This window comes from Amblyraja radiata, chromosome 33, assembly GCF_010909765.2.
Source record: "Amblyraja radiata isolate CabotCenter1 chromosome 33, sAmbRad1.1.pri, whole genome shotgun sequence".
NCBI lineage: Eukaryota > Metazoa > Chordata > Chondrichthyes > Rajiformes > Rajidae > Amblyraja > Amblyraja radiata.
Window position 1 is genome coordinate 1,420,423 of NC_045988.1, and position 478,618 is coordinate 1,899,040.

Sequence of the window (478,618 nt, forward strand, 5' to 3'; positions counted from 1 at the left end):
GTATGCTGTGGCGCAACTTGGAAAAGCATCAACGCAGAGAGGGGAAAAAGGGCTGGGCTAAGATGCAAATTGAGAGGCAGACGCTTTCAAAGTTAAACACAGGAACAGATGGAAGCCCCCCGCCCCACACACGCACACCATCAGCTATTGATAAGAGGAGTCTGGACGCAGTGTCCCCTTCGCGGCCTGGGAGAACGCGTTTTAATTTTCCATTGACAGCAAAGTGACTGCCTTCTGTTCACCCGGAAATCTAAAAAAAAGCTGCATTATTGTCAATTCAAACGGCACCATGCAATTCTTGTTGGGTGGGAAGCACATCGTTATAGCCACCTGCCGAGATGACGTTAAGAAAATACTATTTTTGCATAACGTGTCTAGAGATTTCAGTAAGGACTTAAACCCTTCAATGCAATTCAGTTCTGCTATCCCAATCCCCCGTTCTGAACTGGGCATGGAGCTCATAAGTGGGAGGCACAACCTCTTAGTTTTAAACACGGGTGGGACAAGAATCGTTATGTAGCACCCACCTGGCTCAGATCAACCTAGACCTGTTGGTTTTAATTCTTTCCAAGCAGCTCGTTTTCCTACAGATAGTTCATGCCCTAAAGGCTAGAAATGGCTGTATAAGCAGGGGGAAGTATCAGTTATTTTGTCAATTGGATACATTGCTACAGTTTGTTTACTCCAATAATATCCTTTGGTATTATCAGGTCTCGACTACAGTATATACACATTCCAGGTATATTATCTGCTTTCAGAAGCAAGTTGAAGGATACAAATAAAGAAAGCGAAGTTCTGGCAATATTTCTATTGGAAATATGTAAACAGAAACACTGTATTCCCTCCTCACCATTCAAAGTTCCAGAAAATAAAATGGCTAATAAACAGTGCCCTCCATAATGTTTGGGACAAAGACCCATCATTTATTTATTTGCCTCTGTACTCCACAATTTGAGATTTGTAGTAGAAAAATCACGTGGTTAAAGTGCACGGTGTCGGATTGTAATAAAGGCCATTTTTATACATTTCGGTTTCTCCATGTAGAAATTACAGCTGTGTTTATACTTAGTATATGGACTCACTGAGATGTTCTGTATTCATGCCTGCTATATTCTGTTGTGCTGAAGCAAAGCAAGAATGTCATTGTCCTATCTGGGATATATGACAATAAACTCTCTTGACTTGACTAGACCCCCCCCCCCCCCACCCCCATTTCAGGGCACCATGTTTAGGACACAGCAATGTCATGTAAATGAAAGTAGTCATGTTTAGTTTATTGTTGCATATCCTTTGCATGCAATGACTGCTTGAAGTCTGCGATTCATGGACATCACCAGTTGCTGGGTATCTTCTCTGGTGATGCTCTGCCAGGCCTGTATTGCAGCCATCTTTAGCTTATGCTTGTTTTGGGGGCTAGTCCCCTTCAGTTTTCTCTTCAGCATATAAAAGGCATGCTCAATTGGGTTCAGATCACTTGGCCGCTCATTTTTTAGCTTTGGAAAAACTCCTTTGTTGCTTTAGCAGTATGTTTGGGATCAACTGTATATTGCAGTTGTCCATGAGCATCAGTAATCTTCAGACCTCAGCTATTTCTTCAAGAGCTAGAATATTTTGAAAATATATAGCCTACACAACGTGGCAGATGGGGAAAATACCAAAGTATCAAGTACACACACCTTCCTTCACTATTAGAGGAATTTATCATATGATCCCTTCTCTCACAAAAGACAACGGGAAGAAAGCCAAGACCAATTAGAACAGTATTGACTCCCGAGGGAGTACAACTGATGGCACAGGCCAGGACCTAAATTGCTACCTTGCTAATTACCAAAACAAAATAATTTAAAGAGTTTGTGGGTACTACAAATGTAGGGGAGACGCATTACATATACGTTTGCAGATGATATAAAACTTGGCCATATGGTTGGCAGGGAAGAGGAAAGCAGTCAGCTTCAGCAGAAGTTACATCATCTGGTTAGATGAACACAGAAGTGTCAAACAGAATACAATCCAAAGAAAAGTAAGTAATACACTTAGAGAGTAGCAACAAAACAAGGTAATGAATGACGATAATGAGATGCAGAGTGTATGGTTACAGATGCTGAAAAGATATCAGGATCTATTGATAACTACAATTCAAGAAGCATATAGAACATTTTCCTTTATTCGGTGAAACTAAAACCTAGATGCAGAATTGTGTTCAATGCGTTACACCATAACTTAAGTATATGTATAGTTCTAAACCCCACATTCCGTGAAAGGTTTGATTCCATCAGAGAGAGGTTGCAGGGATCTGAGGACTGCAAACCCATAAACATGAAAAAATATAGGATATGCTATGGGTGTTTTCTTGGGAGTTTCTTCAAAAAAATAAACAGGGGCACATTTCCTTTAACTGAGATATCAAAGATTCAAATTAATTGGTAGAGGGAAGAGTTTATTGAAAACCAAGAAGCTAGCAGGGGTCAGAAGCTCACTGATGTTAAGGCGGGTAGAGGCAGAAACTTGCACATCATTTTAAAATGTCTGGATGCTTTAGAAGAACCAAGGGAATTGGATCAAGAACTGGGATTAGGTTAGATATGCAAGAAAGAACTGCAGATGCTGGTTTAAATCGAAGGTAGACACAAAATGCTGGAGTAACTCCGCGGGACAGGCAGCATCTCTGGAGGGAAGGAATGGGTGATGTTTCGGGCCAAGACCCTTCTTCAGACTGATTAGGTTAGATAGTTCTTTATAAACCAGAAGACAAGATGCCCTTGGTACACAAAATTGCTTGGGAAACTCAGCGGGTGCAGCAGCATCTATGGAGCGAAGGAAATAGGCGACGTTTCGGGCCGAAACCCTTCTTCAGACAAGATGCCCTTGTTCTGTCTTGTAAATTTTCCTTGAAAATTATTTGTTAGTACTTACATGAATTTGAATGGTTTAATTCTCATAATAATATCATTGCCTGAAGGCCAGTTACAACATGCTCCAATTTCAGATATCCAGTAAAATGTTCTTAAGTGGCCATGTATAAAAGCTGGAATACAACACCAGCAGGTTAAATTGATCATTCCATAAAACAAGTGGGCCTGAACTTAAAATAAACACACGCTGTAAATAATTCAAGATAGTAAATGTAAGTATACATGATCAACACACGGTTAGCAGCCACAACAACCTCTAGCTCAACAGGACCAAGGGACTAGTCATTGATTTCAGAAAGGGGAAGTCGGGAGACCACATGCCAGTTTCCATTGTTGGATCGGCAGCTTTAAATTCCTGAGCATGAACATCTTGGATGACCTGTTCTGGGCCCAGCACATAGACAAAATGACAAAAACAGCATGCCAGTCTTTCTACTTTTTTTTAGAAGTTTGAAAAGATTCGGCATATCACCGAATACTCTGACAAATTTCGACAGGTGCATTGTAGAAAGTATCCTGACTGTTTGTATCATGGCCTGGTACGCCAATTGAAACGCACAGGGACACAAGATGCTACAGGGACTTGGCCTGATCCACCATGGGCACAGCTCTCCCCCCCCCCCCCCCCCCAATCAAAAGCATCTCCATGCGGTACTGCCTTAAAGTAATGGCAGAAAATGCTGGAGTAACTCAACGGGACATGCAGCATTTCTGGAGAGAAGGAATGGGAATCAGACTTCTTCAGTCTGAAGAAGGGTCTCGATCCGAAACGTCGCCCATTTCTTCTCTTCAGAGATGCTGTCTGTCCCGCTGAGTTACTCCAGCATTTTGTGTCTACCTTCGATTTAAACCAGCATCTGCAGTTCTTTCCTACACATTAAGGTAATGGCATCTATCATCAAGTATCTCCATCATCCTCTTCTCATTGCTAACATCAACTATCACAATGTGCAGAATGCTTACGTTACACACAACCTGCTATGAGATCATTCTTTTTCCTACCACTATCAGATTTTTGAATCAGCCCACACATCTGACCTTGACAACAGATGACCTCTTCAATCCCATGGACTTTTTTTATTTTAATTGTTTTGCACTGATGTTTTGGTTTTTTGCAGTCCTATTGTTATTATCTTGCAGAATTTCTTGTAATTTTATGTCATTATAAATTTATGGAAATTAATTGTTTGTGTTTGTCTAGGATGCTTCTGCATGCAAGATACCATACGCGGATATGACAAACTCGATTTGACTTTATTTGATGTTTGGACTGCAAGAGAGCATCAAATCACATATTAGCTTCAGCAATGTAACATTGATCCCCACCAATGTTCAATGGGTTAATCAGCAATTATATTAAGCCAATGTCCAGTTTTGAGTTTCATTTATGTAGTTAGTTGGTCTCACAGAGTGGCCAAGGGAACATGACAAGTGTTATACTTTTTACTATACAGATAACGAGGAAGGCCGGTGTCCTGAACCAAATCCTGCAGGAAAGTACAGTCTAATACTGACTAGGCTGCAAAAATGAAAAAAAGAAAATCAGCCTTAGTAATTGTCCTTTCCCTTCTATTTAAAAATTGTACAAAAGCAAAAATCATTTAGGTGATACTGAAAAGGCTGGCAGCCTCATGAGCCATTCAATAGCAAGCACTCACTATCTACAAACAAATTGGGATGATAAAAACAATGCAAGTCCAATGCTAACAAACGTAATGAGCTATGGAAGAAGTCAGGGTGAGGAGGAAATATTTGAGTAAATTGTGAATTGTTTCCTTTTTCATCGAACAAAAATGTTCAAGCTATATTTAAAGTAATCGGAGTGCCACAGCATTTTCACCATCTCTACTTGGGTGACAATTTTTATGAACCTGGTTTCAACTGTGCCTATAATATTGCAAAGAGAGAAAGATGATACTCACCCAGAAACATCTTTACAATTTGCTATGATTTGTTTGAGAATTCTATTTCAACTTACATGACCTCCCAACTTGCACAGGACCTAAAAATGCAGAACTTCTGTTTTCCCCTGCAGATTTTTGACATCCCAGGATGTCACCTAATCACTACTCAAATCGACACATGGCAATTAATCCTGGCTTGTTAAGGGTTCAGATGGTGGGGAGTTAGGCAATTCAGGTAGGTTTTCATACCTGGTAGAAATTCACATGCTCAGTCATGTTTTGTACATAGCTCAGCAGAAGGAAAAATTCTTCACCTCCCACACATATTATTTCACATTGCCCCCGTCCACCAACCACAACCAATCCAAAAACCTGCTAATAATTCTGGTACAGGATGTTAAAATGCAAATTGAAAAGCATAGTGAATATATTCAAGTTTTGGCAAAGATAATAATATTACATTTTCATATTAGTTAATTAGTAGTCAATTGTTTCAATCTATTTCCCATCATGAACATCTTCCTGAAAACGGACAGTTTTCCATAATGATGTACAGCTGAGAAAGTAAGGCTCGCCTTCAAAAAAAATCAGCATTCACCAATTAACACGAGGAAGACACCTGTTTTTTTTTGCGCACTCATTTACTCCCTCCATCCCCCAACTTTAAACCGGGCCAAAAATAGAATTATCAGCTTTTTTTGTTTACTAAACCCAAATATTTTACTTACCTCAACTCACAGCAATTCCAGCTAATGACAGCCCAGCAAGGAGGGCATACCAATAAATCAAGAGCACAAACACCCTTCCTTTCCTAAAACTTCCAAAGATTAACAATTCGGAATCTATTTCCATTGATGGACCAAATAATACAATCAAGGGAAATGACTGACGTATCAACAATTAGAATTTACCAACATATTATACTTTGACCACTGGACATTAGTTATTTAAATAAATGTTTAAATGTTTCAGACATCTACTTTTGAGACTCCAGGGTTTCGGCCCGAAACGTTACCTATTTCCTTCGCTCCATAGATGCTGCTGCACCCGCTGAGTTTCTCCAGCACTTTTGTCTACCTTCAAAATTACAACAGACAAAAATCAACAATGCTTCTTAAAAATCTGCAGACAATGCCAATGCAGCCCAGTGAAACTAGAACAGATGTGACCCTAATTCAAAGCAAAGTTTTCAGCAATCAACATACTGTTGCATTAGCTACAGTTCTACTTGAATTTTGACATGGCTGGAATGAAGAGCTTGTGCCTTCCGTGAAATATATTGGCAGTGTAAGTCTGCCCGTGAGTGCCATGGTACAAAATTATCCCAGCACACTCATCCTGACAAGCATAAAATGATTCATCAAAAGTGTAGTGCATGAAACAGAAGGCAGTACCAATGTTTCAAGTGGTAATAATAGATTTATTTTGAATATTGTTACGGTGATCCATATACAATGGAATACAAGGGAGTTCAAACATTGTATCCGATCAAGCTTCCTCGGCCAATGACCTCACCAATGTAAAACCACATCAGGACTTCGGTGGCAACTAATGCATTCCTCATGGAATCCTGCAAAATAAATAGAAAAACAGGATGCAATCGTTATAAATTCAAATGCCTTAAGATTGTGGAAAGGAGAAATAATTTCTTATATCCTTAGAAAGAACTAGTTTAGAGTGTAACATAATACTGTAAGCCTTGAATTTAACATGGAAGGCAAATGTTTGGTGCTCAAGGACATCAAGTTTCCTGAATGTTGATTTGTTAATCTAATAGATTTATATGCAGTAAAAACTTCACCCCATTAAAATAAGGATTTTCATCACTGATAATTTCCAACATGAAACTACCCTGGAGATTCAAAATGCGATTCTCAAACTGTTATCTATTGTTGACATCTCCATTCATATGTAAATTAACCCCTTCAGCTGGTCTTTCTTTGCACCGCTTAAATCCTAGAAATCACGCGAAACAGCTGTGTGTAAAAATCTTCCGATAAACAATTGTAAAGATCCAATCATTAGCGGGGAGGGGGGGGGGTGGAGGGAGGGGGGGGTGGAGGGAGGGGGGGGTGGAGGAGGGGGGGGCAGGCCCATTTTGCATCATTCACCCAGCACTCACACAAAATTGTGCAGCCATGACATTTCAAAATCCTAAAGTTGGATCGTCCGATACTTGAATTTTATCAATGTTCCACACAAGATGAGATACAAACATCACATTTACAGTTTATTTAGATCATTATTTAACCAGTCCCTATTTGACAACCTGCAATGTCAGCTGGCAAGAGCAGATGGCATCGACCATTTACATATGAATGAAAAGGACAACAATGACAGACTACAAAGTCTGAAAAATAATATCTTCCCACAGAAACGGAATGTCTTGACAATGTTCTCATTAATCTCAAATTAAGGAAAACTATTATAACTGATTAGCTATGGGAGTCAGGAAATTGTGAATAATATACTTGCATCATACCATTGTAGCTATGGGATTGCACCTTGTGAAGAATAAATACCAATTCTGCCAAGAAATTACTTACATTGAAAATAAAAACGGATGTTCATACTTTACACATGGGTATGTTATTTAACAAAAATTCAAAATGAGAACTCATGAAATACAACTTGAACGAGTAAGTTTGGAAATAATTTGTAATACACCCCCTGTGCAACAACTGAGAAGCCAGGGTGCTAGTGTTAAAGTTCACAAAGATTTCATTATCTTTTCTCCACTTTATAGGAAAACAATTCTAGGGGGATCAGTGGGCTAATTCAGCCTTTTCCAGAATAGAGAACCTAACAACTTGAGGAATAAGAAGAGACAGGGCCATGAAAGAGATCATACTACCTTTCCATCCATACATATCTCAGTAGGAATTATTTGATAGCAATGAACAAAAACACTGGCAGATCTCTTCACACAAGGACACCACCTATTCTTATTATCTGCTCTGCAGTGGAGCTTGACTAGTTCACCAGCAAACGCATATCAAGATTAGAACCTCAGGGCTCCATCCAACACAGGTGGTACAATTTTTCATCAGGTTACTTGCAACATTGGTTTAAAGTAAAATAAATCATTTTACATAAGAAAGCGTTAAGATTATGTGATAGGTGCAGAGCTAGACCATTCAGCCCATCAATTCTACTCTGCCATGGCTGATCTATCCCTTCGCCCACACCCAATTCTCCTGCCTTCTCCCCATATTGCCCATCAGACTTGTCTGATAGCTTTGAGATTCCACCGTGTTAAAATAGCTCTGTATTACACAATAACAACTTCTTGGCACTGTCAGCCGAGAAACATTATGAAATTATACAATTTTAATGGTGTCCAAGGTTTGTCCCATATACCATTAAGTCCGAGTAGAGAAAATGTCTAAAAATGCACAGAGGATCCTTGGGTTTGCTAATAGACCCAGGTAAAAGAACAAGCTATATAAAATCTTTACAAAATGCTGGCTGGGCACTAAATAAAATAATGTGGCTACATCCAGCATCACTCTTTATTAATGATGACAACCCCTTAAAATAGGAGAGAATGTCCAATGATACTAACAATAAAGCAATTGCACATGGAGTGATTAGGGACAACAAAGCCCTTTTCTTTGTGAGAGTATTGATAGTATTTAAAATATTTCGATGGTTTAAAATAATTCCACAGCCAGAGAGATAAGTAAATAGATTTAGAGCAACTGGGCAATGGAATAAATATAACTTAATTGTAAGAACGAGCTGTGATGCAAGGGCTGCAAATTATTATTTTTTAATTAACAACATAAATATTTGAATGAAAGCATTGGAAACCATTCAGTCAAGTGGCTGCACAATACTGAACGGTTGAAGATTAGATTCACTGTGGAAGCCAATTTGATGAGTAAGGAATTACTGCAAGCACTTTTATGCACACATTGAACCTGCTACGATTAAAAAGTACTTCTCAACCCTTAGTTACCTTGACAGTAATTTGTTTGTAACTCCCAGCCTTGAATGATGCAACAAGGCCCTTGAAGCTTGCAACAGCCACTGGGATTTCACCAGGAGTTGGAGGAGACAGCTCTACTCGAGCATATTTCCAAAAGGTTGCTAGACGAGGCCTTGAGTACTGCACGGTAGCTGCAAAGCAAACATGCAACCAGTTTGGTAAGAATATGACACCACCAATGAAACACGGTAACAAATAGATACACTCAAACATGGAAAAATACAGCACAGCAATTACCTAAAAGGAAAAGGTTTAGGATAACCAAAATAAAACATTAAGAAGAATTTTCCAATGAAAAACTACAAACCAACCAAAGTGGGGAATTCAATCATTCCTCTTTTAGACATTTCCCAAGGATCCTGATGGCAGACTACCCTTCCAGTGCACAAAAAAAGACACAAAATGCTGGAGTAACTCAGCAGGATGGGCAGCATCTCTGGAGAGAAGAAATGGGTGATGTTTCGGGTCGAGACCCTTCTTCACACCCATTCCTTCTCTCCAGAGATGCTGCCTGTCCCGCTGAATTACTCCAGCATTTTGTGTCTACCTTGTGTCTATGCTTATCCCCATTCATCCCTATGGAGTAGCAAACTCGTCTGCGCCGAGGCCTAATGGCGGAGCTGGCGGCATCGGAGCTGTAGCAGCAACAGCAGCAGCAGCGGAGACCCGGCTCGGCCCCGAAGCTGTAGCGGCGGCAGCAGCAGCAGCGGAGACCCGGCTCGGCCCTGGAGCTGTGGCGGCGGCAGCAGCAGCAGCGGAGACCCGGCTCGGCCCCGAAGCTGTAGCGGCAGCAGCAGCAGCAGCAGTGACCCGGCTCGGCACCGAAGCTGTAGCAGCGGCAGCAGCAGCAGCGGAGACCCGGCTCGGCCCTGGAGCTGTGGCGGCAGCAGCAGCAGCAGCGGAGACCCGGCTCGGCCCCGAAGCTGTAGCGGCGGCAGCAGCAGCAGCGGAGACCCGGCTCGGCACCGAAGCTGTAGCGGCGGCAGCAGCAGCAGCGGAGACCCGGCTCGGCCCTGGAGCTGTGGCGGCGGCAGCAGCAGCAGCAGAGACCCGGCTCGGCACCGAAGCTGTAGCGGCGGCAGCAGCAGCAGCGGAGACCCGGCTCGGCACCGAAGCTGTGGCGGCGGCAGCAGCAGCAGCGGCGGAGACCCGACTCGGCCCTGGAGTTGTGGCGGAGGCAGCAGCAGCAGCGGCGGAGACCCGACTCGGCCCTGGAGTTGTGGCGGAGGCAGCAACCACCCGCGGAGTTTGAACCATCGCCTCGGCGCAAAGGGAGAACAAAGAGGGAAGAGACAGAGACTTTAAGATTTTGCCTTCCACCACAGTGAGGAGGTGTTTGGTGAACTCACTGTGGTGGATGTTAAATTTGTGTTGATTGTGTGTTTTTGCCATTTTTTAAATTATATGTATGACTGCAGGGAAACAAAATTTCGTTCAGACCAAAAGGTCTGAATGACAATAAACCGAATCTAATCTAAAAAAATCTAATCTAATCATGGCTTTCAAGGGCATAGAAACATAGTAAATAGATGGAGTAGGCCATTTGGCCCTTCGAGCCAGCGCTGCCATTCAATATGTTCATGGCTGATCCTCCAATATTAGGCTTTTCCCCCCATATCCCTTGATTCCCTTAGCCCCAAGAGCTTAATCTAACTCTCTGTCACAAGCCCCTGGCTAGGAGTTAGAGGTTTAATTTTACAACCCTCCCAACATGCAGTATGTACAAACCCCACAGATAATAAAGACTTTACTCCAGCAGCTGCACTGTAATGCAAAACATAGACCCTTGTTCTATTTCAACTAACGAACTTCAACATTCACATTACTACCTTGCCAGTATACTAATTTTTCACACGATTAAAAAAGCTCAATGACTCTGATCCATTTTGCAGGCTAGTCTTTGGGAAGGAACATAAATTCTGACATCACTTGAAAATCTAAGTCCCGGAAATCAGCAAGGATCCACGCCAATCGTTATTTGGACAATGGAAAGGAAAGGTTCAGAGGGACGGGCCGAACCGAACGAGGGCAAATCCAACGAGCTTAGATGGGGCATCTTGGTCGGCATGGACAGGTTGGCTGAACGGCCTGTTTCGGTGCTGTGTGACAATGACAAACAGGGGCCAAAGTGACAGAGATAATCGAAGTCAGCCACGTTTACCCTGTCCCGAAGAGGTGGCAGAGGGCAGGGGAGGGTGGGCGCGCTCCCGGGGAGAGGGTGCCCGCTGCCCCCCTGTGCGCGCTCCCGGCCTGGTTGCCATGGGCTCCGGCCTAGGGCTGTCGAGGGCCCGGTGGAGCCGCGGCGTTTCCTGCCCCATCCCCGCTCCCGGGCCGAGCCCGGGCCTACAACCCCCCGCCCCAGCCCCCACATTACCGCTGGCCAGTACGGGCGCCCCCACATTACCGCCCCCCCCCACATTACCGCTGGCCAGTACCGGCCCCCCCCCACATTACCCCCAGCCCCCCCCCCCACATTACCGCTGGCCACTACCCGGCCCCCCCCCCCACATTACCGCTGGCCAGTACCGGCCCCCCCCCCCCACATTACCGCTGGCCACTACCAGCCCCCCCCACATTACCGCTGGCCAGTACCGGCCCCCCCCCCACATTACCCCCCGCCCCCCCCCCCCACATTACCGCTGGCCAGTACCGGGCCCCCCCCCACATTACCCCCAGCCCCCCCCCCCCACATTACCGCTGGCCAGTACCGGGCCCCCCCCCACATTACCGCTGGCCAGTACCAGCCCCAGCCCCCCCCCCCCCCCACATTACCGCTGGCCAGTACGGGCCCCCCCCCACATTACCGCTGGCCACTACCAGCCCCCCCCCCCACATTACCGCTGGCCAGTACCGGCCCCAGCCCCCCCCACATTACCGCTGGCCAGTACCGGCCCCCAGCCCCCCCCCCCCCCACATTACCCCCAGCCCCCCCCACATTACCGCTGGCCAGTACCGGGCCCCCCCCACATTACCGCTGGCCAGTACGGGCCCCAGCCCCCCCCACATTACCGCTGGCCAGTACGGGCCCCAGCCCCCCCCACATTACCGGGCCCCAGCCCCCCCCCCCCACATTACCGCTGGCCAGTACGGGCCCCCCCCACAGTACCGGCCCCCCCCCCCCACATTACCGCTGGCCAGTACAGCCCCCCCCACATTACCGCTGGCCAGTACAGCCCCCCCCCCCCCCACATTACCGCTGGCCAGTACGGGCGCCCCCGCCACCAAACTCCGCACCAGCCGCCGCGCCGCTTCCGCCATCTCTACAAGGTCACCCCGCCCCGCCGCAAGGACCCCGCGTAGCCGCCCGTCGCCGTGCCTGCGCGCTCACCCGCCACCTATCCGGCACGCGGGGTCCTGCAGGCGCGGCGCTGGCCACACCTCGCCCCAGGTTCACTGACAGGTGAGGGGAGCTGAACCAGGCCGTTCGGCCCGTCTAGTCCATTCCATTGTGGCTAAAAGGGAGAGAAGGCAGGTACAGGATACTGAGTTGGATCCTTACCTTGGAGGACTTACACAGTTCCCGCTGCATCAAATAATCCCAGAGTATTATAAAGGACATTCCCCACCCCGGACACTCCCTGTTTGAACTGTTGTCGTCAGGCAGAGGGTACAGATCTACAAGGACAAGGACAAACAGACTTAAACACAGTTTTTACCCCACTGCTATAAATGTAGCCGCCAAGGAACGCAGGGGCGATACATACTTCACACCAAAGATCATAGAGGAGCTATGATCTTTGCTTCACACTGTGTTTTTGATTTTCTGTTTTTGGGTTGAATTCTGTTTTTAATTTGTGTCTCTGTGATGTCTTTATTACTTGTTATATTCCGATTATATGTTATTCCGATTACTATGTAAAGTGTCCTTGAGATGTCTGAAAGGCGCCCATTAAATAAATTTTATTATTATACTAAGGGACTGTGGTACACTGTGAAACTGACAGAAGGATGTAGGGCTGGGTGTTTATGCGTGCTATTTTCATGATATTTATTTTAGTTGTTTATCTTTTTTAAATATTTTACCTTGTATGTATCGTTAGCTTTTAGAAATGTTTGAATGGTGCACTGACTGGCTGACATTTTTAAATTTCGTTGTACATGGTTCATGTTACAATGACAATAAAGAAACTATTCTATTCTATGATCAGCCATGATCATATTGAATGGCGGTGCAGGCTCGAAGGGCCGAATGGCCTCTACTCCTGTACCTATTTTCTATGTATGTTTCCGCCATTCAATCTTGGCTCATCTCTGCCTCCGTTCACCTCTGTTCTGTAGTCATGTCTACTATGTTCTGTGTGCTGAAGCAAAGCAAGAATTTCATTGTCCTATCAGGGACACATGACAATAAACTCTCTTGAATCTAAATCCACTTTTCCTGCCTTCTCTCCCCATATCCCCTTGACACTCTAAGATATCTCTGCCTTAAAAATACCCCCTGTCTCGGCCTCCACAGCCCTCTGTAGCAATGAATTCCACAGATTAACTAGCCTCTGACTAAAGGTAATGGTTAGAGATGCAACCACAGGTGCTGCTTTATAGCCAAGATGCCCTAATTGTCCCCAGGTAGTGGTTATAACATTAACTATTGATGATTTTATCCAGGCAATTGTTCCTGGAAGGTAGACAAAAGTGCTGGAGAAACTCAGCGGACGAGGCAGCATCTAATATGGAGCGAAGAAATGGGCAACGTTTCGGGCCGAGACCCTTCTTCAGACTGGACACTACCTCAATGTCTGACTGTACCTCATTCCAGGTAATGCCTCACCCGCTGAGTTTCTCCAGCATTTTTGTCTACCTTCTTAATTGTATGCGAGTAATTGTTCCTAGACACAACTTTCACACAGTATTAAATCATTGCACACTCGGGGCAAGTAAATGGTAACTAAACCATGTAGCAATAACCAATTTTAATTATATTAATTATATTTTAAACGGCACATCAAAGTAGAAACAGTTTTACTTTCAAAAGTAAAAATGAATTATGAATGAAAAATGAATGCAGTCCTGCACCGGGTAGGGAAAGTTTCCACACATTTGATGAAGGTGCCCACGTTCACTAAATTCCACTTAAATCCCCAACACTGCTATTCTTTTACAGGACGACAACGGCCAATATAAAGTGTAAATTAGGGGGCTTTCTATTGGGTCTCGTGCGCGGCTGTTCCGACTTCTGATCATATTTGTGCAGCCGATTTTTAAAAATAAATATGCTTCAAGTCCTTACCAAATTCAGTTCAACAAAACCTTTTTTCAGATATGCTATGGTGCTCTCCGCCCCTGGGTGTCCCTGCATCTCAGTAAACACTCGTCATCCTCCAGCGCCACTCCGACAGAGGCTCCCATCGCCCTCCCCCGCTGCTCACTGCCATACATCCCGGTGCCCAATGTGCCCGTAAGCAAAGATCATAGAGCTCTGCTCTAGTATCTTTGCCCGTAAGAGCTTGGCTCATAGTTTACCCCGCTTCCGATCCACTTCTCAGCGAGTGGTGGGAGAGTTGATGGGTCAATGGCGCGGGGGAGAGAAATGAGCCAAATGTACGATCGCTGTAGATGGGTGCTTGGTGGTCAACGTGGACTCGCTGAGCCTGGTTCTGAACCTCAATTATCCCACGACCCCGATTCCGGGAAGATTTTGCTTTGGGGACATGAGCCTGCAGATACAGGAACCTAGAGCAAAATAAAACATTGCTGGTGGCAGCAAGTGTGGGGACAAGGAAGGCATGGGTCATGTTTCCGTGGGAGTCGACATCAGCGGTCACTTTAACGTGTGGGGGTACTCGAGACTAGGGGTCAAGGAAAGAGCGTTCACGTCGCGGCCCTGTTTCAACCAAGCTTTCCACCACCACGCACAAGACGCACAAGACAGACACCATTGTGCAGATGCCGAGAAGTGTGTTCAGCTCTTGCTAAACAACTTCTAATCTTGTGTGTGGACTCGATAAGAAGACTCGAGACTAGCGGCGTGTGGCTGACATCTCCGTACGATCTACCATGTACAGTACCGCCTGAAACACTCCTTACAGGTACAATGGCTGGGAAACAAGGAACTGTCGTCACAAAGTGCTGGAATAACAGTATCTCTGGAACATGGTTAGGTGACCCGCGGAGTTACTCCTGCACTGTATCCGTGGCTCCACGCGGGTGGCGATGCTGTGGCGCGGTCGCTGTAGTTCACGGAGATCCACCTCAAACGCGATGACAATGTTGCCTCACTGTGGGCACTCATCTACCTGACAGGGTTCGCAGGGCGATGCACCAACCAACAGGCTGCCAGGAGTTGAGAAAATCACCGAAGAAATATCCTTTCATCGCAAGAGGACGCGCAAGAGAGCATCTATCAGTGGATGGGAGTGTTGTCGTCTCCACAAAATAACAACAATGGACATTTTACACAGCGAGTGGCAGGTAAACGTTGGCCCGAACAGCGGGCAGAATTAGTTCATATAGGGCCCATGGATCATTTCCATCCGCCCAGAGTTGTGAATCTGCCACAGAAGGCAGTGGATGTTTTCTAGAGTTATTTTCCTCAGGACTAACGGAATCAAGGGATATGGGGGAAAAAGCAGGTACTGATTTTAGATGATCAGACATAATCATATTGAATGGCGGTGCTGGTTCAAAGGGCCGAATGGCCTACTCCTGCACCTATTTTCTATGAGATTAATCCCAGCGCGAAGAGCCCGAATAGCAGTGCGTTTCTTCAACGTTAATACATCAGCGTGGACAGTTCTGGTTCTGAATTAGTGTTTGATTCCACAACTAAAACAAGATACTACATTTAAGCTAATACTGTGGCGAATTGCCACTCTTGTTCACAGTGATACATGTACTGAACTGTATACAAAAATGAATCCACTGTGCATTGGTACATGACAAATAAAGTGATAAACTTCATCAATTCTAGGAGCAGAATTAGATCTTTCGGCCCATCAAGTCTACTCCGCCATTCAATCATGGCTGATCTATCTTTCCCTCACAACCTCATTCATCTGCCTTCTCCCCATAACACCCGTACTAATCAAGAATCTATAATTCTCTGCCTTAAAAATATCGATTGACTTGGCCACCACAGCCATCTGCAGCAATGAATTCCAGATTCACCACCCTGACTAAAGTACCTATTGGATATTGTACATCAAGTCGAAGAGAACCACCCATCTTCCAGGGAGAAAAAAAACTACAGCGAATGTTGCTTTTGGTCATCCTTACCGCACTTGCCTTGGCTGTGAGTATATGCAAGAGACCGGCATGACAAAAGTGCAGTGCGTTGGGTTCCATCACTAGAGGTAAAGCAGGATTTTTTAAATGTCCCTGAATAATGCAAGTGAGCTCCACTTGGCTTGTTCATGGCCTTTAGGACAATAGATGCTTGGATTTGACAAAAGAAAACTATCTATAATTGTACACTTTTACCATTCCTTCATATACACAATTACTGAAAGATGGCAGTAACTGCAGCCCCCTTTCTGTCCAGTGGGCCCGCCCAGGCCTGCCTTTTCGATGTTGAGACGTGAGGAGCTCAGCTTGCAGTCGGGTCACTCTCCTACCTGGTACATTTGAAATGGAACATTCTTTCTTTGCTCATCTAATGGTCAGGTGCAGGCACTATAGGGTGCAGCAGCATACTGGTGTGATGGGTTCCCTATTCAACAGGGATGGGGAGCAGCACCCCTGCAGAAAGCACAGTGCTGCTCCACACTTGGTCTTGTTGGGGGAACCATTCCTTCCTCCCAGAGAATCCAAGAACACAACACCAACCATACTGTCCTTCCACAAGATGAGTCATGCTTGAGGAGGTAGTGATGGGAAGCATAAATAATGGACAAAGAAGTTTGAAAACAATATTGATCTACTTTGGCATTCTGATATTGAATCAAGTTTTTTAATGTACAATGGCTTCAATTTATGAATTCTTTCATGGCTTACATGTAAATTTAAAGCATTTCTGTGCATATGCCCTAATTTTTCCAAAAAAAAATGGTGGGTTTTATTGAAATGACCAACAATAACCTCTTTCTCTTATGAATAATTAATATAATGGTCTTCACTCAGCGTGAAGATGATTAACAATGATGATTCTTCAGCCCACAGTCCGCCTGTATCCCAATCTCAGTATCTGCTGGCTACAAGAAATTAGGGTATCAAAATTGCAAAACATAGCAAGCAACTACATCTCTAAACTAATGCAGTCACACAGAGAGTCTTAAACCCAGTCTTTCATTCAGCATCCTGTCAACTGCAGAACAGTGAATGAGCTATTGATAACAAGGATGCAGATGTGAAAAAGCTGTTGAAAAATAGCTCATCCATGTACAATTCACATCTTAGAGGAAAGGAACTTGTATACTATGAATAAACTTCCTGTGAAAACATTTCTATGATTGTTTAAATCTCACAAATTCAAACGAACAGATGTCACACTCTTCCCTATTCAATGTTCACAGGCAATTAGAAATATCCCAAAAGCAAAAATACTGCGGACACTGGAAACCAGGAACAAAATGGGAAATGCTGAAAGAACTCAGCAAGTCAGAAAGTACCTGTGGAGAGAGAGACAAAGTTAACATTTCAGGTCAACGACCTTTTATCAGACACCATGGACCCAGCAGGATGCTTCCAGTTGTGTACAGCACAAAGTCAGACATAACGGAAGCAAAGGAGATTTATGCTCGGTTAACTGAAGTAATGCAAATTTATAGCATTCGCTTTTAACCAAATGAGGGTAAACCAAGATCAACTTCTCTTCGACAATAAAGGCTACTTTTAATCTTGCAGCAATCAGGAATTCCTCTACAGATGAAAATAATGAATCAAGTATTTGCATTTTGTGGTTTTGCCAATCTCCATCTCCACAAATCGCCATAGAAAAATGGAAAACAGTCAAACAATATCAGACAAAGAGAAAGGATAAAAAGCCCAATGGAAAATCTTCTCAAATTTTCCTTCAAAGACCCCCCAAAAAAATAGGGAGGTCAGTGTGCCCTACCTTATCAGAACATGTGGACTGTGGCAGCCCGTAAGTGGCGTTTTAAGGCAATAATTGGGGCAGTGGGTTTAAAATTTGTGTGCATAAATTAAAAAATCAAGTAATCAAGGTAAGGCCAGAGTGTTTTGCAGCCTGTAGAATCAACATTCCTCAGCTCTGGCTCATAACTGCACACCACCACCCAAGTACCACTAAATACACAAAAACATTTGAAAAAAAAAACATTATTTTGTGTTACTCTCATGACGAATCTACAGCACTTTACAATATAAAGAACACTAAATACATTAAATAACCTTAGCCATTCCGTTAGATCCACGGCTCAAGATTTAGAATCATGTTGCTGTTTATTTGGGGAAAAATGTCAACAACCAATAAACCTGACATTGACCGGTAACGTTTCCACAAAGTTGGGCATCCATACCTCTGATGACATTCTTTGCATTAACCCAGTATAATCTAGGTGATGTTCACTTATTGCAGTATAAACTTGCAGAACTAACTCCCTTCCTCATTGATGAAATGGGGCAGAGTCAACTGACGACTTGGAAATAAGCAGTCAATGATAGCACAATCTTTCAGGACAATGAGCTGGAAGAGCAAAGAGATAGCACAGAAATCTGCAAAGAAAAAAAAATCTTGCACATGAACTGTATTTTTGGTTAGAAAACTGTTTAAATTCCCTAACAGGCACAAGAAGCCTTGCACCTTTATGTTGTGGTCTTAGGGTGAGAAAGCTTCACTGAATGGAAACAGCGTTATTAAGCGGCCAAAGCCAATTCAGGAGCTGGAGGGTTTTTGTACCATACCTCACTTTCCAACAGGAAGTCCAATGGGAAGGGACAGGCTGAATTCCAGAAATTTAGTTTTCATTCGGCTCATGTGTCAGGGAGCAGTTAGTTTAAACAAAATTATTGAGCCTCTGCAAATTATATTAAGTATCTGTTGACTTGCAATTATAATTGATTTGTTTCTGTACACTAAACACATTGTTTTACAGGCGTTATGGGGTTGGGTTCCAACGTGCAGTACTAACAGCTGCATTGGAACACGCCAACGTTTGGAGGGATTCAACCACACAAATGGACATCATAAAAAGGATTTTTAGATGTTCCTTAATGGAAATCCTGGCATGCAAGATGCAGTACCAGTCGAGTTTTTTCAAACAATTTAAGCGTCATGTCGGAAGTTATCCACCTTCAACTGTAGGTTAATTTTACAGAAAATGTACAATGGTATTAGTCTTGAGGCATGCATATTATAAAGACCAAGTTCACCAATGCTGGTGCATTATATTAGTCGCTTCCCATTTTACACCCCTATAAAGCTTTTCTAGCTGGATAAGTAAGCATCCAGTCAATGTCTTAAAAGATGTGATTCTGATAAATTAAGAGAAATAAAAACACAGGCCTGGGAATGATGTTATGCTGCAGTAACCATCAAACTCCTTTTTCTGCTATTTCAGTGGACTCCAACCCATAGAATAAGTCAACAGGCCCATTGAAACAGCTGGAAAAAGAATTTCATAGAAGCATAATTAATGCTTGAAGATAAATACTGCACAGCATAATTTCAAGGTCACCAAATACACCAACTCAAACAGCCATTTCGTTAGCCATGAACTCCTCACTCATTTGACTTATGTTTCAGGCCTTCTCCAAGTATTGATTTCCAGTTAGCCAACTCAACAGGAAAACATCGAACACTATTTGCTAATGCTGGCAGTCGGTTGCTTAAGAGCAAAAGTGAAACTGTGCTGGGCCAAACTCTTGCACAGCTACAAGAACATTCCGTTAAATTGATTCGTACTGAACAAGAGTTGTGAAGATGGATTAAGATATGCCATTAAGTCCCTGGATAGTCCTTGTACACTGGATAGTCCTTGTACACAGGCAGTCATAGACAGCAGTAAATGTCCCACAACTGCACACGTCATTTGTTTTTTTTTGCTTTATCATTCTATGTCTGCCCATTTTGATCCTTCTGTTGTTTTCTTTCCGTCAGCCATTGCTGAATTTTCTCTCTTATTTCCAAGTTTGCTTTGATCTGATCCATTGTGAGCGGGCTACGGTTGAAAGGGTCAGTTTGGTCACTAAAGCAAAAAATAAAAAACGGAATATCAAGTTATTGGAAATCAAATCCATTCTTTAAAATTCAGTCATCAACTGTGGGCCGTGCAGATGAAAATTGCTTACCTGAGGAGGTGCCTGGCTATGGTTGACCTGTCCACTGTGACCCGGGAGGAGGGCAGTATAACTGGATCTATCATCAGCGTGCTCATTATAGGGTCGAGGAATTCATCTGGTGCATCGACAAATGCCTCATCTTCTTGTTGCTGCAGGTCTGCAAGAGACTGATGGGCAGAACAAACGTCATTGTTGGTCAAGTTAGTACCACAGCAAACAGCCCTCCATTTCCTTTTCAATATTGGAGTGGCTGATTGAAGACAATGGAGCCAAGAGTGAAATAACAGAAAATGCTGTAAACACTTAGCAAGTCAGGCAGCACCTGTGGAAAGTTTTAGTTTAGTTTAGAGTTACAGCGCGGAAACAGAGCTGAGTCTGCGCCAACCAGCGATCCCCACATACCAACACATCCATTAATGAGTACACTGAAACCATGTAGAAGATAGTGTTACTTGGAGCTATCCTACAGAATACCATGATATGTTTCCTGTATCAGTAGTTAACTACGAATGCATGAGAGCCAATGTCTAAGACCTGACGTTATTGCAGCATGGCATGTTCTATCGATATTATAATGTTATTCGAATCACTACGAGGATCCCCAAGGCTCTGCATCTACTCGACATATTATCGCCTTCAAGATTTAAAAAAAATCTTTATGATTCACTGTTAATGAAGCTATGTAAATACATGCCAAGTTGATAACACAATATACCTACCTTAATTTTGTCAGCCAGTTCACTGAATGCAATGATCATGTTGCCAGGCTTATTGATCTTTTTCAATACCCTCACTGTCTGTGCAAGTAACATAGGAGAATAGGAGCGCCCATCCTTTGGCACGGTGGCACAGAAAACCTCTTTCACTCTGATGGAGGAAGAGAAGTGGAGAGTCACCAATTAAACATCAAGGCAACCAAATACATTTACACCTCAAATATCAAGGGAAAGTTAAAAACATATTGTAACTGCATGCTTGAGAAATAATGTAAACTAAATTCAGATGTGGATTAAGAAATGCAAACTAATGAATTTAAAAGCAGGACATCCCATCATACTCAAAATAAAGGTGGTAATCGAAAATCCCATCAATGCCATGCATACCAGCTGTTGTTGAAGGTTCTAATGAAGATCATTTGTTTGAATACAGCATTCTGCTTTGCTTCTACCCATACCCCCCACTGGCTAGTTACAAACCACTCTACAGTTCACACACCTGCACAGTTGTAGGTGTTTTTAGTGCTCTTTATAACACAGGAATCTCTACACACCTGAAATCCCTGCCTGTCTAATTTTAAATGACTGGAGTAAAGATTGTGTGTGTTAAAATGATGCAAAGGTCCATTAAAATAGTGCACAGAAAATCAAAACCAGCAATTGTCAAATAGACAATAGGGGCAGGAGTAGACCATTCAGCCCTTTGAGCCAGCACTGCCATTCACTGTGATCATGGCTGATCATCCACAATCAGTACCCCATTCCTGCCTTCTCCCCATATCCCCTGACTCCGCAATCTTTAAGATTATAAGCAGAAATCTAAATGTGAGAAAAAGGAAAAGTAATATTATTTTCTATTTTTCTTGATCTTGAATCCTAATGACTAGCAATCCGAGGAGACTCAAGAAAATACTGCAACAGGGTGTGCAATGTCTATATTATGGGATTCCTTGCTATCATAAATCTGTCAGCCTTTTAGTAATCAAGCATCAAATTGGAATATATGATTCTTGGTACCAGGTTCCAGGTATTTTCTGAGAATTATTCTTCGTTGAACTGTCGCCACTTACCCCAAGTTCAAGTAGATGGTGCAAATGTCAGACACCAGTTGTTGAGGCTTAAAGTCAAATTCACTGAAATCCTTGACCTTGAGGGCACCCATTTTAGGTCCCACTAAGTGTTGAAGGAAGTAATTCAGCATCGAGATGATCCGCTCAGCAAGGATGGGATGCACACACAACGCCTTGATTTCTGCCAGAGAAAAGCACGATAGGTCACTAAACCAATTTAAATCGAAGGAAGACAGGCACAATATGCTGGAGTAACTCAGTGGGACAGGCAGCATCTCGGGAGAGAAGGAATGGGCGACATTTCGGGTCGAGACCCTTCTTCAGACTGATAAACGCAGACCCTTCTTCAGACAAAATTCCTGCAATTGAATGAGGTTTAAAATATAAAAAAATCTTTCAATTTTTTCGTCTCTTCCACTCTTGTTGGGAGTGGATTTTGAGAGGCGCTGATCGCCAAGCTCAGCATATTGACCAGTTTTGTCCAACTGTCACTGACTGCTTGGGAACACTTCCACAGCCAAGTTCAGTTCCAATCCCATCCAACAAGAGTGTCCAAACAGTGGCCAGGAACAGAACCACTTGTTTTCACCCGTCTACAGCCCAAAGATACAACAGCCATTTGCAACATCCTGCTGCCTTGCCTGAATTCAGTTAATTCAATGCAGGCTGATAATCAAATTTGGGGATAATAGTATTGGTAGACACACAATGCTGGAGTACCTCAGTGGGACAGGCAGCATTTCTGGAAAGAATTAATAGGAATCAGACTTCTCCAGACTATGAAGAAGGGTCTCGAACCAAAACGTCACCCATTCCTTCTCTCCAGAGATGCTGCCTGTCCCGTTGAGTTACTCCAGCATTTTGTGTCTACCTTCGATTTAAACCAGCATCTGCAGTTCTTTCCTACACATAGTATTGGTAGATCTGTGTATATAGAATATGGGCATTAAATGAGTTAAAGCAGGTAAAAGGAGTTCAGATACCTATTTTCCATGATCTAATTAAAGGGCAGAATAGGCTGAATGCTTTTAAACTATTCTTATGTTCCTGCTGCAATGCTACTTCGAGGAAGACATACTGTTATGCAGTAATATAGAAATAGTACAAGAAGTGAATTAACCCCATTTGGTGTTCCCTAAACTCCACAAGCAGCAGTTTTTAAAGCTATCAGACACCAATGCTTCCTTGATTCTTCTTTTCATAAGTTCGTAAGTGATGGGAGCAGAATTACGCCATTCGTCTCATCAATTCCACTCCGCCATTCAATCATCGCTGATCTATCTATCTTTCCTTCTCAACCCCATTCTCCGACCTTCTCCCCATAACCCCTGACACCCTTTTACTGTACATGGCATTTCACTGACCTGAAGTGAGAAAGGACAACGTTCCAATTGTTTCGTTGGACATGATGTTGTGGAAGCGTGCCAACTGCCCAAACATCTGAAGGTTGCCCTCTTTTTCCCTGCGAGTTTCAGAAGCCAAATTATTCCAGTCCCCTCGGTCTTTCTCAATTTGTTGAATCTTAATCTTGCTCAAATACTATAAAATTGAATAAAAGATCTCACATTACAATTTACAGATTTGTGGCCAAACCTAAAATGCTTAATGAGATAGAAACATAATTATTCCAGGTTTATCCTATCATCTGGTAGCTTTTGCTATTGCATGCCCCCCCCCCCCCCCCCCCCCCCACCCACACCACATCAACCACTGCCCACAATGTCCCTGAGATAGGGAGAGGGGAAAATAAAATTAGTAAGAGTTCCCGCTCCTGATCACTGCTGAGGAGATCCTGATTTGAAACTGCTGAGTGGATATCCTGCTGAAATAGAGTTAGTCTCAGCAGTAATGCTCTAGTAAGACATTCAAACAAAGAATTGAGAGATGGACACAAAAAAGACTAGAAATGCTTGATTAACTCAATGGGTCAGGCAGCATCTCTGGAGAATATATATATATATATATAGGTGACATTTCAGATTCAACCCAAAATGTCACCCCCCCCCATGTTCTCCAGAGATGCAGCCTGACCTGCTGAGTTACCGCAGAACTTTATATTTTTTAGTAAACCAGCATCTGTGGTTCCTTGTTTCTTCAGGACACCTAGCCTGGAAACATCCCAAAAGTAAATCAGATCTTCTGGTACATGACAATGAGTCAGTATTTTCAGGAGTTGTGGGAAGACAAAACTAAAGTTAAATTAATTATTATATAACTGACTTTTGTTAAAGGAGACAACAGAAGAGTATGTTTAAAAACTAAAATAACTCTGCCACAAGATACCTGGATAGCTTCATCCAACAAAAAGATTGCATCATTGATGAGCAGATTGAGAAATCGGAGAAAAAGTGGAGGGTTCATTGCCTCCAAGTTGTCAAATGCATAGTCAGCTAAATTCTGTAAGCCAAGTGAAAACAGCTTCAGTTACATAGTACCTTACAGCATGAAATCACAAGCTTTTGGCAATTGCAAAATAATATATTTTTCTGGTTTGCCAGATATTAAATTGTAAATTTACTTCAATACAACATTACCATCTAAAGAATCTCTGCTTCATCTGAAGTTGCACCTTCTATAGATGGATGCATTTTGGGCACATTTTAGCATTCAAAGTTGGGAACAGAAGATCAGAGCTCAGCCACTCTCCAGGAACATCTTCCCTAGTTCCAGAATGCACCTAAACTGTGTCGCTGAGTTTTTAATCTCCCACACCATGCACACAGTCTTTCCCAAGGACTCCAAGCCAACAAACTCAACTTTAAAGTAAAACTTGACAGGCTGTGTTTGTTACATCACTAGCATAAAATCACCAAAGTAAAAGGTCTTCATATATTTCCACTATTGTCCTGTAAAGTTTCCACACTCACTTCAACAGGAAGCCTCTGATCTGACATTTGCAAACAAAAGTTAGTAATGAGACCCAATGAGTCAAAGTGATCATCATCACTTTGCTCCCCTCTCCCCCCATGCTCATTACTTCACTCTCATTCAATCACCCCCTCCCCTTTCTTTTAAACTTGCTGTATCCTGTGGACTATGGATCTGATTAAGACTGTGGAACTGGTTGGCCAGCAATGAATAACTACAAAATCATTTACTCACATGTTTGGATTATTACATTACCATCATTATATTAAAAGAAAATATTGTTGTCGAGTATAAAAGATACCTCTTTTAAAATACTTTCCATGGACTGATTACAAAGAGTATATTTATTTATATAGTGAGGACGTGTAGGAAATAATACCTTTAATATACGTTAAAAGTAAGACAAACCTTTATGCTTTCCCTGTAGTTTTCATATCCCCACATGTATTTTAGTATAGGATACATAGGTCGCCTGTAGTTAAATTTTTGTTCAAACTGATGTGGATCACCTGGAGGCAGAAAATGTCAGCAACAGTGGTCTCAATAAAACTACGTTCATATCAAGAATTGGTTGTTATTTAGAAATTCTCTGGACCCGCTGCCAAGTGCAGGGGCAGCCAATAGATAGGACTGTTCGGTGAGCACACGTGTACTGCCCTGGTGATATATGGTTTTGTGATTTTATCGGGTTGTCTGCAAAACAAAGCATTTTACTGTACCTCGGTACATGTGACAATAAAGTATCACTGAATCATAAAATGGTAGAGTCAGTCTAGGGCAAAAACAAATTCCATGCTCTCTGGTGAAAAACAATAAATAGGGACAATATTTTACCCCTCGAACAACTTTCTGGAAAGTAGAGAGAGGTGTGATGTTCATACATCAAGATGTAAGTGAACAAATATTTAGTAGCCAATGAAGTACTTTAAAGTATGTGGTGACTATAGTTGTATAGGACTATCACTATAGTTATATACTAGTCCTTCAGCATTTATGTTACAACATTTCACACATACCTGTGAATTCAATGTCCACAAACACTTTGATAAGTGCTTCTGCGAGATAGTATGCCTGTCGGAATGAGGCGAAGGCCCGCTCTCGGTGGAACATGCTGCTCATCATTGGATTCTGCACCTGCTCCATGTGAGGCATCACAGCCTCAAGCACCTCAGCCAGCTTTGCTCGTAAATGAGGGTTCTTCATCCTGAGGTATTGAAGGGAGCAGAGGAAAGAAGCTAGCCAGTCAGTCAGCACAAATCCCTCAACACAATTCAATGTTACAATTTTGTAAATGAAAAGAAATAATGATGTAAATGAGATGCGGGGAAGAAATTGGGCAAAATATGCCAGTCATCAATAGGTTTAAAGTCTGGTGCTTTCAACTGCAATACTTTTTTTAATGATACTCTTTCAATACTTAAAGCTGCTGTTATAATGTTCTGCTTCAAAAGTGTATAACCCTGATAAGCATTGATGGTTTATTCTCCTAGTGCAAGAAGACAAAAAGATTTCAAATGCCTAAAATAATACTTGATGAAAGTATTAATATGATGAAAATGACCAATACTCCAGATGAAAGAATCTTTGTGAAACTCTGCTCCAATCTTTGCTGCAGAAAATAATTTTTGCTTGCATGCTATTTTATCCAAATGCTCCTGGGAGACAAATCTATATTAACTCAATAGTGGAATTCTTTCCCACAGAAAGTTGTGGAGGCTAAGTTAGTGGATATATTTAAGGCAGAGATAGATAGATTCTTGATTCATACAGGTGTCAGAGGTTATGGGGAGAAGGCAGGAGAATGGGGGTAGGAGGGAGAGATAGATCAGCCATGATTGAATGGCAGAGTAGACTTGATGGGCTGAATTCTGCTCCTTTCACTCATGAATAGTGTCACAATCTACATCTATCTAAGACCTGTACATTGCTGAATAAATTCAAGAAGTTCCCAGCTTTTACCTCTCTACGTTACCCATGAATACACTGACAAAGTTTAGGGCTTGTTCCAGGGCATCGCCTGCAGTTTCCAGAATGTCATCTGCAAATCTTCGTAAGAAGATGAAAAAATCTCCCAGATTTTCAGCAAAGAATTCTGTGACAAAGAAATGGAAACAGAATAGTGACTATATCAAAAAGAAACAGTGCACATTATTAACTAGAAAGTATTTTACACTCTTGCTTATCAAATTAGGTTGAAATGGAAAAAGGTTTGCAGGCCTTGAGAACATTCCAAAATACTACATAATCATTTCATAGACACTTTGAATACCGTTACCCAGGAGATGACAGACCTGCTAATTGTAAGAAAAATAAATTTTGCTCACAGTTAAAAGTATAGTCTCGGACCACTGTAACTTACTAAGAAATATAACGTCCATTTCCACCCACAAAGTTCCACTATTTTGTGAAGTGGCCTTGGTTATGGTTTGGAAAGAAGGCCTTTGGTGTTTTGGTGCCCATTCACTTTACTTTCTCTTAGGAAAGAGAGCGAGATGCTAAGTAAGTCAATATTGAGGCTGACTGCATAATTAGTAATAGGAATACTTTATTGTCACATGTGACTAGGCACAGTGAGATTCTTTGCTTGCATACACAATGTATACAAACAGCAACCACCCACGACACTGACAAAGTTACAAAGCACACCTGCTTCCCCCTTTTGTTTGTCCCCCCCCCCCCACCCGCCCACCAACAGTCCCCATTGTCCATAGAATGTAGAAACAAGGAACCGCATCTGCAGGTTAATATACAAAAGGACACAGTGCTGGAGAAACTTAGCACGACAGGCAGCATCTCAGGAGATCATGGACAGGTGGTGTTTCAAGTCGAGCACATTCTTCAAACTGATGGCTGATGCTTCGGTTGATAAGTAAATAGTTATTAGTCTGAAGTAGGTGCCTCAACGTGAAAAGTCACCTGTCCATGTTCTCCAGCGATGCTGCCTGACCTGCTGAGCTACTCCAGCACTGTGTCCTTTTGAATCCTGGAAATAGAAAGGAGCAAGGAATTTGACATGTTTGGCAGGTCTGTAAACACTGATTTTACTCTCTAAAAGTGAGCTCAGATTAACTCACCGCAAAGAAACAAGACAATGGGAACAAGAGCTACCTATAATCACGTTGAACAATATAACTTACATTAAAAGTTAGACCAGTGTTTCACTATAAATAAAAATTAGTTAACCTTTAGTCATGCTCACAAGTATTTGCAGTTAGAAGCAGAAGAGACAGAGGATGAACGCTAATTTTGAGAGGTAAAAAAAAAAAACAGAACAAAATGTCAAATGTGGTGAGCAAAGGATATTAAATGCTCACATATTCAAGAGGGCCATGCAGGTCCAAGGTATCATTGGCCAACATTGAGCTTCAGTTATTGCTCTCTCTACGAGTAATGCACACATTGAAAAGATTTTTAAAATAATAAAATGAACAATTAAACAAAACTACACTGGTGTTCTTTGTTTTGTAGTTCTCAAAGGTGAAGATGCCCTGTATGCCCAGATAACAGCACAGACCATTCAACCTGGATGATCACCCATGATCACAGTGAATGGCGGTGCTGGCTCGAAGGGCCGAATGGCCTACTCCTGCACCAATTGTCTATTGTCTATAACTCCCAAGTCCTAACGCAACAAGATCATGGCCGATTTCTCATTTCAATTCTATTAACCTAACAATATTTCATATCCTTTGATACTCCATCAAAATAAAATCCATGAATATCAACTTGAAAATGTAATTGATTGAGCATCCACAGGGATCATATGCAATGTGCTTAAATCTCTGTTAGGACATGCTATATACCTGGAATATGAGAAAGCATGCAGTATTCCACATCCAGAAGAGGGAATTTCACCTCCATGTATTCTGTTCCTCGGTTGCCTAGAGAAAACTGGACCAATATCGTAGTGGTAGAGATTTGCAAGTTCATACAGTTCTGGAGCATCTGTGGCTCTGTGGCTGCTGCTTTGGTTGATAAATAAATGGTCATCAGGCGTTCGAATTGCTCACGCAGGTTGTCTGCCGCTGGGTTGGAAGACTGCTGTGCTTCCCTCCAGGCAACCTGTAGCCGGTGCAAGCTCTGGTTCATCTTTATCATTTGATCGTGTAATCTGTAAAAACAAAGAACCCAATTGCATCTTTGAGAGGTCCATGCACTATAGGGGACATCACACTGAGGCAATGCAAAAGGATGACATTGGGAGAAATCCTGCATGTAGATCACGATGGTAGGAAAGGCGATTTACAATGCTCAAAATTGAAACAGTAATTATTTTTAATACTCACATTGGTTGGTTTTTCAAGAAATATATGAAATTTCATTAAAACATCAATTATTGTTTTAATGGGAATTGCCCCTAACTTTGAACAATTGGTTAAGTGAACAGATGATAGAAGTAGGGAAATGTTGAGGAAGATTTCTTCACCTCGTTTTTGACTGTCAACTACATGGTCAAAGAGGGATCGTATCACTACAGATCACCCTTTAAAAAAGTCGATTCCTCTTATCTCTTATATCCAAAGACACTACTCTTTGGAGATAATCAATGGATTTTCAGGGCATGGTCTTTCTCATTTGGGTCTCAGCATGGAACAGTTGACCACGATACCCAGTTTGCCTTCACCTTAAGTAATTATGCATGATGCTGGAAATACCTAACATGTCAGGCAGCTTTTGTGGAAGGAGAGTTAATGTTTTAGGTTCAAATTTCTTCATCAGAGCTAGGAAAGAGAGAAAGTAAGCTAACTTTTAAGTTATAGAAATGATGTGGCGGAAGGTACAACAAAGGCTTGTTGACCTTGTTTCTCTTTCCACATATGCTGCCTGATTTTTATTTACATTTGTCATTTAATATCCAGATTCATCGCAATATCTGATATTATAACTCTTAGCATGTGTTGGTGAGCAGCTTGCCACCATACTCATAAAACCTTCAATATCTTTACTGCCCTTATTGGCTGTATGAATGTGCATATCCACATTTAAAATGACAAAACTCTCAGGCTTGGCGGCTAGTTTATCGTTTACTCAATCAGTCAATGATTCATCCAAGTTTTCTGCTTGGTTACCCCAGAATAGGATTTAATCCCATCTCAGAGTGGTCAAAGTTCTCTTTCTATGAAGAGAACAGGAAAATTAAATGGCTCATGATACGCCAGTTTTGATATGCTTTCATCTTTACAATTTCTTACATCTGGTTATTTATGCATTTTCTCAGTACCTGTGAAAACCCAAGCGTAAAGCAAACTGAGTCAGGACTAAATTCTCCGTGACTAGGTTATATGTTTCAGCGAATGGTGGCTCCAATTCCGATGGCATAGAAATTAAGCATGTCTCCTTGTCCAAGCCTAAGGTAAAGAAATAAAAAGCTGTCAGAAGAGAGATTTTCGTGCTTAAGTTTTCATATTTAATGTGATTCATAGAGAACAGATTTCCCGAATCAAGTCATAATAATTTACATATAGGTTATTATAGGCTCCAAATTCAAAGAAGTGGTACCCTTTTGCAGGTGTTAAAACAGTTTCGAAATTCACAATGATGAAAAAGCCATGTTTGTTAACTGAAGCAAAAATGTAGCGCCCACTGCATGGCTAATGTATCAGAAGTGATGCCCAGCACCATGTATACAGCATTTGCTGCCCCACTTCACATGCAAACAACAATCCCAGCTCCTTTAATTTAACTGGGTTACCAAGAACAGGGAAGGATACTTATCTGAAGATGTAGCTAGTATTTCCAACACCATCTCCCCTTAACTGCGGTCACAAGAGACTGCAGATGCTGAAATCTGGAGTAAACAAAACTGCTGGAAGAACTCAGCAGGTCAGAAAGGAATTGATGACATCTTGGTATGAAGCAATAACAATTCCTTTCTATCGCCGACCCCACCCCATGTGGCTCACCTGCTGTTCCTCCAGCAATGTATTTATTGCTCCTTAACTGCTGCTTTGACCGGACTTCTGGTGACCCTCCACTTTTCTTGCAACCAGCCACTCCTTCACCCTGATAGCCTCCTCAACCCACCACCTCCTCTCCCCTCTGTCGGTTACTTTCACCTCTAGCAAACGCTGCCATCAGGCCATTTCAAATTCACATATTTCTAAGAGTGGATTGGGCAGAACTATACATCAGGCAACATAGCAGTTTTCAGCAGACTGATAACATAGCAGTTATTTGGCATGCAATACGTGTACACCTATATTAATGAAATCTTTGATCATCCCATAGGATTTTGACATAGGAACTCCCAGTCTTTTGGTTCCGTTCCAAGATGACATTTAGCTCTTGCTCACAATGACTAGGTATAGTATAGCCTGACTTGTCTTGATTACCTCTCGAACAGAATAGAAATCATGGCCAAGGTCAGTGAGAACCTGGGACTGTCAATGGCAAGCACAATCAAATGCTACATCAAAAAGGCAATTGGTACTTAATTTTAATGCGTTATGGAAATCAAAACCAGCTGTGCATCTTTGCTAGTCTTAATATGATGCTAAAACTAACTTACAAGTGAAGCAGAATAAAATGGTTTCCCTCAGTGAATTTTATTTAGCTTGACTACCGTGTCAATCAGAGCCAAGATGACAGATACGTGCTTCATTTAACATAGGAACTGTGGAAACTTTAACAAAATAACAGTGTTGCACAAAATGAAAGATTAACAACCCAACCAAAATAACGTCTAGCCACTGGTAAAATACACCATCTCCATTTCAATCCTACCTTTCATATGTACATTTCTACTTTTCTGCTCTTCTTCATTCAATTCCTTCAGGGAACAATAAGTAGGGTTAAAAGTTAAAAGCTTCAGTGACTTTGGTTTGCAGAAGGGTTGACAAAGTTTCAGCAAAGCCGCACCAAGGTTCAAGAAGAAGGCATCCGATGCATACATTTGGAAGAAGAGATCTGGCATCTGGTTAGCCCAGATTTTTGTCCGACCAGAGTTGGCATGGAGACAGTTTCCCAACCAGGAAAGGATTCCTTGCTTTGTATCAGGGGAAAGCTGGATGAGGTTCCGTAGAATCGGATGGAGTTTGTCATGAAATTGAACCATGAACTGCAAAATGAAAGTAAGAACATCTGAGTATTCTTCTCCAAACTAAGATGTTAAACAAACTTAATGTCTGATGTAAGCAGCAGGAAAACCAACAGGCAAATGAGGCAAAGCTGGCTACCAATCCAATCAGTATTAACAGCAGATATGTGTGCGCCCTCAATGACAAAGAGATTCAAAAGAAAATGTAAAGACCAAGGTTTAGAACTATTAGATCCACGTGATCTCAATGAATAAATGCAGAGTCACCAACAACCCCATGTTTAATTGGAGTAATTCTAAAAATAATCTGAAATAGAGAAATATCACATATCAACAGCTTCCAGAATTTGTCAAATGGATTACTTTTTACATCAGTGAAGAAGGCAGACCATTGGCAATAAATAGTTCGATGAAGGGTTTCAGAACTGAAAAATTGGCCATTCCCCTTTCCACAGAAAGATTTTTCCAGCATTTTATTTCAGAATTTCATCACTGCATTTTTTAAACTTTCTGACTATTTATAATACCCTGTAATATAGGCATAATTGTGTCAATGATGTTGGTCAGGACAACTCTTCAAATTGTGCCACAAGGTACATGACCTCTAACTGTGTAGCTGGCTATGGTTATGTTTAACCCTTAATGATGCAACAAACCATTTACACTGGTTGCAGCCGACTTGGGTGCTTTTGTATGCAGCAGAACCGCAACCCACAGAAATCTTATACAAGTAAACCTACATCCAAAAAACACCCAGTTGGTACTTGAATAATTTGTGGGAAAATTTGTTAAAACAATATCCTCTGAAACATTTCAGAGGACCTAGAGGACTGGTCCGAGGATATTATCAGTCACATATCTTTAGGAATATCCCGGAGATAAATGAGGCAAGAATCACCGGGCTCAGGAACAGCAACTTTCCGACAACTATCAGGTTCTTGAACCAACCTGCACAACTCCAAACCAATGTCAACAATAAGATCATTGACAAAACCAGGGACTTGTTTTTTAAAAAAAAAAATAAATCTTTTTGCCCCAATGTCTTGTTTTTGCACTTCTTTCTTTTAGAAATGCGTGCAATTTAAGTATAATTTGCTTTTGTGTGTTTCTGCGCATATATGTGCCTGTGCATATGACAATAAACTCGACGAATAACATTCAAGTTGTCTTGATGTGAATATTATTTTGAACAACCTATGGAACAGGCTGCTGGATGGAATAGTGGAGACCAAGGCAGCATCTTGTCCAAAGGACAGTAAGAGATCGGCAACAAATATTTTCCTTAATAATACACAACATGAATCAAATTAACGAAACAGTCATGAGATGCCAATGACAGAACTGATGACCATAAACCATTCTGGAACACAATTACAAAGGGGAATACTCAATACTCAATCCAATTCTTTCGAGCTACCCAATCTCTAATTTAATCACCATCCATTCATTACAAATGCAAGCGTCTCAAGTTGAATTAAATGTAGAAATAACCAATTCCTAGTGGATTCTGACACCAATTTGATATACAGAAACTTCCACTGGATTGAGGTTAAGGAGGTTGTGTGGTTGGAAGAAGAAATGAGGAACAAGGGAGGCAAGATAAACTATAGGTTCTCTACTAATAATCTGAATATTTACTGAAAATTCTGGGGCTACTTGTAAGATTGATCTACACCAGGGATGGGAAACCTTTTCACGTTGGAATGCCGCATTAAGTTAGCTGTAATCTAATAAGGCCGCATCCAAGAAACTTCAATTAGATATACTTCAAAATGTACATTATTTTGTTAAAATAGCCCTTAAGACTTACTAATGTTTTAATTGTGGCCGTCAGTCGGGGAGGATTATTTTGTTGAATCTTCTTTTACTCTTTAGTATTTTAAATACGTTCATTTTAAGAATAAAATTAAAATAAAAGACGAACACAAACATATTAATAAAAAAAGGATTTGTTCAACAAAATTTGGATTCATTCAAAAGGCCGCACTTAATGGCCTAGAAGGCCGCAGGATCCCCACCCCTGACCTACACAAAGTTAAATATACAATCTACTCGTTGAACTAGAGGCAGAGTGTGGCAATCTGAAATAAAAGTGGTGGAAAATAACAAATAATTGCATGCACTATACCACAGGCCTTCAAAGAACCCAACTTGCCAAAGACGCACCTGGTGAATATTCGACTCCTGGACTTTTATTTCCTGAGGATTAGACCGTGAAGGATTCAGAAAATACAAGTGACTTTCCACCAGTCCTGGAGTCTTCAGCAAACAAGAAATGTTCAGGACAGTTCCTAGCAGGGTCTGCTGGTACATGTTCCCATTTTTTGGATCCTTTGGTTTAATGTAATCCAAGAAAGCCTAATGACAAATTTAACAAACTAATTACATTGCAATTTATGGATTAAAAAAAATCAAATATTAAATTTAAATATTAAAACAAATGACATTAACTTAAACGTAAATGTATTATAGGTAATCAGCAGCTACAACATAACACATTTAAAAAACTTTAAACATGTAGATATCAACTGCCAGATCCCCACGATCCATTACAGAATTATAAGGATTTTCGCAAGATCTCCAAAAAGAATAGCAAAATATCAAGAAAAACAGAATTTTTGCTCCAATCAAAGCTTCCCCAGGTGGAAAATGCACATTTAAAATCTTGTGAATGGGAGAGAGGGTGTGCTTACAAAGGTGCGCAAGATTGAATGAGGATAGGAGCAGGGAGGTTCTACTGCAGTTGTACAGGGTCTTGGTGAGACCACACCTGGAGTATTGCGTACAGTTTTGGTCTCCAAATCTGAGGAAGGACATTATTGCCATAGAGGGAGTGCAGAGAAGGTTCACCAGACTGATTCCTGGGATGTCAGGACTGTCTTATGAAGAAAGACTGGATAGACTTGGTTTATACTCTCTAGAATTTAGGAGATTGAGAGGGGATCTTATAGAAACTTACAAAATTCTTAAGGGGTTGGACAGGCTAGATGCAGGAAGATTGTTCCCGATGTTGGGGAAATCCAGGACAAGGGGTCACAGCTTAAGGATAAGGGGGAAACCCTTTAAAACCGAGATGAGAAAAACGTTTTTCACACAGAGAGTGGTGAATCTCTGGAACTCTCTGCCACAGAGGGTAGTTGAGGCCAGTTCATTGGCTATATTTAAGAGGGAGTTAGATGTGGCCCTTGTGGCTAAGGGGATCAGAGGGTATGGAGAGAAGGTAGGTACGGGATACTGAGTTGGATGATCAGCCATGATCATATTGAATGGCGGTGCAGGCTCGAAGGGCCGAATGGCCTACTCCTGCACCTAATTTCTATGTTTCTATGACATCAGTTGTGCTGTAGTGCAGCAGATAGTTTCATATATTAAAAATACAACCATTTGAGGTAAGTGGCAGAGGGCAGCTGGCAGCCATGGAACCAGTCCCCCAATCCAAGTCAGCAACTTGAGGGCTGAGCAAGGTAAGACAATAAAGTCAAGCTGACTGGTACATTTTTAAGGCAACTTTCGTCATGCAAGCTATTCTTGGTTAAACTCTCAAGAAATGATTAACACTCCACGAGGTCATTTTCAAAGGTCATTTTGCAGATTTTGTAGCTGCAGCACAACAGAACAGAAAAGGTGTTTTATCTGGAGCTCATTTTAACCATTCAAACGAATCAGCATCAAAACAGTGTGGTGGCACAGTCATGCAACTGGTAAAGCTGCTACCTCACAGTGCCAGAGACCTGGGTTCAATCCTGACCTTGGGTGCTGTCCGCGTGGAGTTGGCACATTTTACCTGTGACCACATGGGTTTCTTCCCACAGATTCAGATTCAGATTCAGATTCAATTTTAATCACATCCCTCAACATGCGGGTTTGTAGGTTTATTGGTCTCTGTAAATTGCCCCAACTAGGTAATGAGTGAATAGGTAAACAGGATAACAGAATTAGCTTTAACGAGTAATCGGTATGGACTTGGTGGGCTAAAAGGCCCATTTCCATGCTGAACACACTTTGCAAACAATTACCCATCCCATACTCCACATTGTCCAGAAGCACCTTGATTGCTTAATTTAAAACTTAAATCTTTAGTTTTATTTAAAGATTCACTGAAAACAGGATTGAAACTCACCCTTCCTTCAAACACATTGTATCACATTTTAATCTGAATTACTGGGTGATATTGTCCCCACTATGTAAGATGGGATAGTAGCACAAAATAATGATTTTGTTTTAGTCATGTGTCTTCTCATATCACATGTCTGCTGATCTTCACTGATCATCCACTCATTTATCTCTTCCCGCCTTGGTTACTGAAACTCCGTTTACACTGGCATCAGCCAATCATCCCTGTCCCGCCTGCAATTGGTCCAAAACGCTGCAGCGAGACTCCTGACGGGCACCCGAAAAAGGGACCACATCACCCCGATTCTGGCCTCTCTCCACTGGCTCCCAGTGCGGTTCAGAATCAATTTCAAGCTCCTTCTTCATGTATACAAAGCCCTTAACGGGCTTGCCCCCACCTACATCAAAAATCTGCTTACCCACCATACCACCTCCAGGTCCCTCAGATCGGCCGACTTGGGGTTACTGACCATCCGGTCTAGGCATAAGCTCAGGGGCGACCGCGCTTTTGCGGTTGCAGCACCTAGACTATGGAACAGCATCTCTCTTCCCATAAGAACTGCCCCCTCCATCAACTCTTTTGTCTAGACTTAAAACTTATTTCTACACTCAAGCCTTTCTTGAGGTCCTCTGAGGGAGTGCTGTATGTATGTATTTATGTATGTATTGTTGATCTCTGTACCACTGTTTGTAGCACGTTAGTACCTGCACTAATGTAAAGCACTTTGGTCAACGAGAGTTGTTTTTAAATGTGCTATAGAAATAAAATTGACTTGACTTGACTTGACAACATTACAAATGTTTTAACAACTAAACTGAATGGTACGTGGGAAGGGCAGCTAACAGACTATAATATGCATTCATTACATTGTACATCTAGCTGATAGAAACTCCACTACAGGTAACTTCAGTGACCATGGCAAACCAAAAGAGGATACAGGATAGAATTTTAAGGATTTCTTACTTGTGCTAGGTCAAACTGCCGGGTGAAATAAATGAGGACATCCAGATAGCTGTACAGCATTGCGTGGCAGAGATCCAACTCTTTAATACGGTGTAGTATTATGTCCAAAACTGGAAATATGACTTCATTGAAGGTCCTGACCTCTTCTTCTTCCTTTAACATCATTATTACTTCTTCCATGAACTCAGCAACATCATCAAACTCTGTATAAGTAGAGATTACACCATTAATTTTATTGAAACAAGTAGAATGGTTAATGCTAATAAGCTTTCCATCAACGATATTTATTGCAAAATATCAATTATTATAGTTCTATAAATTCTTATAGTGGAAACTGTTTCCTGTTTTTGGATGGTGGTCACGACAGATTGAATAACCATCCACATCTCTATACAGTTGATCGACGGAGTCTTTGCAAATGTAAGGCTAGAAGCATTGACACCCAGAGCTACATTTCATCCCACTTCCCTGCACACTTAGCAGGCTCAAGGCAGTAGTAACAGTCTATCTTAGTACCTCACTGTGCTTGGGGCCTCCAATTTCTAATCACATTTATGTTAATTTGAAGGTTTCTTAAAGTCTTTATTTACAAGAAAGTTAAATAATCATCTGCATCATTTCAGTCCACAATTAATCTCATTAAAACAATGTTCTTAGACCTCCCATCCAATCCATATACTCAGATTTCAGAACATTGGCACGATTGGTCCCCTCAGCCCTCCAGCCCCATTATTTGTTACTGTCCATAAAGATACTGGAATAGATACGATAAATTTATCAAATGTCCTGTCCTCTCTATATATCACCCTCAGCTTTAAATATTTTGATAGTAGTATGCTTTTAGTGATGCAATCCATGAAATAAGCCAATGAATAACATTTTGTATTGATTTTTCAAAATTAGTAATAGGTACAGTGCATAAAAAATAAATAGACACACATAATATCAATGGGAAACACTGCTCCAAGATTGGGCTTGAAATGGTTTGACCAAACAACAAATGGCATGTTGGAAATGGGAGAGGACACCAGTGCATAACCTTGCATCACGGTAATTCTTTTTCCACAGTTGCTGCCTGACCTATTATGTGTTTCCAACATTTTCTGTTTTTATTACACATTTCCTGCATATGTAGTTGTTTTTTTTTTTTAAATCATGGCAGTGGAATTGTGTATCCTGAAGGTGTATCCAGCTGCATTCCAAAACCATGGAAATTAAGATTTGGGTTCCCTCCACAAAGGAGGAATTTACAATGATTCTATCGATGAATTCTGTGGGAAATTATTTGTAAGCAGCTCAGATAAAGGATCAATTTAACCTGCATCCCAGTAGCCCCTTTTCCTTCTGCCAAGATCTGGTTTTGTTCTCACCCATGCGACTTTCACATTACCTATTCTGGCTCCAATTTTTCAGAAACAATGTCAATCATACATAGCACCCCAGCTGACACTATTACTGTATCTAGAGCAAATAAATGCTGGAAGAACTCAGCAGGTCAGGCAGCATCTGTGGCAGAAAATTGATAGACAACATTTCAGGTCGGTACACTCTTTCAGACAATTTTATGTCCAGCCGACCCCATCACATACATGGAGATCACAATCAATTTCCCATTGCATGCTTATGTGGCTTGTTAGTGCGATTCAAACCCACTAAGCAATTTTGACTTTAAATCAATTGCGACCAAATTTCTTGGGCAATGACAAATGACAATTCTGAGTATATCATTCAACTAGTAACTGTGATTAGAATGCCAACCACTTCAAAAGATACTGAAGTGGCTATGGAGGACTTTGCAACATTTAGGCGGTACAGTGGTGCTGCAGTACAGCTGCTGCCGCACAGCACCAGAGACCCAGATTTGATGCCAATCTCGGATGCTGTCTGTGTGGCGTTTGCACATTCTCCTGTGACCGCATGGGTTTCATCCGGGAGCTCGTTTCCTCCCACATCCCAAAGCTGTGCAGATTTGTAGGTTCATTGGCCTCTGTAAATTGGTGTGTAGCGAGTGGATGAGAAAGTGCAATAACATAGAACTAGTGTGAACAGGTGATCGATGGTCAGTGGGCCAAAGGGCCTATTTCCAGTATCCCTAAGCTAAACTAAATATCTCAAATTTGTCAGGTGTTGTACAAGTGCAATTTCTTGTATAAAAATATATTCTTTCACGTTCACCAAAACATAGTGCAAACTGATTCAGCCCCTCACACAAATATTACAGCTGGAATATTTACTTACGTGGTCCACTTACTCCTTCAAGAAGCAATTCAAGTATTTGTTCATAGATATTCTGATCACCATAGATCTCAGGAGTGAGAAGAGCAGTGCGTGTATTGGACACAATCAGGGCCTTACAACGAATTGCATAAGTCAACAAGTTTTCTGGGACTTTTGTAATCTATTGAGAAAACATATTTTCGTCAAACTATCGAACAGAAAAAGTACAATTATGTAGTATTTCAAATAGTAAAAATGATTCCAGCACAGATTTTAACTTACAGGCTGAAATTGATACATTTATTTGCCTCTTTAAATAATTCCATCCATACCATACCTACATGGGCAAAGGTCTGCGTCAAGTACATAAGTTGATTTCACATGTGAACTGAAATATTCAGTGTGGCAGAGGCCAAAATGTGATGACTTTGAATGGACATGCTACTGTTATTCATTTTCTAGTCACATGCGAGAAATAGTCAATGTGGAAACAGGCCCTTTGGTCCAACTTGCTCACACCGGCCAACATGTCTCAGCTACACTAGTCCCACCTGCCTGCGTCAGGTCTATATTCTTCCAGGCCGGTCCTATCTATGTACCTGTCTCTTAAACGTTGGGATAGTATCAGCCTCAACTACCTCCTCTAGCAGCTTGTTCCATACACCCACCACCCTTTGTGTGAAAGTTACCCCTCAGATTCCTATTACATCTTTTCCCCTTCACCTTAAATCTCTTTCCTCTCATCCTCTATTCACCTACTCTGGGCAAGAAACTCTGTGCATCTACCCGATCTATTCCTCTCAAATAGTCAATTGAATAACATAAAGGAGAATTACTGCGTTCCAGAGACAGGAGCAACACTTGCATGTGCATACCTCCCCTTTTACTCTTTGGAAGCAAGCAAATAGGTATTTCATGACTTCCTTCTCTCCAGCATCTCGATCAGCGGTTACATTCATAATGTTTGCCGGTGTCATACAGATCAAATGAGTTCCTGGTTCTGGAATCAGCATTCGATTGAACAAAGCCTGTTAAAATAAACAATTATCTAAAATTAATGTTCGTCATCTTTGACTTTAGTCAAAAGGTACAAGGTCAAAATTCTAAATCGACATCACATCCATTATTCCGAATTCCTTACCCATCATAAAAGGCAAAAATACTGATCCTGGCTTACAACATTACTAATACTTGGCAAGTGTAATGTAGTCTTAAAGGTACCATTTCCAGATAATATCTGTCAGTTCAAATTACAACTGAATTGCACAAAATACTCATTACAGAATATTTGAGCTTTAATCATAATTCAGTTATTGAATTGTTTTAAAACATAATAGGCACTTATAGGACTGCACCAAAACAAAACCATTCACTGTATTTGCACCAGAACAAAACTAGTCCCTCTATTCTTAACAAAACAAAAACAAATTTGAGGCTGAAACTGATTTTTTTCTCAAAAGGACACAAAGTGCTGGAGTAACTCAGGAGAACCTGGACAAGACGTTTTTGGTCTCAATCGTGTTCTCCGAGATGGTGCCTGACCTGCTGAGTTACTCCAGCACTTTGTGTCCTTTTATGTATTAACCAGCATCTGCAGTTTTTTGTTTCTAGAATTGTTTCCACTTCTCTCGCTCCTAAACTTGCTCATAAAGCATGGTGCTTTCTAATTTCTCAAAATAATTGTTTTGATCATATCACAAGGTTCCTTAAGTAACTCAGGGATTAAACAAACATTGAAAATAAACCAAACCTTGTTTTTTTTTTTTTTTTTTAAATCAGTGACTTCATACCTGACTTCATCATTGGGGCATGCACGACTGAAGTGAATTATTCTATTTTTCAACAACAGTATATAAAATTGCTTGTTTGAAATTCTCATTTGACAGTCATTCAATTTAAGCAGAAAATGCACATCAAGTATTTCTTCCTCAAAGGAAATCAATTTTGAGAAGCTGCATAGCACCCGCAGACTGAGATTTGCTGCCAACCTTCTAATTACATATTCAGAAACATTAATTTACACATCAGAATCATGGGACACACAAGTTAATGGCCAAATCCACAGCGGCATTACAGCAAGGTCTAGACCCTGACTAAATAAATTATGAAGGAGTGCAGATACACTAAATAGGGGGAAGTAGTTGTTTCGATATTGGATAAAATGACTCCAAGTCGTCATTGTATGCTGCCTGTTCATCGGTATCAGCATGCCACAAGCTAAAACCTAGCCACTATACCTTAATTTCCTTCTCATCAATGAAATGATGAGTAAGATGGAATATAAAAAGTAAAATAGCCTGGATGGAAATAAACTTTGGCAAATTTACACAGTGGTTTGATTCTACTTTAGCCTGCAAATTGCAATAGTTCAAAACGGTAGAGAAGGCAACATTTCATAAAGCCTTAAAAGCTTTGTTTAGGAGTCAGGGCCATTTGAGGAAAAACTACTCAGAGGAATATAGTTGAGATGTATAAAATAATAAAACTGAATACATTTGGCTGATAAGGATAATAGGATGGGAAGGCATACATGTGGAAACAAAAAAAGGTCTTGACCCAAAACATCACCCATTCCTTCTCTCCAGATATGCTGCCTCTCCCGCTGAGTTACTCCAGTATGTTGTGTTTACCTTCATGTAGAAACAAAGTTAATCTTAGCGTTCTCAAATATTACCTTTCGGAATAAAAATATACCATAACGTGGTATGTATTGTTCCAATATGTAAAGGAAACTTGATAAGTGCCTGAGGGAAGAGGACTTTAATTGCACATAATGGGTTAATCACTTCAAGCTTTGCTGAGCAGCCTCTGAGGGTTAGAGTAGAATTTCTTCAGCTATTTCCATGACTGCTCTGGGAGGTTTTACTTCTCCCCTGGTAAGGGAGTCTGTAAACAGTCTACAAGGGTGCACCACTTCTGAATTTGTCCTGTCTTCCCTTTTATTTCAGCATTTGATTTTCAGGGCAAGGTTGGTGTACTGTGCTCATCTTTGCACTTTGCATTATTGAACAGATGTTGCATTGTTTAGAAGGGAGTCCAAGAGGTGACAGGATATTCCCGAATTCGATGTTCAAGTTACGAGGAGGGATTGTCTATCCTGTAAAAACCACTGAAAGAATTTCAAATTCTTCTGTCAGACACAATATTTGTAGCGGCAGACGTGGTGTAAAATAATGAATCATAATATAAAATGCAGAAGCTTTCTCTTTGAAGGTGATTACACTGTTGGTACGATTTCCAGATGTGATGGTTCTAGAATATAACAAGTTTCAAACATAACCATGAATACTTATTGCAAAAAGAGATTCTTGATGCTAATGGGAGGCGAGTGGTGTGACAAATAGAGGATGCTAGCTTGAGAGTTAAGGAATCAAATGGCAGTGGAGAAAAGGTACACCAGATGGCTCAATGAAACCTGTGCAAGATATTATAAAACTCTTGCTTTATTCAATAACCAGGTGACTGGGCAAGACCACCTCATGTAAAGGAGACAAGGAATCAAGGTCACATTACAATTCTTATACTCAGTACCCTTACCGATGAAGGCAAGCATCGAACAGATACAACTGATTGCAGGAATCTCTCAATCCTATCACTTATTTATAGCTTTTGTCAAAATATCTTGTTTTGACCAAAACTAATATCTAAGTAAGTAATCATCCTTATGTAATTGAGATTAGTTAAATACCGCAAGAAATCACCCAGTGAAAAAAACAAACTATTAGCAATTATTTATACCTGTTCAACATTTTTCATGTCAAGCCAGTCCTGCCCATCCAGGTCCACGGCCATATCGTCCAAAAAAACACAGCGTGGTGGAATTCCATTCCCTCCCTTCAAACTCGGGTCACCTATAAATATATTATAATTATATTAATCTCAATGTCACTTATCAGAAGTTGAGTTAATGAACAGGCCTCATGTGGTTGACTTCAACAACAACAAAATATTGCATTTAAAGAGGGGGGGGGGAAATTAAAAGAAATGAGGGAATAATTGCATACAGAGAATATAAAGAAATTATACATAAACCAACGACAAATAACTTGAGGATGGGATGTGGAATACAAGAACACGGCATAGAACATTATCAAAGGGCATGATGCAAACAATGAGGGTACAGCAAGGTGTAGAATATGAGAAACCGTTTAAAGAAAGAGAATGGGATTTGAAAATATTGAGGGGCTGTGGAAGGAGAAACACAAATATTTATTTTTAATCAATTGTCCCATAACAGACCAAGGCATGATATGCAAGAAAGATATAGGTGAGAGCTTGAATCCAAGCTCATGTGTTTCACCCAAGAATGCTACACTTGTCAAATCATCTTGCACAGATTTTTGAATTTGAAATTAGGCAATGTCTGGCAGAACTGTTTTCTTAGCAAGTGAATGACCAAAACAAAGCTTCTCTGTTTCTCTCCCCACAGATGTTGTTGCTCTGTAAAGTATTTCTTACAGTTTCAGATTTTAACTTGGACTATTTGTATAGGCTTCCATTCCTGTAGTATAAAGTGATTCTTTCTTAAAGTGAATAGGTTAAATATCATAGACAAATTTAGGGATTAGCACTGAACTACGCATTAATAGCAATTGCCATTATACTGCTGAAAATCTAGATGAAAAGTAACAATTACATTTGCTTGGATTCATAAAGAAACATTTAATTCACAAGCTTAAGTGCCAGGACAGTAGACTAACATTAGAGCATTTCTGCACATCAATACATTTATTTACACCCACTGACCGGCAGATTTCTCAGCTTTTAAAATATACTGATTTAATAATTGCAATGCCACAGCTTAAAAGTATTCCCAATTCAACAGCAAACTGGCAGCCTTGCACAGGTGCAAGCAACAGCAGGGAATACTTTTCTGAGTACTCGGGTTAAACACTTTGTATATATTGTCGTTCTGCCACTGGATCATCAACTTTAAATTATCTATACAAGATAAGCATGCTTGATACTCACTGTTGTCAAGGGTAATAAGAAAGATGCGCTGAAGCATGTGGTTGATGTTGAGTTGTTCACATATTTCCTTTTGAGAACGAAATGCACGGTTGGTGTCTGTAAACGAGTCATTGTCGACGCTCCCAATACTACTGACGTCAGAATCTTCACTGTCGTAAACTTCTTCTGTAGATCCTGAACGGTTTGACACTTGCACAATCACAAAAGAATGAAGTTTACTGCCAGATAAATACTCAGGTTTAAAATGTCATAACTTTGTTCTTCTGCGGGGTTAGCCAACTTCATTAGGTGCAAATTATGGATGAAGATTTCCATATTCAGTAAACTTAGGATCAATATCAGATGCATCCCCATCCCACGGAACTCACTTCCGCATATATCCTATAGTTACAAATCTTTAACTTTTACATTGGCAATCACTACCTTGAAACTTTTTTCTCACACCTGCTACGGCCGCACAGTGGCACAGAAGATTTTTTCCTTACAGCGCCAGAGACCCGGGGTTGATCCTGACTACTGGTTCCGTTTGTACGGAGTTTGTATGTTCTCCCTGTGACCACATGGGTTTTCTCCAGGTGCTCTGGTTTCCTCCCACATTCCAAACATGTGCAGGTTTGTAGGTTAATTGGCTTCTGTACATTGTCCCTAGAGAGCAAGATAAACTAGGGTATAGGTAGTCGTTGGTTGGCGCGGACCCGGTGGGCTGAAGGACCTGTTTCCATGCTGTTTCTCAAAACTAAACTAGACCTTCTGTTTAATCTCGGACCTTTGTCTGCATATCAATATCTCCCTCCCCTTTGCCTATGTTCACCGATTACCTACCACCATGCTTTGTCCTGCCTCTCTCCACTCATTGCTTCCACCCCCCACCCACCCACTACAATTAGTGTGAAGAAGGGTCCCGACATAAGTATCACCTATCCACGTTCTTTAGAGATGCTGCCTGACAAGCTGAGTTACTCCAGCACTATATTTCCTTTTTTGTAAACCAGCATCTGCAGTTCCTTGTTTCTACTCAGGTAAGCTTGATTAGCAAATTGGTTTTCATAGACAAGTTGGGCCAAAGCTCCAGTTTCTGTGATGTAAAATCCTGTCACTCTAATCTTCTGCTTGATTTTCACCATTCTAACTTCAATTCAGATAAAAAATCAGTAATATGCCCAAACTCCAAATAAAGACTAAAATATTACAGAAAATAATGTTTTTCAATATCAATATGTTTACTGCCTCTGAGAAGAGTTCTTTCTCATAATTAAAACCTCTGATGGAAAATACAGATTCTTAAAGGTTTAATTATAACTTTCCAAAGTGGTAACCATCAGTCTTCCTTTGCTTTCTAGAGGCAGATGCAACTTTCTTTTTAAAAACATTATACAATGTTCTCCAATTATCCTGCTGTTTAGCACTGAAGATTGCTTATGAATACTCTTACCAGAAGGACATTAGAGACCCTCCCCCTCGATCAGTTGTGTGAACATTAGTCATCTTGTCAGGAGTTTTCCAAATCCACACATACTTAAAATTCTACATCAACATGCAAACTTCCATGTTTATTAAATTATGTTCCCTCGCCTACTAATTGGCCAGAAAGGTTAAACATTCAGAAACATCAGTTGAGAAAACCTCAGGTTCCAGGTGAGAAGTGTACAGACACTGATTTATTGCAAATTTTGGGTTACAACACATCAATATAAATCAATGACAGCACATTTTTATACTGTGAAACACATGATACTTCATGAGGTTTAATATTGTACCACTTTGGAATCTCAAACAATTAGCAATGAGTACAAATGTTTAGTTTATTGTCACTTGTGCCGAGGTACAGGGAGAAGCTTTTATTGTGTGCTAACCATTCAGCGGAAAGACATTACAAGATTACAATCGAGCCATCAAATATGTGAACAAGCACCTGCCAAATTACAAGATAATTTAAGAAATTAAAAGTTACAATCACTAAAGGTGATGATAAAGCAGTGATATTGCCTATTTTAAATAAGGAAATGAAAGATGATGGTTATCCTCTTTGCAACCAAAGGTGGCTTCATGTATAAAGGCTGCATTTACAAAAAGTTGCAAGTTGAGAACTCTCCCATCTGGCCATGTCAGCTCTGACAAATTGTCATGAATCACACCACAACTATGAGTAATTTGACACTGAGATCAGTAAAACTATGCAAGCAGCCGGATTGTTATGTTTGACTCTTGCACTACGTGACTGATGCATCAAGAAATGACCAATACATCCTGCTACACTGCTTCCCTGATCCTGGCACTATAACACATCAAATAACTGAGAATCAATGCAAGATTTTAAAAAAACAGTTGAACAAATTTTGACAAAGACTGAGCTTCACCTGCAACTTGCATTCACATGAAAAAATATCACGATGTGTATATACTTGAAAAGCCGGCTGCTAATTTGACCTACTCCTTCTGCAGTGTTCGTTTCGCCGAACACCTCCGCTCGGTCCGCAAGATCCTACCTGACCTCCTGGTGGCTCAGTACTTCAACTCCCCCTCCCATTCCCCATCCGACCTCTCTGTCCTGGGTCTCCACCATGGCCAGAGTGAGCAACACCGGAAATTGGAGGAACAGCACCTCATATTCCGCTTGGGGAGTCTGCATCCTGCGGGCATGAACATTGAATTCTCCCAATTTTGTTAGCCCTTGCTGTCTCCTCCCCTTCCTCAGCCCTCGGGCTGTCTCCTCCCATCCCTCAGCCCTCGGGCTCCTCCTCCTCCTTTTTCCTTTCTTCTCGACGCCACCCCCCATCAGTCTGAAGATATACTTTCAAGAGAGCTAAATAGGGCTCTTAAAGATAGCAGAGTCAGGGGATATGGGGAGAAGGCAGGAACGGGGTACTGATTGGGGATGATCAGCCATGATCACATTGAATGGCGGTGCTGGCTCGAAGGGCCGAATGGCCTACTCCTGCACCTATTGTTTACTCGCTTCCTACATTTTCTAAAACAGATGTTAAATTCATATTTTAACATTTCCCAAGATGGGAAATTAAGGATCACAAAGAGGTTACCCTTCACAGGTTTTGCAAACCTTGCTTTCAACAATCTGCGTGTAACTGAGAAACAGACTGTCTCAAAGACCATAAAGTTTGCTTACCTGTTGGGACCTCTGGGGGTTGCTGCTTTTGGACAGAGGCAAATTGCTTGGCATCAGCCACCGAACTGAAGAGTGCTGCAAAGGGGTTGCTAGATATGTTATTGTTATTCTCCTGGTCAGTCATTTCTCTTCAAAGCCCACTCCATCCAGCTCCAAAGCAGGCTGTGAGGAAGACAATGCAAAGTACACACACCGTTTAGCAATGCTGACAGAAAATCATTTAGGCATGTCACAATATATAGAACAAAGTAAAAACCCTCAAAATTGCATAAATGATCACCTATACTGGAAATAGTCGGCTGCTCTGTGCAATAGCCCAAAGTTAATCATCCTTAACTTTAAGTGTAGTAAACAAGCTTTCATTAAAGTAATATATGTAGGAAAGAACTGCAATCGAAGATAGTCACAAAATGCTGAAGAAGGGTCTCAACCCGAAATATCACCCATCCCTTCTCTCCAGAAATGCTGTCTGTCCCGCTGAGTTACTCCAGCATTTTGTGTCTACCTTTCAATAAAGTAGCCTGCTATTGACGAATCTGAACCACTCATGGACTGTAGGGAATCACAGAAAAAAAACTATGTCAAAGACTTTCCACTGAGATGCAATAGTCAATTTGGTAGAAAGTTGTGCCAGTTTAGAGGTTCTTCTTCTTCCAACCACTGCCTTCTCCCCCACTCCTGAAAAATATGTACAAACAGTATGGTGAAAACATGAACTTTAGCTCCCTGGAAGAAATATTAGTGTGCCATACTGGATCACCTACATGACCCCTGATTAACACTCTCTTTTCAAGCCACAGCTACAAAATCAATTTTAATGCTCTAGAAGCTACCCTGACTGAGATCAGCTGACAAAGCACAAGCTAGTGACTGAACCTGACTGGTCAATATATATGACTCAGTGCATCAAAAGGTTGCAACAAAGAAAAATATAATCTATTTAATAAAAGAAACAGGGGGATTGCTTAAAAAGAAAATTGTTGCATGTAGTGCTAGATGTGCACAAAGTGCTGGAGTAACTCAGCAGGACAGGCAGCATCTCTGGATAGAGGGAATGGATGATGTTTCGGGTCGACACCCTTCTAGATGTTTCCCATTGTGTGTAAGTGACATTGAAACCTGAAGAATTTGATACAAACACAATTTCTAGAATTCCACATTAAAATCCAAACTTAAATGTCAATTACAAGGATCAATTCTCTTTGACCTTCGAATAATCAATAAATGAAGCAGATTCTTTGCAAATACTGCTTCTTTAACCGAATCTGCAACATAACCAGAATAAATGGTCACCTGAGTGGCTGTACAATTCCAACCGAGCTACAATACTGCACAGGAGAACAACGTTAACAGAAGCAAAAAGGCATTGTTCAGCCTCACTTAGGATACTGTGTTCCGTTCTGATTCCCACCTTATAGAAAGCATGCTGTAACATTAGAAAGAATGCAGAAGAGATTTACTAGAATAATCACAAAAAGCTGGAGTAACTCAGCGGGACTGGCAGCATCTCTGGAGAGAAGGACGTTCCAGCTCGAGGTTAAAAACTAGAGGACACAGGTTTAGGGTGAGAGGAGAAATATTTAAAGAAGATCTCAAATCTTTGTATTTTGATTTTGCAACTAGAGAACTGCAAGAATTCCTTTGGAAATTGACAAACAGAAAAAAGCTGTCTGCCTTGGGGTAGAAAAACTGTTTACATGTAACCTCCCTGCAGTGATGATACCAAGATCACGGGCTGCTCATGTCACCAAGGGAGGCCATTGCAAATTGACAAGCAATCGCTCTTATTGATACGATTAAACAATGTAACATATAGCCATTATTATTTTTAGCTTGCAGTAACAAAATCCATTTATAACAATTAAAAAACGCTTAGTTTTGAAAATCTTGCAGTAATAGTCAGTCATTGTGAGTCGAAAACTCTCTATCCCCTAGCCCCCTTTTTCCCCACTAATACAATTGTTTTTATAATGTAATGTTTCTTAGGAATGCAACTATCGTGTTATGGCATAAATACCCGACAATCTGTTCTTGAATACCACTATACTGGCTCTGGTGTTGGGCGGTAGTGCATTCTCTACATCTTTGACCCTTCAATTTAGAACCAAAACTTCTGGATTTAGATAAATAAGATACCCCTATGGGGAGAAAGACTGGAATTTATATTGGCCATACAGAAACAGGAGTAGCAAAAGACAATAACACTGAGCTATCGGTCGTCATACCAAAGGCTGACATCAAAAGAAAAGTCAGCACTCATTTGTGAATAATAACACGAATCAAGAGTAATCAACCATGGGATATCAAAGACAATCCAATCCTCACACTATGGGTGGCATGGTGGCGCAGCGGTAGAGTTGCTGCCTTGCAGTGCGAGAGACCTGGGTTCGATCCTGACTACAGGTGCTGTCTGTACAGAGTTTGTACGTTCTTCCCGTGATCTGCATGGGTTTTTCCCTGGGAGCTCTGGTTTACTCCCACAGTCCAAAGACGTACAGGTTTGTAGGTGTGTGTAGGATAGTGTTAATGTGCGGGGATTGCTGGCCGGCGCATACTCGGTGAGCCGAAGGGCCTGTTTCCATGCTGTATCTCTAAACTACACACAGTTTTTTAAATTGCAGGTCAATGGGTGGGAAGCAAGATTCCCTCATGAATTCTTCCCTCCTTAACTTGTTAATGTCATATTACCCTCACTGTTTTCAACATTGGATTGTCCAACTCAGAAGATGGGAAGGAACTATGTGTAGCTTTGTGGTGATTACTTCAACAGCAATATAGAACAGCAGGTCAATTTGCCTATCCCCATGTTCAAAGAAACAGGAGACAGCAGATGCTGGAATCTGAAGCAAAAACAGAGCTCATCAGATCAAGCAAAAATTGGGAAAGGAAATGAAAAAATGAACACATCAATGAAACCCTGCACCAGGACTGAGGGGACAGTGGGGAGATGAATGATGGTCAGTTTTTAGAAGTGCAGGAGAGCGGTGGGATAGGACCTGACAGGTGATAGGTGGAATCACATAAAGAGGAACTAGGAGCCAGGTGGGCAAAGGAGGAGTGATGGAAAAAGGTGAACAAAGGGAGAGAGAAGTCGGGATGACAAATGGGACATAATGGGAGGTATGAATGAGTAACCTCAAATTGGTAAATTCAATATTCATACCACTGGGTTGTAATATTGTAAAATTCTTCCAGTTTGCATTAGGCCTCATTGTGGCAGTAAAGGCCGAGGACAGATGATCAATGTGGAAATGGGAAGAGTAGTTCAAACGACATAGCTATCATTATTTACACATTCCCTCTTCCCCACCACTCCCAAAGTCCTGATGCAGGGTCATGACCCATAACATTGACACCTCCCTTTTGCCTCCACGGATGCTGCTTGATCCACAATTATTTCAGCAGTCGATTTTTTAAATCTCAAATTTCAATAGTTGAGCTGACATGCCTTGCTTTTCATGACCTTCAGAACATGGGGATACACTGTCATTGTGTGTACATCTTCAATCCCATTTTAGGTTATAAATAAAAGCAACTGCAGCAAACTACTTTTTCAGGTACACTAAGATCACATGTGCTGCAATTCAATTAATGGAGCAACATAAAATGACTGGAAGATTTTGGGGGTGTGAGGGTCAAGCAGCATCTGTAGAGGCAAAGGGATGATCAAGGTTTTGGGTTGAGACCCTGCATCAGGACCAAAAATAATAAGTGCTGGAAACATTGAGCAGATCTGGCAGCTTCTGTGGAAAGAGAAACAGAGCAGACATTTCAGGTTGGGAAAGGGAGAAAGCCCAAGTTAGTTTTAAGTTATTTTAATAATAATAATAATAATAATGGATGGGATTTATATAGCGCCTTTCTAATACTCAAGGCGCTTTACATCGCATTATTCATTCACTCCTCAGTCACACTCGGTGGTGGTAAGCTATTTCTGTAGCCACAGCTGCCCTGGGGCAGACTGACGGAAGCGTGGCTGCCAATCTGCGCCTACGGCCCCTCCGACCACCACCAAGCACTCACACACAGGCAAAGGTGGGTGAAGTGCCTTGCCCAAGGACACAACGACAGTATGCACTCCAAGCGGGATTCGAACCGGCTACCTTCCAGTTGCCAGCCGAACACTTAGCCCATTGTGCCAATTAACAGTAACTCCTTCTACAAGCCATTTAACCAACCTCACAAATATTATTCCTATATATGTTTTGAATTAACTCCCTTTTAAGCCTTGGCTTATTTACAGTATTAGACAGGATGAAAATATTCTTCAGGAACTTTTATTACCCAATTTATTTATTTGGAAACCAAAAATTATCTACCATTCCAACAGCAATATATAGAACAGCACCTCAATTTGACTATTCCCAAGTTCGGAGAAACGAGTGAGTGTAGATGTTAGAATCTGGAGCAAAAACTAATCAAACTGTGAACTCAGCCAAATAACACAAATGCAAGTTCAAGTTGAATAAAACTGCCGTCCTTTAGTGTAGATGTATTAGCACCCAATCTCACACGAGTTAAGGGAGTTATTTTCTGAAAATATCTAATTCATAACACACCATCCCAAACTATTAGAAACATTAATTAGCAAAAGATATGTTTGTGTACTGTAGATCAAGCTGAATTAATTAAAAAACCAGGCCTACCATAAGTATTAACTCACACCCAGTAGAATAAAACATGAACTTTCACAAATAGTTGTACCCTAAACACAAAATTCGCAGCAACCCTTACAAAGAGCACCACAGGACCAACTGTGCATCCAGAGAGATAGCAATGGGAGCAACACAATGACAAAAGAACAAAGATAACTGAGCCACACATACAGAACATTAATTGAAGCCAAACACCATGACATCAAAGCCAAGGCCCAGAGATGTGTGTAAATAAACCCGGTCACCTGTGTAGGTCGGGACTGGGGTTTTATACACGGGGGGGGGGGGGGTTACAAAGGCAGGATAATGTACACATGTAGTTGTGGAGTCAATGGTGAAGCTTGCAGCGGGAAACGGCCCGCGCTCGAGCCGCGCTTACCTGCTGTTGCTGACGGCGCGGCCTGCGCTCCCGCTCCCGCCCTGGGCCCAGGCTCGGCGCGACGGCGGGCGGGCGGGCGGGCAAGCGGGGGGGCGGCGAACCTTCCCTTGCGTACGGAGCGGCGAGCGGCGTACCCGCCCTTGCGCAAGGATCCGCGAACAGCGTCCACACGTACGGCCCGCCCGCCCCGCTACTCGCCACGCTTCACCGTGCGTCAGGACCAGCTGCCTGTCTGATGCCTGCCTGCCTGCCTGCCAACGGTGAGGCGGTCGGGTCGGGCCCGCCCTCGAGTAGGCAACGGCGTAGAGTTAGGAGGCGCGGCCTGGTGCTGATGGTGTCGTGCCGTGCCGTGCCTCTCTTCTCCTCTCTTCTCCCCTCTTCTCTCCTCCTCCCCTCTCCTCTCCTCTCCTCCTCTCCCCTCTTCTCCTCTCCCCTCCCCTCTTCTCCCCTCCCCTCCCCTCTCTCCTCTCCTCCTCTCCTCTCCTCTCCTCTCCTCTCCTCTCCTCTCCTCTCCTCTCCTCTCCTCTCCTCTCCCCTCCCCTCTTCTCCCCTCCTCGCTCCCCTCCCCTCCTCCTCTCGAGCATCAGGACCAAAGAGGTCTACAGCAAAGATTATAGAGGAGTATCTTTGGGCTACAGCCCACATTCATGGAGCTCCTCAAAGATCATCACATCATCCCTAGGTGATGTTATAGAAAATAGGTGCAGGAGTAGGCCATTCGGCCCTTTGAGCCAGCACCGCCATTCAATGTGATCATGGCTGATCATCCAACTCAGTATCCCGTACCTGCCTTCTCTCCATATCCCCGATCCCTTTAGCCACATCTAACTCCCTCTTAAATATAGCCAATGAACTGGCCTCAATTACTTTCTGTGGCAGAGAATTCCCATTTGACCCATTCGGCCCTTCGAGCCAGCAGCGCCATTCAATATGATTATGGCTCATCATCCACAATCAGTACCCCGTTCCTGCCTTCTCAAGAGTCAAGTCAAGTGTTTTATTGTCATATGTCCCAGATGAAATTCTTGTATCCCCCATATCCCTTGGTTCCATTAGCCCTAAGAGCTAAATCTAACTCTCTCTTGAAAACATTCCAGTGAATTGGCCTCCACTGCCTTCACAGATATACAACTCTCTGGGTGAAAAAGTTTTTCCTCATCTCAGTCCTAAATGTTATGGAGAACATTTTGTCGTTTTGACGGAGAAGCAATGGAAAGATCTGGAAACAAGTCAAAATTTATGGACTATATGACAATAAAATTTATTGTCATATCCAGAAGTATGGCGAGATATAGGTGCAATTAAAATAATATAGATGTATCATCAATGCTATCTCTTCAAAAATCACGAAATTGACAGGCAGGATAATTGAACCAACATCAGAGCTGTCACCCAAGACAATCCCCATCATCAAAGCTCTATAGATAGACACAAAAAAGTCAGTGGGTCAGACAGCATCTCTGGAGAAAAGGAATAGGTGACGTTTCGGGTCAAGTTTCAACCAGCATCTGCAGTTCCTTCCTATGCAAAGCTCTAATTATCTTCAGTTTACTTCAATAGCTAGGGGAAGCCATTTACCTTCCCAAGGTCATACTCCCAAAACAGCATAAATGTTGCATGTGTGATGATGTCAAAGTATCTAAATTCCTGAGCGATGATCTTCTTCTTTCGTGTGGCGTGCACGCCTAAAGTTGTTGGACAACTTGTTCTATTTGATCTTCCGTTTGTGCACGTCGAGTTGATTGCATTAGTCGAAACAGGGCGGACCACGTGAAGGTTGCAATCTTCCACCCCAGCGATGATGATAGAGCAACTTTCAGGTTTATTGCTGAAAGATGTCCATTAAGAGACAGGAGACTATAGAGGCTGGTTGTCCATAAGGTTCGTGACATTCCAAATTCCAAACTTAATATTGTGGAGTAAAATTGCTTTTGTGTGGTTTATTTTAATATGTGATAATGTGGTTTATACCAAAGATAGACACAAAATGTTGAAGTAACTCAGCGGGTCTGGCAGCATCCCTGGAGAACATGAATAGATTACATTTTGGTTCGGGACCCTTCCTCAGTCTGAAGGTACATTGTCAAGTATGGAGTTAAGCAAGTTGAAGTTGCACAAGACACTAGAGTTGTAGGCGTGCAAAATCATTGAAACAAGGAAAATCAAAGAAATGGAAGTGTTTGTCTCATATAATTTTAATATTAAGCACAGATACATTTCAACCAGAGCGCTGGTAACGAGTTCCATGCTTTCTCTGTACCCTGGTGGCCAGCATGCTCAAAGCATTGCATCGGTAGGCACTGGAAGAAGTGTGTTTTTAAGACATGATAATAATTATAATCTTATTCACTTTAATGATGCTTATTTAAAAAGGGGACAGCTTTGTTACATAATTTTGTTTAATGTCTTTAGGGCAGTCCCGTTTCTATATTCGGTTAAAGTATAATTGTATTGATTTATCCATGGCATTGTGCCGACATCTCTAGCCTCTGAATCCGAATGATGCGAGTTCAGGTTCCAATTAGCAAACTTCTGCACAAATTGCAGTTTTGTCAATAATGATGGCTATATTATCTGAGGTCACATCTTGTGAATGAGATATTAAACCGAGGGAAAAATAATTCACACCACAATAATATTTGTATGAAGGATAGATTTGGTTATTGCACTGTTGATCAATACATCCATTGTGCACCAACTTAAGGGCAGCACGGTGGCACAGTGATAGAGTTGCTGCCTTACAGGGTACCATCTGTATGGAGTTTGTACTTTCTCCCTGTGACCGTGTGGGTTTTCCCTGGGTGCTTCGGTTTCCTCCCACTCTCCAAAGACGTACAGGCTTGTAGGTTAGTTGGCTTTGGTAAAGACTAAATTGTCCCTAGTGTGTAGGATAGTACAAGTGTACAGGGATTGCTGGTCGGCTGGACTCAGTGGGTCGAAAGGCTTGTTTCCGCGCTGTATCTCTAAACTAATCAACATCAGTAAAACAAAATTGGTTCTAATGATCAAAGCTCTAAGGGAAGTGTAGTGGAAATTATATCTAGTTAGATGTCTTGGTCATTTAGGAGATCAGCTGTTCAATCAGATGTCTTAACCCAGATCAATACGAATGCAGACACAACAAACTGCAGATATTGAAATCTTGAGTAAAACACAAAGTGCTGGAGGGACTCAGTGGTTCAGGCAGTATCTGTGGAGAGAATTGACAGGTGGGTATCAGGTCAGGAACCTTCTAAGGATGCAGGTTTGGCTTAAAGGGCACCACGCAAACTAGCATCTGTTTGTAAAAACATTTTAAAATAAGTGGACCCTGTGTGAATGAGTAAAGGGCCTGTCCCACTTTCACGACCTAATTCATGACCTCTGCCAAGTTTACCCTTGACTCATACTCGCAGAATGGTCGTCACGAGGTCGTAGGTAGGTTGTGATGCTAATCGTAGGTACTTGTGGCATCAAGTAGGTCGGGCGTTTTTTTCAACATGATGAAAAATGTCCACGAGTAAAAAAGGTCGTGAATTAGGTCGTGAAAAGTATCACATTTCAACAGAAGAGTTCAGTCCAGACTGATTATTGAATCTATATACATTTTATTGAAATAATACTCTTTTTAAGGAAAAAGCAGTTGTAAAGGTGATGTCTTAGATCAATTCTGCTGTCAATAACTCTTTTGTGATTTTGGAGTGGTCATCTTTTGGGAGGCTTGGCTGTTATGCAGTGCCTCTGGCAATGGCAGCCCAGTATGTTAGGTGCACGTGGAATGTTCTGTTATTGTTATTTTATTGAAGGGTGTAATGGTGAGAGAAAAAAGTACAGGTCAGGAAGGCCAGTTATTGATTGTTCTTGTCATTTCAGGCCTTTTCAAATAAAAACTTTTAAGCCTCTTCAACAAACAAAAAGAGCAGGTATCCAACAACTTAACACTGCCCTCTGCTAAACTGGCTTGTTAAATACTGGACTGTACAGTGTAACATAATAATACATATTGCTGAAGTACAAAGTAAATGCACATGGAGTATCGAGCAATAAAATGTATTGACGCACCATTACATTTCTCCATTTACGTGTTCCAAAAGTGACCGTCCACAGAAATACTGACAAACTGTAGGAAATGTCAATTAAAATAGAAATGCCAGGCCACTGCACACCTTCTCACTCCTAAATAGGTCAAGAGCATCTAACTGCCCACAAATCTAAGATTGGCACTTTTACTTCTTAACATTCAAGTGCACCTTGACATGTTTTCCCAATCTGATTGGATAACCCCTCTTAAAAAAAATAGTTCAAAATTTGGACTATGATAATTAATTTTCCATTTAAAAAGGAGCAATAGAAATTTAGGTGAGAAGTGCCTATCGTCACTTGAAAAGCATGATCTACTACTCTCCCCATCTAAGTATTCCTAAGGATTAATAAAGTGCAGTGTTTTCCCTTGTTTGTCGCTGTTTCAGAAATGACAAGGAGATAGTTGTTTTGGAATACTTCATCGAATCCCATAACTTCACAAAAATAAATCACTCCACAAATCTGGTGCCCTGTTATCTGAAAAAAAATAGTGATTTTGTTAGCAATGTGACATGGGGTCAAATTTCAAGTACAGTGCAAAATTATGTTCCAATTATGCAACATTCAAAGAGCAGTTATCAACCTGGTCTATTCCAGTGTCAATATTTTATGTTGGCCTCCTCCCATCATAAATATGCTATTTTATGTCTTTCTTACTTCTATGCTGACCTTGCTTCTCCTTAAAAAACATGTTTGCCACTCATCCTCTGGCAGTGAGCTCCCCAATCCAGCAATGGTTTGGGTAAAGAAATTCCCCCTGAATTTCCTTTCAGATATATTAACAATTAACATTCAGCATGCCTTACTTTTGTTTCATTTGAAAGTGGAAATATTCTCTATGGCTAACCTATGGCAGTCTTTCTGAATTTTGAGGATCTCTGGTCGGTCCAATGATGAGCCAGGTGTCCCAAATCAGATCACATGTTTGTGCTGAATTTGCTGATGTAGTCAACACAATTGCCATCTGCTTTAGCACCTCCTTAGGGGAAAAAACCTCCTGGGACAAAGCATTCTATAGTAACTGTTGAAACCCAAACATAAAGTCATATAGTCATTGCTTACCGTTTTAAGTGTTCTTTTTCAATCTTCCTGACATCCTGAGCTGTGTGTTTTAGGAATACAAAAACAGGAGTAGGTCATTCCAGCATTAGTATGCGATTAGTACAATCAGCTACCTGATGGTTGTCATGGATATAGTGGCAGTGGGGCCTGGTTCAATGTGCAAGGTCTGCCACAAGGTAGATGGGAAGATCCAGAAATTCATCCCTGGCTTATGAGAGGTCCAATCAAGAGACTGATAACAAGAGGGGACAAGCTTTTGTATCTTCTGCCGGATGGAGAAGATAGAATGGCCAAGGTGTGAAATCACATTGGCTGCTTTCCTGAGGAGGAAGAGGGGGAGGCACCCTCAACTACAATTCCTCTCTGTATTGGACAGGGCATTTGCCTCACGAAGCTGTGGTGCATCCAGATAGGATACTTTCTATGGTGCATCTATAGAAATTGGTGAAAGTTACTGGAGACATGCCAAATTTCCTTAGGTTTCTGAGGAAGTACATGCTTTCCATGTACATGAGGAAGTGCTTTCCACTTACATTCTCTTTCTCTATTGTAGGAAGCAATTTCTCTCTAACTGCCCTAATGAATTCATTTATCAATTTAAATATCTCTGTCCATGGACATGAGCCAAGTTTATAATTTGCTAATTATTTAACCTTCTAAACCCCAGTATGATTTTGGTAAATGTGCACTGCACCAGTCTTGACCTTGACTCAATACAATTAGGCACTTGCCTAATCACCCAGCATTGAGATTAATCTTCCTTTCTGACTAATGAAACATTGCTGCATTCTTGGATTATTGGGCTTTAAACCTAATTGCCTCGTTTCCTTGTGCACATAAAATATATGATGGTACCTATTTGAGAACGAGCAGGACAGTTCCACCCTAGTGTTCTGATCAAACTATCCACTGAAACCGATTATCTGATGTAAAGGGCTTGCTAGAGTTACCTTGATAATAGGAAAAGTACTGCTTTTTTTTAGGCTTGTTTTCCTGATGTCAAAGCTGGAGAAATTCCCTTTCTCGGGATTCTTGGTTTTCTTAATTTCATTGTCTTCACTGCCCGACTCTCTGCTAATTGGGATGTTGTTATCCTTGCAGTCCCAATATTCTTTTTTATTCATGACAAGAAGAGTCACTTTGACCTCATTTTCTTTTATTCTCTGAAGAACGTCCTCATAGTCGACTTTCTCTATATTCTTTCCATTGACTTCAATCACCATATCACCAGTCCGGATTCCCGCCTTGTATCCGACTTCTTCAGGTATAACCTAAAAGTATGTTGTACAATGAAATATCAACTGCAGCAATCTGTCCTCACAAGTCCTCTTTAATATAGAAGATAGACACAAAATGCTGGTGTAACTCAGAGGGATAGGCAGCATCACTGGAGAGAAGGAATGGATGACGTTTTGTGCCAAGACCCTTCTTTACACTGAGAGTCAGGGCAGAGAGAGACATAGAGATATGGAAGGGTAAGTTGTGAAAACATAGATCAAAGGGAACGATGATCAAGTAAATGCAGAATGGTACATTGCTAGCTATGGGGAAGGTGATGAGTTACTCCAGCAATTTTTATCCATCTTCGGTGTAAACCAGCATCTGTAGTTCCTTCCTACACATTTCGTTTGCACTGAGGAAGACAGAAAGCAAGTTAGTCTAGACAGCAGACAGGGTGGGGAGGGCAGTGAGTGTGGACAGAGGTAATGCCTGTTAAACCAATCTTTAACATAATCCCACACAAGGACATTTTAAGACAAGTAGCCCTATAGTATCCGCACAGTGGTGCAACGGTAGAGTTGCTGCCTTACAGCGCCAGAGATCCGGGTTCAATCCTGACTACGTGTGCAGTCTGTATGGAGTTTGCATGTTATCCCTGTGACTGCCTGGGATTTCTCCGGGTACTCTGGTTCCTTTCAACACTCCAAAGACGTGCATGTTCGTAGGTTAAATGACTTCAGAAAAAAAATTAAATTGTCCCAAACGTGTAGGATAGTACTAGTGTACGGGGCGATCGCTGGTCAGCGCGAACTCGGTGGGCCGAAGGGCCTGCTTCCATGCTGTTTCTCTAAAGTCAAAACAATGTTTTGGTCAGACGTATGTTCAACAGAGCATCCTGGATCCTGACTGAGAAACTGAAGAAAATTCTAGAGAAAGCGGAAAATGTCAGGGTGGTGGATGAATAGCCTTTAGTGAGAATTAGGACAATACAATACAATTGAAAAGTCTACCATGATTTCCTCCATTTCGATCTCAAAATCTTTGAATTTTTAAGGAACAATGCTGTGAGCTCTTTCACCACAGAGACTGCAGCTATCCCAGTAAAGGCTAATCTCCACTTCCTTAGATAAGTCAGGGATAGTTCCACAATTACAAATCTTGGAGACAGCAGGGGACTGGGATCTGAAGCAGAGTCCCGACCCAAAACATTGCTTATCCATTCCTTCCGCAGATGCTGTCTAACCCACTGAGTTACTCCAGCACTTTGTTTTTCTTAAATGCAAGTCTTGCCTACATTTGTGGCAAAATGATTCAGAACAACTAACAATTATTCCTGCTATTGTACCTTCAATAACATGCGTTTCCAGGATGATTTTTACCAGTGAAGTCATTCTTTTCAGTCCTCGTACTCAAAAACAGAACCAACCTGCTGGATGTAAGCTCCTTGCTCATCAGTGATACTGTAAAGTTGGAAGCCATATCCTTTGGAGCCTTTCACCAAGTGGCAAAGTCTGGCTGTGGGAACAGTTTTTCTTTCTCCTGCCACCCGTAATGGACAAGGACTATGTCGCTGAAGTGGTGCTGGTTCCTCTGTTTGATCTTCTGTTGTCTGCCTTGGATTAATTTCTTCTTCATCTTCGCAAATCAAAGGAGGCAACCCCAGCTGTGACAGACAAAGGTGTATCTTAATTGAAGAGGCTCTTGCCTCATATTATTTTCACTACCTATCTAATTCTCAACAAAAATCAAACTGCTAGAAGAACTCAGCAGGTCAGGCAGCATCTGTAGAGGCATAGGATTGGTTGACATTTTGGGTTGAACCCCTGCATCAGGATCGAGTGTAGAAGGAAGATAGTATATAGAAGTGAGAGGGAGTGGTAGGTGATAGTTGGAACCAGATTAGGAGATGATGAGCACTTGGAGCCAGGTGGAGGTAGAGAAAGGTTGGAATGTGATAAGTGGACACACAGGAGGTTGCAGACGCTGGAATCTGCTAAGGAAGAAAGGTAATAAGTGGAACCAGATCAGGGAGGTATAATGGCAGATGGAACCAGTTGGGCAAGGGGATAGGAGACCCTGGAGGTTAAGTATGTGGGCATAAGGCAGATGGAACCAAATGGGGGAGTGAGCAAAACTGTAGCAGGGGATTGGAATTGGGGGGGGGGGGGGGGGGGGGGGAGGGAGGAAGGTTGGGGAGGTGAGGGAACCCGAGTGGATCAGAGGAGAGGGAAAGAAACATGCGTTACCTGAAATGGAAAATTAAATGCTTATACCATTGGGCTATAGACTACCTGGGTGGAATAAGTGGTATTGTTCTCGTTTGTGTCAGGCCTCTTCCTGGCACTGGAGAAGGCTGAGGCAGATGGGTTGGTGTGAGAAGGGGAATTGAAAGAGTACTTCACAAATGCTTTTAATACTTTCCATTGAATCTCAAACATTTTTTGAAAGAGGCAGGAAATGATTGTTTCCCAAATTGCCGTAATGCTCACAATGTAACTAAATACATGATAGATTTTATTTAAGATTCTGCTATGGCTCAGTAGATAATACTCTCACATCCGAGTCAGAAGGTGACTTAAGCATATTGTCTAGTTTTACATTCTCATTGGAGTACTGTGTCTGCAGTGTCAAAGGATTCAGCTTTCAAATGAGACATGTAAACGCTTACCAGCCCTCACAGGCGGATGTAAAAGATACCCTAGTACTATTTTTATTAAATGATTTGGATTTCGTAAGCCATCAATTGTGCTTCGACCACCATCACCTACTGTCACATTTGTGTTGCTATTCATAACACCATGTTTTGTATTTTTATTGCCACATTACCTACAGAACAAGTGACAACATGTCAAAGGTTGTAAAGAACGTCCAGGTAATCTGGGGGTAAATGAAAGGATCCACAAGGAAGCCATTTTCTTTCATTAGCTGCTTCAAAGAACTTGGAATTTTCTTCAAACGGCTGTGGGAACTTGGATGTTGAATATATTCAAGGTGAAGATGAATAGGAAAAAGCAGATAAATGTATACTTAATGGTGATAAAGTTCTGGAACCGGGTCCAACCTGACTGAGATTGGCAAGGGATGTTGCAGGGAGAGGAGGAATGGGGGCTGAGGAACTGGGAGGTGGAATGAGTGGGGCAGGATAAGAATAAGATCGGATGTGTGGAAGAGAGGGCGTCATACAGGGAAGAGAAGATGCTGGCAGATGTAGGCACAGTGGAAATTTGTACTGCGCACTTTAATGAACCAACTGCTGTTTGTCTATACACTCTTTCCTTTTAATGATGTGGAGAGCAGAATAGTGACAACGCTGAAGTTCAATAAAAGCAAATTCTGTCATTCAAGAATTTGAATTTCTTATCAATCCTTGGATTTGTAATTCATGCAACCTTTCTCCTTAGATTCCCCTTGAATTTGTTTATGGAACCTGCCTCATATGCAGCTCCTGTAAATTAGTTGTGTATTCTAACTCTGGATAAAGTTATTGCCCTATCCTCTTTTTCTGAAGTGGTGATATTCTAAAGGGAAATATTTTACTAAGTATTGGCTGTGCTAACTCAGTATTGCATCAGTGGCTGGGTTGAAAATTGTATGACAAAACAACTATAGCATGATTGCCCTATACTGTCTGCCAAGTGAAGATATCAGAAGTGACAATAAGAAGATACAAGAGGCTGAGGAAGGGTCCTGATTTGAAACTTCACCTATCCATGTTCTCCAGAGATGCTGCCTGACCACCTGAGTTCTCCAGCACATTGTGCCTGTTTTTAAGTGAAGATATAATTCTCTTGTCACGGTTCAGTGCATTCTTTATCAACACCGGATAAAACTAATTATCGCTCTGTCCTTTGTGGATGAAAAAGTTGATATAACAAAATGGGAAAGACTCACAGACGTAAAATAGTTGTCTCCTTCAGAGCTGATGACAACAAGAGTAGCCTGATTTCCACTCTGTCTGACCTTCTTCACTACAACATCATGTTCCAGCCCTTCAATATTCTCTCCATTTACACTTAGCAAGCGATCACCTTCCTGCATCCCACATGTCTCCGCTGAGCTTCCCACATCCACATCTGACAAATACTGACCTGAAAAAAAAATGCCAATTGCACATGGTTACTGAAATACAATGGCTGTCAGAAGCCTTGTCTATATTGTCTTTTCAAATAATATCAACCAACACACAAAAGTTACCCATGGTTTAGACATACAAGAATCAGTAGATAAGAAAGTGCCCAAAATTCATCCTCTTGAGTGGCTCATGCCTTCTCCCCGCTTACCCAACAGTCAGTCACTTACCAAGAGCCCCAGAAACTGTTTTCTCAGTTTTCAGCAGGAATCCATAGCCACAACTCCCTTTCACTAAGTAAAGTTTCCTTGTCTTGAATGGCAAGTGCTTGAAGCAGGCCATGGCTGGAATGATCTTGATGCCTTTCTCCCTATAGTAAGCTTCTGTCTTCTGATCAGCCACGAGGAACGTTACTGAATCTCCACTCTCTTTAATCTATTAACAAATACAGACATTGATTATCTGGTAGGACAACTTACTACATTTTTACAGAAGTTTCATATTGTGACTCAACCAGGGCTAGTTATAACCTAATCTGCTGCCTGCCTTTACAGCCAGCTCCAAGTTCACATTTTATGAATAGATGGGATGGGAAAAGGGCAATTGATCAGACTTTGTTAAGATTTTCAGAAACGTGGAACTTGGTGAAGTTAAGTCAAAACGTATCTTGTCTCCATTTGATTATAATGAAGAACATTAAGCATTATTGCACAGCTCACGGCATACAACTGTGCTCTTGGGCATCATGGTGAGCAACATAAGATGGCCCAACTAATGCTGCCCCAGGCAATGAAGAAAGAGATTGGGAAAGTCGCTTTCCCCATTAATTTACAACTGAAGACCAGAGCAGGAGAAGGCTTCAAAGACAAACATCACAAACCCTTTTGACATTGACTTGCATTCCTTGAAGACATTGGGGATGCTGAATCAAACTTGCGGCACCAACTAAATGGAATGATTACCAGATTAAAATAGAGCAGTTTCTGCAGCATTTCACATCAACATCAATTGAAACCCGTTACCTATTTCCTTCGCTCCATAGATGCTGCTGCACCCGCTGAGTTTCTCCAGCATTTTTGTGTACCTTCAATTGAAACCCCTCCTAGATTTAGATGTTACTGAAAAAATATGGATCAAGCTGAATGGACTGAGAAATATGTAACATCAAATAAAATAAATATTTTAGCCAGCCCCTTCTGTAAATGTAATATGCACTTAATTAAATGCTCTGGTCATTTGAAAGGATCAGATCAGAAGCCACAGAGTTTGTAATACTTGCCATAATTTTGCATAACATGGTTGAAACCAAGCTACTGCAAGTGGGACAAGACAACAATACCCAATTAAACAATCTGACACTTGTCTGGTTTCAAAAAGGCACTTTCAGTATTTCTAAAGGCTCTGGAAGGAGTAACATCACTGTGAGACATTGGTCATTACACATAGGTTTAATTCTGTACTTGATATTAGCTACTGAAATCTGTTTGCAAGTGATAATTAGCAACACATAATTTTCCAATTATCACTTGCAGGTGTAAAAAACACGTGTTTGAGATCCAGTCAGTTTGGATGCAGGGCTTAATTTAGTTACACAGATCTCTGAAAACTCAATCATTGCTAATCTTTGGCAGTGTCCTAAGCTCAAGAAACGCATTGCTTCCATGGAATGTATCCACTCCATTTATCTACTCTCTGACTTTATCTTCAATTCCTTTTTTCAGACTTGTTTAAATTCTGCATATATTATATTTTTTAGTGTCTTTCTTGCTGACATAACAAAAAAACGTTCAGAGGTTAAGGCACAATTAGTATCCGCTGTACCTTGCCAGGTGTAACTTCCATTCGTACCGATATAGTCAATGATAAGCAAGATTGCTTAATTTTCGCAGAAACTCCCAAGCCAACAAGCATGGGAAGATTAACTTCCTATAACCTTTTCCTTAACCAAGACCCATGATATCTGGAATCAACACTTTTCCATTCAAGGGAAAGTTTCTTCAGGCCACTTTCCACACCCAGCTTCAAACTGCCTTACAAGTTGTGACTGTCAATGAGTTATGGATCTTGAGGGGAAGGTTATACAATTTCTTGATTTGTGCACTGACATGAGAGAAGCACAGACTTTTTCATAGATGTGTTAGCAAACACATCTTATGAGGAGATGTTGGCATCCAATTTACAAGATAGGGCAGATTGAAGTAATGGAGAGATTTCAAAACAAGGATATAAATGTCAAAATCAAGGTGTTGCCTAATTGTGAGCTAATGCAGGTCGGAAAGCAAAGGCCAGTGTGTAACAGTCCAAGTTAGGATGTAGACAATAATTTTGAATGTTATCATATTTTATGGAAAGTGGAACAAGGGATGCTGACCAAGAGCTTGTTGAAAATAGTGAAGCTTAGAGATAATGAAAGCCTGGATTTACTATTCCATTTTGTAATCATACCAATTTACTGTACATTGTCTACCTGCTAATGCAGCACAATTTCTTTATTTGCCATTTTATTACAGTTGAGAATCGAACTGATAAAATAGTAGGACTCACACTCATTGTGTTTACACATAATAAGCACCACCTGCCACCAGAATGAGACAGCCATTGGAAGGGGCCAAACACTGATAAATTGTTATTTGAGCATTTATACTAACCGGTTTTGAAAGTTGTCCTATGATTAACACTGCCTCTCAATGTGGTGCCATATGAAAACTATGAAGCTTGTATCTGTTGTTGGCCAGAATCACAAGCTTAGCTTTCGAAAGTCAGTGACTTAAAATGAAAGTCGATCTTCTCTAAAGCAAGTATATCCTTTTATGGATATGAAGACCAGTTTGTACACAATACTGCCACCTGGGCAAGAAATAATGTCAGTACGACATCTTTACTCTTTCACTCAAATCCTCTTGAAATATAAGCCAGCATACTCTTTCCCACCGTAATTGCCTGTACGTTGGTAGTTACTGACTTGTGTACAAGGAAATCCAAGTCCTGTTGAACATCAATCTTTCTGAGTCTCTCGCCATTTAGACAATAGTCAGCATTTCTGTGTTTTTTATCTACCATTGGATAACCCCATGGTTTTCCTCATTCTATCTTCATCAAGTCCGAGTCAGAAATTAGCGTAATACCCACAAAGTCAAAGCTAGAGTTGATTTAGAAGAATGCTGATTTTATATGATAGTGGCTGGTTCTCCACCTTTCACAGTGGATGGGTAGTTAATCACATCATCAATGAAGGGGCAGGTGAAATGGAATGGATACCCCAATACCACCTTACCTTTTTGGCAACTTGGAAATGTGTGCAATCCTCAATATTAACTCCATTAACTTCAATGATCCTGTCATCCATCTGTAGTCCACCTTTTTCAGCACCTCCCCCATGTTGGATGCTCAACGTAAATGGACCTTTGACACCTGAATTCATACAACAAGGATAAACGTGTCGGTAGGAACTGCAGATGCTGGTTTACACCAAAGATAGATACAAAATGCTGGAGTAACTCAACGGGGACCTACATTTAATGTCTTTCTTTGAGGATAATGTGTAGTTTTTACAAACAGACCTTTCATGCTATTTTTAAATAGATAGGAACACAGAATATGTCTTTAAGATAATGTTATCACGGTGGCACAGCGGTAGAGCTGCTGCCTTTCAGCGTTTACAGTGCCAGAGACCCGGGTTCGATCCAAACTATGGGTGCTGTCTGTATGGAGTTTGTATGTTCTCCCCGTGACCTGCGTGGGTTTTCTCCGAGATCTTCGGTTTCCTCCCATAGGTTAATATGGGTTATAGGTTAATTGACTTAGTGTAAGGAACAATTTCAATAGTTACATGACATGAAGTAGATTCACTATCTGTGCTGAATTAACTGCAATGACCTTTTCGTACACTACACAGATATAAAAGGGAAGAGTGCCGTAGACAGTAAATCCATTTGGGTAGAACCCTCATAAAATTGCATGCGTGTGAACTCTGGACTGTCCTTGGCGGAGGCTTAGCAACCGTAATTAATGCCCTTGATCAAACGAGAGGTATTGAATTCACTCAAACAAATTGTCAGATGAGGTATAGGGGGCCCATTAGCACCTGCTGCCAGCGAACGTCAGCACCTGGGGGTGGTAGGGACATTCAACACAACAATATGTGCTTGCACGGTACTTTTTATGCACAAAATTATAATCACAGAGTCGTACACTTTGGAAACAAGCTCTTCTACCCAACTTGCCTATGCCGACCAACAAGCCCCATTTACACTAGTCCCACCTGCCTACGCTTGGCCCAGATCCCTCTAAACCTATCCTATGCATGCACCTGTCTAAATGTTTCTTAAACATTGCGACAGTTCATTTCCAATGCATTTAATTTAACAAAAGAGAGGAGAAATCAAACTGGGTCTCAGGCTATGCAAGTATAACGGCTGCCAGTTGTACTCACTTCAGCACATTTGGCTGTTGTTAATTCAAGTGAACAACATATGCGAGAGGCCGATAAAATTATAGCAACACTCTTCACTGGTTTAACACTAACAACCAAAGATGAATTTCTCCATTAAGAGCGCAGTGCTATGAAGCCAGGTTATTGCTGTACTATATGAGTTTACTTCATTTTAAAGAATACAGTATTTCTCATTTTGAGCACGCAAGTCCTTGCGTGTGACATTGTACTCAGCAGGCAGTCTGCATAATTAACCACAGATGCAACGGGTAAAAGAGCAACATATTAAAACGGCAGAACATTGTGTGTTTATCTCCATTGGAGAGACTCAGCAAGTTTAGCTGATATTTAACTGCAGTACTATAGGAGCAATGCATGAGGAAAGGGGCTGTTCTTCTCAGGTGAAGTGCTAAACTGAGAGATTGACTTTGTTTTCTCTCGGAGGGATAGGGCAGTTCTTCCAGTTCTTCAGTCATGGCCAACATTAAACCCAGTCTTTATGGCATTGCTGTCTGTGGGAGTTTGTTTTGAGTACATTGCCTGCTCTGCAATATACAGGTAACGTATCACAAGTATTTAATCGGGTACAAAGCACTGTGGTGCAGCCTAAAAAACTGCGTGAGGCAACTGAAGGAGATAATTGGACAAATGGCCAGAAGCTTAAAGATAGAGAAAAAACAAACCACTGGAGGAACTCAGTGGGTCAGACAGGCATCTATGGAAGAAATGAGACAGATGACCTTTCAGGTTGGGACCTTTCTTCAGATAGAGTATCAGCTTCAAGGAGGAGGATGGATAAGTATTAAGATAGAAATATGATATCTTAAGACTTGATGTGACAACTGCCAATGGTGGGGAGATAACAATCAGGACTGCAGATGCCATTGGACAGTTGCAAGAGTGTAGATGGCAAAACCTGGGAGAAATGAAGACACGATGGAATTAGAAAACAAGGACTTGGATTTTACTGGACTGGGAGCCAAGGTTGTTGGGATGATGGATAATTAGTGAGGCAGCACAACTGTTAAAGTGCTTATTTCTGGAAGGTGGCAGATAGGAGATCATTGTGCTAGAAATAAAAGAAAATCCATGGAAGACAGTTTCAGGAACAAATGATCTAAGCTGGAGCAGATATAGCTGATTAGCTTAGATACAGTATGGAGATAGGCCCTTCAGCCCACTGAGTCGATGCTGGTCATCGATCACCCGTTCACACGTGCTATGTTATCCCACTTTCTCACCCATTCCCTATACATTGGGGGCAACTTTGCAGAGGCCAATTAACCTACAAACCCGCATGTCTATGGGACGTGGGAGGAAACCCAGGCACCCAGAGGAAACCCATGCTGTCACAGGGAGAACGTGCAAACTCCACACAGACACCACCAACCGGAGTGTCAGGATGGAACCCAGAATTCTGGTGCTGTGAGGCAGCACTGTACCAGCTGCGGCACTGTGGCACTCCTGACAGAGGAGGTGGTGGGAGGTGATCTTGTGTTGAAGAAGATAAGAGCCAGAAAGATGACAAAAGTTATGAAACTGCATCGCTGATGTGAGATGTCTCGTAATGAAACTCATGGGGAAGAAGGGCGAGGAAAGATAAACGGGTGATCAATACCTTCAGGAGAGCACAACTGAATGTCAAATCCATCGGGGCCTTTTTCTACATAGCAGAGACGTGGTTTACCATGTGGGACCCCGTGTTCAGCCTGTACAAAATCTGCAAGATTCAGATTCCTCGTTCTGGCATCTTCATAGGAGACTTCATCAATAACCAGAAAGATGATTTTGTTGCCACTCCGCTTTATTTTCTCCACAACCTACCGGCGAGAAGATTAGAAACAAATTGGGAATAACATATGCCTTTCATAAATTATGGTAACAAGGATTTTTCTGTGAGGATTTAAGAGACAAAAATCTTACAACTATAGAAAGGGGGAATATAATTGAGTCAGGTGAGTTTAAAGGTGCAATGTAGCTGGGCAGTTTATCTCGAGAACAATATACAATAGCTTTTTGTGTACATCTTCAGTTTAAACCAGCATCTGCAGTTCCTTCTTACAAATTTCTAGGACTCTATTTCCCTGTGGAGAAGCAATGATGGGGAGGGGGCCGGAGCTATGGAGTCACAGGCATGGGTGTACCCTGTGACCAATGTTGGATGCATTGGAGTGAGGGGGGGAGGGGGGGGGGGGGGTGGTGAGAGGGTTATTTGATCACATCCAGTCAATAAGTTTTTAATTTCTTGGAGTGGGGCTTGAACCTCAACCTTCTCTCCATGTGCCATACTTTTCTAGAAAAGTATTTTAAGAGACGACAATCTTTGACGAAGATCAATCTACAGAGTTTCTGGACCAAAAGGCTTGGTTATCAGAAGGCTGGATAACAATATTAATTGTCTGGGTATGCTCTCGCAGAGTGATCATTCTTAGTTAGATTATCTAAGCGATTGTGCCCCAAGGGTAAAGTAGCCTTACCTTGGAATGTGCCAAGTTATCTACGTACTCCCCATTAATCTCCAGCACCCTGTCGCCATCGTAGAGCCCAGCCAGCTGAGCGTAGCTTGCAGGCTGCACCTGTCGGATGAGGTGTCCTTGCCTCCCCTTCTCAGCCCGCAGGTAGAAGCCAAACACCTCATGGTTCTTCTTAGACAGGACACAGACTCTGGGCTTGATCAAGATCGACAATTCTGAATAGATGACACAACATTTAAAAAGGATATTTAAATTCCAAACATTGAAGAAGTTACTTCAGACTTGTTTTTCAAACAGAACTGATAATGAAATCAAACCATGAGAATAGAGGCAGGAAATATGAAATAAGAACAAAAATTGTATTGGCAAAACTCAAGAGAAAACAGATAACATTGTTTTGGGTCAGAATCAAATCTGGGTAACAGAGCAACATGGGTTGTACTCCAGAGGTGTAGAATATTAATTAAGGTGAAGTGAGTTCAAATGTTGCCATTCTTAAGCAATCAAATTGAATGCAAATGTTGGATCCAACAAAAATTTAAATCTGGATCTAATAAAATATCAACAAGAGCAAAGTAAATATGAAGGCATTACCATAGAGACAAAACTTGATACTCCTTCATTTTAAGACCTTACCCATTCTCGGGCCACATGTAATTCCAGTTTCATACTGACATATTGATCCTTAAATATTTTCCAAACAGCTGTATCAATACTGATATTTAAGAAATAAATCTAATCATTTCCACAATGCAATGAGGGATAAAATCCTTAGAAATATCAACATCCACAAATTAATTAAAATTGGTTAATATTTTTTTAAAAGGTCAGTAGAATGGCTACACCAGAGGTTGGTGAAAGACAGAGGCTAACTTTGTCACTCTTGAGTAACAACCTGCTAATAAACTAAAATATGTTTCAGTGATACTTGTTAGAGGAATAAATATTTGCTAGGGAGAATCCCCTCTTTGATTTTTTTTTACAACTATTTGAGGAGGCTTAAAGTGTTATCTGAGAGGCAGCATTGTAAAGACGCAGAGCACCTCTGGCATTGTCAGCGGGAACAGTAGGACCTTTGGCCCATATTGTGTTAGTGTTGTGCAAGGCAAGCTGAACCTTAGTCAGGGAAGACTGTTACTTACTGAGCTACGATTGACACTTGGAAAGTCCAATCCAATTGATTTTTACTGATGTTTTGGAGATGGCGTACTGTGACTCTCTACACTTTTCCATTAAATACTAGACGTTCTTTTTCGTTAAGACACTGGCTGTCCTTACCCATTCTAGGGCCACATGTAATTCCAGTTTCACACTGACATTATTGATCCTTAAATATTTTCCAAACAGTTGTATCAATACTGATATTTAAGAAATAAATCTAATCATTTTCACAGTGCAATCAGGAATAAAGTTAAAATCCTTAAAAATGTCAACATCCACAAATTAATTAAAATTGTTTCACATGTTCTTAAAATGTCAGTAGAATGGCTACACCAGAGGTCAGTGAAAGACAAAGACAAACTTAGTCATTCTTGAGTAACACCCTGCTAATAAACTGTCGAATAACAACCTGCCACTATTCCAAGTTTATCTAGGAATTCTTTTATAGCCACATTTTATGACAGAGAATAGGACAAAAAATGCTGGAGAAACTCAGCAGGTCAGGCAGCATCTATGGAGAAAGGGAGTAGGCAACGTTTCGGGTCGAGACCCTTCCTCACACTCAAATTACTCAAATTATCCCTAATTTGAGTAACTCAGCAGGTCAGGCAGCATCTCTGGAGAACATGGATAGGCAACGTTTTGGGTTGAGACCATTCTTCAGTGATTGTTGGCAGGGGACGGGAGGGGGAATAATAAAGCTGAGGGGAAAGGTAGGTAATAGGTGGACACAGACGAGGGGGGGGGGGTTGATAGGCAGATAGGTGGAGAAAGGTCAGAGATAAAAGTACTAGGTGTGAGAGGAGATTGAAGAGTTCTGAATGGTGAAGCCAGAGGGAGAAGAGTAGGGGGGGGGGGGGAGCCAAGAAATAGGTGGGGGTACAGATGTGGCACAGGGGAGGAAAGGAGTTTGGGGTGGGAGAAAACGATGGGGTGTGGGGAGAAGGTTTGGGGGGGGGGGGGGGGGGTGGTTGGGGTTAGTTAGAGGTTTCCTAAAATTGGGGAATTCAATGTTCATACTGTTGGGCTGTAAGCTACCCAAGTGGAATATGAGGTGCTGTTCCTCCATTTTGTATGTGACCTCACTCTGGCAGTGGAGGAGGCCCAGGACAGAGAGGTCAGCATGGGAATGGGAAGGGGAGGGGAGGGGGGGGGGGGTGGTTAGCAGCAGAAGATCCAGTGGGCCTTGGCTGTTGGCCCATTTGATCCATGCTAGTATTCATATTCTGCACGAGTTTCCCCTATCTTTTCACATTTCTTCTTGACGTCAATCATCGTGGATGGTATACAATACATTTATGATTCATCGTGGAAACATCAACTTTGACCCGGACCTTCCAGAACAGAAATTCTACCTGGTTATTTTTATATCAAATAACGTGATTCTGCTTCAGTGACAGAATTTGTCTTGTCACCTAGGCCAAGCTTCATTGTTTTGACGAGAACTCATTGAAATCTTTTACTTGGGCTTTGGGGAAGGCCCTTATCTACTGTACACATCATATCATAAAACTGTTTTCAATCAAATGCCTTGTTTACTTTACCAACGTCATCATTTATGACCAAGGCGGGATTATCGATCCCTTCTTTAGGATTGAAGGTAAATTTTCTGTTAAAAAAAGCACACGATAAAATTATGATCAGTTTTATTCTTTTGTCATACTATCCTACACATCAGAAAGAGACCATTCTACCCAATGTGACCATGCTGGCTCTTTGACCGAGCTTTCTGATTTCTCCAATCCCCTGCCATTTCTCTTTAGACTTCAGACTTCAGAGGTGCAGCGTAAAAACAGGCCCTTTGGCCCACCAAGTCCACGCCAACCAGCTATCACTCCATACACTAGCACCATCCTACACACTAGGGACAATTTAAAATTTTACTGAAGCCAATTAACCTACAAACCTGCACGTCTTTGGAGTGTGGGAGGAAACCGTAACACCCAGGAAAGCCCTAAGCAGGTCACCTGGAGCATGTACAAACTCCGTACAGACAGCACCCATAGACAGGATCAAACCCGGGTCTCTGACGCTGTAAGGCAGCAACTCTATCGTTGTGCCTCTCCTTTTGGTTCTGCAATTCTTGCATTTGTCAATACTTAATCATTTCCCTTTTCCAAGTTCCAGTTGAATCCACTCTCACCATCCATTTGGGCAGTATGCTCCAGCTCAAATCAACTCGCAATGAAACAAAAAATCTCTTCCCCTCTGCCACACTCTTTACCCAATTACCTGAAAATGATATCCTCAGATTACTGGCTCTCCTGTTAGAAGTAACAAGTTTCATATTTACCTTTCCAACTATTCTTTGAATTTCAATTCCACATGACAAATAAGTAAATCACAAGGACATAAGCATCCCTATCCAAGTGGATTCCAGGGACCAACAACTATGCCTAGTTAGAGTGAATGTGGTGAGGATGTTTTGGAAGAACGGCACTAAAAACAGTTGTGGTCATTATGATCTGGTTGAAAGCTTGCTGAGATTGCTAACGTATGATCAGCGTTTGACGGCACTGGGCCTGTGCTTGCTGGAGTTTAGAAGAATGAGGGGGGACCTCATTGAAATGTACTGAATAGTGAAAGACTTGGATAGAATGGATGTGGAGAGGATGTTTCCACTAGTGGTAGAGTTTAGGACCAGAGGTCACAGCCTCAGAATTAAAGGAAGTTCCTTTACGAAGGAGATGAGGAGAAATGTATTTAGTCAGAGGCTGGTGAATCTGTGGAATTCATTGCCACAGAAGCTGTGGAGGCCAAGTCAGTGGATAGTTTTAAGGGGGAGATTGACAGATGCTTGATTATTAAGGATGACGGGCTATGGGACGAAGGCAAGAAAATGGGGTTGAGAGGGAAAGCTAGATCAGCCGTGAATCAATGCTGGAGTAGACTTGATGGGCTGAATGGCCTAATTCTGCTCTATGAACCTATGAACATGAACATCAGCCAGTCATTTGAGAGATTACTATAAACTCCGAGACATATTTCTGTATTATTATTTGCTTTGGTATTGTTGGCTAAGAACTGTTTCAAGGTCATGAACAGTAGAATAAAATGTTTAAACCAACTCATCTCCCCATGCTGGATAGCTGAAATGTTTACAGAAGTGCTTGGAATACTGAGTGGCAGAGGCAGCATCTGTAGGGAGAGAAGCTGAGTCAATGTTTCAGGTTATTGACCTTTCATCAGAACTGGAAAAGTTAGAAACAAGCATGTTTGAAGTTGCACAGATTGATGAGACCATGAGGCAGAGGGGCTGCATTGGGCCATTCAGTCCATTGAGTCTATTCTGCCATTCGATCACAGTTGATTTATGCTTCTCCCTCAACCCCATTCTCCTGCCTTCTCCCTGTAACCTTCGGCACCCTTACTAATCATGAAAGTATGTTGGAGGACATGGCCGTGTAGATAATGTATTTATGACTTCAGTCTTGGCAGTTTAGAGGGAAAAGAAAGAGAGGGAGACATTGTAAACGTGACAAGCAGGACAAAGCAACTGCTGTGAATCTGAAACAAAAGAGGATAGTGGGAATAGCCAGCAGATAAGACCGTGTCTGTGGAGAGAGAAAACGGAATTGAGAAACTGGAGTGGTGGAGGAACTTCTTTAGTCAGAGGGTAGTTAATCTGTGGAACTCATTGCCACAGGGAGCTGTGGAGGCCAAGGCAGTGGGTATTTTTAAGGCAATGGACAAATTCTTGATTAGAACGGGTGTCAAGGGTTACGGGGAGAAGGCAGGAAAATGGTATTAGGAGGGAGAGATCAGCCATGATTGAATGGCGGAGTGGACTCGATGGGCCGAATGGCCTAATTCTACTCCTATAACTTGTGAACTTGTGAGTCAGGTTGAAGGGGAATGATGGACAAGATGGAGGGGGCTGGATGGAGAAGTGGGACTAATCAGAACTGGTTGATCAGGGAATGTGCTAACCTTTACTCTGCTAAGATGGAAGGAGAGTATTTGCACTTTGATCTCAACAACTACATAGACTCCAAGTCCCCAACAACTTTGTTGATATTTAACATATCTCATTTCCTATGGAAGCATCAATATCGGGTTTAATTACAGACTTTCCATTTTTGTGTGTAATTACACAATCAATTTATGTAATCAATTCAATGAGTAAATTGCTCATGTATTTAATTAACTCAGGTTCAGTGTGACTTTAATTGTATGCAATCTGGGTTAGTCAGCACAGCTGAGATGTGTTCAAGGTCCACGTGTTGGCACAGAGGGATGTGGCGGTTTCTTACAGGGCGAGGACAGCAAGCACAACATTTATAACCCCGTCTCCAAACCTCTCAATTCTCTTGTTTATCAAAAATGCCTTTCATTAAAGTATAAAACAAGTATAAATCTAATTTCTCCTCAGCATGATAATTTCTGATATCTTCAACCCTCTACAAAGATATTTCTCCTTCAGTTCCAGAAGAACTCCTATTCCAAAGAAGACAGAGTCATCCAGCATGAAACAGACACACAACTCATCCATGTGAAACAGGTGCCGTCCTGAGTTAGTCAGGCTTGTCTACCTTTGTTATAGGTGCACATTTGTCAGAGGTCTACGGTAGACAAAAATGCTGGAGAATCTCAGCGCGTGAGGCAGCATCTATGGAGCGAAGGAAATAGGTGACGTTTCGGGTCGAGACCCTTCCTCACCCTTGTCAGAGGTCTATATCCCTCATAATCCTCCCCATCTATAAATCTATCGAAATGACTTTTAATGCTCCATAAGGTCATCCCTCTGTATCCTTCAGTATTTATAGACTCTCCAGAGGAATGAGCTGCAAAAGTATTGACCTTGAAAGGCATAAATCCTTCATAAAGCAGTGCCACTGCGACAGCACTGTCTTAGATTCTGAACTGCAGATATTCTGGAGATTTGATCAGACTGATCAAATTTGAGCTGACATTTGGTTCTCATTCTTCAAGGAGGTTACTGACTCAAAACTGTCTAACAATATAATGCTACGTTAAATTTAATTCCTCTTAAAATCCAGTGTAATGTCTGGCGATCAAGGAGAGCAGTACTTACGGGGATAACGCAGCTGTGTCCTCAATACCTGCAAAGACAAGCAAAAACAGTCTAAGGACTGGAAGACATTAAACATTGGAACATGAGTCATTCAGCTCTGAAACCAACATCCCACTTCATAACTTTGCCGGCCCTTCCTCAAATTCAATGATTCCTCCCCCATGTCAAATCACAAGGAAATCCATGATGGCAAAAGTCCTATGTAGAGGACAATTTTTATTGGAGCAAGTTTGAGGGCCTCGAAATCCTGCTCCTTCTCATACATTCTCCTGGTGCACCAATATAAATGAGCACAGCCCAGGGGCAGGCAATTTGTCAGTAGATCCCAACTAGATCATTAATGTAGGTTTAGACATGCCAATCTGCCGTACTTATTCAGGGTTCCCTGCGTCTCCAATCCCAGAACAACGTGGTTAACTACCCTCTGGTAGTAGCTGAGTCAATCAGTCACTTGCAGTGGTTTAAAGTCTGGCTGTGGCAGTCAAAGCTGCCACAACCAGACATAAAAACACTTTTTATCCACGAGTAGTTGCTCTACTCAACAGCCAAATATCTGTAGCCTCCCTTTGATCTGGTATTTTGTTGGTTCACATGCTTGATCAATGGTGTTTTATCATTAATGTTTTATTATTATTAATGTTTAGTGTTTTCTGAGTCATTCGTAACTGTCACTGTATGTCATGTTGTTACTTGTGGGCGGAGCACCAAGGCAAATTCCTTGTATGTGAATACTTGGCTAATAAACTTACTTACTTAAGAAGCTGACCATTTGCCAACTTCATGCCATGAAGAGGGTGATAAATGTGAATCACATCACTGAAGTGAGAAGCCCAGAATAGTCACCATATTAGGTGGTCTTCAATGCAGAAACAAAAGGAAAACCAAACAAAAAATGGGTAACACTTACTGCAGCTATAAAGATTGCAGGCTGTTAAGTAGGAAACCAAGTCATGCTGTATCAATTTACACCTAGAAGTCTCATAATAAATCAGATTAACACATCAGTATTTTTTCCGGAATTTCAGAGAGGGTCACAGGAACAGAAAATTCAACACTTCATGACCACTTAAAAGATCCAAGTTTGAAAATGAATTGGTCAACATTCATTAAGGAGAAAATCCCAGTGATTGCTAGTTCTGTAAAATAACAAAGACAGGAGCATGAACAGCAGAAGCTGGAGGCAGCGGTACGCTCCCATCCGTACCCCGCCTTGCCCCTGTCCCAACTTCCCTCTCCCTAGCCTTCCCAACTCCTCTACTTCCTAGTAGACACAAAAAGCTGGAGTAACGCAGCGGGTCAGGCAGCATATCTGGAGAAAAGGAATAGGTGACGTTTCGGGTCAAGACCCTTCTTCAGATTTGGAGTCGGGGAGAGGGAAACTAGAGATATGAAAAGGTACAAGGACCAAATTAATGAAAGGTACGAAAAGAACAAATCAAAGCCAGGACTGATTGTCATGTTATTTGTATCTTTTCATATCTCTAGTTTCCCTCGCTCCAGACTCAGTCTAAAAAACATCACCTATTCCTTTTCTCCAGAGATGCTGCCTGACCCGCTGAGTTACTCCAGCACTCTGTGTTTGTCTTTGGTTTAAACCAGCGTCTGCAGTTCCTCTTTACACGTGTATCTACTTTTGTTCTATTTTGGTTTCTGTCAACACAGTTAAAACAAAATCACTGAGTTACTCCAACATTTTGTGCCTGGCTTCGGTGTAAACCAGCACCTGCAGTTCCTTCCTACACATTTCCTCGACTTCCTAGTTTCCCTCTACCCAGCTCCCACTTCCCCAGCTTTCCTCTGCTTTAGCTCCCTCATGCCAAGCAGTTTAATAGCTGATTCTGCACCTCATTCAGTCTCCTCTCATAACCCAACATCACTTAAATTAAAGAAAGAAACAAAATGCTGGAGTACCTCAGCGGGTCAGCCAACATCTCTGGAGTTACTGTACTCCAGCTTTTTGTGCCTATCTGAGTGCAGAATCAGCTATTAAACCAGTATCTGCAGTTCCTTCTTACACATCAATTAAATTAATCTAGCCTCCTGTTCCAAATCACTTCCCGGTCAAAATAGTACTTAAAAAAAGCATTGTTTTAATGATGTTTGACAAAGTTGATTTTGGACATTTGTTCCGTGTGGTGAAAAGTTCACTTTCCAAGAAACATATTGTGTGGGGTTAGGATTCCCGAGGAATGCGAGAGTGTGGCAGGTCTATTGTGAGGATGAGTGTATGGTATTAGTGTTATGTTTGGAATGAGATTGTGTGTGGTTGGCGTTCATGGTGAGAGAGTGAATGTGCGAGTTTACAGTTATGTTAAGTAGTAAAACATGTGGGGTCAGGGTTGGAGTGTCAGCATGTGTTTGTGCAGTTAATGTATCAAAGAAGAGAGAGCTGCTGAGCATGCACGCACCGCCCCTTTTAGAGAATTCCTGACATTCCCACAGCCTTGGCAATTGCTGTTATGTTGACAATTTGGCTGAAATTCACCTGCAAGTTCGGCGTTTACATGAATTGTGCTTCTGACCTGGAACAAGGTACAAAAGGTCCTCTGTGCTCATAAAACCTTAAGCCAGATATTCATGCTGTTTTTTTGAACTGGCCCCTACCGTACCTGTATTAATAAGGCTGATGTGTTGCAAGTCTGTGTGTAGCACATTAACATGTGCCCATGCACAAGCGTGTGTGTGTGCGTGCATATGAATGACTAAAACAGCCTGGAGCCACAGGAAAGGCTTTGATATCACATGTAGGAAGGAACTGCAGATGCTGGTTGACACCGAAGGTAGACACAAAATGCTGGAGTAACACAGCAGGTATCTGATATCATACCTGATGGGCAGTGTTCTCTTCAGCCCAATTAAACAAACTACTCACCTCCGATCACGAGGTTATGAGGGAGATGAACCTTATAATCACACAGGGTTTTTTAGATCCATGTCATTTCCATCAATCCCAATCTCCCCGTCATAATCTCTCTGTGCTTTGTAAATCATTCCCTCTCATGAATACCTTTCGGCATCCTTCCAATTATTTTTGTCACTAGGCAACTCTGAAAGAGTAATTTACAGTAGCAAATTCATCTATCTGCATGCCTTTGGGATGTGGTCACAGAGAGAACATGCAAACTCCACACAGACAGCAGCTGTGAACAGCAATGAACCTGAAACCCAAAGGAGTGAGACAGCAGTACTAACTGCTGCACCACCATGATGCCCTCTGGTACAGTAAAACACCCCAAATCATTTAGCAGGAGTACTTGCCAAACTAAAGGTGACATCTTATAATGCAAAAAGATATTAGGACTGGTGATCAAAGGTTGTAACCAGTGTATTTAAAGAAGAAAGAAAGATAGTGAGATAGACAGACTTAATGTATTAGCAGCTAAATGAAGGAATTAAATCAGGGGTGCATGCATGGCTGGGATTGGAGAATAGGAGTTTACAGTGAGAGGGTTAGCTGAAGCCACATAGTTCAGGAAAAGATTAGCTGCACCAGAGGAATTGTTGCTGCACCAGAGGAATTGTTGCTGCACCAGAGGAATTGTTGCTGCACCAGAGGAATTGTTGCTGCACCAGAGGGATTGTTGCTGCACCAGAGGGATTGTTGCTGCACCAGAGGGATTGTTGCTGCACCAGAGGGATTGTTGCTGCACCAGAGGGATTGTTGCTGCACCAGAGGGATTGTTGCTGCACCAGAGGGATTGTTGCTGCACCAGAGGGATTGTTGCTGCACCAGAGGGATTGTTGCTGCACCAGAGGGATTGTTGCTGCACCAGAGGGATTGTTGCTGCACCAGAGGGATTGTTGCTGCACCAGAGGGATTGTTGCTGCACCAGAGGGATTGTTGCTGCACCAGAGGGATTGTTGCTGCACCAGAGGGATTGTTGCTGCACCAGAGGGATTGTTGCTGCACCAGAGGGATTGTTGCTGCACCAGAGGAATTGTTGCTGCACCAGAGGGATTGTTGCTGCACCAGAGGGATTGTTGCTGCACCAGAGGGATTGTTGCTGCACCAGAGGGATTGTTGCTGCACCAGAGGGATTGTTGCTGCACCAGAGGGATTGTTGCTGCACCAGAGGGATTGTTGCTGCACCAGAGGGATTGTTGCTGCACCAGAGGGATTGTTGCTGCACCAGAGGGATTGTTGCTGCACCAGAGGGATTGTTGCTGCACCAGAGGGATTGTTGCTGCACCAGAGGGATTGTTGCTGCACCAGAGGGATTGTTGCTGCACCAGAGGGGATTGTTGCTGCACCAGAGGGATTGTTGCTGCACCAGAGGGATTGTTGCTGCACCAGAGGGATTGTTGCTGCACCAGAGGGATTGTTGCTGCACCAGAGGAATTGTTGCTGCACCAGAGAAATTATTGCTGCACCAGAGAAATTATTGCTGCACCAGAGAAATTATTGCTGCACCAGAGAAATTATTGCTGCACCAGAGAAATTATTGCTGCACCAGAGGAATTATTGCTGCACTAGAGAAGGCAGGCACACCTGCAATTTTCAAAGTGGCAGAGATTTGGACAGATATTTTTTTTAAGGTTTTGAAATCTTTCCAAAAGCTAAAGTGCGATAGGTTATACACAAAACCAAAAACACTGGTCTGAACTGAAATAAAATGCTGGAAATGCTCAACGTGTCAGAGAGCATCTGTGGAGCCGGGAACAGGGTTAATGTTTCAGGTCAATTACCTTTCATTGGAGCACTTGCTGCTACATGACAATTTGTGAGGTTCATCGGTGCAAGAGAGACACTCTGGGATACTCTGCCACTGGAGTGGATGTGGGATAGATGAGCAGATATTTACAGAAGAGAGGGCCATGGGGACAGAATGTACCAGTAAAGTCCAGTGCTGGATCGCTCTGACAGGATGAGAGATCTCTTTCTCGGTTTGTACAGTGAGCGTTGCCTCCTAGGTATGTACTTGGATGATGTAACGACTGATGTAATGATCACTGCACAGCAATATCATCTTGCCTCACAAGTCTATTTTCGTGCTCTATCCTATTCACCTCAGCTCCCCTGATCGAAAACAGTCCCACCATTAATCACTATTTAATCATAAAATCTAACAAGGAATTCAGAAGGCACTTCTTTCAGAAATGCCTTTCAGAAATGCCTGCTGAATGTACTGTATTCTCATAGCACATGCTTTTAGTATTCAGCTTCTCAAAGGTCCATCCTTTTGAATCCCTTCCTAATTTTAAAGACCAGTTAGATGAAGGATCCTCACTCATTCATTATTATTTTAAAGTGGACAGTTTAAATCTGCAGACAGAGGATCCAAGATAGTGAATGGTTGGCCATCTAGAAGATTCAGTGAATGGAGTCTCTGGGGTGTCAGGTCCTCTCAAATCAATATTCAGTGCTGGAGACTCTGGTAGTGATGGCAATTTGAAGGACTGATTTCCAGAAAAGAACACAAAATGCTGCAGTTAGTGGGTCAGGCAGCATCTCTGGAGAACATGGATAGGTGGCGTTTCAGGTCTGATACTAATGGTCAAAAAGACTGCATGAGGAAGAAACAAACCATTGAAATTCTGCTGTACAAATTCCAAAGGGAGCACCATCCATCATTGTGAGTTTGTGAGATTTTGTTGTGAGATTTCGTTCGCTACAAAAATTTCGAGCCCCGCGCGATGTCGCGCACAACTACATACCCCACCCCGCTTCTCAGTGGGACCGGCCCCGCGCGGCTATACGATGCCTGTGCGCCTTAACGCGACCACGGGGTCGCGTAATTTGCGTGCCAAGGTCACGTAAGTGGGACAGGCCCTTAATGGTTACTCAACATGTAAATGAGGCCACTCAGAAACATGGAAATACATTGGACCTGGTGGTATCCCGAGGGTAAAAAATTGATTTAAAAAATCCTGGTGTCTGATTTTACCGTGTCTGGCCAATATTGTGTGTTTTTTGATGTGATTCTAAAGCTGTTTTGGAGTCTACATGTAAAAGGCACTTTTTAGATCCAGCAGCAGAACTCAAATTTTCTGAGCTCGTAAGTACATTCGTTCCTCTCATACAGAGTGATTCTGTTGATGAAATTACAAAAGTTTTTAACATTAACCTGATAAAGTTGCATCTCTCACGATGAAAAGGCAAGGAAGGGTTAAAACATCTCCATGGTTAAATAACTCTGTTCATATGGTTAAAAAATAATGCATAGTTGCTGAAAGAAAGTGGAGAAAAACAGGACTAGAAGTACATCTTGGCATCTATAAACAAACCATCGCTACTCATAATAATGATGTAAGATCTGCAAGGAGGACCCATTTTTCTCAAATTATTGCAGAAAGTGGTGGAAATAGTAAGATTTTGTAAGCCAAGCGTCTGCTGAAAAATGTGAGCTGTCTGACGATTATTTTAAAAATAAGGTTCAGACTATCAGAGCTGGTATCCCTTTAGATTCTACTGTCCATTGCTGCTGACCTAGTGAGGCGCAGGCAAAAATCAGCAGTTTCTTAAGTCTGAACTTTGTAAAATTGAGGCTGTGAGCAAATCCACTACCTGTCATTCCAACACGGTTCCTACAATGTTTTTAAAGAATGTTTTTATGAGTTTATCCAGTTTAGTTCTTACTATTATAACTGTCTCCCTCGAGACTGGGACTTTCCCAGATACTTATAAAACCGCTGTGGTAAAGCTTCTGTTAAAGAAACCAAATTCAGGCAGTGGGCTACTGAGTAATTACCGACCCATATCAAATCTACCCTTCATCAGCAAGGTACCGGCAAAAGCAGTATTCAACTAAATACAACACTTTCTGAATCAAAATGACATTTTAGAGACATTTCAACCTGGTTTCAGAGCAAATTACAGAACTGAGACTGCCGTGACAAAAATAGTCCGTGACCTTAGATTTAGCACTGATGAGGACAAAGTCTCAGTGCTGATCCTCTTAGACACAGCAGCTTTTGACACCACAGATCACAGTATTCTTACAGATCGCCAAGAAAACTGGGTCGGCCTGTTAGATCAGGTACGAAGTTGCTTCCAATCATATATAAGTGGAAGGAAGTACTTTGTTAGCCTTGGGGACTATGTGTCACAGTTGCATGATATACCCTTTGATGAGCCTTGGCCCATTCCTCTTTTCCTTGTATATGCTGCCACGAGGAGTTATCAGACGGCATCATGTAAACTTTCTAAGTTATGCCGATGACACTCAGTTATATTTCTCTGTCGAACCCACTGATGCAAACGCCTTAAGTTCTTTGACCTCCTGCCTATTTTCCATTTAAAAAAATGGATGAATGCTAACTCTCTTTTTCACACAGAGAGTTGTGAGTCTGTGGAATTCTCTGCCTCAGAGGGCGGTGGAGGCCGGTTGTCTGGATACTTTCAAGAGAGAGCTAGATAGGGCTCTTAAAGATAGCGGAGTCAGGGGATATGGGGAGAAGGCAGGAACGGGGTACTGATTGGAAATGATCACATTGAATGGTGGTGCTGGCTCGAAGGGCCGAATAGCCTACTCCTGCACCTATTGTCTATTGTCTATAACTTCCTTAAACTCAACGATGACAAGACAGACATTTTATTACTTGGATCAAAACCCAAGAGCAATGTTACTCGGTAAACTGGGAAATTTGACTGCCTATGTCAAACAAGAAGTCACAAGCCTGGGGGTAAAAATTGACAATGATCTTAATTTTAATTCTCATATAAATAAGGTAACAAAGTGTGCTCTCTATCACCTCAGAAATATTGCTGTGTGTGGAGTTTGCATGTTCTTGTGACTGCGTGGGTTTCTTCTGGGTGCTCTGGTTTCCTCCCACATTCCAAAAATGTGCAGGTTAATTGGCATCTGTAGTGTGTTGAGTAGATGTGAAGAATGGGATTACAGAAAACTAACGTAAATGGTGATTGATGGTTGGTGTGGACTCAGTGGGCCGAAGGGATAGTTTCAATGCTGAGTCTCTAGATTAAAGGCACATTCAGAATTGATGTAAAACGCACACAGAAAAATGAATAAGGTTGGTGAGTTAAAGCACATATGGCCCTGTGGCTGCGTGTTTGTGTGTGTATCTGTGCTCCTGTGCTGAAGCAATTGGATAAGGAAGTGCAACATTAACTGCGAAAATTCCCACTTGTTCACTTTGGTGAGAAGAACAGAAACAAGTTTTTTTTATAAATAAGATTTGAAAATATCAGTTTTATTTTAGGGTCAGTTGCACTGTTTCTAAATAATGTTCAGGAAAATTAATGAAGTTTATTTATGAAAATACACGATGCATCGACTTTTTAAAAATGTTCTCGTAAGTACTGTCTATATCTCTCGTTCCTCTTTCCCATCTCCCAGCCTGAAGAAGGGTCTCGACCAGAAACGTCACCTATTCCTTTTATCCAGAGAAGCAGCCTGACCCGCTGAGTGAATCCGGCTTTTTTGTGTCTGTCTTTGGTTTAAACCAACATCTATAGTTCCTCTCTACACATGAATCGACTTTTGTTTCTCTTTTGGCTTCTGCGAGCACAAGTAAATCAAAAACTATACACAATATCAGCCGAAGACAGACACAAAATGCTGGAGTTACTCAGCGGACAAGCAGCATCTCTGGAGAAAATAAATAGGTGATGTTTCGGATCGAGACCCTTCTTCAGACTCCACCCGAAACGTTGCCTATACCTTTCCTCCAGGGATGCTGCCTGACCCGCTGAGTTACTCCAGCTTTTTGAGTCTATCTTCAGCATCTGCATTTTCTCCCTCAGCCTACGGCTTGTTTGTGTGTCTATTGATTCTGTAAGCTTAAGCTGCTCTGTGAGTTTGAATGACCTTCTCAAGAGAGGCACATGTGAGATGTTGATGGACACTCGACTTAATTCTGCTCCTTTTAAGGAGATAATGGATTACATTATATAAGATGGTGCATTATGCAAACATGCAACAGAGTTACAGTGAAGCTAATTTGCAACTTCCCAGAAAATGGATTGAACAAATGAAGGTGGTTCTGTCACACTTGGCATTCTCCCATCTACAAAAGGAGTTAAGTGTTTGCTGGAAACTCAAGACCATTTACAAAAGGTGGCAGTCACAAGGAACTGCAGTTGCTGGAATCTTGAGCAAAATGTAAAGTGCTGAAGGAACTCAGTGGGTCAGGCAGTACCTGTGGATGGAAATGGACAGATGATGTTTTGGGGCAGACCTTTCTTCAGACCAACGGAGTGGGGTGCAGAAAGTGGGGGGTAGAGTCTGGCAAGTGATGGGTGGATACAGAAGAGTGGGAGTGATTGGCAGATTGATGGAGATGGTGACAAAGGCTGGAGGTGAAAAAGGTGGCAGCCAATTAGGGCTGAAATAAGGGAAAATTAATTTACTCAGATGGTTGCAGATCTTTTGCATGTTTGATTGTGGAGGACATGAATCTTAAGCTAATAGCCCCCCTCCCCGGCCCCCTCTCTCCCCCTCCCTCTCCATCCCCGGTTCCCCTCTCCATCCCCGGTTCCCCTCTCCACCCCCCTACCCCCGCGGCGTACATGTTCCGTGTGAACAGTTTGCGAATGGAGAGGAAAGAACATTAGTGCTCGCTCCGTGACTGGACATTAGTTAATCATTAATAGTGAATACTTGTCTTCAGAGCGCTGCCACTCGAGCCTATAATACAACACCCACCATGTCCCTGTCCCACTGTCCCCGCTGCAGGGTCCCCGCCTCGGCCCCCCCTATAAGGCGAGCTGAATGAAGCGGATAACACACAAGATACTACCGTTCTTCTCCTTCATGTCGGAGACGCCGCCGGCTCGGGAAGGATGAAGGTGCGGCCGCAGTTGTCAGAAGACGACCTGTGTGTGATCAGATGAACAGAGCGAAGTTTAAACGCCCGGCGACTGCAGAGTGTTTTTAATGTTTAAACGGCAGCAGATGAAACCGCGCCCCGTCTCCGCTGCTGCTGCTGCTGCTGCTGCTAAACCGTGCTAAAGTCCCGTGTGCCCGACTCCCTCCCTCCCAGCTACACGCATCTATCTACACGCTCCCGCCCGACTACTCGGGGCCGGCGTTTAATTCAGCCTCAATGATGCCTCAGTCATCCTTGTCCTTACCTTCCCTCTCGCAGCTCTGCCTTCGGGCTCAGTCCGGTAATGCCAGGCTCCTCCTGATCACTCGCCGACCAACTAACTAACTAACTAACTAACAAACAGGTGCCTGCGGCGGGTCCAACCTGCCCCACCTGTGCCTCTGGAGGTGTGGAGCCGGAGCCAAGGCTGATCCTCCCACTGCACCACTGCTCCCCCACCAGTGCCATCCTGTCACCAGTCTCACTCTGAAGATGTGTTTAAGAAGGAACTGCAGATGCAGCCAGTGAGATATTCCTTCGGGTGCATGTGATGAATAAAATTGACTTTCACTTTGACATTCTCATTGTTACAGTTTTGATGCTAGAGAAACAATATTCACCTAGGAAGCATCGACACCGAGCTTCATGAACAGATAACTCATTTGCTGATCTTGCTTGAAGGTTACATTTATGTCAGTACCCCAAGCAAACCTTTTGAACTTTGTTAAAATATAGGCAACCCCTGCGTTACAGCTGTTCAGGTTAAGGAAATTCACTAATCACTACTCAAATATTTGAGATACGGATTAAAATTTGCTTCCATGAAATTTATGTGCAAAGTAAACAACTATAACAACATTGCTGGAGAAACTCAGCGGGTGCAGCAGCATCTATGGAGCGAAGGAAATTATCAACGTTTCGGGCCGAAACCCTGAAGGAAATAGGCAACGTTTCGGGCCGAAACCCGGAAGGGTTTCGGGCCGAAACGTTGCCTATTTCCTTCGCTCCATAGATGCTGCTGCACCCGCTGAGTTCCTTCACTCTGAAGAAGGGTCTCGACCCGAAACGTCACCCATTCCTTCTCGCCAGCGACGCTGCCTGCCTGCCTGTCCCGCGGAGTTACCCCAGCATTTTGTGTCAACCCTCATCACTGTCGGCTGCAGATTAAAGTTTCCAGAGCAGTCCTTGTTGTCAGTCGAGTTCTCCTCCACAGCCTAGACCAGGTTTGTTGACAGTCCTGCCCTTCAGCACCTTGAACTGAAGTCATGGAGAAAGAGATAGCATGGAAACAGGCCCTTCAGCCCACTGAGTCCCTGCTGACCACCACGCACCCATCCAATGGTACTCCTTTATCTAAAATCTCTCAGCATTCCCATCAACCCCCCTCCCCATTGCCCTCCAGGAGACATTTACAGCGGCCGATTCACCTCAATGTATTTGGGATGCAGGAGGAACGTACAGCCATAAAGGAAACACGCAGTCGTAGGGCGAGCGTGCAAACGCCACATAGACAGAAATCCGCCAAGGTGGGAATTGAACCCGGATCTCTACCTGCTGCAACACTGCACCACCTGGCCTTCCCTACATGTACTAGGACTGGCCGACACATTCAGGGAAATCTGCCAAATCATTTCAGCACAGGTCTTAAACTCTATAACACCAACTGAACTATCAACGAAGGCCCTGCCCCATGTACGAGTTCATTCCAAGAGCTCTCCCGAGTTTAAAACAAAATCAAACTCGTGGTAAGCACGGAGAATGAACGTAGCGGGTACGTCGGAGCTCGGGGACGGCTCGTAGCGCTAACGGCAGGTACTCAGGAAGACTCGCTAACGGCAGGTGAGCACGGGAAGACTCGTGAAGATTTTTCAACATGTTGAAAAATGTCCACGAGAGCCCCGAGTACCAATGAGTGGCCATTACCGTAAATCTCCGAGTTCGAATCAGGGCAAACTCAGGAGAGCTCTTGGAATGAACTTGTACCGTGGGACAGGGTTAACTGTCTCGGTTGCACTCAGGGCTTTGGACTTTTTTGCACTATTATTGTTTTTAAAATAAACGTTGATTTGTTGATTACATTATCTATTACTGTGTTTACAATCCTGTTACGATGCTGCAATTAGACTTTGTTCAGTTTCTGGTACAGATGACAATTAAACACACTTGGCTCTCAGCTCCATTGCCGTGTGCATGTTGGACATCCGGAGGTTGTGTAAGGCACTATACAAATGCAAGAGCACAAGATTGTTGCTGCCTTCTGTATCTTTGGTTCTGGGATTTATATTACAAGCAATTCACAGAGCAACAAAAAAAGCGAAGTTATTGAGTGCTCACAAGCACACAAAATACAAAGAGCTATAGATCACCTCCATGTATTTATTTATGATCAGTATAACAATTGTAAAATGATGGTTTCCGAACTAGGGAAGGGGTGAGGTGTGAAGGGCGGAGGGATGAACGTCCTTGGGCTGTGTCATGTCACCTTTGATCACTGTTCATTCAGCAATGATGTTGTAATCTTGTAAGATAATTACCTATTGCATTGTATTTACGGCACAGAAACTGGCAGGTTTCCCCCCACAGGTCCATGCTAGAGCCCTGCCTCCATGAGCCTTAATGCTATGTTGTATCTAATGCCTTCAATTGCTTCCCTTCTCATCTACGTACACATCCAGCTTCCCCTAAGATATAACCTCCCAATTTCAGCCACTCGCTGACCACTCTTTGGATAAAGCAATTGGCCGACTGAGATTCTGGATTTATTGATGATTATATTTTTTATACATTATTTTACAATTCTTATTTTTACCAAATGAGGGAGGTGTCATTCTTGCACTGGGTTGTTGATGTGAGTTGTTTTTTTAAATTCTTGGGTCATTTAAGTAGACCCAGACCCAACTCTCACTTTCACAACCGGTCAGTGACAGCATTAGGCAGGGCGGGCAGGGGTAGGTGGTCAGATGGATCCAGCTGGGCTGAATCCTATGGCCAATTGCCCCCTTGTTGCCGGGTTAGTAGGGGTAAGGGTATGGCATTGCAGTTGATGAGGATTTGACTGGAGACTCTCTGTCTCCTTGTGGGATGTAGGGGGAGAGGTTAATTCCCGGGATGGCGGGACTGTCATACACTGAGAGAATGGAGCAGCTGGGCTTGTACACTCTGGAATTTAGAAGGATGAGAGGGGATCTTATTGAAGCATATAAGATTATTAAGGGTTTGGACACGCTGGAGGCAGGAAACATGTTCCCGATGTTGGGGGAGTCCAGAACCAGGGGCCACAGTTTACGAATAAGGGGTAAGCCATATAGAACTGAGATGAGGAAACACTTTTTCACACAGAGGGTTGTGAATCTGTGGAATTCTCTGCCTCAGAATTCTCTGGATACTTTCAAGAGAGAGTTAGATAGGGCTCTTAAAGATAGCGGAGTCAGGGGATATGGGGAGAAGGTAGGAACAGGGTACTGATTGTGGATGATCAGCCATGATCACATTGAATGGTGGTCTGGCTCGAAGGGCCGAATGGCCTACTCCTGCACCTATTGTCTATTGTCTATTGAGATCACGGTGGGAGGAAGCATCTGCTGGAGTTACAGTAAGTGATGAAATCCCAACCTCTACATTTATTAATTTTCTTTCTTCCCCCTCCCCTTCCCTGTGTCCCACCTGGACTTCCACTCATATTTCCCCTTCCACCTATACTTCTTTCTCTAGGTTCATAATTTGCACATCGTTTATCCTTGTCTCCCACTACTTGTCTTTTTAATCTCTGGCTCTTGTTCAACAATCCACACATAACCTCCACCCATTCCCCTCCGTGTATCCACCTATCACTCACCAGACTTGGTCCTGGCCCACCTCCCTTCCAGCTTTCTCCCACCACCATAAGTCTGAAGAAGGGTCCCGATCTCCCATCCACGTTTTGTAGATATGCTGCCTGACCCGCTGAGTCACTCCAGTACTCTGTTTCTTTTGGTGAGATTCCTGTTTTACTGCTCAGCAGTAGAACTGTTAATTTTTAACTTTTTGTTTTGGACATAAAAATATTTCCCAAAGAGTTTGTGGGTGTAACCCATCAACATCCATCATAAGCATATTTCACACAGTATCACAGTTGAATAACTGTGCGGCATTTGGATGAAGGGCAGTAAAAATGACTGCATAATGATAAACTATTTGTAACTACAATGCACTCTCACCCCAGAATGTTGCATGTTCAAAACCAACTCCAGCAACTAAGCTTTAGAACAGTGTTGATGGATTCTCACAGCCTGAGAATGAGGAATTGACACCACACATCACCCTTGTGTTCACAATGGTCAATGGTTTCATTATTATCATTATATATCTATATATATATTGCATGCAGCTCAGCAAGACTATCACCATACATAAGCATAATCCACTGGTTAGCACAGATTGTACAGAACAGGCCACCAAGTCTACATACAAGAGGTGCCATTTTTCACCATTTCACTGTCCTAACTGCAGCTGGCCACAAAGGCCCGTTACAGCCATCTCCTCCAGTCCAGTCATTCCGTGAACCGTCGTCCCTCTCCAGCTTTTCACCGACCAGCGATCCCCGCACACTAACACTACCCTTCACACCCGAGGGACAATTTACATTTACACCAAGCCAATCAACTAACAAACCTGCACGTCTTTGGAATGTGGGAGGAAACCCGAGAACCCGGTGAAAACCCAAGCAGGTCACGGGGAGAACATTCAAACTCCGTACAGGCTGCACCCGTAGTCAGGATCGAACCCGGGTCTCTGGTGCTGTGAGGCAGCAACTCTACCGCTGCGCCACCGTGCCGCCCACAACAGGTTTTAGAAAATTATTTAATTAAGCGATTAGAATCAAGGAGAAGAACATTGCCTATTAAAGCAAGTCCAACTCTGATCGTCCTACTGCTAGTGGGGACAGCATCTTCAATTGGCATTAACACCATTCATGCTCAATTGATCCAACACAAAACTATTCTCATGCCCCCTTGGCTGCGTCAGTCCTGATACAGCAACTGTAGGCATTTCTTCTCACATTTTGGTTTTGTACTTGGCACCAATTCTGGCTGCAGTCCAGAGAACTTAGAAACAGAGAAAAATAGGTGCAGGAGCGGCCATTCGGCCCTTCGAGCCAGCACCGCCATTCAATATGATCATGGCTGATCATCTAAAATTAGAACCCCGTTCCTGCTTTTCCCCCATATCTCTTGATTCCTTTAGCCCTAAGAGTTAAATCTAAAAAGGCTAGATGCAGGAAGATTGCTCCCGATGTTGGGGAAGTCCAGGACAAGGGGTCACAGCTTAAGGATAAGGGGGAAATCCTTTAAAACCGAGATGAGAAGAACTTTTTTCACACAGAGAGTGGTGAATCTCTGGAACTCTCTGCCACAGAGGGTAGTCGAGGCCAGTTCATTGGCTATATTTAAGAGGGAGTTAGATGTGGCCCTTGTGGCTAAGGGGATCAGAGGGTATGGAGAGAAGGCAGGTACGGGATACTGAGTTGGATGATCAGCCATGATCATATTGAATGGCGGTGCAGGCTCGAAGGGCCGAATGGCCTACTCCTGCACCTAATTTCTATGTTTCTATGTTTCTAACTCTCTCTTGAAATCTAACTTCTTACCATCATTAGAAAATCTGCCTCTTATATGCATCTAATCCTTCAACATAATGTTCTTCCTGCTACATGATATAATACTATGCTGCTCAAGTTTCAATGAAGTTTGTAAACACATTAACCATTACCATGCCAGTGGTTGTTAAACAACTCCTGTATGACTCATCGTCCCCTATCCCACAGCCTATTGTGTGCCTTCATTATCATTGCTTTTTGCATATCTTCCACTTATTTCTCCTAAGTACCATCTATATCTCTCGTTTCCCTTTTCCCTGACTCCCAGTCTGAAGAAGGGTCTCGACCAGAAACGTTACCTATTCCTTTTCTCCAGAGATGCTGCCTGACCTGCCTTTTGTATCTGTCTTCGGTTCTTAAAGAATGTTAGTTGCATATATTTAAAAAAGTGCAAATAAACCCAATAGATGGTGTAATCTCACATTAGCACATGCTTGCTAAATTCAGCATCATCTACAATAGGTCCCAATTATATATTTGAAATCAGATTTATTAGATTAGATTAGATTATTTAATGACCACACAGTCAAGCTGGTGGAATTCAGGTTCAATACAGGATGTTACAAGGTAGGCTGATTCCCGTCAAACATAACATAAAACACAACATCATACAATATACAGTACATGCATGGGGAGGATATGTGCTGTTGTCATAGTGTGTTCAGAATTCGGATTGCGTGTGGGTAAGAACTGTTTTTAAATCGAGATGTCTTGGTGGGCAGTGAGCTGTAGCGCCATCCTGATGGCAGCAGGTGGAAGATGTGTCTTTGCTGCCCACAGTTTGACGTTAGTAAGACCAGGATCAGGGGAGGGGAAGGCAAGAACTTGCATGTTTTAGTTCCGTTCTCAAGTTCAGAATATTTGTTAAGCAATTAAATAAATTTGATGTGCAGTTACCGTTGCAATGCAGTAACGGAGGCAGACAAATGACATGCAGTACGAACCAGGGAATGGAATAACGTCCACAGCCAGACCATCTGCTTTTGTGATCTGGTTTGAGCGATTGTGCCTGCAGCAGACACGACAGCAAGTACGGATCCTAATCTTTTTACTCCCAGGTTTTCCCTTTCCTCTCTCTCTCTCTCTCTCTCTCTCTTCCATCATCGTGCCTCCATTTCATCGCTCCCCATAGCTTATCCTCTCACCTTGCCATCCCAACAATCCCACACTCACTAACCTTCCTATACTTTGGCCACAATCTCAAGCATGACCTCCTCATTGATAATAGCTACTATTGCAGATACTATAATTTAAGAAACATTTAGACAGGTGCATAGATGCGATAGATGTAGAGGTATATGGGCCAAACACAGGCAGATGAGACTGGTACAGATGGGACATGTTGGTTGGTGTGAGCAAGTTGGGCCGAAGGATCTGTCTCCACATGGTATCACAATGACACTATGACCACAGAGGCAAGCAGATTTATAGGGGTTCGCTGAGTTATTTATAATTACATTACTATTGGGAGCAAATACCCCCAAGCTCCCCCCATACACTCCTCCACTCTGCTGCCACTGTGGACTCTGACATTGGCTCATTTATTGTTATTTTTTTGCACATTTTTCCAAAATGCTCATTGACAGATGATTGAGGCTCTTGCCATCGAAGAGTTCATTCTGAGTTAACCCGGCCTTGATCAGCTCATGGGTTATGACATATTTTGTCAAGTTTTGCTTTCTGCGTCAGAGCGTGGTGAATCTGTGGAATTCATTGCCACAGGAGGCTGTGGAGGCCATCAATGGATATTTTTAAGGCAAAGATAGATAGATTCTTGATTAGTACAGGTGTCAAGGGTTATGGAGAGAAGGCAGGAGAATGGGGTTGAGAGGGGAATATAGATCAGCCATGATTGAATAGACTTGATGGACTGAATGGCCTAATTCTGCTCCTATCACTTACAAACTTGCATATGTGTACATTTCCCTTCCACCACTTGATCCATCCAAACCATCACGCAGTTGATGTGGCTCTCATCACTAAATCACACCTTGCTCTATCCCCCGGCCCCCATCTCCAACACATTGTCTTCATAAGGAATAGTAGAATTATGCCATTCGGCCCATCAAGTCTATGCCATTCAATCATGGCTGATCTATCTCTCCCTCTCAACCCCATTCTCCTGCCTTCTCCCCATAACCTCTGACACCTGCACTAATCAAGACTCGAGTCTTCCTTGAGAAGGATATTCACTATGAGCTCCTTCATCTTCACTGGTCTCAGACCCCCTGCTGTCCATGGAGTCACCAGAGGCAAGCACACACTACTGTAGAGTTACGAGGTCGCAACTCCCTCCACTAAATGCTAGTTTGCATGAAAGTTATGCACCTCCTTATTCTGAAAAGCAGGAAATGTTTTGCAAGATCATTCAAAATCTTTGGGTAATGTGTCTCTCAAAGCTGGCAATGTTTGTAAATTGATACAAGTGGAACTAGGGTGGTAATGTGCAATGGTATACAAGGCTTATTTTCATTGTTGATTGAGAGGTTGATAGCCGGGATATTGGAAATGTTATGCTTTGAACTTTCATTAACTCTTACCTTACTCTTGCTAATTCCAATGGTATTGATACCATAAGACCACAAGAATTAGGCCATCCGGCCCATCTAGTCTGCTCCACCATTCAATCACGGCTGATCTATTTTTCCCATTCTCCTGCCTTCTTCCCATAATCTTTGACACCCTTCCTAATTAAGAACCTATCAATGTCCACATTAAAAGTACCCAGTGACTTGGCCACCACCACTGTCTGTGGCAGTGAATTCCACAGACTCACCACCATCTGGCTAAAGAAATTGCTCCTCATCTCCATTCCAAAGGTGTGTCATTATTCTGAGGCTGTGCCCTCTACTCTTAGACTAACCCTCTACTGGATAGTTGGTGGGATATGTCACCTGAAGAAACAGTCACAGACCTGCATCAACACACGCGTGGTCACTTGCTTCTTGCAGCGAGTGCTCCATCCAATCCTTGATGATTCACCTCAGTAGCTCAACCTGCTCCTGATGCATCAGTGAATGCCAGGAACCAATGCCATCCTGGCTCCTTATAGATATGAAGCCACGTTCTTTCTCTGCACCCTGTGATGCAATGCTGACAGTGAACCACTGGAATATTATGACGTATGTTGCAGAGACACCACAACAAGGTCACCACCATTTGCAGCCACAGTGACCATTGCAGTACAAGATGCAGGATGCCGCTGATTAGTGGACGTTTAAGCCATTCGTTACACAGGGCTCATGCTGATGGGCAAAGCCAATTAACAGCAGTGTTAAGATTGGCTGGTTTGTAAAATCATGCCAAGTACCTAGAAACAAACCATTGTTGTACTCCAGCCCTGAACTCACACAAGAGCTGGGGCTGCAATTTGAATGTGAATATTTTCGGAGGGTCAGTTTGTACAGATACCTACTGTGTACATTAAATGCTGGAGTAACTCGACCGGACAGGCAGCATCTCTGGGGAGCAGGAATGGGTGACATCTCAGGTTGAGGGGGTAAACCAGCATCTGCAGTTACTTCCAACCTATTATGTACATTCTTTGATCTGATTATTGGGGGAAACATAGAAAACAGGTGCAGGAGTAGGCCATTCGGCCCTTCGAACCATGATTCAATATGATCATGTCTGATCATCCACAATCAGTACCCCGTTCCTGCATTTTCCCCATATCCCTTGATTCCGTTAAGATTCCGTAAGAGCTAAATCTAACTCTCTCTTGAAAACATCCAGTAAATCGGCCTCCACTGCCCTCTGTGGCAGAGAATTCCACAGATTCACAACTCTCTGGGTGAAGAAGTCTTTCCTCATCTCAGTCCTAAATGGCCTACCCCTTATTCCTAATCTGTGACCCCCCCTGGTTCTGGACTCCCCCAACATCGGGAACAATGTTCGTGCAGGATCAGGCTCCCACCCTGCAGTTGCTGCTGAGGTCAACGGGGGGCTTGCACATGTAATCCATGTGGGCACTTTCCATTTCTACCCAAACAAGACTCTCATGATTCACAGTGTTCAAAAGGGAACTGCAGATGCTGGAATATCGAAGGTACACAAAATTGCTGGGGAAACTCAGCGGGTGCAGCAGCATCTATGGAGCGAAGGAAATAGGCGACGTTTCGGGCCGAAACCCTTCTTCAGACTGATGGGGGGTGGGGGGGGGGGGGGGGAGAAAGAAGGAAAAGGGGAGGAGGAGGAGGAGGAGCCCGAGGGCGGGCGGATGGGAGGGTGGGAGGAGACAGCTAGAGGGTTAAGGAAGGGGAGGAGACAGCAAGGGCTAGCAAAATTGGGAGAATTCAATGTTAATGCCATACGGACGCAAGGTCCCCAGACGGAATATGAGGTGCTGTTCCTCCAATTTCCGCTGTTGCTCACTCTGGCAATGGAGGAGACCCAGGACAGAGAGGTCGGATTGGGAATGGGAGGGGGAGTTGAAGTGCTGAGCCACCGGGAGTTCAGGTAGGTTATTGCGGACAGAGCGGAGGTGTTCGGCGAAACGATCGCCCAACCTACGCTTGGTCTCCCCGATGTAAATCAGCTGACATCTAGAGCAGCGGATGCAGTAGATGAGGTTGGAGGAGATACAGGTGAACCTTTGTCGCACCTGGTACGACTGCTTGGGTCCTTGAATGGAGTCGAGGGGGGAGGTGAAGGGACAGGTGTTGCATTTCTTGCGTTTATTTCCTCATTTCTTCCTCCTCCTCCTCCCCTTTTCCTTCTTTCTCCCCCCCCCCCCCACCCCCCATCAGTCTGAAGAAGGGTTTTGGCCCGAAACGTCGCCTATTTCCTTCGCTCCATAGATGCTGCTGCACCCGCTGAGTTTCCCCAGCAATTTTGTGTACGTTCTCATGATTCACACACGCTCACACGGGGTATCATTTCCACTCAACCACAGGATTGTATTTCCTTAGGCAATCCAGGGGTGAAGGGATGGATTACACAGTTCACAGTATACTCCTCTTTGAAAGACCATTAGAATTATTCTCACTTGCAATTGTTGTTTCCCATCAATTCAGTTTAGTTTATTGTCACGTGCATCGAGGTACAGCAAAAAGCTATGGCCCATGGTCCAGACTTCAATAAATATCCAATTCACTTATGAATAATTTTTTTGAACCAAGTCCTACCATTCCTTTAAGCCGACAGATTCCAGATCACAATTCAATTCAATGTTAAAGTAAGTTTTTTATTTCCTCATTGATTGTGTTACATCTGTGTCCACATGAATGGATTTATTAGATTAGATTAGATTAGATTAGTTTATTTGTCATTTAGACCTTTCGGTCTGAACGAAATTTTGTTTCCCTGCCGTCATACATATAATTTAAAAAATGATAAAAACACACAATCAACACAAATTTAACATCCACCACAGTGAGTTCACCAAACACCTCCTCACTGTGGTGGAAGGCAAAATCTTAAAGTCTCTGCCTCTTTGTTCTCCCTCTGCGCAGAGGCGACGGTTCAAACTCCGCGGGTGGTCGCTGCCACCGCCACAGCTCCGAGGCTGTGCAAAGTTTCTATATTAAACATCTTTATGGTTTATTCCCCGATGCTACACGGAGAACAATCTTTGTCCCTGACCATCTGAAGAAGGGGCTCGACCCGAAACCTCACCCATTCCTTCTCTCCAGAGATGCCGCCTGTCCCGCTGAGTTACTCCAGCATTTTGTGTCTATCTTCGGTTTAAACCAGCATCTGCAGTTCCTTCTTACACATCTATATCCACCTCGGTACTGAACTAATCTGCCCCTGCCTCTGCTCATCTGGTACTGAATCCCTCAACCTTTGTCACATGGTGACTGGACTATTCCAATGCTTCGCATTCTCCTGTTTACAAACTTCCATGTATCCAAACTCTGCTCCCTGTGGTCTACTCAGACCAACTCCCATTCACTATCACATAACACTCAATGGCTTTTGGTGAAGCAAGGCCTTGACTTCAACATCTGGGTAAATCCCCAGTAATTTCCTTTGTCAACCTCTCCGCATCTTTCCTTTCTTCTTTAAGACACTGTTTAAAATCAGCTCTTTGACAAACTTCTGACCACCCAGCTCGACAGCTCTCCATACCCGCCTCAGTATCAGGTGCGACTTACAAAAAAATGTCTCCTAGTGAAGCAATTTGAGGCATCTTATTGTGTTAAACTGACTACAGAAATCTACTTTGTTATAGATTATCATCCAATGTGGCTGGCACAGTGGCGCAGCGGTAGAGTTGCTGCCTTACAGCACCAGAGGCCCGGGTTTGATCCTAACCACGCGTACTATGTATACAGAGTACGTACGTTCTCTTGATGTCCACATGGGTTTCTCCGGGTGATCCAGTTTCCTTCTGCATTCCAAAGATGTTCAGGTTAGTTGGTTGACTTCTGTAAATTGTTTCTCGTGTGTGGGATAGAGCCAGTGTATGGGGATAGGACAGTGCGGATTCGGTGGACTGAAGGGCCTGTTTCTGCGCTGTATCTCTAAACTAAACTAAAAAACTAAATGAAAATAAGGAGAATTTTGTATCTGATCTCCAAAGCCCAAAGGAGACACAGTTTGAAATGATTTCATGAGCTCTCACCATTCCACTGCTAGCCTTGTTGAAATTGAGAATAGCAAGTGTGAACTAATGACGTACATTAAACTGGTAATTGCTCCCTATCTGCTCTTGTGGTGTTACTTCTCTTGTTTCTTTCCTGTACATTGGCCGAACCGTCAACCTGCTCTGATGCTCATCAACCTGCTGGTTTTGTGAAGCTGATTTGACCCATTGGTTGCTATGCTTTCCCTGACGACTCAAAAACAGAGCCCAGTGATACTGATCGATTAGAATCCCTTCATGTTTGTGTAAAGCAGTACAGAGCACACAGTTTTATAAATGTTCAGCCCTGCAGGCCGGTTTGGATCCACTGACTAATCCTGAAGTTGTCCAACAAAGGGTGCTGACTGTCAGACGTGCTCCAACCAGAGGGACATCTGACCACAACACTGTAATGTGCAGATGAGAAACAATCCTCCTTCGTGGAATTCTCTGCCTCAGAGGGCGGTGGAGGCAGGTTCTCTGGATGCTTTCAAGAGAGAGCTAGATAGGGCTCTTAAAAATAGCGGAGTCAGGGGATATGGAGAGAAGGCAGGAACGGGGTACTGATTGGGGATGATCAGCCATGATCACATTGAATGGCGGTGCTGGCTCGAAGGGCCGAATGGCCTTCTCCTGCACCTATTGTCTATTGTCTATTCGTGAGCGAAATCACTCGACTCTGACACAAACTCTGTCCGAAGAATCCAGATGAATAATTTGCAAATCATATTCAGCCCTGTATTCAACAAATTACAGCTCTAGTGTCAGCTTTTTGTGTTTCCATCCAAAGAATAGGACATTGTGTTTATGCAGCTTTGGCTATCTGAAGATAGGCCATCTGAAGAAGGGATCTGACCCAAAACGCCACCCATCCCTTCTCTCCAGAGATGCTGCCTGACTCGCTGAGTTACTCCAGGTTTTTGTGTCTATCGTCGATGTAAACTAGCATCTGCCGTTCCTCCCTAAAAAAACATTGATGGTGGATTTATGCCATGTTATATTTAAACCCTTTTAATAATATCCAAACTTTACCCCAAATTAATTTAACTCTTCTTGCAATTTTCTTTATCCTTCTCCTCCGGCCAGCAGATATAGTTTAACATCAACAGCTCCATCTCCACCGGTTGGATCATGAATATCCATCCAGTTTGGGCTGTTGAAGGATCACAGCAACTTCAGTAAAAACTTGTGGCAACGTGTATTGCCCAGTGACGGTCAATGCAGAGATGAGATCTTCCCCCATCCCATGCCCCCCCCCCCATACCATACCCCCCCCCCATCCCATGCCCCCCCCCATCCCATGCCCCCCCCCATCCCATGCCCCCCCCATACCATGCCCCCCCCATACCATGCCCCCCCATCCCATGCCCCCCCCATCCCATGCCCCCCCCCATCCCATGCCCCCCCCCCATCCCATGCCCCCCCCATCCCATGCCCCCCCCCATCCCATGCCCCCCCCATCCCATGCCCCCCCCCCATCCCATGCCCCCCCCCCATCCCATGCCCCCCCCCCCATCCCATGCCCCCCCCATCCCATGCCCCCCCCCATCCCATGCCCCCCCCCCATACCATGCCCCCCCCATCCCATGCCCCCCCCCATCCCATGCCCCCCCCCCCATCCCATGCCCCCCCCCCCATCCCATGCCCCCCCCCCATCCCATGCCCCCCCCATCCCATGCCCCCCCCCATCCCATGCCCCCCCCATCCCATGCCCCCCCCCCCCATCCCATGCCCCCCCCCCATCCCATGCCCCCCCCCCATCCATGCCCCCCCCATCCCATGCCCCCCCCCCCATCCCATGCCCCCCCCCCATCCCATGCCCCCCCCCCATCCCATGCCCCCCCCATCCCATGCCCCCCCCCATCCCATGCCCCCCCCCATCCCATGCCCCCCCCATCCCATGCGCCCCCCCATCCCATGCCCCCCCCCCCATACCATGCCCCCCCCATCCCATGCCCCCCCCCATCCCATGCCCCCCCCCCATCCCAAGCCCCCCCCCCATCCCGTGCGGCCCCCCATCCCATGCCCCCCCCATCCCATGCGCCCCCCCATCCCATGCCCCCCCCCCACCACCCCCACCACCCAACTCTCTCAATCAATTCAAACCACTTATCTCACCTGGGGAGATTACCGTTGCCTCCAGGCATTCATGCACACCCTGGAGACTAGCATGAGTCAGACCAGCTGTAATTATCTCTCTGCCTAAATTTGCAACACAAAATTGCATTTGCATATTTTCATATTTAGATTGTCAGGTTTAGCTTAGGATCTGCGCAGGTCACTGTCTTCAGCAATCCTACTTCAGCTTTCACACTGTACCATAATATAGGACATCAAGCACAAGATATATCTGAAAACTCATCTTAGAGAGGAATGTAAGAGAATTGAACAACTAATAAGTCATAGAGATTGATTATGGCAGAGGAGAATTTTAAACAAAGGAATGTTTAAGCTTCAGTCTTGGATTTTGTTGACTCTCCATTTTCTGACTTTTTCCTCTTGCTTTCGACTGCATCCTCCTCCTCTGCAGGACGCTTTGCTGCATGACCATCTGCTTCATCTCCTTCCTCCTCAGGAAGACGCGTTGAGTTTCAGAAAGTATTTAATGAATTACACTTTAATTTGGAAAGTGGAAGGAGATGTGTTAAAGGAACTGCAGATGCTGGTTTAACTCAGCAGGTCAGTCAGAACATGGTTAGGTGACATTTCAGACCAGGATCATTGTTCAGATGGGTCATCACGAAACATCACCTATCCATGTTCTCCACAGATGCTGCCTGACCCGCTGAGTTACTCCAGCACTCTGTGAAACGTCACCTATCCATGTTCTCCAGAGATGCTGCCTGACCCGCTGAGTTATGGTGCAGCAGCATCTATGGAGCTAAGGAAATAGGCAACGTTTCGGGCCGAAATCCTTCTGGAAATAGGCAACGTTTCGGGCCAAAACCCTTACGGGTTCCGAAACGTTGCCTATTTCCTTAGCTCCACAGATGCTGCCTGACCCGCTGAGTTACTCCAGCACTCTGTGAAACGTCACCTATCCATGTTCTCCACAGATGCTGCCTGACCCGCTGAGTTACTCCAGCACTCTGTGAAACGTCACTTATCCATGTTCTCCACTGAGTTACTCCACGTGTCTCTTTTTGGAGCTGAAGGTTTCTTGGAGCTGAGTGTTCAGTGGTGACCTCTAGTGGCATGCAGAAAGTTTGCGTGATTTACCAGGATTAACTCCAAGGATTTCATTTGCACAAAGAGAATGGGGGAATGGAAATTGTTCAACAGGAAGCAGAACACGTCAAAGAGAAACTAAACAGACTCTCAAACTGTTTTCTCCAGCAAGTAGGTCGGCAGCTGTAGAACTTTTCACTGTACCTCGCTACACGTGACAATAAACTAAACTGTAAATTAATATTAGTTTACATTACAACCAGAGGTTAACATTTTCAACACATGATATGAAAGAGAGATGCAATCGTATTTACAAGTAACTTTTGAAGACAGCTTGTTATGCACCTCGACAGGGCAAATCTGCAGGTTGAAGAGGGAAGAAAGCTGGAGTGAGCATCTAAAGTTGGAAGTTAAGTTGTCAGATGCACGATGGGCTGAATGGCTTATACCTGTGAATTTGCTCATCCGCACTATCCCAAGGTGAATTCCATCAGCCACTGTCAGCAAATCGAAATACAGAGAATTTGTTTCTACGGAACTGGAGGAACGTATCCACAATACCAAACTCGTCTTCATTAATTCATTGGTGAGATGTGGGCATTACTGACTGCAGCACCGTATTTATGGCCCGTTTCTAAATGCCTTTGAACAATGCCTTACTTGGCCATTTCATAGGACAGTTGGTAATCTGTAACATTGGTGGTTGAGAGTCACAGAAAGACCAGACCAGGGAATATACCAGATTCTTCTTCCCATGGGCAATGCATAACAAGGGAGTTTCCAACAGTCTGGCAGATTCGTGATATCAGCTCGTCAGCTCCAAAATTATTTAATTACCACAATGAGATATTCTTAACAGTCAAGAGGAGATTTAAAGTCCTGTATCCAGATTCTTTGGCAGGCCACATAGATCCAGGAATGTTCCACTCTGCAACCAGCAACATCACCTTGACTGAACACCCTAGAGGATAGGCAGTAACCCAGCTGTGACACTCAATTAGCCAGTGATGGGATATGGGCAGGATGCAGTGGGTTTTTCACCACTGGAGAGGGTGGGTAAATACAGGACAAAGACCCAGAGGGCAGTAAATGTTACATTCTTTAAGACAGCAGCAGCAACAGTGATTACATTCAATTAACTCCAGGACTATAAACCCTGCAGGAAGATTTATTCGATAGTTACACATTACAACACAAAATCGACTAAGGCTTTGGATTGTACAAGTGTACAGATGTTGAGGGAAGGAGTATTGGCCAGATAGATGTGAGGTGAAAGAGCACATTTACTTTCAAAATTAAATTGCATGCAAGTTTTAGGCTTCTAGCACCAGGGGGCATCATTGGCCACATTCAAGTGTTCTCTCCACTATTGCTGTCTCACCTGCCGTGGGCAGTAGGTTAAAGCAAAAATACTACGATCTTTGGTTTAAAGTGCTGTGCTTTGTTGTTACGTTAACAGCAAGGACTGCTAGAAAATCCTGGTGCAAATCCTAGTGTTTCACAGTGCTTGGTGCACAGTTCCCTAACTCCTGCCATGTACACCAAGTGAGGGGGACTTTGCGCTCATTGAGGACTCACCAGAATTCTGATCAACTACAACCCTCAGGTAAGCACTTTCCTCTCCCAATCCACCTTTGCCCAATTAGGGATGGCAGATGGCAGCTTGTTCACCACAATGTGATCCTCTCTCTGCAAAAACAAAGAGGTGTGAGTGCTGCTCGGACCACAGGCTATTTCTTTTGCTGTTGGACTTGTTTCACCAAGTGTTCAAACTGCTTTTGAGCCTGCCAGATTCTCAGCTTTTTCCAGGGATTGGCGGTCTGTTGCCAGCTGTAGTGGAGGTCGTTCTGCAGGAGCTTCAGGTAATGAGCGGCACTCTGCTTGTCCTGGTTCACGGCGTGCCACGCTGTGTTCTTCAGGATCAGTGTCCAGTGCATTGAGTCGTTCGACCCTTCCGTGATAGAAACCAGGACATTCACTCCTTCCCCAGCCTGTTTGGGGCCCTGCAACTTCTGCTTTCCACCGTCGCTGATCTCATTCAAGTAAAGGCTAAGGAAACAGAATGGACCGAAGTTATTCATAGAAACATAGACAATAGGTGCAGGAGTAGGCCATTTTGCCCTTCGAGCCAGCACCGCCATTCAATGTGATCGTGGCTGATCATCCAAAATCAGTACCCCATTCTGGCTTTCTCCCCATAACCCTTGATTCCATTAGCCCCAAGAACTAAATCCAACTCTCTCTTGAATACATCAAGAGTTATTTAAGTACCATTATTGATGGCACTTATTCAGGACAATAAGTGGTATTGACTTGTTGACTTGCCTTAACTATAACACAACAAAACAGCCCAAGACATTTCACAAGAAGAAAACAGACTCTGAGATATGCGAGTGGATCAAAAGCTATGGACAACGGAAGACGTAGCTACCGATGCTGGGACAAGTGTTATGATGCCAGAACTGGAAGGTTAAAAGATTGCAGAGGTTTTAGAAGGTTTTATAGCTGTTTGAATTATTCATGGCTAATTTTTCAGCATCAATGGTGATGGCCAGAAAACCAACCTCTTAGCCACATATACCACTGGACAATGTAACTGCAAAGACAGCACAGTCATATCTGAATATTTCAGTCGAGACCCTTCTTCAGACTTGCCCAGTCTGAAGAAGGGTGGACCTGAAACGTCACCCATCCCTTCTCTCCAGAGATGCTGCCTTTCCTGCTGCGGTACTCCAGCTTTTTGTGTCTATGATCTGAAGTAGGCGGTTTGAAAGGGCAGTGAGAACTAATTCAGCAGGGATCACATGGGGAAAGAAAATTACTGGGATTTGGAAAGCAATTTAAATTATTTTTTCATTTCAAAAGAGATGAGTGTAGCTCTTTGAAGGAGCAGGCAGAGGCATAACGGGCCAAATGGCCTTCATCTCAGCTGTATTATTCTTGGTTGGTGCAAAGTTGGAGTACTGATTGGGGATGATCAGCCATGATCACATTGAATGGTGGTGCTGGCTCGAAGGGCAAAATGGCCTACTCCTGCACCTATTGTCTATTGTCTATTGTCAAAGATTAATGGTGAATCGAATGTGAAAACATCGCCACTACTCACTGGAGCTTTTCCAGCGTTGGATGTTCTTTGACCATCTCCACAAGGTCTGTTGCAGCAGCATCAGTAATGTGATTGCTGGCGAGGTTAATCTCCTGTAGACTGGTGTTATCCCTGAGGTATGGAGCGAGGGTCCCCAGACCATCATCTCCAAGTGATGTATGAAGGAGGGACAAGTGAGAAATGGAACGGTTCTGAGTGATGGAGGGTCCAATGCAGCTAATCGCACCCTCAGACAACACATTGTGACAAAGCCTGAGGGTTAAACAAGGAACACAAATTATAGCTCGGAATAAATCTGAATGGACTAGTTTCTCAATGAAGACATGTAATTCTCTTTACACTTACAGACAATGGTCAGTCAACTATTTAACAGTCCAGTGACCAATCATACCCGGCACTGGATTCTATGTAACTTTGTTGGTGGCCTTTGTGTGGCCACTCTTTGCATACCTTGACTACAGCCACAGTGCATTTGTGTAGATGACGTACGTTGGTACGTACAAAGTGCAGAAAAACAACTCAGCCTCGAAACCAAAATCTTAGATCACGGAAGGCAAATGAGTAACATTTATCATTAACCAAGATCTGGCCTTACCATAGCTTTTCAATTGCACAATTTGGATCCAGTAGCAGATTGCCAATCTCCCTCCAGGCATCAAGTCCTAAATTGTTGAACTGTAAGCTGCAATAAAAAGAAGAAACATTTTAATTTAGAAAATAAATGACAATACTCAACAATCAAAAATGACTAAACCAATCTTTAGTCAGAGGGTGGTGAATCTGTGGAATTCACCGCCACAGAAGGCTGTGCAGACCAAGTCAAATTATATTTTTAGTGTGGAGATTGATAGGTTGTTGATTAGTAGCTGTGTCAGAGGTTATGGGGAGAAGGCAGGAGAATGGGGTTGAGGGGAAAATATAGATCAGCCATGATTGAATGGTGGAGACGTCTTGATGGGCTGAATGGTCTAATTCTTATGAAAAACCAAAAAGGTTGTCAACAGTTTGTAGAGGGAAAGAGGAGGAGAGTTTGTGGTCCATGAGAAGTATCCTGAAGATGTTGAGCATCAGGCTCCACAGGTTCTACCCACACTTGTACCAAACCCAATGCTAATGAGAATGGAGCTAAGCCAGTGTTGGGCAGATGGTTTGATCAAGAAGCCTACATTGAGACTTCTCAGCACGAATGTGAACTTGCAGCTCTGCAATAAAGAGCACTTCTTCTTCTTCTTGCGTATGGCGTGCACAGCCTAAAGTTGTCGGACAAGTTGTTCTATTTGATCTTATTTGATTGTGCACGCTAGGTTGATTGCATTGGTCGAAACAGGGCGGACCACATGAAGGTTGCAATCTCCCACCCCATTAAAGAGCACTGATAATGAAGAAAGTATTCTGGTCTTAATAGAATCTTTCAAGAAAAAGAGTTGACTTTTCATGTTGTCGATGTTTCATCAGCTCTGCACTGGGTGCAGCTTTCACAAGGCTGATAACAACAGCATTTCGATTGCAGAATCGGAAGACTTACTTTAAATCCTTGCATCTGAGCAGAATGGGCTGGAGGATTTTTATGTAGTCTCCAGTTAAGTTGCACAAACTGAAGTCCATCATCTCGATTGGATGGTTCGATGTACTCATGACTGATGTAATCACAAAGCTCTTCAATAAAGTCATCTTAACTTGAGACAAATTTAAGCTCTTTAGGGTTCTACTGATCTCTCCGGCAAAAGCATCATTCTGTAGCTCGTACAGGAAGAGCTGGAGGTCCATGAGCTCTGATGGAGCCAACTTCCTACTGACAGTGTTGCTGAGATGCATCTTCAAGTTGTTGGCTATTTCACGCACAGTTACATTCTTTATTGTACAGTCCAGCTGTTCTAGGAGGGAGCGGTTCTCCGGGGCCAGTAACCCGGCCATGAACGTTGGGAAGAGTTCAAAGCTCTGAGTGTCCAGTCTTTCCCCGATCACCTCCCCAACACCTTCTCTCTCTCGGCCGAGGATGCGAGCATTGATCTGCTCCAAAACATCCTTGTTGAACTCATCCTCTTCCCTGAACATTTCAGAGACCATGGTGCTGGCAATGGCCTTCTTGTTCTTCCCGCTGATTTTTCTGAAGATCCGCGGGAAGATATTTATGAGCCTCACGAACGCTAGAATTCTGAACGGTAGCAGTTTCGAGACAACGAACAAGACAGCAGTCACGTCCTCACTTGCTTTACCAATGGTATCGGATATGGTACTTCCAACTTGCTCCAGGATAGTCTTCTTCTCACCCAAGACAACGTACAGGGCGGCCAAGTACTCCTGCATTGCGGGGATGGTGAACCTGAGGAGAGGGTCGCTGCTTTGCTGAGCAATAGGAGACATGAAAAAGCCCAGCATATCAATCTGAAAATCAGTTACCTGGTTCAACTCTTCCTCTGTCATGTCATCCAATCCAAAGGACCTTTCTAGGTCCTTTTCACTGAAAAGCACCTTCTTTCCTTCTATCCCCTCGTAAGCGAGCTTGCCAACTGTCTTGGCAATGTATCGCACAATTGAGATGTTTTGTTGACTGCCGAAATCCAAATACCCAGCGTTAAAGTGTAACCGTAGGAAGTTAGTGTAAAGGCCAGTCAGTGTCTGGATGGGCATGTTTGCAGTGGGGAAGTGGAGGAAGTGCAGTGTGGCACAGATGAGCCAGCAGTACGATGGCAAGAAACAGCCTGCTGTGAGCTGCTTTTGTCTCAGCAGATTCTTATACAGCATCTTCATCAAGTCCTCGTTGGTTTGATTGTCCTCCGACACTTGCAGGCGGTTCCTGAAGTACAGGTACTGCTGCTCAACATCACTGAAGCCACAACTGCGGGTGTAGAGGTCCACATACTCGGCAGGGATGGAATCCAAGGCTGATGGCCGCATGGTGACCAGGATGCTGGCGTCTGGGAGCATGTACTTGCGGATCAGGTTGACCACCAAGTTGTCTGGCGGCAGCGGCTCATTTGGATCATTGCACAGCCTGTTCTTCAAGAGCCGGAAGTCAAGTTTCAACTGCTCCAGTCCATTGAAAATGAAGAGGATATTCCCGACTTTACCCGACCCAATTTGAGGCACTATCGTTTTCAGCTGGGTATACTTTTGACAGATTAACCTATTGAGAGAAATGGACTGACTCTGAGATGACAAATCTTCACAGGAGAAGGGGAGGATTAGATCAAACTGATTGAAGCGCCCATCGCACCAGTCCAGGACAAGTCTCTGAACCACCAGGTCTTTGCCCATTCCCACTATCCCAAACAAAACCACATTCTTCACAGGAGGCTCAACGGACCGAGTGGTGAACACTTCATCAAGCTGTATAATCTTCGATTCTTGAGGGTCAATGTGGCTGTAGATTCCGAATTTTGTGGTGAGATCCCGGTTCTCTTCACGAGAGCTCTCAGCGATCACTGGCTCCCCATGCCAGTTTCCCACAGAAAATAATCCAAACTGCTTCTCCTCAATGGACATGTCACCAAACCAAGCCTTCAGCCTCTTCCTGTGCTCTTCAATTGGATCTGCTGAAACTGAGAGAAATTGGCTTTGTTAAAATCTCAACATCGAACAGTGCCCACACCAAACACATCATGTTACTCCAGCATTTTGTGTCTATCTTTGGTGTAAAGCAGCATCTGTCAGGACTGTCTTACAATACAATACAATACAATACAATTCAATTTATTGTCATTTGGACCCCTTGAGGTCCAAACGAAATGCCGTTTCTGCAGCCATACATTACAAACAAATAGACCCAAGACACAACATATTTTACATAAACATCCATCACATTGCTGTGATGGAAGGCCAAAAAAACTTCTCTCTCCACTGCACTCCCCCCCCCGATGTCAGAGTCAAAGTCAAAGCCCCCGGCGGGCGATGGCGATTGTCCCGTGGCCATTTAAGCCACGCCGGGTGATGCAAGGCCGCACACCGGGTCTTGATGTTAGAGCCCCCGGCGTGCGCTCGCAAACTCCCGCGGCCATTCCAAGCCGCGCGGGGCGGTGCTGTAAGGCCCCGCTCCAGGAGCTCTTCAACCCCGCAACTCGGGCGGGAGAAGTCGCCGTTGCGGGAGCCCTGAAAAGCGGTCTCCCTCCAGGGACCCGCGGGCTCCTGGTGCCGCCCGCCAAACCCGCAGTTGCAGCCACCGAATCTCCGGGGGTCGGGTCGCAGCAGCGTCCACCACAGCTCCACCCGCTCTGGACTCGGCCAGCTCCGCGACGGTGAGGTGAGTAGTCGGCACCACAGCCCCCGGTCTTCCTGTTGGAGGCCGCTCCTCGTTGCAGCCCCAACGACAACGGAGACCCGACAAAGAAAAGGTCGGGTCTCCCGTGCAGGGAGAGATTTAAAAGTTACCCCCAAACCCCCCATACCCCCCCCCCACACACATACCCCAACAAAAATAACAAAAACTACATAAAAACATAGACATAAAATAATAAAAACGCAGACGGACTGCAGAGGCCGCTGCAGACGAGAGTCGCGCCGCCTACCTTTCTTATGAAGAAAGACTGGATACTTGGTTTATACTCTCTAGAATTTAGGAGATTGAGAGGGGATCTTATAGAAACTTACAAAATTCTTAAGGGGTTGGACAGGCTAGATGCAGGAAGATTGCTCCCGATGTTGGGGAAGTCCAGGACAAGGGGTCACAGCTTAAGGATAAGGGGGAAATCTTTTAAAACCGAGATGAGAAGAACTTTTTTCACACAGAGAGTGGTGAATCTCTAGAAACTCTCTGCCACAGAGGGTAGTCGAGGCCAGTTCATTGGCTATATTTAAGAGGGAGTTAGATGTGGCCCTTGTGGCTAAGGGGATCAGAGGGTATGGAGTGAAGGCAGGTACGGGATACTGAGTTGGATGATCAGCCTTGATCATATTGAATGGCGGTGCAGGCTCGAAGGGCCGAATTGCCTACTCCTGCACCTAATTTCTATGTTTCTATGTTCCTATCTGCAGTTCCCTCCGACACAAACATGTTCATGTGTCCTCTCCCCTCAAATTCCCTTTCACAATCCAACAGCATTTTGCAGCCAGTGAGATATTCCTTCGGGTGCATGTGATGAATAAAATTGACTTTGACTTTGACATTCTCATTGTTACAGTTTTGATGCTAGAGAAACAATATTCACCTAGGAAGCATCGACACCGAGCTTCATGAACAGATAACTCATTTGCTGATCTTGCATGAAGGTTACATTTATGTCAGTACCCCAAGCAAACCTTTTGAACTTTGTTAAAATATAGGCAACCCCTGCGTTACAGCTGTTCAGGTTAAGGAAATTCACTAATCACTACTCAAATATTTGAGATACGGATTAAAATTTGCTTCCATGAAATTTATGTGCAAAGTAAACAACTATACAACATTGCTGGAGAAACTCAGCGGGTGCAGCAGCATCTATGGAGCGAAGGAAATAGGTAACGTTTCGGGCCGAAACCCTGAAGGAAATAGGCAACGTTTCGGGCCGAAACCCGGAAGGGTTTCGGGCCGAAACGTTGCCTATTTCCTTCGCTCCATAGATGCTGCTGCACCCGCTGAGTTTCTCCAGCATTTTTGTGTACCTTCAATTTTCCAGCATCTGCAGTTCCTTCTTGAACAACTATACAACATTTATTTTTTCACCACGTTTCTTGATGCCTGTGTAGCCTGGAGTTACTGAAAATCGCGATACGGACTGTTTTCTAGAAATACAACAGCCCACATCAGCGTCACTCACAGTCTACAAGATCTTTTACAAACAAATGAGACCTTGGGGTTATGACTATTCAGGGAAACTATTTGTGCCCGACAGTGCCAGAGATCTGGGGTTCGATCCTAACTACGGGTGCTGTCTGTAAGGAGTCTGTATGTTCTCCCTGTGACCGCGTGGGTTTTCTCCGGGTGCTCTGGTTTCCTCCCACACTCCAAAGACGTGCGGGCTTGTAGGTTAATTGGCTTCTGTAAAATTGTAAATTGTCCCTAGTGTGTAGGATAGTGCTAATGTATGGGGATCGCTGGTTGGCACGGACCCGGTAAGCCGAAGGGCCTGTTTCCGTGCTGTATCTCTAAAGTCTTTCAGCATTGCAGCATTCAGCATGCACAGTTTCCTCAACTCCCTAGCCTGGGATTTGAATCCTCCACTTCCAGTCTCAGGCAGATCACAAGTCTCAACTGGGAAGAACAAAAGCAGTCCACTTTGCAGTGTCTGGTTCTGGGAGTCTGGGAGTGTGAAGCTGCCAGATAAAGGAGGGAAGCAACATGCTTGTCCTTGACAGCCATTCAAGAATGGAAACTATAAATAAAAGAACAGCGGGGAAATTTCCATTCCAGACTTCAAGGAGAGCCAAAGGAATATTTCAAACATTCGAGGTCACTGGCTCAGCTGAGAACGTATAATCGAGGAGTAAATAAATGCAGGAAGGACATAAAATTACCCGCAAATGGACCCAGGACATAATTGAATGAATATCAACACAACAATAATTTACTCTTCAAATTGGAATCTATCAAACCCTGCCTCATACTGTATATCCTTTTAACTTCTTAGCTGCCTATATAATTGTAACCGCACATCCATGGCAAAAATCCCAGAATAAGAATCACATGAAATGCTAGATATTTGCAGCACAGGAAGGAAGTCACTGGGTCCAACATGCCCACTTGAGCTAAAAAAGGCCAGTTAGCTTTCCCCTACATTGCAACTCTCTGTACCCTAGGCTTGCATATTATTGTGGAACCCCAACACTCTTTAGAAGGGTTTCGGCCCGAAACGTTGTCTATTTCCTTCGCTCCATAGATGCTGTTGCACCCGCTGAGTTTCTCCAGCATTTTTGTCTACCTTCGATTTTCCAGCATCTGCAGTTCCTTCTTAAACCTTTCAACTTCTCTCTTAATCCTTCTACCGTTTAACCTAAATCTCTGTCTCATGGTTAATGGTCTCCGTGAAAAGGTATGGGATTTTTCTGATCATTCTTTCTTGGCCTGGTGCACATGTTACCTGTACATTGTACACATCAATAAAGCTTACGTGCTCTGCCTGAAATGGATCCCCAAATTTGCACATGACCCTTTAACCTGCCGTTAACTGTGCTAACTCATCCTTTCCCCTGCATCCCCCTCCAACCCTCCTTAGTTTAGAGACACAGTGTGGAAACAGGCCCTTCGGCCCACTGTCCGCACTTGTCAATCACCCATTCACACTGGTTCTATGTTATCCCACGTCTGCATTCTACACGCTGGGGGCAATTTACAGAAGCCAATTAACCTGCGAGCCTGCACGTCTGTGGAGTGTGGAAGCAAATGTATGCACCAGGGAGAATGTACAAACACCTCACAGACATCATCTGTAGTCTGGATTAAAACCAGGTAACAGCTCTACTGCACCTCTGTGTTGCTCCACTGTGTGTTCCTCAAGCTCTGGCCTCTCATGCCCTCCCTTTCCCCTACACGAGCAGCGAGACACAGCCTGGCAGCCCAGGGGCAAGGGCCCAGAGCCCAGGAATAAGGGCCCAGAGCCCAGGGGTAGGGGCCCAGAGCCCAGGAGTAAGTCCCAGAGCCCAGGGGTAAGGGCCCAGAGCCCAGGAGTAAGGGCCCAGAGTCCAGGGGTAAGGGCCCAGAATCCAGGGGTAGGGGCCCAGAGCCCAGGAGCAAGGGCCCAGAAGCAGGGGCCCAGAGCCCAGGAGCAAGGGCCCAGAGCCCAGGAGCAAGGGCCCAGAGCCCAGGAGTGAGGGCCCAGAGTCCAGGAGCAGGAGCCCCGAGGCAGCATCACTCCTCGCAAGGAACAGCAACGCTCCCAGGTCCTACGAGCAGTCCTACCTCGACCAGGGCTGGTGCTGAGTGCCTTGCATTGATGGAGACAACACCGGAGATGCTGCAACGATCCTGGCCTCCAAGAACAGGAGTGACTTCTAATGGAGAAAGAAAACTTTTATTTGACAAATGACACCATGGATAAATAGCTCCTTCATATTAACAGTCTGGTTAAAAGTGATGTAGTCTGGAGATGTTCTGAAACACATAATGTTCAGTTTAGCTTATTGTCACACGTACAGTGAAAAGCTTTTGTTGCGTGCTAACCAGTCCGCGTGATTACAATCGAGCCATTTACTAACAGAGGTGTGGTGTTGATAGTGGCTGCCAGTCTGTAGATGATCTCCAGATTGTGGACAAGGCCAGTCCTTACTTGTGCTTCAGGCAGATGAGTGGACACTGATGTAAACATTAGTAACACACAATAGCTTGACCACTGGCATTGGGGGAGTGGAGGCAACCTTTGCTGAAAGCGTTTTATTGGTCTTAGAGTCAGAGAGTCACGAATGAATGATGCCAACTACACGATGTGAAACTCCGCCACACGAGATGCCAAACTAAACGCCAACTCACATGGGCCTAACGCTGGTGATGCCAATCTGCTTCAGGGTTGGCAGCCGGCCCGGTGGACACCTGCCCGCGGATGTCCTGCACGCACCTGGTGAGAAACATAACCAATTCACAGCAGAAACCAAAAGGTTAAAGAAAGCAAAAGCAGCAGGTGAATTTAAAGACTGCTCAGAAAACATGTAAAAATAATTCCTCAGGGACCAGGAAGTTGCTCCTCCTGAGCCTTGACCTTACAGCTGGTGCTAATTTCCTGCTGCCCTTTGACTAGTCTGAAGGGAAATGTTGTCTGGCCATTCCCTCCACAGATGCTGCCTGACCCACTCAGTTCCACCAGCACTGGATGCAACTCTCGGCCTTGGAGTTACGCACAAGGAAATAGTTCACAATGAAGAAACATTTCTGGATGGGGACGGTGGAGATTGTGTGGTGCAGCAAATTAAGGAGCAGATTAAATCAGATTGGGTAGTGGTGGCAGATTCAACTGTGGCATCAAAAAATATAGAGACCGATAACCGATAATTACTCAAGAGGAGATAATGCAGGGCTTTGTGGAGAGGGCGGGCAAGTGGCCCATACGTGGAGCTGGATCAGGTGCAAGTGGGCCAAATGGTGCCCGACTACACCGCTACTGTTCTTTTCTTGATTCTATGGGTCATACGCTGGAGAAGACTGCAAAGTAATAGAGAAGCTTTTCCACGGAGAACATGTTTTAATCCATGCATTGGCCGTGGAAGGCAGTGGAGGGCAATGAGGATGATGGCTGATATGAAACACAGTTGACAAAGGTACAAGACCGATGAGGCGGAGATTTGTACTACTGGGGATCAATGTGCGGTGCTCAGGAACTGTCTACTTGAGAGATTGACCACAAGATGCTGTTGGTAGCAGGGGTGAAGAGGTAGAGCAACTTAGAACCAAGCAGCACACAAACAGAATAGATTACCAACTTAGAACTAGACCTCGTTTGACAATAGACAGTAGACAATAGGTGCAGGAGTAGGCCATTCGGCCCTTCGAGCCAGCACAGCCATTCAATGTGATCATGGCTGATCATCCCCAATCAGTACCCCGTTCCTGCCTTTTCCCCATATCCCCTGACTCCGCTATTTTTAAGAGCCCCATCTAGCTCAGTAGCTTTGAGTGCTTCAGTTTACTGATAGAGACATCGACGCAGTGGTTTGTTGGCTTGAAGTTGCACAATAATGTAGTAACTCACACCTACCTGTAAAAGGACCCATAATAGAGGTGGCTGAACAGTGTTTTATTAAAGTCCACCTTGCTCCAGTGGGAAGATGCTGCAAATGCTGCATTCTGACACTGCAACTCACTCCGTCACTGAGAGAACTCTCCACTGAGAGAATCTACCAACAAGACAAGCAACTCTGCAAAAAGAACAACAGGTTTACAACTGGCGTCACGATAGGTATTCAATAATTTAAAACAGAGCAGCTAGGATTCCGTACGACAAAAGTGGAATTAGGCCATTTGGCCCATCGAGTCTGCTTCGCCATTCGACCATGGCTGATCGATCTTTCCCTCTCAACCCCATTCTCCTGCCTTCTCCCCATAATCTATCAATCGCCACTTTAAAAACATCCATTGACTTGGCCTCCACTTCCATCTGTGGCAATAGATTCCACAGATTCACCACCCTCTGACTAAAGACATTCCTTCTCACCTCCATTCTGAAGGTACGTCTTTTCATTCTCCCACTACTGAAACATCCACTCTATCTAAGCCTTTTATTATTCGGTAGGTTTCAATGAGTTTCCCCCTCATCCTTCTAAACTTCAGGCCCAGTGCCATCAAATGCTCCTCATACATTAACCCACCCATTCCTGGGATCATTCTTGTAAACCTCCTCTGGACCCTCTCTAACACAGTGCATCCTTCCGCAGATATGGGGCCCAAAATTGTTCCCAATACTTCAAATGCACCCTGACCAGCTTGCTTTTATATTCTAGTCCTCTTGAAATGCTTGCTAACATTGTATTAGCCTTCCTTTTTACCGTATACATATATTCACGTGAATTATTTGATGTTCTTTGCGGGTGATGCATTACCAGTGATTGAACATTGAAGTTGGAACATTAAGTTCCTTCAGCAGCAACAGTTAATATATTTAGCAGGAATAATCGTGCCTTTTTTTCTAAACCTACAAAATGCTTCACAGCTGAAAAGCTTTGCAATATTTTTTGCCATATATTTGCAATGAAGCAGAGCAGGTTCTCACACATGAATGGGAGAACTGTCTGGTTAAGCTGCTTTTGCCCAAGTTAGTTGTTGGTTACCAAAGACAGATATGGCGAACTTCCTGCAGTGAGAAAGAGACACAGGATGTACTGGATGTGAGTCCGTGTCGCAAAGATTTTCTAAAGAGTTTTCAGGCCAAGTCCAAAAGTGACATTGATTCTTGCATTAGCGACAGAGGGACTTGGGCAAACAGCATGCGTGAGATAATGAAATGTTAAAGACTACAGGATAGAGCTCACTTTTGAAAGCTAGTTGTGCAAGACTCATGTTTGGGACAGAGCGACAAGTGAGGAATTGCCTTGGACGTTGAGCCCAGGCGTCATGTGGTCATCATGCCGTTGGTATCGGAGTCTAAGGTCAACTGGGAACAGTGATCCCTGCCCTCGTGTACGTGCCCGAGATTGGACTCCCTGTCCCAAACACTTCAAATAAATCACCGATGTCCCTCTGCAAAATCTTTCAAATCCACCGGCTGATGAAGCAAGCTAGCACCAATGTCTCCTTTTACACGAGATATAGCGAGGAAACAGGCCCTTCGGCCCACTGAGTCTGTGCCGACCAACGATCACCCCATACACTAGTTCTATCCAACCAACTAGGGACAATTTACAGAAGCCAATTCGTCTACAATTCGTCTGGGTCCTGGACTTTCTCACCGGCCGACCACAGACTGTGCGCATGGGGAGGCAGGTCTCCTCCAGCATCACCCTGAACATCGGTGCACCACAGGGCTGTGTGTTGAGCCCCTTCCTCTTCTCCCTCTACACTCTTGACTGCAAACCCACCCACGAGGCCAACACCATATTAAAGTTTGCAGATGACACCATCGTGGTAGGCAGGATCACGAGTAACAACGAGGCCGCCTACAGGACAGAGGTAGAGAACCTGGTGAGCTGGAGCCGTGAGAACAACCTGATCCTCAACGCAGCAAAAACGAAGGAGATGATCCTGGACTTCAGGAGGAGACCGAAGACCTTCGTCCATCAGCCCATCACCATTAATGGCGAGACAGTGGAGGCTGTGCAGAATATCAGGTACCTCGGGGTCAACATCAGCCACGACCTGACCTGGACCGTCAACATCACGGCGACGGCCAAGAAAGGACTTCAAAGGCTTCACTTCCTGAGGTGCTTGAAGAGGGCACGTCTCCCACAACAGCTGCTGGTGAGCTTCTACAGGTCAGCCATCGAGTCAGTTCTCACATACTGCATCACAGTATGGTACTCTGGCTGTACCGCAGAGAACAGGAAAGCTCTCCAACGCGTCATTAAGACCGCTGAGAGGATCACTGGCACCCAGCTCCCCAGTCTGGAGGACATCTACCGGACCCACTGCATCCGGAGGGTCAAGGGCATCATTAGAGACAGCACACACCCTGGACACTGCCTCTTCACCCTCCTGCCCTCAGGAAGACGATACAGGATACTGAGCGCCCGCACGACAAGACTGAAAAACAGCTTCTACCACAGAGCTGTGACACTACTGAACTCTACCCCCCTCCCACACTGATTCCCCCCCTCTCTCTCACACACCCGCCAATACTCCTGTATGTTTATGTTTATAGTCTAAATTTTTAATAGTTCTTTTTTTAAACGTATTTTTATATTCATATTCTTGTGCAGCTGGAGGATTGCTCCAACAAAATTTCGTTGTCTCGTACAATGACAATAAAGATTATTATTATTATTATTATTATTATTATTATTACAAACCTGCATGTCCTTGGAGTGTGGGAGGAGACCAGAGCTGACGGAGAAAACCCACGTGGTCACTAGGGGAGCGTGCAAACCCCATACAGACAGCACTCGTAGTCAGGATTGAGCCGGGGTCTCTGGTGCTGTGAGGCAGCAACTCTACCGCTGCGCCACAGTGCCGCACTGCTCCCAGACAAAGTCCCTAACGTTGAAGATCTGATTACACTCAGTCACTCAGAGTCGCCCAGAGGTACTGGGTCCTTTTCAATCCTTCATCTACATCACCGGCAACGGCGGCACGGTGGCGCAGCGGTAGCGTTGCTGCCCTACAGTGCTTGCAGCGCGAGACCCGGGTTCAACCCCGACTATGGGTGCTGCTGTCTGTACGGAGTTTGTTCGCTCTCCCTGTGATCGCGTGGGTTTTCTTTGGGATCACCAGTTTCCCCCCACACTCCAAAGCCGTACAGGTTTGTAGGTTAATTGGCTTGGGTTTGTATACTTGGTATAAGTGTAAATTGTCCAAGTGTGTGTAGACTTGTGTTAATGTGCGGGGATCGTAGGTCGGGGCAACCCGGTGGATCTGTTTCCGCGCTGTATCTCTAAACTTAACTTAACCACCGTACTCAAGACACCAGATTTATGCAGCAATTTCAACGGCTCCGGGACTTTCAGTAGCGACTTCCACTTGCCTCGTTTCCTTATCGTTCCTTTTGCTTTAGATCATTGGACCTTTTGACATTAAACCTGAAATGGAACAGAAATCACTCGGAATACTCAGCCTGTCAGACAGCATCTATAGGGAGGGAATGCTTCAAGCTGACCATCTTTTACTGGAACGGATCGCGTTAGTAACGTTACGGGTTTTTAAGCAGATGCAAATGGGGGGAAGAGAGAAAGGAAGGAAGGGTCTTTACTGAACTGCAAGGCCAGATTAAACAATAACAGGGTTGGATGTTGGTGCAAGCAGAACTAGGGGGGGTGCAGAGCGAGAGACAAGAGTCTTAAGGTCCTGTCCCACTTACGCGATATTTTTCGGCGACTGCCGGCACCCGTCATAGTCATAACAGGTTGCCATAAATTTTGAAAATCCAGCGGCGACCAGAAAAAAGTCCGACTCTTTGGGCGACAACTCAAGACCATACAGGCTTCAGCCCGCGGTCGTGAGTAGTCTCCCAAGAGTCGTACCTTTTTCCGCGACCTGCTGTGACTATGATGGGCGTAGGCAAGTCACCGAAAATAATTGCGTAAGTGGGACAGGCCCTTTAAGGAACTGAAAATAACAAATGCAGAATCACCAACAGTAACAGCCTCCCGTCTAAGTTCTACGCCCCTGTGCAACTGTATCGGGATAGTTAAAACACAGCAGGGGGCAGGACTGGTGGGAGAAATGCTGTCAGGAAAGTGAGGGGCAGCTGAATCAAAAATATCTCTGTGAAACTTTGTGTGATGTTATGCTGTGATAAGAATGCAGACTGTTATTCAGGCCACGCTTCAAGGAGATCAGCTTCGTGACTGAGCAAAGCAGACAAAACACGAAATAAAATCTAATCCCTTTCACTTCCCATTTCCCCCACTGGGCCTCAGCAGTGAACAGCAGCAGACAAGGTGCCCCTATCCCCCGCACCTCGACACATTGAGAGACTGACCTTCAGTAGTACGGTGCCCAGCATTCAAGTGACCACACAGCCAAGACTGCCTCCTGCACTGCCCGCTGGTCGAAGCACTAGAGGGCAAACTGTCCACTCAGTTCCCCAGTAACCACTGTGAGGGAATGGAAATCCCGACCACAACTAATGAACAAGAACTGCGGTTCTATTTTGGCTGCAGCCAGAGACACAGTGACTGGATTGGTCGCAGTGTGAGCTCTGGAATCTTCAGCTCACAAGTACCGGAAAGTCTGGTGTATAAGCTGCAATTCATATATGTTTCTCAATTATAAAATGGTACATTCATGGATAATTTTTTCTTGGCTGATGTCACCTTTACTCGAATCAGTAAGATAGCACCTTATTCCACACTCAGGAATTTACTAAAATAGAGATGTACAGAAAAGCCCATCAAATTATTGGAGATGCCAGCTCCAGTCTACTGTAGGACGGGTGTCAGGGGTTATGGGGCGAAGGCAGGAGAATGGGGTTGAGAGGGAAAGATAGATCAGCGATGGGAGTAGACTTGATGGGCCGAATGGCCTTATTCTGCTCCTAGAACTTATGAATGGCAACTTGCCCCTTCCAACAATTTAGATGGAAGTTAATTGTCTTCAAGAACCAGGGGAGTTTTCTTAATGTCATGTTCAACCTTTGTGTCTTGGTAATTCTTCATTTACTTGTTGTTGTGGGATCTTGCTATGTAAGGGCTAGCGGTGTATTTGTAGTAGTGAAGTTGACAACCCTGGGTCAGATGTAGGAGGATTTGAGGTCAGAAACATGAGAGGAGTTTCCTGGCTGACACTCCCGTCTCATGCTGGGGGAGTCCAACAATGAAGGACATGCAGACATACGTACAGAAAGACAGCAGAAACACCAGTCCCATCTGTACACGATCCCACAGCAACACAAAGATGTCCAGCGATGTTCTTGTCTCTGCTATATCTACTTGTCACAAGAGTAGCTGAAAACAAATTCCAGTAGTTGACAAGAAGTGACCAGGTCAAGAGAGTCTTCATGCTCCACTGAGACTTGTCGGCAGGGAAGAGTATCGTGAGTATCGTGTTCAGTTCTGGGCACCATGTTAGATGTAGGAAAGATGTCGTCAAGCTGGAAAGGCTACAGAGAAGATTTATGAGGATGTTGCCAGGACTAGAGGGTGTGAGCTGTAGGGAGAGGTTGAGAAGGCTGGGTCTCTATTCCCTGGAGTGCAGGTGGATGAGGGGTGATCTTATAGAGGTGTACAAAATCATGAGAGGAATCAATCGGGTAGATGCACAGAGTCTCTTACCCAGAGTAGGTGAATCGAGAAGCAGAGGACATAGGTTCAAGGTGAAGGGGGAAATATTTAATAGGAATCTGAGGGGTAACTTTTTCAAACAAAGGGTGGTGGTTGCATAGAACAAGATGCCAGAGGAGGTAGTTGAGGCTGGGACTATCCCAACATTTAAGAAACAGTTAGACAGGTACATAGTTAGGACAGGTTTGGGGGATATGGGCCAAGCGCAGGCAGGTGGAACTAGTGTAGCTGGGGCATGTTGGCCGGTGTGGGCAAGTTGGGCTGAAGGGCCTGTTTCCACACTGTATGACTAGTGTAGCTGGGGCATGTTGGCCGGTGTGGGCATGTTGGGCTGAAAGGCCTGTTTCCAAACTGTATCACTCTATGACTATGAGATGGCGTGCTGTGGCTCTAGAGTTGAGAGAGAGTCAAGAATGTTTTATTATTATCATATGTCCCCACAAGGAACAATTACATTTCGCTTCTTGAAGTTTAACCCTCCACCTGCCATCTCAAAAACAAAATTACCTAGTAATAAAAATGAACTGCATATGCTATTTTATGCCAAAGATAGACACAAAATGCTGGAGTAAATCAGCGGATCAGCTAGCATCTCTGGAGAGAATGGATTGGTGACGTTTTGGGTCGAGACCCATCCATGGACACTGCAACAGTGCACATGCTTTGTTAATAGGCCATAGAGGGAGTACAGAGAAGGTTCAACAGACTGATTCCTGGGATGTCAGGACTTTCATATGAAGAAAGACTGGATAGACGCGGCTTGTACTCGCTAGAATTTAGAAGACTGAGGGGGGATCTAAAAGAAACTTACAAAATTCTTAAGGGATTGGACAGGCTAGATGCAGGAAGATTGTTCCCGATGTTGGGGAAGTCCAGAACAAGGGGGTCACAGTTTAAGGTTAAGGGGGAAATCTTTTAGGACCGAGATGAGAAAAACATTTTTCACACAGAGAGTGGTGAATCTCTGGAATTCTCTGCCACAGAAGTGAGTTGAGGCCAGTTCATTGGCTATATTTAAGAGGGAGTTAGATGTGGCCCTTGTGGCTAAAGGGATCAGGGGGTATGGAGAGAAGACAGGTACAGGATACTGAGTTGGATGATCAGCCATGATCATATTGAATGGCAGTGCAGGCTCGAAGGGCCGAATGGCCTACTCCTGCACGTAGTTTCTATGTTTCTATGAAGCAAAAGCAACCAATCTCGAGGTATACGGCAATATTAGTCCCATCATTTCCACAAGCTGTCGCATAATGTAAATCGCTCTTTTATAAGGTCATAAGTGATAGGAGTAGAATTAGGCCATTCGGCCCATCAAGTCCACCATTCGTTCATGGTTGATCTATCTCTCCCTCCTAACCCCATTCTCCTGCCTTCTCCCCATAACCCCTGACACCTGTACTAATCAAGAATCTATCTATCTCTGCCTTTAAAATATCCATTGACTTGTGGCCTCCACAGCCGTCTGTGGCAAAGAATTCCACTGATTCACCACCCTCTGACTAAAGACATTTCTCCTCATCTCCTTGCTAAAATAACGTCCTTTAATTCTGAGGCTGTGCCCTCTGGTCCTAGACTCTCCCACTAGTGGGGTGGGGTGGTGGGGAATATGAACATAAAGCTCACTTCCCAGCCACAACTTGCCTAGGAAACGGATCCCGTGATGGGGCGAGTCTCACATTTGCAACGTCCCGAATAAGCTCCAACGTCCAAAACTTAACGGAGTGAAGAGTTAGTTACTCTCACCAGCAGATCACTGGGCGCTTGCTGTGGGTCTGTGCCACTGTGGGTCGGTCAGCAAAGGGGTTCATTGTCATGGGGGCGGGGAGACCAGGCGGGGCCAGTTACCGGCCAGTCCACTCCGCTGGCCGGGCCGGCGGTGAAGCTCCACCCGCCCGCTGTAGAGCCGGCCCCGCTCCCCAGCCTCGGTGATGTCGCATCATTGGCCATACTTAACTTGCTCCACTCACTCTGAAAGTCATTGTGTGTCGGAAGCAACTGCAGAAAGATCTGAAGGGTCTCGACCCGAAACTTCACCCATTCCTTCTCCCCAGAGGCTGCCTGTCCCGCTGAGTTACTCCAGCATTTTGTGTCTATCTTCGGTTTAAACCAGCATCTGCAGTTCTCTCCCACACAGTTTAATTTGGGTTTGTTTCCTCACTCTTAACGTTTGAGAACCGTGCCAAAGGTGCACACCTTTTGGCAATGGATGATCTCTAGTCTTTCCCCAAGTGAGGGTACATTCTCTCTCCCCCCCTTCCCTCTACTCCCTCTTCATAACCAGGCTTGGTGCAGGAGAGGATCTGTTTGCTTTGTTGTTACCTTCAAGCTAACTATGATCTATTCTACATGTTCCTTGATCTGCATCCCCTTTGTCTCGTTTTCACACCTTACACTTCCTTCTCTGTATCTCCTTCTCCCCTGACTCAGTCTGAAGAAGGGTCTCGTCCCGAAACATCACCCATTCCTTCTCCCCAGAGGTGCTGCCTGTCCCGCTGAGTTACTCCAGCATTTTGTGTCTATCTTTGGTTTAAACCAGCATCTGCATTTCCTTCTTGAACAATAGACAATAGGTGCAGGAGGAGGCCATTCAGCCCTTCGAGCCAGCACCGCCATTCGTTGTGATCATCCACAATCAGTACCCCGTTCCTGCCTTCTCCCCATATCCCCTGATTCCACTATCTTTAAGAGCCCTATCTAGCTCACGGCTTTCACACTCTCATGATGCAGACATCAGATGGAGACAAGTTTTTAATTGATAGAAAACAAATAAAACTTTCCATTCCATTTTGGCAGAGTCAGCAGGATGCAGTGGTGGCCCCAGGCTTACAGCCAGCGCGGAGAAGAAGCGTTAACTCCACTGCTCCGGGCCAGTGTCCTGTCAGACCAGGGTCACCCTGGACATCTCCGGCCACATCCGGACGGAGATGGGACACTCGGGACGGTCCAGTAGCAATTCAACAGCTTCTTGCAGCGCCGGAGACCCGTGTTCGATCCTGACTACGGATGAAACGCAGGTCTGTATACATGCAGCAGCACAGTTGCCGAGAATGTTTATTGCGAGTGACCTATGACCTTGGCATGCGCAGTCAGAATACCGAACTCGCTTCTACCCACAGAAGCTCCCTGCTCTACAAATTCTTGTCTCCGTAGCTCCATCTGCTGGATCAGAGCCTTTTGGAAAACCTTGATTCTTAGAAAGTTTCTCAAGAGAAGATTGCTGGGTCATTTATGTTAATAATGCTGTGAAGATGTGAAATGTGTTTAACAGGGAAAAAAAGTCAAAATACCATTTGAGGTTCAGGGTGACATTTACACGGGTTGGAAACTGGCAAATGCAGTGTGTAGCTAGCGATTAATATCCTCGCGAATATGGGCTCCATCAAATGCTGCTCAACAAATATCTTTCTCTCGTGGGCTGTAGAGGACAGGGATGTGGGAAATAATATTGTCCGTATACCGTGCATTGAGCCCTTTTTTTTCCAGTTTCAACAGCCAACAGATGCCCGTAGCACTCGTAGTCTGGATCGAACCTGGGTCTCTGGTGCAGCAAGGCAGCAACTCTACCGCTGCCCAAATGGCCATGTCCATCATTAACTGTCCTTGAAGAGACGGTGGATGTAGTTCCTGTGCATGGTGCTCCCACTGACCCAACCATGAAGGGACATTGGACCTCCATCCTGGGCGATGTGTGACTTGGAGAGGAAACTGCATCCCATGCATTGCCACTGGCCCTCTCTGCGGATGAGGTGCGGTCATGGAAAGAAGCTTGGTCGAGGTATTGCAAGGGATCTTGTGGATGGTCTTGTTGGTATTTACACTGGCCCAGTCGTTCAGATGGTGCAGGAACCTGGCGACTCTGTGTGTGCTGATCCCAGCGGAGTATCCACTATGGGCGGCACAGTAGTGCAGCAGGTAGAGCTGCTGCCTCTCAGCGCCAGAGACCCGGCCTCCATCCTGACCTGTAGTGCTGTCAGTGTGGAGTTTGCATGCTCTCCCTGAGACCATGTGGGTTTCCTCTGGGTGCTCCGGCTTCCTGCCACATCCCAAAGACGTGCAGGCTTGCAGGTTAATTGGCCTCTGTAAAATTCCCCTAGTGTGTAGGCGTGGGGTAACATGGAACTAGTGGCGATGGGTGATTGAAGGTTGGTTGTGGACTTGCTGGGCCTAAGGGCCTGTTTCCCTGCTGTGTCTACACTAAATGATCTGATACAATTACTCTACTCTTTTAAAAAAACATTTTCTCTACCTATCATACTTGAGTTTGGTCTGACTGTACTTCTGTATAACATTATTGAATTAGATTGGATAGCATTCAAAACAAAACTATTCACTGTACCTCAGTTCACTGGCAATAAACCTAAACCTGGACTAGTTTAGTGTGTGGATCAAATGGAGAAATTGACAGAAAATTCAATATGCATCAAAATCCGATTTTACAGTAACCACTAACAGCTTTGATGAAAGAAAGTTATTGGATTTGATTTTATGATGTAAATATACCGTATGTCACATGAATGAATGGTAATGAATATTCACTATTTGCTTTGCATAATTCACATATATATATAAAAATATGACATTTTTGTCATTGAGTCTCACAAGGATCATTATTTAACCCGACAGTAACAGTTTGTAATCATACAACAATATGGCGCGATGATATATAAAGGGATCCATGTAAATGTGTTTTTAACCTGATCCTCAGCATTCACTCTTACTGACTAGTCAGAGTTAGGACCGGACATCAGCCTGAAGAAAGCAGACACAGTCCTTTGGGTAACTCCGTCTTGTAATTAAAAAAATAAATTCTGCTGAGAAGAAGGTTTGAAAGTTGTGTCATCTTTTAAAACTGTTCCTTTCAATTCAAAACCGAAAACATGGTCAAGAGAGGGGTTACATTTACCGACCAAACCACAAAGCGCTGGAGTACCTCAGTGTGTCAGGCAGCACCTGCGGAGGCAAGAGATCGGTGACCTTTCAGGTCTCCATCAGACTTCATCCATTTCCTCCACAGACGCTGCCTGACCTGCTGAGTTACTCCAGCACTTTGTGGTTTGCTCAAGATTCGAGCATCTGTAGTTCCCCGTGTCACCTGGTAACGTTGAACTTCCTTATTTACAGTGCGTCAGCTCCAGTCCTCGTCACTGTTTAACACTGGACCATGGTAGAGGTGGGACCGGACCTGACACCATGTAGCAGTACACTTCATTAATGGTCTGTTATCAGACAAGGTCAAGGTACACTCCTGGTGGATGTTGGCCTGTCACCAGAGTTCTTTAGTCAGCGGGTGGTGAATCTGTGGAATTCATTCACAATTCAGATGGTTGTGGGGGGCCAAGTCAATGGATATTTTTTAAGGTGGAGACTAACAGATTTTTGATTAGACACAATGTGCTGTAGTAACTCAGCGGGACAGGCAGCATCTCTGGAGAGAAGGAATGGGTGACATTTCAAGTCGAGACCCTTCTACAAGGGGTTTCGGCCCGAAACGTTGCCCATTTCCTTCGCTCCATAGATGCTGCTGCACCCGCTGAGTTTCTCCAGCACTTTTGTCTACATTTGATTTTCCAGCATCTGCAGTTCCTTCTTAAACAACTGGTCTGATGGACAGCCTTGGCCCTGGAAAATGAATGCTGGGGTTTTCCAGCCTGTGGTTAAACCACTGCTCACCAAATGGCAGATGACTATTCACTATTCAAGCACAGAGACACGTCTCGCACCTCACTTGACCTCCATCCAAATCCTGCCACTAGCAGATGGCCAAGAGGATTAGGACGGCGCTCAACTGAGGCAGACGGCTTTAGTACTAGCGTGTTGTTGCTGGTGCGGGGCAGGGAGGCACCACGTAACAGAGGCGGCAAGGAGGGTTAGGATAGGCTACTAAAGGGCCTGTTCTACTTGGCGATTTTCTCAGCGACTGCCGGCATCATTGACTGACGTATCAGGGTCACTGAAAAATACGTGGCGCGATGACGCACGGCGCGCAAAGTTTTTTCAAGTGTCGCAACATTTTGAGATGTTCAAAATCTTTTGGCGACTCTGATATGAGGCCGGCCAGTGGCCACAAGTGGGACAGGCCCTTAACCCTCTGCAACGGGCAAGTCCACATCTCTAATGACCAACGAGATGTGATACAACTTAAGCCATCACAATGTCCTGTAGCCAAGGCTGGGATGAAGCTCATGTAACGTGGCTGAGCTTTCGATCAACAAGTCCTAGAAACCACTCGATCTGTCAATCCTTTAACACACATTGTCCTCGAGAAACACAACACGATTCTCGAGATGGAATTCCCTTTTCTTCTTGTCCGTGGTATGAAACTGGCTTAAAGGCAGGGTGCAGGAAAGCACAAATGGGGAATGGTTACTGATGTGTGAAGCAGACTATGGCACAGGGCGTGTGGGAGGCAGAAGCAATACTGGGCTTCTAGTATTTATAAAAACGGTAAAAATCACTCGTATTGTTGAGGTAAGTTCTGCCGCGCGGCTACCTCAGCTGAAGTCATCTTTTAACAGAGATGTTCAACAACAAGACCAAAAGTTAATAAAATAAAACATATTTCAATCCCTGATTCAGTTCAAGAGAAACGTTCTTATACCAAAAGATGTCCTTAGACTGAGCACTTGGATTCCCTGGGCCAGAGGGTTAAAGGCACGTAGTCTCCACCATGTCCGCGGGCAACTCTGAGTTCACCCCGTCGCTCTTGCTGCCGATAACGCCGCAGTCGGTCCACACGCGTGTGCTGCCAGTATCTCCGCAGTCGGTCCACACACGCGTGTGCTGCCAGTATCTCCGCAGTCGGTCCACACACGCGTGCGCTCATGGTGAAACCGTCATGTTCCTTTGGTCTTCCAGTGCGTGTTTGGCCATCACTGAAGACCGAGCGTTTGTGTTGACCAGAGGCGGCAGGGCCTTCCCCCGGCACTGGCAATGCCGTCCAACCACCCGTCCCCATGGTGACGGCATCGTAGAGCATTGGTGAAGCCAGCCTGATGTTCTGGGCCAATTATTCATCTCCTTGTATCTTTTATCTTCACTGTTGTCTCCGTTTGTCCATCTGCTTGGAGAGACCGTGTCCATTCTGCGAGGCTGGGCGGCAGCATCTGCAGCCTCTTGTTTTGCTCGAGGGTGAAGAAGTTTCTCCTTATCGTTTGTCTGACGCCAACTTCTGGCAAAAGCGTTAGAGAAGGCCACGCCGCCCGCCAGTGCACCGCACGGTGAGGGGACTGGTTTACCGATTGCCCGCGGTCGGCAGAGGCCAGGAGTAATCGTGTGGGAGGGGGAGACAGGGAGACAGGGAGAGGGAGAGTCAGTCAGTCAATACAGACGCTGGGCTGAGCAGGTCTAGTGTGTGTGAGGCTCCTCCGCACATGGCCAACTCACTCCACCCCAAGGAGAGGGGCTTCCCTGGTCCTCAGCTCATGAACTGCGTGTAGCCCTCGGCCCCGGTTACTATCACGTCCATCCAGATCCGCATGGCCTCTGGAGTCGGAGCCACCATGAAGTACAGGCGATCGTGGGTCTTCACACAGAACGTCAGGCTGGGGTTGGGGCTCTGCCAGAACAAGAAGACACAGGAAATGAAAAATACTATTCAATCCCTCGAGGACAATTATAGAGTCAAGAATGTTCCATTGTCATTTGTCGCAAGCACAACAGTGAAATTCTTGCTTGCATCAGCACAATAAAATATGTCAACATAGTATTCTGTAAACAAGAGCCCAGACCGTCACACAAACTAACCTCCCTTTCATCTGCTCCATCTACACCTCACGCTGCCTCGGCAAGGCCAGCAGCATCATCAAGGACCAGTCTCACCCCGGTCACTCCCTCTTCTCCCCTCTCCCATCAGGCAAGAGGTACAGAAATGTGAAAACGCACACCTCCAGATTCAGGGGCAGTTTCTTCCCAGCTTTTATCAGGCAACTGAACCGTCCTCTCACCAGCTAGAGAGCGGTCCTGACCTCCCATCTACTTTCCTGGCGACCCTTGAACGGTCATTAATTGGACCACTTGACCTTGTTATTCCCTTTATCCTGTATCTGTCTTGATTGTAATCATATATAGTCTATTTGCTGACTGGACAGCAAGCAACAAGATAGTGTTTGACTATGTTGGCACACTTGACAATAATAAACAAGACTAATAAAAATGCAGTTGGGACAAGGGTATACACCTGTAGGTTGCTAGGGTCAGTGTCAGGCAGTGCCACACTTGTGGCAGTGTGATCAGAAGTATTTTTCCTGTAACTGCGTGGTGCCACTTCTTTCTATTTCACATACTAATCAAGAATCTATCTATCTCTGCCTTAAAAATATCCACTGACTTGGCCTCCACAGCCTTCTGTGGCAATTAATTTGGTGGGTGACATTTCCAGGCTTTCCTCAAGGGGTTACCATGGGTTGAGGTAGATTTCTCTGCCTGCGTCACAATGCCCGTGACAAGAGTGAACATGCCGACAGGTCAGAGAGTGGCAGAGTTAGACTGACAACGCACCGGGCCAGTTTGAAGAGTTCCAGCCACCCAGCAAATGGTTGATCACCCAACACCCAAGCTGCCCACGCCCCCGCCAACCCAACTAAACCCTGCTCCTCACCAGGCATGGGATGCGGAGGCTCTGTAAGACGCTGGTCTGGACGCATTTGGAGTATTGTGAGCAGTTTTGGGCACCATATCTGATGATGGATGTGCAGGCTCTGGAGAGGACATTTACCAGAATGATCCCAGGAATGAGTGGGTTAACATATGATGAGCGTTTGACGGCACAGGGCCTCTACTCGCTGGAGTTTAGAAGGATGAGGGGAGACCTCATTGAAACTTACCAAATAGTGAAAGGCCTGGATAGAGTGGATGTGGAGAGGATGTTTCTACTAGTGGGAGAGTCTAAGACCAGAGGTCACAGCCTCAGAATTAAAAGATGTTCCTTTAGGAAGAAGATGAGGAGGAATTTCTTTAGTCACAGGGTGGTGAATCTGAGAAAATTTATTGCCACAGAAGGCTGTGGAGGCCAAGTCAGTGGATATTTTTAAGGCAGAGATAGATAGATTCTTGATTAGTATGTGTATCAGGGGTTATGGGGAGAAGGCAGGAGAATGGGGTTAGGAAGGAGAGATAGATCAGCCACGATTGAATGGTGGAGTAGACCTGATGGGCTGAATGGCCTAATTCTGCCCCTATCACATATGAACTTCAGAAAGTTGGAAGCATCAGCCAAGGGCCCCTTATCATGCAGCCAGCAACTGTGTCCTGCAGTTGTTTCGACGTGGAACGGAGACGAGGCCTGGGAACAGTGCGGTGCAAGGTCGACACACAACACCAAAGCTGCCAGTCATACGTACGTACATTTATTGTGTGCAGGCTCAAATACCCCTTCGTGGAGCAAGGAACGAAATAGCCAGCAATAGCAAGAAGAGAAAGAAAAGCAGAGAAGTAAACAGGATCTACAGAGTTTGATTACTGCTCTAAGTAAGTTTATTATTAGTGGAACTCAAACCTGTAACAGACAACAGAGCATGGCAGCAGCACCAATACATGCGTGAAACTGTAGATGTGAGGTAGGTGTCGGGGTGTACCTGCCTCATTTATACTACACTTAATTTTAACCTGAAGTGGCCTCATCTCCAAATGTTCCCTGGGCTAGATTAAAATGACCCAGCAAACAATGAGACATTCATTCAGTGCCAGAACTAGACGCGGGGATTGTACTGAGTGTTCATTTCATTCCCTGCCCAGGTCATTATGAACAATGCTGCTGGCAAAAAGGAAGCTCATATTTATCGTGCTGCAGGATTATTAGTCGTGTTATTAAATTGGGCCCCAAGCCATGCTTTCGTGGGTGGCACCCGTACCACAGGGACAAAACGTGTGGGCACTGAAGTGCCTTGAGAAGTTGTTTAAGAAGGAACTGCAGGTACTGGAAAATCGAAGGTAGACAAAAATGCTGGAGAAACTCAGCGGGTGCAGCAGCATCTATGGAGCGAAGGAAATAGGCAACGTTTCGGGCCGAAACCCTGAAGGAAATAGGCAACGTTTCGGGCCGAAATCCTGAAGGAAATAGGCAACGTTTTGGGCCGAAACCCTGAAGGAAATAGGCAACGTTTCGGGCCGAAACCCTTTCGGGTTTCGGCCCGAAACGTTGCCTATTTCCTTCGCTCCATAGATGCTGCTGCACCCGCTGAGTTTCTCCAGCATTTTTGTCTACCTTGCCTTGAGAGTTTCAAGGACTTGATGATTTAATAATAGTTCACAGAGTGCAAGAGAGATACAACATGGTCAGAGGCACCGACTCCACACCGACCATCAACCACTCTCTGCGCTGATCCTTCATGAGTCTGAAGAAGGGTCTCGACCCGAATCGTCACCTATTCCTTCTCTCCAGAGATGCTGCCTGACCCGCTGAGTTACTCCAGCTTTTTGTGTCTACCTACACGAATCCCATTCTCCTTTCATTGTGCTAACCCTTCCCAGATTCACCCACACACTCACACACAGGGGACAATGAACCCACTGACCCACACATCTTTGCAGGGATTTTACAGGCCTTTTAAGCCATAATGTCTGACCCAAACATGATGCCAAAAAAAATAAATCCCATCTACCTGCACTTGAAAGTATCTTAGGGCTGAAGGATTCAATGGATATGGGGAAAAAACAGGAACGGGGTACTGAGTTTAGATGATCACCCATGATCATATTGGATGGTGGTGCTGGCTCGAAGGGCCGAATGGCCTACTCCTGCACCAGTTTTTCTATGTTTCTATGTGGGTGGAAACCGGAGCAGTTGGAGAAAACCCACACGGATACGGGCGAATGTGGAAAACTGTGCAGAGACCTTCCCCGAGCTGAGGATTGAACCTGGAATCGTGTGCTCTGAGGCAGCAGCTCCACTGGCACGCCCAACATAGAGAAGAACTTTCACCTCATCCCACAGCCCATTGCAATGATCCCCACCGGATCACAGCTCCCCTCTCCATGTTCACTTAGCCTGACCATGCAGCACCCCCCATACAAGGACCCCACAACTGGAGATGACCAAGTACAGTTGCTGCCTTACAGGGCCAGAGACCCGGGTTCAATCCTGACTCCAGGTGCTGTCCATACGGTGTTTGTACGTTCCCCCTGGATTCTATCGCCCGTATAGGATCTCCGGTTTCCTCCCACACTCCAAAGATGTACAGGTTTGTAAGTTAATTGGCTTGATAGTATATTGTAAATAATAATGTGTGTAGGATAGTGTAAGTGTGTGGGGATCGCTGGTCGGCACGGACTCGGTGGGCCGAAGGGCCTGTTTCCTTACTGTATCTCTAAACTAAAAGTCCTAGCATGGGACATGAACCCGCTAGTGTTCCGTGTCAGACAGAGGGTGTTACCCACATATGCAGGAGAGAGGTCGAGGCCTTGGGTGCTTCCACAACACCAGCTCCATGTCACCAACTCCACACAATGTCTTAACAGTTCTTACCTTTGAGGCACTTCTGAGGTGGTCGTAGTAAACCTCTTCAATGGCTTGGAAATAAATGACACCCTTTAGTTTACTTTCGTGTTTATCTGTCAAAGAATTAAATCATTTTTAATTAAAAATGGCCAGATCAGAAGTTCCTAAAGTACAACTTTACCACTTGTCTTTTCCTTTGTCCATGACATAACATTGACACGGGCCACACTTCTGAAAGGAGTGTTTCTTCTCCTGGGCACCAGATCTAAGGAAGGATGTGCTGGCTCTGGAGAGGGTCACGAGGAGGTTTACGAGAATTATCCCAGGAATGAGTGGGTTAACATGTGATGAGTGTTTGACGGCACTGGGCCTGTACTCGCTGGAGTTTAGAGGGATGAATGGGGACCTCATTGAAACTTACCGGATAGTGAAAGGTCTGGATAGAGTGGATGTGGAGAAGATGTTTCCCACTAGTGGTAAAGTCTAGGACCAGAGGCCACAGCCTCAAAATAATAGGACGTTCCTTTAGGAAGGAGATGAGTCGGAATTTCTTCAGTCAGAGGGAGGTGAATCTGTGGAATTCTCTGCCACAGATCACTGGAGGCCAAGTCAATGGATATTTTTAAGGCTAGAGATTGATAAATTCTTGATTAGTACGGGTGTCAGGGGTTATGGGGAGAAGGCAGGAGAATGGGGTTAAGAGGGGGAGATAGATCAGCCATGATTGAATGGCGGAGTAGACTTGATGGGCCGAATGGCCTAATTCTGCTCCTAGAACATATGAACTTATGGAAATGCCCAGGGTTTGATCTTCAATGAGAACAAATCTGCATGAATTATTCATGCTGCGAGCCAGGGTGAAGCCATCTACGTACCTACATAATACGACAGCGTTCGCTTCATGCGATCAAACACAAACCAGCGCTTTCTCCAGGATTTAATCTTCCCGCCCATTTTGGTCAGGTAACCTTTACACATCTTGTCGGTCATGTTGACCTGGTAACAGATCTCCAGGTTGTGCCCAGACGACTCAATATGTGACCTCAGATCAAAGTCTTCCTTCCTGATGGGTAGATACCTGGTTAGCGGCCGTGCCTGGAACACAGGTGGGAGCGAGTCAGTGGATTAGACCGACACAACCTTAGTAACACTAACAAGCATGACCTGACTCCTGGAACCAGTCCAGTAAATCCACTGCACTCTGCAAAAGTGTCCACAACTCTGCACGCTCTGCGCAAGATGCATCGTTCTTGGTGCCTGGAAGTGGATATCAGGCTCCAACTTGGACCACACTACTGCGGTCAGCCTGGAGGAGGAGAGGTTGTGATACGTCTGGTGTTGACCAATTGCATGGGTCTTGGCCATCAGTTTCAGACTTCAGGGATACTTTAGAGATACAGCAGGGAAACCAGCCCTTCCTGCCCACTAAGGCTGCGCCGACCAGCAATCACCCCGTACACCAACACACATTAATCTGCAAACCTGTGTCTTGCTAATGTCCTAAATATATTGAAAATCACTGCAGAGGCTGTTAATCAGAAACAAAGACAGGAAAGACTGAAAGTGCTGTAATACCCCTGTCCCACTTAGGAAATCTGAACGGAGACTTTGCGCTCCACCCAAGGTTTCCGTGCGGTTCCCGGAGGTTTTTGTCAGTCTCCCTACCTGCTTCCACTACCTGCAACCTCCGGCAACCACCTGCAACCTCCGGGAACCGCACGGAAACCTTGGGTGGGGTGCAAAGTCCCCAGAGGTTTCCGTTCAGGTTTCCTAAGTGGGACAGGGGTTAGGCAGCAACTCTACCGCTGCACCACTGTGTCACCCAATCTGCATCCCAAAAACCAGCCTCTGCTGTTCGTTCCTACACATACAAATTCCTCCAGCAGTTTGTTTATTCCTTGGTACACAAAAAAGCTGGAGGAACTCAGCGGGTGCAGCAGCATCTATGGAGCGAAGGAAAAAGGCGACGTTTCGGGCCGAAACCTTTCTTCAGACTGATCGGGGGTGGGGGGGCGGGGAGAAGAAAGGGAAAAGGAGGAGGAGCCCGAAGGCTGGGGGATGGGAGGAGACAGCCCGAGGGCTGAGGAAGGGAAGGAGACAGCAAGGACTAACAAAATTGGGAGAATTCAATGTTCATGCCCCCAGGATGCAGACTCCCCAGGCGGAATATGAGGTGCTGTTCCTCCAATTTCCGGTGTTGCTCGCTCTGGCCATGGAGGAGACCCAGGACAGAGAGGTCGGATACGGATTGGGAATGGGAGGGGGAGTTGAAGTGCTGAGCCACCGGGAGGTCAGGTAGGTTCTTGCGGACCGAGCGGAGGTGTTCGGCGAAATGATCGCCCAACCTCCGCCTGGTCTCACCGATATAGATCTGCTGACATCTATATCTGCTGACATCTATGACAGCGGATGCAATAGATGAGGTTGGAGGAGATGCAGGTGAACCTCTGTCGCACCTGGAACGACTGCTTAGGTATTCCTTGATTCAGCGTTGCCATTCCACCAGTGGGCACTAGATGGCAACCACTAGCAGCAAAGCAGTCAGGCACTGGAATCACTGGTGTTCAGACCTGCAAGCTTGCCAGGTCCACGTAGCGTTTGTGAATGAATCTTGGGGCTCACTTATAAATGTTGTTGATGATATCAGTCTTGGCTCAGTGAAAGCACTCTGAGATCCAAGTACTTTAATCTAAATTTAAAAATAATATTCTATTTACAAAATATATTGTCAGTACAATCAGTGCATGTCTTTTCTATGAAGATAGACACAGAGTGCTGGAGTAACTCAGTGGGTCAGGCAGCATCTGTGGAGAACATGGATAGGTGACGTTTCACAGAGTGCTGGAGTAACTCAGCGGGTCAGGCAGCATCTGTGGAGAACATGGATAGGTGACGTTTCACAGAGTGCTGGAGTAACTCAGCGGGTGAGGCAGCATCTCTGGACAATACCACTTTCTGAAAATTCGATAAACCAAATACACTGGATTTTCCATTTCAGCTCTATCAGATATATTCTCAAATACACTCCAGCAGGTGTATCAACTACAAACTACATTCGAAAAATCCTGTGTAGGAAGGAACTGCAGATGCTGGTTTAAACCGAATATAGACACAAAATGCAGGAATAACTCAGCAGGACAGACAGCATCTCTGGAGAGAAGGAATGGGTGGCGTTTCGGATCGAGACCCTTCTTCAGACAGAAGAAATGTCACCCATTCCTTCTCTCCAGAGATGCTGCCTGTCCTTCAAAAACGCCTTGTTGATTTTGACGGTATTTTCTGAGTTTCCTGTTATCTCATCATCAATAATCGTTACTGCGGTTTCCCCCGCCTCTGGTGTGAGGCTAACATCGTTTCCTGTTGGGCTGGGAGATTGCAACCTTCACGAGGTCCGCCCTGTTTCAACCAATGCAATCAACCTGGCGTGCACAATCAGATAAGGTCAATTAGAACAAGAAGAAGTTTCCTGTTATCTCTTTTTTAACATAATGGGTTCATTTCCACCTTCCGTCCTCCAGCAAGCATTTCATTATCTACAGACGTCTGGAGAATTACAACCAATCCCCTGCCTCTAATAGTCTGCCATGCTAATTATCCCAGGATCGGGCAACATTCAGTGCCATTAATTTCTCTGGCAGCGCTATTTCATCTCTCGTACCGATTTTCCATTAGTTCCTCATCTTTATCAGATTCTTGGTTCCTTAACACTTCTGGAAAGTTATGCCCCTGTCCCACTTAGGAAACCTGAACGGAAACCTCTGGAGACTTTGCGCCCCACCCAAGGTTTCCGTGCGGTTCCCGGAGGTTGCAGGTGGTTGCCGGAGGTTGCAGGTAGTGGAAGCAGGTAGGAAGACTGACAAAAACCTCCAGGAACTTCCGGGAACCGCACGGAAATCTTGGGTGGGGCGCAAAGTCTCCAGAGGTTTCCGTTCAGGTTTCCTAAGTGGGACAGGGGCATTTACTTGTACTCTTGTTTGAAGCTAGAACCAAAGTGTTTGTTTAACTGCTCGGCCATTTCTTTGGTCCCCACAATGAATTCTCCTAGTTCTGACAGAACACTTGGCCATTCATCTTTCCTGCTTTTTATTTGTGTAGAAACTTACACAGTTCAGCTGCTGGCAATTTACTGCAAATCCTGAACATTGTGTTGTGTTGCTGCAAGTAATGATTTCATTGTTCTATCTGGGACATATGCCAATGAAACACTCTCGACTCTCTTGTTAATCTGTGCTCTATAGAAAAGGTAAGTTTGTACCTGAGAGAAATGTTTCTCCCGCATCTTGACCTCCTTGTCGACCAGCTGTTGCCGATGGACAGTTTCTTCCTGGAGCCTCTTCTCCAACTCCTCACGTCTCTTGCGCTCTTCCTCAAATGCCTGGCGACGGATTTCCATCTCGCGTGCCTGCAGGGTAGAAAAATAGCACCAACATCAACACCGCCAAAAACTGTACACCATACTCCAGCTGTTGCCTCTCCTGGGCCTCATTTACCTGCCTGCACCCAAATTCTTTCACAATAGAGGTCAACATATATTTTGCTCTCCTAACTCTTGAGGGCAGCACAGCAGTACAGTTTTTGTCTTGCAGCACCAGAGACCCGGGTTGGATCCTGACTACAGGTGCTGTCTGTACAGAGTTTGTACATTCTCCCAGTGACCGCCTGGGTTTTCTCCAGGTGCTCTGGTTTCCTCCTGCATTTCAAAGACGTGCAGGTTTGTAGGTTAATTGACTTCTGTAAATTGTTCCTAGTGTGTGGGATAGAACTAGTGTACGGGGTGATCGATGGTCGTCGTGGACTCGGTGGGCTGGGGGGCCTGTCTCCACGCTGTGTCTCTAAACTAAACTGAACTGCTTGCAGGTACACAAAAAAGCTGGAGAAACTCAGCAGGTGCAGCAGCATCTATGGAGCGAAGGAAATAGGCAACGTTTCGGGCCGAAACCCTTCTTCAGAACTACTTGCATGCTAGCTTTCAGTGACGTCAGTGTCTTAGGCCCCTTTGAAGATCAACATTTCCCTGAAGAAGGGTTTCGACCCGAAATGCCACTATTCCTTCGCTCCATAGATGCTGCCTCACCCGCTGAGTTTCTCCAGCAGTTTTGTCTATCTACCTTCAACATTTCCCAAAGCATCACGGATAAAGAAACACCCTGGTTTGGGCACCAGAGTGGATACATCACTCTGTTACACATTATATTCCTGCAGCCATGTTCACGCCCACTCGAGTTAGTTTGCATCCATCCTATAGCAGCCCCGTTCCATCCTCCTTCCTATTTACAATCCTGTCTGTTGTGGCAACATCAGCAAATGTGCATGAGGACACTTGGTTCCTTCAGCCAGTAGCTGATGCCCAAACACCTTGCTGAGAGCTACACCACTAGCCAAGGTCCATCAAGTCCACATCAACCATCGATCACTCCATTCACACTAGTTCGATGTTATCCCACATTCACACCCACTGCGTGTCAACCTACAAACCCACACGCCTTTGGGATATGGGATGATGCTGGAGCATCTGGAGGTAACCCACAAGGTCACAGGGAGAACCCGCAAACTCCACACAAACAGCACCAGAGGTCAGGATCGAACCCATGTTTCTGGCGCTGTGAGGCAGCAGCTCATCATTAGCTTGCGCCACTGTGCCAACACCTTGCCAACTCTTCTTTTTGTTGAAACATCAGAGGTATTCATAAACTTCTAAATTATCTTTTCTAAAAAAAACAATTATTTAAATTAGTTAATTCTTTGAAATGATCACAAATAATTTTTTCAAGTTAAAATAAACAGAAGAGAAATTGTGTTGAATCAAACTATTGGAGTTCTTTGAGGAAAATCAATGAAACATCATATGTACGTCCTCAGCCCTCATAGATACATAGACAATAGGTGTAGGAGGAGGCCATTCGGCCCTTCGAGCCAGCACCACCATTCAATGTGATCATGGCTGATCATCCACAATCAGTACCCTGTTCCTGCTTTTTCCCCATATCCCTTGATTCCTTTAGCCCTAAGAGCTAAATCTAACTCTCTCTTGAGAACATCATTAGGAATGATGGGGATAGATGATTAGGAAGATCTTAATCATCGAGGTTTTTAGTTCCCAAAGACACAAACTCTAAACATTCTAATTTCTACTAAAAGATAAACAGGAAATGATTGTCTGGCATTATTGAAGTCTCCAGAGCCAATTGATTTCAGAACAGGAAGTATTGTTCATGATTCTGATCTGTTCCTGCAGACTGTGAGGCGTGTGGCACGTCCCGCACTGCGCGGTGATGCAGTGGGGGAAGCGAGCGGGCGGGCGAGGCCACAACATTGGAGCACAACTCAGGTGTATGAAGGAAATAGTCCACAACGGTGGCGCAGTGGTAGAGTTGCCTCCTTACAGAGCTTGCAACGCCAGAGACCCGGGTTCGATCCCGACTACGGGTGCTGTCTGTACGGAGTTTGTACCTTCTCCCCGTGACCTGCGTGGGTTTTCTCCGAGATCTTCGATTTCCTCCCACACTCCAAGGATGAACATGTTTGTATGTTAATTGGCTTGGTGTAAGTGTAAATTATCCCTAGTGTGTTTAGGATAGTGTTAATGTGCGGGGGATCGCTGGTCGGCCCGGACTGGGTGGGCTGCAGGACCTGTTACCACGCTGTATCTCTAAACTACAGCTGAACAATGTACTCTACACTTTGGAAGGAGCAATCGATGAGCTGGATCTCGGGATTTAGTTACATACCCTTGTTTCCAAAAGGCGAGCTTTCTCAGCCTGGGCCTCCTTCAACATCTTCTCCATCTCCTCGATCTTGCAGACGTCTACACCACTGGCACTTCAGGGGGAAGAAGAAGAAATCATCAGATGTTGAACGTGATCAACATGAAGATCTACAAAGAACCTTCCAATCTTCTGACATTTGCAGCAAAATGGATCACTTTGACCAATTTAAAAAGCAATAATCCTGGGACATGTCAGGTGAACATTGACGTCAGGAAACACATCACCACATGGTGAAACGGGGAAAATGTAGCTCTTCAATGAAATTAGAAAAGTGAAAACTCAAATGTATATCCAGTACATTGTGTGTTTGTAACAAAACAAGGAACTGCAGATGCTAGTGTACACAAAAGGACAGAGTGCTGGAGTAACTCAGAGGGTCAGGCGGTATCTCTGGAGAACATGGATAGATGACATTTCAGGTGAGGATCCTTCTTCAGACTGATTGTGGTAGTGGGGGGAGGGGGGGGGGGGATGAGCTGAAAGAGTGGTGGGAACACGACAAAAGTCTGAAGAAGGGTCTCGACCCGAAACATCACCCATTGCTTCTCTCCAGAGATTCTGCCTGTCCCGCTGAGTTACTCCAGCATTTTGTGTCTACCTTCCTCTTCCCCCCTGTTTTGAAGTAGGGTGTACGACCTGCAATGTTAACTTTGTCTCTCTTTCCGCTGAAGTTTCAATGCTTTATATACTGAACAAACATGAATAAGGTGCAGTAGTAGACTTGCTGGCCCATCTCTAAACTAAACTGCTGTCAAATAGGAAAGCCGAACTTGTAGTTTAGTGTGTGTGTGTCAGGTATTGTGGGAGCAACCCTTGTTACAGTACAATTAGTTAGTGAACAAGTGTAGGTTTACCAGGTGGACACGTGTACTTTTACCCATTCTACAACTGCTACTTAAGGTCATGCCTAGAGTATAAGAAACGTTAATTGCCCAAGGAAAGTGATAAGAGACACAGTAAACAATGCTCAGGTGGGAATAGTGTCATCTGCCATTGTTATGGAGATACCTGGAAGAGATAAGACTTGAAATGTTGTAGGTAACTAACGAGTATTCATGTATGGACTGTGCTCGGGTAGGAAACAACCCACTAATGTGGATGGATGACAGACAATACACCTGACCTGGTCACCACACAAGCTGCTGTGCTGATTGATACACACAGCAGGTGCTGACATATGGGACCAGCATCCATCAATGACAGAAAAACACTGGAGCTGAGAGCAAACTAGACTTGCTGACGCGAGTGTTCACAGTTCAGGTAACACCTGACAGACCAGGTGTAATTGATACCAAAGATAGACACAAAAAGCTGGAGTAACTCAGCCGGACAGGCAGCATCTCTGGAGAGAAGGAATAGGTAAGGTTTCAGGTTGAGACCCTTCTTCAGATGCCTTCATTGTCTCCACAAATGCTGCCTGACCTGCTGCGTGTGGCCAGTGTCTTCTGATTTTAGTTCAGATTTCCAACCTGTTTTATCTTGTTTTTAGTTAGTGTTGATTGTGCCAGGACTTGAGGGCCCGAGCTATAGAGGACACTGCCCTTCCTTCCAGTCTCCTGGCATCCGCTACCAACAGATATAGTTTTCCATTATCTCCGTACTTCATTACTTGTACATATTTCCACTAGATCTCACGGGACTGCAACCCGTATCCATGTTTCAAATTCAATCCGCCCCTGGCATTGTTCTGCAAGGTAGATATTAGGGCCAGGCGTGTGGCAAGGTGACACATGGTCTGTTTTGGCCAAGGCTTCAGTGAAGAAACAGGTATGAGAGAGAGAGACGGGAGAGAGGGGGTGCAGAGGGAGAGGGGGGGGAGAGAGAGAGGGGGTGGGGGAGAAGGAAGAGGGGGAGGGGAAAAGAGGGGAGAGACAGGGGGAGAGAGAGGGGGGATCAGGAGAGAGAGAGGGGAGAGGGGAGGGAAGAGGGGGGAGAAAGAGGGAGGGAGGGCAGAGAGAGGGGGAGGGAGTGGGAGATTCAGAGGGAGAGAGAGAGATGCCGTGACAGGACAAGGGCGAGTGAAATATTCGAGGGACAGGGACGGAGAGTGCGACTCAGTGGTTGCCAGGCCGGCAGCTGCCTATCAATATTGGTGTCAGATGCCAGTTATTTAAGCGATCCAGAGGTGCTGCCCGTCCCGCTGAGTAACTCCAGCTTTTTGTGTCAATCTTCAGTTTAAACCAGCATCTGCAGTTCCCTCCTGCACAAGTGATAGGTGGATACAGGTGAGAAGAGTTTAGATTGCAACTTGGTTGGGCAAAGGTCAGAGATGATAATACAAGAACACAAAGTGCTGGAGTAACTCAGAGGCTCAGGCAGCATCTCTGGAGACCAGACTTTGTCCCACCCTCACTACAATCAGTCTGCTGAAGGGTCTCCAGATTCTGTCCATGTTCTCCAGAGATGGTGTCAACCCCTGGATCGCTACTTCAAACACTGTGACTCAGAAGCGAGAATGTCACCCGCAAGTTAAATAGCATCATGATAAAGTAAGATAAAAACCACACCAGACTTTTGCAAACCCTTTCATTATCCCAACCAAGGTCCTCATTTAAGTCCATTTATAACATTCTATTTGTGGACTCAGCCCGAGCGAGCTGTTGCTGAAGTGTGCAGAGTGATAGAGTCACACAGTGGGATAGCACGGACACAGGCCCTTCAGCCCAACTTGCCCATGCTGACCAACATGCCCCAGCTATACTAGTCCCACCTGCCTGCATTTGGCCCATATCCCTCTAACCCTGTCCTACCATGTACCTGTCTAACTGTTTCTTAAACGTTGGGATAGTATCAGCCACAACTACATCCTCTGGCAGCTTGTTCCACACACCCACCACCCTTTGTGTTAAATTGTTGCCCCTTCAGATTCCTATTAAATCATTTCCATCCTCCCCTGGGTCGTTGATTCCCCTACTCTGGGCAAGAGACTGTGCATCTGCCCGATCTATTCCTCTCCTGATTTTATACACGTCTATAAGATACCCCCTCATCCTCCTGCGCTCTAAGGAGTCCCAGCTTGCTCAACCCCTCCCCATAGCTCTGGCCCTCGAGTCCTGGCAACATCCTCGTAATTCTTCTCTGCACCCTTTCCGGCATTCCAGAGTCCAGGATGGGTCCAAAGGTCATCTCCCAGGTGCCAAGAATCGAGGAGCCACTTTGCCCACTGCATGGGCCGAGCAGCAAGACCCAGATCCAGATCACATACATGGGCCGAGCTCCGAGACCGAGACCACATACTAAACACAGTCTCTGGCTAGCAGTCACCCTCCCTGGAGAGAAGGAATGGGTGACGTTTCTGGTCGAGACCCTTCTTCAGACTCACACAGTGCTGGAGTAACTCCACAGGACAGGCAGCATCTCTGGAGGGAAGGAATGGTGAAGGGTCTCGACCCGAAACATCACCCATTCCTTCTCTCCACAGATGCTGCCTGTCCCACTGAGTTACTCCAGCATTTTGTGTCTGACTTGGGTGTAGAGCAGCGCCTGCAGTTCCTTCCCACACTCTCGCCCTCTCTCTCCCCCCCCTCCCTGCTGGAGAAATGCTTCTTGTTTGCAGACTGGGGAGTGTTGCCATTTGACAGCAGGAGAGGAGAGAGGCTTTGGTCCACTCACCAGCTACACCCGCTGCTGTGATGAGAAGCCATGCGTCCACTCGTCCTCTGCACCCAGCACACAGGGAGTCCGCGTTTTCCGGAGAGGAGCCCGGTTTATGGAGGCACAGAGCGGAGCGCCAACACAATAAAGGGAAAGCGACTGCCAGCAATCTCAGCAACGTTGGCAAATTACTCTGGGATCAAGTGTGTGGAGTGAGAGGAGAGAGGAAGCTGGCAGCAAAACCTGGAGCGGATTCATCGCCCTGACACGGAGCAGGCATAGAACCATCCCCACTCTGCAACATTCCCTTTGGCTGCTCCAACCCTGCCCCACATTCCAAGGGAGCGGAGGGGGAGAGGAGGGAGGGGAGGGCAGAGGACTTGGGAAAGGAGGGGGAGGGGAGGGGACGGGTAGGGAGAGGAGAGGAGGGGAGGGTAGGAGGGGTAGGGAGAGGAGGGGAGGGGTAGGGAGAGGAGGGGTAGGGAGGGGTAGGGAGAGGAGGGGAGGGGTAGGGAGAGGAGGGAGGGAGAGGAGGGGAGGGGAGAGGAGGGGGGAGGGGCAGGGAGGGGAGGGGTGGGTGAAGCTTGGATAACTGGGTCACAGTAAACCACAACAGTCCAGGGGAGGACAGGAGAAATCGCCACATAAATAAAGCAATGTTCAGAGAGTCAGGAACAGGTCAGTGCTGAACACAAACACGGAATTACTGCAACGGATTAATTACCATTCTATAGACTTTTCTATTGTGTGCCGGGATATAATTATCCAGGTCTAACACAGTGGATGCAGACACAATTGGGCTCTTATATAAAGGCTGATGTGAGTGTCTATTGTCAGAGTGAGGCCCAGAGCAAATTGGAGCAAACAGCACCTCATATTTCGCTTGGGCAGCTTACACCCCAGCGGTATGAACATTGACTTCTCTAACTTCAAGTAAACCTTGCTTTCCCTCTCTCTCCATCCCTCCCCCTCCCATTTCTCCGACGTTTCACTGTCCTCCTGATTAAATTTGACATTGTACGCCTCGTTGTCACCTTCCCCTAACTAACAATGATCTATTCTACATTTCCCTTCAGCTTCGTCCCCTTTGATCTGTTGTTTTCACATCTTACCCTTCCATATCTCTAGTCTCCCTCTCTCCTGACTCTAAATCTGAGGAAGGGTCTTGAACCGAAACGTCAGCCATTCCTTCTCACCAGAGATGCTGGCTGTCCCGCTGAGTTACTCCAGCTTTTTCAGTTCCTTCTCTAGAGCAGGTTAGATACCCAGGAATGAAATGTTTCATGTTGATAACATCACATTTGTAGCTTTGATCTCATACGCTTGGATACACAAGGACACTGGAGCAAAACTCAGTGGCCACTCTCAACATGGGTGTGGAGTCATTATTAAACCGTGGGTAGACACAAAATGCTGGAACAACTCAGCGTGACAGGCAGCATCCCTGGAGAGAAGGAATGGGTGACGTTTCGGGTCAAGACCCTTCTTCATCGGTTTCCTCCCACACTCCAAAGATGTACAGATTTGTAGGTTAATTCAGCTTGTGCAGCAGCATCTATGGAGCGAAGGAAATAGGCAACGTTGCCTATTTCCTTCGCTCCATAGATGCTGTTGCACCCGCTGAGTTTCTCCAGCTTTTTTGTCTACCTTCGATTTTCCAGCATCTGCAGTTCCTTCTTAAACACTTTGTAGGTTAATTGGCTTGGTACAAAATAAAAAGTAAAATTGCCCCTAGTGTGTGTGTGTGTGTGTGTGTGTGTGTGTGTGTGTGTGTGTGTGTGTGCGCGTGTGCGTGTGTGTGCGCGTGTGTGTGTGTGCGTGTGTGTGTGTATGTGTGCGCATGTGTGTACGTGTGTATGTGTGCGTATGTGTATGTGTGTGTGTATGTGCGCGTGTGTGTGTGCGCATGTGTGTGTGTATGTGTGCGCATGTGTGTGTGTATGTGTGCGCATGTGTGTACGTGTGTGTGTGTGTGTGTGTATGTGCGCGCGTGTGTGTGTGTGTATGTGCGCGTGTGTGTGTGTATGTGCGCGTGTGTGTGTGCGCATGTGTGTGTGTATGTGTGTGTATGTGCGCGTGTGTGTGTATGTGCGCGTGTGTATGTGCGCGTGTGCGCGCGTGTGTGTGTATGTGCGCGTGTGTGTGTGCGCATGTGTGTACGTGTGTATGTGTGTGTGTACGTGTGCATGTGTGTGCGTGCGTGCATGTGCCCGTGTGTGTGCCCGTGCGTGCGTGTGTTTCAGCCAGCCACTTGTCATCCACGTGCCGATGAGATAGTGGAACGCTGCGTGTTTCTGCTGTGTTGACGTGTGCCTGCGGTCGTGTAACATTGAGTCACTCACAGCCACAAACTGTCAGAGACTTTAGGTCTCAACATGCCATTAGCTATGGGGCGTGCAGTGTAAAAGCCTTGCCCTGCGGCCACAGTCTCGGTCGGCAGAGGAGATCGTGCATGCATGCAGGGTGGGGCGGGCAGGCCCAGATCTGCCTGAGACAGCGACCCCTATCATCACAGCAATCACCAACCGGAAGTTGTTTGGGGAGTCAAGCACAACTCCCCACACACGAACATCAGCTTCCAGCGAACACTGGGCCTGCCACAAGTTACAGGCATCAGTTCAATAAGGAATCCAGCTTCTGTTCTCATTGAAAACTAGAGTGCAGAAAGTGGCAAAGGCTATCGGTGGACCAGAGGACAGGGGGGCCTTTACGATCTGGCAGAAGAGCAAAGTGCTTCAAAGAATGGAGAAGATAAGTTTTGAGAGAAAAATTGCATGCAGTATAAAAATAAACTAAACGTTTCTATTGTGTGGGAAGGAACTGCAGATGCTGGTTTACAATTAAGATAGACACAAATGCTGGAGTAACTCAGCGGGACAGGCAGCATCTCTGGATTGAAGAAATGGGTGATGTTTTGGTTGAGACCCTTTCTATATATGAATAGAAAGAGGGTGAACAAGGTGAATACGGGTCTCAAGAGAATGAGTGGTAAATTAGTGGCAGCAAACAAAGAATTGGTAAATATGTTGAATACATTTTTTGCATCAACTTTACTAATATCTCTAAAATATGATATTGGCTAAGGTCAAACAACATGGTGAAACTTACAAAATAACATAGGATAAAGTATTGGAGAAACTCAGAAAGCTGAACGCGTGGGTTTTCTCCGGGTGCTCCGGTTTCCTCCCACACTCCAAAGACGTACAGGTTTGTAGATCAGCTTTGTTAAAATTGTATATTGTCCCCAGTGTGTGTAGGATCGTGTTAGTGTGTGGGGGTCGCTGGTCGGCGCAGGCTCGGTGGGCTATAGGACCTGTTTCCGCGCTGTATCTCTAAACTAAACTACTCGTGTTTCCTAAGATAGACACAAAATGTTGGAGTTACTCAGCCGGGACAGGCAGCATCTCTGGAGAGAAAGAATGGGTGGAGACCCTTCTTCAGACTGTATATCTTTGGTTTAAACCAGCATCTGCAGTTCCTTCCTACACTACCCATGTTTCCTGGTGGCAGCCATAAGAACCTACTCTGGAGCTTCACCCCCCCACGAGAAGAAAGCGTTTGATTCCGCCTACCTCAGTGACTCCTTGAATTGACAAAGGGCCCTCAACTGTGGCCGAGCTGGTTATCTTACCTAGACATGTTGTCGGGCGAGCAGGCTGAGTTTCCGGTGGAGATGCTGGTCTCCATGCTGTCCGAACTCTCCAAGCTGAGCGTGTCGAAGGCGTGCTCCATGTCGCTGCCGCAGTGCTGGGCGGAGAGAGGCTGGGTGTGGTGGTGGAGGATGCTGTGGTGGATGAGGTGGGAGGGCTGGTGAGCCAGCAGGGTGTAGGGCTGACTCTGCTGGAGATACATGGGCGAGTGTTGGCTGTGTAGCGCCTCCCACTGGGACTGGGCCTCCACTGCCGCCTTCTGCTTCAGCTCCGCCAGCCGTCGCCGTTGTTCCTCAATCACCTGGTGGCCTGTGGAAATGTTTACAGTCGTGGCATTAACCACCGATACCACCGCGGGCAGCAGGTTCAGCCAAGTTCTAATTCCCTACTCGTCTCTCTCAGCTGCATTGTTAGACTAAGCTCTTCCAGAAAAGCAACAAGTGGCATCTAAAACCCGCTTCATTCCATAAAATATCCCAACACTCTTTCACAAGAGCAACATCAAATAACACTTGAGCCACACAAAGACAGCTGACAATAGTTAATTGATTTTAAACAAGGATAGAGAAGCATTTTAAGCAAGGTTAGAGAGGGATAGAGTTAGGGTCTACACCGACAATGTCTACAATGGGAAGTGGCCAAGGTTGGGTCAGGACTGGGGTCTCAATCAGTTGTGGAGTTTGGGGTTAGGGTGTTGGGGAGGAGGGGGCTGCGAGACCACGAAGGAGTTTGCAAAAAGACTTAAAAGTTGAGAACAGAGAAGCAAGGTTGAATTTATTGATTCTCACTCTTGATCCCAATTCTTGTCGAGAACGTTAACATTCAAGGACTACACTGCAGCTCAGTCTGCCTTTACAAGGGTCAACACAAGGGCGACAGATTCACAAAACACCCCAAATTCTCTCATGCAAACTCACTGTAAAGGTTGCAAAGCAAAACTCCAATTCCAATCAGAGTTCCTACCTCTTTTGTGATCCGTTCTGTTCATTGATTCTGCACAGCCCCAGAAAGGAGAGACCAAGGTGAGAAGTAGAGTGAGAATGAGGAGTCATGCACCGTTCAGAGAGAAAATAAGCAGGAATGAGTCAAAAGAAAAAATACAATAAGTGTTTCTTTAATCAAGGCACTTGGAAAATCTATAGATATAAAGCATTGTATCTCATGCTAAAATGTCCAATTTAAACCTCACACGTGAATGAGATGATTGCCAATGTGTTTGGTGCTGCTGTGGGATTGGAGGCCAAGGAGATGTTGGCAATTTTGAGCCCAGGTGTCCACAGTGGGGCTGCAACCTCTCATTCACAGACCAAGTGGACAACTCAACCATGGTTTGGTGACCATGAGGGTGACATTTTAAAATAACCAGAGAGGAGAATGTAATTTGACATCACAAGTTGTTCTGAGGTGGAATGTGCTGCTGGATAAACAACAGCAGAAGTGGATCCAACATTCATTTACAAAAGGAATATTTGCAGGACTCTGGGGAGCTAGATAGGTCTGGCAGGATGATTCTCCTTCTCTGCTGCATGATAGCCTGCAGTCGGCGTTACCTCCCGGGCAGTGATGACCAGAACGTTGCTCACCTTTCTGCTGCAGGGCCAGCTGCCGCTTCACCTCGATGTCCTGCAGGGTGGCGGCCAGGTTTCGTGGTAGACTGCCAGTGCCGTTCTGTGCCAGCGTGACGCTCTGGGAAGAATGGGGTTGAGAGGGAAAGATATATCAGCCATGATTGAATGGCGGAGTAGACCTCATCCTGAAGAAGGGTCTCGACCAATATTATTCAAAAAATAGTTCTTCCCTCCAATGTTACTTCTTCAACCAAACCATGTTCGGTGGGTTTGGTTGAAGAAGTAACACTGGAGGGAGGAACTATTTTTTGAATTGAGGTGAGTAGGTCTTTGTAACCTACTGTGACACAAGCAGACGTCTCTCTGAGCAAGGGCTGTGACCAGTCTGTGGATAGGCTGCCGATTCTCCCTACCTTTGCTGTAAAATGTCGCCCCTGTGTGGTGGTGGTGAAGGGTGAGGAGGGAGCAGAGCCCGTCTTTGCCCGGGGTAGGGTGCCGCTTCCATCACTCTCCAGCTTGGATCGGTAGACCTGAGGCACAAAGGGAAGAGGAAATCAAGCTGGCGGACCGTCAGACTTTGTTGTGTAGGAAGTGGTCAACAGTTCAACTGTAGTTGAGGCAGGAATGTTGGCGAGGAGAGCAGCGGGGCAAGGGAATCTATCTGGCCTCAAGGGTGAGATCCAAGACAAAGACCATCTGATCCCCAGAGGCGAGGACGACCAACTAGCCAGTTTACAGGAGACCTGACACTTGGTGACTCTACCCAATGTCCTTACCTTATCTCCATGAATAGTGGCTCTAGTCACAGTGCAGTTTTACAGACTCTAATGCTTCACCCATCAAGGTGACACTCTTCACTTGCCAGACCGTGCCAGTCTCATCTACCTGACACAAAGGCTGACAGCACGTCCCACCTGAAACTGAACTTTCCCCTGGAAATCATACCAGGACAGGAGGAGGCCATTTGTCCCATCAGGTTTAGGGTGGCACAGCGGTAGAGTTGCTGCCTTACAGCGCCAGAGATCCAGGTTCGATCCTGACTACGGGTCCTATGTATAAGGAGTTTGTACATTCTCCCTGTAATCATGTGGGATTTCTCCGGGTACTTTTCTTTAGAACGGAGACAAGGAAACACTTTTTCTTAGAACGGAGACGAGGAAACACTTTTTCTCACAGAGAGTTATGAGTCTGTGGAATTCTATGCCTCAGAGGGTGTTGGAGGCCGGTTCTCTGGATACTTTCTAGAGAGAGTTAGATTGGGCTCTTAAAGATAGCGGAGTCAGGGGATATGGGGAGACGGCAGGAACGGGGTACTGAATGGGGATGATCAGCCATGATCACAGTGAGTGATGGTGCTGGCTCGAAGGGCCGAATGGTCTACTCCTGCACCTAGTGTCTATTGCTCCAGCAGCCTCCCACACACTAAAGATGAGCAGCTTTGTAGGTTAAATGGCTTCTGTAAATTGTCCCTAGTGTGTAGGATAGAACTAGTGTACAGGGTGGTCATGGTTAGCACGGAGTCTGCGGGCTGAAGGACATGTGTCCTTGCTGTATCTCTAAACATGCTGGCCGTTACATTGGCATCCATTCACTCCAACTCCCCGCACTTTTACTGAAGGACTGTCAATTACATTCCCTCATGCCTATTCTGTTATTTATTACTTTCCCCCCATGCATATGGAGAGAGAAACTGTTTCTACCAACCTACGGGCCATTAAAAGAACAAGGTCACAGTTTAAGGATAAGGGGGAAATCTTTTAGGACCGAGATGAGAAAAACATTTTTCACACAGTGAGTGGTGAATCTGTGAAATTCTCTGCCACAGAAGGTACCTGTAGTTGAGGTTGGTTCATTGGCTATATTTAAGAGGGAGTTAGATGTGGCCCTTGTGGCTAAAGAGATCAGGGGGTGTGGAGAGAAGGCAGGTACAGGATACTGAGTTGGATGATCAGCCATGATCATATTGAAAGGCGGTGCAGGCTCGAAGGGCCGAATGGCCTACTCCTGCACCTATTGTCTATGTTTCTATGTTTCTATGTAAGTCCAGATCACACTATTCTCAGCATTACTTTTACCCTTCATTCCCACCTTCTCCTTGAACCTTCTCCTTGATGGGAACACATTTACCATTTTTTACATGGCGTTGTTGAACTTTATCAAATATCCTCTCAACTTTCTGAAGGAAAGCACCATTTGTTTCTCCGGTCTGAGCTTGTGGCTGAGATTGTAAACAGGAATGACATTTACCTGAAGAGATCTTCGCGTGGAGTGAGTTTTAGCTGGAAGAGGAGGTGGAGAAGAGGAAATTGGAGGTGGAGAAGATGAGGCATCAAAGTTAGCCATTACTTCTTGGTACCATCTCTCTAGCTCCAACGTAGAGGGCAGCAGCTTGCTGGTAGGCTGCTGTCAACGGTCAAGGGGAGGGAGAGAAGGAGAGAGAGGAAAGGCAAGAGGGAGAGAGAACGTAGAGAGACAGAGAGAGGGTAGGAAGGAAAGTGAGACAGGAGAGGAGAAATGGGTCGGCAAAACGGATGGGTAGAGGTACAACAGGTGGAGAGAGGACAGGAAATCAAATAGAAAATAAATTAATGAGAGAAATGTATGCTAAATTAAACGAAAATAACAAATTAAACACACATTGAAGTTTTCTAGAGATCTAGACAGTTTTGTGATTATTGTAATAAACAATAAAGTTTATACTGTGAAAGATAAAGATTTCAGCAAGTACTTGGAAAGTCAATAGTCAATAGACAATAGGTGCAGGACAATAGCCCATTTGGCCCTTCGAGCCAGCACGGCCATTCAATGTGATCATGGCTGATCATCCCCAATCAGTACCCTGTTCCTGCCTTCTCCCCATATCCCCTGACTCCGCTATTTTTAAGAGCCCTATCTAGCTCAGTCTAGATCTAGAATCTACAACAATCTAGAATTTATTTTCCACAAACAGATCAAAGCCTGAATGTTTATCACATGATCTCTTTCCTCCATGAACTCCAATCAACATGTTCTGTCTGAAGAAGGGTCCCAACCTGAAACGTCACCCATCCTTTCCCTCCAGAGATGCTGCCGAACCCGCTGAGTTACTCCAGCACATTGTGTCTATCCATGTTCCCGACAACTGCCCAATCCCCAGTTACACTGCCCTCTTACAGAGACAACCACGAACTCCAACCCAGGACTATTCATGCATAAGGTCATAAGTGATAAGAGCAGAATTAGGCCAATCGGCCCATCAAGAGTACCCCGCCATTTAATCATGGCTCATCTATCTTTCCCTCTGGACCCCATTCTCCTGCCTTCTCCCCATAACTCCTAACCCCCATTCTAATCAAGAATCTGTCTATCTCTGCCTTAAACATATACATTGACTTAGGAAAACAACTCCTAGCATCCATCCAGCCAACTGAGACAAAAGCACACTGGATAGCCACCAAGTGGTCACAGGAGTGGAAGGCAACCTCATCTCCATTACACAGCTACATCTCTTCATCAGATAGAAGCTGTCCAGGGTCTGAGCTCCCCAGAGGAGCGTGGGTGAAGCTCAACAGACTTGGTACTGGAGTTGGGCGTTTCAACACCAGCGTGTGGAGATGGGGGTTCCCTCCCCCAGAGCCCAGCCTGTGAATGTGGAGCAGAACAACAGACAGCCAACCATGTCATCTCTGGGTGCCCGCTCTACCACCCACCCAATGGAGCTGTGTCAGGGCCTGGCAGATATTGACGCCAACAGAGGCAACAACCTGGCTGCTCAACACCCGGCTTGAGATCTAACTATTCCTTTGGTTTATGTTTCACTCGCATAAGTTCTTTTGCGTCTTGGTTGTGTTGTGTCTTGGTTCTTTTTTCTTGTGTGTATGACTGCAGAAACCAAATTTCGTTTGAACCTGAATGAGGTTCACAGGGAGAACGTGCAAACTCCACACAGACAGCACCCATGGTCAGGATTGAACCCTGTTCTCAGGCACTGTGAGGCAGCAGCTCTACCCGCTGCGCCACCGTGCTGCCATGATAGAGATATGATTTCATAAACCACCTTCATCCGATGAAATTCCCCAGGTTCTTCATCGAGGCAAAATCAGAAATACAGTAAATGACCACAATTATTGATAAGAATATATTAGAAAGGAAACTGAAAACAAGGTGAATGAAGGAATTAATGGAGGAAAAACTAAATTGAGGCAGACATTTCTAGATGGCAAAACAGAGGGGAACGGTATCAAGAGGCACAAAAGCTGAAGGTAGCATGGCATCATGAGGCGGGAGAGCTTACAGGGTGGGGAAAGATTGAGATCGAAACTCAACCATGTGACAGATAGTCACCAATAAATCCAATCAGAAATTCTGAAGAAACTTACCAATTCAGAGTGTTGGAAACTTGTTCGCAATAGATTGGGTGTCAGATTATTAAGGTAAATAAGTATTTGGGAGAGTTTATAGTGAAAGATGAGGAAGAGGGGATGAAGGTTCGCGTGCACTTGCACAGACTCAAGGGCCTGTCCCACTTACGCAACTTTTTCGGCGACTGCCAGCGCCCGTCATATGTCATTGCAGGTCGGCGAGAAATGTCAACATGTTGAAAATCCAGCGGTGACCAGAAAGACGCTACGACTCTTTGGGCGACTGAGGAGACGACTCACGACCGTACAGGTGACATCATGGCGACTTGTCGCGGGGTGAAGCCTGTATGGTCGTGAGTAGTCGCCCAAAGAGTCGTACCTTGTTCTGGTCGCCGCTGGATTTTCAACATGTTGAAGAACATTTTCGCCGACCTGTAATGACCTATGATGGGTGCCGGCAGTTGCCGAAAAAGTTGCGTAAGTGGGACAGGCCCATCACTGTAACTCTCTAACGTGCGCTGGGGGAAGACCTGGGGGGCATGGCACTTTGCTCAAAACTCATGCACTGGGCAAATGTAGTGTAAGTCAGAGCTGTCCTCATACGAACCTCAGCTGCAAATAGTGCGGAGGAAGAAGCCAGCAAGGAGCTTTCAGCGGGCAGAAGCAGAGAGGCGGAGGCTGAGTTAGTGTGGAACGGGACTGGAGATGAGCTGGCCGTTGATCTACTGTACAACTCCTTGAGCTGGCCCAGAGTAACGTACTCCTGAGAAGAGCAGCAAAGCAAACAGAAACCATTGGGCAATAAGAAATACCTTGTTAGTTGGATAAAAATGCCAGTTTCATCAAACATTTAAAAGGATAAGAAATCTCCATGCTAAGTTAAAAGAAGCAGAAAATATAAATTAAGTTCTGTTTTGTAAAAGTTTAGTTTAGTTTAGAGATACAGCGTGGAAAGAGGCCCTTCAGCCCATCGTGTCCGCACCGACCAGCGATCACCCCACACACTAGTTCTCTCCTACACACTCGGGACAATTTCCAGAAGCCAATTAACCTACAAACCTACACCATGCGGTCACAGGGAGAACGTGCAAACTCTGTATAGACAGCACCCGCAGTTAGTATAGACCCCGGCTCTCTGATCTTTCAAGAAACCTCACTATCCTATATCTTCGTTCATCATTTAGATAGGGTTGCATCAGAAATTCACTGGAATTTAGAAGGATGAGAGGTAGTCTTACAGAAACATATAAAATTCTTAAGGGATTGGACAGGCTAGATGCAGGAACTATATTCCCGATGTTGGGGAAGTTCAGAACCAGGGGTCACAGTTTAAGAATAAGGGGTAAGCCATTTAGGACTGAGATGAGGAAAAACCTTTTCACCCAGAGAGTTGTGCATCTGTGGAATTCTCTGCCACAGAAGGCAGTGGAGGCCAATTCACTGGATGTTTTCAAGAGAGAGTTAGATATTGCTCTTAGGGCTAACGGAGTCAAGTGATATGGGGAGAAATCAGGAACGGGGTACTGATTTTGGATGATCAGCCATGATAATATTGAATGGTGGTGCTGGCTTGAAGGGCCGAATGGTCTACTCCTCCACCTATTTTCTATGTTTCTAAGTAAGGGGCTCTAACAGTGTTTCTGTGCTGGAGATTCTACACACAAGCAGGTTGTGGCCCATTGTTTGACAATTCTACTCGGTGATACTAATTGCCCATGACAACATGCTGAAATATCTTGAAATATAAATGAAACCTCATTATGGAAGTCTGTCTGCCGGTTGTTAATCAATAATATCTGCTGATTTTGAGACTGAGTCTCCTCTGTAAATATCCAACATTTAGTTAGCTAACGACATATATTAATTACCTCAAAGACTTTACAAAGATCGTACTGAATTCATGACTCAACAGGAATTATTGACAGTATATCACTTCACTGACCTTCCTAAACGGTGATAGTATAATCAACATTGCATGCTAAGCCACACAGACATGTGTTAGCTACTAAAAGATCTCAAACTAATATTACATCGATGTTAGTGCTATTTATCCTGCCTGCACACGGTAAACAGTGTAAAATGTCCAAAATAACTCAACAATTATTTACATGACCCCTTCCTTTTGGATCATGCCGTCTGATTCAACGGAACCTTGATCTGTCAACACAGAATAAAAATGTGCTTCTCTGTACGTGGTTAGTACACAGAGCCGGCTGTTGAGTTGTACTTGGTGTGTTGAGAGACAGTAGCACCTCATATAGTCAGTCTCCTCAGATATTCTTATTTTTTCTGTTCTTCAATCCGAAGATTGACAGTGCAAAACAATAGGAATGTTTGTCTCTCAATGTGACCATTCACTACTTCTTGGTCAAGCACTGCATGTATAACTTGATCCCCTTCTCCTCCACACCACCCTCAAGGCCAGCTCTAGGTGCAGCCAAACAATGAAACCTTTGTTGGAATTCATAGTCATAGAGTGTGGAAGCTCTTGACCACACACTGACCAACATGCCCCATCTACACTAGTCCCACTTACCTACATTTGGCCCATATCCCTCTAAACATGTACTCTCCACATACCTGACCAATTGCTTCTTAAACGTTGTGTTGTATTGCCTGCCTCACCTACCTCCTCTGGCAGCTTGTTCCAAATACCCACTACCCTATGTTTGAAGATGTTACCCCTTCAATTCCTATAAAATCTTTCAACCTTCACCTTAAACCGATGCCCCCTGGTTCCTGATTCCCCTACTCTGGCCAAGAGATTCTGTACATCTACCCGATCTACTCCTCTCATGATTTTATACATCCCTCATTCCCCTGCCCTCCAAGTAAAGCTGAACCTCATCCCTATCGCTCAGACCCTCGAGTCCCGGCAACATTCTTGGCAATCTTCTCTGCACCTTTTCCAACTTAACAACATCTCTCCTAGAACCTACAAGTGCTGAGCTTCTGCATTCTAACAACAGTGGTCAAACGGTGGCACTCCAGCCCACTAAGCCCATGCTGACCATCAGGACAAGTTTTCATCGATTCTACAGGAATCTTATTTAATTCTTTCCACGCGTGTCCAAGACTCTACCACTGCCATGTACGCTGCACCCAATTTGAAGTGGCCAATGAACTCACCAATACTCAAGCCTTTGGGATGTAGGAGCACAGCCGAGCACTTAAAGGAACTAAAACAGTCACGTGAGGCTCCACGAGTCTCCATGGAGACTCCACGCAAATTGCACCAGAAATCAAGACTGAACTTATGTTGCTGAAGCTGTAATGCAATGGCTCCACCATTGACAGCACCGTTCCACCTTGATCAGCAGCAAAGATTATTACAAAATGGTCAGTGCTCAATCTTTGGACATTTGCTAAGTCATGTCATAAGGGATAGGAGTAGAAATAGGCCACTCGGCCCATCAAGCCTACTCTGCCATTTAACCATGGCTGATCTATCCCTCCATCCTAACCCCATTCTCCTGCTTTCCCCCCATAACCTCTGACACCCGTACTAATCAAGAATCTTTATCCCTGCCTTAAAAATATCCATTGACTTGGCCTCCACAGCCATCTGTGGCAAAGAATTCCACAGATTCACCACCCTCTGACTAAAGAAATTCCTCCTCATCTTCTTCCTAAAAGAACGTCCTTTAATTCTGAGGCTGTGCCCTCTGGTCCTAGACTCTCCCACTAGTGGAAACATCCTCTGTGTCCAGGCCTGTCACTATTCGGTACGTCTCAGTGAGGTCCCTCCTCAAGTCATGCAGAGAGGCAGCTGATTAGTACAAGGACAACAAAAGCAAAGCGTGCTGGCAAGCAAGTACCTCGTGGGCTGATGGAGGTACAGTAAGCGGCAGAGAATGCAGTGGAGGAGCAGAGAATGTACCGGCACTGTCTGTCCCATATATGTCACTGTAGAACTTAAACACGTCAGCCAGCTTCATGTACTCCTAAAATAAGAGCAATGTTATAGCAAAGAGATAGAGACAAAAAAAAAGATTAGGGCCACGGCGTGTAGCAAGGATTGCTTCTTCAAGCGCATAACACAATATAAGGGGAAGAAACCTCAATCATTTTAGCCAAGATGATTTACAAGCAAGGTTAAAATGTCATTGATGGAGTTAAGGCAGAGTGTGAAGAAGGGTCTCGACCCGAAACGTCACCCATTCCTTCTCTCCAGAAATGGTGCCTGGCCCGCTGAGTTACTCCCGCATTTTGTGTCTTATCTTCTTGTTAAGGTAGAGCAGGTTAATATGGCCTGTTCTTAGAGGAAAATCATTTAAAAAAATCCCCATTCTGATCTTCGGAGTCCCCCACCTCCTCCTTTGCAACACTCTGATCTCATCTCAGGGGGGACCTCGTTGAAACGTACCGAAAGGTTTGGACAGAGTGGATGTGGAGAGGATGTTTCCACTAGTGGGAGAGTCTAGGACCAGAGGTCACAGCCTCAGGATTTGAACACGATAAAATACATTTTTTAATTGATTCATTTATTTTCTTAAAATCTTAAAATCAACTTAATCTTAAAATCTTCTCTTCACTCTTTCCAGCTTCATTCTGATAATGAAGGAACTGCATTTACCTTCAGAGATGATAATGTTTCTGTCTCCCTGATGCCCTTGGCCTTCTGGCTGGGATGGGAGCTACTAAAGCAACCATACCAGGTGTTGCAACCACTCCTATTGAGCACAGCAACTGATGACTGGGCTCTAGGGGTGAGTCAATACAGAGACAGTTTGACACTGCATGTAACCAGTGTGTGTATGCCATGGTGTCTGATGTGCAATCTTCATTTGATCCACGTGGTACTTTCCTGAGAGTGATTTAGTTTAGTTTAGTTTTGAGATACAGCGTGGAAACCAGCCCTTCCACCGACCAGCGATCCACACACACTAACACTACGCTACACACACTAAGGACAATTTTACAATTTTACCAAGCCAATTAACCTACAAACTTGTTGGGTTTTTGGAGTGTGGGAGGAAACCGAAGATCTCGGAGAAAATCCCCGCAGGTCACGGGGAGAATGTGCAAACTCCATACAGACAGCACCCGTGGTCAGTATCGAACCTGAGACTCTGGCGCTGTGAGGCAGCAACTCTACCGCTGCGCCACTGTGCCGTCCACATTGACGTGGCAGTGTAGAGTGACGATGGAGAACACACTGTGCTGTCAGGAGGCAGGTGGAGGACATGCCGCACTCGATACGTCATCAGTGGACAGAAATAGAGCAAGTCAGAGTGACAGGGTTGCCGACATTGGGTGAGAGTTGGCAGCCCTGGAGTGAGAAACCAAAGCTGCTATGATTGAGATTCCAAGCCCTTGAAATCAACGGCCAATGTACAAACACACAGTATAATGCACAAGCCTTTCACAGAATGAATACCACAGCAAACTTCTTAAAGCAAATCTGTAGCATGCAGTAAGTGTTAGTGCTGTTACCTCCTGTACCCGGGGGTACGATGGGGCAGGAGGAGAGGGGGACAGAGCAGCAGCTTTTCCTGGCAAGCAATGCTGGAATTTAGTCTCCTCTAACATGTCGCTAGACTCTGTGATACGTAGGACATCCTGTTCAAAGGGCAAAGATTGAAGCGTGAAGGCATAACAAGCATTGTGCAGAATATTCTTCTTCAGGACTTCAAACATCTCATTAGCTCTCGTCTGAGTTTCTAGAATGTTCTTACTTCTTCAATGCAGTACCCACGACTAAAGGCCCACTGTTGCATCTACCAGTATTAGTTTGTCTTGTTTAGCATCTGTAAGTGTTGGCTGCTATCTGTAGCTCCTTCCACAGCAGAAGGTCAGTGGCCTTCCCAAACCTGAAGGATCCCAGTGTCCAAATCTAACTACATGGTGATGTTCATTTGGGGGAAAGGGCAGTGAGGGGGTGGAGGAAGAGTAGTGGCAGCCAATGGTGGGAACAGGGGGCAGGGAGTGGAGGAGAAGGGAACGGAGAAGAGAGTCAGAGGGAAAGGAAGAAGGGAAAGGAGAGGGTACCTGAGGAGGAAGACTTTGGAGATGGAGTAGGAAGATGGAAAGGATATGGGGATGGAGGAGGAGGAGTAAAAAAGGGATATACAAAAAGGAAAGGGATGGAGGGGAGATGAAAGAGAGAAGGGATAGAGGGAGATGGTTGGAGAAATGTTTCTCTCCCATTCCTGGTGCTGAATTGAACAAGTAGAACGTGCACAGGACCAAGGATTTAAACGCAAGACCTGCTGGTCCACTTGGCTCAGTAGTTCAGCAGGAGGAGGGTGGATGGACTGAGCCACTTGGTCACTTCACACAGAATCTCAGCAGCATTCGTGTTTTTGCAACACCTCTGCTTTAACGATTTTGGTCACAACTAGTCTAAACTGTCTAACTGAAGAATAATATGGGGGTAACCTGACTGTAACCAGAATCTATTTATTCATCACTCGAAGATCAGTAAGAAGATGGAACTTGCTATCTCATGGAAAAGTTGAACCAAGTAGCAGGAATTAATTAAGAAGCGGGATTATCGTACACAGGAGTCGGGAATGGGGGGGTTAAGGTGAGCGGGTGAAATGAAGGGAAGAGTCTGGCAGAAACACTGGCATTGATTGATTCATTTCAATGGAGTGCAGTACGACATTTTGTCACGTTTAGTGCTGCTACCCAGAAACAAATGTATTTCATACAGAGTTGTAAACACAGCCATTCAGCCCATTATACCCGAGATGTTTGAAACTGCCCAATTAGTTACAATTGTGTGATTCATGATAATTTTATACAAAGATTTTTTTAAGATTTGTTCCTCAGCATCTCCGTGTATATAAATTGATGCACTAATCGCACACATAGACAATTGATGCACTAATCGCACATATATAGATGGAACTTCATAGAAACATGTTTAATTTTGTCATACAGCAAAGAACTTGGTGCCTGCTTATTCTGCTAAATCCAAGTTTTGCAGCCAAATTATAACATTTACCAGCGTCGTGAAAAGTTAAGAATAATTTTACAAAAGCCTTCATGTAGATGATTACAAAATCAGCATCAATGGGAAAGAGGTCTTTCATAGACAATCAAGAAAACTAAATATTCGAACATCTGGCACTCCAGCCAGGGGCAAATATAAAGATGGAAGTAGCTGAGAAACAAATCTGATGTGGCCAGTGTGTGTCTGAATGCTGAGGATCCAAGATTATGTTGTCCATATCACACAACCCCAACAATGATTTGGGCTCATGGCTACCAGGTAGTTGGGGCTTGAAGACCAAGTGTTTACGCATCATACAAGGTGTTGTGTTGGAGATTGATCAGGGGAAGTTACATTTTAGAAAGTCTATGAAGATCATAGCAGAATTAGGCTATTCGGCCTATCAAGTCTACTCTGCCATTCATTCAAGGCTGCTCGATCTCTCCCTCCTAACCCATTCTCCTGCCTCCTCCCTGCAACCCCTGACACCACTGACACTGACAAAGGTCACCACTGACAAAGGCCCAGTGTTTGGCCCATTATAAACAACGGCATCAACAACGTCACTTCAGGTCAGTACAGTTGCCCTAACGTCACAGAGTGTGAAAGCACTTGAAAGGCTTTTACTTGACATTGGTCTTTGTAAGTGCTACAAATATCTTGTATCCATGAAACGTAACCACGGTAACAAAGATCATTTCACCTCTTTCAATGCTGAGGAACTTTTGGAGAACGTTTTGCCACCGGTCACCATGAAGTATTGCTTCTCCAGATTGGCTAGTTTGTCTTTTTCCTGAAAAAGAGAGATATTAGTAAAATAATTGAAGTTAAATCTTAGGACGTTACACTCCAAGACACAGTACACAGGTGATTTAAGGATGAACTTTACAGTATGAGCAGTGAGTAAGACATTGCTGAACCGCACCAGTGTGGGGGCAGGTTGCTCATACATTGTGGCCACAGGCTGGAGGAACATCTCATACAGTGCGGCCCAACTTGCCCACACCGCCCAACATGTCCCATCTCCACTAGTCCCACCTGCCTGCATTTTGCCCATATCCCTCCAAACTTGTCCTATCCATGCACCTGTCTAAATGTTTCTTAAACATTGCAATAGTCCTCAACCCAGCGTCAACTACCTCCTCTGGCAGCTTGTTCCAGACACCCACCACCGTTTGTGTGAAAAAATACCCCTCAGGTTCCTATTATCTGGGCTACCCCTCCTCCCCAGCCAATGGCTGTCCAAATCTGAGGTCCATATGGAGCAATGAAGCACGGGCAAAGATCCCCTGGTCCATCCAGCCTCAGTCCTCAGCTCCTCTCCACATAGATGCTGTCTGACCCTTGTTGACCCTCGTTGACCTCTGACCCTTGTTGACCCTCATTGACCTCTGACCCATGTTGACCCTCGTTGACCTGTCTGACCCTTGTTGACCCTGGCCTCATCCCAAGAGACTGGTGTCATCTCAGCAAGATGGAAAACTGAAAGAGGCCATTTGGCCCTTTATGCCTCTGATAGCCATTGGTACAGTGATCTAATGGGTCCCACTCCACCTGCTCTTAAGCTATAGCCTTGCCACTTATCTCACTCAGTATAAAAACATGCCAAGATGAGGAGAGAAGGGATGGGTGATGGTTTGGGTTCAGACTGGCAGAGTTCGTTACCTTCTGCAGCATCTGGACCATTGCGTTTTTCTCCCGGTTTACTCTCTCGTATTCCTGAATGGCCTGGTAGCGGATCTGATTGGCTTGGTTCTCCAAAGCAGAAACCTTGTCCTGCAAAGTAAAGGTGACAAGTTTGAAGACAAAATCCAGACAGTGTCACCAAGGAAACGCTGAACAGAGGTCCTATGTCCCCTTATCAGTTGAATGGAAGCAAAACCCCAGCAGAGTTTTGTATCGGAGTTTTCCCTTTGTTACGAACAATACATTTCCATCAACACTGTCATCGCATTGTTTGTGCAATCCTGCTCTGCAGATGTCCACCATGTCATGCCTGAAGTCCAGCAGTAACTGTGTGTATAAAGTATAGACACACATGCAGGTGAAGTCCACCAAGTTACTGTATGTATAATGTTTAGAGATTTAATGGGATTTAAAGAACATTTATAATCAAGAAACGTGGTGAAAAAATAAATGTTGTATAGTTGTTCAAAAAGGAACTGCAGATGCTGGAAAATCGAAGGTACACAAAAATGCTGGAGAAACTCAGCGGGTGCAGCAGCATCTATGGAGCGAAGGAAATAGGCAACGTTTCGGCCCGAAACCCTTCCGGGTTTCGGCCCGAAACCCTTCCGGGTTTCGGCCCGAAACGTTGCCTATTTCCTTCAGGGTTTCGGCCCGAAACGTTGCCAATTTCCCTGACCCCCCCGATGTACGGGGCCATACATCGCCCGGCGCGGCCTTAACGGCCGTGGGACTCGCCATCGCCCGCCTGTGGCTTTAACATCGGGAGAAAAATGGAACACAGGGGAGAGCAAAGACTTTGCCTTCCGTCACAGTGAGGAGGAGATTCACTGTGATGGATGTTTGTGTGAATTGAATTGTTTGTGTGTCTTGTAGAAATTGTTTCTTTTTGTATGGCTGTAGAAACAGAGTTTCGTGTGAGCCTCATTTGAGGTTCAAATGACAATGAATAAATATTGCATTGTATATTGTATTGTATTGTAGAGACACATGCAGGTGATGCCAGGCTGCTGGTGTAGATGGTGCAGTGTAGGAGAGGGGGCGGGCGTGGTTGCAGTCGGGGCTGTACCTTTCTCCGCATGGCGCTGCGCTGGTACTCAGCCTTGTCGTGCAGGAGTTGCTGGCTCACTGTCTCCCGCTCCTCCTCCAGGCGACTCTCCTTCTCCAACTGCTGGAACTCCAGGTCCTCAAACAGCTTGGCTTCAGACTCGAGAGCCTCGGCTTCCTAAGGCAGGGCATGAGAGGTCCATCACTACTTTCAGAGAGCCCATCTCCTACGCCTCAAGCTGAAGGAAGACCCCCCCAATGTACACCGATGTGACTTGTCCAACACGGCATAGGGTGTAATCTAGACTGAAATCTCACACCCTCAACATCTATCAGGATATATAGCTCGAGGCATCTAATGCTTCAACAAAGATCTCCACACCACATACCAGTGCTTGCTAGACATGGTTAATGACAAAGTTAATCGTGTTTAAAAAGCAGAAGTTTAAAGCATCTAATTACATGAAGTTAAGTGCAACAGAATCAAACTTGACGTACAAAATGAAACCACTGTACAAGACATAGCTACTCATGCATCCCATGCTTCCAGAGTTTTATATTTTGTAGGGAATACCCCAAGTACCTTACGAAACAGTTCTGATTCCAGGACTTGCCTCTTTGCACAATGGCAATAGTCCCTGGAATCAGTCAGTATGCAGGGTGAGAGAGGTCACACGATCCACAGGGAGGGGAAGCCAACGAGGTAAGAAAAAACTGACCCTTTTCAGGTGTTCCTGTAACTGTTCCCTCATTGACTCAGGGCAGTTATCGAGCTGCCGCTTCAGCTCATGGCAATGCGACTGCAGTCTCTCTACTTCTTGTTTCTCTGCATCAAGCTTTACCCTTTCCTGAATTTGAAAACAAAAACAAAAAAAAAAAAGAGAGACAAAACACACTTCTCAAACCCACGCCATGCAAGAGCCTGAAGATTAGAAATGTGAGATTAGCTGTCGAAGGTGGGAATGGCCGATGTTGGGGTGGGGGCAAGTTTAGGGAAGAGAAGCCAGATTGCTGTTTGTTGAGCTCTTTGCGTTCGAAAGGCTTTTCTTCGGTTTTGGCAGCTAGCGTATTATGGGAGAGGATGAGGCCATTCAGCCCCTCGTGCTTACGCCTGTGCTTTGCAACATCTACCTATTTAGTTCTACTCCCAAGGTAGACAAAAGAGCTGGAGAAACTCAGCGGGTGCAGCAGCATCTATGGAGCGAAGGAAATAGGCAACGTTTCGGCCCGAAACGTTGCCTATTTCCTTCAGGGTTTCGGCCCGAAACGTTGCCTATTTCCTTCAGGGTTTCGGCCCGAAACGTTGCCTATTTCCTTCGCTCCATAGATGCTGCTGCACCTGCTGAGTTTCTCCAGCACTTTTGTCTACCTTCGATTTTCCAGCATCTGCAGTTCCTTCTTAAACACTAGTTCTCCTCCCAATCTGCTTTCCCATTGCACTTCAAATATTGCCTTTCAAATAGTTATCCAATCACCAAAAAAAAAAATGTACCCAACTTCAATTTTCACAAACTTGGTAACTTATCCTATTGTCCCTTGAACGAATGTACTGTGGTGATATCTGTGACAAGTGTTGGTGACATAACCAGTCGGTGTACTTTAAGGGCCTGTCCCACTTACGTGATTTTTTTTCGGCGACTTGCCGGCACCCGCCGTAGGAGCGGCGGGTCGCCAAAAATTTTCAACATGTTGAAAATCCAGCGGCGACCAGAAAAAGGTACGACTCTTTGGGCGGCTACTCACAACCATACAGGCGTCACCCCGCGACATGTCACCTGTATGGCCGTGAGTAGTCGCCCAAAGAGTCGTACCTTTTTATGGTCACTGCAGGATTTTCAACACGATGAAAATTTTCGAAAATATGACGGGTGCCGGCAGTCGCCGAAAATATCGCGTAAGTGGGGCAGGCCCTTAAACATTCCCCGACAGATGGCACAATGGGCTAAGTGTTCGGCTGGCAACCGGAAGGTAGCCGGTTCGAATCCCACTTGGAGTGCATACTGTCGTTGTGTCCTTGGGCAAGACACTTCACCCACCTTTGCCTGTGTGTGAATGTGTGTGAGTGATTGGTGGTGGTTGGAGGGGCCGTAGGCGCAGATTGGCAGCCACGCTTCCGTCAGTCTGTCCCAGGGCAGCTGTGGCTACAGAAGTAGCTTACCACCACCGAGTGTGACTGAGGAGTGAATGAATAATGCGATGTAAAGCGCCTTGAGTATTAGAAAGGCGCTATATAAATCCCATCCATTATTATTATTATTGCGTAAACTGGGAACTATCGTGATAATGAAGATCTAGACCAGCCATTCTCTATTCGGTATATTTGAATAAAATTTCTGAATGAGATAGAAAGGATTTCATTCAAATACATGAATTAGCAATATTAAACCACCTGTTATATTGTCAACACTGGAGTGTTTCAAACGTGTATCCCATTGGGATTTCATGCCTCTTGCATTTCTCCTTTCACTTGAAGGGTGTTTAGTTGGAAGGTTTGGTTCATTTTTATATTATATTTTCCAAAGGGAATATTCTAATATTTGCCATTCCTGCTTATCAAAGTTTCCCAGCTTTGCAAAAATGTAACGGAGAAACAATAATCTAGTCTGTCTAATTCTGCTGTCTGGTTAGACATACTTTTGGTCCCATTCCCAGATTATTCTCCGAGTCAATAAATTCATTCTTTGTTGCATGCTGAGGCTAAGCCAGAGCCACGCACTCTTCTGGAACGACTTGCTCTCCTCATTCCAAACATCATAAAGTACAATACTCACGGTGTTCTGGGCAACTCTAGGCTCTCCAAACCCTACAACCGACCCCATCCTTCACACCCACTCTAACTTGGATATTTTTCTGCTTCCTAACTTACTCGCCCTAGGAGATTCTACTGTTAGGAAGCCATCAAGTGAGCGGGTCAGAACTAATGACCCTCAGTCATCGTATAAATACATGGTACCGTGAGCCTTTGGATCACAAGGTAGGAACTGCCAGACTCACAATTCTGCAGAAGTGTAACTGGCCATTCATCGGGTGTTTGTGCTCCACCCTACCCTACTCCCAGTTACTTTATCTAACCCTGGCTGTGTCCTGCCCTCCATCTCTCACACAAGCCTTATGGGCCTGTCCCACTGCGGAGAACTAATTTTCGAGTTTAGAAGAGTTTAGGAGAGTTCTAGTCATGGTCTTGTTGTATTGCCAAAGTAGAACACCTCCTACGACCTCCTCTGTAGAGAACCTCCTACGAGTATGTAGAAGACCTCCTTCGATCTTCTTCGACCTCCTTGGACTGTGTTGAAGACTAGCTACCACTAGCTTCGGGAAAATTGGACACTGAATAGTGGAGAGTGAAGATGACCTCCTTCGACTATACTAACACTATCTATGACTATCTTCGACTGCCTTCGATTACCTACGAATAACATGCCGACCTACTGCGACCTACTTCGACTAAACTTACGAGTAAAAAAAGATTTTTTGCATGCCGACCAATTTTTACTCGTGGACAATTTTCAGCATGCTAAAAAATACTCTTCGACCCAACTGAGGCCTGGAGTTTGCGGGATCCTCTCTCGGGCGTGAAGGAGAGTTACATAGAGCTCCTAGGACCACGTGTCGACCTTGCTGCGAGTTTGAGTCGAGCGCAAACTCTTCTAAACTTGCAAGGTAGGTCCCCGCAGTGGGACAGGCCCTTAATGAATGAATGTATGTGAGGTACTTCCACCCCTCATGTGGGGTCAAGGAAAGAGCCCTGTTTCCACCAATCTTTCCACCACCACGCACAAGAATCACAAGACACCATTGTATGCAGATGCCGAGAAGTGTGTTCAGCTCTGGCTGAACTATTTCTAATCTTGTGATGTTGACTCGATAAGATGTCCCCCTCAGGTGAGAACCAACGTTTGCTGCCTACTAGACAATTCATTACTGGATGGATTAGCTGATTGTCATTCATTATTCCTACAGTGGAAGCATCTTCTTCATATCTATCATTTCATTATCTTATAAACTTTCTATGCATTTTCTTGGTGGCGTAAACAAGACACGCCTAGGCAGGATAGAAACCAGGAGTAACATATATTCAAGTTGAAGTGGACTGCCACGGGTGCCCCCATGAACATTCCAAGCCCCTCCCGACCCAACTCCAGCCCACAAGTAAGCAATATATTAGTGGGGGGGGGGGGTGCATTTGCAGATATCTTTTACTAAAGTGGCTGAAAGGGTTAACTGGAAATCAAGCTATAGGTCTGTGGAACTTTGTTCCAGCAAGAGGCAGCAGAGAAAGAGAAGCCTGAGAAAAAAAATGTTTTAGTGTTGTTGGGCTGTCTAGAAAATCACCGAGTCACAGCATAAAGAGGCCATTTATGGCTTTTATCGCTATCTGAAAGATGAATTCCATCCTATTTCCTCCCAGTCCAAGCACTGTAACCTAACTGACATGTCTCAACTATCCAGAACCTGTGTATTACATTACATAATATTCTGAATTCTGAAGAGTTCTCACTCAGCTGGAGAATGGGAATCAGCTTCAAGCCATTATGGTCAACATAACAGAGGAGCATATCTTCCAGTGTTGGGTTGCCTTCTGGCTAGAACTTCACACATGGAGGCAATGCTGACATCTCACAGTCAACAGGGGCCTTTGATCGTAGAGGATGGGCACATCACGGCCCAATTTCAAGCCTTGCATATTCAGCTCAATTCTAAATATCAAACCCTTCTCTTTCCATTCCCATCATCCCTATACTTGATGTAAAGGCATGAATGGTTACGGGCAGGAGAATGGAGTTGAGAGGGAAAAACGGGTCCACCATGATCGCATGGTGGAGCAGACTTGATGGGACGAATGGCTACAATCTGCTTCTATTTCCCATGGTCTTGTATCTATCTATAACTGAGAATGGTGGCACTTCAACTTCAGTTGTGGCCATCCTTTGCAAGCTATCCTCTAAAGGAACTTGGGATGGTGATCAGTCTGAAGAAGATAGACACAAAATGCCAGAGTAACTCAGCGGGACAGGCAACATCTCTGGATAGAAGGAATGGGTGACGTGAATGGGTCACCCATTCCTTCTCTGTCCCGCTGAGTTACTCCGGCATTTTGTGTCTATCTATGGTGATGATGTTGTTGTCAGAACCCCATCAGCATTGGCAAATTCTCATTCTCAGCTGCCATTGAAACATTTGAAAACTAGACTCTCATAAATATTGTATTGCACAACTGTTCCAACTCTGGTTAAGTCATAAAATATCCCAGCTTGGACATGTTTGGACGGTGTGGAGATACATGTACCCACATGCACACGGTCATATGGAACGTGTGTAGAGCATGCCCTCTACCACCACGTGTGATGGTGGCATTTCACAGGCGTTGAGTCAGTTGAGTTTGGCTGGGCGTTCATTCCTAACGGTGATCATGGGCTGGCGGTCAATGCAGGAAGAAGAGTGATCGCTAAGCCCAACATTCACATATTGTACCCACATTGATTGGATTGCCACCACTCTCTCCACCACCAATGTGTGTCTGTGTTGCTAGGAAGAGCGGGCACTTGCTTTTGTCCCATCCATGGACCCTTCAAATCTCAATCTGTACCAAAGGAGTGACAACAAACTTTAGATTGTCCTGAAAAAGTATGACCTGCCCTTCATCTACTCAATAGACTGCCTCTGATTTATGAGTGACCAAATAAATGGCACTGGTTTGGTCCCAATCGTGCTACCAGTTTGGAGAAGGAGTGTCACCAAATGTTTTTTTTTAATCATCCACTTTGGAAAGAATCTCAGGCCACTTCTGTTGTTAATTAATTTAAAGCAAGCAATTTGCCAAATTGATTTCGCTTGCAAGGCACAAGAGGGTGCATTTTTACCCCCTTGAGAGCCGTGTACCATGAAATCTCCTCCACCTTCCTCTGGCCATGCCACGAGATTAGGAATAATAGCAGAAAGGCATCATTAGAGTCGTTAACCTAATACATAAACGTTATTAAAAACTGTACGTTTACAAGCTGATAAATGAGGTGCCTCACAAGATGATCATCCAGGTGTGCCCAGGTGTTTATGTGTGGATGAACATGCAGTTGTATCCGATGATGCTGTTTCCATACAGGAGGATGGATATGGGAGCAGAGGATGCAAAGTTGCAGTTAGGTCATCGCTATATTCTCTAACCTAGGGCATCGAGCGGCAGCAAGGCATGCAGAGAGAAAGCGTGGTCAGTAGATCAAACTGCTACAAGTAGTTAGTCCACAGATAATTATAGACAGTATTTAAGCGAGAGTAATATCCGTCACAGATCTCTGGTGTAGTAAGCATTAGCATTAATCCTGGCTAGTTTGGTCTTGGACTCTCTCTGCATTGATCACTGAAGCTTGAGGCCAGGTGGGAGAGGATAAGGATTGCAATCCTTGTTTATTGGTTCTCTGAATCCACACCTTAGGCTGGAGCTCACAAAGACCAAAATAATTAATGATGTAGCTAGCAGGTGACATTGATGTAGCCTGGACTAGTGCCACCTACCAGCGCTTAGCCCATATCCCTCTAAACCTCTCCTATCCATGTACCTGTCCAAATGTTTTTTTAAACATTGTGATAGTACCTGCCTCAACTATCTCTTCTGGCAGCTTCTTCCAAATACCTACCATCCTTTGTGTAAAAGGTTGCCCCTCAGGTTCCTATTAAATCCTTCCCCCCTTAAATCCTTAATTTTGTTTTAAAGAACGTTAGAAACACATGACTTCATGACATCTACAATCCTGAATGTAAGAAGAGATACAAAGGCAGAGAGGGAGGATGAGAGGGAGAGAGGGAGATAGATGGAGAGAGGGATAGAACCCATGATAAATCACCACCCATCACTGCAGACTACATGAACCATCACGTCAAACACAAACATTGCTTTTCTTAAAGGAAGCAATGGGTTCTCAATTAATTCAAGCATGTCTTACCATATTGACATTAGAACAACTGGACACCTGTAGTTGTGCATTTGAGACTTGTCAAAGTTTCATTCTGGTTCTGTGACTGATGTGAGCAGATTGTCGAATGTTTGGATTGGTTTTATGCTCTGTTTCTGACTTTTTTTGGACCATTATTCCACTGTTGTACCAATTTTCACAGGGACGTGAGTTAGTGGGTACTAGTTGCTCTGGAACCCATTTAGTGGGGACTAGGCTATTCAACTGCAGAAGGCACTAGCAAGAAAAATGATGGTAAACACACAGACATGTGCACACTTCCAGCCTCACCCCCAGCACAGTGCCAAGTGGAAACTTTAAACTTGCATCATTTTTTATTGCAAGATCTTTAATCTACATAACAGCTCAGAACCGGATCTACATGAGCAGACTGTGCTTGGTGAGTAAACACATTGTTTGTTGACAAGCCTGCCATCATTCAGCTGCCATGTCCAACACACTGGCCATCTCAGTGGTATAAATACTCTCTGTGTCTTGAGACACACAAACATCTGATTGGGGATGATCAGCCATGATCACATTGAATGGCGGTGCTGGCTCGAAGGGCCGAATGGCCTCCTCCTGCACCTATTGTCTATCATCTGTCCACTCAATGCTATTGAGTTCTCTTTAATTGTCTCATTTATTGCACTTGTAAATCTTTATTGCAGTCGGTCAGGAATGTTTCTATAGCCTTCTTGTAATATGGAAACCAGAACTGTCCGTTGTACTCCTAAACAGGGGACACCATTTTGCTTCATGCATTCGTGGGCTACGGGTGCCATTTGCTTTTGAAAATTCTGGCCCAAACTCATAGTAATTAAGTAGCATTTTCACAAGTTCACAAGTTATAGGAGCAGAATTGGGCCATTCGAGTCTACTCTGCCATTCAATCATGGCTGATCTCTGCCTCCCAATCTCATTTTCATGCCTTCTCCCCATAACCCTTGACACCTGTTCTAATGAAGAATTTCTCTTCAATGGGTACAAGTCTTTGGAGCTCTTTATCTCCAATGTCCAATGTGGTGGATGCAAAGTTATGTGGATGTTTTACTGGGGGGAGGTGGGGTTGTTACTGGGTGGAATGCTGCTTCTCTAGAGATGCTGCCTGACCCACTAAGTTACTCCAGCACTATGTGTCTTTGTTTCAGTCCTTTATTTTGTCAGTGTGAATACTGTAGGGGCTCTCATGGGCAGCTACATCTGAGATTACGCATGCAGGCTAATAAATCCCAAAAGAAAGATAAATTAAAATTCTCGATTAAAGTCAGATAATTAGACAATGGCCCTTTGAATCTTCACAAAAGAATTGTTGCCAACAACTGATCTGTAATTCAAGTCTTGTTGCATTTGGTTGCAACATGTTTGGAGGTTGGTGTGGTTGGTTCTTGGTGAGAGTGTAGCTACCTGCCCCCAATGAGAAAGAATGGACAACACCTATGAACACACCTGGATTTAGAAGGAGAGCAAAAACAGGAAAGAGGGAGTCACTTCTTTGAGCAGAATAGCCAGGCTGTGGCTTGACAGAATACGTGCAGCCCAGTCCTGAGCAAGGTCCTCTGAACAGTTCAACATGAGCATGCAATCTAGAAAAAGAGACACAGCTAGCTCACAGCGACTCGTCTCTCAGAACCCATCCTGCAGTTTAAAGAAAGGAACATTCAAAGATTAGAAGAGTAGGGAGCTGGGACTGACAATACCTGGTCTTTTTCTCTCTGGATGTTGTTCTCAAGCTCGGAAAGTTTCTCCTCCAACTGATTGATGATCTCCTGTTCCTGGTGGATCTGAGCGACCTCAGACTCGCGCTCTCCCTGAAGCAGTGCTCGTTCCATCTCCGCCTGTGACAAACAGCGCAGCAATGATCAACTTCACCAGTTCCAGGAGCAGAATTAGACCATTCGGCCCATCACCTCTGCTCTGCCATTCAATCATAGCAGATCAATCTTACCCTCTCAACCCCATTCTCCTGCCTTCTCCCCATAAGTTCAAGTTCAAGTTCAAGTGAGTTTATTGTCATGTGTCCCAGTATAGGACAATGAAATTCTTGCTTTGCTTAAGCACACAGAAAATAGTAGGCATTTACTACAAAACAGATAAATGTGTCCATATACCATGATATAAATATATACACACATGAATAAATAAACTGGTAGTGCAAATAACAGATAGTGGTTGCTAATAATCAGAGTTTTGTCCGAGCCAGGTTTAATAGCCTGATGGCTGAGGGGAAGTAGCTATTCCTGAACCTGGTTGTTGCAGTCTTCAGGCTCCTGTACCTTCTACCTGAAGGTAGCAGGGAGATGAGTGTGTGGCCAGGATGGTGTGGGTCTTTGATGATACTGCCAGCCTTTTTGAGGCAGCGACTGCGATAAATCCCCTCGATGGAAGGAAGGTCAGAGCCGATGATGGACTGGGCAGTGTTTACTACTTTTTGTAGTCTTTTCCTCTCCAGGGCGCTCAAATTTCCGAACCAAGCCACGATGCAACCGGTCAGCATTCTCACGACTGTGCACCTGTAGAAGTTAGAGAGAGTCTTCCTTGACAATCCGACTCTCCGTAATCTTCTCAGGAAGTAGAGGCGCTGATGAGCTTTTTGATAATTGCGTTAGTGTTCTCGGACCATAATCCCTGACACCTGCACTAATCAAGTATCTGTGGAGCATGCACAAGTTTCAAGATGAAAAGCATCTTGCATTTGTAATCCTGCATTTGCAAATTGCCTTTCATACCCACACATCATTCCAGGCTCCAGTCAAATGCAGTCACTGCTGGAAGAACGCAAGGAGCTAGGAGCAGGAACGCACCCTTCAAACCTGCTCTACTGTCAAATAAGGTCAAGGCTGATCTTCTCTTTCATGTTATTTCCCAACACAATGTTCATGTGTGTTGCCTCCCTCGATGTTGACAAGTCTACCACTCCTCATTTTGACCAAACTCCGCAACTGAGCCTCCGAGACTCACTGGGACAGAGAAGTCTAAAGAGTCATCACAACCTTGTCAACTCATCTTAATCTGTGTTATATTCAATCCTCATATTTTCACGTGACAATGAGGAGGCCATTTGGCCCATCAAGTCCATGGTGTCTCTCAGAGAAATCCCACCAATCCCTTCCCCCATTTATATCCTGGAGACCTATTAATGTTCATCGACTCTACACTGAATCTTACCATATTATCCCAACTCTGGCAACTTGCTAAGAATATAGACACAAAATGCTGGAGTAACTCAGCGGGACTGGCAACATCTCTGGATAGAAGGAATGGGTGACGTTTTGGGTCGGCACCCTTGTGGTCACCCATTCCTTCTATCCAGAGATGCTGCCTGCCCCGTTGAGTTCCCCCAGCATTTTTTGTCTATCTTCGGTTAAAACCAGCACCTGCAGTTCCTTCCTACACAACCCGATGAGAACCTGTCTTTGAAAGACGTAGCAATTTTGTAGATGTAATGTATTGGAGACAAGCCGCGGAGTGAGAGCAAACCTCTACCTCATGAGTGGACTCCTCCAGTTGTTGATCCAGCTCTTTGATCCTTTGCTTCAGTTCATCCACGTTGGCAAGAACCCTGACCCGCTCCTCCTCCAGGTAGGCCACCTGTTGGGCGGGCTGGCCACCAGCCGAGTCCTCATGCTGCTTGACATTGGAAGACGTGAAAGAATGAGGAAGAAAAGGATCTAGAGGTTTGCAAGACATGGATTCACACAGCACACGAGGTTCCGTCAGCGCATCACGCCTATGCCAATATTGTCACAACTATCAATCAGTCACTCTGCGCTAAAGACAGACACAATCAGCTGGAGTTACTCAGTGGGTCAGGCAACATATCTGGAAAAAAGGAATAGGTAACGATTTGGGTCGAGGCCCTTATTCAGGTTGAGTCACTGATCTTCTCCCACATCCCTGTAAATATTTCCCTGTGGCGTATTTAGATTTAAGTTTATCATTGTCATTGTACAGTAAGAAGCTTTGTTCTGCTTGCTATCCATACAGATCAGATCTACAACACAAAGATACCATTCAGTCAAACTCAAGTCCAATAGGTAGAGCAATGAGGAAGATACAGAATATAGTTCTCAGCATTGTCGAGCACCAGGCCCAGAGACCAAGTCCAATGTCCACAATGGGGTAGAGGTGAATCGGACACTACCCTAGCTTGTGGAAGGACTATTCAGAAGCCTGATAACAGAGGGGAAGAAGCTGTTCCTGAGTCTGATGGTGCGCGCTTTCAAGCACGTAGTACAAATACTAGCAGAGGCATGATGTGCTGAATGGCCTGCTGTGCTGTATGTAACTTCAGGCCATCATCCGAGCTCAGAACAAGCCACTGGATTAATTTTTTTCCTCTCACAATTACCTTAAATACGTGTCCTCTGTGGACTGAACTTACTGCCACTGGAAACAGTTTCTGCTTAATTTCTCGTGCTAAACCACTCCTGACATGTACCCATTCTTTGAACCTCGTCTGCCAGAAGGTGTGAACAAGCCCAGTCTCTCCAGCTTACTCTCGGTTTAGTTATTCCCTTCTCTCAGCTCGCCAAGTCCTCGACGTACAAGAATTCCTCCTGTACACCATTAATGCTCCACTCCCGGTGCTCCTGACTATTCCTGTGAGGTGTTACCGTGGTGATAATAGACTTCAAAACGGCAGCTGACTGTGGACAAGTCAGGGATGGTTAAATCAGCGGGGTTATACAACTCTGTGGTGAATGCAAACTAATCCAGTGTTTGTCTGGTTCTCCAAACACACAGACACATTCCAACACTCACTCCTATCACCAACCCAGCCCATATTCACACACACATTCCTGCTAATAATCCGTAACTCTCACTGGCATTCCCCAATGCTCGATCCACAATATTTATCTAAGATATGAACTAAGTAGGAGAGGAAGTTTATGCTGCGTTTAATATGTACTATTCCTACTGGGCAACACAATCTGAATCATTTTTTAGATGCCGTATTAAATTCTAGATTTGGGAAGTGCTCTATCTGGCGTCAACTGTAATTCCCAATTTAGGGAAACAATTGTTGTGAAAACTGATTGCCTACAATTCCATCCCTAATCCGTAGTGTTAAATGTAACAGTGCACGCTCCCCTGACTGTGAAATTCAGTTCTGTGGATGTCAATGGAATCAAATGTTGAAGTCAAAGTGTAATGTGTTGAATAAAGTCAAGATAAACGTGTGTGAAACCCTGGCTCAGCTAGATTGTGAAGATGGAAAGGGCGGTCATGGTGGCGCAGCGGTAGAGTTGCTGCCTTACAGCGCTTGCAGCGCCGGAGACCCGGGTTCGATCCCGACCACAGGTGCTGCCTGTACGGAGTTTGTACGTTCTCCCCGTGACCTGCGTGGGTTTTCTCCGAGATCTTTGGTTTGCTCCAATACTCCAATGGCGTACAGGCATGTGGGTTCATTGCCTTGGTGTATGTGTAAATTGTACCTAGTGTGTGTGTGTATGATAGTGTTAGTGTGCGGGGATCGCTGGTCAGTGCGGTCTCAGTGGGTCGAAGGGCCTGAGCATGAGTGGAAAAGAGATTAGTTGCAATGATTCTGGGGAGAGTGGCCCTGGTTATGTTGCTGGACAGTACAAGCTGGGAAAGGAACATCAGAGGCTGAAGGGTCATCAAGTTCAGATTGAAACAATATCCTTTGGTGGCAAAGTCAAGAAACAGGAAGGTGATTGGCAAAAGAACCAAAGGTGTGTGGAAAGACAACCGTGTGAGGAGAGTGGATGGGTATGGAAAGCTGCGACTGAAAGGGCCTGTCCCACGTACGCCATTTTACCACGACTGCCAGCACCCGTCATAGTCACAACAGGTGGCCGAAAATGTTCAACATGTTGAAAATCCAGCGGCGACCAGAACAAGGTACGACTCTTTGGGCGACTACTCACGACCATACTGGCGCCCCCCCCCCCCCCCCCCCCGCGACATGTCGACACGTGTCACCTGTATGGTCGTGAATAGTCACCCAAAGAGTCGTACCTTGTTCTGGTTGGTGCTGGATTCTCAACATGTTGAACATTTTCGGTGACCTGCTGCGAATGCGGCGGGGTGCCGGCAAGTTGCCGAAAAAAGTTGCGTAAGTGGGACAGGCCCTTAATCGTAGCATTTAACAGGGGAGAGGATAAGGAAGTAAGTTGCAGGTTCTGGGGTGATTACAACATTTAGGATCAAAAGTACTGTTCTCATATGGGGCTAGTATGCACTTGACTAGTGAATGGCCACCTTAGTGTAGTTTAGTCTCTTGTCACGTGTACCGAGGTACAGTGAAAGGGTTTTATTGCATGCGAACCAGTCAGCAGAAGGACAATACGTATTACAATGGAGCCATATATCGTGTACAGATAAATGATCAATGGTTAGTGAAAGATCAAGTCCAGTAAAGTCCAATTAACGATAGTCTGAGGGTCTCCAATGAGGTAGATAGTAGCTCAGGTCCGTGCCATCCACATTCTGTAATTATAGAATGTTTACTGTAAGGAAAGGAGAGGAAGTTTGGGCAAAGGCCCATCACTAAGGAGTGGGAAGCTGGCCTGTACCGACCTACCTCGTGGTGCGTGCTCTCCGTGCTGCTACACTCTTCCTTGAGGTTCTCCTCGTCAGATCTCTCCAGGCCCTCCCGTGGTTTCTGAGCGCTGGGTTGGGCTGGGTGTGTTGGGCTGGGCTGGCTGAAGACCTTGCCTCCTGTGCACCTGTCCATGGATGTGCCTCTGCTGGTGGTGGTGGGAGCAGGCTCGGCCACGCCGGGGTACAGTCTCGGCTCCTCGATCTGCAGCTGCTCGGCGGCAGCCTGGTGCACCTTGCCCATGTCAGGGCTGGTGGGCGAGTCTGCCTTGGTGTACTCAGCACACAGGTTCAAGATGGTTTCCAGCCTCTGCCGCTCCTGAGGAAATAAAGAATTGGCCTTCTGAAACATGTAATTCACACAAAAATAATTAACTCGTACAAACACCCCGATCCAGGATTTCCAGATCCATGATTTCAGATTCATGATTTCAGATCCATGATTTCAGATTCATGATTTCACATTTATGATTTCAGATTCATGATTTCACATTTATGATTTCAGATTCATGATTTCATATTCATGATTTCAGATCTATGATTTCTGATCCAGGATTTCACATCCCAGCCTGGGCATGAGAACTGTTGGTCTGAAACACAAATTGCTCATCTTTCCATTGTCGCTGCCTAATCGTCCGAGTGATTTTTCCAGCATTTTCTCTTTTTATTGGTGTGCAAACACAAGTGTGTTTATTTTATACAGCTTCTCCATGCCCTTAGACATGTGCTCTGGGACACCCAGCGAGTTTCCTCAATAGTCTAACAACTTGCTAGCTTGAAACTAAATAAAACACAGCGATATCACGGGGCATAATGTGACGAGAATGTCCAAGAACGTTCTGTACTGGAGGGAATGTTTTGCATGGGAACATGTCAGTTACTTACAACTTCTACGCTCTGTGTCACAACTGAGCTTCTCTACACAGTCACACTTGGGATGAAAGGCCCAGATGTCATGGATTTATTTCCAGTTTCCTCGTGTTTCGGCAACTGCCTGGCGGATTGTGAATGGGACACTCACTCACTAATCAATACAAAAACCACGCTGGTGCAGGTTATTGCTGGAGAATCTCACAGGAGAATCATCAACTTCACTGGCCAGCGAACCACAAAGAAATGTCCACGCCATAAAGCACAGCGAGCAGCGGGTAGAGCTGCTGCCTCACAGCACCAGACACCCGGGTGTGACCACGACCTCGGGTGCTGACTGTGCGGAGTTTGCACGTTCTCCCTGTGACCACATGTGTTTCCTCCCACATCCCAAAGACTGGCAAGTTTGTAGGTTAAATGGGCTTGGTAAAATTGCCCCCTAGTGTGTAAGGAGTGGGTTGAAAGTGGGATAACATAAGAACTGGTGTGAATGGGAAATTGAACCCAGTGGGCCTGGCTGTATCTCTACACTAAACTAACGCAAGCATTCTGCATCTAAAAGAAGCTGTGCGATCGATAGACAGAGAGGTTTAGTTAGAAGCTGGGAATCAGGCAATTGTACATACTGGTAAAGTGAAGGAAATTGGAAGCACACAAGAATTCAAAAACACAGGCATGTGAGCAGGAGGTCGAACTGCAAGTTGGCGGAGGGCAGAGTGAGGCCATGACAGATACGGATTCACCATTGAACTCCTTCTGGAGCAGAATTAGGCCATTCAGCCCATCAACTCTACTCCACCATTCAATCATGGCTGATCTATCTCTCCCTCTTAACCCCATTCTCCTGCCTTCTCCCCATAATCCCTGACACCCATACTAACCAGGAATCTATCTATCTCTGCCTTAAATATATCCACTGACTTGGCCTCCGCAGCCGTCTGTGGCAGACAAATCTCTCTGAAGTTGAGACCAAATACTCATGCTTCTCACTGTTCTCTGCCAGAGCTCTGTTTCTTTCCCAGCCTCCTCATTCCTATCCCTCGCCGTGTTGCACTCAGCACTCACTGCTCCCCCTTCAATCAACCCAGGATTTCAAACCTGTGAGACCTCTCGTCTCTCTCAGTTTGCCCTTTGTCCTAGAAGCTGTTGGTTTTTCATGCCCTCAATTGGCATCAACAAGCAACTCCCCTCTCCACATCCTGCTCTCCCTCATGCTCAGCCCCTGCTCTTGGTGCAGCCCTGAATGAACCCACTTATTGCTTCATCTCAATTCCTCAACAGTAGATTTAGTTTTTAAAAGGTCTTTACATTCCTCCCAGGAATTCTATTTATCTGACTAACCTATCGTTATTTGCCATGTACAGAGCAATTAACTCGAGTATGAGATTTGACTAATACCGCACAGCAGTTGAAGAGTTAACGAGAAATGTTTCATGCTGTCCTCAGGACTAAGACACTCACGACCGATCGATCGATGATTCCAGCTCCCGCAACCTTGTGAATCTGCAGGTCCATTTAATGGCGAGAAGATTTAAAATCCACACAACTCCCAGGGCATTTCTCTCACGCATGGAGCCCAGGGTGCTGAACCTTGCTTCTTTATGGCTCTTAACCTGCCAGCGCGTTTAACGCTCCCTCACTGCTCCCTGCCCCTTGTTTCCCCGAGGTGACGTGACAAACGCCAACCAGAGCGAGCAGCCGAGGTCAGGTGCCTGACTTTCACATCAGTCACCGCATTCTCCAGCTAACCTCTATGTGTCTTTAAGGCGTGGTTGCTTTAGAGCAGTGATTCCCAACCTTTTTCGTCCCGTTTACCACTGGCAACTTTAATAGCACATAACAATGTTATTCCACTTATTTATGAACAACTAATGATGACCAGATACCGGTATACCAGAACCAAACAGTCAGTCAATGAGAGAAAATATGTACAAATCCAGAATCAACAAATTTACCCCCTAGAGGTACATTTACCCCAGGCTGGGATAGAGAGAGAGAGAGCTTGACCTACTGAGTTACTCCAGCACTTTGTGTCTTTTTTAACCTGAAGTATGTGCCCAGATCTCCAGTGGTTTGAACAAGCACAGCAATCTGTGAATGGCATTGCTATCAAAATGTTTTTTACATACTTTTCAGTACACATTGAACATCATTGCAAGGCAACTGAATGTTCACAGCCATGTTCATTAGTGTGAGGAGATAGCACTCCATAGATGCTGCTGCACCCGCTGAGTTTCTCCAGCATTTTTGTGTACCCATGTTCATTAGTATATCCCTTTCACTGCTAATCCGAGCTGTTATTATGTATGCAAACTCACACCTTTTGTTTATTGAACAGTACAAGCAGCACCACCATCAACCTACAGAGAGTACAGCTTCACATTCCAACGTACAAGGTTCCCTTGTTATTACTATGATCCTATTGCCGCCCACAGTAATTTGACATTATATTTATTGCTGCTGGCATCGCTTTATGATTGTACCAAGATACAGTGAAAAGCTTTGATATCCAGTCAAATTTTGTCTAGTTTATTTTACAGATATAGCCCTTTGGCCCACCGAGTCCGTGCCGACCAGCGATCCCTGCACACGTACACTATCCTACACACACTGGGGACAAATTACATTTATACCAAAGCAATAAATCTACAAACCTGCACGTCTTTGGCATGTGGGTGAAAACCGGAGATCCCGGAGAAAACCCACACAGGTTACGGGGAGGCACGTACAGACTCCGTACAGACAGCACCTGTGGTCAGGATCGAACCTGGGTCTCTGGCGCTGTAAGGCAGCAACTCTACCACTGCGCCACCCATAAATCATACCATATATATGTCCAAAATGAAGCAAGTACAATTGGTAGTCAAAGAGAAAAATAACCAGAGGGCATAATATAGTGAATCAGCATTGCAGCTGCAGGGAAAGTTAATGCAAAGAGTGTTTAGAACATGACTGTAACAAAGACACCTTGTACTGCCATCTTTTCCTGTGCGATCAATCAGGGTGCGTTCAGGCTGAGGGAATAAACCACGATGATCGTTGTTCCAACTGGGTTCATTTATCACTCAGGCAGGAGATGAGGAAGTTCCTTTATATTTTACTGGCTGCTGAGTCACGAAGCTGGCCGATCAGGTCGGTGGAACGGCAGTGAATGTTCCCACGGAGCTAAGGGCCACACATGGGAGAATCTACAGGGACATTCCAGATATGTTGCTGGTCACTCGTTAATCATTAGGCTGCCTCTGCCTCCTGCATAGTTTAGGCTCCAAATACCAGAACATGTTAGTTGTGTTCCTTACGTTGTAGAACTGAGTTCACATTAATAGGGGCAATGAGTCGATGGTCCAATGGTATTTCATTGTTACATGAACTGAGGTGCAGTGAATTTTATTTTTTTTGCATACAGTTCAGCAAAGTATTACTACACATTAAGCACTATCCTAGATTAAGTCAAAGTGTGTAGAAATAGTCCCCGGAGACAATATACAAGGGTCGCCAGGATTTGCCAACATTTTCAAATTCCAAGTTGCTTTATGGGCCTGTCCCACTTGGGAGTTATTTGCGTGTCTTTCACGCGACATCATTTACGCGTCACGACACATGACCCGTGCGTGGTGACGTAGGCAGTGACGCGCAGTCGCGCGCGGCCACCCAGGATTTTGGGATGCACAAAATCTTCGCGCGCCATCTGCGTGACACGCAAATGACACACAAGTGGGACAGGCCCTTTACGTTCAAACTCCCCCTAAAGGCCCGTTGTCATGGTGACGTTGCAGGGTTGGCCTGGCCAAGCAACGTGTCGCCGTGTTCCATCGCTGCCCCACCCACCACACCGCACCGCACCCTGGCCGCTGCAGGCCACGTCAGGTCCACACGCTGGGACTCCTGGAGCAGTGCCCCGATCCAGGCGAGCCCCAGGCTGCTGTAGGGCCTCCAGCCATCGCCTCTTGTCCGGATCCTGACATCATCCAGCGAACCATCGCCCTCCTCCGCGCACGCCCACTGTTCAATCATGGCCGATCTATTTTTGTCTCTCAACCCCATCCTCCTGCCCACTCCGTGCAGCCTTGGAGGTCCTTAACCTATCAATCTCTGCTTTAAAACTACCCAACAATACCACGTCAGAAGCAGTTGACATTTTCCAGCATCTCCCAGGAACGTACGTTGCTGGAGATCTTTAGCAATGTCGGGGCAAGACTGCATTGCCCGTGGAACTGTTGGAACTATCCACTGTGTGCAGCCTTGAAACTTGAAGGGAAGGAATGAGAGGAGGGGACCATTTAAAATGCAGCCACTGAGCATCACAAAGGCTTTTGAATAGAATGAATAAGTGTGAGATGCGGGGAGGCCCGATGGTGCAGCGGTAGAGTTGCTGCGTTACAGTGCCAGAGACCTGGGTTGGATCCGGGGTACAGGTGCTGTCTGTACGGAGTTTGCACGTTCTCCTTGTGACTGAGTGCTTTTTCTCCAGTTTCTTCCCACACTCCAAAGACATGGAGGTCTTCGGTAAAATAATCCCTAGTGTATAGGATAGTGTTAGTGTACGGGGTGATTGCTGGTCAGCGCGGACACGGTGGGCCGAAGGGCCTGTTTCCGTGCTGTATCTCTAAACTGAAACTGAAGTAAGAAGATACCGTTGCCGGGGACAGAAGAGATGTTAAACATTGGGCCCCGCTGTAGGCATCTGGTAACACAAGAGGAGAGATGAGCTAAACCAGCTCAGTCTGGCAGGGTGGAGCCAATAGACAATAGACAATAGACAACAGGTGCAGGAGTAGGCCATTCGGCCCTTCGAGCCAGCAACGCCATTCAATGTGATCATGGCTGATCATCCCCAATCAGTACCCCGTTCCTGCCTTCTCCCCTGACTCCGCTATCTTTAAGAGCCCTATCTAGCTCTCTCTTGAAAGCATCCAGAGAACCTGCCTCCACCGCCCTCTAAGGCAGAGAATTCCACAGACTTGCCACTCTCTGTGAGAAAATGTGTTTCCTCGTCTCCGTTCTAAATGGCTTACCCCTTATTCTTAAACTATGGCCCCTGGTTCTGGACTCCCCCAACATCGGGAACATGTTTCCTGCCTCTAGCGTGTCCAAACCCTTAACAATCTTATATGTTTCAGGAAGCGATATCTGTAATTGGATGAGAACTTGGAGACACAAGAGGTTCTAGATGCTGGAATCTGGAGCATTATCTAATTTGCTGGTGTAACCCAGTGGGTCTAGTAGGAATGAGTAGAAGCATCAATTCTAACCATGGAAGCCAGTAAATGGGGCAGAGCTTGAAGGGACACATGCTTGCCTCATCAAGAGTCAATGGAATGATGGTGACACAACCCACATGCAGCGGAGTGTCTGGGAATTCACCGTTTATTGCAGGGACGTTTAATCTCGTTAAATACGCGCTGCCTTTCCATTGAGAGTTTTACACAGCGAGTTTCCCAGACACCGTCCACATCCCCGTGAAACACGAGAGGAATGCGGGGAGGTTGAGGGGCCGCGGGGTCAAGTGAAGGGCAACATTTCACAGCTGAGCCGCGACATTATCCCACTGTATTTTACAAATTGTCACGGCCTGCCAGCCAATCTGTTGTCTGTCCGTGTCACTGCCAGGAATTCTTTCACTTCACCTTCCTTATCCATGTTTCCCTGAACGTGGACACAGTTAGAGAGCCCACTTCACTGAAGATCACTTCTTGGCTTGGAATATCCAGGGTGAGACAATCTCACTTGGTCCAAATATCCATGAGGAATTATCCACCAGTTGTTACAAAAAAAAAAACTAGGAATCACCAGGAAAGAATCTTCCCAACATGTATCAGGCTCTGGAACTCTACACAACAATTTGAAGTGTGAACTTCATGGACTATCTTTGAGTGAACTAAGAACACTTTGCATTAGTATTGCGGTTATTACTTTATAGCATTTTCCACAGTGCTGGTAATTTGTAGAAATAGATCTTTTCATTGTGTTTGGTGGCAAAGGATCCTTTCCCATTGGATCAGTCATGCCAATAGCATCAGGGGCAAAGGTCCAATTCTCCTCTGGTGAAGATTGTCGATGTAACTCTGGCACCTTGAGGTACCTCTGCTCACTGAAGTTGTCAGCATCGTCTAGGGTGAAGGAAAATATGGGAATGGGAACAGTAATCCTGGATGTATTATTCGTGGGATGAAACCAAGATCCTAAGGAAGACCTTGTGATCTTAAGGCCTTAAGGAAGATCTGATTATCTTATGATCTAGGCCACTAATGCCAGAAACTCCATTGCACTTGGACTGGACTTGGATAATGGCACCATGCATGGCACTTCTTGCAAGCAGGATGACTAGACTATTTCTTCACGCTTGCTAATTGGGGCTTGTTTGGTGATGTTCTACTGGACTGTTTGTATCAATATAATGTCACTGTGTGTTTGCACTTCACACATCTGACAAAAAAGTGCCATTGGACCATTGGGATCTGGAGAGAGTTCAACCCGAAACGTCGCCCATTCCTTCTCTCCAGAGATGCTGCCTGTCCCGCTGAGTTACTCCAGCATGTTGTGTCTAACCACAAAGACAGGCTGCCTTTGTCCTAATGACCTCTTGCTGTTTCCCAAAATGTATCTGAATCCACAGAATGGTAATCACAAAAAAATCATAAATGTATCCCACATAACTAATTAAACCAATAATGAAAGCTAATGTTGGTCCTTGGTAATCTACAGTTTCTGGAATTACCCCATGGTTAAAATAGAGCTACTGGAATTCACAAGATTTTCCATGGTTAATCGTATCTGAACAACAAATTAACCCGTTCTAAATAATTCCATTAACAGGGTAGCTTTATCTGAATGTGAATATTTGCCTGTGAATATTTGCCTAAGATCCTATCACTTCAACAGAGCAATATGAGGAAATGCTGGCCAGACACCACGGATTGCAAGAAGCCACTGCAAGGTCTCCAACTTGTTCCCTGAGCCAACTCAGTCTTTAGTCTCTTATACCAGATACAGTCACGGTTAAGCCCCTGTCCCACTTTCCTGAGTTACTCACGAATTCTCCTGAGTTTTCCCCTTGCTTCAAACTCGGAGCGAGTCGGTAGATATTTCGTAGTGGCTCGTAATGCCAGCCGTAGGTACTCGGGGCATCAGGTAAGTCGGGACGTTTTTTCAGCATGTTGAAAAATATCCACGAGTAAAACAAACAGCCCCGAGTGCCTACGGCTGGCATCTCCGAGTTTGAATCAAGGGGAAAACTCGGGAGAATTCGTGAGTAACTCGGGAAGTGGGACAGGGGCTTTACTAGTATTATTATTATTATTATTATAGGAAATTGTGACATTAGCTCAGTTAAGCATCCTCAGGCCTTCTAGACGGCCATTGCCTGACTCATCTGCTACCATGGCATGTTAGGGGGGAGACGGAGAGAGAGAGAGGGAGGGAGATGGAGAGGAGGAGACGGAGGGCGAGAGGGAAAGGGAGAGGGAGAGGGAGAGGGAGAGGGATATGGAGATGGAGGGAGAGGGAGAGGGAGAGGGAGAGGGAGAGGGAGAGGGAGAGGGAGAGGGAGAGGGAGAGGGAGAGGGAGAGGGAGAGGGAGAGGGAGAGGAGGCTCTTGAAAAGGAGGCGCAATCGTCTATCTTACAGTTGGGCTTTCTTCCCAACCAATTGTTCATGCGCTTTTGATTGCAACATGCGCCTTAATTTAGTTCAACAAAGAAACTGACAAGTTACTAAAGAACTTAGAGGGAGAGGGAGAGGGAGAGGGAGAGGGAGAGGGAGAGGGAGAGGGAGAGGGAGAGGGAGAGAGGGAGAGGGAGAGAGGGAGAGGGATATGGAGATGGAGGGAGAGGGAGAGAGAGATGGAGGGGAGGAGACAGAGAGGGAGAGAGGGAGATGAATATGGAAAGGGAGAGGGAGGGAGAGGGAAAGGGAGATTCTATTTTACTTGCAACTGACAGGAGATAAAGCAATTGCAGAATAAGTTTCCACCATGTAATTGAATTCATTGAAACATTGGTCTGATCTCTCTAAATGTTGCAGTTGCCTCTCTCCGCACTCTCAGATGTTGTGTTGAAAAGCACAAACCCTTCCCAAGGAGCACCCTAATGTGAAGGCCCAGATGGAACTGTCACGGACACTCGGACTATTTATTGCAGTTTGTGCAGCTGGCTGGAAGTATTTTTGTTCCATCGCTCACTGTGGAGCTGCAGAAGCAGCTGGTGTGTGAGGGAGAGGTGGAGCTGGGGACAGGGGTGGAGCAGCACACAATGGGACGGGGTGGGACTGGACGGGTGCACTGCCACCTCAACGTCCTGTGCCACATGTGGATTTTTCCAGCGACTGCCGGCACCATATCCGAGTCGCCAACATTTTTTGAACATTTCAAAACCCAGCGGCGACAAAAAAATGTCGCGACACTTGAAAAAACACCGCACGTCAATGTGTCATCGTCACGCCGCTAATGTTTCGGTGACCTGATACCTCAGTCAATCATGCTGGCAGTCGCCGAAAAAAATCAGCAAGTGGGACAGGCCCTTCAGTTACTCATGGCCCCAGGAGCGGCTGGGGAGAGGAAAGGTGCTCGGCAGAGAGTAGTGTAAACATGGACTGGGGCAAGGGTGGGGAACCTGCGGACTTCTAAACCATTAAGTGCGGCCTTTTGAATGAATCCAAATTTTGTAGAACAAATCTTTTTATTATTATTAATATGTTTTTGTTCATCTTTCATTATTTTTTATTTTAATCTTAAAATGAACGTATTTAAAATACTAAAGAGTAAAAGATGATTCAACGAAATAATCCTCCCCGACTGACAGCCACAATTAAAACATTAGTAAGTCATGAGGGCTATTTTAACAAAATAATGTACATTTTGAAGTATATCTAATTGAAGTTTCTTGGATGCGGCCTTGTTAGATTACAGCTAACTTAATGCGGCATTCAACGTGAAAAGGTTCCCCACCCCTGGACTGGGGGATGGAGGCCAGGGGCTACACAGGAGAAGGCCATTCTGCTCAATCTGTCTCTGTGATGCTGTTCAAAATCACTCACTCACTGCATTTACACACAACCACAATGTCATGTCAAATAGCATCAGGAGCCTTTAAGACGTACCTCTCCCTGCATTCTTAACCACCCAAACACGGAAACTTCAACACACATCGTTTGAAATCTTCATTTATTATAGGCAGATTTATAACCAAGATATAAATGGTGGATTGGTATTAATAATTCTTTATTTATATCCACTGCTACAGTACCACAGAAGGCTGTGGAAGTCAAGTACCCCCAATGGATATATTTACGGCAGAGATTGACAGATTCTTGATTAGTGCGGGTGTCAGGGGTTATGGGGAGAAGGCAGGGGAATGGGGTTAGGAGGGAGAGATAGATCAGCCATGATTGAATGGTGGAATAGACTTGATGGGCCGAATGGCCTAATTCTGCTCCTATGACTTGTGACCACTGAGCCAATGTCATCATCGGTATAGGAAGCACGACCATGTGAAAATGCACAATTCTCCAGAACCCGCCCATATTACTTCGTTTGATTCCAGTCTGTAATTCAATCTGTCATCCAATCTAGCATGTAAAGCAGTTAAACCTGTCAATTAAATCACAATCTGTAACGCTCTCCCATGTGTCCGATATTTGTTTAGTTTAGAGATTAGTTTATGGATACAGCATGTAAACAGGCCCTTCAGCCCATCGATCACCCTTGCACACTAGTTCTATGTTATCCCACTTTTTCATCCACTCCCGACACACAAGGGGCAATTTACAGAGGGCCTATTAACCTACAAACCCGCACGTTTGGGATGAGACTGGTGCAGCTGAGGGAAGCCCACACAGTCACAGGGAGAACATGCAAACTCCACACAGACAGCGTCCGAGGTCAGGATCGAACCCAGGTCACTGGCACTGTGAGGCAGCAGCTCTACCCGCTGCGCCACCGTGTCACCCTCACTACACTGTCAAAAATGTAAACCACTGAACCCCGTGATCGGAGTCGGCATCTCACTCCAAGTTACCTGATGTTGGACATGTAGGCTGTCTGGATCGCTTGATTAGTTTACAGGCCGTAAATCAGTGATGCTAGTCTTCGATAAACCATCCGTGGATTTGGAGAGTATGTTGTTATCTCCAACGTGGCAGATATTTGGTTTAGATTATCTGAACCACTTGCTCAGTTTGCTTCCAAGGATGTCCCCAAGATGACGCCCAAACCAGGCGACTATTTACGTGCTAACCACAGCCGCAGAGCCACAAACTCATATTACAATCACTCCACAATCTGCAATCTCAACTCTTATCGACCTATACACTATAAATGGGTTGATGTTTAGTTTAGTTTAGAGATACAGCATGGAAACAGGCCCTTCGGCCCACCGGGTCTGCGCCGACCAGCGATCCCCACATATTAACACTAACCTACACCCACTAGGGACATTTTTTACATTTGCCAAGCCAATTAACTTACAAAAACCTGTACGTCTTTGGAGTGTGGGAGGAAACTGAAGTTCTCGAAGAAAATCCACGCAGGTCATGGGGAGAACGAACAAACTCCGTACAGACAGCACCCGTAGTCAGGATCGAACCTGGGTCTCCGGTGCTGCAAGCGCTGTAAGGCAGCGACTCTACTGCTGCGCCATTGTGCCACCCAATTGTAATCATGTCTTGTCTTTCCGCTGACTGGTTAGCACGCAACAAAAGCTTTTGCCTGTACCTCGTGGTACAGGTGGCAATAAACTCCCTGTATCTCATTATACAATTCCTGCCTGTAAACCCCCAGAGAATATCTGTATCAAATCCTCACAATCATCCCCAATATGCCCCACATTGTTGTCAGAAGGAACTGCAGATGCTGGTTTATACCAAAGATAGACACAAAATGCTGGAGTAACTCAGCGGGACAGGCAGCATCTGTGGATAGAAGGAAAGGGTGACATTTCAGGTTGAGACCCTTCTTCAAACTGAGTCAGGGGAGAGGGAGATACCGAGATAAGGAAATGCAAGGTGTGAAAACAAGACAAAGGAGATGGAGATCAAGGAACGTGCAGAAAAGACCATTATTAGCTAGGAGAAGGTTACAACAAAGCCAACAGATAAAATGTAAATGAGGACAGTCAGACTTCGAAGAACTGGGAAGGGGGGAGGGATGGAGAGAGAGGGAAAGTAAAGGTTACTTGAAGTTAGAGAAGTAAGCTGTTTTGTTTTGGGGCACAGGACAATAAAACATAAAATAGAATGGCCTTTTCTGCACAAAGTGGTGAGAATGTGAAACTCTCAAACACACAAAGTGATTGAGTGGGTTAATCAAGGGGAAGCTCGAAAATACTGTGAAGAGAAATGAATGGAAGGATATCTAACATGCTGTGGAAAAAGTGCATTGGGAAGGATTTAGTTTGGAACACCAACACTGGCCTTGACCTGTCCTGGTTTTGTGCTGCATGTCCTTGATAATCACAGTCTGTGGATCACACTCAGATAACATCTATTCTAAAGAACCTTGTAGATCCTCAATTAGATTTGAGCTTGCAACGCAAGTATGGTTTCTATTTGTCTAAACACTACATGAACTTGTTGAACCGCTCAAAACAGATTTAAATAGATATTTAAAATGACAACACTGAAAAGCAATGCCTGTATTAATATAGCAACAAAGGAATTTCACATCATCTCCTTGGCCTGAGGCATTAAAGTTGCATATCTTATTGTCAGTACAATTTCATTTCTTACATGAGCGTTTCGCAAAGATGAGAAGTTAACTTGAAACATTCGAGTGTTGAGAAAGGGAATTATAATCTTAAAAACATACACCCTAAACGTCACCTTTCCTTTACCCCCAGAGATGCTGCCTGAGCTGCCGAGTTACTCCAGCGCTTTGTGTCTATCTTTGGTATAAACCGGCATCTGCAGTTCTTTGTTCCTAAACAAGCCCTGAATCAAGTCTACACTTCAACAGTTTAGTTTACTTTAGTGTTGAGATTGAGCTCAGAAACAGGCCATTCGGCCCACCGAGTCTGTGCAGACCAGCGATCCCCGCACATTAGCACCATCCATCATGGACAATTTTTACATGTATCAAGCCAATGAGCCTACAAACCTGTTTAAGAAGGAACTGCAGATGCTGGAAAATCGAAGGTAGACAAAAGTGGTGGAGAAACTCAGCTGGTTAGGCAACATCTATGGCTGCACTCGCTGGGTTTCTCCACCACTTTTGTCAACCTAGAAAACCTGTACGTCTTTGGAGTGTGGGAGGAAACCGATGATCTCGGAGAAAACCCACGCAGGTCACGGGGAGAACGTGCAAACTACGCACAGACAGCACCCGTAGTTGGGATCAAACCCGTGTCTCTGGCGCTGCAAGCGCTGTAAGGCAGCAACTCTACCGCTGCACCACCGTGACCCCCCTCAATATTTTGTTTGGTAGCCGCATGAATCCTGGACTTCTCCCTCCCTCCCTCCCTCCCTCCGAGAGGCGAACACAGTTCTAATCTCTGGGCCACAAAATAGATACAGAAGTACCAGCAACCACACAAATAGGATTTACAAGTTTGATACAGAACCAAGGAGTTACAATTGGCAGGGAAACTGAGCAAGTGGGGACTCGAGCTGAAACAGGCATGAGTGAAGTGAAGTGATCACTATTCTGTAGTAAAGCCAAGCTCATTGTAATAGGAGGGTCGGAGTGTTACAGCAGTCTCTGCGGGTGACATTACAGTTTAAACCAGCATCTGCAGTTCCTTCCTACATGTAATATTACACACACAGTTCACACACACCACAACTCATGGACTCTGGCTCTAACAGGCCATTGTGTAGGAATGTAGCCCGCTTCCCAAATTCCATCTTGATTACCTTCATTAATGTGTCAGCAAACTTTAACCAATCCTTGTTACAGCCGATGTTTTGCCTGGCATAAGTGAGCAGATGCAGCCAGCCATTGTCAGTGCGATTGTGGCCTCTCTCCCGTGTTGCCTTTGTCCTCTCGGCTGCCGGGCCGGCAGTGTGTTCCATTGTACAGATACAGTGCTCACGATCTCCGTGGCTGAGACCCCAACAACTTGCTCCTCTGGAAGGTTTTGTTGCTCCTTGGTCCGATTGTTACTCTGTGCACGCTCTCCCCACCCCCGATCCCTCGTTGCACCTCCCCCTCCCCCTCCTCAATCATCTCAGCTGTCCCAGCCCCCCCTGCACATAGCCGCATGTGTGGGCTACAATCAGCTGACTGTGGCAACATGACATGAATAGATGGGGTGGGGAGAGGCAGTGGACAGGAACTCCCAGTCTGTACGTCATGACCTTGTGCTGCTCAATCCCTGCTTGTTATTTTCAAACTAATGTTGCCACTTGTTCTGAAGTGCGTTGGAAATTAACTCCTGCCTAAAGCACTTTGACAATCGGAGATGGTTCATTCTCCAATGAACCATCAGAGAAATCCTTGCCAATAACCACTTGACATTTCTGTCCTGGCAGGTGAGGTAATGATAGGGCCCGGCATTATATTAGAAATTGCAGAAATCCAGCAAACGGTCGAAAATGAAGCGAAGGCAGACAACAAAAATGCTGGAGAAACTCAGCGGGTGAGGCAGCATCTATGGAGCGAAGGAATAGGTGACGTTTCGACATTGGGGAAGGTGACTAGAAGATAATGGTTAAGGAGCTGCTGGCTTACAACACCAAAGACCCGGGTTCACTCCTGTCCTCGGGTGCTGTCTGTGTGGAGTTTGAACGTTCTCCCTGCACTTGGCCCTCTGGTGTGTAGGGTGCGGATGAGAAAGTGGGATAACAGAACAAGCATGAATGTTGGTTTACAAGGTTAATTCCCGGGATGGCGGGACTGTCATATGGAGTGGACAGAATGGAGCAGCTGGGCTTGTACACTCTGGAGTTTAGAAGGATGAGAGGATATCTCACTGAAACATATAAGATTGTTAAGGGTTTAGACACGCTAGAGGCAGGAAACATGTTCCCGATGTTGGGGGAGTCCAGAACCAGGGGCCACAGTTTAAGAATAAGGAGTAAACCATTTAGAACGGAGACGAAGAAACACTTTTTCTCACAGAGAGTTGTGAGTCTGTGGAATTCTCTGCCTCAGAGGGCAGTGGAGGCCGGTTCTCTGGATACTTTCAAGAGATAGGGCTCTTAAAAATAGCGGAGTCAGGGGATATGGGGAGAAGGCAGGAACGGGGATGATCAGCCATGATCACATTGAATGGCGGTGCTGTCTCGAAGGGCCAAATGGCCTACTCCTGCACCTATTGTCTAATGTCTATTGAATGTGTGATCGGTGGTCTGCATGGACTAGGTGGGCTGAGGGACCGGTTTCCACGCTGTATCACTAAACTAATTCCAATCAGGCAACAGAGCAAGCTAGAGATGTGTAGCAGCTGTGAGAATACTGTGACTGTGCAATCTCAGGCATAGTTCATTGTATCGGGAAAGTGATTGATCCTGGCTCAAGCATCTAATTTGAGAATTTCTGGAAGACCCACTACACAATTAAACCGGGGAAGTGAAACTCCACCACCCACACGAATCACAACACGTTGTCTGGAACAGATGCATTTCCTTGCACAATCCCCACTAGGCCAAGTTATTCATCTTGAGCAGATTAAGCAGCAAATGGAGTCGACTTAAAATAAAACATAAAGAGAGTGAAAACTGTGCGGGGGACAGGAAAGAGCTGATTGTAATCTGGGAGGTCGGCGTTTTCCTCATCACACGATCCAGGGTGGTCACCAGGAGGACCAGAGAGTTCTAGCGGCCTTTTCCAATGTCAGATGGAAACGTAGATGGTTTTAGTTTAGTTTCTGCAGGTTGGTCGGCCACACTTCCCCACAGAGAGAGAGTCTGGAGAGGAGCTAATTGGCTACTAAGCAAAAAATATGTAGTCCATGCCAACCATCGATCGCCCGTTCACACTTGGTTCCATGTTCTCCAACTATCACATCCACCCCCCGACAAGCCAATTTATCCCACGCAGGTTTTGCGGATGTGGGAAGCAACACGGAGCACCCGGAGGAAACCCACACACAATCTCGGGGAGAACGTGTAAACTTCACACAGACAGCGCCAGAGATCAGGATGGAACACGGGTCCCCCTGGCGCTGTGAGGCAGCAACTCTACCAACAGCGCCACCATGCCCACCCCCGCTAACTGGGGCACTGAATTCCCTGGAAGGCCGAGTAAAAGGAAGATTGTGATTTGATGCTAGTGTGAAGTGGAGCTGGGTGGGAATAACTTCAAGCTGAGTGGTGTGTGGGCTGGTGTATGGGGGTGGGGGAAAGGAAGCAGACATTCAGGACAGTGTGTCTTGTTCTGAAGTCCAAGCCTTGACTTCACGCACATTCAGTCGCCATTGCCTGTAAGGTTAGGGTTTATCAGCATCTTTCACAACCGTACAAAATCACATTGTGCTTTATAGGCATTCAAAGCAATATGGGTTCAATCCACGCTACAGGTGCTTGCCTGTCCCATCTCCCCGTGACCTGCGCGGGTTTCCTAAGAAAACTTTTTGGTTTCTTCCCACACTCTAAAGACGTGACGTTCTGTAGGTTAATTGTCTTGGTATGGATGTAAACATTGTCCCCAGTGTAGTGTTGTGTTAATGTACGGGGATCGCTGGTCAGTGCGGACTCGATGGGCCGAAGGGTCTGTTTCCGTGCTGTATCTGTAAACTAAACAATATCTGTTTTAATGAGGTCCCTGTGGTCACATAGATTGCCCAAGTGGAAGAGAAGCACACACTGGTGGTGGGTCAGTCACTGAAAACTCCTTCCTGACCCTAGCCTCTTGGAATGTCCACTAGTCCAGACCATGTCTCACTAGCTCCATCTGGTGGATTGACGCGATTGTTATCTCCTCACACCTGACTATCCAATTTAGGATATAATAAAAGGGAACTGGTTTATACCAAAGATAGACACAAGGTGCTGGAGTAACTCAGTGGGTCAGACAGCATTTGTTTGGTGATGTTTCAGGTGCCCGTCTACCGTATCTACGCCTCATCATTGTATTTTAATTCGTTCACGTCTCCTTGCAACCTCGGGCGTTCCTGAGCAAACAATCCAAATGTGTGTAACCTCTCCCTAATCCAGGCATCATTCTGCTAAACCTCCTCTGCACCAATAGACAATAGACAATAGGTGCAGGAGTAGGCCATTCGGCCCTTGGAGCCAGCACCGCCTTTCAATATGGTCATGGCTGATCATCCACAATCAGTACCCCATTCTCACCATATCCCTCGACTCTGCTACCTTTAAGAGATCTAACTCTCTCTTGAAAGCATCCAGATAATTGGCCTCCACTGCCTTCTGAGGCAGAGAATTCCACAGATTCACAACCCTCTGTGTGAAAAGGTTTTTCCTCATCTCCGTTCTAAATGGCTTACCCCTTATTCTTAAGCCACATCCTTCCAAATGGGGTGACCAGACTGCACACAATACTCCAAATGCAGCCCGACCAAGGCTAATGCCCCGACCTATGAAACCAAGCATATCATACACTTCCTTTACCATTCATGCTGGTTGCATTGCCACATTCAGGGAGCTATGGACTTGGATACCAAGATCTCTCTGTAGATCTTGAAAGCATCTGAGGAAGGGTCTCGACCCGAAACATCACCTATCCCTTTTCTCCAGAGATGCTGCCTGACCCGCTGAGTTACTCCAGCTTTTTGTGTCTATCTTTGGTTTAAACCAGCCTCTGCAGTTCCTCCCTACACCAGATCTCCCTGTGCATCGCTCTGTAAACCTTGCGGCAGTACAGCAGTCAGGCGCACATGTGCAACAGCAACATCTGTTTCTAACTTTCTATTTAAAGATGACGGCTTTTCACATAATCACCACCTGTAACTCTGGCAATCTCACTGTGTCTTGGTCCCGACACAGGCCAAAGGGCACAGACAAAAGTGTTTCACTGTAGCTCGGTCGACGTGACAATAAACTGAACTGAGTCTGAACCCCCCACACCCGAGATCACACCCACTGTGCAGCCTCCCTTGTGACTAAACGTTGGTTATTTAACCTAGTATAATCTTCCTGTATGGAGACAAAGAGGAATTACAGTTCGTACGGCACGATCCTTGAAGGCTCAAACTTTGTTGCTTGATCTTCAATTACCCCTCAAAGTCATAGCATCTTGACCTGGAGGCCATTCGGCCCACTGCACCTCTCCTAGCTTTCTTGGCTGCGTTTTGCTCCATACCTCTGCTACGAGTTTCCTCAAGTACTTCAATGTGTCTCCTAACCCATCCTCCATCCTCCCCTACCCCCCTTGCGCAATACATTACAGACCTTGCGAAAAATAAAAGTGGTTGAACTGCCCCATATTTTACCAAGGTCCATAAGGTCATAGGTGATAGGAACAGAATTCGGCCCATCAAGTCTACTCCGCCATTCAATCATGGCTGATCTATCTCTTCCTCCAAACCCCATTCTCCTGCCTTCTCCCCATAACCTCTGACACCCGTACTAATCAAGAATCTATCTATCTCTGCCTTAAAAATATCCATTGACTTGGCCTCCACAGCCTTCTGTGGCAAAGAATTCCACAGATTCACCACCCTCTGACTAAAGAAAGGGCTTGGACTCAGTTGTAGATAATGTTTGAAATTTGATATAAACTGCTTCAGACATGACTTTCCTTCTCTCCAGAGACGCTGCCTGACCCGCTGAGTTACTCCAGCTTTTTGTGTCTATCTTCAGACATGACTTTCTGAGTCATGAGCTGAGCAGTCAGCAGCTGAGTTGACGTCACTATAGCGAGCCCTTTGAATGGGCAGATCTGGCCCCTGCGGATATCTCCGTGCATGAGCAGTGTAGGAAGGAATTGCAGATTGAGACAAAATGCTGGAGTAACTCAGTGGGACAGGCAGCATCTCTGGATGTTGGGTCGAGACCCTTCTTCAGACTGAAAGTGTACGAGCAGACAGGAGAACAATGCACACTTGCACAACTGTCCCTCGAAGCCACAAGCTGCAACCTCCTGACGGTAACAGCGGGATAAGACAAGCTGGTCTGGTCAAGGAAGGGTCCTGTCCCAAGCACACTGCTGTAATTAGCTGCCAGGGCCTGTAAGTAGTTGCAATCCTGCACTGTAGCCAATCCATGGCTGCACACCAGAGTGACAGACAATTATAGTGAGTGACATCAAAGCTGCCCGATGAATGGGAATGTCAATGGTATGAACCCTGGGAATGGTCTATGATTGCTCCACTGGGATGATTGAATATGCTTCAAAACTGGCTCTGTGGAAGATGCCAGGAAATTAAATGTTTAAATATCCTTGTTTGTCCTTTACAAAACCTCAGCCAGTCCCCCGAGTCAATTTAAGGGGCTGTCCCACTGTACGAGGTAATTCAAGAGCCCTCCTGAGTTTAAAAAAATCAAACTCGTGGTAAGCACGTAGAATATACGTAGCGGGTACGTCGGAGCTCAGGGACGTCTCTTAGCGGCTCGTAACGCTAACGGCAGGTACTCTGGAAACGCGGTAAGCTCGTGAAGATTTTTCAACATGTTGAAAAATGTCCACGAGAGCCCCGAGTACCTACGAGCGGCTATTACCGTAATTCTCCGAGTTCGAATCAGAGGAAACTCAGGATAACTCTTGAATTAGCTTGTACAGTGGGACAACCCCTTTACGGAATGCATGCGTTCCTGGAAAATGGTTTTTAAATTAAAATTTGAAAATGGAAAAGTCAGGGTGAAATGCATGATGTACGTTTTGGATTTCCTGTGCATAGAAAGCAATGTACACAGGGCATTGTGAAAAATCACTGTGTACGTCACTGGTTCGTGACACAGGCAGTCAGGGCCATTGTAGCAAAATAAATGATCAATCTCTCATTGTAAACCGAGGGACTGCTCCAACACCAACAATTTACATTGATGTTAGTGGTTACATAGAAACATGGAAAATAGGTGCAGGAGTAGGCCATTCGGCCCTTCGAGCCAGCACCGCCACTCAATATGATCATGGCTGATCATCCAAAATCAGTACCCCGTTCCTGATTTCTCCCAATATCCCTTGATTCCGTTAGCCCTAAGAGCTAAGTCGAACTCTCTTGAAAACATCCAGCGAATTGGCCTCCACTGCATTCTGTGGCAGAGAATTCCACAGATTCACAACTCTCTGGGTGAAAGATTTACAACATCCCTGGATACGAGAGGTGTGGAATATGAAACAAAATGCAGCGCTGAGCTGGGCTACACTCGAGGCAAGGGTAAACATCAACAGCAGGCTGCTTCAGAAAGGTTCGTCATTAGAAGGGGTGAAAAGCGAGAGCAACTAATCACTTTAACAGGATGTGAACCTGGAGCCAGGTAATGTGTGTTAAGAATGGCAGGTGTGAGGAGCCAGGTGTTGTGAAAGGTAATTCATTCCAAATGTCAGCCACTGACAGATGCGCCATGTGTTGCTACGAAACGCATTCGCTCTTTTGAAGCTTTCATCCGGAACCTCCCCTCGTCTGGCTGGCACAAACATCACGTTCCACGTTGATCTAACAGAGGCAGCCACAGCTCCTGTCAAACAGGGTCGACCCCAGACTGGAACCTGGCCCTGGAACATTTGTGTTGAACTCTATAATGCATTGTGTCCATTTTCTTTATTTTTTTAACCTTTTTCTATGGTTTGTATGGAAACTTATTATCTATTTTATGTAAAACACTTTGGTGTCAATGCCAGTTGGCTTAAAATGTGCTATATAAATAAAACTTACTTACTTAAATCACCATCCGACATTAAAACAGTGACTATGCCTCAAACCAAAAGAACCTTGTTGCTGATTACGTATGTAGGACCTGTCCCACGGTACGAGTTCATTTCAAGAGCTCTCCCGAGTTTAAAAAAAATCAAACTCGTGGTATAGAAGTGTACCCCAATTTCCACCTCCCATAGAACTGTACCCCATCATCCACCTCCCATAGAACTGTACCCCATCATCCACCTCCCATAGAACTGTACCCCATCATCCACCTCCCATAGAACTGTACCCCATCATCCACCTCCCATAGAAGTGTACCCCATCATCCACCTCCCATAGAACTGTACCCCATCATCCACCTCCCATAGAACTGTACCCCATCATCCACCTCCCATAGAACTGTACCCCATCATCTACCTTCCATAGAACTGTACCCCATCATCCACCTCCCATAGAACTGTACCCCATCATCTACCTTCCATAGAAGTGTACCCCATCATCTACCTTCCATAGAAGTGTACCCCAATACCTAATACCGACCAATCTACACTCTAGTACGTAGCATTTATGGATTGCACCCCAATTCTTGTTCCCCCCCCGAGCTCTATTCAACTTCCTATTTGCCATGGAACACCGGGCAGATATCCAGGTTCCCTGGGTGCGTAGCTCAACAATTTGCCAACGTCCATGGAAGTGGAGAAGGGAAGAAATGAGTGCAGAAACGAGAGAGTTGCCGGTGACACACAGAGCCCGCCCGGCTCACACTGACTACAGAATGCATGGTTACATTTTGGGTTTCTCCTGTCACCCAGCACAACAAACACACGGTTTCCATGGCTACAAGATGTGGGAAGATCTACATGAGTCACATTTTCACTGGCAGGATCATGAGGAAAATATTATGTGAGACGAGCTTCTGGCATAGATTGAGTGTGGCTCAGGGATCATAGAATCCCTCATTCTGTGGGACAAGACACAACGACACAAGGAGGTAGAAGCAAGGGTCACCCACAGCCCCACCATTAAAGTGCTGGAGGAACTCAGCGGGTCAGGCAGCAACTGTGGAGGGAATGAACAGGCAACTATTTCAGAGAAACGGTGACTTTGGACTTGAACTACCGAACAACTCATGGATAGGAAAGGTTTAGACTGAAATGGGCCATGGCTGGCATGGATGGGTTTGGCCGAAGGGCCTGTTTCTGTGTTGTATGGCTCTACAATGCTCTGACCCATCGTGCCTGCATCAATAATGGATAAGGCTAATTGTCATCTGATCCCCCCCCCAGCACACACGAGGGTGAACTAAGTAGACCTTTCAGTTTTAGTTTAGAGAAACACCGCAGAAATAGGCCCTTCGGCCCACCAAGCCCAGGCTAGCACTAACACTGTTGGACACACACTACACTAGGGACAATTTACAATTTTACCGAAGCCAATTAGCCTACAAACCTGGAGTGTGGGAGGAAACCGGAGCACCCGGGGAAAACCCACGCAGGTCACAGGGAGAACGTACAAACTCAGTAGAGACAGCGCCCGTAGTCAGGATCCAACCCTGACAGTCAGCAATGCTACTGTGCCAACGTGCCGCCCCCTCTGTTTCCTCTCGTTCCCTCCAGTATTCGTGTTTCCCAGCTAATACTCACTAATGCGTGTCCAGCTGTCAGGATTCTTCAATTAAAAGCTGCATTCTTGTGGGTTTTCCAATCTCAGTGCAGAATTCTCCCATGCAGAGCGGGGATTGGGAATGTTCCCCGGATGTCGGTGGTAACCACATCAGCCGTGCACATGGCGGGTCAAAGGGCAAGGGTGGGGGGGGGGGGGGGGGGAATTGGGGGGGGGGGAGTTTGGGGGGAGTGAGGGGGGGGGGGGGGGGGTTGTGTCACATCTGCGCTTCCCCTGTCCCAGATAATTGGGAACATTTCCCAAGTTACTTTATCAGCAATGGCAGGGCAGAGGGGGTGGGCATGTTGGTGGTTAATGGGGAAACTCTCTCACACTCTGGGAAGCCAGGTTCACCAGCAGGTCAGAGTGGGAGCAAGATGGTTTATGGGCCTTCTAGCTCCCTGATGCTGTGACATTTGAATTCACTTCCCACAGCATGAGGTAATCTGCAGCACAGCGAGCCGAATAATAAAATAAGCTGCATTTCTTGTACTGCTGAATACTTGGCATGGCATAGTGTGGCTTAAAGTGCCATTGTATTAAAGTGGGCAGGATCTTTCTTGGTTGCCCTTCACCACTCTACATCCATATCATCTTATTTTCATGAAGGTTTCTTATGCACATACTCGCACACACATACTTGCATGCATACACACACACTCACACACACACATACACACTCACATGCTCGCACACATGCACACACCCGCACACCCACACACACACACACACTCGCACGCCCACACACACTCGCACGCCCACACACACACGCCCACACACACTCGCACGCCCATACACTCGCACGCCCACACACACTCGCACGCCCACACACACTCGCACGCCCACACACACACGCCCACACACACTCGCACGCCCACACACACTCGCACGCCCACACACACAAACACACAGTTTCAGGTGGCCCCACTATCCAGAGGAAACAATAAGCTGAAATAATGCAGCATCTGCTTCCGATGAACAACGTGGCCAATGTTGAGCACAATAAGGACAACAGAAGGAAGACGTGTTTACGCATTTATGTTTATCAAGCTCAGTAAGTCCCGAAAGCAATGAATTTTTTTGTTAAAATGCAATCAGAGTGTGTTGTAGGAAGTGTGCTAACTGAGAGCTTGCTGATGGATGGTGGTCCCGCTAGCAATGTTTCAGGTGGTTCCATCAACCGCAAAGTCCTCCATAACTGGGGCGGCACGGTGGCGCAGCGGTAGAGTTGCTGCCTCACAGCGCCAGAGACCAGGGTTCGATCCTGACTATGGGTGCTGTCTGTACGGAGTGTGTACGTTCTCCCTGTGACCTGCGAGAGTTGTCTCTGAGATCTCCGGTTTCCTCCCACACTCCAAAGACGTACAGGTTTGTCGGTTAGCTGGCTTGTTAAATGTAAATGGTCTCTAGCGTGTGTAGAAGAAACATAGAAACATAGAAACTAGGTGCAGGAGTAGGTCATTCGGCCCTTCGAGCCTGCACCGCCTTTTCTGTTGCTGCTCCGGCACTCTGGAACACCTTGCCGCTGCACATCAGACAGGCCCCCTCACTGTCCATCTTCAAATCCTCCCTAAAAACACATTTTTATTCTTTGGCTTTCGACACTGGCTGAGGCATTGCTCCTGTTTTTAGTGCTTTTAATGTCTTTTAATTTTTAGTGTGTTTTTTATAGTCCTTCGTTTTAAGGTTTTTAATGGTTTTTAATTGTTGTAATAGCTTTTTGTTCATGAGTTCTCATGTACAGCACTTTGTGGCAACTGCAGTTGTTTAAAGTGCTTTATAAATAAAGTTATTATTATTATTATTCAATATGATCATGGCTGATCATCCAACTCAGTATCCCGTACCTGCCTTCTCCCCGTACCCCCCGATCCCTTTAGCCACAAGGGCCACATCTAACTCCCTCTTAAATATAGCCAATGAACCGGCCCCAACTATCTTCTGTGGCAGAGAATTCCAGAGATTCACCACTCTCTGTGTGAAAAATATTTTCCTCATCTCGGTCCTAAAAGATTTCCCCCTTATCCTTAAACTGTGACCCCTTGTTCTGGACTTCCCCAACATCGGGAACAATCTTCCTGCATCTAGCTTGTCCAACCTCTTAAGAATTTTGTAAGTTTCTATAAGATCCCCCCTCAATCTTCTAAATTCTAGCGAGTACTTAGTGTTAGTGTACGGGGATCGTGGGCTGAAGGGCCTGTTTCCGGCTGTATCTTTAAACTAAACTCGCTGGCAGGATAAGTGAACCAGGCTCTCATTACAAACCATATTCACAGGACCATCAGGTGAGCTACAAAGAGATGCAATTCAACACAGATTAGACGCTTTCTGTTGCCTAGAAACACTGGATTAGTGCCGATGAAAAACTTGGATTGGAGGGAAAATGGGTCAATTGGCAGGCAGTGTTCACATCACTGATGGAAATGCAACATATCTCGCTAATTAAATTCAGGCATCGCACGTTTTTGTGTCTAATTTAAAGCAATGAAGAAATCAAACAAGTCAATTCAGCTTGGCACAGAATGGCCCAGGGCTCTGCAGAAATGATCAAACAATGATTGATAGGACATACACAAGGTCAGGATTGATCATGTATCTTAAAGGAAAAAAGATAATACATAATATTACATAATAGACAATAGTAGCAGGAGGAGGCCATTTGGCCCTTTGGGAGCCAGCACCGCCATTCAATGTGATCATGGCTGATCATCCCCAATCAGTACCCCGTTCCTGCCTTCGCCCCATATCCCCTTGACTCCACTATCTTTAAGAGCCCTATCTAGTTCTCTCTTGAAAGCATCCAGAGAACCGGCCTCCACCGCCCTCTGAGGCAGAGAATTCCACAGACTCACCACTCTCTGTGAGAAAAAGTGTTTCCTCGTCTCCGTTCTAAACGGCTTACCCCTTATTCTTAAACGGTCTACATTTCAACACCGTTCATCAGCTGAAGGGAAAAAGAATGACCAGCTCACCAACATCTGCATCTCCTGCTCCCGGATCCGTTCCTCTCTCTGACGCCGGTGATAATCCAGGAGTTCGTCCTCATTGTCGCTGATTTCGGAAATACTGTTCTTGCGTTGTCGCGGCACTGGCATCCTCTCATCAGCCGACATTTTCCTCTGCATTCTCGGGCTCTGCAGCGGGGCTGGGATGGACAATGAAGACAGGCTGTGCGCTGGGGTTAAAGTATTCCCGTAGGCTTTCCGTGGAGGCTCGACGGGGAGCAGGGTTGGGGAAGGGCTGCGATCCCTCACTCCTCTCCCACTGCTCAAGGTGCCCAACCCAGACACGCTCAGCAGCGAGAAGTCCTCCATTCTTTCAGATGAGCCGGACGAAAACTTGCGTCTAAACCGAGGGCTTTCTGGCAACTCCTTGACCAGTTTGGTCTGGTGAGAGGGGCCGTCGTGATGGACCGCATCTCGAGAGGTCCTGGACTGAGGAGAAGTTGGAAGATTTGAGAAGGTGGCGATTGGTACAACCCTCCTTGTCATCGAAGGGCTTAACGGAGGCAACTCTCTCATGCTCTCAATGCTTCTTCTTCCCGCTCGGGGACTGTCAGGAGGCTGGAGGATTCTTGGCTGCAACTGGACAGGCTGGTTTACGTGGACATACCCTGAGCTCTCCAAAGGCTGGAACCCTCTCGGGGACGTCAGCCGCGATGGGCTGGAGGTGATGGATCGGTCAATGGGAGTCTCCTTGGCCTCTCTGAAAGGGCTTGGAGACCTATCTTGAAGGGCACCTCCCTTGGTCCTGGGGCTTGAAGACGGATAAAACTTGGCTCCAGATCTCGGGCTTCCGGGGACAGAACCAACTTGACCTCTAGAGTTCCCACCACTGAAGTCACCTGGACTAACGGACACCAAGGGCACGTTGTGACTTTGTAGGGATAGTTTGGAACTTTCCGGCATCTTCCTGGGTTCGTTAATCGTTGCTGAATTCAAGGCATCTAGTGGAAACGCTCTGCGGGTGAGGGTTGGGCTTGGTGGAGTCTCGTGGACGTTGGGCACTTTCCTGTGAGCTCGAGGACTCTCCGGCACTCGCTGCAGGCCTGGGCCAAGCCCGTTGCACTTGGTCGCGTCCACACTCACGCCACTGTAGCCCGGAACTGGCCACAGGGATGGAGGCTGCACCATATGGTTGTAACTAGAAGAGCGAATAGGCACAGTGGGGGGCAGTACCACTTGGTCCAGGGCACCTGGCGAATGGCTGGTACAACTGCTGCTGCTGCCCGGCGATGGGGACGACAGGGGTGAGAACGGTGGGGACATATTGTCATAGCTTGACCCCACTGACATTCCACCAGGGCTGAGTGGAGGTGACAGCAGGTACCTCCCTCCTCCATTGACCATTGGGGACAAGGGTGACTGGACATTGGCAGCCTGCTTTTTACTGGGAGTGGTGGCGTCCTCCATCACCAGAGAGTCCATGATGTCCTGCAGATCCTTCTCAATGGAGCTGACCAGTGAACTCGGAGTGGCTTGGGATCTGGACGGCTGGTTGCTCGAAGCTTCATTAAGGGGAGGTTGATGATTGCCATTTACTAGATTAGCGGGATCTAGATAAAAGAAACAGAACAAGTTCAGTTACTGGGATAACCCAACATCCTGGTGATACTACTGTGGGATGGCTGCAATTCGGGGATATGGCCACACTGCCAGGCCAGCAACATGGAGTTGTGTTATCCTTTACGGAGCTATTAAACCACTACTTTTCAGAGAAGCAATTTTATGCAAATGCAGGTAATTTCACATTTAGTAAATAAGTAAGTAAGTTTATTGGCCAAGTATTCACATACAAGGAATTTGCCTTGGTGCTCCGCCCACAAGTAACAACATGACATACAGTGACACTTACGAATGACTCAGAAAACACTAAACATTAATAATAATAAAACATTAATGATAAAACACCATTGATCAAGCATGTGAACCAACAAAATACCAGATCAAAGGGAGGCTACAGGTTTTTGGCTGTTGAGTAGAGCAACTACTCGTGGATAAAAACTGTGTTTAAGTCTGGCTGTGGCAGCTTTGACAGTCCGGAGTCGCCTTCCAGAGGGAAGTGATTCAAAGAGTTTGTGGCCAGGGTGAGAGAGGTCAGAGATGATCTTGCCCGCTCGCTTCCTGGCCCTTGCAGTGTACAGTTCATCAATGGAGGGAAGGTTGCAGCCAATAACCTTCCCTGCTGATCGGAAGATTCGCTGCAGCCTCCAGGTGTCGTGCTTGGTGGCTGAGCCAAACCAGACCATGATGGAGAAGGTGAGGACAGACTCTACCATGTTTAGTTTACCATATCTACCATAGTTTAGTTTAGTTTTGGACACGGGTTTAAGTAACTGAAGAGGTGAGGTGGAAGAACCAGGTGGGTGATTTAATGAAAAGGAGAGTTCAACATCTTAGAGACGGGATGAATGATCGTTGTGGAGCATCTTACCCCCTGGCTTTGCCAAGCCCAATTCTCCAGTGAGGTAAGATATCTATTTGTGTTCCATCACTCAGCATCCATGACCCCCTTTTACAATTCAATCCAGATTGTACATACTTGAGTGGAATAGCTTCTTCGATCTCACCACACATGAAGTATTCACCAATGCACATGCCTCTCTCTGTGTATCACTGGGTTTTTATCAATTACACATGTTGAAATGTATTTAATTAACAGAGCTAATGTTTTAAATAAGGCAGAAGCTCTCATTTCCTTGGGCTAAGACTGACATGATAATCGGTTTCCCTAACCAATACAGATGACAAAATACATTGTCAGATCTTTTTTGTGTGAAGTTTTAGATGTAAAACACTATCAGACTGAGGCTCAAAACTGTACAAACTGCTTCGAAACAAAATGCTGGAGTAACTCAGCGGGACAGGCAGCATCTCTGGGGAAAAGGAATGGATGACGTTTCATCAGTGTGCAAACTGCTTCTTGTTTTGAGTGGATAACAAAGTCCTCTACACTCGTCTATGGGGCGAAGGCAGGAGAATGGGGTTAAGAGGGAAAGATAGATCAGCCATGCTTGAATGGCGAAGTAGACTTGATGGGCCGAATGGCCTAATTACTCCCGTCACTGATGAACTTTCAGTCAACCATGTAATGGTGAAACATTCTCATAGAATCACAGAGTGAAACAGGATTGGAACCAGCCCTTCAGACCAAGATGCCTGCCTACTCTGGGTACATTTTCCCACTTTTCAATCACATCCCTCTATCTATTCCATCCATGTACCGGGCCAAATGTATTTTAAATTTGTGATTGTACCTGCCTCAACCACTTCCTTTGGCAGTTCAGTCCATATACCCACCACCATCTGTGTGAAAAAAGTTGTCCTTCAAGTTCCTATAAAATCTTTCCCCTCTCGACTTAAACCTATCCCCTCTCAATAGACAATAGGTGCAGGAATAGGCCATTCGGCCCCTCTTGCTCTTGATTCTCAACCTTGCCAGAAAGACCCTGTATATTCATCCAATCAAATCCCCTCATGCACCTCGTTTTATGCACCTCTGTATGATCAGCCCTCCACTTTGTACGCTCCATGGAATTATATCCTAGGCTGCCCTTATAACTCGATCTAATCGAGATCTGGGAACATCCTTGTAAATATTTTCTGCACTCATTGCAGTTTGAAGACATCTTTGCTCAACAGGGTGACCCAGACTGGACTCAATGGTCCTGGTGCAAGGACTGTGTTTCTGTTCCAGCTCCTCGTGGCCTGATGGGCCAATTACTTCAGGTGGTTACAGGTTGGCCAGTCTGGTGATGCTTGACATTGGTGACCCTGATGGGGTGGTTAACGTATCCAGATGTGGACTACACAAAACTGCAGATGCAGGTTTACAAAAAAAGCCAAGACCTTTACCCCACCGGCCTCACGTCCAACGCATCATCCATCCTTTGACACTTCCGTCCCATCCAATGTGATCCCACCAACAGTAACATCTTCCCACCCCCGCCACCTTCTGCCTTCCGCAGAGACCGCTCCCTCAGCAACTTCTTGGTTCACTCATCCCTTCCCACCCAAACCACCCCCTCCCCAGGTACCTTCCCCACCAATTGCAAAAGATGTACCACCTCTCCCGACATCTCCTCCCGCACCTCCATCCAAGGACCCCAGCAGCCCTTCCAGGTGAGACAGAGGTTCAGGTGCACCTCCTCTAACCTCACCTACTGCACCCAGTGTTTCCGATGTGGCCTAAAAAGGTAATGTGAGGGGTTTGTGGGTTGGGGATGGAGCCGAGGGAGTGATGCACTCCTGTACATCGACAACACCAAGTATTTCACCAAACACTTACGCATGGTCCATCAAGGCCTGCTGGATCTCCTGGTTGCTAACCATTTTAACTCCCCTTCCAATTCCATCACCTGTGTCAACCTATTACCAGCCATGCTTTGTCCTGACCCTCCTCTCTCCCAGCCTCTGTCTCTGTCTCCCCCCCCCCCCCAAATATAATGTCTGAAGAAGGGTTCCGAACCAAAACGTCACCTACCCATGTTCTCCAGAGATGATGCCTGACCCACGAGCTACTCCAGCATTTTGTCTTTTTTCAGCATATATGATCAAGTGATAGGAGTAGAATTCGGCCATTCAGCCCATCATCTACACTATTCAATCATAGCTGATCTATCTCTCCCTCCTAACCCCATTCTCCTGCCTTCTCCCAATAACCCCTGACACCCGTACTACTTAAAAATCTATCCATCACCGCCTTAATCCAGTTGTTTCATATTCCAGATGTGTTTAAGTGATTCACATTCCCCTCTGACTTTATTCAAAGTCAAGTCACTTAATGACATCAGTGTTGACAAATAGCCTACTTCAATCTACTTCACTTAGCTCTTATTCCTGACTGACATTTGTTAACAAAAAATTAAATCCTTAAAATAAGAGGATTTGCTTTCTCAGTGAGTTTTAAAAGATCCTTGGGCGTGACGTGACAAAGAGCCATGGAATTCTCCTCCTAGTGTAGGAAGGAACTGCAGATGCTGCTTTAAAGTGAAGATAGACACAAAATGTTGGAGTGACACAGCGGGACAGGCAGCTGTGAGAAGCAGTAGGTGACGTTTCAGGTCGAGACCCTTCTTCAGACTGAGAGAAGAAGGGTCGTGACCCGAAACGTCATCTATTCCTTTTCTCCGGAGATGCTGCCTGACCCACTGAGTTACTCCAGCACTCTGGGTCTCGCCCTTGTCTGGGTCATTTTACATAGATCAATACAGAAGAGATATAACAACATTGTGTTTGGTAGCTTCTGTCTGTAAAGCCATCATCAGACTCTTTACATTTCCACCATGAGTACATTTCAAAAGGTCATAGAAACATAGAAAATAGGTACAGGAGTGGGCCATTCAGCCCTTCGATATGATCATGGCTGATCATCCAAAATCAGTACCCCGTTCCTGCCTTCTCCCCATATCCCTTGATTCAGTTAGCTATATCTAACTCTCTCTTGAAAGAGAATTCCACAGATTCACCACTCTCTGGGTGAATAGGTTTTTCCTCATCTCAATCCTAAATGGCCTACCCCTTTTTCTTAAACTGTAACCCCTGGTTCTGGACTTCCCCCAACATCAGGAACATTTTTTTCTGCATCCAGCTTGTCCAATTCTTAAGAATTTTATATGTTTCTATAAGAAGGTCATAAGTGATAGGAGCAGAATTAGGTCATTTGGCCCATCAAGTCTACTCCGCCATTCAACCATGGCTGATCTAACTCTCCCTGCTAACCCCATTCTCCTGCCTTCTCCCCATAACCTTCATTTCTGAGGCACCCTGCGATTGCATGATACACCAGTAATTCCTTCTTTATAAAGTCACCTACTCTTTCATTCTCGCCCACTCAAGCAGCGGGAATAAATCCTGGATGATTATTACAATAACTTTGTGCTGTTTTTGTTCATTTTATTGATAAAACCAAATGGATTTATCCCAGACTCGAACAGCAGTGATTAAATCCTTTGGAATTAAAGATGATTCAAACAGCAGCTGGAATCTGATGGTGTAACAAGCGCAAACAAGTATATGTATATCCGAGCTGAAAACCTGATCCCCACTTTACTCAGCCCTTTAGCACATTGTAAAGTCCTGGGAACAAACTCTCATGGCACCCACCAATGTACAAGTCTCACACAACCAAAACATTATCTGCCTCATAAACGCTGGAGTCTCAAATATACAGCTGTACAAGTTAATGAAACTAGCAATGTTTTCCCTAGATGGCTTATTTAATCTTTACAGCGCATTGTAGACTGACAGTCTGTCTTAAAGAAAGCAGCAACAACCCTTTTGACTTACTTCATTTCTCTGACGGGCGACTGTCCTCGTCCAAGAGCAGACAACAAACAGGCTGTGGTTTCGATCAGGTGTATCTCAGAGAGGGATGAGTATCATCGACCTTTATTTGCATTAGTCTGGTTCGCTGATTCTCTCAGCAAACCCCAGCTTCTCACCAGCTCTCCAGCCGAGGGAATGGTAACAGCAGGGTGGAGACAAGATCCCTTCCTTAAACAACAGTCGATATAGTCGCTGGTTCAGCTGGAGCAATAACACCAAGAGGATCGTTCCCCTCCTGCTGCCACCGAGCGCACAACTCTCCCTCCCTCCCTCCCTCCCTCTCCCCACCTCACCTCACCCCTCCCTCAGATCCAACCCCTCCCCTCGAGACTGCTGAGCCACCAGCTGATGCCTGCAAGCACAGAGGGGTGGCAGGAAACAGCCTGTTTCTCTCGTAATGTTTGCCCGACCAAGCGTTTGAGGGCAGGATTGAAATCATCCATGTGTCTGTGCGCGTTGGTAATTTCATTTTAAACTAACACATTGCCTTGTTTGGCCAGAGACACAGCAAGACAAACCAAACCCATCTTTAGAAACATAGAAACATAGACAATAGGTGCAGGAGTAGGCCATTCGGCCCTTCGAGCCTGCATCGCCATTCAATATGATCATGGCTGATCATCCAACTCAGTATCCTGTACCTGCCTTCTCTCCATACCCCCTGATCCCTTTAGCCACAAGGGCCACATCTAACTCCCTCTTAAATATAGCCAATGAACTGGCCTCAACTACCTTCTGTGGCAGAGAGTTCCAGAGATTCACCACTCTCTGTGTGAAAAATGTTTTTCTCATCTCGCTCATTATGATTTTCTCATCTTTATATTCCTATCCCCGTCTAATTCTGATTAGAAGTTCGCACAGACACAGTTCATCCACTTTCCAATGTTACTTATGTTTAAACTGAAGACATTAACTCCTTGTGGGACCCTGGCTAACGTGCGACCTGTTACATTATTTTAGGTAGAATAAAATGCTGGAGAAACTCAGCGGGTGAGGCAGCATCTATGGAGCGAAGGAATAGGTGACGTTTCGGGTCGAGACCCTAAGTGAAGGAATAGGTGCCGTTTCTCGCTATAGGATCTTTGATGGACACTGCATTCAGATACAAAATGCCGGAGTATCTCCGCAGGTCAGGCAGCATCTCTGGAGAAAAAGAATAGTTGACGTTTCGGGTCGGAATCCTTCAGACTGAAGAAGGGTTCCAACCCAAAATGTCACCCATCCTTTTTCTCCAGAGATGCTGCCTGACCCGCTGAGTTACTCCAGCATTTTGTGTCTATCTTTGGTATAAACCAGCATCTGCAGTTCCTTCTGACACAGACTTTGGAATCCGGAGGAAGAAAAGAGGAGGTACCGGAGGACTCCTCGGACCAAGCATCATCTGTGGACCCAGACACACCTATATCCACCTCCCGATTGTGTAGGAAAGAACTGCAGATGCTGAATTAAACAAAAGGTAGACACAAAATGCTGGAGAAACCCCATCCCCACATCAGTCTGAAGAACGTCACCTATTCCTTCGCTCCATAGATGCTGCCTCACCCACTGAGCTTCTCCAGCATTTTTGTCTACCTTCGATTTTTCCAGCATCTGCAGTTTTTTCTTAAACACGTCACATTATTTTTGTGATATAATTAAATGGAGATAAATGAAGATAGAAATATTCGGTATGGGAGGAAGCCAATGCTGCCTGGGGCAAGTTTTATAAAGAATTATCAAATTAGTCCCACCTGCCTTGGTCTTTTCCCCATGGCCCTGCAATTATTTATTTTTTCTCTCTAGTATTTATCCAATTTCCTTTTGAATGTTTCTGTTAAATCTGTCTCTACCGCCCTTTCCGGCAGCGAATTAAGATTATACCAATTTGATGTTTTAACAAAATATGATCTAATCTCCCTCTGTTTCTTGTTCAATGATTGCAACTCTGGTCCTCTGGTTACTCAGTATCCTGCCAGCAGAGACAGATGAAGTAGGTTCTCAAATTTCCTCATTGTTTTTACTTTATTCCACTTAAGGGGCTGTCCCACTGTACGAGGTAATTCAAGAGTTCTCCCGAGTTTCCCCTGATTCGAACTCGGAGAATTACGGTAATAGCCGCTCGTAGGTACTCGGGGCTCTCGTGGACATTTTTCAACATGTTGAACAATCTTCACGAGTCTTCCCGAGCTTACCGCGTTTCCCGAGTACCTGCCGTTAGCGTTACGAGCCGCTAAGAGACGTCCCCGAGCTCCGACGTACCCTCTACGTACATTCTCCGTCCTTACCACGAGTTTGATTTTTTTTTTAAACTCGGGAGAGCACTTGAATTACCTCGTACAGTGGAACAGCCCCTTAAATCTCCTCTTAAACTTCTTTGCTCCAAGAAGAACTGTCTCAGCTTCCTGACACAAGTCCTTCATCCGCCGTTTTACTCAGGACAATGCTCTCCTCTCTGGGACTTGTGCACATTTTTCATTAGACAATAGACAATAGGTGCAGGAGTAGGCCATTCGGCCCTTTGAGCCAGCACCACAAGGGCCAGCGCCGTTTAGTTTGGAGATACAGCAGAGAATAGGACCATTCGGCCCATTGGGTCCATTCTAACCCATCGATCGCACATTCACACCAGTTGTAGGTTATCCCACTTTCCCACCGACTAGGGACAATTTACAGAGTCCAATGAACCTACAAACCTGCAAGTCTTTGGGGTGTGGGTGGGAACCAGAGCCCCCGGAGGAAACCCATGTGGTCACAGGGAGAACGTGCAAACTCCACACAATGAATTATGTCCCGAATTATTGGATTGACAAAAATACTAAACTCTGGAACAGCATCCTTTAAGTCTTCCTACTGCTATGCTTCTCTCACCCTCCCCTCTCTCTTCCCCCTTCTGTTGTATACACATCCATCCTCATTATGCTGAGGGTCTCACTTACTTTATTTTACTTGGCTTGTCAGCTGTGAACAATGACGTCAGGTTGATCTGACCCCATCTTGTCCTCAACCAACACTCGTACTTGAGGCACGATCGATCACTGGAGAACAAACCTAGTTGGAGCCTTGTATATCACAACCTGTATAACTGCATTGCCCAGCAGTGCTGGGGCTTTAAGTTCAGATGAAAGTTGACTGCTCTGAAATGATGCACAAGGCAGGAATATGCATTCTGCTCAACCTCCTCTGCGCTCTCTCCAAAGTCTTCCCATCCTTCCTGTAACGGGATGACCAGAACTGCACCTAACACTCCAAACGCAGCCTCCGTCCACAATAGCACCCTTCCACTACTACCTTCCACAGGGAAGCCAGTCCTCAATCCAAACCACCAAGTGGCTGTGAATCCCATGCATCTTAATCTCCTGGATCAGCCTACCACGAGGGACTTTATCAAATGCCGTGCTAGAATGTGTGTAGGTAACATCCAATACCCTAAAGTCATCAATCACCTTCATCAGCTCCTCATAAAACTCAATTAAGTTTACAAGGCATGAGCTGCGACAGATATAGCCACAGTGTCTGCTCCTCACTGATATTCCTTCTGATGCAATTTACGGGCAACATGAAGATCACAGACAAGGTTGTGTCACAGGGCAGGGATGATATTGATCCAGGCACCAGCTTCGCCCATTCACATGAGCTCTTTATTAAATGGTGTTCATCTCACTCTGCTGGCAGTCCTTGGGAGCAGCTGAGATGGAAGGGGTTAAAGTGTCAATGGAAGCCTTGTGATTTGGCAGTCAGCGAGTGACCTGCCCCCTCTCAGCATCAGCGCTGTCGTCTACAATAAATAACATGTCCATTTGCATCGACCTCACTTCCTGCTGGAACCATTCAGCCGATATCTAATGGCCACATCTCTGTCAGTCTCCAGGGACACGGCTGTCTGCCCTTGTCTTCTCCCAATCATTACAATATCCTGAGTAAACAGTATCTTACTGTACGCACGCCTGCACACACAGCCTCCTCAAGCACACCCATCACACACCTGCACACGCACACCTGCTCACACACACCTGCTCACAATTGCTGGGCAACTGGCAGCTCGCACACCTGCTCACACACACCTGCTCACACACGCTGGGCAAGTGTGGCAGCTCGTTATCAGGGCATCTGCAGGATAATTAATTACTCTGGCACCTGTGGAGGTTACTGGGAAATTTCCTTTTGGGATTTCTCCTTCATTTCCCTGACTTCCCTGTGCTGTGTTCGAGGCAGCAGGAAGCTGGGATCCATGCTGGTATAATTACACCCAAGTGCGGACATAGAGGACAAAACCCAATGTGTTTTAGTTTAGTTTAGAGATACAGCACGGAAACAGGCCCTTCGGCCCACCGAGTCCGCGCTGACCAGCGATCCCCGCACAATAACACGATCCTACACACACTTGGGACAATTAAACCAAGCCAATTAACCTACAAAGATATGTCTTTGGAGTGTGGGGGGAAACTAGAGATCCCGGAGAAAACCCACGCAGGACGCAGGGAGAACGTACAAACTCCATACAGACAGCGCCCGCAGTCAGGATCGAACCCCGTGAGGCAGTAACTGTACCGCTGCGCCACCGTGCCACCGTGTAAGCTTGGTGAGCTGGGCAAGCTATCACCTTCACATATCCATGCATTAAGTGTGAGACCATTACAGCTCCTCGGCCAGTGAGCTGTTTTTTGAACCATATCACGTACAACATTCAGCGCTCACCAGAGATCATTCGCCAATGACCAGAGACAAACTCCCCAGCCACCTCCCTACCTTCTCCAAAACAACAGCCAGAGTTATTGTCAAATCAGTGACCTTACAGGTAGGTCAAATAATTCACCACAGTACGGGCATTAAACCAAGGAACCCCTGCATGGCCTGGCCTCATACTGCTGCAGAAATAAGCCACAGAGTTGTGAATCTGTGGAACTCTCTGCCACAGAAGGCAGGTGAGGCCAATTCACTGGATGTTTTCAAGAGAGAGCTAGATTTAGCTGTTAGGGCTAACGGAATCAAGGGATATGGGGAAAAAGCAGGAACGGGTGACTGATTTTGGACGATCAGCCATGATCATATTGGATGGCGGTGCTGGCTCGAAGGGCCGAATAGTCGGCTCCTGCACCTATTTTCTATGTTTCAATAGGCACCTTGATGTGCAAAGTGGTGGAGTGTTTAAGAAGGAACTGCAGATGCTGGAAAATCGAAGGTAGACAAAAATGCTGGAGAAACTCAGCGGGTGCAGCAGCATCTATGGAGCGAAGGAAATGGGCAACGTTTCGGGACCAAACCCTTCAGGAAGGAAATAGGTAACGTTTCAGGCCGAAACCCTTTGGGTTTCGTCCCGAAACGTTGCCTATTTCCTTCGCTCCATAGATGCTGCTGCACCCGCTGAGTTTCTCCAGCATTTTTGTCTACCTTCCTTCTTACAGTGCATTTTTATTCAATTATATCCATAGAACCGGGAAGTTGACATTTACAATGAGCAATAAAGAGGAACTATTTTTCTCATGATGTTATATTTTGCGATACTATGGAAACAAAACCTGATAGCGCACCAAGCCAGGAATGAAACCGGAACAAAACTTTACAAACACACAGAGATCTGAACAAGAAAATAAGCCCCATGTGAATAATAATGTGAATTAATTAAAAAAAAATTAAATTAAATTTAAAATATTTTTTTTAAAGTAATTAAATAAAATTAATAGTTAGCAACAGTGGAAACATTTACACTGTTACATTGTCCCATACAATCTCTTTGGCCATGGCATTATAGAATATAAAATGAATGTCTTAGTTCAGAGGGCACTTGTGAGTCGACCACATCGAGATGTGCTCCAACTTCAGGGTTCGATGTTTCAGCCAATCCAGAAACGATATCTTTGCACATGCCCCCAGACCACAGTAAATTCCACGCTCTTCACCTGTGAATAAAGCGTAGAGTTGACACTATACCTGAAGATCGGCCGTAGGTCAGCGGGGAGTTTTGGTTGCCGGACATCATACTCTTCATTCTGTGAGCCTCCGCTGGGTGGTTGAAGCGAAATAATGTTGATTGTCCAAAGCAGAGCATGCACCCTGTTAGGAGAAAGCAAAGTCATTATTCTTTGCTCTGTTCTCTGATAATTGTATTAAGACAATTCAATTTAATTTTGTTTCATGTAGGGAGGAACTGCAGATGCTGGTTTACAGTAGATCCATTAATTGGACAACATCAATGTGACAGAAGATTCCAGTCTGAAGAAGGGTCTCGACCCGAAACGTCACCCATTCCTTCTCTCCAGAGATGCTGCCTGTCCCGCTGAGTTTCTCCAGCATTTTGTGTCTACATTCGCATCTGCAGTTCCTTCCTACACATCAACGTGACTGGTGGATATAAAAGGAACAGGTCTGTGTACAGGAGGCACTAAAGTTCTCCTGCTGCAATGCAAGTCTGCAGATGTTCAAACTCTCCCTACTCCTCATGTGGAGTCATTGACAATTTATGGTCCTAGTGAGTGTGCAATCGACATCAGAAGGGTTTATGAATGGAGCGCCAGATGTGATTCAAAATAAAGAATAAAAATGTCCCAGTGTTTTATGACACTTGAGAACTAACAACACTTGAGAACTAAGCACTTTGTCATGACATTTTAATTTACTAAATTTGAAGAGTTGGCTACAGTTCTAATGCTTTTATTCAAGCGATTCCTTATACTTCAGCGCCAAGTTTCAGACTTGAGCAACACACGGGCTAACCTCTCTCTCCACACACAAAGAGTGAATATGAATACACCTTTATAGACTGGCACAGTGGCGCAGATGCAGAGTTGCTGCTTTACAGCATTGGTGACCCAGGTTCGATCCTGACTATGGGTGCAGTCTGTATGGAATTTGTACGTTCTCCCCGTGATTTACTGTGCGTGGGTTTTCTCCGAGATCTTCAGATTCCTCCCACACTCCAAAGACGTACAGCTTTGTAGGCTAATTGGCTTGGTAAAAGTGTATAAATGTCAAAAAATTGTCCCTGGTGTGTGTAGGATAGTGTTAATGTGCGGGGATGGCAGGTCGGGTCGGACTCAGTGGGCCGAAGGGCCTGTTTCTGTGTTGTATCTCTAAACTAAACTAAAATGTGTGGTGAAATCCCCGGAGCAAGACAAGAGAATCAGCAAGAGATTAAAAGCAACTTTCTGCCATTGAGGTTGTGGGCAATTCAGTTTAGTGAGGTGATTATGTATTGTTATACTCTCTAGTTGGGAAACAAATGTTTTATAGCGGAAATTGACAGTTTCTTGATTAGTACGAGAGTCGAGGGTTATGGGGTGAAGGCAGGAGAATGGGGTTGAGAGGGAAAGATAGATCAGCTATGATTGAATGGCAGACTTGATGGGCCGAATGGCCTAATTCCGCTCCCATGACATATGAGTTTATGACCAATATTGTAAATATCCAGACTGACAAAGGAGCTAGTCATTCCATGATGGCGGGAGAGTGAAGTCTTGCTGTGTACACAACAGCTGCCTCATTTGTAACACAGTTGTGATATTTCATAATTAATTTTGTCCATTTAGTTTTTCGGGAGGTGTTGAAGAGACTGGGTACGAGGGTACGTCAACACAAATCTCACTTTCCTCTTTTAATTTAAAGATTTATTTGTGAAGAGGCTTCTTCAAATGGCATACATTGCAGAAATGAGGTCCCGGCCAGACATGCCACAGTTGTGGTGTCTGTGGTGGAGTTGGGGGAAGAGGAGAGGAAGAGATCTGAAAATCAAAGTCTGCCGTGTTTGTGTAAATACAAGACAGCTCAAAGCTGCAGCAGAGCGATGATTAATGCAGGTTTGGCTTCCATGCAAGAACCAGACACCACCTTGTCGTCCACTGGGCTGTGAGCGTTTGGTTTGACTGCCAGCTACAATGATTGGTTGGCAATGTGACAGGACAAAACTGGAGGCGTTTAGGGAAGGCGCATTCCTAACCTCACTTTTGTCTCATTTCCAGCACCTTGTCCAGACAAGGTGTACATTCCTGCTCAGAAACAATTACAAAGGAGAATTGACAGTAGACAAGAATGCTGGAGAAACTCAGCGGGTGAGGCAGCATCGATGGAGTGAAGGAATAGGTGACGTTTCGGGTCTCGACCCTTCTTCAGACTGAATTATCGACCTGAAACGTCACCTATTCCTTCGCTCCATAGATGCTGCCTCGCCCGCTGAGTTTCTCCAGCATTTTTTGTCTACCTTCGATTTTTCCAGCATCTGCAGTTCTTTCTTAAACAAGGAGAATTGACAAGTTTGTTACATCTTTCACAGCCTCGGGCAATCTCAACAGTAATCAATTTATTGCCTCCAAATACCTTTGAAGGATCCCGAAGTTTAGAGTTTAGAGATACAGTGCGGAAACAGGCCATTCGGCCCACCGAGTCCGTGCCGACCATCGACCATTTGTACACGAGTTCTATGTTATCCCAATTTCGCATGCTACACACTAGGAGCACTGTACAGAAGCCAATTAACCTACAATCCGACAAGTCTTTGGAATGCGGTGGGAAGCCAGAGCACCCGGAGAAAACCCACGTGGTCACAGGGAGAAGGTACAGACTCTACACAGACAACACCCATAGTCGGGATCGATCCTGGGTTGTCTTGCGCTGTAAGGCAGCAGCTCTACAGCTGTAGGGTGCAACAGATAGGCAAGCCCTTGTTTTGCAGCTGTCCCTCACGGCATTCACCGGCCTTCATGCTTCACTCACGGTTGACTTTGCCTCTCAATGCCAAGTGTTTTTAAAGCCAATACTGTAAACACTTTGGAAAAGAAACCAGGGTTGCATTTCCTGCGATGCTGAAGAGATGATAAAGTGGTTTCAAGTGTTTAGATGTCGGAGATGAGAGCCTTGCTCTTGCCTCAGACTCTGGGTCGGGACAGAAGCCACCACATTATATACACTAAGCTGGTCCAGGCTGTGAGAGGGGGTGGTGGAGTTGGGGTTCCTGTACTCCACCTTCCACAGGTAGACACTTCATTGCTGCTATCCCAAGCCACCCTTAGTTTAGTTTAGAGATACAGCATGGAAACAGGCCCTTCGGCCCACCGAGTCCACTCTAACCCGCATTCACCAGTTCACTAGGCAAGAGTGTTTTATTGTCATATGTCCCAGATAGAACAATGAAGTCCATTGCTGCCTGCAGCAGCACAACACATTATGTAAACATCGTACACTGTAAACAATATAATAAATGAGAAAAAAAAGTTCTGTGTGTGTGTGTATATATATACACATACACACATATACACACACACACAATATATATATGAAATATTGATACATATCATAAATATATATGTGTGTGTGTCTGTATATATACACACGTACTCACATATACACACACACACAATATATATATGATATATTGATACATATCATGCATATAACGTACAAACTCCACACAGACAGCACCCCTGGCCAGGATCGAACCCAGGTCTCTGGCACCGTAAGGCAGCAACTCTACCACAGTGCTGCTCACGCATTGCTAATGTTTTTTCCGGATTTTTCTGAATGCCTTGAACTGAAGCATCATCATTGTGTGTAAATTCCTCCCTGTTCCGCCATACAGCCCCCATCCTTGCCACATACACCCTCCCACTAGCCCACTGCTGGTCAGCTCACCCGCCTCTCACCCTGCCTGATCACCACTAACGTTTACCTCCACTTCTCCTGTAAACGCTGCCTAAATACAAGATGTTGTTGTGGATGTCCGTGCAAGTATGAACTCGGTGGAAGGGCTACAGAACTCCTTGTAGTTTGTGCATAACACAAATTGATCAGAGTCTGTGGAATTCTCTGCCTCAGAGGGCGGTGGAGGCAGGTTCTCTGGATGCTTTCAAGAGAGAGCTAGATAGGGCTCTTAAAAACAGTGGAGTCAGGGGATATGGGGAGAGGGCAGGAACGGGGTACTGATTGGGGGCGATCAGCCATGATCACATTGAATGGCGGTGCTGGCTCGAAGGGCCGAATGGCCTACTCCTGCACCTATTGTCTATTGTCTTGCTTCAGTATTTGTGCAGGTCTCATGGTGCTCCTCACTTCAGAATAAATTGGCAAAGTGACAGGAAAGTAATTTACCAGACAGGTGTGACCAGGTTAGAGTTAACCTGGACTGAGTGATTCGCTTATTCCGGAGCTGCCTGTGACCTGATGATTTATTTGTGTAAGACTAGTGGGTAATAAATAAAACATATAACACTCCACACAAGCGCACCCTGTAGGGCCGTTGTCTTCCCCTGTTTAGCAACGTTTACAATGGAACAAAAATTGTATTACTACTGACTAGACAAAGGGCATGAAGTCACACAACACAGTGACAAACCCTTCCACCACCACGGCTGTGCTGGCCAGCGAGTACCTGTCCAGCTGTTCCCATTTACCCCCAGACCCAGCCTTGTCGTGTCGGTGCTGATCCTATGTTGAAACACCTTTAATAGACACAAAATGCTGGAGTAACTCAGCGGGACAGGCAGCATCCCTGGAGAGAAGGAATGGGTGACGTTTTGGGTTGAGACCCTTCTTCAACAATGTTAGCGCTTGTATCTTTATCTTCAGACTGAAGAAGGGTCTCGACCCAAAACGTCACCCATTCCTTCCCTCCAGAGATGCTGCCTGTCCCGCTGAGTTGCTCCAGCGTTTTGTGTCTATCTTCGGTTTAAACTAGCATCTGCAGTTCCTTCCGACACCTTAAAACCTTTATCTGAGGTTGGTTCTTGGGCAGCCAAGAATGATGAGGGACCCGGGGGGAGGGGGGGAAGGGCCGCTAAGGGCAAAGAGGGGCCCGGTGTGGGGCCACATATGCCAGCAAGCCTGATTCACCACTGCCAGGAGATAAGACTGTACTCAGAACTTTTGAAACTTCGTTGGTGCCAGAATGAATCGTGGCGACTCTTTGTGTAATGCCCAGGTGACGTCTGCTGTATGATTTACTGGGTCGGATGCAACACTAGAAATTTCACAGCAGCAACTACATGTGACAATTAAGTATCACTGAATCATCGCACGATTCCACAGGAGGCTGTGGAGGCCAGGTTAATATATGCCAGGGGTTATGGGGAGAAGGCAGGAGAATGGGGTTGAGAGGGAAAGATAGATCAGCTGATTGAATGGCAGTCGACTTGATGGGCCGAATGGCCTCATTCTGCTCCTAGAACTGCTGAACATTGAGATTACAGAGAGTGGAAATATAACAGGTGGGGGCAGGATACTTGTCCCTTGTTTTTACACCATCGATACCAAGAGTTGGATCTTGAACATCCTCAGAACTATCCTGGTGCCGGTCTGCTAGCAATCCAACGAGGCAGTCCCTCTGGTGCTGTGCACAGTCAGCTCTGGGACATGGGTTCCTGTCGTACTCAGTCTGTACCCGATTCATTAACAGTGCCCTGAGAGGTGATAAATAATAAGGAAATTGAAAACAGACGAAAGAATAGAGATTTTACTTCGGAGTCACGTGAGTGACTACGTGAAGAAGCCCGCCAGGACGCATGCGTGGCATATCGCTTTCACGCTTGCGAAACGACAGGCGGGGTGGAGCGTTCCCCCGCAGCGGTAAGTTCGAAACCGCGACCTGCAGGAAAGTGATTTACTCTGCGGTAGTGTTTGTCCCCGCGCTAGCTGAAGGCACAAGCGGTAAGGCGAGACAAAAAACAAACAAGGTCGTGGACTCAGAGGAGTCCGACTTTGAACAACCGCGGGCGGCCAGCGACCGTGAGCGCTGGAGCCGGATGGAGCGGTGTGTGGAGCATTTGCTCCAACGTGACAGACTCCGGGAGATGGAGTCGGGTCACAGTGGGCCCTATGATAAACCCACAGCAGTACCTCTTGAAGGGCTGCACAGTGCTTCTACCTCATCAGAGGGGAGCACTGCGGGTCAGTTCTGGGCTGACCTGGAAGAGGGGTCCGCAGAAGGAAAGACAAGTGTGCAAGGGGTGCAGGAACAAGAGAACCTACTGGACATGGTGTCCAATTTCATACAGCCAGACTGGTCAAAATCTGGAGCCAAAGCTAGCTGCCAGTATAGACTATATGTCTCTAAACCAGTTAAAAGAACAGGCTGTACTGGACACCACATCAAGACACCTAGCACCCCTACGCACCCACCAGCAGAACAAGAATGACTGGTGAAAGCTCGAAGGCCGGTACTCAAAACATGAGTCTTTTTTAGGCCATGGCCCAGGCCGGCCTTCTTGGAAGATGCGCGGACCTCCAACGCCAACCAAACCACAAATCCAGACACCAGCGCAACAACAGCAGCGAAGAACCTACAAAAAGAAGTAAACCTGCCACTGGTAACTATGGAGGTAGGTGGGTCTGGTTCCCTACAAAATACAGGGAGCATGGAGGTTGGTGGGAGATTACACTCTTTTCTGAATGCATGGAGCATGTTAACAACCGATACTTACATCTTAAGCAGTATCCAGGGATATACAATAGAGTTTATACACAAGTACAGCCCTCCAGTTCAACATATACCGAACCGAATGTTCGTGCTTTCTGATAAAGAAAAATCAGAAGCGCAAGCTGAACTGGAGCGGCTTTACGTAAAAGGTGTAATTAAGCAAACTCAACACGAACCATTAGAATTCGTGTCCAATATATTTACCAAAAACAAAAAAGATGGTGGTTGTCGCATCATCATAGATCTGACAAAATTGAATACATTTGTACAATATATTCACTTCAAAATGGAAACCTTTGTTACTGCTAAACAATTAATTTCCAAAGGTTACTTCATGGCCAGCATCGATTTAAAAGATGCTTACTATCCAGTGCCTATACGAGGTGACCACAGATGTTACTTAAAATTCAACTGGATGGGACAACGCTGGCAGTATAAAGCACTGCCAAATGGGTTATCATCAGCCCCCAGGCTGTTCACAAAAATTTTGAAACCAGCCCTAGCGTTTCTACGGAAACGAAAACACATGGTTATGGCATATTTAGATGACATACTCATTGTGGGCAAAACTTTGGAATTGGCCAAACAAACCGTAACAGCCACAAAACAGTTATTTGAAAAATGGGATTTATTATCCATCCAGTTAAATCTAAACTAACGCCTTCCACTACTATGGACTATTTGGGGGTTTCACCATTGACTCAGTTCACATGTCGGTGACTCTGCCTAAGGGAAAGGCTAGAGATTTAATAGAGGCTTGCAATAACCTCATTGACATCAGCAAACCATCCATCAGATTGGTAGCAAAAGCAATTGGCAAATGGTGGCTGCCTTTCCAGCCACACAATTTGGACCTTTACATTACCAAAACTTACAGAGAGCAAAAATACAAGCACTCAAAAGCAATGCAGGTCACCTTGACAGACCTATGAAACTACCAATCAAAGCTAAAATGGAACTAAAATGGTGGATAGATAACATCTGGCTTTGTTCCAATCTAATCATTGTCAGTAACCTTTCCATGGTACTAATATCTGATGCCAGTGCACTTGGGTGGGGAGCCACCAATACCATCACCAGCTGTGGAGGTAGATGGACTGCTCAGGAGGCATCATTATTACTCACACTGGGCATAAACTACCTGGAAATGTTGGGTGCATTCCATGGCCTAAAGTCATATTGTACTGGGTCATATCACCAGCATGTTAGACTACAGATAGACAATACCACCATGGTAGCATACATTAACCACATGGGTGGAAACAAATCGACATCATGTGACAATCTGGCTAATACAATTTGGCAATGGTGTATCCAGAGAGATATTTGGATATCAGCCACTTACCTACCAGGAAGACTAAATTTAGTGGCAGACACCAGGTCATGCAAATTTAATGAAAACACCGAATGGATGTTGAATAAAAAGGTATTTGCTGATATTACAGCAAGATATGGAACACCAGATATCGATCTATTCGCATCCAGACTTAACCACCAGTTATCAAATTATGTTTCATGGGAACCAGACCCTGGGGCAGCGGCGACAGGTGCATTTTCGCTGCATTGGGGGAAATTGTTTATTTACGCATTCCCTCCTTTCTGCCTCATCAGTCGGGTATTAAGGAAAATACAACAAGACTCTGCGTCTGGTATTGGTAGTACCCGATTGGCCTACTCAACCATGGTTCCCAGTGGTACTAAACATGGTATTAGAACCATGTATCACCATCCCACATAGACCAGATTTATTGCTACATCCCGTAACAAGGGATAGCCACCCATGCCATAACCATTTGAACTTATTAATTTGTAGAGTTTAAAAACACCTCTACTACAACTGGGACTGACGGACCGAACAGTGAACATGATCTCGGCGGCCCAAAGACAGTCAACCAAAAAACAGTATCTGGTCTATATCAGGAAGTGGGAGATGCATTGTCACAAAAACAACATCACCTACAGAGACATGAACATCCCGTCTGTTCTGGAATATCTGGCAGGCCTCCACTATGATGAGGGGCTCAGTTACAGTGCCATCAACTGCGCCAGAAATGCCCTATCGACTTACCTATGGCAGGGGACAGAGCGTTACTCTGTTGGGACTCACCTACTGGTAACAAAACTTATGAGGGGAATTTTTAATACTAATCCCCCAAGAACCAGGTACTCCCAAATATGGGATGTAAGTATTGTCCTGAAGATACTCAGGAATTGGTCTCCAGCAACAGCTCTGTCCCTACACAGACTGACATTAAAAACAGTCATGCTAATGACATTGGTCACGGCACAGAGGGTACAGTCACTGCATAAACTAAGACTGGACAACATGACTTCCTCAACTGAAAATATTACGTTTCATATCTATGAGTTAGTAAACCAAACAGACAGGGATCAGCAGGCCTCAATATACAATTTAGGTCATACCCAACAGATGACCGTCTCTGTATAGTAAGACATTTGTCGTTATACATGGAGAAAACGAAAATCATAAGAGGCAATGAAAAGGCACTTCTGGTCAGCCACAAGCAACCACACAAAACAATGACGGTCCAGACCATCTCAAGATGGCTGAAACAGGTGCTAACACAGGCTGGGGTGGATACTAATATTTTAAATCTCATTCCACCAGGGCTGCAGCTACATCGGCAGCGATACAGTTGGATGTACCAATGGACCAAATCCTCAAGGCAGCAGGATGGTCTGGGGGGAAAAAACATTCCAACTATTTTACAACAAACCAGTAATGAAACCTGGAACGTTTGCAGAAACAATTTTAAGTTCTGTAAATTAATTTAAACCCATAAAAAGGGGTTATAATTTTGTGTTAATAAATTTTATGATTTCAATGTCGAATTCATGTCCAAATTATGTTAACACAATTCCTCCTACAGTCATCAAGGCAGACGTGATGCATGGACTCGTTTCCACGGCATGAAATCACAGAGCTTTAAAATCTTCACGTAGTCACTCACATGACTCCGAAGTAAAATAGTAAGATTAAACGAGAACTTACCAGTTTGAAGTTTGATCTGTATTTTATGAGGAGTTACGATGAGGGATTACGTGCCCTCCGCTCCCACCCTTGATCATATACTCAACTGGTATCTCATCTCTAATCTTACTATGTTTAGTCATTACAGTTATCTGTGATTTCACACCGCTGCTTTGAAGAATGGCACGCATGCGTCCTGGCGGGCTTCTTCACGTAATCCCTCATCGTAACTCCTCATAAAATACAGATCAAACTTCAAACTGGTAAGTTCTGGTTTAATCTTACTATTTATATTCCCTCTGTGATGGCAGTCACACATTGGTGACAGGCGTTGCAACATTTCCATCTTTGCCATTGTGAATGAGACAGACGATGCCAGCATCACATGATGAGTAGTGTGTGACGATCACAGCCCAACTCATCACTCACACACACACAGTGGCTGTAAATATACCGCGGGTGTTCTCATCGCTGAGCTGAAAATGTCTTGTCCCCTCTCCAGTTCCCGCTCAGCCGTATAAAACATTACTCTTACTATTTAACTCTCAAGCAGTTTGGTTTCAGGGGCAAGGTTAGTATTTATTCAACGTACCTTGTCGTTCTGAGAAAGTCTTTTTCTCCTCAGCCTCCGCGGTGACGTTTGATGCAATTTGTTGGCTGGCTCTGCACGACAGACAATAAATAGGAGTTGTCCGTATCGGTTTGGAATGGGACTCAGAAATAAACCTAACCAATACGAGGAAGGAGTTGACCTTCCCTTAAAAGGATGTCAGTGGTCAGTCAGGACTTTAGTGACAATATGGCAGCTGCTTTTAATTTTCAGACTACTTTTTTCAACCTGAATTTAAATTCCCAACTTGCCAGAATAATATCTGAACATGTTGTTTGCGCCAGTTAATGCTGTATTGTTCATGCTGACAAAGAACGCAGAGCACAATCAAACCCAGAGGTGTCTGTCTTGGTATAAATCAAACAGGCAATGTACATTCAGCCCATGTGAAGACAGTGCTCCAAAGTCAGAAGATAGACACAAAATGCTGGAGTAAAGGGCCCATCCCACTTACGTGTCCTTGGCACGCAAATTACGCAACCTCGTGGTCGCGTTGAACCGCGACGGGCATCGTATGGCCGCGCGGGGCCAGTCCCACTGAGAAGCGCGGAGGGGTATGTAGTTGTGCGCGACGGCCAAAGTGGGACAGGCCCAAGACCCTGGCGCGACGCAACGTCTCACCTCGAACAGCAGCAGAAGCAGGCAAACGATCGCCGAGCTCGGCCTGGGGCTCACGGCCGTTGCGATCCGGATCCGCCCCCACTTCAACTCCCAGAGCGGGGCCAAGCAAATTGAAGATGGACACAAAATGCAGGAGTAACTCAGCTGCACCGGCAGCATCTCTGGAGAGAAGGAATGGGTGACGTTTCGGGTCAAGACGCTTCTGAAAGAAGGGTCTCGACCCGAAACGTCATCCATTCCTTCTCTCCAGAGATGCTGCCGGTCCCGCTGAGTTACTCCTGCATTTTATGTCCATCTTCAAATGATGCCACGTGCTCCAGACGGCTGTGCGGGCGCATGAAGTCGCGCGCGCCCTTCGCGAGACTGTCGCGCCTCAACGCGACCACGAGGTCACGTAATTAGCGTGCCAAGGACACGTAAGTGGGACAGGGCTTAACTCAGCGGGATAGGCAGCATCTCTGGAGAGAAGGAATGGGTGACAAAGAAACATCACCTATCCATGTTCTCCAGAGATGCTGCCGGTCCCACTGAGTTACTCCAGCATTTTGTGTCTGTCCTTCTTAATGGTTTGCTGCCAAAATATTCTTCAGATGCATTTTTGGTCCGTTGGACTCTATTCCATGCACGGCAAAGATTCATGGAGTTTTTTTCTTCGAACAGCCAAAAACAAACTCCATGTCACCGCAGTCCCACTGAGTGCATCCAAAACGTTGTGTTTTAATTTCAGGCTTCCAACATCCAGAGCAGTTTATTTTTGACACAAGGTGGTAGTTAGTTGTAGGTTTTGCATTTGAAGGATTGGGACCATGTAATTTTTACAGTCACTGCATATTAACCTTTCAGTGATCGGATCAGCTGTGCGGAGGCAACAATTTCGGGTTATGAATGAAATGAAAAGATGATTGCCAGTGAAACAAAGTCATCGGGGTGATTTGTAAATTGAAGTTAGTCATCCTATAACATCTGTGGCAAGGATTCAAGGGGAGAAAGCAATTTGTCCACAACATCCTACAATCTATCGACAGTGCTGACGTCTCTCAGGTGAACAAAGAGACTCTAATTCAGCCTTGAAGGTTTGGTTGACTTTCTCAAACCACCTCGACTGAAGCGTAGCCTTGTAATTCAATCAGACTAGACATGCTATCTTGTAAAGTGATACATCCATAAAGTAAGTGGATTGTTGGCAGGCCAACAAGAAACTTACGGAGCATTTGGTCAAACATAATATTGAACCTGGTGCCTAAATGTTTAAAGAATACTCTGAATGTAGTTGATAACCTATAAACATATCATATTTGGATCAAAATCGCTCACGCCCCCATCCATTTGTGATCTACTCGGTAAATAAGATCTGTTTCCGTTCACGGGTCAAAAAACAGGGGAGTGGAGAATTAAAGTAACTGACATTGTGACTCACCGTATCTGTGCCAATAACAACAAAATTGACAATAGACAATAGACAATAGGTGCAGGAGTAGGCCCTTCGAGCCAGCACACCGCCATTCAATGTGATCATGGCTGATCATCCCCAATCAGTACCCCATTCCTGCCTTCTCCCCATATCCCCTGACAACCTTGACAAGGTTGGTAGGGGGAGATGAGGAGGAGTCTTCTAATCCCGAGGGTGATAGGGGACTGGATTACTTTTCTCAAGAGAATGGTAGATTCAGAAACAGTCATCGCGTTTGAGCAACACGTTTGAGGATATAGGTTTAAGGTGAGGGGGGGGGGGAGGATTTAATGGGAATCTGAGGGGTAACCTTTTCACACAGATATATGGAACGAGCTGCCGGAGGAGGTAGTTGAGGCAGGTAGTATCGCAACATTTAAGAAACATTTGGACAGGTACACGGATAGCACAGGTTTAGAGGGATATGGGCCAAGTATCGGTAGGTGGGACTAGTGTAGATGGGACATGTTGGCCGATATGGACAAATTGGGCCAAAAGGCCTGTTTCCACACTGTATCGCTCTATGACCTGTGAACAGTGAGGCCTCAGGCCCTTCAGCCCATCCTCAATCAGCACCCATAGTCAGGATCGAATCTGGGGCTCTGGCGCTGTAAGGCAGCAACTCTACCGCTGCGCCACCGTGCTTGTGTGGAGGTGGATTGGAAATGTATCAACATCTGCAGGGAATACCCTGACATGTATCAGTATTTGCAGATGTTGCCCAGGTGTGGTCTGTGGGGGGGAACCCCATGAATTGCATCAATATTTACAGGTGTTGCTCTGAAATGGTTTAGCGAGGGTATTAGCCAGCACTGTATGTCCAGGGACAGGTGATCAACTAAATTGAACCTGTCAGTGTGGCGTGACTTCTGTGGCTGGAAGTTTAGTTCACTGGCATGTGTAAATATTTGCTTGAAATTTCTCACCACACATCATCCCTTGTAGAATTGCTCCGTAACAGCTCACACCACAGTGGGCCGGCAAATAACATCTGAATTGCCTCTTAATTTAAACGTAGTAACCACTACATTTCACTAGGCCTCGGGGAAGGTGGCTGTGAAGAAACTGCTATCTACTGTACAACTGGAAGCAGCAAGGGGAAGGGTAGTAATGGAAAAATGATCGTAGCAAGTTGGAATCCTGTTGGCTGAAGAATATATAATTGTGTTTCTCCTGATATCCAGATACTAATACAGGGGAACTCACACCATCCTTGTCTCACTCTCACTGACATGGAGCCCGTTTCCTCTCTAACCACCACGTAACCAGGAAACACTCTCTTCTCCCTTTTGACTCCAATCTAGGCCAACGTACCTCTGTATTACATAAGGTAGTGAAATGCCGAAGCAAATGCATAGGCTCCGCCTATGAATTAGATCATATCAAGGCAGCACAGCGGGTAGAGCTGCTGCCTCACAGCGCTAGAGTTCCGAGTTCGAGCCCCACCTCGGGTGCTGTCTGTACGGAGTTTGCACGTTCTCCCTGTGACCATGTGGGTTTCCTCCAGGTGCTCCGGTCTCCTCCCACATCCCAAAGACGTGCTGGTTTGTAGGTTTATTAGCCCTGTGTAAATTACCCCCCCCCCCCCCCCCAGTGTGTAGGGAGTGGATGAGAAAGTGGGATAACACAGAACTAGTGTGATCGGGTGATCGATGGTCGGGGTGGACTGGGTGGGCCAGTGACCTGTTTCTATGCCGTATCTCTAAACCAAACTAAATCCCTATTCGAATTCCTCTTTTCCACTCATTCTAAGATTCTGAAAACCTATCCTTTTACCTTTAAATTCACTCAGCCACCAAGCGTGTGGGATAGACAGTTCCGCAGGTTCACACACCCACTGTAGGCCCAAGAGCCTGTTTCTGCACTCTCCTGTTCTATGTTCTAAGTGGCGGCACTTAATCTCGCAACCAAGTCCACGGAAACCCAACAATCCCTATAACACACTGGAGATTCCAACTTCCAGAAACAGGGAGAGGCCTGCATGGATTTCCCACTTGCAGGTGAAGAGGTAAACACAATGTACAGAAAGCCTTCTATCCAGACAATGTAGAGAAACATTGGCAGCTCTCTCTAACACTCTCACATACAGATGCAACTTTTCTTCAGTAACTCAGCGCCTTTCATCTTGTGGGTGGTTTCCTTCCTGGCCAATTCTAACAAACCCCACAGGGCTCCCGATCCTAACTTCCAAAAGATTGCATCATTTATCAACAGACAACAGGAATGCACGCCAGGAGTTTTCAGTTAATGTGTAGCAACAGAGATGACATGTTGGAATGCAGAGAGGTAATATAAAATGCAATCCTCTGATACAGCCGTCCTTGCTCCAGACTGGTGGGAGTCTCTGATCACAATCTAAAACTTTCAAGTTCCAGACCACCTCTAAAGTTATAAAATACTTCAAGGAAGTTCACACCAGGAAACACGAGAGTAAATGATACATCGCTTGGTCAAAATATTTTTGAAACATTATTTTTGCAAAGTCTTTCAGAACATGAGAGAAGATGAGAGTAACCAGATGTAGTGAAAAGACAAGGGTGCCCAAAGAAGCCTGGAGTGGAGGAGTGGAGATGTCTGGGGTGTCTGGAGAGTGGAGACATGAACGATGGAGGAATCTGTAAATGGGAATCAGAATTCAAAAACCAATGTGTAGAGGATCAGAAGCACATGTATCAGTGCTAATGTTGGTGGTGGGTGGGTGAGGAGACACGCAGGAGAGGCGAGTCACGGTGGCGCAGCGGTAGAGTTGCTGCCTTACAGAGCTTGCAGCGCCGGAGACCCGGGTTCGATCCCGACTATGGGTGTTGTCTGTGCGGAGTTTGTACGTTCTCCCCGTGAGTCTTCTCCGAGATCTTCGGTTTCCTCCCACACTCCAAAGGCGACAGGTTTGTGGGTTAATTGGCTTGGTAAATGCAAACATTGTCCCTAGTGCGTGTAGGATAGTGTTAATGTGCGGGGATCGCTGGTCGGCGCGGACCCATTGGGCCGAAGGGCCTGCTTGCGCGCTGTATCTCTAAACTAAACTAAAAAAAACATGTATACAGCAAGCAACGATAAGGGGAGGGCAGAAGTTTTAAATAACACCTCCTCACCTTCCCTTCACTCTCCCCACAACCAACAATGGACCATTGTGGGCTCCACCTTTCCTTGATCATCGTTGCTGGCTTCAATCTGTCGGTGTGCATATCGTTCATTAATTTGTTCTATGAACCTTTTCATATCTCTTGGTTCCCTCTTCCCTGACTCTCAATCTGAAGAAGGGTCTCGAACCGAAACCGGGAGCCTATTCCTTCTCCCCAGAGATGCTGCCTGACCCGCTGGTTTACTCCAGCATTTTGTGTCTATCTTCGGTGTTAAATAACTGGCCAGCTGAGGCAACAGTGGAGGTGTGATCAGAGAAGCAGCTTCAGGCTGCCTTGATTCCAAAGACAAGAGGGGAACATAGCTCAGTGTTAACTACTAACTTAGGGAAGTTCTAATGTAAAGATCATTAAATGTGACCTTGGATAAGTCCAACTAATTTCCCAAAATATGCAAATTTGCTGTATTGATCCCAGCTCATCTTTACACAATTCCAATTGCCAAACCAACATGCTTGTTTGTGAGATCACCACACACACACACACACACACACACACACACACACACACACACACACACACACACACACACACACACACACACACACACACACACACACACACACACACACACACACACACACACACACACACACACACACACACACACACACACACTGTGTGGATTCCCAACGTCTGATTTTACAACAGTGCCCCCTCCCCCAAAGCACGCCAGTGGCCGTGAGTAGCCTCGAGTTACCCCGGTCTAATCAATGGTGCTATTGAAATGCAAATATTCATTCTCCGTTAACTCGCTGTTGTCCTCTGTTAGCTGCTCATTGACATCAAGTTAACTAACGGCCGACCTTGGGAAGGCCTATCGTCAACTCCCTGACCTCGCTGGGTGCCTGCAGTCAGAAGGAATTACAAAAGTGGGCTCAGCGTTTTATAGGATGGCCAAAATCCCATTCTGAATGTTTAAGAAGGAACTGCAGATGCTGGAAAATCGAAGGTAGACAAAAATGCTGGAGAAACTCAGCGGGTGAGGCAGCATCTATGGAGCGAAGGAAATAGGCAACGTTTCGGGCCGAAACCCTTCTTCAGACTGAATATTCCCATTCTGAATGTCCACTGTGAAATGATTCAGAGAATGGAAGTGACTTGAGTGGTCTTTGCCCAAGGCTGCAACACAGTTCATATTTCGCTTGGGTAGCTTTCAACCCAGAGGTGTGATCGTTGATCTCTCTAATTTCAAGTAACCGCTGCTTTCCCTTCCCCCCCCTCCCCTCCCCACCCTAGTGGTCCTTCTAGTTCCACTGTTCGCATCCCTGTGACCCTCCATTATCACCTCTTCCCCACCAACAATGGGCCATTGTGGGCTCCACCCTTCCTTGGTCATCTGTTGCTGGCCCTGTTTTGTTCTGACCTCCAGTTCCCTTCCCTCTACTTTCAGACTGAAGAAAGGTCCTGACCCAAAACGTCACCCATCTTCTTTCTCCGGAGATGCTGCCTGACCCCGCGGAGTTACTCCAGTACTTTGCGTCTATCTCTGGTACAAAGCAGCATCTGCAGTTCCTTTCTTCACATTTTCCTGTTTGGGTTGCGAGATGTTTACACTTGCGTGTAAACACAAGACCATGAGATGCTTAATAATTTGTTTGTTATTCTGTTAAGTCAGGGCTCCCAGAGGAAGCATGGTCTCATAGACTAATTGATCCATTTGATCATATCATGAACTGCACCTTTTGAAGTTTCCCCTCTCTTTCATCTCTCCCACAAGCTTTGATTATGTTTGTTGATCCGATGGAAACGGGCAGCCCGGAGGAGTTGCTCTCCCAAGTCAACCGGTCGTGTCTGACCTCACGCAGTGAGGGATGATAATGTGTTCGTCTCTCCTTGGGACATCACATGGATCCTCATAGCCTTGCCTTTCTGCACAAGGGATGTGTACAAGCACAGACCCAGTTAATGTGTATACACACGGGTACACGTGTACATACATGCATGTGTGCACACACATACACAAACACGTGCCTCGTATACATACATCTTCTTCTCAAGCCCTTTTCTCCTCTAGGGAGCAGAGGCCATTGACACATGTCCTCCACCTCACTCAGCTGTTGGCAGTTCTTTCGAGGTCTCCCCAGTTGAGCCCACTCTCAGACACTTCTGTATACACACACGCACGCACACATTTGCCTTACAGCGCTTGCAGCGCCGGAGACCCAGGTACGATCCCGACTGCGAGTGCTGTCTGTACGGAGTTTGTACGTTCTCCCCGTGCCCTGCGTGGGTTTTCTCCGAGATCTGCGGTTTCCTCCCACGCTCCAAAGATCTACAGGTATGTTGGTCAATTGGCTTGGTGTAGGCGTAAATTGTCCCTAATGTGTGTAGGAAAGTGTAAGTGTGCGGGGATCGCTGGTCGGCGTGGACCCGTTGGGCCGAAGGGCCTGTTTCCGTGCTGTATCTCTAAACTAAACTTTTCTAAACCCAGGCACTCGCAGCTGTGAGCCAAACACAGACTAAGGCAGTGGGGACCAGTTTGACCACTGTGGGGGGATTCATGTCCCTCCAGTTCTGTGGGGAACAGAAGGCGTAATCAGATGTAAATCGCAGGGAAACCCAACTGATTCACCAATCAACCTCCCGCTCAGATGTTTTTATAGAATAGGAACAGAAAAGCCTTTGACAGCTACGCAGTAAATGGGCAATTAAGATATTTGCCCTTTAAGTCACGGCCTGGGCCTCAGCTGATCACAAACGCTAATGTCATGGGGGCCAGGCAGCTCCCGTGGGTTGGGGGAGGAGGGGAGGGAACCTGTGCATCTGCATTCAGAGAGCCCAGCTCATGAGAAGTGTGCAGCAAGGAATTGCAGATGCTGGTTTAAACTCAAGATAGACAGAAAATACTGGAGTAACTCAGCGGGACAGGCAGCATCTCTGGAGAGAAGGAATGGGTGACGTTTCAGGTCGAGGCCCTTCTTCAGACTGCAACAACCAGGTTCAGGAATATCTACTTCCCCACAGCCATCAGGCTATTAAACTTGGCTCGGACAAAGCTCTGAATATTAATAGCCCATTATCTGTTATTTGCACTTTATCAGTTTATTTATTCATGTGTGTATATCTTTATATAATGGTATATGGACACACTGATCTGTTTTGTAGTCAATGCCGACTATGTTCTGTGTGCTGAAGCAAAGCAAGAATGTCATTGTCCTATCAGGGACACATGACAATAAACTCACTTGAATCTTGAACGTTACCCATTCCTTCTCTCCAGAGATGCTGCCTGTCCCGCAGAGTTACTCCAACATCTTGTGTCCATCTCCAGCTCATTAGAAGCTGGGGGGAGCTGTACTTGCAGATTTGCAGTGTGAGTCAAGGCAGGTAGGGTCAGGTTGTAGCTTGTAGGTGCATGTGTGGTGTGTGGGAGCCTCCTGGTCAGTTGGAACAGATAACTGCAGTGTCTGGTTTACTTTAGTATTACCGAGCAGAAACAGGCTCCTTGTCCCACCGAGTCCAAGCAGACCAGCGATCCCCGCACACTAGCACTACCCTACACACACACGAGGGACAATTTACATTCTGTACCAAAGCCAATTAACATAGAAATCTGTACGCCTTTGGAATGTGGTAGGAAACCAGAGCACCCGGAGAAATCCCACGCAGTCACGGGGAGAACGTACAAACTCCGCACAGACAGCACCCGTAGTCAGGATTGAACCCGGGTCTCTGGCGCTGTGAGGCAGCAACTCTACCGCTGCGCCACCGTTCCGCCCTGGAGCCAGTCCATCTACAGTTGAGTAGTACTCTGAAGAGATAGTGTTGTGTCTGTAATATATATAGGACGTGCCCCAGGCACCTTGTGCGCTGTAAACATCCACATAGAGCAGGCAGACAACAACCTGGCCAAGAGATCTGCCTTCCTGATGGAGGATGAACATTGACCTTAGACACCCAGAGGTAACGCCCCTCCCCATCCACACAATTGTGTGTTGTGATCTTTCATTCTGATCTGAGAGGGAGGAGGAACTTCCGAGACTAATGTTAAAGTGAGAGTTCCCTTACAATGGGAACCCTGCCTGGAGTCACAGTGGGCAGAAGGACACTTGTATGGCTGAACCTAAACCCCCTGACACTTTTATACAGTTCCGACTGGAAGCTATAGAAATATAACAATTTTTGAACCATTTACTGCTCAAACAACATGCCCCACACAAAATAGCCAGATGTAAAATATATTTACAACAGGCATATCGAATTGGACCCAAAGAGCTGGAGTAACTCAGCTGGGCAGGCAGCATCTCTGGAGAGAAGGAATGGGTGAGTTCAGCAGTCTGAAGAAGGGCCTCGACCCAAAATGTCACCCATTCCTTCTCTCCAGAGATGCTGCCTGTCCTGCTGAGTTACATATAGATGTTCTCCAGAGATGCTGCCTGACCCGCTGAGTTATTCCAGCACTTGGTGTCCTTGTGTGGATAAACCAGCATCTGCAGTCCTTTGTATCTACAGGTACTTAGAATTGTCAGCTCTTGATGCTGCCTTTGTACTATGTGTGTGCCTATGATCACAGAACAGATAGCAAGGCCCTTCAATGTTGGAGTAGGTGTCCTGTAGTCTCGAACTAGAATAGAATAGCCTTTTATTGTCATCCAGACCGAAGTCTGAATGAAATTTAGAACTGAGGTAGAGACCCAGGGTTCTCGATCCCTGCTTTAGTCCAGTTATTCACCGCTATCAGTACAAGTGAATCAGTTCGGTGAATGAAGCCACCTTGTGTCCTAACATGGGCCACACCATGGGAATGCCAACAATGGTGTCATCTTGAGGAGATCCCGACAACATCATCACACACCAATCATCCCCACAATGGAACCATCTTGTAAGGAACCCAACCATGGTGGTCACACAGTTTGTGATGTTAACTATTGTGTCTCACTATGATAATCCCAACCATAGTGTCAAACAGTGGGGTCTTGTACAGTGTGGCCCAAACAGGATGTTCCCAACAACAAGACCATACAGTGAGGAAGTTCCCAATAAAGGTGCAGACGCACTAAGTCACGAGGTATGAAGCAGTTTGATATCCTGACATATTGACAGGACCATTTCAATAGACAATAGGTGCAGGAGTAGGCCATTCGGCCCTTCGAGCCAGCATCGCCATTCAATGTTATCATGGCTGATCATCCCCAATCAGTACCCCGTTCCTGCCTTCTCCCCATATCCCCTGACTCCGCTATTTTTAAGAGCCCTATCTAGCTCTCTCTTGAAAGTATCCAGAGAACCCGCCTCCACCGCCCACTGAGGCAGAGAATTCCACAGAATTCCATTTTCATTATAGCTACACTTTTGAAAATGAGTGAAATAAATAATCTCGTCTGTTTGAAAATTATAAGATCATCAGTGATAGGAGTAGAATTAGGCCATTCGGCCCATCAAGTCTACATCGCCATTCAATCATGGCTGATCTATCTCTCCCTCCTAAACCCATTCTCCTGCCTTCTCCCCATAACCCTGACACCCGTACTAATCAAATTGATGGTAGACACAAAATGCTGGAGTAACTCAGCGGGACAGGCAGCATCTCTGGAGGGAAGGGTGACGTTTCGGGTCAAGACCCTTCTTCAGACTGATGTCGGGGGAGTGGGTGGGACAGAGATAGAATGTAGTTGGAGACAGTAAGACTGGTGGGAGAACTGGAAAGGTGGGGGAGGGGATGTAGAGAGAGGGAAAGCAAGGTTTACTTGAAGTTGGAGAAGTCAATGTTCATACCGCTGGGGTGTAAGCTGCCCAAGCTAAATATGAGGAGCTGGTAATCAAATTGATGTCAGGGCCACTTATGTGCGCATGTTCCTTTTGTTGTTGAGCTCAGTTTTGGATTGGTTGGATGTTGGGATCATTTGTTGTTTGATCGGAGTGGGGAAACCCGCTTCAGTGAGTTACAAGGATCACATTTCCAACATCAAAGCTTCAGGCAACTCTCAGCATCACTAGTCTGCCCCAACAAAATGGGAAATAGTTCCTCTCCACACCCTGGGAATTTATGCTCCAACGTCTAAATCAAAGTTTGGCACGTAAAGGACAAAGAGGGGTGGAGGCAGATAAAGGGAGGGAGAGACAAAGTGGTGGAGATGCAGAGAGAGGGAGGGACTTCCTCATTCACAGACCACAGTCTGTCCATATTGGTGGAAATGTGACATCCTCGATAACAATCAGCACAGGAGCACCTCAAGGTTGCGTGCTCAGCCCCCTGCTGTACTCACTCTATACCCATGACTGCGTAGCCGGACATGGTGCGAACTCCATCATTGAGTTCGCCAACATCACCACTGTTGGTTGACGTATCACTGATGGTGAAGAGTCAGAGTATAGGAGAGAGATCGACCGACTGACCAAATGGTGCCAGCACAATAACCTGGCTCTCAACACCAGCAAAACCAAGGAACTGATTGGGGACTTTGGAAGGGGTAGGATGGGGACCCACAGTCCCGTTTATATCAACGGGTCGATGGTGGAAAGGGTCAAGAGCTTCAAATTCCTGGCCGTGCATATTTCCGAAGATCTTTCCTGGTCTCAGCACTCTGATGCAATTATAAAGAAAGCACATCAGCGCCTCTACTTCCTGAGAAGATTACGGAGAGTCGGTATGTCAAGGAGGACTCTCTCGGACTTCTACAGTCCGTAGAGAGCGCAGTAGAGAGCATGCTGACCGGTTGCATCGTAGCTTGGTACGGCAACTTGAGCGTCCAGGAGCGGAAAAGAATGCAGAAAGTTGTGACCACTGCCCAGTCCATCATCGGCTCTGACCTCCCCACCATCGAGGGGATCTATCACAGTCGCTGCCTCAAAAAGGCTGCCAACATCATCAAGGACCCACACCATCCTGGCCACACACTCATCTCTCCACTGCCATCAGGTAGAAAGTTCAGGAGCCTGAAATCTGCAACATCCAGTTTCAGGAACAGCTACTTCCCCACAGCCATCAGACTATTAGACACAACTTCAAACAAACTCTGAACTATAACAGCCTATTGCACTTCATCTGTTAATTTATGTGTCTATAGACACACTGAACTGTTCTGTATATATGCTTACTATATTCTGTTGTGCTGCAGCAAGTAAGAATGTCATTGTCCCCTGGAACACATGACAATAAAACTCTCTTGACTTGACTCTCGAATGGAGAGAGTAAGTGAGAGATACTGTATACATGGTGGAAGGGTCAGATGGGACGGGTAAAAGAGGCATATTGATACATAGAAACATAGACAATAGGTGCAGGAGTCGGCCATTCGGCCCTTCGAGCCAGCACCGTCATTCAATAGGATCATGGCTGACCATCCAAAATCAAGCTTTTTCCCCATACCCCTTGATTCCATTAGCCCCAAGAGCTAAATCCAACTGATAAAGTAATCAACTGGAGAAAGAGCAAACATGGATAGATATACATGCATCCATAAATGCAACACGCACACATGGACACATGCATGCACGGAATCACACAATTGCAAACATCTACACGCAAAAACACATACATTAGTCTCACGAGAATCTTGTGCAATCACACACATGCACAAACACATAATCAGTTTTAAACATGCAAAACACAGAGAATCTTGTACACACACACACACAAACACACACACACACACACAATCACACACACACACACACACAATCACACACAATCACACACATACACAAACACACACAAACACTCACATACACAAACACTCACATACACAAACACTCACATACACAAACACTCACACACACACACACACACACAATTACACTCACACACACACACACAAACACACACACACACACACACACAATCACACACACACACACAAAAACACTCACACACACAATCACACACAAACACTCACACACACACAAACACTCACACACACACAATCACACACAAACACTCACACTCACACACACACACACAAACACACTCACAGCCTTGTACACTCTTTCAGTCACACACGGTAGTAAACACACACACTCACACTCAAAGTCTTACACTCGCACACACAAGGTCTTAAACACACACTCTCACACACAAGGGGATTTAAACACACACATAGTCTTTCACACACAAGGTTTTAAACACACATATAAACAGCGGATAGATAAGTCACATGTAATGAAGCAGGCAGTGTATGTATCATGTGTGTGGGAGCACAGCGGTGCACAAAGACAGACAGTGAAACACACAAAGAGGAGGGCAAGGCACAAAAGAACAAAGCGAGCGAGGCAGCAGAGAGACTTGTAAATCTATCAGTACACGGGTCTCTCACCTCGTCTCCCCGTTCCCACACGGGCTGCCCGGCGTGGGTGGGTTGCACCCTCCGCTGCCCCCGGCTAGAGCAGAGGTCAGTGGATCTCACACCGACCCCAGTGTTTCTCCGGAACCTCTCTCTCCCCACGCTTCAATCTCTAGGTTGAACAGTTTTAAGTCCACGTAGCGGCGACCAGTAGTTCCAGACGGCAGCGGCACTGCTTCAGTGACAGGCTGGGATCGTGTGTTGCTTAAACGGCTGGAGGGGTGGGGGGTGGGGAGGGATTGAGGGGAGGGGGGAGGAAGCTAAATCTGCCTGTCGTTTGCAGCTGGCTGTGTTAGTGGGACTGGCCCTCCCTCGCCACCGCCGCCGCGCTCAGCCGTGAACATTCCTCTCCTGCTCTGCTCAGAGCTTCACAAGGATCCGGTTTCACTGCCAGCCACTGACTGACCTCGCTGGCGATCTGCTCCCACTCCTAAAGCACTCCAGCTATCTCCCCCCTCCCCCTCCCTACCCTACACTCATCACAAATACATCGCTGCTCACAGTCAGACAGCGAGAGAGGGCAGCAACGGCGACTGAACACTCACTCAGAGGCTGGGAGATAGAGAGTGGAAGATGTTACACACATGAACTCACACCCACACACTCACACTCACACACACACACAAACTGTTATACAGTGACTTACAGGCACTAAACCAGAGACAAAGACACGCACACAGATGTCCAGAGAGGGAGGAGAGATGCATGTACTTGGAGACACACACAGAGACAAAGGCGCAGATAGATAGATACACGTGGGTGAACGAGGGGGGACACGCCGGCACATAGAGGCTCGGTTCAGGTACACTGCGCGCACCGAGACATCTGGGAAGCAACAAGACAGAGACTCAGAGAGACACAAAGATGAACAAAGAGGGAGAGAGAAACTGTGAGGGGGGTTGTTGAGGAATCTCTAATAAAGAGGACAATAATTGCCAAGTATTTCTGGAATTAGGATATAAGCAAAGGCTGTATCCAGGGCAACCCGTCCTCTGGCGAGACAGATTTACAGTTGTGGTCACCCTCTTTGATGGGAAGTAATGGTTCGTCGAGGAGTAATGTGAGGACTCAGTAGTGAGGGAACTTTGGAGACACGTTACACATCCATGGTGAGTGTGTAGGGAGGAACTGCAGATGCTGGTTTAACCCGAGGATAGACACAAAACGCTGGAGTAACTCAGCGGGACAGGCAGCATCTGTGGAGAGAAGGAATGGGTGATGTTCCGAGTCGAGACCCTTCTTCAGACCCTAACCCATGGGTGAGGTGGGTTCAGGCAATCTCCGAAGGATTCAATGAAGCGCTACAAACAGAAAACCAACCAAACTCGCCCGATAGTTTCATTTTATTTATATTATGTTTTTCTTTCTTTCGTTCCTTCTATTCTCTAACAAATAAATGGATGTACTTTGTGTGGGAGAACGGAGAAGTACTATACCGCTTAAAACTAGAAACCACGTTCTCTGGTGTCAATTGGGAACATGGGAAAGATGGGGCCGTTTAGTCACGCGAGTCTCTTCACGTTCACTTAAGACACTTGATATTGGATCTTACTCAAACGTAAGGCGTTATCAACCACATCAGAACATCAACAGGTCCATGCGCACATCCCTTCTGTTAATGGCACACTTAAGACTAGTCAGACCATGAGTCAGACAATGCAACCCAGACTACAGACCACAAGGAAACCACTTCACTCCTTCATCTGAGGGTTGGTTTTACTTCACAGACTCTCCCACGGTTGGAAGGGTCCCATGTTTGGACTTATCTGAACATATTGACATGATCAATTGCAACACTAATTCCTGATTCAACTCCATTCACCTTCCATCCATCTGGAACCCTGGTTGGTTTATTGGTTACCCCAGTTACCCCAATCATAAAACACCAGCAATCTTCATGTCAAATTCTGACATTCTTCAGACATTCTTCTTCCCCCCCCCCCCCCCCCCCCCCCAGAGGGCTGTGGAGGCCAAGTCAGTGGATATTTTTACCGGTTATGCAGAGAAGGCAGAGAATGGGGTTAGGAGGGAGAGATAGATCATCCATGATTGAATGGCGGAGTAGACTTGATGGGCCGAATGGCCTAATTCTGGTCCTATCACTTATGAACTCGTGAGCTTTCTCAGGGTAAGTTCCAGCTGAAATGTTTCTCCATTCTAGCGCATGCATCACACCCAGTTATAGAGGTACAGGCAGCCGGGCTTACCAATGCAGTCTGTAGGAACCTGGTACTTTACCACAACCAGAGAGCAGAGCTGAACTACTATCCACCTCTTTGGTTCCCCTTGGACTATCCTTGATTGGACTTTGCTGGCTTTACCTTGCACGAAACATTATTCCCTTATCATGTGTCTATACACTGTAAATGGATCAATTGTAATGAAGTATTGTCTTTCTGCTGTCTGGATAGCAGGCAACAAAAGCTTCTCACTGCACCTCGTGATAATAAACTAAACTAATCTGGAAATCCTGCTCCACCACTAGGGTCCAGAATCTACTGAAGCACGTTACACATGAAGTGGCTACTGGGAATAATGAGCCTGTGGCAATCACTTCAGACCACACAACAAACCCAGGAAGACGCTCCCAAAGTAGTTTTGTTTAGTTTAGTGATACAGTGCGGAAACAGGCCATTCGGCCCACCGAGTCCGCACCCTAATGCTGTCCTACACACACTAGGGACAATTCTTTACAATTACACCAAGCCAATCAACCTACAAACCTGTACGTCTTTGGAATGTGGGGGGAAACCGGAGAAACCGGATCTCGGAGAAAACCAACGCAGGTCACGGGGAGAACGTGCAAACTCCGCACAGACAGCACCCGTAGTCGGGGTCAAGCCCAGGTCTCTGGCATCGTAAAGCAGCAAAACTACCGCTGCACCATCGAGCTGCCCTTAGTTCTATACAGCCTTGCAGATGAAATGCTAAGGTGAAGCCCTGTCAGTCTACAAGAGGTGGATGTAAAAGGTCACAACTCTTTATTTGAAGTGGAGTTTGCAAATTCTCCACAGAGTTCTTTTTTTTTTTTTTTTTTTTAATATTTTATTTTATTAGAAGTAAGTACAGTCATATGGCACCAAAGTGCCTAATATATATTTTCATAATACATTTTATGTACAACTTCTTTTTTTTTTTTTGTTACACTGAAAAAAGATTAGAATAAGAAAAAGAAGTTAGATAGTAAAGGATAGAAAGATGTGAAATATATAGTGTGTGAAAAAAGAAAACGAGTAAATGAAAAAAGTTGAGAGAGAGAATAGAGAGAAGAAAAGAAAAAAAAAAAGAGGAGATCATTATTTATAGTCTTGACCAACCCTCGTCCAGTCCTGAAACAGTTATTTTTTACAATTGTGTTGCACCATATGATTCCAAAAAAACGACGAATGGAGACCAACTCGTTATGAATTGGTCTGATTTATCCATTAGGAGGAATCGCATTTCCTCAAGATGAGCGGTGTCCAACATACTTGCAATCCACATTTTAAGCGTTGGTATTGATGTACCCTTCCAAAATTTAAGAATTAATTTTTTTGCTATTATTAAACCATAGTTAAGGAATAGATTTTGAGATGTGTTCAATTTATTCCCATCTTCCATTACGCCAAATATAATCATTTCAGTATTAGGTTCCATTCTTGTCTTGAATAATTTTGTAAATATTTCAAAAATATCATTCCAAAATCTATAAAGTTTTATGCAGGAGACTAAGGAGTGTGTTATAGTTGCCTTTTGGGCTAGACATTTATCACAAGGTCCACAGAGTTCTTGTCAACAATTACCCTTCAATCAATATCATGGAATCAAATTGAATCAGGAGTATCCTTTGCTGTTGATGGCGTCTTGCTTGTAAACATTGCTGCCAAGTTTCTCTAGATTTTCACAGTGCCTGCCTTTAAAACCTGTTCCATTCAGCTAGGAGATGTTTTGGGAATGGTGACAGATCCCACTGGAAGGGAAACCTTCTCCAATCCTTTTGTTTTCCTTAAGCATTGCATTTTGAACATTGGGTAAGCGGAAGCTGTAGGAATATAAATTGGCACCCTTCTGTTTCAATCTGTTCATTTGTTAAATTTGTCAAGATAGCTGAAACACAGCCTTCATGTTAAATTCATCACCTTGGCAATGTGAGGTCATCAGGTCAATGTTGGGAATACAATAGACACCAAAGATCCTATAGCGGAGCAAGATAGACCACTCCTGCTAAATGCAATGGGCTGACGTGTAGTACGCAACGGAGCGGAACGTGGGCCTTTTTTTCATCCATTTCAGTAACAGGACCCGACCCGACCCGCAGTGTAATCAACGTTGCGGGGGAACAGTTTGTGTTAATAAATTATAATTCTGAAAATGAGGAGATGATTTTTATCAAATAACTTTTATTTTTACGAGGATGTTTCCGTAACCGGCTTCCGTCTCCGCGCTAGTATCTTTGCTCCGCTACGGGATCTTTGGTGTGGAGACGGAAGCCGGTTACGGAAATGGGGCCGAAAATGACCCATGAATCTGCCCATGACCGTACTACGTCTTTTATGTCGAGTGGACTATCTTGCTCGCTAGAGGATCTTTGATGGACACTGCATTCAGATACAAAATGCCGGAGTATCTCCGCAGGTCAGGCAGCACCTCTGGAGAAAAAGAATAGTTGACGTTTCGGGTCGGAATCCTTCAGACTGAAGAAGGGTTCCAACCCAAAATGTCACCCATCCTTTTTCTCCAGAGATGCTGCCTGACCCGCTGAGTTACTCCAGCATTTTGTGTCTATCTTTGGTATAAACCAGCATCTGCAGTTCCTTCTGACACAGACTTTGGAATCCGGAGGAAGAAAAGGGGAGGTACTGGAGGACTCCGCGGATCAAGCATCATCTGTGGACCCAGACACACCTATATCCACCTCCTGGTTGTGTAGGAAAGAACTGCAGATGCTGGTTTAAACAAAAGGTAGACACAAAATGCTGGAGAAACCCCATCCCCACATCAGTCTGAAGAAGGGTCTCGACCCGAAACGTCACCTATTCCTTCGCTCCATAGATGCTGCCTCACCCGCTAGTTCCCCTAGCATTCTTGTCTACCTTCGATTTTTCCAGCATCTGCAGTTCCTTCTTAAACACAAAATACTGGAGTAACTCAGCAGGACAGGCAGCAGCTCTGGAGAGAAGGAATGGGCGACATTTCGGGTTGAGACCCTTCTTCGGACTGATCGACCTACCGGTTGCTAGTTCCTGCCCCACCACTCCCTACTGATCTTCACACTGACTCCAGATGAAGGGTCTCAACTCAAAACACGACTGCTACTTCTCTCCACAACTGCTGCCTGATCCACTGACATCCTCCCATGGCTACCCTTTTGTACGCACAGTCCCACCGAGCTGGGTCCTGGACAAGATGCCATCAACATCTGGGCCACTGTGGTTCCCAGCTCCTTCAGGGATGGACCAGAACTCAGGGAAGAATCATTTGTACTGTAACTAAATATCTACCGCCATTATATTCCAATCCTCAATTTAACTGGAATCTTATCAGGTTGTCAAAACCAGTTCTGTAAAATATTAAAACATGAGTTAATGATTTACTCTAAGCATAACTAAACCACTGAAAGGTTAGCGATCAGTGCAGTAAGTAAGCTCTGATTACATTTACATCTTGGGCGTGGAACAGATTTGGAGTTCCTTGGAAGTAGGGCCATCACAGTTTTACAGTTTGGTTTATTGTCACGAGTACCGTGGTACAGTGAAAACCTTTATGCCCCTGTCCCACTTAGGAAACCTGAACGGAAACCTCTGGAGACTTTGCGCCCCACCCAAGGTTTCCGTGCGGTTCCCGGAGGTTGCAGGTGGTTGCCGGAGGTTGCAGGTAGTGGAAGCAGGTAGGGAGACTGACAAAAACCTCCGGGAACCTCTGGGAACCGCACGGAAACCTTGGGTGGGGCGCAAAGTCTCCAGAGGTTTCCGTTCAGGTTTCCTAAGTGGAACAGGGGCATTAATCAGTGGGTTCTTTGATAAGGGCTGCAGTGCGCACCCCAGTGGGACTGAGAAGGGACAGAGGGAATGAGGCACTCACTCCTCAAAAGGCTGTGGAGACTGAGATCGATAGAGTCAAACAATTTCACAGAGCAGGCGGCTCAACAGTAGAATCGCTGCCTCACAGCGCCAGAGACCCGGGTTCCATCCTGACTACTGGTGCTGTCTGTACGGAGTTTGTACGTTCTCCCCGTGACCTGCGTGGGTTTTCTCCGGGTGCTCCGGTTTCCTCCCACACTCCACAGATTTGTCGGTTAATTGGATTCGGGAAAATAGTTAGCTGTCCCTAGTGTGTGTAGGATAATGTTAGTGCATGGGGCAGCATGGACCCTGTGGGCCAAAGGGCCTGTTTCTATGCTGTATCTCTAACGTCTAAACTTGACAGAAAGAGTTTCAGGTCTGAATTACTTATCAGTTCTGCCCCCAGCTCCATTGTCCTGCTCTTGGCTTGGAGTCATTAAAATTGTTTCTTTTTTTGAAATACTTATTCTAATTCTTTTCAAAACATCGACATAGTTATGGATAGTTGTGGTGAGGTGGAGCAGTGTGGGGCCATGGAGCTGAGGTGAAGGCCAGTCACTGTGTATGTGGATATTCAGCCATTAACCTGCTCAGCTGAAGCCTAACCTGTGGGCTGGGAGTGAACATTGGTTGATAAGGAACAAGAGCTGTCAGAAACCAAAGCCATCTCAACGAGAGAGCTGCCAAAGGCAATCAGTGAGAGAAGGCAACGTGTCAAAACCTCACACAGAGTGAGTCTGAATCAATTCAAATAAGGAGGAACACATTCTTGTTACTGTAAATATCCACATTACCCTTACCATAAATACCGTAGAAGCCAGTTTCTTCCTTAGCTTCCTCCCAGCTGTGATCAAGCAACTGAACCATCCCACCACAAGCAGAGAGCAGTCCTGAATAACTATCTACCTGATCGGGGAACTTCAGACTATCTTAGATTGGACTTTACTGGCTTTACATTGCACGAAAAGAGCTTGGACACGCTAGAGGCAGGAAACATGTTCCCGATGTGGGGGGAATCCAGAACCAGGGGCCACTGTTTAAGAATAAGGAGTAAGCCATTTAGAACGGAGACGAGGAAACACTTTTTCTCACAGAGAGTGGTGAGTCTGTGGAATTCTCTGCCTCAGAGGGCGGTGGAGGCCGGTTCTCTGGATGCTTTCAAGAGAGAGCTAGATAGGGCTCTTAAAAATAGCGGCGTCTACTCCTGCACCTAATGTCTATTGTCAATTGAAAAGTTATTCCCTAATCATGCATGTGAATGGCTCGATTGTAATCATGTATTTGCTTTCCGCTGACTGGTTAGCACGCAAGAAAGGTTTTTCACTGTACCTCGGTACACGTGACAATAAACTAAACTGAACTGATCAACACATGAATCAGGAGCAGAAGTAAAGGCATTTGGTCCTTCAAACCTGATCCACAATTTAATAAGATCATTGATTAACCGATTGCAACATTAATTCTGCAATTCCTGCTTATCCCTGGTAACATGTGCAGATGCTGGTTTACACCGAAGATAGACACAAAATGCTGGAGTAACTCAGCGGGACAGGCAGCATCTCCGGATAGAAGGAATGGCTGACGTTTTGGTTTCAGGTCTGAAGGGTCCCGATCCGAAACGTCACCCATTCCTTCTCTCCAGAGATGCTGCCTGTCCCACTGAGTTTCTCCAGCATTGTGTAGCTGTCCCTCATAACATTTGACTTCCTTGCTATCAAGGATCTATCTGCTTCTTTAAAAATATTTGAAGATTCACATTCTATAACCCCCCCCCCCCCCCCTCTAACTGCCCATTGAAGTAATTTTGCAACTTATTTCTTCCAAGAGAGCTTCAATTTAATGAAATGTGAAAGTAATATCCTGTGTCTAGAGAACATAGAACCAGGGTTGACATCTCAGATAAGGAGGCAGCTATTTAGAACTGAGGAGACGTTTCTTAGGGGGTTAAGAATCTCTGGAATTCCCAACAAAGCGGGCTGTAAATGCTTAGTACATTCTCACATCAAAATGTTGGCGAATCCTCTGTAAGACCTGCTCATTTGTTAGAAAAGGAACACAGACAATACCAGACTCCTTGTTACGAGCGCGGGATGTCAGCTTGGTTTACTGAACACACAATCAAATAAACATGAGAATGCCCCCCTCTGCCAGCACGACCCAGGGCAGTGAATTCCTGGTCTTTGTTGGCAAGAGGAAGCTTCTGTAACCATAGTATGAACCACATCTTCTGATTGGATGCAAAGGAACTGCAGATGCTGCTTATCCGAAGATAGACACAAATGTTGGAGTAACTTAAGAATAAGGGGTAAGCCATTTAGAACGGAGACGAGGATAGACTTTTTATCACAGAGAGTTGTGAGTCTGTGGAATTCTCTGCCTCAGAGGGAGGTGGAGGCAGATTCTCTGGATGCTTTCAAGAGAGAGCTAGATAGGGCTCTTAAAGATAGCGGAGTCAGGGGATATGGGGAGAAGGCAGGAACGGGGTACTGATTGTGGATGGTCAGCCATGGTGGTGCTGGCTCGATGGGCCGAATGGACTACTCCTGCACCTATTGTCTATTGTCTAACTCAGTGGGGCAGGCAGCATCTCTGGAGAGAAGGAATGGGTGATGCTTCGGATCAAGTCTGAAGAAGGGTCTCGACCCAAAACGTTACCAGCGATGCTGCCTGTCCCGCTGAGTTACTCCAGCACTTTGTGTCCGTCTGCATGTGCAACATCTTCCGAATGTTGTTGCTAAACACCCCCTTGTAAGCATAACATTCCCAAATACACCACATCCACTCACAAAGGGATAGCAACGCTAGCCCTGTTGCTGGGCGTGGAGCAAAGCTTCAAGGTGGACAAAAATGCTGGAGAAACTCAGCAGGTGCAGCAGCATCTATGGAGCAAAGGAAATAGGCAACGTTTCGGGCCGAAACCCTTACGGGTTTCGGCCCGAAACGTTGCCTATTTCCCTTCAGGGTTTTGTCCCGAAACGTTGCCTATTTCCTTCGCTCCATAGATGCTGCTGCACCCGCTGAGTTTCTCCAGCATTTTTGTCTACCTTCGATTTTCCAGCATCTACAGTTCCTTCTTAAAAGCTTCAAGGTGAACTGGTGTTGAATCTTGGTCTGAGTCACTCAGGTCCCTGTGTAATCCCAATGCCCAACAGAATGGCTTCATCTGGTGGCAATTAATATCTGAGGAGCCAGGACGCTTTCATCTGCCTTATTGAGTCTGCGTTCTGTGTAATAAAGCGAGCCTTCCTTACATCAGTCGCTAAGATGAAGGATCAAATGTAAAAGTTTATTTTTAAAATACTGTAGCTGGGCTCATAAAGAACTCTTTGATCTGTTCCTGACAGGCTACCTCCCTCTGTGGTTGTCTGTTTAGCCACACCCTTCTACATTCTCCTTTGGGCCCGATCTGCTTGTCCACACGACCATCTCCTCCAGCCCCACCCTTCCAACGACTTTCTCTGCTAACGCCTTTACTAATTCAGTCTCTATTTCAGACATAGAGCTGGCAAAGTGGGCCAGCGGCTTGTGTTCCTGCTGCGTAGAACCTGCTTGCACCATCTCACCAGACCAGCATCTCCTTCCATTCCGCTCTTCCTCAGACCAGCCACGTTGGCGCAGCGGTAGAGTTGCTGCCATACAGCGCTCGCAGCGCCAGAGACCCGGGCAGATTTGACACAAACAACCAAAAACAGATTTTCCCCTTGTGTCTCCATTAGGAGGGGAGAGATGGGGACATCTTTCAGATGGGAACAGAGGGCATTCAATGGGAAATGTGTTCCCAGAACCGAGGAACTTTCTTCATCTAACTTAAAGATCTCATCTGTAACGACAACAAACTTAAGGGGTGCAGGGAGGAACTGCAGATGCTGGTTTACACCGAAGATGGACACAAAATGCTGGACAGGCAGCATCTCTCTGGAGAGAAGGAATGGGTGAAGAAGTTTCGTGTCGAGACCCTTCTTCAGACTGAGAGTCGGGGGAGAGGGAGACTAGAGATATGTGGAAGGGTAAGGTGTGAAAACGACAGATCAAAGCAGATAATGCTCAAGGAAAAGTAGAATGGTTGATTGTTAGCTGAGGGGAAGCTGACAACGAGACATACAATCAGTAATATTCAATCAGGAGGTCAGGCATACAGTTGGGGACTCACTGCTGCCGGAGGTACTGTGTGAGCTTTCTTCCTAAAGGGATAAATGCTTTTAATTATAATTTTGGATTAAACAGCGAGCAGTGGCTCCTTCAAAATAGAAACTGCTCGATTATGTCAAACCAACAATCAACCCATGGGCTCACTACTCATTATTGTTGCGTTTCACCACACGTTATTTATAGCTCAATGTGTCACTCAGAAGTGACATATATCTCGCCACAGGCTGCCATAACCAGGAATATCCACCCCTCCCTCCCCCTGGTCTTATCCTCCTTCCTCTTCAGTTGTCTCCCCACCAGACAAATTCACAGTTTGTTTCAGGGTCAATAGACAATAGACAATAGGTGCAGGAGTAGGCCATTCGGCCCTTCGAGCCAGCACCGCCATTCAATGTGATCATCCCCAATCAGTACCCCGTTCCTGCCTTTTCCCCATATCCCCTGACTCTGCTATTTTTAAGAGCCCTAACTAGCTCTCTCTTGAAAGCATCCAGAGAACCTGCCTCCACAGAGAATTCCACAGACTCACCACTCTCTGTGAGAAAACGTGTTTCCTCGTCTCCGTTCCAAATGGCTTACTCCTTATTCTTAAACTGTGTGTGGCCCCTGGTTCTGGACTCCCCCAGCATCGGGAACATGTTTCCTGCCTCTAGTGTGTCCAAGCCCTTAACAATCCGGGTCATGGGTGTAGATTAGACTCCACAGGCTTTAGAGATACAGTGTGGAAACAGGCCCACCAAGTCCATACCAACAAGCGATCACTCCGTCCAACAGCACTAACCCACACACTAGGGATAATCTGAAGAAGGGTCTCGACCCAAAACTAAAAGGGGTGACGTTTGTTTTAGGGCTGACTGGGGCTGTTTCACACTGGGTGGAACGAGCGCCCAGTGACGGTGACATTCCCATCAACGCCTCCCTCATCGCGCTGACAATCCCTGCCTGTATCTTTAGTTACACAGCCTGCACTAATGACAGGGAGAAGAAGCCAGGCTTGCTCATGACTTATCGCAGGATGTATGGCCCAGGGGATATAATTACACACACTCCATGATCAGAGTGTGGGAAGAATCATCTTTGGTGTGATATGTAAAATATCAAGTGTAGCGTGAATATCCCAGCTGAGAACTGTCACCCTGGGTGATGAGACAAGGAGAATATTCCATCTTAACACCAAGGTCAAGGTGTTTCAAATGGTCTCCACAGGAGGGGATCTGTAATGACTCCATTAGGGATTTTATTCATGAATTGTGTTCAGTGCGTGGGAGTGTGTAGGTTCAGATGTTCAAAAACATCGTATCTGCTCAGGCCGTAGATCATTAACAGTTCCCCTGGTTCTTGCTTGATTCAGTTTTTTATAGCACTGCCCTGCGGAGTGCAATGCCAGCAGGAATCTGTCCCGCATTCCCAAGCCTGTCCTGCCCTCGATGAGATCATGGCCGGTGTGAGAACCAGCTCCATTTCATCCACTTGTTTTAATACATTTACTCAGCAAGGATCTACCAACGTTAGGGTTGTGTGGCACGGTGGCACAACGGGTAGAGCTGCTGCCTCACGGTGCCAGAGACCCGGGTTTGATCCTGACTACGGGCGCTGTCTGTATGGAGTTTGTACCTTCTCCCCGTGACCTGCGTGGGTTTTCTCCGGGTGCTCCAGTTTCCTCCCACACTCCAAAGACGTACAGGTCTGTAGGCTAATTGTAAATTGTCCCGTGTGTGTGTGTGTGTGTGTGTGTGTGTGTCGGTGTGTGTGTGTGTGTGTGTGTGTGTGTGTGTCGGTGTGTGTGTGTGTGTGTGTGTGTGTGTGTGTGTGTGTGTGTGTGTGTGTGTGTGGTGTGTGTGTGTGTGTGTCTGTGTGTGTGTGTGTGTCGGTGTGTGTGTGTGTGTGTGTGTGTGTGTGTGTGTGTGTGTGTGTGTGTGTGCGTGCGTGCGCGCAGCGCCGCGCTCGGCCTGCGTGCGTGCGTGCGTGCGTGCGTGCGTGCGTGCGTGCGTGCGTGTGTGTGTGTGTGTGTGTGTGTGTGTGTGTGTGTGATAGTGCTAGTGTACGGGGATCGCTGGTCAGCACGGACTCAATGGGCCGAAGGGCCTGTTTCAGAACTGTATCTCTAAACTAAACTTTAGATTTAAAATGAATAATTATTCTATTCTCTGATGCTGGTCGGGAACTGTTTGCTGCCCTCACACTGAAAACCCCGTTCAACTCTAAGCTTGTAGACACAAGGAACTGCAGATGCTGTGTACAGATTCTATGTATTGCCACTCTCACCCCAGTCACTCCCTCTTCTCCCCTCTCCCATCAGGCAAGAGGTACAGAAGTGTGAAAACGCACACCTCCAGATTCAGGGACAGTTTCTTCCCGGCTGTTATCAGGCAACTAAACTGTCCTCTCACCAACTAGAGAGCAGTTCTGACTTCCCGTCTACCATTAAAAGCACACTGGATAGCCACCAAGTGGTCACAGGAGTGGAAGGCAACCTCATCTCCATTACACAGCTACATCTCTTCACCAGATAGAAGCTGTCCAGGGTCTGAGCTCCCCAGAGGAGCGTGGGTGAAGCTCAACAGACTTGGTACTGGAGTTGGGCGTTTCAACGCCAGCGTGTGGAGATGGGGGCTCCCTCCCCCAGAGCCCAGCCTGTGAATGTGGAGCAGAACAACAGACAGCCAACCATGTCATCTCTGGGTGCCCGCTCTACCACCCACCCAATGGAGCTGTGTCAGGGCCTGGCAGACATTGACGCCAACAGAGGCAACAACCTGGCTGCTCAACACCCGGCCTGAGATCTAACGATTCCTTTGGTTTAAGTTTCATTGGCAAGAAGAAGATTTATCTCATTGGTGACCCTCGGACTTTCATCGAACTTTACTGGAGATTATCTTGTACTAAACATTCTACCGTTTATCCTGTATCTGTACACTCTGGACTGCGTGATTGGAATCAGTCTTTTCACACACAACAAATAAGCTTTTCACTGGACCTCGGTACACGTGACAGTAATAAACTAAACTGTGCAGTGCTGGAGTAACTCAGTGGGTCAGGCAGCATCTGTGGTGAACATGGATAGGTGACGTTTCACAGAGTGCTGGAGTAACTCAGCGGGTCAGGCAGCATCTGTGGGGAACATGGATAGGTGACGTTTCACAGAGTGCTGGAGTAACTCAGCGGGTCAGGCAGCATCTGTGGAGAACATGGATAGGTGACGTTTCACAGAGTGCTGGAGTAACTCAGCGGGTCAGGCAGCATCTGTGGAGCTAAGGAAATAGGCAACGTTTCGGGCCAAAACCCGTAAGGGTTTTGGCCCGAAACGTTGCCTATTTCCAGAAGGATTTCGGCCCGAAACGTTGCCTATTTCCTTAGCTCCATAGATGCTGCTGCACCATAACTCAGCGGGTCAGGCAGCATCTGTGGAGAACATGGATAGGTGACGTTTCACAGAGTGCTGGAGTAACTCAGCGGGTCAGGCAGCATCTGTGGAGAACATGGATAGGTGGCATTTCGAGTCAGGACCTTTTTTCAGACTGACTGTAGGAGGGGGGGAGAAAGCTGGGAGGGAGGTGGGGACGGGGCAAAGTCTGGCAAGTGATAGGTGGATACAGGATAATAGTTTATCTTGCAATATATAAATAGCATTATGCAAATTCCTGGAAGGATTTATACTGAGGCTTTGAAAAACCGTGTCCATAGCTTTTAGTCAGTCTTTAGCCTCTTATTTGCAGAAGTTATCCTGTTGCAGGAGTTGTTAAATATGTTCATTATTAACTTAATTTCCAAGTGGAAAGATAAGCAATGATAACCATAATCTCTCCGCAATAACACACACACACACACACACACACACACACACACACACACACACACACACACACACACACACACACACACACACACACACACACACACACACACACACACACACACACACACACATCAGATATCATTAAAAATTTACTGGAACATCGAAATAGGAAAATGTTTTTATTTTGAAAAGAAATGCCCCATAAAATGTCACTGCCAAATCATTCCTTTGAAGTCACTTTAACTGTTGCTTTTAAGCAAAATGTCTGCAGAGTGGCACAGCTGGAAGAGTTGCTGCTACAGTGAGCTGGGTTGAATCCTGACCTCAACTACTGTGTGTGAGTGAAGTTTGCACACTCTTGCTGTGAATGCCTAGGTTTTCTCTGAGTGCTTCAGTTCCTTCTCATGTTCAGTGTAGGTTGGTAAGGTAAATGGCCACTGTGAGTAGCCTCTAGTGGGTAGCTGAACGTAGAACATGGGGGGAGAATAAATTGGGATTAGTGTAGATGGATGCTTGATGGTTGGTGTGGACTCAATGGGCCAAAGTATCTGTCTTCAAATACTCTCTACAACAGCCAATTTACTAAGACAACAACCTGAGAAAAACCTGAGAAAAAAGCAAAAGGCTTGTGTGACCAGAAATTGTTTCCTGAATTAAGGATGAAAGTTGGCCAATGTTTGGTAGAAAGGAGGTAGGCACCTGCTCTAGTGTCTCTTCCCAGTTAGTCAGTGATTACTCTACAGTTTGAGAAAGATTCCCCTTGTGATAATGCACTATCCACCAACATTATTGTGTGCCAGTCTGTAGAACATGAACATGGGGCTTGCATTTAGATACTATTTTTCATGCCATCAGATCTTTCCAAACCAATGAAGCCCCCTGAAGTTTAATTACTGTTCAATTGTAGGAAATGTATTTAATTCATGAATAATAAGATCCGACAAGCAGCTGGGTGAAAAATGGCCAGATAAATCTATTTTAGGTCTGAATTGCAAAACAAATATCAGCGGGGATATTGAATGAAACTCTCTGACACTGATATTGTGGAATCATGTGTTCGTTTGAGAGAGTAGATAAAGCATCAACTCATTTTAGTTTAGAGATTCAGTGTCGAGACAAGCTCTTCGGCCCACCAAGATCATCAACAATTACCTGTACACTCGTTCTATCCCACACACACTAGGGAAAATTTACTGGTCAACTAATTAACCTACAAACCTGCACATCTTTGGAGTGTGGGAGGAAACCGGAGCACCTGGAGAAAACCCACGAGGACACAGGGAGAACGTACAAAATCCGTACCGCCAAATCTCAGGACTCTTGTGGGCAAACCGCTAGCCCACCCCCACTAGCCCAACCCACACTGGTGGTTGCCCAGCTGTGGAATCCACATAGAGAGAGAGATTCCTGGGAATCCCAAACATTCACACGGGGAAATCTGCGGATGGATTCCACACTGTAAGGGTGTTCCATTTTTAATGTTTAGCATGACTGGGAATGCTTTGTGGTTTCAGTTGATTCAGTTATAGACACTGAGAAATACTGTTTAAACCTCGTTGGTTTCTTTAGACAATGAAGCCACTGTAGACGGTCTGTGAGTGGGATAATTGTGGTTCATGTTCTATTTCAGGGACCAAATCTAGTCTTTCCCTGCAGTGCCGAAGGAGTTTTACACAGTTGGAAGTCTTGTTTACTTTTGAGATACAGCACTGAACAAGCCCAGCGAGTCCACGTCGACTATTGGTCACTCATTGATCTGAGTTCTATGTTATCCCACTCTCCCATCCATTCCCTACACACTCGAGGGCAAGTTACAGAGGCTGCACACCTTGGGGATATGAGAGAAAACCGGAGCACCCGGAGGAAACCCACGCGGTCACAGGGGAGAACATGCAAACTCCACACAGGCAGCACCCGAGGTCAGGATTGAACCGGGGTCTCTGGCCGCTGTGAGGCAGTAGCTCTACCTGCTGCGCCACTGCGCCACTTAGTTGCTGTCAATTGGATTGAGTGTCAAGTCCCCACCGGTCCCATCTCCATCAAGATGCAGCACAGAACACCACAGTGGCTATCAAACTGTACAACTGTCGTGGGGTAGACTGAGACGGACTCCCCTCCCCCCTCTCCTATCTTTGCACATCCCCAATCCTTTCCGCTTGTCACTTTAATTTCATGTTTCATGTATTTTGTGTTTTATGATCCATTTCCCACCGGGGATAAATAAAGTTCTATCGTGTCGTTCTCCCAACTTGGTGTAAAGAAGAAACTCCTGCAGCACAATGGACATGGGGAGAGTTCACCGCAATATCCCGGCCGATGTCTATCCCTTCAGTCACCACGTTCAACAAAGACACGCTCCACATGGGTGTGTGTGGGATTGTTCTCTGCACCTGCCTCCTACACAACTACTGTGTCTCCATTTTGTTGGCTGCAATTTGGGACAAGAAGGAAGCACCTATATACGTTATTCTTTATTGAAGAACATCTGACACAACCTCAGCAAGAATTTCTGGCACGGTGGCGCAGCGGTAGAGTTATGCCCCTGTCCCACTTAGGAAACCTGAACGGAAACCTCTGGCGACTTTGTGCCCCACCCAAGGTTTCCGTGCGGTTCCTGGAGGTTTTTGTCAGTCTTCCTACCTGCTTCCACTACCTGCAACCTCCGGCAACCACCTGCAACCTCCGGGAACCGCACGGAAACCTTGGGTGGGGCGCAAAGTCTCCAGACGTTTCCGTTCAGGTTTCCTAAGTGGGACAGGGGCATTACTGCCTTGCATCATCACAGGGTCCGATCCTGACCACGGGAGTTTTGCGTTCTCCCCGTGATCGGTGGGATCTCCGGTTTCCTCCCACACTCCAAAGGTTTGTAGGCTAATTGGCTTTGTATAATTGTCAATTGTTCCTGCTGCGTGTGGGATAGTGTTAACGTGCGGGGATCGCTGGTCGGCGCGGACTCGGTGGGCCGAAGGGCCTGTTTCCGCGCTGTATCTCCAAACTAAACCTAAATGAGAATAATCAGGCTGTAACTGTGTGCAGGAAGGTTTACAGTTTCATTGTCCTCCTTTCCTCTCTCCCATCCCACAACCTGGTGGGTCCTTAAAACAAAACGATGAACTACTTCCTGCAGTCTGCCAGAGATAACTGATCAGGAAGCAGTGACCCAAAGCTTTCCAAAGACTTAGATTTGCCTCAGATGTTTCCAGCCATGGATGGGAAGAAATATAAACACCCACTCCCCCCACTCCCCCAGGCACAGAGATGCCTCTTGGTCTCCCAGCTACTCCAGCCTCCATCTGCAAGTCTTGTCCCTGCCTCACCGAGCCACCGGGTAACAGGCGACAACACACGAGTCACATCATAGTCCACCAGCGCTGCTACTGATCCGTTAGCAGGCCTTGGGCAGGCAAACCATGCAAAGTGTTGTGGCCCCAAGGAGGCTGGAGGGGTGGAAACAGCATTCACTTAAGCAGACAAAATGTGCAGGAAGGAACTGCAGATGCTGGTATAAACCAAAGATAGACACAAAAAGCTGGAGTAACTCAACGGGTCAGGCAGCATCTCTGGAGAAAGTGAATAGGCGACGTTTCAGGTCGTGATCCTTCTTCACACTTGTTAAGCAATGTACTGAACGCACCATTGTCCCTGAAAACATCAAATACTATTGCCTCTGGTTTCTAAGTTTCATAAGCAGTCTATATTCCCCCTGGTTTAATGGCCCACGGGATTGCAGTAGCTATGTCATGCCTCATCCTCAAAACGCTCACTCCTCATGTAGTGTCCTAGAAAGTGGTAAGGCACAGTGCTGGAGTAACTCAGCGGGTCAGGCAGCATCTGTGGAGAACATGGATAGGTGACGTTTCACAGAGTGCTGGAGTAACTCAGCGGGTCAGGCAGCATCTGTGGAGAACATGGATAGGTGACGTTTCACAGAGTGCTGGAGTAACTCAGCGGGTCAGGCAGCATCTGTGGAGAACATGGATAGGTGTGTTCACAGAGTGCTGGAGTAACTCAGCGGGGTCAGGCAGCATCTGGTGGAGAACATGGATAGGTGACGTTTCACAGAGTGCTGGAGTACCTCAGCGGGTCAGGTCAGCATCTGTGGACAACATGGATAGGTGACGTTTCACAGAGTCTGGAGTAACTCAGCGGGTCAGGCAGCATCTGTGGAGAACATGGATAGGTGACGTTTCACAGAGTGCTGGAGTAACTCAGCGGGTCAGGCAGCATCGTGGAGAAACATGGCTAGGTGACGTTTCACAGAGTGCTGGAGTAACTCAGCGGGTCAGGCAGCATCTGTGGAGAACATGGATAGGTGACGTTTCACAGAGTGCTGGAGTAACTCAGCGGGTCAGGCAGCATCTCGGGAGAACATGGATAGGTCCCGACTACTGGTGCTGTCTGTACGGAGTTTGTATATTTTCCCTGTGACCGCGTGGGTTTTCTCCGAGATCTTTGGTTTCCTGCCACATTCCAAAGAGCAGGTTTGTAGAATAATTTGCTTTGGTTTATGTGTAATTTGTCCCTAGTGTAGTGTTAATGTGCGGGGATGGCAGGTGTGTGTGGACCCGGTGAGACGATGGGCCTGTTTCTGCACTGTATCTCTAAAGTAAACTAAACTAAAGTCCCTTCAAACAGCAGGGTGATGGTGACTGGCTCTCACTGGTCTCAGTGTTTGGTTATTTATGGGATAAACGTTGGCCCAGGATCTATGGAGAAACGTTGGTTTTGTTTGAAGCCTGCTGTGGGATAGTTTAGTGTTATGAGGAACAGGACAGGTAAAACTATGTAACACACAGGGATACATAGTGCAGGCTGGAGCATGTGGTGGGCAGATTGCAGACCAATGCCAGATGTGTACACCAGACCCTCTGGATATGAGCTGGCCCGTCACTCAAGTTAGTGTTCTGCAGTGTCGTTTCTAGTGTAAATGCAGCTGGAGTAATGATTACCATGTCTATCAGCAGCGTGTGTTTAAGAAGGAACTGCAGATGCTGGAAAATCGAAGGTAGACAAAAATGCTGGAGAAACTCAGCGGGTGCAGCAGCATCTATGGAGCGAAGGAAATAGGCAACGTTTCGGGCCGAAACCCTGAAGGAAATAGGCAAAGTTTCGGGCCGAAACCCGGAAGGGTTTCGGCCCGAAACGTTGTCTATTTCCTTCGCTCCATAGATGCTGCTGCACCCGCTGAGTTTCTCCAGCATTTTTGTGTACTATCAGCAATGCGTGGACAGGCGAAGTACAAGGATTCTCAGTCTCTTTGTAACATTTAATAGGATCGGTGTTGGGTTCTCGGCAAAAGACCGTTTCCGCCTTGTATCTGTGCTGGCCATTAGCAGTCAGCGAATATTGCAGCACGGAAACGTGCTCCGCTGCCCACTAGACCCACGTGGACCAACTTGGTCCATCTACACTAATCACAGTCACGGTTGCTGCCTTACAGCGCTTGCAGCGCCGGAGACCCGGGTTCGATCCAGACTACGGGTGCTGCTGTACGGAGAACTGCATACAATGCTCCAAGGGTGGTCTGACCAGTTTATTGTATGGTTGCAATATAATAGAAACATAGAAAAAATAAGTGCAAGAGTAGGCCATTTAACCCTGATCCTCTGTCAGTGCAAAGTAGTGGTGATTGGACACTCCCGGCGTTACCATTGGCATCAAAGATCCTACAGCGGAGCAAGATAGTCCACTCGATGAAAAAGACGTTGTACGACTTGTCTTAATGGACAAACAAGATCTTTTCCATAAAATTTGGGCTCCATTCATTAACTATCTGAAGGGATAGATTGGCACAGCACGAGGACCCAACTGAAACTTGAACTCAGGAACAGATGAAAAGCTATACTTTATAACCTACGAACCTATCTCCATTGACGTATTACAGGTAACCCATTCCACCTCCCTTGTTTTTCTGTTGTGTTTTTTTTTTCTTTCTTTTTTATTTGTAACTTTCTACCCTCTCTTTTTCCCTCTTTCTATAAAAAATAAAAACACTAGAAGCAGAAGTAATTGATAATGGAAAATTTTAATAATGTATGACTGATGTATATGAAAAGTTTTTTTACTATAATATGTAACTACATTTTATAATATGTCTACTTCTAATAAATAAATTTAAAAAAATAAATAAATAAAAAAGACGTAGTACGGTCATGGGCAGATTCATGGGTAATCTAAGGAAACCATTTCCGTAAGCGGCTTCCGCCTCCGCACCAAAGATCCCGTAGGATAATAGCGCGGAGACGGAAGCCGGTTACGGAAACATCCTCGTAAAAATAAAAGTTATTTGGGAAAAAATTTCTGAATTTTAATTTATTAGCACAAACTGTTCCCCCGCAACGTTGATTACACTGCGGGTCGGGTGGGGTCCGGTTACGGAAATGGATGAAAAAAAGGCCCACGTTCCGTTCCGTTGCGTACTACACGTCAGCCCATTGCATTTAGCAGGAGTGGTCTATCTTGCTCCGCTATAGGATCTTTGATTTGCACCCTGAACGTATCATAGCAGGTTGAAAGCTGAAGCCCAGTGGCACAAATTATTGGCTGTCTTTCCCCATGTGAACTGTTAACAAAGGTTTTTTTATCTAAGGTGCTTGAAACATTTCCTGTGATTACCATTCCAGAGCCAGTCACACAAAGGGTGTGATTCCAAGACGGCTTGGTTAATTTGGCAGCCGGAGTAGACCATCTGGTTCTGATCAAGAACTTGCCTCTTCCGTGAGAAGAGATTCATGTGAAATTATTCAAGAAAATAACTTACATTATATACTACCTTCCACAGCCTCAGGCCACCACAAGCTGCATTATAGCTGATGAACAGAGGTCAGACTGTGCATACCTGACATATATAGACCAATCAAGTAGCCAAAATCCTCTCAAAAGGCTATGAAACAACCTGACACCATGTTGTGTCACGGTGGCCCAGCGGTAGTAGCTGCTTCACAGCGCCAGAGACCCGGGTACGATCCCGACTACAGGTGCTGTTGGTACGGAATTTGTACGTTCTCCCTGTCACCTGCGTGGGTTTGCTCCGGGTGCTCTGGTTTCCCTCAAGTCAAGTCAAGTCACATTTATTTGTCACATACAAGATGTGCAGTGAAATGAAAGTGGCAATGCCTGCGGGTTGTGCAAAGCTACAGAACAGAATAGAACAAAATCTGTATTTACATGCTAGGAATTTCATTTAACAAAAAACACAACTAAATTCTGGAGAGATAGGAGTTTACAGTCCTGGGCCTGTGGGAGGAAACTCCGTCCCATCCTCTCTGTTTTCACAGCATGACAGCAGAGGCGTTTGCCTGACCATAGCAGCTGGAACAGCCCGTTGCTGGGGTGGTAGGGGTCCCCCATAATGTTGCTGGCTCTGGATCTGCACCTCCTGGTGTATAGGTCCCACACTCAAAAGACGTGCAGGTTTGTAGGTTTGTAGGTTTATTGACTTGGTATAAAAAAAATGTCAATTGCCTCCAGTGTGTATCGGGTAGTATTAGTGTGCGGGGATCGCCAGTCGGCACGGACTCGATGGGTCGAATGGCCTGTTTCCACACTGTATCTCTATGCTAAACTATTGAATCTAAGACAACGTGCAAAAATCACCCACTCTTCTCTGAAATGGTGGCATGTGATTCACGGAGGCTGGGATATTTCTAACATTACGATGAAAATAGACAGGATAATGTCGTTTTCCAGGGCCAAGCCTTGGAGAGGAAAGAAGTGGAGGGATGTGGTCTTCATGTGGGCCGATGGAACTTGATATCAGACTACCTGTTTGTTGTGTGTGGGAAGGAACTGCAGATGCTGGTTTAAGCCGAAAATAAACACAAAATGCTGGAGTAACTCAGTGGGACAGGCAGCATCTCTGGAGAGAAGGAATGGGTGACGTTTCGGGTCGAGACCCTTCTTCAGACTGAAGAAGTCTGAAGAAGGGTCTCGACCTGAAACATCGCCAATTCCTTCTCTCCATGGATACTGCCTGTCCCACTGAGTTTCTCCAGCATTTTGTCTACCAGCAGTCTAAAGTTGCCGAGTTTACATTTCAATGCAAATTTTTAAAGTAGCACTATTTTTAGCATGAAAATAAAACCATCAAGAATGTTGTTTTCAGAGCAGGGAAGTGTGTACGTGAATGAATGTCAGAAAAAACTCCTCTAATTGATGAACTTGCAAGATAATCCCTTCTATCATGTTGTCTGACAGAATAAACGCAAATTGATCAAACAAATAACTAATTGCCACATAGATTATCTAGAACCATTATCATCAAAGATCCTATAGCGGAACAAGATAGACCACTCCTGCTAAATGCAATGGGCTGAAGTGTAGTACGCAACAGAGCGGAACGTGGGCCTTTTTTTCATCCATTTCAGTAACCCGACCCGACCCGACCCGACCCGACTCGCAGTGTAATCAACGTTGCGGGGCAACAGTTTGTGTTACTAAATTAAAATTCTGAAAATGAGGAGAAGATTTTTACCAAATAACTTTTCTTTTCACGAGGATGTTTCCGTAACCGGTTTCCATCTCCGCACTATTATCCTACGGGATCTTTGGTGTGGAGACGGAAGCCGGTTACGGAAATGGGGCCGAAAATTTTACCCGTGAATCTGCCCATGACCGTATCACGTCTTTTTCGTCGAGTGGACCATCTTGCTCGCTAGAGGATCTTTGGTTATCATCATCATCACTATGGCAGCCAGCATCATAATATGCCTGAGAAAAGTTGATGCTTTTGGTTTTGGTTTTGAGGATTTTTTTTTTTAATGTGTTGAACAACATGTATTTCTTCCATGCTTTCCACAAACTACGGATAACTCACTGTACAACTCAGTCAACTGAATACCACAAACACCCCGACCATAATCCCACTCCTGCTCCACCTCGCCCCTCCTCATGCAGCCCTGGTCTAATGGCCTTCACTCCCTCAAAGCCCAGTGCACTGGGTTTGGCTCCAAGTCTCACTCCAAGGTGGTGAATGACCAACTGCAAGATGACCAGACCAGTGCAGAACTGGGGCGGTGCTGCACTAGTAGTGGTGGCTCACCGCACCTGTGAAGACATTTCAGCATGGGCAATATTCATTGCCACCCCAACAAGATTCAGATCCTAAGACTGAATGGTGAAAATCTTGTATCGGAAGGAACTGCAGATGCTGGTTTAAACCGAAGATAGACACAAAACGCTGGATTAAGAACTCAGCGGGCCAGGCAGCATCTCTGAAGCGAGGGAATTGGTGCTGAGACGGGTCTCGACCCGAAAAGTCACCGATTCCTTCTCTCCAGAGATGCTGCCTGGCCTGCTGAGTTACTCCAGCTTTTTGTGTCTCTCTTCGGTAAGAAAACCTTTATCTTTTTTACAATAAAAATGTTGATCCGTTCTTTGGGATGTTTCCTGTTGGGAGTACTTTACAGATGCAGATTTCATGTCACGTATAAATGCATGGAGGTCCCATGTTTTGCGACGTTTCTCTTACCTTGGCTCAGACGTGTGGGCCGGTTCACATAGACGCCATCTACCGCACACGGGTTGCCGTGCGGGTGCAGGGTTATAACTTCATTCCTGTTCTCGATGTGGCAATGTTGGGCGGCAATCCCCAGCCCGTGAATATTGATGTCTTGTGAGGGACAATCGGAGCTGCCAAACGTGGTGGTCCCTGTGAGGAGGCAGCAGATGGGGGGGAGAAGGTCAACACACCCACTCGTACAGTAACAAATACCTGACGAGAATCGAAACAAAGACTGTTGCAAATCAAGAAAGCCACACGCAAACTGGGGGAACAGCAGCTCAAATTCCGCTTGGGTAGCTTCCAACCCAATGGCTTGGACAGTGAACTCTCCAATATTGAGCTGACCAAATCCCCCAATTCTTCTACACCACCCCTGGCACCGATCACCTACTCTGGCCAAACAGGTAATAAGTTGGAGAGGAGGGTCTCGACCCGAAACGTCACCCATTCCTTCTCTCCTGAGATGCTGCCTGAGTTCCTCCAGCTTTTTGTGTCTATCTGTGGTAGTTTGGAATGGGCTTTGTGTTGGTGATTAGCACTCTCATTGGAGGAGGAACATCTCCTTTCAGAGCACTGGAGGCAGGAACCCTGCCCGCTCCACCACTATCCAGACCCAGGGAACCAAGTCCAATCCTACTGTCATGGTACGTACAGCATAGAAACGGTCTCTCTGTCCCTCCGCTACTTTGAGGAATGCATTGAAGACCAATGCCTTCACCAAACAGGCTCAACGGCCACTGGGCCCTTGTAACAGCCTCTGCAACACATCATGGGACCATTGTCTAAAGAACGGCATTCTGTGTTGGATGACCACACATTGGTTTAATGGCACAGTGAATGTAACAAAATGTGTACACGTGACAATAAACTCAACTAAACTCAACTAAGTTTCCGATCTATATTTTCATGAATAATGTATATTTTCAAAAGAAAGAAAGTAATGTGGAAAACCAGCTAACAGGACAGGGACCTGATCGATCCTCTCCTGCTGGCTCCATGGGAAGGTGCTTGGAGACCCACATCACAAATTAGTTTGGTTTATTGTCACATGTAGCGAGGTACAATGACAATATTTAGTTGCGTGCTAACCAACCAGTGGAAAGACAATACATGATTACAATCAAGGTCATTCACATTGTATAGATACATGAGAAGGGAAGAAGGTTTAGTGCAAGGTAAAGCCAGCAAAGTCTGACCAAAGGATGTCCTAGGGTCCCCGATGAGGTAGATGGCAGTTCAGGGTCACTCTCTAGTTGTGGTAGGATCGTTCAGTTGCCTGATAACAGCTGGGAAGAAACTGTCCTTGAATCCAGAGGTGTACGCTTTCATATTTCTATATCATTTGCCTGATGGGAGAGGGGAGAAGAGGGAGTGGCCAGGGTGCGACTGGTCCTTGTCGAGGCAGCGTGAGGTATAAATGGAGTCAATGGAAGGGAGGTTGGTTTTGTGTGATGGCCTGGCCTGCATCCACAATTCCCTGTAATTTCTTGCAGTTCTGGATGACAATAGTTGCAGGAGTAGGCCATTTGGCCCTTCGAGCTAGCACCACCATTCAATGTGATCATGGCTGATCATCCCCAATCAGTACCCCGTTCCTGCCTTCTCCCCATATCCCCTGGCTCCGCTATTTTTAAGAGCCCTATCTAGCTCTCTCTTGAAAGCATCCAGAGAACCTGCCTCCACTGCCCTCTGAGGCAGAGAATTCCACAGACGGATGGAGTTGTTCCCAAACCAAACTGTTCAGCCAATTCAGTTCAAGACTAAATGCAGCGACAAGGAGACACAAGGAGCTGTGGATGCTGGTTTACATAAAACAAAATACAACAGGCTAGGGACTAATTGAATTTGGTCTTTAGATAACAGATTCATAGAAACATAGAAACATAGAAAATAGGTGCAGGAGTAGGCCATTCGGCCCTTCGAGCCTGCACCGCCATTCAATATGATCATGGCTGATCATCCAACTCAGTATCCCGTACCTGCCTTCTCTCCATATCCTCTGATCCCCTTAGCCACAAGGGCCACATCTAACTCCCTCTTAAATATAGCCAATGAACTGGCCTCGACTACCCTCTGTGGCAGAGAGTTCCAGAGATTCACCACTCTCTGTGTGAAAAAAGTTCTTCTCATCTCGGTTTTAAAGGATTTCCCCCTTATCCTTAAGCTGTGACCCCTTGTCCTGGACTTCCCCAACATCGGGAGCAATCTTCCTGCATCTAGCCTGTCCAACCCCTTAAGAATTTTGTAAGTTTCTATAAGATCCCCTCTCAATCTCCTAAATTCTAGAGAGTATAAACCAAGTCTATCCAGTCTTTCTTCATAAGACAGTCCTGACATCCCAGGAATCAGTCTGGTCCATATGAACAGTCTGCTCATTGTACAGTGGCGTGAGTGAGATACTGGAAAGTCCCATATGCAAATCTGACCTCTTCACAGAATACACGCCAGACACCATTTTAAAAATAGACCGCGGTTAAAAAAAGATTGACTAGAAAGAGATAGGATTAGTTACAAGTTGCCATTGGCCGTTAATAAATCAACAGTTAATATGTGGTTGACGTATTGCAATAAAGGACAGAAAGGGAAACGTTTAACAAAGTGATTTTATGCAAATGAACAAAAATAAACCACTGATGCAGCAATAACCCTACAATTTCTGGGTAACAATCGTCTGTTATTCTCAGGACCACAGGCAAAGAAAGAAGTGGCTACTCAGACATGCTGATAGGAATCTGTGGAATTCATTGCCACAGGCGGCTGTGGAGGCCAAGTCAATGGGTCGGAGATAGACAGATTCTTGATGGGTGCGGGTGTCAAGGGTTATGGGGAGAAGGCAGGAGAATGGGGTTAGGAGGGAGAGATAGATCAGCCATGATTGAATGGTGGAGTAGGCTTGATGGGCCGAACGGCCTTCTTCTGCTCCTTGAACCTATGAACTGATGTTAGTTTTGTTACTGTTCAAGCAGGAACTGCAGATGCTGGAAGATCGAAGGTACACAAAAATGCTGGAGAAACTCAGCGGGTGCAGCAGCATCTATGGAGCGAAGGAAATAGGTGACGTTTCGGGCCGAAACCCTTCTTCAGACTGAGGGTTTTGTTTTGTTACTGTCCGTCAGTGTGGCGTGGGGAATGTGACCATCAACTGGGCTATTTGTTGGGTTCCAGCAACTGTTTTCAAAAGATGTCACATAATTCCAAGAAGCCCTCCATCCCATCTTTCATTTTGTGCAGCACTTACATCCCCAACAGATTTACAGTCACTGAAGTAGTTTTGAATGATGTTCACTACTACAATATCTGGCCGTAGTTTAGACTTTAGCGGCGATACAGTGTGGAAACAGGCTCTTCAGTCCACCTGCTGCGTGCCGATCAGCGATCACCCCGTCACGAACCTACGCACCAGGGTCAATTTTCAGAAGCCAATTAACCTACAAACCCGTACGTCCTTGGAGTGTGGGAGGAACCCGGAACACCCGGAGAAAACCCACGCGGTCACAGGGAGAACATGCGAACTCCAGGCAAACAGCACCCATAGTCGTGATCGAATCCAGGTCGGTCAGTCGCTGGCGCTGTAAGGCAGCAACTCTACCGCTGCGCCACCGTGCCGCCCAAACTGATGAGAATCCGGGGATGAGTAAAATCCACACTGGAAGAACGAGTTTGGGAAACAAGGAACTGCAGATGCTGGTTTACAACTTTGAGTCTTTCTAACTCTCGGTCCCCCCCCCCCCCCCCCCCCCCCCCCCCCCCCCCCCCCCCCCGATGGCAACAGAGATCAAAAAGAAAGTCTGAAATGGATTTGACATAATCTTCTTTTTTTTTTTTTTTATATTTTATTTTATTAGAAGTAAGTACAGTCATATGGCACCAAAGTGCATAATATATATTTTCATAATACATTTTATGTACAACTTCTTTTTTTTTTTTTTTACATTGAAAAAAGATTAGAATAAGAAAAAGAAGTTAGATAGTAAAGGATAGAAAGATGTGAAATATATAGTTGTGTGAAAAAAGAAAACGAGTAAATGAAGAAAGTTGAGAGAGAAAATAGAGAAAAGAAAATAAAATAAAAAAGAAAAGGAGATCATTATTTATAATCTTGACCAACCCTCGTCCAGTCCTGAAACAGTTATTTTTTTACAATTGTGTTGCACCATATGATTCCAAAACTTGTTATGAATTGGTCTGATTTATCCATTAGGAGGAATCGCATTTCCTCAAGATGAGCGGTGTCCAACATACTTGCAATCCACATTTTAAGCGTTGGTATTGATGTACCCTTCCAAAATTTAAGAATTAATTTTTTTGCTATTATTAAACCATAGTTAAGGAATAGATTTTGAGATGTGTTCAATTTATTCCCATCTTCCATTACGCCAAATATAATCATTTCAGTATTAGGTTCCATTCTTGTCTTGAACAATTTTGTAAATATTTCAAAAATATAATTCCAAAATCTATAAAGTTTTATGCAGGAAACTAAGGAGTGTGTTATAGTTGCCTTTTGGGCTAGACATTTATCACAAGTGGCGGATATATTTGGATAAAATTTGTTCAATCTTGTTTTTGAATAATATAATCTATGTACAATTTTAAATTGAATTAGATTATGTCTTACATTAATTGAACATTTGTGAATATATATCAGGTATTTTTCCCATTTAACCTTCGTAATTTTTATCATTAGTTCCCGTTCCCACTCTTCTCTAAGTACCTCTGTCGATGGTAGGTCTATATTTAGAATACTATTATATAAATATGATATTAATTTTTGTGAGTCAGCTTCAATATTCATTGCTTCTTCCAATAAGTCAGGAGTTACTTTTTGATATCCTTGTATATATTTTTTCACGAAATCGCAAATCTGAAGATATTTAAAATATTGGTTGTTTTTCAATTTAAATTTTAATTGTAATTGTTGGAATGATAGTAGGTTTCCCATTTCGTACATATCCCCGATCCTTCTAATTCCGAGACTTTCCCATTGGTTATATGTCTTATCAATAAGAGATGGTTTAAATAAAGGGTTATTCGCTATTGGCATTAACAGTGATAGATTTCTTAATTTTAAAGATAATTTTATTTGTTTCCAAATTCTTATTGTACCATATATAATTGGGTTCTTCTTATATATTGTGTTATTCAGTTTTTTTGGGGAGAAGAGGATCGTTCCTATATTACAAGGATGGCAATCCTCCTTCTCCATTTTTATTCATTCTGTCTGTTGGGTAGAACTATCCAACCAATAAATCATATTCTTAATATGCACTGCCCAGTAATAATACATAAATTTCGGAAGTGAAAGTCCCCCGACCTCATTTGGTTTACATAAGTGTTGACATAATCTTCAAGCCTCTATTTCCGATCTTGGGACATGAAACTGCAAGATCTCGGCGTGATCTATTTTGGGAGTCAGTTCCGTTCAGGCCAGGGTGCATTCTGTATCGGACGAGTTCCCTCATCAGCCCCGTGTGTAACACTGTGCGTGGAGCCTGGCTTAGTGACGGAAGGCAGCAGTTTCACATGGTCGCCTCCCGTTCCATCGACAGCTGTGCTGACAGCAAGCTGGGTCACCACCGGAGAAATTCAAACCAGGCGGCAGCACATTGCCTCTGTTGTATTTCACTGGGTTTTACATCGGGGTTCATTGCCAGGGAGGGAATTTAAAGGATTAAGCTCCTGAAAAGTTGGTTTAAAACAACAAGCTAAAGTAATACATCTTCACACTTTCCATGACTCCAGATACCTGGGCAAACAGAATGACACATGCATACGTACAAGTGTGCAACTACAGATGCTGATAGATGGCACTGCACACTATTGTACTCACACACACTCACACACACACGCACGCGCACACACACGCACACACACACACGCTGATACATAACACTACACAGTGACACACACACACACACACACACACACACACACACACACACACACACACACACACACACGCTGATACATAACACTACAGTGACACACACGCACACACTCACACACACACACACACGCGCTGATACATAACACCACACACACACACACACACACACGCTGATACATAACACTACACAGTGACACACACGCACACACACACGCTGATACATAACACCACACACACACACACACACATAACACTACACAGTGACACACACACACACACACACACACACACACACACACACACACACACACACACACACACACACACACACACACACACACACGCTGATACATAACACTACACAGTGACACACACGCACACACACACACGCACACACACACACGCACACACACACACACACACACGCTGATACATAACACCACACACACACACGCTGATACATAACACCACACACACACGCGCGCGCGCACACACACACACACACGCACGCTGATACATAACACTACACACACACACACACACACACGCTGATACATAACACCACACACACACACACACACGCACGCTGATACATAACACCGCACACACACGCTGATACATAACACCACACACACACACACACACACGCACGCTGATACATAACACTACACACACACACACACACACACGCTGATACATAACACCACACACACACACACACACACACACACGCTGATACATAACACCACACACACACGCGCGCGCGCACACACACGCACGCTGATACATAACACTACACAGTGACACACACACACACACACACACACACGCACACAGCCAGGGGAATTACTGTGCAAACCACACAAATATATTCACAACTGGAAAAATGGCCACATTTGCATTGTAGAGAAGAGGGAAGAGAAGACAGTGTTGGGAGATAGAGATGGAGAGGGAGGATGAGGAAAGAAAGTATGTTGGGGAAGAGAAAGTATTTAGTTTACTCCAGTTTAGTTTAGTTTAGAGATACAGCGTGGAAACAGGCCCTTCGGCCCACTGAGTCCGTGTCGACCAGAGATCGCCCGTGGGAAAAGGGAGAGAATATATGAGAGAGAGTAGAACGAGAGAAAGAGACAGACCGAAAGAAAGAGACACAGCAGAAAGAGAGAGAGAAGGAAAATCTCACGCGTGCTTCAGCAGTCATTACTGCAGATAAACACGAAAGGTTGGAGTAAACCAGTGGGTCAGGCAGCATCTCTGGATAGAAGGAACAGGTGGCATTTAGGGTTGAGACCCTTCTCTAGGCCCTCTCGATCTGAAATGTCACCTATTCCTTTTCTCCAGAGATACTGCCCGACCTGCTTAGTTACTCCAGCACTTTGTGTCCTTTTCGGTAAAGCAGCATCTGCAGTTCCTCATGTCAGTGCAGTGATATTGTCCCAATCAGCTGCTCACTCCCACCAAATGTGGGCAGGGGCAAGAAGCTTATGTGTCTAAAACACACTGAAACACTTTAAGATGCCACTTGCCTCACACCTTTACTTGCAAGGGAGGGGGTGGGAGGGAGGGGGGGGGGGTGGAGGGGGAAATGCACCAGATCGAAACTTAGCCGTGATGCAGTTCTGAAAATGTCCGTAATTGAGTTGATAAAAGTGCGGCTCATTTGGAACAAGTGGCCGCTACAGCGAGCACACTCAGCAGCTTGCTGGGTCTACTGTGCAGAGTTGGGGCTACAGGCTGTGTGCAGACAGTGTGCTATCTGTCTCGGCACAGCATTTCCGGGTAAATTTAATCTGATCCTTAATCCCCAGTTCCAGCACAAATCCATTTCCTTTGGAGCAAAGGCAGGCCTCAGGAACGGACAATAAGATGTCCAGCAAGATGCCTGTCATTCTTTCCAAAACTCAATTTAAGAATACCCTCAGATGCGTTCTGACAAAGATAGCAAGCAACAGTTTGTACCACCAATTTCAATCTCCTGGAAGTGGCATATATATATATATATTTAGTGTTTAAGAAGGAACTGCAGATGCTGGAAAATCGAAGGTAGACAAAAATGCTGGAGAAACTCAGCGGGTGCAGCAGCATCTATGGAGCGAAGGAAATAGGCAACGTTTCGGGCCGAAACCCGGAAGGGTTTCGGCCCGAAACGTTGCCTATTTCCTATAGTGGAGATTGTTCAACTCTTTGCATGGAGCGAAGGAAATAGGCAACGTTTCGGGCCGAAACCCTTCTTCAGTCTGACTGAAGTCTGAAGAGGGTTTCGACCTGAAATGTTGCCTATTTCCTTCGCTCCATAGATGCTGCCTCACCCGTTGAGGTTCTCCAGCATTTTTGTCTACCCTATATATTTGTATTACTTTCTTTGCTTCATTATATTTGACATGGAAGATTTTGCAACCTTCCCCCTCTGATATTGGCCAATTTATTGTCAAATACTGGAAGAAGAGGTCAAGTCAAAGTCAAAGGGTGTGTATTAGTCATATCCATGAACCAGACCAATGAAATTCTTACTGGCAGAAGGAACGTTGCCTATTTCCTTCGCTCCATAGATGCTGCCGCACCCGCTGAGTTTCTCCAGCATTTTTGTCTACATTCGATTTTCCAGCATCTGCAGTTTCTTCATGAACAAATTCTTACTGGCTGCAGCTTTACAGGTGCATTAGATGCAAAGACCAATAAACGCGCCATAAATGATCAATTATTCTAGGTACGCTAGACCATGTTGGCGCAAAAACCAAAGAGCGTCAAGAACCAAAGTCCATGGTTGTTTGATGTGTAGGTTGCGTTGTGGGGTGGGTTGTACTGGATGGTTCAGGAACCTGATGCTGATGGGAAGAAGCTGTTCTTGAATTTGGGAATAGTTGTTCTCAGGCTCCTGCACCTTCTTCTCAAAGGTAGTAATGAGAAGAGGGTGGAGCCAGCGTGGCCTGATCTTTGATGATATTGGCCATCTTCTTCATGTTCATGGTGGAGTGGAGCAGAATTAGGCCATTCGTCCCATCAAGTCTACCCAGCCAATCAATCACGGCTGATCATACGTGATACTAGGCAGGTCAAGAACAATATATAGAGAGATGTTTTTTCCATCAGGACCAGGAAAACCTAAAACCACACACGTGGATTAGAGATGGGAGAACAAAGGATATGTCTGTGAAAAAGACCATGATGGAAATAGTGGTAACGTCAGTGAAAAGATGATCAAGGTTTGTTAACTTGATCTTCGGAGGAGGCGCTGTCCTGAACGGCTGCCTGTCCTGCAGCTGTCCGTTTTTTTTCCCTTCTTTTTTATTATTTTTAGTACGTTGAGTGTGTAGTCAGGGGGCCTAATCTTTTTATGTGTGGGGGGTGGTGGGGGGGAAGGGGGAAACTGCTTTTCGAGTCCCTACCTGGTCGGAGGGGTTGCCTTCCTCCGAGCAGCGACTTCGACCTGTCCTTGCGGCCTACCAGCGGGTCCTGGAGCGACGTTTCCCTGAGGGGACCTGGCCAGAACATCGGCTTTGGCGGCGGCGCAGAACATCGGCTTTGGCGGCGGCGCAGCGCTGGAGCGCTATTGCGGAGCGGGCGATGTCTTTCCTGGGTCGCCGCGCTGGAACTCCAGTATGCTGGGACTGCCGATAAGAACATTGTGGAGCCGCGGTTCTGTGGAGCGGCCAGCTGCGACACTGAACGTTACATCCCGGAGCCTGGGATCTCTTGCTGAGATCGCTAGTGTGTGGAGCTCCGTCCGGCGCGGTCTGTTGGCTTGGAAGCCACGGTCTCCGGTGGGAAGGCGGCCGTTCCTGGCACCCCAAGCTGCTGGGGGTTCTCCCAACGCCGGAGCACCATCACCCAGCGAGAACATCGGGCGCCGTGGCGGCGACTGTGGAGGCCTCAATAAGCCCGACTTTGGGTGGACAAGAGGATGGGGACTGGACTTTGTGCCTTCCCCCACAGTGGGAATCACTGTGGGGGGATGTTTTTGTGTTGAACTTCTTTTTGAATCTATGTTGTATTTTTATTAGTGTGCTGCAAGGACATCAGAATTTCCCCTGAATAAGGGGATTAATAAAGTTTAATCTAATCTAATCTAATCTAACTGCAAATGATTCACCTGGAGGAGACGAAACTAGGAGGAGTAAATTGGGAGGTAGACAAAAGTGCTGGAGAAACTCAGCGGGTGCAGCAGCATCTATGGAGGGAAGGAAATAGGCAACTTTTCGGGCCGAAACCCTTCTTCAGACTTCAGTCAGACTGCAGAAGGGTTTTGGCCCAAAACGTTGCCTATTTCCTTCGCTCCATAGATGCTGCTGCACCCGCTGAGTTTCTCCAGCATTTTTGTCTACCTTCGATTTTCTAGCATCTGCAGTTCCTTCTTAAACAGGAGAAAAATGGGAACAGAGGGGAGAGGAAAAAAAAAAATAACTAGATGGACCTGTGTGTAAATGACCCAGTCATTCTCACAAACATGGTACAACTTACAGTTTATTAAAAGACACTTACAGTACAGCATGTTGCTTCAGCTGTGTTGCGGCAATTAGATTAACAGCACAAGCTGGGTTGCGATAATGAACAGTGAAGTAGGCAGACCTTCTAATAATAAAGCACTACCTCGGTCAGTGTGGAGTAACCAATCTATACTGTGAGAAGCAGAACACACCCTATTACTGGAAGTCTGAACCAGAGGGGAATGTTGGAAATACCAGCAGGTCAGGCAGCAACTGTGTTGAGAAAAACCTTTCAGTCCATGGCCCAGTGGACGCTGACATTGTTACCCAATCTCCAGCGGTCTCTTACCTTCTGCAAGGGGAAGCAAGGTGATGGCGATGCTGAGCCGCCCACTGCCCAGGCTGACCAGGTGTGGCTTGTCCGTCTGCACCTTCAGCCCCTTGCCCGTGTCGATCAGGTCCAGGGGTGTATTCTGCCAGGAGAAGAACAGGGTCAACTCATGTTTGCCAAATCGCTTGGAACCGTAGGAGCAAGACAGTCCCAGATGCCATTACCCTCACCTCCTCACACCATTCATTTTGCACAAAGAATGGTGGGTGTATGGAACGAGCTGCCAGAGGAGGTAGTTGGGGCAGGTACTAACATTTCATTTAAGAAATATGTGGACAGGTACATGGATAGAACAGGTTTGGAGGCCAAGCACAGGCAGGTGGGACTAGTGTAGATGAGGCATGTTGGTCGGCGTGGGCAAGTTGGACCGAAGGGCCTGTTTCCACACTGTATCACTCTATGACTCATTCAATGGATCATCTCAACTCCATATCCCAACTCATCCCAGTATCCTCCAATTGCCTAAAATGTTACTTACTAATTTTAGATTTGAACATACTCAAAAAGCATCCTCAGTCCTCTGACTTGGAGAATTCCAAAGACACACAACTCCCAGAGTGGTTCTTGGTTCTTGGTTCTTGGTTCTTGGTTTCTTGGTCCGCCAAAATATTCCAAATGGAATTTAAACTGGAGGTTTAGTGAAATGAAGATATTTTATCTCATCTGAGTCCTAAATAGCAGTTCCCTCAATCTGAGACAATGTGATCTGTATTAAATCCTCTTGCTGCAGAAACATGCTCTCAGCATGCCCCTAGAATTGGATACGTAGCACAAGATCGATGTGCAAACCTCGACGGGACGGGCGTTTTCTACACAAGATATGAGACCCTTTGATAAACAATAGACACAATATGTTTATAAAAGTGATCTTGCATGTGGATAGGATGTTGGTCTTGGCTCCATTTAATATAACAGTTACTGGGGACTCACTGCAGGACAGCAAACATGACTGCAGTTTTCTGGAGCTGAAATATAACTCAGAATTATCGAAAGCATCAACAATGTGACATGTTAATGCTGCCTGCAATATCCTCCTCTCATTCTCCTCATTCGGTCTCACACCAGTCGAACATCTTTCCCTGTATCAGTCCCACTACACGTTGCAACCTTCTGGAAGTACATCCGCTCGCTTCCCCTCTCCCTGGCTTGCCCCCCCCCCCCCCCCACATCAGTCTGAAGAAGGGTCTCGACCCGAAACGTCACCTCTTCCTTCACTCCATAGATGCTGCCTCACCCGCTGAGTTCCTCCAGCATTTTTGTCTACTAGGATATTCTCATGTTGTGAAAGGCCTCTTATAAACCAGTGTATTTTTATTCTTACAAGTGTGATAAATGGTGCGGAGTGTTTGAAAACACAGGAGTCTCAACTGAAAAAGCAGAGATATCTAGCTGCAAGGTACACAAAATTGCTGGGGAAACTCAGCGGGTGCAGCAGCATCTATGGAGCGAAGGAAATGGGTGACGTTTCGGGCCGGAACCCTTCTTCAGATAGATGCTGCTGCACCCGCTGAGTTTCTCCAGCATTTTTGTGTACCTTCGATCTTCCAGCATCTGCAGTTCCTTCTTGAACCCGATATCTAGCTGCAATTTGAATCTTCCAATCACTGTCTCTTGCGAGCGCAGTAAAGACTGTGATCAGAGAGATACTTGTCTGCCATAATGAGTAGCTTGGGGACACACTATCTCCCAAAGTGCAGCAGTCAAGGCAAAACTGCACTAATAAGATTAATGTTATCCAATTACATGCAACACGATTTGGCAGCTTGCACACTAAAGTGATTAAGAGATAGGCAGTACATGTAACCCGTTCTTCAAACAGTCAGACCGCAGATCTCACAGTATCAGCTCCGGCATGTGTGGAATGCTTTGATAGCTGTATTTAATCAGGCACCATTGCAATCTCACTGCTTTTCTTCAGTCAAAGTAGACAGAAATCACACTCAATTCAATCTATCTGGCGCAGCGGGTCACATTCTTGCCTCTAATCTAGAAGGTCATGGGTTCAAACCCCATTCCAGAGGTACGTATGCTCGTATAACCAAGGCTACAGCTCCAGCCAGTAACAACTTGCATGTCACAGAATTAAGTTCCGAATGATCCTCAATGCCGGGGGCATGCAAGGTGAACAATAGATACGTTTCTGTTTTTAGAGATCTAGCAGGAAACAGGCCCTTCGGCCCACCGGGTCTGCGCTGACCGCTGATCACCCATTCACAAGAGTTTTGTTTAGTTTAGAGATACAGCGCGGAAACAGGCCCTTCGGCCCACCGAGTCCGCACCGGCCAGTGATCACCGCACATTAATACTATCCTACACACACTAGGGACAATTTACACTTGGGACAAATGTTGGGACAAATGTAGGACAAATATAGGTCAAATACAGCCAAATAGGATTAGCATGGGGATGCATCTTGGGCAGCATGGGTGAGGTGGGCTGAAGGGCCTGTTTCCGCAGTGTACAGTGCTATGAACCTGTGGATCTGTTGCTCAGAGTGTGCCTGAGACTCCAGAAATAAGGAGTAAACTAACCAGATCATGTGTATTGCTGACTTCAATTGACTAGTAGGTTGGTCAAGTCTCTCGGAAGGAGTTTGAGATCTTTTTCACCTTCTCTTCTGACAGGTTTCACCCGAGACACACAGCTCTTCATGAGATCCACACCTGAGTGGCAACCTTGGTCAGAGGGTTGAATCTCTAAAGTAAGACTTGAATCAACAACCTGAGATCCGAATTCTACCCACGGGGCCAGAATGGCAATTGAAGGACTGTGAAAATGTGGCCTTACATTCACACCCAATACAGACCAGTTTGTTGCCAACTCACCCACTGCTATGGCATGGAATGTCCCCCCCCCTCCCCCCCCCCCAATACTAAAACACGCCAATAGATAAAAGGTTCATGTGAGAATTAGGCCATTCAGCCCATCAAGTCTACTCTGTCATTCAATCATGGCTGATCTATCTTTGCCTGAACCCCATTGTCCTGTCTTCTCCCCATGAGCCCCGACACCCGAGTGCTGCTAATACACTCCACACGTAGATGTCCAAACTCTTTAAACGGACGTGTTTTACCTGAATGGTTTTCTTTGCTTTTTTCATTTGGTCTGGAGTGTTCCTGTTCTGTTTGTCCATGATGATGTCATTCACAACCGCACTTTCACACTCCTGGATATCCTGAGATTGGAAGAAGAGAAACAAAACATCTATTTTTATTTTTGGATCAGTTGTTTCCCTGGAATATTATGCGAGCACCAGACCATTTACACTGTTGTGTTCGCTCTCTGTAAGAGTTCTCCCATTTGTTCTTCTCCCCTGAAATTTCCAAGTACATCTGTATTTTTTCTTATTTTTCAGGTATTCATTCAATTCCCTCTACAATTTATTCCTGAATTCTGCTGCCCTTTCAGGTTGAGATACTATGAGATTCTATGGTTGCAGAACATTCATATGTGTCACAAAACATCTTCAGAGCATCAGGTCAGTGCCAGTCAATAAAGTGCTTAAATGCATTTCATCGTCATTGAGTCACACAGGCCCTTCGGCCCTACTTGCCCATGCCGACCAACATGCCCCATCTACACTAGTACCACCTGCATGCGTTTGGCCCGTGTCCCTTGAATAACTTTTAGAGGGAAGTGAATAAAATATCTTGAACCACTGGGTCTATAATCCTGCAGGGCAGGGCTCTTCCACTACACATTGATAATGGGAAGAACATCTCTTCCTTCACCCCCCTTTCATAAGATCATCAGTGATGGGAGCAGAATTAGGCCATTCGGCCCATCAAGTCCACTCTGCCATTCAATTATAGCTGATCTATCTCTTGCTCTTAACACCATTCTCCTGCCTTCTCCCCATAACCCCTGACACCCACACTAATCAAGAATCTATCTATCACTGCCTTAAAAATATCCATTGACTTGGTCTCCACAGCCGTCTGTGGAAATGAATTCCACAGAATCACCACCCTCTGACCAAAGAAATTCCTCCTCATCTCCTTCTTAAAGGAACTTCCTTTAATTCTGAGGCTCTGACCTCTAGTCCTAGACTCTCCCACGAGTGGAAACATCCTCTCCACATCCACTCTATCCAAGCCTTTCATTATTCGGTATGTTTCAATGAGGTCCCCCCTCATCTTCCTAAACTCCAACGAATACAGGCCCAGTGCCGACAAACGCTGATCATATGTTAACCCACTCATTCCTGGGATCATTCTTGTAAACCTGCTCCGGACCCATTCTCCAGAGCCGACACATCTTTCCTCAGATATGGGACCCAAAGCTGCTCACAATACTCCAGTGGCCTTATCAAGCCTCAGACTGACATCTGATTTTGTATTCTAGCCCTCTTGAATTAAATGCTAGCATTGAGTTTTCTAGCAGGCACCCTTTCTCGTGAAAGTAAGTCTTTTCATCAGCCTTCTCATCCTTGATGGGTCTCCGCTGAGCTAATGGTGCCTTCTCACCCTTTGAATGTTGTGTCTCTTTACTTTTCCTTTATGATCATTGTACACAGCGAAGAGGATTTCGTCTATTTATTTTGTGTGGCCCCCCCTCATAGTTTTAATCACCTCAATTATGATTCAGTTTCCATTTCCATTTCTCCTCTTCTGTTCCAAATAAAACAGCCCCAGTTCATCCCCATGGTTACAATTACCCAGTTATGGCAACATCTTCATAAATCTTCTCTGAGCAATCACATCTTGCAGTGACTAGAACTGTGCCTAACTAAAGTTGTCAACGTTTCAGCAGTTACGACTCTTCCCGACTCTTCCATTCTGTGTCTCAGCTAATAAAGTACCTGCCTTTTCATCTTCATTGAATGAAGTTGAAGATTCATTCATTGGCAGAGATTGATAGACTCTTGATCGGTACGGGTGTCAGGGGTTACGGGGAAGTGGCAGGAGACTGGGGTTGAGAGGGAAAGATAGAACAGCCATGATTGAATGGCAGGTTAGACGATGGGCTGAATGGCCTGATTCCTGTCTCCTCTCAAAAACTGCAGACGCACAAAATTGTAGCTTAATTGGAGATCAAAGGTCTAATTTATTGTTGTAACTGTAACATTAAATCTAAAAAAATAATCCAATGACAACAGCTAAAGCAGTTGAAGGGTTAAACAAGACACCATTAGCTCAGCGGAGACCCATCACCCCCCCTCCCCCCCACTGTTACAATGGGATAGTGAGTCACGTACATGTTACCTTGTTTAATGCTTTCCTATTTAAAATAATTAGGGTGTTTCAGCCCTGCTGCCTGTCTTCAGCAACAGATCAAAACCTGAAACCCGGTGTACAGAGAGAGTGGAAAATAATCCCTCGACAGTCAGCATCTCAAACACGGCTGCTGTAGACACCCCCCCCCCCCCCCCCCCCCGACCATGAGACCCCCCACCCACACAGCTGCTGTATACCACCCCCCCTCCGACCCCGAGACCCCCCCAACACAGCTGCCATATACCACCCCCACCCCACCCACCCCGACACTGAGACCCCCCACCCCCCACACACGGCTCTGTTGCCCTAAAGAGGGGGTGTGGTGGGGTGTTGGGGTGGGGGGTGGGGGGGGCAATGGGGGTGTGGGGGGGTGGGGTGTGTGGTGGGTGGGGGGTGGGGGGTGATGGGCCAGTGTGGGTGTGGGGGGTGTGGCGGTGGGGGGTGGGGGGCAGTGGGGGGGTGTGGGGTGGGGGGTGGGGTGTGGGGTTGGGGGGTGTGGGGTTTGGCAGTGTGGGGTGTGGGGGGGCAGTGGGGGTGTTGGGAGTGGGTGGTGGGGTGTGGGGTGGGGGGTGGGGTGTGGGCAGGTGTTGGGTTGGGGGGGCAGTGGGGGGTGTGGGGTGGGGGGTGGGGGGGACATGTGGGGGGTGTGGGGGAGGTGGGTGTGGGGGTGGGGGTGGGGGTGTGGGCGTGAGGGCGTGGGGGGGGCAGTGGGGGGGTGTGGGGTGGGGGGTGGGGTGTGGGGGGTGGGGGGTGGGGGGGGTGGGGGGGGGGGTGGGGGGTGGGGGGTGGGGGGTGTGGGGTGGGGAGTGTGGAGTGGGGTGTGGGGAGTGTGGAGTGTGGAGTGGGGAGTGTGGAGTGGGGGGTGTGGGGGGTGGGGTGGGGGGTGTGGGGTGGGGGGGGTGTGTGGGGCGGGGGGGCAGTGTGGGGTGTGGGGTGTGGGGGGGGTGGGGTGGGGGGGTGCAGCAATGTGTGGGGGGTGGGGACAGTGTTGCCAAGCACAGCTGTCATGGCAACAGGACAGCAACATGACAGTAAAGGCTGGCGGTCTGAGCTGTAATGTAGGGATGTGATACTTGGGGGGGGGGTGACCACAGGAGTCCAGGCAGGGTACGTGGGGCCTCTACACATACGTGTCTCACTGCCCCCCCCCCCATCACCACACAGCTAGACTTGGTGATAATCCAATTATTTTTCTGTGATCCTCCAAGTCTTGTCTGAGTCATTGAAGCAACAAGATGCTCTGGGAAACGGATACTGAACACCACAAAGCAAGGAGTTGTCCACGGCTGCATCATGAACCTGGAATGATAGAATCATTATGGAAGGGGTGAAGGCCATTTGGCCCATCAAATCCGTGCCAGCTCTCTCTGGGGTAATCCAGGCGATCTCCTTCCCACCTCTGCATTTCCCCCCCCACAAATGTCACCTTCAATTGTTCTGAAGTCATTGACAGACGATGGGTTCATCACCACCCCACATGTGAGTGTCCCGGGCCTGTGGCCTTTCACCTTCTCTTGCACCCTCTGCTAATTAACCTACAAATCTGCACGTCTTTGGAGTGCGGGAGGAAACCGGAGCACCCGGGGAAAACCCACGTGATCAAAGGGACATCATACAAACTCCGTACCGTCAGGATTGAACCCGAATCTCTGGCGATGTACCTTCAACCTTGCACCTTGTACCTTCTGGAGAGTCCACACTAGACTAGAAGTTGGACAATTTTATACTGGACAATTTTTACATTTATCAATAGACAATAGGTGCAGGAGTAGGTCATTCGACCCTTCGAGCCAGCACCGCCATTCAATGTGATCATGGCTGATCATCCCCAATCAGCAACCTGTTCCTGCCTTCTCCCCATATCCACTGACTCCGCTATTTTGCAGCCAATTAACCTACAAATCTGTACGTCTTTGGAATGCGGGAGGAAACCGAAGATCTCGGAAGAAACCCATGCACGTCACGGAGAGAATGACAAACTCCGTACAGACAGCACCCGTAGTCAGGATCGAACCCGGGTCTTCGTTGCTGCATTTTGTTGTAAGGCAGCAACTCTACCGCTGTGCACCCATCGAATCTGATGCCTAAAGATTTGGTCACTTAGGGAAGGAGGCAGAGCATGGCCAGGCGTTCCATGTGCTCATCTGGGGAGGGGATTAGCAGCAGATGTGCACAGGCAAAAGGATTGAACATTCCACGCTGAATCCGGTATTCAGACTTTGCCCAACCACACAGTTTGGGAGCTTTCAACCACAACACGGGAACTCCAGAGATGTGAGGTTGCCACAACTCCACTGCCCAGCAATATCTGAGGCAACTTGGATCCAGTTTTTGAAAAACATTTCAAGTAGATTGCAACTGAGATTAGTTCATACGAGGACAACAGATGTGGGAAAAACAAGCTCCCACTTGATAAATAAGTCTTATCAATAGGACAAAGGAATGTATGGATTGCAGTCCCACTCAGCAGCAGTGGCTTGGACATACAACATTGTAAGACATTACAAAGAGCTTCAAAGTTAAGATGACGTCAGACGCAAGATCATTTTTGGGAAAGTCAAAGGAAAAGTTTAATGAAGATTTTGGTGTAGATATTAGAGTATTCCAGAGCTCAGGGCCCAGGCTGCTGGGAGTAGGGCCATCCAGAGAGAACGCAAACACTGGAGGTGGAGACACAAGGGACTGAAGATATTGGTTTGCAAAAAAAGGCACAAGGTGCTGGAGTAACTCAGTGGATCAGGCAGCATCTCTGGGGAACTGGGTTGGGTCCCTTCTCAGGTAGAAGGTCTGAAGAGGGGTCCCAACAGAAAACGTCACCTATCCACGTTCTCCAGAAAACTAGAGATGTATTGGAGGATAAAAGATATGCAAAAAAATATCGATGATAAAGGAACCAGGCCATTGTTAGCTGTTTGTTGGGTGAAAACGAGAAGCTAGTGCGACTTGGGTGGGGGAGGGATAGAGAGAGAGGGAATGCCGGGGCTACCTGAAATGAGAGAAATCAATATTCAGACCAGTTAATCAAAGGAGAATCCTAAAGCCCCTGTCCCACTTAGGAAACCTGAACGGAAACCTCTGGAGACTTTGCGCCCCACCCAAGGTTTCCGTGCGGTTCCTGGAGGTTGCAGGTGGTTGCCAGAGGTTGCAGGTAGTGGAAGCAGGTAGGGAGACTGACAAAAACCTCCGGTAACCGCACGGAAACCTTGGGTGGAGCACAAAGTCTCCAGAGGTTTCCGTTCAGGTTTCCTAAATGGGACAGGGGCATAAAGATGCAGAGAGAGAGATGGGGTGTCCATCCCACAAGGCATGTCCATCACTAGGTGAGTGTTGGAAAGCAGGGAGACAGAAGCAAGGAGCCAGAAGCTGAAGAGCGCAGAGACTCTCAGAGGCTGAAGCACTGAAGATCAAGATAAGAAAATCGAGTTATTGCCAAGTTAGCGGTCAAACAGGGCGGCAACAAAATAAATGCATTGGGGATTGGGGACCAATGGAAAAATATTCCATCAACAACATCTTTCTTCAACCCTTTGAGCCAAGAAGGGACATAGCTACAAATTTGAGTAACAAGTAACGGCAGCTTCACAAGTTACCTACTTTAACTAATCAAAATTACACGTGCTCGTCCTTTACCCTCCAATCCTGTCACCTCTACTTTTCAAACTTAGAAACCATGAGGATCCTCAATATTAATGCTGTTCTTTAAAGAGAAGCATATGAGAGAGTGTCTGAGTAAAGACAGATAAGGCAACACACACAGACACAAAGGCACAAACGGACAAACATGCAGGCGCAGGGACAGACAGAGACAGAGACAGAGACAGAGACAGAGACAGAGACAGAGACAGAGACAGAGACAGAGACAGAGACAGAGACAGACAGAGACAGAGACAGAGACAGAGACAGAGACAGACAGAGACAGAGACAGAGACAGAGACAGAGACAGAGACAGAGACAGAGACAGAGACAGAGACAGAGACAGAGAGACAGAGAGACAGAGAGACAGAGACACAGAGACAGAGAGATAGAGAGACACAGACACACACAGACAGACACAGACACACACACAGACACACATACAGACACACACACACACAGACAAAGAAACACATTCCCTCCAACCCATAACTCTGAAAATCGGAGCCCAAGGAGTGACTTACATGACGGGGTTGGTCAGGTACACACGGAGATGGTGGGAGCTCAGTAAACACTCATCATGCTTCATAGGTCAGCGCAGAGAAGAGGAGCAGATGTCTCCTCTGGGAGTAGAGGGGGGAAGGAGAGGTAGCGGAGCTGCTGACGGCTATACAGAATAAGAGCATGAAATGACTTGTCTTGCAACAGAAAATAAATCTCAAATCGCAGTATGTGAGCATGTCTGTGCTCATCAGATTGCCCCTGCAGGTTCACTCAAACTGAAACCCAAAAATGTGAACTATTTGTTGTAATGTGATATGTCAACACATATTGTAAAAGCAATTCTCAGCTTTCCTTGATAATTAACTGCACTGCCCTACAACCAATCTGGTAACATTATTACATATAACGCTGCTTGTCTGTAACCTTCAGCTAAATACATTTTCCCAGCAATTATTTATAGACTAATTATCTCTAGTGGTTCCATAATCTTAACATTTCCCTGATGCATTGTCGTGTGCGGAACATCCCAGGTTTGATGATAATGTTGGGAGTATTCCCATTACTAATCATTCTCTGCTCTTTGGAATTGGAGACTAAAGGGCCTGTCCCACTGACGTGATTTCACGACCATACAGGCTTCAACCCGCAACATGCCTCCTGTATGGTCGTGAGTCGTCTCCTCGGCCGCCCAAAGAGTCGTAGCGTATTTCTGGTCGCCGCTGAAGTTTCAACGCGTTGAAACTTCGCCGACCTGCGACGACTTACAACGGGTGCCTGCAGTCGCCGAAAAAGTTGCGTAAGTGGGACAGGCCCGTTAGTCAGGCCAACTTTGACTGTTGCAAATGTATGGAGACTGATTGCAATTCACATGCGTGACAGTACTTTCTAATAAAATGTCTTCAGCCATTTCACAGAGTGTTATCAAACAAAACTCAACACACAGCTACATCAGATATCTGTGATTTCATGGTCTGTGGATATTTCCTGCCAACAAGATAAAGAGTTTTGAGCATTCATTGTAGTTTTAGCCACTGATTTTGAAAGTGGAAAGATTCCCCAAGTGTCACATCTGGCAAGTTGCTGTTGGCCCAACACAGATACAGGACCGTCAGCCCATACTGACCATCAAATAATACATGGGAGATATCATGTAAATATGTCATAGGAAAGAAATGAAATCAGAATGTACCCAGAAATGAGAGAGATAAAACTAAATGAATTCTGGAAATGTGAAATAAAGGGTGGGAGACTCGCTCTTCACCATATTCCTGTCAATATTCCAGCACAATTCCACCGGCGTGCTAACACCTGCGCCCCAACACCTGCGCCCCAACACCTGCGCCCCAACACCTGCGCCCCAACACCTGCGCCCCAACACCTGCGCCCCAACACCTGCGCCCCAACACCTGCGCCCCAACACCTGCGCCCCAACACCTGCGCCCCAACACCTGCGCCCCAACACCTGCGCCCCAACACCTGAGCCCCAACACCTGCGCCCCAACACCTGCGCCCCAACACCTGCGCCCCAACACCTGCGCCCCAACATCTGCGCCCCAACACCTGAGCCCCAACACCTGCGCCCCAACACCTGCGCACCAAATTGCAATAAACTATTTATTTTATACGTTTTCACGGACAATAAAGTATCATACATTCAATCATTCACTCACTCACGAGGGGCTATTTACACATTACCTGAATACTGCAACCAATTCAGCCACTCACCTACACACTAGGGGCAATTTACACTGGCCAATGATCCTACCAGTCTGTGGAACATGGGAGGAGACAGATGCAATCCCAGGATACCAGTGTGGTCACGGGGAGAATGTGCAAACTCCACACAGAGGTCAGGATTGAACCCCTAATGCTGGAGCCATGTAGCAATGGCACTATTAGCTGTGCCACTCTGCCAAAGTTGTATTAGACCTTCAGGGCTGACAATGCCAGAGCTTTAACGATTTAGAACAGTCTCCATGGATATCCAGAAAGCACGTGATCCTGGACATTCTCCACTTTAAGAAGAACTAAGGAGTATTCGTCTGAAGAAGGATCCTGACTCGAAATGTCACCTGTCCATGTTTCCAGAGATGCTGCCTGACCCGCTGAGTTACTCCAGCACTTTGTGTCCTTTTGTGTCAACCAGCATCTGCAGTTCCTTATTTCTGCAAGGAGTATTAGTGTTGGGGACAAATGATCTAGCAGGAAACAGTCCAAAGACATAGTTACGATGGGTGGAAAGAAGCCTGAAGGTGTGTGCTTGTTTCAACAACTAGTCTGTTGAAGTCTGATAGAGGGTGTCAGCCCGAAACGTCACCCATCCCATCTCTCCAGAGATGCTGCCTGTCCCACTGAGTTACTTCAGCATTTTGTGTCTATCTTTGCTTGTTTGAATGTTCCTCTCTCCCATGTCAATTTCACAGCAGTGTCAATTCAACCACAGACCAGGGACAGAGAGATGTGGACATGAAGGGAAACGGGGGAGAGAGTTCTGGTCAATGGCATGGAGGTAGAAGACCAGGCATGATGTTGCTGAAGTCACATCTTCCTCAGAAGACCAAACTGCCGTCCCCTGCTCTTAACTCTCACTATCATGCAGAGACCATGAAACACACAGCTAATCCAACGTCAAGCAAAACAGGAAGCTAATCCCAACACCATAAACAACGCACAGATGTCTGATACATTCTGATGAAACCACGGAAGTTATTTTAAATCCTTATAATCCTTTAGTCCGGAAGTGGCGGCGCTGGTGAACGGCTGCGGCTCGCCTGCAGTCCGTTTGTCTTTACTTTTTTATGTTGTTTTTTTTCCGTTTTGTCTAGTTAGTTTTTGTTTTTTAGGTTGTGTTTATGTGGGGGGGTGGGGGGGGGGGGGGGGGGGGTTGAAACGGGGCTTGCTGTCTCTCTCTTCGGGGGAATACGACTTTTTTGTCGTATCCCCCTTCTCTGCCTCCGTCTGCGCTGAGGCCTAATGGCGGAGCTGGCGGCCTCGAGACTCCGGAGGCAGAGCCAGTCAGGACTTGCCCTGGGCTCGCTCCCGTGAGGGCAGCCCGGCTCGGGGCTGGAACGGTGCTCCGGTGGCTGGGACGGCGTTCTGGCGGCTATGACCTGGGTCCGGGGTTGAGCCGCGGGCCAGCGGCTGCGTACGCTGGACTGGAGGGCGGCAGCTTCGACCACCCCGGGCCGCGGTGTTTGAGCCGGCCCATTGCGGGGTTCGGTTTGTACCATCGCCCGGTGGGGAATCGCCTCAGCGCAGAGGGAGAAGAGGAGGGAAGAGACTGCAGCCCTAAGATTTTTGCCTCCACCACAGTGAGGAGGTGCTTGGAGGACTCACTGTGGTGGTGTTAATTTGTGTTTATTGTTGTTATTATTGTATGATTCTATGTATGACAGCAGGCACGAAATTTCGTTCAGACTGTAAGGTCTGAATGACAATAAAGGCATTCAATTCAATTCAATTCAATTATAAACACGGCGTTAACTTCAGCTGAGGTCTAGAATTCAGTTCTGGCACTCTATTTTGGAATGGGCATCAGGGAGAAGGGGACAAGGTGATGAATGAAGCAGATACAATGCTTAAGAAGGAACTGCAGATGCTGGAAAATCGAAGGTAGACAAAAGTGCTTGAGAAACTCAGCTCGTGCAGCAGCATCTATGGAGCGAAGGAAATAGGCAACGTTTCGGGCCGAAATCGGGCAGGTACAAGAAAAGAGCACCCTCAATTATGTGCAGAGAAGTTCAGGGGAGATTTCATCAAAGATTTTCAGGTCATGAATGGATTTTGGATGTGGTTTTACCTCCCACAGTGAGTTACTATGACCTGGGCAGCACAGACCTCCAGAGGAAGAGAAATAGATTCAATAGCAACGTACAAAAGAAAATAGAATAAATAGCAGAACAGATTTCCGCAGCTCTGGGGAAATGGGATTAATTGGATGGAAACCAAAAAGCACAATGGGACAAAGGCTTCCTCCTGTGATCATGTAGGAGCTCACCGTCCTAACATCGTCCTCTGATCCCTGCCTGACCGCAGTACTCCAGTTTTCTGTTTATATTTCAAGTTTCCTGAATTCTCAATATTTGTGCCTTAAAGAATTTGCACGGTTATTTTTTTTCCTCTCTTCAAGTTGTTCTTGGATTCAGGCAAGGCCACACAGGCAAAGAAATGTATATAAACCATCGCACATAAACAGTTGGAACTCGTTTCTTGATGTTCCCAGAAGACTGTACATAAGTTCATTAAGTGAAAGGAGAAGAATTAGGCCATTCAGCCCATCAAGTCTGCTCCGCCATTCAATCATGGCTGATCTATCTCTCCCTCCTAACCCCATTCTCCCCGTAACCCCTGACACCCGTACTAATCAAGAATCTATCTATCTCTGCCTTAAAAATATCCACTGACTTGACCTCCACAGCCTTCTGTGGCAAAGAATTCCACAGATTCACCACCCTCTGACTAAAGAAATTCCTGGTTGGTTTTGGGGCGAAATGTACATTCCTTCTCATGTTTCTGTTTGATTGTTCTCTTAACTGCCCTTTAGAATTAACACACAGTCAAATGAGTTTGTAGCCCACTTTTATCATAGCCTGATCAAGGGTCTTTCTGCTATTTCTGAATCTATATATGCTGTTATATTCGGAAATATAGGGAATATATTTTATAATATATGAAATAATATTTTATTATCACATATAATTATTTATATACAATATGCGATATATCTCTGCTATACAATCTCCCTTGTTCCCATAATAAAGACATTTGTTTTGGTTGAAGGTAAACAGAGAAAGCTGGAGTAACTCAGCGGGACAGGCAGCATCTTTGGAGAGAAGGAATGGGTGACGATTCGGGTCGAGACCCTTCTTCAGACCCGAAACGTCGCCTATTCCTTCTCACCGGAGATGCTGCCTGTCCCGCTGAGTTACTCCAGCTTTCTGTGTCTATCTTCGGTTTAAACCAGCATCTGCATTTGTTTTGATCATTCATTGATTCGCTGTTTCTGTCCCATCTGACAGTTTCTCCGTGTGTGATCTCTTACTTCCTGTCATTTAGTTTCTCTCACTTGCAGTGTGACATTTGGTGCCTCCTGTAGCCCTGACAACTCATTGCCTCGTAACCTTCCTCAGTTACTCTCCTCTCCTGCCTGCTCGCCTCCTCCTCTCTCTCTCAGTCCCTTGTGAAGAAACAGATCCGCATTTATATGCCACCTGACACATCTCTCGCAAGTACCTTCCTCTCATTGAAATACTTTCAATGTATTTTCTGTGGTGAAGTAGACAAAACAGCGACCAATTTCCACACAGCAAGATCCCACAACAGCAATCTGAAAACCACCACATTCAGAAGTCCACCAATGTAAAGCACTTTGGTCAACAAGAGTTGTTTTTTAATGTGCTATAGAAATAAAAGTGACTTGACTTGAGAAGTCAAACTTGGGTGTGTGGTGGAACAGAGGGATCTACCAGAGACACAAAATGCTGGAGTAACTCAGTCGAATGGGTGACAATTCGGGTCGAGACTGTTCAGTCTGAAGAAGAGTTACCCATTCCTTCTCCACAGAGATGCTGCCTGTCCCGCTGAGTTACCCCAGCATTTTATATCTATCTTCGGTGTAAACCAGCATTTGCAGTTCCTTCCTACACACAAGGATCTAGAAGCACAGACATGAATGCGGTGTTACAAGCAAGTAGTTTGTGACACACTGGCCTTCATCAGGCATGGGTTTGAGTAAGGTAGTTGGGACATTATATAGCAGTTGTACAGGATGTTGATGAAGCCATACTTGGAGTATTGTATTCAGTGTCGGTCACCTTGTCAGAGGGATAACATCATTAAACTACAAAGAGCATGGAGAAGAATAAGCTTTTCCCATTGAGAGTAGGGAAGATTCAAACAAGAGGACATGATTTGAGAATTAAGGGACAAAAGTTTAGGGGTAACATGAGGGGGAACTTCTTTACTCAGAGAGTGGTAGCTGTGTGGAATGAGCTGCCAGTGGAAGTGGTGGAGGCAGGTTCGATTTTATCATTTAAAAATAAATTGAATAGGTATATGGATGGGAAAGGAATGGAGGGTTATGGTCTGAGTGCAGATAGATGGGACAAGGTGAGAGTAAGTGTTCGGCACGGACTAGAAGGGCCGAGATGGCCTGTTTCCGTGCTGTAATTGTTATATGGTTATATAAGATTTATAAAGAGGTTCCCAGGACTCAATGATTGAGCTATCGGGAGAGGTTGGGTCGTCTACAACTTTATTCCTTAGAGCACAGGAGAATGAAGGGTGGTCTCAGCACCCTTAACACTGCATGATTAAGTCTCGCTGAGACCTTGAACCCACAATTGAGTAACTTCTTCAGCAGCACAGCTCAGACAACAGAAGCTAAATGACTTCCTCCTCCGTCACTGTAAGATTCTGTGACGCGTTTCATGAATAAATGATCAAGAGCAAGGTAAAGGTCGCACAGCGTGAAGAGTAGAGAAATTAGCTACGATGAACTTTCACATCAGTGAGAAAACTCAGCCGCAAATTAAATATTCGATTCTGCTGTAGCGGCGCCTGCTGGCGTACACAGATATCGAACCCAGCGTTCGGAAACCGCGGTCACATGACTCGGGAGGGGTTGCTTGTTTCGTGCGTTAACCCCTTGCGCACGTTAGTTCAGCACTGACCACCGTTGCGGGCAGACGTGTCTGGAGAACCTGAATGCTAGATATCGAACTTTTGAATAAAGATCTGTTGGAAACTCCAGTAGTCATTCTCAGACCACTAAACTACTACGTTAGATTTCCAGGATCAAGTAAAACCCATCACATAAAGCTGAAGAAAACACTTAGAGTTCCTGAAGAATGTAACAAGGTTAATTGAAGGTAGACAAAAATGCTGGAGAAACTCAGCAGGTGCAGCAGCATCTATGGAGCGAAGGAAATAGGTATCGTTTCGGACCGAAACCCTTCTTCAAATAACAAGGTTAATTCCTCAAGGCAATCCATTCAGAAAACTAATATTAATTCCTCCAGCTATAGTTTTAGATAAGTTGGCTGGAATTTTGAACTTGGACAGTGGTCAAGCAGGCCACGTGAACTTTGAGTAGGAAGGAACTGCAGATGCTGGTTTAAACCGAAGACAGACACAAACTGCAGGAGTAACTCAGCGGGTCAGACAGCATCTCTGGAGAAAAGGAATAGGTGATGTTTGGAGCCAAGACCTTTCTTCAGACTGACCTGAAACGTCACCCATTTCTTTTCTCCAGAGAAGCTGCCTGACCCGCTGAGTTACTCCAGTGTCTATCTTCGGTTGCAGCCAGCATCTGCAGTTCCTTCCTCCACATATATACACCGGCTGCCCACTATTGTTCACTTACTTTACACTATCTTGTCGAGTCAGGACCCACCCTCAGTAACTGATGCAGCAACAGCTTGGCAAAACTTGCAGCAAAACTTCAGATGTGCCAAATTATCACTTGGCTCCTCATTAAAGGATTCTTTAAAGGAAACGTTTTTTTCTCCCCACATTCCATGGAAGCTGGCTCAAGAGGCATTGTGTAGCACAACACACAGCTGTTCAACCCCAGTAGTGGTCGTTCAATCCTCATCTCAGGTGTGGAATTTCTATGTTCTCCCCAAGACCATAGAAACATAGAAAATAGGTGCAGTAGTAGGCCATTCGGCCCTTCGAGCCTGCACCGCCATTCAATATGATCATGGCTGATCATCCAACTCAGTATCCTGTACCTGCCTTCTCTCCATACCCCCTGATCCCTTTAGCCACAAGGGTCACATCTAACTCCCTCTTAAATATAGCCAATGAACTGGCCTCAACTACCTTCTGTGGCAGAGAGTTCCAGAGATTCACCACTCTCTGCGTGAAAAATGTTTTTCTCATCTCAGCTCTAAAGGATTTCCCCTTTATCCTTAAGCTGTGACCCCTTGTCCTGGACTTCCCCAAGACCATGTGGGTTCCCTATGGGTGCTCCCCCCCCCCACACCCCACCCCACCCTCAACCCACCCTCACCGCACACCCTCAAACCTCCCCACCCTCACCCCACCACCCCCAACCCCACCCTCACCCCACACCCTCAACCCTCCCCACCCACACCCCACCCTCACGTCCCAAAGACATGTTGGCATGCTAGGAGCAGAATTTGGCCTTTCGGCCCATCACATCTACTCCACCATTCAATCATGGCTGATCTATCTCTCCCTCCTAACCCCATTCTCCTGCCTTCTCCCCATAAACCTCTGACACCCGTACTAGTCAAGAATAAGCACGCCCAAAAGCTGTCCTTGTTGGAAATCTGAAATATAAACTGAGATTCCTCCGTGGTTTGTCTGTGGGAGTCAGCATGACAGGGCAACGATCTCTGTTTATTCACCGACAGAGCAGGGCGTAAGTTGCTTAGCTTCACTCCGGATATATCACCTGGTTAATTCGTTGGTGCCACATTTAATTTCTTCCCACTGTGCAGAGACACAAAGCTTCATATTTAACGTGGGGCATTTCACATATAATGAGCATCATTATTCTGTTCTTCCATTTCCAATTGCCCAGTGTGACGATAATCAAGGGGCAGCCAATCTTTTTCGAAGGGCTAAACAGTGCTTAACAAAGTCAAATTGGAATTATAATGCTTCCTTTCCTGTTCACAATGAACAGTGGTTTTCTCCGCCCCAGCCACAGCTCAGTGAAATGCAGAGAATTCCAGCCATACTTCCAGCAGATCTTTTTGTAAAGAGGTTTCTTGACCTCACTTCTCCAGTGTTTGGACCGCTGTTCTGTAGCTGTCGGCCGCACCATGGGCACTCAATCCACTGGTCACGTGTGGACTGGGACAATGGGGGCCATTCATCAACCCCACCGCCAATTACAGCCAAACCTGATCTTATCATTTGGAATTCTCTGCCTCAGAGGGCGGTGGAGGCAGGTTCTCTGGATACTTTCAAGAGAGAGCTAGATAGGGCTCTTAAAAATAGCGGAGTCAGGGGATATTGGGAGAAGGCAGGAACAGGGTACTGATTGGGGATGATTAGCCATGATCACATTGAATGGCGGTGCTGGCTCGAAGGGCCGAATGGCCTACTCCTGCACCTATTGTCTATTGTCACCCAATCATGCATCAAACCTGCCCTCTGATCTGGACTCGGCCCCCAAATGAAAACCATTCGATTCTAAATCCTCATCAAATACCAACTGCACATCCCACAGACAGCCCACTGAAGCATGAGGGGGTGCATTAATACACAACTTGTCTTGGAGGAGTTCTAGCACAGGTCATGCTAGATGGGGTGGTGCGATCGTAGACTGGTGTTAGGTGGATTGTTCACCTCAGTGCGGAGTCGGAACAGAATTTATGGCGATTTTCTCCACAACCAGCCTTAGTTTAAGCATCACGTCAGCTTTCAGCAGTGACGTGACTGGGAACAGGCAACCATTCATTAGATGTAATGAAAGGCCCCGAGCTGGCCAGACAACACCTGGTACATCATGTCCTTCGGTGAATACCTTGCACAGTGGTGAGTTATTGGTTGTGATCCACTGAGTTGGTGAGATGACATCAGCACCATCAGGCTGAAGATCAACAAATGCCGAGTGCCCCCCACCCCCACGGACTGTCTCCCTCGGATGGTCACGTCACACAGACACATCTGCACTTTAGTCTGTTTGAACTGTTTTGACTATTTTACTGTTGTAATGTTCTTTTTACAAACCATGTTCTCGAGGTATCTAAATCTAAATTTTATTAGTTATTTAAGTTATGACATCGGATGGAAGCTGCACACCAAATCTCGTTGCACTTATGTGCAATGGCAATAAAAAAGATATTATTATATTATTATTATTATTATTATGTATTCTGGACATTACTGCCATTGGGCTGTTATCTCTAAGCACCAACATCTGTCCAGCATTATTTATCACAGTTACTAGCCGTCAACTCTTAGATATAATGCATGGTTTGTTCTGTTCTGACTGTGGCAGATTTCTTTCTTTCTCCGAGACAATCATTGATTTACTTCCCAATTTGCATTACATTATGTTCATAAGTTCATGTTCATCTGATTAGAGTGGAATTAGGTCATTTGGCCCATTAAGTCTACTCCGCCATTCAATCATGGCTGATTTATCTCTCCCTCTTAACCCCATTCTCCAGCCTTCTCCCCATAACCTCTGACACCTGCACTAATCTAGAATCTATCTATCTCTGCCTTAAAAATATCCATTGACCTGGCCTCCATATTCTTTTGTGGCAATGAACTCCACAGATTCACCACCATCTGACTAAAGAAATTCCTCCTCATCTCCTTCCTAAAGGAACACCCATTAATTCTGAGGCTCTGACCTCTATTTCTGCCCCCAGCTAGCCTTTTGAATAAGGGTGTAGCTGTCGAGGTCTTCCTTGGCCTGCCAGTCTCTTTGCAATTAGTAAGCTCACCAGTGCTCTCTTTCTACTTAATGATGTTCCAAACAGTTCATTTTGGTATGCCTAAGGTTTGGCTGGAGTCTCTAACAGTTTTATTCTTGTTTCTCAGTCTCATAATGGCTGCTTTGACTTTCATTGGCACAACTTTTGTCCTCATGTTGATAAACAGCAATAAAAGTTTCCAAAGGTGATGGAAAGACTGGAGGAAATACTGGATGCTGCGAGTTCTCTTATACCTGCATTAAGGAGGCAATTAAACACACCTGAGCAATTACAAACATCTGTGAAGCCATGTGTCCCAAACATGGTGGTGCCCTGCAATGGGGGGGGACTATGTATAAACACAGCTGTAATTTCTACATGGTTAAACCAAAATGTATAAAAATGGCCTTTAATAAAATCTGACACCGTGCACTTTAACCACATGTGATTTTTGTATTGTGGAGTACAGAGGCAAATAAATAAATGATGAGTCTTTGGCACAAACATTATGGAGGGCACTGTGCACACACACACACACACACACACACACACACACACACACACACACACACACACACACACACACACACACACACACACACACACACACACACACACACACACACACACACACTCACACACTCACACACTCACACACACACTCACACTCTCTCACACACACTCACACTCACACTCTCACACACTCACACTCTCTCACACACACACTCACACTCTCACACACTCACACTCTCTCACACACACACACTCACACTCACACACACACACACACACACACACACACATATATATATATAATGATATTCTTTATAGAGTACTATGTTTACATCTGATGTGCTGGTGCATGTAAGAATCTCATTGTTCTGTCTGGGACATATGACAATGAAATGTTCTTGACCCTTGATGTGGCAGAACCTACAACTTGTCTGGGCCTGGAGCCATGTGCCTGTGCACAATATTGCTCGTTGCAAACGGCAGCCGCTCACCACAGCCAGACTGCACTGGGTTGCTCAACCCATGAATTAGTGGAGTGACTACATTTAGCCCTGACACAGACTACTCCCAGTCATCATGTGTTTCTCCCCTCTCCCACCCTCCATTCCCACCTCCTTCCCCTTGAAAATAACATCCTTTAAAACTGCTACAAGTTGTTTAAAGGGCCTTTTATAGTCTTTGCTCCAGCAATCACCCTGGGTCGGATGGTGTGGGGCACTCATGCATCAACGGGGATAAGAAACCCACATATTTGGACTACGATGGATTTGCCTTTCCACATCCATGCCTGAGGAGAAAGTGCTGCCAAGTATGAAATATGAGAAGAGAATAAATAGACTGCTCACTCCCTCCCCTTGCACAAGTTGAACCTGGTTCTGACATCTGTGGTTAAGAAGGAACTGCAGATGCTGGAAAATCGAAGGTAGACAAAAGTGCTGGAGAAACTCAGCGGGTGCAGCAGCATCTATGGAGCAAAGGAAATAGGCAACGTTTCGGGCCGAAACTCCTCCTTGAAGTGCCAGCTAAATTGAAATCGCCTGATTTCAGTGCAACGGTTTGCCCTGCTGAGTATTCTCTACCAAATATTTGCAGCAGCTACACACACTATTAGGAAGGATTATAATTATGAATAATATTGTTTCACCTCCATGTGGCTCTGCTTGTTTGTGCTGTGGGAGGAGAGTATTATTTAATGAGCACAAATTGCTGTTTTTCGACGGAAATGTCCATGAGGTCTCTTGTTTAAGTAGCTGAATCAACAGACTGGACTCTGCCCAGCACCAGGACGTGTATCTCGGTCAGAGGGGGTAGTCATCGCACCGTGGGAATCGCTGATCAGGAAACTGTTCAAAATCACAAAGTACCAATCCATGGAAAATGTGAGTCCACCCCCCCCCCCCCCCCCTTCCTGCTCATCGCTACTTCCCCACCCAGCTACTTCGTCACCAGTAGCTGCCCTTCACTGCCCCAGTAAGAATGTTCAGCAACTAGCAATGATGTCAAAGACCTCTCTGTCCTGGGCCTCCTCCATGGCCAGAGTGAGCACCACCGGAAATTGGAGGAGCAGCACCTCATACTACGCTTGGGCAATCTGCACCCTAGTGGCATAAACACTGACTTCTCCAATTTCCGGTAGCCCTTGCTGTCTCCTCCCCTTCTCAGCTCTCCCTCAGCCATTGGGCTCCTCCTCTTCCTTTCTCCTTTCTTCTATATTCAGAACCAAAAGGAGGAGGACTGGCTGAACAGTGAAGAATGCTGTGGTGGATGTTTGTATTAAAGTTTATTGTGTATTGTGTGTTCTTTTTAAGTGTATCGCTGCTGGCAAATTCATTTCACTGCACCTTCAGTTGTATGTGACGAATTAAATTGACTTTGACTTTAAAAACCATGTTTTCCAAAACGACAGAGCAGCAAAACAAGAGAATTATTCCAAGTCAGGAAGGCCACATCTGGCACGTGATCAACAGCTGGATTGGATTGCACGGAGCAAGAACTGATCTTGGACCTGCTGCATTCAGTGGAGACCACTCCCAGGAATTGCTTTTCTGGGAACGCACACAAGTGTTGGCTTTGCTGATGTCAAAACTATTGTTTCAGCTTTGAAGTAGTTTTAGGATTCTTTGTCATGTGAAATTCAACCAGAAAAGAAATGACTTCAGTGCAACCCAGTATATAATAATGACACCATTATACAGGGCAGTCAAGAGCAAAACTCTGCAGCTGCAGAAAACCTGAAAACAATAGCCTGAAAAACAATAAAATGACTGAGAGTTTACGAAATAACTGCAGATGCTGGAAAAATCGAAGGTAGACAAAAATGCTGGAGAAACTCAGCGGGTGAGGCAGCATCTATGGAGCGAAGGAATAGGTGATGTTTCGGGTCGAAACCCTTCTTCTGACTGATGAAGGAATAGGTGACGTTTCGGGTCGAGACCCGGAAGGGTCTCGACCCGAAACGTTACCTATTCCTTCGCTCCATAGGTGCTGGAGAAACTCAGCGGGTGAGGCAGCATCTATGGAGCGAAGGAATAGGTGATGTTTCGGGTCAAGACCCTTCTTCAGGGTCAACAACATTGTGTCAACATCTGACCTCTAATCCACACTTTGGTTTCCATTAGATGGTGCAACAAGCCAAGCTTGGTCAAAGTTGGTTTGATCATTCTGAAAGCGCGCAGCGAATCTCGGACTGCGGGCCCAGGCAGCCGAAGGACCATCCCCTCCGCAACAGGAGGTCGAGTTTGGACAGTCTGAGGGATCAGTATTGGAAAACGTGCAAAAGATTAGTTACTGACTCAGGTTGAGACGACCAGAAACATCACCTATCCATGTTCCCCACAGATGCTGCTTGACCCGCTGAGTTACTCCAGCACTCTGTGAAACGTCACCTATCCATGTTCTCCACAGATGCTGCCTGACCCGCTGAGTTACTCCAGCACTCTGTGTCCTTTTATTATATTAACCATTGTCTGCAGTTCTTAGTCTCTACATAGTTACTGACTCTTTATGTTTTAACCCGGTGAAACTGACTTGCACATGTCCTGATACAGCCTGCAGTAAGTGAATATCTATACATAGCCGTACTGCATAGTCACACAGGCCAACAGTAATCCTTCAGCATGCAGCTGGAAGGTTAGAAACCATCACTCAGGCGGGTCTAGTCATTTGCTCGTGCACTAATTCCACAGTTCCGTTTCTTCCCTTTATCTTTTGAACATTATTGTGGAGAGCTGCGTTTAGCTCATGCACAATGCCATCTGCAGGAACTATTCGGGATATCAATGTTACTTTTTGCACATCTTTCATTCATTTGTTCCGTATTGAGTTAGATATAGCTCTTAGGGCTAACAGAATCAATAGACAATAGACGATAGGTGCAGGAGTAGGCCATTCGGCACTTCAAGCCAGCAGCGCCAGTCAATGTGATCATGGCTGATCATCCCCAATCAGTACCCCGTTCCTGCCCTCTCCCCATATCCCCTGACTCCGCTATCCTCAAGAGCCCTGTCTAGATCTAGTGATCTGGGTAGAAAGCAGGAATGGGGGTACTGATTTTGGATGATGAGCCATGATCATATTGAAGGCTGGCTCGAAGGGCCGAATGGCCTATTTCAACCTATTTTCAACATAGATATAGAAGATATGTTTCTGTATCTGTCGACATCACCATCTATATCTCTCGTTTCTCTTTCCCCTGACTCTCAGTTTGAAGAAGGGTCTTGACCCAAAGCATTACCTCTATCCTTTCCCCAGAGATGCTGCCTGACCCGCTGAGTTACTCCAGCTCTCTGTATCTATCTTCAGGATATCTGCTACTTTGTTTCTGCTGTCCTTTAAAATCTGCAACTCATCATACCTGTCTCACAGCTACTATTCTTATCTCTGACCTTTGTTCCACCATCTGCCTGTCAAAACCCCCCTTGCCTCTGTCAGCCAATTACCTGCCATGCTTTGTCCTGACTCCCCCCTTTTACAACTTTCTCCCCCCCCCCCCCCCCCCTCCCTCCCCTATAATCATAATCAGTCCGAAGAAGGGTCTCGACCTGAAACGTCACCAAATCATATTCTCCAGAGATGCTACCTGACCCACTGAGATCACCCAAGAGCTCTCTGTGTCTGGAACAACTTGGCTTTGAACTTTGAACAGCTAAACTTTGAATGTTTTTACTAATTCATCTACTGGACGCGGGCGGGTGTTTAGGGTAAGGTTGGCATTTATTGTAATTGCAATCTAAATATGGCTGGGCCATTTCATTGGGCGGTTTTGTGTAAACTACATTGATGGGTCTGGAGTCAGGTATTAGTCAGATCGGTAAAGATGTGCAGGTTTCTTCCCCCGACCAGCATTATTGAAAGGGGCAGTGGGCTGGTGTGGATTGTCTGAAGGTTTCAGGTTCCTCCAATACTGAGACTAACATTTCAATTCATGTTCTAGTTACACAAAAGATGGAAATTCCCTCATCTGCTTTAAACGTTGATCTCTGGATTAACCGGCCAGTGGGGGTCAAGGAAAGAGCATTCATGTCGATCGCGGCCCTGTTTCCACCAATCTTTCCACCACCACGCACAAGAAGCACAAGACAGACACCATTGTGCGCAGATGCCGAGACGTGAGTTCAGCTCTGGCCGAACAACTCCCAATCTTGTGTACGGACTCGATAAGAAGACCTGCCAGTGATTTGCAACACACTAGGGTTGCCAACTTTCTCACTCCCAAATAAGGGACAAACGGTCAAAATATGGTACAAATACCCGGCGGCAATTCATTGATCGACTCGGCCGTAGCTGGGTGAATGATAAGTTGGCCCGGGTGCGGGACTGCACACAAAGCCCAGCAGGAACATGGATAGGCGAAGTTTCGTGTCGAGACCTTTCTTTAGACTGATTGCAGACCTCAATCAGTCTGAAGAAGTATCCTGATCTGAAACATCACCTATGCATGTATCCATGTTCTCCGGAGATGCTGCCTGACCCGCTGTTACTCCAGCACTCTGTGAAACGTCACCTATCCATGTTCTCCACAGATGCTGCCTGACCCGCTGAGTTACTCCAGCACTCTGTGAAACGTCACCTATCCATGTTCTCCACAGATGCTGCCTGACCCGCTGAGTTACTCCAGCACTCTGTGAAACGTCACCTATCCATGTTCTCCACAGATGCTGCCTGACCCGCTGAGTTACTCCAGCACTCTGTGAAACGTCACCTATCCATGTTCTCCAGAGATGCTGCCTGACCCGCTGAGTTATGGTGCAGCAGCATCTATGGAGCTAAGGAAATAGGCAACGTTTCGGGCCGAAATCCTTCTGGAAATAGGCAACGTTTCGGGCCGAAATCCTTCTGGAAATAGGCAACGTTTCGGGGCAAAACCCGTAAGGGGTTTGGCCGAAACGTTGCCTATTTCCTTAGCTCCACAGATGCTGCCTGACCCGCTGAGTTACTCCAGCACTTAGTGCCTTAATATATCTTGATACCCCCTTCCCACTTACTCTGGCCATTGTTCCACACTGACTGCACTTTCTCCCCTCAGCCAGCTGTGAAGGAAAACGGCTCTTTGCTCTCCAATCGGATTGATCTTGGACTAAATTCTTCCTTATCCCGGAACATTTGAAAGAAAAGCAGAGCAGAATAATATGGTTGAACTGTGGAGAGTATGGGCAGTTCAGGGGGCCTAGAAACTGTACTTCAGTCAACTTGCCGCACTATGGATTTCCAAAATAGATTTTTTGGAGCAGAAATTGGTCCCCGCCTTCACTGAAAAATTGGACGGACGATAATTTCTCTGTCTGAGCAAGAAAACAAAGCTGAGCCTTGAAGCATGTTTCATTTAAATCAAGTTGTGGTAAAGTTACTAATCTTTATTTATCCTTTAAATGAATGGAATTGGAGGCAGTGTTGTTATTCATTTGCTCACAAGTAACTCTTTGCTTTCTCAGTGGGTGCAGTGACCTGCTGGAGCCAAAGGAGATATGGTGGAGCTGTTAGTCTTTACCCTGTGGCGGTGAGTCAGTGCACAGCCCTCTAACACACTGAGGCTGGAGGCCATGGGTTCAAGTCCCACTCTGGGGACTGGTGCACATAATGCAGGCTGCCAAACCCAGTGGAGGTTCTGTCGTACATACGTTTATCAGCCCATCTAGATGATCATGAAGGATCCACAGCACAATAGAAATGTTCGTGTTGATAATTGCCATCGAACCACTACTCTATGCTGTGATCTACAAAGGCAAGCGTGCCATACACACTCAATGCTGCTATAGTTACAGGCAGCTGGATGCCCATCACTGGGGCAGATGAAGGAAGGTGGGAGCAGATTCCCGCAGAGTTAAGGCTGACACAGATATTCCCAGGATGTCAATTTTACTTGATACGTAATTCTCCAAATGTTCATAAATTCATGAGTTCATAAGTGGTAGAATTTGGCCATTCGGCCCATCGAGTCTACTCCGCCATTCAATCGTGGCTGATTTATCTCTCCCTCCTAACCCTATTCTCCTGCCTTCTCCCCATAACCCCTGACACCCGTACTAATCAAGAATCTGTCTATCTCTGCCTGAAAAATATCCACTGACTTGTGGCTTCCACAGCCGTCTGTGGCAAAGAATTCCACAGATTCACCGCCCTCTGACTAAAGAAATTCCTCCTCATCTCCTTTCTAAAGACATGGTTCACAATCGGCACAAAAGGGGGTCTTTAGTATGAAACTAATATAAATTATATCAGGGGTTTATTCAAGTGATATATGTATTTGATTAGAAAGGGGCTATGTCTAAAGAATGCGCACAGTTTGTTGCAAGGGGGTTTTATAGACAACTAGACCAAGTGCAGACCCGTTGGGTCTGTTCCCCCAATGTGCGGTTGTGGGGGGGAGGCGGCATGCAGCGTCACACACACTAACTACCCCTCCCCCCACGCTAATTACCCCCCTTGATACTATATTAATATTATTAATTTGCTCCTTTTACCCCATAACCACCCTATCTACTGACGCATAGCCCCCAACTTGCAGTCACAGAGAGAGAGGAAGGGGGGGGGGGGATAGAGAGTGAGGGCAGAGAGAGAAGGGGCAGAGACAGGGAGAGAGAGACACACAGAGAGAGGGGCAAGAGGGATAGGGGGGTGGGGAGGGGGAGAGGTGGGGAGCAAGGAGGGGGAGGGAGGGTGGAGGGGAGGGGGGTTTAGGGTAGGGATGGTGGGGGAGGGGATGGAGGGGAGGAGGGGAGAAAAAGAGGGGAGAGAGAGAGAGAGAGAGGGGGAGGGGGAGAGGCGAGGGGAGGGGAGGGGGGAGGGGAGGGGAGGAGAGGAGAGGGGGGGGAGAGAGAAAGGGGGGGGGAGAGGACGAGGGAAGGTAGGAGAGAGGGAGAAAGGGAGAGGCGGGGAGGGAGAGGGAGAGAACGAGAGAGAGAGGGGTGGGAGAGAGTAGAGGAGACGAGGGGGAGAGAGAGGAGAGGGGGGGGGAGAGGAGAGGGAAGGTAGGAGAGAGGGAGAGAGAGGAGAGGGGGGGGAGAGAGGAGAGGGGGGGAGAGGAGAGGGGGGAGAGAGGAGAGGGGGGGAGAGAGGAGAGGGGGGAGAGAGGAGAGGGAGGTAGGAGAGAGGGAGAGAGAGGAGGGGGGGAGAGAGGAGAGGGGGGGAGAGAGGAGAGGGGGGGGAGAGGAGAGGGGGGAGAGAGGAGAGGGGGAGAGAGAGGAGGGGGGGAGAGAGAGGAGGGGGGGAGGAGAGAGGAGGGGAGAGTGAGTGAGAAAGGGAGAGAGATAGGGGGGAGAGAGAGAGAGAAAGAGAGAGGGATAGGGAGAGAGAGGTGGGAGAGTGAGAGAGAGGTGGGGGGGGGGGAGAGAGGAGGGGGGGGAGAGAGAGAGAGTGTCTTTTTACTTCAATCCAAACCCAAACAACCATTTGCAGGCCGTGCTTTTTTACTTCCAACTAACCATATATTCATTTTCAAACCACATTATGGTTACTCACAGCTGTGGAGACATTTGTTCAGTGTTATTCAGAGCTCTGATTGAGGCACACCACTTGCAAAGACTGATTGAGGCGAACCACTTGCAGAGACTGATTGAGGCACACCACTTCCTGGTTTTATAGTCCCTCCCCCTCCTTCCAGCAGGGGCAGCAGAGAGAATGGGGAATTTTGTAAAAGCATTAATATCTCTGTCATATTTCATCGATGGGAAAAATCCTCGGCACACATGCGGCGGAGGGGGGCTCTGAGCGAGGTGGCCAAAAATGACGGCCGTAGGTGGCGGCGTTCTCTCGGAAATCGCAGCACAGATCGCCAAAACCGGTCAAGAACAGAGTTTTAGTAATATAGATAGATAGACAATAGACCATAGGTGCAGGAGTAGGCCATTCGACCCCTCGAGCCAGCACTCCCATTCACTGTGATCACGGCTGATCATCCACAATCAGTATTCCTGCCTTCTCCCCATATCCCCTGACTCCGCGATCTTTAAGAGGTTTTATTTAAAGGACCCCGCATAGTTACCACATGAATGAGCAAATGAGGAACTAATGAGCAGTGAACAAACTGTAACCAGGTCAAGCATACAGCTGTGAATAAAGTCTCCACAATTCCCATGGAAATACTGTAGGCAACTTGAACAGCTGGCAGATCATAAACTCTCAATTAATATATCGGAAAGGACATATGAATCCTAAGCATAAGTTAACTTAATTGCAGTCATCATTGGCTAACTAATTCATTCAGGAGCATCAGGCACAGAGGAAGCTGAGGATCTGGGGATGGAACAATTTAGTCGGATGGATTTTATTTTGATTGCTGCTTTTTATAGAGTCATAAAGTCTCACAGTTTGGAAACAGCTCTTTGTGGCCCAACATGCCCACTAGCTACACTAGTCCCACCTGTCTGTGTTTGGCCCATATCCCTCCAAACCCGTCCTATACATGTGTGGGAAAGAATGCTGGTTTCAATCGAAGGTAGACACAAAATGCTGGAGTAACTCAGCAGGACCGGCAGTATCTCTGGAGTGAAGGAATGAAACGTCACCTATTCCTTCTCTCCAGAGATGCTGCCTGTCCCGCTGAGTTACTCCAGCATTTTGCGTCTGTCCTATCCGTGTACAGTATCTGTCCAAACGTTTCTTAAACATTTCCTTTTTCTCACAGAGAGTTGTGAGTCTGTGGAATTCTCTGCCTCAGAGGGCGGTGGAGGCCGGCTCTCTGGATACTTTCAAGAGAGAGCTAGGTAGGACTCTTAAAGATAGCGGAGTCAGGGGATATGGGGAGAAGGCAGGAACGGGGTACTGATTGGGGTTGATCAGCCATGATCACATTGAATGGCGGTGCTGGCTCAAAGGGCCAAATGGCCTACTCCTGCACCTATTGTCGATTGTCTATTGTTGAGATAGTCCCAGCCTCAACCACCTCCTCCGGCAGCTCGTTCCATACACCCACCACCCTCATGTGAAAAAGTTACCTCTCAGGTTCCTATTAAACCCCCCTCACCTTAAACCTAATGACCTTAATCCTGAAGTAGGCTTTGCCTGAATAGGCTCGGGATGTTCAGGAATATACATTTCTGCTTTCTGGAATTTCTTTAAGAATAGCTCTTTTGAAAAAAGAGAGAAGAATTGATCGGGTAGTCACACAGAGTCTCTTGCCCAGAGTAGGGGAATCAAGGACCAGAGGACATAGGTTTAAGCTTCTCTTCTTAACTTGTGACACCCTTACTAATCAAGAACCTGTCGTTCTCCACTTAAAAATACCCATTGACTTGGCCTCCACTGCAGTCTGTCGCAGTGAATTCCACAGATTCACCACTAAAGAATCTCCTACTCATCTCCTTCTAAAGGCACGACCCTTCATTCTGAGGCTGTGCTCTCTGGTCCTAGACTCTCCCACTAGTGGAAACATTGCTTGCACATTGTAGCATTTTCCACTAGTGGGCTCATGGGCAATTGTGTGTGGCGTGTGTTGGTGATATCATCACACACACACATCAACACTGAAGCAATGGAACTTGTGGCGTGACTAGGTGATGCCTGCTGCAAATTCCCCGTGAACAGTTCACTGGAAGTACACAACTGCATCAACAGGAAGATGCAAATGCAAAGACGCTAAGACACTCTGTTGTCATTTTGAGTCATTTCACCACCATGCTGCACCAATGAAGACCTTTAATACAAATAATCCAACAACCAAACAGCACACAGAAAGCTCCAATGAACAGCTGAAGTGATAATGAATAGATGTTTCAACGTCTGCTGAGGGTGTAATATTGACCATCGAACATAGGTGGTGCAGCAGGTAGAGTTGCTGCCTCACAACGCCGGCGACCCGGGTTTGATCCTGACTATGGGTGCTGCTGTACGGAGTTTGTACCTTCTCCCCGTGACCGCGTGGGTTTTCTCCGGGCGCTCCGGTTTCCTCCCACACTCCAAAGACGTGCAGGTTTGTAGGTTAATTGACCGGTAAAAATTGCAAATTGCCCCTAATGTGCGTGGGATAGTGTTGGTGTACAGGGGTCTTAGGTAGGCGCGGAATCGGTGGGCAAAGGGCCAGTTTCCCCACTGTATGTGTGTTTATCTAAATTAAACAAAACATAGAGACTGCCTTGTTCTTCTAACTATGCTGTGTGATAATTGACATCTACTTAAGAGGGCAGGTCAAGGCTTTGCACCAAAGAAGGCCACGGATAGAGATGCCATTTCCTGCATGAGCCTGTGAGGCAAGGCCATGTGTGTACACTACTGAGCAAACATCAAGACATCTAGCTGTGCCTCCTTGACCAGGAAATCTTATCCCAGTGATCTGGCCACTATTATCCCCATGCCCACCCATATCCCTCACTGAAAAATAGAAGATAGACACAAAAAGCTGGAGTAACTCAGCGGGCCAGGCAGCATCTCTGGAGAACAGGAATAGGTGGCGTTTTGGGTCGAGGCCCTTCTTCTGATTGAGAGTCAGGGCTGAGGAAAACTCGAGATATGAAAGGAAACCTCCCCCGACTCTCAGTCTAAGGAAGGGTCTCGACCCGAAACGTCACCCATTCCTTCTCTCCAGAGATGCTGCCTGTCCCGCTGGGTTACTCCAGCATTTTGCGTAAACCAGCATCTGCAGTTCCTTCCCACACGTCACTGGAGAGCCGGTGACTTCACGGGAGCCTGCTATGTACAAGTGTAGCAGCTGAGTTTCCAACATGGGCCAAACGCTGGTGGGTGGGACCAGAGCAGATGGAGCACTTGGTCGGCATGGACTAGTTGGGCCGAAGAGCCTCCTTACATGATGCACCAAGCTATTATCTGTATAACCACACCAAAAATACTTAATTGGCTGCAAAGCACTTAAGGATATTCAGGCTATGTGTACAAAAGCCCCTCTGTCACATTGGGCCAATTCACTGATCCTGCACCAAGCAGCAGACAGGAAACATCAGCCCTAATCACTGTGATTTTATGTTAAATAATTACAGTCGGATGGGCAGCGTTTCACAACTAATTAATCCAATTATTCCCCATCAGTCCGATCAATCCCCAGAGATGGGCAGTGTGCCAACTAGGTACACATCACTTCAATACCATGGCTGCACTGTAAAGCTGCTCATCCCTCCCGCAGCTCTATGAACCTACACCGCAAGATATACACACACCCGATCCACGTCATGGCATCCTATCCCAATGCTTGATCGCTTGGTTTGACAGCAGCCATGCCCAAGACCGCAATAAATACCTAGGTTCATAGGAGCAGAATGAGGCCATTTGGCCCATCAAGTCCACTCCACCATTCAATCATTGATCTATCTTTCCTCTCTCAACCCCATTCTCCTGCCTTCCCCCGTAGCCTTTCAAACCCATAATCAACAATCTGTCAATCTCTGCCTTTAAAATACCCAATGACTTTGCCTCCAGAGTACATTTGTCTCTGAGTACATTTTATATTTGTTTGGTTTGTTGTCACCTTCTCCCAGCTAGCAATGATCTATTTATTTATTTATTTATTTTCCCCTTTTTCCTTCCGCCCACAATATTTAATATGTAAGAAAATATGTGATTCTGTTCCATTCTGTTTGTAGTTTGTTTGGTTGTTTGTTTGTTTGTCGTTTTGCACAAAGTCCGCGAGCATTGCCACTTTTCATTTCACTGCACATCTCGTACGTGTATGTGACGAATAAACTTGACTTGACTTGATGTTATTCCTTGATCTCAATCCCCTTTGTCCTGGTTTCACACCTTACCTTTCCTTATCTATCTCCCTCTTCCCTGACATCAGTCTGAAGAAGGGTCTCGACCCGAAACGTCACCCATTCCTTTCCTCCAGAGATGCTGCCTGTCCCTCTGAGTTACTCCAGCATTTTGTGTCTATCTTCTCTTTCTGAATCAGTTTCTGCATTATCGATTCCCTTACACGTACCGATCAACCTCCCTCTGAATACCCCAACATTCATAAATTCTAGGAGAAGAATTAGGCCATTCTGCCCACCAAGCCTACTCTACCGTTCAATCATTGCTGATCTATCTCTCCCTCTCAATGCTCCGATCTTCCAACCTACCTACCCTTGCATTTTTCTATCTGCACTTTAATTTAGCTGTAACACTTTATTCTGCACTCTGGTCTTCTTGTGTGCACTGCCTGTACTTGTGTGTGTGAGGCTGGATTATGCTCTAATATGTTATCATTTGACTGCATACCACCTAAACAAAGTGTTTCATTATATTGTGTGTAGGAAAGAACTGCAGATGCTGGTTTAAATTGAAGGTGGAAGTCTGTACTCTTAAGATTCGGATTATAAACTCGTCCGAGATGCTACATCTTGAAAATATTAGACTTGTCTTGGCAGAAAAACCAGATCATTTTTCGAAGACATGGACACCATTCATTAGATTAGATTAGATTAGATTATTTAATGACCACACAGTCAAGATGGTGGAATTCAGGTTCAGTACAGGATGTTACAAGGTAGGCTGATTCCCGTCAAACATAACATAAAACACAACATCATACAATATACAGTACATGCATGGGGAGGATATGTGCTGTTGTCATAGTGTGTTCAGAATTCGGATTGCGTGTGGGTAAAAACTGTTTTTAAATCGAGATGTCTTGGCGGGCAGTGAGCTGTAGCGCCTTCCTGATGGCAGCAGGTGGAAGATGTGGTGAGCTGGGTGGGACGGATCAGAGATGATTTTCTTCACCCTTGACACGGACCGTTTGTGATGGAGTGATTCTATTGATGGAAGGGGAGTGCTGATGATTTTGGATGCTTTGTTAACTATGCGCTGTAATTTATTATGGGAGTGAGTGTCTAAACTGCTGAACCAGACTGTAATTGATGAAGTGAGCATGCTTTGGATGATGGCTGTGTAGAATCGGATTAGGAGGTGTTTCCTTACTCTAAACTTCTTGAGCTGGCGGAGGAAGAAGAGTCTTTGGTTGGCTTTTTTGTAGATGTGATTTGAATTAATTTTCCATTTGAGGTTATTGCTTATGTGAGTGCCAAGAAATTTGAATGAGTCAGTGGTGGATATGGGTTCTCCTGAGATGAGTAGGGGGATCTTGGGTTGTGCCTTACATCTGAGATCAATGATGAGCGTGTGTTTTTGATGTGTTGAGTAAGTGGTTATTATCTGTGCACCAAGTGACTGCTTTGTGTGTTTGAGTGCGGTATTCTGTTTCATTATTGTTCGAGATGAGATGGTTGTGTCATCTGCGTATTTATATATTTTAACTGAACTATGCTGGGATGTGAATTGGTTTGTGTAAATTGATTTATTACTTGGATAGTATGGCACAACACAACTTTGGATTTAAATCTAATTACGGGTTGGGTGAGGTGGGGTGGGTGGGGAGGGATGTGAGGCAGGTATATCACCACTTTTTTCTCTTTTTCTTTTTGTCCTTTTATTTTTTTTCCATTCCTCTCTTCTTTCTTTCTATTATTCACTCTTTGGCGACACTACTTTGGTAGTCTAGGGATTCTGTCTTTGCACATCTCACTTCTTCTCTTTCTTGCTTTTCTAAAGCTAAAAAGTTAAAATTGAAGCTGTACAATAACTGTGTCCTTTTATATGCCGTTGGTTCTATTTTTGTACATTTGCTTCTAATAAATAAAAATTTATTTAAAAAAAAAATAAAATAAATTGAAGGTGAACACAAAATGCTGGAGTAACTCAGCGGGACAGGTAGCATCTCTGGAGAGTAAGAATGGATGATGTTTTGGGTCAAGACCATTATATCTCTGTACACTAACAAGCCAAAGCCAGTGCCAATACCATTAGTCACATATATCTGAGTAACTATCTCCACTGTACACCATTTTGTGGTGGATTTCTCCAGTGTAAACAATCCAGTCAGGTCCAACTGGAGATGTATGTTCATAGGTTTATTTGTCACAGGAGCAGAATTAGGCCATTCAGCCCATCAAGTCTAATTCGCCATTCAATCATCGTTGCTCCATCTTTCCCTCTCAACCCCATTCTCCTGCCTTCTCCCCATAACCCCTGACACTATACTAATCAGATGGGATTAACAAGAGCAGGCCATTCTGCCCCTCAGGTCTGATCTGTATACAAGCACCATGTGGCCTCCACCTTACAGAGCTGCCAAAAAAGCAATCTTGTCTCAGATCTAGAATAACAATTTTCGTCTGGGACACTGATCAAGAAAAGAGAAAAGTATATCCAAGAGTGTGCATTATCTTTCCAACAGCAAACTCCACTGGCAGAGATTCATCTCTAACTTCCTCTCCTTGCTTCCAGCGTATTCAGTGGCCGCCCACTAGTGAGTATGGGTGTGTCAGTTGTGTACAATAGACAATAGACAATAGTTGCAGGAGCAGGCCATTCGGCCCTTCAAGCCAGCACCGCCATTCAATGTGATCATGGCTGATCATCCCCAATCAGTACCCCGTTCCTGCCTTCTCCCCATATCCCCTGACTCCGCTATCTTTAAGAGCCCTATCTAGCTCTCACTTGAAAGCATCCAGAGGACCTGCCTCCACCGCCCACTGAGGCAGAGAATTCCACAGACTCACAACTCTCTGTGAGAAAAAGTGTTTCCTCGTCTCCGTTCTAAATGGCTTACTCCTTATTCTTAAACTGTGTTCTGGACTCCCCCCAAATCGGGAACATGTTTCCTGCCTCTAGTGAGTCCAAGCCCTTAACAATCTTATATGTTTCAATTAGAATCCCACTCATCCTTCTAAACTCCAGAGTGTACAAGCCCAGCTGCTCCATTCTCTCAGCATATGACAGTCCCGCCATCCCGGGAATTAACCTTGTAAACCTACGCTGCACTCCCTCAATAGCAAGAATGTCCTTCCGCGAATGTACAGTGAACTACACACGGGCAAGCTACTGCTCTTGTGGCTTCCCCGTAAATGCTACCAAAGACAATCTATTTTGTTACGCGAGTATGAAGCATTGATGCCATATCCAGTACCTAGATCCCGTTACATCTCATGAGAAATTTTAAAACTGCAGATGCGGGGAATCTGAAATAAAAAGAGAATGTTGGCAACTGCTGGTTTTGACAATGGGTCTTCAATCCAAAACATGAACTCTAGTTTCTCTTTCCAGCCTGACCTGCTAATGGGCCTGTCCCACTTGCCGATTTTCTTTTAGGCAACTGCCGGCGACTGTCATAGTCATAGCAGGTCGCCGAAAAACCGGCGTGACGACCTACGACAGCGCCTACGTCAGGAGAAGTGAAGCTACGCTCATTGGCGTCAAACCCACTGTCGCCGGAAAATGTTTCAACGTTGAAAATTTAGCGGCAACCAGAAAGATGCTACGGCTTTTTGCGCGACTGAGGAGACAACTCGCGGCAACTACCGGTGAACATGTGGCGACAAACTAGTCATAAAAAATCACCTAGTTGGGATTTTTCGCATATCTCTCCAGCATCTTCTGTTTTTAATCAGCTTTATCAAGTTTGCACTAGTATTGGGGAAAGTTTTCAATCTTCAATAAATAGGACAATAAACACAGCTGATAGAGGTGCTGCCTCACAGTGCCAGAGTCCCGGGTACGATCCTGACCTCGGGTGCTGTCTGTGTGGAGTTTGCACCTTCTCCCTGTGATAGCGCTAGTTTCCTCCGGGTTCTCCGATTTCCTCTCAAGTCCCAAAGACGTGCAGTTTTGTAGGTAAATTGGTCTTTGTGTAAAATTGCCTCTAACGTGTCGGGAGTGGGTGGGAAAGTGCGGTAATATAGAACGGGCGATCGATGGTCGGCGTGGACTCTGCGGTCTAAAATTCCACGCTGCATCTCTAAGGTAAACTTCAGGATCTGATCAATGGACACTCAGTCTCCTGAACACATGCCACTTGTCTACTTCACATTTTCAAACCCCTTAAAGAACACACAGTTTGGGAGAAACATAGGAACATGAAAAGTTGGACGTGTGCATTTATGTGAACAGAGTCTCCATTGTTGAGCCCAGTTTAGACTCTGCCCAAACTGCGGAATGGAAATTCCTTCTCAACGGCTGAAAGGAACTGTGCAGTGCAAATAAAAATAGACCTCATCTGGCCTGGAGCAAAACCGTGCCTATTTCTGGGTATGAGGACCGGCGGGGATAGAGGTGCAACCCGATCCCTGACTACAGCAGGACTCCCAGAAATCACATCTGCAGCAATGCTAAAACCCAGCGGCCAACTCAAGCGTGAGTCCCAGCCTGACGGGATGTAAAACAACAGGTCTTGTTCCCCCGCTCTGCTTCTCCTAAATAGGCCAACATTCAAACTGCAATCGTTACCAGAATGCCCCCCCGCACCACTTGCAGTTTCATTGGTGACTCCAACCGTTACACTTACAAATGAACCTTTCCTGCATTGTCCACGTTTTCTCAACTGCAAACTGACTTCCAGAGGAGTTTCATCTGAACTGAATATTCTCTTTCAACATTTTCCTTACTTTCCTACAGCAGTGAAGGAGGCCATTCAGCCTTCCCATCATCTCACTGATTTTCCTCAAACCATGTGTTGCTACACATGTCCCAGAGACAAGCGATTGGACACTTGTAGGTAGACACAAAAATCACCACAGCTTGCCGGTAACATGTTGGCTAGGTAGACTCATTACAGAGTTGATGGGTAAGGCAGGAGAACGTTGTACAGGGCTGAGCAGAGTGGCGTCAGACATTTGTTGCCTTGCTACACTGCACTTTCTTTTAAATCAAAAATATTTATTTAAACATTAAAACAGTATTTACAACACAATAAAACAAAACAGAACCCACCACCATAGTACAAAACAAAACAAATATACGAAGTAAACTATTAAAACAACTATATTACAATCCTTGTCCAGGATACACTCAACCCCCCGCAGTGCCCAGCGGTCCCAGAAATGCCCCCAGGGTGCCCATGCGCAGCACGTAGTCCGTCTCTAACGCCACCCGGGCACGGACATAACCCCGGAAAAGGGGCGAGCAGCCGGCTCGGGGAGAGCCCTCTTCCGCCTGGCTCTGTAACTCGCGAATAGCCAGTTTGGCCAGACCCAGGAACAACCCAACCAGGAGACCTTCAGCCCTGCCCTGCTACAGTCGAGAGCATGCTGACCGGTTACACGTTGGCTTGGTTCGGCAATTTGAGCGCCCTGGAGAGGAAAAGACTACAAAAAGTAGTAAACACTGCCCAGTCCATCATCGGCTCTGACCTTCCTTCCATCGAGGGGATTTATCGCAGTCGCTGCCTCAAAAAGGCTGGCAGTATCATCAAAGACCCACACCATCCTGGCCACACACTCATCTCCCTGCTACCTTCAGGTAGAAGGTACAGGAGCCTGAAGACTGCAACAACCAGGTTCAGGAATAGCTACTTCCCCTCAGCCATCAGGCTATTAAACCTGGCTCGGACAAAACTCTGATTATTAACAACCACTTTCTGTTATTTGCACTACCAGTTTATTTATTCATGTGCGTATATATTTATATCATGGTATATGGACACATTTATCTGTTTTGTAGTCAATGCCTACTATTTTCTGTGTGCTTAAGCAAAGCAAGAATTTCATTGTCCTATACAGGGACACATGACAATAAACTCACTTGAACTTGTACACTGCACTTGTGTGTGGCCATCTCTTACACTGGTCTTGCTGGCAACCCCGAGCACTTGGTGCAACCACGGAAGATCTCTGAAGTCACCATTTCACAAGGAAAATGCCTTCTCTACATACTGTTCCACCTCTGTTTGTCCGGGTCTGTCTGACCAGTCTTCCCCACCCCTCTGCCATCATTCCTGCATCTACATTTAGTTTAGTTTAGTTTACTGTAGAGATACAGCGCAGAAACAGGCCCTTCCGGCCACTGAGCGCGCGCTGACCTGCAATCCCCGCACACTAACACTACCCAACGCTCACTAGGAACAATTTACAATTATACCGAAGCCAATTAACCTACAAACCTGCACGTCTTTGGAATGTGGAAGGAAACCGGAGCACCCGGAGAAAACCCACGCAGGTCACGGGGAGAACGTACAGACAGCACCCGTAGTCAGGATCGAACCCGGGCCTCTGGCGCTGTGAGGCAGCAACTCTACCGCTGTGCCACCATGCTGCCCATTTGCAGAGGCACGTTCTCCAGTAAGTGGGGGGGTGCCGCCTGTGTTGTGTGCTTTTCCCTTCCAGGGACACAATGGACAAAGTGCTGGCCAATACACGACCCTGTCACAAATTAATGGTGAAAACGCAACAGTGCGTGTAGCTTGATACAGGGAAAGCTGGGCCCTGGAACCTCCGTCCCATCCTCTTGCTGGATTCTCCAATACTATCACCTGAACACTTTTCTCGTTCATTGCTAGACACTTCAAAATATTTCAATTGGCCGCAAGTCGTTCCAAGGTCGTAAGAACGACGTGTAAAAGCACGGCTTTCAAGCACTACATAAAAGCACGGCTTTCTTGAAAAATATCTGCCGTTGCATCAGCATTGACCACAACAGTCAACAAGACGGCCTCAGCCTAAATGCTAAAGGGTGCAACTCCTTTCATATTAAAATAGCTTTATCCCCAGAGAGAGAGAGAGAGAGAGAGAGAGAGAGAGAGAGAGAGAGAGAGAGAGAGAGACGGCCGATGAGGTTGTTATATTTTCCAACTCTGTACAGAGCCTGGTCTCTGCTCACACAAGCCTCCCTTTATCTGATATTTTCCACTGCTACTTATGCCATTTGCTAGAATTTGTAATAAAGTTCCTTTTATCACTCTGTGTGCATTGAGCATGTTGACTGAGAGAATCTTTTGTTAATCTTTTTTTTTTGAATTTTATGCTGACCAGTCATTACTGGTGAATAATAATTTCTTGTTTCAGTCATAAATATATAGTCATATGTGTTGTCCGTATTTTATGTATTGTCTGCTTTAAAGCCCTGTTCCCCGGTACGAGTTCATTCTAAGAGCTCTCCCGGGTTTGCCCTGATTCGAACTCGGAGATTTACGGTAATGGCCACTCGTCGGGACTTGGGGCTCTCGTGGACATTTTTCATCATGTTGAAAAATCTTCACGAGTCTTCCCGAGTACCTGCCGTTAGCGATCTAGAAGGGTCGCGACCTGAAATGTCACCTATCCATGCTCTCCAGAGATGCTGCCTGACCCGCTGAGTTACTCCAGCACTCTGTGAAACGTGACTTATACATGCTCTCCAGAGATGCTGCCTGACCCGCTGAGTTACTCCAGTACTCTGTGTCCTTTAAGGCCTCTAACCTATTTCATTCCCAGTCTAGTGGGGACTCTTGTCCCCTAAGGAAGTCAGCCTAGACATCACGTTGGGAGCTGGGCTCCATATAGTAGAGTCATGGAGATGCAGGAAAGAAACCAGGCCTTTGGCACGCTGTCTCCATGTAGCCATCATGCATTCATCTCCACATCACATTTTCCACCACTTGGTCCATGGCTTTCGATGCCCTGGTGATTGAAGAGCTTGTCCAGAAACCTCTTCAGTGTTGAGGCAGCTACTGCCTCCCCTGCCCACCTGGGTAACGCATGCCAATCCCACTCAACTCTTCCTCAGATCATCTCTCAACCCTTTACTCCCTCACCCTCAGCCTAGATCCTCTGGTGTTAGACACCTCTGCTGAGAGGAGAAATAACTCTATCTATCCCCATCATTCTGTAGACGTCTACCAAGTCCTCCCTCAGCCTCCACCTTGTGACCCAACGTAAACCTCCTCTGCACATCTCCAATTAAATCATGCCCCTGTTCTTGTGTTTTTTATAACATTGTAGAAGAAGGCCACTCAGCCTATCGAATCCCATACTATCTCTCAGAGTCTTCTCATCAATCAGGTTTTCTATAACGTAACTTACTATAACCTAAGTTTCAATGTTGTTTCCCCTCATCCTTCTAAACTCCAGCCAGTGGAGGCCCAGTGCCCTCAAACACTGATCATATGTTAACGTAATCATTCCTGTACATAGTTTACAGTAGCTAGTTAACCTAACAACCAGCAGAGGCCAAGCCACGTGTGTGCACCCACACACTGACGCACATGGTACAAGAGCAGGGGGGCACGTCAACCCACATGGATGACTTGTTCACTCACCATCACATTATCGTGTCCGGCCACACTAACCACAGCGTGGTTGGCAAATTATTAGAAATGGGGAACTAAAGATTTTCTAGCATGGTTGAACACGAGTTATTACTAACCAGCATTAGACTTGAGAAGGGGCCGACTATCTAGTAGTTGAAGAGTTGCTGTAAATCATCCTTGCCTCTCTCTTTCCTGCTCCACTCACAGCTTTCCTGTTCCACTCAGACCACTCGTTAAAGCGATCAATGTCAGATTGAGTTAGATTACCGGCACCACAGGAATGCTCACTCATTCAGAGCACTCCGTCAATGCAAATTATTATTGCCCTAGTGGACTTCCACAGGTGTAGAGTAGAGAGTGTGTTGACCGGTTGCATCACATCCTGCGTCAGCTACTCGAACGCCCAGGAGCAAAGACATAGAAACATAGAAACAGAAAAATAGGTGCAGGAGTAGGCCATTCGGCCCTTCGAGCCTGCACCGCCATTCAATATGATCATGGCTGATCATCCAACTCAATATCCCGTACCTGCCTTCTCTCCATACCCCCTGATCCCTTTAGCCACAAGGGCCACATCTAACTCCCTCTTAAATATAGCCAATGAACTGTGGCCTCAACTACCTTCTGTGGCAGAGAATTCCACAGATTCACCACTCTCTGTGTGAAAAGATGAGAGCAAATGTGGTGAACACAGCCCAGTCCATCACGGGTACTGACCTCGCCACCATCGCAGGGTGAAAACGCAACGGTGGGTCTAGGTTGATACAGGGAAAGCTGTGCCCTGGAACCTCCATATCATCCTCTCACTGGATTATCTAATACAATCACCTGAACACAGTGGCACACCTAACTCCTTGCTTGTCTGGCATGTTAGCCATCAGTGAATTGTGGCCATCCATACCAACGTTCCACTGATCAACATGACAAAAACATCTTTGGCTGGTTATTCATGCAGCTATGTCCCAGACCGCCTGCTAATGTTAGTGTGTTGCAACAGTGACCACCCTTCATTCACCAAGGCATTCGACAAGACTCTGTACGGCAGGCGCTACATCGCAGGGGAGCTAGAGAGAGCTTTTAGACCGGGTAGAGAATTGTGCCCCAACTAGCGATCCCATACCCTAGCACTATCCTACACACACTAGGGACAATTTACAATTATACCAAGCCAAGTAACCTACAAACCCACACGTCTTTGGAGTGTGGGAGGAAACCGGAGCTCCCGGAGAAGGTCACGGGGACAACATACAAACTCCATACAAACAGCGTCCGCAGTCAGGATTGAGCTTGGATCTCTGGCGCTGTGAGGCAGCAGTTCTACCCGCTGCGCCACCGTGCCGCCCTACGCATCTTCGTTAGTCGGTGTAGCCAGGATGGGAAGGATGGATATTTTTATACATCGGAGCCTCACAGGAAGTTTAATATAGAGCGGGCAGGATATGTGTTTCCCGAACCCTCCCCATAGGGACATAACTAACATCAGCAAAGCCTCGAGGCCCACTGGCGGCCCAGGGCAGGGTAAGGTGCGGAGGAAACAGGATGATATGGCAGGTAAACACTGACAATTCCACCGATGTAGAAGCCTATAAATGAGAGGAACAGTAAAAATAGTCGCCATTTTATCAGAAGTTAGGAACATCTGAATTGTCTGAGGCTGTGTATTGTAGAAAGGAGAAAAGAACTACCTGATAGAGTCATCAATGACTAGAGGGCTCAACTTTAAATTGAGATTGTCAAAGTTCAAAGTTGATGTGAGGTGTAATCCGTTTATGCACACAGATACGATAGTCGTGTTTAAGAGGCTTTTAGATAGTTTTTAGCTTAGTTTAGTTTAGAGATACAGCGTGAAAACAGGCCCTTCGATCCACCGGGACTGCAATGGCCAGCGATCCCCACACATTCACACTACCCTACACACACTAGGGACTGTTTTACACTTACACCAAGCCAATTAACCCACGAACCTGTACGTCTTTGGAGTGTGAGTCAAACTGGATGTCTGACATCCTTCATCTTACACTCATCCATTGAAAAGACCACTAACCTGCCCAGTATTCCAGCTGTTAAATTAAACAAACAATCACAGCAGGTCAGAGGTAGACAAAAATGCTGGAGAAATTCAGCGGATGAGACCTCAACCCGAAACATCACCTATTTCCTTCGCTCCATAGATGCTGCCTCACCCGCTGAGTTTCTCCAGCATTTTTTGTCCACCTTAGATTTTTCCAGCATCTGCAGTTATTTCTTAAACATCATCTGAGAGCAGCGTTTTTGATTATTTTATAACCTGCTAACAGAAACCAAGCTGAGGATTGTGACCTCCATCTGTGCTAATTGATTGTCACAACTGGTGACAAATTTCACTCACTGAGGTGTGATTATCTGATTATTTCATTGTTAATTCTCTCCACCTATGCACTGTATTAACAGTCTCGAGTAATGCACACGCCTGTAGCCCTGTGGCTGACTACATACACTGGCTCTGTGAATGAGGACCTTTTGGTACACTGTTCGCTCGTTCTTAGCGATGTTAGTGGTAGCTATTCGTTTAGATTAGTTTGGGGATACAGTGTGGAAAACAGGCCCTTCGGCCCAGCGAGTCAACGCTGACCTGTAATCCCCGCACACTAACCTTATACACTAACCAGCCCCTGGTGTCATCTCTAAACTAAAGATACATACAAAAAGCTGGAGTAACTCAGCGGGACAGGCAGCGTCTCTGGAGAGAAAGAATGGGCGGTGATTTGGGTCGAGACCCTTTGAAGATTATTGGCTGCAACCTTCCTTCCATTGATGAACTGTACACCGCAAGGGCCAGGAAGCAAGCGGGCAAGATCACCTCTGACCCCTCTCACCCTGGACACAATCTGTTTGAATCACTTCTCTCTGGAAGGCGACTCCGGACTGACAAAGCTGCCACAGCCAGACTTAAACACAGTTTTTATCCACGAGTAGTTGCTCTACTCAACAGCCAAAAACCTGTAGCCTCCCTTTGGTCTGGTATTTTGTTGGTTCACATGCTTGATCAATGGTGTTTTATCATTAATGTTTTATTATTATTATTATTAATGTTTAGTGTTTTCTGAGTCATTCGTAACTGTCACTGTATGTCATGTTGTTACTTGTGGGCGGAGCACCAAGGCAAATTCCTTGTATGTGAATACTTGGCCAATAAACTTACTTACTTACTAACTTACTTCTTCAACTCTCAGCCACCACCTCCTACTTATCCTTGGACCATAACTGCAACATTAGCTCCAAATTAACTAAACAAGAAATTCTAGCAGACAGGAAGTGAGTCATCACCTGCGAGGCATTGGGTTGTCCAGCTTAGACCCAGTTCGTGGACCATCCTGTTTTAAAGGGCAGCACAGCGACACAGCGGGTAGAGCTGCTGCCTCACAGCGCCAGAGACCAGGGTTCCATTCTGACCTCGGTTGCTGGCTGTGTGGAGTTTGCACGTTCTCTCTGTGACCATGGGGGTTTGCTCCAGTTTCCTCCCACGGGCCAAAGACGTGCGGGTTTGTAGGTTAATTGGCCCTCTGTTAATTGCTCCTGGTGTGTAGGGAGTGGATGAGAAAGTGGGATAGAAATGTGAATGGTGGTCGATGGTCGATGGTCAGTGTGGACTCGGTGGGCCGAAGGGCCTGTTTACATTCTGTATCTCTAAACTAAATGTGATTATGTCTGGATCATCTCCTTTTGGAGTTATTGCAGGTGGTGAAAGAGCTGAGACATAAACCTGTTTAGTTTAGAGATACAGTGCTGAAACAGGCCCTTCGGCCCACTGGGTCGGTGCCGACCAGCGATCCCCGCACACTAACACTATCCTACACACACTAGGGACATTGTACAATTACACCAAGCCGATTAACCTACAAACCTGTACGTCTTCGGAGAGTGGAATGAAACCCGACCACCCGGAGAAAACCCACGCAGGTCAGCACCCGTTGTCAGGATCGAACACGGGTCAGTGGCGCAGTAAAGCAGCAACTCTACCGCTGCACCACCATGCGCCCGTTGAATGAGAAGAGATCGAATGACAAAACAGAGAGGATTAGGACGAGGTGCTGGGGCAGGAATGTTTCAGAACAGAGGGATTTTGCACAAACACACACACACACACACAGAGGCTGCTTTGAGGAACGTTCGATTGCCCTTTCGTACAATCCCCTTTTCACAGAAACGGCCCAGAGTGTTGCTGATGTCTGGAGTACATGACTTTTATAGCAATGGCAACCACAAACTGAGGGCTATTCATAGGCACCCACCATTCAAAACTCATTTGATTTCTCAGCATTAGTGGAATTCAAGGCATGTCGACTGCATCTGCAGCCCTGCCTTCCAATCCTTTCAAGTAGCCCGTACTTTCCTGGCAACATTGCACAAATATTTCTGCTAAACAGACTCGAGTTCCAGCGCTACACAAACATCGTTACAAAATCAGCAGCTCCTCACTAATAGTGTCAGCTCGGAGCAGAAACACTGCACATGGAGGGGCTGGAGAAATCATTATTGTATGGATAGATTACAGAGCCAGGGCTTTGAGTTCTCTGTGTAGGTTGAGGAGGGAGAGGAATATTTAGAGATTGTGGTTTTTGTGTTTTGTCAGTGTGGCTTTAAATTCTGCGGAGGATGGGACGTCGTTGAGGAGCAGAAGGCCAGCTGATGTTGGGAACTTGATGGACTAGTGCAGCATATCTGAGTCTATCACCCCGGCCAACATACGGCACGTGGATGGTCTTTGTTCATCAGACATGTAAACGGAGAGGTCTTGTTCAAGAAGCTGAGAGTCATGAGTCATAGAGTGATACAGTGTGGAAACAGGCCCTTCAGCCCATCTTGCCCACACTGGCCAACATGTCCCAGCTACACTAGTCATAGAGTGATACAGTGTGGAAACAGGCCCTTCAGCCCATCTTGCCCACACCGGCCAACATGTCCCAGCTACACTAGTCATAGAGTGATACAGTATGGAAACAGGCCCTTCAGCCCATCTTGCCCACACCAGCCAACATGTCCCAGCTACACTAGTCCCACCTCCTTGCGCTTGGTCCATATCCCTCTAAACCTGTCCTATCTATGTACTTGTCTAACTGTTTCTTAAACGTTGGGATAGTCCCAGCCTCAACTACCTCCCCTGGCAGCTCGTTCCATACGCCCACCACTCTTCGTGTGGAGCTGATTTCACAAATGATTATTTTGGTTTGAGGGGAAGAAAAGGAAGTTTGTTCTCCAGGCAGCATTACACTGAGTGAGAAGCATTGTCTTGCTTCAGAGGCAGAGAGTTCAAATCCCTCACCGGAAAAAACCATCTGCAATATCAGCCAGGATATTACACATGTGTTTCCAGAGTGGGATTCAGTGGAATACAAAGAAAGATCTGTGTGGGATATTAATGGTGTATGTAAATGATCCGATGCAAAGGAGGGGAAGGGGAGAACTGTGGTCTGGATAATATGAATCAGCTCAGTTCAATTTAGTTTATTGTCACGTGTACCGAGGTACAGTGAAAAACACAGAATGACAATACATGATTACAATCGAGCCGTCCACAGTGTAGATATACATGTTCAGGGAATAACGTTTAGTGCAAGGTTAAACCAGTAAAGTCCAATCAAAGATTGTGTGATGGTCCCCAATGAGGTAGATGATAGTTAAGCACTGCTGAAGAAGGGTTTCGACCCAAAACGTTGCCTATTTCCTTCGCTCCATAGATGCTGCCGCACCCGCCAGCAGCTTTGTCCACCTTCGATTCTCCAGCATCTGCAGTTCCTTCTTGAACAGTTAAGGACTGCTCGCTGGTTATGATAGGACGGTTCAGTTGCCTGATAACAGCTGGGAAGAAACTGCCCCTGAATCCTCATGAGAATGAGTAAACCAGATGATTTGTCCATTTGGCTTGTGGTGTTATTGCTGCTGTCGGCCAGTTATCATGACCCAGGCTCAACCCTGGCCTCTGGTGCTAACCGTAAAGACTTGGTGCCTTCTCCCGATGACAGCGTGCGTGGGTGTCCACCAGATGCACTGATTCACTCCCACATCACAGCAGCGGGTGCAGAGGTCAACTGGCCGCAGCCACTGGTCTCTGGTGGAGGTGGGTGGCAGGAGGATGATGGGGGAGGTGAAGGTCACTGTGAGAAAGGAGTGGGTGAATGGAATGAATTGCTTGTTCTGAAAGCTGGCAGCGACCCAATGGGCTGAGCAGCCGCCCAAGTGAGAGGAACATTTTAAAAAGTACTTATGTCTCTGTTTGTAGAAACCTATTCTGCACAACTCGACTGCTATGCTGACACTCGCAGCCAGGGGGTGATGGGGAGCAGGCAGGAGAATGGGGTTGGGAGGGAAAGATAGATCAGCCATGCTTGAAAGGCGGAATAGGCCTGATGGGCCGAATGGCCTAATTCTGCTCCTATCACTTATGAATTTATGAACTAGAGCATGCTGTAATCTGGCACTAAAAGAACAACCTGCTGGAAGAACTCAGCAGGTCAGGCAGCGTCTGTGGAGCCAAAGGGATAGTTAATGTTTTGGTTTGAGATCCCGTACCACGACTGTGATGTGTCTGACACTGCAATATTAATGGCAATTGAAACACATCCTTTGCCTGTAAAGTACTCGGTGATCCTCGGTCACGAAACGGAATTTCATAAATGTAAGAGTTTTTGTTGCTCCTTACAGAAACATAGAAACATAGAAACATAGAAATTAGGTGCAGGAGTAGGCCATTCGGCCCTTCGAGCCTGCACCGCCATTCAATATGATCATGGCTGATCATCCAACTCAGTATCCCGTACCTGCCTTCTCTCCATACCCTCTGATCCCCTTAGCCACAAGGGCCACATCTAACTCCCTCTTAAATATAGCCAATGAACTGGCCTCGACTACCCTCTGTGGCAGGGAGTTCCAGAGATTCACCACTCTCTGTGTGAAAAAAGTTCTTCTCATCTCGGTTTTAAAGGATTTCCCCCTTATCCTTAAGCTGTGTTTAAGGATACAGACAAATAACTCAATGAAGAACTTCTGCTAATGCAAATACTTACAAAGGGAAACCTTGAAATGCTTGTCTACAATTCATTTGCATTTCGGGGGCCACCCGTGTAGATTACTGAGGCGTGGCCAGCCATTTGGAATCCATTTCCAAACATGGCAGCAACACAACTTGGTAAATAATAGCAACAAATGGTGCCTGGATGTAGTAAAATGTCCCAGTGTAAAGGCAGGCACACGAGGGGGCAGGACAGTGAGTGTTACCATGTGCTCATCAGAGCTACAACAGGAGAACGATTAGTGAAGAGCGGAGGGAGAGACGCTTCTTCTACATTCATGTGGTGTGCACAGCCTAAAGTTGTTGGACAACTCGTTCTATTTGATCTTCCGTTTGTGCACGTCGAGTTGATTGCATTAGTCGAAACAGGGCGGACCAACCTTCGCAGACTGCAGGAGAGACACAGATCGACTGAACACTGGATCGTCAGGTTTGAGCTCACACAAGTAGGGGAACCACAGCTTCTTCAGGAAGTCTTTGTGGGCACCTTCATCGAATGCTGTTTGTCATTTTTCCAATTTCCCAATTTGGCCACGTGTTAGTAACTCTCTAATCCACAGTGGTGTCAGTTTGTCAATACACACCTATCCTAATTTAGGCTATAATAAACACAAGAGGATAAACATTCCATTACTCCAGTGCCAGCTACTCAGACCATAACACCATAAGACATAGGGGCAGAATTAGGCCATTCGGCCCATCGAGTCTACTCCACCATTCAATCACGACTGATCTACTTTTCTTTCTCAATACCATTCTCCTGCCTTCTCCCCATAACCTTTGAATCCTTCCTAATCTATAACACACCAATAATCTCCGCTTTAAAAATGCCCAATGATTGGCCTCCACAGCCGACAGTGGCAATGAATTCCTCAGATTCACCACCCTCAGGCTAAAGAAATTCCTTCTCATCTCCATTCATATTTGATAGTTATTCAATGAACCCATCTGCATGCTCTGTCTTATTGCTGTTTATGTTGCCCCTTGAATCGCCACCTATTTTCTCAACATCGTACAACAGCAACTGAGAATTTGTTGCCCTGAATAATTCTTCAACGTACTTATATGCCACGTTTTCATAAATTCAAATTCTGAATAGTGTTCACTCACCTTTTTTTAAAAAAACCAAAAATATTTATTCAAACATTAAAGTAGTATTTACCACACGATAAAACACAACAGTACGACAAAACAAATATACCAAGTCAACTACTAAATAACTATATTACAATCCTTGTTTAAGAAGCAACTGCAGATGCTGGAAAAATCGAAGTTAGACAAAAATGCTGGAGAAACTCAGCGGGTGAGTCAGCATCTATGGAGCGAAGGAAATAGGCGACGTTTCGAGTCAAGACCCTTGTCAGAAGAAGAGTTTCTCCAGCATTTTAGTCTATATTACAATCCTTGTCCAGGGTACACTCAATCCCCCCTAGTGTTCACTCACCTTAGTGATCACTTGCACACTTGTATTGGGCAGAATGGCAGTGGTTAGTTTGAGAGGGAAGTTCACTCGTGCCAGCCTCCTATTGTCCATCGCATGTTTGCACTGCATACACCCGAGGCCAGGCAGATACCTGGCAGGCTTTGTCCACTCGAAAAATTCCTTTCCCCTCAATGATGCCAAGGCAACCAAAACCGGGAGCGAATCTCATACCTCAGCAGCTTTGTGAAAGTAGAAGGTCGATGCACAAGGTGAACACGCAGCTGTGCTGAGGCAGCTAACTCTGTCCGAACATAAACGCCAGGGGAACCAAACCGTGTATCCTGAAGCCTGGGATACTGTGACAACTTCAATTCCCAGTCCGTTCCTGTAACGTCTGCAGTCTGATCGTGGCATCTCTCAATCCCAACACTGGCTCCCAGCTGGGGAGGTTTGGTTCATCCCCGACATCACCAAGAGTATTTTAAAATGTAATCTCCACTGAAGCCCAGGAGCACAGCATTCTCGCTTTCCCTTTCCTTTCCTCCCTCTCTCCACCTTCTGCTGTGTTAAACAGAATTGTCAGGGGGAAGGAGGCAGGAACAGGACATTGTGGGTGGAGATAGGAGTTGGAAAGAACTTCGACTGGGCTGGAAAATAATCTCTTAACTCCTTCCAGTCCATTCTGAGTCAAATTCCTCTCCCCTAGTCAGTCAGTCCAAACCAAATGTATACTTTATCCCACACACACCAACTGTCCACTCAGCCACGACCTGCCTCAGCCTTCATCATCGTTCATCTCCACTATTTATTGCATTGTCCAAGTTCGTAAACTCAATATTGTTACTCCTTGGAGCTGATGATGGAGCAGGAAAGACTAAAACAGACCCCAATCAGTAGAAATAGACAGCAACACTTCCTGATCAATAACCCGTGATAACAGGAGCACCCAAGGCAGTGTTCAGCCCCCTGCTTCATCCACTCTGGGCTCATGATGGTGCAGCCTGATACAGTCCCAACTCCATCTTCACATTTGCCGACACCACCACCACCACCGTGGTGAACCAATTATGGGTGATGGTGAGGGGGGAATACAGCAACTGACCGATCGGTGCCGAATGGCAAAACAACCTGGCTCTCCGCATCAGTAAAACCAAGGAACTGATTGTAGACTTTAGAAGAGGAAGGCTCTGTTATAATAGAACGATAGTTTCTCCTTTTTTTAATTTTCTTTCTAGGGTCTATTTCCTTTCTTTACTTCCTTCTCTAACTTCTTCCCTAAGGGGCTTTCTTTTCCCAACACTTTCCTGCACCTTCACGATTCTTGCTCACCTCCCTTACTTCTTTTATTTCTACCTTTTTTAAAGCTCGAAAAACGAAGTGGTACAACAAATGTAATAAGATATATCTGATGTGTATTACTGTAATTTACTGTACTTCTAATTAAAAAAAAACAAAACAAATAAAACAAAAAATGAAGTGGAAGGCTGAGGATCCACAAACCTGTCTTCATCGACAGGACGGTGGTGGAGTGAGTCAAAAACTTCAAGTTTCTGGGCACGCATACCTCCGAACATCTGTCCTGTCCCAGCGCATTGATGCAATCGACAGTCCTAGACATACAATACGATGCAATACCATACGATACAACTTTGATCCCAGGAGGGAAATTGATCTGCCAACAGCCATAAAAACACAAAATACATGAAACATGAAATTAAAGGGAGGGGTGGAAAGGATCTGGGATGTGCAAAGATTGGGGGGGGGGGGGGGGGGGGTGGGGGGAGAAATTGATGCGATCATAAAGAGCTCACCGATGCCTCTACTTCCTGCAAAGATTGAGGAGATACGGCATGATGATGAAAACTCTCTTGAACTTCTACAGGTGTACAGTAGGTGTACGACCTGATTCGTCAACTTGAACACCCAGGACAAAAAATGCGCTATATTCTTTTTAAAATATTTTTAATACCTATTTATTATTCTCTTTACTGATCTGGTGTATATGTGAGTCAATGGCTGTTGTGATTTGTTCTTTTTAAATCTTTTATCCTGTGTCTTCTATGTACACACCGAAGGAGACGCCATGGAATTTAATTGTACAGTTGTTGTGCAATGACAATAAACGTATTTCAATATTTCAATTTCAAAGAAGATTACGAGAAATGGTGAGGACTTCGCAGCCCATCACAGGTACTGGGCGTGTGTCAGGGGAAGCACCTTGCCATCAAAGAACTTGCTCCATCCAAAATGCACTGAAACTTATTATTGAACCTCGGTACATATTTGGACACAACTCTAGTTCCAGTTAAAGTTCATACGCAATTTGATATATTATTTAGATGGGAGCACATCAGGGCTCAAAATTAATGGTTGCCCGGGTGCCAATGGCCACCTACAGTCCCGCAGGGCAACATAAAAGCCATGCCATTTTGCCCGGCTTGGCAAGCACCCGGGACACCTATCGTTCAACTGTGAGCGGGCTTCCCTCTCTATCGCTCTCTCTGTCACTCTCCGTCTCCGCCCGCCATCCATATCCGTGTCCAGGCCGCCGGTTCACCGCTCTCTGCTCGCTCCTCATCCGCCCTGCACATGCGCACAACCACGGCCAGTACATCATCGGCCGACCTGCACATTCTCTGGGCACTTTCTTCCTCCCTTTGCATTGTGGGAGATCTGGCCGCCATTGCAATCTGGTCACCACCTCACCATGACCACTGAAAACCAACGCAGAATCACTCCCTGGAGCTGGAGTAACTCCATGGAGTAATCTTGCTTCTTGCTTTCCTGGTCCTCCATAAATATTCCAAATGGAATTTAGACTGGAGTGGACCCTCCACCACCAAACTCCAAAAAATAACAGCCTATTACATTGTATCTGTATATTTATTGTGTATATATATGGTCTATGGTTTCTAGACACACTGAACTTTTATCTCCTGTTCTGTATTATGTTTACATATTCTGTTGTGCTGCAGCAAGCAGGAATTTCATTGTCCTATCTGGGACACATGACAATAAAATTCTCTTGATTCTTGACTTGGAAACCAAGCTGTGTTCTTTGACATCCTCTGTGATGAGGCATCGGTCAATTCGACATCAGAGTTCCGTAGTCAGTGAGTTATTCATTTGTAAAATCAGTTGAGAATTCTTTTGACTTCACATGACTTCACATGTGATCATGTTGGACATCTGTCAGTGAATGATGGGCAGATACTAATCCAATCTTGCAGTTCACCTCTGGGGCACTGCATCCAAGGGGAAGCTCTGCGTTTCTGACTGGATCGTGACTGGGCAAAGTCATCATGGGCCACCATGTACAGAGAATTGTTCAACAAGTCTTTCTGACTAACATCCAATTAAATTGATTATTTCTTTTACGCTTTCGCATTACATTAATGCAATTTAATAAAAAAAACAGAAGAATAGGGGGAAACACAGCATGTCAGACAGCATCTGCGGAAAGAGAAACAGTAAATGTTTCAGGATAGGACCTGTGGACCTTCAGATCTCCAGCGTCAGAAGTTATTTATATATTTGCCTAAGTGATTAAAAATCCCTCCAGTTACCGGCAATGCCCAATGAAAAGCAATAGGGACAGTACAAGGCCATTCAGCCCATCAGCCTTACTGCCCTTTAGTTGAATAAAGGTGTTATGGCACCTTAACAACACTTGCCTGTCTTTGTTCGAATCCTTCTAATTGATTTACTCAAATCTATTGTAGACACAAAATGCTGGAGTAACTCAGCGGGTCGGGTATAACCTCTTGAGAAAAGGAATAGGTGACGTTTCGGGTCAAGACCCTTCTTCAGACCCTTCCTTCCTACAATTTTACTGAAATCTAATGTTCTGTGATACTACAGTTTCCGTCAAAAACAACTCTGCCGTTCCAGTTTGTGTCTGAAAAATGGTTTCTTACATCAATGTGAAATAAGCTCTTTATTCCACTGGTGAATGTTTATGTTAAAGTGTGTTTTGTGTGTTCTGTTGCTTTTTATTGGTATGGCAAATGAAATTCCTCGTATACAAAACATAATTGGCTAATAAAGTATGATTATGAATATGAACCCCCCCCCCCCTCGCCTATGTTGACCTATTACATGTCAAACTGTGTCCTGCCTCTCCCCTTTCCCAACTTTCTTCTCTCCTCCCCCCCCCCCCTCCCCCCCTCCCTCACCAACAATCGGTCTGAAGGGTCTTGACCCAAAACGTCACCTATCCATCTTCTCCACAGGTGCTGCATGACCCGTTGAGTTACTCCAGCATTTTGTGTCCTTTTATGTATTAAGCAGTGCCTGCAGTTCTTTTGTTCCTTTGTTCTGGACTTCCTGCCCAGCCTGATCAGATGTTCAATGTCATAGAAACGTACAAAATTCTTAAGGGGTTGGACAGGCTAGATGCAGGAAGATTGTTCCCGGAGTTGGGGACGTCCAGAACAAGGGGTCACAGTTTAAGGATAAAGGGGGAAGTCTTTTAGGACCGAGATGAGAAAACAAAATTTCACACAGAGAGTGATGAGTCTGTGGAATTCTCTGCCACAGAAGGTAATTGAGGCCACAGTTCATTGGCTATATTTAAGAGGGAGTTATATGTGGCCCTTGTGGCTAAAGGGATCAGGGGGCATGGAGAGAAGGCAGGTACAGTATACTGAGTTGGATGATCAGCCATGATCATATTGAATGGCGATGCAGGCTCGAAGGGCCGAATGGCCTACTCCTGCACCTATTGTCTATGTTTCTATGTTTCTATAATAGGGCTTGAGCTAGGAGGATGGAAATTGTTTGCCCTGTTCGAAACGGAAATGAAAGATCTCTTTCATGTTAAGATGGAGGTTAATCCAGGTTAGTGTGAGGTGTTGCACTTTGGGAGGTCAAATGTAGCAGGCAGGACCTTTGGGGCATGGATGGACAAAGGGATCTTGGGGTGCAAGTCCACAGCTCCCCGAAAGTGGAAACGCACGTCGATAAAGTGGCAGAGAAGGAATACGGTATACTTGCCTTTATTGGTTGGGGATAATGAGTTTAGAAATTGTAAAACCGTGTGGCAGCTGTATAAAACTTTGGAGCGGTCACGTTTGGAGTATTGGGTGTAGTTCTGGTCTTGGAGGCTTTGAAGAGGGTGCAGATGTTCACAGGGATATTGCCCGGACTAGAGAGTATATGCTAGATGGAGAGGAATCTTTCTGAAGCATCAGAGGCTGAGGGGCAACCTGGCAGAGGTATATCATATAATGTGAGAATTAGCTGGAGTGTACAGTCAGAATCGTTTTACCAATGTGGAAATGTCAAATACTTGAGGGGAAAGATATACAGTGAGGGGGGGGAAGCTTCGAGGGGATTTTTGAGGTGTTTTCTTTTACACAGAGCTTGGCAGGTGCCAGGAAAACACCACCAGGAGAGGTGGTAGAAACAGATACCACGGCAACATTGAAGAGGCATTTAGATACACATGAGTAGGCAGAGAATGCAGGAATATAGACTTCACACAGGCAGATGGGATTATTTGGATTGGCATCTTGGGCCAAATAAGGAATAAGGAATAGGAGTAGAATTAGGCCATTCGGCCCATCAAATCTACTCCGCCATTCAATCATGGCTGATCTATCTCTCCCTCCTAACACCATTCTCCTGCCTTCTGACCTCTGACACCTGTGCTAATCACGTATCTATCTATCTCTGCCTTAAAAATATCCATTGACCTGGCCTCCACAGCCTTCTGTGGCAAAAAACTCCACACATGGATCACGCTCTGACTAAAGACATTTCTCCGCATCTCCTTCCTAAAAGAACATCCTTTAATTCTGAGGCCGTGGCCTATTCCTGTGTCGTGCTGTTCCATACTCAAACTCAAGAAGATGTGGGTTTTTAATGAGTTTTAATGAATTTTACATTAAATTTTACATAAACAGTTAAACGGACACAGCTAACTACTGGAAAGTGACCATTCACACATAATGGGCTCTTGGAGACCGTACAGAGCCAAGTGTTAACTCAACAGCTGGGCTGGATGCCGTCCCAAGTACTCAAACACCCCCATAGTAGTTCCAATACTTCCTGCAGCCAGACAGTCACAGAGATACAGCACAGAAACAGTCCCTTCGGCCTATCGAGTCCACCATTCATTCACCCCTTTTACAATACCTCTACTGTTATCCCATATTTTGATCCCCCACTTTAGACAATAGACAACAGACAATAGGTGCAGGAGTAGGCCATTCAGCCCTTCGAGCCAGCACCGCCAATCATTGTGATCATGGCTGATCATTCCCAATTAATACCCCGTTCCTGCCTTCTCCCCATATCCCCTGACTCCGCTATCTTTAAGAGCCCTATCTAACTCTCTCTTAAAAGTTTCCAGAGAACCACCCTCAGAGGCAGAGAATTCCACAGACTCACAACTCTCTGGGTGAAAAAATGTTTCCTCATCTCCGTTCTAAAAGGCTTACCCCTTATTCTTAAACTGTGGCCCCTGGTTCTGGACTCCCCCAACATCGGGAACATGTTTCCTGCCTCCAGTGTGTCGAAACCCTTAATAATCTTATATGTTTCAATAAGATATCCTCTCATCCTTCTAAACTCCAGAGTGTACAAGCCCAGCTCCACCCAGATTCATCCACACACTCTATTGTTAATTAACTAACTGACCTGGAAGTCATTGAGATGTGGGAGAAACTTGGAGCACACTGAGAAATCCCACATGGTCACAAGTAGAACGTGCAATATTCCCACAGACAGCACCCGCGGCCAGGATTGAACCGGGGTCTCTGGTGTTTTGGGGCAGTGGTTCTACTAGCTGTGCCACTTGCTGCCCTGGTAACAAAGTACAACTCCCCATTCTTGCAGTGTTCTTCAGTCTGAAGGGTTTTGGCCCGAAACGTTGCCCATTTCCTTCGCTCCATAGATGCTGCTGCACCCGCTGAGTTTCTCCAGCATTTTTGTGCACCCTCTTTATTGACCATATCAGTTCCCTTTATTTCTTAAAAACTTCAACGAAATCACCTCGTGAACTTATTCCAGTAAATACAAACCTAATCAACAATCTCACCTCATGGAGTTCTGGTCTGATTAGCCTACCAATTCTAATCCATCATTTCATTTCATAACCATCAGAGCATTTTCAGTAGTGGGAGAGTCTAGGACCAGAGGACTCAGCCTCAGGATAAAAGGATGCACCATTAGAATGGGGATGAGGAGGAATTTCTTTAGCCAGAGGGCGGTGAGTCTGTGGAATCCATCGTGAATTTTTAAAGCGATGAATTATACGTTTGTGATTATTAAGGGAGTCAAGGGTTACAGGGAAGGGAGCTGAGAGGGGAATGTAGATCAGCCACGATCGAATGGCGGAGCAGACATGATGGGCGGAATGGCCAAATTCTGCTGTTATGTTTTACTTACAAAATTCTTAAGGGATTGGACAGGCTAGATGCAGGAAGATTGTTCCTGATGTTGGGGAAGTCCTGAACAAGATAGAAGGGAAATCCTTTAGAACTGAGATGAGAAAAACATTTTTCACACAGAGAGTGGTGAATCTCTGGAACTCTCTGCCACACAAGGTAGTTGAGGCCAGTTCATTGGCTATATTTAAGAGGGAGTTAGATGTGGCCCTTGTGGCTAAAGGGATCAGGGGGTATGGAGAGAAGGCAGGTACAGGATACTGAGTTGGATGATCAGCCATGATCATATTGAATGGCGGTGCAGGCTCGAAGGGCCAAATGGCCTACTCCTGCACCTATTTTCTATGTTTCTATGATATCAATATTTGTACAGACTGTGGGGAGAGGGAGGAGAATGTTTGTTGCTGCCTCAGAGACCAAATGGAGAGAAATAAAATGTGACATCACCAATGGAAAATGACTCAGAAAACTTGGACTCGTCAATAGAAATCTTTACTATTTTTCACTGCTTAATTGCATAATCACAAGCCTTGAACTCAGGGGTGGAATTGTTGCGGACATTTTCATTGGGGAGATACCCTCCATTCATTTGTAACTACGCACTCACACGATGTGGTGACGAGCTTTCACCAAAGCGTTGGGAAATTCTGCTAATTAATGGGAACTTTCTGCCAAAGCATGACAACGTTTGGTGTCCATAAGGTCATAAGGTCACATAAGTGGATCAGAGCAAGATTAGGTCATTTAATACGTCATGATCCATGGGCACTATTCCACCACATTGGGGTTTTTTTTTTAGTTTAGAGATACAGCATGCAAACAGGCCCTTCGGCCCAGTGTGTCCATGCAGACCATCGATCACCCATTCACACCAGTTCTATGTAATCCCACGTCCACATCAACCTCCGAGATACTAGGGTCAATTTACGGAGAGCCAATTCGTCTTTGTGATGTGGGAGAAAACCGGAGCACCCAGAGGAAAACTGTGCTGTTACAGGGAGAACGTGCAAACTCTATATAGACAGCACCCGAGGTCAGGATCGAACCCTGGTCTCTTAATATAATAATAATAATAATAATATATCTTTTATTGTCATTGCACGTCAGTGCAACGAGATTTAGTGTGCATCTCCACTGATGTCCAGGAAAGGTAAATAAATACAATACATAAATAAACAAGCTGAATTGATTGACGTGACCATCTGAGGGAGACTGTCCAAAGGGGGTGGGTGGGGGGGGCACTCATTAAGGCCGGTTCAGAGCCGCTATAGCTCTTGGGATGAAACTGTTCCTGAGTCTGGAGGTTCGGGCGTAGAAGGCCTTGTAACGTCTGCCGGAGGGAAGTAGTTGAAACAGACCGTGGCAGGGGTGTGATGAGTCCTTATGGATGCTGAGGGCCTTCCTGAGGCACCGCGTGTGGTAGATGCCCTTGCGCTGTGAAGAAGCAGCTCTACCTGCTGGCCTCAAATTGCTTTTGAGTTTGCCTCACTCCATAGAAACATGGCTGCAATTGAGCACAGCAAGTTCCTATAAACGGCAGTGAATGAATGAAAACATAGAAACATAGAAAAATAGGTGCAGGAGTAGGCCATTTGGCCCTTCGAGCCAACACTGCCATTTAATGGCTGATCATCCAAAATCAGTACCCCGTTCCTGCATTCTCCCCATATCCCTTGATTCCGTTAGCCCAAAGAGCTCTATCTAACTCTCTCTTGAATACATCCAGTGAATTGGCATCCACTGCCTTCTGTGGCAGAAAATTCCACAGATTCACAACTCTCTGGGTGAAAAAGTTTTTCCTCCACCTCAGTCCCAAATGGCCGACCCCTTATTCCTAAACTGAAGACAAGTTAAGCTGCAGCACCAACATTGGCTGTCCTGGTCATCAGGTAAAGTAGACCTTGTGGTGTCATGGGATCTTTTCATTCCAGCCAGATTGAGCTTTTCTTTGTCATCTCATGCCAAATAATTCATTTGAATTCATCGCTCCACGATGATGTGGGAAGTGTCGGCCCAATCTGCTCGTTCTTTAACTCATTTGCAGCTTCAGCCTTCTGGGTCAGCGATAAAAGTGCTGCCATCGAGCCTGGTTGATGCTCACTTTGATGTGAATTATGTTGGAAGGAACTGCAGATGCTGGTTTAAACCAAAGACAGACGCAAAATGCTGGAGTAACTCAGCGGGTCAGGCAGCATCTCTGGAGAGAAGGAATGGGTGAGGTTTCGGGTCGAGACCCTCTTCACTGTGCTCCAAGCCCTGATGTGCCTGTCTGATATCCTTCTGAAGACACTGTTCAATCCACTCCGATCTCTCTCATGAGCAGTGAATTTCATGACAGCATCAGCTGCATAAAAAAATGATCCTCACGTAACCTCTGCATCTCTTGCCTAAAACATAAAATCAACATCTCCAAATCCTGAAACAATTAATGAGACCTGCTTTTCCCTGCCTGCTATCTCTAAACTGCTTTGATATTGTATGCTCCTGTTCCACTGTTGCCTCCTTTGTTGCTTGTCCAACTAATTAGCTAAAATCAATTGTATCCCTATAAATTTTCAGTTCAATCTCCTCTGCGCTCTCTCAAGGACGTTTGCATTGTTTAACCTCCAGTAAATGAATGAACTGAAAAATCAATTACATCTTTTTTTAAAAGGAGATGATATATTAGTTGGATGATAATAAATCTAAAAGACTGGGGAGCAAGAGGTCTGGATGTACACATATACAACTCGTTAAAGATTGTTCATCATTAAAGATTTCTCCTTTTTCTTTTTTTCCGATCTAGTTATTAGTTCATAAAATGTTAAAACTGAAGCGGTACGAAAATTGTATAACTGTTATGTCGATTTTTTTTTCTTTTTGTACAATTGCTTCTAATAAAAGTAAATAAATACATTAAAAAAAAAAAGATTGTTCATCAGTTCAATAAGGCCAATGGTCTACCTTCTATGATACAATACGATAGAAATGTATTTATCCCAGGAGGGAAATTGATCGAGGAGAAGGAGGATTGAGAAAGGAGGAAAAGTTTGCATCAAGCTGTGATTAAGCAATGCTTAGGAAAACCATATGTACAATTGTGGATTGTCACTATATAATGGGCCTGTCCCACTTACGTGATTTTTTCGGCAACTGCCGGCACCCGTCATAGTCGCAGTAGGTCGTCGACAATTTTCAACATGTTGAAAATCCAGCGGTGACCAGAAAAAGGTACGACTCTTTGGGCGACTACTCATGACCATACAGGCTTTACCCCGCGACATGTCGCCAGCGTGTCGCCTGTATGGTCGTGAGTCGTCTCCTCATTCGTCCAAAGAGTTGTAGCGTCTTTCTGGTCACCACTGGATTTTCAACATGTTGAAAATTTTCGTCGACCTGCAACGACCTATGACGGGTGCCGGCAGTCGCCGAAAAAGTCACGTAAGTGGGACAGGCCCATAAGGAAAACCATGTACTATTCTGGATTGTCACTATATAAGGGATAACAAGCATTGAAAAAGGAAGATGCAGAACCTACAAGGATAGGACAGGTTTGGAGGGATATGGGCCAAACGCAGGCAGGTGGGACTAGTGTAGCAGGGACATGTTGGCTAGTGTGGGCAAGTTGGGCCGTAGGGCCTGTTTCCACACTGTATCACTCTATGACTAGTGTAGCAGGGACATGTTGGCTGGTGTGGGCAAGTTGGGCCATAGGGCCTGTTTCCAAACTGCATCACTAGATGACCATAACTGTGAGGTTATAAATATGAGGAAAAGAGAATCAGGGTTTGAAATCACCAAACAGAGGCCTTTAAACTTGTGTATGGAGGGAATATTCCCATTGTTGCTCTGGAAGTGTGTTCAAAAGATTATTGAGAATTCTTTAACAATCCCACATCTTTGGCATGAAAAACAAACTCTTGGAAATAACGCTATAGTAATGTCTGTAAATAGAATTTAAAATAAATCAGACACAATTATTCACCAGATTCCAATCTAGAGATTTAGCCTCAAACAATGGCAGGAGGAAGCAACAACTGCACAAGACACAATAACAACTCGTATGAACGGATGTAGGTACACAAGATGTTTAACACAGGTCTCGAACTCTGGCACCAGGACAAAGGAGGGATTAGCCTTTAACACACTACACTTGATCAACATAGTAAGCTACATTCCAACTCAGGGGGCACGGTGGCACAGCGGGTAGAGCTGCTGCTTCACAACGCCAGAGACCCGGGTTCAATCCTAACTCAGGGTGCTGTCTGTACAGAGTTTGCACGTTCTCCCCGTGACCTGCGTGGGTGTTTTCCGGGTGCTTCGGATTCCTCCCACACTCCAATGACGTGCAGGTTTGTAGGTAAATTGGCTTCAGTAAAAATTGAAAATTGTCCCTAGTGTGAGCAGGATTGTGTCAACGTGCGGGGATCGCTGGTCGGCACGGCCACGCTGGGCCGAAGGGCCTTCAAAACATGTTCTCTAATGAATGAATTAATTAATTAATGATTTATTGTCACATCATGTGACAAGTCACAGTAAAATTCTTTGTTTTGCATAACAAAAGTATGCAAAGAGTCACCACATCATTCTCACCACGCCACCCCTCACATTTTCTTCTCACAGAGAGTGGCGAGTCTGTGGAATTCTCTGCCTGAGAGGGCGGTGGAGGCAGGTTCTCTGGATGCTTTCAAGAGAGAGCTAGATAGGGCTCTTAAAAATAGCGGAGTCAGGGGATATGGGGAAAAGGCAGGAACGGGGTACTGATTGGGGATGATCAGCCATGATCACATTGAATGGCGGTGCTGGCTCAAAGGGCCGAATGGCCTACTCCTGCACCTATTGTCTATTGTGTGTGTAAGATAGTGTTAGTGTGCGGGGATCGCTGGTCGGTGCGGACTCGGTTGGCCGAAGGGCCTGTTTCCACACTGTATCTCTAAACTAAACTACTAGTGGAGGCGCCCCCCTCAGTCCCAAGGGATGATGAAGAAGAAGGACATAGTAAGTGGTGAAGATGGTGACTGATATTGGACAAGGATCATCCATTAATGGGCCATGGGCAGCTGATCAGTACGCGGTATTGGGGCAATTGCAGAGTGACATAGTTGGTGTGGCGTGCGGAGGTCATGCGGATTCTTTGAGCAATGTTGTGCACAGTGTGGTACGGGGACACGAAGCGAGAGCTGCCAAAGATCGTGGCCAAGTCCACTGACGGATGATACTAATGGGGGCGGACTGCATTTGGATTTGGCCGCAGTCCATGATGTTGGCAGGTCACTTGTGAGCCTGCAGAGGCGTTGGCAGTTGAACGAGCATCCTTTCACTGAAGTGCACAATAGCATTGTAAATCTGAGCCATTCACATTTGTTTGGGAGCGATGCCCAGTTACTGCCAGCGGTGACTAGTCCCCTGTGCCCTTAAACCACAGTTGAAGGAGCTGTGTAACTGAGAAGGAGCGGGGTTATTGTTGAAGGTTCAGCACAAAGAGTGGGCACCCATTACTGATGGTCAACAAAGCATTTAAAACGCAACAGTTCAAAATGCAAAGTGCTCAATTCTTAATAGTACCATAATACAGTTACATGCAGCCTCAATCCGAGCCACAGAGGGCCATTAGCTCTTGAACACACAGTCTCCATGGAAGATAGACAATAGAAACATGTACTAATGGTACCATAGACAAGGGCGACTCTACAGGGAGAAGGGAGAGAGCTGAAAAGGACACAGAGTGTCTTGATTAGTACGGGTGTCAGAGGTTATGGGGAGAAGGCAGGAGAATGGGATTAGGAGGGAGAGATAGATCAGCCATGATTGAATGGCAGAGTAGGGTTGATGGGCCGAATGGCCTAATTCTATTCCTATCACGTATGACATATGATCTTAGCATCACAAAACACAAGGAACAAAGTGCTGGAGTAACTCAGTGGGCCAAGCAGCGTAGCAGGAGAATGTGGATAGGTGACGTTTTGGGTCGGGATCCTTGTTCAATCGGAAACTGCAGAGTAAACACAACAGGTACACAAAAGTGCTGGGGAAACTCAGTGTGTGTGTGTGTGTGTGTGTGTGTGTGTGTGTGTGTGTGTGTGTGTGTGTGTGTAGGAGAAACTTTTAAAATCTTTCCCCTGCACGGAGAAACCGACCTTTTCCCTGTCGGGCCTCCGTTGTCGTTGGGGCTGCAACGTGGAGCGGCCTCCAGCAGGAGCGACCTGGGGCTCCAGTCACGGAGCTGAGGACTTACTCACCATCATAGAGCTGGCTGAGTGCGGAGCGGGTGGAGCGGTGGTGGCGAGCTGCTGCGACCCGACCCCGGGGATTCGGAGGCTCCAACCGCAGGTCTGGTGGACGGTGGCACCGGGAGCCCGCGGGTCCCTGCTGGGAGACCGCTTTTCGGGGCTTCCGCCACGGCGACTTCTCCCGCCCGAGTCGCGGGGTCGAGGATGACCTGGAGCTGGGCCTTACATCACCGCCCGGCGCGGCTTCAACGGCTGCGGGACTTTGCTAGCGCCCGCCGGGGGCTCCAACAACAAGACCCGGAGCACGGCCTTGCATCGCCCAGCGTGGCTTTAATGGCCGCGGGACAATTGCCATCGCCCGCCGGGGGCTTTGACTCTGACATCGGGAGGGGAATGGGGACTGCAGGGGAGAGATAAGTTTGTTTTGCCTTCCATCACAGCGAGGAGGAGATGCGCTGTGATGGATGTCTGTGTAAATTGTGTTGTGTCTTGGGTCTTTTTTTTCTTGTGTGTATGACTGCAGAAACAACATTTCATTTGAGCCTCTATGAGGTTCAAGTGACAAATACATTGTATCGTGTATTGTGTGTATGGTCTTTCTGTTGACCAGTTAGCACGCAACAAAAGCTTTTCACTGTACCTCGCTACACGTGACAGTAAGCTGTTGGGTAGAGTGAAGAGAGGGAGTAAACGGCAGCACGTCTGGCAAGGGGAATGTGAACGAGGGTGGGCACAAAATGCTGGAGTAACTCGGCGTGTCAGGCAGCATCTCTGGAGAGAAGGAATGGGTGACGTTTCGGGTCGAGACCTTTCTTCGGACTGTGAGAGAGGGGCTTGGCTCTGGAGCACATAGCAGTGGGGGAAAAAACTGTTCTTAAATCTGGATGTCTGAGCTTTCAAGCTTCTCCCAGAAGGTGGAAGAGAGAAAGGGGACTGGCCAGGGTGACAGGTAGCCTTGACTGACGGTACCTCCAGCCTTCCTGATACCACACACGCTGAAGGTGGACGTGATGGAGGAAGTGACACCCCGTGATGGACTGGGCTCTCTGTCTGTTCAGGTGGTCTGGAGCAGAATAGGATTTCAGTATAGGAGTAAAGAGGTTCTTCTGCAGTTGTATAGGGCTCTGGTGAGACCACATCTGGAGTATTGTGTCCAGTTTTGGTCTCCGAATTTGAGGAAGGACATCCTTGTGATTGAGGCAGTGCAGCGTAGGTTCACGAGATTGATCCCTGGGATGGCGGGACTGTCATATGAGGAAAGATTGGAAAGACTGGGCTTGTATCCATTGGAATTTAGAAGGGTGAGGGGGGATCTTAGAGAAACATATAAAATTATAAAAGGACTGGACAAGCTAGATGCAGGAAAAATTGCCCAATGTTGGGCGAGTCCAGAACCAGGGGCCACAGTCTTAGAATAAAGGGGAGGTCATTTAAGACTGAGGTGAGAAAAAACTTTTTCACCCAGAGAGTTGTGAATTTGTGGAATTCCCTGCCACAGAGGGCAGTGGAGGCCAAGTCACTGGATGGATTTAAGAGAGAGTTAGATAGAGCTCTGGGGGCTAGTGGAGTCAAGGGATATGGGGAGAAGGCAGGCACGGGTTATTGGTAGGGGACGATCAGCCATGATCACAATGAATGGCGGTGCTGGCTTGAAGGGCCGAATGGCCTCCTCCTGCACCTATTTTCTATGTTTCTATGTTTCCAGCAATCCAGACAAAACTATTCAAGTCTGTCCAACCTCTCCCTGTAACTAATACCCACTGATCCTGACATAATTCTGATAAACCTCCTGTGTAGCTTTTCCAAAGCCCTTACATCCTTCCTGTAATTGGGGTGACCAGAACTGTACGCAAGATTCCAAATTTAGCCTAAGCAAAGTCCTATTAAGCTGCATCGGGAATTCCTGACTTCTATACTCAGTGCCTCGATCAATGACAGCAAGTATTTCAGGTGCCTCCTTCACCACTTGGTCTACTTGTGACAGGGAGTTATGGACTTGGACCTCAAGATCCACTGGTCATCATCTACTGCCTGGCCAGTCAACACTAACTAGTGGCAGTGTTCGTTCATGGTCTAGTCCCAAACCTTCACACACAGGGCAGCATGGTGGCGCAGCGGTAGAGTTGCTGCCTTATACCTCTTGCAGCGCTGGTGACCCCGGTTCGATCCTGACTACGGGTGCTGTCTGTACGGAGTTTGTACGTTCTCCCCGTGACCTGCGTGGGTTTTTTCTGAGATCTACGGTTTCCTCCCACACTACAAAGATGTACAGGTTTGTAGGGTTAATTGGCTTGGGTATGTATGCTTGGTGTAAGTGTAAATTGTCCCTAGTGCGTGCAGGCTTGTGTTAATGTGCGGGGATCGCTGGTTGGTGTGGACTCGCTGGGCAAAAGGTCCTGTTTCCGCGCTGTAACTCCAAACGAAACTAAACCCAAGACATGCACACACATACCTATCCACAGTCCTTTCAACACACAGTGTCTATCGCCCATCAGCCTACCAACTTTCACGCCAACTATCCTTACACGTTGGAATTCAGAAGACTGAGGGGGGATCTTATAGAAACGTACAAAATTCTTAAGGGGTTGGACAGGCTAGATGCAGGAAGATTATTCCCGATGTTGGGGAAGTCCAGAACTAGGGGTCACAGTTTAAGGATAAGAGGGAAGACTTTTAGGAGCGAGATGAGGAAATCATTTTTTACACAGAGAGTGGTGAATCTGTGGAATTCTCTGCCACAGAAGGTAGTTGAGGCCACAGTTCATTGGCTATATTTAAGAGGGAGTTAGATGTGGCCCTTGTGGCTAAAGGGATCAGGGGGTATGGAGAGAAGGCAGGGATGGGATACTGAGTTGGATGATCAGCCATGATCATATCAAATGGCGGTGCAGGTACGAAGGGCTGAATGGCCTACTCCTGCACCTATTTTCTATGTTTCTATGTTTCTCACACACACCACCACAAACGTTCACACACGCACCCTCACCTCAAATCCACAATTTCACCACCACACTAACACATTCACACGCCCACCATCCACACATCACACGCGCTCACACGCAGACCAACATGGGTATTTACAGACTATAGACAATAGACAATAGGTGCAGGAGTAGGCCATTCGGCCCTTCGAGCCAGCACCGCCATTCAATGTGATCATGGCTGATCATCTCCAGACTACCGTTCCAACTTGCAGTCTCCAAGAATGTCATCATTGCCATATTTACTGACAATGGAACTATGAAATTCTCACATACATACATACAGATCAACAAAAACTCAATAAACTTGTGATAAACAAAGTTCAATAAATTAACAATTCCAATTACGAGAATGAAAAAAAGCCCCAAGTCCTCAGTGCAACCACAGGCAGCCCGCAGTTCATTGGTTAGTGTTGTGTCGTCTTCCAGAAACACAGAAACATCTAAAAAGTTAAATCCAACTTCCTCTTGTAAACATCCAGTGAATTGGCCTCCACTGCCTTCTGTGGCAGAGAATTCCACAGATTCACAACTCTCTGAGTGAAAAAGTTTTTCCTCAACTCAGTCCTAAATAATCTACCCCTTATTCTTAAACTGTGTGACCCCTGGTTCTGGACTCTTCCAACATGGGGGAACATGTTTCCTGCCTTTAGCCTGTCCAATCCCTTAAGAATGTTATATGTTTCTAACCACCGGGTGGCGCCGCAGTGGCTGCCTCGCCAACAGTCTGTCTCATCCTTGTCTTCTTTGTGATTTTTTAGTTTGTGTTAAATGTGTTTTAGTGTCTTTACCTTTGTTTTATGTGTGTGGGGGGGGGGGGGGGGTTGGAGGAAACGTTTTAAATCTCTTCCCTCGACAGAGATGCGATTTTTCCCCGTATCATATCCCCGTCCTCGCTGGGGCCTAACACCGTGGAGTTGGCGGTCCCTGTCAGGCGGGGATCGACCTTGGAACTCCAACCGCGGGAGCCTGCGGACTTAATATCGTGGAGTCCACTGTCCCTTAGTTAGGGACAGGCTTCGGGAGCTCCAAGCCGCGGGAGCTACGATCGCCCCGACACGGGAGCTTCGACCGCCCCGACTGAGGATGGTTCGACTGCCTCGACCCCGGGAGAATAAAGAAGAAGAAGAAGATTAGACTTTACCCCTCACAGTGGGGAATGTGGGGAATCCGCTGTGGTGGATGTTTATGTTAACTTTTATGTAGTTGTGTGTCTTGCTGCTTTTTTTAGTACGGCTGTATGGTAAATCGAGTTTCACTGTACCTTAGTTAGTGCACATGACACTAAAATACCCTTTAAACCCTTTGAAGTTCCCATCCGGGAACTAGCCTGGTGATGCTGTCGGAACAATGCTATTCTTGAATCTTTATGGGCATGGTAGACCACAGAATATTTCACCAGACACAATATAAACAGTGAAACTTTAAAAATAGGAAAAGGAATGGAAAAAAAGGAAGTAAACTGCCATTTGAGTCAATAATTTGTCGGAAGGAGCTGCTGATGCTGTTTCATAAAAACCGGATGGACACAAAAAACTGACGTGACTCAGCGGGTCAGATCTGCAGAAAACGAATAGGTGATGTTTCAGGTCAAGACCCTTCATCAGATTCAAGACTTCTTCAGAATGAAGAAGGGTCTCGACCCGGAACTTCACCTATACTTTCTCTCCAGAGATGCTGCCTGTCCCGCTGAGATACTCCAGCATTTTGTGTCTGACATGAGTCAATAAGTTCAGTAAATCTAACTTCCAGTATCAACACAGTTTCTGATCATCCAAACGGCCTCCTGCACAATCTGAAATATTGCTATAATGTTATAATTCAATTCAGTGCAATAACAATTAACAAAGGCTGATGAAGAAATGCATCTCGCCCGCCCGTGCATTCCACAATGCACACTAATCATTTGGACTGTGGAAAATTAAATTGTACCTTTCAGTTCCCAGAGGCTTGTTCATGAAATAGACCGGCAATGTCAGGGTGTTACTCTCCTGAATACATCTCCACACCCGAGCCGGGGATAACCTTCCTAGCAGTCCTTTTTTAGTCCGTCTGAGCTGCCTGTAGCCTCCTCACAAATCAGCACACATGCGGGCAGACAGGACGAGAGAGAGAGAGAGCGCGGTGAGAGTGTGCAGTGTGTGTATGTGAGAGAGAGAAGAGTTGGCATGGGTGAGAGCTCCCAGACTGAGCGGTGTCTGTCAAACTGGTGCTGCCGAAGGCAATGTGACCCCTGACTGACAACAAGGCTGCCTTTATTCCTCATAAAGGGCTCAATAACACTGCACTTGTTCATCTGAAGGGGGAAAAAAAAGGTCCACAGTTTAAAATGCCAGAATGTTAAACCTTCGGCAATAACTACCACCTACCCAGTGAATGTCACACACAGCCCCTCTCTCTCTCTCTCACTCTCACTCACCCTGGTTGCAAAGAAGCTGAATTCATTTGCCTGTTGGTTTTTTAAATAATTTTTTTCGTTTTATTCAACATAGCTTGAGTCAACACTAGAACGGTTATGGGGTAAAACAGAGGAAGCAGGTCTCCCTCATTAGGCAAAGATCACAGGGCCAAACTATTCAAAATGAAACCTTCTTTCCTGAGAATACCAGTTTTCTCAGCTTAGATAGATAGATATATAGATATGCCATTTATTGTCACTACACATGTACAATGAGATTAAAAGCAGCTCGTACTCCGTGCAGACGTATAATTTAGTACAAAAAACAAGAAACAGAAAACAAAACAAGGGGGGGGTGGGGGATAGGTGCACAATTCTGCGGCGCTATATACATATCTATAAAGGCAAAATGGTGAAGGATGAATAGGTAGTATTCTTAGGCAGATTTTTAAAGTTATATTAAAATATTAAAAATTATTTTAAAATATTTAAATATTACAGTTACAATACACATTACAGTTCCAAATTTCAGTACGTGGATAGAATAGATGGAAGTCCGGGTGTTGGGCCGTGAAGTCAGTGAGTTAAGAGTAGTTATGACTTTCGGAAAACAACTGTTCCTGAGTCTATTTGTCCTAGTTTTGATGCACCTATAGCGCCTTCCAGAGAGCAGCAGGTCGAACAGTCCAAACTTTCTTTGCCCTGCTAAGGCAGCGGGAGGTGTAAATGTCCATCAGGGAGGGGAGAGGGCAACCAATGATCTTCTGTGCTGTCCTAGTTACCCTCTGAAGCCTCTCCCTGTCTGCCATGGTGCAGCTGCCGTACCATGCTGTAATGCAGTATGTCAGCAGGCTCTCGATGGACGAGCGGTAGAAGGTCAGCAGCAGGTTGGAGTCCAGGTTGTGCTTCCTGAGAACCCTCAGGAAGTGCAGCCGCTGCTGAGCCTTCTTGATGACCGCTGTCGTGTTGTCTGTCCAGGAGATGTCAGCGGAGATAAGGACGCCGAGAAACCGGAAGGTGTTGACCCTCTCCACACACTCGCCGTTGATATGTAGGGGGACTAAGTCGGTGCTGTGCCTCCTGAAGTCGACAATGAGCTCTTTTGTTTTCCTGGTGTTCAATAATGGAGCAGTCGAGGAGCAGAATGACTGTTTTTAAATTTCTTTGTTCCGCTTAGCTTAGAGATAGAGTAAGGAAACAGGCCCTTCGGCCCATCGAGTCCACACCGACCAGCGATCCCCGCATATTACCACTATCTCTCTCTCTCTCACACACACACACACACACACACACACACACACACACACACACACACACACACACACACACACACACACACACACACACACACACACACACACACGGGACAATTTACAATTTTACCGAAGCCAATTAACCTACATTCGTGTAACATGAAGAATCAGTGTAAGAGGCTGCCTGTCTCATTATGTGAATACGGTGCTCGAAGCAGCAATCACATATTTTTAAGTGAGTTAATAAAATTATTTTATTGTCTTTGAGTGTCGAAAATATCAAAGCAAAAAGCTCATATGATGGATTCATCAGCTTTACATATAGACACAGCACGGTGGCGCAGTGGTAGAGTTGCTGCCTTACAGCGCTTGCAGCACCGGAGACCCAGGTTCGATCCTGACTACGGGTGCTGTCTGTACGGAGTTTGTACCTTCTCCCCGTGACCTGCGTGGGTTTCCTCCCTCACTCCAAAGACGTGCAGGTTTGTTGTAGGTTAATTGGCTTCGGTAAAATTGTTAATTGTTAATTGTTAATTGTCGTGTGTGTGTGTGTGTGTGTGTGTGTGTGTGTGTGTGTGTGTGCGTGTGTGTGTGTGTGTGTGCGTGTGTGCGTGCGTGCGTGCGTGCGTGCGTGCGTGCGTGCGTGCGTGCGTGTGTGTGTGTGAGAGAGAGTGAGAGAGAGTGAGATAGTGGTAATATGCGGGGATCGCTGGTCGGTGTGGACTCGATGGGCCGAAGGGCCTGTTTCCTTGCTCTATCTCTAAGCTAAGCGGAACAAAGAAATTTAAAAACAGTAATTCTGCTCTTCGACTGCTTCATTATTGAAGACCATGACTGATATAACCATGGCCTCAGTTCCTTATGTCCTAGAGAGTTAAACAGCCTTGTTCCTCTGTGTACACTTCACTGATGATCCCTGGTGGGCCCAGGCCAGCAGGTTGATGCAATCACAATGAAAGCTCATCAACACATCCACTTCTGCAGAGGTCTGCGTGGAATCGGCATGTTACCCATCAAACTCCTGCTGACACTATTAGACACAGTCTGAAGAAGGGTCTCGACCCAAAACCTCACCCAGAGATGCTGCCTGTCCCACCGAGTTACAGGAGAGGTGACGTCTACGGGTCAAGACCCTTCCTCAAAGCTGCCTGTCCCGCGCTGAGTTCCTCCAGCATTTTGTGTCTATCTTCAGTGTAAACCAGAATCTGTGCAGTTCCTTCCTACACTTCTCACTGCTCCTGTAAGAATGCAGATTGCTCCCTGCACTGCTGTTCCAACAGTTTAACACGCCCTCAATACCAACTCCACATGCATGCCGCATCCCCTGGACTCTGTACATTAGACGTTGATCTTCCCCAGTGCAATACTCCCTCAGCTGGCATTACCCAGTGTAGCATGCTCTGGCCACTGGTCGCTCACTACTTCACCGCTCTCCGATACAGGATTTCAAGCACAGGTCTGAACGCTGTGTGTGTGGATCTCTGGAGTCTGGCTTCGACTCCATGAAATGGACACAAAATGCTGGAGTAACTCAGTGGGACAGGCAGCATCTCTGGAGAGAAGGAGTGGGTGACATTTCGGGTCGAGACCCTTCTTCAGACTCAAACTCCAGAGTGTTGGCAGAGCACATACAAGCCGGCAGCCAGCAATGGTTCCTTCATTCGCTTGCTTCATCTCCTCCTGTCAGCAAAGCTTCTGGGCTGGACCGATCCATTCAACATGTCCGTCCACAATGTGGGGTAACAGGAGCCACACAATGTGTTCAGCATCGTGACTCCTCATGTGGCACTGAGCCTGATCAATACATGCAAGTTACTGTGAATTGGCCACGGATTTTCTGTTCGTTGTGCTACAAAACCTTTGTGGGAAGTGTGAGCTGTGGACATCATGAAGCAAATTGGAATAGACAATAGGTGCAGGAGTAGGCCATTCGGCCCTTTGAGCCAGCACCACCATTCAATGTGATCACGGCTGATCATCCCCAATCAGTACCCCGTTCCTGCCTTCTCCCCATAACCCCTGACTCCGCTATCTTTAAGAGCCCTATCTAGCTCTCTCTTGAAAGCATCCAGAGAACCTGCCTCCACCGCCCTCTGAGGCAGAGAATTCCACAGACTCTCCACTCTCTGTGAGAAAAAGTGTTTCCTCGTCTCCGTTCTAATCGAGGGTAAAAATCAGCCATGATCTTACTGAATGGTACAGCAGGTTAGAGGCTCCGTAATGCCTGACTTTTATTTCTTAAATTAAGACTTGTGCCACCTGAGAACAGGGATCTCTAATAGACTGGATCTCATGAACCACCCCATCTCCAATTTACTCATTCATGCTGGAACTCATTGGCACAGACGGCTGTGGAGGCCAAGGCAATGGATATTTTTAAGGCAGAGACAGATGGATTCTTGATTAGTACGGGTGTCAGGATTACGGGCGGAAGGCAGGAGAATGGGGCTAAAAAGGGAAAGATAGTTCTGCCACGATTGAATGGCGGAGTAGACTTGTTGGGCCGAATGGCCTAATTCTGCTCCTATCACTAATGAACATGAACGCTGCGATGTCAAGGAAGGAACTGCAGGTGCTGGTTTAAACCGAAGATAGGCACATAAATGCTGGAGTAACTCAGCCGGTCAAGCAGCATTTCTGGACAGAAGTAATGGGTGACATTTTGGGTCGAGACCCTGCTTCTGAAGGTCTGTCATTCTGAGTAACTCCAGCATTTTGTGCCTAGCTGCAATGTCAATGTACACATTGGTCAATGAAAGGGTGATATGAATGGGATTTTCCATGGCAGTGTCATGTTTAGTCACATTGGCATTCAGGGTTACAGTGTCTGCTGTAATATGATTACAAACTCACCATGTGCCTTTTTTTGTTCTGATCTGCATCACAGCCTCTCACCCAAATCTACATGTGATGCAACTTTCAGCTGGCAAAATGCCCGCTGACACCTCACAGAAGCATCTTTAACATTTCAGCACAGTACCTCAAGGGTTCAAATGTCAGTTTATTGTCACGTTAAGATACAGTGAACCTCGAATGACCACACAGCCGTACTAAAAAAAAGCAACAAGACACACACAACCACAGACCCTCTAGCGAGCAAGATAGACCACTCGATGAATAAGACGTAGTACGGTCATGGGCAGATTCGTGGGTAATTTTCGGCCCCATTTCCGTAACCGGCTTCCGTCTCCGCACCAAAGATCCCGTAGCGGAGCAAAGATACTAGTGCGGAGACGGAAGCCGGTTACGGAAACATCCACATAAAAATAAAAGTTATTTGGTAAAAATCTTCTCCTCATTTTCAGAATTTTAATTTAGTAACACAAACTGCTCCCCCGCAACGTTGATTACACTGCGAGTCGGGTCGGGTCAGGTTACTGAAATGGATGAAAAAAAGGCCCACGTTCCGCTCTGTTGCGTACTACACGTCAGCCCATTGCATTTAGCAGGAGTGGTCTATCTTGCTCCGCTATAGGATCTTTGCACACAACGGCATAAAAGTTGAAAAACATCCACCACAGCGGATTCCCCACATTCCCCACTGTGATGGAAGGCAATAAAGTCTAGAAACATAGAAACATAGACAATAGGTGCAGGAGTAGGCCATTCGGCCCTTCTAGCCTGCACCACCATTCAATATGATCATAGCTGATCATCCAACTCAGTGTCCTGTACCTGCCTTCTCTCCATACCCCCTGATCCCTTTAGCCACAAGGGCCACATCTAACTCCCTCTTAAATATAGCCAATGAACTGGCCTCAACTACCTTCTGTGGCAGAGAATTCCAGAGATTCACCACTCTATGTGTGAAAAAAGTTTTCCTCATCTCGGTCCTAAAAGATTTCCCCCTTATCCTTAAACTGTGACCCCTTGTTCTAGACTTCCCCAACATCGGGAACAATCTTCCTACATCTAGCCTGTCCAACCCCTTAAGAATTTTGTAAGTTTCTATAAGATCCCCCCTCAATCTTCTAAATTCTAGCGAGTACAAACCAAGTCTATCCAGTCTTTCTTCATATGAAAGTCCTGACATCCCAGGAATCAGTCTGGTGAACCTTCTCTGTACTCCCTCTATGGCAAGAATGTCCTTCCTCAGATTAGGAGACCAAAACTGTACGAAATACTCCAGGTGTGGTCTCACCAAGACCCTGTACAACTGCAGTAGAACCTTCCTGCTCCTATACTCAAATCCTTTTGCTATGAATGCTAACATACCATTCGCCTTCTTCACTGCCTGCCGCACCTGCATGCCTACTTTTAATGACTGGTGTACCATGGCACCCAGGTCTCGTTGCATCTACCCCTTTCCTAATCGGCCACCATTCAGATAATAATCTACTTTCCTGTTTTTGCCACCAAAGTGGATAACCTCACATTTGTCCACATTATACTGCATCTGCCATGCATTTGCCCACTCACCCAGCCTATCCAAGTCACCTTGCAGCCTTGTAGCATCCTCCTCAAAGCTAACACTGCCCCCCAGCTTCGTGTCATCCGCAAACTTGGAGATGTTGCATTCAATTCCCTCGTCCAAATCATTAATATATATCGTAAATAGCTGGGGTCACAGCACTGAGCCTTGCGGTACCCACTAGTCACTGCCTGCCATTGTGAAAAGGACCCGTTTACTCCTACTCTTTGCTTCCTGTCTGCCAGCCAGTTCTCTATCCACATCAATACTGAACCCCCAATGCCGTGTGCTTTAAGTTTGTATACTAATCTCTTATGTGGGACCTTGCCGAAAGCTTTCTGGAAGTCTCCTAATCTCCTTCCTCGTTATTCTCCCGCGATCGGGGGGCACGAACCATGCGCAGTCGGGGCGATCGGAGCTCCTGCGTCCCGAAGTCGGTCTCTAACCGGGGACCACAAGCTCCACGATGTTAAGCCCGCGGTTGGGGCTCCCAAAGTCGATCCCCAGCAAGAGGCCGCCAGCTCCTCGATGTGAGGCCGCAGTGCGGACGGGGATACGATACGGAAAATAATTGCATCTCCATCGAGGTGCAATTTCCCCTAACCACTCCCCCCCCCCCGGCCCCCTCCCCACATAACACAAGCTAAAGAACACTAAAACATACATTTAACACACACAAACAAACAGCTAACAGAGAAGGAAGGGACGAGACAGACAACATCATCTTGGCCTTACAATATGCAGTGTATACCTTAATGTCACACTGTGTATTAATGAAATAGAGACATGGCAGGATTGACAGGAAGCAGCATATTTCTGTAAAGTTTAGTTGATTAGTAAGCAGGAAACGTTTGAAAATTATTCATGGTCAAATTTTTCAAATTATTCAAGTCTTGCAAAAATAATTTCTAACAAATCAACAGCAGTTTACAGAAAATTTAGTTAATGCTTTTATCGGATATCGGACACAATGCGCAATTGTAATCATGTACAGTCTTTCTGATGACTGGTTAGCACGTAACAAAAGCATCTCACTGTAGATCGGTAAACGTGACAATAAATTAAGCTAACTTATTATAAACTAGAGAAAACAAACCATACCAAGAATGCTGCAACATTTCAGAGTAGCAACAGGGTTATTTTCTTAAACTGCATTTTTTGAAACATTCGTCATGCGCATATATTCTGGGAATCAATCCAAGTATTTTCTGCGGTGATACTCATTGCTGGATTATCACACAATCAGATATTAAAACCAGAATATGCACCTGTTTTCCAATCACGCCCCTGACATTTGGAATCAGCTGGGCGACTCTTTCTGAAATCTTTCCTGTACGTTAACTGTTTGTAGTCTGGCACTTAGCCAAGGGCGGCACAGTGGGGCAGCGGTAGAGTTGCTGCCTTACAGCACTTGCAGCGCCGGAGACCCGGGTTCCATCCCGACTACGGAGTTCGATCCTGTCTGTACGGAGTTTGAACGCTCTCCCCGTGTCCTGCGTGGGTTTTCTCTGAGATCTTCAGTTTCCTCCCACACTCCAAAGACGTGTAGGTTTGTAGGTTAATTGGCTTGGTAAATGTAAAAATTGTCTCTAGCGTGTGCGGGGATCGCTGGTCGGCGCGGACCCGGTGGGTCGAAGGGCCTGTTTCCGCGCTGTATCTCTAAACTAAGCTAAAAAGTCAAATCTAACTTCTCGTACGTTTAACAAGCTTGTGGTTTCGTCTTTGTGATATGTAAAGGGCCTGTCCAACGAGCGTGCGACTCCATGTGGCAAGCGCGACCTAACGTGGTCGCTTGAGTCGTACGGCCTCGCGGGGCCGGTCCCACTTCGATCGCCGGAACCGTATGGAGTTGTGCGGAGATGGTCCCGACATCGCACGGGGCTCCGAAAAACTGACCATGTTCAAAAATTCCGCGCGGTATCAGCCTGCCGGCCCACAGCCACTTCGACGCCGTACGCACCGCCTCGACGGGCATACGCAGCGTCTTGACGCCGTATGTCACGCGCGAACATCCCGCGGACTTCGCTTGAACTTCACGTCACCCACTCGACCTCCGCGCGGCCCCCGGTTCTGGTTTGGTCGCGCTCGTGCATGCAGGTCGCATGCTCGTGGGACAGGCCCTTAACGCTCTGATCGGTTACAGTCAACCCTTGAAGGCATAAATGACCACAGATGTTGACATTCCAAGCAAGAAAAGGAGAGGTACTGGAAGAACTCAGAGGGTCAGGCAGCATCTGCGGGGGAAGTTAATCTGAATTAAACTCCTTCTGCCATTTCTCTGCCCATTGGCCCAGTTTAATCAAAATCCTACACTAACTGCAGATAACCTAGATACTTCACTTGAACAATTAGATTCTGCTATCTCACTGATTGTAGTGTCATCCACAAACTTACTAACATGCCACCCACATCCACCTCCAAAGTCATCAATATAAATATTGACCAATGGATCCAGCACTGATCACTGTGGTACACCATGTTTCAGGCCTCCAAGATGAAAAAACACCCTCGGCCACCACTCTCTCCATCCCGCCTTCAAGCCAATGTTGTATCCAAAGTTTGGCCAACTCGCCCCAGATCCCATGTTCTCAACTCTTCATCACCATTTCCATAATATGTAGTTTCGTAGTTTGGCACGGTGGCGCAGTGGTAGAGTTGCTGCCTTACTGTGCCAGAGACCCGGGCTCAATCCTGACTACAGGTGCTGTGTGTACGGAGTTTGTACGTTCTCCCCGTGACCTGCGTGGGTTTTCTCCGAGAGCTCTGGTTTCCTCGCACGCTCCAAAGATGTGCAGGTTTGTAGGTTGATTGGCATTGGTAAATTGTCCTTGGTGTACAGGGATCGCTGGTCGGCGTGGACTCGATGGGCTGAACGGCCTGTTTCCACATTGTATCTCTAAACTAAACTAAATTCTCATGCCAAAAGTGGTAAATGTCCATTTTCCCACACCATACTCCATTTGGCACATTCTTCCCCATTCACTTCAATCGTCTCATTCTCCCTATAACCGTAACTCCTTTTTGAAACTTCATTTTGCTTTTTTCCCCAGCAAATTAGGCAACCATGGCCAAAGCAACCATTGATCTGACATTTACATAAATGGTGAAAAGTTTAGTTTAGTTTAGTTTAGAGATACAGCTCGGAAACAGGCCCTTCGGCCCACCGAGTCCGCACCGACCAGCGATCCCTGCCCACTAACACTATCCAACACACACTAGGGACAATCTACAAGTTTACCAAGACAATTAACCTACAAACCTGTGGGAGGAAACCGGAGATTCCGGAGAAAATCCACGCACGTCACGGTGAGAACGTACAAACTCCGTACAGACAGCACCCGTAGTCAGGATCGAACCTGGGTCTCTGGCGCTGTAAGGCAGCAACTCTACCGCTGCGCCAGTGATAGCCTTGGCCCTGAGCGAGTGGGGCTGAAGGGCCTGCTTACATGAGATTCTGATTCTGCAATATTCACATTCCTGTTTATCTGGAAAATACCTAATTATGCCTATTTCTCATCAGCCAGGCAAACTTTAACTGCACTGATATCATCTCCATCACCACAAACATTTAGTTCTGCAATACGGTTGACACGGGATATCATCTAATGTCTTATGTAAATCTAGGTAATATAAGCACCAGTTCTCCTCGATCACAGCACATGTTCAGTAATCGCTTCAAAGAATTCCCCAAAAGTTGGTTTCTATTTGACAAAGTGACACTGACCTTTGCTGAAATCATTGTTTCTTCCTTTGTAGAGGGGACCAAGGGTTCGGCCCCGAACCACCTGAGCCGATGGGGACCCCACTGCCGAGAGAGAGGAGCGACCCGCAAACAACACAAGACCACAAACAACACCGACCATCACATACACAGCCCCCCAAACTAGACAATCTGATACGTTTACTAAAGCCATCTACATTTACTAAAGCTATCTAGCCATTGAAGCTATCTACCTTCATTGAAACATATAAGATTGTCAAGGGCTTGGACACGCTAGAGGCAGGAAATATGTTCCCCATGTTGGGGGAGTCCAGAACCAGGGGCCACAGTTTAAGAATAAGGGGTAAGCCATTTAGAACGGAGACGAGGAAACACTTTTTCTCGCAGAGAGTTGTGAGTCTGTGGAATTCTCTGCCTCAGAGGGCGGTGGAGGCAGGTTCTCTGGATGCTTTCAAGAGAGAGCTAGATAGGGCTCTTAAAGATAGCGGAGTCAGGGGATATGGGGAGAAGGCAGGAACGGGGTACTGATTGGGGATGATCAGCCATGATCACATTGAATGGCGGTGCTGGCTCGAAGGGTCGAATGGCCTACTCCTGCACCTATTGCCTATTGTCTATCGACCCGGAATGTCATCCATTCCTTCTGTCCAGGGTTGCTGCCTGTCCCGCTGAGTTACTCCAGCATTTTGTGTCTGTCTCCATTTGGTAACACACTTTGCACCCATTGGATGTTCATCTCTTGTCCTGCGGGTCTCCTGCTCGAGTAACTATGTGCACATCAACTGGAGGAAGAGTCACGAGTCAGAAGTCCTGTGGTATAGAGTCCGGCTAAATTTAACGCTCTGATTGAGGAACTAATCTCTGTCTGGATTAACATGTAAGAACGGAAAATGACAGCAGGTTTTCCCAGAGTAATATCAGTGGGTGTGAATGAACATGAGCCTGGGTTATGGGATATGTCACATCCTGACTACAGGGGCCCAGGCCCACCTCACCCTGCCATCATAAACTCGAGAGCAAGAATTTCCCTAACATCCCCCCAAAGGGTTCTGATTCAATAAAGTATTGCTACTTATTATAGATGAATGAATAGTGGCTCATAACTAGTAAATTGTCCTAATGTGGTGACAGAGAACCACAGACAAAGGCTAAATGTAGAGACATGGAATACAGCAGTATCAACGTCCACGTTTCAGGATCATTATTAATTATGTTTTAGTGTACGCCCAACATTACAGCAGAAAATTGGATCTATTGTCAACCAACTAATGCCCCTGTCCCACTTAGGAAACCTGAACGGAAACCTCTGGAGACTTTGCGCCCCACACAAGGTTTCTGTGCGGTTCCCGGAGGTTTTTGTCAGTCTCCCTACCTGCTTCCACTACCTGCAACCTCCGGCAACCACCTGCAACCTCTGGGAACCGCACGGAAACCTTGGGTGGGGCGCAAAGTCTCCAGAGGTTTCCGTTCAGGTTTCCTAAGTGGGACAGGGGCTTTAGACTTGTGGATAATCATTTTATTCTGTTATCAAGACTTAGCTTGTTATCTAATTATGTCTTTCTGTAACCTCCATATGGTAATTCAGGCCTAGTTTATTAACCGATTTAGTCTCCCAGCCACCTCCATTCTGTAGTCAAGACCTAGTTTTACTGTTGATCACGTTTCTGTGTAATCTTGTCAATACCGATTCACGCTCAGAGAAGCATTGATCGTTGCACAACGGTGTTAATAGATGGCCCTTTACTCTGAAAACCAACTCCACGTGGCCTTTCCATTCATTCCTACACACCGGAAAAATAGTGAGAGTTATGAGTAAATCCCAGAGCCTCCTTCCCCTCTGGAGAGGAAGTGATCAGTGGAAAAAGAGGAGAACCATTGAGAGGAAGTGAAAAAGAGTGTGTGTGAGAGAGAGGCAGAGGCAGGGATACATGCAGAGGGGGTGTGCATTTACTCTGCGTGTGTGTGTGTGGGTGTGTGGGTGGGGGGGTGTGTGGGTGTGTGTGTGGGTGTGGGTGTGGGTGTGTGTGTGTGTGTGTGGGTGTGTGTGGGTGTGTTTGTGCGCATTACACAAGCCTTTGTGCATTTAGTACAGACACAAGGAACTGTGTTTGTGTGTCAGCGAATGTTCACTAAACTAAACGGTGCTGGCTCGAAGGGCCGATTGGCCTACTCCTGCACCTATTGTCTAAACTCCTGCCTCGACCCGAAACGTCACCCATTCCTTCTCTCCAGAGATGCTGCCTGTCCCGCTGAGTTACTCCAGCATTTTGTGTCTACCTTCAATTTAAACCAGCATCTGCAGTTCTTTCCTACACATTTTGTCTGCTCCACTGCTATTGAGGGAGTGCAGTGTAGGTTCACGAGATTAATTCCCGGGATGGCGGGACTGTCGTATGTTGAACTTTAGAAGGATGAGAGGAGATCTTATTGAAGCATATAAGACCATTAAGGGATTGAAAATGCTAGCGGCAGGAAACATGTTCCCAATGTTGGGGGAGTCCAGAACCAGGGGCCACAGTTTAAGAATAAGGGGTAGAGGTAAATTCTTTTCACCCGGAAAGTTGTGAATCTGTGAAATTCTCTGCCTCAGAAGGCAGTGGAGGCCGATTCTCTGAATGCTTTCAAGAGAGTTAGATAGAGCTCTTAAAGAATGGCGGTGCAGGCTCGAAGGGCCGAATGGCCTACTCCTACACCTATTGTCTATATCAGTGAAAAGTTGACACAGGCAGCATGAGTAGTCAAAGAATGAGAGCAGTAAAGTGAAAGACAGAGAGATCCTGACAGAGCAAAGCAGAGACACAGAGAGAAAGAAAGAATAATGGACCCAGTGTACTCAAGAGAAAACAGGGATAAAGAAAGACAGGGGAGGAAAGTGTTGAGGAGACCGAAAAGGAGGTTTATCAGTTGCACGGTGAAAGATGCGTTTCTGATCCAGGGTAACATTAGGGTTGATTAATCATTTGGCCTCAGGCACAACACCGAACATCACTGCCAATTCCTCATGGAACCAAGCCAAACATTCGCCCTTTCCGAGCAAGTGCAGAGTTTGAACACTTCACATGACAGTGCCACGGCTGAAAAGTTCTAGCAGAAACTTTGGAAAGATACACATCCGACAGGTGCTGAGACTAAAGGCAGCTCCACATGTTGAGTGGTGACCCAGCAATGAAACTGATTATAGGATCCACAGCAAGACAAACCCCCCAGTTAGACAATAGACAATAGGTGCAGGAGTAGGCCATTCGGCCCTTCGAGCCAGCACCGCCATTCATGGTGATCATCCACAATCAGTACCCCGCTCCTGTCTTCTCCCCATATCCCCTGACTCCGCTATCTTTAAGAGCCCTATCTAGCTCTCTTTTGAAAGCATCCAGAGAATTGGCCTCCACCGCCCTCTGAGGCACCGAATTCCAGATTCACAACTCTCTGTGTGAAAAAGTGTTTCCTCGTCTCCGTTCTAAATGGCTTACCCCTTATTCTTAAACTGTGGCCCCTGGTTCTGGACTACCCCAACATCGGGAACATGCCAAGGCTGTTCTAGCTTTCTGCTGCATTTGTATCAGTGATTTTTATCGTCCAAGATAACAAATGAAAAGTTTTTCCCAAATAAAACGAAATTGCAACGATGAAAACCAAACACGATTGTAAATAAGTTGAAATACCTTAAAGTACATAGCGACTAGTTTCTTGTCCTTCAGAGTCTTGCGAAAGTAAGACAATCTATTTCCCATGTCTGTCAGGTTGAGGAAAGCAAGCAGGCGTTTACTTATTCACACAATGCCCAATCGAGGTTTGCACTTCGAAGTCCGACAGAATCATTCAGAAGACTGCAGTCATGGAGGAGCAGTAAGTGAAGTGAGGAGCAGGCTAGTAATCCGAGCCAGGGAGGCAGAGCCGCCAGCAGTGGTTCCAGTTTCTGAACGGGTGCAAGATTGGCAATGTTCACACAGGGCTTGGACGTTCTCAGGCCAGGCTTGACTCTACACCTGTTGTTATTCAACGCCCACTCACAAGCAGAGAGAAAAATAATTTGCAGATATTCAAGTCAAGTCACTTTTATTTCTATAGCGCATTTAAAAAACAACTCTCGTTGACCAAAGTGCTTTACATTGGTGGAGGTACTAACGTTATACAACATTGGTTCATAGATTAAGTACATACATAAATACATACATGTAGCCCTCCCTCAGAGGACGTCAAGAAAGGGGGGTATGGGGGTGGGGGGGTGGGGGGGGGGTGTAGGCGGGTGGGTGGGGGGGTAGGGGGGGTAGGGGTAGGGGTGGGTAGGGGGTAGGGGGGTAAGGGGTAGGGGGCGTGTAGGGGGTAGGGCTGAGGATCAGAATCTCCTGATACTGAACTACTTTAATGATCAGATCTTTGTGCCCAAACCGTTCCAACTGTTGACGTGCCGATTGGTGGATGGACACTTGCCCAGTTACTGCAGTTCACTCCACTCCATCTCTTCTCTTCCATTTCCAAATATTATTCCACATATTTCACCCAGAAAGCAACCACATTCATCAATCACTGCGATCTCAATTAGACCTAAAGCACATTCCAGCGAGTGAACGATTTACAGTTAGCATTGTAACGAAGGGAATGTAGCAGCTCATTCATACACAACAACATCTAGCAATGACACATTGTTCACTTTCGTGGTGTAAATGGGGGGACAAATCTTTGCAAGGACGCCAGGCATATCTCTCCTGCCTTCTTCAAAATAACACGGCAGAATCTTTTATACCTACTTAAAAAAACTCTTGTGTACCAACTCTTTGGAGCGGGCGGGACTAACTTTCGAACAAGTTGTGCGTCATTGCTATATGTTGCTGTGCATGAATTAACCGCTACATTTCCTACATTACCGTAGTAACTGTAAATCTTCCACTGGTTGGAATGTGCATGCACTGTAATGTGTCTGAGACTCTGAAGAGAGACTGGAACTCTCAACTTAGATTGAAAGATGAAGGTGCTAGTAGCCAGCCAAGTTGGCCCTTTGTCTACCAATACTGCGTCAAGGAATGCAACTCCTTTCCCTCTATATAATGGGGAAAGCCATGACTAGACTATCTAATTGCAGCGCTATTTAGTGTGAGGTGGACGTACAAATGCTGATTAATTATCTCCCCTTGGAAAGCTGCCAGCCAAATGCATTCAATGGAATGATTCATTGGTCCTTCGATATCCAGCCCAGAACCATAGCTGTTGACGCCACACACTTGGAGTTAGTGACACTCCAAAAATTAATCCCGGGATCTGCAGCCAACTGCAAAGATTCTCAATTAAGCAAATTACACTGGAATCCTGCGGGATCCTAATAGGATACAAGGGGGCCATTTGGCCCATCAAATCCATGCTAGCCTAGGACTGTGCAACTTTATGCTAAAGCTCTTTATGCAACAGCATCCCTCTTCCCATCAGAACTGCCCCCTCCATCGACTCTTTTAAGTTGAGACTTAAAACTCATCTTTACTCTCAAGCCTTTCTTGATGTCCTCTGAGGGAGGGCTACATGTATGTATTTATGTATGTACTTAATGTATGAACCAATATTGTGTAACGTTAGTACCTCCACCAATGTAAAGCACTTTGGTCAACGAGAGATGTTTTTTAAATGTGCTGTAGAAATAAAAGTGACTTGACTTGACTCTTGGACAATTTTGCATTATCTAAACGCTGTGAACAAATAAGAAGCTGAAAGTGAGTGAAGGTGTGAGTTCCTGGTAGGAACTCTGGTTCACAATCCCCTTCAACAATCCACAACAGAGCAGGCATGCACCATTTTGTAAAAACGTCGGCAATCTAAACCGCAGCGATCATTCCACAAATATATCTGGGAGACCTCAGCTCAAGTATGTCGAATGACTTGCTTCCTGTCTGAATTACTGACCACAGATCTCAATCTGATATGGATATGGAACACAGCCATGGGTTTGTTTAAGAAGGAACTGCAGATGCTGGAAAAATCGAAGGTTGACAAAAAATGCTGGAGAAACTCAGCGGGTGAGGCAGCATCTATGGAGAGAAGGAATTGGCGACGTTTCGGGTTGAGACCCTTCTTCAGACTGATGTGTGTGGGGAGGGGGGGGGGCGGGAAACAGAAAGGAAGAGGCAGAGACTGTAGGACTTGTGGGGGAACTGAGATGGGGGGGGGAAGTGGGAGAAAGCAAGGGCTATCTAAAATTAGAGAAGTCAATGTTCATACCGCTGGGGTGTGAACTACAGCTTTTCCTCAATGTATCTCTCTACCAAGTTGAGAAACGGGAACCCCTTCTCTCTCTCAATCAATCAGCCAGAGATTGACATCCCAGAAACACCACTTCAAAAGCTCATATAGGAACAGAATGTGGCCATTCAGCCCATCAACGTCTGGCGGTGAGGGAATTGGAATGCCTGCCATACATGGGCTGCGGAACTGGGGGGAGGGGGGGAGGTGATGGGGAATATATCCCCCCACTTTCTGAGTTGGGGGATGGCCTGTATTATCCCCCAGTTTTTGGAGGTCGAGCAACATCAACAAATAATAGTTGTGCCCCCCCCCCACCCCCCCCCCCCCCCACACCCCCCCCACCCCCACACCCTCCCCCCGCTCCCTCACCGGGTGGTACCACAAGGCTGGTGATCAGTGATCGCTAAGCCCCCCCAATTTCACAAACATTCCACGGCCCCAGTGCAAGATAAAGTCCGATTAAAGATAGTTAGAGTGAAATACACATAACAGTTAAAAATAGTTAAATACATGTAAAAGTTCAAGGTCTCCAATGAGGCAGATGGGAGGTCGGGATCGCACTTCAGCTGAGCAGAGGAGAGTTGAGTTGGGCAGAATCTGATTTTGCAAGTTTACAAAGCACAGTATTAAAATGAAAGAAATAAGATATTTGCCCTTTTATTTACCAGCTCCTTGTATAAAGGGGGGGGGGGGGGGGGCAACTAATAGTAATCCAGGGGCCTGGCTAAACAATTTAGCATTCTCAATTCCAATTTCTCCACATTTATTTTTACATTTTATGTATTCAAATGTAATCAATTTAAATGCAGCTAATTAACAAATCTTGTGGAAATCTCTGGCCCATCCCCACCCTAGTTCTGCGACCAGTCTGACTGTCCTCCAGATTAAATTCCGCATTGTGCGCCTCATTGTCACCTTCTCCGAGCCAACAATGATCTAATCTACATTTTCCTTACCCTTGCTTATCTCTTGTCTCCCTCTCCCCTGACTCTCAGTCTGAAGAAGGGTCACAGTTTAAGGATAAGGGGGAAATCTTTTAGGACCAAGATGAGAAATAATTTTTTTTTCCACACACAGAGAGCGGTGAATCTGTGGAACTCTCTGCCACAGAAGGTAGTTGAGGCCACAGTTCATTGGCTATATTTAAGAGGGAGTTAGATGTGGCCCTTGTGGCTAAAGGGATCAGAGGGTATGGAGAGAAGGCAGGTACAGGATACTGAGTTGGATGATCAGCCATGATCATATTGAATGGCGGTGCAGGCTCGAAGGGCCGAATGGCCTACTCCTGCACCTAGTTTCTATGTTTCTATGTATCCAGAGAACACTGTGGCAATATTTCACATCCACGGTGTCATACAGTGAAAACCTTACAGCTTATTCACCAAATGCATTAGGATGGAACGTAGACCCTAGAGTCAGGCCGTTTGGCCCTGCTAATCAATGCTGCTGTTTTTGCCCTACAGAAGCCACCTCTCTCATTGTGTAGGAATGAACTGCAGATGCTGGTTTAAATCCAATGTAGACACAAAATGTTGGAGTAACTCAGCCACTCCCCTGACACGAATCTGAAGAAGGGTCTCCACCCGAAACGTCACCCATTCCCTCTCCCTAGAGATGCTGCCTGTCCCGCTGAGTAACGCCAACCTCTCCCATCGCCTCCCCCACACTGCAGGAAAGGGCCACTTACCTTAAAGCGCACTTTCTTTGTGACTTTCTTGTTGTCTCCCAGCAGCGATGCAGGCGGCTGTTCCAGGGGGCTGCTCTGAGCCGAGTCCACAGGCATCAGAGGGAGCTGAGAGTTGGAGTCCCTTAGCATCTCCTGGCCCTCTGTCTTCTCCTTCATACTGCTCCTTCAGTCCCTCACCCCTTTAGACAAACCTGGGAGCTTCTGCAGCAGTGATAGCCTGGCTGATCCTGTTGTCCGCGAGCATCTCTCCCTTCTGCTCTCTGCCTCTCCCTCTCTCTGTCTCTCTCGCACAGCAGGTAATCACTCGCTTGCTGCAGCAGTCAAGGCAGCGTGGGCTTGTCAGGGCAAAGAGACACGAGTACAAAACTCTCCGCAAGGACTGCAAAGCTCCCCCCGCTCTCCTCTCCCCACCCCTCAAGGCAAGATCATTCTCTGCTCAAATCAGCAAAGCACTTAAAATGGAAATCTTCCTCCCACATTCACGTGGCTGACGTGGAAGCAAGACAATGAGACAGACTCAGATTGCCACCTACACTCCCACTGAAAAACAAACACACAGCTGCCTGAGTGAAAGGGGGTCAACAAAGAAGCAAATGTCCATTCACTCGGCAAGGGCCGCTCAGGAACGCAGTTTGCATTTGTCTGCGACCTGCCAACTTGCTGTTAGCCTCCCACTACTGTCTCTCATCAACGCTGCCTATTGCTCTGTCCACCTACACTGAGATCCAAGCTGCCAACATGCACACTAACTCGTGCACAGCAAGTGCCAGTACAATAAGAATAAGGAGTAAGCCATTTAGAACGGAGACGAGGAAACACTTTTTCTCACAGAGAGTGGTGAGTCTGTGGAATTCTCTGCCTCAGAGGGCGGTGGAGGCAGGTTCTCTGGATGCTTTCAAGAGAGAGCTAGACACACGGCTCTTAAAAATAGCGGAGTCAGGGGATATGGGGAACGGGGTACTGATTGGGGATGATCAGCCATGATCACATTGAATGGCGGTGCTGGCTCGAAGGGCCGAATGGCCTCCTCCTGCACCTATTGTCTGTTGTCTATTGATGCGATACCATACAATACAATGTGATAGAACTATATTTATCACAGGAGGGAAATTGGTCTACTAGCAGTCATAAAACACAAGACACATGAAGCATGAAACTAAAGTAATGTGGAAAGTCTAGAAATGGGGATGGGCAAAGATTGGGGAGGGGAGTCAGTCTACCCCATGACAGAAGGGGGAGGAGTTGTACAGTTTGATAGCCACAGGGGAAAAGGATCTCCTCTGGTGTTCTGTGCTGCATCTTGGTGGAACCAGTCTATTGCTGAAGGTGCTCCTCAGGTTGACCAGTGAGTCGTGGAGGAGGTGAGCTGTATTGTACAAGATGCCCTGCAGTTTGAGGAGCATCCTCCCCTCTAAGACTACCTCCAGTGAATCCAACTCCAACTCCACCCCCAGGATGGAGACAGCCTTCCTGATGAGCTGGCTGGTTCTGTTGGCGTCCGCAGCCTTCGCTCTGCTTAGCAGTGGTGACAAAAGGAGGACAAGATCGCTGAGGAAATCATTGGGATTTCTGTGCAGGAAGCAACTGCTGATGCTGGTTTAAACTAAAGATGGACACAAAATGCTGGAGTAACTCAACGGGACAGGCAGCATCTCTGGAGAGAAGGAATGGGTGACATAGAAACATAGAAAATAGGTGCAGGAGTAGGCCATTCGGCCCTTTGAGCCTGCACCGCCATTCAATATGATCATGGCTGATCATCCAACTCAGTATCCTGTACCTAAAGTTTGGGGTCGAGACCCTTCAAGGGTCTTGACTCGAAACGTCACCCATTCCTTCTCTCCAGAGCTGTTGCCTGTCCCGCTGAGTTACTCCAGCTTTTTGTGTCTATTTTGGAATTTCTGTGTTCCACAGACATTTGGCAAAACTATTTGTTCCAGACAAAGTCTTTATCCAGGAACAAAGGCCTTGGGAATTATCTCTCCACTACTGGTTGTGTCTAGTGCGATGTCCATGTCCTTATCCCCTGATGTCTTGTGGAGTAAGTTTTATTAAAGCAAATCTAGCAATAAATAAATGGCAGGCACCAATGTTGCCTCAATTCTGTGAGAGCTGCCATTCTAAACAGGAAGGTAGATGCTGGAGAAACTCAGCGGGTGCAGCAGGATCTATGGAGCGAGGGAAATAGGCAACATTTCGAGTCTGCGGTGGAGGCTGGTTCACTGGATACTTTCAAGAGAGAGCTAGATAGGGCTCTTAAAAATAGCAGAGTCAGGGTATATGGGGAGAAGGCAGGAACGTGGTACTGATTGTGGATGATCAGCCAAGATCATATTGAATGGCAGTGCTGGCCCGAAGGGCTGAATGGCCTCCTCCTGCACCTATTGTCTCTTGTCCTTGCTCAAATTAGGAGACCAAAAGTAAACACAATACTCCAGGTGTGGTCTCACCAGGGCCCTGTACAACAGCAGTAGGACCTCCTTGCTCCTAAACTCAAATCCGCTCGCTAAGAACTTAGCCTTTGCATCCTTCAGATGATATACAATATGGAGAGAGGATATTCTTCACAGAAACTGCTAAGGCAGAGGTTCAGGGCATGAATATTGTGCTTCCGTTACATAATACCATTACTGCCCATTCATTCAGCTGTGTTTCCACAGCAGCTGTCAACACTTCACACTGGGCAGGATGGAGCAGTGGCAATATAATCGGGGCACATGCTTCTACCCCCAGCTCGGTTCCTGACGGGGGGCCACTTCAACCTTTGGTCTGTCACTACATTCCCCGCTATCAGTTTAGTTTTAGTTCATTTAGTTTAGTTTATTGTCACATATAACGAGGTGCAGTGAAAAGCGTTTGTTGCGTGCTAACCAGTCAGCGGAAAGACAATACATGATTACAATGGAGCCATTGACAGTGTACAGCTATGAAGATCATCCATCAGAGACTGAAGTTAGACATAAAATGCTGGAGTAACTCAGCGGGACAGGCAGCATCTCTGGAGAGAAGGAATGGGTGACCTTTTGGGTCGAGACCCTTCTTCAGACCCAAAACGTCACCCATTCCTTCTCTCTCTCTCTCGAGTTGCTGCCTGTCCCGCTGAGTTACTCCGGCACTTTGTGGTCTATCTTCGGTTTTAAACCAACATCTGCAGTTCCTTCCCACACAATCAGAGACTGGATTCAGGGCGGAGAGAGGGGCCTTGAAAAGACTCTGGTTCCCCATCGCCCCCCTTCTGCCTAAAGCTACAGTAACACAGCTGACTATTGGTAACTCACCCTCAGACTAGTTCCTCCTGTGGCACGTTTCAAATTCACTGCTGGGGTTTAAACTTTCAGCTCGTTACAGGACTGAGAAAGGATGAGCAATTAACAGGGCAGAGAGGGTTTAGTTTGAAGAACTCTGAAAAATGGTCTCGACCTGAAACGCCACCCAATCCTTCTCTCCAGAGATGCTGCCTGTCTCGCTGAGTTACTCCAGCTTTTTGTGTCTATCAAGGGTTTAGTTTAGTTTATTGCCACGTGTACCGAGGTACAGTGAAAAGCTTTTGTTGCGTGCTAACCAGTCAGCGGAAAGACAATACATGATTACAATTGAGCCATTTACAGTGTATAGATACATAATAAGGGAATAATGTTTAGTGCAAGGTAAAGTCAGAAGAAATGTTGCTGTAGGAGCAGAGATTTAAGAGTGTGGAGCGATTGTAATATGAGTTTGTAGATCTGGTATTTTGATCTGGTATTTTGTTGGTTCACATGTTTGATCAATGGTGTTTTATCATTAATGCCTTATTATTATTAATGTTTAGTGTTTTCTGAGTCATTCGTAACTGTCACTGTAAGTCATGTTGTTACTTGTGGGCAGAGCACCAAGGCAAATTCCTTGTATGTGAATACTTGGCTAATATACTTACTTACTTACTTAGATCTGCTTCTGTGGCTAGCACACAAATAGTCGCACAAGGAAAATAAGTCAAAGAGTTAAGGGAATGGACTTGAGGAATTGTAGACATAAGGAACTGCAGATGCTGGTTGACAAAAAAAGACACAGGGTGCTGGAGTAACTCAACGGATCAGGCAGGATCTCTGGAGGACATGGATAGGTGATTTTTCAGGTCGAACTTTTCTTCATTCTGACACAAAATGTTACCCATTCATCTCCACGTCCTCCAGAGATGCTGCCTGACCCGCTGAGTCACTCCAGCACTTTGTAGTCTAGACCTGAGGGATTGGTTGGCCACTCCTGCTACTCTTTCCTGCCACGAAGGATCTCAGTGGGGCCAGGTAAACATCTGCCGAGGGAAATGGACAGGCAATGTTTGGGATTTTTCTGGTCGTATCTCTCCAGCCTCTACCTTTCATTGACCCTGGTTTTCCCCCCGCTGTGTGTACACCTTCCTCTCACTCCCCCCCACCCCCCCCCCCCCCATCTCCCTGTTCCTTTCCCCTCCTCCTTCCACTCAGCTCCCACCCACCGTACTCCGAGATCCCCCTCCCCATCCTTTCATCCCCGCACTATTTCTCTCTCTGGACTTACACCACTCCGCCACTTCCTTCCTTACCTGATTCCACATTTCATATCCATCTCACTTCTAGCCTTTATGTCTGTCTCCTCTCATCAATCAGCTACCACCCCTCCCCCCCCCCTCACCTTCATTCACCCATCATAGAAACATAGAAACATAGAAAATAGGTGCAGGAGTAGGCCATTCGGCCCTTCGAGCCTGCACCGTCATTCAATATGATCATGGCTGATCATCCAACTCAGTATCCTGTACTTGCCTTCTCTCCATACCCCCTGATACCTTTAGCCACAAGGGCCACATCTAACTCCCTCTTAAATATAGCCAATGAACTGGCCTCAACTACCTTCTGTGGCAGAGAATTCCACAGATTCACCACTCTCTGTGCGAAAAATGTTTTTCTCATCTCGGTCCTAAAATATTTCCCCTTTATCCTTAAACTGTGACCCCTTGTTCTGGACTTCCCCAACATCGGGAACAATCTTCCTGCATCTAGCCTGTAATTTTGTAAGTTTCTATTAGATCCCCCCTCAATCTTCTAAATTCTAGCGAGTACAAGCCGAGTCTATCCAGTCTCACTTGCTAGTTTGTGCTCCGCCCCTTCACTTCACCTCTTTCCTCTCTCCCCCCCTCACCCCCCTGTACTGCATTCATCTGATGAAGGGTCCCGACCCAAAACATCGTTTGGCCATTGACCCCACATATGCTGCCTGGCCCGCTGAGTAATTCCAATACCTTGTTTGCTCAAGCATCCAGCAAGATTGCTCTGCCCTGGGTCTCCACCCACAATGTAAGTTTTCATTACTTAGGCAGTGGTGCAGAAATGCAGAACTGTACACATCATATTAATCAGTAGAGACGGAAGTAATAAACTTAGCAGTGGTTTTAATAAACCGAAATGAATGCACAAAATTGAGATGAATGGGCTTTAATGTTGAGTTCATCCACTTTAGACCCAAGATTGATTAAATAGAGTAGTTTCTAATGGTAATAAGTTAAATGCAGTCTTGGTCTCGAGAGATTGCGAGCTCATGTTGCCAAAGGCTGACATGGGTAAGATATTGTTGGATGGATATTTTGGCTTTGGAGAGAGCACAGACTTGAGCCTGAACTCCATGGAATAGATAGATAGATATAGATAGATATAATTTAATTGCCACACAACCAAGGTCGGTGGAATTTGAGTTGCCAGCAGCGGTACAGTAATAAAGAACACAACCACAATAAAAAATTTACACAAACACCCACCACAGCATTCATCACTGTGGTGGAAGGCACAGAGCTTGGCCAGTCCTCCTCCATTTTGGATGAAGAGAGGTTGCAGAATGAGAGGTTGTGGTTGCTGGAAGTCAGAAGGTGAAGGAGTGATCTAATTGAATGTTATGAAGAGCAACTGATGGCATTGATAGATTTTTTTCAGCGATGACATCTCGTAATGTGTGCCGCATACTTTTGGAATTTTGGAGACTCAGTTGATGGTTTAATTTTCTGTTTGTAGCCGAGCCCTTTGGGCAATTGTCAAAGACAGTAACTGTCACGGATGGGTGACGTAACCAAGCTTGGAAGTGGCCAGAATCATGAAGGCCTGAGGACTGGGGAACTTGGGGCAGTCAATGGAAGTGTCTCCAGGGGCATCAGTATCACAGTCAAGGAGGTGCTGAAGATCCCAACGCTTATGAAGGTCGACAAATCTCCCAGGCTGGACCAGATATATTGGAGGACACCATGGAAGGCTGGAGAAGAAACTGCAGGTGCCCTGGCCAAGATTCATGAGGTACAATTAAATACAGGTGAGGTGCCAGGAAACGTTAAGGGCGTTTCCCACTTGGGCGTCATTTACGTGTCGTTTACGCATGTGATGCGCGCATGGTGCGTGGTGACACAGGCAGTGTTGAAGGTCACAACGCGGATGAAGATTGACAAACCTCCCGGGCCAAACCAAATATATTCACCTCAAACCCTTCAGTCCAATAACCTCCACCCTCAGAGAGACACAAAGTGCTGGAGTAACTCAACAGGTCGGGCAGCATCCCTGGAGAAAAATGATCGTCCCATGCTTTTTCTCCAGAGATGCTGCCTGACCCGCTAAGTTAATTCTGCATTTTGTGTCTACCTTCGGTGTAAACCAGCATCTGCAGTTCCTTTCTGTGGAATTCTCTGCCTCAGAGGGCGGTGGAGGCAGGTTCTCTGGATGCTTTCAAGAGAGAGCTAGATAGGGCTCTTAAAGATAGCGGGGTCAGGGGAGAAGGCAGGAACGGGGTACTGATTGGGGATGATCAGCCATGATCACATTGAATGGTGGTGCTGGCTCCAAGGGCCGAATGGCCTACTCCTGCACCTATTGTGTTTTGTCTATTGTCTATTTCCACACAACCTCACCCTCAATGTTCTATCCTCAAGTGAAGACATGGAGTCAGCGTGTTAATCCTTCTATCTACACTGAGAGCGCACGCCTCTCTGAGACCAATATCCTGGATGACATTTCTCTCTTAGTCCATAACACCAGAAATAAGTTTATCCCCTAGTTATCACATTGAGCTGTCTAGACATTGTCATTAAGTCCGAGGCTAGCTACACATATGTGCGGGTTGTGGCCATTCTAATGAATATGTCAAAGCATGGCCACCAGTAACCAGATACTTAGTGCTGAACTTAATGAGCAAGTGCTGGCTTGATTTAACAAAACAAAACAGGAATCATATCAAATAACAAATAAACGTTACTGTTAAACAGTTACATGCAGACTGTACAATATAAATATAAGCTAACTATTTTAGTTTTTTAAAATTACTACAAAGTTCTTTCCTAATATAGAGGCAGATGGTATTTACCGAGCGAGAGACATGGTGACCAACTAAGGGCAAATTTGAGAGAACAAAATTAGCAGCATTATCTATCACCCCTTTCCTCTCATTCCCCGCTGTTATCAGACTACTAAGCAGTCCCAGAAGCTAGGATGTAGTCCCGATCTTCCAAGCCACTTCATTGTGGGCCTTGGACTTTTTTAACCTGCACTTTCTCTGTAGCTATAAGGCTGTAATACTATATTCTGCAGTCTGGCATTTTTCCTGCACTGGAGTATGGCTCAATTGTGCTCATATACATCAGGATTTGACAGGATAGCAAACAAAGATTTTCACTATATAAGTCCATAAGTGATAGGAGCAGAATTAGGCCATTCAGCCCATCAAGTCTACTCCACCATTCAATCATGGCTGATCTATTTCTCCCTCTCAACCCCATTCTCCTGCCTTCTCCCCATAACCTCTGACACCTGTACTAATCAAGAATTATTAATCTAGATTCTATCTATCTCTGCCTTAAAAACATCCACAGCCTTCTGTGGCAATGTGTTCCACAGATTCACCACCATATCTCGATACATGTGACAATGGTAAACCAATTCCAATCCCAAATGATTTTACCAACATCTCGGTGAGAAAGTCTGCTGAAAATTGAGATGATTGGTTCAGGAAGTTGCGATTTTCTTGTGAGGGAGATGGGCAGTCAAGCATCTGTCTTCCACACCTGAGGCTGCTGTGGGTCTACATGTTAACATTCTTCAACACTTGGGGATCAGGGTGAAACAGTGAAGAGTGCAGGACACCTGGTTACAGCTTGACAGTACTATCTTTATAGTTCATAGTTTAGTAGGTGAGGACTTTAGTTTAGTTTATACAGAGCAGAAACAGGACCTTTGGCCCACCGAGTCTGCACTGACTAGCGATCCCCGCACGCTAACACTACCCTACACACACTAGGGACAGTTTTACATTTATACCAAAGGCAATTAACCTGCAAGCCTGGAGTGTGGGAGGAAACCGAAGATCTCGGAGAAACCCCACGCAGGTCACAGGAAGAACGTACAAACTCCATACAAACAAGCACCCATAGTCAGGATCGAACCTGGGTCTCTGGAACTGAAAGGCAGCAACTCTACCACTGCGCCACCGTGCCGCCCGTATAGACTTATATAAATAGATAGGGAAAGGCTGGGGAGAGTTTAGTGGGACAGGAGAAGGGGTTTATGGGGTCCCACCAACTATGTGGTGAAGGCACCCATCAGATACCAGCAGCCTGCTGGATTTCCAGCTGGGATTCCAAGTCACAGGACCGTTCTCTGCTCACTGGGAACTGGCTTTGAACTGGACTCCTTTAACATATTACTATGTTTCCTTACAATACAGGGAAACCACTTGTTTGAGTCTGAAGAAGGATCCCGACCCAAAACGTCGCCCATTCCTTCTCTCCAGAGATGCTGCCTGTCCCACTGAGTTACTCCATCATTTTGTATCTGTCTTCGGTTTAAACCAGCATCTGCAGTTCCTTCCTGCTCCTGTTTAGTTCAGTTTAGTTTATTGTCACGTGTTCTGAGGTACAGTGAAAAGCTTTCGTTGCGTGCTAACCACTCAGCAGAAAGACAATACATGATTAAAGATCAAGATGCAAGAACATAAACTGGAATGTTCCCATCAGTCTCCATTTATTTCCCCATTTATTTCTTTGTAACCTGTTCTCCTTCCTACAGGTGATATCAGAATATTTAAAAACCAAAACACAGGCTCATTTATTTTGTCTTAAAACTACAAATAACTGCCCAGATCGATGGATGTCATGATCTTCTCAACACTGGTCAAGAATGCTCATCAGCGTCTCTTCTTCCTGAGGAGACTGAAGAGGGTCCATCTGTCTCTTCAGTTTCTGGTGGACTTCTACCGCTGGGCCATCGACAGCATCCTTACTAACTGTATCACAGTATGGTAAGGCAACGTCCAGCGGCGTACCAGCGGCGGCGACCTGAATCCGGGGCTCGGCCGCGGGCCAGTGGACGACATCGTCGGGGGCTCGCAGGTCACAGGCTGGTGACCTGTTTTTTCCGGAGCTCCCGCGGCAATAGCTGGGTCCGCTGGACTGGAGGGCGGCAGCTTCGACCACCGCGGGCCGCGGAGCCTGAACCGGCCCGTTTGCGGAGCTCGGTCGAGCCGCGGGCGGGACTGACTTCCATCGCCCGGTGGGGTATTGCCTCAGTGCGGAGGGAGAATGATGAGGGAAGGGCCGTAACTTTAAGACTTTTGCCTCCATCACAGTGAGGAGGTGCCTGGTGAACTCACTGTGCTGGATGTTAATTTGTGTTTATTGTGAGTTTTGTTATTTATTATTATGTGTATGGCTGCAGGCAACGAAATTTCGTTCAGACTGAAAGGTCTGAATGACAAATAAAGGAATCTAATCTAATCTAATCTAATCGAAACTGCTCTGTCTCCGACAGGAAAGCACTACAGAGGGTGGTGAAAATTGCCCAACGCATCACCGGTTCCTCACTCCCCTCCATTGAGTCTGTCCAAAGCAAGCGTTGTCTGCGAAGGGGCGTGGCATCGTCAAGGACTGCTCTCACCACAACCATACACTGTTTACCCTCCTCCCATCTGGGAGGTGCTACAGGCCTCTCCGTTGCTCTCCTCCCCTGAAAGTTGCACTGCTGCTACTGTATATACATATATATATTTAACTGTTCCATTATTCTGTGTTCGCACTTCTGGGTGAGATGCTAACCTCATTTTGTTGTCTCTGTACTTCTACACTGGACAATGACAATAAAGTTTGAATCTGAATCGGAATCTGTATCTAAAATCTGCATTTACAAGAGTCACTTTGACGATTTAGTGTCCAAACGAACAGCACCTTTGCTCACCAGCTTTTTTTAATTTCAAGAATAACCTTCACTCTGTCTTCCTACCTGGCATTGCCTGCACCACGAGCAGGAAGGAACTGCAGATGCTGGTTTACACCGAAGATAGGCGCAAAGTGCTGGAGTAACTCAGCAGGTCAAGTCCTGGAAAGGATACAAGTCCCATCTAGAAAAAGGACAAAGATTGTCTGGGTCAGGTGAACTCCCCCAGTTCAGACTTCCCACAAACTTCAAACAAGCGAGCAAAACAAAATGAATGAAGGCATCTTTATGACAATATTTTTCAAAACCTTGAGAAGCAGAACTGTGGATTCAACTCTGTTCCCACCATGCCTTTCCTTTTAACAAAACAAATCTTAGAGCAGCTTCCCAGCAAGGCTGAAGGGGGTTTTCTGTGAGAATAGTTTCCATTTCTTTAAAAATATATATATAACGTTTTCCACTGGTTTTTGAGGTGGCTTCCGATGGAGTGGCCCCAATGCCCCAAATCTCCCGATCTGAGGGGGAAGGTGAGAGAAGGCAGCCTTTGTTCAGAGTTGTGAGCCTTGCCTTCAGCCAGCCACCTCCCTCCCCCTCCATTCTCCTTTATAGGGGTTACCCAGGATGACCGCTATACTCTCTCAAAAATGCAACCACACTTTCATCCAGAATGCTACCATATCCCATGGGGAGTTTCAGTGGCTTCAAGTCTCTTTAATAAATTATTCCTAAAACTGCAATCTATCGCACAGCTAATTCAGTGACTTCCTTTAATTCTGCATTCTTTTACAGAGAAGTTACTCTTGATTTAATTCATGTTTCCAGCCTAGAGATTTACACTAGAGTCGTCAACAGGCCCTTCAATTCAGCTCAACCATGCTGACCAGGTTTTGTAAATGAGCAACCCATTTGTCTGTGTTTGGCTCAGACCCCCCCAAACCTTTCCTGTCGATGTACCCATCTAAATGCCCTTTAAACAGCACTATTTACCAGCTTCTGGCAGTTCATTTCTATACACAATGCTCTGTTTAAATAAATTGTCATTCAGGTCTCTTTTAAATCTTTCCTTTCTCACCTTAAACCTCTTCCCTCTAGTCCCAGGGGAAAAGTCTGTGAGCATTCACCTTATCTAAGTTTTCTGCAATTTTGTGCACCTCTCTGTTCGGCCTCACTGTTCCCCAATTATTTCTTCTGAGAACATGAGCATAGTTCCAAATTCCCAAAGTCTGGCCATTCACATCTTTCTGTGTCTGAAATGAAGATCTTTGAACGAATGCAAGCAACAAGTGGTGTATCAGTAATTAGTGTATGTCTGAAGAAAGGTTTCGGCCCGAAACATTGCCTATTTCCTTCGCTCCATAGATGCTGCTGCACCCGCTGAGTTTCTCCAACATTTTTGTGTACCATTAGTGTATGCCTGTTAGCTCCAGTAACCAGTTCTCCCAGTCACTGTGTGGGTTCCATGAATCAGTTACAACAACCCGAAACGTCACCCATTCCTTCTCTCTAGAGATGCTGCCTGTCCCGCTGAGTTACTCCAGCACTTTGTACCTGTCCACGTTCTCTAGAGATGCTGCCTGACCTGCTGAGTTACTCCAGCACGTTGTGTCTATCTTCAGTGTAAACCAGCATCTGCAGTTCCTTCCTACACATTATAACCTACTCATCTTACATCTTACCGAAGAAGGGTCTTGACCTGAAACGTCACCCATTCCTTCTCTCCAGAGACGCTGCCTGTCCCGCTGAGTTACTCCAGCTTTTAGTGTCCACCTTCATAATTCTTGGAATTAAGCTTTTTGCCGTTTGCTATTCTGATTTCAGAAGATATGGTAGCATTGATAGGTTCAGTGGCCTCTGTAAATGTCATTTGGTGTGTAACTGAATGATGGGGGGGGGGGGGGGGGGGGGTGGAAACGTTAAAATATAAAACAAATGAGAATGCAGGGAGAATAAAATGGGGTTTTATTAAATGTTTCCAAGCCAAGAAGTGGATTGATTTTTTCAATTTCCCACCATAGATGCTGCCTGATCTACTGAGATCCCTGACATTTTGTTATAAGCTCAGGAATAAAATGTCAGGGTAGGATGAGATTGAAGAGTCAGTGTGGACTTGTTGCATTTCCCTGAGGTGACAGTGATCTTTGTTGCAACCTTTGACCATTTGGACAGAGCCACGCAATTATTCCCCACGTTAATTAGACCACTTCCCCAATTTTGTGCAAAACTTATGAATGGGTTTCGAAAGGTTTCAAAGGTCTTTTATTGTCACATGCACCAATTAAGGTTCAGTGAAATTTGAATGACCATACAGACGAGAAAAAAAGCAACAGGACACACAGCTAAATAAACATCCACCACAGTGGATTCCCCACATTACTCACTGTGATGGAAGGCAAAAAAGTCCAATCTTCGCCATCTTTATTATCCTGCGGTCAGGGCGGTCGAAGCTCCTGTGGCTTGGAGTTCCTGAAGTCGGTCTCTGACCAGAGATCGCGGGCTCCATGATATTATCTCTGAAGATCTCTCCTGGTCCCAGAACACTGATGCAATTATAAAGAAAGCTTATCAGCGCCTCTACTTCCTGAGAAGGTTACGGAGAGTCGGTTTGTCAAGGAGGGCTCTCTCGAACTTCTACAGGTGCACAGTAGAGAGCATGCTGACCGGTTGCATCGTGGCTTGGTTCGGCAACTTGAGCGCCCTGGAGCGGAAAAGGCTACAGAAAGTTGTAAACACTGCCCAGTCCATCACCGGCTCTGACCTCCTTACCATCGAGGGGATCTATCGCAGTCGCTGCCTCAAAAAGGCTAGCAGCATCATCAAAGACCCACACCATCCTGGCCACACACTCATCTCCCTGCTAGCTTCAGGTAGAAGGTACAGGAGCCTGAAGACTGCAACAACCAGGTTCAGGAATAGCTACTTCCCCACAGCCATCAGGCTATTAAACTTGGCTCGGACAAAATATTAATAGCCCGTTATCTGTTTATTTGCACTTTATCTTTATCGAAGGGCCGAATGGCCTACTCCTGCACCTAATTTCTATGTTTCTATGTTTCTATCTGTTTTTTTTATTCATGTGTGTATATATTTATATAATGGTATATGGACACACTGATCTGTTCTGTATTCATGCCTACTATATTCTGTTGTGCTGAAGCAAAGCAAGAATTTCATTGTCCTATCCGGGACACGTGACAATAAACTCTTAAGTCCGCTAGTAATCACAGCTGGAGCTCCGAGCTAGATCCCTGGTGAAGGGATCGCCAACTCGCGATAGTAAGTCTACAGGCAGCCGCGGTCGAGCTCTCAAAATGGGTCTTCAGGCTGCCAACTCCTCGATGTTACGATACGGAAAGAAAATTGCACCTCCTTCGAGGGAAGAGATCAGAAAAAGTTTCCCCCAACCTCCCCCCACCCCCCACCTCCCCTCCCCCAACATAAAACAAGCTAAAGAACACTAAAAACATACACTTCAGACATTCTACTAAAACACAAAGAAGGAACGAACAGACTGTTGGCGTGGCAGCTGTTTCCACCAGTCTTCCAGGAACTGCATTATAAAAATATCAATAAGCAAGCCGTCTGTGCTCTGGTTCGATCCAATTAGCTTTGAATATAATTTTAAAGAGTTATGCTTTTCTTGTAGTCTGGGACAATTCCCAAAGCTGGCACTGAGCACAATTGTAGAATTTCTGTACGAAGAATGCTGCTTCTGAAATTCAGTTCCCTTGAGGAATTCCAGAAATCCAATACAACTTTACGGGTCATGAATTGCCACAAAAATGAAAGTGGATGTGGAGAGGATGTTTCCACTGCTGGGAGAGTCTAGGACCAGAGGTCACAGCCTCAGAATTAAAGGGCGCTCTTTTAGAAAGGAAGAGAGGAGGGACTTCTTGAGTCAGTGGGTGGTGAATCTGTGGAACTTATTGCCACAGAGGGCAATGACGGCCAAGCCAGTGGATATTTTTAAGGCAGAGATTGACACAATTCTTGATTAGAACAGGTGTCAAGGTTTATGGGGAGTAGACTCGATGGGCTGAATGGCCTAATTCTATTCCTATAACTTGTGAACATTTTGGTTAAACATCTCCTGAAACATAAGGGCATCAAGAACACACGAAGCTGATGACAAGTCGTGGTATATCAGCTGACATCACATTGGAAAATAACCATTGACCCCTGCAGTAGGAATGCCCCTGTCCCACTTAGGAAACCTGAACGGAAACGTCTGGAGACTTTGCGCCCCACCCAAGGTTTCCGTGCGGTTCCCGGAGGTTGCAGGTGGTTGCCGGAGGTTGCAGGTAGTGGAAGCAGGTAGGGAGACTGACAAAAACCTCCGGGAACCGCACGGAAACCTTGGGTGGGGCACAAAATCTCCAGAGGTTTCCGTTCAGGTTTCCTAAGTGGGACAGGGGCATAATACTCAATTAAATAATTGACTATTGGTGAGGGGTCCTGGTATATTCCACTATGAGAACTGCAGGGGTCAGATCAATAACCCACCACGACAAGATGGGAACTGGTTCCAAGTACCCATATAACAGTGCTCCTGTGTCAGTCTCTGCTCAGCCTAGTGGAAATAGGACACAGAATGCTGGAGTAACTCAGCGGGACAGGCAGCATCTCTGGAAAGAAGGGATAGAAACATAGAAATTAGGTGCAGGAGTAGGTCATTCAGCCCTTCGAGCCTGCACCGCCATTCAATATGATCATGTCTGATCATCCAACTCAGTATCCTGTACCTGCCTTCTCTCCATACCCCCTGATCCCTTTAGCCACAAGGGCCACATCTAACTCCCTCTTAAATATAGCCAATGAACTGGCCTCAACTACCTTCTGTGGCAGAGAATTCCAGAGATTCACCACTCTCTGTGTGAAAAACGATTTTCTCATCTTGGTCCTAAAAGATTTCCACCTTTATCCTTAAACTGTGACCCCTTGTTCTGGACGTCCCCAACATCGGGAACAATCAAGTTCAAGTTCAAGTTCAAGTGAGTTTATTGTCATGTGTCCCTGTATAGGACAATGAAATTCTTGCTTTGCTTAAGCACACAGAAAAATAGTAGGCATTTACTACAGTACAGATAAATGTGTCGATATACCATGATATAAATATATACACACATGAATAAATAAACTGCAAATAAAGTGCAAATAACAGAAAGTGGTTATTAATAATCAGAGTTTTGTCCAAGCCAGGTTTAATAGCCTGATGGCTGAGGGGAAGTAGCTATTCCTGAACCTGGTTGTTGCAGTATTCAGGCTCCTGTATCTTCTACCTGAAGGTAGCAGGGAGATGAGTGTGTGGCCAGGATGGTGTGGGTCTTTGATGATACTGCCAGCCTTTTTGAGGCAGCGACTGCGATAAATCCCCTCGATGGAAGGAAGGTCAGAGCCGATGATGGACTGGGCAGTGTTTACTACTTTTTGTAGTCTTTTCCTCTCCAGGGCGCTCAAGTTGCCGAACGAAGCCACGATGCAACCGGTCAGCATGCTCTCGACTGTGCACCTGTAGAAGTTAGAGAGAGTCTTCCTTGACAATCCGACTCTCCGTAACCTTCTCAGGAAGTAGAGGCGCTGATGTGCTTTTTTGATGATTGCATTAGTGTTCTCGGACCAGGAAAGATCTTCAGAGATGTGCACGCCCAGGAATTTGAAGCTCTTGACCCTTTCAACCATCGACCCGTTGATATAAATGGGGCTGTGGGTCCCCCTCCTACTCCTTCCAAAGTCCACAATCAGTTCCTTGGTTTTGCTGGTGTTGAGGGCCAGGTTATTGCGCTGGCACCATATGGACAGTTGCTCGATCTCTCTTCTATATTCTGACTCATCCCCATCAGTGATACGCCCCACGATGGTGGTGTCATCAGTGAACTTGATGATGGAGTTCGCACTGTGGTTCGCTACGCAGTCATGGGTATAGAGTGAGTACAGCAGGGGGCAGAGCACGCAGCCTTGAGGTGCTCCCGTGCTGATTGTTATCGAGGCTGACACATTTCCACCAATACGAACGACTGTGGTCTGTGGACGAGGAAGTCGAGGATCCAGTTGCAGAGGGATGCGCAGAGACCCTGTTCTGCGAGTTTGGTAACCAGTTTGGAGGGGATGATTGTGTTAAATGCCGAGCTGTAATCAATGAATAACAGCCTGACATATGAGTTTTTGTTGTCCAAGTGGTCCAGTGCGGAGTGCAATCTTTCTGCATCTAGCCTGTCCAACCCCTTAAGAATTTTGTAAGTTTCATAAGAATTTTGTAAGTTTCATAAGAATGGGTGACGTTTCTGATCGAGACTGCGAGCCAGGGGAGAGGGAGTTACAGGATTGCTGGATGATGACTGGAATCCCGTACTGAACCTTCTGTGTGCTTAAGCAAAGCAAGAATTTCATTGTCCTATACAGGGACACATGACAATAAACTCACTTGAACTTGAACTTGACAAAGTTTCCATTTTTCAGCTGCAATCTTTGACAGCCAAGTGCCGATTTCAACACAGAGTCAAGTACAATCAAGAGGCACTTAGTCAGCATTGGTTACTTTTTGATGCCCAGTTTAAAAAAAATAAAAAAATCTATGCCTTACAGGTTCAATGGAAATTCCAGTAATTGTGAAAGATGAGTAACAAAACAGCTGTTTGGGTGATTTACTGTACACACGTCTCTCTGCTCGCATGCGACCAGTGGTTAGTGATAATGGGAAATAAAGAAAGGCCAGAAGAGCTTTCACAGTGGAAGACAGAGTCAGGAGGTGGAAGTTACTAAGGACATGGTGTTTGAGAAACTGGAAGGCTTGAGGGTGGGGAAGTCATCTGGGCCGGATAGACTTCACCCCCAGGGTTCTGAAAGAGGCGGCTTTAGAGAATGTGGAGGCATTAGTAGTGAATCACTAGTTAAGAGTGTTTCCAGACGAATAAAAAATGACAAATATGACCCCGCTGTTCAAAAAGGGAGCAAAGCAGGACAGTTGAAACTATTGGCCGGTTAACCTGACTTCAATGGTTGGTAAGACTCCAGATTCCATTATAGAGGATGAGATTTATGAGGACTTAGTTCATGATAAAATCCATTTCACCGGAGATGCTGTCTGACCCGCTGAGTTCTTGATTAGTACAGGTGTCAGAGGTGATGGGGAGAAGGCAGGAGAATGCGGTTCAGAGAGAGAGAGATAGATCAGCCATGATTAAATGGCGGAGTAGACTTGATGGGCCGAATGGCCTAACTCTACTCCTATCCCTTATGGCCATATGAGTTACTCCAGCATTTATGCATCTACCAATAGTAAAAACATTTCGGCAATAATTGAATGTCTATATCTGTTCTTTTAATAATCCTGAAAAAAATACAAAAAAATAGTGTAACTCTCAAATGTTTCTGAAACCATTAGCAATGTAGTCCTGCGTAGAAAGGAACTGCAAATGCTGGTTTATACTGAAGTTAGACACAGAGTGCTGGAGTAACTCAGCGGGTCAGGCAGCATCTGTGGAGAATATGGATAGGTGACGTTTCACAGAGTGCTGGAGTAACTCAGCGGGTCAGGCAGCATCTGTGGAGAACATGGATAGGTGACGTTTCACAGAGTGCTGGAGTAACTCAGCGGGTCAGGCAGCATCTGTGGAGAACATGGATAGGTGACGTTTCACAGAGTGCTGGAGTAACTCAGCGGGTCAGGCAGCATCTGTGGAGAACATGGATAGGTGACGTTTCACAGAGTGCTGGAGTAACTCAGCGGGTCAGGCAGCATCTGTGGAGAACATGGATAGGTGGCGTTTCACAGAGTGCTGGAGTAACTCAGCGGGTCAGGCAGCATCTGTGGAGAACATGGATAGGTGACGTTTCACTGAGTGACTCCAGCATTTTGTGTCTATTTTGGCGGATGAGACGAGAGTCGATTGTTCAAACGAGTTTATTAACAAAACAAGTAAACTGACGAAGTATCTCAACACAACCATTAAACGATCCAGCCACAACGGTGGTCCAGAGCGACTGAAGGGGCATCACCCAGAAAGCGCGCGAAACACAAGCCCTCCCCAGAGTCACATGTCCGAGGCACCCGACCGCAGGGTTCGTCTACCTACGAGCACCAGCAAGTACCGCTACGATATCTTCGGTGTAAAACCTGCGTCTGAAGTTCCTTCCTACACATTGAAGTGATTCCATTGAAGTGATTCCATTGGCAGCAATTGACAGAGCAGCAGCCCCGGCAGGACATAAGCTACGAAGCTGCATCTGTAGCTGGGAAAGGATAACATCAGGGAAGGGTCTCTAGATCCACCAGGGCCTGGGAGAGCTTGGTGAGGGGCCTCGCATTGGCCATTACTTTCTAAGAGGTCGGTCAAATCAGTGGAGTGAAGCCCAGTGGCAGGTTGACCACCACAGTCCACAGGGTATCAACACCCAAGGCCAAGCTCAACCAAGTACTGTCCCACCAACGGACATGAGTCCAGAGCCCAACCAGCCACAGTCAGCGGTAGAGAGGAAGATGGAAGGAAAAAAGCCGAATGGAGCAGTCACTGGCTGTTTGTTTCATTCCCTTCACCACCTCCAGTTTAAATTCCATTTGGAATATTTTGGAGGACCAAGAAACCAAGAACCAAGAAACCAAGAACCAAGACTGGATTCCTTGAGCATAACCTTGCTTGCACACAATACTGCACTTGCACTCATCTGTGGCAACCAGCGCTCGCCCTGTACACTAACACTATCCTACACACTAGGGACAACTCTACCAAAGCCAATTAACCTACAAACTTATACGCCTTCGGAGTGTGGGAGGGAACCGGAGCACCCGGACAAAACCCACGCAGTCTCAGGAAGATCGCACAAACTCCATGCAGACAGCACCCGTAGTCAGGATCGCACCAGGGTCTCAAGCGCCATAAGGCAGCAACTCTACCGCTGTGCCACTGATTTAGATTTAGTAGAAAAATATTTTCATTGCAAATAAATGTCGACTTCACCTCACGGTCACATATTGATGCAAATGTAAAAAAACATTGATTACAACCAGAATTCATTACCCAATCAGCCATCAATCAAAGCATTGACACCACAAAAACATTGATACCACCAGATATCACAAGGTGATCAACATCCATCCCCCTTGATCTCTCATTTTTACACCTCACCCTTCCATATCTCTGTGTCTCCCTCTCCCCTAACTCTCAGTCTGAAGAAGGGTCTCAACCCAAAACGTCACCCATTCCTTCTCTCCAGAGATGCTGCCTGTCCTGCTGAGTTACTCCAGCGTTTTGTGTCTCTCTTCAAGGTTGACAGGGTTGGCTGAACTCACTAACTATGCCCTCAGGAAACCCATGCTTTTTATTTCTTAAATCAATCTTTTTTTTCTTACAAATAAGACACAATTGACAAATGACCACAATAATTCGATGCCGATAACATCTTCATTACTGTTTTACACACATTTCCTTCCGTTTTAACTGGTGATGTGTCGATCATCCTTTACTGGTCCACCATGTCAGCCTTAATTATGCACAGTGGTGGAGACTGAAATTTATAAATAGTTTTTTTACAATGCTTAAAAATGTATCACCAGCTCTCCTGACAGAATTATTTATTTCTAAGAGGTACTTTCTAAGAGGTAGGCCAGCCAAATCAGCTGAGTGAAGCCCAGTGGCAGGTGAACCACCACAGTCCACAGGGTATCAGCACCCCAGGCCAAGCTCAACCAAGTACTGTCCCACCAAGGGACACGAGTCCAGAGCCCAACCAGCCAGTCAGCAGTTGTGAGGAAGATGGAATGAAGAATGGAGCAGTCACTGGCTGTGGCTGAAGAGATAAGATGCTGTCTGGGTTGCCACGTGACCATCTAGAGGCTAACCATAAGACACACACCCTGCGGTGGGCCTGCCTCGACTGAGGGGGTCTTGTGATAAAAGGCCGAAACACCCAGTGATGTTGAGGTACACAACTGAAGATAGAAACATAGAAACATAGAAAATAGGTGCAGGAGTAGAGGCCATTCGGCCCTTCGAGCCTGCACTGCCATTCAATATGATCATGGCTGATCATCCAACTCAGTATCCTGTACCTGCCTTCTCTCCATACCCCCTGATCCCTTTAGCCACAAGGGCCACATCTAACTCCCTCTTAAATATAGCCAATGAACTGGCCTCAACTACCTTCTGTGGCAGGGAATTCCACAGATTCACCACTCTCTGTGTGAAAAATGTTTTCCTCATCTCGGTCCTAAAAGATATCCCCCTTATCCTTAAATCAAATGTGTCTGATTGGTAGCAAAATCACCTAGTGGTCATACCCAAGAATACCAAATGTCAATTGTAGTGAAGAACCTTAGGGATTGTAACATCCAGTCCTACTAATCAATAATCTATTTTATTACGCTTGTCTTTTGTAACCTGCATCATACGGTAAATGTCCATTTCTAACACAGATGTAATAATCTTGCTGCACCAGTTAACTGAGACTGCAATATAAACCTCCTCCCCCTTTAAGTTAGTCTTTAAGTAGGTTGGGTCAAAGGGCCTGTTTCCACATTGTATTTATGTATTTACTAGACCAAGTGGGACCCGTTGGGTCCCATCCCCTACGGCGTCACACACACACTAACCACCCACCCCCCCCCCCACACACACTCTCACACACACACACACTAACCACCCACCCCCCCCCCCCCACACACACACACACACACACACACACTAACCACCCACCCCCCCCCCCACACACACTCTCACACACACTAACCACCCCCCCACACACACTAACCCCCCCCCCCACACACACACACATAGAATAGAATATAATATGTTTATTGTCATTGCACAAAACTGAGCAACAAAATTCCATTTGCTTCTCCTCCGTTAAAAGAAATACAACACAACAACCAATACACATATGTACAGTTAATAGTAAAATAATAGATACATTTTTAAAAGAGTTAAAAGAATTTAGCGGTATTCCTCGAAGTTACTTCTTGCTTCCCAGTGTTCACTATTGGAGTTAAGCTCTTTTACCGCACATGGGTAGAAACTATTTTTTAGTCTACGAGCCTGCAGAGACCTGAGTCGCCTCCCCGAGGGTAGCAGAGTAAAAAGGTGGTTGGCAGGGTGGGATGTGTCCTTCTTGATATTTATGGCCCGGCGCAAGCATCGGGCCTTGTATATGTCATCCAAGGAGGGCAGGTTAGCGTTTGTAATGCGCTGCGCAGTTTTTATAATTCCCTGCAGCGCCCTCCTCTCAGCCACAGTACAGCTGGCAAACCACACCAGGATTCCGTAGGTGAGGATACTTTCCACGGCACATCGATAGAAGGACAGCAGCAGCGGCTGTGAGACGTTAGCTCTCCGTAGAGACCTCAGGAAATACAGCCGCTGATGAGACTTCTTCACGAGAGTGACGGTGTTCATTTGCCATTTGAGGTCCTGGGAGATGTTTATTCCCAGGAACCTAAAGTCGTTGACTCTCTCCACCATGTCTCCTTTGATGTATAAGGGAGCAGGTTCCTCTCTCCTCTTCCTCCTGAAGTCAACGACAAGTTCTTTTGTCTTTGATGGGTTTAGTACCAGGTTGTTTTTGGTACATACTAACCACCACCCCTCCCCACACACACTAACCACCCCCTTTGATATTATATTAATATTATTCATTGGCTCCTTTTACCCCATCCCCGCCCTATCCACTGATGCATAGCCCCCAACTCGCAGGCACGTCTAGAGGGATGGGGGGGTTACAGAGAGAGGGCAGAGAGAGAGGGGGCAGAGAAAGAGAGAGAGGGAGAGGGGGAAGGCGCGGTGGGGGGGAGGGGAGGTGTGGAGAGGGGGGGGGGAGGGACAGGGGGGCAATGGAGGGGAGGGGGGAGGAGGAGGGGAGGGGGAGGGGGAGGGGAGGAGAGGGGAAGAGAGGGGGGAGGGAGAGGAAGGTGGAGGGGGAAATGGGAATGGAGGAGGGGGGAGAGGAGGGGGAATAGGGGGGAGAGGGGGGGGGAGCGGGTAGCAGCGGGTTGAGCGGGGGTCTCCAAAGGACTGTGAGTTCAGGGGGGGGGGACGTCACCCGCAGTGCGTGAAACACAACGCAGGCTGCGCGCAGCAGACCCATTGTGATGTCATCAGGGAGACCATCTTGTTTATTTTCCAACTTTTAATAGTTATAAGATAAGATAAGATGGTAGACTGGATTTCAAAACACAAGCCTAATATAAGAAGCAGGCTGGGCACGTGCTGTTATCTGAAAAATATATTGGGTGGGGTGAGATTTGCACAACGCCTTGATTTTGATTTTTTTTTTAACTCTATGACTCGTACAAGGGTCTTACTGGCAGCACTCAAACTCTGAACTCTGAATGGTCTGGGTTCAAACCAAGAAATCTGTACATAAAATAAAAATCAAGGAGTTATAAATGTGCAATCCTCACCCAGCCCAATATCCTTCTCAGATAACAGCATCTTCCCAGCCTGGTTCTTCTACATTCCTCTTGTTCTTTGTTCCACCGCATCTGGTGATGAATTGTTCCAATGGCGATACCGCCGGCAATATTTGTTCCTGATGTCACGTGAATTACAGAACCAATTAACAGTCTGAAGAAGGGTCTCAACCCGAAACGTCACCTATCCATGTTCTCCACAGATGCTGCCGGACCCGCTGAGGTACTCCAGCACTCTGTGAAACGTCACCTATCCATGTTCTCCACAGATGCTGCCTGACCCGCTGAGGTACTCCAGCATTTTGTGTCTATCTGCAATTCTTTCCTACACATAACAGTCAAATTTTTTGCGGTGTTGTGAATTCAAACATTGGTCAGATCATGCAAGATCATTAAAGTTAATTCCCTGCAGGATACTAGTGGACTAGATAGGGCAGCACAGTGGCGCAGCGGTAGAGTTGCTGCCTTACAGCGCCAGAGACCCGGGTTCAATCCCGACTACGGGTGCTGTCTGTACGGAGTTTGTACGTTCTCCCCGTGACATGTGTGGGCTTTCTCCGAGATCTTCAGCTTTCTTCCACACTACAAACGGCAACAGATCTGTAGGTCTGAAGAAGGGTCTCGAACCGAAACGTCACCCATTCCTTCTCTCCAGAGATGCTGCCTGTCCCGCTGAGTTCCTCCAGCATTTTGTGTCTATCTTTGGTTTAAACCAGCATCTGCAGTTCTTTCCTCACCACACTAACCTTTCTGTCCTGGGTCTCCTCCATTGTCAGTGAGGCCCAATGCAAATTGGATGAACAGCACCTCATACTTTGCTTGGGCAGCCTAGACCCCAGCAGTATGAATATGGATTTTTCGAACTTCAAGTAGCCCTTGCTCTCCCTCTTTCTCCATCCCTCCCCCATCCTCGTTCTCCGACTAGTTCGCTGTCCCACTGATTAATTTTTCAGATAGTCTGCTCATCATCACCTTCCCCTCACCCAACAATGGTCCATTCTACATTTCCTTTATCGGCGTCTGCTTTTGATCTGTTCTTATCACGCCTTACCCTTCCATATCTCTAGTCTCCCCCTCCCCTGACTCTTAGTCTGAAGACGGGTCTCGACACTAAACATCACCCATTCCTTCTCTCCTGACCTGCTGAGTTACTCCAGCCTTTTGTGTCTACCTTCAATAATCCTTGGAATTTGGCTTTTTGCCCAATTCACTATTCGGATTTCAGAAGATACTGTGTCATATTTCCTATCTCTTGGCAACACGACACAGAAACCAAATGAAACGTTTCCCTTGCGTTTGTGCAATTTGTTGTACATTATATTCGGAGTTGTTCGGACTTATTTACCAATGCCCGCCGGGGGCTTTGACTTTGACATCAGGAAGAGAATGGGAGAGCAGGGGAGAGACAAGACTTTGCCATCCATCACAGTGAGGAGGAGATTCACTGTGATGGATGTTTGTGTAAATTGTGTTAATTGTGTGTCCTGGCTTTTTTCTTGTTTGTATGACTGCAGAAACCAAATTTCGTTTGAACTTCATTTGGGGTTCAAATGACAATAAACGGCATTGTATTCAATGAATGACAAGCACTGGTTACAAATCCCTCCCCACCTATGTTCTATACACCTCAGACACTCTCCGCCGCCTCCACGCATTCCACTCTCTGGGCCCTCACCCCCTCATCTTCACCATGGATGTCCGGTCACTCTACACCTCCATCCCCCACCAGGATGGCCTCAGAGCCCTCCGGTTCTTCCTCGACCAGAGGAGCAACCTATACCCAGCCACTGACACTCTCCTCCGCTTAGCGGAATTGGTCCTCACCCTCAACAACTTTACATTTGACTCCTCCCATTTCCTCCAAACACAAGGCGTAGCTATGGGCACACGCATGGGCCCCAGCTACGCCTGCCTCTTGTCGGGTACGTTGAACAATCCTTGTTCGAGACGTACCAGGGCCCCATACCCGACCTCTACCTCCGTTACATTGACGACTGCTTTGGTGCCACCTCCTGCACCTACACACAACTGACTGACTTCATACACTTCACCACCAACTTCCATCCGGCAGTCCAATACACCTGGACGATTTCCGACACTTCCCTACCATTCCTTGACCTCACCATCTCCATCGCAGGGGACAGACTCCTGACCGACATACATTACAAACCCACTGACTCACATGGCTATCTGGACTACACGTCTTCCCACCCTGCCCCCTGTAAAGACTCCATCCCCTACTCCCAATTCCTCCGCCTACGCCGCATCTGTTCCCAGGATGAGACATTTCATACCAGGGCATCGGAAATGTCCTCGTTCTTCAGGGAACGGGGATTCCCCTCCGCCACCATAGATGAGGCTCACACCAGGGTCTCATCCATACCCCGTAACACTGCTCTCTCTCCCCATCCCCGCACTTGCAACAAGGGCAGAGTCCCTCTGGTCCTCACCTTTCACCCCACCAGCCGGCAAATACAACACATAATCCTCCGCCATTTCCGCCACCTCCAACGTGACCCCACCACTCGCCACATCTTCCCATCTCCCCCATGTCTGCCTTCCGCAAAGACCGCTCCCTCCGCAACTCCCTCGTCAATTCTTCCCTTCCCTCCCGCACCACCCCCTCCCCGGGCACTTTCCGTTGCAACCGCAAGAAATGCATCACCTGTCCCTTCACCTCCCCCCTCGACTCCATTCAAGGTCCCAAGCAGTCGTTCCAGGTGCGACAAAGGTTCACCTGTATCTCCTCCAACCTCATCTACTGCATCCGCTGCTCTAGATGTCAGCTGATTTACATCGGTGAGACCAAGCGTAGGTTGGGCGATCGTTTCGCCGAACACCTCCGCTCAGTCCGCAATAACCTACCTGACCTCCCGGTGGCTCAGCACTTCAACTCCCCCTCCCATTCCCAATCCGACCTCTCTGTCCTGGGTCTCCTCCATTGCCAGAGTGAGCAACAGCGGAAATTGGAGGAACAGCACCTCATATTCCGTCTGGGGACCTTGCGTCCTTATGGCATTAACATTGAATTCTCCCAATTTGGCTAGCCCTTGCTGTCTCCTCCCCTTCCTTAACCCTCTAGCTGTCTCCTCCCACCCTCCCATCCGCCCGCCCTCGGGCTCCTCCTCCTCCTCCCCTTTTCCTTCTTTCTTTCCTCCCCCCCATCAGTCTGAAGAAGGGTTTCGGCCCGAAACGTCGCCTATTTCCTTCGCTCCATAGATGCTGCTGCACCCGCTGAGTTTCCCCAGCAATTTTGTGTACCTTCGATATTCCAGCATCTGCAGTTCCCTTTTGAACACTGGTTACAAACAGGCCATTGGTGCTTCAAATTGTAATTTAGCATTTTATGGTATCATTTGCATCAAATGAACAGATATTTTTGGACAACATTTTAGAAGGAAATGGCTTGCTTGAGGAGGGGGGAGGGAGACAGAGGCAGGGGGTGGAGAGACAGATGGGGGGGGGATAGAGAGGGCATGGGGAGACTCGACTCGGGGTGACGAGGCATCTCTAGCCCATTAGAAGCGACAATAACTGACTCCGGGGTCTTCCACCAACCTCCCTCTCCCTCTCCCCCTCTCTCTCCAGCTTTCTTCACCTCTCCCCCTCCTTCTCTCCCTCCCCCCAATCCCCGTTCTTCTCTCCCGACTCCTCTCTTCCTCCCCAATTTCTCCCTCTCTCTCCCACTCCTCCCTCCACCTCTCCTCATCCCCTCCTCCCCCCTCCACCTCTCCTCATCAGGTGAATATGACACAACAGTATTGACGCTGAGAATGTCTGTGGAGTTCTGGACTGTTCCTGTTACGTATATAGTGTTTATTCTGAATAAAGTTGATTTTTTTGGGGAAATGAAAAAAGCTGTGAAATGGAAGGAAGAGCTTATGTTGCAAGTTGGAGGTGGTCCATCCCTTCCTTCTGTAGTTTGACACGCATCTGTTTTCTCACTTTTCCAGCTCTGGTGAATCATCAATTAATTCCACAATTCTCCTCCCAGATTACAAACCTTGTGCCTGCATCTAAGCTGCTGGGAGAACGTCATTAGTGCTGGGAGCAGAATTAGGACATTCGGCCCATCAAGTCTACTCCACCATTCAATCATGGCTGATCTATCTCTCCCTCTCAACTCCATTCTCCTGCCTTCTCCCCATATCCCCTGACACCCGCACTAATCAAGAATCTGTTAATCTTTATCTTAAAAATATCCACTAACTTGGCCTCCACCACTGTCTGTGGCAAATAATTCCACAGATTCACTACGACTAAATATGCTGAGAGAATGGAGCAGCTGGGCTTGTACACTCGGGAGTTTAGAAGGATGAGAGGGTATCTCATTGAAACATATAAGATTGTTAAGGGCTTGGACACGTTAGAGGCAGGAAACATGTTCCCGATGTCGGGGGGAGTCCAGAACCAGGGCCCACAGTTTAAGAATAAGGAGCAAGCCATTTAGAACGTAGACAAGGAAACACTTTTTCTCACAGAGAGTGGTGAGTCTGTGGAATTATCTGCCTCAGAGGGCGGTGGAGGCCGGTTCTCTGGATGCTTTCAAGAGAGAGCTAGATAGGGCTCTTAAAAATAGCGGAGTCAGGGGATATGGGGAGAAGGCAGGAACGGGGTACTGATTGGGGATGATCAGCCATGATCACATTGAATGGCGGTGCTGGCTCAAAGGGCCAAATGGCCTCCTCCTGCACCTATTGTCTAAATAAATTAATTCCCATCTACTTTCTAAAGGAACATCCTTTTATTCTAAGGCTGCGGCCTCTGGTCCTAGACTCTCCCACAAGTGCAAACATCCTCTCCACATCCACTCTATCCAGGCCTTTCATTGTTAAGGTTAGACTGATGGAATTTTAATTGCAGAGTTCACCTGCCCCGTAATTTGCCATTAATTGTGGGGTGGAACATTCCAAGATTCATAAAGTTACAACCCAGGAGAAGACCATTCAGCCCATCATACCCCAACCTGCTGAAAATGGGGCCTCGTAAAGGAACCCCAGTTTCCAGCGCCAGGCACATTACCTTGCAGGCCCCTGCGTGGACAATAATAGGTGGGGTAGTAGGCCATTCGGCCCTTCGATCCAGCATCGCTGTTCACTGTGATCATGGCTTCTCACATCCCATAGCCCAGCTCCTCGTCCCCATATCAAAGTACAGCACACATGTCGTTCAATACCACTCTTCTAGAATCCCACCAGCCTCTTGTTCATCTCCCCTCAAACCTTCCTATCAATTGAAATCTATGCTTTAATTTTTAATTCAGGAAAAAGATTCATCCAATGTACTCAGTCCAGGTTCATAACTTCATAAGTGATAGGAGCAGAATTAGGCCATTCGGCCCATCAAGTCTACTCTGCCAATCAATTATGGCTGATCTATTTGTCCCTCATCCCCATTCTCCTGCCTTCTCCCCATAACCCGTGACTCCCGTACTAATCAAGAATATGTCTAACTCTGCCTTAAACATATCCATTGACTTGTCCTCCACATCAGTCTGTCTTTTATAACCTTATACATCACAATTTAGTCTCCTCTCCACCTCTTTTACCAAAGTAACAATCCCGGCTTATGTCATCTTGTTGTTTCTATAATGTATGCTTGTAGCAATATCACTGCATGATTCATTGCATCATCTTCAATGCAATTCAAGACTCAAGAGTGTTTTATTGTCATATGTCCCGGATGGGACAATGAAATTCTTACCTGCTGCAGCACAACAGAATATGTGAATATGCAAACATTGTATATAACGGGGGAAGAGAAAAAAAAGACAAAGTTCAACAAATAACAAATATAGTGCAATAATATTATCATCTTTGTAGCCTGGGATCCCTAGTTGGGGACCCGGGAGAAGAAGCTCCCACCGCCGGCCTGTGTCCTACTTCTACCGCGAGCGTGGCGGGGACTTACCATCAGGAGCGGGGTCCCTCGCCAGGGATCCCTGAGGAAGAGCTCCGACTGCCGGCCCTGCGGTCTGCGTTGCTTCTGGCTGCGGCGCGGCGGGGACTTTTAAATCTTCGACCACCGGCCTGTGGCCTACACCAACCTGAAGCCGCGGTCTCCGGTGGGGAAGCACCAATTCAGGACTTATCTGGACTTTCACTCATCTGGATGCCCGCAGCGGCGGCTGAGGAGGGTTGAGGTCCCGACCGCGGGGGGAAATGGAGGAGGACTGGCCAAATGTTGTGCCTTCCACCACAGTGATGAATCCTGTGGTGGATGTTTGTGTTAAATTTGTATTGTGTTTTTGTGTGTTCTTTTTCATTGTACCGCAGCTGGCAAATTCACTTCACTTGCACTTTAACAAATAAAACTGACTACAGAGCTCATAAACATAAATGTTTCCTTTAATATAGTCACTATTGCATTCAAGTGACATTCCTCTAGTAGTACATATATTTGTCAGCTCTTATTACTCTGCGCCTTCAAGAATAAAGGGAAAGCATCCATATCTCACCACACATCTTTATGCCCCAATATATGGGTATTTCCGCTACAAATGCATGACCTCATTATTTCTTATTTTCATGCAATTCTGAGAAGATCAGACCAACTGATACAGTGCGGGAACAGGCCTTTTGGCCCACTGAAATGAAATGAAAATAATTGGAATTGTAATTTTCAATGTTTATAGCATTGGGTTGTAAGCTGCTCAAGTGAAATGTTGGGTTGTTGTTCTTCCAATTTGTGATTTACATTTTGTCCCCAATTTCCAGCAACTGTGGTCTGGTCTATCTTCCCAACTCTCGATTCTTTTGTTTAAAAAAAAGACTTAAAGGCCATTTACACCTTGAGACACAGAGTGCTGGAGTAACTCAGGGGGTCAGGCAGCATGTGTGGAGAACATGGATAGGTGACGTTTCACAGAGTGATGGAGTAACTCAGTGGGTCAGGCAGCATCTGTGGAGAACATGGATAGGTGACATTTCACAGAGTGCTGGAGTAACTCAGCGGGTCAGGCAGCATCTGTGGAGAACATGGATAGGTGACGTTTCACAGAGTGCTGGAGTAACTCAGTGGGTCAGGCAGCATCTGTGGAGAACATGGATAGGTGACGTTTCACAGAGTGCTGGAGTAACTCAGCGGGTCAGGCAGCATCTGTGGAGAACATGGATAGGTGACGTTTCACAGAGTGATGGAGTAACTCAGCGGGTCGGGCAACATCTCTGGTGGACATGGATGATAAGCTATATTTTGGTTCGCACCCTTCTTCACACTCGACCCAAAACGGTGTCCACCATGGCTGCCTGTCCCGCTGAGTTACTCCAGCAATTTGTGAATATTTGTAAACTAGCATCTGCAGTTCTTCGTGTCGTTATTTATGTCCATCTGCAGGAGCGCTGTAGACATAAATTGTAGACCCCCATCTTCAGAAGAAAGGTCCCGACCCGAAACATCACCTATCCTTTTTCTCCAGAGACCTTGCCTGACCTGCTGAGTTATAACCATATAACCATATAACAATTACAGCACGGAAACAGGCCATCTCGACCCTTCTAGTCCGTGCCGAACACGTATTCTCCCCTAGTCCCATATACCTGCGCTCAGACCATAACCCTCCATTCCTTTCCCGTCCATATAACTATCCAATTTATTTTTAAATGATAAAAACGAACCTGCCTCCACCACCTTCACTGGAAGCTCATTCAACACAGCCACCACTCTCTGAGTAAAGAAGTTCCCCCTCATGTTACCCCTAAACTTCTGTCCCTTAATTCTCAAGTCATGTCCCCTTGTTTGAATCTTCCCTACTCTCAGTGGGAAAAGCTTATCCACGTCAACTCTGTCTATCCATCTCATCATTTTAAAGACCTCTATCAAGTCTCCCCTTAACCTTCTGCGCTCCAAAGAATAAAGCCCTAACTTGTTCAACCTTTCTCTGTAACTTAGTTGCTGAAACCCAGGCAACATTCTAGTAAATCTCCTCTGTACTCTCTCTATTTTGTTGACATCCTTCCTATAATTAGGCGACAAAAATTGTACCCCATACTCCAGAATTGGCCTCACCAATGCCTTGTACAATTTTAACATTACATCCCAACTTCTATACTCAATGCTCTGATTTATAAAGGCCAGCATACCAAAAGCTTTCTTTACCACCCTATCTACATAAGATTCCACTTTCAGGAAACTGTGCACAGTTATTCCCAGATCCCTCTGTTCACCTGCATTCTTCAATTCCCTACCATTTACCATGTACGTCCTATTTTGATTTGTCCTGCCAAGATGTAGCACCTCACACTTATCAGCATTAAACTCCATCTGCCATCTTTCAGTCCACTCTTCCAACTGGCATAAATCTCTCTGTAGACTTTGAAAATCTACTTCATTATCCACAACCCCACCTATCTTAGTATCATCTGCATACTTACTAATCCAATTTACCACACCATCATCCACATCATTGATGTACATGACAAACAACAGTGGACCTAACACAGATCCCTGTGGCACCCCACTAGTCACTGGCCTCCAACCTGACAAACAACCATCCACCATTACTCTCTGGCATCTCCCATTCAGCCACTGTTGAATCCATCTTGCTACTCCACCATTAATACCCAACCATTGAACCTTCTTAACCAACCTTCCATGAGGAACCTTGTCAAAGGCCTTACTGAAGTCCATATATACAACATCCACTGCTTTACCCTCATCAATTTCCCGAGTAACCTCTTCAAAAAATTCAAGAAGATTAGTCAAACATGACCTTCCAGGCACAAATCCATGTTGACTGTTCCTAATCAGACCCCGTTTATCCAGATGCTTATATATATTATCTCTAAGTATCCTTTCTAAGTTACCCCAGCATCCACAGTAAGGAAGGTAAATGTAATGCTAGTATATAACAACAGGGGTGTAATGGTGAGGGTTTATAAGGCACTGGTCAGGCTGCATTCGGGGTAGTGTGAGCAGCTTTGGGTCCCATATCTGAGGGAGGATGTGTTGATGTTGGAGAGGGTGCAGAGGAGTTTACTAGAATGATCCCAAGATTGAGCGGGTTAACATATAAATGAATGAATGAATGAATGAATGAATAGGCTTATTGGCCAAGTATTCACATACAAGGAATTTGCCTTGGTGCTCTGCCCGCAAGTGACAATAGACAATGGACAATAGGTGCAGGAGAAGGCCATTTGGCCCTTCGAGCCAGCTATTTCATACATATTCAACAAAACCATAGGAAGACCATTAACAGATAATCTGACATTGAGGCACACTCAAAAATGCAATTATGATGGGCATGAAAAATTCTTTAGGGAGAAATAATTACCACCTAAATGTTGATGCGGACTGATAAAGTCCATTCACTGCAAGGATCAAGACAACTGAATGTGGGTGGTGAGATACCGTATTCCATTACTGAGATATTTTAGTCTCCCTGATGCTTCCTTGGCCTTTAGCCATTCTTTTCACTTTTCCCATGATATATCAAGAGCTGAATTTCAAGGTCAAAGGGCACACAAGCTGCGTCTTCTCTCAAAATGCCCCCCCCCCCCCCCCCCCCCCCCCCCCTCGTTCTCGTGAAAATAATTGTTAACAACGCCTTCCATAAGTGAGTTTGACGAGGCAATAAGGCTTCCTTGGTAAAGGGGGCGAACTATGGAGTCAACTGTACAATGTTCCCAACATTGGGCGAGTCCAGAACCAGCACCCCACAGTCTTAGAATAAAGGGGAATCATAGAAAGTAGGTGCGAGAGTAGACCACCAGGTCCGTCGAGCCCGCACCGCCATTCGCTCATGGCTGAACACTAAACAGACACCCTTACCCACAAACAGTAGACACAAGACACAGAACACAAGACACTACCCTCCCCTTTATACCGCTATCACCCCTCTCCACCCCAAGAACCGCGTGATCTCCTGGGGGAGGCAAAAAAACGGATAAAAACCCAGGTCCAATTCGGGAAAAAAATCCGGGAAATTCCTCTCCGACCCCAATCCAGGCGATCGACACTTGTCCAGGAGATCACTCAGGTCTTACTATACTAACCATACCTAGGTCCATATCCCTGCCCTCTCCCCGTAGCCCCTTATCCCCTTGGCAGCTAAAAAAACATCTATTTTAGACTTAAATATATTTAATGTTTCTGCTTCCACTGCTCCCTGGGGCAGTGAATTCCATAAATTAACCACCCTCTGGGTGAAGAAGTTCTTCCTCATCTCAGTTTTAAAAGAGCCCCCCCTTATTCTGCAACTATGTCCCCTAGTTCTAGTTTCCCCGATCATTGGGAACATCCTCGGTGCATCCACCCGATCAAGGCCCCTCACGATCTTATATGTTTCAATGAATCGCCTCTCATTCTTCTAAACTCCAAAGAGTAGAGTTCCAGCCTACTTAACCTTTCCTCATATGTCAATCCCCTCATTGCAGGAATTAATCTTGTAAACCTTCGCTGCACTGCCTCCAGGGCTAGTACATCCTTTCTTAAGTATGGACCCCAGAACTGTACACAGTATTCCAAATGTGGTCTCACTAATACTGTGTACAGCTGCAGCAAGACCTCCGTGTTTTTATACTCAATCCCCCTAGCAATAAAGGCCAAAACTCCATTGGCCTTCCTGATTGCTTGCTGCACCTGCATACTAACTTTTAGTGATTCATGTACTACTACCCCTAGATCCCTTTGCGTTGCATTACAACGCAGCTCCTCCTCATTTAGAAAATAACTTGCCCTATCATTTTTTTTCCCAAAGTGAATGACTTCACATTTATTAGTATTAAATTTCATCTGCCAAGTTGTTGCCCACTCACCTAGCTTATCTATATCCTTTTGCAGACTCTTCCTATCCTCCTCATCCCCTACTTTTCCTCCCATTTTTGTATCGTCCGCAAATTTTGATATATTACACTTGGTTCCCTCCTCCAAATCATTTATATAAATTGTGAACAACTGGGGTCCCAGCACCGACCCTTGCGGAACCCCGCTAGTTACCGGTTGCCATCCCGAGTATGAACCATTTATCCCCACTCTCTGCTTCCTATTTGTTAGCCAATCCTCTACCCATGCTAATATATTACCCCCAATCCCATAATTTTTTATTTTTAGCAATAGTCTCTTATGTGGCACCTTGTCAAAAGCCTTTTGGAAGTCCAAGTATACCACATCCACCGGTTCCCCTTTATCCACCCGGGTTGTTACTTCCTCAAAGAATTCGAGCAGATTCGTTAAACAGGACTTCCCCTTCACAAAACCATGCTGGTTCTGTCCGATGAAGTCATGTTTATCCAAGTGCTCCGTTAGTGTTTCTTTAATAATTGTCTCTAACATTTTACCCACCACCGATGTTAGACTAACCGGTCTATAGTTACCCGCCTTCTGTTTACTTCCTTTTTTAAATATAGGTGTTACATTGGCCATTTTCCAATCCACTGGGACCGTTCCTGCCTCCAGGGAGTTTTGGAAAATTATCACCAATGCATCCAAAATCCCCACCGCTATCTCCCTCAAGACCCTTGGATGTAATCCATCAGGCCCAGGGGATTTATCCTCCTTCAGTCTCATTAATTTCCCTAATACCACCTCCTTGGTGATCTTAATAGTATTTAGCTCCTCCATTCCTACCGCCCCCTGTTTATCCAGCGTTGGAATATTTTTTGTGTCTTCTATGGTGAAGACTGATACAAAATACTCGTTTAATGCCTTTGCCATTTCCATGTTCCCCACCAACAACTCTCCAGTCTCACCCTCCAATGGACCAACGTTCACCTTAGCCACCCTTTTTCTTTTTATATAGCTATAAAAACTCTTACTATTAGTTTTTATGTTGTTCGCTAAATTCCTTTCATAGTCTATTTTCCCCGTCTTAATTAATCTCTTAGTTATTTTTTGCTGACCTTTAAATGCTTCCCAATCCTCTACCCTCCCACTATCTCTGGCTACCTTATATGCCCTTGCCTTCAGCCGAATACTATCCTTTATAGTTTTACTGAGCCATGGCTGACTGTTCTTACCCTTACCCCTTTTTTTCTTCATAGGAATAAATTTTTCTTAAAGGTTATACAGTAGACCCTTAAACGTACACCACTGCTCATGTACCGTCTTATTCTTGAGTCTGCTATCCCAGTCAACTTTGATCAGCTCAGTCCTCATACCTTCATAATCCCCCTTATTTAGACTAAGTACCCTAGCCTGAGTTTCAACCTGCTCCCCTTCTATTTGAATATGGAATTCGACCATATTGTGGTCACTTGTTCCCAACGAGTCCCTAACTATGACATTTTTAATTAATCCTGCTTCATTACACAGGACCAGATCCAAGAAGTCATTTGAGACTGAGGTGAGAAAAAACTTTTTCACCCAGAGAGTTGTGAATTTGTGGAATTCCCTGCTACAGAGGGCAGTGGAGGCCAAGTCACTGGATGGATTTAAGAGAGAGTTAGATAGAGTTCTAGGGGCTAGTGGAGTCAAGGGATATGGGGAGAAGGCAGGCACGGGTTATTGATTGGGGACGATCTGCCATGATCACAATGAATGGCGGTGCTGGCTCGAAGGGCCGAATGGCCGCCTCCTGCACCTATTTTCTATGTTTCTAGGACGAGGGGGAACCTCATTGAAGTACAGAATAGTGAGAGGCCTGGGTGGAGCGGATGTGAGGATGTTTCCACTGGCGGGAAAGTCTAGGACTGGACGTGACACAATAAGCAATAGACAAGAACATAAAATAACCCTCTCGCTGCGCCACCTGCAGATATTTATGTGGCTGGCTTGTCCTAATTGTTTGATAAAAAAAGGGGAACTGGTATAACAATGACGTAATGACACACACACATGTTGGATAATGTGAAATGTAAGAAAGAGTGAGAGGGTTTGGTCACGGTGTTCCCACCCCGGGCTCTATATAAAGCACTCAGTTGTAGGAAGAGGAACATCAGATGCCGCTACAACCAAAGGTCTTATAGCAGTTTTGGCTACAACGGCCGGGGAGGAGGAACGATACAAGCGGTGAGTTGGAGATGACATGATTTCAATGGATTAATTTCTCTGAAGTAATGAATTGTTGGGGCCGTGAGAGACGTCGGGCGTTTCCCACACAGGTAACAAACAGTTACTGACTGTTGTCCCGAGAAACCGTTTTCCACTTGGAGGGAAAAAAACTTCAAACTCACTCAGCCCGAAGGAAACGTGTTCTCCACAACCCTCCAGTCTGAAGAAGGGTTTCGGCCCGAAACGTCGCCTATTTCCTTCGCTCCATAGATGCTGCTGCACCCGCTGAGTTTCTCCAGCAATTTTGTGTACCTTCGATATTCCAGCATCTGCAGTTCCTTCTTGAACACTGTTCTCCACAGATGCTGCCTGAGCCGCTGTTCCTGCAGCGCCCGACCTGCCCGGTGTAGCATTCCATTCTCACGCACCATGCTGCTGCCATGCCTGACATTGCTGCTCGTCTCATCCCTGTGACGCCCTGATCTCCCCCCACCCCCTGACCCTCTCCCCCTCCCTCCCTCCCTCCCTCTCCCCCCCCACCTCCACCCTCCCCCCCCCCCCCCCTGAACCTCCCTCTCTCTCCACCCCCACCCCACCCTATCTCTCCCCTGACCCTCTCCCCGACCCTGTTGTTGGGGTACATGTCGCTCACCCTCTCCCTCTCTTCCCCCCACCCCCCAGCCTCTCTCCCTCCCCGACCCTGTTGTTGGGGTACATGTCGCTCACACTCTCCCTCTCTCCCTCCCCCACCCTGTTGTTGGGGTACATGTCGCTCACACTCTCCCTCTCCCTTTAACCAGTTGTTCGCCGGCCATCGACCAAGGCTCAAGTTCGGGGGGTTTTGGTGAAGCGTTAAAACAATAGCGAATGGGATCACACAGCAGTAGCTCCCAGAAGTCTCCCGCCAGCGGTAAGAACCCAGAGAGATCTTTGCAAAGACGGTGGGATGGATGGATGGGGGCTTTAAACTTCCTGCTGATTAATGGGGGAGGGGGGAGCAGAGGGAGATGATGGAGGGGAGGGGAGGAGTGGGATAGGGGGAGAGAGGGTGGGGGAGATGGCCCCGCATGGTACCAGCATGGGGAAGAGTTGGTGTAACAGCTCACTGACCCGGTAACAATGCAGAAAGACAACGATGACATTTTCGGGGGTGGAGGGGGTCAAAACGGATTTTAAACAATGAAATTGCGTTACTTTGAGGTCGCAATCGAGCGATAGACGAACAGTTTTTGCCGATTGAATATTGAAGGCATCCAATATATTACTCTGTAATTTGAATGTAAATGTTGTGAATGTAGTCGGTAATGGATGTGGGTGCTTGTGTATATGTGATAGAAGGTGGATATAGAGAGACAGGAATACAGCACAGATACAGACCACCCAGGACCTCCCATCTACAGTGCCCTCCATCATTTATGTGTTTGCCTCTGTACCCAACAATTTGTGATTTGTAATGTAGAAAAAAAATCACACGTGGTTAAAGTGCACATTGTCATATTTTATTAAAGGCCATTTTTATACATTTTGGTTTCACCAGCTGTAATGGCTTTTAAGTGTTGTGAGAGCACCCCTCAACTACCCCTTTTGGCAGCTAGTTCCATACACCCACCACCCTCTGTTTGGAAAAAGTTGCCCCTCGGGTTCCTATTAAAATCTTTCCCCTCTCACCTTAAACCCATGTTACATAGATACAATCGACAATAGGTGCAAGAGTAGGCCATTTGGCCCTTCGAGCAAGCACCGCCATTCAATGTGATCATGGCTGATCATCCCCAATCAGTAGGTACACAAAATTGCTGGAGAAACTCAGCGGGTGCAGCAGCATCTATGGAGCGAAGGAAATAGGCGACGTTTCAGGCCGAAACCCTTCTTCAGACTGATGGGGGGTGGGGGGGGAGAAGGAAGGAAAAGGGGAGGAGGAGGAGCCCGAGGGTGGGCGGATGGGAGGGTGGGAGGAGACAGCTAGAGGGTTAAGGAAGGGGAGGAGACAGCAAGGGCTAGCAAAATTGGGAGAATTCAATGTTAATGCCATCCGGACGCAAGGTCCCCAGGTGGAATATGAGGTGCTGTTCCTCCAATTTCCGCTGTTGCTCACTCTGACAATGGAGGAGACCCAGGACAGAGAGGTCGGATTGGGAATGGGAGGGGGAGTTGAAGTGCTGAGCCACCGGGAGTTCAGGTAGGTTATTGCGGACTGAGCGGAGGTGTTCGGCGAAACGATCGCCCAACCTACGCTTAGTCTCCCCGATGTAATTCAGCTGACATCTAGAGCAGCAGATGCAGTAGATGAGGTTGGAGGAGATACAGGTGAACCTTTGTCGCACCTGGAACGACTGCTTGGGTCCTTGAATGGAGTCGAGTGGGGAGGTGAAGGGACAGGTGTTGCATTTCTTGCGGTTGCAACGGAAAGTGCCCGGGGAGGGGGTGGTGCGGGAGGGAAGGGAAGAATTGACGAGGGAGTTGCGGAGGGAGTGGTCTTTGCAGGAAGGCAGACATGGAGGGAGATGGGAAGATATGGCGAGTGGTGGGGTCACGTTGGAGGTGGCGGAAATGGCGGAGGATTATGTGTTGTATTTGCCGGCTGGTGGGGTGAAAGGTGAGGACCAGAGGGACTCTGTCCTTGTTGCAAGTGCGGCAGAGGACCAGAGGGACTTCACCTTTCACCCCACCAGCCGGCAAATACAACACATAATCCTCCGCCATTTCCGCCACCTCCAACGTGACCCCACCACTCGCCACATCTTCCCATCTCCCCCCATGTCTGCCTTCCGCAAAGACCGCTCCCTCCGCAACTCCCTCGTCAATTCTTCCCTTCCCTCCCGCACCACCCCCTCCCCGGGCACTTTCCGTTGCAACCGCAAGAAATGCAACACCTGTCCCTTCACCCCCCTCGACTCCATTCAAGGACCCAAGCAGTCGTTCCAGGTGCGACAAAGGTTCACCTGTATATCCTCCAACCTCATCTACTGCATCCGCTGCTCTAGATGTCAGCTGATTTACATCGAGGAGACTAAGCGGAGGTTGGGCGATCGTTTCGCCGAACACCTCCGCTCAGTCCGCAATAACCTACCTGAACTCCCGGTGGCTCAGCACTTCAACTCCCCCTCCCATTCCCAATCCGACCTCTCTGTCCCGGGTCTCCTCCATTGCCAGAGTGAGCAACAGCGGAAATTGGAGGAACAGCACCTCATATTCCGCCTAGGGACCTTGCGTCCGGATGGCATTAACATTGAATTCTCCCAATTTTGCTAGCCCTTGCTGTCTCCTCCCCTTCCTTAACCCTCTAGCTGTCTCCTCCCACCCTCCCAACCGCCAGCCCTCGGGCTCCTCCTCCTCCCCTTTTCCTTCCTTCTCCCCCCCACCCCCCATCAGTCTGAAGAAGGGTTTTGGCCCGAAACGTCGCCTATTTCCTTCGCTCCATAGATGCTGCTGCACCCGCTGAGTTTCTCCAGCAATTTTGTGTACCTTCGATCTTCCAGCATCTGCAGTTCCTTCTTGAACACATCCCCAATCAGTAACCTTGTTCCTGCTTTCTCCTCATATCCCTTGATTCTGCTAGCCTATCTAACTCTCTTTTGAATGCATCCAAAGAATTGGCCTTCACTACCTTCTGAGGCAGAGAATTCCACAAATTCACAACCCTCTGTGTGAAAAAGTTTTTCCTCATCTCAGTTCTAAATGACCTACCCCTTATTCTTAAACTGCAACCCCTGGTTCTGGACTCCCCCAACATCGGGAACATGTTTCCTGCCTCTAGTGTGTCCAAACCCTTAATAATTTTATAGATTTCTATTATATCCCCTCTCATCATTAAATATATTACCCAGTCACATGCATTAGCACAATGTGTGGAACATCCCATCAATGGCATAAAGCCATGTATGGCAATCTCAACTAGCAACAGTATCCATGAACATCAAGACAGGTCAGTGCAATATCGGCTTAAAGCCCAAATGTCCTAATAAGGTCATATTGTTGGTCCTTCCCATTACAGGAGTAAATGTTTTCCTAGAGCAGGCTTAAAGCAGGTGGGACTAAGGGAAAAAAGTTGTTCGGCACGGACTAGTAGGGCCGAGATGGCCTGTTTCCGTGCTGTCATTGTTATATGGTTATATGGTTATCATTCTAAATTCCAGTGAATCCCAGCACAGAGCCTTGCAGCACCTTATGAATCACTGCCTGCTATTCTGAAAGGGATCCGTTAATCCCCACTTTTTTTTCCTGTCTGCCAACCAATTTTCTATCCATGTCAAACCCAATCCACAATACCATGTGCTCTAATTTTGCCCACTAATCTCCTGTGTGGGACCTTATCAAAGGCTTTCTGAAAGTCCAGGTGCACTACATCCACTGGCTCTTTCTCTCTCTCTCCCTTGCCTATTTTATTTGCTACTGGTCTTGATTCCTGTATTTTGGGTAATAGACTTTGTGCATTCATCCTATCCATCCCCCTTGTGCATGTTTACAAGATTGCCCTTCATCATTCTGTGCTCCAAGGAGTGACGTCATGGCTTGTTCAACCTCTTCCTGTAGTTCAGGACCTCCTGTTCCGGCAACATCCCAGTAAATCGTCTCTGCATTCTTTACAACTGAACCACACCCTTCCTTTTGGAGGGTGTCCAAAACAACACAATACTCCAGATGGGACCTCAAGAGACAGTGCAAGTAATCCAGTCCTAGCCTTTATCTGGAGAGTTTCAAGAAAGAGTTAAAAGTTCAAAAGGTATTTTATTGTCACCAGTACAAAATAAGGATCAGGGATATTTGATTAACCATACAGTCATACTAAAAAAAGCAACAAGACACACAACTACATAAAGGTTAACATAAACATCCACCACAGCAGATTCCCCACATTCCCCACTGTGATGGAAGGCAATAAAGTCTCATCTTCTTCCCTCCTTTTTTTTTCCCCGCGGTCGGGGAAGTCCACGGTCGGGGCGATCGAAGCTCCTGCAGCTTAGAGCTCCCGAAGTTGGTCCCTAACCAAGGGACCACGAGCTCCATGATATTAAGCCTGCAGGCTCCTGTGGTTGGAGCTCCCAAGGTCGATCCCCAGCAAGAGGCCGCCAGCTCCACGATGTTAGGCCGCAGTGCGGACGGAGATACGATATGATAAATGTCGCATCTCCGTCGAGGAAAGAGATGAAATAAAGTTTCCCCCACCCCCCCCCCCCCCCCCCCACACCACACAAAACTAAAGATACCTCGATAAAACCTATTGTGAAGTGATAATATCCTTAGTCGTACGGTTAAGGAAATGTTCTCCAGTTTACATAATGTTTCAGTATCAGTATATCTTTATTGTCATTTTCCTGAGTACTCACATACCCAGAGGAAACAAAAAAACGTTGCTCAACCAGTGTCCATTCAGTGTGCAGTACAAATAACAACAAATAACTAGAAATAAAAAACATATATCATCAACAAATTAAATTAAACACTCTACTCTCTACTAAACATCAACAGGGGTTCCGATCGACAGCTGCTGCAGTGTGTCCAGGTTGATGGTTGGTGCGCGATACTTTGGCAGGGGGCTAAGTCCGTTTATCAGTCTTATAGCCTGCGGGAAGAAGCTGAGGAGCATCCTGCTGGTTTTGCAGCTAATGCTCCTGTACCTCTTCCCAGATGGCAGGATGGAGAATATGTGATGCGATGGGTGGTAGGGGTCTTCGATGATGGAGATGGCTCTGCTGATACATCTCTTCCTGTATATGTCCAGCAAGAAAGGGAGTGGAGCACCAATAATCCTGCTGGCAGTCTTCACAATCCTGTCAAGTTGGTGCCGTTCGTACGCCTTGCAGCTCCCGAACCAGGAAGTGATGCCGTTGGTTAATGTGCTCTCGATTGTCCCCCTATAAAAAGTTCGTAGATGTGTAGTGGGGAGACCTGCTTTACGTAGTCTTCGGAGAGGGTGTAGTCGCTGCTGGGCTCTCTTGACCAGTGCTGTGGTGTTGGTTGTGGACATCAGGTCATCTGACAGGTGGAGTCCTAGGAACTTCACGCTGCTGACCCTTTCCACATCAGCTCCATCGATGTGCAGAGGTGTATGGTGTTGCCTTCCCGCCTTCCTGAAGTCAACCACCATCTCCTTAGTTTTTCCCCACGTTGAGAATGAGGTTGTGGGATTTGCACCATCCTGTGAGCAGCTCCACCTCCATCCTGTACGCCGACTCATCATTGTCACTGATGAGACCCACCACTGTTGTGTCATCAGCGAACTTGTTGATGAAGTTGTTGTTGAGTCTAGCAGTACAGTCGTGTGTAAGCAGACTAAACAGCAGGGGGCTTAGGACACAGCCTTGGGGCGAGCCAGTGCTTACGGCTATGGTTTTTGATGTCCTACTGCCCACCCTGACTGTCTGCTGCCGTTGTGATAGAAAGTTCAGGACCCAGTTACATGTGCCAGCATCAACCCCCAATAGCTCCAACTTCTCCACCAGCTGCTGCGGAATGATTGTGTTAAACGCAGAGCTGAAGTCTATGAAGAGGATCCTGGCATAAGTATTTTTCCGATCAAGGTGTGACAGTACGAGGTTCAGTGTTGTTGAGACTGCGCCCTCTGTGGATCGGTTGGCTCTGTAGGCGAACTGCAGTGGGTCTAGGTCGGCAGGTAGACTCTTTTTGATGTGCTGCATAACCAGTCGCTCAAAACACTTCATTGCTATGGGTGTTAGAGCCACTGGTCGAAAGTCATTATGGCAGGCTGGGTTTGGTTTCTTTGGGACAGGGACGATGGTGGCACTCTTAAAACAGTTGGGCACTACTGCCTGGCTGAGTGAGATGTTAAAAATGTCTGTGAAGACATCTTTCAGTTGCTCGGCGCAGTCTCTTAAAACGCATCCAGGAATGTTGTCCGGCCCTGCAGCTTTGCGTGGATTGATGCTGGCAAAGGCCTTTTTAACTCCGGCTGCGGACAGCCTGAGCGACTGGTCACTGGGGGATGGCAGTAGTGCACGTGTCTGGGTGCTGTTTTTTTAATTTTTATTTATTTATTTATTTATTAGAAGTAGACATATTATAAAATGTAGTTACATATTATAGTAAAAAAAAAAACTTTTCATATACATCAGTCATACATTATTAAAATTTTCCATTATCAATTACTTCTGCTTCTAGTATTTTTATTTTTTATAGAAAGCGAGAAAAATAGAGGGTAGAAAGTTACAAATAAAAAAGAAAGCAAAAAAAAAACAAAAAACAACACAACAGAAAAACAAGGGAGGTGGAATGGGTTACCTGTAATACTCTGGGTGCTGTTTTTAACCTCAAACCGTGCGTAGAACTCGTTCAGTTCATCTGGTAGAGAGGGGTCGTTTTGGCATATCCGCAGCGGGGGGGGGGGGGGGGGGGGCTTGTAGTCAGTGATGGTATGAAATCCCTGCCACAAGCGACGTGTGTCTTTGTCATTTTCGAAGTGGCTATTAAGTTTTTGCCCATACAGCCTCTTCGCTGTGTTTCCCGGTTTGAGCTGCATTAATGCAGGGCCTTTTGTCTTTCCTCACAAGTGGACAAATGTGATTTCAAGAGGTACGACGAAAGGGATCGCTTTAGGATGATCAGAAATATGAACCATGAGATTCTCCGGGTGTATGCCGTCGGAAACACATACCCAACGGCCGACTTTGCGCAACGACCAGTCCCGAGGTCAAAAGCAGGTTTGTATTTTTTCTTATCGTACGTTATTCACCTGATGATGAGGTGAAGCAGTCGAGTGACACAGAAGGAAGCCTCTTCGGTTCTCCTAATCAATGCTATGTACATATAAAGATCTATCTATCCAATTCATCCAACCACACTGCTCTTTTTGCCAAAAATGAAAAAAAAAAACATGCATTTAACTAATTTAATTTTGAAAGTAATTATTGCTTCTGTTTGCAACTTTCAGGTAAAGTCTCTAGATTACATGATGGACGATTGGCATAACCTCTCCCTATCTGTTTGATTGTATCTCTCACAGCCCATCGATGGTTGTCCATGCATCTCATTTAGTGCTGATTCATGAGTGACACGATTAAAAAGGAACTGCAGATGCTGCAAAAATCGAAGGTAGACAAAAATGATGGAGAAACTCAGCAGGCGAGGCAGCATCTATGGAGCGAAGGAAATAGTCGAGACCCTAAACGTCACCTATTCCTTCACTCCATAGATGCTGCCTCACCCACTGAGTTTCTCCAGCATTTTTCACTACCCATGTGTGACATGAGCTGATATTAACTCAGCCATTGTTTTCACCACAGACATTTCTTGCAACAAACCATCTTTGTCTCTGGCTGCAGCCAGAACCCAAATCACTCACAATCCTTTCATTGATTTCAAATCCTTCTTTTGCCTTGCCTTATCTCTGTTACTTCATGCAACCCTGGAGTTCATTTGGGACCTTATTTAGTTATTTAATAGAAGAATTCTTGCTATTGAGGGAGTGCAGTGTAGGTTTACAAGATTAATTCCCGGGATGGCGGGACTGTCATATGCTTAGAGAATGGAGCAGCTGGGCTTGTACACTCTGGAATTTAGAAGGAGAGGGGATCTCATTGAAACATATAAGATTGTTAAGGGTTTGGACACGCTAGAGGCAGGAAACGTGTTCCCGATGGTGGGGGAGTCCAGAACCAGGGGCCACAGTTTAAGAATAAGGAGTAAGCCATTTAGAACGGAGACGAGGAAACTCTTTTTCTCACAGAGAGTTGTGAGTCTGTGGGATTCTCTGCCTCAGAGGGTGGTGGAGGCCGGTTCTCTGGATACTTTCAAGAGAGAGCTAGATAGGGCTCTTAAAAATAGCGGAGTCAGGGGATATGGGGAGAAGGCAGGAACGGGGTACTGATTGGGGATGGTCAGCCATGATCACCATGAATGGCGGTGCTGGCGCGAAGGGCCGAATGGCCTACTCCTGCACCTATCGTCTATTATCAGACGGGTGGAAAGCCCAGGCGCCACCCACGGGCTCCACAGACCAAGGGGCCACCGGCAGCCTCGAGCTCGAGTTCCTAAACATTATACCCTGAGCCGCGATTATTGAGAGAGTCTCCCTGACTATAAAGCTCAGCAGAGCCTTGTTGGGTTGTCCAAGTCTATCTGTGAGTGTGTATTGATGACAGAGGCCTGCATTATGACTATCGCACAGCTGCACGGTGATGAAACAGCAAGTGAGTCATTCTGGAGAGGAACTTCTCACTGCTCAGAGCAGGCGTAGCGTGCCGAGGGATGCTGAACCCGTCTACACTGACGGAAGGGAAAGGAGATAGGCCACAGCCTCAAGTCATGGGCATGCACGTCTCAAAAGATCTGTCACAAAGAAAGCTCATCAACGCCTCTACTTTCTGAGATGACTGAGGTGACTCTATGCCACCGAATGCTCTTCTCGAATGTCGAATTTTTCATGTGTGTGTGACTGCAGAAACAACATTTCATTTGAGCCTCTATGAGGTTCAAGTGACAAATAAATTGTGTTGTGTATTGTGTACAGGTTTAGCTTGGTTTAGAGATACAGCACAAAAACAGGCCCTTCGCCCCACCGAGTCCACGCCGACCAGCAATCCCCGCACATTAATACTATCCCACACCGGAGATCCCGGGGAAAACCCATGGAAGCCACGGGGGAGAACGTACAAACTCCGTACAGACAGCACCCTTGGAAAGTCAGGATCGAACCCGGGCCTCTGACGCTGTGAGGCAGCAACTCTACCGCTGCACCACCGTGCCACCCTGATGATAGATGATATATAGAGATCTGAGGAAGAGCATCTTCATGCAGAGAATGGTTCCAACCTCCGATTTATTGACTGCAAGGATGGTGCAAGTGAAATCAAAGGGAGATTGGGATAGGCACACAGAGCTTAAACGAGTAGCTGGGCCAGTGGGGCGACGGAGCTTTAGAATACAGAACAGCAGTTGTCACAAGTTGCCATAAACTTGGGGAAATTAAAGAATCACAACAATCATATGTTCTAAATTATTAAGCAATGTCTGTAATTTTGTGACTTTAAATAATTCTAACACCTATTATGTTCATTTTCAACAGATAAAGATGGCGTCGAGTTTAACATGAGATGGTATAAAATAAAAAATAATATACAGTGGCCCAATGGCATCCCGGTCGTCTTCCAGATTAAGGTCAACGGGTCGGACTATCACTTGTGTTGCCCTAAGGAAGGAACCGGACTGGTGTTTAAGGTGATTCCAATGCATTTAGCAGACTTCATACAGCAAAATGTCCTTCATTTTATTGGTACTTCTAAGTAATATTATCAAAGAAAATTCGATACCATCAAAACAGGCCAGCAGATAAATTCATGTCCAAGGGCATTGGGCCCAGGAAGCTGAATAAACAGCTACTAATACAGGGGAAAGATTGCACTAGAGTACAGAATTACAATCCTCCTTAGATTGGAGGTTACACAACTAAATACGGTAGCATTGTTGCATAGAGGTATATTGAAGTTCATATTCATAGCTCAAAGGTGCAGCACAAGTGGGTAGGGTGGTAAACCAGGCACAAGGGGTGTCATTGCAAGGGGCATTGAGTTGGGAAGTCATGAGGCAACTGTATCGGAGGAGGTGTACCAGACTGCTGCTTGATGAGGAGGGGTTCAGCAACAGAGAGGTTGGATGGACTTTGATTGATTTCTCTGGATTATCAGAGGAAGAGAGAAGACTTGATAAATGTATATAAAATGAAGAGAGGCAAAGATAGGGTAGACAGTCAGAACCTTCCCCCCAAACCTCCTCCCCAAGGGTTGAAATGCCCAACACTAAAGGGCGCAGACAGAAGGTGTGAGGGGAAAGGTTTATTGGAGATGTGAAGGACAATTTTTGTGTGAGGGTTTGAAACACAGGTGGTGGAGGCAGATACATGATTGGTGTTTAAGAGGCTCTTGGACAGGCACATGGAAGTGAAGTGAAATAGAGGGGCAGATAAGATCAGCTTAACTTGGCAGTGTGTTCAGCACCAACATTGTGGGCCGAAGGGCCTCTTCCTGTGCTGCGCAAAGCCAAATGCACTAACTTGGTTTACTGCAACATCAAGCTGGAAATTCAACCAGTCAGTTTGCATATTATTTGTTGTAGAAAATTGGGATTTGATGTCATTTTAAACCAAAAGAAAGAAAATATTGCCCAAAACATTAAGTAATGACTGCAATGTACTTTATAATGGGCTGGTTAATGGATTAAGCATGCACCCTGATATGCACTTGGAAATCAACAAGCAAATCTGTGAATATATTGTCCAGGGACATATAGATAAATGCAATTAGATAGAAGTGAAACCTTATGCCCCGGTCCCACTTAGGAAACCTGAATGGAAACCTTTGGAGACTTTGCGCCCCACCCAAGGTTTCCGTGCGGTTCCCGGAGGTTGCAGGTAGTGGAAGCAGGTAGGGAGACTGACAAAAACCTCCGGGAACCGCACGAAAACCTTGGGGCGCAAAGTCTCCAAAGGTTTCCTAAGTGGGACGGGGGCATTACCCTAAGTAAAATGGAAACCAAACTGAGATTATAATCAGATCAGCCAATCCTAGACTCAGAGTGTTATAGCATGGAAACAGGTGTCCCCTCGGCCCAGCTTGCCCACACCGGCCAACATGTCCCAGCAAGACTAGTCCCACCTGACTGCATTTGGCCCATATCACAATGTTGGTGCTGAATAGGATGCTAAATTAAACTGACCTATCTGCGCATACATGATTCATATCACTCTGTCCCCTACACTTCCATGTGCCTGTCCATATAAATCACTTATTAAATGGCAGGGTAGATTAGAAAGACTGGCCAACTCTTGCATCTAATTTACACGCATTTATTTGTACAATTGGCATTGGAAATTATAGTTCACTTTATCATTTTTATTTTGTAAACTTTTTTTCACGGTGATTCTGGAAACCCGCGGGGTAAGGTAGTCTTAGTTTAGAGATATAGCGCAGAAACAGGCCCTTCGGCCCACCGAGTCTGCACTGCCCAGCGATCCCTGCACATTAACACTATCCTACACACACTTGGAATGATTTACAATTTTACTAAGCCAATTAACCTACTAACCTGTACGATTCTTGGAGTGTGGGAGGAAACTGTAGATCTCGGAGAAAACCCACGCAGTCACAAGGAGAACCCAACGAAGTTGAACCTTAAAGAAATTGTTCCTTCATTCACTAACAACAAAATTCACTGGTGTGTCATACAAGTTCAACTAGTCATGTTTAATGTGGTGAACACAACTTAGTGTGGTTTAGGTGAGTTCAGAGAGTTGGCGTGGAAACAGGCCCTTCGGCCCACCAAATACATGTTGACCATTGGTCATCCTCACACTGGTTCCATGCTATCCCACTTTCACATCCTACACACTAGGGACAATTTACAGAGGCCAACTGACCTACAAACCTGCCCGTCTTTGGAACGTGGGAAGAATGTGGGCCTAATCTGAGGAAAGACATTCTTGCCATAGAGGGAGTACAGAGAAGGTTCACCAGACTGATTCCTGGGATGGCAGGACTTTCATATGAGGAAAGACTGGATAGACTCAGCTTGTACTCACTGGAATTTAGAAGATTGAGGGGGGGGATCTTATAGAAACTTACAACATTTTAAGGGGTTGGGCAGGCTAGATACAGGAAGATTGTTCCCGATGTTGGGGACGTCACAGGGGTCACAGTTTGAGGATAAGGGGGAAGTCTTTTAGGACCGAGATGAGAAAAACATTTTTCACACAGAGAGTGGTGAATCTGTGGAACTCTCTGCCACAAAATGTAGTTGAGGCCACAGTTCATTGGCTATATTTAAGAGGGAGTTAGATGTGGCCCTTGTGGCTAAAGGGATCAGGGGGTATGGAGAGAAGGCAGGTACGGGATACTGAGTTGGATGATCAGCCGTGATCATATTGAATGGCGGTGCAGGCTCGAAGGGCCGAATGGCCTCTACTCCTGCACCTATTTTCTATGTTTCTATGAAACCAGAGCAGCCGGAGGAAACCCACGCCGTCACAGGGAGAACGTGCACAGACAGCACCCATAGTTGAGATCAAACACTGGTGTCAAGTCCTGTGAGGCAGCAGCTGCTACTCCTTATCTGGGTATTATTTTTCTTTTGTATCTTCAGTTTAGATGTCTTCCTCACAATGACCTGCAGTTGAAACTTGTACCACAGGATGGCGATGGCAAGCACCTAGGTGCCCAACGTTGCCCATTAACGCACTGTCTTTGTGGAACATTCACAGCGGTTCCTACAGCACAAATCATTGTGTTTTCATGTTATCTTCTTACTTTGTCCTCTCCCTTCTTTACCTTCACCCGATTTGACTTTAATTTGTAAGAAGGAACTGCAGATGCGAATGTTTAAACCGAAGATAGACACAAAATGCTGGAGTAACTCAGCGGGACAGACAGCATCTCTGGAGAGAAGGAATGGGCGACATTTCGGGTCGAGACCCTTCTTCAGAGATGTTGCCTGTTCCGTTGAGTTACTCCAGCTGTTTGTGTCTATCTTCGGTTTGACTTTAATTTATCTTTCACAACCCAGAAATTGGTGCAGATAAATGATTGAGTCTATAGTTGACCACATCCTCAATGCCCCGTTTCACACAGTTTCAACAGACAGTTGTAAAAAAGATATAAATATATCCTTAGCTGAGTGGGCAGTGAAGTATCTCCAATAGTAGATAGTAGCTCACCACTGCTCTCTGGTTGTTTTTAGAATGGTTCCGTTGCTATTGAACCATCCTACCAACAACTAAAGAGCAGTCTTGAGCTACTGTCTGCCTTATTGGAGCTCCTCGGACTATCTTGATCGGGGCCTTACCTTGCACTAAACATGGTATGTTGTTAAAGCAGGGAGATTATGAATGACAATAGACAATAGGTGCAGGAGTAGGCCATTTGGCCCTTCGAGCCAGCACCGCCATTCAATGTGATCATGGCTGATCATCCCCAATCAGTACCCCGTTCCTGCCTTCTCCCCATATCCCCTGACTCTTTTTAAGAGCCCTATCTAGCTCTCTCTTGAAAGCATCCAGAGAACCTGCCTCCACCGCCCTCTGAGGCAGAGAATTCCACAGACTCAGAACTCTCTGAGAAAAAGTGTTTCCTCGTCTCCGTTCTAAATGGCTTACTCCTTATTCTTAAACTGTGGCCCCGGGTTCTGGACCCCCCCAACATCGGGAACATGTTTCATGCCTCTCGCGTGTCCAAGCCCTTAACAATCTTATATGTTTCGATGAGATATCCTCTCATCCTTCTAAACTAAACTAAATGTTTGGCAGAATACTTATAACTTATCCAAGCTGATTGCTACCATGAATGAATGAATGTCACTGTATGTCATTGTCACTTGTGGGCAGAGCACCAAGGCAAATTCCTTGTATGTGAATACTTGGCCAATAAATTCATTCATTCATTATTCATTCATCATGTCATATTCTTTATATGAACAATCTCCATAGCAAGAGAGTGATCTTTGGTGCATAAGAACACTGTGGATGGCTCAATTGTTAATCATGTACTGTCTTTCTCTAACTGGTTAGCAGACAAAAGCTTTTCACTGTATCCAATAATACACAATAAACTAAACTCAACTAAATGTGTTTTGGTCTGCAAGATTCTAAACAGAAGTTCTCTTGTTTACAGGAAGGCGAAGCTCCAGCTAAAGTTAAACAGAATATGAACATTATCTTTTTCCAGCAGTCTTTAGATGGACAATATCACAAGTTTGAATCTGCATGGGCACAGGGGTGGTTCTTGTGCACCAAAGATCACACTCTTGCTATGAAGATTGCTGATGGGACGGACGAAATGATAGCCATCGGCTTGGATACGTTATAAGATCTTTCTACCCTGCCAAATATTCATCATAATTCTCACTTGAATTAACATTCCCAGTTAATTTATAACTGCTCTCCTCAAAGTCCTCAACGACCTCCTCACCTCTGCTGACACCGGTTCCCTCAACATCCTCATCCTCCTCGACCTGAGCACAGCCTTCGATACAGCGAACCATAACATCCTGCTCACCAGACTCAAAGACCTCGGCATTGAAGGCTCTGCACTCAGCTGGCTCCGTTCCTACCTTTCCAACAGATCCCACTTCATCTCTCTCCACAACCACACCTCTGCTACAGCCACAGTCACTCAAGGCGTTCCCCAAGGCTCCGTACTCGGCCCCCTCCTCTTCATCATCTACATCCTCCCCCTTGGTCAGATACTCCGCCACTTCAACCTGGACTTCCACTGTTACGCTGACGACACCCAGATCTACCTCGGCACCAAATCCCCCCACAACCCCCCCCCCCCTCTCCCATATCAACTCCTGTTTGTCAGCTATAAAAACCTGGATGCAACATAATTTCCTCAAACTCAACAGTGATAAGACAGAATTCCTCCTCATAGGCTCCAAAGCCACACTCAGCAAAATCAATAACCCTACTCTCACCATCGACGGCACCACTGTCTCCCCATCTCCCCAGGCCCGCAACCTTGGCGTGATCTTTGATTCCACCCTCTCCCTTGAGCCTCACATCCGCCATGTCATTAAAACCTCCTTCTTTCATCACCGCAACATCGCCAAACTCAGACCCTCTCTCACACCTCCCGCTGCTGAAAGACTCATCCATGCCTTCATCTCCTCCCGACTGGACTATTGCAACTCACTTCTCCTTGGCATCAGCTCCACCTACATCAACCGACTCCAACTGGTCCAGAACGCAGCCGCCCGACTCATCACCCACACCAAATCCTGGCATCACATCACTCCAGTCCTCAAACAACTTCACTGGCTTCCCATCTCCCACCGGATCAACTACAAAATCCTGATCCTCACCTACAAAGCCCTCCACCATCTGGCCCCCCCATATCTCACTGACCTCCTCTCCCCCTACCAACCCTCACGGTCCCTCAGATCCACATCTGTCACTCTGTACTCACAGTCACTTGATTCTGCGGCTTGGCACGGACACTTTAATAACTTGCACTGGCCACTTTAATAACTGGCACTGGCCACTCAAATCAGCTGCCCCAGACATTTTTATGATTGGTTTATTGTATTTTAACGTTGTGTTTTACCTGCTTTTGACTATTTATACTGTTCCATCAGGGACTGGATTGTTTTTAGTGGTGTTATGTGTGAAATGTTTTAAATTTCATGTGCGATGCTCCGCTATTCCCTGAGAAACGTCTTTTCATTTTGCACTGTACAACTGTTGTTTGTAAGCTGACAATAAAGGTTGATTGATTGATCAGCCGGTCTCCTCTCCATCCACAAGTCCAACCTCCGCAGTTTTGGGGACAGAGCCTTCTCCAGGGCAGCTCCCAGGCTCTGGAACTCCCTCCCCCAACTGATCCGCAATTCCGTGTCCCTCACCATCTTCCAGTCCCGCCTCAAGACCCATCTCTTCACCTCTGCCTATCCTTAGCCCCACGTCCCCCTCCCTTTTCATATGTGCATTAATTGCCTCATATTGTGTTTTGTATTGAATTCTGTCTTTACTTTGTGTACTAGTCATGTCTCTACTATTTATTTCATTCCCCTTACATGTCTTTCCTCTACCTGCTAAATTTTTGTAAGGTGTCCTTGAGACTCTTGAAAGGCGCCCATAAATAAAATTTATTATTATTATTATTATTAATTTAAACGAATGAAGCACTTTCAGAGAAGCCATGGTCAGTTCACTCTGTCTCTTACAATTTAATGATCTTTAATCAAATCTCCCCTCAGCTACGAGAAGATTGTCAAAGACTGATGACACAAACATCAAGTTATTAAAAGGAGAGGCTCAGACCATTATTGAAGTCTGGGCTGAGAAGTGATTCCACTTCATACCGCTGGGCTGTAAACCACCCAAGCGAAATATGGCTCTGACGAAGGGTCTTGACCTGAAACCTCACCTATTTCCTTCTCTCCATAGATGCTGCCTCACCTGCTGGGTTTTTCCAGCATTTTTGTCGACAAGTGAAATATGAGGAGCTGTTCCTCCAATTTGTGCTGGGACTCACTCTGACAATGGAGGAGGCCCAGGACAGAAAGGCCAGTCAGTATGGCAGGGGGAGTTAAAGTGTTTAGCAACCAGGAGATCAGGAAGGTTTAGGCCGACTGAGCAGAGGCTTCAGCAAAACGATCGCCGAGCCTGCTTGCACCCCAGCGGTATGAACATTGACTTCTCTAACTTCAAGTAGCCCTGGCTTTCCCTCTTTCTCCATTCCCTCCTCACTCCCAGTCTTACTGTCTCCAACTATCTGTCTCTCTACTGCCCACTCCCCTGACATCAGTCTGAAGGAAAGCTGTAGGCCCAGATGGTATATCTGGGCCAGTACTAAAGTCTTGTGCTAATGAGCTAGCTCCAGTGTTCACCACAATATTCAACCTCTCCCTGGCCAAGTCCGTGGTCCCTGCCTGCTTCAAAAGATCCACTATTGTCCCAGTGCCTAAGAATGCCTCTCCAGCCCGCTTGAATGACTACCGACTGGTGGCTCTCAACTCAGGGGATATGAAATGCTTCGAGAGGCAGATCAAGGACTACATCTGCGCCTTCCTCCTTCGCACATTGGATCCGCTGTAGTTCACATACCGTTCAAACAGATCCATGCATGATGCAGTCTCCCAGGTTTTGCACACCATTCTCTCTCACCGTGACTTTAAAAAAAATGTAAATACTGGTGCTGTTCTGTTGTTTTGCACAATCCCACAAGCACTGCCACTTTCTGTACATCATTCAAAGGCACAGCATTTCCTGCCATCCATTGCTACGCAGACGATACACAACTCTACCTCCCCCTGAAGCCCCAAAAACTATCAAATCTGCTTAACATTATCCGCTGCCTCGAGGGTATAAAGTGTTGGATGGCCCAGAACTTCCTCCAACTAAACGAGAGTAAGTCTGAGGTCATCCTTCTCGGCCCCTCGCACTCAATCAAAATGATAGCAGGCAGCCTTGGAAGCCTTACCCCACTACTCAAACCTCACGTCAAAAACCTTGGCATAATATTTGACTCAGCATTGAAATTTGACAAACAAGTACAAGCTAGCTTCTTCCAGCTTCAGACGATAGCTAAAATAAAACAATTCCTCAAAAAGACCATCCACACATTTATCTCCTCCCGCCTAGATTACTGCAACTCCCTTTACACTGGCATCAGCCAATCTTCCCTGTCCCGCCTGCAACTAATCCAAAACACCGCAGCGAGACTCCCGACGGGCACCCGAAAAAGGGACTACATCACCCCGATCCTGGCCTCTCTCCACTGGCTCCCTGTGCGGTTCTGAATAAATTTCAAGATCCTCCTTTATGTCTCCAAAGCCCTTAACAGGCTTGCCCCCACCTACATCAAAAGTCTGCTTACCCACACCACCTCCAGGTCCCTCAGATCGGCCGACTTGGGGTTACTGAACATCCCGCGGTCTAGGCATAAGCTCAGGGGCGACCGCGCCTTTGCGGTTGCAGCTCCTAGACTGTGGAACAGCATCCCTCTTCCCATCAGAACTGCCCCCTCCATCGACTCTTAAGTCGAGACTTAAAACTCATCTTTACTCTCAAGCCATTCTCGACGTCCTCTGAGGGAGGGCTGAATGTATGTATTTATGTACGTACTTAATCTATAAACCAATGTTGTATAACGTTAGTACCTCCATCTTAAAGCACTTTGGCCAACGAGAGTTGTTTTTTGATCTTGTTTATGTATGTGTATGTGACAAATAAAGTTGGCTTGAAGGATCTCGACGAAATGGACCAAAAACGTTGCTTTCGATTTGCCCTTTAAAAATCGAACAATGACAACAAATGTCAGTTCATTTCCATGGGTCAAGCACATATTTCCTTCCTCTCCTATTATTCTCAGTTCTTGGAACCATGAGAGCAGTCTACCAGGATGTTGGCATCTCAAAATATCAGCAGAGAATGAATTTTCTGGCTAATAATTGTTCACAACCAGTAACAGCAACATAATTTATAATTTCTAGATTTACTGCAGGATTTTGATCCACCCATGGGTTTAGTCCCCTGGGATTCCTCTCATGGCAGTCTGCAGCATTATTTTCCTTAAAGGCAGTCTTTGCTTCTGTCTTTCTGACTTGTCGTCGATAGCAGTAAACTTCCCCCAGTGGAGGGCAGTAGGGTAACACAGCTGTCGAGTTCCTGCCTTACAGCACCAGACACCCAGGTTCGGGCAAAGGAAATCTGCAAATTCTAAATGACAATCCCATCAAATTTCCTAAGGTGCATAATTCCAATTCAACATGAAGATGAACCAGACAGCCCTTCATGTTCTGAAGGAGGCGAAAACTTACCCAAGAGCATCAAGAGATGAGTGTAAACAGAAGCTGCAGAAAGGAAACGGATGGGGAACGTCCAGCACAACCCGAAATAAATCCTGAACACTAACTTTAAAAAATTGCCCAATTCCTTGATATTATTGTTTCAAGGTTGAATTACTACACAATTCAAGATTCAAGAATGTAGGAAGGAACTGCAGATGCTGGTTTAAACCAAAGATAGACACAAAAAGCTGGAGTAACACAGCGGGCCGGACAGCATCTCTGGAAAAAAAGAATAGGTGATGTTTCAGGTTGAGACCCTTCTTCTCCAGCTTGGAGAAGTCAAGTCACTTTTATTTATATAGCACATTTAAAAAACAACTCTCGTTGGCCAAAGTGGTTTACATTGGTGGAGGTACTAACATTTGAGAAGGGTCTCAAACTAAAACGTCACCTATTCCTTTTCTCCAGAGATGCTGTCTGACCCGCTGAGTTACTCCAGTTTTTTTGTGTCTATCAACAACTAAAACTCATGGATTTTGACAAAAGTGATGAGACCACTGCAATTCCACTGCCCACTTCACCCACTACCACTTGCCACACCAGTTCACAGGTTATTTCCGGGCACGTCACTACATTTTTGTTCGTACGTTCCCTGTATAATGATGAAAGTTTCCCGCTAGTGGTCACGACTAGCCCAGAGAGAAACAAACTGAAGCATCATTGTTTTACAATATACTTTTAATCATCTTAAAGATTACATTTTTTTTTTTTTAAAGTCTTTTTACATTGGAATGTTGTCATATTCCCTCATACATTTTACAGGGTTACAAAATCTGCTTCGATCATTTTTCATCCAAATCAAGGAACAAAAAAAAGGAAAAGAAAAAATAAATTTCACTTCACCTGGAAAACTAATTCAACAAAAAAAGAGTCTAAAAAGATAATTACAGCCAACGAGGCAATACAATGGGGGACAAGTGGAGCTGTGGTTCACATACGTGATGCTGTAGATGCAATCGAATGTCATCCCTCCCACCCCTCCCCTTTGAAAACAAAGACGTATTTACTTGTTGATTAATTAAAGTATTAATATCAAACTCTTTTTGTGATCCGAGAATAGTCAGCATGTTTGGACAACAGATAATAAACCACATCGTTCTGCAAGCACTCTGAATCTTCCCCCTATACACCGGACAATTCTATTTTTGAATTTTGCAGTCTATGTTCTTGTGTGCACCTGCTCTTCTTGTGTCTTCTGGATATTTCTTGTGTTGGTGTTACTGTATCTCGTATTTGTCAACCAAGAACATGGTTTCCAGGGAGAACCTCACAGGACTGTTGCTCTCAACATGATTTATTCCGCTCACCTATAGACACAAGGATATAAACTGTTATCCACAACATTCTCTCCATTTCTTCCAAAAACAAAACAAAAACAAAATCAGACAATAATCTACCCCTCGGGTAGCTTCTGGTTACTTCAGCTACAACTCTTCAGCTTCAGTGTGTAGGCAGCAAATCACAAGGACAATCACTGTAATCTCACACAAAAAGTGCACCTTTGGACAGTGAAACAGTGAAAATTCATGCAGATAATTTTTTATTGGGGAGAGTTCAAGTTCCAGAAATAGACACTAATCTTAAACTTATTATAGTTAATATTTGGTTTTAAGATCACTTGAAATTGTGGTGACTGCATGGCATTCAAAGTCACCAAGGATGGTAGACTGTTCTCTAAAAAGGTAATGGGTGGACTGGATGCTTTTTACATCAAGCATTGTCACCAATGAGAAAAGGTATTGATCTAAATTTGTACTCAACAGCGGCACTAGCAACATTTTAATGAGCATTTCTGGGTTATGAGCTTGAATATCTGCGATGTGGTTCGGGTAAACCAAACCACCATGTGTAAATTCACAACATACAGTGGACGCTAGATGGACATCATAAATACATGTAGACAATTAGGAAATTTGGACAATTTACAATCAACCTCTGAAGGGCCAACAGATTGTCCACTAAACCTAATTAACTGGTTGCATCCTAGAAATTCCTTCAGCACAAATTCTACACAGAGGCTGTGGAGGCCAGGTCCATGGATATTTTTTACGGCAGAGATAGACAGATTCTTGATTAGTACGGGTGTCAGGGGTTATGGGGAGAAGGCAGGAGAATGGGTTTGAGAGTGGAAGATAGATCAGCCATGATTGAATGGTGGAGAGGCCACGATGGGCCGAATGGCCTAATTCTGATCCTATCACATGAACAACTTGTAGGATATACCCGAGGGAGTTTCCCTGAATTGGTCTGGCATTTTAATAAGAGTTCATACCTGTATATTGCAGTAATTCTTTTTGGATACGAAGGACACATTGATTGGAAAGAAATCATTGGGTTGTCCTGGAATACTGAACTCCATGCTGCCAGACTTGTTTTTGGCGTCAATGACCGGCAGACACCACTCGAGTATGTTTTTTCGGCTGTCGTGGTGATACTCGCCTTCAAGTTCATTAATTAATAGAGTTCCAGCACCAGCCCTAGGTACAACAGAAGTGAACAGTCAATACAATGGGATCAGGGAAACAGCTATTGCTTTTGTACAATTGTTTGAATGTCTCGGCTACATTTCGAGCATTAATTAAAAAAATATATAATAATAAAAAAGGTACAAGACCAAGATGTCAAAAATCTAAAGAATCAGCAGGCAATATGGTGAGGTAGGGAGGGAACAATAGCTGTTCTGATCAGCCTGATACACTCTTTTGTTCAAGTAGGAACTGCAGATGCTGGAAAAATCGAAGGTAGACAAAAATGCTGGAGAAACTCAGCGGGTGCAGCAGCATCTATGGAGCGAAGGAAATAGGCAACGTTTCGGGCCGAATCCCAGAAGGGGTTCGGCCCGAAACGTTGCCTATTTCCTTCAGGGTTTCGGCCCGAAACGTTGCCTATTTCCTTCAGGGTTTCGGCCCGAAACGTTGCCTATTTCCTTCAGGGTTTCGGCCCGAAACGTTGCCTATTTCCTTCAGGGTTTCGGCCCGAAAAGTTGCCTATTTCCTTCGCTCCATAGATGCTGCTGCACCCTCTGAGTTTCTCCAGCATTTTTGTCTACACTCTTTTGTTCTACGCCAACTACATTGCCTCACTTGCAGAGTGGTTGGAGTTCTTTTAGAGAGGGAGCCACTACAATATACAGACGATCGCCATTGGTCATCTGACTGGATTAATGTTTGGAAACATATATTATAAAATATTTTCGCCGTATCTCAGAGCCAGTATTCCCGAAGCCAGGCACCATCTATCTCTCCTTAGTGAAACCGAGGCGACAGGAATATTGCTGCCAGTTACATCACAGGAATAATCAGAAAGTGAAAACAAACATTTCCAGTTGATTAAACAAAATAGAAAACTTACGGAAGTGGAATGGCGATGACCACATCATTTAGTTCCAGACTGCTCTCTTGCAACTCGTACTCAATGTTTACATCGCAGCCCGTGGCACTCTCTGAAGGCCAACAGTTAACTAATGCAGAGAGAGAAAGTAATGAAAGCACGTCAAAGACAACACCAATCTCTTAACTTTGAACCTCCTGCTTCGAAGCAGCTCAAGCCCCTCCACCCAAACAAATTACTCATTGCTGTAAACCCTCCCCAAAATCTTCTACATTTGAACTTAATGATTTTATATTATGAGACTTAGGGTTGCCAGTTGCAAGTAACAAATTGCACTACAGGCAGTCCCAGGATTATGCAACGGAACTGTCCATTAGCCAATCTCTTTGTGTGTCAGCCATGTGTACAGTAAACCCTGGTTTCAACACACCCCTTTATAAGGGGTTTCGGTTACAGCAGACAAAATCTGTTGTAGGCCAAGCTCGTTGTTTCATGAATAACCACTAGGTGGAAGGAGCAAATGGTGCTTTTGAACCACTTTATCTTCAGTTTAGAAATACAACATGGAAACACAAACTCCGCACCAACCACAATGACCCCTACACTAGTTCTCTCCGACACAGTAGGGACAATTCAGTGTGTAGGATAGAACTACCACAATGATGCTGTCTTTACTACAACATGGAAAAGACAAAGACATTGTGACAGTACTGTAAATATGAACCCCCTTATTCGGTTATGGTAGACAATAATATGTCTCGTTATATCGACAGGATGTTATATTGGCACCCATCCATCTGTGAGAGATGATGGTGCGGCTTTGACATTGCCCTGCATGGAGAGGGGAATGTTTCACCGGTGTTTGTCAGAAATGTCCACAGCAACAAATATCGTATGTTAAAATACAAGGGAGAATGAGTGTAAAGTGGGATTTTAAGTCATGTCATCCATGTCTCGAGGAACCCTTGTGTTTATAAGCAGCCACTGGAAAATGAAGGATTACTTCTTTAAATTCTGCTTCTTGGAGCAATTGTGTTTAATTTACCTCAAATTGCACATAGAGCATTTTAAATACGAAACACCCCAGGTATTCTGTAATCTCAGCAATTTTCCACTTTTACATCTGAAGAAGGGCCTCGACTCGAAACGTCACACATTCCTTCTCTCCAGAGATGCTGCCTGTCCCGCTGAGTTACTCCAGCATTTTGTGTCTTTCTTCACAATTTTACTCCATAGCACAAAAGGAGGCACAAGGCCTAGTGAATAAAATCTTAATCAAAAAGGAAGATCCAGGAGCTCATGGGAGTTAAGAGCAAAGAGTGATCAATCACCGCATGAAACGCTGAAAACATTTTCTTCTGCTGAGAGGAAGATGAACAAGCGGCAATGCTATTACAGGATTTTTTTTAAACTTACTGGTGAGGGGAACAAAGGTATCATCAGTGGTTTGCAACCTCCACTTCAGGACGCCAACATCATTATTTAGTGGGAAGGATTTTTCAGGGTTCTTTAAGCCGATCAACGATTCTGCAGTGAAAAGCTTCTTGTCCACATTTGGATGGGTCTGGATATAAAAATAAAATAATTTAAAACCCAACATCAATTACCTAAGCACAAATCAGTACAATCTGTGGTCCCAGTAAAGGGTTGCTCGACTAGGAGTTAAGAAGAAGAGTTTTGAATAGAGGCCCAGAAAATCGAATCTAATCTCTACCTTGCATCATGTTTGCAGTTTTGCATTGGAACCCATACTTAAAAATATGCAAATGAATGAACAAATAGTCTGAAGAAGGGTCTCGACCCAAGACGCCACCCATTCCTTCTCTCCAGAGGTGCTGCCTGCCCCGCTGAGTTACGCCAACATTTTGTGTCTATCTTCGATGTAAACAAGCTTCTGCAGTTCATTCCTTCATAATAATGTCAACAAATCTGCTCCAGTTTCAGGGTGATCTGCACACTTCCAGCTTTGGTCATGAGCACTGCCCTCCCCCCCACCCCCCCCCCACCATTGATTTTAATTGCCTTGATGTTATGACTGTGACCTTAGTTGCCAAGGCTCTAAGCCCTGAAGTTCTTCCCCTCTCAACCCTGCTGCCTCTGTACTTAAGGCAATATGTAAAATGAATGAATGAGTTTATTGGCCAGGTATGCACACATACAAGGAATTTGCCTTGGTGCTCCGCTCGCCAGTATTGATATGACATACAGTAACAATTAAGAATGACACATAAAACATTAAAACATTACAGTTTAAACATGTGAATGAAATCTACTCACAACTGAATTGCAGGTCACCTGTACATTAGTGGCTAGAGGACAAACTGGTTTTACAATTGCAAGACTGCGGCATTAAATATTTATTGGAATCAGCTGCCTTGCATGACTCGCTCTCTCCTCCCCCCCCCCCCCCCCCCGATTGCCACAAACAACTAAGATGCATTCTCACAGATACAGCATTACTTTTACCTGTAGCTGAATTCCTTTTTTATCATCATTCTCCACTTGAAGCCGAATTCTGCCCTGTTTCTCATCAGTGACTCGCAGCATGATCATGCCATGTACCTCCATGTTTTGCAGGCCACCATCCCGGCCGCATACCAACGTTATTTTCTCTTCAATCTTCAGATGTACGCTGCATCGGTTGCAAGGAAAATATTAACATCACCAGAACAATCTAAACTCCGCAAAAAAAAAAAATCTTTCTACGGCATGCAACGGATCAGACTGAAATACATCACTGGATTATGGACCTAACATTTGGCTTGAACACAGGCTGCTAACTTGGCTTGGGTTTGTTGACAAGGCCCTATGACCGCATTTGGACTTTTAACAGACGTAGCTTTTTGCTGCATACAAACCGAAGGCCCAAATTCCAATACCCAATGAGGTAGGACAGGCACAATGGATTTTTTTTCTAATTTTACATTACTTGGGTCATCAGGAAAACAAACTGGTGCCAAAGGATTAGATCCATTGGGCAGCATTAGTAAGTAATGCCAGCTAAACTGGTGGAGTATCACCTTTTCAATGTATTAAAGCTCAATAGGATTTCAAATTCAGAGACACCTTGTACCTTTTACCACCAGGGTGCTTTACACTTAGTTTCAACGCTCTGCAACCTCAAATTAATTTGAACCAACATGGCCAGTATCCTGCTGCAATAATCTATTGGGTAGTAAACACGTGGGGGAATTTTAAAGCATCCTTTAATGACCTCAGAGCATTTTTTCTACTTGCTATAATGAAAATTAGACAGAAGCACTGCAGTAGACAGCTTTGAAAATTCGATGATCAGTCACACATACAACACACATTGGTCACTGCAACGAGGTGTTTTTTTGAGCGTGGCCTCACATCAATTACACTGCTGCTGGTGAGAACATCAGTGCTCGGCAATCCATCTTGTCATTTCCCCTGATACAACACTGACAAGTGAAAAGAGTTATATTGCTTGATAATGTGTCAGAAGTAGATCCACAATTTTATTTCAGTGTCATCATCATCAGGTGCAATTAAAGTTAGCCCTGCTTTGCTCCAAGATCCCTTTGTGCATCAAGCTCCACAACTGAGAGGAGAGTCAACAAATCACCACCAACTCAGGATGAAAAATAGTTATTTAATCAAACCTGTGCCACACAGAGGTATATACAGTGGGTAAATGGAACAAGCTGCCAGCGGAGGTAGTTGAGGCTGGGACTATCCCATCGTTTAAGAAACAGTTGGACAGGTACATGGATAGGACGGGTTTGGAAAGTTATGGGGCAAGTGGGACTAGTATAGCTGGGATATTGTTGGCCGGTGTGGGCGAGTTGGGCCGAAGGAACTGTTTCCACACTCCATGACTAATCCTGGTAACTCACTGGTGAAACTTATCAGAATCACCTTCTCAGGCACTTCCTGTGTTTAAAAGATAGAACTGTGTTGCACGTCAGCTGGCTAATTCATAGCATCATGGTGCAAGCGAAAAATGGAGCCAAATGTAAGGATGGTCTTTCACTGATGGATAAAAGTAATAAAAACACTATGAAGTAGCGACTTCTTTCATTTTCCTTGGATTAGTTCCATGAGGGTCATATCCACCAAATGGCAGAATCCAAACTGCGATTCAGGGACCAGCTCTTTAGCCACTGGTTTGGCAACATACATGCGTAACAGTCAGCAGAGAAACCATTCTGCTGTTATTACAGTCGGGCTGGTCTCTATTCTTTAAAACGTTTGCGATTAACGTAACTGAGGCACCCTGGGAATAATGTTGTTTTCTAGTTGTGCGTGATGAGACAGTGGATGTATGGTTGATAAACATGGCTTAACAGTGACAAGAAACTGTGCAAGATGAAAATACATCACCTGTGGAAAAATATATATTTGGATAGTGTACAGAGAAACAAAACCCACCTTTCTACGTTAATGGGAGGTGACAACACTTTAGCTGCTTCTGACAAACGCTTTGTCGAGGAACTGATTTGTTCTCCTTCTAGCTTCAGTTTATCTACGAAATTCTCCACATCTTTTCCTTTTGCTCCAAGTTTTAAGGCTTTGCTTGGACCAGAAGGTCTGAGGAAACAAATGGAGATGTTTTTATGTTAGAGTTGGAGGATTAAACCTTAGGTTTAACAATGAACTCAATCAGCTTACCATTTGACATGCCAATATTTTCATATTTACCTATGTAATTCTACCGGTTTTCCCAAACAATAGATGTTAACTTTTGACTGTTGTGACATTGCAGCACTTTTCCCACAAATGTGCTTGGTACAGTACACGAATTATACCAATGTATATCTGTAAACATTTTTTAAGTCTACTATGCACACAGTGACACCACAATCAAGCCAAGATAAGCAGAAGAAAACAAAAAGGGCCTTCAACTCAATAGGCTACTGTGTACTGGGTGTTGCAGGAAGGGCCCCCTTCCCATGCATTACTGAGAGCAATTGAAGCACACCGTACCTGATTATATATAAACCAGCTTCACACGCAAGACCTGCTGCATCAGCCCTTAATCCACAAGAGAACACAAGTGATAATGGGTTTAAAATGGCACAGGTTTGATCCATAATATATAACAACTAACATATTTTGTTTTACAAACTGAAACAGGCCAAGGAATAATTAACTCTTAAAGGCTACCCTACAGTACGAAATGTAAGCGTCTCAGCCGGCTGGTAAGGAAAGCTGCAGAGGCAAAAACACCATTATCTCTTCACTCAAGTGATTTCAGACACATTCAACATCTAATTCTTTAAAAGATTTTGTTTTTAAAAGCCACTGTTGCCAATCTGTCCGTCATGGACCAGACTTCAAATATATATTTGCTTGATTTGGATGCTCTTGAACATCAGCTCAAGAATGACTCAAACTTAAAGTTGAAAGTCAAAATAATTGAACAGGAAGGATATCAGGGTTCTTTGTAAAATGTTCCTTAAGCTGACGATGTACACATCATGGGAGATCATTGCATGCCAATATTCTGTTATATATTGAAACCTATACAACTCATCTCCCAAATATAGAATTCAGAAGATAAAGCACGCACTGAAAGCAGCAAAGCTCTAACAGTAACTGTCAGTATTCTCACAAACATACCAGACACAAAACGCACATCCCTCTAAAAATCAAAACGCAGGTCATCTCCAAGAAAGTCAATTAGCTGTAAACCCAGGAAGGGAATAGAAGTTGACTTTGCAGACAAGACTTAATAGTTTTAAGCATATAAAATAAATGACACTGCTTTGTTCAATAGCAATTACAATATGGTAATAGTACCAACTGTTTTATGTCAAATTCAGGAAGCCAGAACATTGATAAACCTGAAGACACACCGACTTTTCTGTTTAGCCACTTATGTGCAGTTACAAGGTAGTGTGGTCGAAATGTTCTAACAATTCCTCTCAAAAGTCCAAATGTCCACCTCACTGGGCCATTTCCATTCCAAATTCTCACTTTGAAATTAACACAATCTAAATTGTCTTCCAAGTCTCCACCATGCAGCTTAATGAAAATGGAACTCCTATCCTTCGAGACTCCTGTCACTCCAATAGGTTTTTTGAAGCGCAAAACTGAGCACATTTCTCCAATATTTTGATTTATCTTGGAGCAGCAGATATATTTAATATATATTTATTATAAAATCAGTGATCACTATCCTTGTCACTGAAATTGAAAATAAGGGCAATTAATAAAAAGTGCATAATGCATGGCAGAAGTATAAAAGCATACATCACTGATGGTGTGTCCAATCTCACACAGGACTGATACAAAAAAAAAAACACACAAGAATCAGTCACATTCACGCAACAGACTTAGGACAGATATTCTTAAGGTCCAATCAGCTTATTCGTGGGAAGATAGTTTCCTGTATTAATTAGACCACATGGAGCACCAGTAAGTGGTCACCCACCTCATCACTGACGGTGTCATCTTTGGTTTCTCTGGTTCAATGATGGTGTCTGTTATCATGGAGGCTGCAGAGTTGCTGGAGATTCCTCCACTACCAAAGCCTCCAAACCCAGAGGTCTTCTTGCCTTGTCTTTCTGCGTCTCTGCGAGCCTGTTGCAATTCCTTGGCCTTTCGGCGCATCTCTGCTTTTGCTTCACGTTCTTGCGTCTTAAAAGGAAATGCAAATAAATTTACATAGCCCAGACTTGAAAGGTTTGCATATACTACATAGAATATGGATCGTAAATATGGCTTTCATTTTTTAATATTGTGTCCAGCAGGCAACAAGTGGATTATTTTGGAGTTGAAAAATGTCTTGGTATTTTGGGGATCCATGCAACACTGGCAAGGCCTGCCTTTATTGCCCATTCCTACACCAATGGCTTCTTGATCTATTTCTTCTGACTAGAGTACAAACACAGAGGCTCGGCAAGAAAATTCCAGCATTTAGACCCAGAGATGTTAAAGGTTTGTGACACATTTCAGTCAGGATGCGACACGACTTTGGGGCAAGAGACTTTGAGATGTAACACCTGTCCCCATACCCTCTCCCTCACCTCCAATCAGGGACCCCAGCAGCCCTACCAGGTGACACATCTGGATTCACGTGCACCTCCTCTAACCTCACCTACTGCAATCAGTGTTCCCGTTGTGGGCTCCTGTACATCGACGAGGCAGAGTATAAACTTGGTGACCGCTTTGCCAAACACTTGCACCCGGCCTGCTGGAACTCTTGGTTGTTAAGCATTTTAATTCCCATTCCCACACTGACCTTTCTGTCCTGGGCCTCCTCCATAGCTAGTGTGAGGCCACATACAAACTGGACCAACAGCACCTCGTATTCCGCTTTGGTAGCTTACAACCCAACGGTATGAACATTGAACTTTCTGATTTTAACTAACCCACAATAGTCTTCTTCTTCCTCCCCTTTCTCTCCTCCTCCTCCCCTTCTCCCCCTTCCCTTGCATCATTTAGAATGGATACCCAATTCGCAACTATTTATTTTTTCAGCCTCACACCTCTACATCTCTGGCATCATCCAGCAATCTACATATCAAATAACCCTCTCGCCTGTGTTCAACTATTACCGGTTGGGATCTGTCCAACCCCTCCTCTCTATTCTTTCTTTCCCACCCCCTCCTACAATCAGCCTGAAGAAATATTCCAACCCAGAACTTCACCTATCGATGTTCTCCAGGGATGCTGCCTGACCCGCTGAGTTACTCTATCATTTTATGCCTATCTTTGATTCAGAAGAGTTTGATATCTAATCTCCTCCTACTTAGTTTTAAAAGTTTGACTGAACCATCAGGATTCTTTTTATCTTGGTTACCTCTCGAACAGCACGGAAAACTTTTTCTTCGTGGGAATCCATTTCTGTGAATGTTCTGATCTGGGCAAGATTGACATTTTCACGGTAGCCCAATGCCACAATCTCATCAAAGGCAAAGATTAGGTCAAAACAATGTTCTGATATCTCACTCTCTTCCAGCACTCTGCAATACTCTGGAATCTACAAAACAAAAAGCAGTTGATCCAAACGCCTTTAAGACAGACAAAAATAATCAATTTTAATGGGGTTTAGTCAGAATATTACTATGGCTGTGGTTTGTGAACTTTTTACTAGCTTTCTATGAATTTAAATCAGTTAGACTTTGGAAATAAATATTATAAAGGGAAATAGAAAGCAACTCCTTTGATCGTAGCAAATGTTAACTGAATACAGTATCATAAACTGATACAGATCAGAAGGGGCTCCATTATATGTATACCTCCATTCAGGGCTTGTATCCAAAATCACCAACACTACAAAATCAGCAAGGGGTTGCTAAACACAAGGTAAACCATTTCTAAAACTAAATTTGCTTAGCTCAAGCATTCTCCAATTTTCTAATAAATCAGGCAAAAATAGAGTTGTACAACACATTCACCTAAACTATATTAACTCAAATAAGCTTTCTAATCTTAAAGATTATATCTGATATACTATGCATAATGTTATTTAAAACAGGTCCAAATCCCACTCTCATGTCTTTACCCCCATCACTTTTTAGAAAATTTAAGTAACAATATCTCTTATTCCAGAATCACAGCCTATCTTATACTGGTTCTTCAAATGAAACATTGGCAAATCTTTCTTGAACAGTCATTCCTCAATTATCTTTCAGAGTTGAAAGTTGTCTCAGACACCTTGAGTTCCAGAACATCTGTTTACAGCTTTACCCTTGGATACTAAAGATCAGTCACAAGTATTATTTTAACTAATGTCCATGGAATTAACTCCTCCTTATACCTCGAGACCGATCTCTAGTAGTTTAGTTTTGGCTACTAAACTACTCTAGAGAAATAACTTGCCTTCAAATGACCCAATTTTCAGATCTTTCATTTGAAATTTTAGTTGATTTGACTATTTTTAAATTGCATGCTGACATCACCGACGCAATTCTTCAATCAAGAAAGGAAATTAATTGGGAACTAGAGTAAAATGAAATTAGTTCTACAGTGTAATGTAGTGAATACTTCAGTGGGAAATTCACAAGTGAATATTTTATAAGCAATCAGGAACTGGGCAAGACATATACATAATAATATTGCATTTTTAAAAGGTATTGTTTGAGAAATATGCCAAGAGAAAACACTTCCTGATATTAAATGCCTGCACAAAATGAGACAGAATAACACCAGATTTTTGATGGTGTAGAAAAAAAAAGTTGTCATGAAAAACCCTTGTATTGTAACAAAACACTATACATATTTTGTGCCGCAAAACATGGATGGATGGCAAGAGAAAGCAAACATAGACTACTTTTACTTTTCTTTGCTGCCACTATTAAGGTATAACACCTTCTAAGCTAAGCTAGTTTACGATATTACTGGCACAATTATAGCTAGCAATACAGATTGGATATAAAACTTATGATGTGGTCAGAATCTCACAAACAGCTGATTCTGAAGAGTCAGCAAAGTTAATCTAAATCTCAAAATACACATACACCAACAGGACAGCCATGCTTAAAACTACTAAAAAATTGTTTTTGAATTTTAATCCCCCCCCCCCCCCCATCATATTTATCTTTAAAATACACCCGCTTGTCCCCATCTCAAATGGTAGATCCAGCAGCACAAATCTATCTTCCATTTTTCACGTTAGAGAGAGTTTTATATCATCAAATAACTTGCGGATATTTCAGGATCAGTCTATAAAAACATTTGAACCTATCATATATGAAGCACAAATACAAAGGTAACAAGGATAATAGAATTGCTGGTGTACGAGAGGATTTTTTACAAATTAATTTGTATCAATAAACTTTATTTATCCCAGGAGAGAAATTGATAGAATGCATATTCTAAAATTCAATCCAGTGCATTTCACTTTGCGCACACTAATGGCTTGTTTATTGGTCTTACCACTCGAGAGAATAGGCGGAGTGTTTCCAAATCTTCTAGGATGTTGCTATTTTTAGTTGTGATCAACACCATGTAGAGTTTTTCCAGTGGCTGGTAAACGTACCGCACACTCTCCGTCTCCACAAATGTGTGCTGTTTCCCAGTGTTCATGAGTTTCGGGAATGCTGCCAGCAAGCCTTCAATACGAGTCCGTGTCATTTCTACAAACTGGCGTGAGACAATTGCCTTCCCGGCCTTGGTGCAGACAGCTGTAGCCAACAGCACCTAGAGTGTGGAGGCAAGCAAAAACACAATAGGGGCAAATTTACACCATACAGTAAACTCGGTACAGTGGGTTTTTTTTAAATTATATTTTTCCTGCAGCTCAGATATAGGATACAAAATACATCAAGGGAAAAGAGGAAAGCTGGGACATGACTGATAGAAACATAGAAAATAGATGCAGGAGTAGGCCATTCGGCCCTTCGAGCCTGCACTGCCATTCAATATGATCATGGCTGATCATCCAACTCAGTATCCTGTACCTGCCTTCTCTCCATACCCCCCGATACCTTTAGCCACAAGGGCCACATCTAACTCCCCCTTAAATATAGCCAATGAACTGGCCTCAACTACCTTCTGTGGCAGAGAGTTCCAGAGATTCACCACTCTCTGTGTGAAAAGACTGATGGAAACATTATAACCCAAAATTCCTCGCAACAGATGCGATAAATACTTTTTCCCTTGGAACAAGGAGTTCACTGTGGATTGTCAATTTCATTTGTTCTTTAGCACTAATGTGGTGCTGCATTTTTGCAAGAAATCATTGTGCACAATCCTGAGCATAACTATTCTATAATGTTAAAGTATCAAAGTTGCCACTACACAAACTTAAAAACATAACTGGTCTTGGATTCAGTTTCCAGGTTATATCTATTCAAGAGAAACAGGATAAGATGCTTGTAAAAACCAAACTAACAAATTCTGGATCCAAAAAAAGAATATTCAGCACTTCTATTCCCAAAGTTGTTTTAAAGCCATTTAATATTAATAAGACAATGTTAAATGCATTAATTGGTCAAGAGAAAGAATATAGAATTTCCAATCCTCAGCAAACTAACAGCAAGAGAGACCATCTCCAGCCATGGTCTTCTGAGCTATTGTAGAAGCATTTTCACTCGCCCAATGGATATTCTGGCATATAACCAGCAACTGAAAGTGTACACAAGTAACCAGAAAGTATTAGAACAAAAACATTTGTATAGCAGCAGTTTGAAAATGTACAATAAAGCAAATATTCAAATATATTTGTTGTAAAAAACGTTCCTGATTGAAAATTTCACAGGCAAGGCACTTTTAGAACTGGCTCAAAGAAATTGACATCATAAACAACGAGCTGTAGTTATAAATAAAATCCCACAAAAAAAGAGAATCATTTCCCAGACCTTGCTGTTTACAGTATCATGATCAAACTAGCTATTCTGCATGAAGGAGTCTGCACAATGCCATCATAAACTGGCAAGCCAATTCTCACTCAATACAACAACTATAATGTAACAATGATTATGAATCCTAGCCAATTTTGATTGCGAGGAAACATTTTTACCCTGCATATACCTTTCAGTCGTGAAGAATATGCTACCATAAATAAATTTCTCAAACCATGGACCATATCTTCCCATTCCCTTCTCTTGGATTCATCTATGACTTTGTAAATCCAGCAATTATCCATTAACAGCAAAACACCTGTGCCTTTAATAGTCGAGTAGGTAAACAGAAAATTTATATTTGAGGCTCAGATCTGATGAAGCGTATTGGACCTAAAACAAACTCTTTCCACAGATGCTGCCCGACCCAGCAAGTATTTCCAGCATTTTGTCATTTTCTTTCAGATTTCCAGCATCTAATTTTTTTTCCTATCTTCTACCTTTTGTTACTTCTGCATTAGGAATGGGTAATACCAAATATTTACACACACATTAATGACTGCCATGTTTAAGAGGGAACTGCAGATGCTGGAAAATCGAAAGTAGACAAAAATGCTGGAGAAACTCAGCGGGTGAGGCAGCATCTATCCAGCGAAGGAAATAGGCAACATTTCGGGTTGAGACCCTTCTTCAGACTGATGTGAGGGTGGGGAGGGGGAGGGGGCGGGAAGAAGAAAGGAAGAGGTGGAGACAGTGGGCTGAGGGAGAGCTGGGGAGGAGAAAGCCGGGACTACCTGAAATTAAAGAAGTCAATGTTCATACTGCTGGGGTGTAAACTGCCCAAGCAAAATACGAGGTGCTGCTCCTCCAATTTGCGGTGGGACTCACTCTGGCCATGGAGGAGGCTCAGGACAGAAAGGTCGGATTCGGAATGGGAGGGGGCGTTGAAGTGCTGAGCCACCGGGAGATCAGGTTAGTTATTGCGAAACGAGCGGAGGTGTTGGGCGAAGCGATCGCCAAGCCTACGCTTGGTCTCACCAATGTAGAGCAGCTGACACCTAGAGCAGCGGATGCAATAGATGAGGTTGGGGGCGGTGCAGGTGAACCTCTGCCGCACCTGGAAAGACTGCTTGGGTCCTTGAATGGAGTCAAACGAAAAGTTGTAACGGGTAAGGACCAGCTCCGCTAGGCGGAGGAGTGTATCAGTAGGCGGGGATTGGTTGGTTCAGCGGTCGAGGAAGAAACGGAGGGCTTTAAGACCCTCCTGGTGGGGGATGGATGTGTAGAGTGACTGGACATCCATGGTGAAGATGAGGGAATGGGGGCCTGGAAAACGGAAGTCATGGAGTAGACGAAGATCGTGTGAGGTGTCTTGAACATGGGTAGGGAGGGATTTAACCAGCAGAAACAATGGACTGCCAGGTCAGTCTGGTTTGTGGATTTTGGGGAGAAGGTAAAATCGGGCCGTGCGGGGTTGGGGAACGATGAGGTTGGAGGCTTGGGAGGGCAGGGAGCCGGAAGTGATGAAGTCAGTGATAGTGTTAGAGATAGTGGCCTGGTGCTCGTCTGTGGGGTCATGGTCCAAGGATAAGTAGGAGGAGGTGTCTGAGAGTTGGCGCGTGGCCCCAGCCTTGTAGAGATCAGCGCGCCAGACTACCACGCCACCTCCCTTGTCAGCAGGTTTGATCACCCAGTCTGGGTTGTTGCAGAGTGAGTGGAGGGCTGTACGTTCAGGGGGGGAGAGGTTAGAGTGAGAAAGGGGAGAAGTTGATGCGGTATGACTGCCATGCTGCTTTCACCACACTCCACCCAACAGAATAATGAGGGCAATGTTTAATTGGCAAATTGGCACCACTCAATCACACCGACTACGTTCAATTTTCCTCTCCCCCGATAGACAAGTATAGAAAAGTCAAACTCCCTCTAGAAAAACAATATCAGGTATTGTTATTCATGTTGGATTACTAGCGATATTGACCGTGATAGTTTCATTTCCACAAATAATTTATCAAGCATCAGATGTTACATAACTTTAACAGAGTTAACGTCCAACTGTTATAAAACCGTTTGAAGAAAAATTAGTTAACAATGAAAAATTTTCTGTGTTAAATATCATGGAAATCATTTTTGAAGATGAAATATCATTGGCTCTTTCAGAATATTTAGGTTCGTGATCAGATCACGTGTAGGATTCAACTTCTCCCATGCCTGGAGTGCTTTGTTTAGGCAGAAGAACAAGTGACGGCACAACCAAACCTTAATTAATTTAAGACTTGCCTAGTCATACACATCACTACTATTACACTTGTTCCGTACACTCAAGCCCACAAGGAACTGGATGTTGCATTCCTAGAAAATGGTCCATGTTGGAAATTTCTGGAATGCAAAACCGAGTCATCTGTGCCTGTATTAAGACACAAGTTGAAAACATTTGACATTTATTTTTTTCTGTATCTCAATTATTTTGGGTAGTTATTTATGAATTTTGCAATCATTCATTCAGAGATAATGTCAGAAAAAGCACTTCAGCCCGATGACAAAAAAGCAATACAATTCTGGAACTCTCCCTAGAAAAACACTATTTAGGCTATGGGTCAACCCAAAATGTAGTTTGAGAAGATTTCTTTATCCTTCACTAAACAAAACAAAAAGATCAAGCAAAGGTACATTTACATCAGCTGTGACCGAATGTGATTGTACAATAGCTGAGTGATGAATGAGCCTTCATTCATTAAATCAGTTCATTTCCAACTTACAAACTGTTCTCAGGAGTGGAACCTGAAGACTGCCTGTGATATAAAATTAAAGATTTTGTTTCAATGTTTAAAGAATATAAACTGCATCATTTCAAAGCACTATCTCCTCGTCTCAGTGACTGCAAACATGAAGCCAAACGTTTAGGGGATCAAGTCATAGTCCAGGCCTCAAATGAGAAACATCACCATTCATTTCATTTAACAACATTTATCCTTCAACTAATACCCTTATAGATAATTTCTTTCATATGGGGACAAGTTTTTGCATACTTTGCTATTTAATCAAAATCTCTGCATTCTAGCCACAGAGCAAATAATACAAAATGTATCACTACTTCCTTACACATGTGGACAAGTTCAATCTGTGTCTTTCATATGGCTCATCAAAAAACTATGTACACAGGAGGGTCGCAGCTACTTTGTATCGAGGGGTACAAAGGATACTTCTAAACCCATCTAAACCAACCTCTTTACTAGCTAAAGGTACACAAAATTGCTGGAGGAACTCAGCGGGTGCAGCAGCATCTATGGAGTGCACTCCATAGATGCTGCTGCACCCGCTGAGTTCCTCCAGCAATTTTGTGTACCTTCGATATTCCAGCATCTGCAGTTCCCTTTTGAACTCTTTACTAGCTAGCCTAGCTTGGCCTCTAATCCCCCAGAAGAAATGAAAATGGGTTGTCAAAAGATTAGATACTGTATACCATAGCCATAATTTTATCAAGAGACATGCGATTTAAAAAATCTACCAGTCATGACAGTTAACAATGAAAGATTTAACAGTGAAATGCACTACAATGTCAATTCCCAATGCAAAACACTATATCCGTCGCCTGGTAGAGTACGAGTTTCAATTGCAGTCTGCACCTAGGTACAAAATCTTAAATTGGTAAATCCAGATAATTCAATACGTCAATTGTTTAAGAACAGTGTACTATGGTGTGCCAGAATGACCACATTTAATGTCAACAAATCAAAATTATCTGAAGAATTTTCCCTTTTCAGCAGGCCTTCGGTGGGTAGGTGATGGGTATTATATATTTCTGCATTGACCTCCAGTTATTTATCCCCCATAAGCGAAGATATTCTCCACATCTACTCTCATTACATTAAAGACTTGGCAAACCAAAACAACCCCCCCCACCAAATAATCAGATTTCTCTTTATGAAAGAAGGTTTCAACCTATTCAGTCTTTTAAAACTTCTGAAACAATTCAATAGCTCTGATCAGTCAAACACAGCAAGCAAAGCACAGGTGACCCCGCATTACAGCAGATCCAATATGGAAACTTTCCATATAGAATTTACAAATTCGACTAAAAATCTGGGAAACAGAATTAAAATATGTACTCTTACAAAATCTGTCAAAGAGTAAACAAATATATTTTTTTTTTCCCCCAATTCATTTTTTGACAGATGTGCAGATGATGCAGTTTTGGTTAAGGAAAATGTGAGAGACCATTTTCTAGGAACACAACCCCCTCATGATGCAGGGGTCACCCGTATTACAGACATTCGTCTGCACAACCGGTGGCTCACTTTGCTACTGTTTGCTTAAAAATGTAGCTTTGTCAGAGTTAATTAGCACCGCCAGCCAAATTCAGTCATACTGTCATGGTCTTTAAATATGCATTAACTAACATATGCAAAGCAAAATATGTAAAACCCAGATAGCTTCCCACAAAGCTCAAGTTATGCAAGACAAATTATATCACATATGTGAAAAAACAGACAGGCTCTTACTTAACAATATTATTTGACATGTCTTCCTGAACTTGTGGCATGAAAATAGAAAAATAATTTGTCAGTCACTTTGTCCCTCAAACCTGACCTAAATATTCCACAACAGTCAAGACTGGTCAATAAGCAACAGGCTGTTCTGTGCCCATATCCAAAACCCCCAATATTCACCAGAGCTCCATCATAAAGATTAACAACCAAACATTTTCCTAATGACACAAAATAAAGAAAACTGCATTCTCATCATCACCTTCTTCTCTTTTCTGAAATACCACAATTCTTGCTTCTGGGGTTCTCTAAGTGCCAGGTGTTTAGAAGCGGCAGACTTCTTTGGGAGAATTGCTTAAACAATATGAAGATAATCCAACTCAGAAAGTGGTCCTATTGGACATTGTACTGGGGAACAAGTGTGATCCAAATTTTAACTCCGTAAGTTTTAAGATAGTTACAGATAAGGATGAAAGTGGTCCTAAAGTGAAAGGGCTACATTGGGGAAAGGAACAGGAAAAAATACATTTGGAATAATTGTTTGGTTGTAAATCCACATATGATAAGTGGCAGTCTTTTAAAGGCCTGTTGTTTAGTGACCAAAATGGTCCTGTGAGATGAAAGGTGAGAATAGTATGGTTCGAAAATCTCAAATGACAAGAGATATTCCAAGTTTAGTCGAAAAGAAACTTGTGCAAAGTTTAGGAAACTAAAATCGGACAAGGCCCTTAGGATAAAGGAAACAGGAAAGAAGGAATTAGGAAAGCTTAAAGGGGACATGTCATGTCCTCAGCAAGTAAGATTAAAGAGAATCCCAAGACATTTTGTACATGCATGAGGAGAAAGCTGGTAGATCCACTCAAGGGTAGAGGAGAGAATTTATAAGAAGGTACACAAAATTGCTGGAGGAACTCAGCGGGTGCAGCAGCATCTATGGAGCGAAGGAAATTTATATATATAGAGCGAAGGAGAGAATTTATAGATGGGGCCAGAGGAAGTGAACAATACTCATTACAGAATTTTGTATCTGTATTCACTAAGGAAAAGGATGGATGACAATTAAATCAGACAAGGGCATGGTGATATTTTAAGGCATGTAAATATTAAGGAAGTGTTGGAGTGTCTTGAAAAATGTTGAAGAGGACAAGTGGCCAGGGTCTGATTGAATTTATCCTAGGATATTGAGGGAGGCAAGGGAAGGGGGCAATGGGACAATTAGAGTTGGATAAATGCCGACCTCAACGTATACTTAATTTACACCAGCTGTGAAGATGCCATCCAAAATGCCCAATATTTACTGCCAATGGCAGGAAACAAAATTAGTGCTAAAAGCATGAAAATGTACATGACCATATGTTTAAAACCAGTTGCAATTTTGAATTCCAAGTCAAACATTTTGTTCCCTTAAATTTAAAGATGAAAATCTTAATCCGCATTTTAACAAATGACAAATGGTGGAATTTCATCACCCCGATGCACTTCTCCCCACCGTCAACTTGATACTCAAAAAAAGTGACAAAGCCAACATGAAAAATTAAATAATTATACTTTAGGTTATATAGATTGTCAATACTAACACAAGTGAATTAACAAATAAATGAACCATGACTAGATCTGCTTTTTCGCAATGCACTGTATGATGATGTGTCATATCCACACCACACAGGGGGAAAAAATGCCAGTCCTCTTGTTACTTACTCGATGCTGAAAGGAGTGTGTTGAGGGGGACCCAGAAGGCACAAACATCTAATATAAAAACCAAGACTTAAATACAGCATTTGTTGCCAATATTTCAGAATCCTTAACTTCTGTCAAGTTAAGCAATCACTTTGGATTAAGCAACCTGCTTAAAGAAAAAATATATTTGTATTGCAATATTTCAGTAATTTCTTCTTAGTAATAGGAGAATGCTAAAGAAATACATGATTAAGAAGTGAAAGCCGTATTCAACATAACCCTTAAAGAGGACTGGCTTGAGAAGTGAAGCGTCCAGGTCCACTTAAGGATATGTCAAAGAGTATTTCAAAGCAATTCAGCTAAAGGGGGAGGATGCTGGTTTGCACCGAAGACACAAAAAGCTGGAGAAACTCAGCCAGACAGGCAGCATCTCTGGAGAAAAGGAATAGGTGACGTTTCGTGGTGGAAACAAAACACAAGGGGCCTCCTCTCCCGAAAAATAAAACCCCAGCCGAGGTTCGGTTCCATATTTGACACATACATTGTCTCAGTCCTCTCCCATCCACTATTGAAACTCCCAACGAGTATGGTTTAAACAATAAAGGTGAACTCGGGCCTTAGATTAAATTAAAGCTGGTGTTGAAGGTGTTGCCGGGCAGCAGGAGCGGCGATGGGGGAAGTGAGAGCAGATTCCAACTCTTTGTGGAGACCAAATATACTGCGGCCTAGTGACACAGGCTCGGCGCCGGGCCCGGGCCCACTCCCTCCCTCCAGCGCTCAACACACACTACACTCACACCGGCCCGCTTACCATCTCCGCGACGTCTGCGAGCCTCTTCTCGAGATGGCGGAAGGTGGTGTGGCGGCGGTGGGGGGGGGGGGGGGGGGAGTGGAGGCGGCAGGCAGGTAATCAGGCAGTCAGTCAGCGCCCGGAATATGGCAGCGGCGGCGGCGGCGGCGGCCACGTCTCCAAGCGGAAGCGCGCACCCCGCCGGGTCAGAGGGCAGCGCCACATTCCCACTCACTGACTACACTCACACACACTGACTACACACACAGAACACAGGCAGGGAGGCAGGCTGCAGGTATATGTATACACACACACTGACTACACACACATACTGACTACACACACACATACTGACTACACACACTGACTACACACACACACACTGACTACACACACACAGAACACAGGCAGGGAGGTAGGCTGCAGGTATATGCAAAGATCCTATAGCAGAGCTATAGGATTTTTGGGTATATGTATACACACACACTGACTACACACACACAGAACACAGGCAGGGAGGTAGGCTGCAGGTATATGTATACACACACTGACTACACACTCACACACAGAACACAGGCAGGCTGCAGGTATATGTATACCCACACACACATATATAATATAATATACACATACACACATATATATTTACACACACACACACCTCCAGTTTAAATTCCATTTGGAATATTTTGGAGGACCGAGAAACCAAGAAGAACCAAGAACACAGGCAGGGAGGCAGGCTGCAGGTATATATATACACACACATACATATACACATACACACACATATATTTACACACAGGCAGGGAGGAGGCAGAGTCCAGGTTGCTTCAATCATTATATGGTAGTTGAGGCCAGTTCATTGGCTATATTTAAGAGGGAGTCAGATGTGGCCCTTGTGGCTAAAGGGATCATAGAAACATAGAAAATAGGTGCAGGAGTAGGCCATTCGGCCCTTCGAGCCTGCACCGCCATTCAATATGACCATGGCTGATCATCCAACTCAGTATCCCATCCCTGCCTTCTCTCCATACACCCTGATCCCTTTAGCCACAAGGGCCACATCTGACTCCCTCTTAAATATAGCCAATGAACTGGCCTCAACTACCTTCTGTGGCAGAGAGTTCCAGAGATTCACCACTCTCTGTGTGAAAAATGTTTTTCTCATCTCGGTCCTAAAAGATTTCCCCCTTATCCTTAAAAGGGGGGGATATGGAGAGAAGGCAGGGATGGGATACTGAGTTGGATGATCAGCCATGATCATATTGAATGGCGGTGCAGGCTCGAAGGGCCGAATGGCTTTGACTCTGACATCGGGAGGGGAATGGGGAGTGCAGGGGAGAGATAAGTTTTTGCCTTCCATCACAGCGAGGAGGAGATGCGCTGTGATGGATGTTTGTGTAAATTGTGTTGTGTCTTGGTTCTTTTTCTTGTGTGTATGACTGCAGAAACAACATTTCGTTTGAACCTCAATGAGGTTCAAATGACAAATAAATTGTATTGTATTGTATTGAATTGTATTGTATTGTATTGTATTGTATTGTATTGTATTGTATTGTATTGTATTGTATTGTTTTGTACTCCTGCACCTATTGTCTATGTTTCCATGTTTCCATGTGTTATAAACTACAAGACCCAGAAACCTCCGCGGCTCAGCGCATGCGCAGGGCCGTGCTCTCCCCCCGCCCCCCCCCGTGGCCCGACAACTACTTCCGGCGGGGTGACCTTGGTTGGAGACGCCAACATGGCGGCGGTTGTCAGGCTGAGCGAGCTGTGCAGGCGCGGCCTTCAATGTAAGTCTTGGTTTCTGCCCATTTGTGCCGGGTGGAGAGTACATCATCGGACCCGCCCGCTGTCGTCTGTCGGAGCGCGGCCACAGACTCTCAGTCTGAAGAATGGGGACAAAAGAAGCCGGAGTAACTCAGCGGGACATCTGTGCCCGGGGCAGCATCTGTGGGGAGGATGTTTCTGGTCGAGACCCTTCTTCAGTCTGGCCCGTTCCTTCTCTCCACACATGCTGCCTGTCCCGCCGAGTTTCTCCGGCTTTTCTGTGTCTTTAGAGTTGACTAAACGTGATTTATTTTACCTTGTATTTGTACACTGTGGGCGGCTCGATTGTCATCATGTAGAAACATAGAAACATAGACAATAGGTGCAGGAGGAGGACATTCGGCCCTTCGAGCCAGCACCGCCCTTCATTGTGATCATGGCTGATCGTCCCCTATCAATAACCCGTGCCTGCCTTCTCCCCATATCCCTTGACTCCACTAGCCCCTAGAGCTCTATCTAACTCTCTCTTAAATCCATCCAGTGACTTGGCCCCCACTGCCCTCTGTGGCAGGGAATTCCACAAATTCACAACTCTCTGGGTGAAAACGGTTTTTTCTCACCTCAGTCTTAAGTGAACTCCCCTTTATTCTAAGACTGTGTGGCCCCTGGTTCTGGACTCGCCCAACATTGGGAATATTTTTCCTGCATCTAGCTTGTCCAGTATAATCTTTGTGTAATCTTTCTGCTGACTGGTTAGCACGCAACAAACACTATTCACTGTACCTCGGTACATGTGGCAATAAATTAAACTAAGAAGGGTCTGAACGACCCTGAAACGTCACCCATTCTTTTATCCAGAGATGCGGCCTTGACCCACTTACTTGACCCTCTTACTCCAGTTTTTTGTCAGTCTTTGGTGTAAACCAGCATCTGCAGTTCCTTCCTGCACAGTTAACTACCACCCCCAGTTTAAATTCCATTTGGAATATTTTGGAGGACCAAGAAACCAAGAACCAAGAACCCCCTGTCAGAGAGCAGTGGGAAGGCGACTCTGGCTGTGCCATGGTTGCTGTGGCAATGCCGTCACCCTGCCTGGGTGCACCAATATCATCGCTATTCCCGAGTTTAGATCTCAGTACAGCGTGCAATTGTTGTTTGTAAAACACAAAGGGCTGGAGTAACTCTGTGGGTCAGGCTCCATCTGTGGAGGGGATGTTTTGCAAGTGACCTTTCACACTTCCTCAGACTCAGTGTAGCATTTAATCAGTATTAATGAGTTTAAATCTCAGTGTAGAGTATAATCATCTTAAATGGATTTAAGTCTTGACTCAGCACAAGGCATTTAGCAGTTACTGTGAAGTGGAAGAGATTTAGATGTGATTTTGTAGGAGTGCTCAAAAGCCATGAAGGGTTACTGGAGAGAAATGAAGATGAGACTGTCCAATGTCTAAAGTGTTATAAGTTCTGACTCTGCAATTTCTTGCTGATGTTGTTCTTGTATACTGGGGTGTGTCCAGCAAAGGCTTTATTACATAAAGTTACAGAATTTGATGTTTATTCTGGAAAGTTGTGACATGGCCAAATGAAAGATGGGCAGTTTTTTGTCGAGCTTACATTTGATCCTGTAGTACCTATTCCAATTTCTACATTGCATGAACAAAGGTTTGCCAAACATCTTTGTTATAGGTTTTATTTATAGACAATCAGTAACAGAGTAAGTCTGTCTTGAGAGTGTCTTGTGGTTTGCCTCTCAGATTGACAAACAAGTTTAATGCCTTTTTCTTTCTTGTTTCTAGCACCATTCTTATGCAAGTCATTGGTGGCTGGGCCTCTTATTGCTTCAAGAAAGACCCAGGAATCCCATGTGCTACTCTTATCTCAGATTCACACATCTCCTTGCCATTTTGGTAAGTGTTGTAGTGTGGGATTTTTTTTATTGATGGCAAGGCCAAGATTTGTTTCTGTGGGGTGCTTAGGAGAGAGTTATTTTGTTTAGTTTAGAGATACAGCTTCGGCACACTGAGTCTGCACCGACCAGCGATCCCGCACATTAACGCTATCCTACACACACTAGGGACAATTTATACCTACACCAAGCCAATTAACCTACAAATCTGTACGTCTTTGGAGTGTGGGAAGATCTTGGCGAAAACCCACGCAGTCACGGGGAGAATGTACAAACTCCGTACAGACAGCACCCAGATCGAACCCAGGCTGCTGGCACTGGAAGGCAGCAACTCTACCGCTGTGCCACCCTGCTGGCCTTAGGTTATGTGAAGCATGAGGCGTGTACAAAGTGTTTCCTTCTATTAGTGGATTCCAAACTAGTGATACCAACATATCTTAGTATTTTTCCTTGCTACCACTGACAATGCAGGTACATCCTTATTGGAAATTAGAAATTTAAAATAAAAGATGGAAACGGCAGAGAAAAATATGAACCAAATATCTGAACCAAATTTGAATTTTGTTCTGTGTTAATCAGTTATCTTGTTTTGCTTTGAAAACTCTTCAATTTATACTATAGAGAAACCATCTCCAAGGCATCACAAAGTATGTGCAACAGTCTATTCTACATGAAAATCTAGCTTGTTCTGTGCAGATTTACAGCTTGAGTAATTTCAATAAAATGTGCTGCAAATAGATTGCAGTGAAGGTTGAACTTGGTATAGTTCTACATTGCTGCAATGTATTCCATACCAAGAATGCAGAAGATCAGGTAATCTAGATACCACGTGGAAAGCAAAAATAAATAACATTTAAGGACTAGAGGTCATAGCTAAGTTTCCACTAGTGGGAGAGTCTAGGGTTAGAGGTCACAGCCTTAGAATTAAAGGAGGTTCTTTTAGGAAGGAGATGAGGAATTTCATTAGTCAGAGGGAGGTGACTGGAATTCTTTGCTACAGAAGGCTGTGGAGGCCAAGTCAGTGGATATTTTGAAGGCAGAGACTGATAGATTCTTGATTAGTACGGGTGTCAGAGCTTATGGGGTGAAGGCATGAGAATGGGGTTAGGAGGGAGAGATAGATCAGCCACGATTGAATGGTGGAATATACTCGATGGGCCGAATGGCCTAATTGTGCTCCTATCACTTATGATCTTATGAAAACAAACCGTCTTTCCACATAACTTAAATGCTCCAACTTAAACAAAATCCTGATGACTTTCCTCTACACTCTGTCCGGTGTAATTATATCCTTCGTATAGAGTGATAACTGGAACCAAACCCAATATTATTCCACTTGTGGCTAAACAAATGTATTGTAAAGTTTTTCCATAACCTCCCTGGTCTTGCATTCTATGCCTAGGCAAATGAGGGCAAGTATCTCATTTGCCTTTCTCGACACCTTCTCGGATCCTTGGACTTGTCCATGAAGGCCCCTCTGTTTCTTAATAGTTAGTTTAGTTTAACTTATTGTCACGGTTACAAAGGTACAGTGAAAAGCTTTATTGCTGCACAGTATCCAGTTGGCAGAAAGACTATACATGATTACAATCAAGCCGCCCTCAGTGTACAGATACAGGATAAAGGGAATAACATAAGAATAACAAGTTGCTGCCTTCCTCTGCCTACCTGTGTCGTCACTTTCATGGATCGTACATGATCCATGAAAGTGACGACACAGGTAGGCAGAGGAAGACAGCAACTTGTTATTCTTATGTTATTCCCTTTATCCTGTATCTGTACACTGAGGGCGGCTTGATTGTAATCATGTATAGTCTTTCTGCCAACTGGATACTGTGCAGCAATAAAGCTTTTCACTGTACCTTTGTAACCGTGACAATAAGTTAAACTAAACTAACTATTAAGAAACAGAGGGGCCTTCATGGACAAGTCCAAGGAGTACATTCCTTCCACGGTCTCGCTGTTTAATCACACTCCCAAGGGCACTGGCATTCATTGCGATGTTGTGGCCCGGTTTAATTATGTGATGATTGTTATTGAAATTAGAGAACCTTGTTTAGTCTTGTCTTCTCTCTTAGCTGGTTCCAAAGCTGCTTCTGCACACTGGACGAGTGAACGGATAGTGAGTGTCGCCTTACTTGGCCTTTTCCCTGCTGCCTACATCTACCCAGGATCTGTCGTGGATTACTCACTGGCTGCAGCCATCACTCTCCATGGTCACTGGTAAGGCCTTTTTTGAACCTTGTACTTTAATGCACTCTGTGAATTTGTTTTTGTGGCTACTCTTCCCAATTTGATCTCCCAATATACACAAAGGTTCAAATCTTCCATAATTATTACACCCCTGATCATCCTTTTAATGTTGTGTTTGTTCTTCCTGGTCTCCGTTTTATTCAGAACCCAAAATCTTTCCAAACATGTTACTAAACTGTTGCTCCGGTACTCTTTTGATTTTGATTTCTGGCTTATGGTTTAATCAGTCTTTCCAAATATTATGAAGATTCTCAAAACATTCTCCAATTAACTTACTGGTTGAAAATAATCTGATTCTAACATCACAGTATCGACACCATAATAGACTGGAACTATGACCCATTATTTCAATATCCTAAAATAAAGTTTGGGAAAACAGGCTGGTTCACATACCACAGAAAAATATCTGCACTCACCATTGATTTGAACACTGTGCAAGCTCTGAAGAAGAGTCCCGACCCGAAACGTCAACCATTCCTTCTATCCAGAGATGTTGCCTGTCCCGCTGAGTTACTCCAACTTTTTGTGTCTAGCCTCAATGTCTGCTTATTTCCCGTGGTGGTTAACCTATTTTATTTTTTATTTTTATCTGTCTGTTTCCTTTCAGGGGCCTTGGGCAAATAGTCACAGATTACGTACACGGAGAGGCAAAAGTGAAGCTGGCCAGGATAGGCCTCCAGATATTGTCAGCTGTCACTTTCGCTGGTCTATGCTACTTCAATTATCATGATGTGGGGATTTGTAAAGCTGTGGCAATGCTTTGGAGCCTCTGATAAATAATGCCATTGTCCGTTCCACTAAACAACTTCTGGGGTTGCTCTCATTTAATAAGGAAAATAGACAAATCACAACATTGATTTCTTTAAGAAGCTCTGACAAAAGGGACACTTATTTTGGAATGTAATTTTGCAGCCATGTTTACATTGATCATAGCTGTTGCCTTATGCCATCCAGTCATAACGTCAGTCTTTTGAATGACACACGTGGTTTACTTTTGTTCCTCTTCCCACCATGCACATTTTTATATTAGTCATGACCAGAGACGGGGCTTGCTTTACGCAGTGGTCAAAATCTGAAACCATGTACAAAACTACACATAAATTATTATATAGTTTGTGCTTTACATTTTCTACAGCGGAGTAACGGGCCATTTTATTCAATAGTTTTTGTGTCTGCTCATGCTTGTCCAGAACCTCGTCTTACTTTATCTCACCTGGTTTAGCATATTCTTTTATTCCTCCTCATTAGTTTCTCTTCTTAAATGGATCAGAACTAATCATCATAATTGCACCATGCACAATGAAATTTCAGACTCGTCATTCTCTGAGTAATAAAAGTTATGTAATTATTGGGTTTATCTGTGTTTATTTTACTTTCCTGTGTTTTTTTTAAACCATGGAGACCTGCCTTTTCTTCTGAACTCTATGTAGTCGGCTCATTATTGAAGAATAAAACCCGCAAATTACTTTTGTTATTATTAATTGCAAAACAGTGGAGTCTGACGGTTGTGAAGGCTGTGTGCCGATATTTATTTTTATTTTATTTATTTTATTAGTTATTTCGAACAGAATAAAAGAATAAAAAGCAAGTGTGAAACAGCATACAAAAAAACAAAACAAGAATATTTATAAAGTGTCATAAACAATATCTATAAATAAATGAAATCGTATTTGTCCGAAAAGGAGCAGGAAGAAGTCAAAGCTTATTAATTCCCACCCCTTATTCAACTGCTTGTAATTATCTTATACAAATTTAGCAGCTATATGTACACCATATGTACACCAGCCACTATATGTACACCAAATTATTTACATTTATACACTAATCAAATATTTACAAAGCCATACAAAAAAGAAAAAAAGAAAAGAAAAACCCCTCATATACTATACAGTATCTTAGTCATATATACAACCCATCACTCTATAATCACCCTTCCCAATGCAATCAGTATAACAAATATCCCACTCACAATATTGATATTGATCCCTGTCTTGCACTTTCAATTGAAAACTCCTATTTCCCATTATAATCAAAGATGTTCTTTATATGACGGGGATATGCCAAATCAGCATATGGTCTTTTCCTTTGAGAAATGGGCTTCAAATTAAATTCTGACAGAGAACATCTTCCATGTTCTGCAGTGATCCAATGTGATATGATTTTAGATGGAGCTGTATTACAAAGTTGACTGTAACTCAGTACTGTTAAAACAATTAGCAGCTTTATGATTCCTGGATGGCTTAATGAACTATTAATATATGCCATGGAAAGATTCACATTGCACCTAGTGAGAGATAAAAGTGTGCCTTCTGGAATAGGAGGAGGTACTGAGTTGGGGGACAAACTTTGTTGGATAATAAAGGTAATCTTAGCCATAACGGGAGCTCATTGCAGTTGTGGGAGTGCTTCACTCTTAAGTGGGCATCAGGAATAGATAGACTTAATGTACTTGACATGATGATTATCCCCATTCTTAAGCACAAAATGTTGCTCTAAGCTATTACATTATGCTGCAGTAGCAGTTGAGAGCAAGTGAAAATAAAACTATATGCACAATTTAAAAGACATTTATCCCTCCGGATCAACTACTTAGCTTTAGAGCAGATCTTTACTCAAATCTCAGTGGAGATTGTGGAGCCAATTACCATACAAGAATGGTGGTATACAACTTGGGAGTATTGAAATTGGGAGGTCAAGTTGCAGTTATAAAAGACGTTGGTGAGACTGCATTTAGAGTATTGTAATCAGTTCTGGGCACCATGTGAAAGGAAAGATGTTGCAGAGAAGATTTACGAGGATGTTGCCCGGACTCTAGGGCCTCGGCTGTAGGGAGTTGTTGAGCAGGCTAGAACTTTGTTTCTTGGAGCACAGGAGGATGGGGGTGATCTTGGAGGTGTACAAAATCATAAGAGGAATAGATTGGGTGGACACACACATGCTCTTGCCCAGTTTGGGGGAATTGGGAACCTGAGGACATACATTTAAGATGAAGGGGGAATGATTTAATAGGAACCTGAGGGGTAACTTTTTCACAAAGGGTGGTCTTCTACTTCTTATCGAGTCCACACACAAGATTAGAAGTTGTTCAGCCAGAGCTGAACACACTTCTCGGCATCTGCACAATGGTGTCTGTCTTGCGCTTCTTGTGCTTCTTGTGCGTGGTGGTGGAAAGATTGGTTGAAACAGGGCCGCGACGTGAACGCTCTTTCCTTGACCCCACAAAGGGTGGTGAGTATGGAACAAGCTGCTGTTGAGGTAGGTACTATTGCAACGTTTAAGAAACATTTAGACAGGTACATGGATAGGACAGGTTTAGAGTGATATGGGTCAAATGCAGGAGGTGGGACTCGTCAAGATGGAATATGTTGGTCGGCGTGGGCAAGTTGGGCCGAAGCATCAGTTTCCACGAAGTATGACAATGACTAAGAATAACATTGTTTAAATATTTTAAGTTTTAACCAGCAGAGTAGGAATTTTTTGATCAAGGACAGGGAATCCAAGCTTCCTCTTATCCTTGGGTGGGATCAGGTTAGTTGTATGTAAGTTGTATCATTGTGTTTTGAGCTGGCTAGGACTCTATTCCTTGGAGTGCAGGACTTTATTCCTTGGAGATCTGTGTCTCTGGACTCAGCCTTGCCCTTCTGTTTAAGGTGGAAGTAATATCATGGACTCATTGATCACTCCAAATAGAGACATACCTATTAGATTCAATATTTGCAGTTTCTCCTTTAATCACAAACAATTGTACAATATTAACAAGACCAGAACTACATGTTTAAAACAAAAAGCAACAAAAGTCAAGTCAAGTCACTTTTATTTCTAGAGCTCATTTAAAAAACAACTCATTGGCCAAAGTGCTTTACATTGGTGGAGGTACTAACGTTATACAACAGTGGTTCATAGATTAAGTACATACATAAATACATACATATAGCCCTCCCTCAGAGGACGTCAAGAAAGGCTTGAGAGAAAAGAAGAGTTTTAAGTCTCGACTTATAGAGTCGATGGAGGGGGCAGTTCTGATGGGAAGAGGGATGCTGTTCCACAGTCTAGGAGCTGCAACCGCAAAGGCGTGGTCGCCCCTGAGCTTATGCCTAGACCGCGGGATGTTCAGTAACCCCAAGCCGGCCTAAGACTAAGAAGCGAGATAAAAATGTTGGTGAAACTCAGCGGGTGAGGCAGCATCTATGGAGCGAAGGAAATAGGCAACGTTTCGGGTCGAAACCCTTCTTCAGACTGATTTTCCAGCATCTGCAGTTCCTTCTTAAACAACTCATGGTCTAAGAACATGTTTTTTTCACATAAAGGGTGGTGGATGTATGGAACAAGCTGCCAGAGGAGGTTGTTGAGGCAGGGACTATCCGAACATTTAAGAAGCAGTTAGACAGGTACATGGATAGCGCAGGTTTGGAGGGATATGGACCAAGCGCAGGCAGGGGGACGAGTGAAGCTGGGACATGTTGGCCAGTGTAGGCAAGTTGGGCCGAAGGGCCTGTTTCCACACTATATCACTTTATGACTGTGACTCTAACATGGTATCTGTTAAAGAGGAATGCTGTACTCTGGGCACCAGTCAAGTTGATGGGATGAGAAACAAAGCTGACAATCTAACCACAACGGTAGATGCTTGGCTCAGGTGTGGTTAATACTGCTGCCTCTGCATTTCTTGATATGAAATTGAACCTACAGCTTACAGATTTCACTCTGTAATATTGAACACAGAAACCGAGCAGTGACCACAAGAGTGCGTTGACCAGATCTGGACTTTGGAATGTCCCTAACTTTCATGATCCAACCACTGACAGCTTATCTTCAGTCATTCAGACCATAAGCCCTGATGTTTCCCGTCAAACCTCCCTGGCTCTATACCGCATCCTCCGTCAGCTGACCACTACTCTAACCATCGAGTGCAGCTTGTTTGATTTTGGTTGAAAATATTTCTGCGTTCAGTTCTGGAATATTTTACAGCATTACAAATGTTACATGAAGATGAGCTATTGGTGGTTAAGATTGTTGTTTGAGAGAAATTCTGATAGTGCAAAGGTGAACATGGAAAAGTTTTATTGAAGAGCAGAATTGGGGCTAGTAATTTTAAGATGGTAGCTAATAAATCCAGAATTTAGGAGAGGTGAATTAATAAATGGAGTCAGGAAAGGAGAATGGTGCGGATAATATCGGCTTGGATGTAATAACTGGAAGTAAACAGGGCTGCAGAAATGGAATCTGGTGGGTAAAGGGGAATAGAGGACTAAATAAGGGGGGGGGGGGGGTGGGGTAAATGGGAACAGTGCTGTGAAGGGAGGATCACATGGGTGATGGGTAGATTGGGTGGGTGGGGAAGAAGCCCTCTCCAGCAGTTTGTTCTTAAAGTGTGGTGACCAGAATTACATGTAGGACCTACATCCAACTGAGTGACCAGTGTTTTAAAAAGTCACATCATAACCCTCATGTTCTCGTCCTCACCAACAAAGACCAATATCCCAAATGTCTTCTTAACCATGTTATCTACTGCATTGCGACCTTCAACGTTCTTCGGACTTGTATATCAAGTTCCCTCTGTTCCTTACCACTAGTTAGGGCCTTACTTTTCACGGTGCCTTTCCCAGTCTCGTTAATATCCCCAAATGCATCACCTCACATTGACCAGAATTAAACTCTATTTGTGATTTCACCAGCACATCGATATCATTCTGTAGTCCAAGATATTCATGCTGTCAATGACTCCACCGATCATTGTCTCTTGTTCATACTTATAGATGGGTCCATTTCCCACCCCAACAGTATCTAACACAGAACACCTATTTGAGAGGGAAATGCACCGCCTGCCCTGCCCTGCCTAGTGGTCACCCATTTCCTCACTTTCTGAGCTTGCAATGCACAAAGCTACTCGATGTACTATCAACCACATTAACGCATCTCAGATACTTTTTTTGTGAGTCCAACTGCACCATCCAGTCTGACAGGAGTTGCAACTGTTCACCTTACCTGCCAATCCAGTCACCATGGACATTAGATTTGTTTAAGAAGGAACAGCAGATGCTGGAAAAACCGGAGGTAGATAAAAAATGCTGGAGAAACTCAGCGGGTGAGGCAGCATCTAAAGGAGCGAAGGAATAGGTGACGTTTCTGGTCGAGACTCTTCTTCCGTCTGAAGAAGGGTGACGTTTCTGGTCTGAAGAAGGGTCTAGACCCGAAACGTCACCTATTCCTTCGCGCCATAGATGCTGCCTCACCTGCTAAGTTTCTCCAGCATTTGTATCTACCATGGACATTAGATTCATTCCTTTACCCCTCATCCTGCAGAGGGAGCATGACACTGCTATAGTTTCCATTGTTGAAACCAATTAGGAAAGAGAAAAAAACAAACTCTTCCCTGATCACTACTTGCTCTCGTCACCAATGCCCACGCTGTGACCTGAATAACAGCAGGTTACAATCAGTGCAAGTTCATATCAATCTCGTCCCCAATTTAAGTTTCTTCAGCACAGATGAGTCATTGCACATTCTGGCAACTTCAATAATGTTCATGATGCATAAGTGAGATTACTGTTCAAAATGTTTAAGAAGGAACTGCAGATGCTGGAAAAATCGAAGGTAGATAAAAATGCTGGAGAAATTCAGCGGGTGATGCAGCATCTATGGAGCGAAGGACTAGGTGACATCACCGATTCCTTCGCTCCATAGATGCTGCCTCACCCGCTGAGTTTCTCCAGCATTTTTGTCTACCTTACTGTTCAAAATGGTTCATTTTGCATCCAGAACCTTATTGTAAAATTAAACTTTGGTACAGATGGTAAACAGATGTACATTAAACCATTTCTACCCCGTATTTCATCTTGATCAGAAACCGCTGAGGTCGGAAAAGGTATCGATTACAAGGATATTTCCTTCAAAGTCAAGTTTATTTTATATAAAGAATCCACTCCAACAAAACTTTTTGAAACCTCAGTAAATCACAGAATGAAAGCGTAAAATGTTATTTCATTTATGTCATTTTCACTCTATTAATTCTATGCTGCAATTAGGGTTTTTAGGGTGGTTTCTTCACCCATGTTCAAATGCCGTTGAGGCAGACACAACTAATTCATTCCAAAGACAGCTCAAGTTATCTTATGTAAGTCCTTCATACTTTGGGCGACTGAGTCATTTTCTGCCTATGTCATCAATCTCCTGAGGGTTGTGGCATAACCAACGAGAACAGATATAGCAAGCATAGCCTTGAGGTGGAACTATGAGCTCCACCTACCCTTGCCATTGCAATAACTACATGGTTGAGACTCGAAAATACTGAGGGTCACTGCAGAGTGAAATCTCAAGTGGACCCGACATATAAATACGGTTACTAACCGAGAAGGTACCTTGGTTGGGTGCTTATGATGTCTGACATCTATTTCAAAGAGTTACAAGGCGTGAGTCAAGAATGCATTGAATACTGTGCCCTTGGCTGGATGGGTTCCAGTAAGGAGGAGGGACAAGGATGGCAAAGAAAGGGAACCTTCAAGGACCAAAGAGGTTGTAAATTTGATCAACAAGGAAAATGAAGTGCATGCAAGGTTTAAGAGGTTGGAATCAGACAGGGCCATTGATGAATATAATAGAAAATGGAGGAAAGAACTCGAGCAGGTGATTACAAGGGCCAAAAGGAGCCACAACATGGCTTTGGAGAGTCAATTAAAGAAAATCCCAAAGCTTTTTAATACCTATATTAAAAACAAGAGAATAACCAGGGAGAATGTAATAATAATAATAATAAATTTTATTTAATGGGCGCCTTTCAGACATCTCAAGGACACCTTATATAGATTCATAGAAATAAAAACATATAATCAGAATAAAATAAGTAATAAAGACATCACAGAGACACAAATTAAAAACAGAATTCAGTCCAAAAACAGAAAATCAAAAACACAGTGTGTAGGACTGCTTGATGATAAATTGGGAACTTGTGCCTGGAGTCTGGGGACAGAGACTAGGTACTAAATTAATACTTTGCTGTTTTCACCAAGGAGCAGGATTTGGAGGACAGAGAAATGACGCCACATGAATCCAATCAAGCTGTCCATAGTGCACATATAAAGGATAATGGGTACACCATTTATTGCAAAGATATAACATTGAAGTTAAATAAATAGTCTGCAGTTCTTCATGTAGGCTGCGACCAAACGTTGGGACCTTGAGCACCAAGGAGGACAGCTGCTGCATGGGAACACGGTCTGTCACCTGCAGGGGCTCCTCAATGCACATTATCTACTCCCACAACCCAAAAAAACTAAAAGCAAATGCTTTCTTCAAATTTGTTTCTCTCTCATCATAGCATGAGGGAATGCAAGGTACACTTAAAGCTTAAGTTATAAAAAGCAGGGAAAACTATCCACGTTCTCTCAATGAGACACAAAAGACAGCAGATGCTGGAATCCTGAGCCAAAAATCCAACTGCTGTTGGAACTCAGCAGGGCTGGCAGCATCTTTTGTGGGAAATGAGTCGATGTTTTTGGTCGAGACTATTCCTCTGGACTGGGATGTATGTGAGAGGATCTGGTCTCTTCTAGGTTTAGAAATACATTTGTCAATTGCCTTTTGGAAGGTTTGTCCAAATACCCCAAACTATTTTGCCTCACACCCTGACACTTCTATCTGTGCCGTTTCATCGATTTTGGTCTTGACCTCCTTCAACCCTAATTTATAGAGTCCATTTTCAAATTCTGTGCAGAGGTAGTAATTCTGTACCAACATAGATTCAAACATTGAGTACTGGTCGCTGACTCTTCTCTTGTAGAATATGATGTTGCTTTGCTTCGCATCCACGGTATCTTCCTCTGAAGTTTTCATCTCCTAATTAAAAAATATTGCAACAGTTGTCATAAAGCATCCAAGAAAACCTATCCTGCTTTTTAACAACAAAAAAATGCTTACACAGAGCGAGTGTGTAGGATAGAAAAGCCAAGGAGCCAGGAGAACAGAATCCTAAATTAGCAGCACAACAATGCCAGTTAATAAGGCCATGGAGAGTGCTATGGTAGATTTGAAGGACAGTAAACAGGAATGTAAAGTTACATTTTATAGGAAACCCATTGGGGATGTCAAGTTATGTATTATAGAAAGATATTGAAGCAATTAAGAAGGAACTGCAGTTGCTGGAAAATCGAAGGTAGGCAAAAGTGCTGGAGAAACTCAGCGGGTGCAGCAGCATCTAAGGAGCGAAGGAAATAGGCAACGTTTCGGGTCGAGACCTTTCTTCAGATCAGTAGCATAGTTGATAGTGAGATTGAAGTTTGGAAAGTGACAAGGGAAACTGAACGGAACGAGTGCGAGGGAAAATAACAGCGTATTGCAACAACTTGGCTTTCAAAGTGTAGATTGTAACTCACAGGATGTTAAAAATTGACCCATATCCCCACTCTTTAAATAAGCACAAGTCCATACACTGGAGAACTTTACATTAGGTCACGTGGGTGAACAATTTGGAGGTAAAAACATTTGAAAAGTTACCACTGTAATGTATTCATGTGCAAGTGTACAGTACTTTATAAAACTGATTGTACTGATAGTGGTTTGTTGGGAGTATGCCAAGTTCAATAAAGAATACTTGTAGCCGCTTCAATGGTTGCCGAGATAAACAATAAAACAAAACAAGCTCTATTACACGCTCTAGGAAGTAAGGAGGAACAAGGGTTATAATAGGATATCGAACTAAGGCAAAGGTGATGGATGAAGATAGCAATACAGGTAAATAAATAGGTCAAGGTGGCGTGTGAATGAGCTACAACATACAACAAAGGCAGAGAATGCATACCAGAAATATTTATATAAAACTTTACTAAGTCACAGATGAAGGTCTGAATACAATGCTATTGACGATGCTACAGAGAGGAAGTCATAGCACTGTAGAGATTACGGAGATGTACACGTTCTTTGTCAACACTGCGATAGTGAATCGGAGACAACCCAGTGTAGATTTTATCAAGATGCACAAAACCATGGGGGAGTTTCCCTGGCAAACTGCAGGACCATAGATAAAGGATAACTGGCAGAATGGTGGGAGTGGGGAGATGAGGATGTAGTTTGAGAGGATTTTTAAAAACCAAAATATAAACTTTACATTCAGTTAAAGCGAGTTTGACCTCGTGGAAGACAAAATGCTGGAGAAACTCAGCGGGTGAGGATGCATCTATGGAGCGAAGACACAGGCGACGTTTTGATGAAAGGGTCAGAAAAAGGGTCTCGACACGAAAAGTCGCCTATTCCTTCGCTCCATAGATGCTGCCTCAATCCGCTGAGTTTGTCCAGCATTTCTGTCAACCTTCGATTTTTCCAGCATCTGCAGTTCCTTCTTAAACATCACCTCGTGGAAGAGATGATCTTCAGCTAAGGGCAGGAATGGGAAAGGATGTGGAAACACTGAAGCCCTGGTTAATGTGGCTTCTCGTATTGTCAATTATCAACCCCCATGTGCGCTGAATAAATGTTACACTAAACATGACTGTGATCAATAAATGATTGTAAGCCTCATCAGACCTTCAGGTGTAGGAAGAAACTGGTTTCCACCATTTACACTGAAGATAGACACAAAATGCTGGAGTAACTCAGCGTGTCAGGAAGCATCACTGGAAAAAGGGAATAGGTGACCTTCAGATTCTGGAGTCTTCAGTCCCTGAAGAAGAGTCTCGACCTGAAACGTCAACTAGTCCTTTTTTCCAGAGATGCCTCCTGACCCGCTGAGGTACTCCAGCATTGTGTGTCTATCTTCAAGTCTTAAGGTGCAAGATTGCCCCTCTACCTGTTAGTGCGTCTTGGTTTGCCACCAGTGTCTGGACTCTGATACGGGAGCGCAGATATGTTGGATATTCTATGTTGGAAAGCATGGTCCAATTTGAAGCTGGTGGGACGATGCAGTCGCATGCTGCAGATGTGAAAAATGTGATCACCACTGCGCAAGTCAATCAGACTGGTCCATACTTGAACACTTGACATTGTTGTCATCGTCTCCACACAGCCTAACCTGAAGCCGTTGAGTGTATTGTATTCCGGCCTTGTAACCCAAAGCTGGTGTTGAAACAGACTGAGATTTTACAATGCCTTTGCAATCTATATCAATGAGAGGATATCGTTTGAGCGATTCTGTTTGCTGTAGAGGAATATGAAGCCACTATATTGGGAGTGCACCTACCAGAAACTCGATAGTCTTTGCCTTGCTGCATGACATCTGATACTTCTTCGAATTGCTTTGGAGAACAAAACTAACTGGACTCAGACAATCGTTGTATATACAATCAGTCTCACAGTCAGTTGGCTGATAAGAAATGAGGTCGAATACAACACCTACAAAAAAGAATTGAAATGTGTGGCATTAATTAGTCATAGAGTGATACAGCGTGGAAACAGGCCCCTCGTCCCAACTTGCCCACACCGGCCAACATGTCCCCGCTACCCTAGTCCCACCTGCCCGTGTCAGGCCCATATCCATCCAAACCTGTCCTATCCATGTACCTACACAAAAATGCTGGAGAAACTCAGAGGGTGCAGCAGCATCTATGGAGCGAAGGAGATAGGTAACATTTCGGGCCGAAACCCTTCTTAAGACTGATCCTGCCCCCTATCCATGTACCTAACCTCCTTTGGCAGCTCGTTCCAAACACCCACCGCCCTTTGTTTGAAAAAGTTTCCCCTCGGATTCCTATTAAATCTTTTCCCCTTCACCATAAACTTATGTCCTGTCGCCCTCGATTCACCTACTCTGGGCAAGAGACTGTGCATCTACTCTATCCCTCCAATGATTTTATACACCGCTATAAGTTGGTGTGTTAGAAATTCTTTAAACACGCCAACTATTTGGTGATTTAATACAAGTGAGTGATGCTTCAGCTACTGTGTGTAATTTAGATTCTAATTACATGGCACGGACTTATTGGGGTATTGCTATGGGTGAGGGAAGTGTATATAATTAAATTGTTGAAGCTGTTGGAACAAGTAATATTGTTTATAAAACTAGCATGCATGATCCTTCACTTTGTAAATAAGGGAAGGAAATTGTGCCCATCACTGCCATCCATGAGGGTGCAAACTGGTCTGTGTGGCAACCTTGCAAATTCTCACAGAGAAACACAGAAACATAGACAATAGGCGCAGGAGTAGGCCATTCAGCCCTTTGAGACAGCACCGCCATTCAGTATGATCATGGTTGATCATCCAAAATCAGTACCCCGTTCCTACTTTTTCCCCATATCCCTTGATTCCGTTAGCCCTAAGAGCTAATTCTAACACTCTTGAAAACATCTAATGAATTGGCCTCCACTGCCTTCTGTGGCAGAGAATTCCACAGATTCACAACTCTCTGGTGAAAAAGTTTTTCCTCATCTCAGTCCTAAATGGCCTACACCTTATTCTTAAACTGTGACCCCTGGTTCTGAACTCCCCCAACATGGGGAACATTTTTCCAGCATCTAGCCTGTACAATCCTTTAAGAATTTTATATGTTTTTATGATACCCTTTCATCCTTCTAAATTCCAGTGAATACAAGCCCAGTCGACCCATTCTTTCCTTATATGTCTGTCCCGCCACCCCGAGGATTAACCAGATGACATTTTGGAGACAGCAATGGCATGTGTACAAGAATCATCTGTCAGAGCATCACATTTGAGGCAGATAATGCTGTCACACAATGTTAGTGTCACTTTAGGATCACACTCAAGTCAGTCAGCTGGTCACCTGCGAACAAGCACGAGGTATTTCCCCAACCACTTCGACTGAAAGGGAGCTTTAACAACCCACAGGTTATTTTCTGGGTTTATTCCTTCTGGTTTTTATTAGTGGGCGGCACGGTGGCGCAGCAGGTAGAGCTGCTGCCTTACAGTGCCAGAGACCCAGATATCGATCCTGACTACAGGTACCATCTGTACGGAGTTTGTACCATCTCCCTGTGACCCTGTGGGTTTTCTCCGGGTGCTCCGGATGCCTCCCACATTCCAAAGATGTCTGTCTGTAGGTCGATTGGCTTTGGTAAAAAAAAAAAAAAATTGTCTCTAGTGTGTAGGATAGTGTTAATGGACAGGGTGATCGCTGGTCGGCAAGGACTCGGTGGGCCTTAGGGCCTGTTCCCACGCTGTATCTCTAAAGTCTAGAAGTAAACATAGTCACAGTCATTTTAATAGTTATGCCAATTCTCAAAAGTCTGCAGGATGTGGTGTGATGAGCATTGAAGCAGAGCTGGAGTAGACGTCAACGTTGGCAGAACCCGAGTAGTCCGGTAACCTTTATTAACTGTGCTGTAATCAACCAGCAGCATTTCGAAAGAGCAACATTCAGTGTTTGAAATAAATGCAATTTCATCTGAAGGCCTCAAGCTGATACATTAGTTCTGTGTCCCCTGCTGGCTGAGTATATTCAAATTTCATTTCAGATTTTAAATCTCTGCATTTTTAATTTTTTGCTTCCAGACATCGGTTCACTGGTATAATTCCCCTCGCCAAACATACATAACTATCAATATTTTGTCATGCCCCCGTTTCACTAAAAAGGTTGTCATAGGAACCCTACAACTCCTGCAATCCAAAACTCCAATTTCGGAATAAAAGATCTTTGAAGCAGGAGGTGACAAGAAACCATTGCCACTGCTTAATAAGGTCAGGACAAAGGATTTTACTTCGGAGTCACGCGAGTGACTACGTGAAGAACCCGGTCAGCGCGCATTCGCGGCATTAACGCCAGCAGTGCAACAGCGGCTGCAGCGGGAGTTAGGCGCTCCCGCTACAGAATGAAACGGACCGTCAGGTGAGTATCCTGAGGTCGGGTTTCTATTACAGGGGAGCCTTTTTCTGCTTGTGTTTTACAGGCAGAGAAAAAAGGCTCTGGAACAAAACTGTCCCCCGTTCAAGGAGGAACGTTTTTCCGTCGGGGAGGGGGGCAGCAACAGGTGGTAGGAGCGTTTACCCGGTGTTCCGCTATTCCCCGACACCGTGCCGAGCCCAGCCCGCTAGTACCTGAGCAGCGGGCTGGATGCATAGCCACCCAAAGAGGCATCCGGCAGGTGTTCCCGATTTGGGACGGGACGTCTCTCCACCCGCACGAGGGGAGAGAGAGCCGCCTGAGCCGCTGGAGCGGCTGTCGGAGCAGGTGCCTGCGAGACGCGCTGCTTGAGGGGCGCTCTCGCTTCTACAAGGCACAAAAGCTCTAGAAGAACCTGTCCCCCGCTCAACTCCAACGGAGGAGCGTTCCATTGCAGGGGGGGCAGCAACAGGCGGTAGGAACAATTACCGGGCGCTCCGCTATCCCCATCACCACGCCGAGACTAATCCCGCTAGTGCCTGAGCTGCGGGCTGGATGTTTAGCCATCCGAAGAGGCATCCGGCCGGTGGCTTCCGACTTGTCGGAGGGGACGTCTCTCCACCTGCATGGGAGAGAGACAGCCGCCTGAGCCGCTGGAGCGGCTCCAGGAGCAGGAGCTCCTGCGAGACACGCTACGTGAGGGGCAGTCTCGCTGGAGGGTTCAGGCATACCCTCCACAGTGCCTAGGCACAGCCCATCGCTTCCTCCTTAGTGTGGTTAGCTTTGGGGTGACCAGTGGCTGGGCTGGTCATGAAGAGGGGTCATTGGCTGAACAACATCGGGAGTATGCTTGAGGTACAGGATCAGGAAGAGCTGCTGGGTGTGGCCGCTATGTGGCTCAACCACTAGCGAGATGGCTTTTCAGTCTCAACTGATGGCCAGCTTACTACCTGTTCTTTTCAAAAACCTCCAAGACAGGTAGTCATGAGGCGTTGGATTTCATCACGCTTCCCCTAAATTGCATTTACTCAAAGTGGCCACCATTATTGGAGGGTACATTGAGCATCGTTTAAAAAAAGCCAAAATATCAAAAAATGAATTTGATATCCCTGACGTCGGCTATCATTTTCGCATGCTCTTCCAGAGGGTCACGGTAGTATGGCAAAACACCTGACCTGCTGTTCGCAGTGCTCCGCAACTTCTCAGGAAGTTACAAAACCTGCCCTCAAAGAACGCCGACCTCACAACCATGGACGAAGTGTCCAAAATATCGGCGCAAGAGGGCAGGGTCTGGAATGAGCACCACACGTAAACCAGTCAGCAGTACCTCTAACGCGTCCACCAGGAGGGTCCACCTCATGGTACTGGTGAAAGCTCGGGGCCTGCATGCCAATCCCGTAAGCCTTTCAGGCCAAGGCCCAGAGCAGGCCCCATGGAAAATGCGCCACCCCCCAACACCACCACCACGTCAGACAACGTGCAAGACTCGTTGGACCGGCAGGAAACAGAAGAATACCCTTTACCATGGAGGTAGGTGGGTCTGGTTCCTACCAACATATAGAAAATAGGGGCTTAATACTAACAGGGGGGAGATTACACCTGTTTTAAGAAGCATGGCAGTCTATCACAAGTGATCAGTATATACTCAATGGCTTTAGTGGATACAAAACTTCACTAAATATGGTTGTTAAGTATATACATTTCAAAATGGAAACGGTTGTTACTGCCAAACAACTAATTTCCAAAGGATATTTCATGGCAAGCATTGATCTTAAAGATGTTTACTATTTTAGTACCATTCACAAGGATCATCGCAGATACCTGAAATTTACCTGGATGGGGCAGCTATGGCAATTTAAAGCATTACCCAATGGGAAAATAGGCAAGACCATGGAATTGACTATGTTAGCTGTATCAGCTACCAAACAATTATTCGAAAGCCTGGGATTGTCTTACATCCAGATAAATCTAAGTTGAAGCCATCCACAATCATGGACTACTTGGGCTTCACAATTAATTCAGTCTACGTGACTGTAACTTTGCCAAGAGACAAAACAGTTGAATTGGCACAATCATGCAACAATTTAATGGTCCACGTACTCCCAACTATTCGACAAGTAACAGAGTAATTGGGAATATGGTAGCAGCATTTCCGGCTACACAATTCAGACCTTTGCACTGTCAAAACTTACAAAGAGCAAAGGTACAGGCACCAAAACGACATACAGGTCATTATAATCGTGTTATGAAGTCACCCACTGAAGCAATATCATAACTACAGTGGTGGGCAAAAAATGTTTGGCATAATTTCAACCTATTATCATCACTAACAAGTAGTAGATGGACTAACCCAGAATCATCGTTACCACTTACACTGGGCATTAATTATCTACAGATGTTGGGTGACTTTTATGGTTTAAAAGCATATGCACACATATGCATCACTTGCATGTACGGTTACAAATAGATAATACTACGGTGGTAGCCTACATTAACCATATGGGCGGCATAAAATCCGTATCATGCGACAAGTTGGTCAACACAATTTGGCAATGGTGTGTCGAAAGACATATTTGGCTATCAGTAACTTACATGCCAGGTAAGCTAAATACAGTGGCAGACACCAGGTCACGTAAATTTAATGACAATGGATGTTAAACCCCAAATAATTTGCAAAAGTTATCATGCAATATGGCACGCCAGATACCGATTTATTTGCATCAAGGCTAAATCACCAGGTACCTATGTATGTCGCTTGGGAACCAGACCCTGAGGCAGCAGCGGTAGATGCGTTCGCGCTGGATTGGGGAAATTCTTCTTCTATGCATTTCCTCCCTTCAGCCTCATCAGTTGGGGACTACGCACAATACAAATGGACTCTGCTTCAGGTATTTTGATAGTACCCGACTGGCCTACACAGCCATGGTTCCCAAAATTCCATGACATGGTTGTTGAAACTCCGATGGTATCCCCAGTGACCCAGAGTTATTAACACCCAGTGTCGGGCACAAGCCACCCGTGCCATGAAAATCAAACTCCTGGGTTGCAGATTCTGCACAAACCACTTCTGGGACTGGGATTATCAGAACAAACCATCGACACCATGTCAGCATCCCTTCGAACATCCACTGAAAAACAGCACTTGTCCAGCATCAATAAATGGGAGAAGTACTGCTTGGATAAAGGGACCACCTACTCAACCGCTACAGTTACCAACGTACTGGAATTCCTGGCGAACCTTCACCACGATGAAGGACTCAGCTACAGAGCCATCAACACGACTAGAAGTGCCATGCCTGTCTATTTAAAACCAGCTCCAGGACAACAGGCCATGGGGTCCCACCCGCTGGTGGTCAAACTAATGAAGGGTATTTACAACTCTAACCCCTTAGACCAAGGTACACCCATACATGGGATGTCAGTGTGGTCCTAACATACCTCAGGGGATGGCCACCAGCCAGACCCTTAACCTGGAACAATCTATGCTCAAAACACTCATGTTGATGGCACTTGTATCTGCACAGAGGGTCCAGTCACTACACCTATTGCGACTGGACAACATGATCACAGCTCCAGACCAGATCTGTCGTTATCCAGCGACTGATCAAACAGAGCAGACCAAGAACACCTAATCCAGTCGTGGAATTCCGGGCTTACCCACCAGAACCACGGTTATGTGCCATGACCCACCTACTATCCTACATAGACACAACCAAAATATTCGAGGGAGATGAAAAGCCTTGTGGGTCAGTCATAAAAAACCTTATGGTCGGGTGACGAGCCAAACCATTGCGAGTGGCTCAAGCAGGTGCTAAAAACTGCTGGGATAAACACTAACATGTACAAATTTTATTCCACCAGGGCAGCATCCACGTCGACGGCTAAAAGAATGGACATGCCTATAGACCACATCCTGGCTACAGCAGGATGGTGGGGGGAAAGACCGTTCAGAAATTTTATAATAAGCCGTTGGCAAAGCCTGTTTTATTTGCAGTAAAGATTTACGGACTGCAAATATTTAATTTAAGCCCAGGGGAGCAATTTAATTTCTTTGTTGTTATTGTTAAAAAATACCATTGTGTTTTTCTACAAACAGATTCATTGGTTGATTACGATAACACTTCCTCCCTCAAGAACTTCGGCAGTGAGTGAAATAAAACTGTTACACGGTTTGAAATCACAGAGCTTTGAAGTCTTCACGTTGTCACTCACGTGACTCCGAAGTAAAATAGTAAGATTAAACGAGAACTTACCAGTTTGAAGTTTGATCTGTATTTTATGAGGAGTTACGATGAGGGATTACGTGCCCTCCGCTCCCACCCTCATATTATGGGTCAAACTGATAAACTGATATCTCCTTTTCTTTACTATGTTTACTTCAATAACTGTGTCTATCTGTGATTCCACACTGCTGCTTGGAAGTATGCCGCGCATGCGCGCTGAGCGGGTTCTTCACGTAATCCCTCATCGTAACTCCTCATAAAATACAGATCAAACTTCAAACTGGTAAGTTCTCGTTTAATCTTAGTATTATAGTTGATAGACTTGTTGGTGTGGAGTTAGAAGCCACTTCCACAGGTAGGCAGTACATTTGGAAACTGATGCAAGGTCAAACTTCATACATCGGAGGATGAATTTGATTAACCTGTGGTGTTAAAGATCATGGAGTGTATGGACTTGCATCCCTGACCATCCACAATATCTATGAATGTAAATGAAATAGCTTTGGCCTGCTTCCATGTTTCTTAGTGGTTCCTACTGGCTACAAAGGTGATCATTGCTTTGAACTTTGATGTTCAGTTTAGTTTAGAGATACAGCGCGGAATCAGGCCCTTCGGCCCACCGGGTCCGTGCCGACCAGCGATCCCCGTAAAATACATTTTAGTAAAGGAACTTAATAAAGTCCCTTTTGATAGGCTGATCCACAAGATTCATATGCATTATTATACGATAGTTTGACTTCAGAACTGGTTTACCCTCAGATGACAGAGGGGAGTAGTGGAAGGCTACCATCTTGGCTAGCGGTCTGTGACTAGAGGTGTTCCACAGGGATCTGTGCTGGGACCTCTGCTGTGTGCACTATATATGAACGAGTTAGATATGAATGTGGGTGGGTTGGTTAGTTGCAGATGAGACCAAAATTTGTGAAATTGTGGAGAGCGAGGAAGATTGTCAAAAGAATTAGTTACAGATTTAAACAGATTGGTTACCCAGTTAAAAGGAACACCTTAAATGTTAGAAGAACGCTCTTCATCACTGGAGATCCAGCTCAGATTGTCCAATTGTAACTCGTATATAGATACAAACAGTTCAAATCTTACCGCTCTTTGAGTTGTCAATCCTCTTTGCTGGACAGAAAGAAAATAAAAAACACATTTAGTGCATAATTAAGAATCACAAAAGAATATGTTTTACCAAAAATAAATTGTAAAAATGCGTATTTGCGCCGTAATATTTAGAAGGAAATTTGATGGAGAAATTAGCCCAACTTTGTCTATGAGTAAACACAATCAAACACAGATTACAATAAAGTATCAATGCATTTAGGAGGATGAGGGAAGACCTCATTGAAACTTACCGAATAGTGAAAGGCCTGCATAGAGTGGATGTGGAGAGGATGTTTCCACAAGTGTGGGAGAGTCTAGAATTAGATGCCTTGGCCTCAGAATAAAAGGACTTTCCTTTAGGAAGAAGATGAGGAGGAATTTATTTAGACAGAGGGTGGTGAACATGGAATTCATTGCCACAGACGGCTGTGGAGGCCAAGTCAATGGATATTTTGAAGGTGGAGATTGAGAGATTCTTGAGGGAGGAGGTTAACAGATTCTTGATTAGTGCGGGTGTCAGGGGTTATGGGGAAAAGGCTGGTGAATGGAGTTGACAGGGAAAGATAGATCAGCTGCGATTGAATGGCGGAGTAGACTCGAAGGGCCAAATGGCCCAATTCATCCATCACTGATGAAAATGATGATGAGTGGAAAATTAGCAAAGAAACTCATACATTCACAGGCACAGATCTGGAAATTCTTGCTCTGCTTAAAGCTTAGTTATGATCATATTTTGCAGTTAAATATTAATTTGCAAGGAAACAGCCTGGTTGGACAAAATACAAAGAAAGACTGGAAATTGGAGCTGTTTTTAATACAGTAGACGTAATGAAGGGATGAATTGAATATGTGTAATATGATGTTGAAAGCATTTTGTTTCTCATGACTGAGATCAGCATGAGGGTAAATTAAAATATAGTTAGACTACCCCGATATTTAAAGTGGAGGATTGCGGCATAGATCATATCCTAAGGGTTAGGATGACATAGGGTGGATCTCCTTGAATTTAGTTCAAGTTCAAGAGAGTTTATTGTCATGTGACCCTGTATAGGACAATGAAATTCTTGCTTTGCTTAAGCACACAGAACATAGTAGGCATTGACTACAAAACAGATCAGTGTGTCCATATACCATGATATAAATATATACACACATGAATAAATAAACTGATAAAGTGCAAATAGCAGAAAGTGGTTATTAATAATCAGAGTTTTGTCCGAGCTAGGTTTAATAGCCTGATGGCTGAGGGGAAGTAGCTATTCCTGAACCTGGTTGTTGCAGTCTTCAGGCTCCTGTACCTTCTACCTGAAGGTAGCAGGGAGATGAGTGTGTGGCCAGGATGGTGTGGGTCTTTGATGATACTGCCAGCCTTTTTGAGGCAGCGACTGTGATAAATCCCCTCGATGGAAGGAAGGTCAGAGCCGATGATGGACTGGGCAGTGTTTACTACTTTTTGTAGTCTTTTCCTCTCCAGGGCGCTCAAATTGCTGAACCAAGCCACGATGCAACCGGTCAGCATGCTCGCTACTGTGCACCTGTAGAAGTTAGAGAGAGTCTTCCTTGACAAACCGACTCTCCGTAATCTTCTTAGGAAGTAGAGGCGCTGATGAGCTTTCTTGATAATTGCGTTAGTGTTCTCGGACCAGGAAAGATCTTCAGAGATGTGCACGCCCAGGAGTTTGAATCTCTTGACCCTTTCAACCATAGACCCGTTGATATAAATGGGGCTGTGGGTCCCCCTCCTACTCCTTAACACAAGTTAACTGAGGAAACTGGAATACAACATCACATGTTGAGCCTCAGGATAAATCCATGCATACTTTGTCATAGGATCATAGGGTCAAACAGTGTGGAAACACACTCTTCAATCCAACTCATCCATGCTGACCCATCAAAGCTGGTCACATTTGTCCATATTTGGCCCGTATCCCTCTAAACCTTTCCTATCCATGCACCTGTTCAAATGTATTTTAAATGCTGCTGTAGTATCTGCCTCAACTACCTCCTCTGTCAGCTCGTTCCATATTCCCACCACCCTCTCAAATTTTGTTTTCACTAAACCAGAGATTTTTCAGTTGTCCATTCCTATATTTGTGTTGCTTTAAGAATGAAAAATCACATTTTAAGTAGACCCATGAGTGCAATGCTCAGAGTAGTCCAACCTTTTATTTTTTAATAATAAATAAGAAGCCATACCTTCTTTTAATTGTTTGTTGTTCATGTCTTTGAAGCAGCCTACTTTAGTTTTTCCTTCATTCAGGACGATCAACACGAATTGCTGCCTGTCCCGCAAAATCACGGTGTCCTTGTGGGAAAACTCCAAACAGTCTTCTGTGTAATCTAAACGGAAATAAACTTCATCAAAACAGTTTCACGGACAGCAATTTGCCAAACTACCTCTCTTGTAACATTCAACAGAAATTCACCCAAACTTGCGAGCTCCATCCCGTAGGATTCAAGTAAACAGAACAACACTCTCTCATCCATGTCATATACTACGCTGATCAGGAGATTCACCTGCCGTTGCCTCATGAGATTTTCTTCACCACGTGAACTGCAGCAGATCAGGAGCTTGGTAGTTAGCCATCTTCACAAGTGCCGCTACACATAGACAATAAACAGAATCTTCATGCAGCAATGGCCAGATTTGGAAATAATATTTTTGGCTAAGAGATAGCCAAGGCTTGCCGTTCATAGGCCAGGGGTTGGACTTCTGGTCTACCCGATAGAGTTCGAACATTTTTACAACAGACAAAGAGTCATTTCAGTCATACTTTAGTTTAGTTTAGAGATTCAGTGGGAAGCAGGCCCTTCGGCCCACGAGTCTGCGCCGACCAGCGTTCCCCGTATACTAGCACTATCCTACACACACACACACACACACGAGGGACAATTTGCATTTATTCCGAGCCAATTAACCGACAAAGCTATACCTCTTTGGAATGTGGGAGGAAACCGGAGATCCAGGAGAAAACCCAAGCAGGTCATGGGGAGAACGTACAAACTCTGCACAGACAGCACCTGTAGTCAGGATCGAACCCGTATCTGTGGCGCTGTGAGGCAGCAACTCTACCGCTGCACCACCGTGCCGCCTGCCTCAGGCAACACATTTAACTTCTTGATTGCACTGGCATCTCTAGGTGGTAAACATTAATCAATAGGACTTCTCTGCAGTGGCACCCAGGACAGCGGGAAAACAAGGAGCATTAAACAGAACTGAGTTGGTTTTTTAAAGTAATTGAAGAATTTGGTTGTTAGTAATAGAAATAAATGACTGCCAGCTGACAATTATCAGGTCAGGTGTGAAGAGCGATCGGCTGATAATAGGCCCAAAGAGCAATGATGGGATCAAGAGGAGAGGACAGGAGGGCACACCATGAAACCCCCATGTTATCAAAGAGTATCTGGCCATTGATGCCACAATGTTGTCTGCGGGAGCTCTCAGAGGTCCATCTGGCTGCTGTGCCTCCTCCATGTTAACCATAAGTTTGCTTCAGGTTTAATGTGGAGAGATTTGAGACATCCCAAAGTAGGTAAAACCCAATGTAAAAATGGAATTTATTTCCCAAACAAGTTAGAATAAATCTAAAGGCACAGCAACGACAGTGAAAAAGTACTAAAAAGGAACTTTATCTTGGGATGAGGAAATTATATTTCTGAGCAATGTTATGGGATGGATTAAGATTTGAATATCTGAAATATTTCATATCTTACCTTCTGGTACTTCTAGATGTTTGATGTAAGGGAAAGAGAGAGAAAGAATTAACAAAACATTAACCAATCAATTAAGAATGAGTTGTGCAAAATCATAGCACACGGGTCAAGTCAGCACACAATAGTTGTAAAAATTGTTGTTTCCTAATATCTTGTAATCGAAAGCACTACACATAATATATTAGTTTTAATATTTACTTAATATGAATAAGCTTATAAAATGAGCCGATTTCAGTTTTGTTTATTTTTGTCATGTGTACCGAGGTACAGTGAAAAGCTTTCATTTAATAGCTATCCAGTGCAAGAAAAGACTATTCCAGAATACAATCCTGAATACACCTACAAATAAAGGATTAAGGGTATAACATTTAGTGCTAGATAAAACATTGACCATAAAGTCGAATCAAAGAAAGTTCAAAGGTCTCCAATGAGGTAGATGGGAGGTCAGGACCACTCTCTAGCTGATGAGATTCTCTGGGTTGTGAATCTTAGCCAATTTCATCTCACCTAGATAACGATAGGATAGAACTTTATTTATCCCAGGAGTGGATAGTCCAGGACTGGGGATGTGCAAAGATTGAGGTGGGGGTGGGGGTGGGGCGGGGGGGGGGTCAGTCTACCCCATGACAGAAGGGGGAGGAGTTGTACAGTTTGATAGCCACAAGGAAAAAGAATCCCCTGTGGTGTTCAGGTTGTTACAGTATATTGGTAAATTAGAAAATAGGTATAAAAGAAAGCTACCTATACATTGCCAATGGCTCCTCCTCTCTGTAGCTCTCTACTTCATGAAACAGTTTGTATCTGTGCGTGGCAGTACTCTGTGCACGTTTAACAACTGATCTGACATCAACCTATTTGGAGTCAGTGTATTCCATAAACATTTGAATTGTTCCCCTTTGCCGAGCCAGTTAAGCTCACATCCGGAGTAAATTAAAAAAGGCAATCAAAATCCTTCCCTTCAATAAACAAACATTGCATGGAGATAACGCTCAGTTAAATTGCTCAGACCAGATTTCTTGCCTGACTTAGCAAATATTTCAACTTGGCTTTCGAACCACGATCTTGTGCTCCAAGTCAGAAAGTTCACAGTTCATGCCGAGGTTATGTGGAAATACTGCAACTCTGTAAACGTCCATGCATGTTGTGCATTTAGATTTTCGAAAGGCCTGTGATTAGGCACTGCGTGGATGTGGGAAGATTGCAACCTTCACGTGGTAAGCCCTGTTTCGACAAATGCAATCAACCCGGCGTGCACAATCAAATAAGATCAAATAGAACAAGTTGACCTACAACTTTAGGCTGTGCACGCCATACACAAGAAGAAGAAGGTACTGCGTGAAATGCTTGATCATTAAATTAATTGGTAATAATAAGCATGATAATAATGTGAAGTGCACTTCAATTGGACAAGGGTAGGTCTGACTCACACATTAAGATATGGTACAAAATCAGGCTACTCCACATGGTTATGCTGGTGTTTATTAGTTTAGTTTAGTGAAACAATGGGGAAACAGGCCCTTCGGCCCATCGAGTCCATGCCGACTGGCAATCATCCCGTACATTAGCACTATCCTACACAATAGGGATATTTTACAATTCATTACCAAAGCCAATTAACCTACAAACCTGTACGTCTTTGGAATGTGGGGGGAAACCGAAACTCCCAGAGAAAACCTATGTGGTCACGAGGAGAACGTGCAAACTCCATACAGACAGCACCCGAGGTCAGGATGGAACCGGAGTTCTACCTCTGCAGTTGTGATTCCACCAATAGAAAAATAACCATGCTTCAAAAGTATTCAGTGCTTTGGAATATGCTCCATTCGCCAAAATCTCCCAGAAATGATATCAAGACTCGAATCCTCGGCTGAATCTTTGCTCTCATTTCATTTCAAGAATTTCATTGTCCTATCTGGGACATATGACAATAAAACACTCTCGACTCTTCACTTCCTACTGCAGCCGAGAATGCCGTTGATGTACATGGGCATTCCAGGCTGGATCAGATCGAGCGTGACCTTCCCACACATTCACCCACAAACCTGTTCCCAGGCTCCAGTAACTAATTGTGAATGACTAAATCGAGCTTACCTTCAAACCACAAGACACCATCCATGAACTCAACTAGCCTCATTTTCTGCATTGTTGCTGATTCTTGCAAGATAAAAGACAGAAGAATACTACATGGTTATGAAAGGAAAAGTTTAAGCATGGCTTAATTTTATTTACCCAAATTAAAACAGAAAATACTCAATAAATGCTGGCTCACGACTGATGCCAGATCCCAAACTTTCAAAAAACATTTCTTGAAGAAATTGTATGTGCGACTTGTTTTTTGCATTCTGATGAACTAATGTTTTGGCCTTTTAAAAAGGTCAGATTTTGTTTTTTTGTCACTTCTTTTACCTTTCTGCCTCATTGATCGCTATCTCTCGATCAATGGATTTCCCCCCCCCCCCCCTTCTCTTTAAGTACTTGATTGACTCAGATCTAATTCCTTGATCTCGCCGACCTTTGAGTGATATTTCAATCCTCTAATCTCAACACTTAAGTAGGGTATTATTAAAACATATGAAGTGAGTAGACCAAGTTACATTGGAAGACCACACAATAGACAATTGGTTCTTGGTTCTTGGTCCTCCAAAATATTCCAAATGGAATTTGAACTGGAGGTGCCATCAATAAATTGAACAAACATCCCTTTTGTGCCTGTGGTCAAGTCATTGACATGCATTGTGCCACATTGTGGTCACAACAACACGCCCTGCGGTCCACTACTACCTGTATCTCGCCAACTAGAAAAAATACCCATTTATACCTGTTGTTAATTTCCTGTTGACCAATCTTCCCAGGCTTACACATTACCACTGATCAGACATGATTTCCTTCTCAAAAAAACCCAATGGCCTGGAATTTTTTCTTCATGCTCTGCTTCAACGTCATCAATAATAGCCCCTAACCTGTCCCCGTGACAGATTAAGTGGTTAGCAGATGCATCCTTCCACTCTCCCTCCATGTTCGAACGAAGGAAGGACATTTGCTATTTACCAATCTAATGGAACCTTTTAAATCCAGGGAATCTTGGAAAATTAAACCCTCAATTATCACACTCGCCACTTCTTTTTATGAGGTTTATCAGGTCCCAGAGACTGAAAAAGGGTCTCGACCTGAAACGTCACCTATTCCTTCGCTCCATAGATGCAGCCTCACCCACTGAGTTTCTCCAGCATCTGTGGAGCGAAGGAATAGGTAACGTTTCGGGTCGAGACCCTTCCGGGTCTCGACCCGAAACGTCACCTATTCCTTCATCAGTCAGAAGAAGGGTCTTGACCCGAAAAACGTCACCTATTCCTTCGCTCCATAGATGCTGCCTCACCCGCTGAGTTTCTCCAGCATTTTTATCTACCTTCGATTTATCCAGCATTTGCAGTTCCTTCTTAAACAGGTCCCAGAGACTGTTCAGCAGTGATTACGAAGACAAACTTCTTGTCAGAGCTTATCTGGGAACAGTCAGGCGTATTGCACTTTGTCCCAATAAATTAGGGCTCCATTTAATGAAAGTTATGATTCAGGCTCTAACCCTCTGATAACTTGTTGCACGTGCCCCAAGATCATATTTGCATGATTCATGATGCCAAATGAACTGATCTGTGGTATGAAGAAGGATCCCGACCCAAATCGTCACCCACTCTTTTCCTCCAGAGATGCTGCCTGAGCCGCTGAGTTACTCCAGCACTTTGTGACTACCATGATGCCAAGATGTGTATCAGCTAGGTGTGCCTGTACATACAATGGCCTTCAGGTGTATTATTGCATAACATGGAGGATGCAAAACAGGAAGTTGGACAGACCCGCCCAATACTGTATGTGATTATTGTCTGTTAGCTGCAATTATGAAGCAAATGAAGGTGGAATTTCTAGCCTTAGGTTTTGATCTCGAGCTGAAAATAAAAAAACAGAAATGCTGGAAGAACTCAACCAGTTAACCAGCATCTGCGGAAAGAGAATCCAGGCAATGTTTCTGGTCACTGACCTTTCCGCAGGACACAAAGAAAAGACACAAAGTGCTGGAGTAACTTAGCGTTTCAGGCGGAGTCCCTCAATAACCTGGGTCAGTAGAGGAACGGATAAAAGGGGGTTAAAATTACTAGCAATTGGGAGATCCAGTCGGCCTTGGTGGACTGAGCGCAAGTGTTTAGTAAAACAGTCGCCGAGTCTACACAAGGTCTCACCGCTGTAAAGGAGGCCACATCGGATGCAATAGAACCCTTCCTCACATCTGGATGGGCAGGTGGAGGGCTTTGCAGTTTTCAAAGCAGAGCTGTGGGCAGTAAGGTACAAGAAAGCACAGTAGATCAGAGGACAAGAAGCATAAGTACTGACCATCAGCAAGGCAGGAGAAAGGGACACTAGCACGAGAGCACAGTTTACCTGCAGTTGGAGAATTAGGGTTAGGGCGAGGATTACCCTAATCGTAATGCATGGTGTTTTTCCTTTTCCCCGACTCTCAGTCTGAAGAAGGGACTTGACCCAAAATGTCACTTATTCCATTTCTCCAGAGATGCTACCTGTCCCACTGAGTTACTCCAGCGTTTTGTGTCTATTTTAAATGTTATAATGGTCTCAGAAGATGCTGGAGAGCTGAATCAATGTTAAAGTGGACAGTCGATGCAATAACAATGAATGTCATTGTTTTCCCATTCGTTATTCAGATATCTTGCAAACATCCCAGTGTAGTCGTGAAATGTGCGCGGCGATACTAATTGCACCTGTACACAGGTGTTCCACAACTGTTACCACATGTTGAAGTTTGTTTAAGAATAAGGAGTAGGCCATTTAGAACAGAGACGAGGAAACACTTTTTCTCACAGAGAGTGGTGAGTCTGTGGAATTCTCTGCCTCAGGTGGAGGCAGGTTCTCTGGATGCTTTCAAGAGAGAGCTAGATAGGGCTCTTAAAGATAGCGGAGCCAGGGGATATGGGGAGAAGGCAGGAACGGGGTACTGATTGGGGATGATCAGCCATGATCGTATTGAATGGTGGTGCTGGCTCGAGGGGCCAAATGGCCTACTCCTGCACCTATTGTCGATTGTTTCCAAAAATCGTTCACCCAATTCATCAGTCTACTGCGTCAGAGGGAACTGCAGATGTTGGTTTAAACCAAAGATAGACACAAAAGATGAACCGAGGGAGGTTCTCCACCCAAAACGACACCTATTCCGTTTCTCCAGAGATGCTGCCTGGCCCGCTGAGTTACTCCAGCACTTTGTGTCTTTCTTTCATCAACTTGTTCTTCAGTAAAGAGTCATAAGCACCATCAGCCATTGAGGTTTGAGAACCCGCGCCAATACAAGTCTCAGCATGTTCTGATTAAATCACAACACATCCTCGGCAATATTCAACGTGGCTACTCTTGCAACTTTTGCTTTGCTTAGCTCGCTCTGTATTCATGCTGTAATCCATGTCGCGATACAATAAGCAGCGCTCCGTTCCTACCTCAAATAACCAGGCATCGCCTCCGACAGAGTTCCCACCCGGCAGAAGATGCCCACAGCAGCGGGCAAGGCCAGCCAGCCGCTCTCTCTAAGCCGCCTCCATCTATACGGACTGCTCGCAACCCGGAGCGGACCTGTCCACTGTATAGAAACGTGTCTGCAATCCACGTGTGGGCTAACTCATGACTGGCACAAAGATGGACACCAAATGCTGGAGTAACTCAGCGGGTCAGTCAGGCAGCATCTCTGGAGGGAAGGAGAAGAAGGGTCTCGACCCGAAACGTCACCTATTCATTTCCCCCCAGAGATGCTGCCTAACCCGCTGGGTTACTCCAGCATGTTGTGTCTATCACAAGTTTAACACGTCTCTGCTTTTCAATTCATTCCCTCCAGTAGCAAGAAAACAACCCCATGCTGTTCTTTAGAAGAATTTTAAAAACCGCTCCTATTTGGAAGTCAAAATGATCGCTGTTAGGTTAAAGTTACCTACCTCTGAGGGTCTAACAGGTGCGTGTCCTCTCGCCACTGAGCGCACCCCGTCTTAGAGCAACCTATTTATTCCAAGAATCTGCCCATTGTAAACAAGGTTCCACCCCCGCACCGCTTCAGTTGGTCACCATCTGCCAACGAGCTTCACTGCCATCTGCTGGACGTGCAGGACCACATGTCTCACCTTTCATTGCAGACCGGGGAACATTACGCTGGAAATCAGAATCAGAATCCTACTTTATTCGCCAAGTATGTTTTGCAACATACAGTCACACCAATGACCATCCACCACAGTGACTTCTCCACATTCCTCACTGTGATGGAAGGCGAAATAAGTGTTCAACCCTTCATGGAAATCCAAAAATAACATAGAATTCGCTGGTGATTGGGCAAGAATCTACAGATTATGTCAATTTTAACTGGGGGACAAGCGTCACTTCCGGTACATGTTAGTGAATGGGAAAACACGCACTTTCACACCCGTTAAAAACATCGAAAACGGCCAGGTTTTGAGCTGCAATTTACTGAGCCAGTCGGGTTGACCGTGAGGAACAGCTACCTAAATTTACAGTAGAAAAGATAGAAACTAAGGTCAATACAAGAGGGAGCTGAAGGTGTAAATACAGCGGAAGTTGTTAGCGGACATTTTTCGTGGAGATTTAAAGATCCAAAATATCGGAGATTATCGCGTTTGCTCGCTGCATTTCATCAAAAGTAAGGCATTATTGGCTTTGTTATCTTTATTCATTTGTTAGATGAAAAGTATTAAAAGTTAGAAATCCTTCAGTAAAATTGCAAAATCGCCCATGGTTCTCATTTTATTATTAGCCAAAAAATGTCCTGATTTTGTCAAATGAACAGCTGACAATTAAACCATTCCTTAGCTTGCATCTGAGTAAAATTTATTTCAAGACGCATTTATGCTTCACGGATATTTAAATGGTGAATAGAGCTTCAGAAGCGTGTTCATTCTGCATGTTAAAACCCACCCGAGAACCATGGGCGATTTTGCAATTTTACTGAAGGGTTTCTAACTGGATCTTTAAATCTCCACGAAAAATGTCCGCTAACAACTTCCGCTGTATTTACACCTTCAGCTCCCTCTTGTATTTACCGTAGGTTTTTTTTAACTGTAAATTTAGGTAGCTGTGCCTCACGGTCACCCCGACTGGCTCAGTAAATTGCAGCTCAAAAACTGGCCGTTTTCGATGTTTTTAACGGGTGTGAAAGTGCGTGTTTTCCCATTCACTAACATGTACCGGAAGTGACGCATGTACTCCAGTTAAAATTTTCGGTCACGTGGGGGCGGATCTACGCTCCAGTGACCTTTCGTGAAATCACCCTATAGGTGCAGAAGTAGGTCATTCGGTCCTTTGAGCCATTCAATGTGATCATGGCTGATCATCCACATTCCTGCCTCCTCCCCATATCCCTTGATTTTACTTCGGAGTCACGTGAGTTGGACAAGTGGAAGAAAAAACGGACCTGGACCGCAGGCTGCCGCGGGGAACCAGGCAGCTCCCGGCAGCCGACAGCCACCAGCTACCAGCGGCTCCAGGACCGCAGGCTGCGGGGAACCAGGTAGGTCCCGGCAGCCGACAGCCACCAGCGGCTCCAGGACCGCAGGCTGCGGGAAAACCTGGTAGGTCCCGGCAGCCGACACCAGAGATGTCCAGCGTGGGGAACAAGGCAGTTCCCGACAGCCACCAACCACGGGCTACCAGCGGCTCCAGGACCGCAGGCTGCGGGAAAACCAGGTAGGTCCCGGCAGCCGACACCAGAGATGTCCAGCGTGGGGAACAAGGCAGTTCCCGGCAGCCGACAACTCTAAACGGCCAGCGGTTCCAGGACTGCAGGCTGCGGGGAACCTGGTAGGTCCCGGCAGCCGACAACCACTAACTTCCAGCGGTTCCAGGACCGCAGGCTGCGGGGAACTAGGGAAATTTCCGGCAGCCCACAGCCATGGGCAAACAGCGGTTCCAGGACCGCAGGATGCGGGGAACCTGGTAGGTCCCGGCAGCCGACAACCACTAACGTCCAGCGGTTCCAGGACCGCAGGCTGCGGGGAACTAGGAAGGTTCCGGCAGCCCACAGCCATGGGTAAACAGCGGTTCCAGGACCGCAGGCTGTGAGGAACTAGGAAGGTTCTGGCAGCCGACAGCCGGGTACGACCGGCGCAGGCTGAGCCCAGCACCGCCAGCTGTATACCTGGAAACAACACAGCGGGCTGCAGGCAGGCAGGAGTCGGTCCGGCCAGAAGGACGCACTGCCTAAGGGCAGTGAAAGTGACCGTTGGCGTGGTTACTAAGGTCCACTTACCGACTCCAAGCTGAATCCAGCGCCATGAGTCGTACAGCTCAAAGCAGCGCAGCAGGCTGGAGGCCAAGCCCAGCAGGATTCAGCCCGGCCGATCATACTCATCTGAGTCCGGCCGAAGAGGCCCGCTGCCCGAGTGCAGCAGAGGTCCGCCCTTGACTTGCTCCGGGAGATGGAGCAAGCTCACTATGGGAGTCTTCTCACTCCCACAACAGCACCTTATTGAGGGCTGTAAAACAATGCATCTCCCTCGATAGAGGAATGCGTTGTGGACTAGGGCTGGGCTGGTCCGGAAGAAGGGGACGTGGCTGAAGAAACGACAGTGTGCAGGGGGTGCAGAATCCTAAGGAGCTACTGGGAGTGATCACCAAAATTACGGATCAACGAGAAGTACCATTACAGACCAGGCTGGCGGCCAGCATCGACTACCTGTACTTCCATCTTCTGCAGGAACAGGCAACAAAATTACGCAGAAGTATAGGCCTCCTGTGAACTTTACTTCATTTTAAAAATGCCTGCAGCAAACAATGCGATCTGGGGGTACAGTGGGACTGGCACAAAAACCCAGGAGGTCAAACTACAGAAGATTTCAAAACTTCTGACAGCGGGCATATCATTGGTTGCTCGCCCAGACTATGGTACAGAGAAAAGCTCGACAAAGAGATTAAAGCCGTCGGGCTCATAACAGCATCATCAACAACGACAGCACCCCTATGCAACCACCAGCAGGTGTCAACACCAGGACGCTGGTGAAAGCATGAGGGCCGTGCAGCACCACGAAGGTCCTTTTATGCCAAGGCCCAGAGCGACCCTCATGGAAAACGTGCCAACCCCGCACTCCGGCGCCTCTTCCGCAGAAGAGGCAGAAATTGAAGAAAGGGAAGTACCACCGGCAACCAGGTAAGTAGGTGGTTCTGGTTCCTTCCAGAACATAAAGGTGTATGATCTGTACTAACAGGGGGAATATTACACTTGTTTTGGGAGACATGGAGGGATCATTGTCGATACCTAAAATTTAACTGGATGGGGCAACTATGGCAGGGCATAGCGTTGCCTAATGGTCTAACTTCAGCCCCAAGACTTTTCACCAAGATATTAAAACGGCCTTGGCAACATTAGAAACAAAAACATATTGTCATGGCATATCTTGATGATATATCAATTGTGGGGGAAAAACCCTGATCTAGCTAAATCAGCAGTTTTAGCTACCAAACATAGGGTGAAACTCTGGGGTCATCTCCATCCAGATAAATCTAAGTCGACGGCATCCACAACTGGACTTTCTGGGATTTACAATTAACGTTATCCATATGTCTGTAACATTGCCAAAGAGTAAAGCAGACTTGGATAAACCTACAAAATAATTAATTACTAAAAACACTGGTGTTGGGTGCGTTTTATGGTCTAAAAGCCTACTGCTAACAATGCACCATCTGCATGTCCGCCTACGAATTGACAATATCACAGTGGTGGCATATATTAATCATATGGGAGAAAAGATCGATACCATGTGTCAATCTGGCCAATATATTTGGCTATGGTGTGTTAGCATACATATTTGACTATCAGCAAACTTACCTAACAGGTAAGTAATACTGAGCCACATACCAGGTCATGAAAATTCAATGACAACATCGAATGGCTGTTGGACCACAAAAAAGTTGCTGATATTACCAAAAGAGGGACACCAGGTATCGATCCATTTGCACCTAGACCCAATCACCAGTTACCAACATATGCCGCTTGTGAACCACACTTGGGGCAGCAGCAATGGACGTTACTCACTTAATGCGGAAAAATTGTTTACAATGTTTTTCCCTCCTGCCTCATCAGTCGGATCCTAAGCAAAAACACATATGAACTCAACATCAAGTGTCTTGAAAGTACCTGATTGGCCTACACAGCCATGGATCCCTGTGGTCTCGGACATAGTCTCTGAACCATAGTCCACGATGCTAGATCCGGGCTGGCGGACAGGACCATGAGCTTGATCACGGCAGCCTATCAAGAATCAACAAGGGCTGGTGTAGCGTATAATACAGCGACAACCACCAACGTCCTGGGAATTCCTATCCAGCCTTCATGTAGATGAAGGACTGAGCTGCAGTGCTATAATTATGCAGGAGTGCCCTGTCAGCTGGTGGCAGGCGCCACGCCAACTCTCCATGGGATCTCACCCTCTAGTTGTCAAACTTATGAGGATTATTTCAACACCAACCCTCCTAGAGGGAGGTACTCTCAGATATGGGACGTCAGTGTTGTACTAACATTGCTAGGGGCACCAGCAATGTCCCTGTCCCTGGGGGGGGGGGGGGGGGGAACTGACATTTAAAAACAGTATGCTGATAGTACTGGTCTCAGTTGTAGGGGTCCAGTTTCTACATAAACTGAGACTGGGATATATGATGGCATCTCCAGAAAAGATAACTTCGCATATTAAAGCTTGTTAAACAAGATAGACCATGATCATCAGGACAAAATTTGGAATTCCAGATATACCCAACTGACACCCGACTATGTGTAATGACACACCTTCTATTATACCTTAAAACTACTAAAACTTAAGAGGAAGTAAATTAGCACTATGGGCAGCCATAAACAGCCTAATGGCCGGGTATCAGCAATAACCATCGCTAGATGGCTCAGACAGGCTTGGGAGCTGCTGGGGTGGATACTGACATCTTAAATTTCTATCCACATGGGCAACAGCAACACCGGCTACTAGAGACAAGGAAGTGCCTATGGACCCTATCCTGGCTACAGCAGGATGGTCAAGAGAAAGACCTTCCAATTCTTTATAATTAGCAAATAACCAAACCTGCGGTATTGCAGAATCAAGTTTGAATTCTGCAATATATTTAGCCCTAGGGAGGATTATTTTGTTAAAATAAATTGTTATTGCCTGAATTGGATGCATGTCTGAATACAATAACATACTTCCTCCCTTGAATGACTTGGGCAGTGAGTGAAGCATGTACTGTTCCACGGCTTGAAATCACAGAGCTTTAAAATCTTCACGTAGTCACTCACGTGACTCCGAAGTAAAATAGTAAGATTAAACGAGAACTTACCAGTTTGAAGTTTGACCTTTATTTTATGAGGAGTTACGATGAGGGATTACATGCCCTCCGCTCCCGCCCTCAATTATAAAGGTCAACTGGTATCTTAGTTCTCCTTGTCTTTACTATGTTTACTTCAATTACTATTTTCTGTGATTCCACACCGCTGCTTTGAAGAATGTCGCGCACGCGTGCTGGCGGGTTCTTCACGTAATCCCTCATCGTAACTCCTCATAAAATAAAGATCAAACTTCAAACTGGTAAGCTCGTTTAATCTTACTATTCTGCTAGCCCAAAGAGCCCTATCTAACTCTCTTTTGAATGTATCCAGTGAATCGGCCTCCACTGCCTTCTGAGGCAGAGAATTACACAAATTCACAACTCTCTTGGTGAAAAAGTTTTTCCTCATCTCAGTCCTAAATGGCCGACCCATTATTCTTAAACTGTGGCCCCTGGTTCTGGACTCCCCCAACATCGGGAACATGTTTCCTGCATCTGTGCGAGAGTTCACATTTCCCTCTCCAATCATTGGGTTTAATTGGGTTCAGTCTGAAGAAGGGTCTGGACCCAAAACGTCACCCATTCCTTCTCTCCAGAGATGCTGCCTTTCCCACTGAGTTACTCCAGCATTCTACTGTGTTTAATTCACTGTGTTTTCAGAATCCAGAGGCAGGTTAAGGGACTGATTGAAGCCGTTGAATGTCCACAGGTGAATTCAGAAGGGTGAGAGGGGATCTTATTGAAACATATAAGATTATTAAGGGATTGGACACACTAGAGGCAGGAAACATGTACCCGATGTTGGGGGAGTCCAGAACCAGGGGCCACAGTTTAAGAATAAGAGGTAAGCCATTTAGAACGGAGATGAGGAAAATCTTTTTCACCCAGACAGTTGTGAATCTGTGGAATTCTCTGCCTCTGAAGGCAGTGGAGGCCAATTCTCTGGATGCTTTCAAGAGAGAGTTAGATGGAGCTCTTAAAGATAGCGGAGTCAGGTGATATGGTGAGAAGGCAGGAACGGGGTACTGAATGTGGATGATCAGTCATGATCACAGTGGATGGCGGTGCAGACTCGAAGGGCCGAATGGCCTACTTATTGTCTATAAAGCTGAAAGAGAGGAGGGGCAGGATACAGCCCGGCAGGTAATAGACTGACACAGGTGATTAGATGTAAGGTGATTTTGAACGTCTGTGAGATGCAGCTGGAGCTTCAGTTTTGTAAGATTTTTTTTCCCTTTGGAGGTTCAAATGTTTTATTGAAAAACCAAAATCCAGTGTTAAAATGCCACTCAATCCAAGAAAATCCCCAGGGAAATGGGGAGGAACAGGAACACCTGTGGCACTGAAAACATTCGATCAAAACATATTTAAGCTGCACCTTTATCATCATAAAGGGCTCCCCATGGACAAGAACAAACAACATTTGATGCCAGCTCACATTGGGAGGTTGTCAAAGTGATCCAGTTTGAAGAGGCGCATGAAGGCTGGGGTGGGGACAGAAGTAACAAGGAGGAAAGGAACAGAGAAACATTGTTGGAGTCTCTGGCTGGAGCAAGTGAGGTGGGGTAGAGCCAATTATAACCAGAGGGTTATGACTAGAAGGACACAGAGTGCTGGAGTAACGCAGCGGGTCAGGCAGCATCTCTGGAGGACAATGGACTATAGGTGCAGGAGTAGGCCATTCGACCCTGCGAGCCAGCACCACCATTTAATGTGATCATGGATGATCATCCACAATCAGTACCCCGTTCTTGCCTTCTCCCCATATTCCCTGACAGGTGATGTTTCAGGTCGAGACCCTTCCCCGCACCATGGTCTCCTGAGATGCTGCTTGACCTGCTGAGTTACTCCAGCACTCTGTCCTTCATTGTATTAACCAGCATCTGCAGTTTGTGTGTCCGAAGGAATTGCAGACGCTGGATTATACCGAAGATAAAGACATAATGCTGGAGTAACGCAGCGGGTCAGGCAACATCGCTGGAGAAAAAGAGTATGTGAAGAAGGGTTCCGACCTGAAATATCACCCATCCTTTTTCCCCACAGATGCTGTCTGTCCCACTGAATTACTCCAGCATTTGGTCCTTTTGTGCATTAAGCAGCATCTGCAGTTCCTTGTATCCAGTGGATTATGACGAGGTGGACTGTGTATGATCAGTCTGAAGAAGGGTTTCGGCCCGAAACGTTGCCTATTTCCTTCGCCCCATAGATGCTGCTGCACCCGCTGAGTTTCTCCAGCATTTTTGTGTACCTGTGTATGATGAGTTGTTCGGCCCATCAGGGATGTCCAGGGCTTCTGCTCCAGCCTTTCCCCGCCACTGGAGCACATCCATGCCAGCAGGCAGGCAGTGGGCAGTGCTGTTAGCTGACCTGGCCTGATGTAGGCAGAGCCCCAGCTGCCATTGGTGTGTGGACAGGGGCACCATCTGGTGTAGATACCCATCACCCAGACTCTGCCCGCTGCCAACATGCTCACACAGCCCAGTCAAGAACAGCCTCCTCCCCACCTCCAGTGGCTGGCCTTGTGTTGGGATAACACTTTCCGGTCTGAAGATGGGTCTCGACACGAAACGTCACCGATTCCTTCTCTCCAGACATGCTGCCTGCCTGACCGGGCGAGTTCTCCAGCTTTTTGTGTCTATTATAATAATAATAATAAATTATATTTAAAAAAAACACAATACATGAGTTAAAAATCTAGATTAAAAGAATGATCAATGTCCTACAACTAGACAACGATACCAGTGTCTCAACAACTGGGATTCGTAGCGTGTAGTGCTAACCCTTATGTTTGACAAGGCCACAATAATTACATTTTTAGAGTCATTTATCCTGCAAATGAATTTATACATGTGATTTCTTTTATTGTCAGTTGAGTCGTTGTTTCCACTGAAAGAAAAGAAGAATTCATTGAGTTTAGTTTAGTTTTGTTTCGAGATACAGAGCGGAAACAGGTCCTTCTGCCCACCGAGTCTGCGCCCACCAGCGATAGCCCATTCACACACTAGTTCAGTTTAGAGATACAGCGCGGAAACAGGTCCTTCTGCCCACCGAGTCTGCGCCCACAAGCGATAGCCCGTTCACACACTAGTTTAGTTTAGAGATACAGCGCGGAAACAGACCCTTCTGCCCACCAGCGATCCACGCACACTGACACTATCCTACACACACTAGGGACAATTTACAATTTTTACCAAAGCCAATTAATCTAAAAACCTGTGCGTCTTTGGAGTGTGGGAGGAAACCAGAGCACCCGGAGAAAACCCACGCGGGTCCCAGGAAGAACGTACGAACTCCGTACAGACAGCTGCCGTAGTCAGGATCGAACCCGTGTCTCTGGCGCTGTGAGGCAGCAACTCTGCTACTATGCTTCTGCGCTGCCCATAGTTGCTGGAGTGGTGAGACTGAGGCCTGTCAGTTATAAAATTATACAGTTATTGTACAGCTTCAATTTTAACTTTTTAACTTGAAAATAAGGGAAAAGAAAAGAAAAAGAGCAACAGATATAAGAGAGTGGAGATATACTTGCCTCTCGTCCCCCCCCCCCCCCCCACCCACCTCACCCAACACATGGTTGGATTTAAATCCAAAGTTATGTTGTGCCATACTATCCTTGTAAGAATTCGGTGAAGGGTGTCGATGTCTTGAAAAATTGAACTGGGTATTTTGTGAAACGTCCACAACTGTTTTCCATCCACAAGCACTGATCCACCCACTGAGTTCTTCCTGACATTACATTTTTGCTCCAGATTCCAGCATCTGTCGACTCTAGTGTTTCCATTTCATGTTTCTATATATCCTTCTCTATGCCACCTCCAGAGGGCTCCCCTTTCCACATTAAGGTGACTGGGCCTCTTCACAACCTGAAACACAAGCAGAAAATGCCAGACTCTCAGCGGCTCAAGCAGCATCTGTGGAAAGTGAAAGAGACTTAATGTTTCGCGGCAAAGACCCTCCATCCCGTCTCTCATCCTTCACCCATCATCCCATCGCAAAGGCCCTTCAGCGACACGCTGGTTCCACCAAGATGCAGCACAGAACCAACGCCACAGGAGATCCTTCTTCTAGTCTGAAGAAGGCCAGTCTGAAGAAGGGTTTCGGCCCGAAACGTTACCTATTTCTTTCGCTCCATAGATGCTGCTGCACCCGCTGAGTTTCTCCAGCATTTTTGTGATCCTTCTTCTATATGGCTATCAAACTGTACAACTCCTCCCCCTTCTGTCCCGGGGGAGACTGACTGACCCTCCTCCCTACCCACCCAACCCCCACCCCACCCCCCCCCCCCCATCCCCAATCTTTGCACATCCCCCAATCCTTTCCACTCATCACTTTAATTTCTTGTTTCATGTATTTAGTGTTTTTATGACTGTTGGGAGATCAATTTCCCTCCTGGGATAAAGTTCTATCGTATGGTATCAGAGCGGATTGTCGATAATACGATGATATCAGTGTTTCAGAGCTTCAGCTCCTCTGCGCTGGCTCTAGCTCTGGCTCCAGAGCTGATGTTATCCCCCCACATACAATGGATCCATTTACACTGAGCGAGCACAAACACTGCATCTGGAGGTTACAGCTGCCGCCACTCTTGAAACATCCACATCACTGACCTTCTGCACCCCAGCACAACTTGACAAATACTTCCATTTGACTCTTTGCATTCAGCTTCCACTCTGGATCAGCTAAAGAAAGCACATTCGCACCCAGTTAGACAACGTTCCCAGCTGCTAGACGTGGTACGTAGTGACACAATTGTAACAGGCCTTTGGGATCCCAAGTCTGGTGTCACCAGTCCCAATGGCTTCAGGGAGAGGCAAGTTCAGCTTAGATTAGTTTAGTTTGTTGTCATGAAAATGCTTTTGTTGCGCGCTATCCAGCCAGAGGAAAGACAAAACATGGTCACAATCGACCCATTTACAGTGATAAGGAAATAACGTTTAGTGCAAGGTAAAGTCTGATCAAGGATAGTCCGAGGGTCACCAATGAGGTAGATAGTAGTCAATTGCTTCAATTGCTTATGGAATATAATGCCATTGATAAACAGTCGACTAGTTGGCCCCTTGCGCTGTTTTGATTTGGGCCTTAACAACCAGGAATTTCTGTAGTCAGAGGGTGGTGAATCTGTGGAATTCTTTGCCACAGACGGCTGTGGAGGTCAAGTCAGTGGATATTTTTAAGGCAGAGAGAGATAAATTCCTGCTTAGTATGGGTGTCAGGGGTTATGGGGAGAAGGCAGGAGAATGGGAGAGATAGATCAGCCATAATTGAATGGCAGAGCAGACTTGATGGGCCGAATGGCCTAACACTGCTCTTATCACATCATCTTATCCCTCAATAACATGAACTGTCAAAAAAGGAAGTTTTACCCAAGAAAGCCTCAGATCCGTAAAGGGCAGAAGGATCGCACTAACTCCCCATGAGGATCTTCCTGCCTCGTCCCAAGCAAAGTCGGCAGCTCCCACGTTGGTCTCAGTCACTGCAGAGCTCACCGAGTCAGAGTGGAAACGAGTCACCCTCATTAATGCAATGTTGACCCAACAATGCTGACAAGTAAATGTATTAAAGGACTTCACTGCTGCATGAACCATTGGACTGAACAGTAGACAAATAAATAAAAGATTGACATTTATCCAGTGTCCCAATCCAAGGTAGACAAAAATGCTGGAGAAACTCAGCGGGTGCAGCAGCTTCTATGGAACAATGGAAATAGGCAGCGTTTCGGGCCGAAACCCGGAAGGAAATAGGCAACGTTTCGGGCCGAAACCCTGAAGGGTTTCGGCCCGAAACGTTGCCTATTTCCTTTGCTCCATAGATGCTGCTGCACCCGCTGAGTTTCTCCAGCATTTTTTGTGTACCTTCGATTTTCCAGCATCTGCAGTTCCTTCTTAAACACGTCCCAATCCAAGTCTCATGGACACAGCACAAAGCAGCACTGATGTAAAGGCTAGAACTGCAGATGCTGGTTCATGTACGAAAAGACACAAAGTGCTGGAGGCCAGGCATCTTCTCTGAAGAACTTGGATAGGTGACGTTTTGGGTTGAGATGCTTGAAATCTGAAGTTGGGCCATGACCCGAAACGTCACCTACCCATGTTCTCTAGAGACGCTGCCTGACCTGCTGAATAACCCCAGCACCTTGTGTCCTGATGTAAAGACCGCTGGGATCCATTAAAAGTCTTCTTCTGAGGTCATCACTGGGAATTGGGGATGACTTGCTTCCACTCTAGTTTTGTAGGTTTAGTGGTGACCGATGGGATGAGTGTGTGACCCCTAGACTCCTTCACATATAGTCTAGGCAGGACGTGTCTGGGTGGGAATCATTTACCCATGGTTTCTATGTGCTCCTGATACGTTGCCTATTTCCTTCGCTCCATAGATGCTGCTGCACCCGCTGAGTTTCTCCAGCACTTTTGTCTACCAGTGGGAAACTTGCATGTTTCAAACAGCTGTTTAGAACCTTGACTCTTTTTCCCAGGTAGTACCTTCAAGGTGCTGTTGAATATGAAATGAGAAGCGGCCTGCTCCCTCTACCTGTTCACAATCGAGCTATTGTATTGAGGATGGTTGCTCATTTGTTTAGTTATCTGTACTGAGCAAACTGATCTCAGCCATTGTAGGTAGACAAAAATGCTGGAGAAACTCAGCTGGTGAGGCAGCATCTATGGAGCGAAGGCATGGGTGACCACTGTAGAGGAGCTTTAAATGGCTTCATCGCCTCATGGTAATAAGAAATAAACTCATCCATTTTATTTACAGCCTCATCTCTACCGAAACCAATGTGGCTTTGATTTACAGCTCCTAAATATCCCAATAACCAGGGACATTTAAATGCTATTGATATTACTCTGAGGCATTACAAAAATAATGATCCTTTAAATAACAAAAAATAAAGCAGATTAAAAATGATACATTGTGCAGGAAGGAACTGCAGATGCTGGTTTAAAGCAGAAATAGACACAAAATGCTGGAGTAACTCAGCGGGAAAGACGGAATGGGTGACGTTTGGGGCCGAGACCCTTCTTCAGACAGTAGGGGGTCCGCTACACTCTGCCTCAGTGACACGGCGTGTTTGCTGCTGTTCATTCACCAGGTCAACCTGTGGTCTGTGAATCGCTGCTTCTACAGTGTAGCCACGCCTCAGAGCTGCCCCGGAGAGAGTGTGTGTGTGTGTGTGTGTGTGTGTGTGTGTGTGTGTGTGTGTGTGTGTGTGTGTGTGTGTGTGTGTGTGTGTGTGTGTGTGTGTGTGAGTTTGTGTGTGAGTTTGTGTGTGAGTTTGAGTGTGTGTGTGTGTGAGTGTGTGTGTGTGTGTGAGTGTCTGTGTGTGCATGCATGTGTGTGTGAGTGTGTGTGTGTCTGTGTGTGCATGCATGTGTGTGTGAGTGAGTGTGTGTGTGAGTGTATGTGCGAGTGTCTGTGTGTGTTGTGTGTGTGAGTGAGTGTGTGTGCATGCATGTGTGTGTGAGTGAGTGTGTGTGCATGCATGTGTGTGTGAGTGTATGTGTGAGTGTCTGTGTGTGCATGTGTGTGTGTGTGTGAGTGAGTGTGTGTGCATATGTGTGTGTGAGTGAGTGTGTCTGTGTGTGCATGCATGTGTGTGTGAGTGTGTGCATGCATGTGTGTGTGAGTGTCTGTGTGTGCATGCATGTGTGTGTGAGTGAGTGTGTGTGTGAGTGTATGTGCGAGTGTCTGTGTGTGCATGTGTGTGTGAGTGAGTGTGTGTGCATGCATGTGTGTGTGAGTGAGTGTGATGTGTGCATGCATGTGTGAGTGTATGTGTGTGCATGTGTGTGTGTGTGTGAGTGAGTGTGTGTGAGTGT

At 45.4% G+C, this 478,618-nt stretch overlaps 9 protein-coding genes and 1 long non-coding RNA gene across 39 annotated transcripts; 2 read left to right on the forward strand and 8 right to left on the reverse strand.

The window, feature by feature from the left end:
* Window positions 1-6,215: 6,215 nt before the first annotated feature.
* Window positions 6,216-12,124, reverse strand: atp5mg (ATP synthase membrane subunit g). The gene is made up of 3 exons (XM_033049701.1): window positions 12,002-12,124; window positions 8,778-8,938; window positions 6,216-6,386 (listed from the first exon to the last, which is right to left on the reverse strand). Exons 1-3 carry the CDS (start codon window positions 12,063-12,065, stop codon window positions 6,288-6,290), a joined length of 324 nt encoding a protein of 107 aa, XP_032905592.1. The 5' UTR covers window positions 12,066-12,124; the 3' UTR covers window positions 6,216-6,287.
* A 4,546-nt stretch (window positions 12,125-16,670) lies between these two features.
* ube4a (ubiquitination factor E4A) lies at window positions 16,671-61,922 on the reverse strand. 3 transcript variants are annotated; one of them, XM_033049700.1, is made up of 20 exons: window positions 61,911-61,922; window positions 47,062-47,223; window positions 43,938-44,126; window positions 42,705-42,817; window positions 39,842-39,994; window positions 38,988-39,147; window positions 36,750-36,952; window positions 33,839-34,030; window positions 31,360-31,693; window positions 29,858-29,984; window positions 28,440-28,747; window positions 26,596-26,728; window positions 25,653-25,840; window positions 25,045-25,145; window positions 24,052-24,165; window positions 23,133-23,307; window positions 21,769-21,949; window positions 20,702-20,849; window positions 19,992-20,149; window positions 16,671-19,888 (listed from the first exon to the last, which is right to left on the reverse strand). In XM_033049700.1, the coding sequence occupies exons 2-20, from the start codon at window positions 47,183-47,185 to the stop codon at window positions 19,756-19,758; spliced, it is 3,234 nt and encodes a 1,077-aa protein (XP_032905591.1). In that variant the 5' UTR covers window positions 47,186-47,223; window positions 61,911-61,922; the 3' UTR covers window positions 16,671-19,755. The 3 variants fall into 3 exon arrangements, with proteins under 3 accessions (XP_032905591.1, XP_032905590.1, XP_032905589.1); XM_033049699.1 differs by lacking the exon at window positions 61,911-61,922 and adding an exon at window positions 52,016-52,275 and having other exon boundaries at window positions 47,062-47,224; XM_033049698.1 differs by lacking the exon at window positions 61,911-61,922 and adding an exon at window positions 52,096-52,275 and having other exon boundaries at window positions 16,782-19,888.
* LOC116991149 (Na(+)/H(+) exchange regulatory cofactor NHE-RF3-like) lies at window positions 55,663-75,679 on the reverse strand (the record flags this gene model as incomplete). Its single annotated transcript, XM_033049520.1, has 11 exons — window positions 55,663-56,634; window positions 57,220-57,259; window positions 58,170-58,490; window positions 59,867-60,103; window positions 62,332-62,528; window positions 62,740-62,944; window positions 65,784-65,920; window positions 68,560-68,761; window positions 69,419-69,630; window positions 72,121-72,185; window positions 75,612-75,679. Coding segments are annotated over 10 exons (1,680 nt in total), but the record flags the coding sequence as incomplete, so codon positions are not given.
* A 26,152-nt stretch (window positions 75,680-101,831) lies between these two features.
* Window positions 101,832-117,991, reverse strand: nlrx1 (NLR family member X1). 2 transcript variants are annotated; one of them, XM_033049637.1, is made up of 8 exons: window positions 117,824-117,991; window positions 113,453-113,612; window positions 112,234-112,318; window positions 111,667-111,758; window positions 105,382-107,398; window positions 104,452-104,538; window positions 103,857-104,108; window positions 101,832-102,799 (listed from the first exon to the last, which is right to left on the reverse strand). In XM_033049637.1, the coding sequence occupies exons 2-8, from the start codon at window positions 113,538-113,540 to the stop codon at window positions 102,481-102,483; spliced, it is 2,940 nt and encodes a 979-aa protein (XP_032905528.1). In that variant the 5' UTR covers window positions 113,541-113,612; window positions 117,824-117,991; the 3' UTR covers window positions 101,832-102,480. The 2 variants fall into 2 exon arrangements, with proteins under 2 accessions (XP_032905528.1, XP_032905529.1); XM_033049638.1 differs by lacking the exon at window positions 117,824-117,991 and having other exon boundaries at window positions 113,453-113,723.
* Window positions 117,992-125,521: 7,530 nt separating this feature from the next.
* On the reverse strand, window positions 125,522-354,593 carry phldb1 (pleckstrin homology like domain family B member 1). Of its 25 annotated transcripts, none has more exons than XM_033049589.1 (27): window positions 354,375-354,592; window positions 271,947-272,048; window positions 268,832-268,955; window positions 258,139-258,318; window positions 211,120-211,242; window positions 198,859-200,441; window positions 173,644-173,979; window positions 170,583-170,726; window positions 168,797-168,934; window positions 160,869-160,997; window positions 160,172-160,327; window positions 159,082-159,192; window positions 158,120-158,209; window positions 155,913-156,038; window positions 154,295-154,420; window positions 151,084-151,239; window positions 148,384-148,539; window positions 146,550-146,666; window positions 146,152-146,254; window positions 145,532-145,561; window positions 144,550-144,877; window positions 137,286-137,376; window positions 134,813-134,959; window positions 131,433-131,652; window positions 130,585-130,670; window positions 128,466-128,492; window positions 125,522-126,678 (listed from the first exon to the last, which is right to left on the reverse strand). In XM_033049589.1, exons 1-27 carry the CDS (start codon window positions 354,528-354,530, stop codon window positions 126,538-126,540), a joined length of 5,226 nt encoding a protein of 1,741 aa, XP_032905480.1. In that variant the 5' UTR covers window positions 354,531-354,592; the 3' UTR covers window positions 125,522-126,537. The 25 variants fall into 25 exon arrangements, with proteins under 25 accessions (XP_032905480.1, XP_032905481.1, XP_032905492.1 ...); XM_033049590.1 differs by having other exon boundaries at window positions 170,583-170,723; window positions 354,375-354,591; XM_033049601.1 differs by lacking the exon at window positions 354,375-354,592 and adding an exon at window positions 336,609-336,819.
* A 34,513-nt stretch (window positions 354,594-389,106) lies between these two features.
* Window positions 389,107-407,801, reverse strand: LOC116991267. Its single transcript, XR_004416726.1, has 3 exons — window positions 407,576-407,801; window positions 401,658-401,664; window positions 389,107-389,119 (listed from the first exon to the last, which is right to left on the reverse strand). It is a non-coding gene; the product is annotated as an uncharacterized LOC116991267 (long non-coding RNA).
* LOC116991266 (interleukin-18-like) lies at window positions 390,697-404,782 on the forward strand. The gene is made up of 4 exons (XM_033049741.1): window positions 390,697-390,801; window positions 397,400-397,549; window positions 399,913-400,064; window positions 404,504-404,782. The coding sequence occupies exons 1-4, from the start codon at window positions 390,759-390,761 to the stop codon at window positions 404,696-404,698; spliced, it is 540 nt and encodes a 179-aa protein (XP_032905632.1). The 5' UTR covers window positions 390,697-390,758; the 3' UTR covers window positions 404,699-404,782.
* A 2,040-nt stretch (window positions 407,802-409,841) lies between the features above and the next one.
* Window positions 409,842-430,914, reverse strand: arcn1 (archain 1). 2 transcript variants are annotated; one of them, XM_033049990.1, is made up of 11 exons: window positions 430,739-430,914; window positions 422,361-422,624; window positions 420,283-420,462; window positions 418,912-419,117; window positions 417,462-417,509; window positions 416,907-417,065; window positions 414,978-415,143; window positions 413,928-414,075; window positions 412,533-412,641; window positions 411,454-411,658; window positions 409,842-410,488 (listed from the first exon to the last, which is right to left on the reverse strand). In XM_033049990.1, the coding sequence occupies exons 1-11, from the start codon at window positions 430,739-430,741 to the stop codon at window positions 410,399-410,401; spliced, it is 1,578 nt and encodes a 525-aa protein (XP_032905881.1). In that variant the 5' UTR covers window positions 430,742-430,914; the 3' UTR covers window positions 409,842-410,398. The 2 variants fall into 2 exon arrangements, with proteins under 2 accessions (XP_032905881.1, XP_032905882.1); XM_033049991.1 differs by lacking the exon at window positions 417,462-417,509 and having other exon boundaries at window positions 409,881-410,488; window positions 430,739-430,895.
* Window positions 430,915-432,431: 1,517 nt separating this feature from the next.
* On the forward strand, window positions 432,432-438,111 carry sdhd (succinate dehydrogenase complex subunit D). The gene is made up of 4 exons (XM_033049574.1): window positions 432,432-432,510; window positions 434,284-434,394; window positions 436,472-436,616; window positions 437,254-438,111. Exons 1-4 carry the CDS (start codon window positions 432,462-432,464, stop codon window positions 437,417-437,419), a joined length of 471 nt encoding a protein of 156 aa, XP_032905465.1. The 5' UTR covers window positions 432,432-432,461; the 3' UTR covers window positions 437,420-438,111.
* Window positions 438,112-444,719: 6,608 nt separating this feature from the next.
* On the reverse strand, window positions 444,720-465,556 carry LOC116991235. Of its 2 annotated transcripts, none has more exons than XM_033049682.1 (7): window positions 465,434-465,556; window positions 461,541-461,603; window positions 459,450-459,461; window positions 457,932-458,075; window positions 455,730-455,756; window positions 447,814-447,965; window positions 444,720-445,478 (listed from the first exon to the last, which is right to left on the reverse strand). In XM_033049682.1, the coding sequence occupies exons 2-7, from the start codon at window positions 461,590-461,592 to the stop codon at window positions 445,251-445,253; spliced, it is 615 nt and encodes a 204-aa protein (XP_032905573.1). In that variant the 5' UTR covers window positions 461,593-461,603; window positions 465,434-465,556; the 3' UTR covers window positions 444,720-445,250. The 2 variants fall into 2 exon arrangements, with proteins under 2 accessions (XP_032905573.1, XP_032905574.1); XM_033049683.1 differs by lacking the exon at window positions 465,434-465,556 and adding an exon at window positions 464,945-464,999.
* Window positions 465,557-478,618: the final 13,062 nt, after the last annotated feature.

Excerpts from the sequence above, each read along its gene's own strand:
- atp5mg (XM_033049701.1), bottom strand. The coding sequence starts at position 12,065 with ATGGCGGAAGCGGCGCGGCGGCTGGTGCGGAGTTTGGTGGCGGGGGCG. Across the intron at positions 8,939-12,001 it reads GGCGCCCGTACTGGCCAGCG|CTACCGTGCAGTACTCAAGG; the intron begins GTAATGTGGGGG and ends TTTGCTTTGCAG. Across the intron at positions 6,387-8,777 it reads ACAAACAAATTACTGTCAAG|GATTCCATGAGGAATGCATT; the intron begins GTAACTAAGGGT and ends TTTATTTTGCAG.
- ube4a (XM_033049700.1), bottom strand. The coding sequence starts at position 47,185 with ATGACTGACCAGGAGAATAACAATAACATATCTAGCAACCCCTTTGCA. Across the intron at positions 29,985-31,359 it reads TAGAAATGTACATATGAAAG|GCTTGGACAAGGAGACATGC; the intron begins GTAGGATTGAAA and ends TCTTTACCTTAG. Across the intron at positions 25,146-25,652 it reads TGTGGACATTGAATTCACAG|GTGATCCACATCAGTTTGAA; the intron begins GTATGTGTGAAA and ends TTCTGCCTCCAG.
- nlrx1 (XM_033049637.1), bottom strand. The coding sequence starts at position 113,540 with ATGCAGCATTTGCAGCATCTTCCCACTGGAGCAAGGTGGACTTTAATA. Across the intron at positions 112,319-113,452 it reads TATTATGGGTCCTTTTACAG|GTGCGTGCAGGACATCCGCG; the intron begins GTAGGTGTGAGT and ends GTTTCTCACCAG. Across the intron at positions 104,109-104,451 it reads TGTGCAATTGAAAAGCTATG|GCTTTGTCACAATGTGTTGT; the intron begins GTAAGGCCAGAT and ends TTTAACCCTCAG.
- phldb1 (XM_033049589.1), bottom strand. The coding sequence starts at position 354,530 with ATGAAGGAGAAGACAGAGGGCCAGGAGATGCTAAGGGACTCCAACTCT. Across the intron at positions 258,319-268,831 it reads CTTGCTTCCCCTTGCAGAAG|GGACCACCACGTTTGGCAGC; the intron begins GTAAGAGACCGC and ends GCCTCCTCACAG. Across the intron at positions 173,980-198,858 it reads AGCAGGAGATGCAGATGTTG|GAGCGGCAGAGGCTGGAAAC; the intron begins GTGAGCTGGTCA and ends TTATTTCCTCAG.
- LOC116991266 (XM_033049741.1), top strand. The coding sequence starts at position 390,759 with ATGGGATCACACAGCAGTAGCTCCCAGAAGTCTCCCGCCAGCG. Across the intron at positions 390,802-397,399 it reads CCAGAAGTCTCCCGCCAGCG|TGGACAAATGTGATTTCAAG; the intron begins GTAAGAACCCAG and ends TTTCCTCACAAG. Across the intron at positions 400,065-404,503 it reads GAACCGGACTGGTGTTTAAG|GAAGGCGAAGCTCCAGCTAA; the intron begins GTGATTCCAATG and ends TCTTGTTTACAG.
- arcn1 (XM_033049990.1), bottom strand. Across the intron at positions 417,066-417,461 it reads GCTGGTTTATATATAATCAG|ACCTTCTGGTCCAAGCAAAG; the intron begins GTACGGTGTGCT and ends TTGTTTCCTCAG. Across the intron at positions 414,076-414,977 it reads AAAAAGGAATTCAGCTACAG|ACCCATCCAAATGTGGACAA; the intron begins GTAAAAGTAATG and ends TTTTATATCCAG.
- sdhd (XM_033049574.1), top strand. The coding sequence starts at position 432,462 with ATGGCGGCGGTTGTCAGGCTGAGCGAGCTGTGCAGGCGCGGCCTTCAA. Across the intron at positions 432,511-434,283 it reads GTGCAGGCGCGGCCTTCAAT|CACCATTCTTATGCAAGTCA; the intron begins GTAAGTCTTGGT and ends TCTTGTTTCTAG. Across the intron at positions 436,617-437,253 it reads ATCACTCTCCATGGTCACTG|GGGCCTTGGGCAAATAGTCA; the intron begins GTAAGGCCTTTT and ends GTTTCCTTTCAG.
- LOC116991235 (XM_033049682.1), bottom strand. The coding sequence starts at position 461,592 with ATGCAGAAAATGAGGCTAGTTGAGTTCATGGATGGTGTCTTGTGGTTT. Across the intron at positions 455,757-457,931 it reads CAACAAACAATTAAAAGAAG|CAAAGAGGATTGACAACTCA; the intron begins GTATGGCTTCTT and ends CTTTCTGTCCAG. Across the intron at positions 447,966-455,729 it reads GATTGACAACTCAAAGAGCG|GTGTTGTATTCGACCTCATT; the intron begins GTAAGATTTGAA and ends TCTTTTTTGTAG.